The 576,716-nt window shown below is 42.7% G+C and overlaps 3 protein-coding genes and 1 long non-coding RNA gene across 21 annotated transcripts; 2 read left to right on the top strand and 2 right to left on the bottom strand.

Annotated features, from left to right (window-relative positions):
- Positions 1–90,448: 90,448 nt before the first annotated feature.
- Positions 90,449–466,883, bottom strand: GLI3 (GLI family zinc finger 3). Of its 5 annotated transcripts, none has more exons than XM_053264771.1 (16): positions 466,767–466,883; positions 440,953–441,115; positions 349,981–350,223; positions 300,653–300,685; positions 251,747–251,852; positions 204,266–204,471; positions 193,449–193,589; positions 181,396–181,597; positions 157,552–157,768; positions 153,462–153,578; positions 151,663–151,803; positions 107,281–107,430; positions 105,969–106,133; positions 102,550–102,840; positions 97,314–97,641; positions 90,449–93,110 (listed from the first exon to the last, which is right to left on the bottom strand). In XM_053264771.1, exons 2-16 carry the CDS (start codon positions 441,074–441,076, stop codon positions 90,847–90,849), a joined length of 4,728 nt encoding a protein of 1,575 aa, XP_053120746.1. In that variant the 5' UTR covers positions 441,077–441,115; positions 466,767–466,883; the 3' UTR covers positions 90,449–90,846. The 5 variants fall into 5 exon arrangements, with proteins under 5 accessions (XP_053120746.1, XP_053120747.1, XP_053120748.1 ...); XM_053264772.1 differs by lacking the exon at positions 466,767–466,883 and adding an exon at positions 466,088–466,225; XM_053264773.1 differs by lacking the exon at positions 153,462–153,578.
- LOC128331415 (uncharacterized) lies at positions 393,613–403,320 on the top strand. Of its 2 annotated transcripts, none has more exons than XR_008310288.1 (4): positions 393,613–394,103; positions 395,601–396,013; positions 397,829–397,932; positions 403,127–403,320. It is a non-coding gene; the product is annotated as an uncharacterized LOC128331415 (long non-coding RNA). The 2 variants fall into 2 exon arrangements; XR_008310287.1 differs by having other exon boundaries at positions 397,789–397,932.
- Positions 466,884–534,970: 68,087 nt separating the features above from the next.
- On the bottom strand, positions 534,971–543,735 carry LOC128329972 (uncharacterized). Of its 3 annotated transcripts, none has more exons than XM_053262011.1 (2): positions 537,386–543,735; positions 534,971–535,476 (listed from the first exon to the last, which is right to left on the bottom strand). In XM_053262011.1, exon 1 carries the CDS (start codon positions 540,564–540,566, stop codon positions 539,244–539,246), a length of 1,323 nt encoding a protein of 440 aa, XP_053117986.1. In that variant the 5' UTR covers positions 540,567–543,735; the 3' UTR covers positions 534,971–535,476; positions 537,386–539,243. The 3 variants fall into 3 exon arrangements, with proteins under 3 accessions (XP_053117986.1, XP_053117987.1, XP_053117988.1); XM_053262012.1 differs by having other exon boundaries at positions 534,971–537,663; positions 537,778–543,735; XM_053262013.1 differs by having other exon boundaries at positions 537,778–543,735.
- Positions 543,736–556,072: 12,337 nt separating this feature from the next.
- On the top strand, positions 556,073–574,392 carry LOC128329971 (uncharacterized). Of its 11 annotated transcripts, XR_008309890.1 has the most exons (5): positions 558,706–564,720; positions 565,012–565,120; positions 565,286–565,365; positions 566,212–566,312; positions 571,738–574,392. XR_008309890.1 is itself a non-coding variant. In XM_053262009.1 (4 exons), the coding sequence occupies exons 1-4, from the start codon at positions 564,905–564,907 to the stop codon at positions 571,811–571,813; spliced, it is 441 nt and encodes a 146-aa protein (XP_053117984.1). In that variant the 5' UTR covers positions 564,729–564,904; the 3' UTR covers positions 571,814–574,392. The 11 variants fall into 11 exon arrangements, 2 of the variants coding, with proteins under 2 accessions (XP_053117984.1, XP_053117985.1); XR_008309884.1 differs by adding an exon at positions 556,073–556,117 and having other exon boundaries at positions 559,650–564,720; positions 565,012–566,312; XR_008309883.1 differs by adding an exon at positions 556,919–557,806 and having other exon boundaries at positions 559,650–564,720; positions 565,012–566,312.
- Positions 574,393–576,716: the final 2,324 nt, after the last annotated feature.

Here is a 576,716-nt window from a genome sequence, read left to right as displayed (position 1 = left end):
GAAGCTCTAGCATGTTTCTGGGTAGTGGGGCACCTTAAGACTTACTTGTGGGGCAGAAAATTCATTTTACAATGAGACAAAAAACCTCTATCTGCTTTATTTACTACCCGGAGATCAAACTGAGCAACCCCAAGAATAGCCAGATTGATCACCAGACTTATGGACTTTGAATTCCAGGTGGAATATCTGCCAGGTCTTCAGAATACAACTGCAGATTGTTTATTTCGACTTCCACTTCAAGGCCAAGAGGAGATCATAGAAGAAGAGGATGAAAGAGTAGTAATTATGCAAATAGCTTTATCTACTCATGGAGTGATCATGCCTTCTGAGTGGAAAGTGGCCCTCAGTGCTGATCAAGTGCTTACTGAACTTAACCTTACATAACTAATGTATGGTCATGAAACAACAAGGGTGCTGAACATCTTCAACCATACATGCATATAGCAAGTGAGCTGTCCCTTCTCAATGAGCTGGTGCTGAGGACAGATTTTTTGGTGGTGCCAACCTCCTTACGAGCAAAAGTAATCAAAATTGCCCACAAAGGTCACCTGGGCATGAACTTGACTAAAACACAAATCAGAAAGTTTTTGGTGGCCAGGTATGGACAAACAGATTGAAAATGTAGTCTAACTCTGTATGGCTTGTACTGTATGTGACAAATCGCACACTACTTTTACCACCCCCTTGACTCCAGTAGAGTATCCCAGTGGTGACTGAGAAAAACATGCTCTGGATATTATTGGGGCCCTTTGATAGCTAACTCAGAAAACAAAGATTTGTTATAATGGTGGTAGATTACTATTCTAGGTGGCCAGAAGTTTCATTTGCTGACAACAAACAAGGTTTTTCCAGTTCATGGCTGCAGCTTTTGTTAGAGAAGATCTTCCTAAAGAACTAGTGACTGAGAATGGGACACAACTTACCTCCATATTATAATGTGCACAAATCTCTCATCCCCATCATGTGAGGCCTTCAGGATTTGGGCAGAGCTGTCAAGATCCATAGCAGTCATGGGAAAGGATGTGTCAGGAGAAAAAAATTCCTTTGTTAAATAGCAGGCAATGCATCTGCCCCAGATTAAGTTAGGAATCTGAGAAAATTTCTCCTAGTTCCTATCACCAATGAGCAGAGATCCCTGCCTGGAAACCTTCTAGAAGTAGGGCTCCTTTTTCTCTTCTTTTACAATAACTTGATATGAAAGCACATAATAATACCAAGTGAAACTATTTTTCAGGGTCCAAGAGTTTATGAATACATCTCCGAAAAATGTATAGCAATATTTATAATGTTGTGTTTGTTGAAATATGTCCTCAGCACAGCTTAGATTCTATACAGTATATGTACAACAAAGTGGGAAACTGGCTGCATTCAGACATAGCAGGAACTGGCTGAGAACTGCAGTTTGCAGTTAAAATGCTAAACTGGGGATCACATCATAGAAAATCCTCCATCCCCAGTTTGGAAAACTCCAAAGGCAGCTTCCTTTTTCTGGTCTTCTGAGCTTGGTTCTGCCGACTTGTATAGCCATGCTGCCACCACCAGGCTGTGGGCATGGCTTCACAGATCCAGGAAATTGCTCACAATTGGCCAGGAGCTCGAAGCAGGTGTGATTACTGGCTGTGATTACAGACTTCAAGCAGTTGTCCCCTGGTAGTGCTGCTGGCCCTTTAATTCTAAAAGCAGCAAGGCCTGGTGTGCCTATTGGCAGGCAGAGGAAGTAGGAAGTGTGAGGGGAGGGGCATGGCATTAGATCAGGAAACACACCATGTGTGTTACAGCATGCAGCGTAAGCCCTAGAGCATAACTGCTGTTGGTGCTGCTCTGAGCTGGCCTCTCTCTGGTCACAGCCACCACTTAAACCTGTAACTACAGTGCATGTAGTGGGTGCATGCAAACAAAACAATGGCCCTTTCTAACAGAGGTTTAGAGCCGTGAAACTAATCCCAGGTCCACATTCCAGTTTGGGAAGTAAACTAGACCCTGTGGTTTGGTTGTGAAGCCATAGTTGCCTACATTCAGACATCACATGAAACCAGAGTTACAGGTTTACTAGTAAGTCTGAATGCAGCCTACTAGTGACATCATTTCAGGTTTTAGTGGGATGTATGAAAGCTTCAGCAATGTTCAAAGGCTCAACTTGGATATATTCAAAATTAATTGGGGAGAAATTGGTGCATTTAAAGAGCATTTGCTGTGGTTACTTTTTATATTTGATAGTAAGTAGAGATGTGGGTGTTCCTGAGGGATAATTGCATATTATTTGAAGCACACATTTGAAATGAAGTGGAATGTGTGCTGTTCCGTTGCACTCCCTAAATGGTGCCACTGGAAACAGGTTCTTTTTATGCTCAAGAATCCCTGATGGAAGTTTCAAGCAAAAAGGACAATTTAACCCAAATATAGTCCTGGGCACCGAGGGAATGAGATAGTCAAGTACCCCTTTAATGATCAAGGGCAATTAGGATATGTAATCGTGTATTATATTCCCCGCTCAATGGGGGATACTGAAGAACATGACAGAATTTTTGCAACAGAACAATAGGGAGGAAGGCCAGTGTTCACTGAGCTAAATATTATTCTTTTGCTTCTCACATTTCAAAATAACTAGTGGATATGATGAACTAAATGCTGGAGCTTTCATTTGGGCGTCTTATGGATCCTCTCAGTCTAATGCATTGAAATGCACAGTGCAGGATGATGGCCCTTCCATGCAGAGGCACTCTTACTATGGACTTCCGGGCCAAAGTCCAGGACTTCCACACATCCTGGGGGCCCCCCGAATCCTCTTTAGTCTGTTTCAGACGGCGTGGTTGTTGTGCCGTACCGCTAGCCCTGCATGTGACAGTTGCTGTTTGCGCCCTCAAGAACCTACGTGTTAAAAATACTGTGTGTGTCATGGGGTGGGTGGGTGGAGATGTTGCTTAACTTTGGTGGGGTGGGGGTGGGGGGAGCTCCAAAGACCTTTAGGTCCAGGCTCCAAAATTACCAAGGTGCACTTCTGCTTCCATGAAGCCGGGTAAGGCAGCTCTGCAGAAGAGGGCAGGGGGCAACAAGTGCTGCACTCCTGCCTCCATGAATCCCAATCCCCTCTTTGCCCCACTGAGACATGCCTCTCCTTGCTCCAGGGGCCCCTTGCCCCTCCTTGCTTCGGGGGGGGCACCTTTTCTCCCCCCCACACACACACTTGAGCTAGAAATACCTCTGCCACCACCGCCTGAGTTGGTGACATAACTTGAGAGAACTTGCATGAGAGAGCATATATGGTGGGGGTGGGGTGGGGCATCATGTTGTCTTTCACCTCAGGCAGCCAAATGTCTTGGGCTGCCTCGGGCACAGCAAGTCCATCAGAGACAGGAAAACAAATCCTTTCACATTTGGAGGTTTACAAAACGGGAAACACAAACCCATAACAACCCTGAAAGGGACTCTTGGCCTGAGAATAGGAAATAACAGTGACTGGCAAATCATCACAGCTGGCCCTGCCTGAGACTGACTGTTTCTCCCTTCTGGCAGATGTATCAGACTTGTAGGGATGTGCACAAATGGCTTGTGCAGCTGTGGGCGGGGTGGGGTTGGTTCCTTTAAAAAGCAGGTCAGCAGGACCTTACCTGTTTCTCCACTGCCCCCCCCCCCCGCGCCGCTTTTCCGGGCACAGTGCTCGCTGTTTAAAAGGCCGTGTGTGGCTGCAGCGCTGCTGTGTGCAGTGTTCACACACAGGCTGCTGGGATAAGCACTGCAGCCGCACATGGTCTTTTGAACAGCGAGTGCCACACCTGGAAAAGGTAAGGTCCTGCTTAAAGATAAAGTGTGCTGTCGGGTTGGTGTCAACTCCGGATGACCACAAAGCCCCGTGCTTGTCTTTTGGTAGAATACAGGAGGGGTTTACCATTGCCATCTCCCACACAGTATGAGATGATGCCTTTCAGCGTCTTCCCTATATCACTGCAGCCCGATGTAGGTGTTTCTCATAGTCTGGGAAACATAGCAGTGGGGATTCGAACCAGCAGCCTCTGGCTTGCTAGTCAAGTCATTTCCCCACTGCACCATTAGGTGACTTACCTGCTTCTTAAAGGAACCAACCCCCGCAACCCCCACTCCCGCTGAACTAGTTTGAATGCCAGTGTCTGAATGGTTCAGCACTTCTCTAAGGAGATGCTGAACTGGTTCAGGCACATTCTTACAGGCTTGCAGCTTGCCCAGGTCATGAGCCTTTAGAGTGAGCCAAAATGTGAGAGCTAAAGGGCTCTCAGCCTATGGTAAGCAGTGGAGTTTTCCTGACCTCTTGGTTTTTGACCTCATCTTGTGATGAGGGTTAAAGGCACCTACCTCAATGATTGCTTGCAAGAGAAGTGAGAATAAGATGTGAATGAATTGTTTTTTATGCCAGTTGTTGAGCGTGCAATCATGCCTACTGTAGTAGCTAAGTTTTTTATTATAACATTGACTGATAAGCTGTGTTGAAAACCAAATCACCTCCCATTGGTCCACTGGTTGCATAGTTTGTCCATGTCATCTGTTTTATGTTGTATTTTGTTTCTGTTTTAAGGTTTGTTTTGGATTTTGGAATATATCAAGGATTTTTTTTAAAAAACAAACAAACTTTAAATGTGTTTTAAATTGTAAGTGGTTTCATAGTTATGAAAGACAAGACAAGACCTTTCACTCTCATCAGTTTGACCATACAACTCTCATTTAAGCTGCACAAGATACCCCACATAGCCAAGCAAGCAGGAGATGGAATTAGTTTATTTGATTCCAACAGCTGACAGATTATTACACTAGTGGGCATAAACTTTGAGGAAGGGGAGCAGGGCTCAAGCCCCCTTCAGGATTTCCCGGAGGAGACATTGCCACCCAGGCTTCCAGTCATCATTAGCAAGTTCACAGTTGGTAGCTTCTGTCAGATCCTGTCTTGCTTTCATAGGGACACTTAAGTCCCAAGGAGGCACATTGCTGTCCTGATTCTTGCTTTTTTAAAGCTAAGACGAGGAGAAGGGGGCTCTTCTGGTGGCAATTTCTGTCTATAAAGAAACAATGGGGAGGGAGAAGTCTTGGAGGAGGGAAGGTGAAATTGGCAGGACTAGTCAATGCATTGTTAAGAAATCCATCCACCAAGCAAAAACTCAAGTCACATTTACATGTAATGTGAAACCGGAGTTTGACGAACCTGCAGTCAATAATTGAAACTGGGAATCGCATTGCAGACATATGCCCAACTGTGGTTCAGCAATATCCGGTTTCAGGGCAGAGTATCCCTTCTCTTCTTCTCGCCTGCCAAAGCTACATCCCAGCAAGCCACTTGCATCGCCAGAGTGCAGGCAGTACATGAGCATGTCATCAAGGCAGGTGTCATTGGCCACAATCCCCAAAGGGGCATGTCGAGTGTGATGAGGACAGTCCTGCCTTGCTGGCTGGCTTCATCAGGGCTAAGACATTTTAACCACTTCATCACTGTACTCACAGCAATGTCCTTGCTGGAAATCAACAGCCAAACATTGATGCATGAGCTAAATCTTGGATAGGCAGGCCTGCTGAGGGGCACCTCCACATGGAGGAGGGGTGGGGGTAGCCACTCATCACTGTGGATTTTTATTTTTGGAGAGCACTCAGCATGTCATTGGATGTGGGTGGGGGTTGGGGACAGAGGGAAGCCCACTTACCAGTCTCCAGGGTATGATTGCCAAATATTTCACAAAAGGATGGTTGGTGTTGGACAGAAAGGAAGATCCTCCTGACAAGGGTCCTCTTTTGACCTCCCTGGGGAAAGGTGGACTGCCTTCCCAAATCAGGGATGAATGGGCTTTAGCAGGCCTGTAGCCAGCCTCAAAATTTTTTGGGGGGGATTGCAAAGTCAGGGGAGGCAAGTTATAAAATGTTCAGTGAAAACAGTCAGGCTGGGGAGGAAACAGAATTTTTTGGTGTGGCAGGTACACACCATGCCAACAGCTGGCTACGGGCCTGCCGGGAAGAGAGGGGTGTTCCTCTCTCTCCCCACTTCAGGTGTAAAGTTATAGCCTCGATGCACTTTGCTGAAGAAGTAACATCTGCTGGGTACCTTTCTTCTCCCCACCACGTGCAACCCACTCTCCTCTTTCTGTGCCAGGGAGGAGGTTTTGTCTTTACAGTGCTGCCAGTGAGATGGCTTGTTTGTACCCTGGGGCCCCAACTGCAGCTGTCTGAAGACAGGCATCTGCATTCCTCACCACATTTTCTTCCTTCTGCACCTCGGAATGTTTCCGGTGCTTGTGTCATCGTGATCCCACTACTTGACCAGGGCACCCAGCAAAGGAGCAGTGGACCCATTGCCACTGTGGGGGAACATTCCATGTCACCCTTTAGTTGTCAATCTGATGCTCCAGAAATTACCACACATCTTCGTTTCCCCCCAGCAAGTTCTCTGCAACCCCGGGTGCCCACTGTACCATCCCTGCAGCACAGTGCGAGTGGAGGGGGTGGGATAAATATCCTCACCTGCTGCATACAACATTACAACTACTTCTACCATACATCACCCTCCCCACCACGGGCCAGGTCATAAGGGGACAGTTAGCATTGGCATGGGCAGACAGTACACAGGTTACTAATGAACAGCAAAGACTTTATTTTGTCCAGGTATCACCTTTCCAATGTTTGTCCTGGAATGTTGGCAGGGCCCATGTTGTACAGCAAGGGTCATGGGTGTTGAGTGGGCGCCCCCCTGTAAAACTTCATTCAGAGTGCCGCAATCCCAACAAGGGGGGCCCTGGAGGGGTGCTATGCTTAGATACTGTTGAGTGGTGTGCTGTGCATACAATGAGTTCTGTTCACAGAGCCCTTAAACAGCACATCACATCAAGTGGTGCACAGTTATAGCTCCCCAGTTGTCACAGCCCCTGCCTGTCTTTCCTTTATTTATTTCAGTTAAAAAATTCATGTCATTAAAAAGTGTTGTTATATTAATTGATATAAAATAAGTTGTTCTAGTAAGCACTAATCTGCCGTCAAAAGTTTACATGTCCGCCCACTTGAATCAGGGTGGATGACATCATCACAAACTATGCCACTGAGGTGTCACTGTGTGTCACTCACTACAACTGTACCTAATTTGGCTCAAATTGTTTAGACAGTCCTCAGGTTAGTGCACTTGTGCCTCAAAAGTTCACACATCTGCCATCTTAGATTGGGGTGGATGGCATCTTCACAAACTATGGCATTGAGGTTTCCATATGTGCCCCTACAATTGTAGCAAATTTGCTTCAAATCAGTTAAGCAGTTCACAAGTTAGCCCAATTGTGTCTCAAAGATTTAGTATGTGCCGTCTAATTGGGGTGGATGACATCATCACAAACTATGCCATTAAAGTTTTCCTGTGTGTCACTCACTATAACTGTACCCCATTTGGTTCAAATTGGTTAGAAAGTCCACAAGTTAGCCCACTTGCACCTCAAACATTCATGCGTCTGCCATCTTGGATTGAGGTAGATTACACCATCACAAATGATGCCATAGAGGTTTCCCCATGTTCCCCTACCACTGTAGCAAATTTGGTTCAAATCGGTAGGCGGTTCACAAGTTAGCTCACTTGTGCCTCAAAGGTGTATGTGTCCGCAGTCTTAAATTGGAGTGGATGACATCATCACAAACTAGGCTGTTGAGGTGTCCCTATGTGTCCCTATGACTGTACCCAATTTGGTTCATATTGGTCCAGGCATTGCAAAGTTGAAAGTGGGGACACACACACGGACATACAGAATGCTGGGTGATCTCATAAGCCTACTGGAAAGTAGGCTAAAAATGATTGATGGTAATGTGAAAAATGTGAAAAAGTTAAGTGAATAGTTCAGGATTCTCTAGAACTCTAGACTGTGAAATTGAAGCAAACTCATTACCATAAGATACTGAGGCGAGTCTCACAAAGGTGAGTCTCTCACCTTTAGGAGGTTTGCAGGGAGAGCAGCCTTAGCCCACTCTGAAGCTAAAATGTAGAAGATCATACTTAAGGATGCTTATTTAAACACATGTCCTTTGTTTATGTATCTATTGCTGTCTGGCTCATATTAAATTCTCTGGAGGAAAGAGTCTCTTAACATCAGCAGAGTTCATTCCGGATAATCAGAATGTGTACAGATGTGTTGTAGTGGTACGTGATATATGTGTGAATTTCAATCATATAACATTACACAATTCCAATATTTCCTTTTTAAAAGCCCTGTAATAAAGTGCTTCTGATTTTGGCAGCAGGGTGTGGAGGAGATCTTGGGCTTCAATCTGTAGAATATATAGCAAGCATAGGGCTATGGATGCAGAGGCGTAACGGGGGGAAACGGCAACCAGGGCAAGCTCTGCCCCTGAAATTGCGCCCCCCTGCCCCCCCCACATACCTGCGCCCTGGCTGGACTCCGCGGCGGTGGCGGGCGGCAGCGGATCGTGTGCCCCATGGCTTGTGGTGCACCATGGCGGCGTGGGAGTGACCGAGTGAGCGCGGCGGTGGCGGGCACTGGCAGATCGCGTGGCGGGCGGCAGCGGGAGTGAGCGTGGCGGGCGGCGGCGGGAGTGAGTGCAGCAGTGGCGGGCGGCAGATCGCCAAGTGCGCAGAGCGACGCCGAGGCCTGCCGTCTGGCCTGGCGTTGCTTCCCAATTGCGAGGTGCGCCTGCGCAGTTCATTCTATGAACTGTGCAGGAGCGCCTGTGCAGTTGGGAAGCAACGCCAGGCCAGACGGCAGGCCTCGGCGTTGCTCTGCGCAGTCGGCGATCCGCCACCGCTCCGCCCGCCACCGCCGCGCTCACTCCCCCCGCCGCCCGCCACTGCCGCGCAATCCACTGCCGCCCGCCACCACCGCACTCACTCAGTCACTCCCACGCCGCCACTGTGTGCAACAAGCCATGGGGCACACGATCCGCTGCCACCCGCCACCACCGCGTGATCCGCCGCCACCTGCCACCGCCACGCGATCCAGGGGGGACGGGGGCGTGGCACTTTTTGGCGGCCCCCCACGTGACCCGACAAAGTGGCACCCAGGGCATGTGCCCTGCCTGCCCCCCCTATCGTTATGCCCCTGTGTGGATGGGGGTTAGTGTAGTGCAGGCCTGATTAACTTAGGCCCCTCAGCTGTTTTTGAACTATAACTCCCATAACCCCTGTCACAGTGGCCAATAGCTACGGATTATGGGAATTGTAGGCCAGCATCTGCAGGAGGGCCGAAGTTGAGCAGCCCTGGTGTAGGGGAGATATAGATGACCAGGTTTGACCTTGTTCCCCCAGCTCTGGGAATTAGAAATGTCTATGCCCCATTTATCTCTTGCCTCAACTGAGGAGTTATTTTCTGAGGTTGGTCAAATTAAAGCTTTACCTTCTAATGATATGGTAGAAATGTTTAGTTGATTGTTCTGCCTCAAATTCTTCCTTGCTGGTTCTATTGACAGAGCAATGGTTGCTGAGCTGCCCCTACACATCTGTTATCAAACTAATGGTATTATGAAGACTCTAAATCACTTAGTGCTGTTGATTATCTTCAAAAACTTAGTTAATTATGCTCATTTATTAACCCAAACCTCAGGTGGCCTGACTGTTGTAGATGATCATGTCAGATCTGACCTGAGCCTTGTTTTCAATGCCATTAGAATAAATAGTCTTTAAAGTTTTGAATCCTGGAAATAAAATGGGATATACATTTTAAAGATAAAGAAAGAGGACTGCCTTCTGGTTTTACAGACTTATCAAGAAAAAAATGGACTCCCGGGATTATCAAAGATAAACCACAGAATTCTGGCAAGGTGCACTGTGTGTATATATATCCCTATTGTTACCCTTCTGGGTTATCTGAAAATAGTTGTTGAAACTGTAGATATAGAATTTTATTTTATTTATTTATTTATTTATCACATTTATACCCCACCCAAACATACGTCTCTGGGCGGCCAACAACAATTAAAACACATATAAAAGTTAAAACAGTTCAACATATAACAACATATAAAAGTTAAAACAATTCAATAATTTAAAAACCATAAGATTAAACAAACAGTATTTTTTAAAATTAAAAACCTGAGAAAGCTTGGGTTAAAAAAGGGTTTTCAAATGTTTTTAAAAAACAGCCAGAGATGGGGAGGATCGTAACTCAGCAAGGTGCGCATTCCACCATCTCAGGGCAGTAACCGAGAAGGCCCGTCTCTGTGTGACCACCAAATGAGTTGGCGGTAGCTGGAGACGGACCTCCTCAGATGACCTCAATGGGCAGTGGGGTTCATAGCAAAGACAATGCTCTCTTAAATACCCAGGACCTAAGCCGTTTAGGGCTTTATAAGTTATAACTAGCACTTTGTATTTTGCCCGGAAACATATCAGCAGCCAGTGTAATTCCATCAGCAAAGCAGTAATGTGGTCTCTCCGAGATGACCCAGAGACCAACCTGGCTGCCTCATTCTGAACCAACTGAAGTTTCCGGACTACATACAAAGGCAGCCCCACATAGAGTGCATTACAGAAGTCAAGTCTGGAGGTTACCAACAAATGCACCACTGTTTTGAGGTCATTGATCTCAAGAAACAGGTGCAGCAGGCGTATCAGCCAAAGCTGATAGAAAGCACCCCGACCACCTCCTCAACCTGAGAAACCAAGGAGGGCTATGGATCCAGAAGCACTCCCAGACTGCAGACCTGTTCCTTTTGAGGAAGTGTGACCCCATCCAAAACAGGTAGATCAAAATCGTCTCTGGAGTTTTGACCCCGCACAATAAGTACCTCCGTCTCATCTGGATTCAGCTTCAGTTTATTCTCCCTCATCCAGCCCATTACTGCTTCCAGGCAGGCATTTAGGGAGGATATGCCATCTCCTGAAGAAGTTGACACAGAGAAGTAGATCTGGGTGTCATCAGCATACTGATAACACCCAGCTGCAAATCCCCTGATGATCACTCCAAGCAGTGTCATGTAGATGTTAAAAAGCATTGGAGAGAGTATGGAGCCTTGAGGAAATTGATGGAGTCTTCTTTATTGATTGTTGCAATAAATAAACCACGTGTTCCTGTCATATATGATTGGTATTGTGGAGTCTGGGAAGTTGCAGTAATGATAAAACTCAACGCTTACATGTGAATGAAGGAAGGAAGACAAACTGACTACAAAACTGTTGAAAGATTATCTTGATTTGTTTATACATTGGGATGAGCAATAGAATGTTTAATGTATACATTTGTCACTTTACTTATTCTGTATAATACATGGTTAGAAAGGAAAAACCAAGGTTTTCCTAATATTTAACCAAGGACATCATTGCCTTTGACAATGGGAAAGAAGAAGCTTGTTCTTTATCTTCTGAAATTAGGAATCAATTGTGACAGAGGATGAAATAAGGAAGTGCATTGTACCTCTTACTGGATCCAACTTCTGTGAATGAAGGAGAATGGAAGTGTTAAATCTTCTTCAGTTGGCAGAATGAAAAACAGACAAGAAAGTACAATATGAGTCTGAAATAGGGCTTAAGATAGTTAACAAAGCAGATAGATTTGCCATTTCAAGTCTTAACCCATGAAACAGCTGCTGACAAGGTGATTAAAAAAAGACAGTCAAATGTGTGCCACAATAAACATTTGCGGTTAGATGTTTGAAGGAGCCTTGTCTCCTATTTGGATCTCAAAACTAACAGCCAGATTTCAAAAAGAGTTCAGCATGTTGGGTTCTGAGAAGCTGCCCATGAAGATCACACAAGAGGAACTTGCTTGATGAGTTCCCTTAAAAATGTAGCCACATTTGTGGCATTCAGTTCAGAAAAATGGGGCTTTGAACCCATCTAAAGGACTCTATAGCAGTGCAATTCTGTCGATCTCAGTAAAATGGCACCCACACAAGATACAAGGAAGAAGAAAGTACTCACCATCATTTTTAAAGCTGTGAATAATTAAAAATATATATTTGAAATATTACCCTGTCGCACGGATCTGTGTTGCTCCTGACTAGCTGCCAAGACCCAGATTAAGTGCAAGTCATTACCGAATGTTTTCCTCACATGGGAACGACTGGAATTGCTTGGTGTTAGTTTTGCCCTCCAACATTAATTCTAATTACCTCAAAATGCAAACATGCTTGAGTTTCCAGCAGATGACATTATTTTCTCTTTGACATCAGACATCAAAGCCAGAAAAATAAACATGGGACAGTGACTGCGTTAAGCCGCTAGTCATTTTTCAGAAAGGGGTTTCCCCCCCTCATGCTCTATTCCAGACGGGTTCCTCTCTAAGTCTTCTACAGGAGGAGATTAGAGTGGGAGGACTGCAGTGTTTCAGTCTGATGAAAGCTTTTTCCTTTCCAATTCTCTTAAAATAAGTGCAAGGGCAAGAGAGAGAAAGAGAGGGTGGGGGGATGTCTGGTTTAGATCAGGGTTGGAGTCTTGGTTTTTTTTGAGGCACTCACTCTGAGACTTGTTTTGTTTATTTTTAGCTTTTTTCTGCATGCTTGTGGATGATGCATTCATGTTTTCAAACTGAACTAATTCAAAGGGATTGGTAACTTAGCAATTACGGCAAATTTTGTGATGTGCCTAATGAACACAAATTAAGATCAGAAACTGGAAAAAGTTGAGTGCAGGCTGCTGCTGGGGCAAGGCTGTTTAATGAACTGCTATATTTGTCTTGTCTAACATTGTCCTTAGGTATAGATGATGGTACCAGTACTCTGTGGCTAGTTCTGAATGTGTTGTTTCCTAGATCTTCAGGCATGAAGTGCAATCTTGAATCCCAAAATGTACATTCAATGTACCTCTGCATAATGTTAAATAAATGCCTTTTTCTAGAAACATATTAAAATTAAAATTGGTTTTAATTGGATTTCCAGTTAGTCCTCTCTGCCATTTTAAATCAGGATTGCAGCATTCAATCTGCAAAATAACAACCTTTTTGAAATAAGGTTGGAAATAAGGTCAGATACGATGACCAGAACTGCATGCAATACTTTATATGTGGCCTCACCATAGTGATGCCAAGTGAACCTCACTGGGATGGCTGCTCCCAGGTGCGGAGCCAGGCTGGTGGTGGCCCGTGTGCGGCTTCTGCCACGGCCCCCTAGCCCTTCCCCCTGCATCTGACATCAGACGTGCCTGGCTAGCCATGACCTGTGTCTGACGCCAGAAGTGCGGGTGTGGTCTCCCTAACAAAGAGGGCCACACGGCCCCATTCAGGCCAGAACAACTCTCCCTACCCTAAAGGCAGGGAGAGCCATTCTAGATATGCTGCCAATGCAGCACAGGTCGATCTCTCTCCTAAATGTGACCACGCAGCCCCATTTGGGAGGGAGATCAATTGGCCGCACAGCATTGGCAGTGGGACTGTGAGTGGCTCTCTCTGCCTTTAAGGGAGAGTCGCTCCGGCTGTGCTGCCAATGCACGGCGGGCCGATTTCAGCTCCAAACAGGGCCGCGCAGCCCCATTTGGGACCGAAATAACGTCCCTCCGCCTTATGTCAGCTGCAGAGTGTGTTTCTGGGGCCGCGCTTGTGGCCCCTGATTGGGCACAGCCTGGGTTCTTTGAACCTGCTCACCCAATGGTGGCTCTGCCCCTGGCTGCTCCATAAATAGGGTCCACCAAAATTCCACCAAAAAGGCTGTGAAGATCTGAGTAGGGACATATGGGGCAAGGCACTCCCTCAGGTAACCCAGTCCCAAGCCATTTAGGGCTTTTAAAGGTTAAAAACAGCACTTTGAATTGGGCCTGGAAACGGACTGGGGCCATATTATACTCCATATCATATACTCCATATTATACTTTCCAGTCCAGTAATGGACTGGGGGCCATATTATACTCAGTACTGAGAAAACCACAGAATCAGTCCTTTCTTCCTTCCATCCTGGTGTATCCTCTTCAAGTGTGGCACACTATAAGCGCTCTCTCTTCCTCCCAGTCCCTATACATTCTGCAACTCATAGGAACATAGGAAGCTGACATATACTGAGTCAGACCATTGGTCTATCTCGTCCAGTATTGTCCTCACAGACTGGCAATGGCTTCTCCAATGTTGCAGGCAGGAATCCCTCTCAGCCCTATTTTGAAGAAGCCAGGAAGGGAACTTGAAATCTTCTGCTCTTCCCAGAGTTGCTCCCCATCCTCCCCCAGCCAATAGGGGCAGAGTTGCCCATGACAACACTTGATTTGTATGTTAACAAGCCAACCAAGAAGCAAAGAGATAGCAAGCCAATTGGAAGCCAGTGCCAGAAAACCAATCAGCAAAGGAAAAATAGGCCTCCAAAATGGTGCTCGAAATGTCAAAACATTTTGACTCAAAATGGGTTTGTTTTCCTCCAAGATCAAAATAGGCACTCTATTTAGAGGGGGTTATTTAGCGTGTGCTTGAAACACTAGAAACAGCCTATTTTGAGTCAAAATGTTTCAACATTAAAACGTTTTGTACATCCCTACTAAAATGGCTAGATTAGAACAAAGGTTAGATTTAAAACAAACCACCAGTGCTTCCTATTGTCCAGTCTCCCCAAATAGAGCTAGGAATGATGGAGGCACTCGGTGGCATTCAGAGCAATAGACAGAGGATGCAGCAGGAGTTGCATCCTCACTGGAGCTGCCTTTAACACAGCCAGAGGCTTTCCTGGCAGTGGAGTGTGGATGGGCAGGGAGGGAGAGCAATTTTTGCAGATCTTCCTAGCTTTCAGAAGTCCTTTGAGGCTTCCATAAAAATGTCCCTGTGGGTCGCACAGCCCTCAGAGACATATTTCTGGAAGATACACAGTACTTCCAGAAGTTGGAGAGATCAGCAAATTTCATTCCCCTTTCCTCGCATGCACTCTGCTGCTAGGTAAGCTTCTGGCTGCAAGGATGCAGCTCCTGCTGCACCCTCAGTCTGTTGTCAACCACTGACACCCTCACAAATCTAGGTCTGAGTCAGTAATGGTCCTCTGCCAGGCACCATTCATCATTTTCTTAGGCTTGTGACAGGACTAAGGCTTCACTGCCACAGGATCCTCTGCCTCCCTAGAACTTTGTATCCCATTTAGGCGCCCTGTGACCTCAATGTGAGAATTACTGCATTAGACAATGGTGAGTGGCTGCCAAGGAGGGCACTGTATAATATTCAGTAGGATTGTTAACATTATCAATAATTTTTATAACACTTAACTCAGATGGCTCTAGGTGGCTTACCTGAATAAAAACAAAATAAATAATCCATTAAAACAATTTAAAACTGTTTAACATTTTAATGTAAACCGCCCTGAGCCTTTTGGAAGGGCGGTATAAAAGTTTTAATAATAAATAATAATAATACATAAAAATCACTGTGATCCTATGCCTCGCTAGAACTTTGTACCCTACCCCCTTGAGACATAGCATTCCATAGAAGGGTCTTTTGCCTCCTTAGAACATTTCACACTCCTTCACGCATCCCATACCCTCCATCTGAGAAAGCACTGCATTAGGTAATAATGGGTGGCTGCTGAGGGCACTGCATGATATTTCATAGCTTAGTGACAGAGTGCATTATTTGGATGTATAAAGTTCCCAGTTCAGACCTTGGCATCTGCAATTAGGCTCTCAAGGAGCACAGCTGAAAGAAATTCTTTTCCTGGAATCTCTTTTCACGCACGTACTGTGCAGCTCTCAAGAAAGTGTTCCTAAGGGAGGAGAGAGCAGCAAAAATCACTCCCCCTCTACCCACATTTACCTGCTCAGCAATACACTGTGTGGAGTTGCAATGCTGAGTCTTCTGCCAACCCAGCTGCAGATACGCAGTTCTAATACTGTGAAGAATGTTGGCCCATACAGTTCTCAAGTCTAAGGCCAAAGCGACACAACACATGGCACTCTAGGAAATTAAAATTCTGTGCCAATCCAATCTAAATTCTGCACCTATTGTTATTTTTGCAGTAGTTGGTATGGTACATCCTAGCATGGGCATAGCTGCAGTAGTGACTAGGTGTGCACCTGCACTACCAAGCTCAAATGTTTAATTACTGTGCACTACCAATGCTGATAGCTGCACTACATTCCTCTTACCTCTTGTTTGCTTAAACAGTGTTGCCTGCCAAAATCATGTACAGACAGAACCAGACATTTTGGTTATTCTTTCAGCTCTAGTTTGCCAGAGCCAATACGTCTTGACCTCTCTTTTAGCCCTTGTATTTGGGGATGTCAGCAGGACAACCAGAGATCCCAGCGCCTTGTCCATCAATTAAGTTGCCAGATGGGTTAATTCCCTCCCAGCAACTGGTTTCCGAGCTCTATGAATCTGAAGGAGGTGACCTTCGATCGCTTGTAAGGATTAATTCCTTCCCATACCCAATTACAGCCTGGTTTGGTCAAATCACATCTCTCTCCACATTGTTTCCACTCATTCTAGGGGTTTGCTGCACTGGTTAAACAGGCCTAGAAAGACTGTAACCCGGGTTCCTGCAAATTAGGGGCCTGTAGGACTAGAAGCTAATATAAACATTTTTTACATTCTTATGCATGAACGTTTTCTCTACCCTGACCCTTGTTCCTAATCTTGAAATAAAACCATAGTTTATTTACAAGTAATGTGCTTGCATGTTCTGAAGGGAGTTTACCCTCGCAAGTGCCTTTTTGGATCACACAGCTTTCCCTGAAACCCAGAATAAAAATGGGATATTGGGTATGTCTTCCTGTCTTTATAGATGGGAAGACCGGAGGCTGCAGATTCCTAATAAATAGACTCTGAAAGGCCTAGGTCCTTTCTACTGAAGTCTTTAGAATGGGATTAAGAATTTTTTGTGAACCGCCTAGAGCCTTTGGAGTCAGGTGGTATAGTAATTAATTAATTAATTAAAGTGGTGTCAGTGAGGGACCAAAGAAAAGAGTAATCTGAAGAGGCACTGGGTGATAATGCCTGATTGGCCCTCTCCCCACTGAGATCATCATTGCAGCCACTATTAACCATTTGTTGTTTATGTCATTTATTGTTATCCTGGGAAACAACATACATATTCTGGGATAAGAACATTATTATCCTGGGAAACAACATACAAAAGAAGAGCAGGAACTTAAACCTGGTATGGTATATTTAATGTGTTTCAGATCACCTTTCTGAAAACTGGTCTTCAGTACTATAAAACTTATTTTTATGTATTATTTCTTAGGACCTACATAGGTGATGGACAAAGAAAAGAAGCAAAAGGAGCTTCAAAAAGCAAAAGCATGGTTTTGGGGTTTTTTAAACTAATAAGACAAGGAAAATAAATTCAGATAGTAAGAATGATACATTAACAAACCATAAATTTTCTCAAATTGAAGAACAGGAATTGCAGGTACTATGTATGTGGAATGTGTCAAAATTGTTGTTTTTGAGTCATGTGATATAAATTTTTCTGGTGCACCACCAACTTAAGCTTGTTAGCAGAACTGCCCTGAGGTCCTGGCTGGACACCTCAACTCTGTTTTTGGCTTAGCGTGGGGAAATTAGCTTGGCTTGGGGAGAAGTTTGGCTTCAGTATCAATTTGAGCAAGTTCTGGTGTACTGGAAAAAAGAAGAGACAGGAGTACAGTTTAAAAGTTTTATTAAGGGTAAAAATTGGGGTACAGAAGGCAAAGTTTAGTTAGAGAAGGCAATAAACCTTAGCTGATATTCTAGGCAAGGGTATGGCTAGCAATAATCTAAATTAAAGTTCTAATCAAAGATTGATCAGCTTGGCTAAGGTGCTTGGCCAAGCACCTTAAAGCTTGCCATGGAAAGGGCTTGAAAGTGGGGAGGCTGGAAAAAGAGGTGGGGGGGAGGCTTAGGAGAAGCTTAGTTTACCTATCCTTCCTGGTTTAAGTTGGTGAGTGTGTTGCACATTGGTTGGCCTCTTCACCAGGAGGCAAGTGGGGAGAAGTAGGAAAGAAGTGAGGCACAAAGGGCTACCACTTGAATGTGTGCATGGAAGTCCATGGGATAGTGATCCAAGCAGATTCCAAGGCCATGTGCTTTGGTTAGAGGTAGATATACCTTGAAATGTGCCCTGAGGCACAGTTTCCAAGCTATTCTGCTTACCCAGAGGGTAGCAGGTTCCATGCAAGACAAAGAAATCTATTGCCACTTGAACATAATCACTCTGAGGGTAGCTTGCCTGACCAAGGCAACACATGTAAATGTGTTGGACGTGTCAAATAGAGCTGCTGGACTGACTATCTGAACAACAGGATGCCTCCTTCCAGGTGTATAGGTTACACATCTCCAATTCAGATGTGCTCATTTCCCTGAGTTCTTGCCAACTCAATTGTTAATTTAGAATGGGTTAGGAAATGCACTGATCATCTGTGTGCCTCTCGAGGAGTGCTTTACTGTTACCTCCCATGAAAGGGAGGGTTCCTTTCTCGATTAATTCACCTTCTGCTCGCCGGCAGCTACTGCCTGCTCTTGTGAGAGAGGGGTGGTGGCATCCCATTCAGTCTTTGCTATTCTGACGTTGGGGCACATTGCCCCACGTTTTGCTCACACTGAGCGACTAGCTGTGGGTCTTGCCAAACACGGGCAGGTGAACAATTCACCACAGTCTGTATAGCCTTTCAAAGTAATATAAATAGAGGGGTGCTTCCTGGGCTACCCTGAAATCGGGCTGTCTAGCAACAAGCTTTCACTCTGTGCCCCTGTATGCTAGATTGGGACAAATAATGTGCAAATCTAAAGTGAAGAATATTGTAATCAGTCAAATAATACACAGAGTTAAGCATTTTAAAGTCCTCTTAATTTCCTTAGGAAAGGGCCAAGCATGTGTTTAATCTCTCACCAAAGTCAGTGGGACTTACATGTGCTTAAATCTGGCTGGATTGAGTTCTATGTGTATCAGCTTCCTAATGCATCAGTCTCTTCTTTAGCATACCGGAACTGTCTACTTCATTTGCTCAGCTTTAACATTTCTTGGAAAATAGTGATGCAGCTTACAGGGTGAGTTCAGACAACTGCCTGTAAATACTTAACAAGTAGGAACTGGAGAGTACAAGGAGTGAGCACTCTCGTCGGGCATGCTGTGTGAAGCCGCTGATGTGCTCAGTCAGTTACTGACATTGGCTTAGATTTTACTGAATTTGTCAAGCCAAAGTCAACTCCTGGTTTCAAATTGGTCAGAGAATCTAAGGCAGAACTCAGTAACTGGGGACATTTGCAGCTTCATGTGACATGTCTGATGGAAGTGCACATGCCATGCACTTCTTGGTTCCTCTCGTTCTTACTTGTTAAGAGCTTATAGGCAGTTGTCTGAACTCGCCCATGGATAGAATCATATCACCCATTCCGGAATGTGCATATCTACCATTTCATTTGCTATTTCAGTTTGGTTAAGTCAGTTCATTCTAGCATGTTGTCTTATTTCACCATTTTGTTCACTATATATTTATGACACCTTTGCTTGAAGAGCTTATAAAGCCAGAGAGAGCTTGGTATCAAGAACCCAGCCATTTGAAGCACTGTGTTTCAGCAAATATTCACTATATATATATATATATATATATATAAAATATTCTGGCCAAAAGAAGTTTAAACTGTAGTTTAGGAGGGTTGATACCTATAAGAACGAAACCAATTAAGGAGATGATTCTGAACTTGAGTGGCTTCAGAGTTCTAAAAACAGAAGAGACTGTGCAAGAGCCACATGTGATACGACTTTGGAAGCAGAACTTGTAAGAGACAATGTGCCCCTATGCAAGTTCTTTTTAAAAAAATGATACTGGTAAGACTGCCTGATTGTAGCACAGAACGAATTTAGGAGCTTGTATTTTACCTTTGTACTGAATATTTATGTGTTTGATCATGTCACTTCTCTTTTCTGTTCTCTCAGTTTGCTCCTCCATTTGTTTTTCTGCTGGAGTTTTCTGCTGTTTCACCCTAGAATTTTGGATATTCATGTCTCTTAGATACCTACAGAATTTCAAATAAATTCTGTGTATGCATGCATATTCCTATCTCCAGAAAAGGCTGTGTTTTTAAAATCTTACTTTCATAATGATTTGCATATCCAGCCACTGATCCTGGGAAATTCCATGCAAATTGCTCAGTCTAGTCCCCATGACTGTACAGATGAAACTGACACCAAGTTTGGCCATTTCACCTCTGAAAAGAAGGAGCCTTTCTAGACTTGCTGCAGAGATAGAGGTCTGAAGCTTAGTTTCTCGACCGCTCTTTTCAGTCTTTGCATGCAGTCCTCTTAAGCAAACATTGGATTTTATCTAGTCCCCAAGGCAAATACTGCAAAATAGTTTTGAGCCAAAAGTTCCCCTGCCCAAACCTCCACCACTCAGTACACAGGCTTCAAAGCTGGGGCAAGGTATAGTGTGAACTAACTGATGATGGGGTGGTGGTTAAGTGTTCTGTAGGGATGTGCATGAACCGGTCCGGAGGCCATGTTAGAGGCCTCTGAACAGGTTTGAACATGGCCCAGTCTGGCAGTCCGGTGCCGGTGGGGGTCTCCCTTTAAGGGTGGGGGGTTGCATGTACCCCTCCCGCCACTTTTCACCCGCCGGTGCTCCCTTTTTTAAAAACAATTTTGGGGTGGCAGTGTTCCTCTCTGCCGCCACTGCCCCTGTTGTTAGCCAGAAATAGCATGTGTGTGTCCGCCGCCGAGCACGTCCCCACTGCACATGTCACACGTTGCATGTGCATGTTGTGTGCATGACGTGCACATGCAACATGCGATGGGTGCAGCGGGCGGGCGCTCACAATGACGGGTGCACATGTGCTTGTTACTTCCACTATTTCCGGCCAACAACGGGGGCAGGGGTGGCAGAGAGGAACACTGCCACCCCAAAATAATTTTTTTAAGGGAGCACTAGTGGAGGGAAAGTGGAAGGGGTAAGTGCAACCCTCCTGTCCTTAAAGGGAGACTCCCACTGCACTGGACCGCGCCTCCGCGGTTCCATGCACATCCCTAGTGTTTTGTTGTACAGGTGGCCCTTGTTATTCACAGTTTTGGCACTTGGGGTTTCACATATCTTCAGTCGGGCAATATACACCTGACCTCATTATCCATGATCCACTGTTTCACATGTCTGCGGGTTTTGGCAGTGCAATTCTGCCCTTACATGATTGTGCTCTTGCTACACATGCTCATGGGTCATGAGAGGAGTTTGTAGGAGGACAGTGGAGTGCTTTGCAGTGTTCCCTTTAACAGGGATTCTCAGATGTCATTGACTACAACTCCCAGAATCCCCAAGCAAATGCCATTGCAGCTGGGGATTCTGGGAGTTGTAGTCAACATAATCTGTGGATCTTTCTTTGAGGGAACACGTGCTTTGGTCTGAATGTTTAGAGTTTTTTGTGGTTCTAGAAGCCATTTTGGGAAGCTTCTGGTATCCTTTGGGAGCCTTCAGGAGCTTTGGGAGGCTTTTTGGAGCCATTTATATGGAAGCCATTTTCTGGAGACTCTTGCAGCATTGTGCTGCCCTCATAAAATGCTATTTCTCACTTTTATGAAATTTTATTCTCAATTAACATTTTCAAATTAAAATTAATTTTAATTTTGATAATTTCAGTACCGACTTATTTAATTTAAATTGTAATTAAAAATCAGTTAAAATAAAAAATAAAAGTGATTTTAATTATCGGTTGAAAATTGATTCTCCCCTCACTCCTTGATTCCCACCCTTCTCTGTGTGTGTTTACCTGAACTGGATTTAATTTTGTGCTGCCTTTTTGACCAACCTATCAGGCCACAGGGCTTCTGCTGTTAAGTGCTAGGCTTCAGCAGTGGTGTGAAGAAATGTCATGATTATGCATCACTGAAGATGCTGGGCGGGGCATTGCTGGAGGAGGTGGAGAGCGGGAGAGCAGGAGAGCTGAGGAGGCCAAGGTACAGAGCTGTGCTCCATCCTTATTTCTCTTTCTTTTTGGTGATTTCCCCATCATTTTCAAGGGCTCTGGAACTTAACCCCCCAATTCCCATTGACTTAAGGTTTCATTATCCGCAGTTGTAGGCCAGAATGGAATCCCTGCGAATAATGAGGGGGACTTGTAATTGACTATGTGTAAAGTAACTTAGAAATGACTTGACTATTGGTGATGACATACTAACAGAGAAAATTGTATTGTCTAAATTATAGTATACATTATAGTATAATTTAGACAATTATATTGTCTAAATAGAGAAAATTCAATTCGCTGTAGATATGAAATTCGCAAGATGTTATCAATTTCATCTCTACAGAAAAAGAAATTGTCCAAGCTTGCTGTGGAGCTAGGCGGAAAGCCTCATGCTTCACCACTGCTCTTTTCAGCCTTTGTACATAAATCTCCAAGCTTATGCAAGATATTGCAGATCCAAGCATATTTTGCTTTTTTTCCTGAGACCTGTATGTGCAAGAGTCTGCTCCTCTATCTACCAGTAATTTGTTTCCCAGTGTAAATCAATTGGACGCAAGGAGATACAACTATCTAGAGTGGAAGTCAAACCTGGGGTTTTAACACGTCATCCTGAGACCCTTTCTAAGAGAACTTGTGGATCCTCTTCAGATTATCCTCTACTGATGTAACCCTACCTAGTGCGTCCACATGAAGATTATACATGCATTTACCACAATTTGCATGCTCTCTCTGATCTTTTTCAAGCCACTGTGAACTCACATATTGCAGTAGCCCACTTATATCACCCATTCCCCACCCAATGGATATGCTAATTCATGAAGTTGTCACTTCTGTGCAATCCTGGCTAGCAGCTCCACATACATAGCCACAAGTGCCCACACAATGACACTTCTAAAGTGGTCCATAGAAATTTCATCATGTTAGCCCAGTGATTTCATCTTCCCAGCACCCATAAAATGCAACATTTTCCTACCTCATATGTGGAATATAGTGAGCACAAACATTTTGGATGTGCTTACGTGAGCTATGATGATGATGGAGATGAAGCGGGCATATAAAAGTCTGGTTTTTAAAATAAAAATAAAAATATAGATCATGAGAAAATGGTTCCCCACAGCAGAAGCATCTGGGTTACTGCAGGCCATGGCTGAGAAGTATTGCATGGAGAAACATGGGAATCATGGCATTACCCTGAAATTCCTCACCTTCCCAAGTACTAAATTACATCACAGTTTTTAAAAGGCCAAGTTGGTGAGATAATCAAACCTGTCAAGATTGAGAGGTGATAATTGCTCTGCTTTTCATGGGAATACCTTATACCATGCTCTACTGTTTGCTGCTGTTGAAGAAATAACTCGTTTCATTACTCATGGCATGAGGTCCTTGCTTTATACAAGCACATTTAAAACATTTACTGCCTTTAATGAAACCAAAATAACACAGTGTTCCTCAGTTGGGCCCTAAAACAGCACTTTGTTTAACTTCTGAAAACTGTTTTCCACCATTTCATGTGGTCTTTTAGGGGAACGTTGGCTCCGTCATGTATACCCCCTCCTCCCGGTATTTGGTGGATTTCACCAAGGGAGGGTGATACTCATGTCAATGAATCTCTCATGAGGAGTGTTGTTGATTTATCTGAAGAGGGTTGGGCAGTGCTAACAACAGTCCTGTGCTGTGTAGAACAGTTTCCCAGCTGCTCTGATCTGTATCAGGAGGCATTCTGGTTCTACTAGCCCAAATGCTCGAGGCAGGTTACACTTCTTAAGTGCTCATAAGTTAATCAAACTGCTTTTGAGCTGGGAGGAAACACAATACACTTGTGGATTGTGAACATATTTTCCCCAACTCACCTCTTAAATGTTGTGGCAAACAGACTGGATTTGTCTTAACCTCCCAAACAAGAGGAAAACTTAAATATATAAAAGTATGGTGTTAACTCTACCTTTTAAGACAAACTGATTTTGTCTATATCATTGTAACAATCTAAGTTTGTGATCACAGCAAGAATTTCAGAAATACACTTTCTAACAGCTAGCCAAATACAGAAATACACTTTGTAAAAACCAGCCAAACTGAAGCACTTTTAAAACTACATTTATTTCAGCAGGAAAGTTAAATACTTGCTAAAGCTTCTTCCTTGAAATCAATGGGACTTGAAAGTGCCTAACTTTGGCTTGATTATGCATTAAAAAATAGTACTGTATTCAAATAATCTTTAAAATGATTCTGTTTCTGTTGAGTTACTGTTCACTTTCAGTTCAGGTTCCATTCAGTTTGATGGTACGGATGCAAAAGAACAGTATATCTTTCTTCACAGAAAGGCTGTATAGAAACATGAAAAAATTATATTTATATTTAAAAAGACAAGCTGCAATGTTTGTCTGAAGCAGGTCTTAAGTTTGAATCCAGATCAGAATGTTCCCAAAGTTCAGACTTGGAGGCTGCTGATCTTTGTAATTTGGTTTGGATCCATCATTAAATATGATCCATCATTAACTTCCTCCTTCTTGATGTTTTATTTTTAATCAAGCACAAGCATTGTGCAGCTGTTGAGATAAGAATAATTAAGAACAATGTATTTCCTTGTAAAGCTCCTCAAAGAATAACTTAACAAAATGACTGAGCATCTAATTTAGGCCACACACAAAAGATGGGTAATATTTAGTAACATTTTTAAAAGGCAAGATAAGCTAATTTTGCTTTTAAACAGAGGGTGGTCTTCAGGTCTTGCATTTGTCAAAAGAACATGTGCTTTTTATCTGTAGAATATAATCTATGCTACTCAGAGAGGAATAGCAAGCAAATGATCTGTAGGCAGCTTATTTATGCGAGAGTAGAAGAGGGACAAAAATCACAGAAGAGATGATCCAGTCAAAATTAAGCACATTTAAGTTTCACTGATTTCAGTGCTTTAAATCTCTTTTATTCCACTATCCACCAACATCTTCAAGAGCTACAGAAAATAGTCAACATGGGGGTATTCGGGATAATTTCAATCTAGTCAAACTCTGTCCACTCACCCTTGAAAACATGGGGCAACAATATGATTATGAGTATGGTCCCATTTGGGTGGCTAGTTCCTGTCCGGGGTACTACTAACCAATGTTTCCTGTAACAGAGATTCCTAGATGTTGTTGACTACAACTCCCGCCATGCGCAGTCAAAGCCCATTGCAGATGGGGATCATGGTAGTTGTAGTCAACATCTGGGATTCCCTGTTACAGGAAAAACTGTTGCTAACCTGTGTTGGACTACATTATTGCCCTGTGTTATCAGTGCATAGCTGATTGAAGACATAACAGAATAGGCTCCAAATGAGACCCATATTGGCTTTGTTGCATCAAAATAGGGCCAGTTTTATAGCCATCGCAAAACAAACTTAGGTTTTTCATCTACAAGATTCCAAGCTCTGTGTATGCTTTGAATTGTTGCTGACAACACTGTGGACTGTCAATGTTCAGCACCCCAAAATTGAATTCAGCACAGTAACGGCATTAATAGAATTGTAAACCATCATGAGACATTCGTATGTGGTGGTATATAAATACACTAACATTAAAAAATAGAAATATTCTGCTGCACGGTCACATCTCACCAAGCGCATGTGCAGCCTTAGTCAGAATGTCAGCCCGTCATATGGCGCTTTCCTAAAAAAAATGTTTACATTGTGGACACACCAGAGAATAAACAGATAAGATAGAAATTTTGGACTGAAAAGGCCTACAGCTGGATCTGCAACACAACGCTACAACCTCAGCTAAACTTATAGTGCAGATATGGTTTGTGGAAATGATCGTGCACACATCCGCCACTGTCACCACGTAGGAGAGTGCAAACCGGCTTGTGGTCGAGCTGGTTCGCCATTGAACTGAGGTCAAGCCAACCCACCATCCACCTTAGGCCAGCTTGGGGTAGATTCAGTGTTCTAAAAGGGGGAAGGATGTTTAACCTACCACCGGGTCCGATATGCAAATGGCCAGGGCACATGCATGGCGGCCAACAAAATGGCCACCATGACCATGGAGAGAGCTGAAATGGCCCACAGATGACCAGGGGAGGCTGGGGGGGAGGGGGGACCATCAGAGACACCCCCCGGCCACAGCAGTACCCCTCCAGTGGCTGCTAGACCTGGTAGTAAGTTGTTGTTGTTTTTAAAAAAAAATCACTTTTAGAACCCCGAACTGATTCGAATTCGAGCTGAACCAGGGTTCTAGTTGAGGGGCACAAAACCAATCATGACCAGTCTGGTTTGGCCTCGAACCAAACTGGGCAAACCAGTTTTGTGCACACCACTATCACCAGGTGAGCTCTTCCTTGGCTCTAAACTGGAAATAGTTAAGTACTGCTCCTGCATTTAAATTATTTTCTTTTTCTATGTAAATGGCATTGCGAACTTTTTTTGTTTAAAAAGTAGTATGTAAATAGTAGTGTTATTAATTAATTAATTAATTTTTTATATACTGCCCAAAACCTGTGTCTCTGCATGGTGTTAGTAAAAAGTAATTACATCACTTCACACTTCATTGTGTTATGAAGGAGGCCATGTCTGAATAACCTAATCCATCAACAGCCAGCTAACTCTGGGTGAAAAGGGACCAGGAATTTAAAGGTTTCAGGCCTGAGAAATGGACTCTTGCGACATGCCTGACTCACAAGGCAAAGCACAAGTCCATTTCTCAGTGATGAAACCCTTGAAATGCTGGTCCCCTTTCACCTTCACTTGATCCCTCAGACTGCTCACCAGATTTACTCCAAGTGATCTCTTTACCCACCCTGTTCCTCCTTGTCAGTTGTGACCTACAAGGGACCTATTTAAGATCATCCATCCCTACCTTATGTAGGCTCAACACCCAATGCAGGGCAATGTGAACTGGGGTAAATTTCTACTCCGACCAGAAGCAACTGGCTAAGCCTGCACTGTACACTAGAGAGGCTGGGTGAGTGCTGAGCTTTTTCAAACTTCAAATGAAAGGTGGCCTTTCAAGCTTTTGTGTCAGCCTGTGTGAATATAGAGTTAAAGCAACATATGGTTCAAAATATTCAGTTTTCATTTTCATTTTGCACTAGATGTTTCACCTGGATGAAAAGTAATAAGATGCTTGGAATATAAAGCAATTTCGGTTTCTAATTGCAATATGTTCCTTGGACCCCATTCTCTCCTATTTCCGTTTACACATACATCATCTACAAAATAACTTGTTTCTAGAAGCTGGTTCCAGAGGATTTTAAACCTGCAAGCATTTCAGACCAAATTCTCCTCTCATTTTCTTGGACTGTAATTCCCAGAGTTCAAAATATGCAAGTCAAGGAGCTTATCTTGGAAAAGTAAATGATTTTTTTACAGCTGGAGGTCAGAAAACCAGTCCCACTTTGCTATTGTACTTCCTGGCATTAGCTTACAAATAAAAATTCTTAGCACTCCCAATGGCCTCTCAACCAGCCGCATCCCTTTATGTCCCCACCCATCTAATTACCACAAAGACCCCACTTGCCCAAAGGAATCAATTCATTATTGTTGTTACAACACAGGAAACTTTACAAGGTTACAGGAAAAAACCCGAATGTGAATGTATGTGCTCTACTAGCTGGTCAGACAGCTAGTCATTTGAAATCATAATGAAATATTTATTTATTCATAATTGGTTCCATCTGTCCATTATCCTTCCCTCTTATAATAAAAATGATTTTGTTATAAACTTATTAGTGCAATCCAGTACCCAGAATGTTGGGGGCAATATGCTAAAATCATTGTAAACCGCTTAGAGCTCCGGCTATAGAGCGGTATATAAATGTAAGTGGTATTGCTATTGCTATCGCTATCCCTCTTTTGATCAAAATTTGGCAACTCATTAGGGATGTGCACAAAACTTGTTCAAATTGATTTGAATTAGAATTGATTTGGATTTGAAATCATTGGAGATTTGTTTGAATCAATTCAAATTCACCCAAAGTCAAATAGAATTTGCTCGAATTAGACCAAATTCTATTCAACTTTGGGCAAATTCAAATTGATTTGAGCGAATCTCCACTCTCTTTAATGGTTTCAAATTTGAATGAATCGATTTGTATTTGAATCGATCCGAGCAAATGTCATGCCCATCCCTACAACTCATACTTTCACAGTTCTGTTAAAGTCAATGAGATATCACTGTGTAAGTGAGCACCTATAATCTTTTTATAAGCCACATTTTCAATTTTTGTTTGTTTGTTTGTTTGTTTAAATATATTGGTTGTCATCCAAGGAACTACTTTAGGCACATCCCAGTGGGATTTTTGACCTTTTGGCTCTCTATATTAGACACCAATGCCATATCACAAACTGTTTTTAAAAACTATTGCATTTCAAAAGTGATTTGCCATGTGTGCCCTGCTATAAATTAGTCTCTTTGTGTGTGGAAAACAAACATGTCAAAGTGAAGACTAGGCCAAAAGGAGCTGAGGACATGTTTGTTCACTTTCCCTGGCCACACCCATCCGGAAGTCAAGAAATTCCACTGCAAGGGTCTGAAACGTCCCTCAGAGTTGCTGTGTGTTGAAAGTGGGCACCTCTGTTCTTCATTTACCATTCACCATTCAAATTTTATGCTGAGTTGATCGGTTTCTATTCAGTTGTTGCTTCTTACCAACATAATGCAAATATATGTCTGTGCCAGGATCAGTGGACTGGCGCAGTGGTTAGAAGAGAATGTACCCACTCCCACCTCCCAGGGGCTTGGATGGAGGAGGTGGAGTTAGCAAATGCAGCCTTCAGAATTACCCGGTAATTCTGAAAGAATTATCTCAGTAGTCCAAGCTGTTGTGGTGTTGATTCTTCTTTCCCACTAGCTGTAAATCAGGAGCCACCCGAGTGAAATCAGTGGTGCTGAAAACACTGTAAAATTGGTATGAATAGGAGGCTAAGGCCCAGCATGTGGCAGAGAGTGAATAGCTCCGTTTGGGAGATAATTAATATAATGTGACTTACTGCAACTGCGCTACAGGAAATTGAGCCCTTCAGCACAGAGGGTGTCATATTAGGTTAAACTATTAAAGTGGTTGGGGTGTAAGGCAATAATTTATTTGGGGGAAATAAGTACAATCTGGGTACCAAATGTTAACGCCAAAAGGAAAGCCCTTGAAAGTTTAGGGCTTGTGATGACATACACATTGCAGAATACAGATGGTGGAATTCCTTCACGAAGCCCAAAAAGTGTGTTGCCTTGGAAATCTGAATGCACATTTTAATAGAGATTTTTTTCAACAAGTCTTCCCCACCCAACTTGAAAGGGTCAGAGTGCATTACACTGCATTATAAGGGAGGATTCCTACTTATCTTAATTAAATCCTCCAGGTGCTAATGAATGCAGTCTGAAAAGGTCTCTTTTCTTGAGTAGCAACTTGCTTAAATCAATTGCAGAAACTTTAAAATTCATATGCAGTAATGACCAAGATTTTTATGTTTATTATCCAAAAAATGCTTTATCAAACATCCATTTTCTTTTTCTTTTCTTTTAATTGCCATGCTGCTTCTGTGCCATCTTTTAATGATATCTTACATTTCCTATTAATTACTCTTTTGTGGGTTTTTTCTGTATGGTCCCTGGATAGCATAAATACCATGTGTAGTACAGGTGGCAAATTGTTCGGGCCAATACACTTTGATATCTGATAGCTTATAAAAAGAATTCATTCTTTTGGTCTGGGGTTGTGTTGGCTGGGGTTGCCTTGAACAGATTCATGGTTGAGTGGTATTTTTTCCTCCTTTTATCCAGAACTGCCTAGTCCTTTTGGAGACCCGAGCTCAGTTGGATTGAGTTGGGAAAGGCAATAAAAACTTGTACCTGAAATGTTGGTATATTCGGAGGTAAACAGAAAAAGAAACATGAAGAAGTTGGCAGTGTAATTCCCTAGCTCTACATTTGTTAATTAATTTTTATTTATTTATTTCATCTATCTTGTTCTTTTGAGAAGCCAGAACAACTTATTTGAGGCTTCCAAATGGTCTCCTTTCAAGGTAGTGACTAAGCTGAGACCTGCTTGATTCTTTAAAATAGTGGGCCAGTTTAGATGATACTTTCAACGCATGATTGGATTAAGTAATCAAAAAACGTTGAGTTTAAAATAAGAGTTAAGCTGTGTCACATTTTCACTCATGCCTAAAAAGTTAAGGTACCCATCTTAACTTCCGTTCCATATAAACAGTAAAGATTTTGTACAGTGTGGTATATGATGATAGCTTTAGAAATGAGGCTCCACAGTCTTTCATGCCTTGGTCTTTCAGTTGGACATTGGGCTGGAGAGGGATGCATCCAGGCAGAGATTTAACAGGTGCAGTTTCCATAATCACTTCTTAAAGATGCCCCTGATGAATTTCTGCCTGATACATCTCTGATCGAGGCAAAGTGTGGGTGCATGGGGCCTCATTTCATCATATACCAGACTGTACAAAGTCTTTACAGCTTACATGGTGCAGAAATTAAGATGGCTAACTTAACTTGCAATTTCCATTCTTCTTAGGGCACGAGTGAAAATGTAAAGCAGCTTAATTCTCATTTTAAACCAAAGGTTTCTTGATTACTTAATTTCCAGGCATTTTTAAAAGGAAAATCTGATTAGACCCTATGGGGAAGAGCTTAACCAAACTACAAACACCAAAAACTTTGTAAAACCTTCAACTAAGGTAAAGTCACACCTCCTGAAAAAGAAAAAAATGAAGATAAAGTATCCACCTGAAAAAAACACAAGTAAATTAAATTAGTAGATTCAGTAATAGTGACAGTGAGATTCTACCTCATAATTATTCAGCAGTGAATAAGGGCACAAGAAGAAGTGGGTAATTTGTGTTCACTTTAAATCTGTACTTCATTCCCCCCCCCAACTTTTTCTTAACCCCTCCCCCAACAATGTTAATTAAAAAATAACAAATGCTTTAACAACCGTGTCCAAAACTACAGATTATTTCCCCAGAAATTTCCCATAAACTTCACAGTTCTCCTACTTGATTTAATTTCCTTCAGGATGGCGTTATAAGCGAAATAGTGTAAAAGGTGTACACAAGTGATGTAGCCATTCACACAGGCACAGACCCACACGTGGGAACACAGGCACACAGACAGCCAGACACACACACACACGTTCCAGCATGCTCCTCCTCGTCCCTGGCAAGCCAGGGTTCACCCCCAGGGCTCAGATGGCCTCTACACATTTCCAGCATCCGCATATGCATGGAGGCCTTCTGAGCCCTGTGGGAGGAGGCCGGGGCAGCTGGTAGGGAATGCCGACTTGCTGGGTTCAGAGGCCACAGCAAGGTGCAAGCCCAAATGGGTAAGGGGCACACACCAGAATGAACAGCAGTGGTGGGTAGGAGTGGTGGCAGCAGGGGGCAAGAGGGGCAACTGGAGGAGCAGAGCGGTGAGTCAATTACCACATTTTTTTTGTGGGCAGTGCCTATCTGTATGCCTCAAACTTACTACTGTGCAGACCCTCTTAGCACCAAAAATGCATTTTTCTGCCTCCTAAAACCCAACTTTGAGGATCAATTGTAAAATAACTATTGGTGGATATACAAAAGGCACTTTTCTGGCATGCAGTCTAAAGACTCAAACTTTGCAAATGGACTACAAAATAGCACTTCCAAAGTCTGAAACAAGTTATTCTAGTAAGAACTAATCTACCTACTTTCCTTTCACTATCTCTACAACTAGACTAAACTGAGTTCAAATCGAGGTTCACAAGTTAGATCTCTTGTGCCTCAAATGATCACATGTCTGCCATCTTGGATGAGGGTGGATGACATCATTATTAACTAGACCATTGAGGTGTCCCTGTGTGTCACTCACTACAACTGAACCAAATTTGGTTCAAATCAGTTAGACAGTCCACAAATTAGCCCACTGGTGCCTCAAACATTCACGCATCTGCCATCTTGTATTTGTGTAGATGACATTATCACAAACTATGCCATTGGGGTTTCCCCATGTGCCCCTACAGCTGTAGCAAATTTGGTTCAACTCAGATGGTTCACAAGTTAGCCCACTTGTGCCTCAAAGGTTTACGCATCTACCATCTTGAATCGGGGTGGATGACATCATCACAAACTATGCCATTGAGGTGTCCCTATGTGTCCTATGCATGAGCTTCACTCCCTGATATGAAACTCCACGACCAATGCACAAAAGATAAACACATGTATCTAATTTTTGCAGGTAGGTTCCAGACCTCGCCCAGACTACCAAAACAAAATCCCAACCCCCTACAAAAATGCATTAATTTCCCAGAAAATGCAGGGAAACTGCCCAATTGAAAAGCATGGACAATGAAACTTCACAGGAAATGTTGGAGTCACAGAGAAAGATGAGGTTGATATTTCGAACAATGCTTGAAAACTAGAAACCCTTTTACTAATATATATCCTGGGGTGCAACCTGAGATCTCCAGACATGCCCATTTAATTTATGTACTTCAAGGTAGCAGGCAGGTCAGCATGTCTCTGTAGAATACAAAAGAGTCAATGCTCAGTTCTGCCTTGGAAAGCACCTCAACAGCTGATCACTGTCCATGACTCTAGCATTTTATGTACATATATCTATGGGAAGGTGCTGTATTTGAAGCAGGAATTACAACAAAGGAAGCCTAGGAACCATAGAGAGAGGGGAGTGATAGGCCTGCATCTGTTTAAAGGACAATACAATAGGATTCTAAACACATGATTGGAAGAATACACTCTACCAACATTGGTCTGTTCATCTGAATCCGTTTCCCCAGTGAATATAAAAAAATCCACAGATATGCTAATCACACATTTTAAAGTATAATCTAAATTGGCCCAGTGTAAACAGTGGCCTTAGGGCCATTCTTGGGGCCCAGTGGCTGATAACCAGAAGGGGAGATGCACAGATGTAGCACCAGTGCTTCTGAAGAGTTCCAGACTAATGCTACACCAGTGCTTGTGTGGGGGGGCAAATCCTGATAACCTCTTGTTGCCTTGAAAGTATTCTGTGCTACCTAAAAATATATCCCTGAGGGCTCTGAAACCTTCAGCGGCACATTTTTGGGTAGCACAGAACATATCTGGAGGAAGGGAAGATTAGCTGTAATTTCAAAGCAGCCTAAGATGCAGAAATGTTGTAGAACTCCTCTCAGTTTCAAAAGCAATTTGCCGGTCTTGGATGCTGCTGCTGGAGAAAAGCTAGTTGAAGATCCCTGTTGGCTCATAGAACTCTCTTCAAAATTCCTTGGATCCTGGCCAATATGGCATGATAAAACCTGATTTTTATCTGGGTGAAAAGCTGCTACTCTTTGGAGGAACAGAGGAAAGTGGGTTGCCTCTGCAGAGTTGAAGTCAGGACTCTCATGTTGGAGCATATCCATTCTGCAAGGGAGGGAAAGGATGATTTACTTTATTTGGACCAGTTGAAATTGTACCCTTAAAAGAAACAGGGTGCAGGGAGGAAATGTGTGAGAATATGCTGCGTTAAATGTTATTGATATCTGCCAGGGTATATATATCTTGTTTAACTTGTTATATACGTTGTGAGCTGCCCAGAAGACAATTTGTTATGGGCCAGCTAACATATAAAGTTGTTTTTATTGAATCCCTTCCTCATTGCATGAGTATTGGAGCTGAGTTAGTTCAGCTCTACAGAACTGCTTCTGCTGAAATGCCAGCGCTTCATTAGTCTGAATGTCAGCCAGAGTTCAGAAGAATTTTAGGGATCATATATATCTGTGTTTTGGTGTGGAAGCAGTCCTAGGCAGAATCCCCAGTTCTGTTGTGATGTTTTATATCAGCAATGTAGCAATTGATTTAATGGCATTATTACATTATAAAGCTGGAAGAACAAAAGTGAAAGGTTGTAAATATTTTTTTAAGCACAGAATTGCTAAAGATCTGGCTTTATATCTATGATAACCACTAGAGAAGAGACAGATTGAAAGCAAAAAGGTCAGGTCCCGAAGGATGTTCAAATTGTTCCATCTGTAGAGACTGTATGTAAGATTCCACTAACCCACAAAACGTCAGTTATGACATTCTAATCCCTATCCATTTTCAAAACTTGACAGCCAAAACACCTTTCTCATCCAAACTTTGGATCCTCTTTCACCATCAATGAGACTCCAAATCTTTATTTATTCTAATTATTCTTTCTGGGAGATCTGCTACACAAAATTGCTTCACTAACAGCAAGACCTAAAGAACACTAAAAAAAAATTAACTAATCAGATGTGTGAAGCTACAGGGGAGGCCACATGGGGAATTTGGTAATGTGAATGTTCAGAAATGAAGGTTATGGTAACAAAGATTGTATTTTTAAAAATTCCAGGCTAAGGCATCCATAATACATGAAATCTTGTGTATTATAGCAATAGCAATAGCAATAGCACTTACATTTATATACCGCTCTATAGCCGAAGCTCTCTAAGCGGTTTACAATGATTAGCATATTGCCCCCAACATTCTGGGTACTCATTTTACCGACCTCAGAAGGATGGAAGGCTGAGTCAACCTTGAGCCCCTTGGTCAGGATCAATCTTGCAACCTTCTGGTTACAGGGCGGCAGTTTTACCACTGCGCCACCAGGGGCTCAGATTTTAAATAAATTTTAAACTGTTAAATAATTTTTTAAATTTAAATTATATATATATATATATATATATATATATATATATATATATATATATATATGTCAGTCAGTCAGTCAGTCAGATCTAGATGTGTCTGAACACAGATCCCTAGATGTGTTCCCAATGTAATATTGAGGATGGAAACTGGCATGCCTAAGATGGAAGCCCGGATGTGGTTTTCCATTCTCAGCTTCTGGTTGAGATTGTCTTTCTTTTCTACAGGCCTTGCTCACTTAATTTTTACTGATAAATTTAATTCTAGCTGGAAGCAGTCAATATCTCGCCGAATAAGTTTATATGGCTTTAGCCTGGATGGTCTATTAGAAATGGGTTTTTGTCACGCAAGACTGATATTAAAGCAGCGGATCTATGATATGGAAATGCAGACTGATCGATCTTTAATCTCTAAAGAAGTTTTCCTAGGTTTACAAATGTATAATACTAAACCTGCGAATTACCTGGGTAAGATTACTATCACTAAATATCGCAGGATGTTTACACTGGCCAGGTTTAATGTGCTACCTTCAGCGGAATTAGAAGGTAAATTTAGAGGGATCCCAAAAGAACAGAGACTATGTCCTTGTGGCTCTGGAGAACAGGAGTCTATCTTCCATATCTTACTCCGCTGTCTTTTTTATAGGGACTTACGAACTTGTTATATTTCCTCCTTACTGACTGATTTCCCAGGGCATACAGATGCATTTTACGTCAACTATCTGCTCTCAGATCAGAAGGAGGAAGTAACATTTAAAGTTGCTAAGTTCTGTGAGGCAGCTAAGAAGGCTAGACAACAGATGGTAAATCAGATTATGCTAACGGGAAATTGCTGATTAGGATGAGTCCATGTTCCTGATTATATTATGTATATATTATTACTTTATTACGTGTATTATTATGTATGTAAATTTTGGTCTATGACCGTAAATAAACATGACTGACTATATATATATATATATATATATATATATATATATATATATATACACATACACTTTATTTAAAACCCTACAGATTTTAACAAATATCTATAAAGTTCACAGAGGAATCCAATATCTGAATTAACTACTAAAAAGGAAAAACACTTCCCACAGGAAAAGGAGTTATTTTGGTTTTGATAAAATCAGCTTTCACCACCACACTTATTACGTATAAAATTTATAATAAATGTGTGCCTCCTCAAAAGTATTAATATAAGTTGTGTTTATAAACTATGCATTAAAAACTATAATGTATAAAATGGGAACATTAATAGGAACATGCATCTGTGCCCAGTGGGTTCCCTCTAGTCTAGAGGGTAGTGGCAGTAGTTTTCAATTGCTTACATTTATTATTTTATCAATCAAAGAGGGTTGGAAACTTCTGATAGAGGCGGCCAAGGAGAGAAATCAGATTAGGTTTTGGAAATTGGTGACCCCTGCATTAAATAAATCAACTCCTTGTCTCCCACCATGTATTTCTGTTGAAATCTGGGAAGCCCACTTTTGTACGTTATATCAAAAGCCAGCCATTAAAGTCAGTGGTAGCACTGACTTTGAACAGCAACTCCAGACTTTGGATACCCTGGTGTGGGCCCCTGTAACACATGCAGAGGCGGAGAGGCTGATAGTTCATTCCCTTTGGGGAAAGCCCCTGGAAATGACAGTATCACTCTAGAGGCTCTTAAAGCAAATGCGACCTGGTGGGTCCCGCTCCTCTCCTCTCTCTTCACGGCTATAGATGTAACAGCGTTAATACCAAATGAGTGGAAAGTAGCTATAGTGGTCCCAATTTATAAAAAAGGACTTAGGAGCGATCCAAAAAATTATTGTCCAATCAGCTTGCTAAGCATAATTAGCAAAATATATGCTAAACATCTGTACTTAAAGCTAAAAGACTGGCTTGAGGAAAGGGATATCCTGGCTCTAGAGCAGGCGGGCTTTAGAGAGGGGAGATCCACTTTGGATCATGCCCTGGTTCTTCAATTCCTGTCGACTAAATATTCAACGAAGCCACATAGAGGACTTTTTGCAGCCTTTGTTGATTTAAAATCAGCATTCGACCTTATCCCTTGAGAAAGACTCTGGAAAAGACTCTGGGATTTGGGCATTGAAAAAAGACTGCTCTTGTTAATTTTTACTCTATATTCTGGTTCCACTCTAAAGGTATGTTACAACCTCCAAGGGGCTTTGACTGCTTCAATCCCCTCAGATAGAGGGGATTGAAGATAGATAGTATACATCTGCCAAGGATGTATACTGGCCCCCACACTATTTAACCTGTATATCAATTCTATCGTCTCTTTTATTTCCTCCCCTTCCACGCATCCTCCCAAGATCGCGAAAAGGCATATCTCCGTTCTATTATATGCAGATGATATGGCGATTCTTTCGCTAACACCAATTGGCCTAAAGCGTGCTCTCCTTCTGTTAGATAAATACTGTACACAGGAGAACTTGGAGATCAGTTATCAAAAGACAAAAGTCATGGTCTTTGCTAAACGGCCCAGAGGGCATCAGTGGTCAATAAGCTCACATAGGATAGAGCAGGTTAAGTCCTTTAGGTATTTAGGAGTTCTATTTCATTCTTCCTGTTCACGTAAACCTCACCTCGATTCGGCAATTTTAAAGGCCAAACCAGTAGTTAAATCAATACTCTCTTATTATTACACTAAGGGTACATCCTGTGTTCTGGCCGTGGTCAAACTATTCTCGGCAAAGGTTTTGCCTCAACTTTTTTATGGAGCTCAGTTGGGCATAGTTAAAAATCTTGATCCGGTGGAGGCACTGCAGTCAAAAATTTTAAGAGCTGTACTGGCTGTTCCCAGATGTGCCCCCACAGTGGCTCTGAGAAGAGAGGTCAGAATGATTAGGCTACAGACATGCTTTTGGAGAGTCATTATTCTTTACTGGTTAAAAATTTGTTTTTTGCAGGAGGGTTTGGTTGCTTTTATAAAACAGGACTCCTTTAAATTTAGATGGCACACTGAGGCCATTGATAAGCTGGCCCGCTGTGGATACTCCTTAGAGGCCATACAAGAGCTTGGTTACGACAGAGCTCATATCCAAATTATTCAATGCCTAATGGATATTGAGTTGCAATATGAAATTTCCCAGATATCTAAAAGATCGTTCCTGGGTGACCAATTGAGTAGATTTAATTTGGCCCTCTATCTCCAGGTAGTTACGATTCCTGAATATAGACGAGCCATGACGCTAGCCAGGTTGGATGTCCTTCTGTCTGCAGTTCTGTTTAGTAGATATGCAGGAATTCCCCTGGCGAATCGTGTATGTCCTTGTGATAAGGGCTGTGTTGAAACAATAGCGCATGCCTTTTTACATTGTAGCTTCTATGATGAAGCCAGAGGAAAGCTACTTTCTCCCCTTCTGATAAATTTTAATGGAAGAGCAGATGATGTTTTATTGAGGTTTTTCATTTTCTCTATGTGATGAAGATAAAATTAGAACTGTGGCTAAATACTGTTATATTCTTTGTAAAATACATGCTAATGTTTAGCTTATGTTTTTATGTCTGTATTTGTAATACTGCTGGTCAAGGACCGAATAAATATTACGTTCACGTATTATTTTATTTTATTTATTGTATTTAACATATTTCTATACTGTCCCAAACTTGCATCTCTGGGCGGTTTACAATTAAAATCATTTAAACATTAAAATCGTTAACATTAAAATAAAAAAGTATTAAAACTATAAATCTAATTAAAAGTCTGGGTGAACAAACATGTCTTCAGTGCCTTTTTAAAAGTTGCCAGAGATGGGGAGACTCTTATCTCAACAGGGAGCATATTCCAAAGCCCAGGGGCAGCAATGGAGAAGGCCGGTTCCCAAGTAGCCACCAGGCAAGCCAGTGGCAACCATAGATGAACCTCTCCAGAAGATCTCAACCAGCAATGGGGATCATGGTGAAGAAGATGTTCTTCTAAAAATGCAGGACCTAAAGTGTTTAGGGCTTTATAGGTAATAACCAGCACCTTGTATTTTGCAAAATGCAATTTGCCCTTGCGTTTTGACTCTTATTCAGAGTCAAAAGATAAATATCTGATATGATTCTACTTTATTGAATATTAAATATTAAAAGATACCTCATGCATTAACCAGTATATACTTGTGAGTGTATTGGGTTTAGGTTAGGAAGACCTGAATTCAAAGTCCTTTGAGATACAGCAACTGACCCCCACCCCACAGGTTTGATGTGCAGATGTAATAGGGCTCCATTGGGCTGAGGCAGACCCTCCCTTCTGATAACTTCTGGACCCTCCCCTCTGACAACTCCCCCCACCCCCGGCTTTTTAACTGTTTGGGTTTTTTAAAGATTGTGAGCTCTCAGGGGACAGGATTATTAATTTTAAAGAATGCTGTAAGCCACTTTGAGCTTTTTGGGATGAGCGGGATATAGATAAAAGAAAACAAACAAACAAACAAACAAACAAATAAATAAATAATAGTGGGGGGCAACAACATATGGTGCCCTGAGTTTCTTGGAGGAAGAACATTATATGTAGCAAATGCATTATTTCAGTCAAAGCTTATAAATGCAGTCACACACCACATCTTACATCTCCATATGTTCTGTATTCCTGTGACATTACATCTTTTATCACCATGCAATTATAGTTTGCAATACTTCAGAACAAAGCATCGGAAGCATTAAGAAGAATATGCACAGAACAACTGGCCAAGAAATCTTTCATAGTTGTAATTCTCACATTGAGCTATGGAACTCAATTGCAGTAAGCTAGGTAGACTGTCTGTCATAGTGTTTATTGCATTTTATTTATTTATTGCTTCCGATACATCTGTGATTTGCTGTGAAGTCATGTGTTGTGCACATCTTGCTAATAAACAGCAATCAAAGCAGCATCAGTTGGGAAGCTGAGAATGTCGGCCTAAAATTATATTAAGAGGTGAGGAATCCTTTCCCCTTTCTTTTTGTGTCTTCCCACCTTTTCCAAATAAGCTGCTGGGGAAAATGTAGTGCTCTGCCTTCTAAAATGAGTGATTAGGACCAATGTAATCATATGTAGTATAAAATAGGAATGTTGAATCTCAGTGGTTCAGGAAACTAGAGTTGACAATGAAAGCTCCGTGATCAGCAATCCCGTGTTTTATAAAACATCGAAATTCTGTCCACTGCATGGGGAGGGATTTGGACTGGGACAACAATGTTTGAGAAGGAAGGGCTAACTCTTTCCTCGCACCATTTCCTGATAAAAATTGTATCCCACCCACCCCACCCCTGCTGTAATTTGTCCTGTGGGAAAAACAGGTTGGAGAGGTGATTTTCATTAGGAAAACAAAATGAGGGGGAGGATTCACCTCCTTCCCCCAGACATGGTCCTAATCTGAAACTGGTCTGCTCTGGCACCATCAGTACAGTCACGGATATTTAAAGTCACCTCTTTTAGTGCAACCTTGATAAAATATACATTCATAACAAATAAAAATTCCCCAATAATCATTTGATGATTCTGTGCTCTTTCCAGTATGGGAAATATGCAGGTACAACCAATGCACGTGAATCATGCAAATTTCAGCATTGATCTGCACACACAACAATCAGAAGAAATCTTTTCAATGTTTCTGACAATGGAGCTACAAAGAGATTTATCCCGATGGGAGTCAAAGGTTGTCTTGTCACTTTATTGCTCACTTCATTTAAGTGAAGCTCTCACAGCCAGCTTTGGCTATTTTCATAATAATTGTCTCTTTAGAGCTGTCTGACAGAAAATGCTGGTCTAGTATATTGGATTATAAGGAGACGTGTCCTGCACACACACCACTTTTAGAACAGAGCTAGGGTCCAGAAAACATTTAACTGAAATATGTCCAATTGAAATTAGCGGAGTATTCATATAGTGCCCGAAAATTAGCTACATGTGTATGTAGCCTTATTCAGATAATTGGAACATAGGAACATAGGAAGCTGCTATTTACTGAGTCAGACATTTGGTCCATCTAGCTTAGTATTGTCTACACAGACTGACAGCGGCTTCTCCAAGCTTACAGGCAGGAGTCTCTCTCAGCCCTATCTGGAGATGCTGGGGAAGGAACTTGGAACCTAGATGCTCTTCCTAGAGTGGCTTCATCCCTTAAGGGGAATATCTTCCATGCTTACATGTAGTCTCCCATTCATATGCAACCAGGGTGAACCCTGCGTAGCTAAGGGGACAAGTCACGCTTGCTACCACAAGACCAGCTCTCCTCTCCTGATTGGAGCTTTCTGCTCAGCCATTCCTGCCCTAATTGGTGATAACACGGATCAGATATTCAGGAGTGAAGAGCGGGGACTAAATATAGCCCTTTATTACTTCCTCCTCACTTGCTGAAAGGCATGATTTCCTGACTAACTTATATGTGTGTGGCCCTGGCTTCTGGATTGGACTAGGCATTGAGGATGCAGCACCCAACTGCACAACCAGTTCCTTATCCCCCTAGACAGTGCACAGTATATGTCAAATTAGACTGGATTTGATCCTGTGTGTTGTTCTTTTCCAGTGAACAGCAGCTGCAGGGGCCCTGCTCCAAACTGAGATAGTAGTGTGATTGGGGCAGATCTACAATTCAGCAAACATGTGCAATGAACACAGGCTGCCACGAGGGGGAGCCATGCCAGAATTTCCCATTTAAATCATAATTTTCCCAGAGGGATCAATGGGAAACTCAAAAATATTAATAACTCTTGAATGGCTGAATAGAAAGCTCTAGAATGTAACATGATGTTCCTACATTATTATAGCATCAAATATGTGGATGTTCAAGATCAATTCACCCATTGATATTCAATGATTTTAAAATAGTTTTCTTAAAGTTTTTAAAATGTGAACATAAGCACATTCAATGTTACCAGTCCCCATATGAATTTTGAGAACTTTCTGCCCAGCCATTCTAGAATTACAATATGGGGTGCAAAAAATGAGGGTACTAATCCTTTTATATGAAGACAAGGGGCAGTTTCCTCCAAATGAGTCTTGAATGATGGACAGAATGGAGACCTTTTTCATTTCCAGACCTTTCTGTAATGTTTTTTGCCATGAAATAAAGCAGTTATAACGCTTTTAAACAACGTTAGAAACTATATCAGTATCCACGAATGTCCACACACTTAATGCTATCACCATGTGACAGCATTAAGTGCAACTTAATTTGATACCAAGTGAAATTTCAGAGCTGAGGCAAGTTTGGGGGTTTTCTGTGCGCACCTGTTTGATCCCGGGGATGGTGGATGCCGCGTGCAGAAAGGCCCCTGCAGACCAGCCTGCACACCATTCAGGAGGCATTCAGGGGAGCTGGAGGGAGCTCTCACCACCCCCATCCCGCAGCCACTGCGGCTGCCACTGCCCCCATCCTGCCATGCAGTATCTTTAAAAAGTAAAAGGGGAGCTTTCCCCTTGCCCCCCCTCCCCACTCAGCCCTTGCCACACTCCTTGCAGTGGCCGCTGCCCCATCCCACCACGCAGTGGCATATTTTTAAAGACTAAAGGGGGAATTTCCCCCTCGCACCCTCCTGCAGCTGTCACATAGTGGCCGCTGATGCCCCTATCCCGCCATGCAGCGGATTGTTCTTAATGTTTAAAGGGAGAACTTCCCCTCCCCGTCATTGCAGTCCTTTATTTGTAAAGGTGAATCCTTGCCAAATTCCCCTTTGCAAGAATGGCTGTCAATGAGACCCATGTTCAGTTCTTGCACACAGGTCCCTTCGGAGCTTGTTACACCACTGAGCATGATATCTAAGCCTTTTTCCTAACCACATGCCCATATGAATGTGGGGACATGGCTTCTGTCTGCCCTGAGAGCAGGGAGGATGCCACTGGCATTATTTACAATACAAAAAACTCCAAACATGCAGGACCAAACAGCATATTTACAGTCTCGTCTTGTTTGTCCCCAGAATTAAAGGAAACACAGAAGCAGAATTGGATGTCATAGCATTTATTATTAGAATTTCATTTGTACTGTTGCCCTCTCATGGTCTGAAACTGAATTGCCCATATGTTTGCTGTTTACCTTCTAAACCATAGGTGTGCTTACTAAGAGACTCACATTTTTTTCATAAATGTTAACAGAAATCCCTTCAGGCTTCAAGCCATAATATTTCTAAGTGATGTACTGTTACATAAGAAGGGTTTTGCTGGATCAAGCCCAAGGTCCAGCATCCTGTTTCCCACAGTGGCCCACCAGATGTCTCTGGGAAGCCCACAAGCAGGGGAAGAAGACATTCACCCTCTCCTGCTGTTGCTCCTCTGCAACTGGCATTCAAAGGTATCTTGCCTCTGAACCTAGAGGAAGCATATAGCCATCATGTCTCGTAACCATTGATAGATTTGTCCTTCATGTATTTGTCTAACCCCCACTTCTACAGCCATCCAAGTTGGCGGCCATCAACACATCCCATTGCACAGATTAATTATATACTATGTGAAAAAGTAGTTCCTTTTGTCAATCCTGCGTTTCCTGCCAATCCTTTCCATGGGATTACCCCTAGCTGGTTCTGGTGTTGTGTGAGAGGGAGGAAAACGCCTCTCCATACCTTCTTTCTACACCATGCATAATTTTATAAACCTCTATCATTTGTACACTCAAGACACCTTTTTTCTAAACTTAAAAAAAAAAGCACCCAAATTTTTTAGCCCTTCATTGCAAGGAAGTTGGTTCAGTTCCCTGGTCATTTTGTCTGCCCTCTTCTGCACCTTTTCCAGTTCTATAATATACTTTTTGAGATACAGTCTGTGACCAGAACAGTACACATTATTCCAAATGTGGCTGCACCATAAATGTATATTGTAACGATCTGACTCAAACCAGTCTTGGCCAGCTAGCTCATGAGGGGAGGCTTATTGCTGAGTCAGTTCTCTCTCTGAGTTGAGTAGCTGGCTGGTGGTTCAAACCTTTAATTTTCAAAAACCAGAAAGGAAAAGGAAAAGAATTCTGCTAAGACAGAGGTTCTGGTAGTTTACTGCTGCCACGAAGTCACCCTTTAAAAGTTTTTCCTAATGGGGCTTGAGTGACTAAAAATCCCCATTTCCCTTTGCTTCCCCTTGCTAACAAGCGAGAATATAAAAACCCTTCTCTCCCGTGCATTTGCCTGCATGTGTGCTGTCAAGTTGATTTCGACTCCTGGCACTCACAGAGCCCTGTGGTTGTCTTTGGTAGAATACAGGAGGGGTTTGCCATTGTCTCCTCCCACGCAGTCTGAGATGATGCCTTTCAGCATCTTCCTATATCGCTGCTGCCGATATAGCACCAGTGGGGATTCGAATCGGCAACCTTCTGCTTGTTAGTCGAGCGTTTCCCCACTGCACCACTTAAGGCGGCTTTCCTGCATGTGTAGCTAATGATAACTAGCTGGGCTCTTTTGGAGACGCATTTGCACTAGAGACTCCCCTTTCTGCCACCCCCACCCCCCACCTCCGCTTCTCTTGCTGAGTTTTACCAACTCTGGGAGACTTGTAAAAAGAAAAGAACAGAGAGAAACCATTTATTTAATTATTTCAGACTAGTTAGTTTAAGGAAGTCACATTTTAGATATTCTTAAAAATGCTCAGCTTGGATTCCAAGTATGTTTCAAGACGCCCCCAGATCTTGCTTAGGCGGCACATATTGAAATCTTAGTAACTCAGTTACAAAGAACAGATATTTAGGAATGCAAAGCACACAGAAAACCAGAAAAGAAGTATAACTCTTAACGCAAAGTCTGACTAAACATACTTTCCCCTATGCTAGATTCTGAAGCCTCAAAAGCCTGGGCTTCATTCCCCCTTGAAAACTCACTAACAATCCTAGCCCCATCAAGTCTCTGCAAATCTCTGACCCTCAGAGATTCTCCTGCAGATTCACCCATGTGTGGGCAGCCACCATGCTGGTCACTGTCCCTCCGCACTCTCCACTTCCTTCTTCTTGTTCTCAGCATTCCCCCAGCAGCTCTCATGTACCACCCACCTGGTGGATTGATTGGTCAGCCCTGGGGGCAGGGGGGTCCCCAGCCTGTCAGTCAAGAACAGGGGTTCACTTCCCATTAACTCTAGTGGGGTGGGGAGGCTGGTCATTACATGTATAATGGCATGGTCTTGTGAGAGCTGGTCTTGTAGTAGCAAGATCTTTGTAGAGAGCAGGTAGCAAGGTCTTTGTGGTAGCAAGGTCTTTGTGGAGAACTGGTCCTGTGGTAGCAAGCATGAATTGCCCCCTTTGCTAAGCAGGGTCCACCCTGGTTTGTATTTTAATGGGAAGCATGTGTGAGCACTGTAAGATATTCCTCTCAGGGGATGAGGCCACTCTAGGAAGAACATCTTCAGGCTTACATGCAGAAGGTCCCAAGTTCCTTCCCTGGAATCTCCAAGATAGGGCTGAGAGAGACTCCTGCCTGCAACCTTGGAGAAGCTGCTGCCAGTCTGTGTAGACAATATAGAGCTAGATGGACCAATGGTCTGACTCGGTAGAAGGCAGCTTCCTATGTTCCTATGACATTTATAATATTAGTGGTTTTATTTTTAATCCCTCTCCTTATGATCCCTAGCATGGAATTTGCATTTTTCACAGCTGCCACACAAGGAGCTGACATTTACACTGAGCTGTCCACCACAATTGGAAGATCCCTGTCCTGATCAGTCACTGACAGCTCAGTTCCCAGGGATTTTTTTGTCCAATGTACATCATTTTCCACTTAACTCACACTGAACTACATTTACCAATTTGTTGGAAATGTTTGGAACGATCCTTTTGGAGCTCCTTTGGATTTCACCATCCTAAATAGTTTGGCATCTGTAAATTTGGCCACTTCACTGCTTACCCCAATTTCTAGATCATTTACGAATAAATTAAAAGCACTGGCCTCAATACAGATCCCTGAGGGACCCTATCTCTTACTTATTTCCATTGTGGAAATGGCTGCTGGCTGTCTTTCAATCCTGTGGCTAAGCAGAGGATTGCTACATCCATGCAACCACAAATCTGAAATTTGTTCTTTCTCTATGTGTGCAACTCCTAAGCCATCTGGGGCAAGATCTGTGTGCCCCATGCAAAAAGGCAAGACTGCAGCACAGTTGCACAACATTTGGCTGTGGCTAGCTATCATCTAAAGCAGAGCAAAGCAGTGAAATCTACACTGTATTTATCCAGCCAACCTTTTTGTCTAAACAAGAGAAAATGTTTCCCTCAATCAGTCAGCAATTAACTTACTCCTTGTGTGCCTTTATTTGCCAGCTTCCTCTTTTCACTACAACATGCTACATGAGAACCAATGAGGCTGATGCAGAGTCTCTCCTGTGGAAGTGCGAAAAGAAGAAGCACAAGTCTCTCAAACCTTCTCTTGTGCTGCTTCCTGTGATGTGCAAAATAGCCTGGGGCTTATATAACTCCAAGGCTTATTGTTGCCACTTACCATTGTATTACGGAGTCCCTTGTTTAAAAAAAACCGGCACATTGAGAGATACTTTTTGTAAGCAACTGGCCCAGAGTCACCCAGCAAGTATCATGGCTGAATGGGGATTTGAACTCAGGTCTCCCCAGTCCTAGTCCAGCACTCTAACTACTACACCACGCTGGCTCTTCATATCATATCAGCAGGGATTTGAACTGGCAACCTCTGGCTTGCTAGACATTTCCCCACTGTGCCATTAAGTGACATGAGAGAATAAAGAAAGTCCCCATAAAGGCAATTTGTGGAAGAGTTGGAGAGAAACACAACATTTTCAGTGTCAGTCAGAGGCCTTTAATCGTGCAATTGCATTGCTCCAATTTCTGCCTATCAAAGCAAGTCAGGATGTTTTATTTCTGTAGTTCCATAACAAAAGAGACTCCAATAATATTGATGGGGAACTCTGCCAGATTGCTAGAAGGTACTCAAGATAATACTGACATTTTTTCTCCTTGGCCAGTTGAGTACTTAATTAAGAGTTAAACTAATGTGTGGCTCCCATGAGGAACACTACTCATCCTTCCCCATGCAAGTTCCCAATCATCAGCTGTTGATAATCCCGCATACAAAACACCAGTATCAATCAATTTGGCCAAGGGCATTACTTGTGTTTTATACGTGGGATTCCCAACAGCTGATGATTGGGAACTGTTCTCCAGTTTCCCCCGAAGATGCATCTATGGGGTGGGCATTTCCCCATTATTTAATTAGGGAGGCATCAATCCCACAGCTGCTGTCTCAGAGTGGCTCGGCATTTCTGCCCACTCTAACCCTCTGTTCCAGGATGTACCTTGCCATTTTCTTGCCACTTAACACACATTTTCAGAACATGAGTACAAAAACTCAGTATGAGAAGCAGCTAAGAGTTAAACTGGTCATATCCAAAAACTGAAAGGGGAAAAAAGCAATGTGGTGGTGGCGGCAGCAGCAGCGGGGAGGGGATACTTTGCTTGTATTTCAGAAAACTCTGAAATACAAACTCTGAAACTTCAGAAAAAGAGTATCCCTTCTCTTTCTTTCAATCTCCTTTTGCATTGACTTTCAAAGCAAATAGAAGTAATATCAGAAATAGAAGTAATATCCGGATTGGCCACCAACTTGTTCTGTTTCATTCAGTTTCAGCTAATATACTTCATATGCCTTTTCCGTTGAAGCTGGGCCAGGAGTGAACATCTTTATCTTTTGACAGAACAGCAGTTAAATGAGTGTAGGGAATTGCACAGCATTCCCGGATCCATGCAGGAAGTCATTGATCAGTGAGTCTGAGGCATTGTGCGTAAGAAAGAGTGTGTGTGTGTGTGTGTGTGTGTGTGTGTGTGTGTGTGTGTGTGTGTGTCCCATTGGCCTTTAAAACATGGACTAGGATAACTCTGCTGTCTCTATTTTCAGCAAATGGTAGAATGAGGCTTGGTGTAGGAAACAATACAAACTGTAAAGGTAATTATATGAGACATCTCGACAGCCTATAGCATTCTTTTCCAACAGAATCTATAAAGTGATGAATATTGCCTACATTTCTGTGGGTTCTGCTCAGCAGAGTTCCACCAAATATCTGCTGGTTCCAGTTCTTTTGCTGGAACTAGTGGTTTTTGGTGGGGTCAAAACTGCTCCTCAGAAAAATACTTTGTTCAAGATTCATATCTTTTCAACCACAATCAACACAAATTTTCCTATGACTGCTCATTCCTTCTTCGTGCATTAGTCAACGATGACATAGTGTATGGAATGACCATACCATACAATATACATGTACATGACCATACCATACAACCATACAATATTAAGTTACCAGTGACATTTGGTCAAATGATGACTTAGAACAAGTGAGGGAAGTTTAAATGAAGAGTCAAATGGTTTTGCAAGAAGTGATGAAAATCTTCCAAGAAGGGGAGGTGTTTCTCAACACTACTGAACATTGCTCATGTAAAACGATGGGTGTCATTGCCTCAGTTCTTAGATTTAAAAAACTGACCATTATAAAAGTCAAGCAAACATTTGGAGCATTGCCCAAATGCAGGACTTCATATTTGTCTTTGTTAAACTTAATCTATGTTAGCTCAGTATTGGATCCAGTGGGTTCAGATTAGACTGAATCTTGATTCTGTCTTCTAAGGCATTAGCTGTTCCTGCCCCTCCCTCAGCTTCATGTCACCTACAAATTTGATAAGCATCCCCTCTACCCCCTCCTGTTGTGGTCCAGGCCTGATTTATATACTAAATATGCTCATTAGCTAGCATACAAAATTAGGCCTGTCTCATAGTGTCACCAAGTGACCAAGTTCTTTTATATAGTGACCATGTAGGATCTGGGCGCAAGGAAGAAAGGAGATCAAACCAATGGGCTTTATTGAGTATAAAAGAATAACAACATCAATCTAGCTGAGCAGAAAGCAGAACATCCTATCAATATTACTAACAATATTTCAACCCTAGCCAGCACCAATATTTCAACCCTAGCCAGCACCAGTGTTCCTAACTAACATATGTGTGTGTATTAAAACTTCCTAAAGCCTAATATAATTCAGATATAGACAGAAAAGGGGGGGGGAGGTAAGGAAGGCTGAGGGCTGGCATGGTTTGGGGAGATCAGGAATTAGTAGAGGGACGAGGGGAAAGGAGAAGAAGGGGAAAGGATGGAGGGATCCAAGGCTTGTAGAGGCAGCATATTACCAGGATCAGAGGCTTGAGAACGGTGGATCTTTCAACTGAAGGAGTGAGGCTTTTGGCTGGAGACAGGAGCTTTTGGATCAAGCATGCAGTTTGCTCAGAGCACAGCTGAGAGTCAGAGCACCATGGCTGGGGAAGTCTTGACTTCCCACTGCACAGTGGAAGTCATAGACAGCTCCTGTCCATGCACAGAGTTCCTGCTTGTTGCCCCGTGGCTTAGCAGCAAACTCTCGGATTGCTCGTGAGCAGATCTTGCTTGTGGGCACAAGATTGCTGGCTCTCTGTCCAGTAAACCTGTTCTTTATAGTTGTATTTTCCTTTGATCTCTCATAGAGTCTATTCAAATCTCCTCATCTTTTCCTGGGTCCCCAAAAAGGTGACAACTTGCTATTACCTCCTGGATATCATCGTTTAATTATTCAGCCAGTCCAGAGAGATCTTAATCTCATCTTCTGTTAGCTGCTATCTTGAGGAGGGGACATTGCCCAAAGCAAATCTGCATCTCTGAGTTGCAAATGGGCCCCTTCTCTTGTCCCAGATTTGCTAGCCTGGTCCCAAAAGGTGTTAAAAGTCAGGAGTTAGTGAGAGAATTAGTTCTATTTGTGTGAGACAGCAATTACATTATTTCTTGTTTACTCTATCTAGTGTGTAATTATAACAAGAGAATATATAAAGTAACATAAAAAGGGGTACATGTGTGAGACGAGTTAATCAATACATTTGACTGAGGCAGAAGCATCCTGTCAGTGAGGTAAGGGGATTACTGGACAGCAGGTTAATTTCAGCAGTGTGAGTCTGGTAATTAAGCCTGACCCATTGTGTCTCTTGTGAGTTCCACAAACACTGATAACCAATGCTAGATTACCCCTGCCTTTACAAATCATTTACCAGGCAGTCATGAGATCTGGGCATCATGTTCACCTCAAGTTCAGGCATTTAATCGAACTCTTAATATAAAATGAAATCAGACACAGGCCTGAATTCCATATACTTCTGGGCCGGTACCTCTGGATCTAATGCTGGGGTGCCCAACACTCCTCCAAATCATTAAGGAAAATTTTGAACAGTACAGCACTTGCAGCTCTCCACTTGAAAACTGCCTTTAGGATGATGTAGAGTCATTAAGGAGTATGGGTATGGTGTTTCAACCAGCTGTGAATCCACCGTACAGCAGCATCAACTAACCCACATATTACCAACTTGTCAACAAGGAAATCATGGGAGACTTTGTCGAGTCCTTTGCTGAAATCAAGCTACACTGTGTCCACAACATTGCCATAATCTACTAAATAAGTATTGAAAAAGGTGATGAGATTAGTAAATCTCATCACCCGGCATTACTTGTTCTTGGCAAATCCATGCTGGATTTGCTATCCAATCCATCCACTGGATCATTTTCTAAACGCTCATAGACTGACTGCTTAATAATCTGTTTCCAGCTCTTCCTTTCACCTCGTTTTAAAGTTAATTTTATTTTATTTAACATGTTTATATACTACCCAAAATGTATGCTCTGGGTGGATTGCAATAAAACAATAAAACATCAAAATAATTTAACATCTAATACTGTCATCTCTTGGTGTTTTGAAGTTAGGGACAACATTCCTAGTCTTCTGGCACCTCACCCATTCTTCAGAAGTTCTCAAAGATTACAGACAGTGGTTCTGAGATCACATCTGCAAGTTCGTTCAGTACCTGGGGATGCAGTTCATATGGGTCTGGGTCTGGAGGCTTAATCTCAAACTTAAACTTGATGAATATTTGAAGAGAGTAGATCTAATCTCTATTGAGAGAGTACTTTCTGCAATAAATCAGTGAAAGGGACTATGGGCTAGTTAGCTTTAGTGCTGAATACTGTAAAAAAAAAAAAAGACATCCTGACTCCTTATATGGTGGAATTATTTAATGAATGCTTAAGTAAACATACTGTCTCTAACTCTTGAGAAGAGGCAAAGATTATTCTTAAGGATCCCTCAAAAGTTATTTATTTTGCTACATCTCACTTTTGTACAATAACTTAACATTGATTGTGACTCACATACCAACTTACGGTCAGGTGAAGTCAAAGTAGCATTATTTTTAAGCTGCAAAACCAAAATGAAAAATTCTAATTCCTCTGCTTGAAGTTCAGAAAGTGGATTTCTGAAGAAATTTCATATGAATTTCAGTCATCTCTGCAACAAATTTTGTTGTTCAACTAAGACTCACTCGTCGACCCAATGCTGTGGACCCAATTAACAGGAGTTAAAAGAGTGAGGCCTGGGGCGGTCACCCTGCTTGCCATGCCCTAAGGACAGCCCTGCAAGCAGCCTCCCTTCCTCTTCCTCCTCGTCCCCTCTTGTAATGCTGGGTGCCTGCATCTGAGATGGCAACAGCAGCACACAGAAGCAGCCAACAGGGGACAAGCCAGGTGGGGACATCACATATGGGATGTGGTGGCAGAATTACAAGTCCGACAAGAGGACTACCATATTGCGCTGCCCTGCTCCCATCCCCATCCCTCCTTCAGTCAGCAGCATGCAACGGGCCAGGCTCACTGGTCCTGGCCTGATGAGGCAAAGAGGTTTCTGCTGCCTGGCCTGACCATCGGCAGGGAATGTTGGGACTGTGGCAGCTGAACCCAACTTGGTCCGTGGGGCCTGGCTTCTCCCCCCGCCACTCCTTCTCAGCCAGCAGCACAGTAGCACACATGGCCATGGAGGAGGAGGAGATGCTGCCGTGTGCCCTATGTGAGTGGGGCTGTGGGGTGGGGGTGCACTGAGTGGAGTGGAATGAGAGTCTTCAGTCTAAGAGAGCCAGTGTGGTGTCGTGGTTAGAGTGCTGGACTAGGACCAGGGAGACCCGAGTTCAAATCCCCATTCAGCCATGAAACTAGCTGGGTGACTCTGGGCCAGTCACTTCTCTCTCAGCCTAACCTACTTCACAGGGTTGTTGTGAAAGAGAAACTCAAGTATGTAGTGCACCGCTCTGGGCTCCTTGGAGGAAGAGCAGGATATAAATGTAGTAGTAGTAGTAGTAGTAGTAATAAAAATAATATAATAGAAGAGTGAACAATATTTTGGAAGGAATGGCATGGCTGAAGATGTGCCTTAGATCTGAGCTAGTTCGTGCTGCACAGATTGCACTGGTGTTGTTGTTTTTTTAGTTTACTTATTTAAAAGCATTTCAATGCATTGTAGACGTTGTTATGTGAAAAAATAAATTATACCTAAAAGATTATACCTCTTAGTTGTTGCCTGTGCTGAGTACTTACAAATATACATCCACTAAGTTGTTCCTTGGTGCAGACAAGCTGGCCGTAGGGGCTAGCTTAATGAACAGCTTCGAGGTACCCTCCTATTTGCAGCTGGATGAAGGGCTGGTAAACCTAACCAGGAGCTGAATGTGGGCAGGGGCCTAGGGAACGTAGCACCTAGACAGCAGACTGGGCTGATACACAGGCCACTTGGTCACTGGATTCCCCACAGTGGTGAGCTATATATTTATTCTCAAATCATCTTATTTTTAATCGAAATATGTGTATGATTGTAAGCAAAGTGCCCTCTTTTGGGGCAACCAGTGTCCTCTAGCTCCCCCTTTTGGCCGTCTGGACTAAGCCACCCTAATCCAGAGCCTTTCCCAAAAAGATAGTGGGCATGATCCGGCTGGTCCTTTTGTTTTCAGTGGGGAAACCTATAGTGTAGTGAAATAAATGGCACTGAGGAGTGTTGCCTGGATCATTTGGACAATTTGTTCTAGGTCAGGGGTCCTCCAACCGGTGGTTCCCCAGATGTTGCTGAACGACAACTCCCATCACCCCTCAGCCACAATTGTTTCTGGGAATGGTGGGAGTTGTCATTCAGCAATATCTGGAGGGCCACCGGTTGGGAGCCCTTGTTCTAGGCTGCCCAGAAAGCTCATAACCGAGCCCAGCTGTAAAACCAGATCTCCAGAATGGAAGTCCAACGCACAATCCACCTTAATTAGTCTGCTGCTTCTTTTACCTTTTTATTTTATGGTCACACTTTAACTTCAGTATGTGATAGCTAGTAACACCCACTCCCACTGGATCATTTGTGGAAAAGAAAGCCAATATCCAGGTGTACTTGAGTCCGTTGTGTGTTTATAACTAAGCCACTGTTTGAAATTTTGGATCAGGCCCCTATGTATAGTCTGTGAAAGTTAAATAAAAGCTAAGGAAGAACAACAAATTCCTAGCCAATATTTGCCTTGGGTGAGTTATTACTACAGTGAGTTATTACTACTACATCACGTCTTAAGCAGGTGCAAGGAAATTTCTCCTAAAAGTGTATACTCGAGGGGCCCAGGATCAGAGGACGAAGCAGGAAGCAGAGCAGGAGGAAAAGGAAGGCAGAGGTAAGGTGGGATGCAGGGAAGGATATGTTTCTTTGTTCTGGGATGCGGCCAGCTAACTAGCCACCCTTGGAGTTCCATGAACCCCAGAAAAGATACCATATGTTTGTCATGACCAGTTTAAGATTTTCTTTCCCCCCTCGAAGCAGTCTGTTCATAATTTAACAACTTTGTTGTTTAGTTTGCTTCACTTCAGGTTGACCATCGTTTCCACAACATAATGGGTTAATTTGTCTTTAGAGCACACTAACACATGGGCAGTTTTCAGATCTAGGGCTTGCTCTGTCTTACCAGTTGCTCTGTTTGTTTTGGGGGGTTTTCTGGATACAGCCTGTCCAGCTATCACAACTCCTATAGGACTGTTGCTCATTAAATGAAATGATAAGGGATAGATCTTGGCTCCTTGAGAATATTTGAAGGAGGCTGTGAGGACAGAATAGTTTCAACAAAGATCTTTCTCTCTTCAATGTCATTTCTATCTCTCTCATTGTCTGATTCTTGAACCGAGGGGGAAATTCCAGGCAGGCAGCACTCCAAGGCCAGTTCTCCGTAATTCACCTCTAGAACTTTGCAACACTGTCTATGCTGACTGCACAAGATATCTAGTTTGGACAGGTATAGTGATGAAGCATAGAGAGAGCAACAAAAGCATGGGGTGTGTGTGTGTGTGTGTGTGTGTGTGACTGAACAAGCCAAAGCATGCCGCCATGAGATCCTGGCCGCATTCACATATGGACCCCGTGGTTCCATGCCCCCCCTCCCCCTGTTCTCCCATCTGAATTTGGACGTACTGGAAAGCGACAGGGGAACTGGGCTCCTTCTTGATTGAAAGATAGCCCACACAGCCAACTGGAGGGAGAGAGCTTCCTGCCTCAATTCCAGTCAAGTTGAATGTAGCCTCCAATGCTGCATTCAGACGGAACAGATACTCTCTGGACCCTTGGTTTGGAGCATTACAAACTGAGGGTTCAAAGTGGAGTCTCCTGAACCTAACCTTGTGTTGCGCTATGGACGGGATCAGAGTTGCACACATTCTGACATAATGGTGAGGAAACCATGGGTCTCTGCAACTCCAGTCCCAATGCAAACGTGGCCAGTGTGTTTCATAGGAGGTTTTTCACTCCACTTTTAAGCATGACATAATGAAAAAGGAAGATGAACCTAAAAGGTGCCAGGAGCTATGTGTTGAAATCAAAGACTGAGGAAAGAATTACATACTGCTTCAGCAAACACATGTTCTCAAATTCATGTTTGCTGAGCTAATGTAGTGTTGGGGGCATATGCAATAGGCGGAAAGCAGCAGGTAGGTGTGTGTAACCCTTTCCCAGGGTTATCCTGAGGAAATTATCCTGCCTTAGTTCCTACCTTCAAGTCTGACTGGGGGTAAACGTGGGGGCATTTGAAGAGGAGACTAGGTATGGGGAAGGGCTGAGAACCTCCTCCCACCTGCAGATTCTTTTCCATAAATGCCCTTCCCCAACATAAGCATATTTTAGTAATATGGAACAAATACGGAGCTGGAAACCCTGTGTTTGCTGCTTGTAACTTGTAGTTCTGCCCCAAAGGACAAAAAACATGGAAAGCAACCTCACATAATTTATCTGCTGCTACCAGGCTGAACCAGTTTGACTTGAACCCGGACTCCCCACCCCCCACCCCATTTTAGTTTATTTTTTAAGCTCGAACCAGTTGAGCTGACTTAGTTTGAATTGAACCATTTGAATAAAGCCAGTTTTGCACATCTCTTATTTGAGGTGACATGAGAAGATGCTCTAAACTGTCTTGAAAAACTAAAAATTAACAAATTGCAAGGCCCAGCTGGCATCCACCCAAGAGTTCTGAAGGAACTCAAATGTGTAACTGCTGATCTCCTAGCATAAGCATGTAACTTATCGGAGGACTGGAAAGTAGCTAATGTAACTCCAATTTTCAAGGAGGAATCCAGGGCGGTTCCGAGAACTACAGGCCAGTTAGGTTAACTTCTGTGCCTTGTAAATTGATGGGAAAGCATACTTAAGGACAAAATTGTTAAACATATAGAACAGGCCTTGCTGAAGGAGAACCAGCATGGCTTCTGCAAGGGCAAGTCTTGCCTCATTAAACTTTTGGAGTTCTTTGAGAGTGTCAACAGGCATGTGGATAAAGATGATCCAGTTGACATAGTACACTTAGACTTCTAAAAAGCTTTTGACAAAATTCTCCACCAAAGGCTGTTGAGTAAACTTAGCAGCCATGGGACAAGGGGACAGGTTCAATTGTGGATTGGTAACTGATTAAAGGGCAGGAAACAGGGTAGGAATAAATGGACAGTTTTCACAATGGAGGGAAGTAAGAAGTGGGTCCCCACAGGGATCTGTACTGGGATCAGTGCTCTTTAATTTGTTCATAAATGATCTAGAATTTGGGGTAACCAGTGAAGTGACCAAATTTGCAGATGACACTAAACTACTCAGGGTAGTGAAATCTAGAATGGATTGTGAGGAGCTCCAAAAGGATCTCTCCAAACGGGGCGGTTGGGCAACAAAATGGCAAATGCAGTTCAACATAAGCAAGTGTAAAGTGATGCATATTGCGGGAGGGGGGGACCCGCAAAACCCAACACACACATACACACACAAAACCCCAACTTCAAATATACACTGCTGGGGTCCAAGCTTTCAGTGACTAACCAGGAGAGAGGTCGTGGTGGACAGCTCATTGAAAGTGTCAACTCTGTGTGTGGCAGCTGTGAAAAAGACAAATCATTAGGAAAGGGTCTGACAATAAAAATGCTAATGTTATAATGTCCTTATACAAATCTATGGTATGGCCACATTTAGAATACTGCATGCAGTTCTGGTCACTGTATCTTAAGAAGGACATTGTAGAATTGGAAAAGGTGCTGAAGAGGGCAATCAAGACGATCAGGAGCCTGGAGCACCTTACTTGTGAGGCAAAGCTATAGCATCTGGGGCTTTCTAGTTTGGGGGGAAAGTGCCTATGGGGAGACATGATAGAGGTGTATAAGTTTATGCATGGAGTAGAGAAAATGGACAGATTCATTTTTCTCCCTCTCTCACAACACTAGAACCAGGGGTCATCCCATGAAACTGAAGGCTGGAAGATTTAGGACCGACAAAAGGAAGTACTTATTCACACAGCACAATTAATCTATGGAATTCTCTGCCATGAGATGTGGTGATGTTCATTAGCTTGGATGGCTTTAAAAGGGTCTTAGACAAATTGATGGAGGACAGATCTATCAGTGGGTATTAGTCTGGTGGCTACACACTACCTCCAGCCTCAGAAGCATGATGACTCTCAGTACCAGTTGCAGGGGAGCAACAGCAGGAGAGAGGGCATGCCCTCACCTCTTGCCTGTTGGCTTCTCAGAGACATCTGGTGGGCCACTGTGTGAAACTGGATGCTAGGGCAGATTGGCCTTGGGCATGATCCAGCAGAGCTGTTCCTATGTATGTTCTTATGCTAAATGTAATATTTTGAAATAAAGCCGAGTTTTATCTATACAGGAAATTGAAGAGCTGATGACTCGGCTAAACTAAACTTCCCTTCTTTCTGAATCAATGTCCTTGATGACGTTGAAGCAGTTTGTTATCTGGCATGGCAGGGGTAGATGAAATGAAGCAATAATACTTCTTCCGTGCAAAAAGGCAAGTTCTCTGCCAGGGATTTTCAAGAAGGTTATTCAAGACCTTATGTGTACTCTTGTCCTCAATGCATGAGTAAGAATGGAGAACAATGGTGGAAAGTAGACAAACTGAAACATTTCCCTAAAAAGTCAAGTCCCTTTTTGTCTCTCTGCAGTGATTATGTGCATTCTGAGTCATATAGAAAGCATGAAGATGTCTCATCTCAGTGGGTTTTACCTTACTAGTTTGCATGGTTTGTCTCTTGCAATGGGCAGTTTCTAGGGGTGTTTAGTACCATCCTTGAAAGCCTACCCTTGCCCCACACTCCCCACCACCCCTGTTCTGGGCTCCACCATAACTTTTTTGCCTGTTATAAATGTGGAGGTACTGCTAGATTCTGATTGACTTCTGGAGAATCAGGTGGTGATGGACAAGATGGCTTTTACCCGTTCTGTTTTATATGCCAGCTAAACCCCTTTCTAAGGGATTGGGAGCTTGCCACAGTCAGAAAGAACCACCCATGCCTCTTTAAACCTTTACCCAAAATATCACATTGCACTCCACATGGAAATGCCCTTGAAGGTGGTCCAACAACCTCATCTGTTGCAGAATCCAACTACCAACACTTTGACTTGTATGGAAAGGGAGGATATTCAATCAATATGGCAGGAGCTGCACTGACTACCAGTTTGCTTTTGGGCCAAGCTCAGAGTGTTGACTTTTCACAATCTGGAACCAACCAACATATCTTAGAGAATGCTTCTCCCTATATGGGTCCCAGTTTATCTAGTCTCCATGTTCCTTCATTATGGGACAATCTCCCAAAGGGCCTCTCTTCTGGTTTTTAGAAAGTAACAAATGGGGACCCACAGCAACCTGTTGTGATATATCCCCATTTCCTAACAAAAGTGTTCCTGTACTGGGCTCCAGTCAGGCTAAAGCAGAAACCTTGCAGTTCTGTTTGTGTCTACAGAGAGCACTCCCACCCCCCACCGCCTTTCCCATCCTTCTGAAACCTTCTCCTGCTGTCTTACGTAATGCTAAAGGGCTGAGGATGGGCACTTTCTTGCTATATAGATGTGGGGAGAAATACTTCATGAAGAGAAGGGTTTTTTAAACCTCATGCCAGGACACACACACACACACCCCAAACATAATTTTCACCTCCAGGATAATATAAATTGTTAGGGGTTCAATTCCCCCTTACCAAGCACCATTTTCCCTTTTTAGGGGGGTGGGGGGGAATGAGGGGGGGAATATTCATTATTCTATAGCTCAACTGTCATCAATCATAAACTTAGTTGCTAGATTCCCACAATCTGTTCCACTTACAGTTCCTTTAAAAACAAACAAAATCCCCTTTCCCCCATACGTTGGGGTAGAAGTGAAAGCTGTCCATAGAAAACAATGGGGAAATCCAGGATTTTAGCATAGCTGTGAAATCCAGGATTTTAGCATAGCTTTTGTTAGTAGCATACTGCTACTAACAAAAAGTAGCATCAGTGATGGGAGTTCCTGTCTTCAGTGTGAACCCACACTTTGCCTCTTCAGATAATGAGATTAGGTAATCTTGTATTTTCCTGTCTCTGTACCCTCATACCTTTTGTAAGGCCACTGAAAGCTCTCACATCCTGAAAGCTAACAGATCCATTTTGTTATTGTTTTAAAATCTTTTTCTTTTACTATACACACATACTCCTGTGTACCAGTGCAATCCTCTGAGTATGTTAACAATTACTACCTCATTTTTCAGTGGGGCCATTTCACTTTCAAACTGAGCTAGCCATTAGAGGGAATGGTGATGGTGATGTCAAAGCTATAGGATACTGCACAGCCTTTGTTGATTGTGTAGTCTTGTGGGCCTATCCACTTGGATGACAAAGGTTCATTAAGTTCATTAAGATCTGTATAACCCAGTCTTGTTTAGTTATTGTTAACTGTACCAATTATAACTTTTAGGGTTTTAAAGACTTTTGCAGTTTTTAGGAGTCTGTGGATTTTGTGGCTGATATCTAGACTAAAGCTGTGCTGATGTTATGGGGGAAGGGCAATTTGCCAAAATCCCCTTCTTTCTGAAAACCAACATGAAAAAATGTCCCTGAAAGTCATGTGATCCTCATGGACATATTTTTGGGACGCACAATTTCAGGGGAGAAAATCTTCCCTCCCCTGTAGCAGCAGTGCTATGTTTGTCTACAGGTCAGCCTGTGATTCTTATATTTGTATTATAGGATGCCTTGAACACATGGAAAAGTATAATATAAATGTTTTAAATAAATACACACATACATATATGATATTAGGATTACATTCCATTGGTGCAGATTCCATTGTACAAAAGGAGTTACTGAATACCCCTGCTAAAGACTCTGCACCAACAATGGAATCTAGGAATTGATTCCAACAACAGAATCTGCACCAGTGGATCAGTTATATTGGATCAGTTTCAGTTTGTGGCTCCTGAGGACATGAAGAAGCTACTTGGAACTGTGTGACCTATCACCTGTTCTCTTGACCTTTGTCCAACATGGCTTATATTATCAAGCAGGGAGATTGTTAGAGAGGGCCTGGTTGAGATCATAAATGCTTCCCTGAGGGAAGGTAGGATGCCTCCTTGTTTAAAGGAGGCAATTATTAGACTTCTTTTAAAGAAGCCTACCCTGGATCCCTCAGACATAGACAATTATAGACCTGTCTCCAATCTCCCGTGGTTGGCCAAGGTGATTGAGTGGGTGGTGGCCTCTCAAATCCAGTCAGTCTTGAATGAAACAGATTATCTAGACCCAATTCAAACTGGCTTTCAGGCAGGTTATGGGGTGAAGACTGCTTTGGTCGACCAGATGGATGATATCCAAAGGGAAATTGACAGAGGGAGTGTGACTCTGTTGGTCCTTTTGGATCTCTCAGTGGATTTTGATACCATTGACCATGGTATCCTTCTGGATCACCTGCGGGGACTGGGTGTAGGGGCACTGCTTTGCAGTGGTTCCACTCATACCTCTTGGGCAGATTTCAGACGGTGTTACTTGAAGACTGCAGATCTACAAAGCAAGAGCTTTTGTATGGTGTCCCTCGGGGCTCCATTTTGTCTTCAATCCTTTTTAACATCTATATGAAACCGCTGGGAGAGATCATCAGGGGATTTGGTGCAGGATGTACACTGATGACACCCAAATCTACTTCTCCATGTCAACTTCATCAGGCAAAGAAACAACTTCCCTAAATGCCTGCCTTGAGGCAGTAATGGGCTGGATGAAGGGTAAAAAACAGAGACTGACTACAAACAAGACTCACTGTAGGAAGACGCAGTTCAGGAAATGGCATAGATCTGCCTGTTCTGGATGTGTTACACTCCCCCAGATGGAACAGGTTTGCAGTTTGACAGTACTTCTGGGCCCAACTCTCTCCCTGATACTTCAGGTGGAGGCAGTGGCCAGGAGTGCTTTCTATCGGCTTTGGCTGGTTCACCAACAGCACCCTTTCCTTGAAGTGACCTTAAGACAGCGATGCACATGCTGGTAACCTCCAGGCTTGATTACTGCAATGCACTCTGTGTGGGGTTGCCTTTGTATGTAGTCTGGAAGCTTCAAATGGTGCAGAATGCTGCTGCCAGATTGGTCTCTAGGACTCCTGTAGAGACCATATTACTCAGCTTTAAAAGATCTACACTGGCTGCTAATAGGTTTCTGGGAAAAATAAAATATTGTATTTTGCCCAGAAACCAAAATACAAAATACAATACTGGTTATTACCTATAAAGCCCTTAACAGCTTGGCCCCATGGTATTTAAGAGAACACCTTCTTCATTATGAACCTTCTGCCTATTAAGATCTTCAGGAGAGGTTTGTCTGAGGGTGCCACCAGCTCGTCTGGTGTTGACTCAAAGGCCTGCTTTCTCTGTGGTTGACCTGGGATTGTGGAATCCACTCCCTCCTGAGATTAGAGCTTCTCCATCCCTGTTGACTTATAGAAAAAAACTGAAGACACATCTCTTCAGCCAAGTTTTTTAGTTAGTTGGTGTTTTTATGGATAGTTTAATCTGGTTTTATGTTTTAACTGTTAAATTTTTGGTTTATTTTATGCTGTAACCCCCCTAGAGACTTCAGTAGTGGGAGGTATACAAATTTATTAAATAAATAAATAAATAGATAGATAAATTAAATTACCACTGACTTCACACCCAGCTGCGGACATTCTTCCAAGGAGTTTAAGTGCTGTGATTATGTTGTGTGATTACACTCAGCCATTGGCTGTACTGAGGGGCCAGGCTCCCCTAGAAAGGAGAGCTTGTGTAAGACCGTATCAATGGGGATGACTCAGGAGTTGGCCCCTCTCACTGTAACATACCACTACCAGAAACATCATCTCTTTCTCTGCCTGCCACTCTACTCCTGGCTCTGCCTTGCACCCTCCTGGACATCTTGGGGTTTTCTAAGTTGAAGCCCCAGCTCTGATGGCGGGGAGAGAAGAAACACCTTTAAGTATTTTTAAAAGGGGATTGTGGGGTCGGTGGAGGTCTATTTATGCTGTGTGCGCCACACACAGTGCTGTCTATACACAGTGCCACACACATAAGCTAGAAAAATTAAATCCCCCCAAATAAAGAAGCAGACTTTATTGGGGAAGGCTTTTTTGGAGGGCAGCAAGCAACAATGGGATAAGTTGAAGGGAAGAGGAGGGAAAGGGCAGGGGATTACTGTGGTCTCTCTAAGCCACCCCTCCTGTCCTAAAAGTTCCTAATCCCTCCCTTCCCCAAACTAGAGAGAACACACAAGCCTAGAAAAAACAAAAACAAAAAATGAATCCAGGTGCGCAGCAGCAGCAAATGTTCTGCTTAGGGCTGCAAAAGGGGGGGAAAATCAACACAACACTCAGTTATTAAAGCCACTGGGGGCTGCTACAAGCACACAGAAAAAATCCAAACAAGAAAACAAAACAAAAAAAATCAAAAAGCAGCATCTAGTTAAAGCCACTGGGGCTGCTGGTTAGGGGTATACAGAATCAGTTCAAATCAAACCTGGTTTGATTAGAACTGGCCTGGTTTTACCACTTTGAGGTTGAATCGCCCGCCTCCCCAAAAGAGGGGGCTGGCCCTAGTTCGGACAAGCAAAGGAATATTCCCTATCTAAAAAAGAATTCAGGGGGTGGGCGAGAGGGTACCTTACCCACTGTGGCGGTGGCTCCCCAGTGGTCATAATCAGAAGCCAGTGTGAGAAAACCAATAAAATTGCGCTCAAAATTGTGCTCCAATCAGTTGAATCAATTTGAGCTCAAATTGGGGTAGTTTTGATTCTAACTCAAATCAGGTCCTTTATTTCAAGGGCATTTCAATTCAAGTTTGAATCATTCAAAACAGCCCATTTCAAGCTTAAATCAGTTCAAATTGAATCAATTTGCACATCCCTAAGCATAACATGTTCTGCATCCAACTTGCTTAGCTAATCGTTCACCCAATTAATTAGTAATTTTTTTTAATTTTCCTAGCATTTTGCCATATTAGAAGGTCTGCTGTTCCAGAGAAATGTAAATTATGAAAAGCTTGATAAATAGAGAGAGAAATACAACAAAGTAAATGCCATAAAAAGCAATACTGAATGCCATAATCTTCTAGAACCATTAGATGGCACTACTAAACAAAGTTTCATTTTACTGTGTAAAAAACCTGCCTTCAAGCTTCTTATACCAGCACAAATTTCAGAGAAAGTGGTCTGAAAGCCATTTAGTCCTTCCCTTCTCTGTACCCATCTAGACTTGAAAGGTCTTGAAAGTATAACTTGTGTCCTTATGACTCCAATATACTTTCAGCCCTGGTTGGTATCTCATTTTAAGTTGGCCATATTTTAACTGAACAAGATTTATTCAGGAGTGAGAAGCTGAAGTACATAAAGGGAAGTGCATAAATACATAAGAACAGCCCTGCTGGATCAGGCCCAAGGCCCATCTAGTCCAGCATCCTGTGTCACACAGTGGCCCGGATCTGTGATGGAGCCTCCGTTGCTGTTCATCAGAAGGAGGGGGCCCAATAACTATTTGCTTGTGTTGCCAGGAAAAAAGCAGCTGAGGTGGAAAGGGAGCAGACATTGGGACGTGAGGCCATGAAAGGAGCCAGACTGAGACCTCAGGTGGGATAACTAGTTGCCTGTCCCTGACTGACAGAGAGCAAGAATAAGCTAGATTCCCTGCATATGGTCACCCAGTTATTGGTTGCAGGATAAATTCTTTCTTCAACCCAAATATGGTGAACAGTTCTGTTATGAGAGGATGCTGTTGAGCCCCTTTGGGACCTTGAAGTTGCAGACAAAAAATAGGCAGTTTCCCAAGAAATTTACTATTACAGGCTTAACTCCAATTAAAAATGAATACAAAATAGAGGCTTGGACATGATTGAAACATGGCATTGGGGATGTGCACAAAGCGAAGTTCATGCACTGGTTCAGTGCCGCAGTGAGGGTCGCAGCGAGCAAGATCTTTTAAAAAGTGGAGAGCAGGTCCTTACCTGCTCTCCACCACCACATGCAGTTTCCTGCTGTGATGGCGATGCCCCCAAGAACCCATGTGTGGTGCCGACACACACACTGTACATGCACATGCGGAGATGCCATGTACTTGCCAGCGCCATCTACAGGTTGGGGGGGGCAGCGTTGTTGCAGCAGGAAGCTGCATGCAGCAGCAGTGAACAGGTAAGGACCTAAGCTTTTTTTATTGCCAAACCAAGGCAAGAACCTCAGTTCATGCACATCCCTACATGGCATTCCCATGTGACACAGAATATGCAAGTTGAAATACATGTCTTCTTTGATTGGATGAAAGTGGGGGGTGGGATGAAGGTGGGGTGTGTGGAAGGGGAATAGTGAAAGATACAGATCTCACTAATATCAAGCATAGAAGGAGAGGCAGATCAGCAAAACGCTCCATACAGGGAGAGGAGGGTAGCAGAGGAAAGCAGGTGAGAGACCCAGATGAGTTGGGATCAAGGAAGCAAATTGGGGTTGGTGGAAGGATCCGAGGACAGAGATGAAGCTGAGCAAGATCAGTGAAGCAGTGTGATTAGGCTGAGCTGAAGGAATGTAGGAGGAAGCAAAGGAGAGCAGAAGACAAACCTGAACAGGTTTGTGTAGAGAAAGTAGCTTGGGTCAGTCCCGAGGACCGGAGAAGAAACAGAAGACAAAGCATGGCAGATCCAAGGAAGTTTGGGGGAAGCAGCAGGGGTGGAATCAAGGCAGGACTTAAGAAGAGACCAGGGGTAAGGAGCAAGGAAAGCCCAAACTAATTCAGAGAGAGAAGGCAAAGTCAGGGAGAGAAAGTGAATTGAGCCCATCCAGACATCTGGAGGGGGCAGTGAACAAAGCTGGAAAGGCAACCCGAACAGGCTCAATAAAGGGAAAAGATGTTGAGATGCAATACTGAGGAGTGGGGGAAGGGGAGAGAGAGAGAGAGAGAGAGAGAGTGATCCAAGCAAGATTGGGCATGGAGGGAAGGCAAGGTTGGTGACAACGTCTGGAGAGAGAGTGGAGGGCAGAAAAAGACAAACCCAAATGAGTTTGGGGAAGAAAAGTAGATTGGGTTGGTCTGGAGGACCAGAGTGACCTCTCAAAGCAAAAACAGCTTTGACTGCAACATCCTTTGCAGTCAGGCAGCATTTTGACCTTTAAACATGTTTCCAAACTTGCCTTTTGCCAACAACCCAACTATGGAAAAAAGCTTGGGATGGCTGGAAGATTGCTGAAGGCTGTCCAGCCATGCGCCTGTTGCTTTGCAGGGTTCTGGGGAGGGGTGTGCTCCATGAGTCCCATAAGAACACTACTGACAACAGTGTTCAAGTAAAGGAGGAAGCATTGCCTGCTATGGGGATTGGCTGAGCATGAGACGGAGGGAAAGAGAAGGAAAGGTTTCAAGGTTGCAAAGGGGAGGGAGGGAGGGAAAATAGACTAGAAAGGGTAAAGCAAAGTGTGCCGTGGAGTTGGTGTTAGCTCCTGGGACTGGATTCTTTTACTGTGGTGAAAGTCGACTCAGGTGAAAGTCGACTCTGGAGCTGAACTTGTACTGGGAACCAGGGAGTATAAATGAAGAATGACGGTGCTGTTGGAGGCTGCCAAGGAGGAGGGTTGTTTGGGATTTGAAGTGGCTAGGGGCCAGTGACAGAGAACAGAAGAAACCAAAAGACTGTGTGAGCAACTTTAGGAGACACAACCAATGGATGTTCCTGCCTGGTGGATTCAGCTACAGGCTGATTTCCTGGGGTTTCTGTCCTCTGCTCTGGCTCCCCATGGGAGAGCCTTCTAGATCCAATAAGACTTCTTAGCCTCAAGCACGCACACACACACACTCCTTGAGGAATGAAAGGGGGGATTTGGGGAGGGGAAAGGAGAATTCTCAGGAGCAAAGGAAATATAAAAATACTCCCTATAGGCCTGCCCAAAGTGGAGGAGGAGAAAGCCGGGTTCTTTGGAGTGCAGCTGACGTGCAGTGAAGCAGAGTGTGAACAGCCTGGGATGAATCCCAAAGACTGTGCACCTTGGGAGGGGTTTGGGGTCCATTTATAAGGTAGAAAGGGACACTGAAAAAATTTCTGGTGAGTTGCTGATTACCTGGAGGTGTTTCCCATGTAAACCAATAGGAAAAAGAATTGGAAAAAAGCTAGTCAAAGATAGAGGCTTATCTTGATAGCAACATACTGGTTTCAAGAAGTTGTCCTGTTTGCCTTTGGGCTTCGAAGAATCCAGAGGAGATGAGAATAGCATCCCTGCCTGGAGGAGGAATGTGGGGAAGTGTTGAGAAAATGAAGGGCTATGGAGACTCAGTGTATGAGTCTTGGAAATGCCTCAGAGGGGCTTTGCAGGGAAATCTATTTTGGACTGCCAGGGAACCTTCTGCAAACTCCCATAGAGCAAGAGATGAGGCAGTAGCCATTGCTCCTTCCTTACCTACTCCCTATTAGGGATGTGCATGGAATTGGGCCTCTGAACCGGTTCAAAAGACCGACGGTTCAGCCGGTTCAAAGGTGGAGGGAACTTTAAGGACTGGGGAGGGTGCTCTTACCCCCCTTGCTGCATTTTCTCCACTGGCACTGTTCTCAAAAATGGTCCTGCCGGGGTGACAGCATACCTTCTTGCTGCCCCAGTACATTGCTGACCAGAAGTGGCCGCTGCGCGTGCTCACATCACGACATGCGCACGAGTGAGCACGACATATGCGTGCATATTGCAACATGTGCAGGCACAGTGGCCACTTCCAGCCACTTCTGGTCTGCGATGTACAAGGATGGCAAGTAGGTATGCTGCCACCCTGGTGGGACCATTTTTAAGAACAGCACTGGTGGGGGAAATGCGGTGGCAGGGGTGGGGTAGGGAAGAGCACCCTCCCCAGTTCTTAAAGTTGTTCCCCCATCTTTGAACCAGCAGTCACCAGTTCCGTGCACATCCCAGGCTGGGACCAAACTAGTTCTGCTAATGAGCTCAAAATCCCCAATAAGTGATTTCCTTAATCTGGCACAAAGAGGCTACCTTGGTTTGCATCGCTGATCTTCTGGCAATTTATTCCTTTGGCCCGATCAAAGTAGTTTAGAAAAAGGAAGGAATCAGAGCACTAATAACCCATGAAAAATGTCAAAAATATATTCATGAAATGTATGATTATAATAACAACCACGAGAATACTAATATACAAGTCTCATGAAATAATAAATTACTAGCTTAACCTGTGCAGAGCATCTGCACGCTAGTACCTGATTGCTCCTCTCACCTCAGAGATCTCCCCACCCTCACCTGAGCTGCACTCCTGCTCTTCCTCCTCCATCCAATTGCTTCGATCCCCCTCACCCCTCTTGGTCACAGCTACAGCATTGCTGGTGCCTATTGACCAAGCTGCAGCCCCCTATTCCCAGAGACCTCTCACCCAAGCCCCACTTGAGTGCCTCCCCACAGGTGCTGCAGCAGCAGTGGTTGACTGGGCCCGTCCTTGCTGCCGCCACTGACATGGCCGCTCGTTCCCTTCAGGCCGCTGACAGGCCCAAGCCCATCCCTTACCTGCCTGCCTCCCTCCGCCAATGGCCTTGTTAGCCCCAAACAGCACCGGTGGTTGACTGGGCCCTTCCTTGCTGCCAATAGGTGCCGCCATGGCCGTTCATTCCCCTCAGGCCACTGACAGGCTCGGGCCTGTCCCTCACCCTTCCTTCTTTCTCTCTTTCCCTCCCTTCTTTTTCTCTCTTTCTCTCTCTTCCACTTGCTCTTCCCCTCTATCTTTCTTCCCCTCTTTTCTTCCTCCTCTTCCTTCCTATGTTAACAGATCTTGTTTCCTCATCTAATTCACACAACAGCAGCCTCCTTCTCCTGAAGGGGCTCTTTCCTCCCTCATGACCCCTGTCTTCGCAGACCCCTGCCCACTATCATTCATATATATATTAGGGATGTGCCCGAAGACTCTTCGGCACCGGCGGGGGTAGCACTTTAAGGGCTGGGGAGAGTGTACTCACCTCCCGCTCCGCGTTTCCCCCACCAGCGCTCTTCAAAGTCCAAGCCCCTCGGGACAGCAGCGTTCCTCCCTGTTGCCCCGTTTCCCCTGTCGGCCGGAAGTGGCCGAAAGTTGCAAGCGCACGGCAGACGGGTGTGTGGGCGCGCATGATGGGCGCACGCACGCTCGCAACTTTCGGCCACTTCCGTACAACGTGGGAAACGGGGCGGCAGGGAGGAACACTGCCGCCCCGAGGTGCTTGGACTTTGAAGAGTGCCGGCGGGGGAAACGCGGCGGGGGAGGTGAGTACACTCTCCTCCGCCCTTAAAATGCTACCCCCGCTGGTGGCGAAGCACCGAATCCCGCCCCAGCACTGAAACGTTTCGGAGGCCTTTGCAATGGCCTCCGAAACATTTCAGGCACATCCCTAACATATATATATATTCCTCTCCTCTACAATCAAGAACATTTTCCGACCAGTAACTGTTGCATTCCAACTGACCTTAACCATCACAGGCTCCTCCTCCCTATCTGCATATGGGATCCTCACTGCCCAATAACCACAGTACCACAGGCTCCTCCTCCTTATTTGCATATGGAATCCCCACTGCCAAATCACCATGGTGCTTCTGCTTGTGAACTCTTGCGAGAGCTGCCACACATGGGATTAGCCAAGGGTACGCCTTTAGAGGATTATATAGATAGACATATTAAATAACCACAGAATTTTCAGAATAAATAAATTACAAATCTTCAGTTTGTAAGAGGCAGGCGAGTTTATCAAATCAGGGATTGAGAGCTGTGTTTCCTTTTCACAAAATTTTAAGTTTTTTGTTTTGTTTTCTGATCTTTATCTGCAAAGTTTTACTTAGCTATGAATACTATTACAAGATTTTCTTATCTCTACAGTTGCAGGAATTATTAGAGCCACCTTTATGCAAAATCTGTTTCAGTCTCTATGAAGTATATTTATTATTGTAAATGAAGGTAATTGCTCTTCTTAAGGTATGGATTATATATATTTATGGGGATGTTAATTTATATTACATTATGTTCATTATATTATTATTATTATTATTATTATTATTATTAATGTATTTACCTTTATGATATTTTTTGTATTTGGTGATCTGTTGCTTTCTGTTTTGTAGATTTCTCTTGAGACTTATTCATTTTGAATTTTTCTCTACTTGATGTACAATGCCACTCAGTGATGAAGTATTCAACAATGTTGTTTAGTGCTACATGTTTTGAAAGCTCTGTAGTTCTTATTTAATATTATATAATTTATTCTGAAAGTTATTCTATATGCGGCTGCGTCACTCCTCATCCCCTCAGTCACAGAGTCCAGCTTCAGGAGACCCCGCAGGGAGGATGGGAGGGCATGTAAAAGGACAACCTGTAGTTCTTCGACGTGGTCTCTGTCTTATACACCAATGGGTGCATAACAAGCTGGCACCCAAGGAGGAGGGAAGAAACAGAAGCAATATGTAATCTGCCAGAAGTATTTATTTCAGAAACAAGCACATCAACTGAAAATGGACTGCAGGACCCTCCTGCCAAACACAGCATCCTTTTGTGCCCTGGCATCAATAGCATAATGGCGGATAAATGAGTGGGGCAAAGCCCAAGTAGCTGCTAGACAAATAGTGTCCAAGGGAACTGTGCAACCAAAGGCAACAGAGGCCGCCACAGACCTAACCGAGTGTGCCTTAACTGTAGTAGGCAACTGCTTATGAGCCAATTTATAACAGAGCTCAGTTGTTGAGACTATCCATCTGGACATGGACTGAGCAGAAACTTGGAGATCTTTACATGGTCCATCATACAGAACAAACAGGGAGGGAGTTTTTCTCCAGCCAGCAGTTCTCTGGACATAGAAGAATAATGTCCTCCTAACGTCCAAGTGATGTAACCTACGCTCTGCATCGGAGGAAGGGTTCTGGAAAAACACAGGCAGAGTGAGTGGTAGAGAATGATGAAACATAGAGACCACATTAGGGAGGAATTGGACATCTGGCCTGAGTACGACCTTGTCCTTATGGAACTGAAGGTAAGGAGGATCAACCCCTAGGGCCCGCAGTTCACTCACCCTCCTAGTGAAGGTGATGGCCACCAGAAAGGCAACCTTCCAGGTCAGGAGATGGGGTTCGATTGAGGCCAAAGCTCAAAGGGAGGCCGTAGCAAGCCTGCAAAAACCACAGACAGATCCCAGGCTGGGAACATAACAGGGTTGTCTGGGAAAAAGTGGGACAAACTCTTCAGGAAACTCAACTTCCGGGTCATTAAACCATGAAGCCCGGGTCGACGGGGAATGCACCACAATAGCAGCCAAATGTACCCTAAGGGATGGAAGCTTTAGACCAGACTCCTTAAGGGTCTCCTTAAGGGAAAGAAGATACATACATACATTCTGCACAGAGGGGTTAAACACATCAAACCCATGTAAGAAAGCAAAAGAACAGAAGCAAGTCCCCTTATGGCCATAAGATTTTCATGTGGACTGCTTTTGGGCTGCAATCAAAATGTCTTTGAGTCGAGGGGTGGAGCCAACATGGCCGACGGATAGTTTGATTCCTCTCAGCTCCTCCAGTTCTTTGTCTTTTTTCCCTGTAGAGGCCTCTTTTTCTGGATTATTCTTTGCTATTTTATTATTTTATATTTTTTATTCTACTCTTTATCACCTGGGAGATTATTTTTAGCCCTCCAGGATGGGCAGAAGGAATTGCACAGGAGCTGGTCTCCCTGCCTCAGTCCCAGTGTCAAAGAGACGCACCAAGCAGCTGAAGTTGGACTCTTTTTTGCCTTCGGTGAGTGCCTCGACTCCTATTTCACTACAAAACAGATTTGCCCCGTTAGAGGATATTTGTGCCTTCACAGAAGCTGTTGCTGGGGATGATTTTGTCGACCCCCCCCCCCCCTGAATGGCTCTTCACAGGAGACGCAGCGTAGCATTGATCAAAACATTCTTCTATCTCAATTCTGCAATTTAACTGCAGATACGCTGCAATATATTCTACAAACATTAAAGAGACTGGAATCTAAAACAAGTGAGATCATGAAGCTTGTTTTAACCCAAAGCCAGTCTTGCTCCTGTTTCCATCGTGAAGGCAATACTAAAACAAAGATAGCCTCACCGGTTAATGGGCTATCGGTTAATGGTCTATTAAATCGTATATCGTTCCCTGCACCTGACAACAAAGCTAACCTCAGACTTCAACCCAATTGTGTTATGCTCTCTGTTCCACGTCAGTCATGCAACCGTTATAATTGGATGCACAAATCTGCTATTCTTCGCTCATTAACTGCCCATTCTATCTCAAGCTATGACCTTATTAAATATGAACATCTTTGAGTCTCAGTGGGAAGTTGGTGGGATTTTCTGGGCAGTCAGGTGAAGGAGCCGAACATTCAGGTGGAGCACCTGACACACACACACCCCACGACAGCAAGTTTGGCAGAGTGGGGAAGTGCATCCAAGACACTGCCAACCACCTCAGGGCTGGAAAGCAAGGCCTCCTGGGCCACCAAGGGCCATCAGGATGGCCCTGGCCACCTTGAGTTTGCTCAGCACCCTTGGAATGAGGGGGAATGGAGGAAACAGATACAGTAGAGGGCCTGTCCAAGACAGGACAAAGGCATTGCCCAAAGAGCCCTCACCTTCCCCTCCCCTGGAGCAATAGAGGGCACATCGAACATTGTCCCTGGAAGCAAATAGATCCAGAGCCAGAACACCCCACTCTACAAGTCCATTCATGGGAGACCATCAACATATGGCTCAATGTGTCCACCTGGACATTCAGGGAACCCTGGCTGTATACCACATGGGGTGAGACCCCATGTGCCATGCACCAGTGCCAAAGGTCCAGCGACAGGAACAGAAGGATCCTGGAAGACATGCTGCCTTGTCAATTGATGTAGGCTTTCGCCATCATATTGTCCTTCTGGATAGTCACCGAGCAACCTGCAATCACTGGCAGGATCCTTTGAGTGCATTGAATATGGCCAAAAACTCTAAATAATTGATGTTCCGGGTCCTCTCCCTGAGGGACCAATGTCTGCTCAGGTGAAACTCATCTAGGTGCACTCCCCAACTGAGCTCTGACGCATCGGTCGTAATCACCCATCGTGACCGGGGAACCTGGAAAGGGGCGCCAATGTTCAGATAGTGAATCTCAGCCCACCAAGCCACAGTCACCTGCATCTAGAGAGGGGGCGTGAGCTCCAAATGGGCCGGATCCCAAAGGGGATCGAATATGTCTAAAAACCACCTTGGAATAATGCATATCCCAAGGCGCGCTTGAGGAAGCATGTAAGTGGTGGCCGCCATATGCCCCAACAATCGCTGCACCGAGTGCATAGTCTGTGGGCCCCCAGCTAGAAAGACCACGGTCAGCCTCCTGAGTGTACGTATGCGGGCGTCTGGGAGGAAGACCTTCTCCAAGGCTGCATCAAAAACCAGCCCTGTGAACTGTAACCTGCGTGTTTTTTCCAGCTGAAATTTCTCGAAATTGATCTGGAAACTCAGAGTCTGCAAGGTATCCATGACCGTCTCGAGGGCGTCCAGGACTGCTTGCCTGGTGCTCACCAAAATGAGCCAATCGTCTATATATGGCAGGGTCTGCAACCCTCATTCCTGCAGGAAAGCCACCACCAGGGCCAGGCATTTTGTAAAAACCCTGGGTTCCGTTGTGAGACCAAACGGCAGGGCCTTGAATTGATAGGGAATCCCCCCACCATCTGGTAGCGCAGGAAGCGTCGATGCTGAGGGAGTATCGAGACGTGATAATATGCGTCCATCAAGTCTAGAGAGATCATCCACATATTCTTTTCTAGGATGACCAGTATGGTCGGTACCAACAGCATCCGGAAACGCCTGTACACCAGGTGCCTGTTCAGGGCCCTGAGGTCTAGTATAGGACGCTGACCTCCACCCTGTTTTGGCATGATAAAGTTCCAGGAATAGAACCCGGGACTCTCTGGATTGGCAACTCTCTCTATCGCAACTTTTGACAGAGGAGCAGAGAACTCCTGGTCCAATTCTGGAGTATATGGAGTAGTTACGACCCCGGACATGGGTGGTGTCCCACAGAACTCGAGGACATAACCTAAATGTATGACCGTGAGGACCCCCTGGTCCATGGTAACCTTGTCCCAGCTGGCTGAAAGTGGGGCCAGGTGAGTCCGAAAACTCCCCAAGTCATTGTTTCTTGGGAAAGGTGTTCGGACGCTCCTTTTGAAAGGCCGGCTTGCTAGGCTGGAGGCCTGCCTCATATCGGGACTGGTACTTGTTGCCATGAAATGAATGTTTGGATAAAGATTCCTGCTGAGAAGGGGTCTTCTGTTGTTGATAAGGGGACCACCTGGAAGGCTTCTTCTGCTTGGGCACTGGGGAAGGATAGGACATGGACCTCGCCGTGCTCCACAGCCTCTGGACTTTCTGAAATGTGTCATCCATCTGCTCTGCAAAGAGGCTAGAGCCCCCAAAGGGGAAGTCCTCTACCCTAGTGTGGGCCTCATATGTCAGGCCAGAGGAATGCAGCCGGGTGCCTGAGAGCCACAGACATGGCCATCACTTTGGTTATGCACTCCACCGAGTGTTGGGCCAAATACAGTTCCTGTTTCGCCACTTGTATAGCTTCTCGGAGGAACGCCTTAGCTGGATCACACTTGTCCTGCAGCAGGAGAGCCAAAAAGGGGGCCGCTTTTTCCAAAAGAAAGTGGTTATAATGGGCATTGTAGGCCTGATAGTTGGCCACTCTTAAGTGGAGAGCTGAGGCCGAATAAAGCCTCATCCCGAAGGAATCCAATTTTCTGCCCTCTTTGTCACCAGGTGCCAACCGGCTGTGACCCCTGGTCTTTTGTAGAGATGCTTCTACAACAATAGAATTAGGGGTGGGGTGATTCTTTAGAAAAGCTGAATCATCCTGCAACTGCACCCTATAAAAATTCTCCAAGCATCTGTTAGGCCTGAGACAGATTCGCCGGCTTTTCCCCATGACCACCAACAATGCAAAGTTATGGGGTAAAGCGGCCAGTACCTTGGTCTCCGCATTGATAAGGCTAAACAATGGGTTGAATTCCCCTTTCTGTTGGGTACCAAAGCTCACATCCAGGGCTGAAGCCATGCAGGCCACATATGCTGAGTACTGTTTAAGTACTCTCCTCTGATGGAGAAACGGGCTTAGAGTCCGACTGTATGTCGAGATGAGCCCCGGCGCCAAGAACCATAAGAGGGCTCAACCTCAGCCAAGGGAGAAGGATGCTCCAGTGCACAGTACCGATCCCCATACATGGACTCACAACAGTCCCAGTCCTGATCCTGTCTGTAATCAGAGGAGCAGTCTTCAGAATCCCAATGGGACCTTCAATCCGTAGGCGGGGAATGCTCCTGGTGCTGTCAAGGAGGCAAATGACATTGACGCATCTTCTGCAGGCTTGTCTGGTGATAAGCTTCCTCCCCAGATGAAGCATATCCAGGCTCATCTGTCATCATTGACAGCTCCCTACTCAGGCGGGAAAAATCAGGTGCAATGTCAAATGAATTCCCAGCCAGAGGCGAGCTAGGTCGAAAGGGAACCGACGACTTCGGTATCGGAGAGGCCGACATCCCTGTTGGTCGATCCAGAGACGCGTGGGCCAGTCTTGAATCCAACTTAGGCTTCTTGGCCAACGGGCCTTCCAGTGTAGAAACTGGTGCGATCTTCTTCTTCGGAATAGGAGGGAGGTGTTGACCCACCAGTAAATCGTGCAGCAACTTTGACATCTTCTTCTTCCTCTTCCTCTTCTTCTTCGATATTGGAGTCAGAGAAGGATCCAGCACTGTGGGCAGAGGATGCTGAGACAAGTCCTCAGCTTCTTAAACTGAAGGCAGTGAAGACAGGTCTCGACAATGTAGGATTCCCCCAGGCACAAAAGACACTCGGTATTAGTATTGGGGGAAGGGATCTTAGATCCGCAACCAACACATTTCTTGAAGTTCGTCGTGCCCGGCATAAATGTGGTAGGCCGGCCAGCCACCACGCTTCATCCCAGCTGGGATCGGAGCTCCAAAAGAGGGAAACCCATAAAAACAACAACGCCAAGATAAAAACGCAACTACACGAAAGGAAATAAAGGAAAAATAGAAAGAAAGCAGGGAGAAAAAACAACAAGGGGATAGATATTAATCCTACTCATTGCTGAGCTGCAGATTATACGATGTTGACTGAAGTGCGGACACCAAAGGACTGAGTGCTTGAGGAGTGGTGCAGCCGCATATAGTGGCTGGGGGCAGGGTTCCCGCCCAAAGCAGGAGAATTGAGCTTGTTAGGTTCTGACAAGGTCTCTGCACAGGCACATAGCCCACTGGTGTAAAAGACAGAGACCACATTGAAGAATCAATATGGCACAGCTGTATCTGCTGTATCATATGCATAATACACTTATGTATTATTTTCTGCTTCCCAAAGTGATCCCAGGAGCTAATTTAAAAGACCAGACAACACTACCTATTAAACTTTGGTGATTGACTGAATTGTGCACAGGGGAGTTATTTCAGATTTCAGAAGGCAGAAAGAGTTCAGCGAGAGGACAAGATTCTAAACCAGGCTTAAAAGTCTTCTCTTGGATATAACCAAAATGATATTGTTCAAAAAAATGTGTTCATTAAGAGTGTTTGTTGTAGTTACTTTTTTATACACGTGACTGTAATAGTTAACACCCTTCTTGAAGCAAAGAGATTTCTGTCTTTGGCATGCATCTCTAGCATGCAGGAAGATAGGTATGTAGTATCAGTGAACTGGCCTGAACAACAGGTGTTTCTGAGGGATAACCCTGTGGTTTGAATCAGAGAGTGATGCTGCCTCCATTCTCCCAAAATGTCACCCTTAAATTAGATATGCTTTTCTTTCACTTTTTATCCCCATCATGACTTTTCTATTTTTGTTTTGAGGTTTTCTTTTAACTCAAGAGTCTGTCTTTACTAAGAGAGTCTGTGCTGCTCCAAATGCTCATAGTGGTACTCAACACAAAGACCCTAGTGCAAGAACAACCCATCAGTGGCTTCACATGTCATGGTGAGGTCACTGCTTGGGCGAACCTGCCCGCATGAGCTCAACTTCTGGTGTTAGGAAAGTGCCGAACCACACCAGTTTCCAAAGCATGTGCATGCACACGTCTGATTTCTGGCATCAGGATGGTCATGCTGACATTGGGCATGTTCTGCAAATTCACCAATTTCAGCATGCTGCACCCTACTTTGCAGTTTCAAACTTCTTTCTGAACTAGATTTTAAGTAGGTTACAGATGGCAGATTTGGAACTGCAAGTAGAGTGGACATTGATGGGTTCACACAACACCCCCTCCCCCCCAATGTCAGCATGCCCATCTCAATGCACTAGCATGTGCACATGCTTCAGGAACCATCAGATCAGCTGAGCAATGGCTTCTCTGTGAAGTGTGAAGCCACCCATTGTGTTGTATTCAAAGAAAGGTAGTCATCGTGATTAAGTCCCAGTGAAATTAATATGATTTAAGTTGGGCATAATTAACTTGTCTTATGGATTTAACTTGGCTTGGTCATAACTAACTTTCTTTGGATACAACTCATAGTATTTAGTTGGAACATATCCAGAGCCTCAACCAGCATCCTTCTGAAACAAAGGAGGCCAGAGAGGATCCAAAATATGACCTGCCCCACAAAAAAGGAAATGTGCCTTCTTTGTCCAAAGGGAAGCCTCCTGCGCTGACAATGTGTCTTTGTGAGTGTAGGTTCAGTTTTATGTTTCCTGAGATAGCACCTGAAAGAATGCCCCCTTTTGCCAAGGTTGAAATAGTGTAAGAACAGCCCTGCTGGATCAGGCCCAAGGCCCATCTGGTCCAGCATCCTGTTTTGCACAGTGGCCCACCAGATGCTGCTGGAAGCCTACAGGCAGGAGTTGAGGGCATTTCCTCTCTCCTGCTGTTACTCCCCTCCAACTGGTACTCAGAGGCATCCTGCCTTTGAGGCTGGAGGTGGCCTATAGCCCTCCAACTAGTACTGCTGATAGACCTCTCCTTCATGAAGTTATCCAAACCCCTCTTAAAAGCCATCCAGGTTGTTGGCTGTCACATCTTGTGGCAGAGAATTCCATAAGTTAATTATGCGCTGTGAGAAAAAGTACTTCCTTTTGTCAATCCTAAATTTCTCAACCTTCAGTTTTCATGGGGTGATCCCTGGTTCTAGAGTTGTGAGAGAGGGTGGGCTGCAGCTGTGGATTTGCAAGGCTGCATGAGGCACATCTAGAGGTTTCCCAGCATGCAGGCATGTGTCTGTGAAACCACCCACTGTGGTATTACTAGGCAGGACTTTGAACATAGTTGGTAGAATGCACTGGGGATTCCCACGAGCTTCAGGGGAAGCCTGCTGAAGGATTCTTGGGGGCATTTTGGTTCAATGGATGTCTTCACAAAATGAAAGGATAAGTAATATTTATGGATGGTCTCCATGGCAATCGTTGTCTCTAGCAGAGCCCTCCAATTAGGGTTGGTTGTTTCCACCTTTTGTACTTACTGACTTTATATTGATCTCATAGTTTTCCTCAGAGTGCTGCAAAAGTGCTTAAAACTAGGTGGGCCGGGTGCTACCTGCAGCTAGGCAGTTCACTCAATAACCAGGGTTTGTTCCCTATGATGAAATGCTACGTATATAAGCATCTGTGTTCAGTACCAAACCATTTTGATCAGTCGTACTGCACTGCTGTAGACAGGATTGGTGATTTGGCTGGCGATATAAAAATATTGAAGGCTTACTTCTCAGAGTGTCCGAAGTGTCTCCCTCTCATACTATTTTTGAAGAACTCAGGTATTTGAAGAACTCAGTCTCAAATGAAAACTCATAGTCCTCAAAGTCTGACATCTCCTTTCTTGTAGCTTACCTCAGCAGTATTCCTCATGCTTGTAGTGACAAAGTAATTTAGGAAAAGGCTGATGGATTTGCCCATTTGTGGATGTGTTGGCAATGCTTAATTTATCCCTTTAATTTTGGAAATTTTCCTTATCATAGCAGCCACGGAGTATTATTGTAGGAAACACATCATAGCTTGTACCAAATGGAAAGCCAGTTTGGTGTAGTAGTAAAGTATTAGACTAAAACTAGTAGGATCCAGAAACTAGTAGGGCCCAGATTCAAACACTCACTCAGGCATCAAGCTCACAGAGTGACTCTTGTGTCAGTTATTGGTCCTGTTCAGACATAACACGGAATTGTGGTTCCGCACCCTTCCCCCAGCTCTTGCATCTGCATTCGGATGACGGAGAGAGCTGCTCTCTGCAGCCAGCACAACAGTGGAGAGGTGGGAAAGCTGGCTGTGTGGGTTTCCTTCTTGACAGAAGGGCAGCCCACACACCCAATGAGGCTGGACTGAGGGAGGAGCTTCTCCGTCATCTGCAATTCCACGGGGCCGAAACTGCAGTGTCAGGGTTAAGATGTAATGCTGGCAGTGCAAAACCATAGTTCCTTGGTGAGGGAAACCACAAGTCCCTTTTCACCCTTAACTCCGGTTTGCTGAATTTGGATGTGTGGCTTTGGAAACGGGAGCTGAAGGGACCTCCAGTTTCCTATTATGTCTGAATTAGGTACTAAGCTTAACAGGGTTTTTATGTTTGTATGTTGCATTGCCCACATGAATACAGGCCATAGATACTGGTGCACCAGAACTGAAAAATTAACTTTTTAAGGTGGTAAGAGTAAAAAAACATGGCATGGTACAGAGCCACAGTTTCTCCCAAGTATTTCAGATACTCATCTCAATCTAGTAATTTCTGGATCTTAATCCTGAAGTTTTGATGGATTCCCCTCCTTGCAAAGGTTGGTCCATTCATTTCACTTTAATTTTCAGGGGATACTTCCACCATGTGAGAATATGGAACTTTATCTTTTATCCTCCTCTATCACAAGAGTGATGGTCAGCCTGCATATGCAGGAGCTCCCCATGTGTATCAGAATTCATGTGGTAATCTAGATCAGTGTTCCTCAATGATTTTGGAGTCATGGACCAGTAAGTTCTTCGTGCAGTTTCCTGAACCAGCAGTTAGTAAAGGAGTCACACACACACCCCTTGCCGCCACCAGTGATGAAATGCACAAAGGGGGCGGGGCCCAGGGTCCACGGAGCCAAGGTGAGCTCTCCAGAGTTCATTTCTAGGCAGGCCTCAAAATGAACATTATCCAGCAGCAAGGGCTGCTTGGAAATGAGCTTTAGAGAGCTCCTGGTGATAGGCTTGTGCATTTCGATTCGTGTACAAAATGTTTTGTGCCCCAAAACGGCAATTTCGGAGTTTTTGTAACCAAAACAAAATCAAGAATTAAAAAACAGAGATTTTTGTTTCCAAATCGAAATGACTCTGTTTTGGACAGAATGCTTTGTTCTTTGGGAAAGCATTGCAATTGAAATTGACTTCTCTTACTCTCTCCACTCCAGCTGAGGCACTGAGTGATTAGCAGAAGATATGCAAAAGCTGTTGAGCATGAATGGTTTAGTTAAGTATGTGCTGTATTTAGTGTGATTGAAATGCAAACTGACCTTGAAAAGGGATTTGGAAGACAGCATTTTGAGACAGAAATACCCAAATATCTTTGGGAGCTCAATGCAATTCCAAAGCTCTTGCTAAAAGCCATGGTATAAATTGTGTGGAGAAGCTTTTTGAGAAGCTGGTTAGGAAAGTTCTGAAATTACACAGGTGCTTCTTTCCAAAGGTTTAGAAAAATCTCTTGACTTGTTCAAGGATCTTTTGAAGAGCTATTTTGTTATTCTTCTGATTTTTATGAGTTATAGTGGTGTCTAAGTTTTGTTGCCCAAGTTGAGCAGTCTAATGTAATTTAGGCTACAATGTAATTTGGTGGGACATGATGTTTAAGCCAGTGGTTCACAACTTTTGCCATTGCAGGGACAGGTCATCCACATGGGACTACAGGAGACAAAAGGAGGGGGGTGGGGAATACCCCTGTCAATCTATTGACATCCCCAGGAATCTTAGTTGCTTCTCTCTTTCTTGTAACCATGATCCATGGTTTTGCACTTTCTTAAATGGAGTGATGATAAATCTCAACAATTCTGAACAGTAGGCTGATTAGTTTGGGCTACGGCTCACTCCAGTTCAGTTAAATGAACATTTGAAGCTGTTCCATAGTACCAGGGCAGTTCATTGGTCTATCTTGCTATCTCAAATGACTTGTAGTCACTGTTCCATGGGGAGGGAGTGTTTTTATTGAAAGATTGCTTGAATCCACAAATGGGTTGTGCTGCTGTGCTAGTGCCACAGGGACAGGCTCCCACCTGCTGCAAAATTCTCAAATAACTGTGCCAAAAAATTCAGTGTTGTTGTTGTTCATCATTCTCTTCACTCTTTCAACTTGTTTCTGTGGGGCTTCAGGGGCAAAACTGTGGGTTGGGTGGCAGTGCCCCAAGGGTGGTGCACCCAGATTCCATATAGGGCAAAGGGCTGATTTCTTAGGAATTTTTGAGGTTTACGCGTCTTTAAGATTTCCCCCCATAGGGAATAATGGAGGTTTCAGCAGCCCCATAACTCCACCTGGGGGGCACTGGGATGGCCCAAAACGAGTGGTGGTGTAGTGCACACAGGGTGCCAACCACCCCTCTGGATTGCTAACCCATTGGGGTACTGGGCTTTGTTGTTTCTGAGGTGTTGAGTTTAGATTCTCTGGTAGCAAATGAGATTTTAATGAAAAACCATGAATCTACTCTCATATGCTACTAGAGAATCTACTCTCAGAACACCTCTAGAACAACAAAACCCTGTACTTCATGGGTTGGCAACCCATGTGGGTGGTTGGCACCCTATGTGCACTACACCGCCACTTGCTCTGGGCCACCCCTGTACCCCTCAAGTGGAGTTATGGGACTGCAGAAACCTCCATTATACCCTATGTGGACAATCTGAAAGATGTACAACTTCATTAATTCTTTAAAAATCAGCCCTTTGCCAAATTCCTCTGAAAAAATTGTGGTAGCTTCCTTGTACCAACTGGGCACTACCACCAACCACATTCCACTCTGGGCAACCCCTCCCCCACCATGTGAAGCTATATATTTCCTGAAATCTCGATCATACCCTATGGGGAAAATCTGAAAGACGTGCAAACTTCAAAAATTAAGCAAAAATCAGCAGTTTACCCAATTCCTTTGAAATTTTTGTGGTAGCTTCCACTTATTGGGCACTATAACCCCCACCCACTCTTTTGACCATGTGGCCCATTTTTAAATCTGAATTAATTCGGATTCAGATTCGGATTAATTCGGATACAAAACAAAACTGGGGTGATTCGGAAGGCTTAATTTTGGACAAAATACAAAATGGGGTTGATTCGGATTTGGTACAAATTGAAACAGAAAAAATACAAAACGTGCAACCCCACCTGGTGGCAGCCCCCGCCAGCCTGAAATTGGTTGGGGGGGGGATTCTTATTAGTGATGCCTCGTGGACTGGTACCCAATACCTCGCAGACTGGCACTGGTCTGCAGACCGGCGGTTGAGAAACACAGCTCTAGATGACGACAACCTGTCTGCATTCTTCTCTGTGTATTTTCACAACAATGGGCTCTAGACACTTGACTGTGATTAGCTATAACAACTCTTTCCCTCCAGCAAGTTCTTTCTTACAAAGATTAAAGCAGAGAACTTAGTACAAATGATGTGTGTTTTTTATTGACATTGTAAGAAACATTTTATTCCTCGTTACAAAAGGGCTAAGTGGTTCTGAAAGCCTAAGTACAGTTGATATGTACACAGTGCTACAGACCCTTCAGGCTGATCTAAAGCTCAGAGAACATCAGATCATAAATGCAGGTTTATCAAATGAAGACCACTAGGTCTGTTACATCTGAACACTATTCCTACTGTATGTAAATGTATTTACACATTTTTTTTTTTAAAAAAAAGAGGTTACACTTTTTATAAAAGTAAAAAAAAAAAAAAAAGGCTGTGGGGGAAAAAATGAACATGTTTTTATCTTACACATCTGAAGACTGACAACGGTTGCCTTTCCCAAAGAGGACATTCATTTCCTATGGACAACAACACGAGAATGCCCAGGATTCACAAAACAGTATTCAGACAGTCTTATTAACAGTGGTATGTGCTATTATTGTAAGCATAGCCTTATAGCTAAAATTTGGCACTATTTCTTGGTCCATCTCTCTCTCTTTTTTTCTTTTTACCGGATTAATTCATAATAAGGCACATCCATTGCAGAAATAGAAACACTGTTATTGAATGGGACAGGTCAAAGTGTGGAACTTGTATGATAACCAGTCTGTGACTTATCTAATATCCTCTTAGAATTACTGGGGGGGGGGGGGGCGGGGGGGGGGAAATCACATTTGAGACGGAAATTACCAAAGATCAAAAGCTAACATTTAATACATAGTACCATATCAAGACTTCCCTTCGGCAGGAATGTAGATCTAAATTGCACTTTCGATGTACAACTACATAGTGCTGGGTTCCGATCCATTCTGAAATGACCAAGATCCTGGATATGTTTATTCATATGGAAGCCACGCTGATTTTAAGTAAGAGGGCTTACTTCCTAGTAGGTATATTTAGCATTGCAGGGTTAGGTTATTTTTGTACAGTCAGCTGAACCTTTTGTGAACGTGGGGTTCACAAACCTTTTGTGAACGTTGGCAACATAAAGGGAAAGAGCTGTTGTGAGGTGTGGAGGTAAAAAAAAAGAGGTTCTGATAGAGAAAAGTTAAGCTGTCCAGGAACATTTCGTGCTAAGGTCAACAGAACAGCACATGAAGGGCTTCAATTCCATGCACACTTACTTGAGATTAAGCACCACTGAATGCAGTGGGACTTCCAAATAAACATGCACAGAGTTCTGCTGTAAGAATAAACAATGGATATCATTGCCTGTGTTGCTAAGGGTGAAGCTTTAGAAGAGGAAAGCAAGGATTTGTAGCACCCATTTGTTTACCCAAGTAAGGCTGCTGCCAATTCATGAAAGTAGGCTTGCCCTCTATCTCAATAGGCATGTGCTCCATTCTATGGAGCACTTGACCATTGAGATGACATACTTATAGCCAACAAGAAAGATAGTGGTTACTATTAATGCACACAAACCTAGATTATTCACACTGTAGGAGGTATGACATTTGAATGTTTTCCCCACTTCCCACCCTTTCTTTGACTGTGTACCCTAACCCCATTCTGAAAGCTGGGGCATATAAAAGCAAATAGAAAATATTGTATTAACATCAATGCTTCAGACAGCTTAACTTTGGTCCTTGGAAATCAATCCAAACAGGAGGCCTCTTACACTGCTGGTTTTCAGCCTCTATGTATCGCATGTATCTAGGAGGTGCAAGTTCCCATATGTGTGAGGCCTTTAGCTATGACAGCTGTCCTTACATTATCTGGGGCCAGAGGGGAGCGCACTGTAAGTTTCATATGCGCACCACAAATTTTGAAGTCTCCCTTACCCACAGCACTCTCACCACAGACCCCCAACACTACCCAAGCCTAACTTGGGGGATTTCACAAGTGATTTTGACACAGTGTGATTTGCTATGTAAAAATAAAACAACCCAGTATGTGCACAGAAGCTCACCACACTCTCTTTAGAGTCCAGCCTTGCTGCACAGGGGCTTTGATGTGACCTGGTGATGTGTTCACAAGACAACGATATGGTTGGGCAGATACGGAGTCTAAAATTCAGTTCTCAGCATTTGCTACTTCATAGTACCTTTTTTTTTTGACAGTCATGAAAATAATATAAATACATATGTCTGACTTCCAGGATGATCAGGTGATAGTCTGGATATAAATTTTATTATTTATTTATTAATTTGATTTATATACCGCCCTTCCGAAATGGCTCAGGGGCGTCTGTACTGAGGAAAAACAATATTGAGCTAAACTTAGGCCACTGTCCTATTCTCAAGTAGAAGTCTCACTGAATTATAGCAATACTGCATGATTATTATGTCTTGAATAGGCAGATAACAGGGAAATTTAAATTACAGCTAGGATCACTTATCTTTTCAATTTCCTTCACAGCGTGGAAGCTTCTGTGGTGCTCCTCTTGCACTGCTCCACAAGTTTGGAAGATCTAGAAGTTGTGCACACAACCAATTGAGGCGGGTGCAGAGGGCATGGGGGGAAGGTAAGACCAAGCTTATCTTCCCCCCAGATGACCTTGTTGTCCCGGACTCCAGAGATCCCACAATGCACCACATGATGAGCACAGTGCATCAGGGAGGGGCGCCTTGGAGGTGGACTAGCACTGTATGTTAAAGAAGAGATAGAATCTAACAAGCTAGAAAACCTAGGTGGACTGGAGTCCTCCACAGAAATCCTGTGGGTGACAATACAAGGCCTGAAAGAAAATGTGGTACTGGGATTGTGCTATTGCCCTCTGGATCAAAATGCTGACAGTGACTGTGAGTTGCAGAAGGAAATCAGGAAGGTGTCCAAGGAGATGCAGGGCTGTAATAATGGGTGACTTCAATTACCCACACATAGACTGGGTAAATTCACAGTCAGGTAAAGACAGAGAGGTCAAATTTCTAGAAACGCTGAATGACTGTGCCCTACAACAGTTGGTCTTGGAACCAACCAGAGAGAAGGCGACCTTGGACTTAATCCTGAGTGGCACCCAAGACCTGATGCGTGATGTCAGTGTCATTGACCCTTTAGGAAACAGTGACCATAGTGTGATCAAATTCAGCATACATGCGGGGAGAGAATCACCAAGGAAGTCTAACACACACATTTTCAATTTCAGAAGAGGAAACGTCTCCAAAATGAGGAGTATGGTGAAAAGAAAACTGAAAGGACAATCAGGAGAGTCACTTCACTCCAGAATGCATGGAGTTTACTCAAAACCACAATACTAGAAGCCCAGTTTGTATACCCAAAAGAAGGAAAGGTACCACTAAGTCCAGGAGGATGCCAGCATGGCTAACAGGCACCGTCAAGGAAGCCATAAAAGGGAAGAAGATTTCCTTCTGAAATTGGAAGGCCTGTCCAAATGAAGAGAACAGAAAGGAACACAAATTATGGTAAAAGAAATGCAAGGTGACAATAAGGGAGGCAAAAAGAGAGTTTGAGGAATATTTAGCTAAAAGTATCAAGGGGAATAACAAAAACTTCTTTAAATACATCAGAAGCAGGAAACCTGCCAGGGAGGCGGTTGGACCATTAGACAATGAGGGAGTGAAAGGGATTATTAAGGAGGATACGGAGGTTGCAGAGAAGCTAAATGAGTTCTTTGCATCCGTCTTCATGGCAGAGTATATTGAGCATATACCTCTTCCTGAAACAGGCGTTTCAGGGATGGAGGCTAAAGAACTAACTCAGATAAAAGTGACAAGAGATGATGTTCTAAACTGCCTGGAAATACTGAAAACTAACAAATCGCCAAGGCCAGATGGCATCCATCCAAGAGTCCTCAAACAACTCAAATGAGCAATCACCAACCTCCTTGCCAAAATATATAACTTATCCCTGCAATCAGGCTCTGTAATGGAGGACTGGAAAGTAGTAAATGTAACCGATTTTCAAAAAGTGATCCAGGAGCCATCCAGGAAATTACATGCCGGTTAGCTTAACATCCGTTCCAGGCAAATTGATGGAAAGCATCCTCAAGGATAAAATTGTAAAGCACATAGAAGAACAGGCCCTGCTGGGAGAGAACCAGGCATGACTTCTAAAAAGGTCAATCTTGCCTCACAAACCTTTTGGAGTTCTTTGAGATCGTCAACAAATGTGTGGATCAAGGTGATCCAGGTGACATAGTATACCTAGACTTCCAAAAGGTTTTCGACAAAGTTCCTCATCAAAGACTCCTGAGGAAACTTAGCAGTCATGGGATAAGGGGACAAGTATATGTGTGGATTGCTAATTGGTTGAAAGACAGGAAGGGTACATATAAATGGAGAGTTTTCACAATAGAGGGAAGTAAGAAGTGGGGTCCCCCCAGGGATCTGTCCTGGGACCAGTGCTTTTTAATGTATTCATAAATGATCTAGAAGTAGGGGTAAGCAGCGAGGTGGCCAGATTTGCAGATGATAACAAACTCTTTCAGGTAGTGAAATCCCAAATGGATTGTGAGGAGCTCCAAAAGGATCTCTCCAAACTGGGGGAGTGGGCGACAAAATGGCAAATGCGGTTCAGTGTTGGCAAGTGTAAAATGTTGCACATTGTGACAAAAAAAAAACCAACTTCAGGTATACCTTGATGGGATCTGAGCTGTCGGTGACTGACCAGGAGAGGGATCTTGGGGTCATGGTGGACAGTTCGTTGAAAGTGTCGACTCAATGTGTAGCAGCTGTGAAAAAAGGCCAATTCCATGCTAGGGATCATTAGGAAGGGGATTGAAAATAAAGCTGCTAACATTATAATGGCCTTACACAAAACTATGGTGCGGCCACACCTGGAGTACTGTGTACAATTCTGGTCACCACATCAAAAAAGGACATTGTAGAACTGGAAAAGTTGCAGAAGAGGGCAACCAAGATGATCAGGGGCCTAGAGTACCTTTCTTATGAGGCAAGGCTACAACACTTGGGGCTATTTAGTTTAGAAAAGAGACGACTGCAAGGAGATATGATAGAGGTCATGCATAGTGTGGAGAAAGTGGATAGAGAGAAATTCTTCTCCCTCTCCCATAACACTAGAACCAGGGGTCATCCCATGAAATTGATTGCCAGGAAATCTAGGATCAACAAACGGAAGTACTTGTTCACACAATGCATAATCAACTTGTGGAATTCTCTGCCACAAGATGTGGTGACAGCCAACGACCTGGATGGCTTTAAGAGGGGTTTGGATAACTTCATGGAGGAAAGGTCTATCATCAGCCACCTCTAGCCTCAAAGGCAGGATGCCTCTGAATACCAGTTGCAGGGGAGTAACAGCAGCAGAGAGGGCATGCCCTCAACTCCTGCCTGTGGCTCTCAGCAGCATCTGGTGGGCCACTGTGTGAAACAGGATGCTGGACTAGATGGGCCTTGGGCCTGATCCAGCAGGGCTGTTCTTATGTTCATTGGGTAATTCCTTTGGGAGACAGGCACTCTAGATGCCCAACTCTGTGTATGCTCAGGCTGCGGTGTATACGTCAGGTTTCTGAGCTGCCCTAGCCTGGGTTAGCTGATCGTGAGACTAGCCTTCTAGGCTCTCTGGATCACTTGCCCACTAAGGGCAATGGGGGTAATGGGAAAAGCTGCGTTTTAGGCACCTCCCATGTGCATTGGATCTTTCAATTGCTACCTGAGTGGTGCAGGGGGGGCACACACTTCAGTAGTCCCCATGCCCCAAAGGTAACGTTAGAAGGGGCCTTAAGCTAGAAGCATGCAATCTCTTCAAGTGCTTAGTAATCAGCTACCATAGCCATACTTGCCTCAGAGTACCTTCCATAAAGGAATGTTATTTCATATGGCGATGTGCAATGGCTGAAAACAACAATAATTCAGGATTCATTTTAAAATGTTTTTAAAAAACCATTTTGACTAAATGTTTCTCTCTTAAAAATAAGATTTTAAAATGAAATCTGAACTTAATGCAAACATAGAATCTCTTTTGTTCTATGTCACCGTGCAACTTGGAGCCTAAATCTAGTCTAGTGTTGTGCTAGCATAACACTAATCTGGATATAGGCCCCAAGTTGTTTTCAGACAATACAGCCCGCGTGTGGAGTGCCATCATGCGGAAGTGCTTTTAGTGGTCTCTCTGTCTGGGTGAGATGGTGGGGATACACAATTGGACTTGTTAAATTAAAACAGGTTAGGTCCTATTGGAAAATAAATTACTATATATATGAAAATGTCACTCCAACCACCTAATCTGTTCAATCCTCTCTAATAAAATGCTTGGTGTCCGTCCGTGGACGGACACCAAGTGTGTGTCCGTGCCTCCCTGCCCTGTTCTGCGCCTGCGCGAAGCGCAGGCGCAGAACAGGGCAAGGGAGACACGCTCGCCGGTACCCGGCAGCCATCTTGGGCGGCTAGAAGCGGCCGCCCCGAAGAAGCCGGGTAAGCGGCGGCGGGGGACACTGGCCGAGGAGGCGGCGGAGCCATGGCAGAGGCCTGGCCGCCGCCGCTTACCCGGCTTCTTCGGGGCGGCTGCTTCTGGCCGCCCAAGATGGCCGCTGGACGAGGCGGCGGAGAAAACGATGCGGCGGTGGGCCCGGGCAGTGGTGGGCCCGCCCGGAGCCGCGGGCGGCGGTGGGTGGCGGGAGGGGGAATGGCGGCGGTGGTCTGGAGCGCACAGCTCCACTAGCGCCCGTTATCCAACGGGCTAAAAAACGCTAGTACAAAAATAAAAGGACACAATCAGACGGGTTTAAATTATGGTACCATAACATCTCCCAAGTCCTAAATGTAAGAAACCTGACACAACAGTGATAGCATATCCTAATTTTGACATGGTTGAAGTAGTGTAACTGATTCATTTTAGGGAAAGTTTGCCTTTTGAAATAGTGAGTGTTTGGCAAGAATATAAAATAAAGTCCTGATAAAAACTCTTATTTGGGATGCAAAGGAATCCCTTGTATGACCATCCAGAAAAAACTCGCCCCGCCCCATTACTGATTCTTTCCCTATGCTGTGGACCACTTGGGACTAAAGTTGGGTACCACTAATAGTATAAATGTTGGTGCCCCAATCCAACATTAAGTGCACTTGAACCCACTAAATTCAACTGCTTTAACTGTGCTTATTTTTATTTTTTTGGCTGTGCAACAGGACTGGGGAAGGAACCATGATGGTAGTGAAAAATGAGGTGGTCAGGTATAGACAAATTGGTTCCTAGAAACTAAAACTCAATCTAGATGACTACATAAAGCTGATATAAATCCTAAGCAAAGCCTCACAGAGTGAATAGCAACTTCTGTATTTGAGGTAGACCTCTAGCCATGGAAGTCAGTGGGACAACTATCTATATTGGTGTTACTGGGTGGAGTGCTAATACACTTGCTTACATATCGTGCAGAGAAATATTGATGAGCAAGAGAGGAGGTGCCTGTGCCAAGGTGAGGCTCTCCAATGCACATCAGCGCTGCTGCAGAGGTGGGCTGCTCCTTGTCTATTGTCTACTAAGCATTAGACCATCAGAGTTATGACACTACTTCCATTATTCCCTATGGACGGTGAATCACAACTGCAATTAGTAGGCATGTTAGTAGGCACAGAGCAGCTCCCATCTGCAGCAGCACTGACGTCCACTAGAGAGTCTCGCAGCAGCATGGACATCTCTCTTGCCTGTCAGTGTTTCTCTGTGCAGTAGGCGAGTGATCAAATTTAATAGCATATCACCTACTCCAAAAGCAATACCTAGTTCACTATCCCCTCCTTCTCCCTGAATGTTCCATTTGTGGACTGGACTTGGTATCAAAGGCTAGAGCCTCTGGGTGGTGATTTGTTTATTTTTGCTGCTGCTGCCGCCTTCCATTTATCATGTGGCATGGCGAGTATGTTCCTGGGCTTTTCTGCAAATACCTTGGCCTGGTACATTTCTGTCCACTGCTTAAAGCATGCTTGCATTGCGCATGTGTTGGAAAAACAGTAGCAGGCGGATGAGTGAAGACTGGGATATGCAGTTGCCTCCTCATATGTCTCTGAAAATGGACCTTAGAACGGATCTTCAAGCTACTAAACACTGACTATTTATGCCACCACTCTAATAGGACCTTTGTGAGAATATGAGCCAAAGCTTCAGTGCTCACATCTAGCATTTACTGAATCCCATTGGACTCCATTCAATGTGTGCTTAAAATCAGGTAAACACTCTGAATAACAGACCTTGAGCTCTTAAACCACTTAGATCACTGCACATTACACTGAAGTCAATGCCAGCCATTTGAACTAAATGCTTAAAAGTGCAATTTGTATTTAAATTTCAGTTTCAGTCAAGGAGGCTTCCAACAGTACTGGCATAGATATGCAAATAAACGCATACATGCAGATATTCAAGTCTGTCCTGGTTTTTCCACCAAAAAGAAATAAAAAGAAGACAGAAAGAGAAATTTATTACACCAGGGTACACCAATAAATTGTGATTGGGGGAAATGGGAGTTGTAGCTCAACAACAGCTGGAGAGCCAAGGTTGCCAACCTCTGCACTATGATATAGGGATGTGCACGAAGCTGTTTGGAGGCCCTTTTACAGACCTCTGAACCAGTTTGGACACTGGGGGTTTTGAAGGTGTGTGTGTGTGTGGGGGGGGGAGTTCGCTTTAAAAGCGGGGGAGGGTGTACTTATCCCTCCCTCCACGTTGCTCCCACCAGCGCTCAGTATTTTTAACATCCTACGAGGTGCCAGTGTACTTCCCTGTTGCTCCATTTGCTCCTTGGCCAGAAGTAGCTGGCGCACGCATGCCTGTGCGAGCCCTGTGTGTGTGATGTGTATGTGCGCCCATGCACCAGCTACTTCCAGCCAAGCAGCAAACTGGGCAGCAGGGAAGTATGCTGCTGCCCCATAGGACGTTAAAAATACCGAGCACTGGTGGGAGAAAGCAGAGAAAGGGGTATGTGCAATCTCCCCTGTCCTTAAAGTGAGACCCTCCCCCATCGAGCCACCTCCGCCTGGTTCCATGCACATCCCTACTATGGTTTTTTAGAAAGAAATGCCAATTTTTGACAGCTATTTGCAGTTACTCCCTAGAATACTCTCATTTAAACTGGAATATGCTTTGGATTTATTTATTTAGAAAATACATTTCCTTTCCTCAGCCTAAAGCAGTAGTTTACAAACTATATTCTGGAGTTCCTTGGATGCTTATCAGGGTTACTTGATGAGAACATGAGTAATGGCTGACAAGCTTCCCTGAAAGGCAGCTAGACCTCTGCTCTTCCCAGGCAACATGCAGCCACTGTGTTCTCTGATCATGCAGGACAACAATGAAGCCCAACAGGTCAGGCTCACACGCCGACTGTGTTCTAGAATATTCTGCAACACATGGGGGCTCTGTGGGAAAGATTTTGCAACGGACAGGCTGATGTAGAAATGGTTAGAGAGGGCTTGTGCACAGGCTGGCAGGGCGGGGAGAGGGTGAGGAGCTTATGGGAAACCGCTCCCCTGTAAGTAGCTCCATACCTGCTCCTCCCTGCCCCGCCACTTTTCCAGACGTGCTGCCTAGTCCCCAACCAGCCACGTGGGGCTGTTCCCTGCTGACGCCACATGAAGGATGCAGGGAACAGCGCTGCAGCTGTTGGGGCCTGGGTGCTGCACCTGGAAAAGCAGTGGGGTGGGGAAGAGCAGGTAAGGAGCTCCTTACCAGCTCCTTAAGGGAACCACTCCCCACCCCGTCGAGCCGGCTCAAACACCAGCTCATGCACATCTCTAGAAATGGTTGCTTGAGAGCTTGAAAGACAAGAGTCTAGAGCAACAGAAATGAATCCCAAAGCACTACATAACATTTTGTACAAAACAGTTCATTTTGTTTCAGACTACTCACCCATTCCTTTGAACAAGGTTTGCATGGGAGCAATGCTCAGTGGATGGAACCCCAAACTCTAACTCAGATATATGCTTTCTATATTTTGCTTGGTAATTTTGTGCCTACAGTACATATTTGAACTTGGTTGTAAAAGAACTCTGGCAACAACCACACAAAATTGTATTTCCTTTTGAGTAGCAGAAAGTTGTAACATCATTTCATCAGACCTTTTAAAAAAATAAACCAACATGCACATCACACATTTACATTGGCTTACAGTTACAAAAAAAATAAAAATAAAGAAGAGTCGTACAAACATTTAAAAATAAAAAAGGGAAGCGTGGGTATAACAATACTGATTCAAAACTGAAACGGAAGACAGTTTCTCCCTAGAACACTTTAGGGTTGTTGTTTTTTCCTCAGAGTCCTTATTCCATAAAAGGAATATACTTGAAACACATCCCATTTAAGTGAGATGAGACTGCTAAAGTACTTAAAACAACTAAAAAAATTGAGTTACTCTTTAAAATCTTTCATCACCTAAGTTGTTTATGTCTATTGCATAACAGCAAGAAACTTGCTTTCTTCTGCAAGTGAGGTCAACAAAGAATTCATGTCCCCAATAGCCATGTTGGTTGTGCTTATGGGCATAGCTGGGAATGTAAGAGACGCTCGAGGAGTGGTGAGTCGGGAGGAATTGCGGGAGAGATTCTGAATGATGCTGGGACTTAGGGCTCCTGAAATTAAGCTGGCATGGTCGCCATCATCTATGATAGCATCAAAATCAATCTGCACACCTTCAAGGCTGCTGGCATCTATGCTGTCAACTGTGCTGGTCACCTGGTTGGCCCCTGGGGAAAGAAGCTCTGAAGAATTTGCATCATCAGTCCCCTGCAGCAGGCAGTTAGCTTCTGAAATGGGGAAAGCACCTGTTTTCAAAACTTGCTGGCTAAACCCTGTGGTTTGGTCATACAACTGACCAGAGCAATTCTGCATATTAGAGCAGAATTGTTGTGACTGACCTTGGGACTCTACCTTGATACCATTAACTCTGTGTGGCTGGTTGGATTCCCTTACATGTCCTGGCTGCCGCACCAAATTACTCCTTATTGTGTTTTGCCACCTACCACCACAGTAGCTGGCACAGGGCTGGTAACCTTTGGCAGTCACCAAACCTGATGGCTGAATTCCAACATTGTGAGAAGGTGGCAGGCAATTCTGTGGCCCTTGATAAAAGCTGGTTTGTAAGGGAGCCATAACCTGCTCTATCATCATTTTATTGGAATGATTTACTTCTTGGTAGTGACTGACTTCTTCAACTGATTGATTATGAAGGTACTCCTGGTGAGCCATGTTTCTGCTCTGCATCCTATTAATTACATTGGAAGATTGCTCATCTGATACCACAGAGTAGCCAAAATTTTGCTGGCTCACGTTAGCGGGCATGAAATTGTTTCTCAGCTTTTGCCCTTGAATCACCATGTCACAGGTATTGTCCACAGGTTGTCTTCCAATACTTTCACCAAATAGTTGTGCTTTATTTGACTGCAGGTGGTAAGAATGACTAGTGTCATTGTTCATATTCTGCTGTAAACTGCAAGAGCCATTGTTATCTAGAAGATGCTGGTAACCATTTTGTTGGGTCACACAATTTCTCTCCAGCCCATGGTGCTGTGGTTGGACTACCATGTTGTTATAGAGGCCTAAGGTTTGAGTTTGCTGGATCATTGATCGTTGCCCACATTTTAATTTTGCTGGGGACAAGTCAGAACTTCCTGAGCTTACTTCATTCCACTGAATTGGCAGATCATTTTTACTGTTCTCAGAGTTGTTTAGTGGTGGGGACTGGTCAAAACTATTATTGTTCCCCAAGACTGAACTGGGATGCCCCTTGTTGTTGTCTAATCCACCATTTGGCAGTTGGTTGTACACAGCCTGATTTTGAGAATTCAAATACTGGACTACATCATCCGGTAGGAGATCATCATCATTTAGACTGCCATCTGATTCCACGGTAGCAGCTTCCATGGCCACATTCTCAGAGATACTTGGAGGACAAGGGGAGCAGAAGGTGCGAAACAAGCCACCATCAGAGCGGGTGTAGTTCTGAAGGATGAAGTTGCGCTTTTCCATGGATGGAGGCAAAGTGGAAGAGTTAAAGCTATTGAGACTGTTGAAGCGTTGGACTCTGGGAAAAGAAAGGTTATCAGAGACTGGTCTCACAGGATCACTGGCTCTCCTTGTGCCATTCCCCAACACATCATGAGACAGTAAGTGTCTCCTACTGTAACCATTTGTCCTGCCATCACTACATCTTCGGGGAGAATTCACTGGGGGCAGCGGAGACATTCCAGACTCCCTGCAGTCACCCAACAGTGCCATTCTTGTTTTCAAGCTCATCCTCTCCATATTAGGCAGTGGTGTTGGTGGCGGTCCACCTGTCGCTGCTGCATATTTTGCTTTCAGCCTGTATTGCTGGGCAGGGGTAAGACTGAGAAGACCTGGCAAGCCATCACATTGGCTTCCTTCACTGGATCGCCTAGAAGCATCAGTTGAAATGGGATCATAGGAGTCAGCAACACTAACATTCTGGAGCCTTCCTTCACTCTGGGAAGCATCACTGGATCTACGACTGGAGAAACAAGGAGAAATGCCAGAGGACCTACGGCTGCTCATGTAGGCTGAGCTGATTGTGCTTGTATTGCTGTCCCTTCTGTTCAGCATGTTTAGCAGAGTAATGTCCACATTTGTGAGTTCGTTTTTATTGGATAAAATAGTCATGTTTCCTCCTAAACTGCAGCTGCTGCTTGACTGAGTACCTGTGGGGGGCAGAGTTTGAAAAAGCAAATATACCAAATTAATAATCAATCAGGAGAAAAGCAAAAAAACTCTTATGGAATGAAATGTGTTGCAAGCATTTCAAGAAAATAGCCTTATGTTTCTAAGACTCTGTATAATCAGAAAGATAGTAGGGCCAACTGCATTCTTGGATCCAGCCTCACAGAGTCAAGAATGATATCACAAGGTGAAGTGCTCTCTTTCTCCCCCTCTCCCCCCACAGTGCCACATCATATAATCTCAATCTCAATCTCTCTCTCTCTCTCTGACTGGCTACAATGCCACATAGAATGACTCACACTTGACTCTGTGTTGGCCCAGATCTCACTAGAGGTGATAAAGCTAAATGAGAGGTGTTCTATTTCAGGTGGAGGCTCACACAACTGATACCAATCTATATAAAAAATAAAACAGAAACCCCTTCATATCAAAAACTAGGGTACTGAGGAAAAGCTAAACTAGAATCTTTCTTCCTGACATCTATTTTCTCTGAGGAGGAATTTTTTTCATATGAATTCAGACATGTGAGCCATCACCTGCAGTCCTAATTTGTACAATGCAGACACACGTTTACCAACCAAGTGAGAACCAGGCCGATTTTAGCCTAATTAAATTGTGGGATTCCACTAACTGAACCTATGAAAAGTGGCTGTTTCTTTTTAAACATGGGTTTTAAATAAATTATAATATAAATCAAACCAGGCTTTGAGAAATGAAAGCCAAAATTGCAAAGTATGCAATTCTGAAATTTATCCAGGGTAATTTAAAAACAAATCTTAAATATATGTTGTATGCTATTCAAAAAAGCACTATTGCTTTGCCTTCAGAAGATCAACAGCAATAGAAATTATTTTCTTTTATGTAGTTCCCTCTATTGGAATGAACTTAAGATACAAGGAAATACCACAGATGTTTTGTATGGATGGCTGCAGCAAAATATGTCATGCAATAACAATGGGAAGAAAAATATCTGGGCAAAATCAAAATCCTCCTGATACATGATCAGTGTGTTTTGGGGGCGCATTTTGTTTCCTAATTGCATTTGTGTTTATTATCTATAAGTTCTGGATCAAATTCCAAGAACACTATTCATGAGCAAAACAACTGTTACCAAAATAACTATGGCCTGGCTTTCTCCCTGACATACTAGTTTCACAGAATAAAAAGGTTAAAAAAATTCATAGAATAAAAACAATTATACAGTTTAAAATTAATTTCAATTTCAATTAAAAGCCTGAGAAAACAGGTGTGGCTTAAGGGCCTTCCTAAAAGGAAACAGATGCTCTTATTTTGACAGGGAGCATATTCCAAAGCCTGGTCTCAAGTCACCACCTGGTCCCAAGTTGTCAAGAAGGCCTGGTCCTGAGTCGCCACCAAATGAGCTGGTGGCAACCGTAAATGGGCCTCTCCAGATTATCTCAAGAGGCAACAGGGTACATAACAAAGAAGACACTCTCTTAAGTACCCTGGACCCAAGCCACTGAGGCTTGTCATAGATAATAACCAGCACTTTGTATTTAGCTTGGAAACATATAGGCATCCAGTGAAATTTTTTTTAAATGTGTTATAGAGTCCCTTCGTGTTGTCCCAGATATTAATCTGGCCGCTGCATTCTGTACCAATGGTAGTTTCCAGACTATGTACAAGGGCAACCCCAAGTAGAGTGCACTGCAGTGGTCAAGCCTGGAGGTTACCAGCATATGTACCACTGTTTTAAGGTCATTTATCTTCAGAATTGGGTGTAGCTGACATATCAGCTGAAGCCGATAAAAAGTGCTCCTGGCCACTGCCTCAATCTGAGAAATACTGATAACAACCTGCACCAAACCCCATGATGATCTTTCCCAGTGGTTTTATGTAGATGTTAAAGAGCACTGGAGACAGTATGGTGCCTTGTGGAACTCGATACTTTAGTTCTTGCTTTGCAGAGCAGCAGTCTCCAAGTGACACCATCTGTAAAACAGTGCCACCCAATCCCATCTTCCCCATGTGACCCAGAAGGATACCATGGCCGATGATATCGAAAGCCACTGAGAGATTCAAAAGGATCAGCAGAGTCACACTACCTCTGTCGATAGCCAATTGGGGATCATCTATCAGGCCAATAGGCAGTCTCAGCCCCATAGCCCACTTGAAAACTGGTTTGAAATTGATTTAGATCATCTGTATCATCCAAAACTGCCTGGAGCTGAGAGGCTGCCACCTGCTCAGTTATGCCCAAACATGGAAGATTGGAAATGGGTCTGTAATTATTTAACTCCAAGGGATCCAATGCAGGTTTCTTCAAGAGTGAATAATAATTCAATAAGCCTCCTTAAGACAAGGAGACATCTTGAGCTCCCTCAGAAAATCATTTATAATATTTACCAGACCCTCTCTGATAATACAATTACCAGATGAAATAAGCCAAATTGGGCAAGGATCAAGACAACAGGTTGTAGGACGTACAGACAAAGCAGTTTGTCCACATCCTCATGAGTCATCAACTGAAAATGATCCAATCTAATTCTGTAAGAGGAGTTGCTGGACCTCTCCACAGTAGACTCTGCATTAACTGTGGAATCCAGTTCAGCCTGAATACAAGATATCAGTCAATCAATCCTCCTTATTACGGTCCAAGACCAGCATAAAATAGAGCAGTGAAGCATGATTAAAACAAATTATGAAACCATAAACCTATGTTATTTTACATTTCCGCACTAAAGCTATATAAAGCTATAATACTACCCTTAAAAGAGAGGGTGGCTATAAAGTTATTAAAATTCTAAGCATATAAAAAGTGGAATATATAAAATGCAAAAAACCAGTGGCTAAAATAGAATATATAAAATAAAACATCTAACTAAAAACATTAAAAATGTAGTATAAACAGCAATTTAAAACTATGCAGAGCTGATGCAGAGAAATGGCCTGGCAGTCACAACCCGGAGGATCCTACACTCTGCCACGTAGAACTTGGCGGTGTTAAAAATACAAGATATTTTTATCCTCAAAAAAGTCATTAGAAACATCACAGCAAGTGACTGATGGTTCCAATTTCAAATTCAGGGGGGCGGGGCACATTCTAGCCTCCTCCCAATCCTAGACAACTCTGTTGGATGTTAGTTTGTGGAAGCAATGTGGGCAGAAAAGAACCGCTTCTTTGCTGCCCGCAATGCCAGAGCATAGATCTTCAAGTATGCTCTTTGTTGTGATCTGTTGGATTTGTGCTGACTCTTCCTCCACTTGCACTCTAGTCGTTTATCGCACTGCTTCAGCTTCCATAATTCTTCTTAATACAATGGGGCTAACTTTGAAGCAGGTCAGAGAGGACGCTTAGGAGTAATTGTGTCTAGTGCCCTAGTGAATTCATTAGTCTAGAGTAGGGATCTGAATGGATCAGTTTAGAGGCCCTTTAATGGGCTCCCGAACCAATTCAAAGGTGGGGAAGGATGGAGGAGGGTGCACTTACGCTCCCCACCGCACTTCCCCCTCTGGAGCTTTGCGTAAAAATAGTCTGGCGGGTTGGCAGTGCTCTTCCTTGCTGCCCCATTGATCCCCTGACCAGAAGTGCCTGCCCAAAACATGGGCATGCACATTTCCAGTTGGGGGATCAATGGGGCAGTAAGGAGATACACTGCCACCCTCCTGGGTGGCGGGGAAGAAGTGTAAGTGCAGGTGCTGGTTCCATGAATATCCCAATTCCAGAGCATGGATAGAATCACTAGTTGAACCAACTCTAAACCCTTCCAAGGCTTCTTGCAACCCTATTGTATCCAATTACCTTCTCGGGTGGCTTGGGTCCAGGGTGTCATTTTCAAAGGCAATTTCACAAAAATGTATTACATGCACTGAACATAACTAGTACGTGGACAACTTCAACGAGATCCAAGTTATCCAGATGGGGTGCAGCTGATTAACCAGTCAGAACTAGTAAGAGGTTCTCCTTGCAATGTCCATCACCTGGATGCCAGGGACAAATCTGTGTCTAGGAGTACCTACAAGCTTTATATTAGACATTTTAGAGGGAGTACAAGCCTGTCCAGGACTGGTCAAACTGCTCCAACTGGAGCATTTGAATTTCCAGCATACATCTATTTTATCTATTCTATTCTATTGTCTGTTTTTCCTACTCTAAGGATTAAAGGATCAGAAATTATGGTGACAAACACATAAACATATTATATTTAATGAGCATATCTCACCATTTCCTATGAGAGGCGGCAAGGTAGGGGCTTTGGAAGGTGGCATGGGGTTCAGTCTTGGAAGCACTCCATTGATTTGTTTCAACCTTTCTAGCTTGACTTGCTCCATCCATTTGGTCTCTGTCATATTCCTCCTGGCCTGTAAGCCAAGTGCTGTGGTTGCTGTGGAAATGGTAGAGTCCATGATAGGGGTTTCATCTATGACACTGAGGTCTCCTACACTACCTCTACTGGTCAGATTAAGCTCGATCCCATTGTTGGAATAGTTGCTGATGGGGGACTGTTCGCTGCTGCATGTAGACTGACCACCAGGGCTTGGCTGAGATGTCTGTTTGGAGAAGAGAAAAGAGATAGGGAGGGGAAAAAACAATAAGGACCAGAATGTGACATAGATCCATTATGTTGGAGAAAAGCAGGACAGAAATGAATTTAAAAAATATTTTGCAACATGTCTGATTAATTAACACAATTCACTGTTAAGAGAAGCCCTTTGGAGTCAAGTCTAATGGTCCATCTAGTCTAGTATACTACCTCCAAAAGTGGCCAGTAAAGTACATTATAATTGAAGTATAAAACTACACAGGGTATGAGCAAAATACTCCTATCCTGCCATTATGAAATCTTAGGGTTTTTTGGACATCCTCTGCAATAAAATGTATATGTGACTAATTCCACCTTCTCAAGGTTCTGGACTTGGTTTCTGGAGCTACACCCTCCCCAAAATGACATATGAGAAACCCATTCAGAAAATGCATGGAGTTTCAAAAGCTGTTTTTGATATGGAATGATTCTAAAAAAGGAAAAAGGTCAAAGCACTACCAGGAGAGCCCAAGTCTCTGATCATGCTAAAAGTAGCAATTCAGATCCTGGCCAATATTTTATTTTATATTAGATTTATATCCCATTCTTTCTCCTAGTTGCTCAGGGTGGCGTACATGGTTCACCCCCTCCATTTTATCCTCAACAATCCTGTGAAGTAGGCAAGGCTGAGACTTGACTGACTCAAGATCACCTAGTGAGCTTTATGGTTGAGCAGGGATTTGAACCCAGGGTTTTTCTGTTCCTAGTCTAGCACTCTAACCCACTCTAGTCTAACACTCTAACACTCCTAGTCTAACACTCTAACCCATCTTGACTGTGAATGGTGAAAATATTATTATTAAAAATATGTATTTTTCAACAAGAGGTTCTTAATGTGGTTTACCTAGCAAAGGTTATGACAAAATGGTTCCCCATCCCTAAAGGGCTCACCATCTTTAACAGATTTTAAAAACCAAAAACCACACACACAGAAAACACCAGCAATAGTAACTGGAGACACACTATGCTGGGTCAAATTGGGATGTTTGTCTAATCCCAATGAAGAAGCCAGCTGCTACCACTATAAAACTTAATATTCAGAATGTTACTTTCTATGAACGGCACAATTAATAAATCAAGCTCGATGATAGGAGACTGTCCTGTAGTAGACTGGGCAGTTTAGGATAAAACAGCATTACTCTCAAATACAGATTTCTATGCTAAATATTCTCATAATGCCATCAGAAAGATTTCAACCAGCAGGGAAGCTGAAAATAGCATCAATCCCAGCTTGCAGCTAAAATACTTCCCATTACAACTATTACAACCATTTCCTTGAAGACTCCTCTCCACTGTGTCTCACAGTGGAATCTACTTTTCTTGTGAAATTTGATGGTTTTGTACCTGTGGTGTAGACCTGCCACAGTTAAACATATTTCCCCCTGCAAGGAGGAATTCACAGAAATGTTTCATAAGGTTTATTTTATTGCAGTGATATTCTGTTTGCTGTAGGGAAAAGAAAAAAAAACACACACACCACCTCACAGTTTTTTCATGTAATCAGTACAGCTTCATGTAAAAGAAATCTTAGGAGAGATAAGTGGCTGCAAAGGTTTAGGAGATGTTCCTAAACTGAGTACTGCACATATCAGCTAGATTCTACCAGTATACCCATATTAGCCATATACACAATATATCCAGATTAGCACTGTGTATAATCTGCACTGAAAATAATTTACATTATGTAGCCAGGAAATCTAAATCTGGGCAAGAAAAGGGATATTCTGCAAATTATATAAATTGAGCAAATTTGCATAGCCTCTCATTTTGCATTTTTGAGTATGTTACATTTTTAATCATTTTAATGTATATATCCTAGTTTTAGGAGCTAGGCAGGGCAATTGAATTCTGCCTCTGGATACTGGAAATCTTATGCAATTGCCCCTCTGGCTTCTCAGGTTTCAGCAGACATTGTCCATACATTTTCATGCATATCATGCTGTAAGACTTCCTCTCACTATTTCTTTTTAGATTGAAGCTGAGATTCTCAGGAAGCTGAATACTGTTCTTAGTGTCACATTCTGCACAACTTCTGGACTCTTGCAGAATCCCAGCATACGAACAGCCCTGATTAAGACATGCATTGCAAAGTCATTTTGCTCTCAAGAACAGCCTCCTAGATATTCTCATGCAATTTACTTGTTGGGGATCTGAATTGCCTATCAGCCTTTGATCTGTATGAAGACTCTTGTTGTGCGCTCATTACTTAGAGTTTTTAATGAAATCCAGAATGTCTCAGAGAGTATAACAAAATTATGCTGAAAAGACATTGCATCAATGGGGCAACAAGCATGCAAGTGCTTTCAGGATCAGTGGTAACAAAACAAGATATAGATTTTCCACAGTTTTTGTTCGGTATTATGGACATTCTGTCAAAAAGCGCCGTGGCAATATTGTCAGGGCAACTACATCAAAGCAGTTTCGTGCTAGCAGAACAAAGGAAGATGAGGGTCAGAAGCCTGTTCTTGTAGCTGACAAGTTATTCTCAGCGATCAAGTTCATCCACAAAACAGAGAATGATCACAAATGTGTACATGTCTATGTAGAATTAGACTGATATCTACTTGTATCACATGCCATTTGTTATAAAATGCCCATTTCATTACAGTTGTGAATATATTTAATGGAATGTGCACTACTGAAAATGTTCCCAAACAGCAAGCAAATGGTTTTAAAAAGTGGCAATGAAGAAACTGCGGAGAAGTTAAAATCCCCTCACCTTATTACCCACTGTCCTTAGGAAGTTAGAACAAGTCATTAAAGAGCATTAGATAGAAGAAACATTGGATTAGTACAGTAACAAAAATAAAAAGTTATTTCACAAAACAAGAAGAGAAACTCGGTCAAATTACACCTTACTACTTATTTTAGACTGTGTAACATTTAGTGTTATATGTTCATTCCATTTTCTGCATGGTTCCTAAATTCTTTACTCCTGCTTTTTTCAGAGTCACTCAGATCATTAAGTCTAATGAACTCTTAACTCTACGAAGCTATATTTCTAACAGACCTTAAATACACCCCCAGGGAAAAAATAAAATTCAATTACTCTGGTTCAGTTTCTGATCTGGGCCCTTCCCAACACGAGATGGATTTTACATTCATTTCAGTAGAGGGAGATGATCGTTTGCACAAGCAGATCCCCTTTGAAAAGAATGAGAGGCCTCTGTGTGTAGCGTATTATTGTGTATCTCTGAGTACACACAGAGATTTCTGGATTGAAGGAAATCAATGTGGCAACCTTCATGAAAAGTTATATTAGACACACAGCACACAAATTTGAAGTGACTGGGTCTCAAGTCTGAAACAATGGCCTAGTTTTTATATATACACAATTCTGTGCCTGGCCCATACCACTTCAAGATTGTGGGTGGGAGCTCTTATAATTGAATGCAAGTTTCTCCATCCCCCCAAAATTGCTCAAGACAGAAAATTAGATGTCAGAGAGAAGGATTTGAACTTATTCACCTCCCTTTAAAACTATGTATTTGATGTGTACATGTATGTATTTTTTCCAAGGAGGAGAAAAAAAGATCACCACCTCAGTGAGAAGATGGCCCAAATTCAGCGTTTATGAATCTGAAACCAGGTGCCTATAAATCTTATTTAAATCAAACATTTATAAACATTTTTGTAACTCTTATATTAGCAGTCAATTAAGTGATTACAGAGTTCCCTTAATATGGAGGAACTATATTCAGACCAGTTTAGTCCTTCAGGATAAAGTTCTCCTGCACAAGCCCCTTGTGCCAGAGCACAATACAGTACTCTTGTAAAGCTCCTATTCATTTCAGAGGGGCTTGCACTTGGGACTCTGTCCTAAATAAAGAAAAACCTCATATATGTGAATGGCACAATGACAAACATCTGGATGAGCCCAACTGTGGGTGTGCAGATTTACAATAACATGAACATAGGAATCTGCTTTATACTGGATCAAACCATTGCATTTAGCTCAGTGTTGGTTAATACTGACTTGCTGTGGTTAGGTTTTCAGGCAGGAATCTTCTCCAGCCCTACCTGGAGATGCTAAGGATTGAACCTGGGACTGTCTGCATGCAAGCAGATGCTCTACCACTGAACTATGGCCCCATCTGCTAGGGGACAGTGCTTGCATTTAATCACCCATCCAAATGCAAACCAAGGTGAACTCTGCTTAGCAAAGAGGACAATTCACACTCCATTCGGCAAGACCAGCTCTCTATCCCAGGACATGGGATCTTGCAGTGGATACCTTGATAACTAGGCATTTTAATTGCCTTGATTGTATGAGGATCCAACTGCTCTAATTCAAATCTAAATACATTTTAAAATTCTAATTTGTTGAGATTATGAATTAATACGTCTTGGATTCTGTCACTAGCAGCATCCAAAACTAGTTAGTCATGATTAAGAATCACTGAAATAAATGAAACAAGTTAATCACTATTAACTTGAGTCCAGTAATTTCAATGGGACTTAGTCATGACTAACTTAGTCTGGATGCTGACTGATATACAGGTGCAAAAGGACCTCCAAAATGACACAATCCATGGCACTCAGCTGCCCCTCCCTTTGCCACGCCCTCACCAAAGTAGATCAATGTGAAATCTCAGAGGTCTCCCAAAGCAGCTGCAAATGGCAGCGTTTGAGCCAAGATTCAAATCATGTAAGCATTCAGCCCACCCAAACCACAAATGCTTTCCTACTCTGTCTGATTTTAATTTGTTTTAAGTTGTATTGGACCTGCCAGATACCATTTATCATTCATGTTGAGATTATTCTTCGAAAAGACAAAAGGTTAGAGCGACAGCATTTTATAATGAATTCCTAAACCACCCACAACTTTACTGGTGAAACATTAAACACAAACACATACGCACAAAATGTTGCATACCATTGGCTTTTCCGACTTGACAGCTTTAACCTGGAGGCATTCTTCACGCTTTGAGGTAGTGTTGCTGAGATCTTTTTGCTCACCAGTTGCACCCTGAGTCTGATGGCCTGGGGATCTAGACTGAGAATGACTGCCTTGGTCTCTTGAGGGGGGATGCCTCGGATGAATGTCTCCACGTTGCTTCTTGGTAACGTGTGCCTCAGGGCCATGCACAGTCTTCACATGTTTTCGGAGAGAACTGGGATCTGTGTAGCGCTTTGTGCAGCCTGGTATCTTGCAGACATAGGGTTTCTATAAGTGGGGGAAAGTTAGAATTAGTTTCAAATTATTCCAGAAGGCATTTAAACAATAGGATTGCAGCCTTAGTCCCATATGAACAGAGAATAAGTAAATTGGCTTGCAATCAAGCACTCCATCCTTTACTGGTTGGTAGGATGGCTATATATAATTTTTTCTAGTAGTTGATAATTTGGGGCTATGAAGCATCCCATATTTTTCCACGAATACAGATTCCTATTGGTGATTGTTACTGTTGCCACTGATTCCTGGACCAGACATACATTCAAAGTAAATAAATAAAGTTGAGTATAATAAATTGGCTGGAGAAGTCTACTAATTCTGTGATTCTTCAGGCAGAATATTACCAAAAGAAGATAAGGGGTGTGTGTGTGTGTGTGTGTGTGTGTGTGTGTGTGTGTGTGTGTGTGTGTGTGTGTGTGTGTGTGTCCATGTCCTCATCTCTCTCTGGTCAGGCAGATTTCTGGGCTAAATCTAGAAAAGAGAATCTTCCGAAATGATACTCCATAGAAAAGGAAGGGTGCAGTTGTGAGAAGTTTTGTTTTGTTTTTTAGGGGAAAGCTGGAAAAGAGGATCTAGAATAAAAAAATATGAAACACAATATACATGTTTTGAATGTTACTCTTTATTTATTTATTTATAAATAATATCAAGAGTTTTGAGGAAGAAACATCAGTCATTCTTTCACAATAATCTCTCCTACAAATTTCTGATTATCTACTTTGGTCTTTATCACAGACATAAATTCACCAGTTACAACTCAAAGGAGGATGATTCAGAAGGAACTTGTCACTGAGCAGCCAATAGGTGTCACTAGTAAACAGCATTTAAATTCTTCTTAGGGCTTCTTCCCATATTCTCATAATTCTTCTAGTTAGTTATTTTTGTATAGAAATAATACATGCACCATCTTATGGGAAGTTGGCAAAAATGTTTATTTTTCTCTGAATGTATAGGCTGCGAAGTTGATGAGCTAGCTTCACAAAAATAATGCCAACATTCTTTTTTACCCTCCTTCAGGGATCTAATGGGGTGTGCACCGACTGTTCAATGTCGAACTGGTTCACATGGAACTGGGCTTGTTTGGTGGTTCAATTGTGAACCAAAAGGAGGCTGGTTCAGTCTGTTATCGAACTGGACCAAGCCAGGTTCGATGCGAACTGGTTCGACATTGAAGGGGGAGCAGCCAGAGGGGTGGGGGAGTGGTATGAAAAGTAGTTAGAAGTTCTGACCCATTCACTGCCCTCAGTACAGCTGAATCATCAGCTGGGTCACTCTTTAAACCGCCTGCCTGAGTGGCAGTGGCCTGCTGCTGTGTGCGGGAGGCCAATTTTATAGAGCGATCCAGCTGTACTAGAACATAAGAACAGCCCTGCTGGATCAGGCCCAAGGCTCATCTAGTCCAGCATCCTGTTTCGCACAGTGGCCCACCAGATGCCGCTGGAAGCCACAGGCAGGAGTTGAGGGCATGCCCTCTCTCCTGCTATTTCTCCCCCTCAACTGGTACTCAGAGGCATCCTGCCTTTGAAGCTGGAGCTGACCTATAGCCCTCCAACTAGTAGCCGATGATAGACCTCTCCTCCATAAAGTTATCCAAACCCCTCTTAAAGCCATCCAGGTTGTTGGCTGTCACCACATCTTGTGGCATAGAATTCCACAAGTTGATTATGCATTGTGTGAACAAGTACTTCTGTTTGTTGATCCTAGATTTCCCTGCAGTCAATTTCATGGGATGACCCCTGGTTCTAGTGTTATAGGAGAGGGAGGAGAATTTCTCTCTCTCTCCACTTTCTCCATGCCATGCATGATTGTATAGACCTCTATCATGTCTCCCCACAGTCGTCTTTTTTCTAAACTAAAAAGCCCCAGGTGTTGTAGCCTTGCTTCATAAGAAAGGTGCTCTAGGCCCCTGATCATCTTGGTTGCCCTATTCTGCACCTTATCCAGTTCTATAATGTCCTTTTTTAGATGTGGTGACCAGAATTGTATGCAGTACTCCAGGTGTGGCCGCACCATTGTTTTGGGGGCCAGTGAGTACTGGGGGCCAGTGAGCGGCAGCGAGCAGGTAAGAACCTTAAACAATATTTCTCACTGCTCTCCTGCCTCACCAGATTCCCCTTTACAAGTATTGCCGCCCGAACCACTGAACCGGGTCGACTGAAAGGTTTGATTGAACTGGTTCAGAGGAACAGGTTTGGTTTGTATTTGATTCAAATTCGAACTGGACCATGTTTTGGGGTTCATGCACACCCCTATAATCTAAGTGTAGGGAAAATGTATTATGTAAGGTGGTCCTTACGGTAGTAGAGCATCTTCTGCACCTTGAATAATAAAATGATTAGCACTGGGTATCAGCACAGATCTGGCAGTAATTAAACACCAAAGAGCCATGGAAGTAATGTCATGAGCCTAAGGGAAATTTAGACTTGTATTTCTTAAGTGACAGCCCCAAATAAAGTTCACTGAAACTGAGGGAAGTTCCAAAAAGCTCGCAATATGGCATAGGAGTTAGCTGTCAAAAGACAAAACTTGAACAAATCCACTGGAACCTGTTTAAAACCACAGCAGAAGGCTTCTAGTATCCTCCCCTTCATGTGCAGAAGCGAGTCCACAAGCTAGAGGCTTGTTCCCACCATAACAAGCCATGGTTTGTTGTGACATCAGAATGAGGCCAGTTTTGTTCCAATGACCAACCCTACACAGCACTTGTATCACTGGTTTTGTCCTGCCATCCAAACACAGAAGTTGTTTTGGATGTGGTAGGGCACAAGTTGCTGTTTGTGGCACTGCAGCTGAAGCAGATCTAAAAGAACGAACTGGGCTCCTAGACATACTTACTTGAAAACAAGTTGAACAGAAATCAATGGGACTTTCCTTCAAGTAACCTGGATTTTGTTTTGTTAAGTGCGGGGAGCCAGATTCTTGATAAAATAGCCAGGGCCCTTTTTAAAATAAATATGTTGTTAAAATGATTTGTTGCTTTGAATATATATATATATATATTTAAACATAGTGGTTTAATGATTTTTTTTAAAAAAAGTTTATATCTTACAATAAATTATTCCGACTGCACTATGTCTATGCATGGTTGATGGAATTTTACTGCCCATGTGCTTCCTTACCTCATTGGAATGAGTTCTGTTTTGGTGCTTGGCGCGATCAGACGCATTTGAGAACGCTTTGTTGCAGCCCTCATGTTCGCAGACATATGGTTTCTCTCCAGTGTGAGATCTCAAGTGGGTTTTCAAGTTTTCCAGCCTGGAGTAGGCCTTTGTACAGCCTTCAAACTGTAGAGAACATGTAAATTTTGATTATTCTAAACACTTGGAGCTGCAGGAAGCAGGACGGGAGCAATCCAATGAAACAATACCACATTTGGGTGGGGGGAGGCTGCTTTAGATACAATATCCAATGTGTTCAAAATTTCTCCCCTTTCTTTGATTCAGTCCATCATAATCCCCAGATAAAAGTAATAAGATTTTTGATATTGTAATGCAAGTCTGAATCATTAATTTAATTTTGCTTGCTTGGTTTTATCCAGCTGACCTCTGTTGCAAATAGAATGTCTGAATAGATGGACTCTTGATCTTTTAGCTTTATGAACTTCATCTCAACTACAAAATACAATCAAATGAATAGTATTTGAATTTAGATCTGAACCTATAGATAGGCTTTCACAGGGAAGATGCTCTGTCTTGCTCTACGTTCTTTAGTTCAGCAATATATTTTTTTGAGGAGGGATAACTAGTACTGCTCTGAATATTTTAAATGAAAGCACCCTTTGAATTGATTGCTTTATTCTCATTGTAATCTCATCCACTCTGTTTGGAGAGGTCTTTGGGGCACTATTCACAGTCTCTCTCCACCCTAAATAATGTGGTCTCATAGCAAGCTTGGCTATGCCTTGGCCACTCTTAACTAGAGATAATACAAGAGAAGGTTAGATAGCACTAGTACAGCACAGATTGTCCTATTTACTCCCCTCTATTGTGCAAACTACCAGTTTATTCTTACCCTTGAAGTCATAGTGTTTCATTAGGTTTCATAAGGCATTTCATTATGCCATAACTCAGAACTTCACAAACCCCAGGCACCAGGGAGCCATGGTGCCTAGAAATTCAACGGTGGTGCCTGGACTACGATATTCAGAGCTTAAGTTATTTTAAAAAAATCTTTGTCTCATGCAGCTCTATTTCTGTTCTAAGTTATGTTACCTGTAAAATGGATAAAGAGAAACCCATTTACCCTCCTCCCTATGTCTGTCACTAAGTCTGGTAATTTTGGCAAGTGTTCATTGTCTGGCTCCTACATTTTTGGGCTGGCTCCTAGATCAACAACAACAAATTGTCAAGGCCTAGCATACCTGTGTAAATACAAAAAAGAAAGGGGAAAGGAAACGACTCTCATCTGGCTGATTTAGTGCCATTTACTCACAGTGCATTTGTGTGGCTTTTCTCCTGTGTGCCTCCTCATGTGTACCACCAGCATGTACTGGGCTTTGAATGGCTTCTGCTCTCGAGAACAATCCAGCCATCGACATACAAACTCTTTCTTCTCCCCATGTATGTGATCATTGTTGATATGCTGTGTGAATAGAAACATTATTAAAGTTCCATTTCAGTGGTCTTCTTCTTAGAACATTTGTTCTCAGAATATCAGTGGTCAGAGAAAGCCAGATGGGTCTTGCTCATGGCTTTCAGAAGAATACAAAAACACAACGATACCTTTGTTATATATTGAATACTAGCCTTAGGCTATTCTTCTTCTTAACATATATAAATTATACCTGCTTATTCAAGCCCCCAAATGTTTTAAGAACATAAGAGAAGCCCTGCTGGATGTTTTAAATGTTTTAAGAACACAAGACAGCCCAAGGCCTATCTAGTCCAGCATCCTGTTCCACACAGTGGCCCACCAGATGCCTCTGGGGAACCCACAGGCAAGAGGTATGTGCATACCCTCTCTCCTACTGTTGCTCCCCTGCAACTGGTACTGAAAGGCATCGTGCCTCTGAGGCTAGAGGTGGCCCACAGTCAGTTTTCATAAATGCCAACTATTTTTTGCATCGTCAAAACAACACCAGAGAATACATTACTTTGGACAACTTACTGAGTGGAATTAACCTTCTTTTTCCTTTTTGACAATTGTACTCCTTTGGAAAGTTTGAGAAATTTTACTCTTTATGAGTTTAGATATGACCATTAGTGCAACTCTCATCATAGTAGAAGGTTTTGTATATTGCAGAAATGGGGGTGAGACGTGTCTCTGGGCACTCTGCCCCATCAGTACTCATGAGGCCTCATTTGTAGAGCACTAAGAGTGAGCAGGTGCTGCCCACTCCAATTCAAGGAGAGTGTGCAGGGTTTGCTGACACTGAGCCCAGTGCAGCACTGTAGTTTTCCCCTTTGGGATTAATTCATGCCACTATGAAGAGCTGGTACTGGGAAATGCCCCTGCCTCTCCTTTCTGGAGCCAGTTTCCTTACTTATTTCTCTGATCATGTTGTGACATGGCATGTTAGTGATGAAGTGGTAAAACATGGGAAACTAATGATACCTACCTACCTACCTACCTACCTACCTACCTACCTACCTACCTACCGCGGCAGCCTTGTTACTCTTTGGCCTTATATTAATGTTCTAACTCATTTATGAGGGGTGAGTTATACAGGTCCCTCATTGATTTAATGCAATATTGCCTCCTGTGGTATATATTCTCAGGTCTACTTCATAATCCACAAAGCATCACATGACCACAACCATGGCAAACATGCACATACAGCTTTTCAACAAATGTTCTCAAAGCCATTTACATAAAAAAATAATAAAAAGAGAGGATGGTTCCCCGTCTCCAAAGGGCTCACAATCTAAAAAGAAACATAAGGTAGACACCAGCAACAGCCACTGGAGGGATGCTGTGCTGGGGCTGGATAGGGACAGTTGCTCTCCCCCTGCTCAAAAGAAAAGAATCGTCACTTTAGAAGGTTTCTTTTTGCTCAGTAAGCTGAATTCAATGTGAGCTAATTGGCCAGACCAAGCCCACAGAATTTTCTAAGTAACAGAGATGCTGGTTTAAAGAGTTCCACAGAAAATGAAATACAACCAGTCCCCTGAATTTTGAATGAAGCGGACATTCATGCCACAGTGTTTCCCATATACTGGTAGCTATCATCACATGGTTACCAGCTGAAGGAAACAACTGTCAACAATTAGCAGTCACTGGCAGCATCCTTATTCTGCAAATGCTGTATTTGTCAATAGGATGTAAGATAGCCTGGTCATCTGTTAATGTTCATTGCCAGTAAGAGAAACATACGTTTGCAATTAAATTGATAGACCTAATATTCAATGGGAAGTGCAAGCAAAATATAGATTTGCAAAAAGAGAAAGAGAGAGCACTACTGCAATTATGCCACAAGGTGGCCTCCTCCCTCAGGTTTTATGTGCAGCTTGCAACCAGATGAGAGGGAATCTTTCACCAACTACCCTCTTCATAAGTAGCTCAAGGAAAAGTCAGACATTCAGGAAGTCAGTAGTTCATACTGGACCACAAAAAGATAGTCAACCAAATAAACTCACTTATGTTCACAATTATATGGCATCCCTATGGCAAACAGATGCAAGTTTCTTATAAAAGAAAACTTAAAAAAAAAACTTTATTACCATTTTCTTTAAAGTTAGGATGGCACACACAGCATATGAACTGAACAGATGTGCTGGACCACGTACAGCATGTAATCTTTAAGAGTTTATGTTTCAAGTGCATATCTCTGTAGTCCATTCATATTACATGGGCCTGAACTGAGAGTGTACAGATGGCCGGTATTTTGAAAGTGAATCAGGGTAGTATGAAGAGGTTTATGTGCACTCCTATTTCCTGAAAGAAAAAGAAGTGATGGCAGAAAACTCAATCTATTAAATGAACAACTCGGCACATCTTTCTGAATTACTGTAAATTTAATAAGAAGAAAAAGCAGGCCTGATCTCATAAGAATTCTTCTTACAGGAGCAGAATGGATCACTTTCAGTTTGTGATTCCTGAGGATGTGACCCAACTACTTCGGATTGTTCTCTTGACCCTTGCCAACTTGGCAAATTTCATCTGGCAATTGTATTGTCAGGGAGGGTCTGGTAAATATTATAAATGCTTCTCTGAGGGAGCGCAGGATGCCTCCTTGTCTTAAGGAGGCTATTATTAGACCACTCTCGAAGAAACCTGCATTGGATCCCTTGGAGTTAGCTAATCACAGGCCAGTTTTCAACTTCCATGGCTGGGCAAGGTGACTGAGCAGGGGCAGCCGCTCAGGTCTAGGCAATTTTGGATGATACGGATTATCTAGACCCATTTCAAGCTGGCTTTATGGTGGACTATTGGATTGAGACTGCCTTGGTTGGCCTGATGGATGATCTCCAATTGGCTATTGACAGAGGGAGTGTATCTCTGCTGATCCTTTTGGATCTCTCAGTGGCTTTCAATACTATTGACCATGGTATCCTTGCTGGTCGCCTGAGGGAGGCACTGCTTTATAGATGGTGTCGCTTGGAGAGTGCTGCTCTGCAAAGCGAGAACTAAAGTATGGAGTTCCACAAGGCTCCATACTGTTTCCAATGCTCTTTAACATCTACATGAAACTGTTAGGAGCGGTCATCAGGAGGTTTGGTGCAGGGTGTTTTCAATATGCTGATGACACCCAGATCTATTTCACCATATCCACCTCATCAGGAAATGGCATAACTTTCCTAAATGCCTGGCTGCAGGCAGTAATGGGCTGGATGAGGGATAACAAAGTTGAATCCAAAAAAGATGGTGGTACTGACTGTGGGATGTGGAGACTCAAGATATGGTTTAGACCTGCCTGTTTGGGATGGGGTTACACTCCCCGTGAAAGATCAGGTATGTAGCTTAGGAGTGCACCTGGATCCACAACTCTCTCTGGTTTCTCTGACTGAGGCAGTGACCAGGAGTGCTTTTTTTTGGCTGATACCTCAGCTACACCTGTTTCTGGAGATAAATGATCTTAAAATAGTGGTACATATGCTGGTAACTTCCAGGCTTGACTACTGCAATGCACTCTGCGTGGAGCTGTCTTTGTACATAGTCCAGAAACTACAATTGGTTCAGAATGTGGCAGCCAGACTGCTCTCTGGGACAACCTGAAGGGACCATATAACATTGATTTTAAAGGAACTGCACTAGAAATGTATGTTTCTGAGAAAATTAAAAGATGCTGGTTATTACCTATAAAACCCTCAATGGCTTGGATCCAAGGTACCTGCCTTCTCTGTCATGAGCTCTGTCGCGTCTTGCATTCATCTGGAGAGGTCCGGTTATAGTTGCCACCAGCTCACTTGGTGGTGACTTGGGACCGGGCCTTCTCTATGGTTGTCCCAGAGTTTTGGAATAAGCTCCTTGCCAAAATGAGAGCATTTCCATCTCTGATTGCTTTTAGGAAGACCCTCAAGACCTGTTTTCTCAGGCTTTTAAGTGAAACTAATTTTAAACTGTTTGTTTTTATCCATGAAATTGTTTTAATTTTTTAAACTTTTTTTATGCTTGTGTTTTAAAATGTGTATATTGTTTAGAGATACACATATCAGACGGTTTATAAATATGATAAATAGATAGATAGACAGACAGACAGATGAACAAAAAACAAATAAACACATACACATATAAAGTACTTAGTGCATAATTCCATAATTATGCCTATTCTTATATGGCAGTTCTAAGATCATAGCAGTCCCAACGAGGACTACTATTGGGAAAACATTTTGAAGGTTTATGTCTAAAGAACAATCTCAAGCTGCACACATAGATGTAACACCATATTCTCAGAAATGCTGTTTCTCTCCCATTTACATTTTTTAAACAGTCAGCCTGAACAATAGTTCTACAAAGCTTGAAAGTTGACATACAGCTAGGTCTGCCATGTGGAAAAGAGGGCTGCTCTTCTGTCCCTTTAATATAAGAGATGCACTGAATGTTTGTGAGGTTTGATTTTCACTGAAAGAGGTTGCCATTTCTGAAAGATTAACTAACTTTGTTCTCACCACAAAACCAGTCTGCACAGCTTACCCCCTTGTCTGGCAATGTGAGCTTTTTTACCTCCTTTATCGCCTCTCTCTTCTTTGCAAGGACAACAATAACTTTCTTCTAAGTTCAGATCTCCACAAAGTTTCCTTCTTTCCTGCTTATCTGTCCTTGTCTTTTATCAAATCCTAACCCCATATGCTTGTCTGTTGCCATAACTTTCTTCCAACCTGTTCAGTATCATATGGCTTTTTAATTGGGTCCTGGATAACATCCACATATAAAAGTGCTTAAATGTACAAGTATATGTTGTTCTTGCCATAGCCCAGGCGCGTAACAATGATAGGGCAAGGGGAGACAGTTGTCTGGGGGCCCCACTGCCTGGAGGGGCACCCCAGAGGCACCTCACGTGACTCCCCATTGCCCCCTGCCCAGCCCCATAGCCTCTCAGCCACTTACCCTCTTCGCCGTCTCTCCTGCTTGTTCTGCTGGCCGCAATCGAAGCAGCAGGCAAGCTGCCAAGAGCTCCTTTTCTCTCGCCTCTCAGCTGATCGGCGGGTGGGCGGGGCTTCCACGGAGGCCTCCGTGTAGGCCGCAGTGAAGCCTGAACTCGAGTAGGGCCCAAGCCAGCCAGGAAGGAGGAGGCAGCCTGAGTGTTCTCTGCAGCAGAAGACCCCTTGCTGCCCTGCTTAACCCAGACCAGCATTTGCCAGGTAGAGTGTGAACTCCTTTTTGTGGTTACCTTTCCCGCCCCCGCCCCCCCATATATAGGGATCTGCTTGCCATAGGGCTTGGATATGGGGGGGGGGGAGGGACCGAGAAGTCTCTGAATATTTATTTTGAAACAGCTTGGAAAATTTGCTGACTTAAAAAAAACTATCTAAAAAGTCCTATAAGTGGCTTGTTTCATGGCAGAAGATTGCAAAAACTTCTGGAACAGTATTTTATTAATTTTATTTATTCATTCATTCATTTATAAATGCACTTATGTTCAAGTTGTTTTGCAACCCAGAAGGTCTGAGTGAGAACTGTGAAGCATGTGTGGTGCTTTTATTTTATTTTTCTTGTGTGTGAACTGCTCCCCAATAACTTGCAGGGACTTCAGGGTAAATCTGGCCAACATGTGAATGCAGCACCTCCATTCCAGAGGAGATGTGTCTTAAAGGGCTTTAAAAGCCTCCTGTGAAAAACCTCCTGGAATCAAACTTGACTGAATTGGTTCAGAATTCTGAGAAAACAAACATAGGCTCACCCTGCATGGTTGAAAGTCTCCTTTGCTAATCTGCAGTGAGGGGCCCATTTTAATAATTCATCTTTCTAGTGTGTTCTAGGCATTAAAAGTAATACAAATGTATAGTACTCAATGTATATCACTATATATTGTGACATGTGCGTGTGTGTATTCAGTGAAATGTATTTGCAGGCAGCATACTTATTTTGGAATATCAGACTTAAATCCTTGGGGGCCTGGGGTGTGCGGAGGCCCTGGACTTTGAGGCGCTGGGGGCCCATTTTAAAATCTTGTCTCTGGGCCCACTCCAACCTTGCTACGCCCCTGCCATAGCCTGCTTCGTTAGTTTATGCCTTCTTTTCAACTAAAGCAGTTGCTAAACCTTCATGAAGTACACGGTTATACTCTGGTGACAGCAAAGAGAAGTACAGTCATGTTTTTCCCCTACATGATTAAAGTAATTTTACAAAATTGCCATATATAATGCTTTATTTAAATCATCTGTAACTCGACTAGCTCAGGTTCATTTCCAAGCACAAAGTGCTGGTAAGTAAAGTAAAGTGTGCCGTCGAGTCAGTGCTGACTCCTGGCGACCGCAGAACCCAGTGGTTGTCTTTGGTAGAATACAGGAGGGGTTTACCATTGCCATCTCCTGTGCAGTATGAAATGATGCCTTTCAGCATCTTCCTATATCGCTGCTGCCCGATATAGGTGTTTCCCACAGTGCTTACCCTCAAAACCTAACACAGCTTGGAGCCAAGGTATCTGAAGGAATGCCTGCCTCCACATCAGCCTGTCTGTGCACGGCGATCATTAATGGAGGCCCTCCTCTGGGGGGCCCTTTAGAGGAGGCTTTCTTACCTATGGCACCCCATTTATGAAATTATCTCCATAAGGAAGCTTGCCTGGACCTTCTGCGTTATCTTTTTGACATCATGCAAAGGCCCTTTTATTTCCCCAAGTTTTTAACTGTCCATTCTGTGACTTGACTGCTGACAGTTTTCACGGTTGTTTTAACATTACAATAGTTGTTGCTTTACTGCTTTGGTTTTATTGTTGTGCTTTTCTTACTGGGGGTTACCCTAACAATATTTATAATTAAGACTGGCACAGAAATGGAATAAAATAAATAAATTAACAGAAAGAGATGAACTGACTTTGGCTGAACTGTAGATATTAGGAGTTTCAAGTATTAAACTTGTATAATAATAATAATGATAACTTACACAACCAAAGTCTTGATAACCAAAACAGAGATTTTCTTCATGTTAGGTTTGGTATGACATGACAGGCAATGCTACAACATCCACACACACATTCAGTCATAGACTGAGATCTATAGGGCACTGCACTTCAGTCTCCAGTTCAAGAGTGACTCCTCTATTTCTAGCTCCCAGCTTTGGCTCCAGCAACTGGCCAGAGGGACCCTGAGGATTGGAGAACACACACTGAGGATTGGAGTCAGAAACTGTTGTTACAGACATTGCAAGCAGGAGCAAAAGCGAATGGCCAAAAATAAAGAATAGACAGAAAAGAAGAGGCTTAGTATGCTATCAGTGGCTGGGATAATACTTGTCACCCTTGAACCATCCCACAAGATGACCTGCTTAAGATAACGCCTTCTCCCTTATGTCCACCCGCACTACCTATTGAGATCATCTGCGGGAATCCATCAGCAGTTGCCACTAGCTCGTCTCATGGCTACTCAGTGACAGGCCTTCTCCATTGCTGCCTTGAAGCTTTGAAGAGCCTTCCCATCTCTACAAGTTTTTAAAAGAGCTGTAAAGACACATTTATTCACCCAGGCTTTTAATTAGATTTATAGAATCCATCATTGTTTCAAAATTGTTTTAATGTTTCAATTTTGTTTTAATTTGTGTTGTTTTATTGTATACTGCCCAGAGAGTTTTGGGTGGTATATAAATATGGTAAACCAACAAACAAATAAATAGGGATGTGCCAAGAGTGTGCCCATTATCAGATCTTTCTTGGATGACCTAATGATGGTGTTCCTTTATGGGGGTGTGGTTCATCTGAATTGCCACTCTGTACATGACCAAACTTCTAGTTAAATCTAGAATTTGGGTCACGTGTAGGGTGGCAGTTTGGATGAACCTTCCCCACACCCACCACATGACAAGAGAATTAACCTTTGTTGGGTTTGGACAGGGAAGTGGTGTTCAAGAGTCTGCAGTTACAACAACAACAAATATTTATATACTGCTTTTCAACCAAAGCTCTCAAAGCAGTTTACAAAGAAAAATTACATAAACAAGATGGTTCCCTGTCCCCAAAGGGCTCACAATCTAAAAAGAAACATAAGGCAGATACTAGCAACAGCCACTGGAGGGATGCTTTGCTAGGGATGTATACGGCCAGTTGCTCTCCCTCTAGATATCTGAGAATCACCACTAAAAGGTGTCTCTTTGCTCATTTAGCAGGGGTATTGCAGTTATAAATCTTCAGGTACCTCACTTCCTATTCACGGGATTATACTGAAGATTAAATGGGATAATTGTATATATGCCAAGTACACTGTCCTGAGCACTTTGGAGAAGGGGTGGGCTGCAAATATGATACACAGATAAATAATATACATTTATTATTATATTATATCTTGACTTAGGAAAATGATATGACTGACAATGTTGAGAACTTCTCATTTTGAAGCCTTAGCTCTCTGGACTGAAATCCTGAACTAAATTAAGGCAATTTATTTTACTTATTTATTTAATACATTTTTATATAGCCCCATTCTCAAATCTCTAGGCGGTTCACAATCAAAAAACACAACAATTAAAACAGTAACACAAAACAGTTTAAAATACAGATAAAAACTCAAAAACCTAAAACTTTAAAACTACTGTTTATTTGATAAATATTATCAAATAAATATTTGATGTGAATGTACATTAGGTGGAAGTGAATGTTTCACACATTTTCTTACATTGGGCTTGATGGCTACTAGGGATGTGCAATTAGATTCAACCTCAAATAGATTTGGGTTGAATCAGGCACAATTCGGTGATTCAACCTCAAACTGAATCACCCTCAAAATAAAGGGCCCAATTCGAGGTAGTGGAGAATCACCCCTGATTTGACTCAAACAGACCTGGGTGATTTGAGCACCATTCTGAATCCCATTTTGCTGGGAAAGTGGGCCTCAAAATGGTGCTTTTCCCCCCAGGGAGAGCTGGTCTACTAATTGGGGTCAGCAGGTAGACCAGCCCTCCACTCTGGACCTAGTATGTCAGACCGCCTCAGAGGACTGATTTGGGTGATTCAGCCGCCATTCTGAGGCCTGTTTTCCCAGCAAAATGGGCCTCAAAATGGTGCTCAGTCACCTGAAACTATTTGGGTGATCTGAGGGTGATTCATCGAGACAGTGAGCCAAGCTGACTGCTTTTGATGAATCAATTCAGTGATTCTGCAATTCAATCCAAGCTTCAATCAAATTGTAGAATCTGATTCATGCACACCTCTAATGGCTACATCTTAGAATTTTAAATATTGAGGAGTACTGGAAATCATAACTGGGCTGGGTTGGACAATCTTCCCAGCTCCCCAAACCAAGCAAAAAATGAGGTCAGTGAGCTGGCTGGGACAATACTTTCCACCCCTGAACCAATGCATGTGACTAAGGATGTGGACGCACTGAGAGGGAAAGGTGCCTGAAATTTTCACTATGCTAATGCACTGCAACATTTTGTTGCAGGTCCATATATTCCATTATACCAAACTAATGGGATTTCCAGTATACCACACTAGGTCTATATCTGCTATACTATATTAATTCTCAGCCCTGCCAAGTGGATAAATGGGCACTGAATGGAAGCATCTCATTGTTGAAGCTATGCAGGTATGGACTTGATCACTGCCTGTATGAAAGACCACTGGAAGCTCCATGCAAGCTCTTCTGGTCCCTGTGCAGGCCTGAATGTCTGAATTGGGCCTAGATCTATGGTAATAATTTTGCCACACTAAAAAAACTAGCAGATGGTGGGTAGAAAAATCAAGTATTTTCCCTAGCAACTGTCTATAATTCCATTGAACATTCACCACCTACTTCATTGTGGACCTAGAGAGACTCCTTTCTTCCCTGCCCCCCATTCTGCAGCCATGTATTTGTAGTATATCTGCTTCTCTGCTTATAATTAGAATCTCAACACCCTCCCCCGAAAGAGTACATATAAAAGACTGAAGTTGCCACGAATAATATGCAATACTCCAAACAACATAAAACTTGCAATAGAATTCCCTTGAAAATGTTCCAAAGTCTGTGATCTACTTCCAGGTTTTTTTATTCAGATAATTACCTTTGGATAAATTGTCATGGTGTTTTTGACTCCCTTGGTCTCCTCTATGGGAGAGAATGGCTAGATTTTAGTCTGAAAAACAAAGAATCTTCTGAAATAAGAGCATTATGTAAAACAGAAGCTTTAGTACAGAGTATAATAAGGATTTAGGGAGTTTCAATGTATAATGTTTTTAACCTTATTACACCCATGAAATGTCACATTCCAGGGAGTAGATCAGAAGGATTTTTTTTTTCCTTCCAAGCAAAATTGAATTTTGATGCAAGCAATCCTTGTGTATTAGAATCATGGGGGGGAAAAAATCTCAATTTATTTTGTATTAATTATAGACCTAATTATAGTCCTAATCTTGTCTGTTGGTTCCTCTTTGGGGCAAAAAAGCTACTGACTGGTAGTAACTTCAAGAAAATCTAAAGAATGTACTCCTTAACACAATACCTAACATATGGAATGCACTGCCACTAGTTTAAATAGTATTTTAAATGAGTTAGGCAAATTCACAGAGAATATAGCTATATATGGATAGCTATATGGAACTTCCATATAAAGAATTACTGTGCCTCTGAATTCAAGCTGATAGGGAACAAAGCTTAATGCCCAGCTTGGAAGTCACTTTTGTATTAAGAGGAGAAGGTGGGATATAGTGCAAAACCCTAAAACAAATAAATAAGCTTTCTGAAGCATTGGCCAGGCCGTTATTGGAAATAGAATATTGGTCTAGATGGAGATTTGGTCTGGTCTAGCAAGGCCAAAACTCGACAAAGGAGGAAAAATGGTGACAGGAGACTGCAAAGCAGAAAACTGTGATAATTGCTACATCTTTTGCAAGCAAAAGATGCTCAGTTGAATAAATAACTCAGAGAATGTGTGGTTACCAAGTCCGAGGATGACACAGTATGGAGCTCTTTTACTGATGCTTAGGAAAGACAGTCACCCACCTTGTATGAGCACTGCCTGATATGTGCAAAGTGCTAATTGTACATCTTCTGCATCTACTTTAAGGAGGACACAACTAATATCTAAAGTGGCATTTAAAATGAAATTTATAGTAAATTGATTTTATACCTGGTTGGGGGAGGCGAGTGGTTCAGTGTGGGCTCAGCTTTTCCCACCAGGTTATTCTGTCGTGGAGCAGGCCAGGGGAAGTTGGGGGGTGGAGTGGCTGAGGTCCATAAGAATGCTATTTCCCTTACCAGGGCCCCTGTGAGACAGCTGACTTATATTGAGTGCATATTTTTGAGGCTGGGAACTAGGGATAGATTGGGGATTCCAACCGTCCACCCCGCTGCCCAGCTGACTCCCTAACTGAGCTGACGGAGCTGGTCGCGGAGTTGGTGTTGGAGTCTACTAGTCTTTTAGTGCTGGGGGACTTCAATATCCACTTTGGGGCTGGCTTGTCTGGTGTGGCTCAGGAGTTCATAGTGGCCATGACAACTATGGGCCTATCCCAATTAGTGCCAGCTATGCACTCGATTTGGTCTTTTGTTCAAATCAGGGGGGTGTTCCGTGGGTGGGAGATCCAGTGGTTTCCCCACTGTCATGGACGGACCACTACCTGGTTAAGGTTGGTCTCACAGCCACAATCCACTCCTGCAGGGGTGGTGGACCTATTAGGATGGTCCATCCAAAAAGGCTGCTGGACCCAAGGGGATTACAAAAGGCCTTGGAGGATTTTGATGTTGGTGTGGCCGGTGATTCTGTCGATGCCCTGGTGGGAACCTGGAACAGGGAACTCAACAGGGCAGTGGTCATGATTGCTCCTAAGCATCCCTTCCAACCTGCTTCAAAAATGGCCGCTTGGTATACTGAGGAGCTGCGGGGGCTGAAGCGATTGGGTAGGTGTCTAGAGGGCAAGTGGAGGAGAAATCAGCTTGAATCTGACAGGATTCAGCATATGACCCATTTGAGGACTTATGCGGTAGCGGTGCATGCAGCAAAAAAGATATTCTAGACTGAGCACATTGTGGCTGCAGGTTAACGCTCGGCGGAGCTATCCCAGGTTGTGAGGAGTTTGGTTTCTGCTCTTTCTACTTCCAATCAGTCCCCGGAGTTGCTCTGCTGTGATGCCTTTAATGGGTTCTTTGCGAATACGATCTCCTGTATTCGGGCCAACTTGGACTCCACTATTTCTGCAAGGTCCATGGAGAAGATGTCCAGCAAGCTCTATTGCAGTATTAGATTGGATCAGTTTCAATCTGTGACTCCTGAGGATGTGGACAACCTGCTTGGGGTGGTGCGGCCTACCACCTGTTCTCTGGATCCTTGACCAACTTGGCTGCTTCTGTCTAGCAGGGAGATTGTTGGATGTGGCCTAGTTAATATCATAAATGCATCACTGAGCGAGGGTAGGGTGCCTCCTTGTCTGAAGGAGGCAATGGTTAGACCACTCTTAAAGAAGCCTTCCCTGGACTCTTTAGCGATGGATAGTTACAGGCCAATTTCCAATCTCCCTTGGTTGGGCAAGGTGATTGAGAGGGTGGTGGCTGACCAGCTCCAGGCAGTCTTGGAGGAAAGTGATTATCTAGAACCATTTTAAACTGGCTTTAGAGCTGGCTATGGGGTTGAGACAGCCTTGGTTGGCCTTTACCGGGGAATCGACAGAGGGAGTGTGACTCTGCTGGTTCTTCTGGATCTCTCGGCGGCGTTCCATACCATTGACCATGGTATTCTTCTGGATCACCTGGAGGAGTTGGGGATAGGGGGCACTGCCTTGCAGTGGTTCCGCTCCTATCTCTCGAGTAGATTCCAGATGGTGAAGCTTGGTGACAGTTGCTCCTCAAAATGGGAGCTGTTATATGGAGTCCCTCAGGGCTCCATTCTGTCACCAATGCTTTTTAACATCTACATGAAACTGCTGGGTGAGTTCATCAGGAGGTTTAGTGCTGGGTGTTATCAGTATGCTGATGACACCCAAATCTTCTACTCCTTTTCATCTTCAGGAAATGACACTCATTCTCTAAATGCCTGCCTACAGGCAGTAATGGGCTGGAAGAGGGATAACCGATTGAAGCTGAATCCAAGCAAAATGTAGGTGCTCATTGTGGGGGCTCAGAAGCTGAGGGGTGTGTTAGATCTTCCTGTGCTGGATGGGGTTACATTCCCCCAGAAGGAGCAGGTGCACAGCTTGGGAGTACTCCTGGACCCAGGCCTCACCCTGGTATCTCAGGTGGAGGCCATGGCCAGGACCGCTTTCTATCAACTTCGGCCAATTCGACAGCTGCACCCATTTTTTGAATAGGATGACCTCAAAACAGTGGTGCATCAGCTGGTAACGTCCCGGCTTGACTACTGCAATGCGCTCTACATGGGGCTGCCTTTGTACGTAGCCCGGAAACTTCAGTTAGTTCAGAATGTGGCAGCCAGATTGATCTCTGGGGCAACCCGGAGAGATAATATTTTTCCTGTTTTGAAATGATACAATACTTTATTTATGGCCGAAGGCCAAAACACCTGTTTTGAAACAGTTACACTGGCTGCCGATATGTTTCCAGGCAAAATACAAAATGCTGGTTATTACCTTTAAAGCCCTGAACAGCTTGGGTCCGAATTATCTAAGAGTGCCTTCTTCTACATGATCCCCACTGCACTTCAAGGTCATCTGAGGAGGTCCGTCTCCAGTTACCACCGGTTCGTTTGGTGGCGACTCAGAGGCAGGCCTTCTCTGTAGCTGCTCCTGGGCTGTGGAATGCACTCCCAGCAGAAATCCACAATCTTAACTCTTTGTTGACCTTCAAGAGAGCCCTTAAAACCTGTTTGGCCTGGCCTTCCAGGGTTTTTAATTAGTTTTTAATTGTTTTAATGCTTTAACCTGGTTTTCATGGTTTTAATTGTTCTGATTGTTTAATTGTTTTTTAAGATGTTTTAATTGTTAATTGGTGTTTATATTTCTGTTTTAATTGTTATTGGTTTTAATGGTTTCTGTTTTAATTGTAAACTGCCCTGAGCCATTTCGGAAGGGCGGTATAAAAATTGAATAAATAAATAATAAAATAAATAAATAGCTGAATGCTCAAGAATCATGTTATTCCAGGTTAAATGGGGTTGACTGATATCAGTGTGATTGTGAGAACCCATACAAATTAAGAATACTGGCTAAATTCCTGGCAGCGTTAACCAGGATATTTAATCCAATTTGGGGGGGGGGGGGGCTAAGAGAAAGGGTGCTGTTACGTTTAATTTAGAGGCGGTCGTGGCAACACTGTCTGCCTAGGCCTGTGCATGCATGGAGGCTAATTCTGTGACCTTCGTGCATGCACGGAGGCCATTTGCATTACCACATGATTGAGTGGTGATGCAAATGGCCTCTATGCATGAACAGTGGTCATGAAATTGGCCTCCATTCAGGGGCAGAGGCCCAAACCAGGCCGCAGTTGGCCCTGGCTGTCATTTGGGAGGACAACGGGGGGGGGGGTTGAGTGTCTTCAGTGTCTCTGCTCCCGCAGCCACCCCTGCCATCCCCACCGCCTCTAAATTAAAAGTAACAGTACTTTCTCTCCCCTCCCCGCATTAGTATAGGGAATACTATTTACATGTATCCCTCTTGAACCGGTCTGCAAACAAGTTGTTGGAACTGGGGCCAGTTTGGTGTGAACTCAGACCGGCTCTCTCCTTTGGGGGACCGGTCTGGTTCAAACTTGGACTTCCTGAACTGGACCAGTTTGAACTGAGCTGGCTTGCACTTCCCTACAACTGGCCCTATCCAACTCCAGCACAGCATTCCTTCAGTGGCTGTTGTGTTGGTTTCTCCCTTATGTTTCTTTTGGGACAGGGAACCATCTTATTTATTTTTCTGTGTAAACTATTTTGAGAACTTTTGTTGAAAAGTGGTATATAAATATTTGTAGTAGTAATAGTAGTAGCTCAAGCTACTATATATGTAAATTGTATTGTTAGTTCAACAGCAGTACAAAATAGTTCTTGCTTCCACAAATCCCATTGCATCCTAAACCTTCCCCTTCTCTCATACCCCCAAGCACTGACTGTACCGTCAATCTCTATGACTTGTGTAGCTCTAAGTCCAACCTTTCCTCCACTTATTGAAACTTTCCTTTGCTGATTGCTCTGTCTTCATTCTCAGTCTCTTAGAAAATAATCTTTAAAAATCTTGCTATAGTCACAACTCACTAGGGGATGGGAGAAAGCAGCAACTCTTTGCCAATTTGCTGAGAAGCCACATTCAAAACAGTAGCCTCAACGGAAACCACTGCACAAAGTCAAGAAGTAGGTTTCCTGAAGGGTGGAGCTGGCATGTGTGCCATGGGCAGTTGCCATGATCCACAAATAATCAGAAAATACTTTCCTGTTTTGTTTTGTCAGCAATGGCCTGCAGGAAGAAAAATATGGAATGGATTTTATTTTCCCCAGATGGGACTTCTACAGCTAATGGAAATTATTTATTTATAAAATAAGTTATTTATTGTTCGTTCGTTCATTCATTGTTCCATTTCTATACCACTTTTCATTAAAATAATCCCAAAGTGGTTTACAATATAATTAAAACAAACCACAATTAAAATACAAAAGGTACAGATATTATATAAAAATAATATATCTCTATTTAAAAGTTTAAAAACCTATATAAAACAATAACATACAAGACACAAAGCAGTAGTAGTAAAAATTGTACTCTGATATAATAACCTGGGCAAAAAGCCACATTTTAACTTGTTTTCTAAAAACTGTGATGGAGGCTGAGGAGCAGATGCCAGCCAGGAGAGCATTCCAAAGCATGGAGTAATGACTGAGAAGGCCCTGTCCTGCATGTTCGACAGCCAAGCCTCTCTCATTGTCGGCATGAAGAACAGAGCCCTCTCTGATGATCTTGCCAAGTGGACAGAAAACCTTGGAAGCAGGTAGTCCTTCAGGTATCCAGGACCCAAACCGCTAAGGGCTTTAAAAGTCAAGACCAGCACCCTGAATTAGACCTAGAAACAAATTGTTAGCCAGTGCAGCTCTTTCAGAATGGGTGTAATATGATCCCAGCAGGCAGCTCTGGATAAAATCCTAGCTTCCACATTTTGTACTAGCTGCAGTTTCAAAATATTCTTCAAGGGTAGCCCCACTTAGAGCATGTTACAGTAATCCAGCCATGATGTGACTAAGTCATGGATAACGGTGGCCAGATCTGCCTTCTCGAGAAAGGGACACAGCTGGTGCACTAGCCAAAGCTGTGCAAAAGCACCTCTGGCGACCACCTCTAACTGAGCATCCAAAAGCAGAGCCAGGTCCAGCAGTACTCCCAAGCTGAACACTTGCTCTTTCAAGGGGAATACAACCCCATCCAGAACTGGTCAGATCCCCTCATCCCAAATGGCTCTCCTACTGACCAACAGCACCTCCATCTTGTCTAGATTCAATCTCAGTTTACTAGCCCACATCCAGCCCATCACAGCCTCCAGCAGAGGTCATCCACTGCCTCCCTAGGATCAGGTGAGAAGGAGAGAGAGAGCTGAGAATCATCTGCATATTGCTGATAACTCAGTCCAAGTCCCTGGATGACTTCTCCCAGTGGTTTCATGTAGATGTTGAACAGCATGGGGAACAAAACTGAACCATGTGGGATCCCACAAGCCAATGGCCAAGGAGCCAAGCAGTAGTCCTCCAGCACCACCTTCTGAACCCTTCCCCCAAGAAAGGACCGAAGCCACTTCAAAGCAGTGCCTCCAATCCCCATACCCAAGCAGCAGTCCAGAAGGATACCATGGTTGATGGTATCCAATGCCACTGAGAGCTCCAGCAGAACCCACAGGGATGCACTCCCCATCATGCTCCCAGTGTAGGTAATCCACCAGGGCAACCAAGGCAGTTTTAATCCCATATCCAGGACTGAAGCCAAATTGAAAGGGATCTAGATAATCCATATCATCCAAGAGCCTCTGAAGACATGGTGGTGAACACCAATCAACTGGGCCTAGTTCAGCCCCCCACCCCACCCACTTCCTTCGGCAAAAGGCAGTAGTAGAGGCTGCTTTCATAACTCTCTTGTGAAGGAACTATGTTAGGATGTGTTAAATCCGCTTAAGATATGTTGCTTCTCTTTTTCTTCAAAATACATACAAAATTTATTTTGTGTTCCTTGTGACGAACATTTCTCAGATGTTTTTGTTTCTTGGAGATATGAGGTTGACCATGTGCTTGCTTGATCTTTGTCATTTCTGGTTGATTAAAGTGGTCAGGGGAGGCTTAGCCAACCAGGTTGAAATAATTGTGAATATTTCCTTGGTGAAGTGTGTGGCACAGGCCACTTAAAAGGAGGCTGTGGTGAGACCATCCTACTTTACTGGACAACTCCAGCAGGTTCAGTTTGTCATTCTTGGGCAAGAGAAGTAGTGCTACTCTAATGAGTAGTGGGCAACCCAAATGTAAGGGGTTCTTGGATGAAATAACTTGCTCGATCCACTTCAGTTTGGTAGCCAACCTTGTTTTCCAACCTTTGGCACGGAGACTGCTTTGAATGATAGGGACAGTATATCCCTGTTGGTTCTGGATCGTTAAGCAACTTTCAGTATCACCGACTGTGGTCTCTTTCTGGACCATCTAGTAAAAATGGGACTGGGTGTCACAGTGTCGTGTCTGTTGATCTGCAATGTCATTTTCCCGCTGGAACTGCTGGCCTGTCATCCCAGTTCCAGTAGGGAAAGTGCTCTGCCAGAACCTGGAAGGCCCATTGCTACCACTGCCCTCTTGCCTTTTCACAAGTTAAATTTGAAAGGACTTTGGGATGGGGAAAGAGGTAGCTGCCACTGCCTCGCTTTCCTTCTATCCCAAGGCCTCCAGAAAATGGGCAAGGAAGGCAGCAGAGGCAGATGATGGGTGAGCACTTTATGCATGAAGCATGCACAAAGCCTCAAGTACTTTCAGGCTAGGTAGAAAGGATGCTCATGAATCCTTTAGCAGTGGAACTCTTGACCCAAAGACTGCCTCTGTAAAGATATTCACTACTTAGTAATGGGGTGGAGTAACCGGGGTAAATTGCTCACTTGGAGATCAGATTGTTGAAGCAAGTAGCTAGCTCCCAGTGATCTGTTCAAGGTCCTGAAAGCCTTGTGTCCAACAGTATTTGTTCTCCAGACTCTGCATCTAGGTCTGTATGCTACTTCTGTGTATCCTATGTATTCTGATGCCTTTGTCTGGAGGGGGAGCTAAAACATTACTCTGGACTATCTGCCTTATCAGCCCCAGTTCCCATTTCCTGCCCAGACTGCTGACTGGACCTCCTACCTCCCTAGCTTTCTGTGGGTTTTGGTTCCTTCTTCCAGGCTCAGAGGCAGGATGCCTCTGAATACCAGTTGTAGGAAAGCAACAGCAGAAGAGAGGGCATGCCTTCATCTCCTGCCTGTGGCTTTTCCAGAGGGATCTGGTGGGCCACTGTGGGAAACAGGATGCTGGGCTAGATATGACTTGGATCTGATCCAGCAGGGCTCTTCTTATGACAGGAAACGGACAATGTATAAATTTGGTACAGATTTCAACCAATGTCAGTTTTTTTATTGTAGAATATTGAATTCCTTATCTTTAATATGTAAAATAGGACGCATGTAGTATGTAACAACTGTATGTAGATTTGGGGGAAATGGGAGTATTTTTGTAGCTAAATAAAGAAAAAACAATTATTTAATTCAATCATCAATAATTGGATGCTTCCTTCCATGGTGCCACTGAAGAAGTGGTTCTTAATTTATGTCTGAGTATTTCAGTATTCAGTAAGAACATCCTAGTATACAGGTCAGCATTGATAAGTCTTCCTTTTGCCTTAGTGCTCCTGCAGCACATGCATTATTTTTCTTCACATATCTTCATTCACAAAACAAATCTTTATTTAAAACATTATTACTAACACTAAGTAGCATGTAAAGCTTTTCTCTCTCTTTCGATGCCTATCAATCAATCCTATTGGTGTTTTCATCACCCATCAATAGGTTAACCATGTCCACCATGTACGCTTAAATACTAAAGGCAGAAAGGTCCCCAAGGACATATCAGTTGTTGGCCACTGTACAAAGAAAACACTGTGTTCTCTACCCAAGAGCTTTCTGCAGCAATTTAAGTACAGTGAGGCAGACACAATATCCTGGAGAGAGGAAAACCTGCCTTATTACATTCCTGACCCAAGAGAAAGGACCTACCCTGAGGACATACAGTCAATCCACTGGGGGAGTTGCAGAGAGGAAGTCATCTAATCTTAAAAATAAAGACAGCCGTTCATAATGCAGCATGACCTTCCTTTTAATCTCTGATAGATTATATACAGTATTTATACATGCAAAATAAATGTATTTTGCTGGCTGAGTTGAAAGGGGATTCCTGTAACTAGATTTTAAGTCTCTGGTGTTTATGCAGCCTTTAAGGGCTTGGGGCTAGAGTAATGAAATACTGGAAGGATTCCTTTCCAATAAAATCATATCTTGTTGGATATCTGTCTGAGTACCCAAAGTCTGCCACAGAACAAAGGTAGCCCAGAAAAGGCATGACTGACCATGAGATACATGGTCTAAGGCGACCTAACCTAGTAAGCTGCCCAGGACTCTGTGTGTTCAAGTCCCAGGGTACACTTCAGGCACAGATAGGAATGCAGCTGTGCAGTATTGGCTCCTGTGACATTAAGCAGCATGAAGCCCCTGAAGAAATACTAGGAACCTGGCCTTCTGTCTCTGACTGGTCAATACAGTGGAATCTCCTGCCTGCTGTACACCCAGTTCAAGTCCCCAGGTCAGGCTTAAAAAAACTTGAGTGCCTGCCGCAGCCCAACCCTGATAGTCATATCCATAATAATGGCTATGATACATTTAGGCTTTGCTTTTGTACCTAACGCATCAAAGATGCTATGTAAATAAGCAATTAAAATACAATATAAAAAGCAAATTTAAAGTGCTCCTCTTCATTGCCCATCTGAAAGCAAGCAGTGATGGAACAAGGCATATTTATCCTGAGTTACTATTCCACCTCTTAGGAACCACAAGTGAGCAAGCCCTCTCCTGCGTACCCACCTACTGCACTTCCAATGCCAGGGAAACTGGAGATGGGCTTCTGATGAAGCTCTCAAGCATATTAATATAGGGACCTCCCTATATGATTCTTGAAATATTCTTGCCCCAGACTAGCTGAGCTTCTGAACTGTCTTCAAAAGCAGTCCCACATAAGGCACATCTAACCTGAAGATGACAAGGGCATGAATGACTAAAGCCAAATCTTTTTTCTTTCTTTCCAGGAAAGGGTCACTTGTTGTAGAAGACTGAACTGATAAAACAACTCCTGGCTACCTAAATGACTGGATCAAATGGAAGATGGTAGTTTCCATTGTACAAGAAAGCTGAAAGGGTGTTTTGGGCTCAAGGGATGTACTGCAGGGGAAGTTAAGGACACCACACCTAGAGATTTTGAAATGTTTAACAATAATGTTTAACAATACACATTTTGGTGAATCGTAATTCTTGCCTCATATACAAGACAAGCTTTATTTACCACTCCTTAATTCTTTTCCAGATGAAAATTTAATTCCTTTCCCTCACCCATGTGCTCTTGATGGGGTCCAATTAACCAGGATTAGCTAGGAATAAGCAATGCTATTTACTGATTTAGGGGGCAGAAATAGCTCTATTTATTCCAAAGCAATCTAAGAAGAAACATGTATGTGTGTGTTCATCCCTCACACCCATCTCTTTTGAATTCAACTGTGCACTTAAATCTCATTTGACTTCAATTTTTAAGAACATGTTGGCACACTAACTGCCCCAGGGTACACCCAGAGGCCGGGTTCCCCCTTCTCCTGTCCAGGTTTGGAAATTGGGGAGAAGGGTCTCTGCAGTCAGTGAGACTGCAAAGAGGTGGGAAAGCTGGCTCCGCAGGCTTCCTTCTTAACAGAAGGGTAGCCCACACAGCCAATCGGGCCAGAATGAGGGAGGAGCTTCCTCCTTCAACTCCAGTCCCTTTGGGCCCAAACTGCGGTGCCAGTGTTCAAATGTAGCACTGCCACCGCTAAACCGGACTTAAGGGTTGCAAAACTCTACTCTGACTTGAGGTACAGAGTGGCATTTGGAGAGGAAAACTGCAGGTCCCTTTCTGCCATGGAGTCCCTTTAAATCCAGTTTACTGAGTTTGGATGTGCAGCTTCAGAAACCGGAGGTGAAGGGAGGTTATGCCTTCTCCTGCTGATCTTGTCATGTAGAAATAGATTTGGGTGTCAGTCAGTCAGTCTTTATTACGGTCTTTGACCAATAACACAACATCTAAAACAATATAAAGTTTTAAACATAGCCATATTAATAACATAACTGTACACCGGATCGAACCATTAACGAGCAGATTGCGACGAACACGTATTGCAGAACAGAATTTTGCCACTGTGTGTGTGATAGATGAATTCACATCTATTAGCAGATATTTGGTGTATAATTTATCCGATCGACCTGACAGATTATGTAAAAGAGGATCAATTAACCTTCGCCTAAGGTCTGCATAGAAGACACACCGCAGGAGAACACGTGCAACCAATTCAATCTCATTAGAGTTACAGGGACAATATCTCTGTTCAGTTGGGATTCTATTGTATCTGCTAGCCAAGAATTCTGAAGGGAGGACATTCATACGGGCCCACAAAAAGGCCCATCTATGTTTGGGGAAAGTGAGGAGAAATAGATAATCTGCTGGGTGAGTTCTCATCCCACCACTGAGCAGGAGGAATGACCCAGATGTCCTCAACAGGTCTTTCTGAAACTCAATATCCCCGAACCTTCATTTAATAAGTTCTTTGGCCCTGTCCAAACCCATACAGAGAGGACTGCCTCAAGTGAAAGATCATACATTTGGGTGTCATCAGCATACTGATAACACCCTGCATCAAATCTCCTGATGATCTCCCAACAGTTTCATGTAGATGTTAAAAAGCATTGGAGACAGTATGGATCTCTTGGGGACACCATATAAAGGTTCACATTCTGAAGAACAACAATATCCAAGGGACACCATCTGGAATCTGCCTAAGAGGTAGGAGCAGAACCACTGTAAAACAGTGTCTCCCACCCCCAACTCCCTCAGACGCTCCAGAAAGATACTATGGTCAAAAGTACTGAAAGCTGTCGAGAGATCCAAGAGGACCAACAGAGTCACACTCCCTCTGTCAATTCTCAATTGAAGATCATCCATCAGGCTGACCAATGCAGTCTCCACCCCATAGCCTGCCCGAAAGCCAGTTTGAAATGGGTCTAGATAATCAGTTTCATCCAAAACTGTCCAGAGTTGGGAGGCCACCACCCTCTCAATTACCTTGCCCAGCATAGAAGGTTGGAGACAGGCCTATAGTTGATTAACTCTGAGGGATCCAAAGCAGGCTTCTTCAGAAGAGGTATAATGATTGCCTCTTTAAGACAGGTGTAGGCTCCAGTGCTGACTCACTCTTTATTGACAGAGAGGCCAAATTTCTAGACATGTTAAATGACTGTGCCTTAGAACAGTTGGTTGCAGAAGCAGCCAGAGAGAAGGTGACCTTCAACTTAATCCTGAGTGGTGCCCAGGACCTGGTGCAGGATGTCAGAGTTGTAGAACCTTAGGTTAACAGTGACCATGGTGTGATCCAATTATGTTTATATGTCAAGGAAGTCCAACACAGATGCATTGGACTTCAGAAGAGGAAACTTCTCAAAAGTGAGGGGACTGGTAAAAAGGAAGCAGAAAGGGAAAGTCAGATCACTCCAGAAAGCATAGAGCTTATTTAAAACCACAATAATAGAAGCTCAGTTGGAATGTATACCAAGAAGGAGGAAAGGTACCACCAAGTTCAGGAGGATGCCAGCATGGCTAACAAGTAGAGTCAGGGAAGGTATAAAAGGGAAGAATACTTCCTTCAGAAAATGGAAGCCCTGCTCAAATGAAGAAAACAGAAAGGAACATAAACTCTGGCAATGAAACAATAAGGGATGCAAAAAGAGTTTGAGGAGCATATAGCTAGAAATGTCAAGGGAAATAACAAAATATAAATAAGGGAATATCAAGGGGAGTAACAAATTATCCTTTAAATATATCAGAAGCAGAAATGTTGCCAGCGAGGCTCGGAAGAGAACATAAAACGCATTCCGTGCAAGCCTCCAGTCTGAGCTGTCAGTGACTGAACAGGAGAAAGCATCTTGGGATCATGGTGGAGAGTTCGTTGAAAGTGCCAACTCAGTGCATGGCAGCTTTGAAAAAAGGCAAATTCCATGCTAGGGATCATTAGGAAGGGGACTGAAAATCAAAATGCTAATATGATAAGCCCTTATACAAATCAATGGTGTAGTCACATTTAGAGTACTGTGTACAATTCTGGTCATCCTGTCTTAAGAAGGACAGTGTATTTTAAGAGGGACAACTGGAAAAGGTGCAGAAGTGGCCAACCAAGATAATCAGGGGCCTGGAGCAGATGAGGCACATGAAATCAGCAGAATTCATGAGCAAGTATATAGATCCATGTAACTGTTCTACCCTGCTTTTGGTTTGCCCACTCCCCCACCTCCAATTGCATTTGAATTGAATACACTTTCGCCTGCAAAACTGGTCTGTATACTTGGCACTGGTTGTCAAATACTTCCATTTTGCATTGTGCTTCTGTTATTTCAATAACCTTCATTTCTGCTTTCACAAAGCCTAGTCTCTGAATCTATTGCTCCGCTGAGAGTACTTTAATGTTGTATGTAAACTGTGATCCTTTGTTACTGCACACTTGCAAATTGGCTTCAAAGCTGATTCCACAACTCAAGTAAAAGCGTAGTCACAGACTGTGGTAGCTGAAATGTACCTGAGCAAGTGTGGCAACACCACCTTTGATCAATACATGCCCTATATTTTTTCAAGATATCAATGCATTAAAAATGAATCCCCCCCTCTTCATATGGCACAATCCTATGGCCTGTTGCACCCACAATGAAATGAATAGTCCCTTCTCTTGTCCACTGAAAATATTTTCTGAGGGCTGGCTCACAAATACATGTATGGCTTTTGATTTTCTGTACTCAGTTCCTCTATGCTTTGGCATAGATTGGCAGTGCAATATATGAAATGACTTCAGTGAAATTCATTGGGATAAGTTGAGGTCACATGATCTGTGATGATGACTCTGTTCTGGCCAATGTCCATGATGGTGCAGGTCACCAAGTACCTGAGCACGCACTTGTGAACCGGGTGGGCAGGAGTTGTTCCCAGACTGGATGTAAGCAGCACCACATACTATGCAACAAGGGGCCCAATATAATTTTTGAGACCAGTTATTTAGCACAATAATAATCAAGGTACGGCTGAGGCAGAAGGTGGAAGGGAATAGGGAACCTACTTCTTCTCAGTTCACCTACCTATGCTGCACTCCTAAATGGTCTTTTCAGATTGTGCAGCTATTTTAGCAGCAACTCTGCTAAACAAGAGTAGATTAGCAGGGAACTGCGCCAGTTAGCTATGCCACACTACTGAAGGCTACTGAATGCTGCCACAACCATGTGGATCAATGCAATCAAAAGACGTTCATATATGAGATTTCTTCTTTACTGGTAAAATTAGTATTAACTTTCAGTTTTAAATAACTATGGCATGTTCACAGAAAATAAAACATATTTCTGCCGCTTAAATTCAATTCAGTATAAATTCAATTTCTTGGTATGTGGCAGTGTACCGCAGACTCCAGTCATAAAGTAGAATAAGGGCAGGGGAGGGTTGTGGCATGAAAATGAATACACAAAAACCATAACATGTTGCCTAAACTGCTGGGCTTTAAATGCAAAAAATAAAAACTCTTTTAATAGTTTTTGCATTGTAGTTCAGCTCTGAGTTTTGGAAACAGCCCACAAGCAAGGTTTGTACCAACAGGCTCTTTGAGTTAAAATGTAACAATATATCCCAGCAGCCTTATATCATTTTATATTAGAAGAGACAAACTACTTAATCCCATGAGCCAGTGTATAAATCTAAGAAACATTGTAGTTTGATGGAACAAAGCAGGGCAACAGAGCACTGCTTTTTAATATGATTTTGAAATGTTCCAACTCCCACATTTATCCAAATCAGCATCCACATGGCTTAGCAAAATGTGTTTCCTTCATAAAACATTTGTTGTGTTCAGTTCACGATAGCTCAAAATATCAGGTAAAATGGAGCACAAGGCCTCTTAGATATTAACTGTGCAGAGTATGTTAGTGCAAATAAATCAAATATTTCAGAAACAAGTGAAAGTTTGAATTGGTTATGTTTGAAATAAAAGGAATCACGTTTTGAGGGTCTATGTGCTATAAAACACAATCAAGGGAGGACACATATTCATACCTACCCAGCTCCCAGATATAATCCTCAGTATCACCTGTTACATACAGGCAGCAAGCCTGGTAAAGGTCTCTGCTTGAGGCCTTGGAGAACCACAGCCAGCCAGAATAGGCAGCAATGAACAAGATGGGCCACTGGTCATACCCATATAAGGCAGTGTTCCTATACAGTATCTGCTCACATGGATCAGAGATCTGTCCTCTACTACCTAGGGCTCCTGTTGGCTCTCTAAACAATGCCAGTGGGAGGAGACACGCCCCTGGCTCAGCCACTTCATCTTCAGCAGTAGTAAACATGAACAGGACAGCACTCTCATAATCCCAACAAAAGCACAGAATACATCTTTTAAAAATGTAAATGGTGGCTCTACACCAAAAGGGAAACCTGTACTTTTAGGCAGCACCTGCACAGGAGATTCTCCAGACTTTGCAACTGCAACAGGTCCATCCAAGTAGAAAAAGCCACCAACTTGCAATTTCAAGGCAAACTACATACCAATCATTAAAATCAACTTGGGATTTAAGGATCAGCAAGCACTTCAAGGGATGGGGGGAGTAGTTTTTAAAACAATTCCCCATGATCTGTTTTGCAAAGTCTTATTTTCATGCCAGTGTATAAAATAGACCACAAAATATTAGGGGGGTGGGTGGCGGCTAGAGAATGCTTAATTCTAAGTTGTGCAGAGGGTAAATTAGCACAAACAGATTGACTTTTATTAGAAAATGTTTATACTACAGCTGCAAGGTTAAACACAGTTACTAAAGAGTAAGTGCCACAACCCCAACGGAATTACACTTTTGAGCAAACATGCTTAGGATTGTGCTGTAACTCTTAGAAAACAGATGTATTCGGCGGAGGAGGGAGGAGTGCACAGACTTTGCAAAATAAAGAATTCAGCATTATCTTTTTTCACAATGTTAAGAGAGAGCATTTGGCTTTTGAAAGAAGATAGGCGTCAACATACAATGGAGTGAAACGTGGGCGGCTGAGCACCACCTGTGTCGCTAAACCCCACCTGCACTGTTGTGGAACAGCACTTTCCATCTGTGACTTAAAGACCACAACTGCGCTCGTGCAATTTTTACAGTAAGTTGCAGTGGAAAAGGGCTGTTCCACAATGAATGGGGTTTAGACACATGCTGCAGTGCAGGTAGTGCTCAAGCACCCACGTTTCAGAGTGCTGTATGTCAGTGAGACATTTAATTATGTCCCCAGGTTCAAAATAATCTCAGTTCATGTATCACAGAATTCTCTCTCTGTTAAACTTTGTAAAGGAGGATGGACTGACTCAAACTTGCTTTTAAGAAGCAAGCAAGGTCTGTATGGTCTTCTCCTTGTCACAGCCAACATCAGAGGTTATAAGCACTTTAAGCTTCTGGGGTGAGTGAAGATGGAGTCAGCAGCACTTTCCTCCAGGCTCACACCTCTTACAAAGAGCCCACTTAGAGTTCAGATAGACCGCTCTATGCATTGAAATACAGATCAGATGAACAGTTATAGCAGCAGAACTGATAAGCTCCAAGAGAAAAACTGGGAGAGAAACTTGCTGGTGCTCTGCTTCTTGGCAGCCTGGCTTGGAGCTCAGCACCCAGGATAGGTCTCGGAAGAAGATCTCCAATAACTGCCTTATAATTTGGCCCTAACTGCAGAGACTAGGCTGGGCTAGGACCTGATTTGCCACCTTTCTCTCTCTCTTTTTGTTTAATTTACAAAAGTTCCAGGGGGTTTTTTAAGTACCATTTAAAGAATGCAAGTTACCAGTGAAAAAAATGCACACCCAATATGTGGTCTGGAATGATATAGTTTATTCTACTACCACACTCTGCTGCATGCGAAGACTAGTATTCAAGGTCCTGCAGAAAATGGAACATGGCTTGGTTCAAGAACTGCTCCTGGAATTGCTCAGTATATGAAGCTCTATACTGATTTGGAATTATGTGGATGCTTCTTAGTGAGAGCAAATAATCAGAAGCATCAAGAAAACAATGTTTAGATAATGGTAATTACAATTTGTTATATACATATATGAATATGGAGTCAGTTCTAGCAGAAGAAAAACTAGAGAGTCTCGTGGAGGTATTGAAAAATGTGGTGGGGGGGAAGCTAATGAACGGATGGACATAGCTCAACTGTTTAATCTTCTTTCATCTGAAAATTTAGCACTTTCTTACCTGCCACTTCATTTCCTGCTACTGTTCTGTCTTTTAGCGCTCTCTTGACACATGTAGGAGAGGGTAAAAGCTAATGAGCGTGGATGTCAGCACAATATAAATTACTGCGAAGGGAAAACTTGATGCATGGCTCAGGATCTGAAAGTGGAACGTCCGCCATTGTTTGCGATTATGGATCACATCACAATCTAATAGCAATTTTTATTTAATCAATAATTTCCATGCTGAACAGACAGGCCTGTTACAGAGGATCGACAAGCAGGTACTGATAACAACAAGGCTTGTTATTAATCTTTACCCTGCCAGCTTATCAGCCAAACTACTGTAAAAACCACCACCAAGATGGATTTAAAAGCAGTTTATTTTTCCTTTTCTCTCCCCCACCCCAATTTCACAGTGCTGCTGTTTTCCAGGTTCATAATGTTTTATATTTTAGATACAAAATATATTTTGAGGAACCTGGGGCTTGAATTACACAAAAAGGCAATTCATATTAAGCAATTTCACAAATCAGTGGGACCTAGCCCAGTGCTCAGTACCATTATAGGCTAATAAATCATACTTTCTCTTTGAGATGTCAATCGCCAAAACCCTTTGTAAAAATGTTGGCATCTGTAATTCAGCAAAGCCTTTTCATCTTGAAATAAGATGCTCCAGACTGATAACAAGAATAATCCTCTCTTGATCAAAAAAAAAATCTGCATTTTACCAATTAAAGCTGCTGCCAGAAGCCAAACGGGGCAGCATTGAGACTCCACTGAAGTTTATCTCTGCTAAACACAAGGAGGAATACAGTTAAAGCTTTGTTTCATTTTCAGCTTGACTACTTTATCTCGCTCTAAGAACTGCAGCATCTCAGCCCCAGCGATACCACAAGAATGGTATACGCAGACCTCATACCTACACTACAAGACACCGCAACTACCCACTCCTGACAAAGACACCACCCATTCATTTTCGAGATTAGACACCCGACACCATGAAGAAAAGTCACAGTGGTGTGCGAGTTTCCAAAAAGGAAAACTGCTGGATTTATTACACCATGATAAAAAGATCAGATGCGTCCTTCTATTAAAGGCTGTACAAACAAAGGGCACAGCACGCACACACACACACACACACACACACACACACACAACCAACACAAAAAACCAACCGCCCCAAAGTATGATGTGAACTAACTTCAGAACCAAATGAGCTATAGCAAGTGAGTGCTTCCTTGAAATGAACTTGCCCAGAGAGAAATATGAAGAATGTGTGAATATCCCTGTGATGGAGGACCAAAGAGCCATCTAGTCAGCATTCTGTTTGCAGCAATGGCTAGCCAGATGCTTCGCCCTACAAATAGAAAGTAATCCTCCCATTATCTTCCCCCTGCATATGGTATTCAGAGGTATGCCACCTTGGAATGTGGAGATTCCATTTAGCTAGGTTTCATAACTTTTCCTATACTTATTGGCTATGTCTAATCAATTTTAAAGCAATTTTAGCTAGTTGCGTACTCTCTAAGTTTATTATAGACGTAAGTTAAGTACTTTCTTTTGTCTGTCCTAAACCTACTGCCTTATCCACTTCATTGGAAGATCCAGAGTTCTAGTATAATGAGAGTGGGAGAAGAAACTCTTAATCTATTCTCTTCATACAATTCATCATTTTATAAACATCTATCACTGCTATTAAAGCCATAATCTAGTGGGAAGTTAATGTGCACATAATCCATTTGAAAAAATACCACAACACCACTACACTGTGAAATAAATAGTATAGTCTATTAAAAGCCTCTCCAGCCCCACTGAATTAACTGCAAGCTTTTACACAATTCCCATTTATATCAATGGGGCTTGTGCAGAATGCAAGCAAAACTCAAACCTCCATATGGTGAATAAGTGCCAATGCATATGAAATATTGAACTGTTATGTTTCCACACCAATCCAAACTTTTTAACAGCAAAGCTGTGATTTAGTCCTTCAGTGCAAAACATTCTTAGGACTGTTTACATGTGAATTCAAAGGCACAGCAGTTAACATCAATCCCCCAAAGATCAACTCTTCATCACAAAAAGAAGCATTTATATATTTATCCAGACATTTTGCTTACTCCATCCTGAGGTCTCAGGCTGAGTAATAATACTTTTCACTAAAACCAACTGAAATGGAAACGGCAAGCTTTCTCTTCAATATGGAACACTGGAGGAGGGAATCTTTTGCAGAGCTTGTTGGACTGTATTGAAAAGAAAATAAGTTTGGCCAACATAACAATCTTCTTTTTTTTAAAAAAAAAAACTTAATTTAAAAGGACCTATGAACAGCATATTTCTGGAAAAAATATGTTCTTGGCTGAATCGGGTTTCATCTTAAAACCACCTTAGAGTGAGGAAGTCAGCCCGAGATCTGACATGCCTCAACCAAGGTGGGTGCTATATAAGTGTTGTAATCAATAACTTTTGTTTATCTTTTGACATCTAGTTCAGGTGGAAACCTCTTCTCTATGTAGTATATCAGAGGCAATGCCAAGTTTAATATTGGATCCTTATTTCCCAGTGTAATTCTCATTATTCCCAGTGGAAATTCAACACAATTATCCAGGGATTCTGGCCTACTTGATGCAATGACACCTCCACATCACTATTCTTGGAATATAAAGTTACTCTTTTTAATTATGATGGGACAGATACTGTCCTTGTTTTCAAAATGTGAAATATTATGAAGTTAAAATAGCTGTGTTTTGTTTTTGTCTGTTTGTTCTGCTTATTTATGGTAGTGGTCCAATTTCTGTGGTGCAAATGCTGATTCTTTTAAATAATCTAAAGATATTGCAGGAGGACATTTTATCTGTAAATTTGCAAATGCATGGCTAGAAGCTTTGCTTTTAATATACGTTTGTCTACTTATGAGAGGAAGTGAATTCTTAAGCATTTCATCCATTGCAACTTGACAATGCTGTATTTAGAAAGTATTTTCTCCAGGCCATCTTTCTATAGGCTTCCTCTAAACCAGGGAGAGGGTTAAGGCTCAATTTAAAAGTGATGCTGGATGTGTACAAGTAATGTACACATGCAAAGTTCCATTTCACCAAATTTCATTTAAAGCTGGGTCCTGGTTTCTATGTGTGCAGCACTAGTACACCAGCATAGTATGCATCCAAGCCATGAATTCCTGGTATTCTAGTACTGCACAGATTGGAACTGTAACTTGATTTAAATGTTATGTCAACCACATGTAGCCCCATGAAGGTTTAAAACACCTTTAAAACACCTCACATCACTTTTAAAGTGAGCTTATCATTGCACTGAGGAGCAGCAAAAAGCCCAAAAGATCTGAGGTTGGAGTAAAGCACTGGATACTAACATGATCTATTTTGCAGCAACTTCCCAATTTGGGGGAGGGTGCCTGAAAATACTCAAGGAGCTGCCAATTGGAGAGATTTTACAAAGATTGAAAGTTTTGAAAAAACATGTACAGTTTCTTAATACAGTACATCCACAACTTGGGAAAGCCACTTGTTTGTAAATGTCTTCTTAATTGCATACACTTTGCTGATGATATATTCCAAAAAGCATACAATTTGTCAAAACAAAATTAAAAAGAAAAGATACCAGTAACCATTTCTGATAAGGGCCATGGAATGCATAAGAATATTTAGTCAAGTTTCTAAGCTTGTTGCATCTTTCAAATTTCATCAAGTGTCTAAGCCTGTTGGATGTTTCAAACAAAAACCTAAAGTATATAGATATTTAATACAATGAATATGATGGATACCGTATTTTATGGACTATAAGACTCACTTTTTTCCTCGAAAAATATCCGCCAAAATTCAGGTGCGTCTTATATGTTTTAACAGTTTAATATGTTAAAACTCTGAAAAACTGGATTAAAATTAAGGTGCGTCTTATAGTCTGTAGCGTCTTATAGTCCGTAAAATACGGTATTTATATACCGCTTTTCAGAGTCAGTACTAGGAAGTTCCCATTGTTCTTTGCAGTAATGAAGTACCATGCAAATGGCTGTTTCCTTAAAAATGAGGCACTTCAAGCACCTTTAGGAGAAACACACAAAATATCTGAGAGAGGAAGCTTGCATGAAGGGGTTTTATTCAACGTCAGATACAGTACTTCTGCTGACATCAATGATCTTTTTATATCATCCCCTCAGTAAGCAATGTAATTCAGCAGTGGTTATGCTAAATGGTCTCTCAAGGCCATGAAAGGCATATTCAGGACAAACATTCTTGACTTGCCTTGATGAGAAAACATGCAGTCTGAAAGGGGACAAGCAAAGAGCCGGAAGGTTACTGGCATCACAGGCTGCACATGCAAAACATCTACAAAGCAACCATGAGGTGCGTCTGGAATTACTTACCCTTGAGACCAAGAACACTTAACGCAGTTACTTTTGATGAGGGTTAGAGGTCTGGGATGTAATTTTCTTGTATATATTTTAACAAAAATATTCCACATTATAACTCAGTGTATGGACAGGAAGAATGAGACGTAGACAGACAAAAAGGGGGGATGTGGGGGCAAAATTTTGCCCTTTTGCTCTCTTTAAACCATAGCAAAAGCACACAAGTATGCTACAGATGCAGATTTGACATATATCTATCTATCTCACACACATATATATAAACTTATCCCAAGAAATGGTTAAATTTGGTTGTATTTATCAGGCTCTCCCACTTCTCCTTTCTGGAGCTGCATTGAGGGTCTATGTTTCCCTTTCACTAATTTTGTCGCCTGGGGCTACAAGGATGACTGTATATACTGCCCAAAACTTATGTCTCTGGGTGGTTTACAATAAAAACACAATTTAAAAAAATTTAAACATTAAAACAATTAAAACTATTAAAACAGCAAATCTAATGAAAAGCCTGGGTGAACAGATGTGTCTTGGGATTGACTTTTAAAAAGTTGTCAGAAATGTGGAGGTGCTTATTTCAACAGGGAGCGCATTCCAAAGCCTTGAGGCAGCAACGGAGAAGGACCGTCCCTGAGTGGCCACCAGACAAGCCAGTAAATGCAGTAAAGATCAGAGGCGTATCTAGAGAAAATAGTGCCTAGGGCAAGCACTGAAATTGCGCCCCCTGTCCAAGCATCTGACACCCATCTTTCAGATAACTTTATCATAATATCAGCTGAAAAATACAAGTCACGCTTGTTAATCTTTTAATATTTCAAAAACTATTTAGCTGTGGATGTAGCCAGACCAAAAAGTGCTGGAAAACTACAAATTTCAGTATGCTGGAGCTCATGAAATACCCAAATACTATGTGGAGGTATACTTGGAAAACTAAACAGAAGTGCCTGTCTAATTCTCTACTATGCATTGTAGCATCACTATTACATAAGTTTTTAAAATAAATGGAGAATTTGGCTTTTCCCAGATACTCTGAAAATAATTAAAGGATATGCAGAGTAAACTGTGTCACTGCTTGGAATATATTCTAGTATTTCAGAAAGACAGTTAAAATGAGAGAAAGAGAGCAAGAAACTCCCAGTGGGCCTTAATACTAAGGATTTCACACTGATTCAAAGACAAACTCACCATTAATAGCCATATTATTAAGACATCACATTTAACTCACTTGTCAGAAGAAGCAAAGTAAGAGCAAATGAATACAATCCTAGCTCATAAGCTTCAGCTCATTATTCACAAGCCCTGATTCTCTGTACATAGTGCCAAACTGAATATGTGTACAGTGACTTATATTATATTAAATTTTAAAAAAATACCTATAGCCCCTTCAGGGGCTTCCTAAAGGCTATGGGGTGGGTCTGCAAAGGTTCCCCCTCCACTCGCTGGCCTCTAGGGCTTTGCACGGACCATTTGAGCATGTGCGGTGGCCATTTTAAAATATATATATATGCTGAAAACAAAATGGCTGCCATGCAAGCTCAAATGTCCTCTGTGAGGCCTGGCATGGCCTCACAGAAGCCATTTGTGCATGCACAGTGGCCATTTTGTTTTTGGTGTCCTTTTTAAAAACAATTAATTTTTAAAAATGGCGCCCCCTTCAAGTGGTGCCCAGGGTACGTGCCCTGCCTGCCCTACACTAGATACGCCCCTGCTAAAGATAATGCCTGGGAGAATGGGGGCAGCTATTTCTTGGGTGGTGGGCAGATGGTGGTGGGGACTGGGCAGGCCATTATAGAGGAGGGCTCATGGGAAGCCTCCGGGGAATTCTGGGAACACTTCCTCAAGGATTAGGGTTCTCTGCTGAATGCCAGGTCAGTAAATGCAAAAACATCTCTTATCCTTGATTTAATTGTGGATGAGCATGCTGACCTGGTATGTGTGATTGAGACCTGGTTGGGCGAGTTTGGTGGAGTGGGTGTCTCCCAGCTCTGCCCTTCAGGTTTTATGATCCTATAGCAGCCTTGTCTTGAGGGTTGGGGTTGGGGAGGACTCATCTATTGTGAGTCCATTCCCCTCTCCTGATGTACGGCTAGGCAATATCAGAACTTTGAGTGTTTGTCCCTGAGGGCCTACGAAATAGGATAGGGATTCTGTTGGTGTGCCAAACACCGTGCTGCACCTCAGTCTCTCTGCCTGAGCTGGCAGACATGGGGGTCTTGAAGTGGCACTGGGCTCCCTTAGGCTTATTGTCTTGGGGGACTTCAATGTCCACACAGAGGCCCCCCTAGTAAGAGCAGCCCAGAACTTCAGGGCTGCCATGACAACCATGGGCTTATTTCAGCTAATATCAGGTTCTACTCACGTTGCGGGACATACACTGGATTTGGTTTTTGCCAACCAGGAATAGAATGATCTGCAGGTGAGGGAGCTGAATACAACTCCTTTGTCATGGACAGATCATCATCTGGTGGGATTTAATTTGACTGCTTCAACCAACCTCTGCAGGGGTGGTGGACCAATTAGAATGGTCTGCCCCTGAACGCTTATAAATCCGATCAGTTTCCAGACAGCCTTGGGGCATTCCAGTGTCCAGAACTGGGTGATTCTTTCAAGGCCCTGATGGATCTCTGGAATGTGGAGACAGCCTGGGTTATTGACACGGCTGTTCCTAAACGCCGTCTCCGGCTTGGTGGAGCCCATTCTGATCGTTAGTACTCCTTGGAGCTTAAGGCAATTAAACAACTTGGACGATGCTTAGAGCAACATTGGAGGAAGAGCCGTAATGAGTCACTGCTTCACACAGGCCACCGTGTGATGAGGGAAGAACCACCAGCAGCCCGCTGTGACCAGTTTGCTTGTCACATCACAGATAAAGTTGCTTGCATTTGTGCTGATTTGGACTCCAGGTTCTTTCCAGTTAGTGCAGCCAGAGGAAGTGGACAAGATCCTAGGCAGTGTTCAGGCAAGGTCATGCGCTCTGCACCCTTTTCCTTCATAGCTAGTAAAATCTGCCAGGGAAGGAACAGGTAGGTGGCTGGAGCCAATTATTAATGCTTCATTAAGAGATGGTAAGATGCCATTGAACTTCAAGCAGGCGGTGGTAAGACAACTATTTAAAAAGCCCTCCCTTGATTCTAGCCACCATCAACCTTGATAACAATCAGCCTGTTTCAAATCTTCCCTTTGAAAGTAAGGTGATAGAGCGTGTAGTGTCTCTGTGCAGCTGCAAAGGGTCTTGGATGATAGGGATTATCTAGACCCTTTTCAATCTGGCTTTTGCCATGGGTTTGGGACTGAAACTGCTTTGGTCGGTGGATGACCTACACTGGATGACCAGGGCAGTGGATTACCTACACTGGGAACTACACTGGGAACTAGACAGGAGGAGTGCATCCCTGTTGGTTCCTCTGGACCTCTCAGCGGCATTTGATACCGCCAACCATGGCATCCTTCTGGATTGTCTCTCATGTACAGGCACGGGCGTAACTATAAAAGGGCAAGGGGAGACAGTTGTCTGGGGGTCCACTGCCTTGGGCCCCCGCCCAGAGGCAAGTCACATGACTCGTTTCCCCAGCTGCGCACCTGCCCAGGCTTCCTTCAGTTGTATTCATCCTCCGAAATTGATGTGAGTGTTAAGACCTGGAGCTACCAGAACAGCATGTCTTTCTCTAGTACCATTAAATGACTTGTATCGTCCACAATTTACAAAAACTTAAATATATATATATATATATATATATATATATATATATATATATATATTTTCCCCACTATGTTTTTTGTTACCACTATTCAGCCTCATTTAAGATTTCTTTACTTCATGAGCTGAGCTTCAGTGAAAGGGGGTCCATTTTAAAATCTTGTCTCTGGGCCCACTCCAACCTTGCTATGCCCCTGTGTACAGGTATTGGAGGTGTTGCATTGGAGTGGTTCCGGTCCTTTCTTCGGGGAGGTTTGGATTTAAGTGTCATCAATTTGCAGATGACACTCAGCTCTATCTTTCCCTGACATCAGATCCCAGTGAAGCAGTGGATTTACTGAACCGGGGGCTGGAGGTGGTGGTGGGCTGGATGTGGGCTAGCAAACTAAGGTTAAATCCAGACAAGACGGAGGTATCACTGGTCAGTAGAAAAGCCAATGTGGTAGGGTGATTCAACAAGCTCTAGACAGATTTGTACTCCTCTTGAAAGACCAAGTGTGCAGCTTGGGGATGTTGCTGGACCTGGCTCTGCTTTTGGATGTTCAGGTGGAGGTGATCACCAGGGCTGCCTTTGCACAGCTTCAGCTAGTGAGCCAGCTAGGTCCCTTTCTCGATAAAGCAGATCTGGCCACAGTTACCCATGTCTTAGTCACGTCGCGACTGGATTGCTGCAATGTGCTTTACATGGGGCTGCCCTTGAAGAATATTCAGAAACTGCAGTTGGTGTGGAATGCAACTGCCAGGGTTCTCTCTGGAACTGCCTGCTCAGAGCATATTACACCTATTTTGAAAGAGCTGCACTGGCTGCCAATTTGTTTCTGGATCCAATTCAAGATGCTAGTTATTACCTTTAAAGCCCTTAAGGCTCTGGATACCTGGACCGCCTTCTCCCAAGGGTTTCTGCCCGCCCAACAAGGTTGTCATGTGGGCCTTTGCTTTGTGTGCCAACAATGAGAGGCTAAATTGTCATGCAGGCCTTCTCTGTTGACCCCACCCACCCCAGCTCTGGAACGCTCTCCCAGTGAATGTCCGCTCTGTGACATCTATGACTGCTTTTAAAAAACAACAACAGATATTTTCATTTGTTTAATTTACTTGTTAGGGGTTGCCAAGGTCTCTCAGCTTTCCTGCTTTCCTGTTTTTTAATAGTGTTTTTTTAAGAAGTTTTTTTTATAGTTTTTACTGTTTAACTTATTTTAAGGTTTTAAATGTGATTTTTATAGAGTTTTATTGTATCTTAACTTTTGTAAACTGCCTTGAACAATAAATAAAATAATGATATGACTAAAGTCATATCATGTTATGTTCACATGTTATGTTCAATGAACAATCTGTGTATAGTGTACTCACGAACAGATCTGTATGCATTTGTTTGTTATTTCTCTGTGTAAACCGCCCTGAGCCTATTATGTATTCACATGTTACATCTGGTTCCTATCTGTATCCTGCATTTGAGGCAGCCTCTACCCAGATCTACTTTTAAAGTACCCAGAATGTTGGGGGGCAGTATGCTAAAATCATTGTAAACCGCTTAGAGAGCTTCCAGCTATAGAGCGGTATATAAATATAAGTGCTATTGCTATTGCTAAAGTGAATGTATGCACATTTATTCACACAAAAACATGTACATGTGTGTACAGACACTTGTATGCAGGTACAGCATAATGTCTGAACAGGGCTTGTATGTATGTATATATGTATGTGTGTATGATTACATGTGCTGTCTCTAAACATGTCTTTTTTATTATTATTATTATTATTATTATTATTACATTTATATCCCGCTCTTCCTCCAAGGAGCCCAGAGCGGTGTACTACATACTTAAGTTTCTCTTTCACAACAACTCTGTGAAGTAGGTTAGGCTGAGAGAGAAGTGACTGGCCCAGAGTCACCCAGCTAGTTTCATGGCTGAATGGGGATTTGAACTTGGGTCTCCCCGGTCCTAGTCCAGCACTCTAACCACTACACCATGCTGGCTCTCTCTTTTACGCAGAGATTACATACAACTAACTATATAGAATCCTCTAGACTGCACGAACTGCATAATGTCTGACAATACCGGTTTCTGGTTTAGATATAGTATGAGCATGTGAAGGCTTGCTTTTGTTAACTTGGCAAGTATTTGCCAGTATTTCAATCTGCCATTTATGTGTATTGTTCTTTATTGAGTCTCTACCTGTTCTTGGTTATCATTGCAAGAGCTAATCATTAGTCTTTCAAACTTTGTCCCTTGAGCTCTTGAGAAACTCATCAGAAGTTTCTCAGTTGGGGGGGGGGATCAGTAATGGTAGTTTAGAAGGTAATGGCAGCTCACCACCAATCTTCCCCCACAACATGCAGCAGCTGTAGAGCACTAAGTGCATTCCAAGTTGTACTCTCAGTTAAAAACAAAAAACACAAGTTCAACTCAGTTCAAACGGGTCAAAAGCTAAGGCCTGATAAGTGCCCCACATGAATTGAGTGTGCACTCCACAGCACGCCCCAGAATTCTTTGCAATACACTGGGGTTGCCAGGCCAGATGATGTGGCAGGGGTTTTAGAATATGACTCAGTATAGAAAGGAAGCTGAAAGCCTACTGGCTAAACACAAACAGACACTTAAATGTTCTGCACAACTTGTAATTTAGCCAGCTAATAAATGTATCAGCTGGGTACACTGAGAATGCTGTTTTTGAAATAAATAAGCATAAACACAAATTTGAACATTTAGTGAAACTGTATGTGTGTATGTATGTGTATATATATATATATATATATATATATATATATATATATATATATATATTTTTTTTCTCAAATGTATAAGATGCACCTCCCTAAGGAGACAAGAGAAATTGCCAAGAGAGGGAGGAACTCTTTCTTGATCTATTTCCACTCTGCTTTTTGTATTAGTTGTAATGGGTCAGAAGGTGGAATGCCTACCCATATTCCACCTAGTAGTGCAACATAAATAGCTTTACATATCCCCACTACCAGTGCTTATGCTATCTGACAGTACTTGAGAATCTCACTTTTTCATGGGATCTTTGCTTCCTTAGTTCTTCCTTGTTGAACTCTAGAAAATGTTGAGGACTCAGAAGAACCTGTGACAACATTTTCTGAATGCCCACAGAATGAAAATTAAAATTCTTAGGCAGATGTCTAGCAGGCTATCTTAACTACTTTCAGGGAGTCTTGAATGACTCTCTCTTCCCCTAAAGGAGATTCATTAAGATACAACCCGAGAAACCCTTTTTCTTGACTGCCAAGCAACTTGCTTTAGTTTATGTTTGTTGCAGACATATCCAACCAGTCCTGAAGTACTTTCACATGGCTAACCAGCCTAAGATTGGCACAGCACAACCCTGAACTGAGGCCTACTGCCAAGCACATAGTACCCAGGATCTCAAATGGCACCAAGTAGTAGATGGAAAAGATTACTGTATAGTATGTGTGGCATGAAGCCACACTCAGATATGAGACTTGAGTTGATCTGAGCAAGTTTTGGCCTTTTGCAAACAACGAAAGTGCATAAGAATTAAGTTAAAAAACAAACAAACCATGAATAGAGAACAAACGTTTTGAACAGTTGTACTTGCAATTACTCATGTAAAATGAAGCTACAAATTGGGGATACAACCTATAATCAATTAATTAGATTAATCTATTTTAAAATGTCATATACTAAAAGTGTGTCCCTGATTAATCAGGCGGTTATCCTCGTGATTTTTTAAAAATAATATTTTTATAAATACCTGGACTGCAGATGACAAGCTTCTTGTTCAGAACTATTATTTTTAGGCACATGCAAATATAACCAATAATCAGACTGGATTATTAAGGATATTTACAAACTGCTTTTCAACCAAAAAAAGTCCTCAAAGCAGTTTACATAGCAAAAGGTCAGAAAGGTGGTTCCCCTTCCCAAAGGGATTTACCATCTATAGGAGAAGCAGAAGGGAGACACCAGCAACAGCCACTGGAAATAATGCTAGGCTGGGACAGTTAACATGGGATGAATAGGGACAGTTGCTTTCCCTGCTGCTAAATAAGAGACACAATTTTTTAAAAGGAGCATCTTTGCTGCTTGGTTGGCAGGGGTATTCAAGTAACTTACTAAAAATCATACGATTAATTGACTAAGATTTATTTTATTAGGCCCTAAGAAAAATGCATCAGAAAAAAGAAGTTGGCACCAATCTCCCCAGTTGTTGACAACTTTGATCTACTCGTATGTGCAGGCACACAACTGTCCCAATAAAGCAAGGGACATCCTCATACAACACTGATATGAATGCACATTAAAGTGTTCATCCAGTCTCCACTGAACTTCATGGATGTGTCGGATGTAAATAGAAACGTGCATCCCTATCAAGGATCACCAGTTTCAAACAAACAAAGTTTAAAAACAATCCACTTTCAAACAAACAAAGCACAACTACAACTACATTTCTACACACCTCAGAAATGATAAGTCTGAACATCTGTGGTTTGGGTGCATAAGAACTATTGTTCTTCTGATCATTGTTACTATGCAATCAAGCTCTCATCAAAAATGGAATTTTCTGCTACAAAATATGAACACACCAACAAAAATAAATTTAGAGTTTCTCCGAATAAAACCATTTTAAATGTTAATAATAGTTATCGCAAAAGCTTCACAGCAACAGCAAAGAAATCAGGCAGTATTTCAATATATGACTGCCATTGTATTAGTACTTAACAACAATAATTTCAGTCATTTCCTTCTGGGGGTGATTTTCCTAAACAAACATTTATCTTGATGTCTAACTGCCCCCAGTTCACCAGCCATTTTTTTCCTTCCTTGTAATTTAAGAGATAGCTAGAGAAAAAGATGAGGCTCAATGAAAAGCAGACTTCAGGGAAGGGGTGGAATACACAGTATCTTATTAGCTTCTGGGTACTGGGAGTAAATTTATCATGTATTTAAAACAAAATTGTTCACTGCTCAGCCCAATTATAATATCTTGTGGGCAGAGAAATTAATTAAATAGTAGAATGATAAAGAGCCCAGCAGCAAACGGTATCTGAAAAATAAATAAGATCTTTTCTGTTTGGTTTTTTTTTTTAAGGGAAAGGAAAGAGAAAGAGAAAGAGAAAGGGAAAGGGAAAGGGAACGGAAGGGAAGAAAGAAAGAAAGAAAGAAAGAAAGAAAGAAAGAAAGAAAGAAAGAAAGAAAGAAAGAAAGAAAGATTGATTTAGATGTAATATAAGTAGGTAATCTTTTTAGGAGTTCCGTGCATTGTAAATGAGACTGGCAGGAAACTCAGCAGTCCAGGTCATAGTTCTGCTCTCCAACTTTGTGATTTGCTAATGTGAAACACATGCATCCCTTTTGCACAAAGTTCAAATAACCCTGGAATTCCAGCAGTGTAGCTCAGCGACTGAACCAGAACAAGGGCAGAACTTGTCAGGATTTAAGAGCTTTCAGCAAAGCCCTTCAATTGCAGTCAGCACCCCATTCCTTAGAAGGATATCAATTATAGATAGTGACTTGCTTTAGCAAGGGGAGTCAGCGCTGTCAGACACTAGACAGACAACCATGAAGAATCATGAATCTTTCTATTAACTGTAAAGGAGAGGGAGGCTGGTGTGGCGGGGGCGGGGGTGGGGGTGGAGGGAAAGAACGGATAGGTGCTATAAATAAGGCAAACCATCTGAATAGTTTAACACGCTGCCTCCTAGAGCATGCATCATGAAAATTTCAACCAAGCCCAGTTCGAAACGGCATGATGTAGCACTTGAAAATAAGCACCAACTGCTGGAAATTGCTACTGTGTCAAAATCCACCTAGGTGGGTTGATCATTCTCATATGGGTCTGCTTGTTTATTTTATTTATCCACTCACAGGAAGGGACAGTCTGGATATCAATTTAGTATGAACTGATAACTGCTGCTTCCATCCTCCATTTTTGAACACAGTTTAAGAGGCACAAGTCATGGAAAAGCAATGAATAAAAATACCATCTGCTTCCATCTAGGATGATCAATGTTAGTGGTCTGATCTCAGATATCTAAACTATGGAATTACCTGAAATGCAACTACTATAAATGTATTATGGTGTATAAATGCACCACATTCAGACATGTATGGCATGGAAGTCCACTTATTTACTAGTGGAGCAAACTCTAAAGCAGTTATTTTCTACCATTTTAGCTTTGGAGAACTCTTCATCTGCTAGATCACCTATCATGGAACCCCTGTGCACTGGAGAAGAATCTGGATTCATCCTACAGTTCACACTCAATTCACACAGAGCAGTGGATGGGCCCAATAATCCTTTTTTATCCATGCACCATTGACAACATGTCCCAAAAAAGTGTGATAGTAGGTGGCCTGTCTGCCACTTTCATTCTTCTCATCAAAGAACCCATTGTAAACTTCTGCAGAACACTGTTTGAAAATGACTGCTCTAGAGTTAGATAGCGAACTAGTGTGTTACTAAACATTTAATACGCTATACTGTCATTTACTTTAATGGGCCTACACCAGTATAAGTGCAGAATGACTCACCACTTAGATTTCTTTGCTTTACAAAGGAAGCCTGTGTGATTCACATTTGGAGGGCTTATTTTGCCTCAGTCATGGATTTACTAGGTGGACTTGAGCAAGCATTTTATTTGCAAAATGTATATGTAAAAGCATTTCAGCTAAAATGTTTTCAAAAGCAGTTAATAACAGTTAACTATAATATAGCGTGTTCCTTTAATAATTAACATGATAAAGATTGTACAGCACTTTGTAAATTAAGGCTGAACCCCTGTGTGCCTACATATGTGAGTTTATTACTGGAGTCACTGAGAGCCAAAGTAAGTATTACATGCAAATACATGTAGAAATGGACCCCAATAGCCCCCATGCTTTACATGAAAAATTGGGAGGGGTGACTGAAAGTAAAGCAGCACTGGAGAGGGGACGGGGACAACCATTTTCCTGTTCCAGCAGATTCCCACTCCCATGCGTACCAAAAGCTCATTTGCAAGGGTTCATTTGGAACCATACTGGAGGAGGTGCTGGAGAGAGGAATTTGGAGCAGTGGGCAAGAGAGTGGTTAGCACTACCTTCTCTGTCACTTGCCCAGTATAAATTCCCCTTTCCCAAAGCTCCCTCTCTTTTTTAAAATAGTGGCAAGACTCTGTTGCACATGCTTGCATGTAACATGTAGTTGACCCCTCAGCCTAACCTAATAGGATTATTGTGGGAATAAACTGGGGGAAAGCCCCATGTCTGCCAAGAGCCAAAGCACATGTGATTAAACAAAGTCCAGTGAAAACCCCTACTTGGCCATAAATCTAACTGGTTGGCTGCTGGCACTCTCCCTTGTAGGACTGTTGTGAAACCAAGATGCTGCTTTGAGCTCCTTGGAGGAAAGACAGGATGTATAGGTAACAAACCAATATATTCCAGCAGGCTGGTTTTATCTAAATAAACCAGACAAGACAGAACAAACAAACAAAAAACCCTGGCAAAGATCATTCTATTATTTGACTTCTATACTATATGAAATCTCTCAGTCATTCTGGCTCCACTGAAGCTTTTGACAGACAGGTTCATATACTATGGTGAGGAACAAACTAGATGTACATGCCAATGCATGCTATGAGAAAGGTGGCTCCAACTAGAAATGCCTCTTTTGGGGAAAGCCAAAAACAGCTGCTATTGTGGTACTAGAGTGCATTGTGGGGCGGGGGGGTGGTTACTCTTTTCTCAACTACCTTTTCCCTTCCAAAAGTCACCCCCCTTGAAGAAGCTATGTGCTCCTGAAGCAGTGATTTAAGAAAGTATTGTTGTTGCTGAACATCAGGCAATACCTACTTGGAAACTTATACTATAGTGTTAGTTACAGTAAATATCCAAACAAACAAACAAAAGCAAAGCAAAACAAATTGCTCATAATCCCTGGTAAATCCCTGGTTGGGAGGGTCCAGAAAATCAAAGATATGCTGGTGAAAGCTGACAATTGCCTCAGGGAGGTTATCAGCATTCGTTGTGTATGTTGAAGAAGTGAGAACATACTCATCTACTTTTGAACATTCATGGAATTCACACGCAGTTGTCCGTATCCCCATGTGTATGTCAACTTTCACCAGATTTGGTCATCCAGTGTAACATATATATTATGGGGGGTGCTAAGAGGAAACTGGGATCCGTAAGATCAGTTATTAGCTATTTTACTTTAGCATTTTCTCTACAGCCAGTAAGGCGATGTTATTTTACCATCATTCAAGGGAACTGCAGTAACACAATATACTCTTATTCCACGAAGTAATCCACTTCAGCTTACACACACAACAGTAAATTGATACATAAAATGCACTACAAATCCTTTATGGGTGCAGGAAAAAAATTCTCTGTCGTCCTTTTCTATTGTTACAGCACCATTTGAAGAGGTGGGGGGAATCAAACTTGGCAAGAGGTTAATAATAACTCATGTCCAGCTTACTATTATTCAATAACTATCAAAGCCTCTGATTCAAAATAGTATTTCGTGGCTTACAGGATCAGAGCCATTACACTCTCTATTGAAGACTTTATTGAATTTTACACTAAGCTTTAGCTGACTGAACAGGTCAAACACTATAGCTTGGAGTTTTGCTTTATTTGCAGAAACTCATAAACCCCTCTCCAGTCGGCAATGCTGTTTGCAAAGAAACTTGACTCAGCAAAGGGTCAGAGAACCTGACCCTGCAGAAAAGGTCACATAGTTTTCAAACTCGGCTCCTGAATGCCATTAACTTACATGCACTAGCTGCTCCTGTGTGTCAAACTCTCGTGAACAGCCTTCCCAATGGCAGTTTGTCTCGTAGACCACTTCGGGCTCTTGCTTGCTTTCATCTTTGTCCCCTTCCTCTTTTACTAAGGTCATTCCTTCAGCTGGTTCCTGTGGGGAGGTGAGAGGGAAGAGGGGATAGGGAGAAAAAAGAGAAAAGTCACCCAACTTACTATACTGGATCATATGATGCTATTAGGCAGCATCCAAAATATCTATTTACAGTTCATTCTATAAACCAAAACACAAAAACTGGCTAATTTTTGTAGAACTATCTCCACTTGCTTCTTAATTATTTTTTGAGAAAACTTGAAGACTGTGTTATCCAGCTTGAACTTTCAGTTCCTAGGTTCAAATTCTACCTCAACCAGGGATGCAAGCCTGAGTTCCCAGCTTGCACAATGAGGTCCACAAAGCCCACCACATCAAATTGTTTTGTAAATAAACAGTATGTGGAAATGCTGTTATCCAAGCTAAGTCGGATTGATAATGGAAACCTTAAATCTAAGCAACTGAGCTAAGAGACGGTCCTCTCTGCTACAGATAACCATTTACCAGAAGAACTGTGGTAGGCAACCATCAGTAAAATACAAGTGTTGGCTAGGCAGCATGATGTTCAGGAAGATGGTCAGAAAGACTCCATCTCTTGTGTCATGGCTTCTAAACTGCTGAAGTTGCAATCTTTCCTCAGTATATGATTGTGCTCCCACAACTCGGCAGCCTTACTACCTCTGGGGTATCTTTCCCTATAAAAACTTAAGCTCTGCCTGTTCCAGAAGACAAGAAATGTCATTGAAGTGATTTAGGATGTGTGCACTTATACACATGCATGGAATTCCAGACTGCTAAATTATTATGGACTGCTGTGCATGAAGTCCAACATTTCAGGACTCAGCTGTGTATTACAAAGCAACCAACTATCTATGTTAATGTTTATGCATACTCCAATAGGGTCTAGGTAGACATACAGTGCAACGAGTCAGTGAGACTCGCCTTTAGGGGGTTTGCAGGGAGAGTGGGCTTAGCCCATTCATGGTGCCGGCAGGGCTGTGGGGATCGGGGGGCATCCTGGAGAGACCCTCAGGGCCACAAGGCTGGTTTCAGCCTCCCACCGGGGGTCTCCTCCTGTGTTGCTGTGGCGCAGAACTGCACCACAGCAATACACGATCAGAAAGAAAAGGTGAAGAGGTTAATGGAGCGCTCACTCCATTAACCTCGGCTAAGGGGAGGGGGAATTAGGCGGGTTAGCTGCTGGGAGCCATGTGGCTCCCATGGCAGTACAGGACCACCAAAAAGTGGGCTAGGCTCCCTTAGCCCGCTTTTTGTCGATTGTGAGAATTGCCTCGGGATGTATATAAGGCCAGAGCCTCAGAAGGAGAGCTGGTCTTGTTGTGGCAAGCATGAATTGTCCCCTTTGCTAAGAGTCCACCCTGGTTGCATTTGAATGGGAGACTACATGTGAGCACTGTAAGATATTCCCCCTAGAGAATGCAGCCTCTCTGGGAAGAGCATTTGCATGCTTTCATGCAGAAGGTTCTAAGTTCCTTCCCTGGCATCTTCAAGATAGGGCTGAGAGAGATTCCTGCCTGTAACCTTGGAGAAGCCAATGCGAGTCTGTGTAGACAATACTGAGCTAGATGGACCAGTGCTCTGACTTGGTATATGGCAGCTTCCTATGTTCCTAAGACCAGAGAAACAATGCTCCAGTAATTTGTGACTGATGAGAAGCTAAGAGAAAAATAGATGTTTGTGGACCTTCAATATTTTACCTGCATACTTCCTGCACCTGGACTGGGGAGGTCATCATCTGGTTTGATCTTGGAACGCTTGTTATGCATCGGGTCCCCTGTACTGCTCACTGCAGACTCACTCGTGGGTTTATTCTGCTGCATGTATTTACATGCCAAAAGACACAATTAGATTGAGATCCAAATACATTCCTTAAAGCACAGATATATGCAAACTCTTTGGAGCAATTTTATTTGGCCAATAGACCATGTATAATTGATATGTAGAATTGAATTCAGCTTTCTAGAACTGAGGAAGTCTTTCTGATGTTCTTACTTTGTTGTAGCAATTGTTAAATTCAAGATGAACTATGCAGCAACAAAATGAATTTTGTGTTTGCCTGGCTTTAATTGTGAAGGTGAATGAATTGCAGCATCTCCTTAATGCCTTTACTTGAGGAACCAACTCTGTATGGACCTTACACTGGAATTTGCTTCAACCCTGCAAATGATTAAAACTTTTCTATATGGACTGACCCACTAGAGAACACCAGAGGAGTGTGGGAATTTTTGAATAACTACGTGAGCTTGTTTGTAATACCACACAGTTTGCATGCAACAGTTTAATATGTTCGGAATCTCTGTTTATTGTATTATATGAGTTTTAGTTAATTTCTTCTTCACTTCTTATGCATTATAGCTGTACTAGCTGAACCCGCACAGAGCATCTGTGCGGTAGTTCACTTCCTTTTTGGGGTTAGTTGGGAGAATTTGTTTGGCTGGTCCTCCCACAGCCCTCTCACTGGCTCTGTCCCCCGCCCACAACAGCTCTCTTGCTCGCTCTGCCCCCCCGCCTCTCTCGCTCGCGCTGTCTCTCCCCCCCCCCGTGCCTCTCTCGCTCGGGCTGTCTCTCCCCCCGTGCCTCTCTCGCTCACGCTGTCTCTCCCCCCGCGCCTCTCTCGCTCACGCTGTCTCTCCCCCCGCGCCTCTCTCGCTCACGCTGTCTCTCCCCCGCGCCTCTCTCGCTCGCGCTGTCTCTCCCCCGCGCCTCTCTCGCTCATGCTGTCTCTCCCCCCGTGCCTCTCTCGCTCGGGCTGTCTCTCCCCCCGCGCCTCTCTCGCTCACGCTGTCTCTCCCCCCGCGCCTCTCTCGCTCGTGCTGTCTCTCCCCCCGCGCCTCTCTCTTGCTTGCGCTGTCTCTCCCCCCGTGCGCGCCTCTCTCACTCGCTCTGTCTCCCCACCCCCGCGTGCCTCTCTTGCTCGCTAGAGTCTGCGGCCACCACCAGTCCCCAGGTCAGGCCCGCCAGCTCCACGGCCCTCTGCTTGCCTCCGCAGTACACTCTCCCCATCTTCTGCCCCAGTCCCCTCCCCCAGCCTTCTGCCCCAGTCCGCTATCCCCCCCAGCCTTCTGCCCCAGTCCGCTATCCCCCCAAGCCTTCTACCCCAGTCCCCTCCCCCCAAGCCTTCTGCCCCAGCTTGCTCCCTCCTCCGTTTCCCCCTCTTTCTTTCTCTCTTTTTTGCTCTCTCATTCATGCTCCCCCCCCATGCTTTTTAGCCTGCTTGTGTTTTCCCCGCTGGCCGTTGCTGCCTCCTCCTTCCTCCAGTCCCCAGTGTTGGACTCGGGCTGCCAAGCGTTCAGCCGGCTCCTTCCTGCATGGCCCTCCCTCTAGCGAGCATCTTCTGAAGCGGCTCAGTGCTATATATCCCACCTCTGACCTCTAAATCTTCTTGCTCTTTCCACCTGGAACCAAGCTCCAACACACACACACACACACACACACACACACACACACACACACACACCTTCTTTGGGCTGTATTCCACTAGTAGAAATTAGAAAAATCAGAGATGTAGTGTGGATGGTTGATCCACAGGCGCCAGATTGAACTGAAGTTGTTGTTACTGCTTTTGTGATCCTCTTGGCTTTGTTGTGGTGGCTAAAATTCCTGCTTCTGTGAGGTCAGATGCTTCTGGATGTTTTATTTGTTCCAAACATTAGGTCTGACTTGGTGGGAGGGGCTGGTTTCATCTGCCCTAGATTAGTTTTCAAGCACTATCATCTTTCAAGTTCAGTTGAGCTTGCAAGGGAATACAAAACTGAAGTTTCCAAAGACAATCAGGGTGTTTTATCCCATCCAAATGGCTTAACACAGGGCTGTTTTAATGAGATAGAAACCACGCCACCATGGAAAGTCAATTCATTTTTGCTGTAGTTTTTCTCTCAACTGACAATATAGGAATGGGATAGAAAGCCCATTCCTTTTAGGGTGGTCTTCTACCCAGTGTCATGTTTTATTAATAACATACATATCATATGAGGGGCCATGGTTGTGCTGTTGAGTCTGTGTCATCTCCTGGCGACCACAGAGCCATGTGGTTTTCTTGGTAGAATACAGGAGTGGTTTACCATTGCCTTCTCCCGTGCAGTATGCAGTGATACCTTTCAGCACCTTCCTATATCGCTTCTGCCCAATATAGGGGTTTCCCATAGTCTGGGAAACACATCAGCAGGGATTCAAACCAACAGCCTCCTGCTCTATAGGCAGGTTACTTCCTTGCTGCGCCATTAGGTGGCTGAGGGGCCATATTTATGGATATATTGAACCCTTTCTCCTTGCCCCCTGGAAATCTCATAATGCCCCACACTAATGCGTGGGGCATTATGGGGGTCCCCCCGATGCTGGCCAGGAGACCCACAGTCTCCCAGCCCTGGATGCAAGCAGCCGGGGCTGGCAGATGATTAGAAAAATGTGGTTAAGAGAGCACTGGCTTTGCGAGGTTGGCCGCCACGCTGCCGTTGGGACCCATGCGGCTCTTGATGGTTCTTATGATCAGTGAAGACCAGGCTTGGCATTCCTAGCCTGGTTTAGGCTGATCGTAAGAACAGTGTCACTGTGTACCAGAGTGCAGGTAAGAGTTTGACAACAGGAGCATAGCTTAGAGTGCTGTGGTTTGCTTGTTGATGCACATTTACGCAGTTGGGGGTAGGTTAACATGTAACTGAAATAAAAGCATATTCTTTCTCTCTTTACCCCAACATACACTTCCTTTCCCATGTCAAATGTTAGGGTGTAAGTCATTTGGTACAGGGACCAGTGTTTCCTCTAACAGGGATTCCCTGATGTTGTTGACTACAACTCCTATAATCCCCAAGCAAGAGCCATTGCAGCTGGTGATTCTGGGAGTTGTAGTCAACAACATCTGGGAATCCCTGTTAGAGGGAACACTGACAGGGACCTGTCCCTTTTCACCTGAGACCTGTCCTTTGTCAAGTGCCATGTATATTGATGACTATTACTAATATATATTAGTATTGTTAGTCTCTCTTAATTTAGGGGCGGGTGTAATTTAGCACTCTGCTAGTTTTCAGTAAATTCAAAGTTCCTAAACAAAATTTCTGAAATATATTTGCTCAGCACAGTACAATTCTACAATTTTCAATAATGTGTATGCCTCCATAACAGCAGAGTGGCATGTATGCTTAATATTTAGCTGACTTGGGGAACAGAATTTGCTAGCTGTGGCTGAGATCCAGAGGGCTGCATATAGTATTTGTGCAGAGAGTGGGGCTTTTTGCCACTCCCTTTCCTACCTCAGACTCTCATCTCCCCCCACAAAAAACAGTTGATGTATCCTTTGGCATTGCATTTTACATGGCACAAGGGTCTGGAACCAGAATGAAAAATCAGCTGCCTTCTTGTACTTTCATGGAAGCATGGTGCATGGAAGCCCTCTTTGGGTCCTAACCCTATTATTGGGTGCAATAATCCAGGAATACAAAAATCAATGGAAATATTTGCAATGTACTTCAGTGGGATGTGAACTGCACTGCTTTACCTTAGCATATTACCATTTCCCAGGCCCTTTGCTTCGGCATTCTCAAACTGTCAGATCCAAAACACAGAGTTCAGAATGATAACTGAAATATTTATGAAGGATGGAAAACACTCTATCAATCTAAAACCATGATACACTCTGGGTAATTTATAATAAAAGATTGCATATACTGCAGCCCCAAGGTACTTGTTAGCCAATCTGCTCAGTGGCCATGGTGATTAATCGCTAACATGACAATGTGGTCTGCTTTAAAAATAAATTAGCCTTGTGCAAAGCCTTTTCTGACGTTCTCTTACCTGTGTGGACTCTGATGGACCTGAACTGACTTGGACAGGATTCAAGATGCTAGGGATGCCAGGAATAGGCCTCTGGGTAGGAAATGTTGGAGCAGGATGGATAAGTGGAGGACTGTGTCCAAAGGCTGAGCCCAGGCCCTGTTGACGACTAATGATTTGTTGGTGCATCTGCTGGAGGGATACTGGTGTGGGAGGGTAGGTGAAACTCAGAGCAGGGCTGCATCATGAGAAACAGAATTGGAAGAAGTTAAGCAATCACAGAATCAAACAGGGTGAGGATATTTTAGCGTCTTGAAAATGAGGACAGTAAATGCATCTCCACAACTATGGTTCTTTGAGACGAACGATACATATATCTTTATAACTTTTGAGAGATACACATTTCAGGCAGCATATAAATATGATAAAATAAATGAATGAACAAATGGATAAATAAATAAATGCATATCTCAGCATCTTAGACACTATGATACTTCAGACTGATGTTAGATTCTTAATGGAGAACAAGAGCATATAGACTGATAAATAGGAAACAGAATGGAGAAATCAGGAAAATAGTAGCATTAATTGGTTACAGCATTTTTAGCCAACTTTCCTTGAGAGTAATCTTATGAGATCCTCTGGCATTCTGTGTGTGTGTGTGTGTGTGTGTGTGTGTGTGTGTGTATTCCCGCCCCCATCAACTTCGCAATGCCTGGACCAATGTGAAACAAACTGGGTAGTTGTAGGAACACAAAGGGACATCTCAATGGTGTAGTTTGTGATTATGTACTCTATCCCATTTCAAGATGGCGGATACATGAACATTTGAGGTGCAAGTGGGCTAACGTGAACCGCCTAACCAAATGATTTGGTTTGCCAAATTTGGTACACATAGGGATGCCTCAGTGGCACAGCTTGTGATAATGTCACCCACCCCGATTCAAGATGCCAGACACGTGAATGTTTGAGGCGCAAGTGGGCTAACTTGTGGACCCTCTAACCGATTTGAACCAAACTTAGTACAGCTGTAGTGAGCGACATATAGGGATACCTCAATGGCATAGTCTGTGATTATTTCATCCACCCTAATTCAGGATGGCGGATGTGTAAATGACTGAGGAGCAGGTGGGCTAACTTGTGAACCGCCATACTGATTTGAACCAAATTTGCTACAGGTTTAGGAACACATAGGTACAGCTCAAGGGCGTAGTCTGTAATGATGTCATCTATCCTGATTCAAGATAGCGGATGCATGAATTTTTGAGGGGTAACTAAGCCACCTTGTAAACCGCCTAACCAATTTGAATCAAATTTCTACAGGTGTAGGCTACACATAGAGATGGCTGATCGTAGTTTGTGATGATGTCATACACCCCAATTCAAGATGGCAGGCATGTGAACCTTTAAGGCTGAAGTGGGCTAACTTGTGAGAATGGAAATTTCAATTAAGATTATAGTGAAAAGGAAGCAGGCAGATTAGTTCTTACCAGAACAACTAGTTATTATTTAAAGTGCTTTACAATTTTTAATTAAGACAGTATAAGGGCGATGGAATATGCATTTCCACAGTTCAAAGCTTTTTTCAATGACCTTTAATCTGCAATTGAAAGTTAAAAGTTTACAAGTTTAAAAACATTCAAAAGTTTTTTAAAAATTAAAAACGAAACAGACGTAGCAAAATAGCAAATGTTTCAATGTAAGACATCATCCTCAATGCTATACAAAGGTGGCTGAGTCTTGTTCTTAAATACAGCTCCACATCAGCTAAAAAAACTGAAGGCAATCAACCAATCCTGTGCAGCTCCCAATATCGTAATTTTAAAAAAATTATGTTTACCATCAAACTGCTATATGAGGTGGAATACCACTGTTGATACCTTATATATGGGAAGCTGAGGCTGAAAAACAGCAACTTCTTAAATACTGTACAGTGATTTCTTGACTGAGCTAGGAACTGCATCCAGATCCAAGTTATGTATGCGTATCAAAGAACCACTGGAATCCTCGAAGACTGACTATTCTGAGTAACTTGCATGATTTCATGCAAAACAATATCAAGACTTCTATGTAGTTGCATCACTGAAAGAAGATTGGCTGCTACATGACACTGTTCTGAAAACGTTGTCATCGTTTTCACTATGTCACATCAGTATTTCAAGTAATTATTTACTAGGCAGTTGGATTCATTGCCTGCTTTGCTTATCCCTGCCACTCCTCTGCTTCCTGCTGCTGTGATGTTGAACATAACTATGCTTCTCCTTCCTCAACAAAGACTGCAATCCAAAATACACTTATTAGGGCATAAGCCCATTGAGACTTAACTCCCAAAAATATTGGGCGCCTCTGGGGCTAGAAAAGGGAAGCTGCCCTCCGTACTATTTAGCCATTGTTTATGAAAATGCCTTTCATTCAGTTACTAACCTATATAACCCTCATGTAATCTAATAATGAAGTCTGTTTGCCTGGGCAATACTTAATCCACTTCCTTCACAAGGGTTTCAGGGAAGATATGCTGGGGTTCCCCTACCCTTGCGGGTCTGCCCTTGTAATGGTTAGGAAGCTGAGCCCGTGAACCATGTTCTCCTGTTCTGTAACTTCTTTACTGGAGCCTACCAGCAACTGATATACCTCTATATTGACTGTACTTCCATGTAGATCAACCCAATTTTAGGTTAAATACTTTTGACAGATAAACAAACAATGAATATTTATATACCGCTTTTCAACAAAAGCTCCCACAGCAGTTTACAGAGAGAGAAAAATAATAAAGTAATAAGGTGGATGTGTTATTTAGACAGATAAAGCCGTTATGTAGGGTCATCTGTGGTGCTGTCATGATGGACATGTACTCTTGGAGCCCTTTCTCACTGTCGCATGAGAGGGCTTAAGGGTGGGCAGCAGGGAAGGCAGCAGAAGCTTGCCTTCCCTGCAGATGATCCAGCTACTAGGTCTAGGTGGGTCCAGACTAAGTAAACTATGATTAAGTCGCATTGGGCAACGTTCTGACTAACTTGTTTTATTTATTTCAGTCGTGCTTAATCATGGCTAACTTAGTCTCGATGCTTCCCCCTGTATTTTCCTACAATGAAACCAGTAGATTATTCTCTAGTGTTTCAACCCACTCCATTCCCCCCCGCCGAGGTTTCTACAAAAGGGGCATTGGGTGTACATCAGTTAAAGTTGACCGTAGACAAATTAAAGCCTACCCATCCAAAGTATTGGGGTCTCAATGACCCCAACATGGTGAAATTTCTCATTCAACAATGCAATAATTATTTGATGTTAGTGAAGTAATTAAGATAAATGTGTTTTAATTACTTATTTTTAAAAAAATCATACCTCCAGGAAGCTTTGAGTAGAAGCAAAAAGTACATGAATAAGATTCTGAGAGACCGCGTTGTAATTAACACTGGAGGTAATTGTAGACTCCAAAAACCATTCCTGTATAGCTGTACCCCTATACTCTATTCCTTGATATATTCTTTCTTTTTATAACATTAAATTGGAGTTACTGTCTTACCTTTCTTTATAGATCATTAAAAATATGATCTATTTGACCACAGAATGTGGTTAGTAGTAAGGTACTTTTTACCAGTGTAGGAGGGTTAAATTTTAAATTGTAGACATGGATGTGCAAGTCTAGATTATTACATAGTATTTTAATGAACCAAACAGAGTAGTTATACCACTACAATCTTTGGCTCCTGAAAAGGGGAGGGAGGGGGGGAGGGAGAGAGAGAGAGAGAGAAATCATTGTGCTCTGTGATGAATGGCTTGTACACTGAAGAATAAATTGAACAAACTGGCACAGAGCTCAGTGAACATGAAATCAGCTATTAGAAGAAAGCTTGTGAACAAATTCTGAAGCTGATATGCATCTTTTGATTAATGTCCTATCAATCATCCATAGAGGCTACCTTAGCTAAGTCATGCTGTAATCATTCATGGTTGCTTACAGGCAAGGACTAAGGGGCTGCAATAACTGAATATTATTACCAATTTCTCTCTAACTCTTGCTGTGAACAATTACTACTGGGGACATTTCTGCCTCCCTTTATGAAAAGAATACAATGCAGAATGGAAAGGGAGTTCCTCAAAAGCTTGTAAAATTCTCCCTGGGTATTCTTAATATTCTGCCTTAAAAAGGCAAACTATTGCAATGGGAGAATATCTCCAGGAATAACAGTAACTTAATCACATTGGGCCGCCCTTTTTTAATGAACTGTGATCTAGTTGACAAAAATCAATCATTTTTGTCAATTGTCAATTCAAGAACTAGAATTCCTCTTTGAAATGGTGAAAGAATTTGAATTGTTTTCAACTAATGTGCTTAACCATAGTAGTACTTGTGATGGCAGATTTCAAATCTGCATTAAACCCACTATAGATATTACAATACAGTGAATGCTCTTTGATTCTTGCAAATATAATCTTCACAAATTTTTGCAGGCAACTTAAGAATGTACAGTCATCTAGTAGATTGGTTTTAAATTTTGAAGGCAAGTAATTTTAATGTTGAAGGTAAGTAACTGGCAAAACTTTGCAGAAACTTACTGTATTTTTAAGGGATTTTGATCCTAAACAATCCATTTCTACATGATGTTACAGAGAATGGTTTACCCAGTACCATTTTGTTGCAGTGTGGCTGGAGAGTACTCTGGGAAATACAGTACAGTAATGAAGTGATGACAGGTATTAGCATGCATAATGGGCTTTAATAGACATTTATTGTTGTTTAACTGGAAGGGGGAGCAGGCGCTTTCCCACTGGAATATTTCTACATTGAGGCTCATTGATCACTAATTTCAGAGGGGGAAGAGGTTAATCCATCAGTTTCTGCAACCAAACGGCACTGATAGAAATTCTTTAGGTGACATTCTGGATGGTCTGAGCTTTCCATCTTTGCAAACAAATGAGTGATATGACAAGCATGGTGTTCAAAACACATTTAACCAATTGATTTTCTCTCCCCCTTGTAATAAGATCTAGAGACATATGAAAGAGTGGACCACGAGCCAAGATTAAAGAAATTGCTTCACACAGAGGAACGTAACAGAGCAACATTATCAATAAAAGTACTGTAAAAAACACTATGTCACCAATTCTTTTTCTTTATCTAAAGTTTGTTATTGCAATAAGTAGCTGTTATTGAACAGTTTGCCTTTTCTTATTGTCTTTCTGAGTTTTATTTCAGGCAGGTTTCAGTCTATTCTTAGTGAATGGGTAGCAAAGCATTTTTATTTTACTATCCTTTTGTTTTTGCTTGAGTGAATCAATATAATGACAACTAACTGAACCCGCACAGAGCATCTATGCGCTAGGACTTTGTTGCTCTCCTTGCCTCCCACCACAGCCCCGCTTTATTGCTCAGTGTCAGCCACCCACTCCCCCCGTCCCCGTTGCTCTCTCGCTCACTCACTCCCTCATCCCCTTACCACAGCTTGTTCTCTCAATCCCTGCTTGTTCTCTCACTCGCCCCTCCCCACCAGTCACTTGCCACTCACCCACTCCCCACTGCTTGCTCACTAACCCCCTCCCTGCTGCTCGCTCACTCACCCAATCCCTTGCTCACTTACCCCCTCCCTGCTGCTTGCTCACTCACTTGCTCCCTCCCCGCCACTTGCTCTCTCCCTCTCTGTTCGCTCTCCCCCTCCTTACCGCTCGCTCGCCTTCTCCCCACTGGTCACTCACTCGCCCCCTCACTGCCACTTGCTCATTCACTCACTCACTCCCCGCTGCTTGCTCACTCACTCGTCTCCTCCCCACCACTTACTCACTCACTTGCCCCATCCCCACCAATCATTCTCTCACTCCCTGCTTGTTCTCTTACTCGCCCTCTCCCCAACACTCACTCGTTTGCTCACTCACTTGCACCCTTCCCGCTGCTCACTCACTCGCCCCTTCCTCACTGCTCACTCACTCCCTGCCACTCACTTGCTCACTCGCCCGCTCCCCACCACTTGCTCTCTCTCCCTTCCCTGCAGCTCACTCTCTCTCCCCTCCCCACCGCTCTCAATCTCTCACCTCCTCCCCACCACTCTCTCTCACACCCCTCCCCACCTGCTCATTCATTCACCCCTCCCTGCTGCTCGCTCAGTAACTCGCCCCCTACCCACTTCTCTTTCCTATCTGCATATGGAATCCTCACTGCCCAGTCACCACGGTGCTTCTGCTCTGTTACCTCCAATTGGTAAAGCACTGTGTGGGTGGGGCTTGCTATGTCTATATATAGAGAGAGAGACATATGACTCGCAATGGAAAGACATAGGTTTGTGTGTACACAAAAAGTTATCAATGTGCTGCCTAAACCTAACCCCTGTTAATCAGACGTAAATCCCATTAAGACTGATGGGACATTCCTTAATAAGTGAGTTTAGCATTATAGTCTTCAAGTCAAACTAGACATTCAGCAGATTCATATTTAAATACAAACCTACCACAAAAATGGAGAAAAGACGTGGGTTAAGGATCAAACAAGGTTAAGGATCAAACATGAGTGAGGAGTGCAGAACTAAGCTGCTTAAGTTTGGTTCATACAGCTGCTACAACTGCCCCCTTTTATAAGTAATTAATTTGAATTAACTAACACACACACACACAAACTGCCCCATGAATGATGTTCTCTGCCTAGTAACTAAGAGGTGATACTATTCCAGAAGTTAAGACCTCTCCCCACTAGTACAGCAGAAGGTGATAGGCAGGGGCGTAGCAAGGTTGGGGTGGGCCCAGAGACAAGATTTTTAAATGGGCCCCTCCCTCACTGAAGCTCAGCTCATGAAGTAAAGAAATCTTAAATGAGGCTGAATAGTGGTAACAAAAAGCATAGTAAAACTTATATTATATATATATATATATACACATATATACAGATACAGATACAGATATAGATATAGATATAGATATAGATATAGATATAGATATAGATATTAAAAACCTATTTGCCACAATAGAACATCATCCTAAATTATTTTTTAAAAAAGTTTTGTAAATTGTGGACAATGCAAGTCATTTAATGGTACTAGAGAAAGACATGCTGTTCTGGTAGCTCCAGGTCTTAACACTCACATCAGTAGGAGGATGAATACAACTGAAGGAAGCCCAGCTGGGTGCACAGCAGGGGGATTCAGTCATGTGACTTGCCTCTGGCGGGGGGGCAAGGCAGTGGGCCCCCAGATAACTGTCTCCCCTTGCCCTATTATAGTTACGCCCCTGGTGATAGGGACAGTATTAGTGCTTTCTGGTTCAGAAATTCAGACTAGCTTGAAGAACATTTTGCTAATGATCCTTACTCCCTTAACACAACTGCAATTCCCAGACTTCCTTGGATGGGTTTGAAATGGTTTTGAAATATCAACCTCTCCTCATGTACAGCATCTGAATCAAATGTCCATTGTCTTTCCACTTTCCCCTTGCTTTCAACAGGCTGCCTTCTCAATCCCTCCCCAAGCATCTGTCATGTCTATTGCTCAAACATTTATGTGGTGCTTTTTAATATCTATCCATCTACCTACCTACCTACCTACCTAAAGTAAAAAAGTAAAGTGTGCCATCAAGTCGATTTTGACTCCTGACACTCACAGAGCCCTCTGGTTGTCTTTGTTAGAATACAGGAGGTGTTTATCATTGCCTCCTCTCGCGCAGTATGAGATGATGCCTTTCAGCATCTTCCTATATCACTGCTGACCGATATAGCAGCAGTGGGGATTTGAACCGGCAACCTCCTGCTTGTTAGTCAAGCATTTCCCACTGTGCCACTTAAGGTGTTACCTCCAAAGCAATATCCCCATTCTAGGAATGAGTTGTCTAACTTGTATCCCAGCAAACAGCTTGCAGTACAGAAGACAAAGAGAAATTACTAGTCTCCCAGTGCCAGTGGTGTACAAATGAAAGCAGCAACATCATAAGCAACTATGGAAGCAAAAATAGGGAACAGAGCCACAGTCCTTGTATCTGTATTTCCTCATGTATGATCAACATTATTCTGGAAATGCTGGGTTTCTTGAAGATTCTCCTAGAGCTGACAATATAGATCCCACTTCCCTCAGTCTCACTGGAGGTTGAAACAAAGGTTTGGCTCAGAACGAAGAGGCATCAATTAGTTGGAGAGAGTCTGAGCAAAACACTCAAATAAATGGCAACCTACTCAAAGCTGCCAGGATAACATCCTCTAATTATTGTAGGGTCCTGCCTCAGAACAGCTCTCACCAACAGTTTCTGGAGACCATTTGTTGCATTTATGCTTTATGATGTTCCAGTTGAGTAGTTACACACAGAACTAAAAGACACAATGCGGGCACTGATGCTAGGAGATAACCAGTACAGGACTTTGCCCAAAGGAAAGTGGACAAAAGCACTTTTGATATTAACATGTTTATATTGTTGCAGTATCCCGCCCCCCCCCCATAGCTTCAAGGGAAGTGGAGAAAAGCGCACAAGCACACGTGCACGCAAACCCCCCCCCCCCCCAATAGACTTGGTCTGGTATTTATGATAATATTTCTTTTAATGGCTATTTTGTCTCTGCTGAGATTCTATACTGCTTTGGGATTTTTTCCCTACAGTACATATCATTATTATTATTGTATTCTGTTTGGCCTTGTTTGTTTAAATTTGCATTTTAGCAGTCCGTAAGTCACTCTGAGGGCCTTTCTGGAAAAGCTGCCTGTAATTTTTAATTTAAATCAATAAAGAAGTGACTTCAATACATAATGACACAAGCCAAACAAATCAATGGAATGCAATATGGTTCACAAATGTTTTCATCATTCCTGAACATCAGATAAGTTGAGTTACTTTATACTAGAGTTGATAATATTATAAAATGCACTTTGGAGTAACCTGATGATCTCCTGCTCTGTGCTAGAAAGGTGAAAAGCAGGCATGTTCACCTTTTAAAAGTTTGAATCAGGGGAGTGGAAACATAACAAAATTGAAACAGAGAGGGATCTACAAAATTGAGCCACTGCAAAGCAGTAAAAAACACCAACACTTAGTTAACTATACACCACATATTAGACCTAAAAGTTAACGACAGATTTCTGGATAAATAAGGAAGTAAAAAGCTTTGCAGGGGGGTTAAAAAAATCATAGGAAAAATTGGGACTTTTCCAAACCACTTCCAAACAAACCTGCCAAACTAAGGAGGCAATTCTCAAAAGATGTTGAAGGGAAAAAAGTTTCATTCATTCAACTTAACTAACTAGCTAACATATTTGTATACCTCCCACTACTGAAGTCTCTAGGCGGTTTAGAACAATAAATCCAAGAAATTATAACAGTTAAATCATATAAAAGATCAAGTTAAAATACCTATTAAAACTACCGAATGGCTTAAAAAGCTTGGCTGAAGAGATGGGTCTTCAGTTGTTTCCTAAAAGCCAACAGGGATGGAGCAGCTCTAATCTCAGCAGGAAGTGCATTCCACAGCTCTGGGACAACTACAGAGAGGTTGTAAAATATTTTACATTTGTAAAAGCACTCTATTTTAAAGTTGCTATGCCTAATACATTTTCACTGTAACAACTCTTCTTCAAAAGCAACAAAAATGCAAGCTAAAAAACCTCACAATTTAGCCATTATACCTGAAATTCATAACCTTAAGATGACACTGAGAACGTATGTCATTTCAAAACACGTGTGGATTTATTTAATTTATTTATCATTTATATACCACTTTTCAGGTGAACCTCCCAAAGCAGTTCACAAAAAGCTTAAGAAGATCAATATATCAAGCCACATGTTTACATCTTTACATTGGCCTTAGTCTTACTTCGTTGTTCTCTCTTTCCCTCAGAGCAAGATGGTCCCTGGTAGTTCTGTGGTGGCACAGTTGCGGGATGTGTGTGTGTGTGTGTGTGTGTGTGGAGAGGCCACCACTGCTGGAATATGTAGACTGGATAGTGGCAGCTCCCCAGCCTGGGGTGTGTGTGTCAGTAGCGGCCGGTGAGGGCACCAGTGGAAGGGCGGCAAGAGGCACTTTTAAGAGTAAAAGAATTGGTGCTTACCTCTGCTCTTGCCACACCTGAAAGCTGCTTGGAGAACCAGTGTGCCGCCCAGCACCTCCTGTGGCGGGGGATCGCCTGCGCTACTCACCTGGCTGTGGGTCGGGGATCCGCTCCATGGAAGCCAGGTGAGTGGCGGAGGCGATCTCCCGCTTCATTGGGTGCTGGGCACCATGCTGCTTCTCTGAGCAGCGTTCTAGTGCGGCAAGAGCCAAGGTAAGCACCAATTCTTTTACTTTTAAAGGTGCCTCTCACCGCCCCTCCACCAGCTGCTACGGGTGTGTGAGAGAGAGAGAGAGCAGGGTGGGGAGACAGGGAGAGGGAGAGAGAGTGTGCTGATATCATGTGCAGTGATATGGAGCCACTGTGACAGGGCTGCTGCTGACTTGAAAGGCAGCCCTGACACTATAGGGGTTGAGCTGTTGTACGAGCAGTGCTGTTGCAGTTTCTGCCACAGTCGTAAATGGGAGAAACGGAGGCAATATCTCTGCTATGTCCAGCGTGCCCAAAATCTTGGAGCCACCCATAGAAACCACTGCAGGTTGCACATTCTATACAGTTGGCATCCTAATTTCTCGTGGCCTTGGAGAAAGGGTGCCAGGTTTTGTACTCCACACATTTAACTGCTGAACCAAGAATGCAGAAAAATACTATGTGGATTTGCATCATCGCTAAAAAGTATAGTAAGGATGTAGAACACCAAAACAGAAACACATTGAGTGGGTCAAATTTTGTACAGGGTACATGAGCACAAATGCCTTACTGTATATATTTTAAAAAATAAGGTGCAACAATAGCTGCAACACCAAAAGCGGTGGCCCACATGGTATATCTCTGTAACGCTGTGCCCCGGAGCTGCTGTGGACCCCTAAGCAGCCCCAACGCTGCTTTGAATGAGCAATTGTGCAAACAGTACTGCCACAGTTTCCCCCATTTGTGATGACGAAGAAAACTATGGTAGCACTGCTTGCACAACTGTTTGTTCAGATCAGCATTAGGGTTGCTTAGGAGTCTGCAGCAGCCCCGGGGCACAGCACAAGAGTGATGTAAGGCCAAGCATCATGTAAGCCTGTGGCTCCATAGATCATATTAACAATAAACTGTCTATAATAAAGAACAATTTCTCACAAAATACCTCTTCATTTTGAGACACAAGGGCCACAATCCAAAAAAGAGCCTGCTTCCTAGATTATTGGTCTCATTTGTGGACTCCTCCCTCCCTGCTACTGTGCAAATGAGGTAACATATGATCTTAGGAATCCAAACACCTGGTTAATTGTGCAGAGAAACTTTTATGCTCTTTTTCTCCCTCAAAAAGTGGAAGGTGGGGGGAGAGATAAGAAATTGCATTAATGGGCTCTTTGTGTGATTGTGCAATGGCAGGGAGGCCCTGCCGATCTCATCCATTATGGTCATCTGTATGGTTGAGGGGAATTGTGCTGTTCCTTCACAATGTGAACACCCCAGGTAATGTATGAACTGGAGAAGCATTAACAGAACTTAAGCCTATTGCTTTCAGGGCGTTAAGCACACCTAACTCTATGTTGGAGTGTGGCCAAGAGGTCTTCCTAAATAGAGCATTGCCAGGAAGTTAAACACATACTGCCTGATTAATTGTTTTATTTTTGTTTTAGAATCTAATGTACATTTATAAAACTCTGCAAGGGTGGGGACATTACTCATGTCTTTAAAAAAGAGTATGAAAATAATTTACTGTGTAGGGACTCAAGGGCCAGAAAGCTTAAAAACATTAACTTTATATTCAGTTTCACTATTGTAACAGATTTCAGAAGAAACATACCAACACAGTCTATCTTTTATTTTCTGCCATCTTTCATTTCCCCCTTAACTCTTTGTTTCAGACTGCAACCTTCTCTGCCTTTAATCCTCATTCCTTAAAATTTTAAAACTGGAGGCAAAACAGGTCAGCAAATTACATTTCAATTACATGAGGGCATCATATTTTAAGTAACTGACATCAAGAAGAAAAAACAGACCTTATAATCTAAACCAAACATTGTCGCTTCTTTGTGGCTGTCCTCTTAAGCAAGTTGTGTAGTTGGTCACAGTTGTAGAATTTACCTCAGAACAGCTGTTTTCAAACATTTATATATATTCTTTATTATGTGCATTTGTAAAGATACTCCACAGAAAACCCAATTTACAGAACACCAATACAATAAAATAAAATAAAAATCTCTATTCACGCTCAAGGATTTTTATTTTTTTAAAAGAACTGGCTGTTTTCCATGAGCCCAGGTAAGTAACACAGCTTACATGTATAAAGTCACAAGGCCTATCGATAGGTTTTTATTAAAAAAGAATCACTTCTCACTCACTTTCCTTTCTTCCACCTGGTCAGTGATCCCAGTTAAATGTTGGTTAACTGCAGCAATTTTACCAGGATGGCCAGGAAATTCCAGGTTCTTGAGATGCACTCTGCAGGAGTTTGTGGGATTCTCTAACGGCATTAAAGAGTTAACTGTGATCTTTCTCATTGGTCGCATTCGCACATAATGTGAAAGTGGAGGTTGCTAAACCCGCAGTTAATTTTTCTAACTGTGAATCACATCACAGACGTTTGTCCAACTGCAGCCCGGTAACCTCTGTTTTCAGGGCAGGGGAGCCCCTACCTCTTCCTGGTCCACTGAGGCCTCATGCCAGCAAGCTCCATAGCGCTCGCATTGCCAGACTGGGGCAAAGTGTCAGAATGTCTCCACAGTGGAAGCCATTGGCCATGATCTTCAAAGGTGAGTGCTGACCACAATCATGACTTTTCAGAATTGTCTGCCCACCCTCGGCAGGAAATGGACATTTAATTTTTTAAAATTTTATTTTTTATTGTTAAATTTATATACTGCCTTTCATTAAAACAATCCCAAGGCAGTATAATCCCTTTAAATGCCTTGCAAGCCATTCGTCTGACAGCAATTGCATCACCACCTTCGTAAGAACCCCACAACAAAACATTCTCGCACAAACACAAATTTCTGGTGGGGGTGGAGTGCTGAGGGGAACTATTTTTCTGTTACTCAGGAAAGGGCAGTTAACATGATGACTTCCTAGGAGGGGATGTATATGAGAGAGGGCAAAGAATCCTGTGCTTGTGATGGCTCAACCTGGCAAAGCAGTCCATGGAGACCAAACCACACTCCTGTCCCCATGGTGGCTTGCCACCAGGGGACTAGCACTCTTATGAGAGGGCCAGTCTACTGAGGAGGACCTTAAGCTCACCAACCCTCGATCTTATGTCGGACTGCATGCTCATGAGTTGAGCTACCAAATAAAGGGGCCCGCTTTTGTAGGGCCCATCTTTTCTCTGGTTAGCAATATAACTTTTGTGTTGCGATCCCCTCCTCTCCAGGGAAGCCTTTCACGCACCCAAAGGAGATTTTGACACTCCATGTCTGCGGGCAAAGCCAGGTGACGAACTGGGGAAACACCGGAACCGGGGACAGATCTTTGCTATCATTCAAATTTCCCAGGTTTGGACAAGCATTGCAGCATATACAGATCTACTGCCACAGGGAATCATGGGAGAAGGGAGCCCTGGTTGTCTGCGACCCCAGTAGAGTGGGGTTGCTGTTACGGGCAAAAATAAATATGGACATGTTCAAATGGGCGGACGGGCTGGCAGAGGGCCCTCTTTGACTGCTTCTTAGTGGCACTCACCAAGACAGGGAGAAGTGTTGCTGGGGAACCTGTTCCCATGCCACGGCTTGCTTGTATTGAGCAAGCAGGCTGGGTGGCATCTGCTGTCCAGCCTGCATGTGTGTCTCCATGGCCTGACACTCTCATGAGAGAGCGATCCATGGGGAAAGGGATGTCATCACAAATTATTAAGTGATTCTGCCCAACACCCCTATCTCCACAGACAGTTCTTCTCATGAGCTGTGAAGAGGTATCCCAATGGCCTTACACTCTCATGAGTGAGTGGTCCACTCAGGAGCAGCATCCATCCCTTATTTTTTAAAAAAATCTTTATTAAAAAAAATTTACAGCACTAAACTATTAGCGTTGGGTAGGAAAACAACCATAATTTTCCTGATTAGTGTAAAGAATAAAATCTGACCAAATTACAAAAAGAGAATTATTTGAAGTCTGGTTTGCAAAGGAATGAATAATATGGGTTAGCTTTTCTGAGATCACAATATGCCATAGTTTCTTATACCAGAAGGCCATCAAGAAGGTTTGATTTTTCCAGTGTTTGGCTATAGCTAATCTGGCAGCAGTTACCATAAACACAATTAATTTTTTGGATGTCACATCTGTATTGACTCCAGAAATACATTTACTAATGCCAGCATAATCCTATTTTCTGGTTTGTAATCCTGCACATCTCCATAAATACCTCTGTCCAAAAGGATAAGACCCTAGGACAGGTCCACCAGAAATGATAATAGGTTCCCTTCATCCTGCAACCATTCAAGCAAAGTGGAGAGCAGTCTTTTTGGATATATGCTATTTTTACTTGGGTCAGGTACCATCTATGGAAAACTCGGAGAAAGTTTTCCAGGAGCAGTATCCATCCTCCTCACAAGTGAGGAATCTCTCCTTTCATTGGAGGTATTGCTGATCCTGCTGCCCGGCCCTTCTCATGAGTAAGCCTAGGGACCACACAGCTGCCCCCCCCCCTTCGCCAACATACACAAGATAGACCTGAGCCATTCAAGATTTCCTGGCTGGGGCTGCCCTTTAAACCTGTCCACAGGTATCATCACCCTGCCATATGTTGCCATCCCATCACTCTAATGGGGTCACCCTAATTATGTTGCCACTGTGACTGTATGTGCTTGTGAACATACATCTTGATCACTTCTTTTTCAGAGAACTAAGCACACAGAGTCTGGCTTGCCATCCCATCCCCTTTCTCTCCTGACTGCCAAGAGCGGGGAACAAGGGATGGCCAGTGAGAATCCCCACAGGCATAGAATGGGCACAATCCCAGGTAGGGATGTGCATGGACCTGTTCGAAGGCCCTTTTACGGGCCTCTGAACAGGTTCAAACACCAGGCGGTTCGGGGAGTTTGAAAGTGGGGGGATAACTTTAAGGGTGGAGGATTGTAGACTCCCCTCCCCGCCTCATTTCCCCCACTGGCACTCGATGGGAAACCAGTCCGGTGGGGCGGCAGCATACCTCCCTGCCACCCCGTCTGCTCCTCGGATCAGAAGTGACAGGGAGTAGCACGTGCGCACGCTTGCACCAATATGTGCACCTGCTACTTTTGGTCACTTCCAGTTTGAGGAGCAGATGGGGTGGCAGGGAGTTACGCTGCCACCTTGCCGGATTGGATTTCCAGCGAGCACTGACAGGGAGAACGTGGCAGGGGGAATTGCACCCTCCTCTGCTCTTAAAGTTATCCCCCCACTGCCTTTGAACTGCCCCTGCCAGTTCTGTGCACATCCTTAATTCCGGGGGTGTCTGGGTCACCCTCTCTATGATTACGGTTCCAGAAACAGCATGAAACTGCAGTTATGGCAGCATCCGCATTTGGACAGAATGCTGCTGCCAAAAACCTCAGGTTGTGGTGGCAAAATTCACTACAAACCAAAGGTTCAAGTTGGAGTTTGGTGAGGGAAACCACTGGTCGCTTTTGCCATAAAACAATGTTGCACACATTCGGACATTCACAAATGCAAACCTCTGCCTCATTTAACTGCAGTTTCACGTTACATGCGAATGCTGCCATTGTGACAACACAGCCAATTTGAAACAGAGAACCCTGTTAACACTAACTCTGACTTGCAGCGACATGCCCCTCAGTTTCTTAGATAAAACGTATGATGGAAATGAGAAGAAAATTTCCAAATATTCAGTGAGTAGTTTCTTCCTTTTACAAAGATATGCACCAAGAAAGTTATTCTGATGTCTAAACATGAATCAACTAACATATACAGGTTAAACTAATGATAGAATACAGCCCATGAAGTATAGCTTTGTATTTCTGTGGAATGTGAAATCTTCAAGTGAACAAAAATAATGGGTTGTTATGGCATTGTTTAAATCATCAGAGAAAGTGATCTGATGCCAAGAGACATCTGGTTCTTTTTCTGTGCTTTTTAGAATTTTAAAATGACTACAATAATTTAAGCCAGCCCTTCTGCTTTATTTTTTAATTCCATATTTCAGCTCTAAAAGATTACTGTATATGTTGGGCTGATACAGATCTGTTTCAATTTTTATGTTGAATTTTGCATGGTTGAAATATTGGTGAATCTTTTGTTGAAAAGCTAAGTTAAATGACATGGACAAAACATTATACAAATCTCTTGTTTCCAAGGCCCAAGAATGTGGGAGACTACACAGATAGCACAACCTTCCAAAGCCATAAAAGTTAGTCAAAATTTATCTTCATTTTTCATGTTGGGCATGTTATCAAAATGTAAATTTATAAAGCAGAAATGCTGGTTGACATCACTAGCACAGAGCTGTTATGTTAGCTAGTAACACAGGGAGGCGGGTCTCACGATCAGTGAGACCCGCTTTTGCCGGGTTTGTGGGCAGAACGGGCTAAGCCCACTCTCCCTGCACACGAGCAGGGCAGGAGCCCTGGGCAGCCGGATCGGCCGCCCACACAACTGCCGGCTCCGTGATGGAGCCGGCGAGGGCTGGGGAGTTCAGGGACTGCACAGCCCCCAGAAGCTCCAGTATGCCGTGTGCAGGGCATACTGGAGAGACCCCTGGAGCCGGGAGGCGGCTTTCCGTCTCCCCACCAGGGGTCTACTCGTGAGTAGCCATGCCGCAGAACCACGGCTACTCACGATTTTAAAAAACCGGGTTTGCAGAGCGCTCAATCCGCAAACCCGGTTTAAGGGGAGGGGTTGTATGACGGGTTAATGGCTGGGAGGCAACCGGGCTTGCCTGCGAGCCCGGTGGCTCCCATGATCAGCCGAAATCGGGCTAGGTTCCCCTAGCCCGATTTTGGCTGATCGTGGGAATAGCCTCTAAGTCTGGAGCTTGCATTTCAGACTAATTCTGAGCTATTACAAATATATTTGTGCTTGTGTACCAAGTGCACAGCACATACTAGCTGCACAACTGCGGAATGGAAACCCTGCGAATATCGAGGTCCTCCTGAATGTAGTCTGGCTGCTGTGCTGAGGTGAGGCTTTGCAGGACTGGGGCCTGGGGGTGACTTGGCAGTTTCCTGGATTCCATGTGCCTAGAGCTGCCTGCTCAGGGCTATATAGGGTGCTGCCAGTGACTCCAAGTTCCCAGAAGCCTGCAGGAGAGAGAAGAGGAGGGACATCATCTGCCCTAGGCAGACTGCAGTGTGAGGGACTGGTTGGTTGCCTGCCTGTTTGCTTCTCCTTCTGCCCCCCTGTGTGTTATCTGCCCCCCAGGACTGGCTTCTGTGCTGAGGTGAGGCTTTGCAGGACTGGGGCCCGGGGGGTGACTTGGCAGTTTCTTGGGTTCCATGTGCCTAGAGCTGCCTGCTCAGAGTACCATGTGCCTAGAGCTGCCACTGGCGGGGTCACCACCGAAGGGGCAACACCAAAGGGAGTTGCCCCTTTGGGGGACAGCGAGGGCCAGGCTTCCTGGCCCAAGTACTCGCATGTGGGGGGGGGGCATTTAATAGTTTGGCTTCTGTTTTTGGTTGAAACCTGGGTGAGATTCTTTTACAATGTGTCTGGGTTTGGCTGAAGATGGAGAAACAGGGGCCGTATCCACTGATTATGGGGCGGCAATTCCGGTGGTGGTGAGGAACAGAAGAAGTAACATTGGCAGGTCAGCGGGTCATTACAGGGGAAGGGGATCAGAAATCTAATAGCTGTTTCCCCTTCCGGCTGCCCTGTCAGCTCTTTGACCTCGGGGAGCAGTTCCAACCACACTTGGAACCTCACCTTGCTTCCTTGTAATGCCAGGTCAATCCAGAACAAATCAGAAACCATTCATGATTTGATTCTGGATTCAGGAGCCAACCTGGTTTGTATTATGGAGACCTGGTTGGGGGAGGTCAGTGGCCCAGTTTGGTCCCAGCTTCTTCCTCTAGGGTACTCTGTTGAAGAGCAGGTGAGGGACCGTGGGCGGGGAGTTGGAGTGGCTGTGGTCTATAAGAATAACATCTCCCTTACCAGGATCCCTGTTGAGGTGCTGGACCATATCGAATGTGTGTACCTAAGTTTGGGGACCAGGGATAGATTGGGACTTTTGTTGGTGTACCGATCGTGCCGCTGCTCAACGGAGTCCCTAACTGAGCTGACTGACTTGGTCTTGGTGTTGGAGTCCCCCAGGCTTGTGGTGCCAGGGGATTTCAATGTTCATTTCTAGACCAATTTGTCCAGGACGGCTCAGGAGTTCATAGTGGCCATGACGACTATGGGCATATCCCAAGCGGTCTCTGGACCAACGTACTTTGCTGGTCACAGCCTTGATTTGGTCTTTCACTCTGATCAGGGTGGTGTTCCACAGGTGGGGATTCCTGAGATTTCCCCATTGTCATGGACGGACCACCATTTGGTTAAGGTTGGACTCACAATCACTTCCCACCTTAGCAGCGCTGAAGGACCTATTAGGAATGTCCACCCAAAAAGGTTATTGGATCCAATAAGATTCCAAGAAGCCTTGGGGGGGATTTAGTGTTGGCTCTGTCAGCAATCCTGTTGATACTCTGGTGGAGAACTGGAAGTGCAAACTCACCAGAGCAGTAGACATGATTGCTCCTAAGCATCCTCTTCGAGCCACTGCAAAATTGGCCCCTTGGTATATGGAAGAACTACGGGAGCTGAAGTGGCAAGGAAGACGACTGGAACCCAAGTGGAGAAAGACTCTACTTGAATCCAACAGATTGCAACATAGAGTACATTTGAAGATCTATGCTCAGGCAATGTGTGGCAAAGAAGAGATTCTTTTCTGCCCATATTGCATCCACAAATTCATGTCTGGCAGAGTTGTTCAGGGTTGTGAGAGGGCTAGTACGTGCCCCTCCTCCTTTGAATCAGAATCTGGAACCACTGATTACCCGCTGCGGCGTGTTTAATGAATTCTTTGTGGAGAAAATATCTCATATTTGGGCCAACAGACTCAGTTTCTGACTCCTCTTGTGTGGTTAGGTTGGATCAATTAGGTTGTATCAGTTCCAGTTTGTGACACTTGAAGACATGGACTAGCTGCTTAGAGCAGTGCGGCCTAATACCTGTTCTCTTGACCCTTGCCCGACATGGCTTATAATATCTAGCAGGGGGATTGTTGTAGGAGGCCTGGTAGAGATAATAAATGCTTCTCTGAGGGAGGAAAGGATTCCTCCTTGTCTTAAGGAGGCAATTATTAGGCCACTTCTAAAGAAGCCTGCATTGGATTCCTCAAAGTTGGGTAACTACAGGCCTGTCTCCAACGTTCTGTGGTTGGGCAAGGTAATTGAGAGTGTTGTGGCTCCCCAGCTCCAGACAGTCTTGGAGGAAACAGATTATCTAGACCCATTTCAGACTGGATTTTGGGCAGGCTATGGGGTGGAGACTGCCTTGGTCAGCCTAATGAATGATCTCCAATTGGAAATTGACAGAGGAAGAGAGACTCTGTTGGTCCTTTTGGACCCCTCAGCAGCTTTTGATACTATCGAGTATCCTTCTGGAGCGTCTGAGGGAGTTGGGAGTGGGGGGAACTGCTTTGCAGTGGTTCCGCTCCTACCTCCCAGTCTTTTCTGTCCTTGGAGGCAATTCCAATATGTTTCAATGCCTTACTGGAATAAACAAAGGACATAGAGTTCCACTGACATAGAGGGTCTAACGCAAACAATATTCCTCACCTTGCAACACACAAAGTATTAGTAATCCTTTTTCACTCGATCATTTTTCACTTTTAGGAATGAATCCTTACTTCAGTTAGGCATGGTAATATCTTGATCCTAAAACCATTTACTTGGAAGCAATTCTCACTGATGTCATTGGGATTCTGCATAGAATATTGGCCAAAGCTTGTAGAAGGAATCTGCCTTTCTGCATAATGGTGTTCCATTACATCACCACCAAAAGCACCATCCCCTGCTAACTGGGCAAAGAGAAATCTTTTAACGTGGTGATTCTCTTTATTTAGCAGGGGGAGAGTAACTGGCCCTATCCACCCCCAGCACAGTACCTCCAGTGACTGTTGCTGGTACCTATCTTATGTTTGTTTTTAGAATATGAGCCCTTTGGGGACAGGGAGCCATCTTATTTGTTTGTTATTTCTCTGTGTAAACCGCCCTGAGCCATTTTTGGAAGGGTGGTATAGAAATCAAATTAATAATAATAATAATAAAATAAAAGGAAAATATCCAAGGATGATAAATTCATTTCTCCATGTAAAATGAGGCACTCTCAAAATCACAGATCAATTATAGCCAATTTCCCTTTTACAAAACAGCTGCCTTGAGAAGGAAAGCTGACCTAGGGTAATTCAGTGGATTTTGCTTTGCCTGTGTCCAACCCTTTCAGCCTTGACTGTTCCAATTCTTCTCCTGCTGTTTAAACTTGCTTCAACCCCTTGGCCCCCAACTGCTTAATCTCTTCCCAACTTTGTTTAACTTAATCTCAGCCAAACAGAAAGGCAAAAGTAACCAGATATTGCAAAAATCTGTCTGTAATTAACAAGACCTTGTTAATTTCATGTTTCTGCTCAGGTAGCCCAGGCAAATAAGCAACAGAGAGGTTCAGATCCCGGGGAGGTGGGGTGGAACCCTGCTATGCTTTCAAACTTTCAAAGAACCCCCAGAGGACAATATTCTTGGCAGAATATAATATTGCCAACTTCTGCAATGTTTGAGTTTTCTTCAAAGAATGACATTAAGAGAACCTCTGCATTTTCCCTTCCAAAGACAGAGATGACATCAAATGGGATTCAGTGACTGACATCCAGTGCAGACTAACAAGGTGATTTTGATCCACCAGCACCACTGTGGGCATCTAAAACAATGTCCATGGTGTTACAAAATAGGGTTGTTTCACTACTACTTAAAATTGTGCAATCACAGTTGTAGGATGCTATATCCATTATTTCCAATGGATGCAATATCATACAACTACAATTGTGCAATTTTAAGTAGAAGCAGAACTACCCACAGAGGCATGAGCAGTTCAGAACTGTAAATGTTAACCTGTGCCAAATGTCAGTCATTTAAATGTTCATTCATGGCCTTATTTTTATTTTAAAAACAGGTAATTTAAAATAAAGTTGCAAAACTGCATCACAACACGAGCCATTTAGCACTGTTCATAGCCAACTTTGGCTGCAGACATGCAGTACTGGTATTTTCAGAGCTCAGTCACAGACAGAAAAGGTACATTTCAATTAAACTTGGTTAGGATGCTTCCAATACTACAAAATGGTTACGCTTGTCTTTTCCTTGAGAGAGCAATAGCTCCAATAAATCAATCTTTATTATGGTCATAGACCAGCATAAATTATAGGGGGTATTACATGTTACAAGTGAGAGTAGATAAAAGGTGATTACATATAAAATGGTACATATCAATACTAAAAGGACTAAAAATACTAAAAATAGTAGATAATAAACCAAAAGCATGAGGGCCTAAAAGTCTGAGAAACAGTAAAAGTCATAAAAACGAAAGGCATTAAAAACAACAACAACCCCACAAGGGGGGGAGGGGGCACATAAAAATGGATGTAATGAAGTTAAAAGACATGAGAAGACAGAAATGTATAAAAGCCTGAGTAATAAAACTGGAAAACAGCAATTGCAAGGCCTGCCCAGAGTCACTGAGGCTAATAGGACTCACTGCCTGTCATCAGCTGTTGAATGCTGATCGCAGCTGCACAGTACCTGGCAACGCAAGCAATAGCTTCAGATGCTGCACAGAGTAGGGATGTGCATGAATCGTGATTCGATCAATGATTCACAGCACAGCCTGGGCACGTTTAAAAGGGAGCAGGCATACTTGCTCCTCCGCCGCTCCTCCGCCACAGCTTCCTGTTTCAATGGCACCCCCCACCCAGCTGCCATCGCACACTGGCAGTGTTCCCCCCAGCTGCTGTTGCATGAGGATAGCTGGGGGGAGTGCCACCAGCATGCAATGGCAGCTGGAAGGAGCACTGCCAACATAGGGAACTGCCACGAGCGGAGGAGGAGCAGGTATGGACCTGCTCTCCTCCCTTTTAAAGGTGCCTGGGCTGTGGTGCGAATCGCTGATCAAATCACAATTTGCGTACATCCCTACAAAAAAGCCAACAGGCCATTTATGATCAGTGCAAAACCTCTTTTAAAATTTCCTGTCTAATATGTGAAGGAGAAATTCTTCCTTGCACTGAGATATGCATGTTTCAAAAGGATATAGAAATTCCCACTTCACCTGTCACACAGGAAGTGCAAAAAGATGATGCAGAAAAAGTTCACGTGTTCTCTTCTGAGTACATCGAAATCTGATATATGTCTTGATATTTTAAAGATAAGTTTGAAAATAACATTTCGAACAAAATGGTAAACATTAACTTAAAACTTTGTTTCAAGGAGCCAATCACTGATCAGTAGGACTCCAAACTATCATCAGGTTAAGTAATGAGGATAAAAGGATAAAAGTTAGTGAGCCTGCAAGTTAGGGACACCCTTGCTGTTACTATAGTAGTGGGGGGAGCAAAATATTAAAATGCCCCTTTCCTATAACAAGAAGTTCTAAATTCTCAAAAAGACGTTTACAGGTGTACCTTGTTATCTGCGGATTCAATATCCACGAATTCGTGTATCTGCGGTTGGGAAAAAGACACCGAACCTCGGCACATGCAAAAAAAGAGAGGAAAAAACATGCCAACCTCACGCATCCGTGGGTCGGAGCTGGCCAGAAATGACTGCGGAGGTCATTTTCTTCGGTGGAGCCACAAATTGTCTCCCAACTTTGTAAAAAAATTGAAAGGGAAAAAATGCTGATTTGGGGATGATTTGGGGGTTCAACATGACTCAGGGGGAGCAGCAGAGCATAGTAAGAAGCTCCCCCTGTGGAAATTGGCCAATGTTCAGCTGATGGGGAACCTAACCCCCGCAATCCCATAGCCCCCAATGACTCAATATTCACGGTTTCCATATCTGCGGCTGCAGCCCAGAATGGAAGCCCTGTGAATATCGAGGTTCTCTTGTCTATTGAGGTTCTGGTGACGTGTAAAAATATTTAAATTTATATTTAATTAATTTTAAAACTTGGTGATAAAGCAACTACAAATTCTTTAATTGACTTACACTCCTAGTAATCAGGCAAAAAGAACATTTTAAAAAGCAAGTATATAGGTTATTTATTTATTTATTTCGTAAGTATGAACATCTATATCCCGCTCTTCCTCCGAGGAGCTCAGAGCAATGTACATGCTTATTTTTACCCTCACAACAACCCTGTGAAGTAGGTTAGGCTGAGAGATACAGGATTGGCCTCGAATCACCCAGTGAGTTTCATGGTTGAGTGGGGATTTGAACTCGGGTCTCCTTGGTCCTAGTCCAACACTCACCACTAGTGGGCTTTTTAGATCAAGCCCAGGAAAAGTCTTCCAAATCTAGCAGCCTCCAGGTATGTTTGTATTTCCAAAGCCCAATTAGTAGGGAGTAAGTCCCAATGAATTCACTTCCAAGTGAACATGCCTAGAATTGCACCTCAGACCTAGAGTGGAATCCTGAAGTTGTGCCTCCTGCATTTTATGCAAATGTCTGTACTTGAGGTCCTTCATTGAGGTCGAAAAGTTGTGCTACACTAGATGCATTTCAGAAATGAACATTTTAACACTGCAACCTACTTCTGGAAGAAATAAAATTTCATCTCCTGATTACAGAAACAGTCATTTGGATTGAAAGTTATCAGGACTGGGTAATAGACATATTGCGTGATATAACTGTTGCAAAATTTATATTGCATATGCCAAAAGTCCCAGTGATTTGCAAGTCCTTACCTTATTGCACTCGCAGATAAATGGCCATAGGAGCCACTTGCTGAAGAACTGCTACGGGAGTTGTTGAGAATTGTGACCAAGGAGTTTGGAGATGTCCGGATCATGGTCTGAAGGTCAAAGCTATGGTCAGATAGAGGCGATAGGGATAGCGTTCGCTTTCGGCTTGGTCTAGCTGTCAGTCTGGGACTTGGAAACCTGGCGCCTGTTATGTAAACAAAAACAATTATCTACCCAAGCAACCTACTCTCTTCATCTATTACTAATGGCAATGGATATAAAGAGTCGCCACAACAGGACGACGTGTTCTTGACAAGCCCACTCTTTCCACTTATGATCTACTGGCTACGATTGAGGAAAATTAGGAAGAAAAATTTATCTTTCCATTGCTTACCTCAGGGGAGCTCTGTTTATTAATGTGCAAGCAAAATGATAAATTGCTAAACAAAAGGAAAAGACTTTTATGTGTTATCCCTCTCATTTCTGGTGATTTATGAATCTGATGGCTGCTTAGACATTCACATCATTAATTCACTAGAAGCAAGGAGACGGAGTGGTTCAAATCTGAGCTACCGGCAAACCCAAAGCCCTACTACATTAATGAAAAAAGAGCCAACAAGGCTTCTACACAAAATGGAAATCAAGATTCTATCTATTTCTCCTACATTTATAGTTTCTTTTTGGACAATGTTGCAGCCAAGAAAGAAAGGTATGAATAAAATAATACTCTGGAAAATACTTAATGGCATTTGTATCTCACCCTTTCTCACAGGAACAAATTGGTTTTACAGCTTCCCAAGAATCCTGCGAGGTAGGTTAGGCAGAAGAACAGTGATTTTCCCAAGGTCACCCAGTGAGCATCATGGCTGACTAGGAATTTGAAACTAGGTCTCTCATCAATGGCCAAACCTACACTTATTTCACAGGATGTGAACTCTCTGCTTATAACAGATATAGGATTTTCTTACAAATTCTGCAAGTGCTTATGGATCATTAGGTTTTTTATGTATCCTTTTAGAATAGAAGGTCGGGAATTTTAAAAGTAGCAACTCCAAAATTATCTTTCAGCTAACAAATGCTATAAAAGAAGGGCACAATCCAGCTGCTTTTAAGTCATATTGACTTAAATGGGCAAGGTTTAAGCACAACCTTAAACTTCCCATTGTAATCAATAAGATTTAAACTTTAGTTGGATTGTGCCCAAAGGAGGAAGGGTGCCAATTCTTATCTTTTCCAACAATTATCCTTAAAAACCAAGTGATGCAAGTTGCTACTTCTTTCCTTAACATTCAATGTCTGCTTCCTTCACCCTTCATTACTAGTCTCCTACTCACACCAAGAAAATAAGAACAGCTCTATTGGATGAAACCAATAATCCATCCAGCCCAGGATGCTGCTTCTGAGAATTTCTGGACCTTAATGCTTCAGAAAATGCATTATACACAACAATGTGTTATGTGTATACGTAATAATGTGAAATCCACAATAAAGTACGGAGTCTCCTAGTCTCTTTTTGTTGTGCAGCTGAAGTCTTAAATTAGGTATTTGAATCCTCACTTTATTACGTCTTTCCCTGCATGAGCTGATCTCTAGTTACTCTCCCATCTGTGCTTCATTTTGGAATTCTCTTTGACCATAACCCTATAGATAAGATTGCCAAGCAGAGTGTCAGTTATCTTTGGCATCTGGCTTGTGGTTCTCTTCTGCCTTCTTCTGCATCTGTGTAACCAGCATGCACCCATGTTGTTCCAATCTCACTCCGGATACCGTGTTGACGAGTCAGCATTTAAAAGTGAATGTGAAGATTTTTTATTTCTCAAGCTCCTTATAATTTAACCTTTTTCATCTCTCTTTTATGGCCTGCCATTTACTGTGTGGCTGTCTGCTACTTCATTCAATACAATGCTTTGATACTTGAGAATGGTGATATCTTTTGTTTGCTTTTCAGTAAAAACACTTATCAAAGCTTACAAGAAATGGCTATTTAATTAAGGACACAAAGTATAATCCATGCAGAAGTGACAAAACCAGATGCTACTTAAATAGTTTATTTTTAATTAGACAACAAAGGAAGGAGAATGCCAGCTTCAGCTCTGCATCATCACACAGTGCCAACAAGCACCAGTTCCCCTTCTCTCTCACATTAGGGAAGGGAATGCCTCCAAGATGGTGCTTGCCACCCAGAAGTGCTGTACAATGATGCATGATCACATCCGAGTCGCCTCCACTTGGCAATGGAAGATCAAGACTGTCCACATTTTCAGAAGTGACACTAGGATTCTTAAATAATCTTACATGTATCATTTCTGACTGTTATTAAAGCAGAAATGAAAAGAAAGGCATTTTAACATTAAGTGTATAATTCATTTTGTCATACCTATGCAAGTTCATTCTGACCTTTGTCTCTGTCCTATACTATGTAGGATATGATAGGCACACAGTGTAGGCTCCTCAGAAAGGTAAGCGGTTCACATTTTGCACAAGGCAATGTGGGCAGTTCTGAACCACCTGCACTGCCGTCAGTGAAGTAACACCTGCAGTGTTGTGGTGCATCCACTACTACTTAAAATTCTACATTCATACTTTTGCGGCACTATAGCCACTGGAAATAATGGCCATAGCACCACAAAAGTGCAATTGCATGATTTTAAGTCACTGTGGGTGGGCACTGTTGCACAACACTGCAGGTGCTGCTCTAGTCCAGATGCCTGCAGCAGCACGGGCAGTTCAGAACTGCCCACATCGTCTTGCGCAACATGTGAGCCACTCCCTGTTAGAATATCCTCGTAATAAAAAGTTGAAGAGAAAAATTTGCTCCACCCAGTACAGAAAGGCCAGTATTACTATTAGTATTGTTATTACTAGTGAAATGCTCACTACTAATTTTGAGAATATGTATGGAAATGTGGCTATACAAAGGAGCTGTTGCTGTGAGTGGATCAGCGCTATGTAACTTTGACACCTGGTTCTTCCCCCACATTTCTTCTTCTTGGTCCCTTCTTCCTCCCTTACTCTACCCTTCAACCCTGACCTGGACCTCCTTACACTCTGCCCTTTTCTTGTTCCACTGCGCTTATTTCAGTAGCCATGTTAGCAAGATACCAACCAAAAGGTGAAAACATGTACAGGTGTGTGGTCATGAGTGGCTGTTGCTGGTGGGTGGGTTAGCGCTAACCACATTTCTATTCCATGTTCTCTCTGGGACTGTCTTCTTCTTTCAAATCTCCTGTGCACTTTTAAACTTCCTGTTAGTGAAAACTATAACTGTTTCTGTTTCTTCTTGGAAGGTAGAGCTCAGAATTTTTCAGCATACAAAGAGGTGAGGAAGCAAAGAAAGAGATAAGCCTACTAACTGGGGATATCACACATCAATCACTCTGCATTAAAAGCTTTTACTTGTCTTCCTAGTGGGAGGGGTATTGGGGAGGGGGGTTCTCTGAGGCAAAAACTCACAGATTTCCCAAACTCAAAGATCACTTCTTGTCCCTCTCATGTTATGTACAGAAGCTTTCCTGCCCAACCAGTGAGGCAGCTCAGGAGGAGTAAGACATACAGACATCTGGAATATTATTATAGAAGATTTTATTATTAATTCATACAGCACCCTCATATAGTACATGGTGCTTTAAAGTGTAACAGAAGCAAAAGAGACAAGTCCCTGCCACGAGGAACTTGCAACCCTATGAATCATTTATGAAATTAAAAGGGGTTATTTGAGCAAAGGGTTGTCCAAGGTTGACTCGAGTAATCTGAAAATGGCTAACGAGAATAACTATCACATTTCATTTTTCTAGACAAGATCAGGAAGAAGGTAGTTGACTTTTAGCACAATACAACACTGATTATAGCACTTAGCTATTAAATGCAAGCACTGGCGTTCTTATTGTTGTTGTTGTTAGCATCTTAATATTGGCTTCCTGCTAATTGTTTTGTTTTTCCATTTCTCATCTAAAATTCTGACAAAGAAGAAAGGGGTTTCTTCATCATGATGAATGGTAGGACATCCAGATTCTTACTTAATGACAATTAATTTACTGTACACCCATGCAAGTGAAGATAGTTTTAATTAGTTTTTACAAAGTAAAAGGCTAGCTTCATCCTCTATTTAGATAAAAGCAGCTATTGCCTGACTAAACAAATTCTCATCAAATAGAGAAGGTGAGGCTATATGACCTCCCTACAATTCACTCTTGGTTTAATTCTCTATTTACTGTTCAAAAACAAGCAATCTGCATAATACAGCTGCACATTTGTGCCTGTTTTAAAAACAGGAAATATTCCTTAATTGAATATCTGTTGCTGTAATGCATCTCAAATGTGTGATCTCAGCTTAAGAAAAATCCTAAATATCGGCTAAGCAGAAGGAAAGGGGGAGAGAGTATGATGCCTTTCACTGACATTATGAGCCCAACTGCCATCTGGTTCCTCCCCTCTCAAAATGAAGAAAGGGTTAACCATTTTACATTGGTCTGCCCAGCTCTTGAGGTTCACCTTGACAACAACCCAAGGGAGATTGATTCGGCAGAAGAGGAGCTTGTCCTAAATCCCTGCACCAGAGCCAACCACTCCTCCTGAAAAGTCGTGGAAAACTGAGATGCCCCCCTGGTGACTAGAAAAGGGGGAGAACTCCACTCTGGCTGCTCTAGTTCTGACTGTTCTGAGGGGGCTATTGTTCTGAGTAGGGACCCAGGCTAGGGCAAACTCTTTCTCTCTCCTCTAAACTGGTCTACTCTGAGTCAGTGTACAAGTGCACCCCAACACCAGCCCAACTGCCATTAGCCTACCCCTCATCAATGACCAGCCACTTTCCTGGGAGGGGAAGTTGGGGCCCCTTCCACAGACAATCAAGGCACGCACATCAGCATGCTTTAACCCATTTGTATTTTATATTTCTTTTGTTAGTCACCACAGTTTTTTCTATCAAAAAGAAAAGGAAGATTATATAAGTGCGCATGTACAGGTAGGGGTGTGTGTGTGTGTGTGTGTGTGTGTGTGTGTGTAGATAAGTTATAGGAAATGTTATTTGACCTTGTGAATTCAGAGGTGCCCTTGCAATTGTGAAAAGTCTCTTGTACTCATGGAAGCGCTGTTTCTGGTTTAGTGGAAGAGTGTTACAGGGAGAAAAGTATATTGTTATCCTGAAGGCTGCCTGTTTGCATAAATCTGCACAAGGTTTTTTCAAACCTTTTTATGGCCTACTACATTATGGATAAGGGGAAAGGTTCATGTGTGTATTGGTAACTGGTTGAAGGACGAAACAGAAGGTAGGTATAATGGACAGTTCTCTAGATGGAGGGAAGTAAGAAGTGGTCCCCCAGGAATCTGTACTGGGACCAGTGCTTTTTCAATGTTAGCAAGTGTAAAGTGATGCATACTGGGGCAAAAAAAACCCCAGTTTCACATATACGCTGATGGGGTCTGAGCTGACGGTGACTGACCATGAGATGGATCTTGGGGTCATGGTGGACAGCTCGTTGAAAGTGTCGACTCAATGTGTGGCTAATAAAATCTGCCAAGGAGGGTACAGGCAGGTTTGAGTACAGGTCTGGAGGATATAATCAATGCCTCGTTAAGGGAGGGCAAGCTACCACCATACCTCAAGGATGCGATGGTAAGACCATTATTTTAAAAAGCCCTCCCTTGATTTCTCCAACCTAGACAGTTATAGACTGGTTTCTAAGCTTCCCTTCTTGGGAAAGGTGATGGAGCATGTGGTGGGGTTCCAGCTGCATAGGGTTTTGGATGATACAGTTTATCTAGACCCTTTTCAATCTGCCTTGGTCGCTCTAGTGGATGACCTATCCTGGGAGCTTGACAGGGGGAGTGCGTCCCTGTTGGTTCTGCTGGACCTCTCAGTGGCATTCAATACCATCGACCATGGTATCCTTCTGGGCCACCTCTAGAGTATAGGGATCGGAGGAACTACTTTGGAGTGGCTTCTGTCCTTTCTTGGGGGAAGGATCCAGAAGGAGGTGCTGGGGGACTACTGCTTGGATTCGTGGTCATTGGCTTGTGGGGTCCCACAGGGTTCAGTTTTGTCCCTCATGCTGTTTAACATCTACATGAAACCGCTGGGATCGGTCTTCTGGGGACTTGAACTGATATGCAATATGCAGATGACTCTGGATATCACTGCTGGATGCAGTGATGAGTTCGATGTGGGCTAACAAACTGATATTGAATCCGGGCAAGATGGCAGCGCTGTTGGTCAGTAGGAGAGCCGATCAGGATGAGGAGATTCCAACGGTTCTGGATGGGGTTGAACTCCCCTTGAAAAAGCAAGTGCGCAGCTTGGGGGTACTGCTGGACCTGGATCTGCTTTTGGAAGCTAAGGTGGAGTCGGTGGCCGGAGTACCTTAGCATAGCTTCGGCTAGTGCACCAGCTGAATCCCTTTCTCGAGTAAGCAGATCTGGTCACAGTTACCCACACCTTAGTCGGTCATGGCTGGATTACTGTAACATGCTTTACATGAGTCTACCCTTGAAGAATATTCAGAAATTCTCCCTTACTCACAGACTTCCTGAACACATCTGGTGCCCCAGAGAATGAGAATATTTGTACTGCTGTAACAGATATTACTTGAGGTTTGTATATTAGCATTTTTCAAAGTATTTTTTCTCGTTCTAGATCTAAGAACATATTCTTAGATGCCCACTTACTAGAGCAGAAGATGACTGATAATTCACGATAGTGATGTGCCCGGACTGGTCTGGAGGCCATTCTAAAGGCCTCCGGACCGGTCCGGCCTGGGTGGTTCGGGTGATTTGGGTGGGAGGTTGCTTTAAGAGCGGGGGGAAGGTTTACTTACCCCTCCTGCCGCTTTCCCCCTCCAGCGCCAGTAGTTCCTGTAGTAATTGGGGTGGCAGGATACCTCCCTGCCGCCCCTTCCCATTTCACTTCTCAAGGCTCCCAGAAGTCTTCTGCGTTCGCGCACATTGCATGCACGCTTCACGTCTTTAAAGATATCCTAAGGCGGGGGGTGGCAAGGAGGTATTGCAGCGGCGGCGGGAGTAATTGGCGGTGGCAGTAATTGGGGCGGCAGGATACCTCCCTGCCACCCCTTCCCCCGTTTCACTTCTCAAGGCTCCCAGAAGTCTTCTGCATGCGCGCACATCGTGTGCGCGCTTCACGTCTCCGTGACGTGCGTGCAGAAGACTTTTGAGAGCCTTGAGAAGTGAAACTGGGGAAGGGGTGGCAGGGAGGTATCCTGCCGCCCCAATTACTACAGGAACTATGAGCGCCGGAGGGGGAAAGTGGCAGGAGGGGTAAGTAAACTCTCCCCCCGCTCTTAAAGCAACCCCCCACCCCAGTGCTGGACCACAGTTCAGCGGTTCCATGCACACCCCTAATTCACGATATGATTCACTATAAATGAATAACACAAATAAAGAAGAAGCTATGAATGAGACCTCAAATGCGTCTACATGGATGGAATTCCTAATGACAACTATGAAACAAAGAGTTCTGTGAGCACACAAGACTCTCTGTTTATTACTAAAAGTTGGAGGGTGCTGCTTATGTGTACAATTCCACCTGAGGGCAAAACCTCTAGTATTTGGCAGAGGATTTGGGGGAGTCTTTCTGCGTCCAGAATGATCCTTATTGTACCATGCCACACTGCCCTGAACCACTTAGGTCCTGGTATATGACGATGACATCACTGGCACATGTAGGGGCTTTTAGGCACTATGCACCAGGATGCCTCTGAGTACCAGTTGCAGGGGAGTAACAGCAGGAGAGAGGGCATGCCCTCAACTCCTGCCTGTAGGCTCCCAGTGGCATCTGGTGGGCCACTGCGTGAAACAGGATGCTGGACCAGATGGGCCATGGGCCTGATGTTCTTATTCCATACTCTGGACTTCTCTCTTGCCTTCTCCTCAGGGCACACATGTTTTAAGTAGCTCTTGGAAAGGCAAGGGAGAGTCTGGAATTCAGATTCATCTGAATTCTCTCATATTAATTTGTTCAGAATAATCTAAAATGCATATGCACAGTAATTGTGTGCATTCCCCTATCCTCTCCCATAACCTGCAAAGTGGTGTTCCACGAAGATCATCAATAGTTACATGTTATAGCTGGTTTATCTTTGTTTGAACTTGTCTAGTGCCAGTTCCTTCAAAATGGGATTAAGACCCTTTAAAAGAGATTATCAGGTGTTGTTGACTACAACTCCCCAGCTGCAATGACTACAATCATTCCCAGCTGCAATGGCCTTTGGCTGGGGATGGTGGGAGTTATAAGTCAATAACATCTGAGAATCCCTGTCACCTGAGGTCTTTTTAACTGAAGGTGCTGAAGACTGAACCTGGGGCCTTGTGCATGGAAAGCATACAATATACCAAGTGCTGCTTCCTTAATTGCCGCCTGTTTGATACTGTATGTTCATGATCCCCATGGACAAGCATCACATCTTCCAGTTTGCACTAACAGAATCAGCAGTCGACATAAGGCAAGCACACCACCAACAGGTTGGAAATGCTGACGTTGCAGTGCATGTCATGTCAGCCAGCAGCAATAGCACATCTCCAATCATGATATGTACTCCAAAGAACCACAACCTGGCAAAGGAGGGGCTGGGATCATGGGCCAAATCACTGAACTGTTATTATGGTAATGATTCCGTCCTGCTTAAAAGACAGACATCAAGGGTTGAGTCTTAAGTCTAGTCTTTAATTTCCCAAGTTAGAAAAGAGGTGAAAGTGTTTCACAGGATAACTTGCTTAGAGGGTGCTCTGTGTAATTTTCACAGCAATGCCATTTTGGCTCATTATGGCAACAGTAACTAGCTTCAAAGTAAGCCCTATCGAATTAAATGGTTAATAGAAGCGTGGAGGGGGGGAGGAGTCAAAATTTCTACAGACTATAAAATTTTCTTAGAATAACAATTACTTAGATCATCCACCAAAAGCAGTAGCAGAAATTAGAACAGAATCGAACATTCAAGGAAAATGACTTATTTTAGTTTGGCATTTGTGAGATTCCACATTAATTCAAATTTGACTTTTGTAAAATCCATCAATCTGGACAACTGGCCAATTTGATATTCCCTAGTTTGCAATTTGATACTTGATTACATGATACATGGCTGGTCACGACTTCCACTTTATCACAAGGATCAGCCAAGCAATGACTAGGGGCCAATATACATATTACACTTTAGACTTATGCCTAAGACGTTTTACTTGTCTATCAAAACACATAAAGTGTGGATGTAACAAATTGAACTCAGGGGGAATTCTGGGTTGGTCTCCTTTTAATGAATAAAATGGCTAGGTAACTTTTAAAAGAATGCTGAGCAACAAAGGAAACAAAATAGTGACACTAATGAATCATACATCTTTAATGCTATGAATTTGCTTTTTGTGAAGATTCACTTTAAACTAGAAAAAAATTAATATGGAAAGTTTAATAAATTTGAAGGTTCTTCTACACTTCCCCCATTTGAGCAGTAAATAAAATTGATTAATGCAGAAATTCATTTTCCCCCAGTTTCCTTCCCTGATACCTCTTCAAGCCTCACTCTCAAAACTGTTCTGTGAATTCTTAACTCAGGGCAGAGCCACACATTAGTTTTGAAGCAATAAAATTAGGAACATAGGAACATAGGAAACTGCCATATACTGAGTCAGACCATTGGTCTATTTAGCTCAGTATTGTCTTCACAGACTGGCAGTGGCTTCTCCAAGGTTGCAGGCAGGAATCTCTCTCAGCCCTATCTTGGAGAAACCAGGGAGGGAACTTGAAAACTTCTGCTCTTCCCAGAGCTGCTTCATCCCCTGAGGGGAATATCTTGCAGTGCTCACACATCAAGTCTCCCATTCATATGCAACCAGGGCAGACCCTGCTTAGCTAAGGGGACAAGTCATGCTTGCTACTACAAGACCAGCTCTCCTCTCCACATGCAATGACCATTTTCACACAAGAAAGTGAGAAAATCATTTTTCTTTGACAGGGTAACACTGGAGATTTTTTAAAGGGGTATGTCTCTGTGTTATAAACAACTCACATAAAAATGCAGACATTCATCTCTTGCTACCTTTGTTTCACCTTCTCCTCTCCCCTTCCCATGTGGTCTTCGCTGCTGTTAACATTTAGGGCCGCTTCAGACAGCACGCAGAACCACAGTTTAGTTAACAAGCCTGCACTGGCACGACAGATGAAAACCCAATCTTGGTTTGTTTCACCATGTCATTGTTTGTTTGAGTCCCACCCCTTCTCTTTACCTTTCATGATCTAAGTTTACCTCTTTCTATGTGAGAGCCCGGCATAGGCAGAGCTACTGAAAAAGGAACCAAATTTAAACCACAATTGAGGGTGTAGACATCATGCAAGACCATCATAAGGACAAATTAACTAACTTCAAACCTTGAGTTCAGATCGTAGTTTGCCTGCCCTAAATGAACTATAGTTTGTTGACTGGCATGGGTTCAGGCACAGACAAACTAACCACAGACAAGTTAGACAAATTAAACCAATAAACCATGATTCCATGTAATCCGAACATGCCCTTTGAATGCAAGCACTTTGAGCAGGGAGACATCATTTTTGCTTATGATATTTTGTAAAGTATCATATATTATATTAATTCTCGTAGACGTGCCTCTGTGGGGATGCGTCCCGGCAACACAGCGGATTGGCTGGGCAGCGGAGGCGCCGGATTGGCTGGGCAGCATTTGGCCTTGTAGGGAAGTGGCCGCTTAGGGAGGAAAGGAAAAGAAGGAAAGCGGGAAAGCGGAGAGGAGAACTGAACGGACTGGGGCAGAAGGGAGGAGGTAAGCTGCAGGGAGAGAAAGCGGGGGAGCCTGGCTGGGCAGAGACAAATGGCTGGCTGCTTCGGAAGATGCTCGCTAGAGGGAGGGCCATGCAGGAAGGAGCCGGCTGAACGCTTGGCAGCCCGAGTCCAACACTGGGGACTGGAGGAAGGAGGAGGCAGCAATGGCCAGCGGGGAAAACACAAGCAGGCTAAAAAGCATGGGGGGGGGGAGCATGAATGAGAGAGCAAAAAAGAGAGAAAGAAAGAGGGGGAAACGGAGGAGGGAGCAAGCTGGGGCAGAAGGCTTGGGGGGAGGGGACTGGGTAGAAGGCTTGGGGGGGAGAGCAGACTGGGGCAGAAGGCTGGGGGAGGGGACTGGGGCAGAAGATGGGGGAGTGTACTGTGGAGGCAAGCAGCGGGCCGTGGAGCTGGCGGGCCTGGCCTGGGGACTGGTGGTGGCCGCAGACTCTAGCGAGTGAGAGAGGCACACGGGGGGGGGGGAGAGACAGCGTGAGCAAGAGAGGCGCGGGGGGAGGGAGATAGCCCAAGAGAGAGAGCTGCGGAGGGGAGGGAGACAGCATGAGCGAGAGAGGCGCGGGGGGGGAGAGAGACAGCGCGAGCGAGAGAGGCACGGGGGAGACAGCGCAAGCAAGAGAGAGGTGCGGGGGAGACAGCGCGAGCGAGAGAGGCGCGGGGGGAGAGACAGCGCGAGCGAGAGAGGCGCGGGGGGAGGGAGAGACAGCGCGAGCGAGAGAGGCGCGTGGGAGGGAGACAGGGAGGGAGACAGCATGAGCGAGAGAGGCGCGGGGGGGAGAGAGCGCGAGCGAGAGAGGTGCGGGGGGAGGGAGACAGCGCAAGCATGAGAGAGGCGTGGGGGGAGAGACAGCGCGAGCGAGAGAGGTGGTGGTGGGGGCAGAGCGAGCAAGAAAGCTGTTGTGGGGGGAACAGAGCGAGTGAGAGGGCCGTGGGAGGACCAGCCAAACAAATTCTCCCAACTAACCTAAAAAAGGAAGTGAACTACTGCACAGATGCTCTGTGCAGGGTCAGTTAGTGTATACTAATGCAGTAATACTACTGCTAATGCAATATAATCATCGCCACCACCACAAGGGGATACCATCTCAAATTAAATATATTAATTGTCCTTCACTTAAAATGATGTTAAGTCTCTGGATAACACTAATGGTCTCTTGCATTTCCAAGACACTCAGTCCCATTTTGTCCTTGCACTTCTTTTGCCAATAACATTTTTTACAGCAGGTTCAGGATCATCACTTAACCATTAGTTACATTATCACTTACTGTCCATGGCATGGAGATATTCCATATGAAGGGCACCACCCGTGGCAGCTGAAGGGATGATATCCGCATATGGACTGCGCTGACCAGCCAGTAGAGCCATCTGATGGTAGTATTCAGCTGGACTAACTCCAGCATGTGGAGCTAAAAAAAGGACCAAAAAAAGCATCATTGAATGATATATGGTAAATAGGAAGTAACATTTTCTTGCTTTTCTTCCTCCTTTTGCCTGTACTGGCAACTTGTGTTTTGTATTGTTTTTAATAATACTGTATAGCTGTAGTGATATGATGTTTGCTTCCAGTGCATCCCATGAAGTAACAATGCATTTCACTGGCCAACATCCAGGACTTATCTAGGTGGTGCACAGTGGATTTCAGAAGGAAGGGGAGATTGTTGAAAATTGCCCCTTCCACAGCTCGAACAATGGTGCAACATTAGTTGTTTGCACTAGCTGGATGTCGGCCACTATATGTAAGTATTTGTACAGTGCTTTGAATGTTCAAAGCAGTTCACATGAATTATTTTATTGTGATCCTTACAACAAATTTGTAAGGTAATATCTCATATTGCAGGTACAGAGTTGAGGCTGAAATGGAGTTGTGAGGGGGCTAGTATGTTCCCCTCCCCCTTGAATCTGAACTTAGAAACTTCAGTCACTCACTATGATGTCTTCATTGACTTTTTGTGTGGATAAAATCTCATGTATTCAGGCCAAACTGGATTCTACAGTTATCACAGAGTCTACTGTAGAGGTGTCCAGCAACTCCTCTTACAGAATTATATTAGATCAGTTTGTGACTCCTGAGGCTGAGGACAAGCTGCTTCAGGCTGTACAATGTACAACCTGTTCTTGACTCTTGCCCAACCTGGCTTATTTCATCTGGTAATCATATTATCAGAGAGGGTCTGGTAAATGTTATAAATGCTTCTCCAAAGGAGGGCAGGATGCCTCCTTGTCTTAAGGAGGCTATTATTAGACCACTCTTGAAGAAACCTACATTAGATTCCTTGGAGTCAGCCAATTACAGACCCATTTCGAATCTTTCATGGTTGGGCAAGGTGATTGAGTGGGTAGTGGCCTCTCAGTTCCAGGCAGTTTTGGTTGATACAGATTATCTAGACCCATTTCAAACTGGTTTTAGGGCAGGCTATGGGGTTGAGACTATCTTAGTCGGCCTGATGGATGATCTCCAATTGGCTCTCAACAGAGGGAGTGCACTGATCCTTTGGGATCTCTCAGTGGCTTTCAATAGCATTGGCCATAGTATCCTTCTGGGTCACCTGAGGGAGGTGGGATTGAGTGGCACTGTTTTACAATGGTTCTATTCCTACCTCTCTGGTAGATTCCAGATGGTGCAGCTTTGAGACTGCTGTTCTGCAAAGCAAGAACTGAAGTGTGGGGTTCCATAAAGCTCCATACTGTCTCCAATGTTCTTTAACATCTACATGAAAATGCTGGGAGCGATCATCAGGAGGTTTGGTGCTGGGTGTTATCCATATGTTGATAATACCTAGATCTATTTCTCCATATCAGCCTCATCAGGAAATGGCATAACTTCTCTAAACGCCTGCTTGGAGGGATAACTGAAGTTGAATCCAAATAAGATGGAGGTACTGACTGTGGGGAGTCAAGACACGAGAGATGGATTCCATTTGCCTGTTCTCAATGGGTTTATACTACCCCTGAAAGATAATGTACGTAGCTTTCCTTGGGAGTACTTTGGCTGTTATATCAGCTATGCCTGTTTCTGGAGGGAAATGACCTTAAGACAGTGGTGCATATGCTGGTAACCTCCAGGCTTGACTACTGTAATGCAATCTATGTGGGGCTGCCTTTGTATGTAGTCCAGAAACTACAACTGGTACAGAATGCAGCAGCCTGACTAATATCTGGGACAACCCGAAAGGACCATATAACACAGATTTTAAAGGAACTGCACTGGCTGCTGCTATGTTTCTGAGTGAAACACAAAGCAGAGGCGTAGCTGTAACTAAACGAAAGGGTTCAAAGAACACGGGCCCCCAGCTCCTGAGGGCCCTCCAGATCCCTCCCTCCCTATTTTCTTCATTGTCTCCCTCACTCTGGGGGGCCGCCCGAGAGAGAGATGAACAAGGGCCCCCTCTCCCGTAGCTACGCCCCTGACACAAAGTGCTGGTTATTACCTATAAAGCCCTCAATGGCTTGGGTCCGAGGTACTTAAGAGATCACCTTCTTTGTCATGAACCCTGTTGCCTACTGAGACCATCTGGAGGTCCGGTTAAGATTGCCATTGGCTCATTTGGTGACTCGGGACTAAGCCTTCTCTGTGGCTGCCCCAGGGCTTTGGAATATGCTTCATGTCAAAATAAGAGCATCTCCAGCTCTGCTTTTAGGAAGACCCTCAAGACACATCTGTTCTCTCAGGCTTTTAACTGAAATTAATTTTAAACCGTTTAATTGTTTTTATTCTATGAAATTGTTTTAATTCTTTTTACTCTGTTTTATATTTGATTTAAATTGTGTACACTGCCTAGAGATGCACATATCAGGCTGTATATAAATATAATAAAAATATAATTGGTAAGATTGTGCTTTATATATATGAACAGCTCACTTGTTAATAATCCAGTTTTCAAAACTGGCAAGGAAACAAAAGCACCTTAAATTTCTTAATTTAATTTTAAATTGCAACTTTATTATAAGCATAAAACTTGCCTCATACCACTTCACCATCCATAAAGTGTTAAAGAAAAACATTGGGGCAAAAGTCCTTACGGGAAATCATTGATTTTAAAGTTTTACAGTATTAAACTGCGGTATCTTTCCAGACACACTTAAAATACTTCCTGAGTTTTCTGACATAAGTGTCTGGGTTAACTAACAATAACATTAGCAGAAAACTTTAAAAGGCGAGCCTGCAGAACCTGCAAGAGCATGAAGTGCATATAAAGATAAATTACAGTGGTAGTGCTCTTTTCCCTGAGAGCTAGCTTGCTTGCTTATTTATTTATTTAATCATATTTGTACACCACCCCAAATTTCCATCTCTGGGCAGTTTACAGAAACACAGAACAAACGAAAACAGTAATTAAACCTTAAAACTATTTGAAACCACTAGTTTACTTTAAAAGTTTAGATTAATAAATGTAGAATTTTTTTTTTTTTAAATCAGAAATGGGGAGGCTGTTATTTTGGCAGGGGGCACCTTTCAGGGTCTTGGGGCGGCAACAGAAAAAGCCCGTCCCTGTGTAGTTACCAGATGAGCTGATGGCAACTGCAGACGAACCTCTCCAGATTATCTTAATGGGCAATGGGACTCATAGTGAAGAAGATGTTCTCTTAAACATCCTGGCCCTAAGCTGTTTAGTGCTTTATAGGTTATAACCAGCACTTTGTGTATTGCCTAGAAACATAGTGGTAGCCAGTGTCATTCTTTTAATATAGGAATAATATTGTCTCTTCGAGATGATCCAGAGACCAACCTGGCTGTCACATTTTGTACTAACTGCAGTTTCTGGACTACATACAAGGGCAACCCCACACAAAGTGCATTGCAATAGTCAAGTCAGGAGGTTACCAGAAGATGTACAACTGTTCTGAGGTCATTTATCTCAGGAAATGGATGCAGCTGGCATATCAGTCAAAGCCAGTAGAAAGCACCTCTGACCACCATCTCAACCTGGGACACCAGGGAGAGGTTTGGATCCAGAAGCACACCCAGACTGCATACCTGTTCCTTCTGGAGAAGTGTGAACTCATCCAGAACCAACAGATCAAATCAATCTCCTGAGTTCCAACCCCAAACAATAAGAACCCCTGTCTTATTTGGGTTCAATCTCATTTTGTTATCCCTCATCCAGATCATCACTGCTTCTAGGCAAGCAATTAGGGAGATTATGCCTTCTCCTGATGACATTGGCATGGAGAAATAGATTTAGGTGTCATCAGTATGCTGATAACAGCCTGCACCAAATCTCCTGATGATTTCTCCCAGTAGATTCATGTAGATGTTAAAGACCATTGGAGACAGTATGGAGCCCTGGGGGATGCCATAATATAAAAGTTCATGTTTTGAAGAATAGTAACAACTCATTCAGGTGTTTAAACCTTATGGCCTGCAAATGAATTGGGCTGTTATGTGTTTCATTGGGAAATCAGCTGTACACTTAAGAATCTCGGGCAGTTTTAACTTTTTCTAAAGTAACTTTAATCCACCAAAACCGTAAGGAAAATCTTGGTGATACAGGCTATAGTAAGAATCCTAGGAACAAATTTATTTATATTTATTTAATTCCATTTTTCTTCCAAAGAGCTCAGTTTTTTGTATGTGGTTATTTTTATCTTCATAGCTAGAGATGTAAAATGTCCACAAATTTTGAGGGGGGGAAACCTATGTTGGATCCCTCAGAGTTAGGAAATTACAGGCATGTCTCCAAACTCCTATGGTTGTGCAAGTTGATTGAGAGAGTGGTGGCCCCTCAGCTCCAGGCAATCTTGGAGGAGACAGATTATCTGGACCAATTTCAAACCAGTTTCTTAACAGGCTATGGCGTAGAGACTTCCTTGGTCAGCCTGATGGATGATCTCCAACTGGGAATCATCACAGGGAATGTGACTCTGTTGCTCCTTTGGGTCTCTCAGCAGCTTTCAATATCATCACCCATGGTATCCTTCTGCATTACCTGAGTAAGCTGACATTGGGAGGCACTGTTTAATAGTGGTTCTGCTCCTACCTCTCAGGCAGATTTCAGATGGCATCACTTGGAGACTGTTATTCTTCAAAGCATGAACTTTTGCATGGAGTCCCACAGGGATCAGTATTGTCTCCAGTGCTTTTTAACATCTACATTAAACCGCTGGGAGAGATAATCAGGAGATTTGGTGTAGGGTGATATCAGTACAGTGGTCCCTCGACTTACGAACTACTTGACATAAGTATTTTTCGAGTTACAAACGGCAGTTTTAGATCCGGTTTTAGATGGGGTTTCCTCGACTTACGAATTTTACATGCGGTTTCCTTGACTTGCCTGCCTGTTTACTGCCTGTTTATTCTTGAAAAGAAATGTTCCTGTGCAGTTTGCAAGCCTTACTGGGGGTCTGGGTCTTTTTTCTAGGCTCCGGAACGCATTAATCCATTCCCAGTGCATTCCTATGGGAAACCGCTTTTCGACTTACGAACTTTTCGACTTACAAATGTGCATTCGGAACGGATTAATTTCGTAAGTAGAAGGACCACTGTACACTGATGACACTCAAATCTATTTCTCCATGTCAACTTCATTGGGGATGGCATAATCTCCCTAAGTGCCTGTCATGATATCCTTCTGCACCGCCTCTCAGGTATAGAGATCGGGGATGGTGCATTGGAGTTGTTTCAGTCCTTTCTTGGGGGGAGGTTCCAGAAAGTTGTGCTGGGGGACTTCTGCTCAACTCCTTAGTCTGTGGGATCCCACAAGGGTCAGTATTGTCCTACATGCTGTTTAACATCTACATGAAACCAGTCATTTGGGGTTTGGACTGAAGTGTCATCAATATGAAGATGGCACTCAGCTCTACCTTTCCCTAACATCAGATCCTAGGTAAGCAGTGGATGTACTGAACCAGGGGCTGGAGGTGGTGATGGGCTGGATGTGAGCTAGCAAACTGAGGTTATATCCAGACAAGATGTAGGTACTGCTGGTCAGCAGAAAAGCTAATCAGGAAAGGGTGATTCAACCAACTCTGGATGGGGTTGTACTCCGCTTGAAAGATCAAATTTTCAGCTTGTGGGTGTTGCTGGACTGGGCTCTGCTTTTGGATGCTCTGGTGGAAGCAGTGGTCAAGGGTGCCTTTCAGCTAGTATGCCTGCTGTGTCCCTTTCTTCAGAAAGCAGATCTGGCCACATTTATCCCTGCAGTATCACATCACGGCTGGATTACTACAATGCACTTTACATTGGGCTGCCCTTGAAGAATAATAATAAACTTCAGTTGCTGAGGAATGCAGCTGCCAGGGTTCTCTCTGGAACTGCTCACTTGGAGCATATTACACTTATTTTCTAAGAGCTGCACTGGCTGCTAATCTGTTTCCAGTTTCCAGATCCAATTCAAGGTGCTGGTTGTTACCCTTAAAGCCCTTAATGGTTTGGGCCCTGGATACCTGAAGGGCTGCCTGCTCCCAAGGGTTTCTGCCCGTCAAACAAGGTCGTCAGGGTGGCCTTTGCTCCATGTGCCGACATTGAGAGTGGCTAAATTGTCATGCATGTGGGACATGGAGTTCTCTGTTGTTGTCTCCAGACTGTGGAGTGCTCTCCCAGTCAATGTCTGCTCTTTGACATCTGTGGCTGCTTTAAAAAAACAACTAAAGACCTTTTTATTTTTATTATTTTCACTCCTTAGGGGTTGCCAGGCCTCTCAGGTGTTGTTGGTTTTTTTGGGGTGGGTGGGGTGGGTTGGTGGTTGTTTTATGGCTTTTAATGTTTAACTGATTTCAAGGTTTTAAATTGTTTTCATGGAATTTTACTGCATTATAACTTCTGTAAACCGCCTTGGGATAAACTATGACCCCATCCCCGGGAAGGGGTAGGATGGAAACAGAAGGAAGCAGATCTCAAGCTATCCAGTTTAGATGCTCAGGCTTTGCTACCCCCAACTAACTTCTTGCAGCATCCCCCTTTGACTTTTTAAACTTTCTCCACACAAGCAGACAGGGAAATAGGCTGCTTGTTTCCCTGCAGGAGGGTGAAACACTTTGTCCAAGTTCTCTGAGTTGGTTCATCATCTCGCATATAAACAGGGGCCAAATCAGAAGGGTACATAGGAACATAGGAAGCTGCCATATACTGAGTCAGACCATTGGTCTATCTAGCTCAGTATTGTCTTCACAGACTGGCAGCGGCTTCTCCAAGGTTGCAGGCAGGAATCTCTCTCAGCCCTATCTTGGAGAAGCCAGAGAGGGAACTTGAAACTTTCTGCTCTTCCCAGAGCAGCTTCATCCCCTGAGGGGAATATCTTGCAGTGCTCACACATCAAGTCTCCCATTCATATGCAACCGGGGCAGACCCTGCTTAGCTAAGGGGACAAGTCATGCTTGCTACCACAAGACCAGCCCTCCTCTCGGTACTATATCCACTACTCCGCAGATCCAAGAGGAGGGCAGGCCAGAGGAATGCAGGCAACAAACAAACAAGGGCCTTAAAAAGGGCGTAGGTCTCTGTTTTCGTCTAGTAAAGCTGACCCTGTGAGGGGCAAAGGGAGAAATGCATTTGGGATTTGAGAGTTCTTTGTTGATCTTAATTGTATAGGACTAGAATTGTAATTATCTAAAACTTTTCATTGTCTTACATAAGATATCTTTTTATTTCATAGTTGTTAGCATTCTGAAAGAGCAATGGGTAGGAAGAGATAGCAGTATATTAACATCATCCCTTGTAAATATTTCATGCATTATTTTGATTGAGAAAATATTTCATAAGAGGTTCCTAAATCTCCCATTTTTGCACTTCTGACCTTGGGGGGAAATGTTTTCCCCCATGAATTTTTCAGGGTTTTTTTAATTCCAGGCCTTCACATCTCTATTCATAACAACTCTGTGAGGTTGCATGGGCTGAGAGATTAGTAACTGGCCCTAATGATCAAGGGTCCATGAAAAAAGATACCAATGTATATATATTTTTAAACTTTGTTATTTTAATGCAAAACATATGATTTGGAACATTTAGTTCTGTAATACTAGAGTTCTTTCACTGCACTTTGCCTCTTTTACTCAGAAGAGATATGATATTACACTTGCCTAACTGTACTGTGACATGTGTTTATAGGAATTATATAATTATAAATATAAAGCAAAGAGCTCCTGGAGTACCTGAAAAAGTACCACCATGCAACATCTATATTTAATATAACTCATTTCAGTAACATATTTTGAACAATAATCTTGATAGGCATGAAATTATTTTGGTAGTTCTAAACATAGCTTCTGTGGTATTAATGAATGCTTTGGCAATTCCAAAACTTTCTTTATCACTCTATCACATGTGATAAAGAAAGTTTTGTGTAATATAAGCTCTGATTGACAGCAGGTCATTAACATTTATTCTCATAAGAGCAAGCACCCATAAGTAATGGACTATCTGTAAAGGTATATATTCTTATATGTAAGGATTAATTAGCTACGGTATTATCCATTTGGGCAGTGAGCACAGCTCATTTTTCAAATTCAGCTAAAGGCAGATTGTCTCTGTTTTGTAAATCTGCCATTTTTATTGTGGGGAGAATTTCTCTCTTAATTAGAACAGCATTTTAATAGTCTTTCATATGTATTAGTTATCTAATATGACCCATTACAGCTCAGTTTAGCCACAATTACCATTTTGCACATTACATTTTTGAATCAGCAGTTTTATTACTGTACAGTTAACAGGACCCAGTTTTTCATTGCTCATTCACACATAATTTTTCCTGAATGTAGATTTTCTTTTTCTCTATGGGAATTATAGATGTTCACTTACTAATGCTATATTAACTTAGGGTAGACACACACAGTCTTCTTTAGAAGTGTCAATCTATATTAACTTTTTCTGTCATTTTTTCAGAATTCATACTGACGTTATCCCGGTTTTGTGAATACATGTCATAGGAACTAGGAAGCTGCCATATACTGAGTCAGACCATTGGTCCATCTAGCTCAGCATTGTCTACACAGACTGGCAGTGGCTTCTCCAAGGTTACAGGCAGGAATCTCTCTCAGCCCTATCTTGGAGAAGCCAGGGAGGGAACTTGGAACCTAGATGCTCTTCGCAGAGTGGCTCCATCCCCTGAGGGGAATATCTTACAGTGCTAGTCTTCCATTCATATGCAACCAGGGCAGACCCTGCTTAGCTAATGGGACAAGTCATGCTTGCTACCACAAGATCAGCTCTCCTCCTGTCCAAATTATGAGACACTATGGTGAGTGTTTCTGACCATGCTAATCCACAGTCCATATATACACAAAAGTGCAACCAGTAGGAGAGCCAAAACTCAAAGCAGAATGATAAAAAAAGGCAAACAAAATGATGTGTAGTGAAAGGGCATATTTTCTATTTTAATTGTTATATAAGTGCATTTAGTACATTTCTGGAATTTGTAATTGTTTTGTAATATTTAGTTTCCCCAAAGAAGGGCATATATGTTTGAAACACAATGTGAAATTTGAAAAATATGTGGCAAGAAGGCAACCCACCAGCATTGCCTTTTTCATCATTCTGCATATATATGGAAGGAAGCATTCATGTGGGTTCAAATGCTTTGTTCCATGAAAGAATTGTGGAGGGTGGGGTGGATCTTTTTTTTTTTTTTGCCATTTAAAAATTTTATTGATGTTTACAATATCTTAACAATCTAGTTACACTTAATTAAGTAAATATTGACTTCCCGCTTACCAGTCTGCATGGTTCTTGTAAACTATACATATAAGCCATTGCTGTAATATTACAAAACATATATACTCCACCTTACAATTCGATTTTACCCTACCCCAACCTGCTGTGATACTAAATTTCAAACCCTGCTGAAAGGTCCATGGTAGAAAAATAGTTTTTTAAGTAAAGTAAGAAAGGTTCCCAATCTTCTTTAAAACATTCCAAGTTTTCATCCCCTATAAGTGTTGTAAGTTTTGCCATCTCCACATATTCCAAAATTTTTATCAGTCTTCTTTTGAAGGCATTTTGTTATCTTTCCATTTCTGAGCATATACTATTCTAGCCACTGTGGCTGCATAAATAAAAAAAAGTTAAATTTCTTCTAGAGGACTCTCCTTAAGTTATTCCCAACAAGAAGGATTCTGGCCTCTTAGGAAATGTCATTTTAAAATTTTTCTTCAGCTCATTATATATCATATCCCAAAAGGCCTTTGCCTTCCCGCATGACCACCACGTATGAAAGAAAGTTCCTTCACATTGTCCACATTTCCAACATTTGTTTGAAACATTTTTATACATTAATGCTAATTTTTTCGGTGTCAGCTACCACCTGTACATCATCTTTTAACAATTTTCTTTCAAAGTATAACATGCAGTGAACTTTAAATCAGTTTTCCATAATTTTTCCCAAGCTGCCATCTCTATATTATGACCCACATCTTGAGCCAGGGTGGGGTGAATCTTGAAATAATGGCCATTAAATTCAGATAAATAAGATGGCACCAATAATGTTGCCGCACACACTGCTGAAATCAGTTGTTACAAGATCCGATTAACTTGTTCCATTGGTTTATATGGAACTTAATCACAACTAAATGTAGCTGGATCATGGCTATTAATGTTTGCAAACATAAAAAGATAAAACAAGCTTCTAAGATTTGAATTCAAGAGAACCCTGCTTAAATAACCTTCTAAGATATATGTCAAGCATTCTGTCTTTTCAAATGAAGGAAAATAAGAGCCATTTCTGAAGTTAGCAAGACAAAAATGAGAGTGGTTGCTGGCATGCAGTCACAGTCTTTGTCTTTTTAATTGAGGCAGAAGTGTTATTGTCTTCCTTCAATATATTGCTAATGTAGGACCATATTTCTACTTTACTATGGTATAAGCAAAATGAAAGGTACACTCATTTTCTAATCCATATAAGAAGGCGGGATATTAGAAGCAATAAATATCCTTTGATTTTTAAATTTTGAATAAGATGCTATCTTTGGTTGATGTTTCAGTGAAATGTACAAATGATCAGTTATAGGCTGATGAAGTATTGAAACATTTATGACATAATAAATGTGGGCAAATCTGCTGCAACGGATGGGAAGAAGTTGAAGAGATACTTGGACAAGATTAATATAACTGTTGCCAAACTGACAGCAAACAGGAAGTCAGTCTGAAACTCACCATCAGTAGGGCTGAGTCCACGGGCTGCTGATATCATTGATAGGGAAGGACTGCTATGCAGTGATCTTATGTAATCCATATAAGGGTTAATGTAGGGATGAGGTGGGCTAAAAGGAGATTCTGATGCTGCAGCAGGGTTCCTGTGTGGGGAAATTCTGATGAACGGCAAATCTGAATAAGTTGGGCTGCTTGACAGAGCAGAAGGCCTAAAATATAAACATAGAAACATATTTAAATAATTGCAACGATGTTCAAAGTAAATGGTTAGCTACAATAACAAACCATTAGAAAGAATACAATTATAACAATATATATTCTAACTTTCCAAATGAATAAAAACAGCCATTTCTAAAGTTAGCCACACAAAAATGGTATAAGTGGTTTGTGGCATGCAGTCCAAGTTTTCTCCTCCTCCTTTTAAAAATTGAAACAGAAGTTTTATTGTCATATATATGTAGCATTGAGAGAAGACAATTTTATTTATTTATTTATTTATTTAATTCATTCATTCACCTCCCCACCCCACAAAGTGTGGCAAGAAAATTATAATCCAATTATAATCCATTATTTTCAGTTCATGGCCAGAACACTAAAAATAGGGGAGCTGTTGTTATCCCTAAAAAGTGTTTGCAAACATCACAAATACTTTTAAATATAAAATTTGGGATTTCATTCTTCACTCCCCCTCCCCTGGAGACTAAAAAGACAACCAATTCAGCAATGACAATGAAATATCAATTCTATACACCGCATAAGAATGAGAGCTATTAATAGAGAATTTACACAAACTCAGACTACCATATTTATATAGCATTTTTGGAGCATTCCAAGTGATGGACATACATTATCTCAGTAACTGTTACAACGGCCCTATCCACCCCCAGCACAGTACCGTTCCAGTGACTGTTGCTGGTGTCTATCATGTTGCTTTTTAGAATGTGAGCCCTTTTGGGAACAGGGTTCCATCTTATTTGTTTGTTATTCCTCTAGGTAAACCACCCTGAGCCATTTTTGGAAGGGCGGTATAGAAATTGAATTAATAATAAAATAATTATAATAATAAGGCAGCCCAGCACTATTGTTCCCATACTGCAGATAAAGAGCTCTGGTTGAAAGAATAGCAACCTGTCCACGACTCATTGCTACAGACTTACAGGGACTCCCCAACTCTTAATCTAACCACCATGCTTCACCACCTCTCAACATCTAAAATTAGAGCTGAACAAAACCATGTTAAAAAAAAAAAATACGTCATTATTCTGCAGGAAAGTAATGAGAATATTTTGAAATTGTCTTCAAGCAGCTACTGTACCTCCTAATCTGGTTTGCCAGCTCAAATGGGGAAAAACCCCGATGAAAGGAAACAGAGGCCCAATTCAGACATAACACAAAACTGGAGGTTGGAGAACCCACGGTTTCGATTTGAAACTTTGAACTGTACCACAGAAGTTCAACTTCTGGTTCCAGGAGAGAACAACCGCTCCCTGCTGCTTGGCTGCTGAGGCCGATTCCAGCACGCTCTACAGCCAGACTGTGGGCAAAGCCTCAGCACATTTGCAGAGTGGCTGGGAGTGGCCATGATCTTGAAGGGGGTGTGCTGAGAGTAATCATGCATTTTTTGAGCCATCGGCCTGCCCTCAACATAGAAAGGACATTTAAATCCCTTTAAATGCCATGCCACACCAGTGCTTCAGACAGTGATGGCACTGCTGCCCTCCAAAGAGCCCTGCACCTAAATAGTTCAGCACAAGCATGATTTTGGGGTGAGTGGGTGGGATTTTGAAAGGCACTATTTACTCCCTGTTACTCAAGAAAGGGAAGGGAATATGAAGACTATCCTAGGAGGGGGGAGAGAGAGAGAGAGAATGAATGAGAATCCTGGGGTCTGACCCACTGTGACCCAGGATGCTGTTGTGAGGGATCACCCCATCAAAGCAGTCCATGCAGACCAAATTACACTTCTACTTCACTGACAGCTTACCAGTCTACTGAGAAAGAGCCAGTCTACTAGGGAGGACCATGCAGTTGTAACCGCTAGGTCTCCCAAAGGACTGCATGCTCACGGGTTGAACTAACCCAACATTGGAGGCCCGCTTGTGTGAGGCCCCCAACTCTCCATGGGAAAAGATAGAACAGAAGCACTGCAACCCACCCACCCTTCCCTGTGAAGACTTTCATGTACCCAAAGGAGATTTGGATGCTCCATGTGTTAGACTTTGGCCCTGTGTGTGGATGTGGGGGGATACTGCAGTCTCATGTGTGGGGACGGATCTTCACTCTCACTCGCATTAAAAATTCCTGGGTTTGGTCTCGTGTTGCAACGTATGCAGATCTGCCGGCATGGGGAGAGGGGAGACTAAGGAGCAAGGGACAGCATGGGAAGAAGGAATCCCCATATGACTGTGCTGTTCAACAGGCTGACAAGCTTGGGATGGGACGTAGTGGCATCCCTGTTGCCTTGCAACTCCATAGCTGGATAGGTGACAGGAAGTGCGGTGCTGGTGCTTGAAGAGGTGGCCAGCGAGAAGTACGGCAGCCATGGAGCGGCCACGTTCCTGGGCAGGTCTGCACTGCTGCCTCTATGGTTGTAGTTTGAAAATCGGCACAAAACCACAGTTATGGTGGCATCTAGGCTTGGACATAATGCTTCGGCGGCCAAACAGGAGGTCTTCGTGGTAAACCTTTATGGTTTTAACCAAACTCCTTCAAACTGGAGTTTGGAGAGGCAAACCGCAGGTCACTTTTGGCTTGAAACTGCAGATTCATGAACTTGGACATAATAGAGTTCCAACCTCTGCCCTGTTTATCTCTGGTTTCCTGTTACATCTGAATTCAGCCAGAGGTTGTTTCACTCAGCTCCTCAGCTACCAGTGCCACTATCCTACAAGTAGCATACTTCACTCTCAGCATTTGGGACATATTTCTTCAACTCTCCAGTTGTCTCCTCTTAATTTGTTCCTTTTTGTTTTCTTTCCCTCATCCTTTGGTGATCATGAATTCCTAATAAGCTGTGGAGAAGTTGGGGATTAATAAGAACTATAAAATATATAATCTATATAACTTCTGATGGGCTGACTTGAGATCTCTCATTTGTCCTTAAACTATACACACAAACCTCCCCACTAAAACTATCTACGTATATTAAACCAGCTGAAGTTACTGAAGCACATGGAATGGAGCCATTGACATCTTTATGAGAGTCTAGACCACGGAACTATTCTTTCCAGTTCAGGGTCCATAAGTTTAGAATCTGGAGCATTTACAATTAGCAGAAGGTACTGTTCTCTTGATGTGGAAAAGGCAGGAAATCCCCTCTCCTATTATACTAGGCCTGCCCAAGTCAGTGGATTCATAAGCCTTATTCAGACATTAGGTTGTATATGTGTACAGGTGTCTCTGCTTATATATTTTAGTTGAATGACTAAACACGTCTTCACTTAACAAGTGAATCTAAGTGCAAGCCCCTAAAATTTAGGGCGCAGAGAGAAAGTGTACACAGAGTCTACATGCATTGAATATAATGTATGGATAGGACTACATGGTTTGCCAAACACAGGATCAGTGTTGCACACCACTGTTTCTTTTGTGCATCAAGACAACTCTGAGGTCCACACGCACTTGACAACCTCGATAGCTCATCAGGCTAGGTCCCAGCTTCAGATTCTGAGGTTCCTGATCTAAACTCTGGAGTTCCTAACTGGTACATAAATCTGGCAACTAAAGAAGGACCATTTATTAAGACTGCAGTCAAATGGAATAGAATGATAAATTTAAAAAAGAGTGTTCATTATGTCAGCTCTTCCCTTGCCTTGGTAAATCATCCTTATTGAACTGTTTTGATTCAATTAGAAACAAATTATATCCAATGGATCCTGAGTTTGAGAACTACAACACGGCAGCTCTTCTTCTTCAGGTGCTATCTCCTACCAGAGGTTAGCAATCATTAACGCTATTCTGATTTTGGACGAAAGCATTGGAGGATAATTATTTGACAGGACAATGTCACAACAAGCTGGTACTAAATCAAAGGTTCTCCATATGTTTGTTTTTCAGTGTGGCAAAGCAAATCATTGTGGAGTCAGATGAAAAATCCAGTAATTGATTCTGAGAATCAAACTGTGAAACTGCAAGAAAATAAAGAGAGGGCCTAAATTCAGTTATTAGCCAAATCTTTTGAGGAAAATTCCAAAAGGAAATAACTTGCCTGGCAATGGCTTTTCATCACATTTTAATGATGTGATCCTTTGGAATAGCAACAGTATTTACAACATCAGAATTGCAAAGCTGTGCAGAGAGTCCATTCTCATCAGGAAAGTTAGGCTGCCTGCCTCAGCTAACCAGTTCACTCTCTGGCAAGGCAGGGATTAAGCCAGTTACCAACATGCTGCAGCCCAGTTGGCTGACCTCAACCAAATGAGTTTTGGCCCCCCCTTTCTCCAACAACGAAAACACAGGAAAGCCACAGGCAGCAGCTGGGAGAACCATGAAGGACAACAAATTCATTTGACATTGGTGCCTTCAAACATTATATTTACTTTTAAAAAAAAAGAAAATAAAGATCTTCCCCATTTTGTCACTGATCATAAGAACAAAAGAACAGCCCTGCTGGATCAGGCCCAAGGCCCATCTAGTCCAGCATCCTGTTTCGCACAGTGTTAATTAAAGATGGATTCTATTCTGTTCCAGTTTAGACAAAGGATTATTATTCAGTTTTATAGCATGCACAAAACTAAGTGTGCACAAATAAAAGATTATAAGTCCCAACTGAAGGTTTACCATCTAAGCAAGACAAAAATAAAATAATATTCATTCGTAATCCATGCTTGTAAACTGTCAATCTCCTGGTCACATGTAAGTAAGAATCGCCTCCAGGAAGATAAACTTGTGTAAAACTGGACAATCAAGCTAGAAATGTTATGGCTTTGCTTTCTTTCTTTCCTGAGTCATCAGATGTTCAGAGCAGGCTTTGCATAACCTGTTTTCTTGAGAGACAAAAGCACCAGTGTCTCTCTTTTATGTTTGTGAAAAATATATGTTTTCAAATTAAAAGGCTGAGAGAGAACAGTTGAGAAGCAGACTTAGTGGCACTTATAAGTAGACTCTTTTTCATTTGCACTCATTGTATCTATGATGATTATACAGCCAGAGCCTTGTTTATTCTTGGTGTTATATAAACCTTTTATTGTAAATACAATGAAGTGACACATCAGTCTTCTGGGCCAAAATATTACCCTAAAACTAAATGAGCTCTGACGTTTGTTGCAGCAATAGGATATGACTGGAAGTTAAGCATCCATTGGATATGTCTATATGTGCACCAGCCTAAGGGTGGTTCACCATTTATGTACATCACTTGATAACTTTATATCTCTACATTGTATTACTGTGATAGTTGATGACTGACAGCTGACCTGTGTTGTCTGATTCCATTAAAAAAAACATTGTCTTTGGTGATGCAAGAAGATACAAGATTCTACCCATGGTGTTATTTTTGTGATGGCTCATTCCTGTATGCAAGGCATCATTTGTTGCAGTCATTAAGTGATGAACATTAACATTAAGTGGTGAACATAAATCAAGCCACAGTTCATAAGTGTTCACAATATCTAACTCTTCTGATCCAGCAGCACATTCTGGTTACCAATGATTAGTAACCTCCTGGCAGCATGAAAAAATAGTTGCCACAAATATGTGAAAGAGGAAAAATATGCTAATCGGTGTACCAACATTTTCAAGGATGAAAATATGCCAGTTCAAGTTATTAATTATTACAAGATTTGACACCCCAAGTAGCTTTCAGAATCTCAGCCAGGACAGCTGGTAAGGGCAGCATCTAATGAAAGGCCAAAAAGGAGAATTAGGTGGACAGAACTGCCACTTTTCTGCAACAGATTTCAGTGTCCTGTTTCTTTCCCAAACAATAATCTATCAAAATATATCCCTCTCACAAATACTACTCCCTTCTTGGCCTCTGCCTGCTACTTCAACCCTTGTGAAAAAAAATCACCAAGTCTCTGACAGTCTAAATTGTTGGAAGCAAAATTACGTTTACAGAACAGCAAACACAAGCTAATCAATTTAATCTGAATAAATCTTTCCTGGTTGCAGTACTTCAGGTTGCTTACCTGTAACTGGGGTTCTTCTAGTGGTCATCTGTCCAGTCACACAGATGGGCTTCACGCTAGTGTGAAGAAGCATCCAGAACCTCACAAGCTCTTTTACCTCTCTCTCTCTCTCTCTCTCTCTCCAGATGAATGGTTAGGCCCCTCCCCTCTGTACCTAGGTCACGTGCTCCAACCCTCCTCCTCAGTTCTGGAGTCTGCCACTACACAGTTCTGCAGCAGGGCAAGTTGAGAGGGTGTGTGAATGGACAGAACCCCATTTACAGGTAAGCAACCTAAAGTTCTTCTAAGTGGTCTCTGTCCATCACACAGATGGGTGTATCTCAAGCTCCTGTTAACATCTGAGGAGGGAAGCAGAGTTCCGAGACCAGGAAGATAAAATTTGTGACAATGTTGTATAAGACTAAATTTGAACAGATAGGACTGTAACAAAAGACGTCAATTAACTTTTTTATTAGAAGTAACAGTGGCAACAATGAACTTTAAATGGAACTCTTAATGAAACAGATTTCCCAAAGGTTGAGTCATTGTGAGCCTGAACATCCAGAACATAATGTTTAAAAAAGGTTGTAGGCAAAGACCAGGTCGCTGCTTAATATATGGTGTCTAATGGGAGTCTCTGATAAAAGGCTGTGGAGGCAGCAACAGTCCTGGTTGAATAAGCCTTCAGCTTAGCAGGAGGATCCAGTCCAGCTACTTGATGCACCAGTTTAATTGCATGAACTATCCAGGCTGAGATAGATTGTGAAAATACCCTCTGGCCCTTATGTGGCCCACCGTACATCATGAACAAAGCCGTGGAAGACCTGAAGGGTGCTGTACACTGAATATAAAAAAGCCAATGCCTTTCTAATGTCCAAGGTATGCCATCCGCGCTTTTCCTATGAAGATGGATTTGTCCAAGGTATGCCATCTGCGCTCTTCCTCTGAAGATGGATTCGGGGAAAATACTGGCAAAGAAATGACCTGTGATCTGTGAAAAGTTGAAACTTCTACTCTCAAAACAGCTTTCTCTTTCTGGAAAATCAGGCAAGGTGGATCTGAACACAGGGTTCTCAGTTCTACCACTCTATGTGCAGAAGTCATTGCACCTAGGAAAACTGTCTTTAAAGTCAGTAAACAGAGATCACATGTCTCCATGGGCTTGAAAGGCTTCCCCATGCAGACTGATAGAACACGTGGCATATCCCATGGCAGAGCCACTGAAGGAGTGTCTGGGTGAAGGCAAGTCAACCCTTTTAAGAACTGCTTAACTTCTTGAAGTGCGAACAAGGAAGGAGATGAAGGTGGAGTAATCCAATATGCGGATATGGCAGCCAAGTGGACCCTAACTGAAGACAAAGAATGTCCGGATTTCTTGAGCTACGATAGATGAGACAGGATGATTGGAACCTGAACCATGGTAGGATCATCATCACCGAGGCCCTTCACGTATTCCATAAAGCACTTCCATTTAGCTCTATAGGAAGTCATAGTGGAGGGCTTTTTACTTGCCACAATTATTTCCCTCAATTTTGTGGGCCAGTCAGCCGGATCTGCCATGCCGTTAAATGAAGCCTCTGCACGTCCGGATGGAATAGCTTCCCCTTCTGCTGTAACAGTAGTGATGGGAACAGGGGACAACGGAAGAAATGTCTCCTGGACAGGTGTAGCGGATACGGAAACCAAGGGTAGTGCAGCCACCATGGCGCTATGAGTATGCAAGAGGGTGTATGACCCCATCCTGCCTTGTCGGTTTATATAGGACTTCACTGTGCTATTGTTCCAAATAATTGATATGATGACCTTCTTCTGTCTTAGAGCAATGTCCATTCAGATGAAGCCCTTTGAGGTGAGCCCCCCCAACTGTTTTTGGAGGCATCTATAGTGACATGCACCTGAGGATTTGTCCCATTGAATAGCATGGACTAATGGAGGTTCTGATGTGAGGTCCACCAAGTCAGGGCAATTTGAACCTGGTTTGGAAGATATAACAGCCTGAAGTTCAGGTGTCTGGTCGGATGAAAAACGTCCAGGAATCAGCATTGGAATGGCCTCATATGGAGTCTGGTCATTGGTAAAACTGCAGTAGTGGAGGCCATGAGTCCTAACATTCACTGAACTTGGCGTGCAGTGTGAGTTGATGTTCATATGGTAGGCCAAGTCCCTGATATGTTCAACACGCTCTTCTGGTAAAGTCACTGAAGCTGTGATGGAGTTGAACATAATTCCTAAGAACTTTATCTTGCGAATAGGCATTAGTTGGGACTTCTTGTAATTTACTTTTAAACCCAACTGTTCCAGAAGAGTTATGGTGTCTTGAAGGTCTCTTTGAAGACAGGTTGGGGACTTCACAGCCAGCCACCAATCATTTAAAGAGGGGCAAAATTGAACCCCCTTCTCCTGTAGATGTCCTACCACTACTGCCTTACACTTTGTGAATACCCTCGGGGCTAAGGATAGACTGAAGGGCATGGTTTTGAATAGGAATGTGTTTGTGCCAACCTGAAAACCTAAGTCGATGTGTCACCCTGAAGAGGCACAGCTGGCACATGAGTATTGACCACAGGAATTAATTTTTGGAGGCTTTCACTGTGGCCCCTGGAAACTTCCTTTGCTCTGTGATGGTACCTTCTGTGGACAGATGAGGGGGATCTCCTACCAGGCTGATAAGAATGGGCAGGATAAGTGTATCCTGGAGACCTGGATCTTGATCTATATGGAGCTCCACTATTACATGCCCAGTAATAGTCAGCATGGTGATAGAAAACTCTTCTATGCCCAGAGGAAATATGATGGGGACCTTCTCTGTCATAACTATCATACTCCCTTTCATTTTCATATCTAGCATCAAATAAAAAATCACCTCCCTCCACATTTATGTCCACGTAGGGGTGGTACCTAATGGAGTGGTAGGGTGAATGTGAGGACCCACTGACTCATGTTCTGTCCCTTGGAGAATAGACCATAGCCCTGGAGTCATCAACCCACGACTCCTCATCTGACTCCTCCTCTATCCCCACTGGGTACCGGTAATCTGACCTGCTTGCTGACGGTGGGTGAACAGGGGCTTTGAGCTGTTTTTGGAATCTCGCCCTGAAAATAGACTTGGGGTAGTTTGCACTCCAAAAGAGCGCCACATTGGGGATCAATGCGGTGGCATAATCCAAATGCTTGAAATCTCCCCCATATAACAAAAACATAACCCCAAGCTCCCTGCATGTATAAAAACTGGTGGGACAAAGAGAAAGGGTACCTCAGTGGTAGAGCATCTGGTGCTCAGATCAATCCCTGGCATCTCCAGATAGGGCTGGGAAAAACTGCTGCCTGAAACTTTGGAGTGCCACTACCAGTAATGTAGACAATACAGAACTATATGGACTAATGATCTGACTCATTATAAGCCAGTTTCCTATGTTCCTATACGGTTCAGCCCAGACTTTTCCCATACATGCCATCTTCCCTCCTAGGGAAGCATTCAAACATCAGTTCCTCCCACCCCAACTCAAACCTGCAGCCTAAAGTGGTACAGTCCAGGAAAAGCTTTATTACTCTGTTTATATAAACAGGTTCAAAGTCACTTGCTCCTTATCTTACATGAAGTCACAGGTCTCCAGAGTAGAGTGCTAGTTGATGAATGTATGGCTCTTACACACAGACATAAGATAAACATATTTTTAATCAACATTAAACATTCGCGAGCACACTTACAACTGGCATTTCCAGGCCTAAAAATGTGAGCTACTATGGCAAGAACACATAATATACAGCACTTTCACATGGCTGAGGTGACTCTTGATAAAATCATGCAAATATCAGGTTTCCTTTAAAAACATTTTTCTAGCCTTCATATTTGCAAAGAAAGTCTTGTAAACATGACTTCAGCATGTGGTCAAAAAAGGTGAAAAAAGGCAGGAAGCAAATAAAATGAATTCCAACTTATATTATTTAAAAAATTATGGATTTGGGGAGTCATTCTCATTATTTTTATGAGCCTGACTCAAATCTCTAGATGTAGCAATAGAAGGGATTATGACTCACTAAGCTGACAAGGAGGCACTGGGTTCTGACTAGCCTAGTGACCTTTGACTGTTGTTTAGCTACATATGATCCCTGCAATTCTTCATTTAGGTTAGATGACATTTATTTAGACAACATTAAAGCATTCCTTTTCTGTTAAGGGGCCGAAGAGAATGCATAACTAGCAGTCACAGTGCCAGAATTTAGCAGTCTCAGGCAACAAGCTATTTATTGGCCACATTTCTCTTGGTTAAACCTCATTGTTTTCTTGCTGACTATAATGGACCAAAGCCTTTGTCTCAGAGCAAGCTCATGTGAGGAGAAGAAAAATGCTGAATCATCCCTGCTGAGCTTTCTGGCAGGGCTTCTCCTAAAACATTTCTGTAATTTTTGGTAGATTCAAAAGGCTGCCACCGCCACTCGATTATTGACAGAGTTTAACACACACACCCTGGGCTTGGGTTGGAATCCCAGTGAAACTCTTTTTCTTTTGCTATTGGAAAAAGTACAAAAACCTTCCACATGCAAGCCTACACGGAGTGAGAAAACCGATAGCTGTTGATCACCTGAGGCGTGTTTGCACCAGAGTAAAACCCATGTCAGTCCCCCTCTTTCTCCTGAGTTAAAAACCCCACTCGGAGAGGCTCGTAAAAGAAAAGAAATAAAAACAGTTTTATTCAAATGCTACAGACTGCTTCCATCTGAGGCTTTCTCAGCTTTTAATTACAGGTAAAAATACTCAGTCAGTTACAATAACACTTCAAAAAGCACCCCGATTTAAAAATCATGCTTACCCAAGTTGCAAAGAACAGAGATGTAGGAAAATACAAAAGCATACTTAAAGGCTTCCAGAGTATTTTGCAATGCCCTGGCAGGATGGGCGCAGGCTAGTGTTTCTTAGGTTAATTACTTTAAAGGTAAGCAATCATAGAACAGTATCAGGGATATACAAAACACACACACATAAAGAAATAAAAAGTCTCACACAAAATCTGACTAAACAGTTTTTTCCCTAGACTAACCTTCCCGAAACCAAAGCCCTGGCTTCGTTTTCTTGAACTCATCAAACCCTGGTTGAGAATCAAAACCCTGCAGTTCCAATCTTCCAAGATCTGCAGTCATCCTCCTTCGGCCATCCTCCCTGCCCACATATGTTTTTCTCACCTCCAGCTAGCTTCTTCTCACAAATAACTCCTTCTTCCTCCCAATGACACTTTCAGTCCCACCCACCTGGTGTGCTGATTGGCTGAGCCCTGGAATTCACCAACTTGTCAGTCAGTAGTAGTAGTAAATAAGGATATAAATATAACGCTCTTCAACCAAAGAAGCGGTTTCTCAAAGCAGTTTACATAGAAAAATAAATACATAAATAAGATGGTTTCCTGTCCCCAAAGGGCTCACAATCTAAAAAGAAACATAAGGCAGATACCAGAAACAGCCATTGGAGGGATGCTGTGCTGGGGCTGGGGAAACATGTTCTGTAAACATGCTGTCATAAAGAATCATGTTGGGTAAGTCTTTACATGGATCTGCATAAGATCAACCACTGAGACAGGGCAATCAATCAGTCAATCAATCAGTCAATCAATCAGGACAGGTTTCACTTTGGTTAACTGTTTAGGGGTGGGGTGGCTGATCACTACACTGACTCTCACCTGTCTTTTTGCTTCTAAACCCAGGATATTAAATTCTTCCTTGTCAAAAGTTATCCTACCTCCCTACCCCTCTGTCCCATTCCTCCAGATCAATGAACCTAAATGCTACCCCTCCAAGCCACCTCGGAGCCCACTGGCTACCACTTACCACAGTGTGGCTTGTAGCCACTGGCTTCCTTCCTCATATTCAGCACCATCCTATTTGCTTCATGCTTCTATGGCTCTTTCAACATTCCTAGTCCATCAGCCTCACCTATACCCCACAACCCATACATTAAAAGTGAGCATCAATAGTGTCCAGGTGTCTTAGTTAACTCAGGAGGATGAATTGTAGCTGATCCACATGTATCACTGTCATTAAGGAAACCAGTGTTGAGAAGAGAACAGTTCTTCCCCGCTCATCTTGAAAAACATAGACCTTCCTACCCAGTCAAATGTACCACATAGTTCTCTAGCTAAAAGTCATATTGGTAAGCAAAATGTGTTAATATCCTATGAAACTGCACTTCCCTTTTAAATGAATCACAGAATAAGTCTTCTGTTCAAATACCCTAGTTGTCAATCAAGTAAATGAGCTAGGTTGAACTAAAGGTAATCCAAATTACAGAGTAGGGCTGCACAATTTTGGCCCTCCTGCAGATCTTGGACTTCAACTCCCATCATCCCTGACTGTTGGCTACTATGGCTGGGGATGATGGGAGTTCTAGTCCAAAGCCAAGTGGAGGGCTGAAGCTGTGCAGTTCTGATCTACAGGAAGAAGAAGGAAAATCCTATGGTCACAAGTCAATATGATCTGGAGAGAAAAATTCCCACTGAAGACCAAATAGCAAAATCAGTCAAACACGAAGTATGATCCAAACCCATTTGCCAAGATAAACCATTTTAGATGCAACTGGATACCACCCCTCCTTCTGTGTCAAAAATCCCATTTACACATATATACTGTTGATGCCACATGCCAATGGGTGATTGCCCCCAAATGTATTCAAATACATATGAAGACTGATGGTGTTTACATAACATGCAAGTGATGTCCCTCTCAAGGGGTCAAGAATTGCTCAAATGTGATGTAAACATGCTGTCATAAAGAATCATGTGGGGTAAGTCTTTACATGGATCTGCATAAGAGCAATCACTGAGGCAGGGCAATCAATCAATACAGATACATGTAAAGGCAGGCATCCACAAATCCATTTGTCAGCTCACTAGTGGTGTGCCCCCAGCCCCCTGGCATGTAGGACAGCCAGAACCAGAGATTTCATTTCTCTAGAGGTCTCATTTCCACTGCCATTTTGACAAGGTAATAACAGGAATCCTTTCCAAGCAGTAGGAGCTACCACTCCTACTCCGAACTCCTACTATTTCTTACTATCTTCATATCCCAGTACAAATGAGAGATGATCCAATTCTCTCTAAGCCCTCTGCCTGTGTGCCAGAAAGGATTCGGGAGAAGAGAGGGGATTGGTGGCAACCACAGATAATGGTTGGCTAGTGAGTTAAGCCTAAATTTGTGGACCCATGTGTAAAGGAGGTATAAATATGTACCATCCTGGAGAAAGGGTTTAAATAAAAATCAAATTATACTTGAACCATAATAGAAATAGCATTTTTATTGTGAAATGGTGGTTCAAATGTTCTTCGACCACAATAGCAGTAAACAGAAAACCGCAAGGGGAATAATCTTCTTCTTCTTCTTCAGACTCCCACTGAGTTCCAGGGTTTAATCATGTACTTTACTCCCACTTTGAAATCACTCTTACATTAAAGTGCTTAGCTTTGGCTAGGTTGAGCTAAGATTGTCTTCAAAGATATAGCAATCACCATTTTGAGCCTACCAAAAGCTCTTTTCTCCCCAAATTTGTTTCAGAAGGTTTGTCCCAAATGTTATACCTCTGATCTTTTTGATTTCCAAACTATGGTGTGAAGACGTGTGATACAGAACTACTGCTGTAGCTAAGCATGGCTGGCCATATGAGCTACCTGCATGGGGACTGCCTGGAAACCCTATGGAAACCATCTGAGCAATGTGGAATAAATGGAATAAGACATTGGTATAGTTGATAATGGCCAGTTTGTACCTATTAGTCCTTTTCTACAACTTGGCCTAAAGGTAAAGTAAAGTTGTGCCCTTGAGTCAGTGTTGGCTCCTGGCAACAACAGAGCCCTGTGGATTTCTTTGGTAGAATACAGGAGGAGTTTACCATTGCCTCCTCCCGCGCAGTGTGAGATGATACCTTTCAGCACCTTCCTATATTGCTGCTGACCAATATAGGTGTTTCTGGGAAACATACCAGTGGGGATTCAAACCAGCAACCTCTTGCTCGCTAGGAAAGTCATTTCTCTGCTGCACCATTAGGAGACGTCAAAAGCTCAATTGTTTTGTACACTCGTTCAGAAGAGTTGGTGTAACTCACATTCCCCTCCTCCAGTGGGTTAGAACTTCACAATATTTATGCAGTTTGCCATGACTCAACCACAATAACAGCAGGGCTGAAACACTTCTTTGTTAACTAGACTTTAAGAACTGCATATTATATAAGGCAGGATATATGTTGAAATTAGCTTGTGTGTACAATGACTTTTTTGAAATATGCTAGTGAGCTGGTTTATCCCCTTGAAGCCTCTTGATGTGTTTAAACTGCCTGTCAAGAATACATTAGTGTGCAGACATATAATACCAGCACTCACCCCCTCAAAAAGAGAGGGTCAAAGAAAAGTCACCAACTTTCTCTCACTTAATGCTTCTAAGCTAAGCTAATTTAATAGGTATTTGTTTAACATGTCTTCCTATTTCACTAAGAGAAAAAATTCAGCCCAACCATTTTTGGGAGATTCACTGGCTGTTATCTAAGCAACTGATGTGCTGTATGTGGTCATTAGAGTCTTCAGCTCTGAAATTATAGCCAGGATGAACAAGAGTCTGCTTGAATGTTGATTGGAAGTGGGTGGGGATTGATTAGAAGAAAGCAGAACTATGTAGTAATAAAAATATTTTTAAAAACATCTGTGCACCGAGCCACATATTTAAACGCTAAAGAACCTTTCACTATTGACTTCACAACCATTAGATGTTTTCAAATTAACAGCACTTCTCACATCCAGGTCTCTGCATTTTATCTTCTTTATTCTTTCAAATCCTGAAATTGCTTGGATAAGAGTGGGGGCGCTTAAAAAAAAAATACATACATTTCTAAGAGCAGCCTGAACTTTTAGGGGAAATTGAAGAGGCTTTCTGTCAAGTACAGCTAAATCCTGCCTTTCTATATCAAAACCCCTTGCTAGAAAATTACTGTGCAGATGATAAGGCTGAAAGATATAATAAAAAGTGACTCTACTCAATTTACACTGCAATATTGGTATGACTGAATATTTTTCATTCAGGTGACTGATAAAATCGCTAAACTGTATTGGAGATAAATAAAGGAGGCTTCTGTCAAGAATAAACACCATTAATCATGAAGTCTCACCCTCAAGAGTGACTGTGCTATGCATCTGCACAAATACACAGTTGCAAGTGGCATGCAGCCACTTGCTCCTTTCCCCTTGTTTGTTTAAAGAATGTGGAAACTTCTCCTTTTATTTCTTTTTATATTTCCACCTTCCCACATGCTAGCACTGCATGTTTGAGATACTAATCTTCAAAAGCTGGATACAACTCTTTCTATGAAGCTGTTGTGTATATCACTCATATAACACAGTATGTGTATTATTATCCACATTTGACTCAACTTTGCATCATGTTCTCTATTAAAAAGCAGACATCTCTCAAAGCACCATGAGGCAGATCTGAATTATTATTGCACACCACATGTATATTAATTGCAGTTAGCTTAATTGCACATCAGCTTGCATATCCATTTGCCTTTTTTATTTCTGTGCAGAACTGACAACAATAATCTTACTGCGACCTAGTTGGGACACTTGTCTGCAACAGCAAATATCATATTGTGGATATTTATGGGATCCCTACTGACCCTTCTGTTTTCCAAAGTATTTTGAGTTGTATTTTGAGACCAACTAATTTTCCCCATTGAAGACATTTATTACAACTTAAAATATTCAATTCTCTTAAAACATCTTAATTCTCTTAAAATATCAATTCTCTTGATGAGCTTAAGAGTAAATTGCCATTCAATTTCATTTACACCATGCTAGCACCGGGGAAATGACTTGACTAGCAAGCCAGAGGTTGCCGGTTCAAAACCCCGCTGGTATGGAAACACCTAAAATGGCCAGCAGTGATATAGGAAGATGCTGAAAGGCATCATCTCATACTGTGCGGGAGATGGCAATGGTAAACCCCTCCTGTATTCTACCAAAGACAACCACAGGGCTCTGTGGTCACCAGGAGTTGACACCAACTCAACGGCACACTTTAGCTTTACCTAGATGCCACTAAAATAACTTTAAAAAGAAATACTATGATATTCCATCAAAATGACATAATGATCCAACAGGCAGATTTTACTCCTCTCTACTTTCTACAGCGTAGTTCAACTGATTTCAGTGGAGCTAACCCAGAATAAACAACCTGAGGACTTCAGTTTACACTTAGTTCTTAAAAATATGCTGCAAAATGAGTGGTCACTATTCTTCAAGTGCTTGGATTCTTTGGAGTATAATAACTTTTCCTCGGAGAATCCTTATGAGGATTCATTACACACCTTCATTGTTTCTATTCATTTTGACTGTCTTTGGACAGTGCCAACTGTCAACTGCCATCTACACCCCACTCCCACCGCAAGGCAATGGGGTACTACTCAGTTAATATTCTAGGAATTTTTTCAAGTGCTTAGACTCTTTGATGTCTGATAAACTTTCCTCGTAATGAATCTCTATGAGGATTCTTTATTTCATTTATTCATTCATTCATTAAATTTTTATACTGCCCTTCCAGAAAGGCTCAGGGCGGCTTACATTAAAACAAAACCATTAAAATTAGTTAACGATTAAAACGAATTATATAACCGCGAAAAACAACAATAATTAACAATTAAAACATAAAACAGCAATTAAACAATCAGAACAATTTAAAAACCCTGAAAACCAGGTTACAACATTAAAACCCATTAAAACAATATTTATTAAAACAAATTAAAACAGTATTAATTAAAAGCCTGGGTAACAGGAGCATCTTTAAAGACTTTTTAAAAGCTGTCAGAGATGGGGAGGCTCATATTTCATTAGGGAGTGCATTCCAAAGCCTCAGGGCAGCAGTGGAGAAGGACCGTCCCTGAGTAGGCACTAGACCTACTCAGGTCCATTTTGGAAAAGTGGTATACAAATCTAATAAATAAATAATAAATAATAGACGAGTTGGTGGCAACTGCAGTCGGGCCTCTTCTAATTATCTCAATGGGTGGTGGGGTTCGTAACGAAAAAGACGTTCTCTTAAGTACCCAGGGCCCAAGCTGTTTAGGGCTTTATAGGTTATAACCAGCACTTTGTATTCTGCCCAGAAATATATCGGCAGCCTGTGTAACTCCTTCAGTACAGGAGTAATATGGTCCCTCCAAGATGACCCAGAGAACAACGTGGCTGCCCCATTCTGGACCAAGTGTAGTTTCCAGACTACATACAAGGGCAGCCCCACATAGAGTGCATTACAGTAATCCAGTCTGGAGGTTACCAGCAGATGTACCACTGTTTTGAGGTCGTTCATCTCAAGAAACGGACGCAGCTGGCATATCAGCTGAAGCTAGAGTGCATTACGTAGAGTGCATTACAGTAATCCAGTCTGTTGGTTACCAGCAGATGTAGCACTGTTTTGAGCTCGTTCATCTCAAGAAACAGACGCAGCTGGCATATCAGCTGAAGCTGATAGAAGGCACTTCTGGCCACTGCCTCAACCTGGTACACAAGGGAGAGGCTCGAATCTAGAAGCACCCCTAGACTGCATATCTGTTCCTTTTGGGGAAGTGTGACCCCATCCAGAACAGGCAGTTCAAAATTATCTCTAGAGTTTCGACCTCTCACAATGAGTACCTTCGTCTTATCTGGATTCAGTCTCAGTTTGTTATCCCTCATTCAGCCCATCACCAACTCCAGGCAGACATTTAGGGAGGTTATGCCCTCTCCTGATGATGCTGACATGGAGAAATAGATTTGGGTGTCATCAGCATACTGGTAGCACCCTGCACCAAATCTCCAAATGATCTCTCCCATCAGTTTCATACAGATGTTAAACAACATCAGAGACAGTATGGAGCCCTGAGGGACACCATACAAAAGTTCAAATTTTGAAGAACAGCAGTCTCCAAGGGATACCACCTGGAACCTGCCCGAGAGGTAGGAGTGGAACCACTGCAAAGCAGTGCCCCCACTCCCAACCCCCTCAGACGCTCCAGAAGGATACTATGGTAGATAGTATTGAAAGCCACCAAGAGATCCAAAAGGACCAACAGAGTCACACTTCCTCTGTCAATTTCCAATTGGAGATCATCCATCAGGCCAACCAAGGCGGTCTCCACCCTATAGCCAGCTCGAAAGCCAGTTTGAAATGGGTCAAGATAATCAGTTTCCTCCAAGACTGTCTGGAGCTCAGAGGCCACTGTCTCAATTACCTTGCATAGCCATGGAAGATCAGAGACAAGCCTGTAGTTACTCAGCAATGAGGGATCCAAGGTAGGCTTCTTCAGAAGTGGTCTAATAATTGCCTCCTTAAGACAAGGAGGCATCCTACCCTCCCTCATTACACACCAAAAGTCTAAACACCTCAAAAAATCCTAAAATATAAACTGAGTACCCAGTGGCTTGCAGGTTGGTGGGTAGTTGGCACTTGGGATGCCACTCATTCCCCACCTCCAAAGCAGTGGGGTCAAAATGAACAGAAGAAATGAAGGTGTGTAATGAAGGCACTAAAGAATCCAAATACTTCAAAAATCCTCCCAAAATAAACTGAGTACCCCAGTGTGTCTGGGGTGTGTAGGCTGTGGTGTAGTTGACACATGGCAGTTGACAGTTGGCACTGTTGAATGACAGTCAAAATGAACAGAAGAAATGAAGGTGTATAATGAATCCTCATAGGGATTCATTATGAGGAAACGTTATTAGACAGCCAAAGAATCTAAACACTTCAATATTCCTAAAAACTAAGCTGAGTACCCCACTGCCAGTGCCTTGCAGGTGTGTGTGTGTGGGGGGGGGTAGTTGACCCATGGCAGTTGGCACTGTCGAATGACAGTCAAAATGAACAGAAGAAATGAAGGTGTATAATCCCTCATAGGGATTCATTATCCCTCATAGGTATTCATTATGAGGAAAAGTTATTAGACACCAAAGAATCCAAACACTTGAAAAATAGTGATTGCACATTTTGCTCCATAACTCCACTTCTACAAGGGATAGCGCTTAGTTTTAAAATAAATAAATAAATCTGGGGATCCATGTTAGAGTTAGGATAGGGCAACTTTGAATCCCCATTATTTCCTATGGTGGAAATATACAAAATCGGTAAAAACTAAAAAAGAAAATCATTAAAAATCAATCAACTGCCCCACTGCCTTGGAATTTGGATGGTAGGTGGCACCCATGGGGACATACCCACCATCCCTGGTGCCCCTAGGACCATTATAAATGGTCTGAATCAATGCAAATCCAAATCAAATTGATTCAAATCCATATCAAATTTGGGGTGATTCGGGGGGACATATTCAGACACAAAACAAACCAGGGGTGATTATATTTGGGCACAAAATATAAACATACCTTGAAGGGGTATTTATTGAATAAAACCAAATCGAATAAAAAATTGATTCATGTACATCCCTAATGCAGAACTGGTTCAATCAGGAACCAAACCACAGCAAACCGGGCCGGTTTAAGTGATATGATCGCAAACTGCTCTGAACCAGTTCGAACTGGTTTGTTGAACTGACCGGCCCAGCCAACTGGTTTGATTGAATTGGTTCACATACCTGTGGTTCAGTCTGAACTTGAACAGAATTTAGACCAAGATGTGCCAAGCCGTCTGTGCACAACCCTACTTAGGAACTCAGTATTTCATTCATTCATTCTTTGCATTTCTATCCCGCTCTTCCTCCAAGGGTTAGGGTTAAGGTACACCCAGAGAGGTGTACATGTTTATGTTTATCCTTAGAACAATCCTGTGAGGTGGGTTAGGCTGAGAGAGAAGTGACTTCCCAGAGTCACCCAGTGAGTTTCATGGCTGAAAGGGGATTTGAATTCAGGTCTCTCCAGTCCTCGTCCAACACTTCAACTGCTACGCCAAATGGCTCTTTCTCTCTCTCTCAAAAATGTTTAACCTGTGATGTAGAATTTTCTGAAACTTCAAAAAATATTTTCAATGTGTTACTGTAATTCTCAATACTAAATTTGCCTCAATGACTGTGGCACGTGCGCGTACACACACACACACACACACACACACACACACACACACACTCTCTCCATTGTAAAGATAGGCAGTTGATTAAGGCATGAAACTATATAGAAATGTGAAAGTCAGGACAAAATGATGACACAGTGCAAAATGATGACATGACGTCTTCTATCATAAAGTGACCTTTTGCAGATTTTATGGCCCAGGTCTATATGGAACGCAATCTTGTCGGCGGGCCCACACCATTTGACCTGCAGAGCAGCGTGTCAGGAGCAAGCCATACCTGAAACAATCTGGAGATAAAGGAGAGCCAGACTCTAACATGGCATCTGACATAGATAGGAGCCCCATGGAGGTAACAACCTCTCAACACCAACCAGAGTTCACCTTTCCCAAGGACATCTCATTTCTAGAAAATGAGAAAAATGAGATATGGGAAGATCCCCACTTCCATCTAGACCCCTGCCCCAGCTCTAGACTTCTCACTGTCGCCTCCAGGACCCTAAGAGTAGTAGTGATGATGAGTGGGGATCGAAGCCCAGAACTAGGAAGCTTCCCTTCCCCTCACCATACCCACAGGGAGGTGTAACCCCCCATAAGCTAGATGATACTTGATTTAGGCCTGTGAGTAAGGCACAGGAGGAATGGGCTCTGCCCATGCTTAAAAAGATTACAGAAAGAGAGGAAACAGTTTTGATGGAGGATCACCTTATATTGTTTCTGGAGAAGAAAGATATATACATACACACATGCCTTTAACCTCTTGATTAAGATGAGAGTGAATTGCATATTTAAAGTTGTCCTTGAACTACTGTTCATATGGTTACAAAGAAGGAAGAATTGGTGGCCAAGGGCAGTTACAAGCCTAATGAATCCCTTTACAATAAGGGATTCATGGAGATCTCTTTCCCAAGGTAATCAGCCCCAGATCTCTTTATAGAGGGGGGTGGGAGATTGCATAAATCTGTCCTCAACCAATTCCTAAAGCAAATGATGGCTCAAGTAATAGACATGCTATTAAAATGGAATAAAGTAGAGCCCCTGTGCGCTAATGAGGTTAAAAAATGTACTTAGGTCTTCATGTTTAAGACACTTAACAAGCAGTTTGCTTCCTTGGCACAGACCAATAGTGAGTTGGAGCTGTGGCCTAATCATGCAAGCTGGAACCAAATCGACTGGAAGAATTAGGAGACTTGCGGCCCCCGAGGAATGTAATTCATGTGGAAAAGCAGTTGCCGGAGTGAGCTTAGGGAACCGCGTGGGAAGAAAACAAAATAAACAGCCCGACAAAGAAAACAAAGCCTATGGAATAAGGGCTTTTCCAGCACTTGAGTACACTGAAACTTCAGTGAGTACCCATGACAAAAACCTCATCAAAGGCAGACCTCTGTGTGAGCAAATACACCAGCAAAATGGTGTACTAGGTCAAAAATACTAAAACTAAAACTAAAAACCACCCCTTCAAGGTATGTTTTTAAAAGCTTAGTTAAGGGGGGGGGAACTGGATTCATCAGACAGATGAAACACTGATAACCCAACAATGAGCCACTGTTTTACTACAAAGAAAGCTGAAGGCTTGATAATTACTTAGGATTTCTCTTTTTTCTATGATCTTTCTATGAAAATGACAACAGGTGGCATATGTAGGAATCATCTAAACCAAACTACATGTTTAAAGCAAAAGTGGGGCGGGGGGTGTTATAGCAATAGTAGTTTGTAGGATTCAATCCTAATTCCCTCACACAAAATTATAATGGCATTTAATATAATTATACAACTCACGAAAGTAAGAATATCAGAATTTGCTCCTCCTGTTTTGTTCTAACATTGGAGGAGATGGTGTGGTGAACCTATAAAACACTAAAGGCAGCTTAATAACAACTAGCTGGACCAAGCACAGAGCATCTGCGCCTCTGACAGCCCGCCCAACCACTCCCCCCGCCACTTGGTTGGGGTTTCTGGCCGGCTTTCAAGTCGACCCGGCCCCTCCTGCCACCACCGCCTCATTCTGGCGGCCAGCCCGGCCCGCCTCCTCCTCTTGGTTGGGCTGGGCCCAACGCCACCTCCTCCTGGTGGTCTGGCCACCACCTCATCCTGGCGCCCGGGCCAGGCCCGCCATCTCCTCATCCTGGCCACCGCCTCCTCATCCCAGCAGCCGTTTTCTCCGCGTCCCATCGCTAGTCCGGTAACTTCTCGCAAGAGCTGCCATGCATGGGATTAGTGATGGGTACGCCTAGGAGAAATAAATATATAGAAGATCCTCCAGGAGATATAGTGCAATGTCTGGCAACTGAATTCAGGGAAAGCTAACCTATGATTGTCAATGCAGATATTTCTGGATTAAACTTAAAGTTGTGCCATCGAGTTGGTTTCGACTCCTGATGGAGCCATGTGGTTTTCTTTGGTAGAATACAGGAGGGGTTTACCATTGCCATCTCCCGTGCAGTGTGAGATGCCTTTCAGCATCCTCCTATATCGCTGCTGCCCGTTACAGGTGTTTCTCATAGTCTGGGGAACATACCAGCTTTATGCCCATAGATTTCTGTATATCTGCTCTAAGCCAAGTAATTTATGAATTTCTTCCATTGGCCTTCTTTGATCCATTTGTATTTTATACCTTTTTGTGTAATCACATTTATTTTTTTTCTATTTGATATTTTTCATTGAAAAGAAAATGGGATATAAATATGAAAAACTAATATGAATGAATAAATAAAATAAACACACACACACACACCCTTTGCATGAAATCTAATTCTATTAAAATGAATTGGAGCTTTACCACTGACTTCAATGGGAAGGGAATTGCATCCTATTCTTTTAAAATAAGGCAAACCTTTCTTCTAAGTTCATGAATAAATTATTGAGACATCTTCAGGGAATGTGGGACTGGGTGTTTTTGTTTTCTTTTTTGCAAGATTAACCATGATTAATAAAAGTAACCTCCTACCCATTCTCAGTATCACTGATCATTATAAAAAAGGTAAACCTCAATAATGCCAAACTTATTATTTCAACAAGTTTGAGCCTCTCTGCTTGCCTTATGTATTTCTAATAGCAGAAAAGGCATTCTTTATCCTGGCTAGCTGCCTACGGATGCTCTCAAGTTACCCTGCACGCACATAGCTCTCAATATCTGCTTTGTGATTCTAACATATTTTAAATCTTTTTTTAAACCACAATTCCATTCCAAACACCTAAAATAAGTTATGTTCACAACAGCCCTCTGGGACTTCTGTTTTAATTACAGTTTTACATGCTGTAACGTGAGTTTGTGAATTAAAAGAAAATAAATTGAAGAGTGTGCCTGTAAACTTTTAAGTCAAATCAATTTCTTGAAATATCAAATGTGTCACAGAGTAAGTCTACAATATTCTGTGAATGTAAAGAAGGCAATAGTTTAAAATATTATTAGAAGTTTAATAATGGTTATTAAAGATAGCTAATAACATTCATTATCCACTATGTTTGTGATTTCTGTACTAGCAATCTAAAATGAACACTACTATGCTACAGGATTAGCAACTGTGTCGATTATCAGCAGGTTCCCTATTAAAAGTCGTTATGTAGACACAAAACATACGTAAGATGTGATCTAAGGTCACTGGTGACACAACCCACAACCTTTCAATTCAGCCTCAGTACGTACTTTCATGTATCATACCATCAGCCCATATTAGTGTCATGAATCTGTTCACCTGAGGGAGTCTAACCTCCTTTCTTTATAGAAGGCCTTGAAAGTCTTGACTAAAACCTTCATTAAGATTTACTACAAAGTTTCTGGGCTGCCACCAGCACCCTAATTAGCAATTTCTTACTCCAAGTTAGGGATTACGTTTAGAGAGACCAAAAGATACCATAGGTCCAAGTCCAAGAGCTACCATAGGTACCCTATGGTATCATAGGCCGAAACACAGACTCACTTGTGGGGCCGTGATGAACAGCAGTTTCCCAAAATGGATTATTTCAATCCCACATACCCAAATCCAGTCTCTCTCTTAGGAGGCAGAATTTGGCTTTGGGACTCTTTAGAAAGTCACATGCCCGCATGTCAGTCACCTCCCTCATCTCACTGCTCATGCAAATAGCCGGGTTTTTAAGAAGAGGGAAAAGTCTTAACCATGGTGGCAGGTGCTTCTATGATCAGCAGCCTGAGGTGATCCAGGCTGCCAGTCATGGAAGTGCCTGCCATTACAGTTAGCGTGTTCCTCTCTTCACACAAACACTGCGGGTTCCGTGGGCAGTGAGATGAGGGAAGTGAGTGGCATGTGGGGGTGGGATTTCTAACTCCCTCTAGGCAGCCATAAGCATGTTCAGGCCTTTGGAGATCAGGGTGACAGGGCCCTTGAGGATTTGGGACCAACCATTAGGGAAGTTACTATATTGAAGCTGGTTCTTCCAACTGTTTTATTAATTACAACATAGTAAATTAGTCAGCAGGAAATTAGGTGAGAGATGCCTCTTAAGACTGTCACTTAACTGGGCAGTTATCAGTCTATATTGTCATCAAGTAGGTGGGATGAACCGAATCTGTATGGGTGTGAGACAGCTTTCCAAGCGCACATTTGCTGTTTACTGGAATGTAATTAAACCAGTATGTTTTGGCAAACTTGGGGCCAGTTTGTAATTCTATATAGCTGGGTATTAAAATATATCCCAAGAGAGGCTTCTCCACTACACTCTTGCTAAAAACAGCACCACTTTAAACTGTTATGAAGCATTTTCTCATCAGTGATTACAATGAAGTTACTCAAGTCACTTTGCTACATTTCTACTAGAACGCCACTCAAAGCCCACAGAGAAGGTCTTCTGTGCTTGATTGAGAAGTAAGTGCTTTTGTATTTGCTGTATACATAAGTGTTATGTATCTGTTAAACTTAAGAGGTAAAGTGTGCTGTCAAGTCAATTTTGACTCCTGGTGACCACAGAGCCCTGTGGTTTTCTTTTGGTAGAATACAGGAGGGGTTTACCATTGCCTCCTCCCGTGCAGTGTGAGATGATGCCTTTCAGCATCTTCCTATATCGCTGCTGCCCGATATAGTACTAGCGGGGATTTGAACCAGCAACCTTTTCCTTGTTAGTCAAGCATTTCCATTTAAAAATAACCATTACTAAATCAATTTAGGAGGGGGAAAAATAAAAATCCACAAATGCAACAAACCCAAAAAGATGTGTTTTGCATTTGTGACTTTCTTTTGCACTTCATTGGCCTAATCCTACAAAACGCAACTCCTTCTTTCAACTTAACTCAGAACAAGCTATTTTAACAAGGGATAAATGTATAAAATGGACTTTAAAACTTGAACTAGATGTGGCACTTCTTACTTAAAGGCAGACAAGAAATGCCAAATTGGATTTACAATAAATTACTTTGGAGTTATGTTGCAGCAATATCATTCAAAACTTCCTCATTGCCAGAATAAAAAGCTTACATGAACAAATAATACTTGTACAAACCAGAGTGTACATAGGCCCTCAGCTTGATTTATATAATATATACAGGTTTGTATGTTGTGGCATATTCAAATGCATGTGTGTGTGTGTGTGTGTGTGTGTGTGTGTGTACGTGCAGGCAGGCAGACACATACATCCATTCATGTGCACATGCAATAAGCTTTGTTTCTTTTTATTTTGAGAAAAGTTTTAATTTTAGAGAAAACTAAGTTGGAAGCATGACATACATTAATAAAATGGGTAATAATTGTTTTAAAGAATGATGAAGGGAGATGAAGAAGGTATATTGAGCTACTTTGTCATGGAATATTCCTGCACAAAAATCTCACGTGCAGTTTTTAAAAAATATTTAAAAGTGAAGGCTTTCCATTTTAGTTTTCTTCAAAGCAAGACTTAACATGAGTGAAAGCATTGTACTTTTTTAAAAAAAGGTCTATCACACTCCACTACCTCACAGGCCACTGCAACAGGTTTAACAGCAGCCTCTATAGAGCTTGGCTTGCTTCCGGTTCACTGAATTTGAATACTGCAGTCAATATCTGTTCACTCGCTTAATACTGCTGACTGCAGCACAACGAACATAGGAATTTTGTCAAAGATGCCACAGCTCAAAGCCTCTAAAAATGCAGTATATTTGCACGTTTTTTGCAGCAGAGTACAGGAAGATACAACAGTTTTTAAACAACAAAAAGATCAAAACAGAATTAGGAGGATATAATTAATGTTTTAATGTGCGAAATGAAGGTGTTGGTTTTAAAAAAATTCAAACAGTGCATTTATCTTTCCTCCACACTTCAAACTTTTCACAGTCAGTGGAATCAGACTCAGTAGTCTTCACGCAAATGTAATGAAATTCAATTAAATCTCAAATTTTATAATTTGTCTAGCACTCCACATACACAAACCTTTGGACTGAAAGGAACCTTTGTTCTGTTACCATGCAGCAATCTGACATGCTCTGCAACTGAAGTCCATTTATATCTTCCAAGGCTTCATTATCAGTGTTGATCCAGACATCAAGAGAAGTGGAGTGGCGGGTTAAAACAATAATCTTCTAAATCACAGCTTAAATCAGTGGTTCCCGACTGGGGATGAGCCCGAAGGGTTTTGGCGCCTCTTTGGAGAGGCACTGAAATGCTTCAGCTCCTTGGCGCCAAAATGCTTCAGTGCAGGGTTCCTTTAAGAGGAGGCGGGCAGGTCCTACCTGCCCATCCTCCAAGGCCCTGCAGCCCCACACCGCAGTGCTGTTCAAATGGAAATACCACAATGCAAGTGGCAGCTTATGCCGCTTTACCATTTAAAATGCTGCCATGCTGTTGCTGGCCCCGCAAATGCCGTTGACACATGAACCAATGCAATTTATGTGCCGACGCCGTGCAAGGGATGCCTGGGAAGCATCCCATCACCGCAGTGTGGTGTTTTGAAGGGGAAAGCGGCACAAGCTGCTGCTTGCACTGAGGCATTTCTGGTTGAACAGTGCTGTGGCAGGGCAGGGTGGCAGGGGCTTGGAGGATAGACAGGTAGGACCTGCTTGCCTCCTCTTAAGGGAACCCCTTGCCGCTCTTCGGATGGCACCGAAGTGTTTTGGTGCAAGGTTTCCCTACCAGGGGTAAAAAATCCCTGGGGTACTTTTAAGGCTTGTAAGCAGAGTCATCCTGCTTCCCCTGCTCACTTATTAGTGATTAAGATGCAGCTCCATTACTCCTAATCAGAGGACTTGGCTATTAATGTCACTAGTTTCTATCCAGATTATGTTACTCATGAGTAGTGCTATTGAAATTATTGGGACAAATACAGAGATGAGCAGTATCGAAAATACAAGTATTTTCAATACTTCTGTATTTTGTATCGAAAATACTTTCCAGAAAAGTATTTTGGATTTTGTACTGAAAATACATCTGCTCAGGTATTTCGGATTTTTAAAATACATTGCTGAAACTAAAATACATCTCAGCCAATCATTGCTTTGCTTTCTTGCTTCAGGAGCTGCCTTTTTATTGCAAGCAGGCAGCCCACTGACTACCTAACATCCTCATGTGTGTGTTCTGTTCCTCCCTCTCTGCCCCCTTAAGTCTAAATAGTTTTACTCTGCCACTGACTGGTCAGCCAGCCAAGTTTGAAAATCAAAGCGGGCGGGAGAGGGTCTGCCTCTGTGAGTAAAATGGGAAATCAGGGGTGAGGGTGATGGGAATGGAGAAACATAGCAAAAACAAACAGGCCTTATGTTGTTTTGGAATTATTGATCTGATTGAGTGTTAAAAAAAACTGTTGAGAACAAAAACAAAATATGATTATTCAGAATGTCTGCCTTAAACTCCCCCCTACATTATTTAAACATGTTCCCAAGCATCTTCCAGTATAAAATAATGAGCTTATATAATTCATTTATTTATATTTGATTCCTGAGAATCTATGAATCTATCTATGAATCTATCTATCTATTTATCATATTTTATACCTCCTGATATGTGCATCTCTAGGCAGTGTACACAACAAATATAAAATAGAGTAAAAGCAGTTAAAATTTCATAGAATAAAAAGTAAAAACAATCTCATAAGATAAAAACAAATTAAACAGTTTAAAATTAATTTCAGTTAAAAGCCTGAGAAAACAGGTGCATCTTGAGGGTCTTCCTAAAATCAAACAAAGGAGATGCTCTTCTTATTTCAACAGGGACCATATTCCAAAGCACCTGGGCAGGCACAGAGAAGGCCCAGTCCCAAGTTTCCAACAAACAAGTCGGCGGCAACCATAACCGGACCTCTCCAGATGATCTTAATAGGTGACAGGGTTCATGACAAAGAAGGTGCTCTAAGTTCCCTGGATTGAGGGCTTTATAGGTAATAACCCGCACTTTGCAGTTCACTCAGAAACACAGCAGCAGCCAGTACAGTTCTTCTAAAATCAGTGTTATATGGTCTCTTTGGGTTGTCCCAGAGACCAATCTGGCTGCCGCATTCTGTACCAATTGTGTTTCCGGGCTATGTACAAAGGCAGCTCAACAGAGTGCATCACAGTAGTCAAGCCTGGAGGTTACTAGCATATGCACCACTGTTTTAAGGCCATTTACCTCCAGAAATGGATGTAGCTGACATACCAGCCAAGGTAGATAAAAAGCGCTCCTGGCCACTGCCTCAACCTGAGAAACCAGAGAGTCTTTGGATCCAGGAGCACTCCCAAGCTACATAACTGATCTTTCAAGGTGAAGTGTAACCCCATCCAGAAGATGCAGATCTAAACCATCTCTTGGGTCCCAGTCCCTCACAGTCAGTACTTCCGTCTTTTTTGGATTCAACTTCTGTTTGTTATCCCTCATCCAGCCCATTGCTGGTTTAATTTTTGAAAAACTTGTATTGCTTAATGGAAATGGAAAAAAGTTTGGATAAGTAATGAACATCTCAAAATTGTTTCCTTTTTTCAGGCAATGTATTTTGTATTTTAAAATACTATTTTGTATTGTTAATGGTTGTTTACCAAGTATTTTGTATTTTATATCTAAAATATATCTGCTCAGGCATTTTGTATCTAAAATACTTTTTAGAAGTGTTTTGCCCATCTCTGGACAAATGCCTTTTAATTTCAATGAGAACACTCATGAGTAACTCAGTCTGGAAGCCAGTTGTTGTAATAGTCTCTCTCATTAACTGTGACATTTTAATTTGTGTGCATACACACACAGCCAAGGTAAATAAAAAGAAAATCCGTATCTGAGATGAAGGTTTTAGACAGAAGAGATACACATATGTTTTTAAAGGCTGAAACCACCTAGCTTAAATGATTACAAGCAAACCCAATAGAACCACAGATTCTCCCTTTCCTTTCTCCCTCCTTCATGTGCTCCATCAAGAGATTGAAAACTTTCACTTTTTATTTCAAAGTAACCACAGCTCTGCATGTCATTTTAATTCAGAGAACTGTGGTTCATTCTCAGGGGAACAGAACCTGAAACACAGTTGGATACTGATTTCTTCGAACAAACCACAGTTAAAACTAACCACAGTTTCCTGAGTTTGGAAGACATGCAGAGCTGTAGTTAGTTTTACATGAAAAGTGGAGCCAAACAGCACTCCCAGCCATATTTGCAATAATCTATACATTGTTTTAGGCCTAGCGTTGGACCTGAAGTGAAAAGTCCTGAATTCAAATCTCCATTCAGTAATGAAGATCAATGGGTGATCTTGCACATGTCACTGGGGTTGTGCTTGAAACAGATTTTGGATTTCGTTTTGAGCTCGAAATGAAACACAAATATTTGGAATGTTTTGTCAGAACAACCGGTCAAGCTGGTTGTCCCAAAAGGAACGAGCTCAGAATGTTTTGAGTGTTACAAGCATTCTGAGCACCATTTGAGAGGGCTGTTTTCCAAAGAGATCGTCTACCAGTTGGGGTTGGCAGGGAGACCAGGCCTCCACTCTGGACTTAAGTGTGTCGGCCCACCTTGAAGGGCTGGTCTACCCACTGCATGAGGCGGATAGACCAGGCCTGAACCCTGGACTTAGTATGTCAGCCTGCTTCACACGGTGGTTAGACCAGCCCTCCAAGGTGGGCTGATGTGCAGAAGTCTGGTTGGTAGACCAATTCCTGGAAAAACAGCCCTCCAAAATGATGCTCGGAACACTCGAAATGTTTCAAACAGAATGGTTGTTCCATTCTGAGCTCGAAAGAGGCCTTTCATTTGAAGGCCCAGCCCCCCCCCCCCCCCGCTCGGAACACTTGAAACGCCCCATTTTGAGTCGGAACATTCCAAGCTCAAAATGTTTCACACATCCCTACAAGTCACTGTCTCTCAGCCTTACCTTCACAAAATGGAATAAATCCATGTCTACAGTCCTCAGCTTCTTGGAAGAAGGCTGAGATATAACTGATAACTAACTAACTAACTAATAAATAAATACATAAATACATCTCTTAATCAGTTCCAGTGAATAATTCTTCAGCCCTCAAAAGGATCCCTTGCCTTTTATACAGACTTTTCTTGTGTCTTTGCATGTGTCTTGTCCCTTTGCATGTGTCTTGTCCCTACCCAGGGAACTGTAATCTACAGAAATCCCCTCTTAAAGAAAGGCATGCACTATGCCATACTATGCCACTTACAGGGTTTTCACAGAAACCTTGTTACATGATATAAACACAATCTAATTTTTAACTGATTTTGCAGGTGTACTTCCAAATGAGGATTTATGAACTCCAGCTATTAAGATCCACATATACTGCTGAAAAGGTTGCTAAAGCTATACAAAACTCCCATTGAGTTTTCTAAATGATGCAATGCTCCATACCTAAGGAGACCACAGTTTCAGTCTAGACTCTAGGCTTCCTCTTTCTTGGTTCATAAGAGACCACTTACTGGAAAAGCTATTTGCAACTGATTTTCCAATCCAGGAGTATGGAGCAGGCCTTTATATCCTGCTCAACTAACTTAGTAATACTGAGTGTTAACTGGCTTCATTCCTGGTCAGCATACTGATATTTATCTAATTCAGCAACAGTATCTTAGACTCAGCACGCAACACCCAATGTTCAATGCTACTTCCCCCCACCCCAAATAGCTCTTTTCACTCCCTGCCCAAGGCTCCCATTTACTCTTAGCATCATACCCTAATGGATGGTATTAGGGCTGGCCTAGTCAGGGCCTGCCCAAGGAGTGCCATCAGGATGCAAAAACACCATGAGTCTTTCTCAACATCGCTGAACCCAGCTCCTCATCTGTAAGTGGGAACATCTCCTAGGCACGGAGTTGGATGGGAGAATGCAGCAGAGGCACAAGCTATTTGTGGCACTACTGCTTAGGCCCAGAGTATTTAAGAGAGTATCTTCTTCACTATGAGTCTCATCGCCCATTGAGATGATCTGGAGAGGTTCATTTGCTGTTGCCACCAGCTTGTCTGGTGGCTACACAGAGAAAGCCTTCTCTGTTGTTGCCCTGAGACTCTGGAATGCGCTCCCTGCCGAAATAAGAGCCTCCCCATCTCTGACATTTTTTTAAAAAAGTTTGTAAAGACACATTTATTAACCCAAGCTTTTTAACCAGAGTTGTGTTTTAAGGTTTTAATTTCTGTTTTAATTTGTTTATGTTGCTGCAAACCACCCAGAGATGGACTTTGGGGGAAGTGTACAAATATAATAAATATTGTATCCTTCCACTTTCACTCTCAGCAAAGGGATGTCATCTCCTGATCCACTGTGATAATGCAGGTAGAAGGGAAGGGAGAAGGAGCAGCTGCCAAGGGTCTTGGTGGGGGCTTCTCTCCCTCCTGCTCAGTGAATGGGAGAGAGCATGGCGACAGAAGCATTCCTTCTGTCACCACATCCTACTGCCCCATTTGCCAAAGAGGAGAGAGGGAAAGAGCCATCCACCCACATGCCACTCCCTCCATCCTCAGTTCCCTGTCCTTCCCTATTCAGATAGGTTTGGGGAAATGTGGTGGAAGAAGACACCACATTGACAGGGACACATGGTATGGGCAGACAAAAGAGACACATGCCCTGTGTATGGATTTTGCCCCATAGTCCCTGCACTACCTGGCATTACCCTTACATATCCCTACCCATAGGTTCTGCACAAATGAAATTACTCATGTTCCAAGCATGTTCCCAGGTAAGAGAGAGAGCTGTGTGAAAAGGTGGAAGTTATGCTGAAATGCCCCGTTGCCTGTCTGCATGTGTGGTCATGCACCATACTAAGGCTTCAATCCTGTGCATACTTACCTGGGAGGCAGTCACCTTGAATACAGTGGGACCTGTTTTTGAGTAAATACATATAGGACTGCTCCGCATAGGAGAAAATTAAAAGTCAATGATCCATTGAGCTGAATGAAAAACTTCCATATGGGGCACTGCAGACATGGTGACACTGGATCATTGCTAATGGAAGGTCTACTTATTTTTCAGGGCATTTACATTGCAGGGGCTGTGCCTGCTATGGAATTACTACTACCTTATTGCTGAATAATAGGTCTATATACGTGTGTGTGTGTGTGTGTGTGTGTGTGTGTGGTTTTTTTATAGTTGTCATTTCTAGGGCTGTTACATAATTTGTGATTTAATATTCAAAGCTGTTTTGAGTGCACAGAGAGGCAGGATATAAATGTTTTAAATAAACAAACAAGACATTAGAAAACAGGCTATTTCAACAGTACTCTTTGAAAACCAGAAATGCATCTTGTGTTTAGAAAGCGAGACACGTGCATATTCTAATGCTCCTTAAATGCTGCTATTGAAAAACAGTTTAAGTTTTATGCTCCTTCATGCTAAGCTGTAAATTGAAGATGTACAATAGGAATACTAAGAAATCTAAACAAGTCCAAACAAACAGGTTTCATTAACTGAAAGTGACACATTTCAGTACATATTCATGAGGCCTGGGGAGGGGGGGCGGTTATTATCCGCCTGTAATTGCAGTTGTTCTAACACCTAATAAGCTATGGTTGGAAAAACAAAGACAGGTTAATTTGTGATTTCCTCTACTCATTTGGAGGCAAATTAAGTGTCAAACAGCTAATACAGAACATATTTCATTTTATGAGATTCTAATTTAATTCTGCACCATATCGTTGATGCCTTAATATGAGGTGGTTTATCTAAGAAGAAGAGTAATTTATAAACCTTTTTTCAATGGAATCTTTAATGATAGGATATGATAGCATAATTATAGCAGTAGCTGCTTGTCCTAGTGTACACTATAAAATCTGACAGCAATTCCATCATCAAACTAAACCCTCATTTTGAAGGGTTTCTGACTCATATTTATGTAATTTTGCTCAAGAGTAGAATGGGATAAACAATTCCTGTCCTCAAGTAATTAAAATAACTTACTAAGATATCATTTATCTCTCTCAATGAGAAGATTTATTATGAATACCCCTTACAGTATTTAGCTTTTGTTTTCCTCATATGATGTTTTGAATTCCCAGATGTGCTCAGGCAGTTAAGAGATCTATAAAGCATTCTTTAATTTTTCACTCAGTTTTCAGTACTAATAATACTTTAACTCTCTCTCACTGAAATAAATGAGGTTTTCAGTTTTTGACTTTTGCTGATTTGTGCCCAAAATTCACATCAGATTTTAGAGAGGAAAAGAAAAGAAAAAAGAGAAAAGAAGAGAAAGTTAGCTAAGTACAATTAACTCTGGTACAAATGGGTATGCGGCTCATGCGAAAACTTTGCCTCATCTGCTCTTCTGTGTCAACAAGCTCAAGACAGATTACAAGTCAAGTCCCAAAAAACTCCAGCTCATTTATCTACATTATCCACTGGTGCTTGCCATTTTCCTTTCTTCCTTTCTCAGCATAAGAAATGTTCTATCTTCAGTTATGCAACTCTCATAGATATTGCTAGGTGCAATCCTCCTCAATACTCTTGATTCTGTCCTAGGGACAGACACATGCATATACATCACTTGGTTACTCAACACATGATGACTTGCTGCTGAAAGATCTAGACTACTTCCATGGCAAAGTCTTACATCTAATATGGAAGTTCTGTGTAACCTGATATGCAACGGCTCATTCAAAATGCAAGATCACTTAATCTAGCAGTTATCAAGAGACAAATATGCACATCACACAATCTGGGAATACGGCTGAATGCAGGCACAGCTGAAAAGTATATTCAGTAATCCAAAAGCCCTAAGCAGGCAAAATCACTGATCTGCACCTTTTGTTGATTTTATCCTGTTATTAGGAAATATCGGAAGGTTTCTCTCCCAACACACTGGATTATGTTGCTACATGTACCTGAATTTTTAAAAACAGTTAAAGGAACATTTTAAAAATAAAGATGCAATAAAGATGGCAAAAAAGGTAGTCAACAGTTGTTTTCGAGAGTGTAAGGGTTCAATTTTTAAACTGATGCATCTCAACCATTTTATATCAGATCTGCACTGTATTTGGAGAGAGGTATAACTTGTCTGTTTCACTTGTTTTATATCTGCAAAAGTTCAGGCAGATTGGAAAGATGGTTTCAATTTTATGACCAACAAAAACTGTTCAGGGCTTATAATGGGAGAATTGTAGAACAACTCCTCATCTTAACTATACCAACACTGCTTTGCCAGTATAAAGACACTGTCCTGTCTACCCTGTACTTTGCTGTCTTCAAGAAATCAAAATAGCTTTCAGTGGGTGACTAACCTAAGATTTTATCATTAAATTCATCCAGGACAAAGATAACAGCCCTAAGAAAGTTAGTTGTGTCTCACTAACACGAATGCCTAAAACTTTACAGTTTCTTAACACCCACTGTGAGAACTGGCTCCTCCTCCTCTCCCACAACTATAAGATAATTATGTACTCGCACTTAATTACAGAGCCCAAGATGGCTCCTGAGTTGCTAGCACAGCCTATTATTTCAATAAGAATAAAAATGAAACAAAAGGCAGAATTTGGCTGCATATAAACCAGCTTCAGCAGAGAAATTCTTAGTTCAGCAATGAAACTTGGAACTACATTCTGCGTCTCTAAGAATAATTTCTATTTACATGTTCAGATATCACCTTGAAGCACTGTTTCTTTTAACTAAAGTTGAAGAAATCTGGATTGGCATAACAATAATCACTAAATCTTGGTTTGTTTCACCATATTGTGGTTTGTTCAATTCCTGCACATTGTTGTAATCAAATCTGGAGGTTACCAGCATATGTACCACTGTTCTGAGGTCGAACCCAAGAAACAGACACAGCTTGCATATCAGCCAATATTGATAGAAAGCACCTCTGGCCACTGCCACAACCTGAGACACCACTGAGAGGTTTGGATCCAGAAGCATTCCAAGACTGCATACCTGTTCCTTCTGGAGAAGTGTGACCCCACCCAGAACCGGAAGATCAAAATTGTCTCCTGAGTTATGACCCTGCACATTAAGTACCTCCGTCTTATCTGGATTCAGTCTCAGTTTGTTATCCCTCATCCAGCCCATCACCCTCTCCAGGCAGGCATTTAGGGAGGTTATGCCTTCTCCTGATGATGCTGACGTGGAGAAATAGATTTAGGTGTCATCAGCATAGTGATAACAGCCTGCACCAAATCTCCTGATGATCTTTTCCAGCTAGTTCATTAAAGAACATTGGAGACAGTATGGAGTCCTGGAGGGATGCCTTATACAAGTTCACATTTTTAAGAACAACAGTCTTCAAGTGACACCATCTGGAGTCTGTCCAGGAGCAGAACCACAGCAAAGCAATGCCTCCCACTCCCAACCCCCTCAGACGCTCCAGAAGGATACTATGGTTGATAATACTGAAAGCCACCGAGAGATCCAAAAGCACTAACAGAGTCACACTCCCTCTGTCAATTCCTAATTGGAGATCATCCATCAGGCTGACCAAGGCCGTCTCAACCCCATAGCCCACCCAAAAGCCAGTTTGAAATAGGTCTAGATAATCAGTTTCCTCCAAGATTGCCTGGAGCTCAGAAGCCACCGCCCTCTCAATTACCTTGCCCAGCCATGGAAGGCAGGCCTATAGTTGCTTAATTCTGAGAGATCCAATGCAGGCTTCTTCAGAAGAGGTCTAATAATTGCCTCCTTAAGACAGAAAGGAATCCTGACCTCCCTTAGAAAAACATTTATATTATCTACCAGGTCTTCTACAACAACCCCCCTCCCTGATAGTATAAGCTATGTCGAACAAAGATCAAGAGAACAGGTGGTAGGCTGCACTGTTCCAAGCAGCTTGTCCACATCCTCAGGAATCACAAACTGAAACTGATCCAGCCTAACCACATAAGAGGAGTTGCTGGACAATTCCGCATTAGACACTGCAGTAATTGTGGGGTATGAGTTTAAGTCGGCTCGAATTTGAGAGATTTTAACCACAAAGAACTCACTAAAAAGTCACAACAGGTAAATGATGGTTCCAAATTCTGATTCAAGGGAGGAGGGACACACACTAGCCCCCTAACAACCCTGAACAACTCCACTGGGTGTGAGCTTGCAGATTCAATATAGACAAAAAAGAACTGCTTCCCCGCATGTATCTTCAAATGTGCTCTATGTTGTAATCGGCTGGATTCCTGCACTTCCTCTCCAGTCATCTACCTCACCGCTTCAGCTCCCATATAGCAAGAGGCTAGTTTTGAAGCGGGTAGGAGAGGACGCTTAGGAGCGATCATGTCTACTCCCCTGGTGAGTTTGCTGTTCCAATTCTTCACCAGGGCATCAACAAGATCACCGGCAGAGCCAACACTAAATCCTTCCAAGGCGTCTTGGAATTCTATTGGATTCAATAACCTTCTCAGGCAGACCATCTGAATAGGCCCCTCATCCCTGCGGCGGTGGGACATGATTGTGAGTTCAACCTTAACCAGAGGATGGTCCGTCCATGACAATGGGAAAATCACAGGAGTCCATACCCATGAAGCACCACCCTGATCAGAGTAAAAGACCAGATCAAGCATGTGCGTTGGTCCTGAGACCGCTTGGGACAGGCCCATAATTGTCATGGCTACTATGAACTCCTGCGGCACCCTGGGCAAATTAGTCCCAAAATGAACAAGTCCCTCACCACAAGCCTGGGTGACTCCAGTGCCAAGCCCAAGGCCAAGTCCATGTACATCAGCTCAGTTAGGGACTCTGTTGGACAGTGAGCTGATCCCAGTCTATCCCTGGCCCCTAAACTTAAGTACACACATTTGTTATGGTCAAACAGTTCTACAGGGATACTATTAAGGGAGATTATGTTCTTCTAGACTACAGCCACTCCACCTCACCACTCACGTCCCCTCACCTGCTCTTCAACAGAGTACCCTGGAGGGAGAAGCTGGAACCAGACTGGGCCACCAGCCTCCCCCAACCAAGTCTCTGCGATACATACCAGGTCAGCTCCTTCATCCAGAATCAGAACATGAATTATTTCTGATTTATTTTGGACCAGCCTGAAATTACAAAGGAGCAAGCGTGGGTGGCTGGCACTGCTTCCCAAGGTCAAAGAGTTGGCAGGACAGCTGGAAGGGAAAATAGCTAGTAGTTTTCTGATTTCCCTTCCCCTGTAATGGCCTGCTGACTTGCCAACATTACTTCTTCTAATTCCCACAACCAGCAGACTAGACACCTCATAATCTGTGGATATGCCCCCTGTCTCCCCATCTCCAGACAAATTCAGGCACATTAGAAACTAATATCACCCAAGACTTAAAACAGCAGAAGCTAAAACAAAATTTTAAAACCCACCTGCCACTACCACACACACTTAAGTTTCTGGGCCAGGAAGCCTGGCCCTCACCCTCGTTGTCCTCCAAAGCTGCTCCGCCAAAAGTGCAACCTCTTTGGTGTCGCCCCTTCGGTGGTGACCCCGCTGCCACAAGAAGCGTTTCTATATAGACCCAGAAATGGCTAGTCTGGGCAGGTGGTACTCAGCAACTGTTGACTCACCCAGGTCCCCAGTCCTGCACAGACTCCCCACAGAGCATCAGCAGCCACAATCCCACAGGTCACACAGGATGCTAAATACCTTGCTACTAGACCCACATATTTATCATCCTGAATCCATTGACATGGTTCCTTTTAAGTTCTGAGGAATGTGATTTTGACATCTAAAGAAAACTGTTGAAAAATACTATTATTTTAAATAAATATTTCAATAATTTATATATTACATGTTAAACTAAGTAAGCTTTTTTTGGACTGTACCAATTCAGACTGCAGGTGGGATCATAGGCTGTTCCCTTCACCAATCACAACTAAAACTTTCCAGGACATAGCAAAATAGAATGTGAGGAAGAAGGCTAGGCTGAATCCTTCTGCTTAAGGTGCTAATTTGATTTGCGCAAAGTGTTTCTTTAGATTGTGAAGTATTCCAACATTTATCTATATATTTAATTCTCCTGGGTGTGCCCAGGAAAAATGCGTCCCAGCAGCCCAGCTGATTGGCTGGGCTGCGGGGGCGCCTGATTGGTCCTGGCGGCACACCCAGGAGAACGGCGGCGGCGGCCATGGCCGCTGGTGGGCCCAGCCTGGCAGCGACGGGGACAGGCCGAGGAGCCGAGGCGCCGGGCCTGGCCGGGCGAGGCGAGAAGGCGGCAGGGGAAGCTGGCCGAGGCGGCGGCAGGCCCGGGCAGGCGGCAGGCCCGGCCGGAGCCCCGGGCAGCGGCGGCGGGCCTGGCCAGAGGAGGCGGCGGGCCCGGCTGGGAGGAGGCAGTGGGGGAAGCCGGAGGAGGCGGCGGGCCCGGGGGAAGCCGGAGGAGGCGGCGGGCCCAGCTGGAGGAGGCGGCGGGGTAAGCCGGGCGAGGCGGCGGCGGGCCCAGCCGGAGCCGTGGGTGGCGGCGGTGGGCCCGGGCAGACCCCAACTAGAGGCACAGATGCTCTGTGCCCGGGCCCACTAGTACTTTCTATTTTACAATTCAGTTGTACAAGTTGTACAATCCAGCAAAAGCTCTGCCACTGATTCTTAGGACTGTGCATCACATTGGGTCGATAATCAGACCCGATTTGCTTTATTAGGCAATTTTTCATCCGATCACATCTGATGAGAATTTTACCAAATAAAATAATATAATTCAATAAAATAATATAATTCAATACAATATTGTATTGCAGGGGTTCTCAAATGTGAGTCACCAACATTGTGGGACTCCCATCACCCCTGTCACAATTGAAGGCCATTGTGGCTGGCTGGGGATACAAGTTGTAATACAACAGCACTGAGGGACCTACGTTTGACAACCCCTGTGATACTGTATTTTATTGAAATGCATTGGGGAAGGGAAGAGTCTTACTTGCTAGGTGAGCAGTGGGCTCCCCCCGCCCGCTCTTTCTTCTTCAGTATCCGCGGCCGCAGTAAGGAGTAAGCAGCAGTGTTTCAAAATGCTGCTTTTCTTCCTGGTAACTGGCCCACAATGCCCCAGGAAAAGAGGATACTTCATGACATTGCATCCTTCAACTATAGGAGTAGCTATTTGTTTCCACAGTAAAGCATTAGGGAAAGGACGCAACGTGAAGTTGCTTCCTTTCATTGGGCACTGTGGACCAGCTGTCAACAAGAAAAGTGGCATTTTGAAATACCACTGCTTGCTACAGCTGATAAGATTGAAGATTTCTTTGAAGAATGAAAGGGAGCCCACTGTTCACCTATCAAGTAAGATCCCCACCTTACGCCAATGATACATTGAACAGATACAGCTTATTTGTTAATTCAATGCATTCAACCTCCTATGTGTCAAACTGAGGATCAGGTCGATCAGATTCTGGTTTTGTTTTTGTTGGGGGTGGCGGTAGGGTGTGGATTGTTAATGCAGAGACTTACTGATTTTGACAAATGTATAAATTCATCAAGCATCTCTTGATCACTTCTCAGAAATGGGTGAATTCAGCAAGCTTGAGGATGCCAGCAAATATAAGATGAAAGCCAAATCACATACAGCATGGCTTACATACGGAACATCACATACGAAAGTGCTCTGGGTTGGTAAAACTGATTGTCCATGTAGTGAGGTAAATCTGGTCTTGGGCAGGGTCACACTCCATCTGAAATACAAAGTCTGCAGCTTGGGGGTGCTTCTGGACCCAATGCTGTCCTTGGAGGCACAGGTGGCAGTGGTGTGCAGAAGTGCCTTTTACCAGCTACAGCTGGTGTGCCAGCTGTGACCCTACTTGGAGAAGTCAGACCTGACCTCAGTCATTCATGCTTTGGTAATGTCCAGATTGGACTATTGCAATGCGCTCTATGTGGGGCTGCCCTTGCAGACTGTTCGGAAGCTTCAGCTGGTTCAGAATGCTGCCGTAAGGATGCTCATAGGTGGAAATCGCTTCACGAGTATTATACACATTCTTGTCAGCTTCATTGGCTACCAGTCTGCTTCCGGGCTATATTCAAAGTGCTGGTATTGACCTTTAAAGCCCTACAAGGCTTGGGGCCAGGGTACCTGTCAGGCCGCATTCACCCATATGAACCTGCTAGGGCCCTCTGCTCATCATCCCAGGCTCTGCTCATGGCCCCGCCACTAACAGAGATCCGATTGGCAGGGACTAGAGACAGGGCCTTTTCAGTTGTGGCCCCTCGGCTTGGGAACATCCTCCCTGAAGAGCTTCACCATGCTCCCTCTCTCACTGTTTAGAACTCATCTTTTTAAGAGGATTTTTAATGTTTCACCTGTTGTGTATATCTGGTAGGTTCTTTAGTTTTTATAATTCTTAGTTTTTGGCTTTAAGATTTTAATTTGGAATTTTAAAAGCTAATTTTGATTGTAGTTTTAGCTGGGATTTTTGTTTAATTTGGTTAATTTTATTAGTGTGATTTTATATTGTAACTGTTTTATAAATGTTGTGAGCTGCCCCAAGCAGTAATGTACTGGAGGGGCAGGGTATAAATGTTTTAAATAAAAAAAATTTAAAAAATGGCTTGCAATATAAGGCTGCAATCATAAACATGCTTTCTTGGGAATAAGCCCCATTTAACTCCATGAGACTTATTCTGGAGTAAAATCAAGCTACAAGGTGGAAAAAAAAATGGCAGCTCATAGACCTTCTTCCCAAGCTAGCTGTGCATACCACTATTCTCATGATGCATTTACAAATAATCAACAGTGGGTGCACTAGGTATCTTTAAAATTACAAGTAAACTTTGGAGATAACTTAATTTAGACTGTTCAAAAGCATGTTATTTCACAACTGAATACAATCCAAATAATAAGACGCAAATAACTTCAACAGGGGAAAAAACCCTCACAGGTTCCTGGAAGCTGCTTCTTCTTTTCTCCCCCATTGCTCCCCCCCACCCCGCCACCACCACAACCACACCGGCCCCACTATAAATACCCAGTTTTCCTTGAATGCCCAGTGAAGACTGCAACACAGATTTATTGCTAACCTTCAGGCAAATTTCTTCTGAAATTACAATTTGGCTAATAAGAGACTGATCCAAAATAACTGGTGGTAAAATATTGTGTGTGTACTTGGGCATGTAGTTAGGATTGTTAATATCAATTAATTCTGCTCACAGAGGAGGACTTGTTTTAAAACAACTTCATTTTTTTCTCCAGCATATATGTAATTACACAGCTGTAACTAATAGCCATGGAGAACCAATCTGCCATCTAAACAACTAGCATTATTCTTCAAAGTATTACTTGTGCTTTTCTTCTTTTATTTCCACATTGTGAGTGGGGGATTATTACAGATGATTAAATGTATATATCAAGCCTTTTAGCAAAGATGGAACGTGCCTTTGTGGCTTAGGGTTTTTATAGATTATATAGCAGTTCTGAGTTTTGCAGTCCAAGACACTGGATAATGTTTTCTTCCTATGATTTCTGGCATTCCTTTTTCCATCCATAACAAAGTAATCTTTATTTCTGCATAAAGCTTTTCTTCCTTTTTCTAATACATGCTATCACTAGTATTTTTCTTTATCTTAGTGTAAACTGTGTGCTCTGTCACATTTGCCATTTTGTTTGGGTGACAATCCCATCAATCAAGTGATTGGGCGTGCATGTATACAACAGTGGGAACTATGAAAATCTACCAAAAATTTTATTACGTTTCAGAACAGTCACTAGGGAAAAGCCTATGACATTATGGGATATTTTTAGCAATGAAGAATTCCAAATCTAATCCAAGCAATGAAAAAGAAAACAGCAAGGGCTGAGGTGGGTAGACACACACTCTAGCCCTAGTTTGTCTAGTGGTATTTTTCAGGGTTGGATATTTTTAATTTAGTGCTTATAGAATGACAACTACAGAATAAATGTCAACAAAATATATAGGTAACAGTTGCCAGCTACCTATTATAAGGCGCAATGCTAAGGCACCACCATCGTTTTGCTTCAATGAATCCACAGACAGATAAACTCCAGGGCTCCCAAGAGTAAATCTTGCTCTTTGGTTATACCAGAAAACCTTTCCAAAGGTACAGTAAAATGTCTAAGCACCTCAGTTTGGATATTAGTAGGAAGCTTTGGAAAGGTATGCTTTCTCCCTATCTTTCATCCCATCGGGAACAAATTTCTCCCTTCCTCTTCTCATCTGCATTAACCATGGTTCAGCATTGCATCTGCACCAATACTAACTAGACTCCCTTCTCTTAACCAAGGTTTGAAATAAGGGTTTAAAGTACATTTGCAAACCCAGGTTAAGAAGGAATCTGTTTAGTACTAGTCATGTTCATCACTGGTGCAGATGTAAAGCTAAGCCATAGTTAAGGCAGAAAAGAAAAGGGAATTCATTGGCTGACATCCTAAGGTTCACATGTGCTATATGAGATGTGCCCATGCAGTGGAAGGTAGCTAACAGAGCTACAGCAATCATGCTGGCGGCAATTTTCACCAATCTTCCCTTCCCCTGGAAGTGCCTTGCACTAACTGAAAATATGTCCCTTAGTCCTCCGCAAAATGTTTCAGGTGGTACAGGGCACTTCTGAGTAAGGAGAGGACGGCTAAAATTCCACACTCACACAATGGGAGGAGAGCTGAAGGGAGGAGAGCTGGTCTTGTGGTAGCAAGTAGGGATGTGCAAATCGATTCGGGTACAGAACTATTTGTATCCGATTCTAGCTGATTTGGGTGATTTGTACATAGAACAAATTGCCCAGATTTGGGTACAAAACAAATCACCCCGATTCAGAAAAATCACCCCAATTCAATGTTTGAGTAGATTCTTTGATGGGAAATGAGACTGGATTCTAAGTCCATCCACCATTTTGCATCAAAGAAGATTATGAGTGAACAAATATGAACAGTGGTAGTGGATTCTAAGTTCATTCATCAGCCATGAAAATTAGCTGGGTGACTCTGGGCCAGTCATGTCTCTCTCAGCCTAACCTACTTCACAGGGTTGTTGTGAAAGAGAAACTCAAGTATGTAGTACACCGCTCTGGGCTCCTTGGAGGAAGAGTGGTACATACATGTAATAATAATAATAATAATAATAATAATAATAATAATAATAATAATAATAATAAAAAACAGGCACTAAGAACAAATGCAATAAGAGCAAAAGTCGAAAAATCCACAACAAACAGCAAGTGCTGCCTTTGTAAAGAAGCAGATGAAACAGTGGACCACCTGATCAGCTGTTGTAAGAAGATCGCACAGACTGACTACAAACAAAGGCATGACAAGGTAGCAGGGATGATACACTGGAACATCTGCAAAAAATACAAGCTACCTGTAGCCAAGAATTGGTGGCAGGGTGGATTTGATTTAAATCAAACTGATTTAAATCACGATTTAAATCACTAGCAGGGTGGATAAAAATAAAAAAAATCCGATTTAAATAAAAAAAAAATCCGATTTAAATCAAAAAAATCCGATTTAAATTTAAAAAATGGATTTTTTTGATTTAAATCGGATTTTTTTTATTTTTATGCACCCTGCTAGTGATTTAAATCGTGGTTTAAATCGTGATTTAAATCAGTTTGATTTAAATCAAATCCACCCTGATTGGTGGGACCATAACATTGAAAAAGTTGAAGAAAATGAAGATGTAAAAATATTATGGGACTTCTGACTACAAACAGACAAACATCTGCCACACAATACACCAGATATAACTGTAGTCAAGAAGAAAGAAAAACAAGTGAAAATAATCGACATAGCAATACCAGGGGATAGCAGAATAGAAGAAAAAGAAATAGAAAAAATCACCAAATACAAAGATCTACAAATTGAAATTGAAAGGCTGTGGCAGAAAAAGACCAAAATAATCCCAGTGGTAATTAGCACCCTGGGTGCAGTTCCAAAAGACCTTGAAGAGCACCTCAACACCATAGGGGCCACAGAAATCACCATCAGTCAATTACAAAAAGCAGCTTTACTGGGAACAGCCTATATTTTGCGACGATATCTATAATAACCAACAGTATTGATGATAAAATTCTGACATCCCAGGTCCTTGGGAAGGATTCGATGTCTGGATTAAAAAAACCAGTCAATAACACCTGTCTGACTGTGTAAACAAGAAATAATAATAATAATAATAATAATAATAATAATAATAATAATAATAATAATAATAATAATAATAATAATTTTGCATTAAAGATGATAATGGAACATCTTTGTTTTCATAACAATCCACTCTCATTTCCCACCAAAGAATCTACTCTCAGAACACCTCTAACACTGAAAACAACAAAACCCAATACCCCATGGGCTTGTGGTTTGGAGAATGGTTGGCACCTTATGTGCACTACACCACAACCCACTCTGGATCACCCTGGTGCCACCCGCAAGTGGAGTTACTTTGAAATCTAGGTGGCAGCAGGCCACTACCATCCAACACACTCTTCTGCCCCTGGAATCCCTTATCTGCCCCCATTCTGCCACGAAGACATGGCAACTTAAAAAAATTGTTTAAAAAATCACCACTTTGCCCAATTTCTTTGAAATCTGGTAGGTAGCTTCCTTCTACCCATTGGGCACTACCACCCACCACAACCAGCTCTGGGCCACCCTGGTGCCCCCACATGGAGTTACAAAGCTGCTAAAATCCCCATTATTCCCTATGGGGAAAAGCTTAAAGACCCATGAACTTCAAAAAATTGTTAAAAATCACGCCTTTTCCCAAATCCTTTGAAATTTAGGTGGTAGCTTCCACCCATTGGGCACTACCACCCACCCCACTCTTTTGCCCCCAGAACCCCTTTTTCCCCAGAAGCGATTTGTATTTGGAAAATATGGGTACAAATCGAATCTGGGGTGATTCCAGGGGGGGCAGATTCAGACCCAAAACAAATCGGAGATTATTCGGTTCTGGTACAAATTGAATTTAAAAAATTGATTGGCGCACATCCCTAATAAAAAGGTAAAGTTGTGCCCCTTTGCTCAGCTGGGTGCACCCTGGTTTGCTAAAAATTGTATTAAAGGAAGTAGTAAAAGGCAGCAAGAAGGCCTGTCAGTAGATCATATTTGTACTTTCTGCCTTACTGTGTTCTGTACAACTAAAAATACCGGTTTTAATTTCCTCCCCCCGCCCCCTTCTCCTATATTTTCCTGCTCTTGTTCATCTCATTTTCTGATCGTGCCCAAAATTAGATTCCAAGTCTCTGCTCTAGCTATACTGCTTACATCCCAGAGACTCCTGACAGTGTGCACATGTGCATAGACAGGGAAGAGACGACTATTCTAAAATACAGAACAAAAACGTGCTGTATATGTGCCAATTCACCCTACATATGATTGCAACCTCAGGGCCAAACTACACATGGTAACAGAGATGCATGAATGCACGTCTCTCTAAAATATTTTCAAACAGCAGCCATGAGATATACAGTACAGATTGCAACTGCAGCACAGAGGGAAGGGATTTAAACTTTCCCTCATACCATTTTCTTAACCAAAAAATGCTCCCATTGAAACTGCTATTTGTGCTGACAGGAAAAGTATATATGCAGCCATGTTTTTCCTACCAGTGCAGTCAGGGGTACAGTTTTCACCAGTAAAATGCTTTAGGGGGAAAGGGTTGATCCCACCCCATCACCTCCACAATCTGATCTGGATTATTCCCTCCCCGCTCCCATGCAGCTGCAATTTGAATAAAATTTAAAGAGACAGAGCTACACTCACAGATCTCTATCATCCCACCTAATTTGGCCATCAGTCTCTCCAGATGAAGACTAGCACTGTCTCCTTGTGACAACTGCAGTGACAACTGTGTAGGAAGTAGACATTCAGCAGATATAGTTTTTCACATCAGTATGTACCTGGCCAGCAAAAGATATGGAAGCACTTTCATAACATCAACCACAGAAAAATGACTGAAATAATTGCTCTATTGGAAATCCTTGGGAGAGAACTCCAAAAAATTGAAGGTACAATTTCACTCTTGATTTGAAGTGCAAGAACAACAATATTTATGAGTATGAGTATCTGTCTTGCTATGTTTTGAGCAAAGAAAAGGACTGTTCTAGATAAATGACAGCCCCCCTTTTCCTTCAGGGTTACTTAAAATGAAGCTTAGGCAGTGGCCTTTTCTCAGGGAGCCAGCATGGTGTAGTGGTTAGCGTGCTGGACTAGGGGAGACCCGAGTTCATATCCCCATTCAGCCATGATACTAGCTGGGTGACTCTGGGCCAGTCACTTCTCTCTCAGCCTAACCTACTTCACAGGGTTGTTGTGAGGAGAGACTTAAGTATGTAGTACACCGCTCTGGGTGCCTTGGAGGAAGAGAGGGATATAAAATGTAAATAATAATAATAAAAAAATAAAGAGGTTTTTTGGGGGCCCAGGGGGTGTGGAGGCCCTGGATTTTGGCCCAGAAGTCCAGGGGTAAGAGCGCTTCTGATTGCAAATACCTGAAATGTCATGACTATCCAATGTGTCAGAGTTCAGTCTCAAATTGTTTTCAGTGCAAAGTTCCAGAACATGTGAGAGAGGGTATGAATGCACTGGTATGCATTACATCTCTGTAGTAGTTATTTGTGGCTAAGCAGTTAGGTAAGGTAGTGATGTTCTGGCACAGTGATATATAGGCTATATTGAACTGGGGTAGTGTTTGAGGCAACCATGTTCAAGTTTCCATTCAGTCAACAACTGTGGTACTAATGTAGGCTGTGCCAGAGGACTAGCCACTGTCAGTTGTGTGCAAGGCAAAACCTGTTTGGCTTTCGCAGGGATGCTTTCCATGCTTCCAACTGTGTGAGTATACTGAACCAAGGTCACAATTATCATGGAGATAAGCCATTAATTGTCCATGACCTGCAACTATTTTCCATGACAATATCATCTGGTAGGAGAAGAACACCTCTGCACATAGTGGTCTCTGCTTATCACAATCAGTCCAAACATATTTGAAGAAAGGAGAGAATGACTTTTAGATAGCTTGAGCTCCAACAGCTTCAGGGAAGTCTCTTTAATAAGTCTACTGGCAGCCAATGTATGCTGTTGCCATAGGCTGCATCAAGCAGTACATAAAATGCACAGTGGTCTTGACTCTTCTTCTTATAGTCTTTGATATGTTAAGTGTTGCAATGGTAGTACTTACACATGTAGTGAAGGAAGATGAGATGGTTCATAATGGTAACGCCCTTCATGATGTCTTGCATCAATTGGTACAGGAGGATGGAATGCTGGGAAAAGGTGAGGCGGATCTGGAAAAAAGAACACATGGTTTCCAAATTTCATTGTTATTCGGATTCTTAGTAATCTGATTAAAAAGAAGATCAAACAAGCAGGGCTGTATGGGTACGCTGTGCTAAAAATATATATTAAAATTCTGTATGAAGGTTGTTCAAAAGTTTTACAATTTTTATTTTTACCATTTTGCACAATTTTATGACAACTCTAGTCATGGGTGCAAGGAGCCATGCAGGGCAGTGGAATGCTAGCCCCTGGTCACTGGAAATCCTATTTGCCACTCCTCTATCTTCTGAGATTTTAGCAAGCATTACCCAACCAGTTTCATGCATATCTTTGCAGCCATGAGGTTTTGGTTTTGTTGTTTAACTGAATGCTGGGATTCTCAGTCACATCTTGAACCTGTTCTACCCCCCACAGAATCACATGCCAATAGGATGGAGACATATATAACAAGGTTAGCACTCCACTGAGTCCAATATACTGTTCACTGACACCGGTCCAAGCCAAATGTGTAGTGCCTGGCTCATCCAATTTGCCTTGGCAAGCATGAATATTCATGTATTAATTTTAATATTCTCTTTTCATCACTTTAATGGAAAATTACATAAAGAAGTCTTTAATAAATAATTACAGTGCGCATATGTGAAGTGCCAGATCAAAGCGATCAGCTAGCCTTTCATAAGCACACCATGATATTTATTTATTTTTATTAAAACATTTTTAAGCAAAAGCAGAAAGAAATATTAATAAAACAAGTAAACATATACTGAAACAAAGCGCATCATAGAGGTGACAATTCGAAAGAGCTAAATTGCAGAGAAATACTTGAGCTGCTACAGTGATATGAAAAAGAGAACCCTGGAGGCATAAAATGTATTCCGTTACTAAGGATGTATATACTGTACAGGTCTGTGTATATTCTGTACTAAAACAAAAAACAAACAAAAAACCCATGTGTACCATGAAAAGCAGTTACATAACCTGAATAAATTATACAAATTAGCCAAATATGCAAGGGACAAAAAGTACTGAGCAGAGTAGTAAATGCTCCCCCCGTGCCATCTTTAATTACTCAGCCTTCTTGGATTTCAACAACTATCCTTACATTGATCTCAGCAACTAAAGCAGTTAGAGACTTGGAATTGGTTACATTTAATGTAATGAAAACTGTGATTCACAAGATTTTGAGACCATCATACAGCCCAGGATATATACTTCAATAGGGCCCAGTGGCTGACATCTAGAATAATGAACCACATGTGCAGCAAAGGAAGTGTGCATGCAGTATGATGTCTTCTAGACTAAACAGAGTAAGTAATCACAAGTGGGGTGATTTTTGTCAATCTCCCCTTCTCTCTTAAGCACTTTGTGCCACCTGAACAATATGTCCTTAAGAGTTATGCAGCCCTCAGGGACACACTGCTAGGTTGCACTTCAGAGGGAAGGGGAGATCAGCAAAAATTGTCTGTCCAAGCAGCTTTATCCTGCAGCGTGACATGCTTCACGAGTGCTTTGTTAATCTGGATGTCTGCCACTGTCTCCTAGAACATCCTAGTAATAAGCCCTATTCATACATGATATTTAAAAAGCTGTACTTGTGTACAGCTGTCAAAAGCGGCGGGGGAGAGGTTGGAAGTACTACCCCTCCAATGTGTCAATTTGTCTCCCTCACTTCCCTTCCTGTCGCGCTCATAGTTACTACAGTTATATGAAGACAGCTGCCACAAGTGTGATGGCGGGTGCTTTTGTGTTCAGCAACCTGGATCACCCAGTCAGCTATCACAGAAACTGTGATATTACTGGCTGCAAAAGTTGCATAGTTACAGTTACTGTAGAACATTCTATGAGTTACTTATGCTTTCCCTACATAAGTCATATGGAGAAACAATAGCTTCTTGTAAGCTATGTAGAGAGTCATAAAGGCTGGAATACTTTTTATGTTGGCTAAAATTGCCAGCTGCAGAAGACCATAAAAGAAACCATGAATTGAGAGAATTGCCACTATATTCTGTGGGAATGTTCTTCCATGAAGTTTCAAAAAATCTGAAATCTTCTATCAAGCCACACTTGGAAGAACATCACCAGTATTTAATGCACAACTATTCTCATCCTGTGGGCCACTGGTGGGTGACAGTGTGCTTCTAGTGGCCCTGAAGATGATGAGAAAAACAACAGAGGAATTTTGAAAGACTTTGCCAGAGTAAACGATGATGATTGCTTAATTAAAGCTGAGGGCTTAACTATATGCTACGGGAGGTGCATGGCTGCTGCCAACTTATATGTCTCCCACATCTCCCTGGTAGTGTTTAGTAAAACAAACACAAAGTGTGACATCATTGGATTGAATGCTCCTGTGTCCCATGCAAGTAGCAGTTAATTCACTGAAGTGAGGGGTGTGCATGGGCAGAGAAATGCTGGATTCAATGATGCTATGTTACATGTTTCTTTTACTAGGCATGTGTGAGGAGATGCGTGGAGAATATGCAAGAGAGCCACATATCCCCTGTAACATCTAGTTAGTTAAGCTCTCAGTTCCCAACAATTTCTTATTTCTCAGTGACACAGAGCATATGAAAACCTAAAAATATTTTTATAGCTGTGTAGACCACAAGCTATTTTGATTTATTTCTACTGTCTGCCTCATTTACATAAATTATGGAAACACAGATATTATGGTATTGTTTTCCGGGGTGGGTGTGTGCCACTTTAAGGTGTTTTTTTAAAGCTTCTTTTTGGAAGTGCAAAAATCCTCAATAAATAAATAAATAATAAATTGCCTCTATCCTTTCTCCCCAACAAGTTCAGGACAGCTTTACCAGAGTATAGAAGGGACTGTATTCTCATTCGGAAGCCCTTAAAACACAGGAGCCATAAGATGAAATTATATGATGCCCAGCAAAGAACACATAAACCAGCAGAGTCCATGATACAAGTCTTACAGTTCAAAGTTGTAGTGATTATCAACACTTCAACTGTACAGCCTTAAAAAGACGGCTGTTTATATTAAGAAAAACATGGAGCCTATACATGTATTAAGAATTAGTCCTGATTAGAAATGTGAAAGCCCAGAAAAATTTGGGGAATAGGATTTCTTTCTGTGTTTCCCCCCTAATGCCAGGGACAGAAAAAATTGGAGAGAAAACTGATAGAAAAATGGGAAAAATCCTTAGGAAAATATTTTCTCTCTTAGATACATGAAATGCATTATAAGGCATGGTTTTAAAATACTGCTTTCACTTCCTGCACATTGGTCTTTCAAAATGCTAACAACCATGAAATATGAAGATGTTTTATGTAAGACAATGAAAAGTAATAACTACAGTTCTAGTCCTACATAATATAGAATTATATAAAACTCTCAAATCCCAGATACATTTTGGCCTTTGCCGCTCACAGGAGGAATACACAGACCTAGGCCCTGTCTACGGCCCTTCTTTGCTTCTGAACTGTTGCTTGCTTTCCTCTGGACTGCCTTCCTCTTGGAACTGGAGAGTGGTGGATATATCAGCCTCCTGATTTGGCTAATGCTCATCTTGCAGATAGGGATGTGCATGGACCTGTTTGGAGGCCCTTTTGCGGGCCTCCAAACAGGTTCTAACACCCGGCAGTAACTTTAAGGTTCGAACACCCAGAAGTAACAATAACTTTAAGAGCGGGGGAGGGTGCACCCCACCCTGCATTTCCCCTGCCGGCACTCTCTTAAAAACTGGTCTGGCTGCCCCGTCCTCTCCTCAGACCAGAAGTGACCTGAAGTAACCCATGTACGTGAGCACGTTGGGCATGTGCACGTCGCACATGCTCGCTCACACCAATATGCACATGTGCACGGATTACTGAGGAGTGGACAGGGTGGCTGGGAGGTACGCTGCTGCCACACCAGACCAGTTTTTAAGAGAGCGCCGGCGGGGGAAAGACAGCAGGTGGGGTAAGGGCACCCTCCCCCACCCTTAAAGTTATTTCCCCTACCTTCGAACTGATCCCCGCCAGTTCCGTGCACATACCTACTTACAGATAGTTTCTTACCCCGGAGAAGTGGGACACAGCATTTTACCCTCTTACAAGGAAACAAGCAGCCTACTGCCCTCTCTGCTTGTGTATTTATGTATTTATGTATTTTATTAAAATACAAGTGAATTTTAGCCCGTTGAAAAACGGGCGCTAGTAATGCTTTCGGCCCCTGCCGCCGAACCGCCCTCCCAGCTGCCCGATCCCACCATTTGTACAGGAAAGAGGAGCTCGCCAGCAGAGCTCCTTTTTCTGCAAAGGCTCTTCTCAAACTGGCGCTTTGAGCGGAAAGGACGCCCTTTCCGCTCAAAGTGCCAGTTTGAGAAGAGCCTTTGCAGAAAGAGGAGCTCTGCTAGCGAGCTCCTCTTTCCTGTACAAATGGTGGGATTGGACAGCTGGGAGGGTGGTTCGGCGGCGGCATTTTTCAGGGCCAATTTGGCCCTTAGTAATTTGGCGGGGGGACGGGAATGGTGGGATCGGGCCCCAAGGTTTCCCCCCCCGCCCGGCTTTACTGGCGGCGCCAGGCCTCAGCGGCGGCTTCGCCACCACCTCGGCCAGCTTCCCCGCCGCCTCTTCCCCCGGCGCCTCTCTCCTTTATTTGCAGCGGCCGCTTCTGGCCCCGCCGCCGCCTCACCCGCACTCCCGCCGCCAGTTGCCCCGTCGCGGCCACCGCCACCTCTGGCCGTGGCCACGGCTGCGCCGCCGCCTCTCCCGCACTCTGCTCCTGGCGTAGGCGGCGGCCACTTCTCCTTCTCCCGGCCCCAACATGGCCGCCGGGTCCTGCCGTTCGTGCCTCCCTTGCCCTGTTCTGGGCATGCCCAGAACAGGCCAGGCACGAACGCACGCTTGGTGTCCGTCCACGGACGGACACCAAGCGTTTTATTAGAGAGGATATATACCCCGCCCCTCCAATAAACTACTGCTCAGGGTGGCTCACAGCAATAAAATACATACTATGTAAAATAAAAATAATAAAGTGAACCAAATAAAGTAAACAAGTTAAAAGTGAAGCTAAAAACTACAATCAGTATTAAATATAAAATTAAAAGTTATTTTAAAAGCTAAAAATTGAGAGTTATAAAAACTAAACACTAAAGAACCTACCAGATATAGCCAAAGATGGAGCATTTGAAAGCCTCTTTAAAAAGATGTTTTTATTTATTTAAAAAAAACACTGAGGGAGGGAGCATGGCGAAGCTCTTCAGGGAGGGCATTCCAAAGCCAAGAGGCCACAACCCAGACAGCCCTGTCTCTTGTCGCCGCCAACTGGATCTCTGTTAGTGGTGGAGCCATGAGCAGGATCTGAGACGATGAGTGGAGGGCCCTGGCAGGTTCATATAGGTGAATGTGGCCCAACAGGTACCCCAGCCCCAAGCCATGTAGAGCTTTAAAGGTCAAGACATCTCGAATCTAGCCAGTAAGTAGACCGGTAACCAATGAAGCTGCTGCAGGATAAGTGTGATACTCATGAAACAACTTGCACCCACAAGCATCCTTGCAGCATTCTAGACCAACTGAAGCTTCCGAACAAGGGCAGACCCACATAGAGCGCATTGCAGTAGTATAATCTGCAGTAGTGTAGACAAAGCCACCAAATGCCACATCAAAGAAATGACCTTTCTAGAAAGCCAGAGGTTGCCAGTTCAAATCCTCGCTGGTATTACTGATTGACTGATTGATTTGATTTATATACTGCCTTTCCAAAAATGGCTCAGGGCAGTTTACAACAAGATAAAAACAATTAAAACCAGTTAACAATTAAAATCAAAAATATAAAAACAGAATAAAACCAATTAAACATTCAAATAGCTGATGAGCAGTTGGCAGTGGCAGGCCGAGCTGGCCACTGGGATGAGGAGGCGGCGGCAGTGGGCCAGGCCGGCCACCGGGAGCAGGCAGTGGCGGGCAGGAGAAGGGGATGGGCCGGCTTGAAAGCTGGCTAGAAACCGCAGCCAGGCAGTGGGGAGAAGCGGGCCAGGTGGGCCGGCAAGAGGCGCAGATGCTCTGCACCTGGCCCAGCTAGTTTGTAATAATTGTTTAGTGTACTTTAAAAAACAACTATGGTATTCACATTTTTAAAGGAAAATATTGTATACTAAGCTGTGCACTTTTTTAAAAACTTTAAAACAGTAAAACAAGGATAAATATGATACAAAAATAAGTACTGTATATGTCCCCCCCCAATTTCTGGGGGGGGTTTCCAGAAGAAAAAAGAAAAGAAAAATAAGGTTTTCTCCCATGGCTTCAACATTTCCAGAAATTTTACTTTTCTAGTCCTGATATGAACCAATTTAATTGATATAAGATTCACAGGTGGAACACTATTCACATGAATAGAACACTCACATACACAGATATTCACACATATCAGATCAGATCCCTAACATAGAAAGCCATTCAAAGCTGCAAGAATAAGGCATTTTAAAAATATTCTGCCTCATATTACTTTATTGCTAGCAAGCCTGAGTTGATGCTACATCTTGAAGAACTACAGCAGATAGCTAATATGAACAACCAAGTACCACTTACAAAAATAATAACTAGAACCGCCCCATTAACATAATCAACAAGGCCTTGGTTCCCCCAATGTGATCCACATGGGAAAGCTCTCTGCATGAACACAAACCCCCACCAACTATCACAAGACTTAGAATGAATTATAGAGACCTTCAGGAGCATATAGCTGACAGACAGTTCAGTACATTTGGAGTATTTCACATCAGTCATTAGTCCAGAGGTCATAGGGCAGTCTGGAATCAAAAAGGAATGTATAGACAGTTGTTTTTTTAAAGGCATAGAGATTTCAATCCACAAAACAATTTAATGTGGAGGTATTTCAATGTTAAACCAATGTCTGTATTCCCACCTAATGTGAAATCGCAGTTAAATGGAGCATAGGTTGGAACTCTGTTACGTCTAGATGTGTGCAACCACAGTTTTGTGACAAAAGCGACCTGCAGTTTGGCTTGTCAAACTCCAGTTTGAACCTTTGGGTTGCAATAAGTTTTGTTACCCTAAACTGAGGTTTGGCGCTGGCGGCAGCATTACGTCTAAACACGAACGGCACGAAAACCATGGTTCCGTTTGCTTTCTGGAGCCGTACTCATAGAGACAGTGGTGTAGACATGCCCAGGATTGTGCCCGCTTCATTTCTCACTGGCCACCTCTCTAAGCACTTGCCCCGCCCTACCCCCATCTCCAATCAAACAAAGCAGTTGCCTGGCAACAGGGAAACTGCCGAATTCCAGTCCAAGCTTGTCAGCCTGTCAAATGGCAAAGTCACACAGGGGCATGCCCTCTTCCTATTCTGTCCCTTGCTCCCCACTCCTGGGAAGCAGGAGAAAAAGTGGGTGGAATAACAAGACAGGCACTAATTGCTTTTCTCCCCCCAAATGAAGCAACAATGGTATGTTCACAAACACAGAGATGTGGGTGCTCTGGAGCCCACCTAGCGGGGCTGGGTTTTATTTGCGGTGAGAAAAGAGGGACGCAGTTCTGACAGTTGGCCCTTGAGTAACTTGGATGGCTTTAAAAGGGCCTTAGACAGGCCCTCGAAATACCCTCCAAGATGCCATCTTGAAATGCCCTTCGAGATGGCAACACAGGCAGGGCAACCCCTTTAGAGCACTGGGACAGCAACATATGGCAAGGTAGCGATACCCGGGGTCAGGTTTAAAAGGCAGTTCCAACCAGGAATTCTTGAATGGTTCTGCTCTATTTTTTTGTACAATGATGATGGGAAAGGGGGGCCCAGCATCTTCCCCTTGGGGCTACCTGTGCTGTCCCTAGGTTTACTTATGAAAAGGGCCAGGCAGTAGGAACAGCATTGCCCCAGAGAAAGGAGGAATTTGTCATATGTGATAATGACGGATGCTGATCCTGAGCAGACCACTCACACATGAGAGTGTAAGGCCATGGGAATACTGCTTCACAGCTCATGAGAAGAACCATCTGTGGGGACAGGGATGTCGGGCAGAATCACTAATAAAGTGTGATAACAATCCCCCTTCTTCCATGGACCACTCTCTCACAAGCATGTCAGACAATGGGGGCCGGATAGTAGCTGCCGCCCAGCCAGGTTGCTCTATATAAGCAAGCTGCAGGGATGAGTACCCCAGCAACAGCTCTCTCTGTCCTGGACTGCTGCGAAGATGCTGTCATGGCATGGGCCAGCCCAGCCACCCATTTGAACATGTCCACCTTCTCCAAACCTGGAAATTTGCCCCAATCTCTGAACCTGGAAATTTTGAATGAGAACCATTCCCAAATCCAAAGAAGATTATGAATGAACAAAGATGAGCAGTGATAGGAGATTCTAAGTTCTGAACTTTGAATCCACTATCATTGCTCATCTTTTCATTCATAATCTTCTTTGGTGCAAAATGATGGATGAAATTAGAAAGGATCCACTCTCATTTCCAACCAGAGAATCTACGCTCAGAGCACCTCAGACACTGGAAACAACAAAACCCAGTACCCCACGGGCTTGTGGGGTGGTTGGCATTTTATGTGCACTACACCACAACCCGCTCTGGGCCACCCTGCTGCTCCCCAAGTGGAGTTATGGGGCTGCTAAAATCCCCATTATTCCCTATGGAGGGAAAGCTTAAAGACGTGCCAACTTCAAAAAAAAAAATTTAAAAATCACCAGTTGCCCAATTTCTTTTAAAATTTGTGTGGTAGCTTCCACCCATTGGCCACTACCACTCAACCCACTGTGGCCACAAAATGGAGGTCCAGATCTCAAACTTTCTCGGTTTCAAATCTGGGTGATTTATTTTGTACCCAAATCTGGGCAATTAAGCACAGGGGTGATTTGTTCTTTCTATAGATCGCCCAAATTAGCCAGATTTGGGTACAAATTGTTTTGTACCTGAATCGATTCGCACATCCCTAAAGTAAAGTTTTGTATTTCAGCTGCTAAGAAGAATCCTTGTACTACTTTGATGAGAGATGAGTAGATACTTACTCACTCTTTCTTAAGAACTTGCATTTGGATTATCCAGCTAAAAGTATTAACCATAAATACTGTGATACCTCATAAAAGATTGTTTGTATTAAACTCCTCCAAGACAAACATCCCTTCACATTGCCTGTGACTCAGACTGCCAGGGTCATATTTCTAAAAGAGGCACACAAAATGGCTTTCAGTGCTGGTCTCTATTATATGGAGCAAGGACATTCTGAAAGAGAGAGCAATATCTTAACAGTTATCCTAACCTTATTTTGCCAATGCTACCCACACTTGGTGGTGGTTTGGTTTTGTTTAAAGGGCAGCTCTAAGTATATCAAGACAAAAGATGGGGGCACAAAGGCCACAAACTTCTGCAATCGTCAACATCCTGATTAATGTCACAAAATGGTGGAGGGGAAATTTTTACCAGCACCCCTCCCTTTAAAGCCTTTTGTTGCTCATAAAAATCTATCTCATAGAGTTGTGAGGCCCTCAAGGACATATCTTTGGGAGGAATGGGAAGCTACAAAGGGAGTGAGAATCAGCATATTACAGCTCTCCCCCATTGCACATGCAAAACATTATTCTGCATTAGTTTACATATGGACCTATGGCCTCATTTGCACATAATGCAGAATCAAGGCTTCTGCTCCCCACCCCCACGCAACGCGCTTACCTGTCCGCATTCGGGGGAAACCGGACAGGAGGCAAGACGCAGCCAGGAAGACTGCAGAGAGGAGGAGAACTGTATGTGTGGGCTTCCTTTTTGCATGAAGGACAGCCCAGACAGCCAATCACAGCGGGAGAGGAACTTCCTCCCTCAACTCCAGTTTCAGTCAGCCCAGCCTGCAGTTCCGCATTCGTACGTACAGCAAGTGGCTGGAAACCTTGGGTACAAGCGATGAAATGCACTATACCCCAAGGTTTGGAGTTTGGCAAAAAAAAAATATCTGGTCGCTTTTTGTACGGGACTGGAGTTTCAAGCATTTGGACAACCTCAAGCATTTGGCAATCTCTGGGTCCTTCAACTACAGTTTCCCATTATGTGAATGCAGCCATTGACTCCAACAAAGGCAAGCCTATTCTGATTACATACTACCCATTCTGCATCTGTTGACCTAACAAATTGATTCCCTTAAGGCTATCTTATATAACTAGCTGGGCCGGGCGTAGAGCATCTGCGCCTCTAGCTGCCTGCCCCACTGCCGCCTCCCCCACCACTACCCACCACCACTTAAGGAGAGCCCTTAAAACCTATCTATTTGGCCTGGCCTTCCAGGGTTTTAAATGATTATCTGTTTTAAATTGTTTTAATTGTTGCCCTGATTTTCAGGGCTTTTAGCTATTTTATTGGTTTTATTATGTTTTAATAATAATAATAATAATAATAATAATAATAATAATAATAATTCGATTTCTATACCGCCATTCCAAAAATGGCTCAGGGCGGTTTACAAAGAGAAATAACAAACAAATAAGATGGCTTTTAATAGTTTGGATTTTAATTGTTAATTTGTTTTAATTGTTTTTATCATGCAGTGAACTGCCCTGAGCCATTTTGGAAGGGCGGCATATAAATCAAATAAATAAATAAATAAATAAATAAATAAATCACCACCCACCCATCCGGCTTCTTCCTTCCCCTGCCCACTGGCCGGCTGCCATCACCACCTTCTTCCCCAGCTGCTGTCACTGCCATTTTGTCCGCCTGTGCCGCTCACCGCTGTTTTGTCCTGCCGCCGGCCAGCTGCCTGCCTCAGTTTTCTACGGCCGCTGCTGCCACCACCATTTTTCCCTCTCCCACCCGTCCCGTGGCTAGCCTATCTGGCAGCTCTCCAACTCTTGCAAGAGCTACCACACACAGGATTAGCCACAGGGATACCTTAGAGAATTAAATATATAGATTGTGAAAGAATGTAATGGGGCAACTGTCTTCTTGCCCCAAAATAACCCTTGGCCAGAAAATCTAAAGAGCACCTTTGGGGAGCCCTGAGTTCTTCACTAGATCTTGGTTGTACCTTGTTTGCCATTTCCACTATGGGGGGAGAGCAGAAAGGCAAAGTATTCCATCATCGTAACAGAGCTGTCTAAGTCTACTCTGCATGACAAAGAGAAACCCGCATAAGTGGCATTCACCATAATTTTTCAGCTCAGAGTTTATTATTTACACATGAGCAATACAGCTGTTGAACATCATAACTCAAGCAGTATGTGTAATAAGTTGCTACACTCGAGCCATCTCCTGTTGCAACCCTTGACAAAATAGCACATGATGATTTTTCCAAAGTCAAGTTAAAACTGCTGAAGCAGAATAAAGTGCCACTAAACCTGGCTACCCCCTATTTATCATACAATTTCCTGACTGATGGTTTCACAAACCAGCTGCTAACTGCTGTATACTCTACTGCCAGGAAAGTAACATGCTAAATGGGAGACAGGGAGAATAATGTACTAAACCACTGGAATCAATTTTACTGAGGGAATTAAAACTCCTCAGCACACAGGTAAGTGGTAAATTCTATATGTCTGTAGGTGCAAAGAGGACTTTGAAAAGTTTTGAATATTCATATTGAAGTCTTCTTCAAACAATTATTTGAAAAAGCGCCTATTGAGAGGGCTCAGCTTGGAACAGACTGGACAGCCTATAAATATGCAACTGGGGTGTGAATGTATATAGGGTGTGTGTGTGTGTGTGTGTGTGTGTATTCCAGCTTAGTTTCTTCTTGGATCATTTCCCCTTATGTATACTATTCTCTTATTACAGTCTTATTAGCCCTATCTCACTATTTAGTTTCACTCTTATTTTCCAAGTGATGAACTGCATATGGACTGTCTTATCCTTGAAGTGGTTGTGAGGGCATTGAATTTATTAGTACCTACAGCAGTGGAATGTTTTCCCACCACCACCACCACACACACACACATACCGAGTGGAGTGTTTTGAAAATGGCAGTTAAAGTATGGAAGACTCTGGAACGATTCTCAGTGGGATAGAATCTTTCCCTTTATGGGTTATTATTACAATAGAGCTAACTGGTGAGCTAGAAAACACTAACAGCTAATTAGCATTTCATTTTTTAAAAAATCAAGCCTAATATATTGTGAAGCTACTGACATATCAGCCCACTGATAATTAGGACTTCTACTGAACCCCATTGAATGGCAACAATTACAGGTGAAACTCGGAAAATTAGAATATCGTGCAAAAGTCCATTAATTTCAGTAATGCAAATTAAAAGGTGAAACTGATATATGAGACAGACGCATTACATGCAAAGCGAGATGTCAAGCCTTAATTTGTTATAATTGTGATGATCATGGCGTACAGCTCATGAAAAACCCCAATCCACAATCTCAGAAAATTAGAATATTACATGGAACCAAGAAGACAAGGATTGAAGAATAGAACAATATCGGACCTCTGAAAAGTATACAGTATACTGTGCTTGATTGGCCAGCAAACTCACCTGACCTGACCCCATAGAGAATCTATGGGGCATTGCCAAGAGAAGGATGAGAGACATGAGACCAAACAATGCAGAATTGCTGAAGGCCGCTAATGAAGCATCCTGGTCTTCCATAATACTTCATCAGTGCCACAGGCTGATAGCATCCATGCCACGCCGCATTGAGGCAGTAATTGCTGCAAAAGGGGCCCAAACCAAGTACTGAATACATATGCATGCTTATACTTTTCAGAGGTCCGATATTGTTCTATTCTTCAATCTTTGTCTTCTTGGTTCCATGTAATATTCTAATTTTCTGAGATTGTGGATTTGGGATTTTCATGAGCTGTACGCCATGATCATCACAATTATAACAAATTAAGGCTTGACTTATCTCGCTTTGCATGTAATGCGTCTGTCTCATATATCAGTTTCACCTTTCAATTTGCATTACTGAAATTAATGGACTTTTGCACGATATTCTAATTTTCCGAGTTTCACCTGTATTTGCATTCCACGAATGAGCAATTTGTGGTCACACTTGGACCTTCAGGAAAAGGTGTACACACCTGACAGTCCATTTATACAGGCTACCAACCAGAAGACAGAATTACAGGTGGCTTCGACCATGGATATTCTGGGATTCTACCAGCTACAACACCTGGCTGTTGGAAAGACATGAAGATGAGGAACATTAGCACCCTACCACTAGCCACTCTGCAATCCTATTGTGGAAAAGGCAGTCTTCCACTGCTACAGGTGAGCGAACGATAAAGTAAAGTGACCCAGTTACTGAAGCTAGAGAAGCAGTGGCAATGAAGTGAGCCCATCATTCCATGCTAGAAGCTCCCTCCTTGCTGTCCTGCAATCTAAAACACGAGTGCGTCCAGAAGATAAAATAGCCAGGTGATGGGGGAAGGGGTGCAAGGGAGGCATGGTCATAATCTACCTCAAGGGAGGGGCCAGGACACAATGGGGCAAACACAAAGGGAAGGCGGTGAGTCAGTGAGGAGCCGGGGCAGCAGCAGCAGAAGACAGGTTTTGTAGCATGTGGCGGGACCACACTCACTGCCCCATGGCACAGGCACTGTCTGAGGCTATCGCTCCACTTTGCCTCATGATGGAGGCACTTCTTTTCCATTTCCCTACAATGACAGTGAATAACGTTCTTCATGGTCCTTCTAAAAACCAGCTTTAATATTATACCAGAAGGCTCATAGAGTTACAACAGACGCTTCTCAAAACTCTTCCTGATGAGTTACCAAACATAATCACAACAGGTTATTCATGATTTTTTTTTTTGAAGTTAGGTCCTAGTAGTACAACAATTAGAAAAAGTTCTAATTGAAGAAACAGCCTAATGCGTTTGGCCTGCATCACTTTGGACTGCAGATGGGGTGGGGTGGGGTCAGAAGATTAAAGGCTCCATAAAAGAAAAACATTTCTACATTAGAAACTAGCATTTCAAGGAATGGATATTCTTCTTGATATGCTAGTTTCCATGAGCATGGAATGATTTTGTATGGAGGAACATTCAATCATGTAACCACCCAGAGAACTAGGACTAAGTGTCTGGAAATAGAAACAGTTACTAGGCACACTTTCCAGGGCCCCCTGTATCAAGAATGAACATGAATTTACTGCTACTGCAGATGAGAAAACCACATTTAGCTCTGCCATGAAGCCCTCAAAACTACCCTTTTGGCTCTAAAGCCTGTGCCTAGATTGGAATCATCTTCTTTCAACTCTCACCTTTCTTCTCAGTCTTGATTTTATTTCCGACAGTGCTGAAAGGCAGAACATTTTTAAAGTGAAAGGCATCTGTTCTCTTCCTCAAACAAGATACTTCCCCTGGGTTTGAAAACAAGACTTGTCCTTCGCCCTTTATAATGAATAAAACAGAAATTTTCTAAGAAACTTTAATGATAATAACATTTTCTATAAAAATGTCAAACCAAATGCCGTCTTCTTGGGAGGCTTGCTGAACTGAAGACTTGGGTAACTCAAACCAGCAGAGTCTTTTGACAGGCAGGGATCTTTTTTCACTGTCTTTCTGATACAGCATTTGTCCAGCTGGACTGGTGCAGTCAACACTTTGCATCAATGCAGAGACTCAAACAGACAGTGATATACCTTTTCCTGAACTATTTTTGGTTCTTTGAAATGACTAAAGGCGTAGTATGCACACAATGAAGTTGCACACTGTAACTGCAAATACAACTGATTTGCTTCATGTTCATAGAACAGCAAGTCATACAAGACTCTGTTCTACTCAGAAAATAGGCAATCCAACATTCTACACAGTTAACTAATGTCTTCTAAATTCATATCATACTTCAAAGGAAGTATCTAGTGCTCTGGAACAGTGGGCTATCTTCAGACTCCTCTAAGTTCATTCTAGCATAAAGAAAAAGAGAAGGAAATTATGGGAAAGAATGCCCTCTCCTATGCTCCTTTCTTGCTCTAGAAAGGTCAATTATCTCCCAGGCCCCCCCCCCCACCATGTTCCATGGAGTCCATGGAGTCGCAGAGAGCATGGGCTGCTTAGTGGTGAGGTGGAGTATGGGCAGGTTTTGACAACTCTACTACCATGTTCTGAAGGGCAGTATTTTTTTTTTAATTTTGTTTGTTTGTTTGTTTGTTTGTTTGAACTGTTTCCCACAGCAGCCACTTTCTTATATGGAAAAAAAAGTAGAAGTACATGGAGAACCATCAGGGTGAGGAAGCTAAACCTGCCCCCTTCCCGTAAGTCATGGGTTCTGGGCACCTAAACTCTGCCCCCAACTGCAGTCCATTTGCATTTTCCCATAGAACATAATGGCTCCTTACTGACATCTGTGGAAGAAAGCAAAAGGGGTGTAGCTGAACACCCTAATGTTTGGGGCAAGGGAGGGAGTAGGATTTGCTCCCTCTGAACCATGCTTCAGACTGAAGCCTTTGAGGGGCAGAATAAATTGGCAATAATTGAGATACTGGTACAATGGTGCAAAACCACACCCCAAGAATTGATAGGATGATGCCAGTGCTAGGGATAGGCTATTTTTTTCCACCCCAATACTGTCTTTGAGCCATTTTAGCCAACTTTCCAGTCGGCTTATGAGATCATCAGGCATTCTGTATGTGTGTCCGTCCATCCGTGTGTGTGCGCCCCCCCCCATCAGCTTTGTAACACCTGGACCAATATGAACCAAATTGGATACAGTTGTAGGGACATCTCAACAGCAAAATTTGTGATAATGTCATCCACCCCGATCCAAGAAGGCAGAAGTGTAAACTTTGGAGGCGTAGGTGGGCTAACTTGTGAACCACTTAACCGATTTGAACCTAATTTGCTACAGCTGTAGGGACACATAGGGATGCCCTAATGGCATGGTGCGTGATGATGTCATCCACTCCAGTTCAAGATGGCAGTCGAATGAACATCTGAGGCTTAAGCAAGCTAGTTTGTGGACTGTCTAACCAATTTAAGCCAAATTAGGTACAGTTGAAGTGAGTGACACACAGGGACACATCAATGGTGTAATCTGTGATGATGTCATCCACACTGATTCAAGATGGCGGATGCATAAATTTGTGAGGTGCAAGTGGGCTAACTTGTAAACCGCTTAACTGATTTAAACCAAAATTGCTGCAGCTACAGGGACACCTCAATGGCATAGTTTGTGATGATGTTATCCACCCCAATTCAAAATGACGGACACGTAAACTTTTTAGGTGCAAGTGGGCTAACTTGTAAACCACTTAACCGATTTGAACCAAATTTGGTACAGCGGTAGGGAAACATAAGGACACCTCAATGGCATAGTTCATAATGATGTCATCCACCCCAATTCAAGATGGCGGACATGCAAACTTTATAGGGGCAAGTGGGCTAACTTGTAAACCACTTAATCGATTTGAACCAAATTTGGTACAGCTGTAGGGACACATGGGGACACCTCAACAGCATAGTTTGTGATGATGTCATCTACCCCAATCCAAGATGGTGATCGCATGAACGTCTGAGGCGCAAACTGGATAATTTGTGGACTGTCTAACTTATTTGAACCAAAGTGAGTGACACACAGGGATACTTCAATGGCATAGTTTGTGATGATGTCATCTACACCGATCCAAGATGGCAGACATGTAAACTTTGGAGGCACAAGTGGCTTAACTTGTGAACTGCTTAACTGATTCGGATCAAATTTGCTACAGCTGTAGGGGCACACAGCAACACCTCAACAGCATAGATTGTGACAATGTCATCCAACCCAATTCAAGATGGCAGACATGTAAACTTTTGAGGCGCATTTGCACTAAATTGTGGACAGGCTAACCAATTTGAACTAAATTTGCTACAGCTGTATGGACACATAGGGATGCCCCAATGGTGTAGTCTGTGATGTCATCCACCCCGATCCAAGATGGTGGACGTGCAGATGTTTGACAAGTGCACTAACTTGAGAATCGTCTAACCAATTTGAACCTAATATGGTACAGTTGTCGTGAGTGACACACAGGAACACCTCAATGGTGTAGTTTGTAATGATGTCATCCACCCCGATCCAGGATGGTGGATGCATGAACATTTGAGTTGCAAGCGATATAACTTGTGGACCTCGATTTGAACCAAATTTAGTCCAGTTGTTGAGACAGTGAAAGGAATGTTGGCTGATTAGTTCTTACTAGAACAACTTTAGTCTCCTTTCCTTAAGGAAAGTACGCTTATGAGATCATCCGGCATTCTGTGTCAACTTCGCAATTCCTGGATCAATATGAACCAAATTGTACAGCTGTAGGGAGACATAGGGACACCTCAACAGCATAGTTTGTGATGATGTCATCTACCCCAATTCAAGATGGCAGATGCATAAACATCTGAGTAGCAAATGGGCTAACCTGTGAACTGCCTAACTGATTTGAACCAAATTTGCTATGGCTGTAGGGACACATAGGGACACCTCAATGGTGTAGTTTGTGATTTCATCATCCACCTCTATTCAAGATGGCAGATGCATGAACATTTGAGGTGTAACTGGGCTAACTAATGAACTGCCTAACCGACTTGAATCAAATTTGCTACAGCTGTAGGAACACATAGGGATGGTTCAAAGGGGTAGTTTGTAATGTCATCCACCTTCAATTCAAGATGGCAGACACATTAACATTTGAGGCCCAAGTGGTTTGAGTTGTGGACTGCCTAACCAATTTGAACCAAATTTAGTGCAGCTGTAGTGAGTGACACAAAAGCACATCTCAACGGTGTAGTCTGTGATGATGTCATTCACCCCGATTCAGGGTGGTGGACACGTGAATGCTTGTGGCATAAGAGGGTTGAGCTGTGAACGGCCTAACCAATTTGAACCAAATTTGCCACAACTTTAGGAACACATAGGGACACCTCAACTGAGTCGTTTGTAATGATGTCATCCACTTTAATTCAAGATGGAGGGTGTGTGAATGTTTAAGGCTGAAGTGGGCTAACTTGTGAGAATGGTAAATATCAATTAAGATAATAACAAAAGGAATGTAGAACAACTTGTTTCTCCCCCCCCCCCATAAATTAATTTGTTCCCTTCACTTCTATGACAGGATACTATGGGCTGGATCAGGGAGACTGCTTTGCTGAGGACCCCCATGCCTCCTACCTATGTTCTGCTATTCCCTCTGCCACCACTGTATACAGGAGAAGTCCTTCCATCCCCTCCAGGAATGGCACACTCCATAGCAGTAGCTCTCATGGCATGCTGCTGCTGCTTTTACAGTTGCAGAGAGGAGGAAAGAAGGCAAAGCGGGGAAAGTCCAAGACCAGCTGGCAACAAACCACTCCCTTCCCTTAGCCACAGCAATAGTCTTCAAATACAGCTGTCTCTTCTGCTTTTGTTCCTAACTAGGCAACAAAGAAGGCTCTGATTGCCTCATTACAGCTCAAGATATTGACATTTGGGACCCTAAGCTAGAGAGACTTTCCAGGTTTCTACGCTTGGGTACAGCCATCAGTGCTCCCTGTGACAAAGGCATCAGGGAGATATATCCAGTGGTGGACCCCTTTCAAAAAGGAAATAGAAAAGGAAAAGGAAATTGGGGCAGGGTTTGAAGGAGTCTCTTCATGCTGAAGAACTTCATATTTTGTCTTCCTCATTATACTTCTGCACTTGGCTCTTGCGTTAGGTTTCCAGAACTCATTTTCTTACAATGTATAAAAAGCCAACACAGGCGATCCAGAACAAACATAAGAAAGCAGAACATTGCTCCAGCTGGAATTCCCACCTTGGCAAGGCAAAGCAGCAGGACCAAGTATTACACATACTTGGTGTCTAATTTACCACCTTTGTGTTTATGTAAACCAAAATACCTTGTGGGAACATGCTTTATTTGTTTTCAGTGGCTCTCCAACAATCTGGGTGCCAAATGCTCAGCAAAGTAGCTATCTGAACTGGAAGAAAAACAGGGCTGGAAATGATTCCATAAACTGGCAGGCACTGAAACTCCTTAGCATGCCAGATTTGCTGCAGGTATTGGCTAAAGAGCTACTAGCTGGCTGACTTTCAACTGGAGGACTTTACTGGTTTCCACAGTCATTGCAGCTCCATTGCGTTCAGATTTAAAGCAGCTATATTGCTTTAAGTTTGAAAAAGCCCTTATTTTGTTTGAGAGGGAGGGAGGAAGAGAGATGTTAATCATCCAGTTAATCATTCAACATTTACTAAGTGCTATACAACGAATTTAGGCTGAGGCAGCTCTTCTGACATGAGGTAATGTGAAGTAGAAGTCTCAGGTGGTGGACTATGAGTGCCAGTAAGGTGGATTGGGATGTCATCCTGAGCAAGTCCCACTAAAATGAATAGAAATTGAACAAGAGCATGGTAGTGTGCTGGCATATCACTGGTTCACGGCAATAAGGTTTCCACAGGAGAACTTCCTGGTGGATTGTACCCTATATTACCTAATACATGGTGTATTAAACTACTAGTATTAAAAGGGGTGAGGGCTATTTAGATTGTCTGCCTCAGTCAAAATGTTTTGGGTTGACCCTGAACTTTAAGGTAAGACAATGGGGGGGGGTGTCTCTTAAATCACAAACAGTATTTTTTAGCAGTATTACTCCATTAGGCAGCTCATCATTAGGAAATGTCAGTTCAGTTCAAGGTTTATTACAGTCTTTGACCAGCATAACAAGGAAATAGAATAGAACATACAACACAGTTTAAAATAAAAGCATAATACCACTTATAATACCCTAGGGTATATTACTGAAACCACCAAAAGCCTCCCAGTCTTAAGGAGGGATTTAATTACTACAACTCAAAAATTTATAAATAAGACAAAGTGAATATACAATTGAAATAAAAACATAAATAACAATTAAAAAGATAACAGGTCAACAGTGTCAAAACCCACCAACTATACTATAACTAAAAAGCTATAGGGCAGCACTGGATTTGTTAATTAGAAGCCCACGCAATCTTTGAGCTGCCGCACAGAAGCCCGCCACTTTCCGAGTAATGGCAGGAATACTATCCTCAAACAGGAAGGCCACTTGTTGGCTAGGCAAATTTCCTGGGGAATAATGGAAATATTAATTCTAGAGGCAAGTCCCTATAAAAGGAGCAATGAAGCAGAACATGTTTGATTGATTCAACTTCTCCATCACCACAAGGGCATAGATGCTCCGCATAAGGAGTCCCACTGAAGTGACCTTCAAGAACAGCAGAGAGAAGGCATCTACATCTAGCCTGTGTGAAAGCCAAACTATGTTTGGGGATGTCTAATTGTTGCAAGTAAGTTAAAGGAGCAACAAGGTACCTTGTGGTGTCATTACAATAAAAACCTAGGGACTTAGATAAATTGCCGCTCCGTGTCTAATATTTTCTGTTTCACCAAGGCACAGGCTTGTTGTACTTCCATTTTAAGCAGGGTAAGCAGAAGCAACCCCAATGTTGCCAATTTAGTAAGTATTTTACGTTCCCAGGAGGCATGAAATTAATCTTGTAATGATTAGGAAATGTCATTTTTTGGTCCTACATGAAGTAGTAGTTTCAAAAATTTGTGTTAAGATCCACAGTTCCCTGGAAGAGCAAGAATGCTATCCCATGGGTTGAGGAGATTATGACATCAGCACTGCTCAACCTCCTTGATCTCTCCAGCAGTTTGTAGATAGCACTGAATTCCAGGATTGTTTGTGATTTGTTTTGAGCTCATTCCATAAAATGATTGAAAAGGGATTTGTCAAAGTAAATGTAGGAAATCTACCATTCGTAGATTCCTGCATGACAGCATGTTTCTTTATTGTAAAAAAAAAATTACAAAGCAGTGGAGATGAGAGGAGTGAAGACTACAAGTTTAGCATCGACCCTCATCTCAAAACTGCCCTCATATAATGTGACAGTATGAGAGTGGAGTGGGGTGGGAGGGGGGATTTGATTGTTCTCCTCGTTTTAAACAAAAGACATTAAGACATTCAATAGGTGAAACTTTAACTACCATATGAGGGTAGAATCAGCTCCTCTTAATATTCTGCCTGTACTTCAACTGCATGACAGCCAGAACTTCAATGTGGATAGTTCCAATCTCCAAATGCTAGTGTAAACTCCATCTACTGAATTTCTGCCTGTCATTCAGCTGTTACAGACCTTCATGCCCAATTTATACCGGCCGCAATTAAACTATTTTTAGCTAAATCTTCCATGCAGTTGTTGTTGTTGTTGTTGTTATTATTTTTACATTTATATCCCGCTCTTCCTCCAAGGAGCCCAGAGCGGTGTACTACATACTTGAGTTCTTCTTCACAACAACTCTGTGAAGTAGGTTAGGCTGAGAGAGAAGAAGTTACACTATGGAGCTCAGATCGGGATGCCAATTTTTTGTTGTTGTTAAATTAGAAGCCCTTTAATCAACATTTTTGAGGAGTATCTTTCAGGCACCACGATGCGTGCCCAATGCAGCACTTCATTTGGAGGCAGGGATTTCCAAAATTGAGACAAGGCAATGGCTAAATAGCTTTGATTTATGGTTAAAATTGAATTTCTATCCTTCAGGTCTGGTAGCACTGGTACTCACAGATGGATTTCAATCTTTTTGGAATCAAGAGGGGGAGAAGACGTTGTTGTACCATGGGTTATCCCCAGGTTATTTAAAATCTATGGAGTTTACAAAAGCCAAGTTAAGCAATGTGTATTAGATATGGAGAAGCAGATAGAGCTTAGTTACATGTCCAGAGGCGTTATTTTGGGAAATCAAGGTGTCAACAATAAACCAGCTAGATATCTTGGTACAATAACTATTCCCAAGTATCGCAAAGCTCTAATACTAGCTCATTTCAATGCGCTTCAAATGGCAGTCCTAAAAAGGAGGTATAGTAGAAGACCTTATGCTGAGAGATTCTGCCCCTGTAACAGTGGGAGTACAGAAACAACAGCTCATGTACGGTTATATTGTAATTTTTATAGGGACATTCAAGATTATTATTAGTTACCTCTCATAAAATAATCTCCAGGGCATTCAGATAATTTTTATCTTAATTTGCTTTTAGCAGATACATCTGATGAAATTTCTTTTAAAATTGCCAAGTTTAGTTCAATAGGTGGGAAAATTCACCGAAAGCTGGTAGCTTCATCAGTTTAAGGTACAGTTTGAGTGGTAGTGTTATTATTAGTTAAACTGAATTATGGATTTAAAGTGATATTTTGTTTTTCTTTATCGGGATTCTGAATAATTTTGTTTTATTTTTGATTTACTGTATTCTGATCAACAATCGAAATAAACAATTCATTCATTCACAGAGCTTCAGACATGGCAAAAGTAAGATTTCAGGGGGGAAGCAAAATAAAAAGAATACCAGACAACTTGTAATCACTTTCCAGTGAGAACAACACTTTTAGGATCCTTCCCCATTCTCTAGCTATAGCTTAAGGAAAGGAAATTTGGAGAAAGAAAAAACAATAATATGTAAATATTCAGGCACAGTTATGCTTCAGTGCTGGTTGCTAAGGAAGGTCATCACTGGGACATAACCACATGATCCTAATTACAAAGCCAGATTTTCAAAGACTACAGCAGAGGCTTTCAGGAGAAAAGTAATTCCAGGATAACAATTTGGAATATGGAGCCATATGGCAATACTAAAAATATGAGGATACCACAAACATTCCTATTTAATTGTATTATTATTGAGGTTGGCCTCCCTAAAATTACTTTAGACATCCAACTACTGGAAGACCAAATATTAGAGGCCTTTCAGGTCCCTCTTGTGGTAGTGGAAGAAGAAGAAGACTCCAACCAGTTCTGAAATGGAAGGGCGAAATGAGTCAAAATGAAATGCTCTGGAGTCCATAAGTTTATTTTTGCACATCATACAAAAGAGTGTTACTCTTGATACAGTAAATCCCTGCATTATTAAACCAATCCTGGAAATCAAGCATCCATAATATAGGTTCAGACTATTTTCTCTATTACACTGTTGCATGTATACACTTTACTTAAACTCAATTTTTTGTTACATAGCTCTTGGGGCAGTGTGCCTTCCCATCCTCTAAAGAGCAAACCAAGCATATCCATTAGATGGAAGAGATGGAAATGCATTATTGCTGCCATTCAAAGCAGAGTCGTGGCACATATTCCCTTCATGTCTTGACTTGTCTCCACTGGAAAGTTGGCCACAAAAAGATAGCTTAAAGTTGAACTACTCCCCAGAATAGTTCAGCCGTTATCTTCCTTATGAAGATATAGAAAAGGAGGGTTCATATTCCTCCCCTTCCCACATTCATGCAACAATAGAGTACAGCACAGCTTCATCTGACACACAACCACACAAAAGAAGAATTCATGGCCAAAGACCAAAATATGATCCATCAAAATAGTTTGTTAGAATCGGATGATAGGAAAATATGCAAGTAGAATCCTGCCATTCCTGAATATCATTGACTGGTTCTGTACACAATAAAACACTGGTTCCTTTCCCCATATCTGACCTATTGCTAAGTCGTTACAATTGGGGGCGGGGCAAGAAAACATGGTAAAAGAGGATATCTTTTTCTTCAGAGAATAATGTGCTGTGATAGATAATAAAGTGTGGTGCCTCTAGGATGGAGTTTTTCCATACTGCAGCTATGGCTGTAGCCTCAAAAAAAAACAACCCTCAATTTCCCAGAAGCATCTGTCCCACTTAATGATTCAAAGGAAATAATCTTTTTTTCCTTTCCATGAGTGGCATGGCTTCTCCTTTTTCTGAAGCTACCAATCATGGCTGCAGACTAAAGAAAAAAATCTCATTTCCCAGAAGCACCCTTGCCACTTAAGGACCTAACTTAGGACATTTTGCTAAACAATTTGTTATGGGGCAGCTAACAAATAAAGTTTGTTTGTTATTATTATTGTTGTTACAACTGAAGGATGTTTATATGCTCCCTCTGGAGTGAAGATAAAGCAACATGCAACGTTGTCCCCTGCCCCCACCCAATAAATGTGAGGACGTTGATAACAACAACAAACAACAAGAAGAAGAGATCAACAAAGAGGGAGGTCCAACAGCATGTGCTGTTGGGAGGGACACAGTCCCCTCCAAAAGCATCACTGTTGTGTGTCATATCTTGTCGGTATCTGACATTTTTGGCCGTGCACAGTCCTAATTCATGGCATACTTTAAAAAAAATTATTTAATTGAAACCCCCCACAAAAGTCTATTGTGGTTTTTCAATGAAACATAGCTTTAGCCATTCAAATAATAATAATTAATATTTGTAAGTATTCTCTATTAATAAGAAATTAAAGAAGGGTGGAATATAATACATAACTTATTTCTATAGAGAAGGCAAAGAAGTTATTAGGGATGAGATGTGGTTTTTTCTTAAACTCCTCCCTTACAAAAAAGACGCTATTAAAATTATATGTGGTTTTATATCACAAGTCCATGTGTTTAAGAAAACAAAACACAAATACATGAAATATTCTGGCCAAGTCACAATGTTATTTGGAAGTGGAGTCTTTCCCTGGAATGCCTGGAGATCTTGTTTTGCCACAGGCTCCTTTCTTCATAACTTCTGGGTTATTGTGGTGCTCTTTAACAAACTTAATAATGTGCTCTCTGCAAGAAAATGACAAATTGGACCCTGCCTGAAAACTGGAAACCCCTCTCTCTGTTACTTTGAATGCTCCCTCTGCAGTGAAAAACCAATTTATCTTCCCCCCCACCCCGCCGGCCCAACTAAACATGCATTCTAGACTGCATTTGATGCTCCTCTAACTTCTTTGTACTCTCATGTGTTCACCATGGCTAAATCTCACACCCAAGCAAACAAGCAAGCAAATCCAAGAGCATAACAATTGTCTCATGTCTAACTTCCAACCAGCCAATGCTGTGCTTTAATCCAGCTGCTCTGGAAGTCTGCCTGACTGGACACATGCTGATGATATCTTCCTACAGACACATCTTTTTCCTTCTGTGGTGGTAGCAATAAAATACATAATACCTGGAGAGTATATACTACTGAATATAAATCAAGCCTAATGTGCAGACATTTGAAGCTCTACAAACGCATCAATAACTTTTCAGAATAATGAGAAAATGGAATTCTTAAAAACTGGAGTTCCTGATTCGGATGATGGCTTATTAAAGCTGAAATCATAGAGCATGACCTCAACCACATTCCGTAACACAGTATTCAAATACTTTTGCTTTCACAGCTGGGGCTAATGCATCTCTTGCAGCCCATGCAGACAAGAAAATGTTGCACATTTGCTTATTATAGCATATTTCACTTTTACATAGATCGGCCAAAGTAACTAACAAACAGCATGTATAAACATACCATTTTCAAACAAACATGGCTACTATGCATGTGAAGATAGATTTAAAAATGGACATGTCCCAAGCCAAACATTAGTTAACATTCTCTGAGAAATGTTCATACAATAGGAACATAATGAGGTAACTCACACACGCGAAAACTGTGTTCTACCCAGGTTTGGGAACTGTGTGTGCTCCAAATTTTCAGTTTTGTGGGTGCAAACAACTAGATAAGAGGAGGGAGAAGTGAATGTGTGGAAGCAAGGTAGTTTTTGCTTGTTTGAATGACCTCATTCCATAATTAAATTCCATAATTAACTTCAGAAATTTGCTGCTACAAGACACAGTGATGAAATTTGCTATTACAAGACATAGTGATGGCCATTAAATTAGAGAGCTTTAAGAAATATTAAACCAATTCATGGGGGATACCAGCCATTATAGTTAAAAGGAACCACCATGCTCAGAGGCAGTGTACCTCTGAAAACAATTGCTGAGGGACAGTGCAGAACAAATTAGGGGAAGGGTTCAGACCTTTATGCCCTACTTGTGGGCTTCCTAGATGAATCTGGCCAGTCACTGCTGAAGACTATATGTTGACCTAGGTGATCTGAGCCAGCAGGACTTGTCTTACGTTTAGGAAAAATATCTTCAACTATCCTCCATTGCGGCCACAAGACTTGCTAGGTGCTTAAATGCAGTAGGGCAGGTCTGCATAACTTGTGGCCCATCAAATCTGATGCAGTTCATCAACCGTGTACAGAAGTTCAACAGAATTTTTTTTAAAAAAACATCCTGTTTCTACTGCCATCTTTTGACTCAAAAAACAGGACAGTTGCTGGAGACCTGGCAGGCTGCATTATGTGTCTGGTGGTCTGTATTCAATTTAGAGAGCCACAAGATCTCAGCCTAATAGGAAGTAGCTTTAGATGTTCAAGCAACATGATTTTACCATGGAAGTCCCTTGTTATAAACTACATAGCCTGGTTGGGAATAGGGAGTAGAGCAGAAGGTTCCAAGTTCCCTCCCTGGCATCTCCAAGATAGGGCTGAGAGAGATTCCTGCCTGCAACCTTGGAGAAGCTGCTGCCAGTCTGTGTAAACAATACTGAGCTAGATAGACCAATGTTCTGACTCAGTATATGGTAGCGTCCTATGTTACATGCAGTTCACTTGGAAATTAAATCCAAGGTGAACAACAAATCACTTTTCCAAAACCAAATTTCATTATACTATACTATATTATATTAATTATATTATATATTAAAATTATTTTATTTCCTTTTTAAAATTGTGCTTGTTTTCTCTGAGCATGAGCCTATAATTATTTTCCTTTCCTACCAAATCTGACTTTTCTTTCCATAAAATGTCTTCGGCACTGTACCAAATGCTGAGCTAGTGCCAGATATTTTACTTCATTCGTTTTACTCACTGATTTTGTCATTCTTTCCAAAGAGTGATTTAGTTGTTTAATAGTGGCTTGTTCTTTTCAGACTTGCTCCTTGTAGTTTGTAAGGGTATTTTTACAGATAATGTCTCTTAATAACCTTATATTACTTTGCTAGGGATTGAGTAATTCATATTATATCCAGACTGTATTTGCCAGGGTCTCTGGTTGGTTTTCCCAGAAGTCATTTTTTCCTTCTTCAATAATTTCAAATAATTTTCAAAAATAGATATCACACATTCAGTACTTTTGAAATATGTAATACGTCATTTCTCATTTACATTTCTATGTTGAATGGCTTTCTTACTGAGAGAATAAAACCAAAATATGAGAGAAGGGGTTTCATCCTAAATGCATATACTGGGAAATAATACCCACGGAGTTAAATGACACCATTTCCAAGTGTAATTAGGGTCAAAGGGGTGGGAAACAGATGCTCCTTCCAAAAAAAAAAAAAAAGTTGTGAAGTAAATGGACATATGAAAATTGATTCAGACATTACATCATTGGTGGGATAAAAAAAATGTTAAATCACTTAGTCATGCCTCATCTTACTTGCTGATAATACAACATATGAATCCCTGACAAACAGATCTAACATGTGGATCTAATCGAGGATGAGGTCTGTGCATAACTAACCCATACACTAAATGATTTGTTTGTATGTTGACACTTCATTCTCACATTTGCTATTCCTGTTTACATTATAATACCCAAACCAGTTCTTAGAATTATCATATTCTCTCACTTGTTTAAATGAAAGATTAAGAATTTATCTCCAACCATGTGGACTAGAAACCATAATGACAGAATGCTTGAAATATTCTGAAAGGAGCTTAACAGAACATTCCAAATAAATTCAATATGCTTTTCAAAGTTTACAGAGTCTGAGCTCAGTTTACAAAGTTTACAGAGTCTGAGCTCAGCTTACAACTGTGAAAGATTCTTAGCTCATCTTAGGACAGTCTCAGGATTTTGAGCTTCAGGAAATATTATTTTAAATGTATTATTTATTTAAAATATTTATACCCCACCCCTACTGCTCAGGGCAGCTCACAACAATAAGATAGACACAAGATACAACAAAAGTAATAAAATTAACCAAATTAAACAAAAAGGTTGTCAGATGAAAAACCACAATCATTATTAGGTTCAAATTAAAGGTCATTTTAAAAGCTAAAAACGGAAAATTATAAAAAGCTAAAGAACGTACCGGATATCACCAAAAAATGAGCATTAAAAAGCCTCCTTAAAAAGCCAAGGGCCACAACCGAAAAGGCCCTATCTCTCGTCCCTGCCAACCAGATCTCTGTTAGTGGCGGAGTCATGAGTAGGGCCTGAGATGATGAGCGGAAGGCCCTGGCAAATCCATATGGGCGAATGCAGTCCGACAGGTACTCCAGCCCAAGCCGTATAGGGCTTTAAAGGTCAATACCAGCACCTTTAATCTAGCCTGGAAGCAGACCGGTAGACAATGAAGCTGACGCAGGATGGTTGTAATACTCGTGAAGCGACTTGCATGCACCCACGACCAAACAGGGATGCTACATATTCTGGTTGCTCCAAACTAGCGGAAAAAGGCAACTGGGGAAAGGCAGTGACCACATGTCCATCAGCAGTTTCTCACAAGAACAAAAAACAAGCATGAGAATTATGGAAATGCAAACTCCCACAGATTGCAACTTGACAAAAACCAAGCACATGCAAATGATGCGTAAATAAAGGAAGGGAAATTAATGGTTCAATTATATGCATCCAGAGTAGTCCACAACACTTACTTGTTCCACAACAAACACACAAGCTATACTGTGAGGATCTTCTCACAAGCAGCCTAGCCTGGGCTAGGCTGTTCATGTGGAGTGTGGGATCTGCGCAGATCTTGGCGCTCCCGCCCAGCCTAACCCTGCTCCTAAGCCCGGCTCTTAGCCGAGGTTAATGGAGCAAACACTCCCTTAACTTAGCTGCTTGGCTCCTGTGTCTCCTTGGCTCCATGGAGCCGAGGAGACACAGAGACAGGCACCTAGAATGCCTATCTGACAGGGGAATCCCCCAAGGCACAGTGTTCATCACATGACGCCTATTGGGATATGCGAAGGCTGGAAAAATGGGGCCCAGCCTCTGTTGCTCTGTGCTGTTCCTAGCCTCGCTTTTTTGGATAACAAATCTTTGTATCAGAGATAGAACTGGCTGCGATTTCTTCAACTCCCTACTCCCATTCAGACTGCATAGTTGATAGTAACGGTCATTCACAGTAAAATCATGTAAAAAACTTCCAAAGGAACTGACTTCCCAATTTTAGGCTAGATAATGTTTTTAGGGCAAAAGTGATCAGGTACTCTATAGCTTATAACAAGTGGTGTTCACAGTGAAATCATGTTGCCTAAAACCTTGATGTTTGGAGGCAACAGCTTTTCCTGCCATTTCAGTGCTTCATTACCCCGCTGAGTAGGGAAGGAAACAACGAGGAGAGAGAGACGGGGTGGGTGTTGAGTGGTATGTTAACATCCATATGGAAAACCACTTTGACACAAAGGTTGAAGGTTAAAAGTTGAAATGCTCATGACAAAGATGAGAGCAGTCTCTTTTTGGTCAGCAACTTCAAAGGGAACGTCTTTCCTTAATGCCGCTATTGTAGCTCTTTGGGAACCCACTGAAATTCTAGCATATTTATTACACACTGAGAACAGTTTCTAAAAGGCTTTCTTTTTGCATTTGTATATATTTTTACTGACATATTTATTGTATAGTAGCACTTATAATCATACTAAAATGCTATATGCCCCCCCAATCTAATTTTAATAGTAATTAAATGTAATTAGGTTATGCAAAACATGAGGGCTGTTTTGGGTTTTTTTAGTCAAGCCAGTCTAGAACAAGCCTCATAATGTGAGGCTTGCAAGCAAATTGCAACCTCCTGACTATTTGCAGCCCCTGGGGAAATTCCAATACACATGATTTGTAGTCTTTTCATAGACATTTGCAGGAACATCTAAGACTGTCCCAAGCCCCTCAAAGAAAGCGGTGGATAATGCTTATGTCACTAAGCCTGCATTGCTGTCTGCTCCCTGGATACAGAGAGAAATGCGTGGAGCAGATGCCCAAATGTAGACGATCTGCCCCAAAAAACATAGGGAAAAGGAGGTAGAGGTATGATTTGGACTGGGCATGTCAGGAACGCCGAACTCTTCCCCTGCTCATGGCTTTTCCCCACACAGTCTGGTCCACCTGACTCCCATGTGCTTTTCTTCTTAGTCAAGCTCCAGTACTATAAATGGTCTTGGCTGGGTGAAAAGCATTTAGGCTGCAGGGGGAGGGGGGGTAAGTGGCAAGCACTAGGAGAGTCCTCATACCTGCGTGCCATACCTGCGTGCTCCTTTTATTATTGAAACTGGACCCCCTCTCCTTCTTTTAACATGACTGAAATAAAGGGGGTAGCAGAAGGGGGCGGGATACCTGAGAGCTGAAGCTGGAAAAAAGACCTGTGAGGCACAGAAACAAAGAGAAAAACAAGGGTACATGAGAGGTTTGATGTCTGTTGCACAGAACAATTCTTTTTTTTTAAAAAAAAAGAATAAATGAAAACTTTGAGGAGGATCATAATCCAACAATACTCCCTAGTCATAAGCATAGTTTATATGTATGATTACATGTGACTGGAGGTTAAAAATGTGACAAAAATGCTTTTCTGAGGGTAATGTAGTGGTGTAGCCCTCTTGTTAATAAACACAAATTCATAAAGGACAGGTCTATCACTGGGTAGTAGTCACGATGGCTACATGGAAGCTCCATGTTCAGAAGCAGTATATCTCTGATTACCAGTTACTGGGTGCAGCTATAATAGGGAAGGGCTATTTTCTTTTTGCACAACCTGTGGCATCTGGCTGGCCACTGTTAAAACCACAATGCTAGGCCTGGTTGACATTTGGACTTTATGGATTATCTTCTTATGTTTTTAAATATAAAAATGGCTTTCAAAGTTATTTGAGTTGTGCAGCTGAATGAAGCCTTAAATGCAGGTGGCCAAACCATCAGGAGAGGAGAAATGACAGCATACCAAGTACTAGATGAAGCCCATCTCTACTAGGTCCTTCTCTCCTCTAAGCTGTTATTTTGAATATTTTGGCATTTGGCAAAACCCTTTTTAATCTCCTTGTGCTCTGCAAACTATATATATGTCCTTTCCATTCTAGGAACGATCACGTGGAGAAAACTTTCCAGGAAAACACCAGTGGGGATTGTACCCATAATACAAGATCTGCATGTTTGGAACCATGGTGTACACCAGATTTAGTCTGATAGTCACCTAGCTTCACCTGTTACTTACTATCTTCCTCATGCTCTACAACATGAAATAGCCGTTTATGTTATATTCTTGGTTTCCATCTGGCTTTAGGTGGAAACAGATGTCCAGTCCACATATTTTGGCAATCTTATTTTTAGTTGTAGACAATAGCAGGTCTCCTGTAAGGCAAACAACATATGTGTGCTCCCAAAAGGTTGTAGTATATTAGGGATGGTTGTTTTAGGTATTGCTCATGTTTCCACAGCTATTGGAGGGTGGGGGGGGGGAGCCAATTTTAAATCACGAAAATGACCTAAAATTCTAGTGGCGGTTCTGCCTTTCCTGGCAGAGCCCTAAAGAATCCCTGTACAAGCAACAGTTGTCACAAAAGGCCTATAAGGGACTGCAGCAATATCCGTTTTAGCCCTGCTTATTATTTAAACAGCTCTCTTAACTGCTCTTCCCTGAGGTAAGCTGTGGCTAAATTGTTTTCCTTCCATTCACAAAGCAGATATGCAGGGGGCATATTTGGACAGCACTACAGTTTACTTTAGGCCCTATTTAAATACCTTCTACCACATATTTCAAACAAACAGCTCACTTCATTAGAAAGGCAAACAGTTTAGCCTCAGAATACTAGCACTTCAGAAGAACCACACTGGGCAGACAAAACCCTCTGCCCCTGTGTAAACAGTTCCTTGTCTTCAACTTAAGCTGCAACCATGTGGAACTTCACTTCAAAAAGCCTTTTTACAAATACTTCACACATCCATTTGTTAAGCAAGTGATAACCCTGAAGAGATTATCTGCAGGGGCTGAAATCCTCTGCTGATTATCAGTGCTGTTATGTGAACTAAGAAAGAGAAATCTGAAAGTTCATTCCCAAATATTAGCCTGATATGGAACAATAAAAATTAGTGACATTACAGCAGCACAGCTAGATGGAATGGATTACACTGGAAATGAATTGCATAGATTTTGTATAAAGGCAAAGCTAGAAGTATGGATATCAGATTCTGATCTTTAATGCCAAACACACTTGTGCCCTGGTCAAAACATAATTCTCCTGGCAGGTCAGGACTGACTGAATTTGTCTGCAGGGAAGTACTCTAACCCTAGCCATCTCTTTCTCTACACCCTATTTTTTATTTTTTTATTTTTTTGGCCTCTAATATTGCAAATGGATAGGGGAACTGGGAAGAGATTTGCACCAGGGCTCTCCAACTATACTAATGAACTTTCTGTATACAGTAAGTACCTTGCTGTATCTTACTGTATACATCAGACACAGCAAACAAATGGCCAGTGGGTGCAGGGGCGTAGCAAACTTGGAGTGGGCCCTAGGACAAAAAGTGAGAGTGGGCCCCACTCACCAAACCTCCCTACTTCTTTGGAGTGGTGGGGCGGGGGGAGAGAAGAATAAGCTGTCACTCAGCTGGTGGACCTTGTCTCCCTATAGGAGCCCAGGGACATTTATTCCTCCTTGTTCAGTTATAGCCATGCCTCTAAGTGGTGTGGGGGTGGGATGCAATCGCCAATGTAGTTTTGTATGACTGGTACACTCTGACCTAGGGGTCAACAACTAAAATCACCTGGTGTTTTGTTTTGTTTTGTTTTGTTACATCAATTTCAGCTTCAATTTAGTGACTCCATGCAGCTATAGTGATAACTATACCCTAACCCTAACCCTCTACTGCAGCTCCAACGTGGGGAAAACCAGCACAAACTGGATACATACTAGAGGTGCGAATGAATCAAATTTTGAAATTCGATTCGAGCTCGAATTAACTAGCAAAGACTCGACTTGATTTGTCAAAAGCAGCCAGCTTGGCCAGCTCAACAAATCAACCTCAAATCTCTTGAAACAATTTGAGGTATTTGAGTGCCATTTTGAGACCCGCTTTTCTGGGGAGAGCTGGGGAAATTGGCCTAAAATGGCACAGTTTTTTCAGGGTGACCTGGTCTACCAGTTGGAATCGACTAGCAGACCAGCCCTTTGCTCCTGAGTTAGTGCCTCAGCCCGCCTGAGAAGGCTAGTCTACTGAGTAGACCAGTCCTCCAAGGCGGGTTGAGGCACTTCATCTGGAGTGGTGGGCTGGTTTACCTGCCAACCCCAATTTGTAGACTAGCTCTCCCCGGAAAAATACGCCTCAAAATGGCATCATTTTTCCTAGGAGAGCAGGTCGTCAAATTGGGGTCAGCATGTAGACCAGTCCTCCACTCTGGATTTGGTTTGTTTGCCCTCCTTGGTGGGCTGGTCTACCTGCCAACCCCAATGGTAGACCAACTCTTCCCCAAAAAGGGGACCTCAAAATGGTGCTTGAATCACCTGAATCAATTCTGGTTGAAGAGGGGTATTATCTTCAACCCCAAATCAGGCACTTTATTTTGAGAACAATTTGATTCGAGGTCAAATTCCCAAATCACCCCCAATTTGATGTCAAATTAAATGGCAAATTCCTAATACAGGAGAACCCTGTTATCAGATGGGGGTTCCATTCCATGAGGGGGTAGGTGGGTCACAGATAGTGAAACCACGGATAGCAGGGCATTAGGAGAATGGGAATTTGGGGGTTAGGTTCCTGAGGAAGCAGAACAACAGGGTGACAATGGGTTGGGAAATGGACTGAAAGTGGGGGAAATTGGTGTGGGGAGGTGCCTTACTGTGCTGTGTGTGTCCCCAGCTATCCAGCAAAGCCCCCAAAAGTTTTTAAAATAAATCATGTATTTTTTGTGAAAAAATCTTTTTTCTTTTTTTAAACAAAAATTCCACCCAAAATGTTGGGTAGAAATTACCTTAGCGGTCATGTCCACCCATCCCCAACCCATGGATATGCAAGTCTTTACCCTTTAATTGCCTAAATTTATAATGTGTATACCGAGATCGGGTGGCAATTACCCAACCACAAATACACAAAACCGCAAATGCCGGGTCCACAATAAACAAGGTTCTCCTGTACATACAGGGATTGCTCCATCCTTCAACTGAATCTCTTAATGGATCACACACAGTAATTCAACACATATCTGTTATATATTTTGAAGGATTTGTTGCTTTGTGTGAAATAAATTTATATTTCCCAATGACCTACAGATACCAAATTTTGCATAGACAAACCTGTCACTGAAATTAGCTGAGTGCACTACTTTTTACACCAGAATGTGCTAGAATATTAATTTTTTTAATTTTTTTAAAAAATTTAATTTTATTTTTAGAAGAAATTCTGAATATAATTATATTTTTTAAACTGTAATTGTTCTCAACAGATTTGCAACACACAATAATCAAATTAATAATTATGAAACGGCATCATGCCCAAGAGAACTAAAAGATCATTCTCAGATTCAAATTTATTATGTTTCAGATTATATATATATAGGCTATGGAATGCGCTCCCTATAGATATTAGTGTTTTAGCAGCTTTTAAAAGAATCCTAAATACATATTTTTTATCCTGGCCTTTAGCGATTACTGAAATAATTTTAAACTGGTTTTAATTTTACTTCTTTTTGATGGGTTGTTTATTTTGTTTTTGTCTGTTTTTATATTTGTGAACCATCTGGGGCTATCTGGGCGAGACGGTATAAAAATTAATAATAAATAAAATATAAATATAAAAATAACCACTAAAAAGAATATTTGAAATTGAAATCCTACAAATTTCAAATTGTTCTTTTACTTTCCTTTTGCAAGCACATTAATAAAAAATGCTATGACATATACAGGTGGCCCTCAAATCGCAGTTTAGTCCATTCCTCCCTATATACCAATTTAGTTATTGAGAGGGGTAGTTTCGGTTATTCACTGTTTTCTACCCACCTAACTAAATTGGCATAGATCAAATAGCCACCCTCCCTACTTTTCAGCTGCCATGTGGGGAGATTTAAAGAAGCAGTGCGAGAGGCGCAGGCTGCTCCATCGACCCTTGCCTCTTGCACCACATCTTTAAATCTCCCTGCGAGTCAGCTGAGAAGCAGAGGGGGAGTGGCTATTTAAACTTTACACCTCCCCACAATTCTCAGCTGATGCCAGGGAAGGACTGAAGATTAAATAGGCACTCTCCCGAAACAGGCTGCTCCAGCCACACACTGTGAGAGTGGATTGTTTACCTAAGGAACCTCACCCCATTTGGGGAACTAGGTCAAGCACACCAGTATCATGGTTTCTGCAAATGTTATGTCCACAATATTAGAGTGCCTGCTGAATTTCATTATTTGAACTTCCCTGTTTGTGTAATCTATGCAAAATTTTATTATTTATCTATCTGTCACATTTATATGCTGCCTGATATGTGTATCCCTAAGTGAGGGACATAATTTGAAATACAACAAATGTAAAAACAGAATAAAAAACAATTTTGCAGAATAAAAACAACAGATTAAAATTCATTTTAACTAAAAACTTGAGAAAACAGGTGCATCTTGAGGGTATTTTAAAAGCAATCATTAGACAGAGAAGCTCTTATTTTGACAGGGAGCCTATTCCAGAGCCCTGAGGCAGCCACAGAGAAGGCCTGGTCCTGGGTAGCTAAGAGACTTATCCCCGTTACTGCCTCCAGACAGGCATTTAGGGAAGTTATGCCATTTCCTGAGGAGGTTGATTATGGAGAAATAGATCTGGGTGACATCAACATATTGATAATATTCTGAACTAAATTTCCTGACGATCGCTCTCAAATGATTTTGTCCAGTCAAGAACAGGCCTCACCCATTAGTATCCATATATATTACACCTGGGACAAATCTAGTCCTCTCAAGCAGCGGCAGGAAGACTTACAGCTCTCAAGATCTACCTTTTACTGTTGTAGTTTTGCCAGACCCTTCAGAGCTACCAAAGCAAAATGGAGGCTTGAGGAGGTGTAACAAGTCATAAAATTGTGGCTAGTTAAAAAAAAAAAAAGTACAGCCTCAGAATAAGGGATTTTAATACTTTGATCATGACAAAAACATGATCAAAGGCAACCAATGAACACTGAAGCTGAGTGATAAGCCACTGAGTTCAAGTCAGAGAATTCATTTTCTATTTGCAATTTTAAAGGGGCACAAGTTAATCATGGTCCCATTTTAGAGACAGGGAAAATGTCTCCATTTGTAGACTGACAAAATACTCAGAATGTTCAGTTCCTCCACTACAAAGAAAAATCTATTCATGGTTTTCTGTCCAAGCCCCTCCATTTCTGTCTAGCCTTCTAACCAGTTTGGCATGAAAGCCGAACACGACCTATTTGACTGGGAAATATTGGGGATGCATGTTTGAATGTGCAAGGGAAGGAGGGGAGACTATTGAATTCTAGGAGTATTTTGTTGCAGAAGGGAGTGAGAGTGAGTGCTTTTGTGAGGGAAGAAAATGGAGTGAAATGAATAGGAGAAAGGTAAAAGCAACCTGAAAGGTGGGGGGAGGGGCCCTCCAGACATTATTAAAAAAGCAGAGACACTCACGTACAAGAAGTCCCTCCTCATGCTGCCATGCTCATTTACAGTGTTTGTCTCTGCATACCTGTTTCAGCAGTCTGGGCTGTAAAACCCTCAGATTTCACAGAGCGCTTCTGGGGGAAGGAGAAGTAGGAAAAAATTGCCTCCCATCGCACATATACCACCTGTGTTGTTGAAGCAGGAATGTAGCTGCTGAAGGTGTGCATCTTTTAGCCTCATATGCAAAGCAAAGGCCAAAGGCCCAGAAATGAAGCGATTAATGCTACTTCTGATTTTCAAGTCTCATGATTTCTAGTCCATTTAATGATTTCTTGTGGGGTAATTCAAGACTTTTCAAAATTGCAGTTAACAATTTTGCAGGCCATACAAAACAAGGAAAGTGCAACAAGCGTTTTGCTGCTTCACCTCTACCGCAAGTACACGAAACACAAAGTTGCATTAACTGCACATAAAAAACAAATGCAAATCAGCCCGATAACTCAGCAATGAAATTCAAATCAGCCCAATAACCAGCAATGAATTTCACTGAAATCTGCAATGCCCCGGAGGTGCAGCACATGCACAGTTCAATAAATAAATAAATCTTGGCTTTCAATTATATAATCACAAATTTTCTTTTTAGAAACATGAAACACATTGCGGGGGGGGGGGGATATCAAATGTATTTACTAGGATGAAAATATCCCAAATTATATTTAGACTATTTAAGACACTGTTTTGTAAAGTATACTCATAGTACTTTAGTGGGAGTAGCCTTAGTGTCAAGGAGATGGAAAGAACCAAACCACTGAATAACTGGCATTGGGGGACCTCACATTGTCAAACATGGCCAGGTGTTTTGCACTATATCAGCTGCACACGCAAGCTGGGGATCACTGGATGGAGGCAGGGGTTAGCTAAATGGCTATGGCGATCCATTTTGTGCACAAAGAGCCACACACAGGAGAGAAAAAATTGTGCTTTCAGACCATAGCCTAAACTGGTTCTAAACTCAAATGCCCAATTTAGTCAGTACAAGTATGGACCTGCAACAAAATGTTACAGTATATCCCTGGTGCACATGTGCTACCTGTGGCTGAGCACTGAGGGTGGGGGAGTTAGCAATTGAGACAGGAATTCTTGTTCTAACTTGGATCTTACTCATATGTAATTGTTTTTCCTTTGAGGTTTTTGGGCAGTGGGCACTGGTACTCCTTTTCATTAGCCCTAAAGCTTCAAGAGTTAATGTTAAGTAGGGTTCTTAAGTTGTGTGCAACTGCTATGGAGTGGGCTGTGGCACGTTTCCTCCGTTAAGTCTTATTATGGTTATCTGAACCTCTTCCAGAGTGTTTCCATAAAGCTGAGGAGTCATGAAGAAATCCCCTCAAAACATGTCCACCAGGACCTGGGAGAGGAGTACTTCAAAAGGCCAGGAGATTAACTGTGGCAAACTTCTTCCCCTTCAGAAACCCAACTGAGTTACCTGACTGCTGAAGGAGTCACATTTTCTTCTGTGGAAACCATGAAACGCCTTTCTCCCTCAAAAGCAGAAGGGGTTGTGACTGTCTTGAGGGAGTGTTCTTCAAGCTGAGAAATTTCCAGCTCTTTTTTGTTCAATCTTTCCTTCCCCCTCTCTCCACAGAGTTCTATTAGCTATGCCCACCTGCTTGCCGGTAACTGCACTCTAAGCCCCAACATCCCATCCAATTGACTAACATGGGGCAGTTGGGAGAGGGTTTCACCCCCTTAGTTTTTCCCCTTCAGATTTTTAAAACACTGACTTACCTGAAGGTCACCTCAAATCTGCCAATACTTGTCTGCATGTGCTCCATCCATAAGAGACCGAAATTTTGGAAACAGTAAATAGATTTTCAATGCAAATATAATCTGTGTATAGTGTGCACACATACAGTTATTCACACAATGTTCAGTGCACGTATAGTAGTACACTTCCTATATATACCTTACATTTAAGGGGCCTGTACCCAGATTCACTTTTAAAATGAATGCATGTACAGTCATTTACACAAAAACATGCACATGTGTACAGACATCTGTATGCACCTACAACATAATTACTGAATAAGGTTATAGATATACTACAAAATGCTCAAGTGGGCTTAAACTAAAAACATGACAAAGAAAAGGGAAATAAACAGTCTTGTAATATTTCTTTCAAGAGGGGGTAAAATTAGACTTAAATTAAGATGGAGAAAATATACAGATTAAAAAAAACACAAAAAAAGGAACCCAAACTGTTAATATTTCAGTTCTAAAATTCTCTTAAATTAAACTAAGACAGAAAGAAAGTCCATTTTAACCTAAATAGACATGCAGGCCCTCCTATTGACACTTGTGGGAGTTCCACTTGCCTAGCAAGAAGAGAATTCACCCTTAAGAGAGTATAACATTTCAAAAAGAGTGAATTTTGCTGTCACTCCCTGCTGCTTCTACTACTTTCTGTCAGAAATGGAGAAAAGTTTTGATCAAAATATCAGTCCTTGTGCATTTTTAAGTGAAATGCTACAAGACAGTTTGGTAGACATATCTGGAGATTTTCATAGTGTCAGAAGCTACTGTTCTAAAATACTTGGAGAGAGGCCAACAGAATAAACTAGTGGACTTTGATATTCCAAAGCTTAAAAGAACTCCCGTTCTAAGCCAGAATAGCTATAGGCAGTTCACTTTGCACTGCAGGTACATACAACCAACAAAATATCTGAAAATTAAGTATGCAGCAATAAATTGCAGCTCCAACTATGGAAATATATATATATTTGACTTGCAGCCTAAGATTCAGCTTGCTGATTCTAAACAAATGAATGAACAAATAAATAAATAAATCTCACAAATAAATTGACTTCCTGCCCCAATGGTTCTTTAAACCTGCACAAAAGTTCTCTGTACACTCCCTTTGTTCCAACAACATACACACTCTAGTGTCTAGGACCAGCAGGGGCATAACAATGGGGGGGGGCATGCAGGGCACATGCCCTGGGCGCCACTCTGGTGGGTCACGTGGTGGGCACCAAAAAGTGGCATCCCCCCGATTGCGCGGCGGTGGCGGCGGATCGCCCAGTGTGGCGGTGGCAGGTGGCAGTGGATCGGCCAGTGTGGCAGTAGCGGGTGGCGGCGGATCACCCAGTGCGGCGGTGGCGGGTGGCAGCAGCGGATCGAATGCAGCAGAGCGACACCGAGGCCTGCAGTCTGGCCCAGCGTCGCTTCCCAACTGCACAGGCGCGCCTGCGCAGTTCATAGAATGAGCTGCGGAGGCACGCCTCACAGTTGGGAAGTGACACTGGGCCAGAAGGCAGGCCTCGGCGTCGCTCTGCTGCACTCGATCCGCTGCTGCCGCCAAGGGGCAGAGCTTGCCCTGGGCGCCGTTTCCCCCCGGTACCCCTCAGAGGACCAGGGATCTATAAATTCCTTCAAAACACTAATCATGATGCATGTCCATCCCACTGTATCACAGGAGGGTGTTCACTCTGGCTGCTGTCATGCCCTCCCTTCAGCAGCGCTTGAAGGCCGTTATAGAAGGACACCATTTGAAGAGCAACTATAGTATGGCCCTGTTGCTCAGGGCAGATCGAAACTACCGAGCATGTCCTCCCTCCCGCCATGCAAACTGATCTTTTGGGAGCAGCACTATTTATCAGATCATTTATCAACTACCCCCTTAGCAGTTAGAAATTAGAATGTAATGTTATAGAATGTTCAAGAACGGTAGTTCAGCTAATGGGCATTAGGATTTACAGAAAGGCAAATGAGAATGGAGAACATGTCTATCCATGGATTTGCAATTTATCAATGATTTTTAGGCATATGAGAATAGAGAACATGTCTATCAAGAGCTATTAATCATAGTACTCAAATGGAAACTCCAAGAAGCAGTATATCTGGAACTTCAAGTTGTAGAAGATAAACAACAGAGGATGGACAGTACCATCATACCCAAGTTATAGACGTCTCACTGTTGGGGCCAGGAAGGACAACAGGACAAAACTTTTGTCAAATCCAGAAAGGCCATAATTATGTTCTTACCTCAAGGTCATGGATAAAGCTCACTGTAATAAAGAATATACTGCTCTAATCGTTCAACATTCTTTTGCCTCCTGACACTCTACTCATATCGTATGATGCAGAAAATGGGGGGGGGGGGTTGGGGAAGTGTAAATATTATTGCCCACTTGCCTTTACTACTAATATAAAATAACACTCTCACATATTTTCATTTTGAAAACATGGCATGACAGTTGTTTTCTAAGAAAAATTTCTCACTTGCTGCCCAAAGCCACAATCACTGACGATTGTTACGAAGTCACACAAGTCTGCCTATCTATTTCTTGAAAGCAAAGTGTGAACAAGAAAAGTGAACAATAGCATGTGCTCTGTGCCTTCCCTTATGTACAGTTCTCTTTCTGATTAGTCAAAATTAAATAGCAGAAGCAAACTGAACTCCAGAATAAACATGGCCTAGCTATACTTGAATGTTGACTGAGCAAACAAGTTCACTTTCAGTTTTTCTACACCACCTAAGCGTGCTTCCATGAAAAGCTATTTCAGTTTAACAAACTTTTAATGCTCTAACTCATCTTCTCACTAAGAAAAAGTAAACCAGTACAACTTGTTAAAAAAAAAATACTAATGCAGAGGCCCAAACCTACACTTCCTCATCATCCAGTTGTTCCCAGATGTTTGGAACCAGGCTGTGGGAGGTTTACAACAGAAAACAATTTTTAAAACACATACACAAAACATTAAAACAATTTAAAACCACAGTACAGTTAAAAAAGCTTGGATGAAAAAAATAAGTCTTTAGGGACTTTTAAAAAGTTGTCAGAGATGGGAAGGCTCTTATTTCAGCAGGGAGCACATTCCAGAGTCTCGGGGCACCAACAGAGAATGGCCCTGAGTAGCCACCAGACTAGCTCGGTGGCAAATGCAAATGAACCTTTCCGAATGATCTCAATGGGCGATGAGGCTCATGGCAAAGAAGACATTCTCTTAAATACCCAGGGCCTAAGCTGTTTAGGGCTTTATAGGATACTAGCTGATCCCGCACAGAGCATCTGTACACTAGTGCACTCAGTCCCCGCTCGCCTGTTCCTCCTCGCCAACTGCTTGCCACTAACCCATTCCTCCCTTCTGGCCATTACCACCACCACCCCCCGCTTGCCCAGTAGCTGCGGGTCTGGGGTCACACTGGGCCCAATCAACCTGCCATTTGGCCGGCAGGTTGGCCCAGAGAAGGAGGCTGCACCGCCCTCTCCACTGCCTGCTCGGCCGTCTCCTCAGCTCTCTGAGCAGGCACAGAGAGACCTCATTCGGCTCCAGTGCGGACTGACCTGTCACAAGGAGGGCTGCCTGCCAGCCGTTTTCTCTCCCCACCCAGGCAGCCACTGCCCCTGCTTCCTCTCCCTGTCCACCCGTTCAGTTTTGTTTTGTTTTTTTGTGGCCGCCCACTGCTTTCTCTCTGCCCGCCGCGGTTTTCTCCCACCATTGCTTTCCTCTCCCCCTCCTGGCAGCTCGCTCACAAACTCTCATGAGAGCTGCCACACATGAAATTAGCTACAGGTACATCTTACGAGAATTATAGAGAGAGAGAGAGAGAGAGAGAGAGAGAGATTACTAGCACTTTGTATTTTGCCCAGAAATTTACTAGCAGCCTGTGTAGCATTTTCAATACAGGAGTAATATAGTCTCTCTGAGATGACCCAGAGACCAACCTGGCTCCGACCCATATTATGAACCAACTTCAGTTTCCAGATTATGTACAGAGGCAGCCCCACATAGAATGCATTGCAGTAGTCAAGTTTGGAAGTTCCAGCATATGTACCACTATTCTAAGGTGGTTTATCCCAAGAAACGGGCACAGCTGGCATATCAGCCAAAGCTGATAGAAAGTACCTCTGGCCACCACCTCTAACCTGGGGCACCAGGGAGAGGCTTGGATCCAGAAGCACTCCCAGACTGCTTACCTGTTCCTTCTGAGGAAGTGTGACCCCATCCAGAACCGGCAGATCAAAACCGTCTCCTGAGCTCAGACCCTGCACACTAAGTACCTCAATCTTATTATTAAGTACTTCAATCTCAATAAGATACTCAATCTCCTTCCGACATGGAGAAAAAGATTTGGGTGTCATCAGAATACTGATATCAACCTGCACCAAATCTCCTGATGATCTCTCCCAGAGGTTTCATGTAGATGTTAAAAAGCACGGGAGACAGTATGGAGCCCTGGAAGTATACCACATAAATATTCACATTTTGAAGATCTACAGTCTCCAAGGGATACCATCTGGAATCTGCCCGAACAAGAGGAGCAGAACCACTGCAAAGCAGTGCCTCCCATCCCCAACCCCCTCAGACATTCCAAAAGGATACTATAGTCGATAGTTTCGAAAGCCGCCGAGAGATCCAAAGGTCACACTCCCTCTGTCAGTTCCTAATTGGAAATCATCCAACAAGCTGACCAAGGCAGTCTCCACCCCATAGTCTGCCCGAAAGCCAGTTTGAAATTGGTCTAGATAGTCAGTTTCCTCCAAGACTGTCTGAAGCTGGAAGGCTACCACTCTCTCAATAACTTTGCCCAACCATGGAAAGTTGGACACAGGCCTATAGTTGCTTAACTCTGAGGGATCTAATCAGAAGACGTCTAATGATTGCCTCCTTCAGAGAAGCATTTATAATATCTACCAGGCCTTCAACAACCACCACCACCCTCCCTGATAGTATAAACCATGTCAGACAAGGGTCATGAGAACAGGTGGTAGGCCACACTGTTCCAAGCAGCTTGTCCACATTCTCAAGAGTCACAAACTTTAACTGATCCAGTCTAACCACATAAGGCAAGTTGCTGGACACCTTGCATCAGTCACTGCAGTAATTGTGGGGTATGAGTAAGTCGGCCTGAATACGAGAGATTTTATCCCAAAAGAACTCATTTAAAAGTCACAGCAGGTAATTGATGGTTCCAAATTCTGATTCAAGGGAAGAGGGGTATGCACTAGCCCTCTCACAACCCTGATCTACTCCACTGGGCATGAAATCATGGATGCACTACGGGCAGAAAAGAATTGCTTTGCTGCCACACTGCTGCAATTTGTGATGGGGCAGGGATGTATGCCCGGCCCCATGGGCAGGCATGCAGGCCGCCATCTTGCCTCCTCTTGCATGTGACTTGGGCAGGCCAATCAAGTTATCTGACCTCCACCTGCATGGGACGCAGGCCAGCCAGATGCAGGATGTGCCTGCATAAGCAGCAGGATGTGCCAGCATAAGCAGCAGGCTTCTTGGAATTCCTGTCAGTCGCTATGGGGTGAGGCACCCACCTGTCCTGTACTCAGAGGGATATGTGGTCGCTATTTGGAGCCAAGTAGGAATTTTGGGGGTTGCACCAGATTGGCATTAGGTGCCGCCTTTTTTGCCTACTTCTCACTGAGTTGTATGATAGGAGTTCCACTGGACATAGGATCTGCAGTCACTTGACAGGACAGTGTGAGTTGGGGTAGGTCATTTTGGTAACATGTTGGGCTGGAGGACCATTTAAGGTGGGAGGGGGTCAAGGAACATCCCCTCAGGGTTTTGCAGCCCATTGGACTGGGATGGGCCCCCACCTGGAGGGTGGCTTGGCTCACCACCCAGCCCCAATGGCTTGAGGTGGAGTGGATCAGGCCGCCTTCCCCTCAGTGGGGAAAGACCCTATGGTGAGACCATGTCAGGACTTGGTGCCTGGCTGAATCAGCACACAGCCCTTCGCCCTGTTGTGGAGCAGTCCTCCTTATGAGGCTGACCGACATGGGTGGAGTACCCGCACTCTGATTAGTTTATGTTCCGTGTTGCAGGCTGTATGCATGTAATACCAATAAAGTGGCCCTAGTTTCATTCAATTAAGTGCACCCTGTCTTTACTGGGGGGACCTGGAGGTGCAACTTTGCTGCACGTATCACCTGAGCAAGGATCTTCAAATGTGCTCTATGCTGTAATCTGTCAGATTCGAGTCAAGTCTTCCTCCACTTCCACTCCAGTTGTCTACCTCGCAGCTTCAGCCCCCGTATAACAAGAAGCCAGTTTTGAAGTGCGTCAGAGAGGAAGACTAAATCCCCAATGTTGTTCTGGAGTTGAACCCTGCTTCAAATTACATCCTAAATTACAGTCAGAAGATTGCAGGATTTCCAACTTCACTCTAAGGAAACAAATGCTACCCTGTTCCTGAACAGGAGGGGGCACTTGGCACTGTTCATGCAAATATTGCCAAAAAGGGGTTCACTCCATTCTTTCCAGGGTACTAAGCAAACACGCATGTGTCTTTCCAGGGATCCCACACACTGAACAAGTTGCTTTCAATGGCACAAGTTAACTATTGATAAGCTGCCAAAAGTGCTGAGAAGAGCACACATACATATATATTACTACATTTATGTACACGTCAAGAGTGCAGAAAACCTTGATTGAATTACACCTGAAGAAAAATATCACGGCAAGTTTGCAGTTGAAATGGTTAACTTAGGGTTTAAAAGGTACAGGAGAAGAGTCCTATGAACTCTCCCTAGGGTACAAAATGTCTCATTCAGCAAGGCAATCAAAGATGAAATACATTATCAAAATCTCAGTGTACATTATAGACTTAGTGTATTATATATTAAAGTGTTAGTGAAGCTATTCACACAATCAGTAGAAAGTGGGCTAAGGGTGCTTAGCCCGCTTCCCACGATCATGAGACTCACCGGGCTCACAGCCGAGCCCGGTTTAGTCAAAGCGGGTAACCTGCTTAATTGCCCCTGCCTTAAGTCCAGGTTAGCGGAGTGAGTGCTCAGCGCCACAGAAACTCACAAGTAGACCCCCAACCGGGAGGCTGAAAAGCGGTCTCTCCAGCATGCCTTGCGCACTCGCGCAGGGCATGCTGGAGCTTCTGGTGGCCACGCAGCCCCCGATCCCCCCAGCCCCCACTGGCTCTGCAACGGAGAGGCAGTCATGTGAGCAGCCAGTTTGGCCGCCGGAGCAGACTGACTGCTTGTCTGCGGGGAGGGAGGGTTTAGCCCACTCTCCCCGCAAACCCCATCCAGGCTCTTCTCACTGATCGTGAGAAGAGCCTCAGTATTTCTTTGCTTTGACTGTCCTAAAAGATGGGTGGGATACAAGTGAATAAGCAGTGTCTCTCCTATTGGGAGAGACAGGATACCATACAAATGCTTGGATGGTGAGCCTTTCCAGACAGAAGACACATTTCTTAGTCTCCCAATACCAAGATAATAATGCTTCCTATTATTATTGCCTACTATTGCCTACTATTGGGGCAGTTATAACGATTACTGATGCAATGTTTGTGAAGCCCTTGGAACACTCAGAAAGTATTTAGTCCTTCAGGGATAGTCTACATGGCAAAACGGTTGTACAGGTTCAGTGTGACAATTGCCCCACAAAACAGTTGTAATTGTGTAGGTTAGCCCTTATTGTCAGGTTAGAAAATGGTTTTTAGGATGGAAAACTCAATGCTGCATTCAGTGCATTATATCGTTTAAATATTCACACAGGTTTGATTTTAAAACTGGCTTTTCAATTGCTTTCTTATAGAATTCTGAGTGTTTTTAGTGTGTGCTCAGATTAATGCATTAATATAGTGAGAACATTTCAAACAACAGCCCTCACCACAATTTGATGCACATTATACCTACTTAATATGGTTCTTCATTTTATACCAAAATTGTCCTAGAGTGCAAAAATCCAGGCAAATCTCATCAAGTATAAACAACGAAATTTCCCATCAAAACAGGAATGGGAAACCAATCTTTTCCTAGTCATCAGTTATATGTAACCTCAAAGAGGAAGTGGCAATTTGTACATGTGGGTGCCTTTTATAACTCCTGTAACACTCACGTTTTATACATGAGAATCTTTACTCACATACAAAAGGTGATATACAAACTGTCCTCAGAAGTTAGGGCAAATAGGTGAACGCAAGCTACCAACTCTCTCTCTCTCTCTCTGAAGTGAAATACAGCAATCATGCAGAAACAGCAGTGGAGTCAATGGGGGGAAAGTGATAGAGTAAAAGAACAGTCCTTATGATCCCTACTTGTTGCTGAACTGGTTATAGATCTGACAGGCAGCAAATGCACAGAACGGAGTGACAAGGGAGGAAAGTAAAGAGAGAAAAGGAATTGGCACTTGAATCATAGATAAAGAGAGCAGAGTAGTTGGCTGCCTGCCAGGATACTTTTTGTGAATGGGAGGGTGTGGAATAGCCACTTCTTCAGATTTCCAGGGCAGGGGGAGCCACAGCTTGAACATGAGGAAAACCATTTGACAGATGCATTACTTGGTCATATATTACTTTTTGGATCATATTCTTATTATTTTCTCAGTCTTCGAGAACAAAAGACGACATATTGTATTATGGTGCTTTCTACAGTCAGAAATATTTACACCAGCATCACTCTCTGCAACATTAGACGTGGTTAATCCTTTTAATGATTTATATCCTGTTTTTACCAATTAAAAACAGGCACAACATAGCTCACAATATGAAACAATAAAACGTAATATACCAAGCAGCTGTCTAAAAACAAAGGCATCAATAAGTAATTAAATAAAGTTATATCACGGCATTAATAGAGCAGGCAACATCATGGTTTTGAGGAATTTAAATAGTGAATCTATTGACATATTCCTATTCCAAATATTTAAGTTCTGGTGGAAGAAAGCTTGGGTTCTGGGTTATATAATGTCCATACACTTAAAAGAAAAGGCAAACCCTTTTTGGTGGGACTATGCCTTTAATCGTTTTCAAAAGTGATTTTTTCCCCATTTCCTAAATCTGTAAATCAAATAAAAAAGTTACTATGGATTATCCGAGCACGAGGAATTGCCAAAAGAATTGTTATACAATACTGGAAGGATAATTTTACTCCTGATATACAGCTGTGGATTATGGATGTGTGTTCCTTAGCACTGTTTGAACAAGTTATTTTTCCTGGCAAAATGGAAAAGAAGAGGATTTATTTATTTATTGCTATTTGGTCTAATTTTAATGAATTATATGGATTCTGAAGATTTATATTTTTTAAAAAAGAGTTTTTTTCTTTCTCCGCCCCCCCCTTTACCTCCCCTTCCTTCTCTCTCTCTTTCTTTTTGTATTGACATACATATGTTATGTTAAATATGAAGAATAGGAGGGGTGATTATGTGTGTGTCTTGGTGGGTTCTTTTTCCTTTTTAAAGTGATTATATTATGAATTTTAGTTGTATTACTTATTATTTGAAAAAAAGTTGAAGATTTTTTTTTAAAGTGGAGTTTTTGCAAATGTTATTTTAGTTGTATACCCTGAAAAGGGGATGGGGCTGTAAAAAAAAAAGTGGTAAAGCACTGCTTTTTATGCCGAAGGTCCCAGTTTTGATCCCTGGCATCTCCAGGTATGGCTGGGAAAGACTGCTACCTGAAACCTTGGAGAGCCACTGACAGTCAGTGTAGACAATACTGAGCTAGATAGACCCATGCTCTGACTTCATATATGGCAGCTTCCTACATTCCTATGTAATTAACAATATTCTCAAGTTTCATTCCACATTAAACGGTGTGCTATTCTCAATTAAGAAAACACCCTTAGGCTATACCTTCATACTCAAAATCCATTTTCTACCTAAGGCATAATTATGCAACAAATTCAGTCACCAAGATATATGTGGACAAATCTGGTTACTACTCCAGGGAAAATCTAGTAACTAGTGATTTCTGATTGGGAAATATTGATGCAAGGACTGGAAGTAATACAGTCTGGATTGCCCAAGGTGTGAACTGAGCAGGTCCAGAAATCAACCACAACAGGCATTTATTTTCTCACTTTCATGTGAATTATTATTAGTGGGTTTTTTATGCATAAGGAGAGAATCATATGATTTCATGCAAGAGGATTCAGGTTTAGTCCCTCACACAGTCAGTTTAAGCAATCATAGCACAAGTAATAGAGCTGAAAAGACTATGCCTGAAACCTTCAAAAGCTGCTGCCAGAGCAGAAATATTAGAGATTCCCGCCTAGAGATTTCTATATTAGGTGGTATAAAAATTAATTGATTAATTAATTAATTAATTAAGGGCAGCAAAGGTAAAATATTGAGGCTTTTGTTTCAATGATCCATAAAGGCTGTAAAACCACCATGTTATTGTTCTTTGTAGCTTTACAGCCCATGCCTCAAAGTTCCTCCATCAGATACTTCATCTAGTCAAAATTAGATTTGCACCAAAAATTCACCAAACATGAATTTTAAAATAAATCTACAGGGTTTTCTTCTCACAGATCATCTGAAGAATTTTTAGGGAAGCCCCAAGAATTTAGATGAAATTAGAATAATTTCTCAAGGGGTGTTTCACACATTACTGTTTCTAATGGCTCATACTCAGAAAATACAGCACATTGAATGAAAACAAACATGTAACACAGGAACAGGTAATTGCAATTGAAAGTTAACAATAATAAAGCAAGGCAACAAAGAAGATTACTTACAGTACTTTATAGAATTCAAAGCAGGGGCTGAATCTGAAACAAAGCAGATAAAACACTATGAATTTCAAAAAATTACCTCTACAAATCAAGCTCCTAGATCATAGTTAACCAAGAAATATCATGGTGTTTTTTTTAATGTGTCTGATTTCAGCCACTTGTTGCAGACATTAGCAATACCTGTAATGGTTCCTATTTTTCTAAATTGCAACTCTTGGTCAAATCAAGTATAATTAATCTGAAAAACATGTATAGTATTTGATGCACTGCAATGTTAATAAGAACTGAATAATTACTCTTAAAAGTAAATTGTATGACTTCTTCACATGATTTGTGGAGTGGAAGGAAAGAGTGCACATTGCTTTTCATCACCGACACTAAAACTGGTAGAGGAAGTAGGAAAGTACTGTCTCCTCCTCCCTCACTGTGATGCAAGTAAGATATGCTCCAGATTCACCCCATTAATGTCTTACAGCCCTGTCTGAAATTTCTTACTGACAAGGAAGCCCCATTGAGTTCAATGGAACCTCTTTCTGGATAAGTGTGCTTAGGGCTGCCATGCTAACTTACACTCTTATGCGTATTTGTTCAGAGATAATTCAAGATGTTTTGGTACCTGATACAAAAAATACAATAAAATGACACACCAACTCATGGTGGTAAAAATCAAATACTGCTGGATACTTGATTATTTGCTGCGCTTTAATTGTGCTACCCCAAAACTGCTGCTTTATTCTACTTAGCAACAACTTGCTTCCATTTAACCATGCATCAGGCTGTTTGGTCCAATTAATACTTTATCAGAGAATCATGGGAACCTCCTTCCCTTAGCCATGGAGAACTACGTAAAATTGAATTGTGTGGTTTCGTCCTTCCTGTTCTACTACCACCAGTTCTCAGTGAATAATGATTTTGCATTTCTGAATCTTTACATTTTCAGTATACTTAAATATGTATCATTACACTGAACAATAAAAAAATATAATTTTCTATAATAACTTTTTTAAAGCAGGCATTTGACATAAGCTATGGTTTTAACAAAGCACACAAACCTCTGAAGGCAAGAACAATGCCTGCTCTGTCCACCCCACCCCAACACCATACACTGATGATAATACTGATGCTCTAGCTATGATTTTTTATTATTTAAAAAATAATATGCTCCACTAACTTCAAGATCCATAAAATTGAAATGAATATACAGTCCCATAAAATGTGGTTAAAATGTAGGAAGTTCCAACATCTGAACATTTAAAATTCACTGAACATAACAAAATTAACAAAATCTAGCAAGTAATAAAAACCAATACCTGTTATGTTCCGAATACATTGCTTATAAATCTTAACAACTGAAAATAAAACTTTGTAACTGACTCTGTTACCTAACATTGTGAATCCATCACCAAGAAAGCTATATACTATTCTAACAAAGGAGCAATCAAAGGTGTAATGTCTACGTCTTTCATCTCTGCAGAAGCTGTGTACCAATGAACACATGGGATATAGTTAATATTCCTTCATTTCTATTTACTTCCAGCATGACAGAATAAGCATAAATGGTGATTTCAGTTAAATGTCTTGAGGACCTAAGTGCACTTAGACACCCTTTCTATCATTTGCAACCTTGCTTGTTCAAGGTTCAGGATAGCAGGACCCATTCGGATAGGTTCCATAGAGATAATCAAACTGAACATGCATAGATTGCGGGGAAGTCCTGTCACCATAATCTCTTTCCCTTCTCTGCATGCATAGATTCTGCATATGTCATGAAAACATCTTACTACATGTTTTACAGACATTGTCAAACACTTGCCCAGAAGCATATGCAAGACTGTTAAATAAAAATCTAGAAAAAATTACCTTCTCCTAGTGATGGAGAACTCCAGAGAACAACTTGGGTGGAAATTGTGGTGGTAGCAGCAGGCACTACCAGATAGTAAATATTGAGGACTTATGATAGAGAGTCCCAGAGAAATATAGGCAAATATATAGTAAAAACTATACTGTTGCTAGCTATGTTGGCTAGCCCTGTGAGTGTAACCCAGTAAGGATGTGCAAACCGGTTCAATGTCAAACCGGTTTAGTTTGAAGGTTTGGGGTTGATCCAAACCATCCCTGGTTCAGCTTGACCCCAGAACTAACACAAGGCTTTTAACATTCACCCTCTCCAGGGGGCTTATCCAAGGCCGCGGCGGGGGGGGGGGTCCACAGAGGTACCCACTCCCCCTGCCGGCCTCTGTTTTGGCAAAAACATTTCGGGTGTTCTTTGGCCTATTTCAGGTCTTTCCCCCTTCGTGGCTGCCATTTTGGTGGCCGCCACGCATGTGCAATGGGCCCCTGCGTGGCAGCGTTATGAATAAGAGACCTAGCTGATCAAGATTTAGGCCATGTTGGTTGGTTTTAACAGAGGCATTACTAGATTGTGGATTTAGGAGATGCTAAGTGTGACATAAAACTAAAATCACCATTAATGGGTTTAGCAGATCACACCTGAAATCAAGACTTAGGACTACTACTACTACTTATATACCGCTTTTCAACAAAAAGTTTCTAAAGTAGTTTACATGAAAAATAATACCGTAAATAAGATGATTCCATGTCCCCAAAGGACTCACAGTCTAAAAAAAATTGCAAAGTAAACACCAAAAGCAACCACTAGAGCAGGGATGTCGAACTGTGGCCCTCCAGCAGTTTTTGGACTACAACTCCCATAATCCCCAGCCACAGTGGCCAATATCCAGGGATGATGGGATTTCTAGGCCAACATCTGCAGAAGGGCCACAGTTTGACATCCTTGCACTAGAGGAATGCTATTCTGGGATTTGCCATATTTTCCCGTGCTAAATAGAAGGGAATCACCACTTCAAACGGTATCCCTTAGCTCAGTTGGCAGGTGTTATGTGACTCCTTCACACATGACTTTTCCTATATGAATGAAATCTCTGTGTAATAAACAGTGTGCACAAAATGTATGTACACGTTACTGTTTTCCCACAAGCACATTAATTTGGTATTGATTTTATTATACAGACCAAGTATTTTGAAAATAAAAGTATTTCCTAAATACATTTATTATTAATAATAATAATAACAATAATAATCAGTATTAGTATTCCATAATACAAAAAATAATGCTTTGAGGAGCAATGCTGCACAGCATGCATACTTAAAGCAAATTAAACACTTCTAAAATCTTCATACATTATAGTAGATAAGTTTCATTCCTGAGATTATTTCTGCTTAGGACAAATTTCAGATGTGACCCAACCCAGCTATTTAGATCAAAACTTAACAAGAGGATGCCTCTGAATAACAGTTGCAGGGGAGTAACAGCAGGAGAGAGGGCATGCCCTCAACTCCTGCCTGTAGGCTCCCAGTGGTATCTGGTGGGCCACTGTGTGAAACAGGATGCTGGACTAGATGGGCCATGGGCCTGATCCAGCAGGGCTGTTCCTATGTTCTTATAACAAATGATTTCAATAGGCTTAAGTTATTCTAATTCTGAATTGGATAGTAGTAATAAAGTGTCCACCACTTGCAAATCTCTACCTTTCCTGGAATGCTACAGTGCGGAGAAGCACGTTGTGGTGAGCTGTAAGAAAAACAATGGATGGGGAAGAGTTGGGAGCAATGTAAAGGTAAAATGTGCCGAATATACCCTGTGGCAAATCACCCTCTCACAAAACAGTATTGCCTGCAAGAAGCAGCCATCAGGGTTTTATTTCACAGTTTTGTGTGTAATAAATAGTTTAGCCCTTCATCACGTCTAGGCAAATTCAGAATTGCCAGCTGCCTAGCACTGATGCTGAGCTAGAAGGAAAAACCAGTTCCGGATAGAAGGAAAAAATGCCTTCAGAATAAGTTAACAAGAAGTTCTAGTAAGAACTAATCAGTGTTCCCTCTAAGGCGAGCATGCATGTGTGTGCACACAAGTTGTTTGATATCTGCTCATTTAATTCTAGATCCCACTTAAATTGAATCACGGCATGCACACATACTGCCTTGATACTGCCACCCAGAACAAAAGGCATTCCGCACACAGATGAAAAAATTAGAGAGGACACTGGAACTAATCTGCCTACTTTCCTTTCACTAGAATCTTAATTGATAATTACCATTTTGTGCATCCAATGTTCACGCATGCACCATCTTGAATTGGAGTGTATGACATTATCACAAAATAGACCACTGAGGTGTCCCTCTCACTAGAACTGTACTAAATTTGATCAAAATCAGTTCCAGTTGCACCTCAAATATTCACACATCTGCCATCTTGAATTGGTCTGGATGACATCATCACAAACTATACCACTGAGGTCTCAAGCTATGTGTCCCTACAGCTGTTCCAAATTTAGTTCAAATTGGTTAGGTAATTCATAAGTTAGCCCACTTGTGCCTCAAATGTCCACATGTCCACCGTTAGGGTAGATGACATCACAGATATGCCATTGAGGTGTCCCTATGTGTCCCTACAACTACCAATTTTGGTCAAAATCGGTGCAGGCAGTTGCAAAGTTGATAGGGACACACAAACATGGACACACACACACAAAACTCGGTGATCTCATAAGCTGACTTTCGTTAAGGAAAGTAGGTTTAAAATGCATCACTGGTGCTTTTTTTGTTTTGTGTTTTTAAAATCAGCCGAAAACACCAAGACCATCTGATTATATAACAGTTAATATAAATTTTGGCCAAATTCAAACATAAATTGTCTGAATTAATATGCTGATGACATCCAAATCTATTTCTCCTTAACATTATCAGAAAATGGCATTAGCCCCTTATATGCCTACCTACAGGCAGTAATGGGCTGGATGAGGGATAATAAACTGAAGCTGAATCCAAGGAGGTACTCATTGTTGGAAGTTGTAATCTGCAAGATGGGATAGAACTTCCTGTTCTGGGCAAGGTTACACTCCCTCCAAAAGAACATGTACGTAGCTTGGGAGTGCTCTTAGACACGGGTCTCAACCTTGGGCCTCAAGATGAGAAACTCTGCCCGTTTCTCAAGGAGAATGACCTAAAAATAGTGGTGCAACAGCCGGTAACCTCTAGGTTGGACTACTGCAATACTGCAAAATCTAAGAAGGGCTGCCTTTGCACACAGTTTGAAAACTTCAGTTAGTCTAAAATGCGGTAACCAGATTGGTCTTTGGGGTATCCCAGAGAGACTACGTTATGCATGTTCTTAAACAGTTGCACTGGCTGCCAATATGTTTCCAGGACAAAGCCCCGAATGGCTTACGTCAGTGTTATCTGAAAGAGCACCTTTCTCTACAAGATCCATGTCGCTCATTAAGATCATCAGGAGGGGTCCGTCTTTGGGTTCCACCAATTCATCTGGTGATGACCTGGGATAAGGCCTTCTCTATCTTTTTAAACCTAGGTTGTAGAACACACTTGGAGGCCTTCAGGAGAGCCTTAAAGACCCATCTTTTTAGCTGGCTTTCAATATCTAATTTTAATTTTAAAGATTTTTAATCTAGGGTTTTTTTAAAAGTTTTAATTGTTTTATTATGTGTTTTTTATTTTAATGTAAACTGCCACGAGCCACTTTAGGAAGGCTGGTATATGCATTGAATGAATGAATGAATGAATGAATGAATGAATGAATGAAATAACACCAGCCACCATTAAGCATACCCAAGGTTGGTGTTCTTTATTGTCCAAATGTAGGATTTCTTCCCAACCATGGTTCCTTTAAACCTTGATTTAACACCTCAGTTTAAAGTTGGTGAGGTTGCTGCAACCATGGGTCCACTGGCCCCATCATGTCATTCAAATTTGGTGCAAGCTTTAACCTGGGGTTCATGCTGAAGCTGCTCCATTCTCTCATGGCTTCTTATCATCCAGTGGCCATCTTTGACAGGGCAAAGAGAAACTAACCCTTTCATTTCCTCCCAAATATTACACTTCTCTGACCAAAGGCTGAAACTTTTACCCCCGTGTATGAAGCTGGAAACCTTGTATGGTTTTCTGGTGACGTGGTTTTATTTTATTTTATTTTATTTTATTTTATTTTATTTGTCTTGTATACCACATCCTCCTGGCAATGGCACAAATGGCTGGCAATGGCACAAATGTGGAAAGGACACCGCTGTCAATAGAAACGCTGTCTCTCTATTCCACCAGTGACACAGCTATGCTTGCAAACCAGGGACACACAGCTGCCACGCACCTAGCACCACTTTCAAATGGGAAGCAGATACCAACAGGAAAACCATACAGAGGATAACCACCACCACCCTGAGGCACATTTCCATGTCCCCCTTCCAGCATAAATATCACTCTCCCAGAGATCATGTGAAGAGAGGGAGGCTCAGAGCTGCTCAGAAATGCATCCGCTCTAGGCAGCCCACATCTCTCACTGGCTGTTTCTTGAAGGGAATGCTCTGCCCTCTGCTGCCTAGCAGCTTGTTACCCTACCCCCCTTTTGCCCCCCGCTTTGCCACACCATGTTTGCCACACCACATTCCTAGATCTTCCTCACAGAAAGGCAGAAAACCAGACAGAGACATAAAGGCATGGCGGGGGGGGGCCTTAAGAACCACCCTTCCTCTTGCTTGCTTGCTTGCTTGCTTGGCAGCTTATCCAAACACACCCTTGTAGGATCACCTTGCACATAGAGATGGGAAGAGCAGGAGAATTTTTCTCATCCAACCATTTCAGTCTTTATACAGTACATTGTATTCTGCTGCTCAACGCCTAGAGTCTTTGGAGGAGGTGGTATATAAGAAGAATGAATGAATAAAATCACATCACCAGAAAAACATACACAGTTTCCAGCTTCATACACGGGTGAAACAGTTTCAGCCTTTGGGCACACCAGTATAATGTTTGGGAGGAAATGAACAGGTTAGTTTCCCTTTGCCCTTTCAAAGACGACCACTGGATGATAAGAAGCCATGAGAGAATCCGAGCATAATATGCATGCACCCGCTCAGATCGTAGTCAATGTTTGCTGGATGAGTGCTGGGCTGACACCATGCCCACAGTGTGGCAATGCAAGTAGAACCGTGATTGCTGGGATTAAGCCTGGAAAGACTAGGAAGAGGGACAATTCTAGGCAGCAGATGGAGGTAACGAAACCCCACTTTCTGGATCTTATGTGGCGTAATTCTCACCTTCAGCCCTTAATTTCAGGTATGCCTACCTGCGGTTTGGCATTATGTCTGAATAAGGCCTTTGTAATTATGGAAATTATCACACAGAGAGCATACATGGACAAAGGTCATCTGCAAACAACATTATCTAAGGAATGCATACAGGCATTCAGACATCGAGTCCTTCCCAAGGACCTGGGATGGCTGAATTTTATTGTCAATTGTTATAGATATCATTGCAGAATATAGGCTGTTCCCAGTAAAGCTGCTTTTTCTAATTGGCTGATGGTGATTTCTGTGACCCCTATGGTGTTGAGGTGCTCTTCAAGGTCTTTTGGAACTGCACCCAGGGCACCAATTACCACTGGGATTATTTTGGTCTTTTTCTGCCACAGCCTTTCAATTTCAATTTGTAGATCTTTGTATTTTGTTATTTTTTCTATTTCTTTTTCTTCTATTCTGCTATCCCCTGGTATTGCTATGCCAATTATTTTAACTTGTTTTTCTTTCTTCTCGACTACAGTTATATCTGGTGTATTGTGTGGCAGATGTTTGTCTGTTTGTAGTCGCAAGTCCCATAATATTTTTACATCTTCATTTTCTTCAACTTTTTCAATTTTATGGTCCCACCAATTCTTGGCTACAGGTAGCTTGTATTTTTTGCAGATGTTCCAGTGTATCATCCCTGCTACCTTGTCATGCCTTTGTTTGTAGTCAGTCTGTGCGATCTTTTTACAACAGCTGATTAGGTGGTCCACTGTTTCATCTGCTTTTTTACAAAGGCGGCACTTGCTGTTTGTTGTGGATTTTTCTACTTTTGCTCTTATTGCATTTGTTCTTAGTGCCTGTTCTTGCGCAGCAAGTATTAAATCCTCTGTTTCTTTCTTCAAGTAGTTATTATTACTAATTACTAATAATTATTATTACTAATTATTATTAGTAATTATTATTCAAATTATTATTATTATTATCATTATTATTATACCCCCAGTGATGCACTACCTTGGCGTGGTGGCGTGGTTGTGGGATTGTGTAAACAATAACAAGAAGAAGAAGAAGAAGAAGAAGAAGAAGAAGTAGTAGTAGTTGTTTAATTAGTTACTTTGGGGGGAAAGTTATTGACAATAATAAGAGGGAACTGAAATGCTATTCAGGCTAAAGTTGGTAGGAAATTTACAACTAAATTTATGGATTTCCCAAGTGAGAATTAAAGTTTCACACTGAACCAATAAGAAGATTTTCATCTCTCCCCCCCACCCCGCTCTTTTTGTGTGTGTGTGCCACTGACACCACTGTCTCTCTTAATCACCCTTTCCCTAGGTTCATGAACATACCAGCTACAGGCAGTTTTGGAGGAAACTGATTATCTAGACCCATTTCAAACAGGCTTTAGAGCAGGCTATGGGGTTGAGACAGCCTTACCAGGGAATCAACAGAGGGAGAGTGACTTGAGAGTTCTTTTGGATCTCTCGGCGGCCTTCAAAACGATCAACCATGGTATCCATTTTGATTGCCTGGGAAAGTTGGGGATAGGAGGCACTGCTTTGCAGTGGTTGGGGATAGGAGGCACTGTTGGGGATAGGAGGCACTGCTTTGCAGTGGTTCCACTCCTATCTCTTGAGTAGATTCCCTGATGGTGAAGATGATTCCAGATGGTGAAGATGATTCCAGATGGTGAAGATGGTGAAGATGATTCCAGATGGTGAAGCTTGGTGATGGTTGCTCTTCAAAACGGGAGCTATTATATATAAAGTCCCTCAAGGCTCCTTTCTGTCACCAATGCTTTTTAATATCCACATGAAACCGCTGGATGAGGTCATCAGGAGATTTGGTGCACGGTGTTATCAGTATGCTGATGACACCCAAATCTATTTCTTCTTCTCATCAATAGCAGGAAATGGCACTCATTCCCTAAATGTCTGCTCACAAGCAGTAGTGGGCCGAATGAGAGGCAACAAATTGAAGCTGAATCCAAGTAAGACAGAGGAGCTCATTGTGGGGGATTGGAATGTGAGGGATGAGTTAGATCTTCCTGTGCTGGACGGAATAAACACTGTCCCAAAAGGAACAGGTACGCAGCTTGAGAGTGCTCTTAGATCTGGGCCTCATCCTGGTATCTCAGGTGGAGGCTATGGCCAGGAATGCTTTCCATCAGCTTCAGCTGATTCTTGAAGAGAATGATCTCAAAACAGTGGTGCATCAGCTGGTAACCTCCAGGCTTGACTATTGCAATGCACTCATGTGGGACTGCCTTTGTATGTAGTTTGGAAACTTCAATTAGTTCAAAATTAGTTCTAGCCTTCAAGAGAGCCCTAGAAACCTATTTGTTTGTTCTGGCCTTTCAAGGTTTTTAAATTGTTCTTAAATGTTTTTAACTGGTTTTAAATGGTTTTAACCATTTTAAAATTTGTTTTTATATTGTTTTAAGCTGTTTTAAAAGGTTTTTGTTTTGTTTTAGCCTACTTTCCAGTAGTCTTATGAGATCACCAGGCATTCTGTGTGTGTGTCCCTGTGTCCCCCACTATCAACTTTGCAACACCGGGACCAATATGAACCAAATTAGGTACAGTTGTAGGAACACACAGGGACACCTCAACGGTGTAGTTTGTCATCCACCCTAATCCAAGATGGCAGGTGAATACACATTTGAGGTGCAAGTGGGCTAACTTGTGAACCGCTTAACCGATTAGAACCAAATTTGCTACAGCTGAGGGACTCATAGGGATGCCCAAATGGTGTGGTGTGTGATGATGTCATCCACTCCAATTCAATATGGCAGCCTTGTGAACATTTGAGGCACAAGCAGGCTAATTTGTGGACTGCCTTACCCATTTGAACCAAATTGGGTTCAGTTGCAGTGAGTGATACACAGGAACAAATCAATGGCATAATTTTGGATGATGTCATCCACACCAGTTCAAGATGGCAGACATGTAAACTATTGAGGCGCAAGTGGGCTAACTTATGAACTGCTTAACCGATTTGAACCAAATTTGCTGAAGCTGTAGGGCCACTTTAATGGCATAGTTTGTGATTATGTCATCTACCCCAATCCAAGATGATGGATGCGTGAATGTTTGAGGCGCAAGTGGGCTAACTTGTGGACTAACTGATTTGAAACAAATTACATGCAGTTGTAGTGAGTAACACACAGGGACACCTCAGTAGTGTAGTTTGTGATAATGTCATCCACCCTGATTCAAGATGGAGGAAGCATAAACCTTTGAGGCACAAGTGAGCTAACTTGTGGACCACTTAACTGATTTGAACCAAATTTGCTACATATCTAGTTTGCTACAGCTCTAGGGACAGATAGGGATACCTCAACAGCAAAGATTGTGACTATCTCATCCACTCCAATTCAAGATGGTGGGCACATAAACTTTTGAGGTGCTAGTGCACTAACTTGTGGACAGTCTAACCAATTTGAACCAAATTTGGAACAGCTGAATGGACACACAGGGATACCCCAATGGTGTAGTTTGTGCTGATGTCACCCACCCCAATCCAAGATGGTGTATGCATAAACTTTTGAGGTGCAAGTGCACTAACCTGAGGACTGTCTAACCGATTTGAACCAAATTTGGAACAGCGGTAGTGAGTGACACACAGGGACACCTCAATGGTGCAGTCTGTAATGACGACATCCACCCCGATCCAAGATGGCAGACACATGAACATTTGATGCACAACTTGTGGACCTTGATTTGCACCAAATTTAGTCCAGATGTAGAGACAGTGAAAGGTATGTAGGCGGGTTAGTTCTTACTAGAACAACTTCTTGTTTTTTGTTGTTGTACACCACCCAGAGCCTTTGGATAGGGCAGTGTAAAAATGTAATAAACTAACAAACAAACAAAAACAAACTTTTCACCAATATAACAGGTAAAATGTAACTTGAAAAATCTATAACATAATGTTTGGATATGTATCCTCAGTGGTTCATAACGTAGTTATCCTAATACTTAGCACAAGATGGAAGCAGGCTTTCTTGCCTGCAGTCTGTTCCCCATCTAATCTTTTCAAAATATATTTTGTAAAATCGTTTCCCATCACCATGATTGATTCCCAGAACTTCCTGTTAACTTGGAAGCAGTATAGGATGCTTTTGCAGTTGCTTAGCATATTTCTAGCATAACATTCAGTTAGGATGTTTTGTACTTTCGTTGTCAACATAGTACTTTGCTCTAAACAAAATTAAAATTTTGCATACAGAAATCTAAATACTCCATCAAGAAAAGCTAGAGTCTAGAATAGTCTAAATCAGGTATGCAAATTAGGCAAATGTATTCTTATAAGTCTTGTTTTGCATATTTTACTTTGCAGTTTTCCCATAATTTATTCTAATTCTCCTAATGACTGTAGAAGGCAAGGAGCTATACAGGACAGATAGCAAGGATCCATTTTCAGGGCTTCAGTTATGCCTGAATCCCTGAGAAAAGCTGGCAGTCTTGATCTTCCCAAGAGCTGCTACTTCTCACCAGTCCCTACCATAGCCCTTGCCTCTTCAACTCACCTCTATGACTATCATTTTTAACATCATCAAGTACAAAAAATACTCCTTCCCCAAACGATTTTCCTATACTGAACCTTTCTTCCAAGTATACAAAGAGAAATATTCAATTACATCAATAATAAAGGGCATACATATATAAAATTAGGTACATGTTCTCCTTAAAATCCTTAGAAACAGCAGCTTGGAAAAGTTGAAGATTTTAAATGTGAACTTCAAAATGAGTAAGTACTATGGGTGCTGCTGCACCTTGCTGTTACAGCAGCAAGTAAGCATCTACCAACTACCTGTTTCTGGAGAGGTGCAAGCCACAACCTCCGCTCCCAGCATGTCATCTGAATCTGCCCAATGTCGGGTTCCCCAGCTGCATTTCCCTCCGGGAACCTATAACCGAATCTAAGTTACAGATGTCAGCTTCGCAGAAGCAAATGCAGCTGTGGCACCCAACACTGGGCAGGTTTAGATGAGCTGCCAGGAGCAGAACTTATGGCTCGTGCCAGGAGCAAATGCTTGCTAGGCAGAAGCAGCTGGCAAAAATTTACTTGTCACTGTATCATGTAAAGCCACCCTAAGAAACAACTTAAATGCTGACACAAAATGGGAAAGTCCTAAGAAATTAAATTAAATGCTGGCATATAAAATGAGCTTCAAACGAGAAATACAGCTGTGATTCTTTTCTTTTATTACTTACAGTTATGTACCAGGTTCAATCGCAAGGTTTAACAGAAGACAACCTTGCATACTTCAACGGCATGCCACAATACAGGGCTTTCATGTCAGCCCAGAGAAGACACACAGAATTGTATGACAGAATCTCTCCGTCAACAGGAGATTTTACATGTTAGCATCAAGCATCTAATGTAACTGCCTAGAGAAGAAAGGTTCCTCACTGACATAACTCATATGCTAATTGACATACACTCACACCCCATGTAAACCATAAACAAACACCCTGGGATCTGATATTGCATGAGCTTTCCTTTGATAAGCATTCTTACACAGTTTTGGTTCAGATATTTTCAAGGCTTCAGAAACTTAACAAAAAAAATTCACGGAGTTGGAAATGATCAATTCAACATACTAGTCTGATGGCCAGTTTCTAAATTTTCAAGGAACATGGGGACAACGTTGTGCCAAGTATCTCCTGCACTGCTCATACTGGGAGGTCTTGTACTGGTCTTGTGGTAACAAGCATGGATTGTCCCCTTTGCTAAGCAGGGTCTGCCCTGTTTTGAATGGGAGACCACATATGTGTGCATTTGAGATATTCCCCTTAGGGAATGGGGTCACTCTGGGAAGAGCATCTGCATGCTTACACGCAGAAGGTTCCACATTCCCTCCCTGGCATCTCCGATAGGGCTGAGAGAGACTCCTGACTGCAACCCTGGAGAAGCCACTGCCAGTCTGTGTAGACAATACTGAGCTAGATATATCAATGGTCTGACTTGGTAGAAGGCAGATTCCTATGTTCCTAACAGGTCGAGCCCTGACAGGGATCCCACAGTTGGGTGTAGGGTGTAATGAGTCTCTATGGCAGAAACCTTGCAACAGACAGGTCCTTCACACATCCCACCTGCCAAGATTCATCTGCTACCACACGAGTCTGCTCATCACATCAATGAAGGTCCTCCCTTTGAGTACCCCCTCAACTGATAAGGAGGATGGTGATTGGAGAGATGGTCCTTTTGGTCATGCTGGCCCATATCTGAATTGTCCTTCCCAGAAAAATTCACTTGGAGATAATCCTGACTTTTTTGCACCAGACTTCACCAGATTTTCCAGCTAATCAAGTAGCTGGTTTTTTTATGTTCGAGTTATGTTAGGGTGCTGCTGAATTGTTTTGTTTGGTGACAATTGCTGCTTTGGTGATTATATAATGATCGACTCTGGTTGTTTTTGTTGTATTGCTTTTATTACTTGACTGTATGCCACCCTGGGAACTTATGCTTTAGTGCTAACAAATTTACCAAACAAAATGTAGAATTTATACAGCTCTTTAATATTCAAAGAGCGTAACATGTAATAGAAATTCTTTGTAGCAACCCTGTAAATGTTCGGTATTAATATTCACATATTTAGTTGGCTTTAAAATGTGTGTTTTTAAAAAGTTTGTAAGTGCACTGAAGCTTATTGGAATATGGTATGTACATTTTTCAAAATAAATAATTCAATAAATATTGCAGATGGGCCCTAAGGATGAGGGACAGAGTTTTGACCATGAGAACCACCCAGTAAGTTAATAGATAAGTTATTGTACTTCTTACTACACAAGATTCTTTTGAATATCTAATATTTGGTATTTTCTGCTTGTCACTGCAATTGTATCACTCTTTTGTATTTTTTTCTTCAAAAGCTTTCCCTCTCTTCCCATTTTCACTTTAAGCTTATTGTACTTACTTTCAAATGTCTCCAGAGTTTTGCTTCGCTATATCTATCTAATCTTCTTTCTCTGTGCTCCTCCTCAGACCCTTCGCTCTACAGGTACCAATCTTCAAATTCAGCCTAAGATTATGCTCTCTATCCACTGCCTGCATCCCTTTTCACTACAGCCTCCTATCGCTGGAATGTCCTAACGCTTGACATCCAGCTCACTCCCTCTGTTTTTACTGTCAAGCAGCTATATGAAACACATCTGTTCACTCTAGGTTATCCAGATTGACCTCATCTTCTTTTATTTTATTTTCCCTTTCTCATAGGAACATAGGAAGCTGTCATATGCTGAGTCAGACCATTGGTCTATCTAGCTCAGTATTGTCTTCACAGACTGGCAGCAGCTTCTCCAAGGTTGCAGGCAGGAATCTCTCTCAGCCCCTATCTTGGAGATGTCAGGGAGGGAACTTGGAACCTTCTGCTCTTCCCAGAGCGGATCCATCCCCTAAGGGGAATATCTTGCAGTGCTCACACATCAAGTCTCCCATTCATATGCAACCAGGGTAGACCCTACTTAGCTAAGGGGACAAGTCATGATTGCTACCACAAGACCAGCTCTCCTCTCCTCTCCTCTCCCTAAAGTCTTTTATCTATAGACTATAAGCATGTGAGCAGGGCCAGTGTTATTTTGAATTCTGGCACAAAACATTCTTAAAACTCAATTTTCACCACCACCACTACTACCACTACCACTGTCAATCGATCCTGCCTCTCGTTTCAACAATAAGTTAAACATCCCCAGGCCCTTTACTCTGACCTCACGGAATATGCATTCTAGGCAATCTAGAAATTGTAGCTGTCCTCATATAGGAAGCAGATTACAGGAAACATGTGGCTGCTGTTGAAAGCAGACCAACAACTTCACCTCCTTTCTCCCCAGGTGATAACTAGCAATGCAAAATGCATGGTGACATCACACCACTCTGTGAGTTTTCTTGCCCCTGCAATCAGCAGCTAATTAAAGGATGTACAGAGAAACTCACAGAGCAATGACATCATGTCACAGAGTTTGCATTACTAGGAGGAATCACCAGAGGAGAGAGGAGGAGGGGGAGCTGTTGCTCAGTGGTAGAGCACATGCTTTGCACAAGGCAGCTGCATATCTTCATATATAGATATCGAGACATGGAGCTGATGTTTTTGGCAGTGACCCATAACAGTTAGTTTGAACCTCAGTTTCAACTGTAAGAAGAAATAAGCGCAGAATGTTTGGTCTGTGCTCAGATATGTCTGTTTCAGAACCAAGGTTCCAGACATTATTGTAGTTAGCAGAGCTAAGGTTGCCTAAGAAGCTTGTCCTTTATGCGGACAGGATCCCAGAGAAGCATTTGTTGCAGAGGACCCAGAAAACCTAAGAATCTTTTGTTCCTATGTAATTTCTCTAACTTTAGAAGAATATTAGAATTGAAGACTCTTTCTGGTGGAGATTGAAGACCTGTTTAGGGCCCGCAGTTTCATTTCATTTCATTTCCAAGGAAGTTGTAGTCTAAAATTCCCCGCCAATATGGACCAAAAAAGTAATATGTCCCCATGTGGTTAAGCTACTTTTGAACTGAGCACTATCTAATTAACTAAAGAGGTAATCAGTTCCAGGCTAGCAAACACAAGTTGCACATATTCTTTAATGCAAAAGGGAGACTGTACATCATTATAAAGCTAAAGTTTCAGGTGAGCAGTTACAGTTGGAAAGGATATTTAAGAGTTGTTTCCTTTATGCAATATAAGCTTTCAAGTTGAAAAAAAAATGAATAAAAATTAAATATGAACTGTTCTTTATGAAGTCCCTAGACTTGGTCTCCTAACACAGCTATTCATCAAAATACAAAAAGGTGGGTTTTTTCTGATGCAAGTGTCTTGTTCCATCAAAGAAAAGCTGCTGACAATATTTTAAATATCCTATTCTAAAACAATACCTACAGCAAGAGGCCTGATTTTGATTTATTGAATAATTTGACCAGAAAACACCTGGAGTCACAACATTACATACAATCACTCCCATTCCTTTGTTGTAACACAGTCAAAAAACATTACCAAAATAAAAATTGACAGCACAAAGTTGTACTAGTCCATTCCAGCTATTCTGACTTAACAATGTATATTAAAATAGGGATTTTTCTGAAAGCATGGGTTAGATATCACACTTCATTGATTTTCATAAACTGCAAAACTTCCCAACATTGCCTACAAACTGAATGTAAAACTGCATCTTTTTCCCCCTTTTTTCTTTTTAAAAAGCTAATTAGGGTGAAATGTGTGGGGGGGGAGGAGATAAGACATTTTGCCTCTAACAAGCCCACTGTTCTGTTTAAATTTATATATACTTTCCCTTTGCAAGAATTTCTAAAGTGGACTCTTCACAAATTGTTACAGAGCAATTTGCACACAGTTAGTTCTGTCTTTAATCGAGAAATCTGCCTGATTGTGAGCTTATTTCCCAAAGGCTGGGAGTGAAGGTTATTCCATTAGGCCTTAGGGGAATAGCAATCTATCTAATACGTTTCTGAATTATTTCAGACTGAGCTGAGCTGAACATGAGAACAAAGCCCGGATTCCACTGCAAGGAAAGACTAGCCTAACTCCCAGCTGGGAAGATTTAGGGAGAGATTTATACCTACATAAATGCTGGAGAAATTTTCCAAGTAATTGCATGTATTTGCCTGCTATTGTCAGTGGCTGTAAACTAATGTTTATTAAAACATATCAGCAAGGTGCTGCCTATTATCCATCTCCCAAGTTCTTCAGGCAGGGCACTATAAAGAAATCTCATTTGCTGTATCCTTTATTTCTTAATAGTGAAAGGGCAAGAAGGAAGAAAGGGAATTTGTTTGGTTACTCTGTGCCTAGTACTTGTGCTTATGGCAACAGGCACAAAGTCCACCTACAACGCAGTGTGTTTGGTTTGATCAGAAACATACAATGTGGGCTCTCTCCCCAATATCCGATTCCCATCAATTCTCCCCTGTTTCATGATAAATAGGGCAGAGGAGGAATAGGGATATGCATCAATCCTTCAGGCTGACTATCTCTTTTTGGCTTGTAATGGAACCCCTAGAGCAGAGGGCTCCCTGGACTTGTTTTGTAATAGGACGTAGGGTGAATCCACTTCTTGGCCCACAGAAACACCACTCCTGAGCTGCCAACTATACTTCCTGGGGCAAAAGGCTTGGTTTACATTAGGAGAATACCTTACTGACAGACCCTCCAGTGTCAAGTTTATTGAGATGTACAAACTAGCTGCAAATGAAAAGGCAGGCGTCTAACACTTTATCAGGTATCATTTAAAAAGCCAAGGGGGCTTAAAACTTATTTTTGTTGTTCCTATTTTTAACAGTATTGTTCCCACTTCCAGCTTTTAGAACCAAGGGGAATTAAACAACCGTACATGATATGTACTGTTCTACAGTGGTTGCCGATAAGTTTCCAGGCAAAATACAAGGTCTTGGTTATAACCTATAAACCCCTAAACAGCTTAGGCCCTGGGTGTCTAAGAGAACATCTTCTTCTATATGAACCACACCGCCCATTGAGATCATCTGGAGAGGTTTGTCTGCAGTTGTCATCGGCTCGTCTGGTGGCTGCTCAGGGACGGGCCTTCTCCATTGCTGCCCCAAGGCTTTGGAACACGCTTCCTGCTGAAATAAGAGCCTCACCATCTCTTACAACTTTTTAAAAAGCAGTCAAGACACATTTGTTTACCCAAGCTTTTAATTAGATACTATTTTAATTATTTTATTTTTAATGGTTTTAACCTTTTAAATTTTAAATTGTTGTAATGTTTTAACGTTCTTACTTGTTGTTTTTATTGTTTTGTTGTAAACCACCCAGAGACTTGTGCTTTGGGCAGTATACAAATATAAATATGGCATGTGGATCAGCTACTTAAAGAAAAAGCAAGCCCAACCTTTACTGGGCTAGCACAAATCGCTTTTTGCATCCTGAGCAGTTCTTTGGGCCCTGGCCACAGTAGGCAAATGAAATATTATAATGGCCTCAAATTCAAGCAACAACAAAAACTCAGATCCTGAGGGGGACGAGCTGGGCAAATCCCAAGTATCAACACCAGCTGCTGAGGTGCAGGGCCAAGAATCCCAGGAGCAGTGGGCATTGAGGAGTTCCAGAAACGTGAACCCAGATCCCCAGAGATGGTCTCCTGAGCCTGAGTCACCAGAGGGGTCAAACCCAGACATATCAGAACCCTTGAAAGGTGGCAAAGGGACAGCAGAGCGTTCAGCTCCAAACTTGGGTAATGTCCCTTTAAGGATCCACACTTGGCAACAGAGGGTAGAGCCTGAGGGGAGATAGGCAGGGCCAAGAGACATGAAAGAATTCAACTGGAACTGGAATTATGTCAATTTGAACCCTTGGTGCTCTCTGAGGTTCTGCATTCTGACCAGGCTGGCCCCCATTGGAGACCAGGACAAATATATGTATAAAAGTAGACTTTAGCATTGAATAAAATTGCACATAACTAATATTGTTTTTTTATTCTATTTGGTAATAGAAATAAAAATATGCAAAGAAACCATTAAGGAGGGAATTGTCCATATATCCTTTGTAGACAACATGTAATCCATGTTGTGCACCACTCAGAGCCTTTGGATAGGGTGGTATAAAAATGTAATAAATAAATGCTCTTTTGAGGGTGGTGGTTGTTTTTAAAATCTTGCTTTGTTGTTTTGACAATCTTTCATTATTTCAAGTTGCAATTACATCTGCTGCATTGTAGCAATGTATAGGTTTATTTGCGCCTGATTGATGAGTGAGGACATCATGAGAGCTGTCAAAGGCATACAATGTTCTTAACAAGCAATTTCCTTGTTTTTAAGTTCTTGACTATAATGAGTGATGTGATGGTTAACCAGATATTTGCCTCTTCATATCTGGTCCTAAACTCAGAACGGATTGTACAAAGGTAACTGCATTAGCATTCTGTATAACGGAAACAACTGCATTGTCTTTATTACCAGTTACCTCTCTTGATTTTCTGACCTGCCACATAGCCTATAGGCTACAAGGTAGATTATAGCAGGCTGATTCAATATAGTCAATTCTACAAAGGCCAACATTCTTTTAGGATTGTGTGCAAGTGAGCCATGCCTAGCCCTACTCACCATTACACCGACTTACCCAGCGTTTCTGTTTTATGTACATTAGTGTTCCATCTTGTAAAGGTAGAAGTTGCCAAAGCAACAACAGCAGCAATGCTCCTTTAGATTACAATCCGCCAGGTACAACAGGCATTAATGTCCATCCCAACAAGTTTTCTAGTGTAGCAATCCATAGGATTGGGCCTTAAATCACTATTCAAATCAAGATCTTCCAGCAGATTTAATTTGTAAACTTCATTAGCAGTAAAGGAGAAGGAAATATAATTTCTGACTGCAACAGTAGAAGAACACTTAAAAAACAGTCAGCTTTGAACAAATGCTGCAACTCCACCAAGACACTGAGGCCAAAATATATTCTTACACATTCAAACAAGATGGAGGAACTCATGGTAGGGGGTCATACTTACTTCAAGGGACGTAGTAGGTCTTTCTGTTCTGGATGGGATTGCACTCCCACTCCCCCGCAAAAAAAACCAAACCAACACAAGTACATAGCTTGGGAGTGCTTCTGGACCCAGGCCTCACTCTGGTCTCTCAGGTTGAGGCTATGGCCAGAAGATGTTCTATCAACTTCGGTTGATATGACAGCTGTGTCCATTCCTTGAAGACAATGATCTCAGAACTGTGGTGCACTCTCTGGTAACTTCTAGGCTTTACGTCTGCAATGCATTCTAGGTGGAGCTGCCTTTGTATGTAGTTCGGAAACTTCAGATGGTCCAAAATGCAGCAGCTAGATTGGTCTCTGGGGTTTCTCAGAGACACCATATTATGCCTGTCTTAAAACAACTGCATTGGCTGCCAATAGAGTTTCCAGGCAAAATACAAATTGCTGGTAATTACCTTTAAAGCCCTAAGTGACTTAGGACAGGGTTATCTGGGAGAGCCCCTTCTTCTGTATGAGCCCCACTGCACATTAAGGTAATCAAGAGAGGTCTGTCTCCAGATGCCGCCAGCTCATCTGGTGGCGACTCAGGAGCGGGCCTTCTCTGTAGTCCCTCCTGGGCTGTGGAATGCACTCCCTATAGAAATTTGTACATTGACATCTTTACCAGCCTTTAGAAGAGCCCTTAAGATGCATCTTTTTAGCCTGGCTTTTAGTTATTGTTGAATGTTTTAAATTGTTGTTTTAATAGCTGGTTTGCTGTTTTTATTGTATTTATTTGTGTGAACTGCCTAGAGCCTTTGAAATCAGGCAGTATTTGAATAGATAGATAGATAGATAGATAGATAGATAGATAGATAGATAGATAGATAGATGGATGAAATAACGTATTCATAACCACTCTGACAAAGCAAAGGAGATCCATGCAACAAGGTAGGCTTCCACATACAGATCCCCTTTGCAGAACAGGAAATGCATCTGCAATGCGATGTGCAGCTGAATGCAAAACTTCCAACATAATTCCCATCTGCACTGGAAGGTATGTGGGGGGAGGGACAATCCACCTCCATCCTGCATGGTGGATGCAAATGCACATCTCCACCCACTGTCAAACTTCTGACTGAATACAATACAACAGTTTCATGTAACTATCTCTGACTTGATCACTGTCTGCTCTTATTCCTATTCTAATATCAAATCCAATCATGAATATGCTCAAACAGATGGCATTTCTAGTTCTGAAGTCAAACAATATTATACCTTTGCTTTCTTAAATTACCCGGGGGTGATATGGAGGGACAGAGCGGATAAGAAGGGGGATGGGAACAAAATAGCAGGTTTAGCAAGGACAGCTACCGGAAGCTGGGAATTTATTTCTAAAGGTTTGGTGTCACAAAACTGTGATCAACAAAACACTCAGTAAAAGCCAAGAGAAAGGCAGAAAGGTCCAATGATTAGGTTTTAGCTTTTGGTCAAATACTAATTATATGGAGAAGGAGAGGGGAGAAAACAGAATGAAAGAATATAATAATGCTTTCTACAGGTGGTACCAAGGTCCCCTGGCTGGTCCTTCAAACAAAACCATCCCCATGTAAAGCTTAAAGAGGATTAATCCTCAAGGACCACTGTAACAAGACCTTTAAAGGCTCAAGAACAGCAGCCTATCACTGAGGGTAGCAGTAGCCTGCTCCCAGAAGTCTTCTCTAGCAGAGTTACATCAAAGCAAAGCGGGACCAGATAGCAGGAATCCCAGAGAATCCCTTATCTCAGCGTTAGCGGATGCTTCTCCTCTGATTGTCTTGAACTGCCACCTGTCCCAGGCATCTTTGAAGGCAATGCTAAGTCTGTGATGGATCTGACCTCCTTGAGCTGAGATTCTTTTATGTCTTTCTTCATTTTCTGCTCTGTTACATTCTTTCCCTGAAATGCACACTACATGAAACAAAGGGAGTTCTCACTCCTTGACTCACTGTCCCCAGCTATTTGAAAGCAGAAGGGGGAAAATACAATGTTAAGGATTATACTCCATCTGCAATGTGGAGTTGTCCTCCAGAGACAAGCCTCTTATTTTTGAGAGTTATAACTAGATGGCTTTTACATGAGGATGACTTGAAAATAGGGGGTTCAGTATTGCTAGAAGCCAAGATGAGAAGGCTGCATGGCAGAGATAACTTAAAAACAAAAAGACTCGTACTATAGAGATATACTAAGAATCACATTAAAGGAAAAATTACCAGGAAGCAACAAGCCACATGGCCATCATTACATAATTAAAGGAATCATATACAGTCCTCCTATATTACATGCAAATGTTCTATATCAATCTATTATTTAAAATTTACAGGAAAGGAGATTTACTTTATATTTAAAATTGGGTAGGAAGGCCAAAGCATTAGCAGAAATGTCCTGGGCTTGCTACTACTGATATTCCTAAATTAAAACAAAATCTTATCCATGACCACTTATGGTAACAGAGTGTCCCAGAGGGAAACTATGTTAAAATAAATAAATACTATCTGGTATCTATTAATTTCACTGGGTGATCTCTGGTTCTAACATTATATGAAAGACAATCTGTCCCCGCAGTTCACTTTTTCCAACCTCCTCATTTTATATACTTTAATAATCGGTACTATATTTTAGTTCCAAATCATGTGCCCCCTGCATTCATTTAGGACCTCTTTCCTTGAAATAGCATAGCAGTGCTGCCTAAGAAGCCTTCCCCACTGTCTTTTTGTATGGCACCCAAAAGAAAATTTAGCCACCTGGAGGCCAGGTCAAGCATACCTAGCAAAGGAGTCAAAAGGGTAATGCAAGTCTCAAGCTCACCTACACTGTACCTTCTCCCTGCATGCACAACCAGGATTGTGTCATGTTTCACTCTTCATGGGATCTTCCTGATCACTTACCCTTTGGTCTGGAGACAGGATAATTAAACTAATTAATAGTATCGCTGAAGCACTTTTTCATACAAATTTCAAAATGTGGTTTACAAAACTAAAAACAAATATTAGAAAAATATAAACTCTTTTTAAAATTATTATTAAAAATGAACCAGCAGCACAGCAACAGCAACAAAAAGTACAAGTCGGGGCAAATCAGCCTATTTTACTTAAGTCTATTCTCAAAGACCAAGATTACACAGAGAGATCCCACATTCAGATAAATGTGGTACAGCTTGGATCAAACGTGCTATTATACACACAGTAGAGAGGGTACACACATAGCCAACATCCTTGGCTATCTCGCTGGTTTTCTTGCTGAAAAGGAAATATCTTAACTAGACCTAGAAGTCAGGACTACCATTGTGGACCTACAATTGTTTATTTGTGGGGGAGGGGAAGGGATTTGTTTGGTTTTGGTGTTTTTGCAAAGATGTGTATGTAACGTGGAGCAAAGCTTTTTTGTCCACTTTTTTGTCCACTTTTGTCTTTGACAAGGATAGGAATGGTGAGTAATGCTAGAATATCTAAAACTTGGGGGGGGGGGGAGAGACAGGTAGATTGAGAAAAACAGAATTATTATTTTTGTTCACTCATTACAAGCTGAACCCATGCTTCATCCCCAAATTTCATCTCAGCTTGTAATGGCTCAGCACTATCTTTCCTGTCTACAAGTTTCTCTTCTACACTCCACTTTTGTGCATGTTCATAAACTTATCAAATTGTGGGGCAGGGAGAGACCAAAAAAAGTAGTGATGGTTAAAGCTAAGGGTTGTTTCTATAATGTTCCTGAATTGCATGATGTCCCTAAGAACATGACCTCTGGGAAGTGCAGTTTTTATATTTTCCCCATGTAACAGGAGAAATGAAGACTACACTTCCCAGAATTAAGCTAAGTCAACAGCTCTTTCTAAGCCATACAAACTACTGCTCCAGCCATTCCAATCATGGAAACAAGCTTCATCATGCTTACGGCGTTTGCCTCTTTAGGTAAATGACGTAAGCATGAAGAGCATGATAGCCCAAGCACTGAGCATTGATCTCAGCACATCTATGCCGGAGCAGGATTTCCAGGTGCACATTCAGGACATTGTACATGGTTACAGTGTCCATTTTTGGGGAATGCCTGAATAGGGCTTATGAAATTGATCATTTCTAAATATGTGACGGTCTCCACTGAAATCAATATGAGACTATTTCCCCACACATTTACATACAAACTGAGTGTTGCAAGTCCACCACCTATTTACAATCTCTTGGGCTGTAGACCATGCCAGCAAATCACAATCTGCACTACTCATTGCAGAAGGCAATAATTCACCATTTTCGGTGGCACAGACCAAACAAGAAGCTTTAAATCTTCTCCACTCATATGTGAATGGAATGTGTGAGCCAGAGTCTGTGCTCATAAAAAGCCTCTCCCTTGAGAACTGAAATACTACAATGTTTTTTGGTTCATTTGATACATTCACAACTTAATTCTCTGTATGACAAAATTGACGGCAGCTATCAAGCTAGGTTTGCATGTGAAAGGTAGAACTCTGCCCCCAACCAGCATGACCCTCACATACATTTTCAGGAGGGAAAGACAGATGAAGCATCACAAAACGATTACCACATCTTGGAATAATCTTACAAAAGGTGGCATATACATCTAAAAATAAATAAACAAATGAAGTTTTCTGGTGAACGGATAATACATGGTTTTTCTTCTAGTTGCTAAAATACATTCAACTAAAAATATAGCATGTAATAAGATGTAATAAATAAAATATATCACCTACATCACTTTTTAAGTATGATTTTGCTCCTGCTGCTACAGTGATGTTAAGACAGTTGCTACAATTTGGCTCCACGCTCACAAAAGGAAGACACACAGAAAAACAGGGTTGGAAGAAACCTGGAGTTCAGGTAGTCCAGCATCTTCACTAGCAATTCTTCATAATAATGTTTTCATAAACCAATTAACCTACCATATTCACCCAAATAAAAGATTATTCTGAATTTAAGACAACCCCCTTAAACACAAAGGTTAAATTTAGATTATACCTGTATTTACCAAAAGGAAGAGAAATCTAAATTAAAGATGACCTCACACACACCCGCACCGCCAATTTCTAACATCAAAACTTGAAAAAAACCTAGTCTCAGATTCAGGTAAATACAGTACATTATCCATATTATAGTGTGCCATAAACAGAGTGGCAGAGTAATTTAGGCTATGTCACAGGTGCTCCTAGGAAAATAAATAAACTTACTGGACATCAATATGTGTGAGCACTGAACTCCTGTGTTACATAGCACAACTTGAAGTATTATTATCCTACTCAACCTGTGTGGAAATCCTTTCATGAAATATGACAGCCACTGAAGTCCAGTTCACAAAATACTTTTGTTGACTCCAAAAGCAGTAGTAGGGAGAAACATAATGAGGCTATTCACACGTGCAGTGGAAATCAGGCTAAGGGAACCCAGCCCGGATCCCACCATGCGTGTGAACTGGTGAGAGCCGCACAGCTCCCACCTGCAAGCCCACTTAATTCACCCCACCCTTAAACAAGGTTAGCAGAGCAAGCTCTCCGCTAACCCCGTGGTTTTGATCATGTGCTGTGGCAACTCATGAAGAGACCCCTGACCTGGAGGCTGAAACAAGCCTCCCGGCATCAGGGGGATCCCCAGAATGTCCCAATCAGTAGTGCAGAGCATTCTTCCGGGGGCCGGGTGGCTCCGATCCCTGCCACCCCAACCAGCTCCATGATGGAGCTGGTAATTGTGTGGGTGGCCAATCCGGCCACCCAGGGCGAGCTGCTTGCTCGTCTGCAGGGAGAGCAGGTCAAGCCCGCTTTCCCTGCAGAACCCTCTTAGGCTCCCCACACTGCTCATGTGGAGAGCCTTAAGGTGTGACCCAGGCACTCACACATCGGCCAGTAGCAAATTCTGTGGTGGCTAGAACCCTTTTTTTAGAGCTACCAGCACAAAAATTACAGTCAGTTATAGCTATGATCATCTTGCCTCATATTACATTTGTCCACCTGAACAGGTAGTAAAGGAAGGCCGGTGTTACTTAGGCAGGAAGGAAAAGAGAAAGAGAAAGAGAGAATGAGAATCAGCCCTAAGTATGAAAGTGAAATCTTTCCAAGATGTAGTTCTGTGGTAGAAGTTCCACACATTTTGTCTGCCTAATATCTAATTACAACTATCCAATGCCTGAAAATAAGGTTTAAAGGTAAAGTCTGTCATCAAGTCAATTTCGACTCCTGGCACCCACAGAGCCCTGTGGTTGTCTTTGGTAGAATACAGGAGGGGTTTACCATTGCCTCCTCCTGCGCAGTATCAGATGATGCCTTTCAGCATCTTCCTATACTGCTGACGCCCAATATAGGTGTTTGCCATAGTCTGGGAAACGTACCAGCAGGGATTCGAACCGGCAACCTTCTGCTTGTTAGATAAGCATTTCCATGCTGCGCCACTTAAGGTAGAGAAAATATTGTTTATTCATAAGCAAAAAACCCAATAACCCTTAATATGAGAAATTCAGTTATTTCAATCCACAATTCAATCTGGATCATTAAAAATGGTTTGTGCTGCACAAAGTCTTGAAAACACAGATTGCAGTTGTTCAAAAAGTGCATGAAGATGAGGCTAAATGCTACACTGAAGCTTAGGGACACTATGGTTGCATGACAGGCCAGAAGCCAACAGTTTAATATGACATAAAGGAGACAAAGGATAGAGAATGGTCAAAAGATTCCTGAACCCAATGCTAACCTCAGCCCTCAAAACTGAAAGCTTTCATTATGAACAATCTTGAAAATGATTCCCTTGCAGAAACACTTCAACAACCAAAATTATCCCAGTTTTCATAGAGAGCCTCATATTCATCCAACATAGCTATTTCAAAAGGCTCCAATATAACTCTAAAAGCTCAGCTATGAAATCCCAAAGCTATCTTTGTGTATGCTTTAGCAGCAAAATGGCAAAACAAACCCAAGTAAAATATTCTAATTGGTTACTGCTTTCAAGCACTACAGTCATGCAATGTCACATCCCATTCTCAAGAAAACAAATCAAGTTAAATGGAAACATACTAATCAACATAGAGGCGGCCTCCTGGGAGCAAATACAAGCCTGAAGATTAATTAAGATGTTTGAAAATGTAAATATAATATGGGACCTAAAACATCCCTACTTGTTTTGTTTCTAAGAATGCTCACAGATGGCGGATGTTTTAGATATCAGCATATCCAACATCCACATGTGCTGATTCCCACAGTGATCCCCACTATTGCGAATGGCAATCTGGGGAGTCATAGTCACCATGAACAGCAGCCTAAAAATATGATTGCTCTAGAATTGCTACATACACACATACAAATTTGTATTCCCCCCCCCCAAGGCGTCTTAATCACTGCTTTGTATAGAATCAGCAAAGTACACCTCTGGACTACACCTAGAGATTACCTTTGGACTACCCAATATCCATTTTCCCTTAGCTTGATAGAATGGTTTATGGCAGGGTTTCTTAATCTTGGGCCCCCAGATGTTGTTGGACTACAGCTCCCATCATCTCCAGATATGGCCTTTGTGGCTGAGGATGATGGGAGTTGTAGACCAAAAACATCTGGGGGCCCAAGGTTAAGAAACCCTGGTTTATGGTACTGTAAACACCAAGATTAATAAAGGTTTTTCTTTAATTATTATTACAAGCTTTTTTCATGATGAATTATGGATAACAGGAAAATATTGAAAAAACGCTATCTATAGAAAAAACATAGAACAAATTCAAACATTACCTTAGGCAACAGTCTCCACTCATACAAATTATCTGGTTGTGTGAATGATGCAAGAAGTGAAAGGAACCGTCTCAGATCATAGAACATGACAGCCTCTGCACTCTCAGTAGTAAAGTATTAAAATGTACTTTCAAAATCACATCAGCTGCTGAGATTTGTGAGCTTACAAATTATTCCCATGATCATAACAAGTAGCCAAAAATAAGGATGGAGCTACATTTTATGCATGACTTTGATGCCATTCAAAGTGAAAGCCCAAAGTTGAATTCTCCCCTTCTGTGTTTGTAATGTTCAAACACACATACCCATATTGTGACATAATGTTTTGTTTCCCCAGCCCTAGTCACAATATGGGTATGTGTGTTCAAACATTACAAACACAGAAGGGGAGAATTCAACTTTGGGCTTCAATGGAACAAGTTCACACATGGGAACAGAAATAGAAGTGATGTAATATACATACATGTAATGGAAGTAAAGAGCTGCACACATGTGTGCGAACCAGAACACAGGGACAGCTGCACATTAGTGAGGAGATTTAGGAACAATCCATTGTCTCCCTCACTAAACTGCAACACACACACAAACACACACCCCTCAATAGTACATTGGGGCACCTACACAATAACAGCATATAAGACAAACATGTTTGATAATATTTGACTGCTTTGAACTTTAAAAATTTACTTTATAAGTGTTTTTTTTATAAAATTGGAGATTGTACACAGCAAAACTGAAGAAGTTTGAGATGTTAGGGCTATGACACTGTATTTATCCTAAAGTCTTTTAACTACAACTTTCAACTGACAAAGTTTTATTTCTCTGATGCGTAACACATGCATGTCATACAACAGACCAAACAATGGTCTGTGAACCCAACCAGCACACTGAAACATTTCTGCAGACTCCTAGAGCTGTAAGGAAACCAATAGCAAGAATCTAAAGGTCTGTACAATTCATTCTGTGCATGCTAAGGTTCAAAGAAAAAAGGCTACCAAACTATCTCACCGAGTGCATGCAAACCTTTGGGCTAACCTAAAGCAACACTTTCGATTAGGGATGTGCCAACAGGTTCAACGCTGAACGCGTTCAACGTTGAACTTGTTCGGTTCGACTGTTTGGGGTCAAACCGAAACGCCACCACCACCCCCGGTTCGGTCTGACCCTGGACTGGGAAACCACCACCCAACCGGCTGTTTCGGGTGTTTGTGATTTTTAAAAAAAAATTAAATTTTTTTTTAATTTACCCCTTCCAGACGAGGTGCTCGAGGTGGTGGTGGGGTGTATGTGGAGGTTCCCCCTCTCCCCGCAAGCATCCCTCACTGCCCAAACAGGCCTGTTTAGTTGGCTCTTCAACCCATTCGGGGCAGTCCCCCTCCAGCACAGTAGCCATTTTGGAGGGTGCCGTGGCTGCACAATAGGTCTCTGCATGGCCCAGGCCACACGGGCCAATTGCGCAGGCGCAGTGCCCTCCCAAATGGCTGTTGTGCCGGAGAGGGAAGGCCCAAGCCAAATGGCCAGTTTGGGAAGAAGGGAGGGCAGCGGAGGAGAGGGAACCTCGTGGACCACCCCCCGCTGCCTCAAGCAATTCCCTGAAGGGAGTAAGTTAGTGTTCAAGGAGGTGCCGGACCAAACTGGCCTGGCCTGGTTCGGGTCCAGTTCGGACTCAAACCGAACCATACCAGCTGGTTCCATGCACACCTCTACTTTCAATCCCTGACAAAAGAACTAGCTCAAACCCTGCTCTCAAACCCCGAGATAGTTATAGATTCCTTTACAGATGGTTTTTCAACTACATTTGATAAGGTCCCAACAGAGGGGAACCCAGAATTCTTCTTAATGTTTAATTTAATTTAATTTAATTTAATTTAATTTAATCTCCTCCCTTCAGGGACCCCACTCATTTTGGCTATCCTTGCTTCCCTCAACTCTGACATTGGTAAGGATTTGCATAAAATTTGCTCAAATCAATTCAAATCTGAATCAGATTTGGAACCAATGAAAGAGGAAATTCATTCAAAGTTGCCCAAATTCAATCAAATTCGAGTGAATTCATCCAAATTTGAATCAAATTCAGGCTAATTCAAAAAGATTCAAATGAATCTCCACTCTTTTCAGTGCCTAAAATTAAAATCAATTCAAATTCAATTCAGATTTAAATCAATTCATGCAAATTTCATGCACATGCCTAGACACTGGTCTCAGTTCCTCCAGGCTTAAAATTTCTGGTGTTCATCCCAAAAAGTTTGGAAAGTTGTTCTCCCATGAGGGAGAACAAACTAAAGTTGAATCCAAACAAGACGGAGGTACCTGTTGTGGGAGGCTGGAACTTAGGAAGTGCTTTAGACCTGCCTGTTCTGGATGGGTTACACTCCCCTCAAAGATCAGGTATGTAGCTTGGGAGTACTTCGGGACCAAACCTCTCCATGACATCTCAGGATGAGGCAGTGGCCACGAGTGCTTTTTATGAGCTTCAGCTGATATGCCAGCAACATCCATTTCTTGAGACTAACAGCCTTAAAACAGTGGTGCACATGCTGCTAACATCCAGGCTAGTGGTGTGCCCGAACCGGTCCGGCGGCCATTCCAAAGAATGGCCGAACTGCCGGACCGGTTCGGACTGGGCTGGTTCGGGTCCGGGTGGGGGGTATATCTTTAAGGGCGGGGAGGGCTTGCTTAGCCCTCCCGCCTCCTTGCCCCCGCCAGCGCCCGTATTTAACATTATAGGGGCGCTGGAAACCAGCCGCCCCCCCCCCCGCCACCGCCACCGCCGCCGCCGCGAAATCACTCTTAAAAACATCCAGCCCTCCCTCCCTCCCAGCTAGCTGCCCGCCCGCCCCCCCACCCACCCACCCAGTCGCTCACCCGGTCGGTAGATACTAAGCGAGAGGAGCTCCGGCACAGAGCTCCTCTCGCTAGGAAGGCCTCCGGGAGAATGGTGGCTTGCGCGCGCGCGCATGCGCGCGCCGCAAACCACGCCGTTCTCCGGAGGCCCGGTCTACCCGCCGGAGGCCCGGTCTACCCAGCGATCGGAGGCCCGGTCTACCCGGCCCTTTCCCGGCGGGTAGACCGGGCCTCCGGAGAACGGCGTGGTTTGCGGCGCGCGCATGCGCGCGCGCGCAAGCCACCATTCTCCCGGAGGCCTTCCTAGCGAGAGGAGCTCTGTGCCGGAGCTCCTCTCGCTTAGTATCTACCGACCGGGTGAGCGACTGGGTGGGTGGGTGGGGGGGCGGGCGGGCAGCTAGCTGGGAGGGAGGGAGGGCTGGATGTTTTTAAGAGTGATTTCGCGGCGGTGGCGGCGGCGGGGGGGGGGCGGCTGGTTTCCAGCGCCCCTATAATGTTAAATACGGGCGCTGGCGGGGGCAAGGAGGCGGGAGGGCTAAGCAAGCCCTCCCCGCCCTAAAAACAAGGCCCCCCTTCGGTGCCGGTCCGGACTTCTCCGGACCGTGCACATCCCTAATCCAGGCTTGACTATTGCAATGAGCCCTTCATTGGGCTCCCTTTGTATATAGTTTGGAAGCTGCAACTGGTGCAGAATGCAGCAGCCAGGTTGGTCACCCATAGAGACCACGTTATACCTATTTTAAAAGAACTACACTGGCTGCCAATTAGTTTCCAGGCAAAAGAACAAGTGCTGGTTATTACCTATAAAGCCCGGAACAGCTTGGGCCCAGGGTATTTAAGAGAGTGCCTTTTTCTTCATGAACTCCACCACCTATTGAGATCATCGGAGGAGGTCTGGTTGCAGCTGCCACGAGCTCGCTTGATGGTGACCTTCTCTAAGGTTGCCCCAATTCTCTGGAACACCCTCCCAAATGAAATCAGAATCTTTCCATCTCTGGTTGTTTTTAAATGACTTTTGAAAACACACCTAATCATCAAGCTTTTAGTTTATGATGTTTGAAAGTCATACAGTTGTATTTATGTACTAATCTGTTTTATATCATTTTTAGGTTTTAGTTGCTGTTTGCTTAAATTATAAACTGCCCTGAGATTTTATATAGGGTGTTATATAAATGAATGAATGAATGAATGAATGAATGTTAGATGAATAAATAATTATGTTAGCTCAATAAAATAAATGAATGAATAACAGAATAAAAGTTTCTGAGTTTTTCCAAGAATTCTCCCCACTTTTTTAAAAAAACTGAATGTATTACAAAATAAATCAGATATAATTAACTGGGGGAGGAAGAATACACTTGGCCTCCTTATAAAAAGAAACATAGGCCTGTAGAAAATATTCTAATGGGGAAGCTTGACAAGGCAAAGAGGGGACTGCAGGCAGCCATAACCTAAATCCATATCTCAAATGGGGGGTTTCCACCCCAGGGTTTCTGTCATCCTTTGCTGGAGGTGGGTTTGGACATGAACCTGACATACATAGGAAAAAGATACAAAGACAGAAGACCATGTGGTCTTTGGTATAAAAATAGACTATATTTATACCAACTCTGATAAATCACAATCAATATTAGGAAAAACTTAAGAGGACAGCAATCGTGTAGGTGGGATGAGCCAACTGACCTTCCTAAAGCTTTGTTTCTTAAATAAATTTTTTAAAAACCCATAATGACATGGTACACATTAGTATGCAATATATAGTTAGCCCCTCAGGCCCAATGCCAGTCAGAAACTATACTGGGTTACTTGGACCCAGGGGCGTAACTATAATAGGGCAAGGGGAGACAGTTGTCTGGGGGCCCACTGCCTTGGGGGGGGCCAGAGGCAAGTCACATGACTGACTCCCCCAGCCGTGCACCCGCCCGGGCTTCCTTCATCCTCCGATGTATTCATCCTCCGAAACTGATGTGAGTGTTAAGACCTGGAGCTACCAGAACAGCATGTCTTTCTCTAGTGCCATTAAATGACTTGCATCGTCCACAATTTACAAAACTTTTGAGCTGAGCTTCAGTGGGGTGGGGAGCCCATTTTAAAATCTTGTCTCTGGGCCCACTCCAACCTTGCTACGCCCCTGCTTGGACCAGTCTGATCTCATATAAGGCAGCTATGTACATTTGCCTATGAGTTCTAGTATTGGTGTTGGGATGTCCAGCACCACACTGCCATATTTTATAAGGAACTTAACAGTTTCTTCAGAATGAAATGTGCAGAAATAACTTTATAGAAATTGGAGCCTGTGCTGAAGGATTTAATACATCAGGCTGACACAGAAATCAGAGGTTTTGCTGAACAAGCCAAAAGAAACTTTAGTGAGAGCACTACAAACATTTCTCTGAGAATGTGATTCATGGCAGAAGGGAGTGGAACCAAAGAAACAGTAGTACTAGAATGGAAACATTTGCCTAATGTTCACTACCTTTAAAATGACAGTGAACACCAGAGAGCAACAGAAAGGTCTAAAAGGACTATCACAATACAAAATGCTATGAAGTTTTGGCTTTTTCAGGTACAGCACCATGGAGGGAAGGAGGTGGGCTGAACCTCCCCATTGTCATTAAGCCTTGAGAGGAAGAAGGGCAAACAGCAAAAGCATTGCCTAAAATTTGGGGGTAGGGAGGCAGGCACTGGGGATCCTGCCTACAGGTATATGGAATTAATATTCTCTAATCTGCAATCCTCCCCAACCCCCAGCCTCTACTAGCTGTGGATTTTCGGAGTCTACTGATTTACTCTGAGTCAGTGGTGCAAGAAATGCACTCTGCGCTTGCTCAGGGTGGCCTTTCGCTTTTGAAATGAAGCCCAAACAAATAAAACTGAACTGAATTCTTGTTCTTTCCCATTTCACATTTGCCTCTAATACTCCTCCCCTCCCTTTATTGGCTCCCACCTGTGTAGAATGTTAGATTGTAAATTCCTTGAGGCAACACAAGGAAATTATGGTGGTGCACATTAATGGTCTTAACCAGCAGCAGCCTCTTTTCTGTGTTCCAGGTTTGAACCACCTTGGCATCAAGAACAAATACTGGAGATAAGCTCTGGGCCAAATTAATCCCTAAAATCATGCAAGACAGCTTGAGGTTGTGGGGTGTGTTTTTTGTTTGTTTGTGGAGGGGGACAAAGCCCTGACCTAGGAACAGCCCATGTCAACTATATCTTGAATCATGGCTTGGAAGGAAAGAAGGTTCTACAATAAAGGAGAGGTGGTATGTTATTATAAAATAAAATGTGACTGCAGGAGAGATTTAGAAATAATCTTTTATTAGAGACAAGAGTACAATAACATCCTAAAGATTAACAATGTAATCCTAAATAAGTGTACATCTAATGTCACCCAGTCAGCTTCATGGCTGGGCAGTGAAGGATTTGAACCCAAGCCCTCCAAATAATGGTACAGAGAAGGAACTTGCTGGCTCGAATCTCTACTGGTATGTTTCCCAGACTATGGGAAACCTCTCCAGTTTGGGAAACCTCTCCAGACTATGGGAAACACCTATATCTGGCAGCAGTGATATAGGAAGATGCTGAAAGGCATCATCTCATACTGTGCAGGAGATGGCAATGGTAAACCCCTCCTGTATTCTACCAAAGAAAACCACATGGCTCTGTGGTCGCCAAGAGTCAACACTGACTCGATGGCATACCTCTAACTTAACTTTCCCAATAATAGCCCAACACACTAATCTCTATATTACAATGGCTTGCACTTGTTCTACATTGTGAACAATACTGATATTGTGATAGGAATAGAATGGAATGGAATCTTTATTTCGCTCATTGACCAAACAAAAATACAACACAATAGATAAGTAGTAACCTCCAGCAATCATGATTCTGCCAGTACTTTCTTAAAAAACACCATTTACATTATAACAATATATAGTACAGTCGACACTCATGATTTTACCAATTGTTTCTTTACACAGCTTGCAATGTGGCAAAATTTTGCCACCTTGGTGGAAACATTAATATCACTGTCTGACAAAAGGAGAGACACATAAAAGGCCAATGGCCTACCTGGGAATCTAGACAAAATAGGTGACAAAAGTGCTAGCCGAATGAAGCAACATATGATCAATTGCCTCAACCACTCCTGACACAGGCACAACCTTTGAGCAAAAGGAATACCGAGATAGCAACCCTCTAAGAGAGCAGAGGGGTGCATTCAAGTGTGCAAAGGCAAATGCCCTTCTTGATTTGGCAAGAACAAGCTCATGTAAATATTTAGCTGGTCTGTGAAGGTGAGTTGCATTACTTAAGAAAGGTAAATTTCTGACTCTGGCCCTGTCTTTCTGAATCACTATGTTCCACATCTGCTGCCTAATTATCTCCTTGGCTTTTAAGATCCCTAAGGAGACCAACATGGGTATACTTAAACCATAACTTTCTAATTTCCTCTCAACTCCCTCTTTCCAAACATGCAAAGTTATCCTTCAGTACCAGAGGTGCAACATCTGCTTGACCAAGATTTAATTTCAAATAATAAGAGATCTTTGCAACCCAGACATGTGCTTCAATTGCTACTAACCCCAGCTCCAGCCTTAACGCTGGGTTGAGTGACCCTCTTGGCACTCCAAGGATTGTTCTAATAAATTTGGTTTGTACCAACTCTAGGGGACGGAAATCCTTATAATTGCTCAGCTGGGCTCCATATAGTAGTTGGGCTAAAATTTTCCCTTTGAAGACTTGAATTGCAGTGGGGATGTAACCACCTCCATTCCCGAAAAAGAATCTAATGAGAACCATTGCACTGTTTTGTGCCTCTTGTGTAACATGGAGTAGGTCTGCTCTCCAATAACCATTAAATTGGAAAACCACGCCTAAATACTTGACTTGTTCTATATCTTGGCCATCAATTTGCCACATACGCTGCACAAATTTCTTCTGGAACACCATAATTTTGGTCTTCAGATAGTTAATTTCTAGTTCTTTCTCTCAGCAATATGTAGCAAATTTTTGAAGGGCTCTGAGCAAGCCTATCTCTGTAAAGGAGAGAATTGTTGTGTCATCTGCATACAGCAGCACTGGAAATGGTTGCTGGCCTAATTTCGGAGAATGGAAACCTGACTCTAATAGATTGTGTGTCAATGAGTTTATATAAAAAATGAAGAGGGGGCCAAAATGCAACCCTGTCTCACTCCCTGCTGAACAGGTATCTTCTGTATTAAATGGCCCCAGGTACTGTACCTTACCATAAACCAGTTGTTATCATGTAGCATATGTATAAGGGCCAAGAGGTGACGGTCTATGGAAGAAACCTCCAATTTCCTCCATAGTCTGTCCCTAGCTATCGAATCAAATGCCACTTTAAAATCCACGGATGCTACAAACAGGGCACTCTTTGGCCGGACACAGTATTTGTCGATAGAATGTTGCAGAATCAAGCACTGATCTACCATAGAGTGTCCTTCTCTGAACACTGCATGTTCTTCAGTAATTATCCCCTTATTGTCCTTCCACTCTCTACGTTTACCACATAAATGTCTGGTGGAGTGTTTTCCAACCACACTTAGCAGACTTATTGGACAGTAATTTGCAGGATTTGATTTCACCCCTTTTTCAAAGAGAGGAACAATAAGTGCCAAGTTCCATTCCTCTGGGACTTTCCCGGTATAGTCAATGGTTGTAAAAAGTACTGCTAGAACTGGAGCCCACCAATCATAATTGTTTTTCATTAGTTCCACAGATATATGGTTATAACCAGGAGCTTTCCCACTTTTCAACTGGGCTATCATCTCCCTTCATTGTGACAGGGTACTGACTGCAGGAGAAAAAAGAGACTCATTTTAGCTTTAGCATTGCTGGAGAACTGTGATCTCTGCCCAATTGAGTTTAATCTCGATCATTTACGTGTTTTGATAACTGGGGCAGCAATCCTATATTAATTTGCCATGGAGTGTCCCAATGACCATGATGCAGTTTACTTCAAAATAGACATATAGGATGCACTGCATTATTAAAAAAGACAGAGATGTGTAAAAAAAAGCCTAATTATACTGCTGCTGCTAGAAGGTATATGAATTTACTACAAATATGTATATATCACTTTTCAAAAATGTTCTCAAAATGGTTTACATAGCTAGCTAGCTAAATAAAATTAAAAATAAATAAATAAAATGGTTCCTTATCCCAAGAGGACTCAAAACCTAAAAAGAAACATATGGTAGACACCAGCAACAATCACTGGATCAATCAACAATCAATTATCAAAGAAGGAGCTGTGGGCCTGAGTCCAGTCCCAGATTTTTTAAGTACCTACCAACATCCCTCCTATAATATCCACTGAAACCCAGCAGAACTGACCTTGCCAAGAATAGCTGCAGATGTACACAATAAAAGTACTGACCCTTTAGCCACCATTATGCAGTGATGAGCAATTGAATTTCACCCCTCCACAGAAAGAAATCCATACACAACATGGTAAAGCTTCCACTCTCAATAACACAAACAAAACCTAATTTACTTTACTTGGGTTTAAAAAGGTAAGAACATTATGATTAAAGTTGTTTAGAAACAGAACCACAATTCACTAAAAACTTTTAAAACCTAAAGCTAACTTGAACTGGTATTTCATTTCTTGAAAGTTGGTTCTTTAGGCCTAGCTAATTAAAAACCAATAATCCTCTAAAAGAAGTGCAAACACCATAGAAACATACCAGCTTTATGTTTAAAATCATAAATGTATATATTCGGAATGATTCATTTCTTCCATGAGACTAAAGCAACTTTAGCACATCTTTAAAACTGGATGGAAAATTAGAATATGGACAGAGTCTAATGCAAAGAAATGCCTCAATTTCCCCCTCCTCCACAATATAATTAAAAAGCTTTCACAGGCAAAAACAGAGCTTGAAGCAGACTCTATCCACAACCACTACCACGACCCCACTATCACAATCAAATTAATTCTTTGGATATTGCTGATGAAGAATCGTCCTGTGCAGAAACTTAGGTAATTTTATATATAAACTGCTGAAGAGTTCTTTAGTACTGAGGATTATGGGTTCCATTAAGAAATATAATATATCAAGAATTATTATTATTTCTTGTTTACAGTCAGACAGGTGTTATCGACTGGTTTGTTTTATCCAGACATCGAGTCCTTCCTAAGGACCTGGGATGGCTGAATTTTATTGACAGTTGTTATAGATATCGTCGCAGAATATAGGCTGTTCCCAGTAAAGCTGCTTTTTGTAACTGGCTGATGGTGATTTCTGTAGCCCCTATGGTGTTGAGGTGCTCTTCAAGGTCTTTTGGAACTGCACCCAGGGCGCCAATTACCACTGGGATTATTTGGGTCTTTTTCTGCCACAGCCTTTCAATTTCAATTTGTAGATCTTTGTATTTGGTGATTTTTTCTATTACTTTTTCTTCTATTCTGCTATCCCCTGGTATTGCTATGTCGATTATTTTGACTTGTTTTTCTTTCTTCTCTACTACAGTTATATCTGGTGTATTGTGTGGCAGATGTTTGTCTGTTTGTAGTCGGAAGCCCCATAATATTTTTACATCTTCATTTTCTTCAACTTTTTCAATTTTATGGTCCCACCAATTCTTGGCTACAGGTAGCTTGTATTTTTTGCAGATGTTCCAGTATATCATCCCTGCTACACTGTCATGCCTTTGTTTGTAGTCAGTCTGTGCGATCTTTTTACGACAGCTGATTAGATGGTCCACTGTTTCATCTGCTTCTTTACAAAGGCGGCACTTGCTGTTCGTTGTGGATTTTTCGACTTTGGCTCTTATTGCATTTGTTCTTGTGCAGCCAGTATTAAACCCTCTGTTTCTTTCTTCAAGTTGCCATTCTTAAGCCATTGCCAGGTCTTGGTGATGTCTGATTTTCCACTTATATTGTGCAAATATTGACCATGCAGGGGCTTCTTTTTCCATGTTTCTGCTCGGTTCTTGACTTGTTTTTTCTTGTAGGCCTGCTTTGTTTCATTGGTGTTGAATAGTTTCTCGTTCTTGACCATTTGAAGTGCATCTTCTTCACTGTCCCTTATATATTCTTCAAGGCCTCTTTTCTCCTCCTCTACTGTTTGATGGACTTGCAGCATTCCTCTTCCACCTGAGCTGCGAGGGAGGTATAGCCTATCTACATCACTGCAGGGGTGCAGAGCATGATTGATTGTCATGATTTTCCTGGTCTTACAATCTAGCGTCTCTAGTTCTGCCTGGGTCCAGTCTATTATTCCTGCAGTATATCTGATAACAGGTATAGCCCAGGTGTTTATGGCTTGTATGGTGTTCCCGCCATTGAGTTTGGACTTGAGGATTTTTCTAAGTCTCCTGATGTATTCACTTCCAATTTTTCTTTTAACTTCAGTGTGTGCGATGTTATCAGCCTGGAGAATGCCCAAGTATTTGTAATGTTCTTTCTCTTCCAGGTTCTTGATGTTGCTTCCATTGGGCAGTTCTATTCCTTCTGTTTTTGTTATTTTTCCTCTGTTCATTATTAATGCAGCACACTTGTCTAGTACAAACTCCATTGCTATATTGCTACTGAACATACGGACAGTGTTTAGCAGTGATTCAATTTCTGACTGGGACTTTCCATATAACTTCAGATCGTCCATGTACAGCAGATGGTTGATTTTACTTGATGTTTTAGATGTTTGGTATCCGAGGCCTGTTCTGTTTAGTATTTGTGAAAGTGGGGTCATGACAATTACAAACAACAGAGGGGATAGTAAGTCCCCTTGGAAAATGCCTCTTCTAATGCTAACCTGTCCAAGTGTCTCGCCATTGATTGTTAACTGTGTACTCCACATGCTCATTGCTTTTTTAAATGAATATCTGAATGTTTTTGCTGACACCAGTTGTTTCTAAACATTTTAGTATCCATGTGTGAGGCAATGAATCAAAGGCTTTCTTGTAGTCAATCCATGCAACACTTAGATTAGTTTTTCTTCTCTTGCAATTTTCTAAAATCATCTTGTCAATCAGCAGATGATCTTTTGTGCCTCTGGTGTTTGGGCAATTTCCTTTCTGTTCAACTGGAAGCTGTTTGTTAGTTAATAAGTGTTGCATCACTTCATCTGCTATTATTCCAGTTAATAATTTGAACATGGTTGGCAGGCAGGTTATCGGTCTATAATTACTTGGAACTGTACCTTTTGCTGGGTCTTTCATGATAAGATTAGTTTTCCTAGTTGTTAGCCATTGTTCAATATCACCTCCTTGCAAATGTGATTTAACTGTTTTGATAGTTGTTTATGAAGGCTTGTTAGGTGTTTAAGCCAAAAGCCATGCAGTTCATCGTCTCCTGGCGCAGTCCAATTTTTAATTTTCTTTGCTCTTTCACTTATTAATTCTGGTGTTATTATTAGATCTTGCATTTGTTGGTTACATTTTTCAACCTCTTTCATCCAGCCTGCTTTTTTATTATATTCTATTGGATTGTCCCATAATTTCCCCCAGAATTGCACTGTTTCTTCTTTATTTGGTGTTTCTAAGTTTCTTGCAGTTTCTCCTTCTATGCTTTGGTAGAAACGTCTCTGATTCGACTGGAATTGGAGATTCTGCCTGTGTTGTGTGATTCTGGCTTCGTATCTGCTAATCTTCTTTGACACTGCTGTTATTTGCTGCTTTATTATTTCCAGAACTTTTCTAATTTTCCTTGAATCTAGGTGGTATTTTTGGATCAGATACTGTTTGGTGTTTTCATTCTTCAGCTTCTTGTCTTTCATATCTTTCAATTTACTAGCATCTGATCTGAGCCTGTAGATTTTATTTTCTAATCTAATCTTCCATTTAGGTAATGTACTGCTTTCTTTTTTGACAGGTCCACTGATCTTATATCCGAGCTCTTGTGTTGTTATTGTTGCTGCACTGTACATTAGTTGGTTTGTTTCTTGCAAATTATCGGTTGTTATTTCTGCAAGTGCAGCATTGACATCTTTTAATGCCTGAGCAAGTTGTTTTTTGGCAACTGTTGGCATCCTCGATTTCCAACACCTCCTCCACCTGCGCCTGAGCAACTGCTTCAGTTGGTGGTAATTCTTCTTCCATATCTTGAGCCTGGGTTGCTCTTTGCAGTTCTTCCAGCTCTACTCCTGTGAATACTCTATTTCTTATTATGAATCTTCTCTGGTCTGCTAGCCTTTGTTCTGTTATTTCTGTATCTGGATGCTTCTCTTTCCAAATTTGGTACATTCTTTTTAAATAACCTCTTCTAGTTGGACTAGACTTGTAATAGCAGATCATTATTTCCTTGTTGGCATTTTTCATATATTTTTTTCAGTTAAGCGACGTTTCTTCCAGCAACCTTGCAGTCTCCAGCCCTGGTTGCTCAACTGAAGATCCTGAGTCCTGTTGCCCACTTGCCACCAGATGTCCAGGGACTCCAGCAATTGGCATGGTCCTTGTTGACCCAGGCGACGACCGATCCAGTATAGATTTATTAAAGTTACATCTCACCATATTGTTGATGGGAGAGGCACTCTTTGTTGTTGTTGTTGTTGTTGTTCTGGTTTTGTTTATTTGTAAACCACCACAAGACATTTGTTTGAGGTTGTATATAAATGTAATTAAAAAAATAAAACCTAGATGCTAGATCAGAGCAAGGGAGACATTGAGCGCATTAGAGGAATTATTCTGTCCTTGGTCCTCCAAAACAGCAGCACAACTGTGAGGTGGAAAAATCAGCTTATAAGCGCAAATCTTTTTAGTTGCCAGTGGCTACTGGGCACCTCAATTTTTGAAAGTCTAGCTATGGGAATCTCTTAAATTTGTCTTGCATCATATTTGGAAGGTTCAGACTAAAAGGCAGAATAAATATTTTTTATTATTAGAATTTTCAGAAGTTTAAAAATGAAAGAAACTCACTATTTGAAAAATAAAGCCTGGAATCATATGAGGGTGGTACATACTAAAAGCTCTGAACTAATAGAGGGTCTTGTCTCAAGGGAGCAGAGCTTCAAAGGGACTTCAAGTTTTATTTTATTTTTATTGTTAGATTTATATACCGCCCTTTATTAAAAACAATCACAAGGCGGTTTACAACAGTTAAAACACATAATAAAAATGAATTAAAAGTATTTAGCTAAAAATATAAAAACAATCTGATATTAAAATATACAATATACAAATACAAAAACTATACATGGATAAAAACACGCAGAAGCAGCAATAAAACAATCATGTAAAGGCCTGGATAAAAAGCCAAGATTTAACCAGCTTCCTAAAAACTGTGATGGAGTCTGAGGAGTGAATGGTCACTGGGAGAGCATTCTAAAGCCTGGGGGCAGCAACAGAGAAGGCCCTGTCCCGAGTGCACAACAACCTAGCCTCCCTCGTTGTCGGCACCCGGAGCAGAGCCCCCTCAGATGATCTCATCAAGTGGGCAGAAACCCTTGGGAGCAGGCGGTCCCTCAGGTATCCCGGGCCCAAACTGTTAAGGGCTTTAAAGGTCAAAACCAGCACCTTGAATTGGACCCGGAAACACACTGGTAACCAGTGCAGCTCATTCAAAATAGGTGTGATGTGATCACACCGGGCAGCTCCAGATAGAACCCTAGCTGCTGCATTTTGTACAAGCTGCAGTTTCCGGATATTCTTCAAGGGCAGCCCCAAGTAGAGTGCATTGCAGTAATCCAGCCGTGACGTGACTAAGGCATGGGTAACTGTGACCAGATCTGCCTTCTCGAGAAAGGGACGCAGCTGGTGCACTAGTTGAAGCCGTTCAAAGGCACCCCTGGCCACCACCTCCACCTGAGCTTCCAAAAGCAGAGCCTGGTCCAGTAGTACCCCCAAGCTGCTGAGCATTTTGAGTTAATAATCACACAGACACCCAAAAGAAGTAATCACAGGCAAAGACCCACATGCATACATAAAAAACATGCAGCTTTTCCCAACAACCTAATTCCCAGGACAAACGTGGAGTCATAAATGACTTAAAAGTTCGGGGTGGGGAGATAAATATATACAGATGTCCGCCTTTTTAAAAAAAAACTGTTTTCTTTTGTGTTACGGGAAGATAGCCCACACTTTTAAGTACAAAGTGAGTATATATAGAAGCACAAACTAGACATCCAGAAAGGCATATTTTCCAACCACAAAGAATGAAGGAATTACACAGCCAGCTACAGGCTGTTGTAATGCAGCCTTTTCTCTCCACCAAAACCGGCAAAAAATTAAGCAGGAGAAAGGCAAACTCTCTGGTTCATCCTCTACCTACAGCTATAGTAGGGCCAAAATGTTATAGACATAAAACACAATTCATTATTCTTCACATGAAAAAGTATCTATCTCATTCACATCCATGATTTGATAAAGTACATCTTAGGCCCACTGTTCATGTACCTTTCCTGCTACAATTGCCACTTCTGCAGCAACTCAATGTCTGGGACATGTAGAGATTTATGCCCACATAGTTTGTCTTCTTGGCATGTTTGTGACCCTCACAAGCAATTAACTTCCCAAGGGGCTGAGCATCACTTTCAAGATTTGCACACATACCAGAAAGATGAACCATGTGGATGGAACTCTTTACTCATAACTTGTGATCAGCAAAAAAGCCACAACAGAGGCATGGGCTCAGTTCAGATGTAAATAAATTAGTATCATACACGAAAGCTGTTGTGAGCCTGGCTCACACAAACCACCCCCTTCTCTGCACATGTAAAGAGATAATTAAAAGCTTCTGCTAAAGATTTAAAACAAATCAGTTTCAAGTTTTTGTCCAAATGGGCAACTGTGGTTTGTTCAAATCACAGCTAGCTAACAAACAAGAATGGGCAGGTGCAGACATTGTGCAGAACCTCAGTGAGCTCCATGCTATGTTCCTCAACCTCAGAAGCCTACCATCCCACCAAAAGCATCTACTATCTGAAACACACCTCAACCCTTAAGTTCAGATTTGAGATTCTTTGAAGCAAGTAGATTAGAATAAGCTAGAACTTGTGGGTTTGGACAACGTGACCAATTTCCACTTATCCTAACCTGAAAAGGAAGTAAACACTCATGCAGGGATGGGAAGGAGGAGCACACACTACTGAGGCTTAGGGACATCGCACAGAGTCATTTTCAACCAAGGTTCCATGAAATGTCTGAGCCTGCCCAGGATCAAACCATGGTTTGATAGCCTAGATTATTAAATTTTGAACAAACCACAGTTTCCAACTTCATGTCACGCCCTTGAGCTCCGACAGCGAGGAGGAAGGGGAAGCTGTCAACTTTCCAGCCGATTCAGGAGTGTCTGAGGGGCAGAGCCCGGCTCTCAGCATTCATGAAACGGCTGTGGTAGATCCAACTAATGATTTAGAGCAGGCACGGCAACCTGAGTCAGCAGAAGGCATGGGGAACCAATGCGAAGAAGATGAAACACCAATGACTCCACAACAGCGCAGGATCACGAGACGTAAAACGCAATTAGAGGCTGTTAGGAGGAGCAAACGCCTCTTGCTGAGGGCTGACAAGCCGTGAATTCCTACCAGCTGGGAGCTCTCGGCTTGCTCCATAAATCACAGCTCCAGCCTCCTACTCGTTGCTGAGAATCAACGTTTGTCAACATTCCTTGCCGACAGCATTCAGCCAAGCCATATCCGATTTCAGCAGCTCCGCTTGCTTCGTGAACTTCCCTAGCAGCTGGCCAGACCTTGACACTTCAGACATAACAGGCAAGTGCAATCAGAAACTTTAAATGTTCTGTCACTTGTGAAGGAGGGAAGAAAGGTAGTGGGAGTGAGTCTGAGACTCACCATGACTCCTGCACATAATGCAAAACCAGGCCTGCACTATCATGCTGGGAAAAATATGTGGAAACAAGATGTAAGAACTTACATATATATAAATTATACAACTAAAAACTAAAATTAAGTTTGCTCTCCTTTTCTGTTAATTTCATCAGACATTCCTTCATTCAGTTGTTGTTCTGTCTGAAAACCTGTTATAGGAAAACAGAAATGTGACAGATTTTGATATAACTGCTAATTAATTGGTAAGTAATAATTGAGGGGTTTAACGAAATGAAAAGGAAGAAAGCTCTATGACTGCCTTGAAAAATAATCTTGCAGAAGTTATTTTTATGCTTAAAATCTAGGACACTTTTTCAAGGTCTGGAGGGCTTGTCTGGGGATTGGAAGAGCTGCCAGCTCATCATCAATGAAGCTCATCAATGAAGGAGCATTCCAGGCGGGGGGGCAGCGGGGTAGAAGGACCAAATGCATCATCAACTGAGTTGCCCCAGGATGGTGTAGGCAGGCAGCTGCCTTGGTGAGCTTTCCAGCCTTGGGCTGTCTGACAAGGGGAGGAGCCTATATGGGGTAAGGCTCCATATGGGGTCCGTAAGATTTATGACAGGTATGGAGGACTATTTAAAACCAAGGTCAGTGAGGAGTGAGTAACACAGAGGGCACTGATGTCCACTGAAGTGGCACAGAGCAAAGCATTTGTGCGGGCTAGATTGGGACCGAAGGGGAGGGATTACCTCATTTATCCTTTTTTCCCACATGAGGCCCTAGGAAGATCAGCAGACACCAAGTGGCTCTACAGGATTCTTCTAAACCAGTTCATCTATCTATCTATCTATTCATTCATTCATTCATTCAGTTTTTATAGTGCCCTTCCAAAGCTGGCTCAGGGTGGTTTACAAATAAAACAAAGGCAGTTTAAAAACAATCAACACTTAAAAATATAAAACAACATTAAACAATTAAACAATAAAACAGTGTAAAACCCTGAAAAACAGGTACATTAAAAACGCTTTATAACCATTTTAGTTATATTCGTTTAGTTTCCAGAATTCACAACAGTAGGGGCAAGGGGGCAAAGAATCCAGAAGGGGACATATTAGCTACAGGAAATTGTTATGAGATGTAATATGCATAGCCAGTGTCCCATTTCGATGTGCTTAATCCATGTAACAGCCCCTTTGTGTGCAGGTTCATACAGCAGTGATCTATGGCCAAGTGAGAAGCTGTCCTGATGTAAACACTGTATATTATTAGGCCAGCACATGGTTTAAAAAGCATATTCAACATGATGCTGGGTCACATGGCATGCTGCACCAAGATGTGCTTTTTGCACATTGAAGCCCTATTGACACATTATAGTCAAATGCACATACAATCTGTGCACACTATACACACATGCAGTTATTCACACATTTTGTTCAACAAAGGTGTATACACCCTATCTGTACCAGGGATGTGTTTCAGAATGAACACATGTACAATTAGTGTCAGCTCATTGCCGTTCACGGCTTCAGGGAAGTGTCAACAAGCCGCCCTGTACCCCTGGGCGGAAGCCAGTGCTGATGCTATCCCACCCTCTCACTATCTCCACCCCATCTCACGTGTGCAGGTACCACTCACTGCCATCTCATCACCAACAGCAGCTGGGGTGCCCCACTTCTACTGGCTGTTTGCATGGCTTGCCCACGGGAGGCAGCGTGGAGCATGCCTTTAGCAGCAGCAGCTTCTTGTCCTCCCCATTGCCACCAGCAGCAGCTTTCTCCTTATCTCTTTCTCCCACTGTCTCTCCTTTCCTCCAGCACAAAGCTTGTTTAGAGACAAAGAGGACACATTTTGGTGCTGAAGGAGAAGAGAAACAGCAGTAGTAGTAGTAGTAGTGCTGCTGTTGCTGACTTGTCTTAGCAAAGCAATGGCAGAGATGATAGGCAGCTGCTACTGCCAAAGGCATGCGTCATACTGCCTCCTGCAGGAGTGGTGTACAATCAGCCAGCAGCAACGATGCACCATAGCCACTGAGGCTGGCAGCAAGGAGGAAGAGGGCAGCACCTGAGCACGTAAGGTGGCTGGTGGGGCCAATGGGAGGGGCGTGCTGGATACACGTATAGGAGGATGGAAGAGCTACATTCTGCCACCTCAAAAAAAATCCCCAAATGCATCACCTCAGGTGATTGCCTCATTTCACCTCATAGAGGAGCCTCCTCTGTGCACAGGCATTCACACAAAAACATGCACATGCACAGAGAGATTTGCACATTGCAGATTAAATGGTGTTTGTTAACACATGTGACACACTTTGGAGGAGATCAAGCATCAGATCAAGGTGTCCTAGTAGTATTTGCCATGTCTTAAACTTAAAACACGTTTATGTTCCATTTCTACTTATGCAACCACTATATTGTTGTGAAAGAATCACTATCTAATTTTCCACTACTACAATTTTGGTATTTCAAAACATTGAATACAGTCCTTCAGCCAGATATCCTGCAATAGTTTCACTGAAAACTAATCCAAAGCAAGATGTTTATTATTGCCAGTTAACTTAGTCCACTGCCTTTCCCAGACAGACATGACCACGGGATTAAGTGGGGCAAAGTAGAGTGAGTTATGAGGTCATATTTTAGCCAGGGCAGTTCGCATAGGGCTGATTTAATAGGGTTCTTCTCAGTTTCTTCCAAATTCGTTCCATGCCCTGTTCACACCGATTGCTCCCAAGTCTTCCTCTGATCACTTCTGGATTTCTCTCTTTCTTCTTTTTCTTTCTTTCTTTTTTTTTAACTTCAGCTTTGGGGAAGGACGACTTCCCGACTGGCCAAGTCCATGCAGGGTACATTGGCTTTTCTCAAATTTTTTTAAACATTTGCTTGGTGATCTTGTGGAACATCGATCTATGCACCTGCACAGATTGATGCTCTGCAAGATCACCATGCAATTTAAAAAAAAAAATTTAGGAAGGTGAGGTTTTAAGAAAAGACACTCTATCAGCATGGCCCCTCCATACATCACAGAAGAAACAGCAGTGTATATTGGATATATGGAAGTATCCCAAAAAGACATGGTAAAAACTGGAACTTTTTAGCATGGAGATCATGGGGACTAAGCTCTAATGTGCAGGGGGAAATCTGAATCATGTATGGAGTGTTCCCTGATATTTCGCATGGACTTTGATGTAAATCCGCCCAAAGTGTGAATGCATACCTGCCCTGCCCATGATGAAGCAAAGTAAAATTGCCATCTGAGAATGGCCTATGAAAGTTACAATAAATGTAAATAAATAGGTAGTACTCAGAGACTAACTAAAAGGATTATAAGATGGTTTAATATTGCATAACCTTTCATGGGTGAAAACTGACCATCAGCTGCTGACGAAGACAGTTGTCACTCATGAAAACTTATACAATATTAAACCATCCTATATAATCCCTTCTGTTAGTCTCTGAGTGCTGCCTATTTCTTTACAAGTACTTCATAACATTTGACTAACACAGCTAATAAAATATAAGAATAACACATACAATAAATGTATTTGTCTTTAAGGTGCCACAAGACCATGTGTTGGCTTTGCTGAGACAGATTAACATGGCTACATCTCCAGAAGCTGCTCTCCAAAGCAGGTAATCTTGGCTCAACAGTCTAAGATCTAGAGAGGTGTCACAGAAATTCTACACACTCATTGTTTGAAATGCACTTCCATTAGCACCATAGCTTGTTATTTATTGACTCTGTCATCTCTAAGCATGCTTCCTTGAAAATATGTTACATTAAATTCAAAGACATTTATTTCTGAATGAAAGTGTTTCAGTCTTGGTGCTACGGGGTTAGATGCAGTCTTGTGTATATCCTCTGGCAGCACCACATTTAGGTATACACATGCAACTCCAAGTTAAATAAATGGGATTTGCATTCAGATGACCAGGCGCAGGACTGCCACTTATGGCCATGGACCCGGCAAAGTTATACATTTATGTATATGTAAAAGCACATGTGTTCTGAGGTTTTCTGACTTTTGCTCTTCAGCAGGTTTTCATGGTGAACTCCCTTGAATGGCTTTTAAAAGTAAAGGGAACTGTAGACACATTTGGAGAGGTTCCATGCAGGGAAGAGTGTGCAAAAGAGCATGCTGAAAATGTATTTAGTGCTTTCACGAATCTATGTGAACTCACTGCAGATTATGGCTGGAGAAAGTAACATAAAACCTCTGTGGCACCTGAACTTTTCTCCTGAATGCCAATGTATAGTAATTTTCCTTTCCTTACTTCTCCTTCATCTTTATCATCAGCCACAATCAGATTCTGTTTTATAGAAAGGCTGTTCGGGTAAGATTTAACGTTTGTACATAAGACACACTTTGATCTACACCCTGATGAGTGAACATTCTCCTTTGCTGCTAACCCAACTAATGATGGGATAAAATTAGCTTTTATCCCTGGCACTTTCTTTACAAAAAAAAACATGTACTAATCAGCTGTCCTCACTAATCACTCATCTGGCTAATGACCTTTTGCCTCAAAACATTAACATTTCTGAATGAAATGGAAAAAATGGGAGGGGGGAAAGAGCGAGACACAAGACCTAGACTAGCCTCTCTTCATGGGTCTTAGTTTATCATCTGGTATGAGAGACTGAAAGGTTAAATGGCATGCATATACCCTAACTAGAGAATAAATCTATAATCAAAAGGCACAGACTTTGACACCTCAAGATGTGCTTCATTACTGCACAACTAAATGATTTTCCTCCCCCACCCTTTCTAACTAGAAACATATGGGGGGAAATTGGCTTTTAATTCCCTCAGATTCTTTGCCTGTGGAGAAATCTGTTTGCACATCTGTGTCCAAGTGTCACTTAATTTCTTACTCTTTATTAATGTCTGATCAGGCATTCCAAAGTTGAAACCCATTTATGTTCTCCCTCTCTATATATTGTAGCTGGGAGCAAAGTTGATGGCTGTGCCCGCATGCTTGCTTTTCAGCTTTTTGTGATGATATTGTTAAAATAACACTGCAAATTAATACTTTTCTAAAAGAATTAATCACCCTGTTCCTTTTCATAACAGTTCTTTTCCCCTCTCAAACATGCTACTAAAACTCTAACAAACAGAACTAGCAACAGTTAGAATATCTTTTCCTTGCAGAGACATGGGAACACCTCTTGTGCAAGCCACATGGAGTGGGAGTTACACAACAGCACAATGAAGGAGAACTCCCATTCATTCCAATAGGCCTTGTTCAGGGGAAGTTTCTGGGAACAGTATCCCTTGTTAATTTTAATGACACAATGTAACAGTTTGCTCCTTTCCTCCCCACCACCTGTTTCTAGATAAACCAAAGAAGTTAAAATCAGATTATAAACTTGACCCTTCTAAAAGCAATGCTAAGTGTCAATGTAAAAAATGCAGCACAAGGTTACAGCTTGCAAAGCATCCTAATTTTGTCTTCTATAATCAACTTGCATTAAATACTCACGGTAAGGAGGATCCATGTAACCATTCCTCGGGTCCATGGCAAAGACTGTCCCACGATAAGGTACGGAAGGTTCAGGAACGTGCGATATAGATCCATGGATCTCTTTCTTGATTAATGAGGCCCTTTCCTCGCTAGATGTCGAAGGCTCTTCACTGATTTTACTGAGGCCTTGCCCGCCCTGTGGCTGCATTGTGATTGCGTTCCTTCTCTCTCTGTGATAGGTCTGTCCAGGACTTTCATCCTCTAGGGAGGAGTGGGGGTGGGGGGAGAGACAGAAAGATTTGGGAGGGGGGAAGAGGGAGAAGAGAAACTTTTAGCTCAGCTGCAGCAAATTATCAAAGTTTTTTAAAAGTTTGTTTTGCCTTTTTGGTGCTCTGCACTGCAAAGTAAGTTTGGAGAAGCAAGCACATGTGTGGTTATGTGAAACATGTCCCTGGATACAAGTTGACATGGGGCGGGGGAAGAGAAACCTAACCCATTCAATGTGAGTGGCAGTTGTGCCGTAAATCATCATCACCCCATTCAGTGATGCATTTCCCAGTGGGGCCATTAATCGTACAGGAATGGACACAGGCTTGCTATTTTCTTTCCTCTGGGACAAGAAGGCTTGGAAGTTTTGGCTGCTTGACTCAGAGGAAAAAAACAATGTGTCACAAATCGCGGAAGATGAACCTTGCTAGCAGAAACTAAATCAAGCCTAACCACCCACTGGTGCTTTGTACTGGCCAGCATGCCTCTTTATGCCTATATGGATGCACTGTTGAAAAAAGGAAAAGCTCCTTGCCATTAAAGGGAGAAAGTGGTTATTAAAATAAAGGAACAGAGAACCTCTAATATACTTGGAGCCTGATGTATTTACTCTAAGCATATGTAAGGCCCCCTGTTTTACTATGGGTGCAGAAGAACAAAATAGTCAGAGCTATCTGTGTATGTGCATGCACATACCATGAATAACATAGTTTGTTTCAATATAGAAGTCCACAGACCTACATAACATTTTAAACTCTTAGTTCTAACTACTGCATATCTTCACATCCAGATCCAACTTCTTGTTAGATATTTTCTATTCTGAATCTTTTCTCAAGGACTAGGACTGGCTATATATGTGAAGGCAGGAAGGGAGCAAAATGCCTAGACTTTAAAAAGTTCATTTTTTTCACTGGAACTATAGACATTTGTGTGGTTTGTGTGTTTCTTTTAAGTGCACTTGGATAAGTGAGTGAGAGAGTGAGCGTGCGAGAGAGAGTACTAAATGTTTATGCTAAACATGTTTTCTCTGTGAGAAGAGTTCTTACATCTCCCTTTTTAATATGTGTGTGTGTGTGTGTGATTGTTCACTACAACACATTAACCATTTAACAATTAGGGGGGAAATGTTCAAGAAAATTGAATGATCCCTAGAGAAAAAGCCAAATACATTTACAAAGGGTAAATGTAAGGGGTAAAAGAGGGTTGTGCTGGCCATCTATATTACAAAATAAAAGTTTAAATAGCAAGTCCATTTCTGGGGCAAAGACACAATGTCCACAACCATATATCCAGGGAATCTTTTCGTTCAACAAGTTAAATGCAACTCTTAAAGGCTACAGTCTCCCAGCGATAGTCCCCAAACTATCCCTACATGTGTGTCTACTGAAACCCATCCAACCCCAAATATAAAGAGTGTATTCTCCAAGACCAAAGCAACAACCCATTATGGTACCTCAGCAGCTATGGACCCAACTAAAAGGATGTCATCAGCCCTGCCCATAAAATTCAAAGCCAAATGGTATGGAATTGGTATGCCTGGGGAGAGGGGGACGGTGCTCCAGCTCAACTGCAGGTAGGAAACTGAATATCTGAAACATGCACTTTTGAAACTGAGAAATTTGTGAACATAAGCATTGCTTCCTCCTTCCACCATCACCTGAGACAACCAACCTGCCCCTACCAGTGTAATTCTACTCTCCTGCTTTCCACTGCACATCTCACAGAAGCCTTTAAGGAGACATGATTAATATAGGTGGTCAATCATTAGTTCACATTTCAGTATAAAACTGTCTACACAAGCACCTGTTGCAAAAACAATCTTTAACGTCTAACATGAACGTCTAAGCAACGATCTTGAATGTTATCTAATATGCTTTCAGGAGGTATAATATGATAAATAAATAATTTCAAGATTTCTTTGAAGTTCTATCTCATCACAAAAGACTATTTTACTTATCATGCTGCTGAATCTTCCACCCAAGATGTTTTAAGGAGACACTTGAATTGTAAACTATGATTGCAACAAACATGTTTGTACACTTAACTGGTTGCTGCGATGGGCTGCAGATCCCTGATGAGTGTGTATTCTGTGGCAAAGCAAGTTTGCATCTATGTATTGTATGAAACAGTCCAAACTCCCATTATGTATTTTGAAGTAAGTCATCCTACAAGGCTGTAATAGCCAAACTTTGTAAATATAAGAGCCAGGTTCTGATGTAACACAGATTATATCCCAGCTTCAGAGTCCAGTTTATTTTGCAATAAGTAATAGCTAGAGAGATCCTGGATTGTTCTAAATCAGGATTGGAATTAGTGCCTTTTCTGCTCTCACATGCAAAGTAGGGGGGAGCACATTTACCCAAAACTAGGATATGTCACAAAAAGTGAGGACTCATTCCCAGCTCCATGTTATATCTGAACCAGGCCAACATCTTGTTTTCAGAAGATTTAATAACATATATTAACAAGAAACATGGTCAGAAATACTGATGAAGCAAAAATAAAGGATATTTCAGGATCAAATATATGGGACATAATAGCAAGTTATTTTTTGAAATAATGTTTTTGATAATTTAAAAATGACTGTGGGGGTAACATTTTATCACTTGAGCACTTTAATAACTACCCCACTGTCATAATAAATTAAAAATGATAATAACAGCAAAACTTCAACTTTAACTTGCTCTTCCATGACTACAACAGGAGAGCAGGGAATGAATTTTACATGAACCTAACCCTGCTGTCCCTCAAATTATATAATATAACCCCATTAGATCTATTGGAGATTTCCCAGAATAACAAAGAACAATGAAGACAATTTGGAATCTGTCCCTTCAATATTTCAGTGTAACTTGAAATGTTTGCAACTGTAGTATTAAGTAAAATTAGTGAAATTTTTTCTTTAAAAGTCCAACAATCTAGTAGACAACTGAAATATAGCTTTAAAATGTGCAGGCTCTAGTCCACATTTTTTAACCTTTCAGCTTTTTATAATTAAACTAGTTGTGAAAGACGCAATTGCAGTGGAGTATCTACAGACTTAGAAACAAAAGAGATAGAAACACACTTGGAAACAAAACAGGTAGTACTATCTTCTTTGCCCTTTCTTCCAGGCAGAAAGATTTCATCCTACCTATAATCCAAACACTTACTTAGAAGTAAATTCCACCAGTGACACATACTTCCAAATTACTCTGCTTAGCGGTGGAATGTTGGTTTACTATATATCCTATGTGCCACCAAAGTCAAGATGGCAACAGGTAAGTGGCAAGTTTGGTGATGACTGAAAGTCTATGAAAACTGAAAGAAAAATTTTATAGATGTGCCTTACACATAGAACCTGAGGTCTGAATTATGTTAAAACAGTATACTTTGCTTTTATTTTTTAACAAAGTTACACCTTTAACACAAAGTGTACAAAAAACAAAAACCCTCTGGCAAATAATATAATTTTCCTTAATGAAAGTAACACCACTTATTGGTGCAGTACAGACAGCTATCAGACAAAAACACCTCTCTTCCCCATCCCTTTTGTGTGCTATGGCATTTTTGTAATAAGGAGAAATTCTAATGGACAAACCATTTGTTAAGAATTTACTTCATGCCTTGCAATGCAATGTTCTTTTTCAAAGGGGGCAGATGAAAAACTTGACAGTACACACACTCCAGAATACAAATAGCCAAGTGGTTTGAAATCGCTCTCTATGCGCTGAAAAGAAAAACTTTTCTTGTAATAATTCCACCAGCTCTTATAAGCGCAGTAAAACCACTTCAGCAAGCCAAAAGGTGAAAGCTGTCTAATCTTGTTCTGTTTCAGCTGAATTGTTCAATAAAATTTAAGAGTCAGTGCAGACAAGCTGCACCAGGCCAAATTATTGACAGAAACAGACAGTCCGCCATGGCAACAAGTGGAGGTCTATAGCAAAAATGTAAGCAAACAAGCCACTTCTCCGGCAGCATCTGCCAATCGAGTTCTGAAGCCAAAAACACGAGACGCTGGTCGTCTGCATTTAAGATGCCGCCGTGTGTGTGTGTGTGTGTGTGTGTGTGTGTGTGTGTGTGTGTGTGTTGGGGGGCTATTTTGCTATTTTAGAAATCCAAAAAGTTGCAGCAGGCAAAATACCACCTAAAAGTCAAATGGCCAAATCATTTTATAATTATTCATAATCAAATAATGTTCCATATTAGCTAACCATGTGGTACTCTTATTATTTCACATATTTATTCAGCTTTCTTCAAGAGAAAGATGGATGCTAGAATGATACACTGATACTGTCATTCCACACACACTCGCTTCTGGTTTACAGGGATTAAGCTGAGACAGGGCTCAAGCATGAAACTGATTTCTAATGTCAGGAATGTTATCTCCCACATCAAATATGTAATGGTTCAGGGATTTTTCTACACTTGCAGGCTAGATGGAAGCACAAATGCCTTTAAGCATGTACAGAGTGTTTTTCCCAAAGCCATTCTCCAAAAATGGAGCAGAGCTTGCCCATCAGAAAGTACAGCTTCCAGGTAGGTGTGAACTCGAATTCCTCTCATGTTATACAATTAACTACTGCCTATGAGCTACCCATTAGAAACCAAATATGGAAGCAAGTACCAAGTCTATAGCCTACATTATCTCAAATAATATACGAAATGAATTATTCATGTAAATTATACACGACCATACATACAAACCCGATCAGATGCTCATCATGAGAATTCTTTGCCTGCCCAAACATATTTATTGCCATTTCATTTATCTCTGTTAAAGGACGAAGAAAGTCACATGCACATCACCACCATGTCCATGTGCTAAACTTTGTTTCTTCAGCAAACTTTTCTTCCCCTTTGCAAAGCCCTGAAGAACTCAATTTAAGAGACCTTCTAATTTTCAAAAGTTGCTGATAAAGAAGTTCAAAAAGGTCTTTCAAGCTGTTGGAGGAGGGTAGGAGGGATGCCCCAAATATCACTGTTAAATTCAAGTCCTATGAAAAGCCATTTAACCAAGAAAGTGCATAATAATATCCCATTTATTGTCTTAGAGACAGTTAAAGAGGATATGTTACCTGTGTTTATTTGGTGGTTGTATTTTTAAAAGGGGAAAAAGGAAAAAGACAGGGTACTTACAACTGAATCCAAAAGACCTTGGCTTGCTTTCTGGAACCTCTCCTCTTGACTGAAATTCTCTAGCTACTGGTATGTGGACATTCCTCTCTTAGATTCTCACTTTCTCTCTCTTGTTCTCCCCCCTTTCCCCTCTTCCTCCCTCCCTCCCTCTCAGAGGCAGTGCTTCTCCCATTAGAGGAATTAAAATTGGTCGGTGCCATGCTAAATTTAACAAGCTCATTAGTATTCTTCCTGTGCGCTTGGTAGTGAACTCTCCCTATTCAAGTCGCTCTCTCAAGCTGAGGGGTCAGGCGGCTAATCATTAAATCAAACTAATGTCACCCTATCACAATCGGCCCTAAGAGAAGGAGGGTTTATTATTTCAGTTTATGCTAAATAAACGGTTTTACAAACGGTCTTCGAACAAGGTCAACAGCATCTTCAATTACAAGGCAAACTTAACAAGAGTTGCTATAAACCAAAGTGCTCCGTATTGACTTAAGCACGAGCTCTGCTCCACAGATTGCCACCGGCAGGCTTGTACAGGAATGCATATTGTAAATTTCTTCTTCGTCTTTTTTTAAGGAAAGGGTAATCTTTTCTTCTGCCAGAATTGGTGACTTGCGTAGAGACTGCTCATTCACCTCTCCCCAACCAGCTAGCTGCTCAGCTCAATTCACCCCACACAAAGGCTGAAGACCAGACCTCAATGGACCGAGTGAAACATGTTCAAAACTAGGCACTCTATTGTGACTGAATTTCTTAACATCTTTTCAAAAAGCGGAGAATGCCTTGAGGCTAAAGGAAGAAACAGGCTAATGGTGAATTGGGAATACTGAGCAAATTTCAGAGCCCTTTCCTCCTAGCTTTTGAGGTTGAAAGCAAGCTCTATCCTTTCAAGTTTCAAAGTCCTTTTTCCTCCCGCAGTGTCACAGAAGGATTTGAAAAGAAGGTAATTGTGCTCACAGTCTCCCTGATCAGAGCTTACGTCCTATTTCTGGTATTTCGGAATACTTCTCGCAATAATGGTGCATATAGCTCAATCCCTTAACCGGTCTGCACTCGGCAATTGCTCATTAAATGAACAATTGCTAGTATAAAATGTCTTTTATGTTCAAGGTCTGGATATAAGATAAGCATTCTAGTACTCCAAATTTGGTTTACTAAGGAAACTCACCATCATTAAATTACCAAACTGGAGGCAGAATAGCAGTCTCTCCTAGCAAAGTACCACTTATGGTTGATCTCCCCCCACCCACCCACCCACCACCACACCTCAAGAATTTAATGCTAATATACTTAATAGAATAAGGAAGCATTTCCCTACATGTAACAAAAGGTCTACATTTTGGAGATCAGATACTTCACATTTGAATGATGTAACAGAGCCATGGCCACATCCATTGTGTATCTAGCTTCTTGTGTACCTAGATTACTATATTTGTTTTTGGTCATACAAAGGGTTCACTTAAACCCACTGCAATGTTTCCCTCATGAGCAACAAAATGTACCTGTAGATTTTCTCAGCAAACTTCACAGTTACTGCCTTTATCGTATGAACACTTACTCGGAAGTAAGTTCACTTGGAAGTTGAAGTCAATGAGGCTTACTTTCCAGTAAGCCTGCACAGGATCTGGCTGCAAAGTTTAGCTCAATGTAAGGAAGAAAGTTTCTAGTGAGTTTCTTTGTTCTAGCCTTATGAATGTTTACATTTTAAGAAGCAAACAGTTCCAGTATACAGACACAGGAAGGCATTCACAAACCAAATTCCCAGCCCAACATGAGCATATAAATCAAAATTATCACAGTGCGTTAGATAGAAAACATTGAACTTTCTTTATATGTGGTGCTTGAGCATTGTACAAACATTTTGCGCTTTAATGCTAGCCTATACTATTTGACCTAACAATATTAAAATGTATAGACATTCTTCTTTGTAATGGATTTTCAACTTATCAGTGATTTTTCATGTATTTTTTTCTTTTTTTTTTACACTCTTTGGAGTTCAGATGCACAATGCCTTCACTATCTATTATTTTCACACCTTGATAATGGGGGGTGGGGGGGAAGCTTATTTCGCTTTTCTTTCCCAGCACCTTTTTAAATGGCTGTGGTCATGGAAAAAAAAGAAAGCGGGGCAGGATTGTACACTAAGAATAGGAGACACTCAGGCAATAGACCTGATCCTCATACGGACTGTTACACACAGAATTTCATGTGATGGATATTCCCCCTGAATGTCAAGGAGTATGTCGAAACTGCAATGGTTCACAATCATGAAGTGAATGGGAAGATGGCCACTGAGAGATGTCAGAATGGAACTTAACAGAAGGAAAGCCACCATTTTTGGATAATAGTGGTTAGAGTGCTGGGCTAGGACCCAGGAGACCTGAGTTCAAATCCCCATTCAGCCATGATACTTGCTGGGTGACTCTGGGCCAGTCACTTCTCTCTCAGCATAACCTACTTCACAGGGTTGTTGTGAGGAGATATGTAGTACACCGCTCTGGGCTCCTTGGAGGAAGAGCAGGATATAAAATGAATAATAATAATAATAATAATAATAATAATAATAATAAATACTGTCCGTATATTCAGTAGCGATATAGAAATGGAGTTTGGACTAGACAAGTGTGCTGCATTAATAATGAACAGAGGAAAAATAACAAAAATAGAAGGAATAGAACTGCCCAATGGAAGCAACATCAAGAACCTGGAAGAGAAAGAACATTACAAATACTTGGGCATTCTCCAGGCTGATAACATCAAACACGCTGAAGTTAAAAGAAAAACTGGAAGTGAATACATCAGGAGAGTTAGAAAAATCCTCAAGTCCAAACTCAATGGCCATAAACACCTGGGCTATATCTATTATCAGATACACTGCAGGAATAATAGAATGGACCCAGGCAGAGCTAGAGACGCTAGATCGTAAGACCAGGAAAATCATGACCATCAATCATGCTCTGCACCCCCGCAGTGATGTCGATAGGCTATACCTCCCTCGCAGCTCAGGCGGAAGAGGAATGCTGCAAGTCATCAAACAGTAGAGGAGGAGAAAAGAGGCCTTGAAGAATATATCAAGGACAGTGAAGAAGATGCACTTCAAATGGTCAAGAACGAGAAACTATTCAACACCAATGAAAGAAAGCAGACCTACAAGAAAGAACAAGTCAAAAACCGAGCAGAAACATGGAAAAAGAAGCCCCTGCATGGTCAATATTTGCACAATATAAGTGGAAAATCAGACATCACCAAGACCTGGCAATGGCTTAAGAATGGCAACTTGAAGAAAGAAACAGAGGGTTTAATACTGGCTGCACAAGAACAGGCACTAAGAACAAATGCAATAAGAGCCAAAGTCGAAAAATCCACAACTAACAGCAAGTGCCGCCTTTGTAAAGAAGCAGATGAAACAGTGGACCACCTAATCAGCTGTTGTAAAAAGATCGCACAGACTGACTACAAACAACGGCATGACAAGGTAGCAGGGATGATACACTGGAACATCTGCAAAAAATACAAGCTACCTGTAGCCAAGAATTGGTGGGACCATAACATTGAAAAAGTTGAAGAAAATGAAGATGTAAAAATATTATGGGGCTTCCGACTACAAACAGACAAACATCTGCCACACAATACACCAGCTATAACTGTAGTCGAGAAGAAAGAAAAACAAGTTAAAATAATTGGTATAGCAATACCAGGGGATAGCAGAATAGAAGAAAAAGAAATAGAAAAAATAACAAAATACAAAGATCTACAAACTGAAATTGAAAGGTTGTGGCAGAAAAAGACCCAAATAATCCCAGTGGTAATTGGTGCCCTAGGTGCAATTCCAAAAGACCTTGAAGAGCACCTCAACACCATAGGAAATCACCTCAACGCCACAGAAATCACCATCAGCCAATTACAAAAAGCAACTTTACTGGGAACAGCCTATATTCTGCGACGATATCTATAATAACAGCAACAACATTGATAATAAAATCCAGCCATCCCAGGTCCTTGGGAAGGACTCAATGTCTGTATAAAACAAACCAGTCAATAACACCTGTCTGACTGTGTAAACAACAATAATAATACTTTACAGGATAATATATGCTTAATAGTCATCTGTGCTGAACTTATTACATTTCTAGTTTGTTCTCATTCTTTTATTTCACAAGTGCACAAAAAGGCAGAAAGACTTTCTTACAATTGGCACTCCTTCCAGATCACATCTGCAACGCCTCCTCAATTTCTATCTTCAAATCTTTTTTTTAAGCCTATCTTTTTCCGTTTAGCTTTTCTGTAAGCTCCTTTTCTCCCAAGATTATCCAGCCCTTTAGGAGTTTTATTGCAATTATAAATGTGTTTTTAACTTCTTTCTTTCCTTCTGTAGCCCGCTTACTCTGTTTAAACCTTGATTACCAGTCACTTTTTGACATGATTTATTTCAAATGGATAATTTGCAGAGTGAGATATTAGAAATAAATCGTAATTATTCTTAGTAGTATATTGCTTAGGGGAAACTTAGACAGGATACTCTAACTACATGAAGGGTGTAGGTATGCATATCTCCTAAGGATCACCCATTGTGAGAAACAGCACATGTTCAACTTATTCACACATGGGGCAAGTTGTAGATCACACCACTCACTCATGGCCTCCATTAGGCTAAATGGCACATACATGCTTAGTTCCAAATTGCATACCAGGCAGACATTATGGCAACTCATGAAGAAGAAAGGGGTGGTGGTGATTCCACTGCTCCATCACATGTTCAGTGTCCATAGTTTGCCATGTATGAGAACAGATTTTTGATTTCCTGCCATCCCTGCTTGGCTTGAAGTTCTGCCTTCTCATATTCCACAGTTTTCTTAACATAGAGGAGAAAAATGAGCAGTCTTCCAAGCAGTGTCTCAAAATGAATGTTTTCTATTATTTGTGCTATTCAGCTTTTTAAAAATATTCACAGACACATTCAGAAGACCAACTGCTTCCAGATTTGGGGACATATTTCAGCAAAATCAAAGCCAAAAACTTCAGGTTCTGTGCATAACCATGGAAGGACACCCTGATAAGGATGTAATCAGAGGCAAGCCTACCACAAGGAAAACTAACACAGCATTCTCAGGCATATTTGGGGTGCAATTAAGGGCAGTCAAGCGGCAGGCAGACGTCCTGCACATGTGCCACAGAAATAGGGAGGAGCTGAACAATGGCATGTGCTGCATGTCCATTAGTGGGAGGAAGAGCCATTTGGATTGTCAGCTGCACACCTCAAAACTCATTGGGCAGGCCACTTGGTGCATGGATGTCTAAGAACTTACCTTAAATCAGTGCCCTTCAAAGCTGCAAAGTTAAACATGCTTATTTTGTAGTAAATCAGTTAGACCTATTTTTCCTTATTACATGAAGGATTGGGATGTAGGTTAAAGACATTCTCAATGAGTTCCTCTCTCTGTAACGTTAGTAAGTGTGTGTGTGGGGGGGGTGGTATTTCAAGGATAAAGTTATGCAATGCAGTCACTAAAATGTCCCGTCTGCTATACAAAACGGTAACATCTATTCTTCATTTATCTGCAGTTGCACAAAGCTTTAACCTCAGTTCAGCATGCAGCTGCAACAACCTCCTTGTCCATCCCTTCTTATTCTGTCACACACAAAAGGATAAAAAGGGTGGGCAGTGATAGGGACATATTGTTCGGCTCTTATATGGCCCAGGGCAACTGTGGAACAGAAAAGGATGTCTCCTCCTACACCTTGAGGTTACCCACCTTGTCATTCTACAATGGATACTTAACTACATATCTATCCATGAACAGACTAGCAGAGGCAGAATCATCAACTTTGGTACTCTGTTATCAAACTGCAACTGAGGAAGGTGGGAGGAAACCAAATTCCAAAAAGGATGACTCAGGTTTGCCTGAAAAAATTACAAAGATTCTGAACATGTTTCAGTCTGAGGATCTTCTGCAGAAAAAAATATTAATATAAATAGCCACCGTTAAATGCAAGGCACTCAGAATTATTTAACACATACCAGAAAGATTAATCCAGATTTGCCACTCAGCATATATTCTACAGGCAGTTGCAACCAATGGAGGGTGTCGGAAGAGGGTCTTATACTGAGGCCTTCAGCAGCTAGTCTCCAAGCATCTTAACCTCTACATCACCAGCACTCTGGTCCCTCAGCAAGCTAGGCAGATTTGCCCTAGGTGACAAAGGGTAACCTAGCTTACAGTACCGGCCTGAATACTGTCAAACTGAACCCACAGCCCAAATACACATCCAACCTGGATAGACCAAGGACAGGTCTATCAATGGCTACTAGTCTGGTGGTTTTGGGCCACCTCCAGTGTCAGAGGCATGATGCCTCTCAATACCAGTTGCAGGGGAGCAACAGCAGGAGAGAGGGCATACACATACCTCTTGCTTTTGTGGTCTCCCCAGAGGCATCTGGTGGGCCACTGTGTGAAACAGGATGCTGGACTAGGTGGGCCTTGGGCCTGATCCAGCCAGGCTGTTCTTATGTTCTTAACCCACAAACCAATTATGACACTCCAGATCTTACAAGCCAGGTCCTCCGCTGGAGCTTGGTCCTTCCAAGCAACAACACAGGCTGCTTTGTCTGTTCGATTTGATACCTGACTATTAGCACATCCTCAACAAGGTTTGCTGCCTCTGGCTCCTGTGATTCTCATCTGCCTGAGCTAGTATTTGATTCCGGTCTTGACCATGACCACTGCCACTGGCCTCTTTGTTCCTCATTTGCCTTCATCAGAATCAGATCCCCAGCTATAGTCTGTCTCACAGTTTGGCCAAGGCTTGACAGCCAATCATGACTTTATGACGAGTCTCCCTGCAAAACATTTATGACATTCACATTTGTTATTAATTTGTTTGGGTAAATTATCATCTAAAAAGTAAGATGATAAAGGATCTCAAGAATTCTCTGAAAATCAGAAAATTCTTGAGCACAGCTACAGTATATCCAAGATTTTCTGTTTTCAAGGCAGTTCAGAGAACTTCTGAAAGTTCAGAATAAGGGTCAGCATTGCAAAGGAAAAGAAAGGAAGAGGGATGGATGAAGAAAAGGCCACTGAAACTGGATAATAGGATTAGGGAATAAATAACATGTGTGAGGTGGATCTGTGCAGCCACTCAAGGCCTTGGCCAAAAGATCCAACACCAGATACTGAATAAGGACATGCTAATTGAGCAAAGAGGCACCTTTTACAAGTTGCAATTCTCTTTAGTTAGCAGCATGAGAGCAACTCACCCTATCCATCCCCAGCACAGCATCCCTCCAATAGCTGGTGCTGGTGTCTATCTTATGTTTCTTTTTTAGACTGTGAGCCCTTTGGGGACAGGGAGCCATTTTATTTATTTATTTACAAATCTATGTAAACAGCTATGTAAAATGCTTTGGAAAACTTTGTTGAAAAGCAGCATATAAATATTTCTCATATTCATATGATGTGCCTTGTATCTCCAAAGAGAGGAATGGTCTAGCTTGAGACTGTCAGGGCCCAGCAAGGTCAGAGGCAGATTATGAGATGGAGTGGGGCTTGGATTCCAGAGCAGGCAGAGAGGGATCAAAAAGACTACACATTGTCAATAATGGGGTGATGGTTAGAAGTCGAGACAAGCAGATGAGGAGCAAAAGGAAGAAGATGTGGTTAAAGCCAGGCTATAAGTCAGATGCTGGATCAGGCAGAGGCAAGAAATAGCAGGAAGTGGCAAGACATGGCATGAGAGTCTGTGTAATTGCTCAGTCCAATGAGTTATTCAGATCAGGAGCCAAGTCTACATGAAATCTTATATGTAGGGTCAGAAGGATATCTACTGGCTCCCCAAGTGATTATTCTGAATTTTTGCTTTCTGCCACTGTGGAACAATAAGGCTCAGATCCAGCGGTCCCTCCCCCTGTAAGCTGTCCTGGTGGCACAGGGAGTAAGGAATCTAGGTTCTGATGCCCGATTCCCTGGTTCAAGCCCACTGGTACCTTACAGGGACATACAATATGTTATGGGGGAAAGCCCTTGAAAAGGCTCTTCAGGAAGGATATCCTAAAATATTTTGGCAATGGAGACTATCAGAAAGTTATAGAAAAATAAAACTTTTTACAGAGTAGAAATGTACTCAAGATGGTTGACACCATCGTGCACTTCCTGCCCTTTTTCTAGCTATGGGGTTTCTAAGGTTAAAAAGCTGGTACTGCAAATAATGTTCAAAGGATCGCATCCAGGTTTCTGGGACAGAGAGCAATGTAGGAAATTCTTCTAATTTTGACAGAATAATAAGTTATCCCCACATCCTCATCCCCCCCCACCCAAAGAAGTACAGAATTTGGAACAGCTGAGACTTATGCTCATTGGAGGGAAGGAAATGGAAACATAATTTCTGAAAAACAAAGCAATAAAAAAAGCTAAAATTCTGATTAAGAATCTAAACGTGCTATGAAGTTCCTTCTATTAGCCAGTTGGACTGTTAGTCACTGCTTATTTTGAGAAGGCTAATTAAGTCACATCAAAGGAGCTACAATAAATTCCCAGGAGAGTTAGAAACAATATTTCTCATCCATCTAAATACTGTGTTTGTGCCTATCTGTGGGAAACAGGCTCATTTTGCATTTAGAAAATGCATGGCAAATTTCTCTGGTGTGGTCCTGTTGCACTGAGACATCCACAAAATACAGCATTTATATCAGCTTTCAAAGTACCAAAGAAGATCACCTAGTACTGTAAACATCAGTATATAAAAATATTGCATACACAATTGTGCATCGCCAAAAAGGGGTAATTCCTACACGAGTGCTCTTTGCCACATTTCTGCACATTTCTATTTGCCCTTGCATGTTTTAGTCCAAGACTTGTTCACTTTCTCCTCTCAGGACCAAAAGTTCAGGTAGCATTGTTGTTTAATATTACTTATGAACAAAGATGTGAGTATATTCATACATACCAGTAACTTTGATGAAGTATGCAAAGGAACCAGATGGCAGGAATTCAAAATATCTCCAAGGAACTACAAATTATCCAGAGTTAAGCATGGTCATGAGCAAGTAATAATCTCTTCAGTCAACCCTTCATCAAAGGGTTGCTCTCAGGATAAAATGGCACTCTGAGGGCATAACAACAAACATTCCCAAACCCACAATTGTCAAGGTAACATGATTGTGCAGGAGGAGTGAACTGGCAGGTGGAAATGAGGGATGCTTAACCCTTCCTGCCAATGCCCTCCTCTTCCCCAGTTTAATTACCATTTCAGAGCTGAAATGGGGGAAATTGTTTAAAATGCCCAGGGAGGACACTCAACTGAAGGGTTAATTGGCAGAGAGGGAAAAGTTAAACATCACTTCCCACCCATCAGTTCTCCCCTGCAAATATCCTCCCAGCCCCTGCATTAGTGTTACAATGGGTTGGTTTCCTTTGTAATATGTAGGTCTACCCTGAGCTCTTTGGAAGAAAAGTGAGCCACAAATGTAAGACATAAAAGCAAGCATACCCCAAAATGTAGATCTATATGTAATGTCATAACCATGAAGGAGCATACCTATGACAAACTAGGGGTCAGTGGTGGATTTAAGGAGAGGCAAAGTAGGCACTTGCCTACGGCGGAAAAATTTGCAGAGCAGTAAATTTTGCCGCCCCTCTTTGGGGGCAAGGGGAAAGTCCCCTCCCCCTTTTCTTCTACAAACCACCACTACACAGCAGGATGGGGGCAGCAAAGCCCACACAGCTGTGGCGGTGGGGGCAGCAAATCCTTGGCTGCCTATGGCTTAATCCGTAGGAGGGCTTAACCCACCCCTGCCAGGGGTTACCAAGCTGCCTTCTCCACACCATCAGTCAAGGAATAATTCATACCTTGTTTTACGCACTGTAAATCCATCACACAATAACACCACTGTGTCACATGATGAAATATTTTAATAAATGAGCCCCTATATGGAGGAAAAGAATGAAGTTCTTGCCACAATGGGGAGCAGGATATAGTATGTGCAATATAGTTGCAATTTATGCACGATAGTTGCAATATATCATGTAGCATATGCAGTCTGTGTAAACAAGTGAACAAAGCAAATGCTTTTGAACTGGCTGAGGGAAAAAAGGGCTCAATGTTTCTGATATTTTTTCCAAATTCAGATACACAAATGTTAAATGTTAAGCACCTCCCCTGGTGCTTGTATTTCTGCCAGTTAAGCCTACAACTGTGTGGGCAGGGCGAATTTTATTTATTTATTTTATAAATAATTCGCTGGTGGAAACACAAAATTGACCACACCCAAGACTCTGCAGGCTTTTAAAATGTTACAGAAGCAATGTGGAATGAATCCACTGACTAACACCTCCCACGGCTTTCGTGTAATATTTAAAGGGTACCAAATCGGAGCTAAGGGAGAGGTAAGGGGAGGGGCTTATATGTGGAGTGACCCATGCACAGAAACTGTTGGCTGATATAGTTGCGGATTAGAGGTGAGCCCCTGAGATTTATCAATGAAACAAGATTCCTATGGAGGTTGTGGAATCGGAATGTTTCTGACAACAGCAACCATCATCTGTGAATTGGTGCCAAGACAGAGAACAGCACAATCCAGTTACTTAATTTTATTTGTAAAGCGTATCTCTCTTTAGAAATAGTTACCCTTAAAATGTGTCAGGGATAAAGGGTGTGGCCTTTCTATATAGCTGTCATCTTAGTTTTTCTAGATGTGTGTAAACCATTTCAAAGATTGGTTTGTTATCAGTTTAATTTCTGCAGCTCTCATACCAAACCTGTAAACTGGTAAAACTTGGAAAAGTTTGAAAAACAATTTTGGGATTCAATGGAGCAGATGCTGAAATGGAAATGAGTGTGGAAAACTCTTGTATAGACAGGTACCAGTGTTCTCTCAATTCTCTCAGTTTTTTTCATCCGTGTGAAGAATAAGTTTTGTTCTGGGCGGCACTACCAAGGCAATGTGTGCACACATACATTCAGAGCGGGGCCTTCATGATTCAACCTGATCAGGATCTAAAATTAACTGAGCTGACATCAAAAAACATGTGAGCATTTGCACATGCCTTAGAGAGAACACTGACAGGTACTCCATGCACATCCCTATGTATGAACATTATATAGAAGACATAAAAATTAGTTGATGCAGCTCTGTCTGAGAGACATTCAATATGCAGAACTTCTTGACCAAAAGACAGAACCATCCCCCCGCCCCGCTTTTTGCAGCCTTGAAATTGGGACTCGATTGCTGTAGGTTCTTGTTAAGAGTACTTGGCTCTAATCTGACCCATTATACTAACTCCAGACTTTTGCAGAACAATCAGCCGCAACTATCCACCACCCTTTATCACTGTATTGCTGCCTGCTTTCAAAATATACATGATATAAAAGGGTCCTACACTGGTCCTGTGTGAAAAAGAACCCCTAAGATTTTCAGTCAACAAGAGACTAAATAATGGACCTTCTGCCTTATTTTTAATCACTTTCATTTTTTATTAATTAAAGGTAATTTTGGTTGTTCTATCAATCTTACAGAGTATTATGAGTCACAAAAAAATTATACGCAGTGCACATCTGGGGATGAATGGGCTGACACATAGCTAGTAATTAGGGATAAAACATGTAATCTCCTAGGGAAAAGTTTTTTGAAGAAGTTGAATTATAGCTTTAACTTTCAGTCTGAATGTATTTCCTGTGGGGACATCAAGTCAGAATATTAATGTTAGGCTGGATCTATGCAGCATTTGTATGATTCAATAATAGGGCTTTCTGAATTTGTGGGAGCTAGGATTGGTGCTTTTGTATGCAAATAATGTTTCCATTTACTGAAATTAACAAAAAGGGCTTATAATAAAAAGAAAGTTAAACATCCTACTAAAAAGTCTCTGGGTTCTATGTTTGATTGTTCATTTGTACAGTCTCTGAGTTTTATGCATAAGTGCATTTTGTCCAACTGTTCACGTGTATAGTTTCTCATTTCATTGTATGGAGTATTTTTCATGTTATAAATCTTACACTAGTACATTTACTCATGCATATTTTTTCAGTACTTTACTTCAGGCAGTTCTAATTATACTGGTGTGAACATCATACTAAGAAAAGGCAGAGAAAGCATTTGAAAGCAACTTATCTTGGACTATTGCTAAGTGAGAATAGGGTATAAAAGGGGAGAAGAGGGGCTATAGAATCCTAGAGAGTTCTCTCTATGCATGAACATGTCACCTTCATGCTCATAATGTTCAGTGCCACTATACCTTGACAAGATATTATATTTACAGAATCTTGACAACATGTAATATTTGAATTACATATCAATAGTATTGGGAAATCCAACAATATGCCTAAGTAAGCCCACTTTTAGTTTCCCTCCCCAAATCAAAAACATTTAGGTTTCATTTCTAATTAAAACTAGGGTTACAGTCAATGAAAACCTCCATATGATTAGTGATTAGAGCAAACAAAGATAGTGTTATCAAGCAGCTAACCACATGACAGTCTATTATTTATTTTAAAATTGCCTAAAATGTTCCACGCACAAAATTAACACACACACACAAATCCACTGTTTCTAATCTAATAGACATGATACAAAAGAGAAGAGATCAGAGAGGGAAGAGGAAAACAAGCAAGTTCCGGTACAAGTTCTTCAAAAGGTATCATTAATATTACTATGGCCACTGAGGGAGACAGTTCTGGGAAAGGAAGAGCCAAATGACTGCTGATCACCACCAAACCAATCAAGTGGGTCCTGCTCTCCCACCTGTCTCCCCTACAACCAGGTGGAATGACTGCTAATTGAGACATTTCTGGGGAAAGACGAACCAAATGGCAGTTGGTCCCCACCAAACAGTGCCAAGAATATTCACAGAAATGGGGTGGCTACCTCCATGAATAAGCCTCCTAATGGCGCAATGGAGAAGCAACTTGCCTAGGGAGCAAGAGGCTGTCAGTTCGAGTCCCCACTGGTATGTTTCCCAGACGATGGGAAACTCCTACATTGGGCAGCAGCGATATAGGAAGATGCTGAAAGGCATCATCTCATACTGCACGGGAGAAGGCAATGATAAACTCCTCCTGTATTCCACCAAGAAAACTACAAGGCTCTGTGGTCGCCAGGAGTCAACACCGACTCAGCGGCACAATCTTTCCTTTCCCTTACCTCCATGAATAGTGCACATTGTGGGTGGAGGCCGTGGAGATTCCAATTCATTGAACTAGCAAGTTCAGCTTCTGTGAGAATGATCAGACTTTATATAAGCCCGTGTGCATATATAGTAGTAGTAGTAGTAGTAGAAAGAATATTTATATACCACTCTTCAACCAAAATTCTCAAAGCTGTTTACATAGAAAAATAAATCCATAAATGTCCTGTCCCCAAAGGGCTCACAATCTAAAAAGAAACATAAGGCAGATACCAGCAACAGCCACTGGAGGGATGCTGTGCTGGGACTGGACTGAGCACATGGCAGTTATAGACTGAACACATGGCAATTATTTGTGGTGGCTGTCCAGCTGACAGAATACACCAGCTCTTAGTAGTCACCCGAATTCACATTCAGTTGAGCATAAGCTTACTTAAAGTCACATGTCCAACAAAAGGGGTTGGGACCTGAAGCCTCACTTATGAACTTAAGTGAAGCAGATCTGCCAAGTGGAAACTTTGAGATTCTAAGCAAATTTACACAACTGATGTGAAGTTACACAGAGGGCCTAAAGATTTTTTTTTCCTCTATAGCAACAGTACTCTTAATTTGCTACATTGAATTTGAAGGGGATAGGGGCAAAGTTTGACTCATACTCACAGAATTATCCCCCATACACACACAAGAAAACAAGGGGCAAGAAGAATAAGAAATTTTGCATAATATAGGAATGATTTATTCTTTCTGTAATGACTGATAATTGATTGAAACTAAACTTCCAGCTAAAACTTGGCAATATGTTGTGACTGATTTTCCTCTTTTAACAGCTTGGAGGGGGAGAGGTGCTTAAACCATTCCTGGTCTTTTGATTTAGTGCCAATTTGAGGCCTCCTTTATCTTTTCTTTAGCCAGGATTATCATCATTTGTACAACCCTTGTATTCCATAAGACCCATGGAAATAATTATGGAAATGAGCAAGATCCATTTGTCTCCTCTAATGCTTTGTGTTGACTTCACCATGTTACAAAGGTTGTTATCCTATGCATACTTACCTTAGTGCACTGAAATCAACAGGGCTTGTTTTCAAGAAAACATGCATGGGATTGCACTGTAAATCTCTCACAATCTGCCATGGACCAATTGGCTGCTATGATACTAGCAAGGCTGTATTTTAGAACAGGCAGGCAGGGAGAAAATGGACCATGATCTACTGTTCAGATTTCTGGGTGATCCACTGTAGATTGGCAAGAGATTCTGATTTCCAGTAGAGCATTCCAAACTGCTTGTCTTTTGCTTCTTCCTCTACTAAAAATACCACCACTAATGCTTCTCTACATTTTTCTCACCTTTTTTCCAGCTCCCACAGTACTTCCTCGTGCAGGATCTAGTGCAGGATCTAGACACCGTGCATGGCCTTCTGCAGAATTCCCTTGCAAATTTTGCCACTGGGGCCAGACACATGGTGCCTCCTTAGCATTATTTTTACATGCAGCCTGTTGGTCTGCTTACTTTCTGTCCCTTTTCATGACTACTTTAAAGAAGTCCTGAAAAGAGCTGGGAAAGTAAACACTGGACAGTAGGCAGCGCTGTTTTAAAAAAAAAAGGTATTCTTCAGAAGCCCATGCACTATGGCTGGATCCTGTACAAGAGCCCAGCAGGAAGTACTGCGGGTGCAGGGGGGAAAGGTAGAATAAATGACCACCTAGAAAATTCCCTAACGCCACCTAATGGTGCAGCAGGGAAATGCTTGACTAACAAGCAGAAGGTTGCCGGTTCAAATTCCCGCTGGTACTATAGCAGGCAGCAGCAATATAGGAAGATGCTGAAAGGCATCATCTCATACTGAGTGGGAGGAGGCAATGGTAAACCCCTCCGGTATTCTACCAAAAGAAAACTACAGGGCTCTGTGGTCACCAGGAGTTGAAATCAACTTGACAGCACACTTTACTTAGAAAAGTCCCTACAAGTGGATAATCAGGGTTTTTTCTCTCTTTAAAAGAACTTATTTCCCTTTTCTTCAAAACTAATAAATAATGTGCACATCTGTAGAGATTCACTACTGTTATTTTTCTGCTATACATCCTATATCTTTGACTAAAATATAAGATAGGTGGACGAGGTATTCCCCAGATTTGACCTGATGTGGAGAATAGAAGCTTTCCAATTTCTTGAAATGTAATGAAATAATGCTGAATTAAAATTCTTTTTACCTGGCAACAAAAATATTCTGGGCAGTGTAAAAATGTTTACTCCTTTTGGACAAATCTCACAGTTTGTTAGATCACATTATGATGATCAGACCTAAGAAAGTAGGCAAATCCTATGTTTGCTGGGGTGGAAAGCTACAGGCAAAGGCTTGAGAGTTTGTCTGCAGAGTAAAAAAATTCTGGATAGAGGGCTGAGTAGACCTTCTTGGCAATGGCTAAGCACATCAGCCTCTTCCAGGGCATCTAGGCACTCAGCCTCTCTCTGTTCTGATTTGGTTAAAAGCTAAAGCTGCTTTGTGGTGTAATAACAACTAGCACTTCATACTATGCAACACTCATATATGTTCTGAGCCACATCACTATACAATTTCCTAGACCACCAACTGGATACAAACCATATGAATGTTAGATAGCAGGGTGGATCTGATATAAATCAAATTGATTTAAATCACAATTTAAATCACTAGTCAGTAAGACTAGATTTAAATCATGGTTTTTTACATGAAGGCTCATTCTTGCTGGTATAATCTTAATATTTACAACCAGATGAAGGTTTCATTTTTGGTCCTCTTCTAGATAGAAAAATTGCCCAAAATAATCTTACAGAAACCTCTGGAAAAGCATGACATTGTGAATGGATTAATGGAATTCATTTACCAAAAAATTTAAACATTGCATATACAGCCTCATGCTACATAATTAAAAATGAATCCTTATTTCATGATGAATACCTTTGGACTATAATGTATCTTAAATAGAAAACTATCTTTAGATAGATTTTTTCCCCTCAAAAAGCATTTTATTTTTAAAAATTCAATTTAAATGAAAAAATCTGATTGAAATTCAAATATCCGATTTAAATTTTTTAAAAATTATATATATATAAAAATTGATTTTTATCCACCCTGCTAGATAGTGACTTGTGAAGATTCTTAATGAAATTAACACTATCAAGTCTTAGCTATAGAACCCTATTAATCAGGACTGCAGAAAACCACTAGTCTACTAGTCTGTGACAAATGAAAAATGACACCTGACAAGTGAAAAATGTCCTCATGAGCAATGTACCAACATAGCTTGATGAGTAAATTATTTTTTTCTGGCTGATAAACTGAGACAACATATCTCCACCCCTTCTAATAGTAGCCATCCAAATGAACCTCATCCTTTGGCAAGACTTGGAAGAGACACTGCTTAGCCAAGGAATAAAATACCTATACAGTCTTTCCTTTAAACCCACAATGCACTTGTGACAGTGTATTCAGAGCAATTTTAACTTATAGTTTTGAGCTTACCCACACAACTGTGAAGACTCTCACATGCATGGGTGGCCCCTTTTATGTTTAGAGAGTACAAAAATGAAGAGAAAGACACACAGGGAAAACAAAATGTGCCTATCCTCAATTTCCTAGCCAAGTGTCATACTGATTAGCAGGATAATAAACGCTACTGCATCCCGAAACATCCTTACAACACTGATATCTCCATTTAATTTAAGCATACTTAACTTTAACCTTCAAAACATACTCTAAACAAACACAAACAACTCATCTCCCTTCTTCTGTTATAATGTGAGGTTCTGGGAATCACAATGCAAAGATCTCTGAGATGCATATAGGAGAACATAGATTTTATCGCAAGGGGAGATCTATTCAAGTTTCACATCCCACTTTATGCAAAAAGAAAAAGAAACAAACATGGGACATTTGGGCTTCTTCTTTCACTCTTTGTTGAACTCACAGTAAGTTCTCAAAACTCTTGAGTTCATGTACACAATCAAAGATCACCTGTTCACACTGTGCATTTTTAAGAGAGAGTCAATACATCGTGAAGCTTTAATCATATACAGCAGGGGTTCTCAAACTGTGGGTTGGAATCCCTGGGTCATCACAAGCAACTTCAGAGGAGGTCAGGAGGGGACTGATGGGAGGCAGGGGCCTTTCCCAATGACTTTGAGGCACAGGGATGGTCAGAAGCAACAAGCTCATCTCCTGAGAGAGATGTCTCTTTCAGCCTGGTAACCAAGGAAGTGCTGCTGCTGTGCTTGCCTTGGCTTTGTGAGGGGGTAGAAGACCTTGTTAATTGTCAGCTCCTATTTTCATGTCTGCCTTTCATTGCTCCTGACCATCCCCACACCAAGTCAAAGGTTGTGGGCAACAGCTAGTGAAATCAGTGATGCTACAATGGACTTCAGTAGGATTTCTAGATCGAGGACAGCATCAGCGGCCTGCGTAGCTCCTTGCACAGGCCTAACAAAAGCAATATGCTAATATATGCCAATATACTTAATGTGCATAATTCATACAAATCTGATTTTTTGATGCAGAGTTTGAACTTCCTTAATGCAGGTTTTTTTTTTTTAGAAGTGCAGCCAATCCCATTCGTTACAAATTCTTGCAATTGTACCCAAAATCTGAAAATGTGCCTTAAAAATAAAGGACAATTCAAAAGAACACAAACTTTTCTAAATAACATTCAGTTCAGTTTGATCTTCAGATTATTTGGAACTAGATTTTTATAAGATAACTGGTTTTTCTTACATAGTCTGCCTGCCTATGTCCGATTATAGACTCTCTCCCTCCCTCCCTCCCCCTCCCTCTCTCTCTGAGGCTAGACAGAGACATTAGCATCTCAATTTAATTTCTTTTTTTTTAACACTGGATTGTTGCAAGGTGCAACTATGATGTACATTTTTTGAAAAAGAGGTGCACGGATGACTCTGGCAATTCCTGGCAAAGGTTCCAGTGTTTGTAGCTGAAGAATGCTTATGCATTTTTAAATTTATGTTATCAGAATCCTCCATCTTAAATGTTGTGAAGACTCTATTTGCCATGGACTGATAAGTGAGGATGGGAGAATTTCAAAACTCATGTCAACTAAAGATTCTGGAGGTGGGGGCGGGGAGAAAAAAAGCTGAGAAGCTGAGGGAACAAGATTAATAAAATTCTTCTGGGAAATCACAGAGCAGGTCACTACTTAAGATTATAAAAGCTTTCTGCTTAGAACATGGTATACATGATCTTTTTTTTTTTCCTTAAGCAATGTTTTCTTCTGGATGCTTCTTTATATATGCTAATATCACAAACAGGTTGTTATTAGTCTTCAGACACATAATAAATGTATTTATTATTCAAGTTTATATCACCTTTCTACCTTGACCAGTACAAGAGCTAAAATAAATACAAAACATTAAAATAAAATTTTAATAACAACATTCAAAGGACCAGAAACAGCAATAATAATGAACAGCAATCAAACAACAACATAATAGTAGACAAATGCTTGTCTGAATAAGAAGGTTTTGACTGCCCAGCAGAACATATTCAGAGAAGGGGGCTGTTAAACTGCTAAGGAAAGGAAACTCCAAAGTCCAAGAGACACTACCAACTATCTCATATCACTGCCAACCACCCCTCCAAAGGATCCCAGACCCAGAGTAGAGATCTCCCTACCAATCTCAGTGTTCAGGTAGGTTCATGTGTGAGAAGGCAGTCCTAATAACCAACATAATCATCATTTTCCAAATGCCAAAGGTAAGTTCTCCTTACAAAGAGGGGTCCGCACACATATATCCTAATCATAAGCAAGTTGCCATCAAAGTCTATTGCTTGGATGAAAGCTCCATTACAATCAATAGGTCTTGATGCTAATGGAGCTTACATCCAAATAAAACTATGCAGAGATTCCCCAGATACTTCAGTGCTTTGAGAAGCTGTGGCTCACAAAAGAAACCATAGGCTGGACTTGAACAACCTTAAGTGGAAAAAGAATAGCTGCCAGCACTGCAGATACTTGAGCAAGACTTCATACCATGCTATAATAGGTAGATTCTGCAGCAGTTCTCACGCTTCTTCAAAAGCTCTTGTTCAAGCAGAACATTAACTTTAGATTTAGTTTCACTTTACGTCTTTGGAACCAACTTTCTGTGTGTGCACTGGAGCCCCACTTTGATATGAATCCAAAATTGAGCATTCTTTCTTGCTTTTATTCTAGATAAAACATAAGCTGGTACATGTAAAGTGTTCATTTCTTCAGGAGTCAACCCAGAGAAAGTTAGTTGCACCCAAGCCCTATTGGAATAAATTGGCCATGTTAGTTGCCACTAATGTCCAAATCCTACAGATTTCAACAGGACTTTGAGCCCTTTCTAATGATAGCTCAGCAGTGTGGGAGACAGCTGCACAGTGGCTCCTTCCCATTCAACTGGCGTATCTTGAGAAGCCCAAATTCATATATGGGTAAGTGGTGCTGCTAATATGGCTACAGCCCATGCCATGGAACTGGGGCGATGCGGGTGAGAAAAATGAGCCACGCTGACAGCTTCTTCCATAGGACTTCAAGCTTTTGATGTTACCTCAGCAGTGTGAGAAGGAGCCAGGATACAAGAGCTACCATGAGAAAGGGAACCTAAAACACAACTAACATCCTCTGGATTGAGGCTTAAGTGTGTTTCTTTTGATGTATGTTTTATGGTCTTACAAATTCTATTCACACCCTTGCTTATCATAGTTTTCCTCTGTTTATGTGTTTTAAATACAGCTTTGCTAGTGACTATGTTTCCTTCTCGAAGCAACAGTTGTCAAACAAATGAAATTTTATTTCAAACAAAGGACATTTTCATATATACCTATATTGTATTTACCACCAGTTTGCATTTAAAAAAACAAACGAACAAGGATAGTGGCTTTCTTCCAGGATATGGTTTCATTCCAGATTTCTTATGTCTGACTGAGCTAACACAGATCAACATTGGTTGCTCCCACTAGCTTTTGCATAACTCAGCTGCTCTTCCTTGTGGTGCAACAGGTTACCTGTCAAGATAGAGGTCTCCTGTCCTGTGAGCAAAACACTTCTGCAGCTGCTGCACAAACAAGGCCTGCACCATCTCAAAAGGCAGCCGCTATCTCACTCGGCTGCTTTTCTCTCTTCTTGCATGGATTGTCTTGGTCTAGGAGCAGGGAGACCTAGATTCTGCTAACTTCTGCACCCCTGCTAACTTGGCAAAGAGGCACCTTTTAATGTGGCGATTCTCTTTATTTAGCAGGGGGAGAGTAACTGGCCCTATCCACCCCAGCACAGAACTTCCAGTGACTGTTGCTGGTGTCTGTCTTATGTTTCTTTTTAGATTGTGAGCCCTTTGGGGACAGGGATCCATCTTATTTATATATTATTTCTCTGTGTAAACCGCCATGAGCCATTTTTGGAAGGTGGTATAGAAATCGAATTAATAATAATAATGATAATGATAATGATAATGATAATAATAATAATAATAATAATAATAATAATAATTGGGAAGGACTCGATGTCTGGATAAAACAAACCAGTCAATAACACCTGTCTGACTGTGTAAACAAGAAATAATAATAATAATTCTTACACCACTAAGCCAATTCATTGGGTGAACTTACACCAGTCACTGTCTCTCTACTTCCCAGGTAGCTGAGAGGGAAAACGGGGTGAAGACAAGGCTCAGGAAATCAACTAGTCGACTTGTCTGTGACAAGTGAAAAATGATGTCTGATGAGTAATGTATCAACATAGCTCAACGAGTCAAAAATGTTTGTCTGGCTGGTGAACAGAGGCAACCTTTCTTGACCTCTGGGTGAAGAAATATGTAAGTAACTCTGAACTCTTGGGAAAGGAAAGGCAAAACAAAAATGCAGCAAAACACAATTTTATATGTGTTCATAAGCAGTTACCACCTTTCAAAGAATCATTTCAGGTTGCAATAAACAATGAAAATCAGCTGGGGTAGTGTTGTACCTCAATTACTTACACCAACTTGGGTACAATTATACCTCATATATTATTTGTGGTACATTCTACCCCAAGGTGTATTTTTTATTCACAGAAAATAAATGGCACCTGGTTCCCAATATGATATACCTGGCTATGTGTTGGACTAGGACTGGGGAGTCCAGAATACAAATCGCCATTGAGCCATGAAACTCATTGGTTTACTCTGGGCCAGTCACTTATCTCTCAGCCTAACCTACCTCACAGGGTTGTTGTGAGAATAAGTGTAACCGTGTACACTGCTCTGGGCTCCTCGGAGAAAGAGCAGAATAGAAATATACTAAATAAATAAAATGAAATATTGTTTAAAAAAGTGCTGGTGACAAAATATTAAAACTCAAAGTTGTGGAGCCACTAACTTGCAAATTTTTGCAAAAGATATTCCTCCAGCTTGTCTACCTGCCAAGTTGATTCATTTTAAATGCGTCCTAATTTTGACCAGATCATGCCTATTATAAGTAACAAAGTAAGCCCTTTCATACAAATGGGCAGGCGGGGGTGGGGAAGCCAGGGTTCAGCCTACCTTCCGCCAGATGATTGCTCTTGCTCATTTTGGCATGCAAGATGCGTGCCCACACAACCTGCGCTGCCAGGAGCACTCTCCCAGCAGCGGGGAGCAACAGAGGCCAGGACCCGTTTTTCCAGCCTCTGCATATCCCACAAGGCACTGTGCAATGAACATGCTGCCTTGGGTGATTCCTCCATCATACAGGAGCGCTAGGCACTCATGTCTGTGTCTTCTCAGCTCCGTGGAACCACGGAGACACACGAACCCAGCAGCCATGTTAAGGGAGCACTGTGCTTCCTGAACCTTGGCTAAGAACCAGGCCTAGGAGCCGGTTTAGGCTGGGTGGGAGTGCCAGGATCCACAGATCCTGGCACTCCACACAAGCAGTCTAGTCGAAGCTAGGCTGCCCTGGCATGGGCTAGGGTGCTCATGACAACAGCCTCTGTGTTAACAAGAGTGAACATAAGACCCAAACTCTTTGATAAGGTCCAAACCCTTTGGATTCCTTAACTTCACTGAGCTTGATGCAGTAGATCAACAGGATGACACATCATCAACTATTTATGCCCATCTATTTTTCAATTTACCACATCTGTTAAAGCAAATCAACAACGTTACTCTATCACAGCCCAAATGTTTTATTAATATATTTTGCTACAACTTGTTTGGAGTGTTAAACATCTGGTGCATGTTGATTATTCAGCATTCAGGTGCCTCTTCTGCAGGAACCCAAATAGGTTCATGGTAGCTATTAATATACAGAAAAGTAAGCATCATTCAGAAAAAGCTCAATTAGGAATTTTAGAAATAAATCTGCTACAACCCATTGGTTCATTTTCTGCTTCTTATTTAACATCTATGCTGGTATTCCATAACTTCAGAAACTTCCCAAATCAATCAATCAATCAGTCAACCAATCAATCTTTCTCTCTCACTCACTCTCACACTCTCTCTCTCTCACACACACATTTTATATTACACAGTCACAGTCGTTCTATAGCCTATAGTAGACTATATTCTACCACTATAGGCCCTGAATATTCAAGAAGCCATAAAATCTAAGCCATGCCAGATATCATTACTATCGAAGCACCGGAGCTTCATGGGATGCACCAGAGCTGCAGATGTAATCAACTCACTCAGAAGGGGGTGGGATTGTGATGAACTACACATCTCCCAGAAGCATTCTGTGTCACCTGCAAATATGCCCTTGAGGGTCATGCAGCCCTCAGGAACAAGATTTTGGGATGACACAGAGAATTCCAGAGCAAGGGAATGTCAAAATCCTCCCCCCACCCCACCGTGGTGATCACTTGTGCTGCATTAGACAGCACTTGTGCTGTCCACAGCACCAGAACATCTGATAAAGCACTGGTGCTTCATTAGTCAGAATTTCTGCCAATATGTCTAACTGACCTGATATTTGGCATGGAGCTACTGTATGACAAACACCACTATCTGTCCAAACTTGGGGACGATCTGTTGAGAAATTATGAGACATGCAGTTCAAAAATGGTCCCCTTAGAAGCTTTTTTTCACACCGAGACAACATATAGTTGGCCAATAACCACCAACCATTTTTCATGTTCATGGTCCTTTGAAATGTATCAAATGTAGTGCTTGCACAGTTAAGGTGGGGGGGGGGACGGACACAGCATTCTACCATTTTATACCCTGAATTCTATTTCTGATATCTAAACCATCATGTATACCAACACGGGTAACATACATTTCTTTTTTTCTTTTTCCCTTGCCCTTTTAAATGTATCGGGGGAAATTCAGATCCATGGAGGAATACACATGTTTGGAAGTGGGGGACACATTGGGCAGGTTTGCATGATCACCGGGCAGCCCTGTTCCTGGGAAGTGCATTTCCCCAGTGGGTGTGTTGTACAAACTCACCGAAGTCCAGTTCCCAAACCTTTCACCCATCAACCCCAACATTACCAGCCTAACTTCAAATGCAGGTTACAGATGGGTGAAGAATATCAGGCAAATGACTTGGGAACCGCTGAGTTTGCATGACATGCCTGGCAAGAACACACACTCCCCAGAAACCAGATTTCCCAGTTATCATGAGAACCCGCCCATTGAGTATTTTTCACATTAGTAGCCTTTGGAGTACTCACTATAACAAGGTAATCAACTGAGGGTGCACAACACAGCATATAGCAAATTGTTTGCTAGAGTCATCCAAGCAGCAATTTTTTCCTTCGATAAAGATGGTTGCTGCCAGCCATTATCAAAAGTTGCAATTTAGCCCCCATAGCAAACAGATCTGCATGTCGTATTATTTCATGATGCTAGTGCAGCTGGATACAGTATGAAAGACAGCACACCAGTACTATCACATGCTCTCCCCATGCTTTCCTACAGTACAGTGTTTCTCTAAGTAGACAAATGCTGTATTCAAGGGAAATATTCTTCCCATGGATTACAAATGAATATGCATTCAAAAGGTGTAGCTTACCCAATTACTTGTAAGATATGCATGTGATGAATTTCTGCCCAATGCCTCCCCACCTTTTGGACAATGCATCCAAAAATGACACTTGCTACACAAAACGCCAACCCAGAAATTCAACAAGTGCAGCACCTTCCCCAGTGAGCCTTTGTAACTTTTCCATTTAGACTGATAACAGTGCAAGAGCTTGGCTCTCAGTCTGACTGCAGGAAGAATCAACAGACTGCAACTCTTCCTGGCTTCATGCCTTGTGTTACATTGCATTTCCTTAGCTACCAAAGCAGGACAGAAAAATGGGGAATGTCACCTTCTTGACTCAACACATTTCCTCCCCCAAAAAATTTCAGGGTACAGAATATGGGGTGGGCTTGAAAATCTTTGTGAACCATGCCCCCACCCCACCCACCCACACAGAGCATTTAGCATAGCTGTAATTGAGCTATCTGGCTGCTGATGCCCTTGTCACTCAATGCACCTCCACTTTTAGTCAGTTATGCCACCTCAATTTGGTTTGTTATTGAGAGTAATCCTAATATATGTCACTACTGTATCTAGTGTCACTGAGTTCCACAGATCAATTAGTAAAACAAATGGCTGTGGTCCTATTTGGCCTGATCACTTGCCTGGTCCGGATAGATGACCTTAAGTATTGTACAGCAAGTGGTGCTGTGCGGGAAGAGGGGAGGTCTTCATTTAAAAAACATTTTTTGCCATACCAGCAGCAGTTTCCAGCAGTCTCTGGAAGTGCTGTGAAGAACAATTTTTTGCCACTTTTAAAAATCTAGAATGAGGCAGGAAATGACCCATTTATTACCCAAGGTCATTTCCTGCCTCATTCTAAACTTTTTTTTTTAAGTGAGTGGCAGCACCCAGCTGCCAGGATCATTCTCAGCAATTCTAGATACTTTAAAACCACTGTGAACCACTGCTCCACTGAAAAGGTATTTAAAAATAAAAAGACCTTCCCAGCACCACATAGCAAGCAAGCACGCACATTTGTAGGGAGGATGAATTACTTTAAGGAGCTTACTAACAAGGCTGGTTATGGCTATGGAGTCTCTTTCATTTGCAGACAAGCTATTCAGATATATTTTTTCAGGGTAGAAAGAAGTTCCTCTTAAATGCTTAGGAGGAATCAAAGGCTTGACACAACTCTCTGCAATTCCTTTAACTGCTGATACCACTTATGGCTGAAGTGAGCAATTAAGGGACAACTTTCCAGGAATAAAAGTGTTTCTAGAATCCAGCGCAGGTTATTTGAGGGCCACAGCTGGATGCTGTGAGAATGCAGTTCTACTGCATGGGATCAGGGGCATTAGCAAGGTCAACAGGGGCCTTTGTTCAATAAATGAACATTCCCCCTCCCCACTTTAAGTTCTGGCACTGTGAACATTTTTACTTTATTTTATTTTTTTAACCTACGCCACCGCTCCTCCTCCTGCCCCCTTTGTTCCTCACCCCTGCGGCTCGCCTCCTGCTCCATACCCCTGCTGGTTCATGGAGAGGTGGAGGAAGGGGACCATGGCTTCTCTCCTAGCTCAAATGAGGAAAGAAGCCATAGAACCCCCTTGCCGCTGCACAACAGGCTACAAAATCGAAGGCACACATGTGCTTGGATTGGGCATCAAAGCACAAGCATGCCTTCGATTCCTTACCTGGCTTACACAGCACTGAGGGGTTCAATGGTTTCTCTTCTGGTTTGAGCAAGGAAAGAAACCACGGAACACTCCTCTACCACTGCGCAAACTGGCTACCGAACGGCAGGGCGAAGAGCAGCAGGGCAGAATACAAATGGTGGGGGCAAGGGGCAGCAGGGAAGCCACAACGGTGCTGACAAGTGGTGGAGGTGGGAAAGGGAGAAGGGGAAGATGGCAAGGCCCAGGGGTGGGGGGCTGGCCTGTATTCACTGGATACTTTTGAACACCACTAGCTGTGACCCTGTATGGTACTGATGGCATATTCTCACATCAGTCATTTGCAGGATGAAGTGGATATCACAGTGAATCAGGCAGAAATTCATCAAGCGGATCTGTTGCAAGGGACTGTGGATCGGCTGAATTTCTGCCGGGACATTTACTATTGCAGGTGGCATTGTGATGGCACTGTGCCTTGTAGAGAGATGCATACTCCAAAAATGCATCAGATACACTTCTAGCACGTGATAAAAGAGCTGTTGAATGTCAGCCTGCATACATCCCTCCCTAGCCTAACACTGAGCTGAAAAACTAAGCAAGGCAACGTGTGGGTACACAGAGCCTAATTTGCAAAGCCAGGATAACATACATGTCTTGAATACTCAGATAGTGTGGAAGTTAGAGTGACTACCTTCATTGGCAATGTGCACACTTTTTAGACTAGAAATGAAAATTGTATGCACTTTAATGTATATCCTAAACCAACGTTTTATTGTTAATTCAATATAGTACATATACAATGATACATACAGTAAATGATTTATTCTCATTTACAGCACAACCTTACACATGTTTACTCAGAAGTGGTCTCACAATGTTCAATGGGGCTTGCTCCAGGGAAGATGTGCACAGGATTGTATCTTTACTCATGCATTACCAAGATTATTAGAGTACTCATCTACCAAATGAAAAATCCTGCTCAGCATGTTAAGTAACAGTTGTACATGGGGCATGGAACATTGTTGTACATGGGGCACACACATGGAAAATGGGGAATTTTTAAACTACTCCTTCCTTCTGCAGCCACTTCTGTCTCCAAAAAATATTCCCTGAGGATTACAGGACCAACAACTATTTGGGCCATAAATTTGGGCCATAACAACAACTATAGGGCCATATTTTCAGGAGATACAGCGAGGTGCAGAGAGGGAAAAGGAATGGCTTAAAATCACCCCTCTATTCCATGCATGCACAGAAGCATTTCTCACATGCAACTCTCACTGTCAGATCCTGATTCCAAGGAAAATATGAAATGAGACTTGTGTCAAAACACAACATTTGCTTCATACACAAAACAAGCCACACATAAATGGTTCTGTTCCAGATTCAATGAGGGAGAGGGAGATTTGTAATAGCAGAGTCTCTAGTGCAGTGTTTCCCAATTTTTTTCACCCCAATGCACAACTATATTAAAAAAACCAAAACTAGGCACATTGCCCCCTTAACACAGAAACTGCCCGGTGATTAAACAGCAAAAGAACCTATGAATGTTCAATTCAGTATTAGCAAAGAACAATCCAAGGGGAATCCAAAGTGAATATATCAATACAATTAGATTTTGGGATTGTATAGATAGTAAATAATATTACATACAATTCAAAAACACATATAGACATATCTTCCACATCTAAGAATAGCAATTTATAATAATAATCTCTCTCTCTTCATGTGCCTTCTCCGATTGGGGGGTTGGAGGCCAGCAACAACCACAGATCGTGATCACTAGAATTGTGGATGATCTCTTCTGTGTCCAATTCTAGCCGTTCTTTCAGGTCATCCATCCATCCCTTCTTCCTCCTTCCTCTTGATCTTTTTCCTGCTAGCCTTCCTTCTAGAATTAGTTGTGGTATTTGATAATTTACTCCTCTGAGGATATTCCACAATACACCAGTTTACGTCTTTTGGTTGTCTGTACTATTTGTTTATATGTATAGCTACTACTACTGCAACCAGTAGTGGTGCCAATAGTTGTTGGTGCCCTTGGTGCAGTACCAAAAGAACTTGAACACCATCTCAACACCTTGGGCATCAATAAAAATACAACACATCAACTACAGAAGGCCAAACTACTCGGGACAGCATGGAACAGCTACGACAATATCTTTAATTTTTCTTTAGTTATCGTAGACCCTTGGAAGGGCCAGATAATTAAAGTACCAAATCCAGTCAACAACATCTGGTAGACTGTGTGTAAATAGCATAATAACCCTAACCCCTTCTAACTTGGCAAAGCGGCACCTTTTATCGTGGTGATTCTCTTTATTTAGCAGGGGGAGAGTAACTGGCCCTATCCACCTCCAGTGACTATTGCTGGTGTCTATCTTATGTTTCTTTTTACACTGTGAGCCCTTAGGGGACAGGGATCCATCGTATTCATTTATTATTTCTCTGTGTAAACCGCCCTGAGCCATTTTTGGAAGGGCAGTATAGAAATTGAATAAATAAATCATCATCATCGTTAGCCACCCCATACCAAATTGGGGCAGCTAATTCATGAAGGTAAATGACTATCCGAGGCTCCTAGTCAGAAGGACTCCTCTTTCAGAAGTTAGTAACTTTTACAGTGTTTCCAATCCTCTAGTTTTGACAACAGTTATCATTTACCTTCATGATTTTTTCTATCGTCTCAGTATGAAAAATGGGACAAGCCACATATAGAAGGCTTTACTTTTCCTGTGTTCTGGCAATCCTTGGAAAGACATTTTCCATGGCAGGCAGCAATGAACCTATGCTTGCACATTACATATTGTGTGTATGTGTACAAATGCACAGAGACAAAATTTGGAAAATACTAAGTATATAATCTTGCACAAAGACTACCTGTAAGTGTTTGGTTCATTTACTTGGAGCTTCACAGCTAGTGTGTGATTAAACCACTCTGTTCCAAACAGGACATATGTTCATATTTTTCAAATTAAAAAGGATGTTTGGACTGATAATCAGACTTAGGAAAACAAAAGACTCAAAATTGCTCTTAACCATTTAAAGAAATCCATTATCACAAAGTGAATCTTCCATGGTTTAAAAACAAAGTTTGCCATGAACAGAAAACAGACACACTAACTTCTGCCCGCAAGTCATGGATTTATTTATTTTTAAGCAATAAAATATACAATTACAAATCCTGGTTACAGGGTTAAATCACAAAGACAGGTGGTTTGTTTTTTTTCACTAAAAGAACATCAAACTGTACAAATAATGCCTGTAGCTTACAAACATTACCATATACTATCTGCTAAGGCATGTAATGCCTATTGCTGCAAGCAGTGAATCTTTCTGATTAACAGGTTTAGATTGGTGTCTTGTGTATATTGGCATGTTTTGAGGAGCTGAGCCAACAGGTGTGTTGTTCATTAAGCAGGAAGACATTTTTATAATTCCATTATTTACTTTCAGTGAAGCAGCCTGAGGCATCCATTCATTAACTTATCTTGTCCCAACGAATACTGAATAAGCCTCACTGAGGGTGGAAAGGGGGGGCGCTGAATAATTAAGAAGATCCAAAATTGAGTCCTCTACATTTTCCTCATCTCAGCAACTCATAGTACCTGCCAATGCAGAACTGTTCCCAAACTTTGTGTGTCTAAATCCCAACCATCCACATGTTGTCTCCATCTTTCATGGGGTGGAAGAGGGAAAACCAGGCACAGCTCAGTGAATAAGATGTGAAAACTTGTGGCTACTACTAGTGAAACTGACTGAACTCCCAGAATCATTGGCTCCAAGCTTCCAATATTTCCTACATTCTATACCAATATTTATTGTCAGCACTTCCAGGTAGATTTTCTCAATTCTATACTAAACATCTATTATCCAAAGGTGATGTTAAAGGAAAAAGACAGAATGTGCCATCGCGTCAGTGTCAGCTCTTGGTGACCACAGAGCCATGTTGTTTTCATGGTAGTATACAGGAGTGGTTCACTATCGCCTTTCTCCCACGCAGTATGAGATGATGCCCTTGCCTTTGTCACTGAAGTGAGCATCCACCTTCAGCACCTTCCTATATCGCTGCTGCCCGACATAGGTGACTACAAATATATATTTACTAGGCACAGTCTGGGAAGCACACTAGCAAGGATCCGAACTAACAGCCTCTTGCTCCCTAGGCAAACTGCTATAAGAACAATTTGTGAACTAATGCAGATGGTAGGACTCTTTTGTGGGGTGGGGGTTATTTTGTGTCACTTATTCTGTATTTATGAATCTCACTGTTGGAATTTTAATTTCTACAGTTTGTGTTGGACACATGATTGTTGCTTATTTCTATTTCTGGTCCACTGACCACAATAAATTAAACTGATACCAATATTTATGCAGAAGAATTTTGGCAGGTACAGTTTGTCATGTAGGGTGAAAAAAGCTGCACCAGCTGAAAGTTCCATATCTATACAACGATTAAAAATTCAGGTCGGAGCAGCCTAATCTCTCCCCACACCAGTTCACTTTTCCATTCATACTCTTGGATCATGTCAGCTCAATGCTAAAGCAGCAGCACATAGTACTATAAATGGTGTGGCAAAAGCAGATATATAGAGATAATTTCTAATACTGGAAATATGAATCAAACCATACATGACACAGGCCAGACAAACCATGGCCAAAACTCCCAACGTCTTCCTTGGATTAAAATAAGACACTAGAAGTCCTGATTTGGATGTAACCCTTTTCATGAACTTCAGCCTCAACTCTAATTGCACCACAGAAGTAGTTTTTAATTACCCAGGGGTGGGGAGTCAGGCATCTGCACTGTACCAGTCTGTCCATTAACCTTCTGCAGTTAATAGAAGCTTCACCCCACCTTCCCTCTCCCCAGAAAATAGGCATCATTTATAAAGCTTGTAGAAAACAAAGAAGAAATTAGAACAGAGTGATTTATACTAGTATCACAAAAGCAAAATAATGTGAAGTTGAAATTATAGGGAACATGGATTGTTACTTTGATTAGAGAAATAAGCTAGGAAGAATGGTTGTGTTTAATGTTTCTATGGTTAATATTTATGTAAGGGCTTCCATTTTCACTTCATATGCAAGGTAAGTGTCCTTTATTTAAACTCTTGTAAACTAATTTGGTCATGCAATCTTATACTTGCATCTGCTAACAAAAAAAACACAAAAATTGAGCTGACAATAATTAACGTACTGGCCAAATTCAGACATAACATGAAACCAGAGGTTGGCAAACCCACAGATTCAATTTTAAAGTGTAAATCGCACTGCAGACATTATTCCAACGGGGCTCCTACAAACTCTGGTTCCAGGAGACAGGAGCCCCTCCCTGCTGCTCGAGGCCGATCCCAGCAAGCTCCACGGCTAGAAAGTGGGCAAAGTGTCAGTACATTAGCAGAAGGGCCACGATCTTTAAGGGGGCATGCTGAGTGCGATCATTCATTTCCGGAGTCATCCACCTGCCCTCGGCATGGAAAAGGCATTTAAATCTCTTTAAATGCCATGCCAGCATTTATTCAGATAGGGTTGGCACAGCCGCACTCCAAAGAGCCCTGCACCTAAACAGTCCCACACAAGTACAATTTTGGGGAGGAGAGATCAATATTTCCCTGTTACTCAGGAAAGGGAAGGAAACATGAAGACTTCCTAAGAGAGAATAAGTATATGAGAGAGGGCAAAGGATGCTGGGGGGGGGGCGTGGTCTGTCCCACCATGACCTAGGATGCTGTTGCGAGGGATCACCCTCTCAAAGCAGTCCATGTAGACCAAATCACACTCCTGCTCTGCTGGCAGCTTGCTGCTGGTGGGCTATCCCTCTCATGAGAGGGCCAGTTTACTGGGGAGCACCATGGGGCTATAAGCCCTAGGTCTCCCGACAGACTGCATGCTCACGAGTTGAGCTAACTCACGGGGGCCTCGCTTGTGTGGGGCCCCCAACTCTTCATGGTACAAGATAGAGCACGTGTGCTGCAACACACACACCCCTTCCTTGTGAAACTCTGCACACACCCAAAGGAGATTTTGATGCTCCATGTGTCAGAGCCTGGCTGCATGCACAGACGGGGTGAAAATCACGTGTGTGGGAGAATCTTTAAACTCATTCAAAATTCCCAGGTTTGGTCAGGCATTGCACTGTATGCAGATCTGCTGACATGGGGAATCATGGGACAGGGGAGCCCCAAACTCCAGGGACCCCAGGAGAGTGGAGTCACCATTTCAGGGCACAAGCAAGGGTATGCATGCCCACATGGGCAGATGGGCTGACAGGAGGCATGCTTTGATAGCTACTTGGCAGCAGTCACCAAGACAAGGAGAGCAATTGCTGGGGTACTCATCCCCGCAACTTTCTTCCATACAGCAACCTGGCTCAATATAGAGTCCCAATAGTCTGACATGTGTGAGAGAGGGGACTGTTTTGTCATCACACATTAATTATTAATTATTATTATTATTATTATTATTATTAATTCGATTTCTATAGCGCCCTTCCAAAAATGGCTCAGGGCGGTTTACAAAGAGAGATAACAAACAAATAAGATGGCTCCCTGTCCCCAAAGGGCTCACATTCTAAAAAGAACATAAGACAAACACCAGCAACAGTCACTGGAAGTTCTGTGCTGGGGTGGATAGGGCCAGTTACTCTCCCCCTGCTAAATAAAGAGAATCACCACGGTAAAAGGTGACTCTTTGCCCAGTTAGCAGGGGTAACATTATTAGAGATTTTACTCAGCAATTCTGTCCCCTCCCCTCTTGACGGTTCTTCCCCATGGCCTGGCACTCTTTTAAAAGAGCACGGTCTGCCTTGGGTCAGCATCCATCATCATAACATATGTCAAATAGCTCTTTTGACTGGAGCAGTGCTGACCCTGGTGACCGGCCCTGCTCATGAGGAAGCCTAGGGACCACAAACCCCTGAAGGGGAAAGGGCTGGGCCCCACTCCCCCCTTTTTTCTGTGAAAAAAAATAGAGCTTGGCTTCTCAAGAATCTCTGGATGGGACTGCCCTTTAAACCTGACCCCGGGTACCACCACCACCCCGCCATTTGTTCCCCTCCCAGTGCTGTGATGGGGGTCCATGCTTAAGTTGCCACCTGGAGTGTTTGTGCTTGTGAACATACATGATTGTCACTTCATTCTCTGGGAGCAAAGCACTTAGTCATCTCATCCCCTTCTGCTTGCCAAGTAGGGGAAGCAAAAGAACGAGTGAGAAGAGGGCATGCCCCTGTGTGACTGTCCTGCTTGACAGGCTGACAAGCTTGGGTTGGGACATGGTGGCATCCCTGTTGCCAGGCAACTCCATAGCTGGATAAGTGACAGGAGGGACGGGGCTGCTGCTCAGAGAAATGGCCAGTGAGAAAGGCTGCAGCCATAGAGCGGCCTCGTTCTCCAGCGGGTACGTGCTGCCATCTCTATGATTGCAGTTTGAACACTGGCATGAAACCACAGTTATGGCAGCATCCAGGATCACACATAATGCTTTGGGAGCCAAACTGGAGGTCTCAGCACCAAACCTTTGTGCAAACGGAAGGTTTAAACTGGAGTTGGGTGAGGCAAACCGCAGGTCACTTTCTGTTTGAAATCGTGGTTTCATAAATTTGGACGTAATGGAGTTCCAGCCTTTACCCCATTTAACTCCAGTTTCGTGTTATGTCTGAATTTAGCCACTAGCTTCATTGCCACAAGCTATGGTTACGTCACCAACAGGTCTATGAACAGCTGTTAGCCAAGACAGCTAAATGGAATCCCATGCTCAAAGGCAGTATACCACAAAACAGCAGATGTTGGGGACAAAGAGAGGGCAGTTATCACCAGCATGCCACTGCTTATCTTCTCAGAAGCATTTAGCCATTTGTGTCAGAGATGAAATACTACGGTAGATGGATTCTTGGTCGAATCCAGAAAGCCAACTGTCTCAGCTTGAGCATGACAATACAGGGCACAAAGGCGGCCATGAAGAAGCAGCCCTTGATCCTACACATGGACCAGTGTTCCACCTAACAGGGATTCCCAGATGTTGTTTACTACAACTCCCAGCATCCCCAGCAACAATAGCCTTTGCTTGAGGATTATGGAAGTTGTAGTCAACAACTTCTGGGAATGCCTGTTAGAAGGAATACTAACGTGCACCCCCAAAGAAACAGTGGCAGCTAGTGGAACTGGGGAGAATCCACCATGATTCTTGATTGTCTCCCTCCCCCACTTTGCAAATTGCTTTATATTCCTTTCTGTTTCACTCTCCCAGAATGCTGTAACCCAGAAAAGTGGCCACCCACTCCCTCCATATACCCTCCCTTCCCAGCAGAGAAACTCTGCTGCAGAGACTAGAGGTTGTTTGTCGGCTTCAACCACAAGATTCTCCGTCAGAAGCAAGAATGTGATTGCACAGCCAGCCACTTTGAGGTCAGACAAGGTGAATTATTGATGCAGTCTTCACAAAACTTCCTTTTATGCTAACCACAAACTTCTTAAGCATCACCAGGAGAAATATGTAGCAGGTATTAGAGGAGGTTGGAAAAGTGGCCTGGATTTCCTCCTTGTGCCACAAGAACATGCTTCCTATGCTACCCTGATCAATGTTCCATGTCAGACAAAGTAGGACAGAGCACACCAGTCAAGGGAAAACTCTTCTGGACAAGCAGCATCTTGAAACACATTCATACACTGTAAAGGGACAAATGACAAAAATCATGTGAGCCTGAATACTGGTATGGAAAGCAAATGGTATTGAGAAAAAGGGAGCACATAGGAAGTCAGGAGACCACCGCTCAGTAATGGAGCACACACTTGGCATGTCAACGGAAATAAACAGGGAAGCTGCCTTATATCAAGCTTGACTGTTGATCCATTTAGCCCAGTATTGTGAATTTTGATTGTACTCAGGACTCAAGCAACCTGCTACCTGAGAGCTTGCTACATGAGATGTTCCGAGGACTGAATTATGAACCTTTAGCATGCATGTGCTCTGCCACTAATCTGTATTCCCTTCTCCAGATCAAAATATAGAGCCTCCTGCTTTCCTGTTGCAACAGGGCAACTTTCTGAATTGCAAGCAATATCACCAACTGACCAAGCAACCAGCCAGCCAGCACCAGATATGCCTGTCTAATCTAGAGAGCTGTAAGGGGTCAAAGGCTTTTTAGAATAGTCGAGTATAAAGAGCAGAAGCTGAGCAGCTGAAGCTTTCCTTGGCATAGAGATAAAGTGATGCTAAAAGCTTTACCTTCTCAATTTCTTGTAAAGACACAGCAGCAAGGCCAGTTGAAATTTTAATAGTGATTCATCAACAGTATATTAGAACATTTTTATTATTTATTTTATTTATTTATTTGATTTGCATACCGCCCTTCCAAAATGGCTCAGGGCGGTTTACAATTAAAACAAACCACTAAAACAGTAAAGAGCTAAAACAAATTAAAAAACAACAACTAACAATTTGAAAACATTTTAAAACAACAATTAAACAATTACAGTAATTAAAAACCCCGAAATCGGGTTTTGAATTTTAAAATAAACCAGAAATTAAAACCCCCACAATTTAGGAAGCTGAGAAAGCTTGGGTGAAAAGATGGGTTTTCAGGTGTTTTTTGAAAATTGCCAGAGATGGGGAGGATCGTATCTCAGCAGGGAGCGCATTCCACAATCTCGGGGCAGTGACCGAGAAGGCCTGTCTCTGTGTAGCCACCAAACAAGTTGGCGGTAACTGGAGATGGACCTCCTCAGATGACCTCAATGGGCGGTGGGGCTCATAACGAAGAAGACGCTCTCTTAGGTACCCAGGGCCTAAGGCGTTTAGGGCTTTGTAAGTTATAATTAGCACTTTGTATTTTGTCCGGAAACCTATTGGCAGCCAGTGTAACTCCATCAGTAAGGGAGTAACATGGTCTCTCCGAGATGACCCAGAGACCAACCTGGCTGCCGCGTTCTGAACCAAATGAAGTTTACAGACTATGTACAAAGGCAGCCCCACGTAGAGCACATTACAAAAGTCAAGTCTGGAGGTTACCAGCAGATGTACCACTGTTCTGAAGTCATTGATCTCGAGAAACGGGCGCAGCTGGCGTATCAGCCGAAGCTGATATAAAGCACCCCTGGCCACTGTCTCAACCTGAGAAACCAGGGAGAGGTGTAAATCCAGAAGTACTCCCAGACTGCGAACTTGTTCCTTTTGGGGAAGTGTGACCCCATCTAGAACAGGCAGATCAAAATTGTCTCTGAGTTCTGACCCCGCACAATAAGTACCTCCGTCTTATCTGGATTCAGCTTCAGTTTATTCTCCCTCATCCAGCCCATTACTGTTTCCAGGCAGGCATTAGGGGTGTGCGCGGAACCGCCAAACTGCGGTCCGGCACTGAGATGGGGGGTTGCTTTAAGAGCGGGGGGAGGGTTTACTTACCCCTCCTGCCGCTTTCCCACTTTGGCGCCCATAATTTTAGTCGAAATTGGGGCAGCAGGATACCTCCCTGCCGCCCCTTCCCCCTTTCGCTATGAAAAGCTCCCAGGAGTCCTTCTAAAGCCCTCCGGACCGGTCCTGGCACATCCCTAGCAGGCATTTAGGAAGGATATGCCAGCTCCTGAAGAAGTTGACGTGGAGAAGTAGATCTGGGTGTCATCAGCATACTGGTAACACCCAGCTCCAAATCCCCTGATGATCTCTCCCAGCGGTTTCATGTAGATGTTAAAAAGCACTGGAGAAAGTACAGAGCCTTGAGGAACACCATATTTAAGCTCAGATTTTGAAGAGCAACAATCTCCAATCAACACCATCTGGAATCTATCCAAGAGGTAGGAGCGGAGCCATTGTAAAACAGTGCCTCCCACCCCCAACACCCTCAGACGTTCCAGAAGGATACTATGGTCAATAGTATCGAAAGCTGCTGAGAGATCCAAAGGGGCCAACAGAGTCACACTTCCTCTGTCAATTCCCAATTGGAGATCATCCATCAAGCCGACCAAGGCAGTCTCCACCCCATAGCCCGCCCAAAAACTAGTTTGAAATGGGTCTAGATAATCAGTTTCCTCCAAGATTGCCTGGAGCTGAGGCCACCACCCTCTCAATTCGCTTGCCCAGCCATGGGAGGTTGGAAACAGGCCTATAATTGCTCAACTCTGAGGAATCTAATGCAGGCTTCTTTAAAAGAGGTCTAATAACAGCCTCCTTAAGACAAGGAGGCATCCTGCCCTCCCTCAGAGAAGCGTTTATGATATCCACCAGGCTGTTTACAACAACCTCCCTGCTAGATCGAACAAGCCATGTTGCACAAGGGTCAAGAGAACAAGTGGTAGGCCTCACCGATCCAAGCAGCTTGTCCACATCCTCAGCAGTCACAAGCTGAAACCGATTCAGTCGAATCATATAAGAGGAGTCGTTGGGCACCTCCAGCTCAGACATCAAATTAATTGTGGAGTCTCCATCTAGGTCAGCCCGAATCCGAGAGATTTTATCTGTGAAAAACTTTTTAAACACATCACAGCAGGTAACTGATGCCTCCAAATTCTGGTTCAAGGGGGGGGGCAGATACTAATCCTCTCACAACCCTGAACAACTCCGCTGGATGTGAATTCCCAGAGGCAATACAGGCAGAAAAGAATTAAATTTCTGACTACCCTTCCCCTGGAACAGCCTGCTGACCTGCCAACATTACTTCTTCTATTCCCCACCACCCCCAGGATGGCTGCCCCATAGTCAACGAAGGCACCCCCGTCCCCTCATCTTCAGATGAACCCAAACACATTACAGCAATTTCAACCCAAGTCTAAAACAGTTTAAAACTAATTAAACAGAAGCCCTCTAGCCCTCGCCCTCCCCTGAAGTAGCTCCCCCAAAGGGGCGGCCCCCTTTGGTGTCGCCCCTTTGGTGGCGGGCCCACCGCCACAAGGAGCCTTCCTATAAAGCCCAAAACTGAGCAGGTGACCCGAGGAACAACTGAGTCACTCAGGGGCTGGTCCCAGTCCTGCCCAAAATTCCCACAGATGTCAACCTGAGGCTGCAGCCCCACAGGGGAAGCAAAAGCAGGCAGGCAACAGCAGAAGGAACCCCAGCATCCACCTGGTCTCTCACTCCAGGCAGCACTGGGTGGGATATGGATGGACTCTCCCTTTCCCCCTCTGCTGGGCTTCAACATGAGCTGAAATCTTAAGCACACTTGTCAGCAGTAGCAGCCGGTGCCGCCAGGCCTGAGGAAAGGCGGGGGCAGGACAGGCAGCAGCAGAACAGGGCACAAATGCCTCTCTCTGCCCAACCCTGGATGTCTGCGCAGGCTGGTTATTCACATTTGCCGGGTTGAGTCGTGCAGGCTGGTCATTCACCAGGGATGCAAGCCTGTCGAATGAGCAGCCCACGTTCAAATTAAAGCTAGGCAAGAAGAGAAATGTAACTGCAGCTCATCCTGCACTCACCTCCCCAACCCCCCAGCGGCACTGATCGCCACTGCTTGTCAGGAGGTAAGTCCAGGGGCGGAGCTACCACTGGGCGAATGAGTTCAAAGAACTTGGGCTGTGCCCAATCAGGGGCCGTGCCTCGCGGCCCCAACACGACCCCAACACGACCCCCGTGTCTGACGTCAGAAGCAGGGGTACTGGTTTAGCTCCCAAGCAGGGACCACGCAGCCTCAACTTGGGAGTTAAATGGCTGTTGCATTCGCGGCACAGCCAGGAGCAGATCTTCCCTGCCGCACGGCCCCTTCAGGGGTTAAATGGCCAGCGCTGCGTTTGCGGCATGGTCAGGGGCAGCTTTTCCCTGCCTTAAATGCAGCGCCGGCCTAACTCTAGCTCCCGAAGGGGCCACGCAGCCTTCGGGAGTTAAAAGGTTGGTGCTGCCTTCACTAAGGCAGGGAAGAGCCGCCCCTGGCTGCGCTGTGAACGCAGCACCAGCCTTAGTTTAGCTCCCAAAGGTGCCGCGTGGCCCCTTCAGGAGTTGGGCTCCGTTCGGGAGCCAGACCACACACCCCGCGATTGACATCAGACACGGGGAGAGGGATGAGCGGGGCTGCCGCCGCCACACACGGGGCGCTGGCGGTCAGGCTTCACACCTGGGTAAGACCCAATAAATTCAGTGGAGCTAACTTCTGAGGATCAGGAGAACGCTCTCATTAACTGGCCAATTAGTGGAAACAGATTTGTGCCAAATGCCACCTTCAGGTTTTACCACTAGATATGATGTCAGGAGATCCATGATCAAATTGCCTGCAGATTTTTTAAAAAGCCGATCAGTCACAAGGGAAGTAGAGAGCGCACTAGGCCCAAGTTGTGGAACAGCCTCCCTAATGAGGTCTGCCTGACCTCAGCACACCTTTAGACAGGCAGTAAAGATATTCCACTTCAACACAGAAACAAACCTGTTGTCTCTATGATTACTGTCTTACTCTGTTATTATTTTAAGTAAGATTTTTTAATACTGATTTTAGTTTTTATTTGAACTCTTTTTGTAAACTTTTGATGGTATTTTTAAATAGGGGGAAAGAGGATAAACATTTTATAAATAAACAAACTAATAAGTAGATAAGGGTGCAAACCGGGGGGGGGGGAGTTGCTTTCCTTCACAGAGGTTTTCTTGGTATAAATAGCCCACCCTGTCACAAAGCTCCTATTTGCTCTGTGGGAAATATATACAGGTACCCTAGAAACAGATTCTGGGGAAGAAAGGAACTGCTCCAGAACCATGGCCTGACACAGCTCTGGTCTTTTTTTTTTTTTTTTTTTTTTTAAGTGATCCTATCATGGCTGCCGGCTGTCTCATATACTTTGGCCTTAAATCTGTCTTAACATCATAAGACTAATTGGAATTAATACCAAGAACAGGTTTTCATCTAAGGATAACGCAAATCCCTTTCAATTTTAAAAGAAAGAAAGAAATTGTTACTGGTGGTGGTGGTGGCTGGCAGTACACTTTCTGGGGTAGGGCTACTTCCAGTTGAGCTTGCCACAAGCCCCTAAGGACAGCGGCAACAATGACAGAATGATCAGAGAGCTCAGAAGAGACCACAGGTCGAGTACCCCTTATCCAGACTGCTTGGGACCAGCGGTGTTCTGGATTTCAGATTTTTCCAGATTCTGGAGTCTTCTATTTACAATACAGACGGAACTCTTGCTTGAGCGCACAAGAGTTCCAGAAGCGAGCAATAATGGCAGCGGCAGCGAGGAGGTGGACAGCTGAAGAGGCGAGCGGAGGAGGCGAGCCGCACCGGTGGCAGCAGTGGGGGTGGGCAGGCGGCAGCTGGACGGCCTGGGCCTGGCCCTGAGGGAGGCGGTGGCGGGACGGTCCTGGCCCTGGGGAAGGTGGCTTGACTGAATTATTTAAGTGAGCTGAGGCTTGTTGTTGTTACGGCGTGGTGTCCAGATTTTGGAGCATTCCGGATTTTGGGTGTCCGGATAAGGGATACTCGACCTGCATGACATTATGTTCTCCCAATGTCTCCAAGTTGCCTCACCACCATAGATTTCAGCTGAATTGTATAATGTTTTTGTTAGAATATGGTCTCAGGATAAAAACCTATTAATCAAACAGGAAAAGTTTAAATGCTTTATTTTCAGGAGTATGAATTGAGCATGTGGACATCTAATGAGGCCCCATTATATATCTTGCCAATCTGAAGATATGGACGAGATCCTTGGAGCAATAAGGCCCTATCATTAGCTCATGTGACCTTTGCCTGTCCTAGCTGATAAGGAAAACCAATTGGCTGAGTTGGGAAGGTATTAAATGCCTTCTTGAGGGAGGGAGCAATCCCTTTGGCCTTGAAGAACAGAGCCATGATGGGGCTGCTCCTAAAGGAACCATCACTTGACTCAGGAGACTTCAGTTTCCCACAACTAAGCAAGCTGTTGGTATGTGTGGTGGCCTCACAGCTTCAGGAGCTCTTGGAAAATACTATCTTGAGCCCTTTCAATCTTGCTTCTGGTGGGTGGAAATCACCTCAGTCCATCCTAGGAGATCATCATATTTGGTAAGTATTGTATTGGTGGTGCTTGTTCTATTAGTAACTTTTGTAAGCTGCTCTGGGATTATTTGTGAGAGCACAGGAGATAATAAATAAATAGGAAAGGGGGAATGCATCCCGGTTAGTGCTCCTTGATCCCTCAGCGGCTTTTGACACTATTGCCCTAGGGAGGCAGCAAAGGTTCTAAGTCATTGATGAACTTGGCAAACAAATTCAATTCAGAATAGAATGGATGTGCTATTCAGGGTGGATTTGATTTAAACCAAATTGATTTAAATCACTAGTCAGTAAGACTAGATTTAAATCATGGGTTTTTACATAGAGAATCATTCTTGCTGGTATAATCTTAATATTTACAACCAGATGAAGGTTTCTTCTAGACAGAAAAATTGCCCAAAATAACCTTACAGAAACCTCTGGAAGAGCATGACATTGTGAATAGATTAATGGAATTCATTTACCAAAAAATTTAAACATTGCATATATATATAGCCTCATGCCACATAATTAAAAACGAATCCTTATTTCATGATGAATACCTTTGGACTATAATGTATCTTAAATAGAAAACTATCTTTAGATAGATTTTTTTCCCCTCAAAAAGCATTTTATTTTAAAAATCAGATTTTTTTTATTTTAAAAAAAATTGTTGATTTTTATCCACCCTGGTTCTATTCATTATGGGTATTACTGATCTGAGAACAGGGAAGCATCCTGTGCTGGACAGGATCACACTTCTCCTTAAGACTCAGGTATGCAACTTAGGGGTACTTTTAGAATTCTTGAAACTTAGTGAGCAGCTTCTTGATACTAAGGGAACAGGCACAGCCAAACATTTCACCAACTTAGGACATAGGAAACTGCCATATACTGAGTCAGGCCATTGGTCTATCTAGCTCAGTATTGTCTACACAGACTGGCAGCGGCTTCTCCAAGGTTGCAGGCAGGAATCTCTCTCAGCCCTATCTTGGAGAAACCAGGGAGGGAACTTGAAACCTTCTGCTCTTCCCAGAGTGGCTTCATCCCCTGAGGGGAATATCTTGCAGCGCTCACACATCAAGTCTCCCATTCAGATGCAACCAGGGCAGACCAGGGCAGACCCTGCTTAGCTATGGGGACAGTCATGCTTGCTACCACAAGACCAGCTCTCCTCTCCTTAAACTTAAACTAGATCATCAGATGATTCAGTTCCTGGGATAGAACAAGGTAGCCAAAAAAATCCAGGCCTAAATCATAGCTAAACTAGATTACAGAAACACACTGAGTTGGGCTACCTTTAAAAAGTGCTCCAAAACTACAACTTGTACAGAATGTAGCTGCCAGATTAACAACTGGTGGCCCCTTGAGAAATATTAGACCAACTTTACAACTACTTTGGCTCCCAATTGTTTATACCTTCCCAATAAAGAGTACCGATACTGACCTTTAAAGCCCTAAATTGTCTGGGTCCAAGACATTTAACAATTGACTTCTCTCATACTAACCTACCAGAACATTATTATCTTCCTTGGAGGCTCTGCTCCATGTGCCCTCTCCCTCTGAAGTACAGTGGGTAGTTATGCAGGTTAGGACCTTCTCAGCAGTGCTCTCTCTCTAGGAATATGTACCTTGCTTCTTCTCTGCTGCCTTTTTAAGGTATTGGCTAAGGTAGTTTTGTTCCATAGGGCGTTTTGAGCTCTGCGGCTGGTCTGATTTTATTCTGTATTTCCTGTTATATGTATGTATGGGTCTACATACACACACATGTTTACTGAGCTGTGTGCTTTTTTAACACATTATAGTTACAAGAAGGCAAGTAAACTATTCAACTTTTTAAAATAGAAACAATGAGAGGAGAGGGAAGTTACAGCAAAAGAGTTGGCAGTCTCCTATTAAAGCATAAATACCTGATTTCCTGCTGCTGTTGAAAGTTCTGATGTTTTGAGGTACTACCAATTTTAATTATGTTGTGGGGTGGGGATTATTGTTTCCGTATTATTATTTGATTTTAGTTATTATATTAATCACCTTGTGGGGATTTTTGAATGAAATTGCGAGGCATAAATGGCAAAACAATAATAAATAAATAATAGGAATCATAATATTGCTACTAATTATTACTAATATTGCTACTAATTATTACTAATACTAATATTAGTAAGATCAATAACAACAACAACAAAATTTTAATCTATATTCCACAAATTATGTCACTACTGAACCAGAATTATTAATGCTAGCATGACCATCTTACAAATAAAAAAATCTCAAAGACCTGCTTGGATGAGTATAAGATGTTCTTCACTTCTCCATGCATTTACATGTAGGTAATTTAGATTGCAGATAGGTAATCTAAAAGAAGTTAGTTTATCTGTGCTGGCAAATACAAATCAATCTTTGAGACACTAGCTCACACCTCCTCCAGAAATAAACAAACAGAGCTCACGGCAGGAGCTCAATACACAACAGTGTAAATATTTATGGAACCGCCGTGTTACACAAAAGCTCTGTATTAGCATGATAAAAATGTTCCACCTTAGTAAGGGCTTTAAAAAGCTAAATTTACAAGAAATACACAACAAAGCATTGTTAAGGCTTTTTAAACCTTTTTCACATTCAGGACAGATCTTTAATAACTGCAACCTGTTTTACTATACAAGTCTCTCTCTCTCTCTCTCTCTCTCTCTCTCTCTCTCTCTCTCACACACACACACACACACACACACACACTTGCTAAACAGAAAGGAGAATGACAATGGTGAGGTGGAACACAGATTAGATGATGATTCAAACTGGGGCCCAATCCTCCAGGTGAAGACTGCTCTTGAATACCTTGGAGGAATTGTGAGACACTGGGGGGGGGGGGGAGACTAGTTGGTTCAAGACATGGTTTAACAGAAACCATAAAAAGAGTTGCCATTGTCAGATTACATGCTTTACCGCAGTGGTCTTCACTACTTTTTAAGTGGGGGCCACTTTGGCAAAAAAAACCCTTCAATGTGAGAGCCAATTCCCATTGTGCTGACCTCCACACAGTACTGCACTTTTCTTAGTGCTGGGAGGACCCTTTAGGAGAAACTGAATCCTCTCTTAAGAGCTCTAGGAGGAAAGCATGGGGAAGGGCTCAAGAGGGATCCATTTCCCATTTCCTGGCTAGGGTGCCAGGAGACTGTGCAGAGTATTCAGCTTTGGCTGAAGCTTCACACAGGACCAACAAACAATTAGTCAGGATTGTTTGATGGAGGCCGCCACTGCCCTCTCTCTCCTCACAGCTTACAGTGAAGAACACTGCTTTACCATTTCAAATGTACAGGTTTTATGACAAAAATATCTATTTTTGTGTAACTTTCCCTGCTTTTCCTCATTCCTTCTGCTATGTAAATCCATATGTAAATCCTATAGTAGTAGTAACATATACCTGAGAGGAAAACCAGAGCGATGAGTAATTTTATTGGTGTAAGTTATAGCAGACTGTTCAACATTCTTTTCTACCCAACTCTGAAGAAAAACATAAAGCATATTTCGCATCCCAAACCTAATCATTTATGCTGGAGAACTTTATTATGATAAACTGATGGGATGCAAGGAGGACAAACCTCGTGTTCTTTTGATATTAAGTATTTATACAGTTTTTCAACAAAAAGTTGGCAAAATGGTTCACACAGAAAAAGCATGAGAGGACAGCTCCCCATCTCAAAAGGGTTTACAATCTTTAAACACACACACACGAACGAGATTCCAGCAAGAGCCACTGGGAGGGACACTATGCTGGGATGAATAAGCAGAGATGCTCTCCCCCTGCTAAAATACAAGACAGATATCACTTTCAAAGGTGTTTCTTTACAAGGTGCCAATAATTGTGAAAGAGGCAGTTGGCGAAGCTTTTCTTGCCTTGTATGATAATCTGCTCCTGTAAAACTTCTACAGAACTTTTATTTTGTACATTTATATGTGGTGTAGAAATTTGACAGGAGCAGCTTGTCATATGAGGCAAAAAAAGTTTCACCCTCCTACAATGCTGCCTCCTACACAAGTATTAAAAGAACAAGAACTGTGGTGTTCTTTGCATTTCATCTGCTTAATGATTCAAGGACCCTACCTTCCTTTGCACATGGTCACCCTACCTAGGACACTAGGGGTGTGCAAAACATTTCAAGCTCCAAACATTTCAAGCTTGAAATGGGCTGTTTCAAGTGTTTCAAGCTCAAAACAAAATACCCTTCAAATAAAGGGCTTGCTTCACACTTGAAACGTTTTGAGTGCCACTTGGCTATTTTTCTAGGGAAAGCTGGTCTACCAGCAAGGGGTCAGCGAGTAGATCAGGTGTCTGCTCTGGACTTTGCACATCAGCCTGTTGAGAGGGCTGGTTTACTTGCCACATGAGGTGGGTAGACCAGGGCTCCGGATCTAGCACATCAGCCCGCCTCAGAGGACTGGTCTACCCAGTCCAAGACGGACACATACGCTAGGTCCAGAGCGGAGGCCTGATCTACTGCAGACCCCAATCGGTAAACCAGACCTCTGAAATGGTGCTTGAAATACTTGGAAAGTTTCAAGTTTGTTTCATTGAAAAAGCCAGCTTGGCCACGGTTTTGACAAAACATTCCTAGCATTTCGTGTTTTGTTTCAAGCTCAAAACACAACACAAAATCCATTTCTTGCACACCACTACAGAACACCAACATAATGTCACTGCTACATGAAAACAGAGCTAAACTAGAACTATTGCTAAATGTGCAGATATGGTCTACTACATTTTATGGAGGAAGCAGGGAGCTAAAAATTCAGTGGTTTTCAACAACAGTAACAGATTTCACATAATGTCTAGTTTGGCCCATGGTTAAACATAATGATACCAACATCTCATTCCAAGGACCTATATGCTAGTACATGAAGTCTTTGAATTCAATCTGTGCGTGCATATTCATTTTTGCCCAGTGTCAAACTGTGAAAGAGAATCTGTACTCAAATATTGTTACACAAAATGCCACAATTAAAGCCCCATTATGATTATAGAGAAAAACTGATGTGGGGAGGGGAATATCTTCTGGGAGGGGTATCATTGGCCTCTCAGTATGTTTATAAAGTGTTTGAATAAGCCATGTTGTTTGAATTATCTAATCACTCCATTATGCATCACCAGAGGCTACTAATTCTCACCCCATGCATAATCATGGGGAGATAAAGGCAAGCCCTTGAGATAACAATCAACACTTTCCAATCACTACACACAAAGGGATCTTAGATAGTATTTAGTTCTCCTGGACTGCAAAAGTATTGAAACTGGAAGCGTCTGCCCCCCACCCCCGCCCTAATCCAAAGCATTTGCACAAAGAATTGTAACATACACACTACCAAAATTATAGTCAATATGTTAGAGTTGCACTTAATTTTTACTTTAAGTTTTCTAGCTGCTCTTAAGGAACTTTTCTTCTTCTCCAAATCCATGAAAGACATAAAACAAATCTGAAGAAGTAAATGGCTACATGTCTCAGTCTGTAACTGTCGCTAAAATGCTATTTCCTTAAATCCCTTTTTAAGCACCTTTTTCATGAAGCCTTTGGCTCTATTCCCTAGTCCAGACACCCTATTATTACTAAGACTAGTTATAGTCTGTGTCTATAACTAACCATATTCTTCCTCAGTTTATCTTGCCTCCCCTTCCCTACTCTTCCTCTATCACTTCCGTCATGTCAGTTTCAGAAAGTAAGCCCCTTAGGACAATAAACTGTCCTATAATTCTTTATAGAGTGCAGACAATGCTATATAAATAGCAATATAGTCTATGTAGCCTTCCATGCTTGATGGTAAATTGCCTTTGGTTTCCTGAACACAAGAGCAGGCTTTGGTGAAGTACACTGGAAACATGAGGCCATGTTCCAGAAGGGTAGCCATGTTAGTTTGTTGCGGTGAAAACCAGGAGTCTTATGGCATTTGAAAGACTAAAACATTTCTATGACATAAACTTTCATGGATTACAACTCACTTTGTTAGTTGTTCACAAAATTTGTTCTAGAAGCTTTGCAAATTTAGAAGTTCACAAAATAAACCTGTCTTCAAGATTCCAGAAAACTCTACAAAGTCATATGAAACTCAAATATTCATAACAGTTGCCACCTCTTGTTTACAAAAGTTATGATGGCTTGGGCTGTGCACATCTGTACATGTGCAGCCACACACACACACCACATGGTGTTTATATTTTTTAAGGCCCAATGGGCAAGGTGCCCCAAGAAATGCTTCCTCTTCTGTTTGGGAATACCCCAGTGTGCTATGCAATATGGTTTCTGATCCTTGTCCCATTCCCAACTGCAAGTGGCAGTAGATCCCACAACACTGTGCTGCCAAAGAGATGGAAAACTAGTATTTTAGGAAGAAGAGCTTTGGACTGGCATTTCTCATGATTTACTAGTTCTCTAGGTGCAAGGAGATTTGTTTGTTTTAACATGAGGGACATGCAAATAATGCAGTATACTTTGAGTACTGCTAGACTGAGTCCAAATATTAAACAAGGAACCTGACAGACTGAATGGAAATGAATATTTAAAATATTTCTAAACATTCTGGAAACATCTCTAAACATTCTAAAGCTTCATGATGAATAGTAATAGTTAACCCATGTTTCACCATAACATACATCTCTTGTGCAGGGGCGTAACTATAATAGGGCAAGGGGAGACAGTTGTCTGGGGGCCCACTGCCTTGGCCCCCCCGAGGCAAGTCACATGACTGACTCCCCCAGCCATGCACCTGCCTGGGCTTCCTTCAGTTGTATTCATCCTCCGAAACTGATGTGAGTGTTAAGACCTAGAGCTACCAGAACAGCATGTCTTTCTCTAGTACCATTAAATGACTTGCATCGTCCAAAATTTACAAAACCTTTTAAAAAATAATTTAGCATGATGTTCTATTGTGGCACATAGTAGGTAGATAGATAGATAAAGTTTTACTATGCTTTTTACCACTATTCAGCCTCATTTAAGATTTCTTTACTTCATGAGCTGAGCTTCAGTGAGGGGGGGGCCATTTTAAAATCTTGTCTCTGGGCCCACTAAAACCTTGCTACGCCCCTGCTCTTGTGCATGTTGATTCAATATTCAATGTGACCTTACAACTGTTTTTTTTTCTTTTTCTGAATAGATGGCAGCTTTCCACTGAGCAAGTGCAATTAATTTGTAACAAAACAAAAAAAACACTGAAAAGGATCTAATTTGAAACAGGTTCCCCTACCTCATGCAAGCTAATGAAAAATGCAATAACTATTGACCAAAAAGAGAGGAGTATCCACCACACTGTAAAGTGTTAGAAATGTTGTTTAAATGCATAACCAAAACCCATTTTGAAACTGTTATAAAACTGACTATAACTGTTTTATGTGGTTCCAGCTTCTTTAAACAGACTGATTCATAACAGTACTTTTTATTAAAAACGTTTTTACATTTTATAATTTTCACAGTATGAGTAAACAAAATTTCATAAAACAAGACAAAAGTCTGCACTCATCTCCATCTGTTCCTACTCCATCATCACCATTTCCCTCACACTCAGCCAAAATTGATTCTATTTCCTATGTCTCAACTCTAAATAAGCATATAATCTCCTGCAAATATGAAGATTTGCATATAATACATGAGCAGCTTCCAAACATTCAGTTAATGAGCATCATTCCACTATAGTTATCTCTTTTTGTCTGCTGTATCTGATATGAACTTATTGTCATAAGTTGTCAAAAAGTAATATATCCTATCCTCAATCCAAGGTAGGTTTAAAGATTGTAAATAATTTGCTACGGCCATTCTCTTACCTATGAGTACATTCCACCCAGCTTCCATTAATAAGTCCAAGTGGTATTGTAACAAGGTGTGGAGTATATTTGTATCCAGTAATAGGGGTGTGCACAGACTGGTTCATGGTCAAACCGGTCTGCCGTGAGCCAGGCGGTTCAAGCGGTTTGACTGTGAACCGCTCCAAACCAGTTTGAATTGCTTCATCAGTTCAACTAGCCCAGCCAGTCAGTCTGAAGAAGCAGTTCGCAGAGCAGTGGTTTGGTCCGAGTTCGCATCAAGCTGCCACATGTGGTTCGTGCACACCCCTATCTAGAACAGAACAGAACATACTTTATTTTGGCCATAGACCAGCAGTTCACAATATCATCATATTGAGTGATAAAAACTTTATGGGACTTACAAACAATATAACAGAACTTGGCCACACTGAAAGAAACCGTTTCTTTAAAATTAGACAGAAGAAAATCTAAATAAAATTGATAAGTGTGACCAGGAAAATTCCTTAGCAAAGGAAAAATAAACTTTGAATGGCTATCCCTGTAAAACACGCAATAGAGAATTACGTGGGCAGTGGACATTATGTCCCCCGAGCCACATGGGCAGAAGCGAGCTGCATATGGTGACTTCTTATACTTTCCTTCTAAAAGCACAGTGGGCAGTGCATTAAGACGGGCGAGAGTCAATGCTCTCCTGAACCTGGATATAAATAAATAATATTTAAGTATTCAACAGGTCTACTCTTTAAGTGCTGACTACCTATATATAGCCCTCTTCGCAACTTTGCAGTTTCTTCCTGCAATTCTATGTCTAAAGCAGCTATTTGATGGACCGAACGGCTTGATCAAACCCCAGCCTAATGAGTTCTTCCTGAGAAAGGCCATATAATTGTGACTTAGACTTTAAAGCCATGTTCCATTTTGATATGTAACTATCTACTAATATTAATGGGGCCAAACCAACAGGAAAGAAAATCAGCTTCAGCCAGAACATGACAATGCTCAACCAGTGTCTCATTTCTAACCTGGTGACCCCAGCCTCGCTTCTAATGGCAGTGATTGAAACACAACAAGGGACTTGAAAGATAGCTCTGAAATTTTGTTTGTACCACTTCTAACGGAGTAAAATTGTCATAGGGGCCTAGTTGTGTGCCGTACAAAAGCTGGGGATATACTTTGGCTGTGAAAAGTTTAATGGCCGCGGGAAGCAGCCCTAGAAAAATGGAAGGACTTAATAGCATTAGCCAATTGTTGAGCGTTTTGGGATACAAAATTGAAGTGAGCTTTACAGCCTCTATTGGAGTGAAAAACAACACCGAGGTATTTGAAGATTCTCACTTGGTCAATTTTTTGTCCGTTCATCCGCCATACATAGGTCCCAGGACGTATAGCAAACACCATCACCTTCGTTTTTGAGTAATTAACTTCTAAAGCCTCCCCTAGACAGAAGGTGCTTAGTGAGGCTAACACACGCTTCAACCCTACTGGGGTCTGAGACAATAGGACTATGTCATCGGCATAGAGCAAAATCGTAAGATGTCTATTCGCCAATTTCAGGGGATGTAAGTCCAGATCATTTAAATGGGATACCAGGGAATTGATGTAAAAATTAAAGAGGAATGGGGCTAAAATACAGCCTTGTATAATGCCCCTTTGGGTTGGTATTTCAGCTGATAAGTGACCTTTGGCACTGCAACGAACCCTGAGGCAGGTATTAACGTGGAGATTGTGGATTAATAGTAATAAGCGCTTGTCAATAGATAAGTCACTTAATTTTGATCAGAGCCACCATCTACAGGTGAAACTCGGAAAATTAGAATATCGTGCAAAAGTCCATTAATTTCAGTAATGCAAATTAAAAGGTGAAACTGATATATGAGACAGACGCATTACATGCAAAGCGAGATAAGTCAAGCCTTAATTTGTTATAATTGTGATGATCATGGTGTACAGCTCATGAAAACCCCAAATCCACAATCTCAGAAAATCAGAATATTACATGGAACCAAGAAGACAAGGATTGAAGAATAGAACAATATCGGACCTCTGAAAAGTATACAGTGTACTGTGCTTGATTGGCCAGCAAACTCACCTGACCTGACCCCATAGAGAATCTATGGGGCATTGCCAAGAGAAGGATGAGAGACATAAGACCAAACAATGCAGAATTGCTGAAGGCCGCTAATGAAGCATCCTGGTCTTCCATAATACCTCATCAGTGCCACAGGCTGATAGCATCCATGCCACGCCGCATTGAGGCAGTAATTGCTGCAAAAGGGGCCCAAACCAAGTACTGAATACATATGCATGCTTATACTTTTCAGAGGTCCGATATTGTTCTATTCTTCAATCCTTGTCTTATTGGTTCCATGTAATATTCTGATTTTCTGAGATTGTGGATTTGGGGTTTTCATGAGCTGTACACCATGATCATCACAATTATAACAAATTAAGGCTTGACTTATCTCGCTTTGCATGTAATGCGTCTGTCTCATATATCAGTTTCACCTTTTAATTTGCATTACTGAAATTAATGGACTTTTGCACGATATTCTAATTTTCCGAGTTTCACCTGTAGTTATTGTTTATTGTGTCCAGTATCAGACACCAAAATGGGCAAGACAAGCAGCAATGTTCCTGACCCTTTAACAACAAAAAGCATCCCCAAGGTTTTAGACAGTATATACAGAACTATCTATTGAGTAATATACTTCAACCTGTTGGATATGAGATACCAAAAAGTCAGAGTTTTGTAAAATAATTGTTCTTCAACATCATACATAAGGAGAACTAGATGGTACAGAATTTGCTCTCATTTATTCACAGAACACCTCTGAAGACCTTTCAAACATTTAAGAATATAGCTATTCAAAAACATTATGTTTTGCTGCATATGACCTTGAAAAATATCCAGAACAATTTCAACTGATCCAAGTTCCTTGTAGCTTGGAGTGATTTGTATTCAGCAATGTAATCCCAAATTTGAAAATATGCAAACCAATACACCGCCCAGAGATGTATATATCAGGCAGTATATAAATATGATAAACAGAGACAATTTAATATCTGGAGTTTGCTTGTGTGAGGTCACCAAAGAAAGCATCCTATCATTCTCATATAAGCGCCACGATTAATAATGCTTTATGCAGAGGCTTGCTGAAGAACAAGTTAGGAAATTCTGAGATTAGAATGAATCTGTTGGTTGCATGTTTCTGACATTCATTCCTTGCACAATATAACCCCACTACTATTTGGTTAACCTGGAGTTCCTGGGTTTTGGTCAGTTAAATTATTCATCCCACTCAAAGATGTTTGTGAGGACAGTAATACCAATGAGTGCACACAATTTCACCTTTCTAAAGGGTTACTACCTTAGGTAGCCCTTTACAAAGTTCTAACAATTATCACACATTTCAGAAGAACAATTTCAAAACTTGTCCAGCAAGATTACAGTATGTCCTTCACAGAAGGATTTAAAGCAGGGTTTCTCAACGTGTGGGTCCCCAGATGTTATTGGACTTCAACTCCCATAATCCCCAGCTCCAGTAGCCTTTGGTTGGGAATTATGGGAGTTGAAGTTCAGTTACATCTGGGGACCCACACGTTGAGAATCCCTGGTTTAAAGGATGAAACAGACAAGTGGATTGCACCACATGATGTGTCTGTTGTAGGGGTGTGCACGAGCCGTGAGGTGCCGAACTGGCTCAGATACCAGTGTTTAAACCGGCTCGGGGGGCAGGGAGCATTTCCCTTAAAAAGTAGGTAAGCTGTTTTAGACTTGCCTTTCCCCTGATACACTAGTTTTATACCTATAAGGAGGCACTTTGAACAGAGAGCATTCAAACCTTAGGGGGAAAATTCCAAAAGAAACACAATGGTAATATCTTTATTGTAATCCTTTACAACTACGATAATGAGGTCAGGCAGAAGAATAGGATTCTCCACAGGTCACATTCAGCAACTAAAAGAGAACTTATGCAATCAGTAAAATCTAACAGTAAAGTTTTTTCTGAACTTCAGACTGGATATTATGGTTGCATGTTTGAATGTTCTCCAAGAGACAAAAATCTCTTCATATAAAAAAATCATAGCATGTCGTGCTAGATTTTTTTTTGACAGAGTGCTTTTAAAACTTGCAAGCTTTCTACCTGTACCCTGAAGTAATGGCCTTCACTTAAGGATATAGGAAAAGAAGAAAGTTGGGTCTTGACAAAAACAAATTTGGATCTAGGAGCCAAACATTAAGGAGCCAGATTCATTTTTACCCTTCAGGGTCCCAGATGTTTAGTCTGAAGAGAAATAGCCTTCTCTCCCTTTCTCCCTCTTCCATAGTTTTGTGTGTGTCCATTAGTTTATGTATGTCTATGATATCTCCATTACTTTTGTGCACGCACTGGCATAGGAGTCAACCAGCAATGCCCTCCGATTCATGGAGGACGGCCAGATACCACTCACCCAGCAATGCTCTCTGCTCCATGGGGGAGGGAGGCTCACTCCCCTTGTTTGCTCCCACCCCTGCCTTGCTTGCTCTCTCTTCCGCCTCATATCCATCCATCACCTACCTGAACCAGGTGTTGGAAAGCAGTCAGCAGAAGAAGGTGGGAGCAACCCATCCCTGCCTTATTTGCCACCTCCTGCTTGCATCCTTTTATCAAGTGACCAAGATGCCACACTTAAATTTCCAGGCTCTACGAACCCTGGGATCTGCCAAGCTCTCCAGGAGGAGGAGGAGGAGACCCTCTGGGATCATCACAGAATCCACAACTGGAATACCCAAATTTTGCTAAACATTTCCCTACTAAGAATTAAGTAGCAGCAGTACTAATGTACTAATGTATATATCACAGCCAAAAAGAGCCGTGCTTGGCCCAGTGTTCCTAACAGGGATTCCCAGATGTGTTGGACTACAACTCCCATAATCCCCAAGCAAAAGCCATTGCAGCTGGGGATTCTGGGAGTTGCAGTCCACCACATCTGGGAATCCCTGTTAGAGGGAACACTGGTCTGGCCCCACATGGTTCCAGATCCAGGATGGGTTTTTCCCCCAACCCTGGATCCCTGCTGTCTATTGCTAGAATTGGCATGAGTAGCTAAGGCGCAACAAGCAGAAGGTACAGCTCTGTTTACCCAGCAGTGGCAGAAGAATAGACTCTTCATATTCATTTATTGCAAATATTTATACCCTGCCTTTCCAGTATGGAAATAAATGCTCAAGTCAGCACACAAAGACACAAACATAATAAAATATTAATACAAAAAAGACCAGGTGTTAATATTAGTAATTGAAAGAAAGGGATAAGAAGTCAACTCCTTTCAGGTTAAATGCCGATCAGAAGAAAAACTTTCACATAGCAGTAGAAAATAAGCAAGAAGGGGACAAGATAAGCTTCTCCAGACAGAGAGAGCCAAATCTGGGTGCAACTGCAGAAGGGGCCCTCTCCTAAATCCCAAACAGATGAGCCTCAATATCGATGCAAGATGGGGAAGGGCCTTCCCAGGAGATCTTAACATACAGGCAGGTTCATAGGGGAGAAGTCAGTCCTTTATTTTATCCTAGTCCCAAACCACTTAGCACTTTAAAAAGGTTAAAATAGCACTAGTTTTAGCCTACTTTCCAGTAGGCTTATGAGATCAGCCAGCATTGTGTGTGTGTCCGTGTGTGTGTGTGCCCCAACAACTTTGCAAAGCCTGGACCATTATGAGCCAAATCGGGTACAGTTGTAGCAGCATCTCAATGCCGTAGTTTGTGATGATGTCATCCAACAACACAAGATGGGGACTCAAACTTTTGAGGTGCAAGTGCACTAACTTGTGAACCGCCTAACCGATTTGAACCAAATTTGCTACAGCTGAAGGGACACGTAGGGATGCCCTAATGGTGTGGTGTGTGATGTGTGATGATGTCATCCACTTCGGTTCAAAATGGCGGCCACACAAACATCGGAGGCACAAGCAGGCTAATTTGTGGACTGTCTAATCCATCTGAACCAAATTAGGTAGTTGCAGTGAGTGACACACAGGAACACCTCAATGGCATAGTATGTGATGATGTCACCCAACCCAATCCAAAATGGCGGAGACAAACTTTTGAAGCACAAGTGCACTAACTTGAGGACTATCTAACCAATTTGAACCAAATTTGGAACAGCTATAGTGAGTGACACACAGAGACACCTCAGTGGTGCAGTTTGTAATGATGACATCCACCCCGATCCAAGATTCATTCATTCATTCATTCATCCGATTTCTATACCGCCCTTCCAAAACTGGCTCAGGGCGGTTTACATGGAGAAATAACAAACAAATAAGATGGAACCCTGTCCCCGAGGGCTCACAATCTTAAAAAACAAATAAGATAGACATCAGCAACAGTCACTGGAGGTACTTTGCTGGGGGTGGACAGGGCCAGTTACTTTCCACCCCCGCCCCCGAATAAAGAGAATCACCAAGCTAAAAGGTGCCTCTTTGCCAAGTTAGCAGGGGTAGGCAGACACATGAACATGGCAGACACATGAACATTTGAGATGCAGGATTTAACTTGTGGACCTCGATTTGCACCAGATTTAGTCCAGATGTAGAGGCTGTTGATTTTTGGTGTTTGTGTTTCTATGGTCTTAATTATTCCAATATTTTAATGTGATTTTATGGAATTTTATTGTATTAACTTTTGAAAAATGCCTTGGGATAAGTTTTATGAAATGTGGTATACAAACTAAACAAAAAATAAAACAAACATTAGTGCTTTGATTTCAGTCTCATGTTACACAGTTCTCTGTGCTGCCATCCTTTCCCTCGACCTCCATTTCTCTTCTTTCTAGAGCACTGGATTATATTCTTCAAACAAGGGATGGGGATGTGCAGGGGTGTAGCAAGGTTGGAGGGGGCCCAGAGACAAGATTTTAAAATGGGCCCCTCACTGATATACACACACAAACACACTTCACAATAGATCGTGCACTCACACTCACATCCCCATTATGAATACGGTGAATATCTAGTTCACATTGAATCTAGTGTTTTTACTCTCTGCTCCTGCCAATCTCCAAGAGACTCAACATAATTTATAGGGGGTACAACATGGGCAGGTGGGGAGTCATGTGATGTGCCTCTGGGGGGCCCTTGAGGCAGTGGAGCCCCAAGATGACTGAATCCCCTTGCCTAATGGTAGTTACGCCCCTGGGGATGTGTGAGGCGGCGCAATTTGAACTGCAGTTCAAATTGAACTGGCCTGGTTCGGCCAGTCCAAGTTCAAACCAGACCAGCCCCAGTTCTAAAAGAACCAGTTCAGGGATATACTCCCCTTTACAAGTAAAGGGGCATTTCCCTGCTAACTTGGCAAAGAGGCACCTTTTAACGTGGTGATTCTCTTTATTTAGCAGGGGGAGAGTAACTGGCCCTATCCACCCACAGCACAGTACCTCCAGTGACTGTTGCTGGTGTCTAATGTTTCTTTTTAGATTGTGAGCCCTTTGGGGACAGGGATCCATCTTATTTATTTATTATTTATCTGTGTCAACCGCCCTGAGCCATTTTTGGAAAGGCAGTATAGAAATTGAATTATTAATAATAATAATAATTCCCTATCCTAAGGCGACAGAGGGTGTGAGAGAAAGGGTCTTTGTACCTTAGCCGAGGCAGAGGAAGAAGCAGCAGAGACATCGGCAATGGCAGGAGGCAGCGGCAGGGTTTCCTCCAAGCCACCCACTGGCCTCCTTCAGGAGGCTGGCAGGGAGCTTAGAAGAGCCGTTGCCAATGTCTCCACCAACTCATATAAGATACAAAGTACCTTTCCTTCCCCCAGCAGCCTTAGGATAGGGAATGTCACTTTACTTGTAAAGGGGAATCCTCACCAGATTCCCCTTTACAAGTATATCCCAAACTTGTCCGTGAATAGGTTCAGCCTGGTTTGATGACTGGATCCAGTTCAGCCTGACCTAAACCAGGCTGGGTCGGTTCAAATCTGGTCCAAATACAAACTTAACCAGCCAAACTGGTTCCATGCACACCCCGAACAAGGGAGAGGTGCAATCAAGTTTTCTGCAGGAAAATCTAAATATCAAGGTATAAATCAGAGGAAGAAGTCTTTTTCTGCTTTTCAGCTGAATCCTGCTTTGTTTCCTGGGGAATGGGAAACCATATTTTTGGATCCTTGTTTATTATCATTCCAAAAGGGGATCACAAATTCCAAACGTAAGACATATTGTTTCAATAGAGATCATATGCTGCTTATAAACAAGATGCAACAGCAAAGCAATTCATTTACACAGTAAATAAAGTGTCCCATCAAGTCGATTTTGACTCCTGGAGCCCACAGAGCCCTGTGGTTTTCTTTGGAAGAATACAGGAGGGGTTCACCATTGCCGCCTCCCGCGCAGTATGAGATGGTGCCTTTCAGCATCTTCCTATATCGCTGCTGCCCGACATAGTAGCAGCAGGGATCTGAACTGCCAACTTTCTGCTTGTTGGTCAAGCATTTCCGTACTGCGCCACTTAAGGTGACTCCTGACATTAGTAAGATGCCACAAACTGGCAAATATTCATATCTGAACTTTAATTTGGTCATTTTTATTTCCCTTTTTATGTTAATGAAAAGCTAATGATAATTGAAAAATGTCTAAACTCATCTCCCTTGCTTAGACGCAATCTGAGAACGTTGGGCTCAAATTCCTAAAATGAAGAAGCACAACCACCACATGATATTGTTTCCCTTTCTTGGAATTCCTACTCTATTGCCTACTAGTTATGCTTCAAGATCTGTTCTAGAACAAGATTTAATTTCAGTCTGAAGAGCTCAAACTTCCCATTTGCAGGTGGGCACATGGAGCAGCCACTTTTTGATCATCCCCTGCTGTTTTACATAAATTGATTTTAAATTTATCATCACAAAAAAGCATTCTGATCCAGTGGGAGCAATCTGTGAAAATAAACATACATCTGTTTGCAGGCCAGCCCTATTGCCTAAGCAAAAGGGTTATGTGGAGAGAGTAGCATATTCAGCATCTGGGATGTATACACAGTATTTACCTACAAACACAGCCTCACTCACTCTATATGTCCAGAATCATATACCTAGGTCAAACAGAGACTTGGGCCTCAAGACCTCAGGAATATTCCAGATCTTTCCCTGAATTTTCAGGTATGAAATTTAAAGCCTCTATCCCTTTAACTTAGAGATATAAGCAAAAACATGCAGGCAATAATTCCCCCACTTGCACAGTAAAAAGCAAGCTTGTTCTCAACTTCCAGTATTCTCAAAGTGAAAAGGAACTAGGATGACTGGCAAACAGTGCTTTTTAAAAGAAATTGCATTAATGTCATATGATGTTAACATTTAAAGTCAAACATATTAAGCTAGTTGGACTTAGGTTCATGTTGATTTAACAGTTACCCACATGCATAGAGCACAGTGCCCTTCACTACAAAACATCTGGCTACAGGTCTGCACAAGTTTCCCTCCCCAATCATCTAAACATGTGGTGAATATTGCCAGGATAGACAGCATTGACCACAAGTCACAGGACAGCATCAAGAGTACCTCTGGATCACAGTCTACACTGAACGTTTCAAAGGGAAGGGCCACTTAACACAATAGGCCCATTCACAGGTTATGTCAGCACTCATACGACAAGTGTACAGATCTGTACATAGGTACAGTCATTCACATGTTATGTTGAATGCAAGTACAGAAGTACAATTCCTATATGTACCAGGCCTGAGTCCAGGTTCACTTTTAAAATAAACACAGGTACAGTCATTCACAAAAACATGTGTATGAGTGTACAGATATCTGTACACTGGTACAGCATAATGTCTGAATCGGGTTATTATGAAGAGGTAAACTTGAGTTTGCTATGGAGTACACACTCAATAGGAAGCTGCAGTCAATTATGGTTACCTATTGAACACACTTTTCCAATATAAGAATTTGCAAGTATATATATGTTTCATTCACCCTTCATATTTTAGGTGCACATCCAATGTGTGAATCAGCCCTAAGTTAGAATTTAAAGGAAAAAATTCTAAAGCATTTTGTAAACTGCTAAGAGACATTGGTATGAGGTGGTATAGCAATGTAATAAATAAAATTTTGGTTTTTAGCATTTAATCACTGTATTATCAATATAGAATTAAATTAGTTCAGTGATGTACTTTGATTAACATGCTTTTTACTGAACTACATTTTAACATTTCCTCCAGAAGAAGTTGAAATAAATTTGGACTGTGTTAATAAGCAATAGGAAAGCTAATTAAATACGCTGTACCATCATTTTTATTCTTTTATGGAGTTCAATGTGTCTTTTCTAAAAACACTACTAAAAACATATGAGGGGAATCTAAAATATACTAAAAAGCTCTCTAAAATCCATCAGCCAAGTTGTATTCATAATTGCTTCTGTGGTTTATCAAAAGAGGGTCATTTGCATTATCTGTTATCTTTAGATATTCATTCCCATCTATAAACAGAGTTATCAATCCCATTCAGAGGCCAGTCCACAAATTGAAGTTTTCTATAGAGAGAATTAGCTATAAACAAGCCCAAGGCAATTTTCTTTGACAGCCAATGGTAAACCATAGGAAGCAACTTTAATAGTGATTTATAGTTCTTCTCTGGTTTCCATCCAACTTTTCCTTCCATTTAAAAAAAGAATTTTTCAGATGTTATAATTTCCCATTCAAGATGCAATCAATTCCAACTGTAGGTGCGTCTAATCCAATTGTTATGGTATGTTCATGGGCCAGCATTAAAAGGGAGAGGAAGGAAAAAATCTCTCTTTATTTTTTCAATTGCCTCTACTGCAATCACAAGACTTGTCACCACCTGGTGTGAACTGCACAACAGTAAAAAGAGAAAGAGGGAAATGGCCTAGCACATATTGTCGGGGACAGAACTACCCTGAGACTAGAGGGCACATACACAATTGCACTGGGAAGTCCAATCAAGTAATATTAACATTCCTAACATAACCCTATACACACTGACTTAGGAGTAAACCCTATTTAACAGGACTTCTAAATAAATTTGCTTAAGCTCATGCAGCATGTAACATTAAATGATGAAAGTCTTGGAGTTAAAGTTATTAGGTAAACCTGTTACTGTCCAGATCTTAAGACCTGTAGTGCACTAAGTGGAATTCCACCATTACACTGCCGGGATTGCTGTTACACCATCAAAAACCATCTTATTGATTGCCAAGCCAATTAATAAGAAACCTATTTTTATTTCTGTGTCAACTGTAAACAACACTTTTGCATTGTCCTCCCTTATGAGTACAATTCAGTAGACACTAACAAAGTATTTATGTAGGGCTGCAATGTTTAATTGATTAATTGGACAGATCAGCTGATTAAAGTAATTTGTGATCAACTAAAAAACTGCCCTGATTAATTGAGCAGCAAAATTGTTTTTTGTTTTTTAAATACTTTATTACAGTACTTTAAAAGCCCAGATTGCAAGAACCAACTCAGAAGAGGCATTTCCCCTTCTAACTCATACATAACTTTCTACCTTACACAGGAGGGAATGCCTCTAAGATGATGCTTATAACAATACATGCATGCATAATTTAAACACAAAGAAGGTATGCTTTCAGTTTCACAACTATTGTTTCATACATTTGCAAATTTAATTAATTAATGCACTGATTGATTAAGCTCATGCCAGCCTATTTTTATAATAGGATTACTACCAATACTACAAGCTACACAATCAAACAGTGACTAACCATGGTCCAGTTCAGACATCATGCTAACCATGATTATGAGTTTCCATGCTCATGAGTTTCAGTAACCATGCTAATGAGTTTCAGGTTCACGCACAAAGCACAATTGTGATTAGGCCATACTAGTTCTACCTACACAGTGGCTGACATTCTTACAAAGTGAGGCTGCAGTGGGGGGCAACAATTTCCGCTGATCTTCCTTGTGTTCAGAAGTGCTCTGTGCCTTCTGAAAATATGTCCCTGAGGGATCTGCAACTCTCAGGGCCACATTTTAATAAGGCACAGGATGCTTCAAGAGGCAGGGAAGAACTAGCCGCACTGCAGCAGTGGGGAAGCTTCCCACTATATCCTCATTTTGTTAGTCAAGATGTCAGCCATTGGCTTGAAAGCGCAACTCACATCTTGTTTAACAGACATTTTGGGTATTAGTCTGTATTACTTGAAAAGAAAAGTAGTAAAGTGAGAACAAATCCACTGTCAATTTCGTTGTAAAACAAGCTTAAGGCCATGGCTACAGAGATGCTGTACAGGCTTGAGCGCATTCAAGCTCTCTCTCATTCTCTCTCTCTCTCTCCCCACCTCCCCCACCCCGCCGCCAACACCAGGAAATATTTTTGACATTGAACTGTCTACCACCAAATCCTTGTCTGTTGGGAAATCGCTTTTGCAGTTTTCTGAATTTGTGATTAGAGTCAAAGCACTCATCAGCTCCACAGGAAACTCCTGTGGACTTGCCCAAACTCAGCCCCAGGATTATGGTACTGCACCTCTACTTGAGTTTATATGGCCATCTGGACAATAGTATATCAATAATGAGAGAACTCCACTACCTGTCATTTTGCTTCTGGGCTAAATTTAGGGTGCTGGTGCTGACCTTTAATGCCATCTCTGTTTGGGGCATTAAACTCAGGGATAACACTTATCCTAACTAGAGAGTGCTTCCTCCCTTATGAACTTCCTCAGGCATCTGGATCATCTGGTAAAGACCTGCTCCAGCTGAGGCCAGGCTAACATCCACCAGCCTTTGATCACATCTCCTCTTTCAACCTCAGGATGAAGGATGAACTGACCCATGTTTGCAGGGAGGAGGAGGAAAACACCTAGCAGTCAATCCACAGTGAAACAGGAGATGTCACTAACCAGGTCTCCAAGTAGTATTACTGGTTCTTAACAGAATATAGACCACATCCCAGAGAATCACCATGCAAAGCAACCGCCTATTGTCAACTAATCAGTCTATAATTCTTGTAATTAAAAAAAAGTTGAGCTTGAAATTTATTCACAGGGGTTTGGTACTTATATTTTTGTGTCCATTCCTCTCCACTCAATCCTTTTTTCTGCTTGAATCCTGTATAGTAATATGGATTGAAAGGACCATGGATTAGGCTCCATCTATGCAACAGACTTTCTAAGGAACCTCCTCCCTCCAATGGCAGCACCTGGACCAACCAACAGGCTGCCCCTGAAACTCAGAATATTCCCTAACACAGGGGCTCCCAACCTGCGGTACCCCAGAGGTTGATGAACTACAATTCCCATCATGCTCAGCTACCATTTATTGTTGCTGGAGGTGATGACAGTTGCGAACCACTGCCCTAACACAATGCAAGGAGCAGTTCAGTCAAGAGTAAGAAACCTGGTGCACACAAACACAAATATCTGTGTGACTAAAGGTGCTCTTTGGTTCATGGTCCATATTTCTGTTTTTATAACATTATCCTTCAGTATCTAAAGCCTAGCTTAGACACCGAGACAGTAAACTTGTATCTGGCCAATCTCATTTCATACTGCAGAAGATGGGGACGAGGTTTCCTCCATATAAAAAATCCCCTCCACAACTAGAACTATGTCAGGGGATTGACTAGTTTTCTATGGGTGAGATATTTGTTTAAATGGAGGAGCAATTCAGTCATGCAACCCCCCATTTACAATCTCATACAGTACAGCTCAAATGCAAGTTTAACACTTCAATGAAAACTAGGCCTAACACTAACATTTCTAAAGGAATCTTATTCACCAGTTTGGATTCACACACACACAAAAATTGTTATATTTCAACACATTTATAATTCCATTGTAGTTATGGGAGATATTATTCCTGGGATTTCTCCTAGGTTTTCCCATCACTTATCTCCTGATATAGCAATATTTACCACAGCAAAAAAACCAAACAACTTTTCCTCAGCTTTATGCTTTGAAAATGTAATCCATGTGGTCTGTATAGTTTGCAATATAAGTGTCAGAGATTATCCTCACAGAAAACAATTTAAGTAGATTTCCAATGTTTTAAGCTTTATCCTCTGGCTTTCTCTTCACACACACACACCAATATTTTTAATGAATCTAATTGAGTTTCTTGAATGGCAGCAAACTGCCGTTTATGATCTCCCTCATCAGGTGATCAATGATTTCATTAATAAGACAGATAACAAGACTGTCATATCATCGACACTGTTATGAAAGATGATACCAGCTTCCTGCTCCATTTTCCAAGGTCTGGGATTCTCTGTGGCAGCTCTGAATCCATTCAATATTTTCCACAGACAGAGAAAAGTGAAAATCCATTTTGAAACCAATTTCAATTAGGATCCAAAAGCTGTTATCACAGGTGTCGCAGAATGGGCCCGTAAGTGGAAATGTCGCCTATCCATTCTGAAATGAAACCTTATCAGAGGCTACAAAGATGGCTGAGGACAGCCTATCTGTAAATTACTTTTCACCCTGTGTTAACTCAACCCTAGTTCTGTCATATGGAAGCCTTTTCCATCCACTTGTTATAATCTAACTAGACCTTGCACCAAAACTACTTTTATTCTGTCCTAGTTTCAAATGCAAACACAGTGACAAATGCAAATAAATCCAAAGGATACTGGACAAACCAACGTACTGTATTTAGTAAGGGTATCAAACACTCCTACTTTATTTGGAAGTGGGGAGGGGGAGTAAAGGACTTGCATTCTGAAGTCTGTCTCCACCCATTGCATTCCTGGTGATTTTTCAATTGCAAACTCCAAGGCCCATTTCATTAATTCAGCACCCAAGTAGCGAGGCTTTTCTCTCACATCTTTCAGCCTCCTTTTAGAAAATTATCCCATGACGGAGGATTTATTCAGTCAAAGACCTCGGACTTTGAGAGGCAACAAAAGAATCAAGAGACTTTCTGGTCCACCTGCCTGGCGAATGATGAGGCAAGGAAAAGCCTCCCCTAGAGAAACCAATCAAACCATTGTGTGGCGCAGTCAGACCTTTTCAACTGTCAAGCCAGGAGAGCAGGAAAAGAGATGAAAGAACTCAGGATGAAGCTACCATTTACAGAACCATGTGGGAATGGTCTCCAAAGATTTAATAATTGGGATGGAACTCAACTTTCTGCAAGTAAAAGAAAGAAAAAGGGGAAGAGAGGAAAGAAAGGAAAAGAAAAGGAAAAGGTAAAGAGGAAAACAGCATGGCTCACGAGCTGAGAGAAAAACTTTTGTACACTCTTTCCTGCAAGGAGGAAAAAAGAGAGAGAAATTTTAGAATAGCTATTGTGGTTTTACAAATTTTAAATTATTGATCATCTTGGAAGGAGAATGTCAACACTGCTGAGTTGATCAATTAAATTTGCAACAACATTTTCATTCCAAGCAACTCTTTAAAACACACCCATAAACCCAGATCTACATATATGCATGCATAACATGATAGGATTAAAATTTCTTAAGCACAGAGATTATCATCAGAGAGATAATATTTGGGACTTGTGCTTAGAGACTATTACCCAAACACAAACGGAGTAAAGTTCTCAATACATAACAAACACAAAAGTACAACCTTGATAGTCTACAATGTTTCAAACAGAAGTAAGCGAATATCAACATAAGAATTGCATTATATAATAACATGCAATATAATATGTAATAATTGCAGTTTATAATTCCCTAATGTTGATGCAGTGTGACAGCAATCCTAATTATAGTTACTAAAAAGTAAGTGGTTGACATACCACACAAGGGCATGTCAAGTCAGTAATGTTGCATGCACGCTAATTGCGCTGATGCAAAATTTGTACAAATGATGTTATACATGAGTAAACCAATTATTTCATTGGCTTACTCTTATGTTTGCACAGCCTATGCACACGTTACTGGGCTGACGTACCCTTGCACGATACGTCAGCAAGCGTCACTGAACTCAACAAAACTATTTAATTCCAAGTAAACATTTCTAGGAGTTGGCTAACAATGGTTTCCTGATATTATATCGGTGCACACAGATGTGTGTAATTTGACTGGAGAGCCTGCAGAAAAGTACTCACGACAATAATTTAGATGTACAATCTTCTCCTGCGCGCTAAGTTCAGGGGAAACTGCTTAAGTGCATTTACAGCAGAAGCCTGCTGTGAACAGTGGCGATAAGCTGAAAACCTCCCTGCTTCTCCTCAAAGCACTTTTTAAGTGGCTGAGATTCAGACCAGTAGTGCTCCATGAAGACTGTGTGAAAGAGAGCTTTTCAGGCTGCACTGGGGCTGTGAACCCAAGCAGCAGCCGGGGGGGGGGGATTTGGATTATTTGCTCTAGCACCAAAAGTGCCCCTTATCACCCAAAAATATGTCCGGGGGGGGTCAAACAGCCCTCAGGGTTGGGTTATACAGGGCACTTGCGGAACCAGAGCAATTTTGAGGTTACACGGGGCATTTCCAGAGCCAGTGCAGATTGTCGTTTGCTCCCTCTTGCTGCATGCACAACCCCAGCCCACTAGGAAAGCTCTCCATCTCATGAGTGCATCTTGCTGGCATGCTACCAGTAGGCTGCTCAGGATCTCAGTCAGTGGTTTTAAAATAGATGCGGCTTTTATTTTTATTTATTAATTTATTTATGGGGGGGGTTACATTTAATTGAATAAATGTATGTGTGGCACTTTAGAAAGGCACAGACATTTCACCCACGCGTGGAGACATGAAGTGAATAAGCATTCAGTTTGCTGGCCCGTCCATCCGTCCGTCAAATGTGTCACAAAGATGGGGAAAGCCAGGATCAAGCTGAAGGGGAGTGAGGGGGTGGAATCAACAACAAACCCTAATTTGCATGTTATACACAACACTCACTTATAATGCTGGCTTAAAGGACGCAAAAGCATTAAAGAGAGTCATGTTCTGTAGACCCACAGCTTGCCTCTTTAGACTATGTGCCACACTCCTGTCCTATTCTGCTAACCCCTTACCCACAGAGAGCACAAACATCCCAACCCTCATGCTAGGTAGCGTAGTAGTTTCCTCACATTTCCTAACAGAAAATATGGCCACTGGCTCTGTCGACAAGGAAGGGGCCCCAACTCTGCTTAACATAACAGCCAGGCATTGTGCTTGCCACTTAGCATAATAATGGAACTGGCCCCATACCCTTCTTATTACCTTCTCTGTTCTGAACACACACCTAACTATGGACAAAGTTCAAATCTCTGTAAAGTTCTATATAGTGACACCACAAAGGAGAGGGGGGTACATGATAACATTACAAAGAAAGGCTTATTGAAAGAAGAAAAGTATTCACATGTCTGAGAAGGTGTCTTTTAAAACTTAGATCTGGTTCACACACTTACCAGCCAGGGATCCTGTATTAACTGAATCACTGGCCATTAAGGTCCACTTAGTTTACAGTATTGCTTTTTGCATTACTCTAAATTTGACTTCTGATTCTGATTTTTATAGTCTTTTATAGTGCTATAATTCCATAACTAGACCTATTTTATTTTATTTTATTTACCATATGCTAGCATTGTGTCACGCACCTCTAGGCTTGTAGTATGTCACTTTCCATGTTTTATGTTCTTATTGCTCTTATGCTGGTCTGAGACCAAAATAAAGGTGACTGATTGAATGAAGTGAATAATCAGGTATATGGATAAATATTTTAAGAGAGAGCAAATCACTCTTTTCCAGATTCAGAATTTCCCATTTGTAAAGCAGGCATCTCTCAGCCTAACCTATTTCAAGGGTTGTTTGAGGGAGGATCATGCACTTAGTTCCTTGGAAGAAGCGGGGTGATAAAATATAATTTCCACAATTCAGCAGAGAGATAAGAACTGTTAAGTCCAGTGAAATCATTGAGTTAAGGGCACTATAATGCTGTATTTACTAGATTGTGGGCAACAGTTTGCAATGCTCAATTTACATCTTTTGGTTTTAGAGGAAATTATGGAACAATTCTGTACATAGCACTGGATAGAAGATACAGAATACCTCTAATGCCTCTTTTACTAGAATGCAGATAATAAAAGTTGCATGCCAATTTGAGCATTAAGAAATTTAACAGGTATTTACCAATTAAATTGAGCAAGCCAGAACAATTAGAGCCATCCACTGTCAGAATTTTGCCCACAAAGGTTTGAAGACTTATGCTCCTGTGAGCAGTTTGCTACAAACCATCTTTATAGAAGAGGGAACACTTAATGCTAAAATATCATTGGCAATGTTGCTTCTAATTGACAACTCATTCCACTGACAATTATAGCATTGCCGTAATACTTGCTGTAACAGAGCTGTGTTATCTTGATGGTGCAGTGATAAGAGATCATTAAGAAATCCTCTTTTGGGATGGCTTCACCTGGAATCAGCATTGAATGGAAAGCAATCTCTTCTGTGCAGCATTACAAAGTCATTGGAATTTCAGCTGGTGACAGTAACCTTGCAAGAGAAAATCCAGATCTCACACTTCAAATGCAGTTCTGGAGTTTTGAAGCTTGATTTATGATTTTCAAGAAGAGTAAAATTATAAAGAACTGCCACAGCTTTTCCAGGGCCCTCTAACGTTCCCTTCAAAAGCAGCACAGCAATATTCTCCATAAGCCTGCTCTAGTCAATGTTCCTGAGGTCACACTACAGTTAGCACAGGCTGCCTGGGACGGGAGATTGTTTAAGCTACTCCTGTTCCAGTCCTGGACATATTCCCATATTTTAAAGTGATAATGCCTCTTAGTACTTCTTGTTCAAGGCCAGGGAGGAGGAGTCCAACCACTTTGGATACTTGCCAAATGAATGAGGAGTCATCTCCTTTTACACATGCTTTGGGCAATGTGGTTTCCACTGCCTCCATGGTTGTTCATTGTCCTCCTGGGACGGACATGGGAAAAACTGTGGAAGTGGCCAAAACCACAGCATCCCAGGCACAAGTAAAAGGGGCTTCAGCCTCCAAGTTCCATTCATAGTTGTAGCCATGCTTGGAGTATTGATTTTATTTTATGTTCTGATGCACAGAGCCTGAATTTTGCAGAGCAAATCATGCCCACTAGATTTGAAACACTGAGCACTCAAAGCCTGCTTGATGTTTCCCATAACCTCTAGCACTTCACTGAGTAAACCAGGGGGCTGTGTTTTACATTCAGTAAACAAAAACAGGTGCAGTATACTATGGTAGTTAACACCTGTCCCAGCAGGTAGAAGGGAGGGAGAAAGGAATGAAGGGAGTTCATCTGCCCTGAACCATCCTGCCCAGGAAGATCATGTGCGAGTGAGTGTGTGTGCCAGCTATTGCCTCTCTCTTTTTCCTGTGGCTGCCTCTATCTGGGAACAAGCCTGCTCCAGGACTTTGCTGGCTCAAGAGCAACAAGTCCCTAGAAGAGGCCAGACTGCTGACTCAGCAATTTCTGTCAGCTCTGCTGGATTTTGCATTATTCCCTGGGCTATAAAAATGACATGTTGCCCTGGGTGGTGGGCTCGCCGCTGGCAGGGTTGCCCCTTTGGAAGCCAATGCAGGAGATGTGAGGGCCAAGCTGCTTGTCTGCTAGGTCTGGTAGGGTTGCCAACATTTCATTGCCAGAAAGAGGGACACAAATTTGGCTGGGGGGGGGGTGGCTGACTGGGGGCCCAGCAGGAAACAGAGCTGTAACACAGAGCAACAGAGAGCAGTGGTAATCAAGAGCCTGAGTATCATTGACATATATGTAATTGAATCATATGTAATTGAATAGTGCCAGCATTGTGATTATTTAGAACATATTCAAGTTATACCACTTTTCAACCAAAAACTTCTCAAAGTAGGAAGCTGTCACCCCGCCACCAAAATGAGGGGCAAATGCTGTCCCTATAGGGGCCAACATTTCATCCCTGAATTGAGGGACGTCCCACGTAATGAAGGACAGTTGGCAACCTCTGTTTTAGTTGTTTGAATTATATGCCTGGGTGATGATGTAAATGTAGGGAGGGTCAGACATCACATGCCCCAAACAGAGTGATTACGGGTAGGGCAAGATATAACACTGGTGCTTGTTTGTTCCAGGAGAGTAAAAGAGTAAAAGAGTAATTCGACATCTTATTCTATAGCCTCTTCCAACTGTTTGCTTAATGGAAGGGTTCCTGGTTGTCTTACCAGCATGTCGTTTGACCTGCTGATAATGCTGTTTAATGTGAGACTGGTCCAAGATAAAATACCCAAGTGCTGCCATCTCTCCCAGCTCCCCTACCCAGGTTTCTACAATACAGGTGAAACTCGGAAAATTAGAATATTGTGCAAAAGTTCATTAATTTCAGTAATGCAAATTAAAAGGTGAAACTGATATATGAGACAGACGCATTACATGCAAAGCGAGATAAGTCAAGCCTTAATTTGTTATAATTGTGATGATCATGGCGTACAGCTCATGAAAACCCCAAATCCACAATCTCAGAAAATTAGAATATTTCATGGAACCAATAAGACAAGGATTGAAGAATAGAGCAATATCGGACCTCTGAAAAGTGTACAGTGTACTGTGCTTGATTGGCCAGCAAATTCGCCTGACCTGACCCCATAGAGAATCTATGGGGCATTGCCAAGAGAAGGATGAGAGACATGAGACCAAACAATGCAGAATTGCTGAAGGCCGCTAATGAAGCATCCTGGTCTTCCATAATATTTCATCAGTGCCACAGGCTGATAGCATCCATGCCACGCCGCATTGAGGCAGTAATTGCTGCAAAAGAGGCCCAAACGAAGTACTGAATACATACGGTATGCATGCTTATACTTTTCAGAGGTATGATCATCACAATTATAACAAATTAAGGCTTGACTTATCTCACTTTGCATGTAATGCGTCTGTCTCATATATCAGTTTCACCTTTTAATTTGCATTACTGAAATTAATGGACTTTTTCACGATATTCTAATTTTCCGTGTTTCACCTGTACAAACCAGGTACGCCCTTTCATCCACAATTAAATAGTAGGTGACAACAATTTAGTGCAGCATCAGCATAGGCTGAAGGGCTGGGGAGGGGGAAATTACTGAAAATTAAGACTCTGCCCCCTCTTTCTGACTCTCGCCCAACTGGGTACCAGTTTGTACTGGTATTGGGCACTAGGAACAGAGTGGGGCTTCTACTAGTGTACCACCCACCCTGTTGCCCAGCAGTCTCCTTGCATGAGCCCATGGACGTGGTCTCAGACTTGGACTTGAAGGCACCCAGGCTGATTTGGCTTGAGGTGTCACCAGGCGTGTAGCCACCACTGAGTACGGAGAGGTGGGGGTGGGGACACAAGCATCCCCCAGTCACTGCAGCTCCCCTGTCTTTGGAGCTGCTTGTGAGGGGAGTGGCTTCTGGGGCTTGCAAGCTTAAAAGCAAGGAGGCTTGCCTAGAAGCAAGTGGGAAGGTAACATGGGAAGCAGGGCCATTCCATCTGCCTTCCTGGGACTCAACATGCCTCAACATCCCCTCTGCCTCCTGTGGACATTCCAGCACAGACGGAGTGCATCCTGCTTGTCGGCTGCCAAGTTCCAGCTGGCTGGTTGCCAGCCTCCCAGACTGCTGAAGATTGCTGAAGTTCTACCACCTGCTGCCTGTCCTGGGAGCTGCTTGTGGGGGGAGTGGCTTCTGGGGCTTGCAATCTTAAAAGCAAAGAGGCTCGCAAAAGGCATAACCGTTGGCGTGGCCGTCAGGCTGCCTGTAGGTGGCTGCCGAAGCCGGCCACTAAAGGGGGCTGGCCTTTGGGGCCGGGCCTTTGGGGGTGGGACTGAGGGCTGGGGGACTGGGTTGGGCCAGGCCTGTTGCAGACATGTATTTTGACTCTCTTGAGTGGGATGGTGCTGAGGGTGTGCCTGGCAGTTCCAGGGCAGCTATTACTGTAGTGGTGGGGAATAGAAGAATTGGTGCTGGAAGAGCAGCTGGCCATTACAGAGGAAGGGAAATCAGTAATTTAGTAACTGTCTCCACTTCCAACTGCTCTGTCAACTCTTCGGCCTCGGGGAGCAGCTCCAACAACCCACAGAATCTGGCCTTGCTCCTCTGCAATGCCAGGTCAGTTAAGAATAAGACCGAAATTTTCCACAATTTGATCGGATGAGGGAGCTGACCTGGCATGTATAACCGAGACCTGATTGCGGGAGGCGAGTGGTCCAGTGTGGGCTCAGCTTCTCCCACCAGGTTATTCTGTCGTGGAGCAGGCCAGGGGAAGTGGGTGCGGGGGTGGAGTGGCTGTGGTCTATAAGAATATCATTTCCCTTACCAGGGCCCCTGTGAGACAGCTGACTTATAATGAGTGCATATTTTTGAGGCTGGGAACTAGGGATAGATTGGGGATTCTGTTGGTGTACCATCCACCCAGCTGACTCCCTAACTGAGCTGATGGAGCTGGTCGCGGAGTTGGTGTTGGAGTCTACTAGTCTTTTGGTGCTGGGGGACTTCAATATCCACTTTGGGGCTGGCTTGTCTGGTGTGGCTCAGGAGTTCATAGCAGCCATGACAACTATGGGCCTATCCCAATTAGTTTCTGAACTGACTCATGTTGCCGGCCATGCACTCGATTTGGTCTTTTGTTCAAATCAGGGGGGTGTCCCGTGGGTGGGAGATCCAGTGGTTTCCCCACTGTCATGGACAGACCACTACCTGGTTAAGGTTGGTCTCACAGCCACAATCCACTCCTGCAGGGGTGGTGGACCTATTAGGACGGTCCATCCAAAAAGGCTGCTGGACCCAGTAGGATTACAAAAGGCCTTGGAGGATTTTGACGTTGGTGTGGCCGGAGATTCTGTCAATGCCCTGGTGGGAACCTGGAACAGGGAACTCATCAGAGCAGTAGACATGATTTCTCCTAAGCGTTCCTTCCAACCTGCTTCAAAAATGGCCGCTTGGTATACTGAGGAGCTGCGGGGGCTGAAACGATTGGGTAGGCGTCTAGAGCGCAAGTGGAGGAGAACTCAGTTTTAATCTGACAGGATTCAGCATGTGACCCATTTGAAGACTTATGCGGTGGCAGTGCACGCAGCGAAAAAGAGATTCTGGGCTGCGTGCATTGCAGCTGCAGGTTCACGCTCAGCTGAGCTATCTCAGATTGTGAGGAATTTGGTTTCTGTTCCTTCTACTTCCAATCGGTCCCCGGAGTTGTTCTGCTGTGATGCCTTTAATGGGTTCTTTGCAAATAAGTTCTCCTGTATTCGGGCCAACTTGGACTCTCACTATTTCTGCAAGGTCTATGGAGAAGGTGTCCAGCAATCCCTCTTGCAGTATTAGATTGGATCAGTTTCAATCTGTGACTCCCGAGGATGTGGACAAGCTGCTTGGAGCAGTGCGGCCTACCACCTATTCTCTGGATCCTTGCCCGACTTGGCTGCTTCTATCTAGCAGGGAGATTGTTGGAGGTGGCCTAGTTAATATCATAAATGCATCGCTGAGGGAGGGTAGGGTGCCCCCTGTCTGAAGGAGGCAATGGTTAGACTACTCTTAAAGAAGCCATCCTTGGACCCCTTAGCGATGCCAATCAGGCCAATCTCCAATCTCCCTTGGTTGGGCAAGGTGATTGAGAGGGTGGTGGCTGACCAACTCCAGGCAGTTTTGGAGAAAACTGATTATCTAGACCCATTTCAAACTGGCTTTAGAGCTGGCTATGGCTTGAGACAGCCTTGGTCGGCCTGATGGATGACCTTTACCGGGGAATCGACAGAGGGAGTGTGACTCTGCTGGTTCTTCTGGATCTCTTGGAGGCGTTCAATACCATCGACCATGGTATCCTTCTGGATCACCTGGGGGAGTTAGGGATAGGGGGCACTGCCTTGCAGTGGTTCCATTCCTATCTCTTGGGTAGATTCCAGATGGTGGAGCTTGGTGACAGTTGCTCCTCAAAACGGGAGCTGTTATATGGAGTCTCTCAGGGCTCTATTCTGTCACCAATGCTTTTTAACATCTACATGAAACCGCTGGGTGAGGTCATCAGGAGGTTTAGTGCTGGGTGTTATCAGTATGCTGATTACACCCAAATCTACTTCTCCTTTTCATCTTCAGGAAATGACACTCATTCTCTAAATGCCTGCCTACAGGCAGTAATGGGCTGGATGAGAACAAATTGAAGCTGAATCCAAGCAAAATGTAGGTGCTCATTGTGGGGGCTCAGAATCTGAGGGGTGAGTTAGATCTTCCTGTGCTGGATGGGGTTACACTCCCCCACAAGGAGCAGGTACACAGCTTGAGAGTACTCCTGGACCCAGGCCTCACCCTGGTATCTCAGGTGGAGGCCATGGCCAGGAGTGCTTTCTATCAGTTTCGGCTGATTCAACAGCTGCACCCACTTTTTGAAGAGGATGACCTCAAAACAGTGGTGCATCAGCTGGTAACCTCCCGGCTTGACTATTGCAATGCGCTGTACGTGGGGCTGCCTTTGTACGTAGTTCAGAAACTTCAGTTAGTTCAGAATGCGGCAGCCAGATTGGTCTCTGGGGCAACCCAGAGAGACCTTATGATGCCTGTTTTGAAACAGTTACACTGGCTACCAATACGTTTCTGGGCAAAATACAAAGTGCTGGTTATTACCTTTAAAGCCCTGAACGGCTTGGGTCCGAGATATCTTAGAGAGTGCCTTCTTTTACATGATCCCCACCGCACGTTAAGGTCATCTGAGGAGGTCCGTCTCCAGTTACCACCAGTTCATTTGGTGGCGACTCAGAGGTGGGCCTTCTCTGTAGCTGCTCCTGGGCTGTGGAATGCACTCCCAGCAGAAATTCGTAGTCTTAATTCCTTACTGACCTTCAAGAGAGCCCTTAAAACCCGTCTGTTTGGCCTGGCCTTTCAGGGTTTTTAATTAGTTTTCATTGTTTTAAAGCTAACCTGGTTTTCAGGGTTTTAATTGTTCTGATAGTTTAATTGTTTTTTAAGATGTTTTTAAATTGATGTTCATATTTGTATTTCTGTTTTAATTGTTATTGGTTTTAATGATTTCTGTTTTTAATTGTAAAGCGCCCTGAGCCATTTCGGAAGGGTAGTATAAAAAAATCAAATAAATAAATAAATAAATAAAATTGCAACCCCCAGCAGCTCACTTCTACTTTGCCCCACACTTACAGGGGGCTGACAAAGATGCTTGTCCACCCCCACTTTCCCCATGCCAGGTGAACTGCCATTTTGGCTATTGCACCACACGTCATTGGAATTCTAGGCAGAGAAAGAACACAGCTGCCCTGAGCCCAATGGCATTATCCTAAAACGGGGAGGGCATGGATCAAGCTCATCCCATGGCTGCTGGTGAGCTCCCTACACCCTGCAGACAACACTAGTGTTCCCTCTAAGGCGTGTGCACACACTCACATATTTTTTTATGTCCGCTCAGTTAATTTTAGATCCCGCTCAGTTTGAATCAGGAAGGCCCCAATCTGAATGCATGTGTGCACAGACTGCTTTGATACTACCAGCCAGAACAAAACTCATTCCGCACACAGACAGAAAAAAAATAGAGAGAACAGTGGATGACATCCAACTGTATCTCTCTTTTTGATCAATTGCAGGTGAAGCAGTGACTGTCCCAAATCAGTGCTTGGGTGCCATAATGCACTGGATGAGGTTGAACAAAGTCTCAGTCCAGACAAGATGGATGTACTGCTTTCATCTTGTCCAGCTGAGAGATGTTCAGCCTGTTTTAGATGGAGTTATACTTCCTTTAAAGGGTCAGGTTTACAGTCTGGGGGTGCTCATTGAGACCACATTGTCACTAGAGGCTCAAGTGGCCTCTGTGACTCTGAGCACCTTTATAAGCTTTGGCTTATATGTCGGCTGCAATCTTAGCTGGATGGAGACAACTTGGCCCCAGTTACCCGGGCTCTGGTAACCTCCTGTTTAGATTACTGCAATACACTGTACATTGCATACTAAGGCCAGACCTAAACGTTATGATATATAGGCTCTTGCTTCTGAAGACAGCAGCCCCACAGTCTAATTCTCCACTAAACTTCTATAAAGCCTAGTACAGCTTAACTGTGTCCTGACATTACAGTGCTTTTCCCTCTACATTAATGGCTAGTGCTGGCAGGAAAACACTGAGGCCAGGGATCAGAAAGGTTGGATCGACATGGCTTAGGGAAAGGGGGCTAGACAGATAGCTGCTACTTTCAGCAGCCCCATGCACACAGTAATGGCTAGTTCTTTCAAAATTCAATGCACATCAGCAAGGTTGATAAAGAGCCTTGTAGTATCTTGAAGATTAATATTCTATAGCATGAGCTTTTCTAAGCAAGAGCTCATCTCATAAGGTGTTACAAATGCAGCACACGCTAGGTAATCTGATATTTAAGGGTAAAACAGGCCTTGTAACTATTAAAGTTGAAAAGTAAGCTTCTCCACACAAACTCAACAACATAAAAACAGATTCTGCATTTCCCATTTAAAAAAACCCCATTGGCCTTCAGGGAATTATCAAAGGACCAGACAGTATTTCTGGGGCACTCCTACCACTCAGTAGCTCTTGTTTCACATTATGGATGCTCACAGGAATCACTCCCTAGTAGGAGAAATTGGTAAAGCAAAACCAGGCCCTCACATCTGCTTTCAACTTACAATATGAGGTATCCCGCACAAACACCCCCATGTATACTGGTAACCAGCCCAATGGAAAAACAATGATAAGCAATATGTAAGACAAAGGAATCACAACTTCCTGAGCAGAGTTCTCTCCAAATGTTTTTCAATCTGTGTGCGGAATGAGTTTTGTTCTGGCAGTATCAAGGCAGTGTGTACGGACGTACATTCAGAGTGGGACCTTCCTGATTCAACCTGAGTGGGATCTAAACCTGACTGAGTGGACATAAAAAAGTGTCTGAGTACACAAATGCACACCTGCTCCTGAGCATTTATATCCTCTCAGAAATATACCCTTTATCCAAAAAGTATTTATTCACACTTGCCAACATGAATAATTGTTACAGACAGAGACTGAAAGACGTATCCAAATCCCTGGTTATTCAGAGCTACTTAGTCATTATGGTATTTCTGGCTTTTATCTGTTAAAGTATGCATTTCTTTCCAAGTCCTAAGTGGCAAAAGCACCCAATTTCCTTAATTTTGCTAGCTCAGATATTTGCCTGCCCAGTAATAGCCTAATTCCTGCATTTTGAAGGATGGGCAAGATTTTATACACCCCAATTACACATTGAAATACCTATACAAATGTATGCACATTTCCTCTCCCAAGAGAAACAGAAACAGAAATAAAGTGGAAATTAGGAGAAAGGGTCCACTGCACAATATTCCTATGTATGGATGCCCAAGTTGCATGTGACTTTCTGCACACAGTGGTGGGCATGTGTAACTCCGAGGCCTGCCCTATCACATGTGGGATGTTACAAGCAAGACAAATGTCTAAGCTGGCCCTAATAACTACAGAATGTTGTACTTGAAACCATTAAGCACCATATGCAATATCTAATAGTTAGCAACTTCCTTTGAACTCTGACTTTTCATCAGTAAATCCAATATCTTTTTTCCAACAAAGAGGTAACAAGAGTGAGACCTATCTTATGGTGCACCTAAAGGTAAGAAATGCAGAAGCCTTATGCAAAGAACAGGAAAAGTGATTTCTTTGAATTTTTTTTCTTTGCAGTCTTCAATCAGTCTTTTTTCTCTTCTAAAAAAAGGCCAAAAAGGACAAACGAACTTCCTCTTCTTTATTCATCTATCAGGTTTGGTTTCAAGTTACTTCATCATTAAGATAGCAATTTCTGCTTTCTATCACATTAAAGTGTGTTCTCAATAACTATCTGATTCTGATAAAAGTTAGTCAAAGGCCGTAACCTGCATATGTTTATAATTAGGTGTTTTTTTAAAATCCCTCCGCCTTCCTTTAAGGCAGAATAATAGGTTAATAAGGAATATCAGATTACACTAGAAAGAGTTCATAGGTCAAAAACTAGACAAAACATACTCAACTGAAAAGAAGTACTTGTCTGTCAAACTCCTGAAGAAGTCCTCTCATAATACAGAATTTGCAACAGTTGGGAGGGTGTATCTGGAGGGGGTATTCCCCAGCAGAACTGTGGGACACAGGTGCAAACTGTGCTAATCCAGCATTTATTAAGCTTTTTTAACACACAAGAACAAAGATTAGTAGTGAGAAAGTGAAGAGAGATTAAATGAAACTAAACTAAACAAAGAGGCATTTGTCTGGAATCACCAGGTTGATTCAGACAAAATTGCATGGAACCAAGTGTAAAGCCTGGTTCCACACATCCCCAACCTCAGAAGGGCTTGCTGCCCTTTCCATTGCCCACACGAGCCTCTCGATTCAAGTTAAAAGGAAACCAAGATCAGTCGTAACATCCAGACCAACATCTTGGTTTATTTCAACCAACTTGCTTGAATAAACCTAGGTATGAACCTAAGGTCTGAAGTGGTTACATGTCTACATTTACTGCAAGAGAACTGGCTAGAATAGCCCAAGTTCAGTAAGTTCAAGCATCAACTTATCTCGGTTTCTTTCTAATCTAAATCACAAATAGAACCACTGGGAGTCTTATATAGGCAGAGAAAGGAGGAAAAGCACCCTGAAAGGTCAGGGATGTTGCGCAGAACCAGGCTTTAAACCATGGTTTCACCTGACATCTAAACCAGCACAGTGTACCACATAGAGACGTGTCATCAGAAGTTTTAAGACTTCTTAAGCCCAGGATACAACAAGGAGAGCATCATAAATCAACATAAAATAGCAAAAACCTAAACAAGTAGTCTGATATACCTGGATTAAATTTAACTGGTGTAAAAATAATAAAATTGTACTAATTACCCCACAATGTGCAACACCACATGTACACTTTGCAAGGAGTTGCCACTATCCCCATCTCTAGCTTCCAAAGGTATGCGAACGTTGTAAAATGAGGATCATCTCTAAGAAACCATTGAGCCTTTTGCCTCAATACGCACAAAAACATGAACAAAAACATACAATGATAATAATTAGCAGGGGCAGGCAAAGGGCTGGTGGAGGAATCTATAACACCTGGGGAAGCTTATTCCTGTCCTTCCTTTTCCTCTTTAAAAGCTCTGCAGCTGAGTTAGGCCATGAGTTGATGGGTGAGAGCCAAAGGGTTCCTACCCTCTGGCTCTTACCCTGTGGCTTAAAATCCTGGCTTGTAGGAAGCTGCAAGAAACAGTGACTCTTAAGAAGTAGCAGCAGGCCTTATCAGCCAGAGTCATCAATCCCCTGTTCCATTTTTGGGGTGCACTCTCTACCACACTGTCTCCCTGTGCAAACTGTCTGAGGTAGTCTCGGAAGTGAGGACCCCAAGGTTCTGGTTCTTGGGGGACTTTAATGTCCACACTAAAATTGTCTTGTCTGATTCAGTTCAATTTTATGACAACCATGGACTTGTATCAGTTTATCTTTGGTCGCACACATACTGCGGAGAATATGTTCAATTTGCTCTTTTTGGTCATAACTGAATGGTGGACTGAGAGTTGACCTCATACACTTCTTCAGGGTGATGGTCCAGTTAGGATGGTCCACACCTGGAGGTGTATAGATCTTAATGGATTCCTGATGGCCCTGGGGGTTTTTCCTGCTGAGAGAGCAAACAATCCTGTCAACGCCCAAGTCTCTCATTGGAATGAGGCACTGGACCAGACAATGGGAACAGCTGCGTCCAAAACACTCTCTCTCAACCCTCCAGGCATACATGAGAACTACAGACAATGAAACAGGCTGGTAGATAGCTTGAGCATCACTGTCATAAAATCCTAAGCAAACATAGGCTATGGCCCATATTAGAGGAGGCTACTCTATGGAGGTGTAGCAAACAAATAAGATTTCTTTTGGTGTCACCACTGCATTTGCTAAATATAATTCAGTGGAACTGTTTCAAGCAGTTTGGGGGCTCCTAAATTAGGGAACCAGGGTCCATCAGACTAAGCCTTCTCCAACCCACTATGACCATCTTGCAGATAAAACCACTCACATTTATGTCGACTTGAAAACTAAGCTTTTCACAGAGCCAGGACTGAATGCTCCCAATGTGCCATCTAGTACTATTGTAATTGACAGGATACAGACTGTGTTGACCGAAGAGGTAGATGCTTGAAAGTCTGACACCTACTACATACCCTTACTATGCATTCCATGGGAATCTCCAACAAGATCTCTCTTTAGATCCTCCTGGACATTATTCTAGCTTGAAATGTTTCAGTTAAAAATAACAAAACACAAGCCAATATACAGATGTGAGCAAGAACCACCACCTGAAAATGTTTATTCAAATTTCAGTGAGGAAGCGTTAATGTCTTGCTGTTATCCAGTGGGGCAATTAAACATGTGTGTGTCTGAGAGAGAGAGAGAGAGAGAGAGAGAGAGAGAGAGAGAGAGAGAGAGAGAGAATTCAGTCGAACTTCTAACCAATGCCAGTATTGACCTTTTTATACAAGTTTCCAGCCTGGAGCAGATTTTAATGGCTAAGCAGATGAAATTAAGATTTTATAATGGAAATACTGGCTGCTTCTGAACACTCATAGTGCTATTTTAACCCTAGAGCTTAGTTTGTGGTTAGCGAAGTGCGATGCCAATAGTCTATGAGGGGATAGCATTTAGCATAAATGGATTTGGGGGAAACAAGAACTCAAGGGTATTAATAGATTTATGGGTATAAAAAAAATGGGTGCACTCAACATCCTCACTAAATCCTATGCATACTGACTGAAATCTAAAAGTTGCATAGTCTCCCAAAGTTTTGGAGAGTTTTGCTTTCATCAATTAACCCCAAATACTGTATTTTTGAACATTTAAAAAGCAGTTTGGGAAACTGTTGCAGGTGCTGTTGGTATTAGGATTCAAGCTCATCGTAGACCCCGAACCAATGAGTAGAAGGGTGTCAGATGGGAATTCAGTTCCGAGTTTCAAGCTCTTAACAACAGTAGGCCAGAATAGATCGGATACTACACCCTGTCATCCAGAAGCGCTTCCAGGTCAGGTCAGAATGGACCAGTGGTTTGAGCAAGAAAGGAAAATCTCCTGCTACTTTCCCCTGGACTGCCAGATGCTAAGTTCAACTCTTGGAAAGAAACAATCATCAGGGCACAAATGCACACTTGTCAAAAGTATTAAGAACATAAAATTGCATCAATTCAATATTCTTTCTCCAACAGTAGATAGCCAGGTGCTTCAAGAAGCTCACAAGGATGCCATGATAGAGATTGCTCTCCTCTGTTCAGCACCAGTATCTTGCAGTCAGGTATAGTGCCTCTGAACATGGAGATTCCATTCAGCTTTAATGTGATATGTAATAACCATTATACACCTATCATTCATGAATTTGCTTAATCCATTTTTAAGGCTAAGCTAGTGGCCCACTTCCCTTCAAATGGCACTTTTTTAAAAAGAGAGAGAGAGAAAGAGAGTTCTTTTTTTCAGCATGCTTAGTAGCCCTGTGTAAAATCCACAGGAAATGTTAACCTAGTTCACTATCAAGAAAAAAATGTCTACTGTGAAAATGTCCATATACATTCCTTGGACAGTTGTCACTCAAGTAACGGGCTACCTTGCAAACTTTTCTAATGAATGTGCTGTTCAGGGGGGGGGGGAAAGAAGACTACTGTTTGGGGTTTTTAAAGACAGGTTTATGAGGTGATGCAGGTATGAGTGGAAGATGCATGTAGGGAATTATTTGGCAAACACACCAAGTAGTTTAGCACCTTCAGAACAATCTTACCTTGTTTCTTTGTTTACTTAAAACCTATCAAACAGAAATCATAAACATTTTGTGTGACCTGGCCTTTCAGCAAATACTTGCAATATGTTTCTGGGTTTGTTTAAAAAGTAAGACCTTTTAAGTCTGTATGCTGTATATTCTGCAGCTGGCATAGATCATTTAATACTATGTCAATAACTATGCAGATAAAAAGAATGCAATTTAAATTGTGCACACATTTCATTTTGTATTTATAAAAACTCAGCCACATTGCACCAATATTATCTGAAGAAAAATGTGAAAACTTGAATGAAAATATCAATCTTTAGAAACACCCAAAATTATTGGGATCATTCTATTTTTCAGTACAGTTCATTAGATTGGCATCCAGATGCAGCAATCCTCTTCCCTGTGTGATAGGTAACAGCTGCTTCATGCACATAATACCAAAGCAATTACACTATATCCTGCTCTGGCTTCGAAGCACAAAAGTCCTCATATCATACCAGTGCTAGTGGCAAAGGAATCCAGTGCAGACAGATAGAGCAAATCCACATATGAAACTGTGAGATGTTTCACGGGCACAATAGCAACACATTGAAGACACACGGCGACATACTTTTTTAATACCAGTATGAATTTGCATCTGCATCAGGGTGCCACACACACACACACACACTCCTCTAGATGAAATAAATAGTACATTACTGTTTTAAAACCATACCTTTAAATTACTTTAATTAGGATTTTTTGTTGATGAACCAATTACATTTATATAAATTTGCATAAAATACAAACCACAATATTAGTGCCTTTTTTGCAATGTGGAAGGAAGTGTAAGACAATTTTCAAATAAAAGCTTGCTTGCTTTTAGAGGGAAGGCTTATATTTAATATTTTCTTTTGCACTCTATATTATTACAGTATTACAGCAGAAATAAAACTGCCTAAAAAATAAACAAACTGATGAGTCCATAATGTGCAGTCACACTGATTAAAGTTGTCTCTCTGATCAACTAAAGCTTTAGTTGGTTAATCTACAGATTAAGTTATTAAAACTTCTAGCCCTATTTATTATCTATGAAAAACAAACGGACATATCTCAGTCAAAGCCGAAACACTTTCAGGTTCTGTTGATTTCAATGGAGGAAGATTAAGTACATGCTTTGCCATATGTTTATTTTGGGGCCAAGTGCTGCCATTATAAAGTCCATATAAATGGGATTACATGAAATTAAGACTAAAATGCCATCATTACACTTTCCCCCCTCCCACAGAACTGGGAAATTCCCAGATGTCTGTTCATCCAGTCTGACGACAGCAGATGGGAATTGTCTCACCATATAAAAGCATGTACATCTCATGGCTACTGGCTAGTAGTTTGGAGGAGAAGGAAAACTGAGTTGTTTTGCCTGCCTCAAAATGTGATCCGACTTCTAGGAATTTGAAATTTTTTTCCAGCCATATTTGTTTACAAATATTATAAGGAAAAGGTAACATTAAAGTTAATCAGGTCGAAACTGGGCTGAGTTCCAAAACTTGCACAATATTTCTACTTTGCTGCAGGGAAAATAATATTTTGTGTGCTAATTCAAAGAATATTTCCAACACTTTTATATTAATAATGATTTACTCGTATAAATCATCTTTCCTCCAAGTATCTGGGGCTACTATACAGTACATGCATTAATTAATTCAAATTCACATCTCCCCAAAGGTAATGAATATCCCTGTTAACCACATTCATGATTATTGCACAGGTGTCTGACATAACTGGGGTTCAGCGCGCCACCAGGACTTTTACATATGCCTTTAGGTATGCTGCTATATAAGTGTTTTGGCCAATATATGCAAGTTAGTATTCCTGAGGGAAAATCATACACAGCAATCCCAAATGCTTAATTTGTGTAAATCAAACTAGATATATTGCCCAAGACCCAAAGAGCTGCTTAAACTCATGCAAGAGGCTTGGACAAGTCTTTCTTCTATTAGCAGCCGACATACAACCACATCAACCATGCCATATTGCAACCTGCTTTTGAAACAGAGTGGAGTTTTAAGACAGCTTGCCGTGTAGCACAGGTTCATGCAACTAATTTACATTTCTTAGGATCATAACTAGACTTTAATCAACTGATAAGTTGAGCTAATTTTGTTTATTGTAGTCAAAGCGAATGAAAAGACTCCATCTAGAAAGAATCCATTCTGACATGTATGTTCCTTTCTCATATTATTAAGAGCTGCTTCACGTGTCACAGAGGCACCTAGTCCCTGCACTGCCACAGCATATCTGACCACATCTTCTCTTTGGCATTTGAAAGGCCCCTGCATGCAAACACATGGGAGCCACATGCCTGAAACTGGGCAGGCTGATCTAGGGAGAGGCTTGACAGCTAACAGCATCTCCAATGTGATAAACACCAGCTGTCTCTGTATGTGGGCGCATTCCTAAAACATATTCATTACATGAAATGGAAAAGATAAAAGCATCCTGTAATGACTTACCTTAACAAAAAACACCATGTGAATTCACTCTTGCTTAACTAAATGTCTATCAAATCGTTTTGTTTCCGTCTGCATAAAAAATGGCAGTTACCCTTGTTAATCAACTCCACATAAACGATACTGTAGCCTACTACAGATTCATCTGTGTGGAGCTGATTAACAAGGGTATTAACTGGACTCTTAGCCAATACACAACGTTCATGTTAACTCATTGTATGCTACTACAACACTGAGTTAACATGAATATGGTGTAATGGCTAAGAGTCCAGGGTTCAAATTTAACTTCAACAATCAACTCAATAGATGGCAGACAAGCCATTATTCTCTTGATTCTGCCCTTCCTCCCATCTGTGATATGCGGATAATAATACTGACCTACAGGGCTCTGTGGTTGCCAGGAGTTGACACTGACTCGAAGGCACACTTTACGTTACAGCTCAGGACTCAGAACAATTAAACAGCGCTAATCATATTGAGAATTAATAGGCCATGTACAGCCTTCTAGTGGCCACTGTCATGAAAATCTGAAAAGGCAAGTCTTTAATAGATCTGCCCAACTTTAAGATTAGAAGTTAACACCCAGACATAGAAAATGTGAGGAGCACAACGGACTGCTCACATATGGGAAGCAAATCAAGTTAATAAGGTCAACTAAAAACATGGGTTTGGTATCCAGTTAGGTATCCTTTTGGTATCCAAAAGGCTCCCACACTGTTGACTATGGAAGGAGGAAGAGTCTGTAAGTTTGTGGAGTTCCTCCTGTAAATGGCCACCCACTGCCTAGATAGGGCACTGGATTGCAATGAATTAGAAAGTGGATCTAATTCATTCAAATGAAATTCAATTAAGTATTCTAAGACTATTTACTTACCAATGTTTCCTTCCATTAGAAACATCCGTAAGTAATCCATTCCTTCAATGATTTCTCAAGTGAGCTCTGACCCACAAAAGTTGGTATCTAGGGCCAGTCCAAACAATAGGCAGATCTAGGCAATTGCCTAGGGCACCAGACCTTGGGGGCTGCAAATGTGGGAGCGTGAGCTGGGGCATGAGGTGGTGATAAGGAAGCAGATTATATCTTTATAGATGCATAAAAAGTCCCACTACTTCTATGCTATCTGCATCCCCATGGAGTTCACCCCCGTCACACACTCTACCTACCCCCACTGCTCAGCTGGCCAGGGTGCATGCACGGTGACCATTTGAGAGGCCAGTCCAGTAAAAATCTTTGCCAGATTGATCCCTCAAATGGCCACAGCACATGCGCACTAGCTAACTGAGCAGCAGTGGCGGACTCTGCGCAGAGCTTGGCATCAGCTCAGGGCAAGAGTGGTAAGACATCTTCTGGATGTATAAAGGTAGAAGCTGCTTTCTTACTGCCCCTGTCGCCAAGTAGGACTGGCACATGCACACACACCACTTCTGGTTAAAATTATATTAATTATATTCTGTATAGTACAGAATATAATTTTAACAGAATGTGGGGGGGAGGGAAGAGCACCAAAGTCGTACGTCATGTAGGGTGCCAAAAACCCTAGGGCCGGCCCTACTTATACCACATTAGATGATTATCTTTTATTTTATAATAAAATATAATAGATGCATAGTCTTTGCCACACAAATCATAAGACTCTTTTTTACACATGGTAAAGCAAAATTGCTAGGTAAAGATTATATGAAAGGAATTGGATTTTAGCCACATTTTGGACTACCAAACAATTCTCAATGCATCCCCAGGACTTTAATTCAGCAGACTCAGCTCCATATACACAAGCACAGCGCTTCAACCTGTGATGGTCATTGCTGGACACAAAGCTGTCAGGAACAGTATGAGCCCTTCAATACACACCAATACTTTCTGCTCATTTGCAAGGGAAGGAACTTGCCTTTTATGGAGACACACCAACTAGCAATATGAAAAGCTGCCATGTGGCAGCTTCCCAGTTTTCCTTCAGTGCTGCTGCAATATTTTCCCATAAACTGTATCAGCTACATATTTTTCTGTTTCCCCCACTCTTTTTAAAATCTTATACAAACCTCAGAGTCTCTTTGTACTTGCAATTAAGGTTAAGCAAAGTGGTGTGTGAATCAGCAAAAAAGTTGTACTAATGCATGCCATATTCCAAATGACAGGAGAGACTCAGTTTAGCCTGTCTGAATTTAAACAAACACAGGCAGGAACCCTCAGGAAAGGCCTAGGAAGGGAAGAAAGGAGAAGACATCCCCCCCCCCACACACACACACAATTTTTGGAGGAGGTGGGGGGAATCAATACATTTCATTTCTACAACTATACTTTGCAATACATCAGGCAAAACTAATAGATTCAGATTCTTTGGCCATTTTGTAGAGCAAAGGTAGCTCAATGACTACAAAAGAAATTTTAAACAGTGACCTTTGACTTTCTAAATAAAACCAGAAAGCGGAGGAAAGAGGTGAAAGCTTCAACAATGTGCATATCTAATTACCAAACAAGCAAAGGAATACTGGATGGAGTGCATTTCTGAAACTACTTATTCACATTTCTAATATGAGCATAGTGTGTGTGTGTGTGTTTTGGTAAGTTAACTGTTTTGTCTTGAGTGATTAAAGAAATCCAAGATGAGTAGATTTGGAAGAAGAGATGTTGAGAGAGAGAGAGAGAGAGAGAGAGAACACGAACCCTGCCATTAATTTTTGACAAGGACATTTTTGTACTAACCAATTATCTAACTAGGGTAAGCAATTTTCATGGCAAAATAATGCAAAATAGTTTGAGTACTTTCCAGGCTAATCATGATGATTTTCCAAAATGCTACACCAGGAATTTCCCATAATAAACATCATCACTATTTACAACTCAAATTAGATAATTTGGAAGAAAAAGACAAGCTTTGATGCCAAAACAGGGCTCACTGTTCCACACCACACGCACACACACTCCTTCCCACTTCCCTCTTCTCCCCTCACCACGTTGCTTGCTTGAGCCTTTATTCAGAACAAATGCCAAATCCAGGTGCAAAAGCTCAATTCACATGGAATGCGGCACACATTAAATTACTGCAGGTTTGGCTGCTAGTAAATCGCTGCTGTTACTTACCATTGGATGTTGTGCTGGAGGCAACAGCTTTCTCACTGACATCTGTTCGAGTAGAACATTTCACTATAGGATTCTCAACTTTTTTCTTCTCACCCGGGGCAGAGCTATGGGACTGGGCTTCCATGATGACTTCTCATTACTTCCGTTCTCTTCGTACCGATACCTGAGCAAAATAGGAGCACCATCAGACACTGTCAGACTTCAAAATGTAGAAAGACACACCCAAACACACTGCCGCACTTCTCACACAAACAAGAGTGTGCTGCTTATCACCATTAGCAAGCGACAGGCCATCATCCAAAGCTGATCGAATGAACTTTATATCCCCACCCTGCCTCCAACAGCTCGGGTCAGCATATCTCAAAGTTATCCTTTTATCCTCCCAACAATTATGTGAGGTAGATTAAGCTGAAATTGGGTGTGACTGCCACATCATCAAGCAACCTTAGTTTATTTTACTGATTCAGTTACTCAGTTTATGCATTACTTTGTGTTTTGGACCCAACACACAAGAGTGGCTGGAAAGGGACTAAAGCCCAGGTCCCAAAGCCAACACTATCTACTACGCCATAGTGGCTCACTCTCTTTTTGTTTTAAGTTCCAACACAGATTTAATGTGTTACACAGAATCAAGTTTTACTTGAATATTCTTCCAAGTGGTATGAAAAGAACACAACCTTTTTCAGGAAGCCTGCCCCGCTGCCCCAAAGCAAACTGTGGATAATCTCTAAGGGATTTGGCAAAAAGCCAACTCTTCCTCCCTCTCATTCCAGTTTGGAACTATATAGTAGAAACTGAACTGATCATTCATTTGACTGTAAATCCAAATATTTAAACTTCGACATTTACATCAGTCCAGCTACACCACAGTGAATTATATCTTCAAGATCGATCATGTAAACAGTTCATTTTGTTTGTTTTAGAAATATAACTCTAAAAAGGGGTTTTGGAGTACCACACCCATGAAAAACCAGAGAAAAAGAGAAAGAAAGTGTGGGCTAGTCACAGTAGGATTGCTTTCTCGAAAACAACCACCCTAAAATGGAAATTCCTGCAGGAAGCATGTATTGTTATCCTGCTTTCACCATCTACTTTGGGGTCATTTGCTGCTACTCACAATTCATTTATTTTATCTCTCTTAGATTGCTTCACCTTTCTGGAGCTCTGGCATCCACACAATATAAAAACCTACAGGTTTCTAAGAAGGGTAGAATTTTCTGAGCAACAATATATTGACTGCAAGATAGTAGCCAACGACAATTCAGGAAATAACTCACATATTTCTGTTGTATAATACAATACATGATAGTCTATTCAAGTAAATTTTTGTATTCCTATCTATTAGGCTTAGAACTACTAATATACAGGAACTAATATCAGAATCGGTTGCAGACATTTTTGGAATCTTAAGGGAAAAGGGCGGGGATTTGACAACCTGTCCCATCCCTGACGCTACCATAACAGGAGGCAGTGTTTCCAAAAACTGGCAAATAGCAATGCTGTTGGTTTTACTCTAAAGATTTTCTCTCATACACAATCAAGGCTGGCTCACCTTGGTTGACTCACTGGCCCTTCTGTGCCTTACACATATTTCCATCACTTTTTACTTTGAGAAATATGGAAGGCTCTAGTTATTAAACTGTTTTTGTGCCCTTGTCTCCTTTAAAATGCACTGTAAGTGGCAGGTTGGAGCACTTCCTAGCCAGCTAACCTGCCCTGACAAAAAAAAAAATGTTGCCTGTTAGTAGAACCTTTCATCATTTGCACTGGGGCCTTCCTGCTAGTAGGATCTACTTGCAGGAATGCACACCAGCAAGCCTCCCAGAGCAAAAAGGCCTACCACCTGAAAGGTGATCTTTATTGGGAATACAACCACTAGCTTAACAGGGCTCCAGGAACTGGGTTTGATGAAGCAATGCATCACATACAATATCAGGATGAAGCGAAGCACTAAAGAAGTTAATTGGAATGTGGTAAGAAAATTAACCAACTTTTCCTGGGACATCCCAAGGACAAAAACCTGATATTAATGAACACATATTAATGAACTAGGCAGCAAGGGAGATTACCCACCCCCAGGGCTGCACTGGTTTCATAGATTGAAAGGAACCTTCCCTGCTTGCTGACTCAGATAATGAGCCAGGTCTCACAATCGGGGAGACCCGGTTTCTGCAGCAGAGCAGGGAGAGCGGGCTAAGCCTCCTCTCCCCACCCATGATCAGGGCGGGAGCCCTGGGCAGCCGGATCGGCCGCCCACATGATTGTGACGGAGCCGGCAGGGGCTGGGGAGCTCCAGGATGCCCTGTGCGAGCACACAGGGCATACTGGGGAGACCCCCAGAGCCGGGAGGCGGATTTTCACATCCCCTCCGGGGGTCTACTCATGAGTAGCTGCGCCGCAGCTACTCATGATCGGGATGCCTGGGTTTGGGGAGCACTTGCTCCCCAAACCCGGGCTTAGGGGAGGGCTACAAAAGCGGGCTAGCCGCTTGTAAGCCACTGGGCTCGCCTGAGAGCCCGGTGGTTTACACGAGCAGCAAAAACTGGGGAGGGTTCTCCTAGCCCGATTTTTGCTGCTCATGAGAATAGCCCCAATGTCTGTTTGCTGCAGGCATACCCTCTTCTGCTTTCTGAATGACGTCTTCATTTATACCAGAGATTAACCTGGGAAGCAACAGAACACAAGACTACTATTCTTCTTTCTATAACGCAAAATACTAACTTTTACACAATCCAATGAAGGCATCCTATGTCGTCCACTTGGTAAAGGCTACATATGCAATTAGAGTCCTGAGGTGGTAAGCTAAACTCTGTGACACAGACTAAAGATGGGGTGCCACTTTTGAATGCTGCGCCTTGTAAGTAAAAGCTCTGGTGTAATAGAAAGAAAATCTTCATTGGGCACACACATGCAGGCTCTTTTACTTGAATAAGAGGAGGTGAGCTGACACACGGCTTCCTGGTCAAGCAGGAAACACATAAATGAAACAAAGACCTCCCTCAGCTATGTTCTACATCTCTCCAAAGAAACCAGCTGCACACTGAACATATAAGGCCATACTTAGTTTAATAACCACAAACTAACACTCACTTTCTCTCTCATATTCATACACGCACACACGAGCTATGCTTTAAATGATCTAGCAAGCTCAGTTCATGGGGCAATTTACATTTATCAGCAAGATATTAAAAACACACTATGCAAATGAAAACTGAAACCAAAACATAAGCAGCATGAGGTTTTCAATGTGGGAGGGATTGTGGGAGGGAAGATGCCTTCCACCCTATCAGGAAATCTGAAGCATTAAATTTAGGGAAAGTGCTGTAGAAGCAGCTAAGGGGATTTTCTCTTGCAGGTAAAGGTAGGAATGGGATGGCTCACCAATGAGGTGAGGCGACAGCCTCAGGCATGCCTGCATCCCATACCAGCTCCCAAAAATGGAGTCAAGTGCACAAGCCTCTGTGGAAAGTGTGGGGCAATGAAGGGAGAAAACAGGAGAGCGAGCCAGCTAACAAGGTGATGACTGCTTTGTGCTAGAAGCTCCTTGCCACCACTGGACTTGTCCTACTTCAAAATGCAGGTTGCTTTACCTTCCAGCAGCCTTGAGACAGAGTTGTGGGGTTGAGGGAGGCAGGGGGTGGCTCTGTCCCCCATGCTAGCAGCAACATCAGAAGGCATGGCCAGAGGCAAAGGGCCAGCAGGTTGGAACCATTTTGCAGGTCTCGGGGTGGGGGGTGGAATCTGTTGGTAGGGTCACCTATTGAACAGTCCGGGAACTGCTGGCCTAAGAAAACCATTCCCTTTTCCTCTTTTCTCCACCCATTCACATTGTGATAACAGTCCTGGATAGCAATAGATCCCCATTTTAAAAAATACTTGTGAACTGTTTTCCTCTGGCCTGCCTCCCTCTTTGATCCGGAGAGTGCTGGACATACTGCTAACTTGGCAAAGAGGCACCTTTTACCATGGTGATTCTCTTTATTGAGCAGGGGGAGAGTAACTGGCCCTATCCACCCCCAGCACAGTACTTCCAGAGACTGTTGCTGGTGTCTATCATGTTTCTTTTTAGAATGTGAGCCCTTTGGGGACAGGGAGCCATCTTATTTATTTATTGTTTCTCTTTGTAAACCGCCCTGAGCCATTTTTGGAAGGGCAGTATAGAAATTGAATTAATAATAATTAATAATAATACTATCTTCCTGATTTAGCCCCTGTTCATCTTGAAGATACTCTCACGTCAAAGAACTGCAACACAGCGTTTCACTTTCCTACAGAGAAACAAGCAGCCTACTGCCCTCCCTGAGGAGAGGTTTTTTTAATTTTTTAAAAAAAAAGTCAAAAGGAGACAGATGCAGCAAGAGGCCTGTTGTCAGCAAAGTCCCAGAGAAACCTAGTCTCAAGTTGTAACACCTGGATACAGTTGTAATTATTCATACCTATGCAAAGTATAAATAACTAATTTTATTTGTGCTAATCACATAGTTCATTTTGCGCCCTGTTTTAAAGTTTAAAAATGATACAGGTATTGTATATATTGCATCCCCCACCCCCAATATTTCAATTTTCTTCCCCCAAAAGTTAAAAAAATTGTTAGTTTCCCCCAAGGCCTCAAAATTTCCAGAAATTTTACATCTGTATTCCGAACCATGCAAGAAAAATTAGCTTGGGCAGTCATGCTCAAGCTGCAGCATTAATTCTGAAGCTACCATTTTCCATGAGAGCAGATACATCAATGTAGTTACAGAATGTTGTAACTCATGAACAAGTACAAGAAAGAAAGCTCATTCTGGTGGCAAAAATACATGTTTTGAATCAAGATGGACAGAAGAAGTGATGATATTCACAATTACCATCAGTGTGGTCTAGTGAATACTTTGCTAGACCTGGAGCAAGATTATCTGGGTTCAAATGTACACTCAGTCATGAAACTTACTGGATGGCCCTGCACAAGTCACTATCTCTTAACCTAACATATTGAATATGTTAGCCGACAGACTGCTTTCCTGCCTTTTGTCCATGCTAGGAACCTACAGTTTGCCATTCTGAAAGGACTGTCTATCTTCCTGTTAAATAGAGTGAGAACTAATTTTGGAATCTATCACCTACTGTTTGGAGGTGTGTGTGTTTTATCCCCAGTTGCCAAGAAGTAGTTCATCTCTGAGAACCAGAATAGTCATACAGTGCAGCTTTTGTTGGTCTACACCAGGCCTGCTCAACTTTGGCCCTCCTAGTTGTTGGCCTAAAACTCCCATAACCCCTGGCTAATGGCCACTGTGGCTGGGGATTATGGGAGTTTTAGTCCAAAAACAGCTGGGGGGGGCTAAGCTGAGCAGGCCTGGTCTACACTATTTCAGACTGCAAGTGAATTTGATTTTTTAACAAGCTGTTCTAGTAAGAACTAAGCAGCCAACTTTCTCTGTCTCTACATCTGGACTTAGCTTGGTTCAAATTGAGGTCCACAAGCTAGATCTTATTTATTTCTCTATGTAAACCACTTTGGAAACTTTTTTGTTGAAAAGCGGTATATAAATATTTGTTGTTTCACCTCAAATGTTCACACGTCCACCATCTTGGATTGGGGTGGATGACATAATTACAAACTACACCACTGAGGTGTCCCTGTTTGTCACTCACTACATCAGTTAGACAGTCCTCAAGTTAGTGCACTTGCACCTCAAAAATTCCCATGTCCTCCATCTTGGATCGGGGTGGTTGATATCATCCCAAACTATGGCACTGTGTTTTCCCCATGTGCCCCTACAGCTGTAGCAAATTTGGTTCAAATCGGTTAAGTGGTTCATAAGTTAGCCCACTTGCACCTCAAAAGTTTATACATCTGCCATCTTGAATCAGTGTGGATGACATCATCACAGGCTATGCTATTGAGGTGTCCCTGTGTATCACTTACTGCCAGTGTACCTAATTTGGTTCAAATTGGTTAGACAGTCCACAAATTAGGCCGCTTAAGCCTCAGACATTCATGCGACTGCCATCTTGAATTGGTGTGGATGACATCATCACAAACTACACCATTGAGGTCTCCCTATGTGTCCTTACAGCTGTACCAAATTTGGTTCAAATCAGTTAAGTGGTTCACAAGTTAGCCCACTAATGCCTCAAATGTTTATGCATCCACCATCTTGGATCAGGGTGGATGGCATCATCACCAACTATGCTGTTGAGGTGTCCCTATGTATCCCTACAACTGTACCCAATTTGGTTCATATTGGTCCACGCGCTGAAGTTGATTGGGGGGGAGGGGAGACACAAGACACACACACACAGAATACTGAGTGATTTCATAAGCCTACTAAAAAGTAGACTAAAAATAATTTCCCAAATAAAAAAATCTGTACACACAAAGCTAGCTTCCCATCAAGAAAAGCTTTGGACTACCTTGCCCAGATTTGCTAATTTTGTGACTATAGGACAATATTTTACTTTTGCAATATGGGAAAGCATTATAATGAATGCAATTTCCTCTACTTGCAATTAGAAATGGTACAATCCTGTAAAAATTGTATCTCAGTTCTGATCATGTACTCCTGCTTTGAACTATTTACCACTCCTCTTCTCTCTTATTAACCAAGTATTTCCATGAGATATAATCTTTATCAACTTCCATACATTTGCTCAAGTCTACATACTCCTTTAATGACGCAAAAGAAAGCGGAACGCAACAAACAGCTAAAATGCTGTGTCGGAATTTAAGAGGCTACATGTTCTCAGGCTGTAGTCCCAGTGGGGGAGGTGACACATACTCTTCAGAGATATTCCAGGCTCCTTCCCTGAATTTTTAGAGTTTATTTTTTGAAGGGGGGAGCCTCTAGTTCTATACTTAGGAAGACAGAAGGAAATAAAACACAAATAACAATCAATCAATAACTGAAACTCTGCCTCTGGATTCCAGTATTCTAGGCAACAAGGTCAAGTCATTAGAATGATGGACAAACACATGGGGAACATAGGAAACTGCCATATACTGAGTCAGACCATTGGTCTAGCTAGCTAGCTCAGTATTGTCTTCACAGACTGGCAGTGGCTTCTCCAAGGTTGCAGGCAGGAATCTCTCCCAGCCCTATCTTGGAGAAGCCAGGGAGGGTATTTGAAACCTTCTGCTCTTCTCAGAGCAGCTTCATCCCCTGAGGGGAATATCTTGCAGTGCTTACACATCAAGTCTCCCATTCATATGCAACCAGGGCAGACCCTGCTTAGCTATGGGGACAAGTCATGCTTGCTACCACAAGACCAGCTCTCATCTCCCTATGGAGAGAGGAGTATATTTATTTATTAATTTATCAATTTATCAATTTATTAAAACATTTTATTAAAATTTGATAAATTGCAAAACTTGAAATGATATTCAACTACCTGCACTTGGGTTTGTGATGTTATCTTGATTTATGATGTCCTGCACAGTGTACTTGGCCTCCATCACCAACATGACATTTCTAGCTAGAAACCAGCCTGCCCTATCTCAGTTTCACTGGAATAGCTGTGGCTTGGAGGACCTACTAGAAACTTAAGCACAAGACACATATCAAGTGTTTTGGCTGGTCATAATTACCTATCACTACCTTACCAAGGCATATTACTTATCCTTTTTTGAAGAGAAAACAAGGGAGAAGAACATGCTGTTCCTTACCATTTTCTTGGCTTTGTTTTACATACTGTAGTACCTCAATGATATTAGTGGTAGAGATAACCAACAAGCTGAGGAAATACTGCCTCTAAGTCCCCCTTCTTCTTTCAGAGCATTACTGCTGCCTTATTAACTCAAGTAAATGACAGGGAGGTGTTCTTCAACCAGTCAAAAGCACCACAGGGGTTGGTGGGAGACACAGCAAAGCACAGCTTGGCATCCTTATGCTCAAACAATACTCCAAGAAGGAAACCCAAATTCTATGCTCAGAATTCTTTATGCAAAGGCATAATAAAGTTTCTTGGTTTGCCAAATACATTCCAATTATCACTCCTAGATTTGAAAGAATTGAAGATATTTGTATAAATATAAGTGTATAAAGGCCAAGGTGGAAAAGGACAAATATCATCCACAGGAAATCAAGCAAGGTAGCAATACAAGATAAAACATCCTATCCCACTCTCCAGTCACTGGAAGATAACTTTTTATAGGCCTATTTGCTGGGGCCTCAATAGACATCAACCTGCACACTTTCAAAGCCTTACCAGAGCAGAGCTGCAAGGATGGACTCTACTTTAAAGAAAGAAGCGGACGTTTTTCAGACTTGTTTTAGTCCACTTACTCCATCAGCCCAATCCTATGCATGTTTACTCAGAAGTAAGTTCCACTGAATTTCCAAGTCACTGGACAACAGTACTTAAATCTAGCTGTCATTTAGGCATACACAACATACAAACGCAACCCTCTTTTTGCTTAACCCATTAAAATATGAACACTCCTAAGGAAATGCTTCCCAAAGAGTATTCTTCTCTAGAATGCCATACTAATTCCCAAAACTAAAGCACAACTGAGTGGCACAGATCCTAAAATGACTACAGCCACAGCAGCTCGTACGTTGAATACAAAGTCAATAGTAAGGGACAGGACAAATATCCTGCATTTTATAGCTGAAAGTAGGTAACACTTTTGTGTACTTATAACACCCCTCTTCTCACACCAGTGTTCACTGCCTGTGCACTGCCCACCTGCAGTTTCACAACTCTGCCTGCTGTATGTGGTGTTTATTTATTGTGCTTGTCCTACACTGATTTGAGAGCAAATAGGGTGTTTGTTCTTCCTGTAAGGGTATTTTAGAAAAACATATACCCTACAATTTGTTATTCAGATGGACTTCAACAGCTCCAGTATGCAAAATAGCATGCCTAACTTGTCCTTTTAATTTCAATGGGGACTTTCTGGAGTAAATTTAGTCACTTTGTCAACCAGTGTTCATATGCTTATATACACGCACATGTATGGGCAACAAAGACAAGGAGTTTATACCCTCCACCTCTGCCCAGAAATTCAACACACAGGAAGCTGAAACCTGAAGAATGGCAAACTTTAGCAATTCCAACTAGAAAATATCTCAAGGCACCTCCAGATCTTTCCAAAAAGACAAACACAAGGTCAAAACAGGAACTTTACCAAGGCTGTCCCTGGAAAGCACTGATGACTAGAAATCAGGAGCACTTACTGTATATTTGAATTAATACTGTATATTATCTTATTACTGTAGATTCTCTTCAATCTCAAAAGTAGCAGGTATATATATATATATATATATATATATATATATATATATATATATATTTGGACTAATATACAAGTAATAATTATTTTAAATTACAGTTAAGAACCAGTGAATTTTTATCTCCACCAACACATAATCTAACAGGTTTTACAGAATTGCGGGGGGGAGGGGTGTTGCATTGCATAAGTGTTCCGTTTTAATTTGCAATTTCACTGCAGAGCTTCCTTGTCACATCGTCCTCAACACAACATGCACATTTTTCCAAGAGGAAAAACTTACTTTCAGACACTGGAAAGTTAATTTCTTATGTTACCATTCTTTGCCTGTATGTGCCTAAGAATGATGACTGCAGCCAAGAGAAAATACAATCCTCTATTTTACCTATGAAAGTTCAGGGATAAACATTCCTCCGTGAAAGCAAACAGTCATGGTCTTTTTCCATTCAACCGTGCCTGAACCTTTTGCAATTTTCCCGCAGGCTTGAGCCCATTCAAGAAATTAATCTGAGCCCCACTTTCAAACTAATCCCTCCCAGACCAGCAACCTGCTTGCAGGTGCGCTTCTGCTTTTCAAACTATTAAAAATACAAGCTTGCGCCAATGTATGGTTAAATTGGAATGATGATACAAACAAGTTCCTGGAGCATGCTCACTGAAGAAGTGAACATATAACAATTCATTTGAATGTACACCACAGAAAGAGATAACATGAAAAATACTTTTTGTTACATCTGTATAGTAATAACTTCAACTTAGAATGCATCTACATATTGTACATGCAACCTGTTCTAATAGATGCCAGTCCAACTTCATAATCTTCAGACTAGCCAACTTGAATACATGCCACATGGGACTAGCCTCAGTAACGATTCGGAAGCTTTCCACTCAGGGCAATGCAGCAGACAACTTCCCAACTGGGGTAAGGGCACCCAGAGCACACTGTGCCACCTGAAGTGTCTTCCTCTTGTCTCAAAGGCACAATTCCAGTTGGTGTTAGTTATAAAAAGGGCTGTACGTATTTCATATAGTCACCTTAAGTGGCGCAGTGGGGAAATGCTTGATTAACAAGCAGAAGGTTACTGGTTCGAATCCCTGCTGGTATGTCTCCCAGACTATGGGTAACACCTCTATCAGACAGCAGCGATATAGGGAGATGCTGAAAGGCATCATCTCATACTGCACAGGAGGCGGCAATGGTAAACCCCTCCTGTATTCTACCAAAAGAAAAAAGTACCCCAGCTAACTTGGCAAAGAGGCACCTTTTAACCTGGTGATTCTCTTTATTTAGCAGGGGGAGAGTCACTGGCCCTATCCACCCCCAGCACAGTACTTCCAGTGACTGTTGTTGGTGTCTCTCTTATGTTTCATTTTAGAATGTGAGCCCTTTGGGGACAGGGAGCCATCTTATTTATTTATTGTTTCTCTTTGTAAACCGCCCTGAGCTATTTTTTGGAAGGGCGGTATAGAAATCGAAATAATAAATAATAAATAATAAATAATAAAGAAGAAGAAGAAGAAGAAGAAGAAGAAGAAGACCACCACCACCACCACCACCACAGGGATCTGCGGGCACCAGGAGTCAAAATCGACTTGACAGCACACTTTAGCTCTACATATTCAATGACCACACGGGTACTGGGCACAGCACCACAAGAGTCTCATTTTTCATTTTTAAAAAACACACACACGTGTATTGACCTTAAGGTAGGCTTTAAAGTGTGTGCAATGCTAGATGGAATAGTTTACTCATACAAGTATATTGCTTTATTATATTTATATCTGCCTTTCTTCCATTATGGAACTCACACTGGCATACTAGGGAGTTCTCAGGCACTCACCCGTCTAGGCACGGAGAAGACCAAGCTCAGCTGCATCATGCATCTTCAAATCATGTCCTGGGATTCAACTGACTGGCTAGGCTATGGCTTATTTGAACAGTGGCTTCCAACGCACCTGCTACATTGCAGCATTGCACAAATGTCAGTGCAGGGAGTATCCCAGGGAATGGCAGGTGTCTTTTTCGTCTGACACCCTACAGTGCAGAGGGAAGAGGCAGTCCTGGGCTGCACAATCTACATTGGTTGCCATCAAGCATATGGACCAATGAAGATGAGCTTGGCCTGAAGCAATCTGGAACTTGGATAACTTGAGTGCAGAAAACGGTGAGCTCATTAGATGACCTCTGAAGTTACACTGAACTCAGCCCCTTTTGAGCTTTCTAAAGGAGCCAATGACATGTAGTGGTTAGAAGACTAGAACCTGGAAGATTTCTACTATACTATTCTTCTGAAACACAAAACGTTTTTCTGCTTCTGTAGGTTTGTTATCTTTGCCTTTTTAACCGATTGCCTTCTTGTAAATTCCTATCCTAGTTTTCTATTCGATGCTGCTGGAATTGTATTCCATTCATTAACAAGTGGTTTGCATCCACTGAGATGAGCTGTCTGAAGTAACAGTGCCACAGCATTCATCATCATTACATCAGCAGTAGGGAAAGTTTATACTGATTGCTATCAGCATCCAGAGTGCCCTGATCAGTGGGCAAGCAAATACAGGATGTTTAATTTTTTCTGAAATGACTCTGGGTATTTGGGGTGTTCATATGCACCGCTTTGATCTGCACTACTGGAGGCAATCTTTGGGGATCTGTCTCAACAAAGCAAAACCATGTGAAAGTGAAAACACACAAAAAGGTAGCATGTAGAACAATCAGAAATTACAGTTTCTTTCATGCATAAAGGGCCCTTTATCAGTTGTATCAAAACTGGTTATTCCATTCCTTGGGAATATTTAAAAGATAAAGAAAGCTCCGTTTTGGTCAGATCAAAATGTACACAATATGAGAGCTATTTTGTTTAGATTCAAATACACTGGTGTCAGATATGCTTAAAACCCAAACTTAACACACTGATTCAGGCTAATCTGGAGCGACAAGATTTCCAAGAACCAGGGGATGACCCATACAGTAGGATAGATTTTTTAAAACTGCCGATTCCCTGTTGCCCACTGTCCACACGTTACCACTCTGGTGTGAACACCCCTTTTTCCTGCAAAGAAAATGTGAACATATATTATTATATACTTATACACATACACTTTAATACCTGTCAAGCACAACAACTCCCATTATTACATGGAAGATATGTTTTAACTTAAATACACTTACACTGAAAATAAGTAACAAGACCTTTCAAACTTCCCCTTAGCAATATGTCACTTTTAAACATTCATTTTTATTTTTATTTAACATATTTTTATACTACCCAAAACTTATTTTTCTGGGCGGTTTACAACAAAGCAAAATAAATGACAACAGAAAAGGTTAAAACATTAGTTAAAACAAAGAAGTTAAAAACATAATTTAAAATTTTAAAACAATGTTAAAATCATTAAAACAATATTTAATTAAAAGCCTGGGTGAACAGATTTTGCATCACTCTCACATGCGGACACATGTTATTTATACAGAGATAGTAAACTGTTGGTGGGGGGCGGGGGGAGAGGGAATGGGAGTCCCAAGAACAGAAGGAAACAATGAAGCCCAGGTACAAAACAAAACAAAAAGGATAGCAGAGAGGGAAGATGAAATAGGAGGCAAAGATTAAGCCAAACTGGAGATCATGTGAAAAGAAGATGCATCAAGGCAAGGTACCTACAGACACAGTAAGTAACCCATTGAGCTTAAGAAGCAAACATGTGTGGCTGCTTTATAAAGAGTTAGACTACTGGTCCATGTCCTCCAATATTGTTCATTATAACTGGCAGTAAGTCTCCAAGGTTTAAGCCAGAAACCCTTTCCAACCCTGAAATCTGTGACCCTTCCAAGTGGAGATGCTGAGAACCAAACCTGGAATCTTTCAAAGAGAGCCAGTGCGGTGTGGCATTTAGAACATTAGAACCAAAGAGAACAAGGTACAAATATCTATTCAGCCATGATCTCCACTGCATTACCTCACACTTTGTGAAGATAAGATGGGAAGAAAGCAAACCTTGAACTGATTAGAGGAATGGCAGAATAAAAATGTAGTATAAAAGATTAAGTTAATTAATGCAAAGCATGTTTGCTACCACTGAGCTACAGGTCCTCTTCAACCAATCTTATTTAATTATTATTTCTTTGTGTAAACCTCCCTGAGCCATTTTTGGAAGGGTGGTATAGAAATTGAATGAATGAATAAACAAACAAACAAACAAAGCACACACAAGAATATCACATTTCATCCCAAAATCTGACCCTGTGTTTCCACAAAATGTCACAATTCTGGTGGCCCCTTTCAGCTCCTTGTTGCACAGTATATTATCTGAACAATCCCTAGGAACCTCTTGTTCCTAGCTCTGAATGATAATGCCAACCTAACATGTTTTTAATTCATAGAAATAACTCAATTTCTGCCGATTCCAGTCAGTGAACTTTCCTTGAAACTCCAAATCCTCATAAGCATTATTATGTGGGAAGCACTCCAAAGCACACCCATGTAAAGAAAAATCTCACATCAGAGCAGACACATATGGGTGTTTCATATGAATGTTTAAGCTTGTACTTAAAGGCATTAAAAATGAGTTCTACAAATACAGGTATCATAAAAGGTACACTAGTTAGGGAGCCATATTGGCTACTAGGGATGTGCATGAATTGATTTTTTCAATTTGATTTGTGCCTGAATCAAATCACCCGATTTGATGTATGTCCAAATCTGTCCCCCCGAATCACTCCAGATTACATTTAGATTTCATTCAATTCAATTCAATTCTGATTCAGATTGATTCAGACCACTTATAAAGGTCCTAGGGGCACCAAATTTGGGTGGTGGGTAGGTCCCAATGGGTACCACTTACCACCCAAATTTCAAGGCAATGGGCCACTTGGTTGATTTTTAATGGGTTCTGTTTTTCATTTTTACTAATTTTGTATATTTCTGCCATAGGAAATAATGGAGATTCAAAGTTGCCCTATCCTAACCCTAACATGAACCCCCAGCTTTAATTTAAAAACAACAACAACAACAACAACAACAACAACAACAACTAAGCTCCAGCCCTTGTAGAAGTGGAGTTATGGAGCAAAATATGTGGTCACGATTTTTGAAGTGTTTGGATTCTTTGGTGTATAATAACTTTCCCCATAATTAATCTCTATGAGGGTTCATTGCACATCTTCATTTCTTCTGATCATTTTGACTGTCACTGAACAGTGCCAACTGTCAACTGCCATGTGTCAACTACACACACCAGGGTACACATATTTTTTTAGGAATTGTTGAGGTGTTTGGACTCTTTGGTGTGTAATGAATCCTCATAGGGATTCATTATGAGGAAAAGTTATTAGACACCAAAGAGTATAAACACTTGATAAATAGCGACCACACATTTTGCTCCGTAACTCCACTTCTACAAGGGCTAGATCTTAGCTTTTTTTAAAAAAAAAAATTGAAAGCTGGGAATCTGGGGAAGATATTAGAAGGAATCAGAATCTCAAAGCAATTCAATTTGGACCCAAATCTAGCCAATGGACCACAGGGGTGATTTGTTCTGTCTCTTAATCGCCCAAATCAGCCAGATTTGGATACAAATCAATTTATATCCGAATTGATTCACACGTTGGCTACAGCTCTCTAAAGCAGGCCTTGACAAATTTTGTTTCAAGTCTAGGAGCCAGTCCAAAAATATATGAACCAGACTACCATTTGCTCCATGTGGGGTGGGGACAGATTCATTGCTTGCCACTAGCAATGCTTTGACGGAATATATCAAAGTAACTTTAAATACAAATCATATTGATACTTTTCTAGTAACATGGTCACCATTTTTGAATTTTATTAACAGAAGTATGATTAACTATAAGAGACCTGAAAGATTGCAGGCTATTTATATTTTGTAACATAGTTTAAAATCTGGTTTTGTCTATGGATCAAATGAGCTCCTGGGTTTAAGAAAAATTACATAAAGGCGTGTGTTGTCTAGAATTAGCATATTGTTTTTGTAATGTGTAAATTTGTGAACTTATAATAGGCCTTTTATTTTTTGAGTTATTTTAATTGTGTATCTGTTTCTGAAAAATAAATGATTGATTGTTGTTTTTTAAAAAGCAATTCCCTCTGCTCCATTAGCAGGGGAAGACTCATCACTTCCCTCCATCAACACCCTCTGCTCCATGGAGGGGCAGACTCCCTGTGTTGCTTGCTTACTCCTCCTCTTGGTCACATCCATCTGGCTCAGGCATTTTCAATGTTCTGAATAATTTATCAAGTACAAAGCGGCATGCTTCCCCCAGATGTACATTTACTTACATCTACCTTAACATCTGCAAACTGAATTAGAATGACTTAATGTTCAAATGCTACCTTGCAAATAAGCCTGAAAGAGTTAATAGTCCACCTACCCAGACATACCTCTGCCAGTCATTTGTGGCCTAAAATAAAACAAGAACCAGTTTTTGAAGAGTTTACTTCTTGATCACCTGGAAGCAATTCTCATTTGCCACAGGCAACTTGGCAAGTGGTTGTTTACACCTCGTATCCTCCTTACAGCTTCAAGTAAGACCATAGCATCATCTACCTTTGGGGGAGCCTCCTGGTCTGGTTTTATAGACTACACTGCACTTCTGAAGCATCATAGATTGGATAGTCCTAGAATCTGTTTCAAGAAAACAAGCAAATCCTAATAAAATAATTTTCTAGATATTGAATAGGAATTTTACCCCATTATTTGAAGAGCTGAAAAAGAATAATAAAAATTGAATTTCAGATTATTATTGGAAACCCTAGTTCTGCTTTTCATGCCCAGTTGTTAGTCAGAATGAAGGAGTATTGTACCTCAGTAAGAATTGCATGATATTTTCCAAAAATCTAATGCTGTTAGTAAAAATTGATACCCCAATTCCAGGGTATTAAACAAATCCCAGATTGTAGTTCATCTCAAAAATCTGATGTGGGCATCAAAGAATCTGAAATATTCTGTTAAGACCAGAGCCTCAGAATTTGATTATAAAATTCTAATTAAAAATCTGGCACCTAAGTATTTTTCCACAGCACTAATCAGTCTTCTTGTTAAGAGATAGTCCACTGAGGAGGAATTATTATTATTATTACTACTACGTTTATATCCTGCTCTTCCTCCAAGGAGCCCAGAGCAGTGTACTACATACTGGAGTTTCTCTTTCACAACAACCCTGTGAAGTAGGTTAGGCTGAGAGAGAAGTGACTGGCCCAGAGTCACCCAGCTAGTTTCATGGCTGAATGGGGATTTGAACTCGGGTCTCCCCAGTCCTAGTCCAGCACTCTAACCACTACACCACGCTGGCTCTTCATGGTGCTGTTGATGGAGTTGACTCTTGATGGTGCATGCTCATTTAAGCAAAGAGAGCAAGATTATGACTTCTATCACTGCAGGCTATAAAAGACAGTAAATATCTATAACCCAAATTCAAAAGCTGTTTGTTAACAGTTTCTCCCCTATCTAAATTCTCTGGTGTCACCTGAAGAATCCCTAGAAAGCTATCCTGCTTTGCAATATTTATAATGGCATAATTTGGCATTATTTTTATTTCTCCATACCAACTTCATCAGGAAATGGCATGACCGCCCCCCCACCAAGTGCCTGCCTGGAGGCGATATTGGGCTGGATGAGAGATAACAAACTGAAGTTGAATCCTAACAAGACGGAGGTACTGTCTGTAGGGGGTCAGGATCCGAGAGATGGTTTAGATCTGCCTGTTTTGGATCAGGTTAAACTCACACTAAAAGATCAGGTTCATCGTCGTGGAGTGCTCATGGATCCCAAACTCTCCCTGGTTTCTCAGGTTGAGGCTGTGGCCAGGAGTGGCCAAGAGGGGCTTGGATAACTTCATGGGGAAGAGGTCTGTCAATGGCTACTAGTCGGAGGGCCACCTCCAGCCTCAAAGGTAAGATGCCTCTGAGTGCCAGTTGCAGGGGAGTAACAGCAGGAGAGAAGGCACGCCCTCAACTCCTGCTGTAGGCTTCGAGTGGCATCTGATGGGCCACGGTGTGAAACAGGATGCTGGACTGGATGGGCCTTGGGCCCAGTCCAGCATGGCTGTTCTTATGAGTGTTTTTATCAGCTTTGGATGACCAGGTACGTCCATTTCTGGAAACAAATGACCTTGTAACGGTGGTACATATGCTGGTAACCTCTAGGCTTGACTACTCTAATACACTATGTGGGGCTGCCTTTGTACATCGTTCGGAAACTACAATTGATACAGAATGCGGCAGCCAGATTTGTCTCTGGGTTTACCTGAAGGCACCATATAACACCGATTCTAAAAGAACTGCACTGGCTGCCGATATGTTACTGAATGAAATACAAAGTGCTGGTTACTATCTATAAGGCCCTTAATGGCTTAGGTCCAAGGTACTTAAAAGAGCTCCTTCTGTCATGAATCTTGTCACCTATTAAGATCATCTGGGGAGGTCCAGTTATGGTTGCCACCAACTCGTTTGGTGACAACTTGAGACCGGGCCTTCTCTGTGGCTGCCCCAGGACTTTGGAACTTGCTCCCTGCTGAAATAAGAGCATATCATTCTCTGTTTGCTTTTAGGAGGACCTTGAAGATGTGCCTGTTTTCCCAGGCTTTTAATTGAAATTTTAAATTTTAATGCATTTTATCTATTGTGATTTTTATCTGTTTTGATGAATTTTAAATGTTTTGTGTTAGATTATGTTTTAATCTGTACACTGCCTAGAGATTCCTATACTAGGTGATATAGAAATGCAATTAAATAAACAAACAAACAAACAAATAATTTGGGGGCGGAGGGAGGAGAACAGAATTTGCCATAAGCATTGGTGTGAAGAAGGAAAACATCCATCCTGTTGGGGGCAAAAAGATAGATGAAATGCATTCTTAGTGATTATCCTGTGTCACTGTTCACATTCTCCTTATGCATTACAAGTTTCTTTTTAAAAAGGCAGAAACATATTCCTATTAGAAACCAACTCTTTGATAACCTTGGTCACTCAAAGGATGAGAAAATGCCCAGGAAGACGACGACAATCAGCATCTCCAGCTGATATCAAACCTTAGGATTTCTCCTGCTGATACTATTGTTAGTACTATAAATGTTCGTGGCAAAGTTATTGATGGAAAGGATATTGGTGAGAGAAGTCCTTCCCTGAACTCTCTCCACAACAGGGTAGTAAATACTCTACAGACACCTGTAGTAGTTTTTGGTTTGTTTCCCATTTCATTGGTTCAACCAAGAAAAAAGCCACTAAAGCTATAACATGCCACAGACATCTCCTGCCCCTTGTACTACTAACTGCTGAATCCCACTGGTACAAGGAGTTTCTTATGGCTTATTTTCCATTCTCATTGATGTATTGCTTGATGGCATCGGCCTCAATTACACTGAAATTCAAATCTCTCAGTGTCAAGCAACAGAGCTCAGTGAAGAATATAGTTAGCATACAATAGACTGAAACACAACTGTGACATTACTACAGCTTACACAAGACCTGCTCATTTCCATTTAGCATATGTAAATCACAGCACCTTTCACCAATCAAAATGTTAAACATAAGACTTCTTGGAAGGCTGGTGTTTAGAGTCATCGGGTTCAACTTCTGGAATTCCATCTGTCTGCTCAACATACTTTGTTTAAAAATGGAACACAGTTTTACATGCTAAGCAAACCCAGATGTTTTGCACCTTTCCAGGAAAGAGCATGGCACACTTTACACACCAAAAAGAACTTAAACTGTAAAAGTATATACTTCATAAAGTCCTTTCCTTCCAGCTTTTAAACTTCATTTCAGGCTTTACACTTGTCTTGTTGTAAAACAGATATCAGAACATTTACAGAGTTGATGTTTTGTCTTTTTTTTCCTTCCCCCACCCCCCCGCCTTTTTTTTGCAGTACTGAAGTAGGAGGAGGAAACACAGGAGAACTCTGCTTTGCTGAAATAGAAATTATCCTCCAATCCAATTATCTTCTCCTTCTAAAAGGGGGACATTCTCACTGAGCTATAAAGTTAGAAAATGTCAACACTAACCCACATGGCCAGGTTAGTTACTAGCCAAAATAGTGTGCATAGGACAGCAGCATAAATCAAAGACATCTACTTGGAATTAAGTCAATGAGACTTATTCCCAAGCAAGGGCACATCAGATTATAGCCTAATGGTTCCAGTTTTAAGTATACTTATTATCAGAAGGTCCCATTCAATTCAATGTAACTGTAACTTTCAAGTACAGTATATATGTAGAGGTCTCCATGTATTTGGAAACCGTATAGACAAAAAAAACCCAGAATTTTAACTCTAAAGCTAATTGCTAAAACAAATGGACTATACTGAAATAAAGTATTATAAGCAACAACAAAACTAAAAAGAGCATAGTATGCCTTATCTTGGCAATCTACTTGCACTTTAAGGTTAGTGCAACAATTATGTATAGTTCATGCCACAAGAAACCCACAGGATGAAGCCAACAAAGCCCTTAAGAAAAACCCTAACCCTTCCGGCCTCTCTCCTCCAAATCTCTGCAGAAGGCAGTCTTCGAAAGAAAGCAGGGGCTTAGTGACTGAACTAGAAGGCAAGGAGGGGACTTACCTCAGAACCTAGCCAACTGGAAATCACAGCAGTAATTCTACAAGTCGGCAGAGTATACTTTTAGAGCTATAGTGGTGTGAAGAAGTGCTGGGCAGCATTGCCTGAAGGCATCACTAATACACTGATGACTAATGACTGGGCCTGGAAGACAATGAATTTGGGGATTGAAAACTAAGAGAAACCATGCAGTACCTTGACAAATGGGCTTTCACAATTTCATTCACTGAATAACCTTTAAGCACAAAATTGGCTCAAGTTCCCTTGGGAATAACTTGACACATGTTGTTGAACAATGATATAGGTATTTTCCTTCTTTTAATGAACCACTCTTACACTAAATACATAAACATGATTGCAGGGAATGAAACCTGGGAGTTAACTATTTATTAGTTATGGGAAAACTAAAATTCAAAATCAGGATAGAATATACAGCCTTTTCCTGATTCAAGAAGCTGAGTGGGTGAGTATGTAAAATATGCTCAGTTTAAAACTGTGTGAATTAATTATTACAGTTTGCTTTCTCTGGTTGTGGTAGTGAAGCAGCCTTTTTGGCAAGGTGGGGGGGAAATAGGTCTTTTGGGACCTATAAGATAATGTATGCAGTAATCAGGAGCTAGATTCTGCTTAACTATTGGAATGTCAACAGAAAATGTCTCAGTTGGGGTTTTTTTTTAAAGACTAATCATTATTTTAAAAAATCAAGTTCCTTGTAAAACTTTGAAATGCTGTGACACCCCCATCCCCATTATCAATGTCAGAGGGCAACAGCATCTCTCTTTTAAAAAAAAAATTGAGGGGGGGCATTGGAGGTTCTTTTTTGCTGTAGTTTTTGTTTCAATGCAAATAGCCTTCCAATTTAAAAATAACAATTTGGGCTATTTTTACAGATAGAAGAAAATATTTGAAGTGTCTCTAAATTAACAAGAGCCACTTAGACCAGACAGCATTGCCTTTAGCAGCTCCTAAAAACTTCAGGAAAAAAGGAGATCTTAAAACAGGAAGCTTAGTAAGCTCATAAAACTGTTGTTGGAGCCAGGAACACATAGCATATTTAATCTGCAAACTGTGAGAGAGTCTACAATGATTTCAGCAAGATCTGAGGCATGCCCTCAAGGTTTGCTGGGATCTGGGATTAGGGAGTTGATAAGAACCTCAACTGCCCATGGACATGTTTTTCTTCTGCAGTTAAACACAAATGCAGAGAGACGTTTGACTGCTGCTTGGCGTTACTGCTCAAGTTATATAAAAGCTTTGCAGCTCCTTTTGCTGTCAATATATCAAAGTTGAAAAAAAATCATCAAAGTGTGAAATTTCATTTAAAGTCTTTGCCAGTCTACAGCTCTATTTCACAGACCTATCAAATAAAAGTAAAGATGAGGGAAATACGCAGAGAGAACTTGAAACAAAGTTTTGCAGCATCCCCCCTTTTGTTTATTCCATCTCCCTTTATTTGGTTTTTAAACTAGAACAAATCAATTACAACGTAGAAAACAGAGGGGAAAGAAAGAAGGGTGTAGGGGCATGCTTTAGAAACATTTTGATTAAAAGGCCACTTGAAATAATTATTGGAGCTGAATCTTTTGTTCTTATTTTACAAAAGGCTCTCTAGGTGACTTTAGCATCTTAATTCCTTACTGCAAACGGGTCAGATAAAATATGCCTTAACTTCTTCATAACTATTCAAATAAACTGCAGAATATGAGAGCCAGCCATAGGAAAGCCTTCTTCAAAGTATCTCTTTAGCTGAGAGGATTTGCCACAATTGCAAATAGAAGAAAACTCCCGACTTTTGAGATAATCTACTATAGTCTAAAAGCATTAACATTCCATTACTAAGGTCTTCCTGAGGATTTCATGACTCATTGATTCACTCTTGCTTCGAGTCTGCTTCTTCTTAGTACATTACTGTCTCCTCACGCCGGAGTGCACGCAACAATGGCCATTAAACCGTTTCCTTTCATAACTCTCAGGCCTCCCCCTTAACAGAACAGATCCCCATGTTTAATAAACATCAGATGCTTTACTCGGAGGGAAATTGTGGAAAAGTTTTCTAAAATGCCTTCTAACATCAAATAAACACCTTTGCAGGGTATAGAGTGAAACTGTGATGTGTGCAAGTTGTTACAAATGATTACAAGTAAGAGAGAGAAATAAGATAAGAATGGTAGAACTTATTACTAAAAGTGCTATAAAAAGATAAATCATAATCAAAGCCAAGAAGGGCATCCATACTTCACTGGAATCAATATTAGCCACTGGCTTTAGCAGAAAGTTGGCCCCTCCCCAGACGTATTTTAAACTTTTCAGCCTTCGAAGCAAGTACTTTGATTATTTTGTTTCAAATAAAAGCTGAGCTTGATTAGCATTTTGCACAGAGAGAACTCTGTCTCTGTACTAATACATCTAATCCAAAATAAAATTCCTCAGAACAATATAAGATGTCTGTGTTAATTACAAACCATTTTCATTTCAGACTTTGACTTTTCCACAGACTTCCCACTTTGTGCTGGCTAACATGACAAAATTTCATGCAAAAATTTGTCAAAATAATACTCGTCATATCTTCTGTGGTTTAGTGTTTGTTACACAGACAAAGCTATACTGATTAGCGTATGCAGTGATGCGACTCAGATTGTGTGCGCGCACACAACCTTAGAATATTTACTCTCTACTTGGGCTTTTTTTCCTTTTAAGAATTACATCCACTCTTTTGTGTTACTTATTAGATGTTCATGACCCTAACACCAAACATATTTACTTCAAAATAAAATCTATCCCACTGATTTCACTGGAATTTGTTTCTTAGTAAGTGTGTGGTTAGGAACATAGTGTAATAATCATATAAGCTGCAAGCTTCTACAAACACTTGCTCTGTCAGAAGTAAGTCCCATTGATCTCAGTGGGACCTACTTCTGAGCAAACCTGCAGAAGATGGAAGCCATATTATTTAACAAAAAAAGTAGCTTCCTCTTACAATCAGTACAATGTTACTTAATTTTTGTACATTTAAACTGAAAAATAGCCTTTAAAAAGTCATTATGAACCAGTGTGTTGCCAGCAATATTTCATCTCATTAATACATTCTTGAAATACTTTATACAACTGCACAGTTGAAGTCATTCTCCGTTAGATTTTACAGACAACCTGAAGTAAGCTATGGTATGGTGTTAAGGAAGTATTTCACACATCTTCAGATTTCTTTACATTTTAAACACTGCATTCTTCTTCCCTCAAAATAATCCTTGAGATATGCAATTAATAAACTGTCAGATTCAAATTAATTTTTAATAAAGAGCCTAAAGGAAACAATTATAGGTATCAATCACCAAGGCACCTTTCCAAATTAACAATGGAATTGCATAAATATTCCAAACAGTTATAGCTACTTATGGTGCATTCCACCCAATAATCTTAAGAACAAAAAAAAATTATCTCCTTCCTATCTCACCCACCCTCCTCAAAAAAAAGACTTGGAAGCTCTTTAGTGTTCACTGGATCCAAACAAATTATTGTGTTGGTGCAAAGAGACACTGAATTCCTTTCTTTTCAAAAGAGTTGGTAATGTAATGAACCACATATTTCAAAAGATTTGGGAAACAGCTGAGTTTTTCTGTGACCCATGCAAATGAAATTAAAATTGCAAGCTCAAACTTCAAAACTGACAAGGCCTAGTGGGGAAAAGAACTACAAGTGTAATGCCCACATAAGAGGTGAGTTATCAAGATATGCTCAGCTATCCAATGCTGGCTTGTTTATTGGGACTCTTAACATGTTAGTTAGCCAAAATGGATAGCCATCCATACCTTGGGCAAAAAAAAGGCTGCATTAAGCTGGGACATGAACGGTCCATCATTTCAAACTGAAGTGGCAGCTGGAAAATGTGGAACAGCTGGCAAAGAGCAGCAAGAAAATGTTTTACATAAATATCTCTACATATAAACTGGCAGAAGGCCACAAACACCAGACCCAAAGGATGGGATCAACACAATACACCAGAGGATTCAAATAATCAGGGGTAGGGGGTTAGTTTTCCCCCTTCTTCCCACGTGGTGCTTACAACAGACAATACCCAATTGGAAGCCTCTCAGAAAAGTTACAACTGTGAACAACTCAACTTTGAAGGGCTACACTAACATAACAAAACAAATAGGTTTCTTGAGCCTTTTAAGATTCTTTTGATGCGCTTACTTGCCCAAGAGTCTAATCTGAATTGCTTTGTTGCAACTATTTACTCTGCCTCTTTTTCCAAGCTCCCTTCAGCTCTCTTTCCAAGTTTGAGAAAGTTAACTGCTGGGTGAGATTCATGTAGCTGTCCAGCCATACAGTTCTCGCCATCCAGTAAATGAAGTTTAGAAGAGGGAGCCAAAAACCAAGATAAAGAAAAATCTGGACAACAGAAAAATACTAAAGTCCAGAGTTTTTAGTTTATATCTTGCCAGAAAATTGCAAAGACTGAAGTATCTGATGAAGTAGGCTAGAAAGGTTCAAGCCAAAATCAACTAGCCAGCCTTGAAGTTACCATGGGATCTTTTCCTCACTGTACAACAGAAATCATTACAAAAGCAAGGTGTGTTTGGGGTTTTTTTTGCTTCTTTCCTTTGTAAACTTGGAGTTTTGATCCCATCTTTCTTCACACCCTCTTCTTTTCCCAAGAACCTTCAATCAAAGGAATCAAACCAAAAGAGAGGCAGAGAAGAGACAGAAAGGGCATCCTTCCTACCACTACAAATAACAGCAAAAGGTACCACATCCGATCACTTGCTTCCACCCTTCCAGATGTGGAAAACTTCCAGCCACCACAGAAACTGCTGGCAAGAAAATAAGTGCTATTTTTTCCTCTCTCTCTCTTTTTTTTTTTTTTTTTTTTTTTGGAAGCGGCCAAGGAGCTGCAGCAGCAAGCCTGCAAAATGTGCAGTTCAACTGAACTGTGGGACGCTAAGCCTCCAAATCCTCTCGGAGTGTAGCTGGGCAGACATTTCAAGTAAAAAGAGAGAGAGTTGGAAGAAGAGGGGGGTTAAATATCCCGCACTTTTTGTCCTTGGGCAACCCAATCCGTCTCACATTTAGCAAGTCCCATCGAGTTCAATGGAGCTGGCTCCCAAGTAAATGGGCACACAAGGCTGTAACGTTAGATTTCACTTCCAAAAGAGCGGCCAGTTCTTAACTCCCTCTTCTCCTGGTCTCCCCATCTTTTAGAGTCAATTAAATGAGAGATCATGCGTAGAAAAGAGAGACTCTTCTCTCTCCTGCCCACCCCCAAACATCCACTCTGGCTTATTTTTCATATGCTAGCGCGCTCCAAGTTGAACAAAGAACTTTTTTTCTCCTCCGCAAAACCTCGGGACTACGTACCTGCTGCCGCCGCTGCTATTTCTGCTGAGGTCAGGAGAAGCCCCAAACTTCCCATAGAAAAAGATCAGGGCGCTCACCCGCGTGCCACTGCTGCACACAATGCGATCGTTTGCTCCTCTGCGACCAACTCTCAACAACACCGATCCCCGAGGATGAATGAGGGCATTTTGCTTCTGTTTTGGAGTGGGAAGTGGGAGAGGGAGGAGGAGAGAGGAAGGAATTGGGCTGGGGAGGAGGAGCAGGAAGGCTCTCTCTGTGTGTGTTTTGTGTTGTTTTATATTTCTGCCTTTCTTAGAGAGAGTGAGCGTGCTAGCTCTCCCGCTCTCGTTTTTGTGTATGTGGATTTCTCTCTTTTCTCCACCAACATCTTACATCAGTTCTAGGGACCCTGTAATCCGATCCTTTCTGACTCACTCGTCCTGAGTGACATTTCTCTGATTCGGTTCAACAACAACAACCAAAAAGGGGAAGGAAGGAAGGAAAAGCAGGGTGTGGGGGGGAGAAATCTACCACGTTAATTCTCAAATCAAAACTTGCACACAAGAAAAGGATCAACCGCTCCACCGCCACCACTTCCTCCCCCTCTGTCCTCAGAACAGCCCTCCCCCCGCAATGTGTTTCCTTTTTTTTTTTAATCCACAGGAGGAGGGAAATAAAAACATTCAGCGCTCATACTCACGTGTTCGAAAAGTTGTCTTTTCTACTGCTTCCTTTGCCGCCGCCGCCGCCTCCTCTCGTCCAAGTTTTACAGATGTTGCAGGGCTGTCGTCGTCCTCTTCTCCACCACCCCTTCCTCCCTCTTCTGCCGCCGCCTCCCCTTTCGGTATTAGGGGAGGGGAGAAGATCTAGCAGGAGAAAGCAATTTTTACTGCTTGCAAGCCCACTAGAGCAGTTGCTTCCCCAACTTTTTGAGCGCGTCTCCACGTGGGGCGGGGGGGGGGAGAGAAGGGATTCCCTCCCTCCTCTTATTGCTTGAACACTTGCCCGCTTAGCTAGCACGGGGAGTTCCTTTCTGCTTGCAGGGAAACCAAAGGCTTAGTCGCTTTGAACGCTTTCATTTAAAAAGGGAAAGGGCGGGAGGAGGAAGAGAGGAATGGCGAAACTCAGAAGGCGTAACTAGGGGATCAGGGCAGGCCCAAGGGGTCCTCACTTTGGAGACAAGACGAGACCGAATGGAGGTTTCTGCTGCGGGCCAGCAGCAACTCTGCCAAGCCCCCCCGCCATGCCCCCTCCTCCAGCCTCTACAGAGAAAACCACACCCACAGCTGGGCGGGGCCGCGAGGGGAGTGAGATGCCCTGTTGTCAGACGTTTCCCTCTTCCAACTCTCAGGCCCGGCATCTCTCGCCTACCCGATGACTTCCAGACGTTGTCCCATACTTGTCTCTCCCAAGTTTCCCCTCGTTCAGGTTTAGTGCTTCCCGCCACTTTTCCCCCACCCATAGTTGCCTTCATCCTCCTCAGCCCCAGCTGTTTAAGAATCTTGAAACAAGCTAATCACGATATGAGAAGATTCGATATGTAACACAGTGTGTGCGTGTGTGTTCTCATCCACAACTTACCTTTGCACATACTTTCGGACCTTTCTTATTATCTATGTAATTTTAATTTCCCGCTTTCTGTCATTTGAATTGTTTGAGATATTCCGTCTTCTCCTAGCAGCCTGTGGCTCTCCTCAAGCAATCATTCATGTCTGAAGAAGCATGGAACTCTGGCAGCTGACTCACCTTTGGTCTTTTTTTCCCTTCACAGAGAAGTGCCCCTGAAAGGACATACAGAATATCAGGGTCTAGTGTTGTACCTAACAGCTTTTGCAGCCTGGGCAGCACAGCAGTCAAGAAATCAATTTAATGAAGTGGGGAGGTGTTGGGCAGCATGCATCTAAAACAAATGTACCCAAATTAACTGCTTTAGACTGCAGGTGCAGGAGCCATGCATGATTGAATTTTTCATCCAAATAAATGCCCCACGCACAGAAAAGTAGCATCTAGGCTCTATATGTCAAGAGGAGTTCTAGTCTCATCTTCTCCCTGACATTCTACTTTTCTTTCTTTCTTAACCATTAAAGCATGCCAAAAAGAAAAGAGAAATGTTTAGGGAGCTATTTTGTACAGATGAGCATATCATATGGTCATGTAAGCCTGGACTGCAATCAAATGTCATGCAGCCTAGAAACAAGTTTATTTTCTCATCTTTTGTTTGTGAGAATGCACCCGTAGCTCAGTTCACTTTAAATATTCACAGTACACATAATGAGTTAACTCTTAGAACAAATTTTACTAATTAAGCACCTGCATCATAAATAGCGAAGGGTGGGGAGATCCTTAGTATCACTTGCACTGGACAAAGAAAAATTCTCTTGTCTGCAAAAAGCCCTGTGAAACCCATTCAAGGTTTCAGCATTGTACAATATACCAGGTGCACAGGAATCTAAAAAAGTTTTTAGATTTTAAATCAAAGCAGATCTGATGTTAATTATTATGTTTAATGCATGATTTTGGAACATATGAAATATTATATAATGTTACTTGATACTTGATAATATTTGAATACTTCATAATACTTGAACTGATACAATTTATCAGTTCAAATATTTAAATCAACTTGATTTCAGTAGGTCACACATCCCACTGACCAAGATCTAGTTTATATTCAAAGTATAGCCTTGAAGTGATACAAAAATAAAGAAGCATGTATAATCTATTAATGTTTAAATGCTTCATACTGCATAATTAGGAATTATTAGACATCTATATGTTCTGAAATATTTCTCATTAAGTACATTCACACAATGTAGTTAGCCATCTACCCCTTATTTTATACCTTCATAAAATTGCATTGTGCAGTATAACATTGTGCAGTATAAAGCCTTTGTTTTCCATTTAACATAGAAAACAAAAGGGAAGATTAATAATGTATTGAGATCCTAAATCAACCATATTCCCAGGCCTAACCAACAACATATCCTGATCAGGACTTCACTCTGTCCCCCACACTATGGTTTTCAATAGGGACAGTGGCCAACATCCAGACTTATACTGCATTTGCACAAATATGTTGCTCTACTGCAAGAATGTAGCACTAGTCAGATGTGCGGGTCAGGAGCTTCCATTCCAGACTAGTGTCACACTAGTGCAAACATGTTTGTGCTTGTGCAACAAGATGGCATACCTCCAGCTGTGAAACCTCTTACTAATGTTTTACAGATAACCTTTAAGCAATATTTAGAGTGTACAACTTCAAACATCCTCACAACTTCACACAGCTATGCAAATTACCTACATTAGCACAACTTTATTCATTTTGCAAGCATAGCATTAGTCTGGATGTTGGCTAGTAGTACATATATTCAGATGACAGTCATCAAAGGTCAATTTATTATACATGTGTGTTCTTATGGTTGAAGCATCAAGTTGCATATGTGAATAAGCAAATAAAGATCATATGCAACTGAATATAAAAGAGAATGACTAAAGTTGAGGTGACTCTTGACCCTATAACAGTGTTAGAATATATTAACTCATTAGCAGTACAGTGTAAATATTTAATATCAAATTTGTTAGCAGCTGCCAAAATGAGCATTGCAACTAATTGAAGGACTTCAAGATTTCCTACTATAAAAGAATAGATTGGTAAAGTGTGGCAAATAGCACAATTAACTAAATTGACAGAGTGTGTTCATTTACATGATGGGAGACAGAATAAACCTAAGTTTTATACTGAATGGCAGCCTTTTATTGATTACTGGAAGTCTCAATATAATATAGATATTAATACTTATAAATGATTTTTTTAGTTGTAGGATTGGTATGTGTGTTATGTTTATCACCATGGAAGACTGAGTACATATATTTTGATGATGCATTCGCAGTTTACTAAAAAAAGATTTTAATCAGAAAATTTGTATATAATAAAAATAAATATGAAAAGATCATATGCCATTGATGGAATTTTCATACTACTTCACCTCTAAGTCAGTGTTCACACATTCAGAGCTGGTCTCTGTGTTACTTTCACTAGAGGGATGAGCAAGTTTCACACTGTTATATCATAAAGCAGATATCATTGTATAAGTAGGGACCCATCACATCGTGAGCTTCTCCTGCCCCCTACACAATCAATGTCAATGGTGGCCTCCAGCAAAAGTAGGTAAACTCATGACAATATGGCTTTGATTCACAATACAAGTTCTGCTGCTGCTACTGCTACTACAACTACAACAAATATTTATATACCATCCCAGGTGTTTTCTGGACAGCTCAATTATATGGTTTGTGTATGTGAGCAGCGGTGGCATACGGTTTTGGGGACCGTGGGCAAGAAAGTCATTTGGGGCCCATTAACTATCTGAAAGGAAGTCAGCAATTAAAACAACAACTCCTCAATACATGAAGCTGCACATGAAAGTATGGAAGACTAGACTGCCTGAAGTTATACTGTATAGGACATTTTTAAAATATCACTCTTCACTTGCCGGGGGAGGAGGGGCAGGGTGGTAGGACTATGGAACTCAAAAGGACATGCTTAAAATGTATGTTAAAAGAGGCACTTTTAGCGTATATATACATATATATATATATATATATATATATATATATATATATATATATACAGGTGAAACTCGGAAAATTAGAATATTGTGCAAAAGTTCATTAATTTCAGTAATGCAAATTAAAAGGTGAAACTGATATATGAGACAGACACATTACATGCAAAGCGAAATAAGTCAAGTCTTAATTTGTTATAATTGTGATGATCATGGCGTACAGCTCATGAAAACCCCCAATCCACAATCTCAGAAAATTAGAATATTACCAAGAAGACAAGGATTGAAGAATAGAACAATATCGGACCTCTGAAAAGTATACAGTGTACTGTGCTTGACTGGCCAGCAAACTCGCCTGACCTGACCCCATAGAGAATCTATGGGGCATTGCCAAGAGAAGGATGAGAGACATGAGACCAAACAATGCAGAATTGCTGAAGGCCACTAATGAAGCATCCTGGTCTTCCATAATACCTCATCAGTGCCACAGGCTGATAGCATCCATGCCACGCCGCATTGAGGCAGTAATTGCTGCAAAAGGGGCCCAAACCAAGTACTGAATACATATGCATGCTTATACTTTTCAGAGGTCCAATATTGTTCTATTCTTCAATCCTTGTCTTCTTGGTTCCATGAAATATTCTAATTTTCTGAGATTGTGGATTTGGAGTTTTCATGAGCTGTACGCCATGATCATCACAATTATAACAAATTAAGGCTTGACTTATCTCGCTTTGCATGTAATGCGTCTGTCTCATATATCAGTTTCACCTTTTAATTTGCATTACTGAAATTAATGGACTTTTGCACAATATTCTAATTTTCCGAGTTTCACCTGTATATATATATATTTCATTAAAGAAATACCAGGATGCATATATTCTAATAGGAAATTATTGTTGTTAAATAAACTTAGCACTAATCTAAAAGTTTCCAGAATGCTGAAAGAATTGTTATTCCACAGGCATAAATCTCTTACAAAGTTGTCAGTTAAAGATCTCGTTTACTTACATATCTTCTGGGGCCTGTACATTTAGCATCAGCAATGGCTCCCACACTAAGATCAATGTTCCTGCTTGCTTGTTCCTTCTCCTGCAGCCAAATGGCTGCCCTGTTGACTTCTTTAAGTGCACAGAAAATGCCAGTGTGAACTAAGATACTCTGGGACTTGTAGTTCTTAAGAGGTGCTACACAGGAAGGCACACTACTCCCTGTCTCTGCCTGCAACCTTGGAGAAGCTGCTGCCAGTTTGTAGACAATACTGAACTAGATGGACCAATGGTCTGATTTGGTATATGGCAGTTTCCTATGTTCCTAATAAGTCCAAGGTGTTTTCCTGATGGTGACTATTCCTGCTTCACTACGATTAGGATTGTGGGCGAGTTCAGATGAAGGAGAAATTTATAGCACCTTAAATACGGTAACAGCACCATATATTTCATACAGCTAATGGCATTATTTGGTTTTTTTCATGATGGCTGGCCTTTAATGCGTAATAAAAGTGCCTTTTAAAAATTGTACATTGAAAAAGTGTTGAAAATGGTAGTGTGGGAAACAGCAGCATTTGTGTGGAAAGACCTCTGAGATGGAGGTGTCAGGTGTGGCTACCTGTCTGGGAGTGATTTTGGGGATTATTGGCTCCGCCTATTACCCCTCTCAATTTCACTCCTGGACAGACTTCCTTCATGTACCCTGCAGTCTACTTCCAGTCCATAGTTCCATCTAATACTGATTTTTTAAAAAATCCTGGTGTCCTAGCACTCTAAAGCAGTCCACTACAACGGGAAAGTCCAGCTTCTACAAAATCCATAGCAGATTTCATGCTCTGTAGTGGGAGGATGTGGTGGAGAGGGGAGATGAAATGCTGAGTACACAGAAAAAAGAGGAGGGGTTGTGGGAAGCCCATGTTCCCTTCCAGTTTGCATGCTTGGGGAGGTAGAATTTATGGTCTTCCTTTTACATGCATGTGTGCACTCCCCACAGTGTCCTTGTGCAAGAACACCAGTACATCAGAATAACCGAGCAACATTTCCTTTTATTAATTCACCAGTTCCATGGTGTCTTGGGGGAGAGGGGAGGGGAACTGCACGGTGCTCTACTATGCTATGAGATATCATTTTCAGTGAGGTAGCAATGTGGCAGATCTTCCCATTGCTCTGGTGTTCTTGCACAACCCCACTGTTGGAAATTTGTTTAAACAATTCTCCAGGTGACAGAAAGACTGGAAAGCACTTCTATTCTATTGGGAAGCTCCCCAACCCCATCGCAGCTGCTGCCCCCAGTGAGACCGCAAAACGTGGTTTGGAGTTAGTGCTCCATTAGAGTAGCTGCAGCTTCCCAGTGGTCTATCATGCAGTTCTTACACAAGAACACCAGGAAAATAACGGGTTTTTTTAAGACAGAAAATTACAGTTGGCAGCGATATCCACAGAATACACATATACACGTGCTCATTTTATCTGGGCAGAAATAAATGTGCCAATCAGAAGCAGAAGACAGAGCCCACCTCCGCTACAACCAAATTGGCCAAAAATTGGTGAGATGGATGAGAGGAAGCCTATTGCGAATGAACCAAAGGAACTAAAACTGGAATGAACCGTAATAAAAGGTACCAGTGTGTATGACCTGTAAAGAAAAAGTAAAGTTGTGCCATCGAATCGGTGTTGACTCCTGGCAACCATAGAGCCATTTGGCTTTCTTTGGTAGAATAGAGGAGGGTTTACCATTGCCTCCTCCTGCGCAGTATGAGATGAGGCCTTTCAGCATCTTCCTCTATCGCTGCTGCCCAATATAGGTGTTTCCCATAGTCTGGGAAACATACCAGCAGGGATTCAAACCAGCAACCTTTGCTCCCTAGGCAAGTTACTTCCACACTGCACCATTAGGTGGCTCATATGACCTGTGCTGACAGAGATTTATGCTTATGCACACTTTATATACTTCATACTAACTTACATCACTTCTGCAGTAAAGCCCCCAATCTAGAAAACAGCCAATGGTCAGGAAAACCTCTGGGAAAGCCAGATTTTTCTTTCTTTTTAAACTTCTTTTAAAAAATTGAAGTTAACGTTTTAAAAAAATTAGTTAATTTTCTAGCTGTCACCATTTATATTTATTTATCTGTCATATTTATATACCACCCCATATAGAATCTCAGGGTGATTTAGAGTTTAACCATACAGCAACGAAAACCTAAAAATAATATTTAAAAAATACAATAAATAAAACTTTAACACATCATCAACTGAATCCTTGTGATTGTGAGTAGGGATGTGCATAAAACCAGTTGGCCCGGTTTGGTTCGAATTCGAACCAGGTTCGAACCAGGAGGGGGTGGTTCGGTTTTGGTTTTGCTCGAACCCCCCTCTGGTTCAGTTCAAATTTGAACTGTTTCGAACCAGTTCAAACTGGTTTGAACTGGTTTGAACCTCCAAAAGTGGGTAGGGTGGTAGCTGGCACCCATGGGTACCTGCCACCCAAACCCCAAAGCAATCAGACATCCGTGCGATTTTTAATGAATTTTTGAAATCTATTTTTCCCCTCATAGGATATAATGGGACTCGAACCAGCCCATTATTCCCTATTGTGGAGCACCCATGGGTGCCAACAACCACCCAAACCCCAAAGCAATTGGACACTGCTACGATTTTTTATGAATATTGAAATATTTTTAATCATTTTTCTCATAGGGTATAATGGGATCCAAACCAGCCCATATCCCCTATTGTGGAGCACCTAGGGGCACAAAATTGAGGTGGGTGGTAGGCACCCAGGAGTTCCTACCACCCACAAAACCCCAAGGCAATTGGACACTCCTCTGATTATTGGTGAATTTTAAAAGTATTTTTGAATTCCTCATAGGGAATAATGAGGATTGCAGCAAATGTATAGCTTCACGTCGGGGGGAAAGGGGTGTCCTAGAGTGGAGTGTGGTGGGTGGTAGTTCCAAATGGGGCAAGGAAGCTATCAGAATTATTTGAAAGGAATTGGGCAAAGCGCTGATTTTTAAGTGATTTTTGAAGTTTACGCGTCTTTAAGGTTTTTCTCCATAAAGAAGCATGGAGGTGTCAGCAAATGTATAGCTTCACATCGGGGGCAAAGGGGTGTCCTAGAGTGGAATGTGGTGGGTGGTAGTTCCCAAGGGGGGCAAGAAAGCTATCAGAATTATTTGAAAGGAATTGGGCAAAGCACTGGTTTTTAAGTGATTTTTGAAGTTTATGTGTCTTTACAGTTAGCAATGAGAGTGGATTCATGGTTTGTCATTGAAAATCTCATATGCTACCAGAGAATGTACACTCAGAACACCTCAGAAACAACAAAACCCAGTACCCCATGGGTTAGCAATCTCTGTGCACTACACCACCACTCACTCTGGGCCACCCCAGCACCCCACAAGTGGCTTTAAGGTTTTTCTCCATAGGGAAGAGTGGAGGTTTCAGCAGCCCCATAACTGCACTTGGGGGGTGCTGGGGTGGCCCAGAGCAAGGGTGCCAACCACCCATGGGTTAGCAACCCATGGAGTAGTGGATTTTGCAGAAATCAGAAACTGATTTCTGCAACAGAATGGATCCTTGTTATCTTTGGCCCCTTCCATGGGGGGGGGGGAGGTTAGCACAGCTGAAGCATTGCTCTCCTTTAATTAGCTGAAAGCATGTTTATTGCTGTGGTTCCATGTGCCAGAATCAAAGCATGACTATTCAGTGTGTCTTTTAAAAACAATTGTGTTCAAAGTAAAAAGTGGGTTGCATTGATTTTTTAAAGGAGACATTCTAAAATATAACTTCTTTAGAAGGCAAGGAAACTTGAGCAAATCTACTTGGGATGCACAGGCAATAAAAACCCGAGTACAACTCAGCTAAATTGAAGGGAATAATTTGCAGCACGTTAACCAGTTATTTCAAAAGACAAGACATTTATCAGTATGGTAAGACTGCACAACACAGGGATGGCAATACATTGCAAATGCAACATTTCTGGGTGTGAATTCTTACAGCAGGTTTTGGGGGTTTTTTTAAGCACCACACAAGTTAAGGGCAGGCACTTTCCAAGTTTGAAATCCCACAAACCTTATAATCAGATAGCTTGACAAATATGCAGATAAAGATAGAGCTCTGTATAGAGACTTAAACAGCATGCGAGTGAATATTTCCATTTTATTCCTTGCCTCCCCCCGCTGCTCCGCACCCTTCAGTTTTGCCAGCTTACAAGGTATTAAACCAACATTGTCTTTTTAAGGGATGTTTTGTTCACTTACTTTTATGCCATTTATATCTGTTTTTTAAATGCTCGAATCCATTGCCAAGTTCAAGTTTGCATTCTTCCAACTCCCTAGATCAGGGGGAAAACTAGACTAGGGCCTTGCAGAGGCCATTTGAGTATGTGCAGCACCAGCCATTTGAGTATGTGCAGCAGCAGCAGAGTATGTGCAGATGCTCAAATGGTCCCTGTGAGGTTCTAGACCTTGCCAGGCCTTGCAGAGGCCTTCTGAGCATGTGCAGTGTCCTCCAAAATGACCACCGCACTGATCTTTGTAGGCCTGAAGAGGCCTGAAAATCAGACCGGTACGGGCCATGGTGGTGATATAAGAGGCCGGCGGGGTGAGGGGGAACCCTTGCAGATGCCCCCCCCACCATGGCCTTTAGGAAGCCCCCTGAAGGGGCTAAAGGTTAATTTTTTAAAGAAAAATAAAAATAAAAATTTGTGAATTCGGGAGGGGGTGGGGAGCAGCATGGCACTGCCCCCCCCCCCGGCTGCCTCACCCTAGTTTCGCCTATGGATCAAGGACACCACCAGCTCCTCTCCAGCTCACCGCTGCCGGCCCCCCACTGCCCCAGCCACACACCCTGCATCTCATATCAGACGCACTGGGGTGTGGCCATGTTAGCAAATAGGGCCCATTTGCAAGTAAATTTTGCATGGCTCCATTTTTGAAAGGCTTCGGCCAGCACTGGGTTCCCAGCCTGGCCAGGAATGTGTCTCCATGCTTTTGTAAGCAGGGAGAGGTGCTTCCGACCATGCTGTGGATGCGGTGCTGGCCAAAATTTACTTGCCAATGGGGCATGCTAATGTGCCACGCCCCTGCATCTGATGTCAGGTGCAGAAAGTGTGGCTGGGGATCCAGGCGTGGCCCCTGAGCACAGCAGCCCGGGCTCTTTGGAAACCCCACCCCCACGCACAATGGTGGCTATGCCCCTGCTGTATACAGGGTACACTTGTTATATAAGTGTTGAACATAACATGTAAATAGGGCTTCTGTGTCAATTTATAAAGAATAGAACTTCCATGCTTTATAATGTTAGAATATGAAAAAGTGGCCACACTGAAACTATACAGCTACTCCCACAGCTAAATAATCAAACATTATGCATCCATGTTTGAACCATGGCTCATCCTGCAGGAAGTCGCTATACAAGTGCACTGTATGTAAACTGTAAACCACTGTCCAGAGTTCTCAAATGTGGAGCCCCATTCACACTGCATGTTTCTCCCATCATGAGACAATTTCCTTCAAAGTCTTTGTACAAAGTACATTTTCTATCCCACCTTATTCCTGGGAGCTCACAGCAGGGTATATGGAGTTCCTTCTCAGGCAGTCTCCCATCCAGGAACAGATCAGTCCCAGATATTTTTAAGCACATGCCTTCCACCACAGTTTAATGACTATGTTCTTTTGAATTAAAATTTAAACCAATCTGTGTGTTTTGACTTTTAGTGATGGGGGGGGGGGGGAGACCGACCTTGAGCAGATCAGGATTACAGGTATAAAAATCTTAAGAGGAGAAACAAATTTTTCTAGTGGTTTATGCCTGAATAGGTCAGGCTATTAAGCCAAACAAAATGAGGGAGGGAGGGGAGGCAAAGACTGTTGCCAACTAAAACACAGTGTAAATGTTTCATCACCTCGACAATGAAATACTTTGCAGGAACTTAGAACGTCCTAGGCCCTTCAGCAAAACAGACTGAAAACTGGCAAGACTCCGTTGATGGAAGAACCTTCCTCAATCTTTCATGTCTGTTCCAGAAAGTTCATGTCATTATTTCCATTGCTTGAATTTTAAAATAATGCAGTTTATTACCAAAAATATCATGCCTAGAGCAGGTTTGTCATTCCCTCCTAACTTTGCTCTCATCTCTCTTACCCATCTAGAAACAGTGTGAAGAAGCAAAGTGAAGCCTTTGCTTTAACTGGCCTGTGTGGAGCATTCCATGTTTGTAACACTCTTGAAAACTCTCCAGAACATTGAGACTGTAGAATGAAAATGTGAGAAATATGTTCGGGACATGGTTCTATGTTTCAGGTTTGATCATCAGCTTGATCGCTACACCCACTTTCAAAGTGGGGAGATAAATGTTTAAAATATATTGTAATATTTGTGGTTTGGTAACCTGGCTGGAGAAAAAAATAATGTTAACTGGTGGAAGGGGTACAGGGATTAGTAGGGGAGAATTGGCAGATGGGCTAAGAGCTAAGCATCTTAATCCCGTCCAGCAATTCTCCCTTGGAGATGCCTCCCACTCTCTAATTACTATTCCAAGGGAAATGCAGAGCTGGTAGTTCCACCCTGTGAAATATTAAGGATGCAAACAATTTTCATATTAGATTAATATAAAAGAAAAGCCCTATGAACAGAAACACCATAACAAAATAGATTTTTAAATCATAGATGAAATGAGTTACAGTACATAAAATCTCTACAATCTCAAACAACATATTAGATGATGCAGACACATTAATCCAGTTCAGACATTATGCTGTACAAGTGTGCAGATGTCTGCACACTCATACACATGTTTGCGCGAATGACTGTACCTGTGTTCATTTAAAAATGAGACAAGCCCTTCAAATGCATGGTACAGATTGGAAGTGTACTTCTGTAACTGCATTCAGCATAACATGTGAATGACTGTAGCTGTGTACAGGTCTGTACCTAGCCTGATTCATATATTATGCTGTATGATGGTACAGATGTCTGTACACTCGTACATGTGTTTGTGTGAATGACTGTACCTATTGTATTCTATCTAGTATCTTACATTTTTTGGTTACATTTTTAGTATCTTACATTTTTAAAAGTTTGTCCCAATGGGGATCTTGCAGCGAGTGTGGGGGTGGAGTCAGAAAGGAAAGGGGAGGGGAAGGAGAAAGTGGAGTTGTTTCTGAATAGACCTTTAGTTAAATCTACATAAGATTTCTTTGCATCTGTGAGGGAAGCAGCTATAACAGACCTGTGTTTATTTTAAAAGTGAGCTTGGATACAGACCGTTCAGATGCATGATTGCAGTGATCAGCCTTCCCTCCCTCTAAATAGTTAACAGGAAGTGGACTGTGATGACTCCCATGGGGGTGGAGGATGATTCCTCAGATGAAAACCCAGAGCAAGGGGAGCAGGCTGAAACTCTGGTCGACTCAGCCGAGCCAGAGCTGAAAGGCCTGTAGGACCCTCTGCCTCCTTCCCTCCCTCCTCCTGATGAAGCCTCCGAGGCTGCTGAAGTTGAAGTGCCTGCCCCAGATCCTCAACAGTGATGTTTAGACAGAGTACAGGCTCAAAGGGAGGAACGCCGTAGGGTGGAGAGGCTGGCCGGAAGGAAAAGGTGTTCCAGCTCAGACCCAGATGCATCTCCCTGACAAGGCTCAGCTGCAGTTGGGCAGGATTCTCAGCACACTGCCTATTTAGAGCAGCCTGAAAGCTGTGTCTGAGCTGGAAACAATGTCCATGGTGACCAGCCCTTACTGTGAGCAACCTGGACATCTGGACCTGTTTGCTGTGACTGACCACGATTAGTGTTCACCCCTGTTCCTGATTATGGTGGAATCTCTGGTACGGATTTCTTGCAATGTTTGTGACTACACTTGCCTCTGTTCCTGCTTGTCAGCTCTCCCTTCCCCTCTGAAAAGAGTGTTTTTGCAGTTGCTGAGCAGTCAGCCAACACAGGTCATTACAGCAACCCTGTCTTGACTGACAGTCTGGTGAACTCCAGGGCTCAGCCCTGGCCCTGCACACCAGGTCAATCTTGCCTCACAAACCTTTTGGAGTTCTTTGAGAGTGTCAACAAGTGTGTGGATCAAGGTGCTTCAGTTGACATAGTATATCTAGACTTCTAAAAAGCTTTTGACAAAGTTCCTCATCAAAAACTCCTGAGGAAACTTAGTGGTCATGTGATAAGGGGACAAGTACATGTGTGGATTGCTAACTGGTTGGAAGACAGGAAACAGAGGGTAGGTATAAATGGAGAGTTTTCACAATGGAGGGAAGTAAGAAGTGGGGTCCCCCAGGGATCTGTCCTGGGACTGGTGCCTCTTAATATATTCATAAATGATCTAGAAGTTGGGGTAAGCAGCAAGGTGGCCAAATTTGCAGATGATACCAAACTCTTTCAGGTAGTGAAATCCAAAACAGATTGTGAGGAGCTCCAAAAGGATCTCTCCAAACTGGGGGAGTGGGCGACAAAGTGGCAAATGCAGTTCAATGTTGGCAAGTGTAAAGTGATGCACATTGGGGCGAAGAACTCCAACTTCAAGTATACACTGATGGGATCTGAGCTGTTGGTGACTGACCAGGAGAGGGATCTTGGGGTCGTGGTGGACAGCTTGTTGAAAGTGTTGACTCAATGTGCGGCAGCTGTGAAAAAGGCCAATTCCATGCTAGGGAGGAAGGGGATTGAAAATAAAACGGCTAATATTATAATGCCCTTATACAAAACTATGGTGCGGCCACACATAGAGTACTGCAGACAATTCTGATCACCACATGCAAAAAGGACATTGTCGAACTGGAAAAGGTGCAGAAGAGGGCAGCCAAGATGATCAGGGGCCTAGAGCCTTATGAGGCAAGGCTACAACACCTGGGGCTTTTTAGTTTAGAAAAAAGATGACTGCAGGGAGACATGATAGAGGTCTATAAAATCATGCATGGTGTGGACAACGTGGATAGAGAGAAATTCTTCTCCCTCTCACATAACACTAGAACCAGAGGTCATCCCATGAAATTGATTGCAGGGAAATCTAGGACCAACAAACAGAAGTACTTTTTCACACAACGCACAATCAGCTTGTGGAATTCTATGCCACGAGATGTGATGACAGCTAACAACCTGGATGACTTTAAGAGGGGTTTGGATAACTTTATGGAGGAGAGGTCTATCAGCAGCTACTAGTTGGAGGGCTAAAGGCCACCTCCAGCCTCAAAGGCAGGATGCCTCTGAGTACCAGTTTCTGGGCAGTAACAGCAGGTGAGAGGACATGCCCTCAACTCCTGCCTGTGGCTTCCAGCAGCATCTGGTGGGCCACTGTGTGAAACAGGATGCTGGACTAGATGGGCCTTGGGCCTGATCCAGCATGTCCTAGAGAGCTGTTGCCAGGAAGAAGGGAGTTCTTTCTTAGAAGAAGTTCTAGACTGGAGGTGCACAGGAGGGCATGTGGCCACGGAGGCTGGCTTCAGGAGAATAACTCTGAAGGTCCTTGAAAGACAGAAGAGCAAGAAGCTTGAATTCTCAACAGGAGTTTGGTGAATTCAAGGCAAGGAGCCAGGTCTTTGGCTTCAGGAAGATTGATTTAGGGGAAATTTTGTTTAGTCAGACTTTGTGTTAGAAACCTATACTTCTTTGTCTGTGTCCTCTGCATATTCTGGATACTGTTCTAGTATAGTTTACCGGCAACATAATTGAAATAAGAAATACTAGCCTATGCTCAATACACCTAGGACATTGCAAAAGCTTCTGTAAACATTTAAGCATACATTAAGACAACCTATTTTTGTAATCCAACTAAGTATTCTTAACTGTATATAAAAGCTGAGAGAGCATCAGACAGAAGTAGTCTGTAGTAATTGAATAAAACTGTTTTTTTTAGTTCTTTTCTTTTTACAAGCCTCTGATTTCTAACTCCGGAAAGGTGGGGCACAAAGGGAGACTTCTCTGATGCAAACACATCCTCAAACATACAGTTTTCTCACCATGTGAGAAATGGTGAGAAATGGCTTGTATGTGGAAGATTTTTGTACTTGTCCAAGAGCCAAATTAATAGAGTTTTCTTCTGGGTTATCCCACCCCAAGTCCAAAGAGTTTCTATAGACAAACGGGGTGGTGGTGGCCACATTTTGAACCTGTGGAAATTACAAAATAGTTGTAGGAGAAGCCTAGCCAGGCAGTTCAGCAGGGATGATTCAGCATTTATTTCCTTCATGTGAACTTGCTTTGAGACAAAGGCTTTTGTTCGCTACAATTGTACATATAAGGTGTATACTTCTGTACCTGCATTCAGCTTAACATGTGAATGATTTTACCTGTGTTGTGAATGACTATACCTGTGAACAGATCCGTACTGGAGCACACTGTACACTCATTGTATGAGTTTTGAACATAACGTGTGAATGGATCTATTGACTAACAATGCCATCTTATTAGTGGATTTATGCCAGAATAATAATACCATCGCAATAGCACTATATTATGCCAGTATTACACTGCCAGTGCAAACAGCAACAATGGACAGCACTGGCAGTGTAACTCTTAGGTTTTATAAGAACCTATGTTCATGTAAGTTCTTGCCCCTACTGTTGACATAAAGAATGAAGCTTTGGCTGAACCCTATAGGCCACTTTTCATTGTCCAGTGAATGTAGTTATGCCCCCAAATGTGATGAGATGGAAGGAGGATACATGTGTGTTCCTGATTCCCCAGTGTCTGCATGGTGAAAACAACTGTGATCTTGTGTAAGGATTTGATTGTGGTTGCTTGACATGGCAACTGATATTGGCCACCCTACATCAGATCTAAGCTTACTTATCAATCGCTCCACTGGAGCCCCAGATGACTGCCTTCCTAGCCTCTCTCCCCAGCTACACTGGAGGACAGGATTCCAATTAACTCAGGATTGAGTCACACATACACTACCAGGAATATACATGTCCCAGCAAGAGAACACAGCTCAACTATCAGGATGCATGCTGCATGGAACTATAAAAAATGTTTTCCCAAAAGACAGATTGCAAACAAAGAAATCACCTCATAGAGTCCAATGCCAGCAACCTCTATGAGGGGTGGAAATGACAAAAATCTATTAGACTGCCGGAGTCACTTAACAAACCTTAAACAGCCATTTCTTATCCTTTCTTCTCTAAAATCACCACAGATCACCCCCAAGCCCATATTTCAAATCACTGTTGAGCTGTTCTCTAGCTGTAAGCCATAGCCCATCCCCAATTTCTGGTTATAGTAGCATCTGTCTCGCCCTTAACATAAAGCTACTGCTGCAGCTGGAGCAGCACCACCACTACAGATGGCTGGAAGAGGGATCATATAACTTATATGAGTTATATGGCCCGATGTAACTGCTGGTTCCAGCCTGGATCCTCATTCTGAGCATTGTTCAGTGCAAAGAACAATGTTCATAGCCTGCCTCAACTACTGCTAAACCACTGACTTGCCTACCTCTAGGCCACAATCAAAAGAGTTACGTTCAGGGCCTTTGCAGAATCCATTCACATTTCTCTCTAGAATAATGCACCCTTGGTTCAATATGTGTTTCCCAAAAAGAGTAGTTCTGTGAGGAATGATTAGGGATCTCTAACAAAGAATTCTCAGAACGACCATTAAACTACAATTATCTTAATTATTTGAGGGAAGCCATAATATGCCAATTGATGGCATTTGGTGCACCCCATCACCCATTGAGATCATCCTGCGAGGTCCATCTGCAGTTGCCACCAGCTCATCTGGTGGCTACACAGGGAAGGGCCTTCTCTGTTGCCATCCTGAGACTTTGGAATGCACTCCTTGCTGAAATAAGAGCCTCCTCATCTCTGATAGCTTCAAATATATATATTAAAATGCATTTATTCACCCAAGCTTTTTAACGAGAATTGTAGTTTTCAATTGTTTTAATGTTTGTTTTAATTGGTTTTGTGTTGTAAATGCCCAGACACGCAAGTTTGAGGTGATGCACAAATATAATAAATAAATGGGTATACAACTTCTATACCCATTTAAACCTCAAATCCTAAGCTTGGCAAGTATAGCCAATGGTTAAGGGGTCACTGAAGCCTCACAAAAAACCCCCAAGAATTTGCCCTCTGCTATGTTATATTTGTTATATGTAGGGCAGCCACATGAAAAGAGTACAGGTATTTTGTACCTTTAAGATTTGCACAGAAGAGAACATTTTAGCAGGTGCAGCTTGTCATGCAGTGGGAAGAAAAGCTTCATCTGCGGAAATTTTGTGCATCTCTTAAAGATATAAGAGACCTGTCCTGTTTTCCAAATGGCAGCATTACCACTGTTAAACTTTAGATGGTAAATTCATCAGGGCAGGGATGTGTCTTTTTTGCTAATGTTATTTTGTAAAGTGCCCTGTACAGTGAAGACATTATTATTTAACATAACAAGATACCAATTAATCCTAGCTACATGTCTCTCCAAATTTTATTGCTTCCTGAATTCAAAAGCAACACAACTGAACCAACAAGAGTTTTTAAAATATACAGGAAAAATGCATACAGGAAAAATGCCTCACCAACCTTTTGGACTTCTTTGAGAGTGTCAACGAGTACGTGGATCAAGGTGATCCAGTTGACATAGTCTACCTGGACTTCCAAAAAGCTTTTGACAAAGTTCCTCATCAAAGACTCCTGAGGAAACTTAGTGGTCATGGGATAAGGGGACAAGTAAATGTGTGGATTGCTAACTGGTTGAAAGAAAGGAAACAGAGGGTAGGTATAAATGGAGAGTTTTCACAATGGAGGGAAGTAAGAAGTGGGGTCTCCCAGGGATCTGTACTGGGACCGCTGCTTTTTAATTTATTCATAAATGATCTAGAAGCAGTGGTAAGCAGCGATGTGGCCAAATTTGCAAATGATACCAAACTCTTCCGGGTAGTGAAATCCAAAACGGATTGTGAGCAGCTCCAAAAGGATCTCTCCAAACTGGGGGAGTGGGTGACAAAATGGCAAATGCAGTTCAATGTTAGCAAGTGTAAAGTGATGCACATTGGGACAAAAAACCCCAACTTCAAGTATATTCTGATGGGATCCAAGCTGTCGGTGACTGACCAGGAGAGGGATCTTGTGGTTGTGGTTGACAGCTCGTTGAAAGTGTCAACTCAATGTGCGGCAGCTGTGAAAAAGGCAAATTCCATGCTAGGGATCATTAGGAAGGGGATTGAAAATAAAACGGCTAACATTATAATGCCCTTATACAAAACTATGGTGCGACCACACTTGGAGTACTGTGTACAATTCTGGTCACCACATCTCAAAAAGGACATTGTTGAACTGGAGAAGGTACAGAAGAGGGCAACCAAGATGATCAGGGGCCTAGAGCACCTTTCTTATGAGGCAAGGCTACAACACCTGGGGCTTTTTAGTTTAGAAAAAAGACGACTGCGGGGAGACATGATAGAGGTCTATAAAATCATGCATGGTGTGGAGAAAATGGAGAGAGAGAAATTCTTTGCCCTCTCACACAACACTAGAACCAGGGGTCATCACATGAAATTGATTGCCAGGAGGTCTAGGACCAACAAACGGAAGTACTTTTTCACACAACGCGTGATCCACTTGTGGAACTCTCTGCCACAGGATGTGGTGACAGCCAACAACCTGGATGGCTTTAAGAGGGGTTTGGATGACTTAATGGAGGAGAGGTCTATCAATGGCTACTAGTCAGAGGGCTGTGGGCCACCTCCAGCCTCAAAGGCAGGTTGCCTCTGAGAACCAGTTGCAGGGGAGTAATGGCAGGAGAGAGGGCATGCCCTCAATTCCTGTCTGTGGCTTCCAGCGGCATCTGTTGGTCTACTGTGCAAAACAGGATGCTGGACTAGATGGGCCTTGGGCCTGATCCAGCAGGGCTGTTCTTATGTTCTTATATCTTAAATACTCCCTCCTAAAATACCCATTAGTTCATATTAAATTTATGTTTGAGTGTTTTAAGATGTATTCTGTGAATGAAAAAAATTCAATCTCCCAATTTAAGAAAAGTGTGATTTTTAAAAATGTGGAATTTTAGAAATATAGTCTTGAAATGCTTATTGTGAAAGATGTACATGTAATATAATGTACATTATTTTAATATGCTTGTGAAATTAAGAGGTAGGTTGTTTGAAGTGTAGTACTATTGGTATGTTAGAAAAATATTTTATTATTTTGAGGCTATAGATATATAGAAATGTTGATATGCACAGGTCTATTGATTTTATACAGGAGTGGGGGTTTTGAGTGGATTTAGCATTTTTTTCTTGAATATGTTTCGAGTTAAAACACAAAGAATTAAGGAATATTGAATTCACTTACAAGTCCTCCTGCATAATGGAGGTAGAGCTAGAAGAGCTCCTTATTGGTAGTAGGCGGAAGCTGCTGAGCTATGGTAGATTTGGCAGGAAAAAGGAACACCGTGGTGTGCAATCAAGTTGTGTACAGCAGTAAAGCTGGTTATAGAGGTCCCAAGCACAAGCAGGACACAGTCAAAGAGGGAGTATTAAAGGATGACAAGGTTCACAAGATTTTCAGTTTTTGGAAACCTGCTACTATATTGAAGAAATCCCCTGGATATCTTTGACAGGTTTTGACAGTAGCAGGTTCACAAAAAAATGAACACAGAAGATCTTATGAACCTTGTCATCATCACTTCTCTTGTATGTGGGCGAGAACTTAATGACTCTAATGGAGCTTACACCAGATCTGTAATAGTTCCTTAGTGATGAAAAGCAAGCCCTATTTATGTAATAGCAATGCTCTTTATTCATGGGCTCAACCCATCAAAAGAACAGAGCATTGTGAATTTAAAAAAAAGAACAGATCTTTTTTAAAAGAACAAAATATTTTTTATTTTATACCTTTCTATACTGCCCTTCATTAAACTATTCTGGAGGTTTTACATCTGAGGAATAGAGTTAGACATTCATTTCATTTGTTAAAAGGCAGAAAATTAATCAGTGGAATATTATTCTGGCTGGCCACTGTTGGAAGATGCAAAGTCAGCTCAGATCAGGGCTGCACAACCTCAGCCATCCACAGATGTTGGACTATAATTTCCATAATCCCTGACTATTAGTTACTGTGGCTGGGAATGAAGGGAGTTGTAGTAAAAAAAAAAAACAGCTGGAGGATTGAAGTTGTGCAGCCCAGACCAAGCTGAATCATTGATTGGAGCCAGCACAACAACTCTCAGGTTCTTAGACAGCAGTTGCCTCTTCAGCAAGTGGCTTGCTGCATTCTGTGATGTCTTTAATCTCCAAATATATTAATGAGATGTAGCCCAAACAATACACAAATTATTGGGTCAATGCAAAGTGAACACTGAAGTACAATACTATACACTTCTAGACTATCATAAATGCACAAATACATTCAAGCAAACATTGAAATCTGACCACCCACCAGTATGTTATTTACATATTATAAGAGGCACACACCTTCATTTAGTGGGTTGGGAGGAATTACTGCATCTTGGAAATGCATTATCTTCCATCAACTTGGTACTATCAGAAATAAGCCTCTGCAAGCAGATTCACATCCACATCCTATCTCAGGCAGACACTGGATGAGGCACTCAGTTACTATCAGAGTAACCTGACATCATATAAAGTTGGGTCGGCATCATCCATATACTGATGAAACAACAAACCGTGCATCCTCCTAAACTTGCTGACTGGGCATGAAACAGGTTGAATAACTTGGCTTCCTGATGTTGATGTCACGGTACCCCAAGGCAATGGAGTCTTTGCCATCAGAAATCTTGTTGACACTAGGATCTGTCTTAAACTCAGAGGCAATCCATTAACTGCCATGCTCATTCATGAGTTTGATTTTTCTCCCAGTAACATCCTTGTGCCATCTATATGGATTTTGGAGGCTTGTTCTTTTCAACAGCCTAGCAAGTTCTTCCTTCCTGCCTACCTTGTTTTCTCCAACGCTGCCAAACATGCTAAAGCTTGCAAGGGATACATGTGCCTAAAATTACAAGACGACTCCTGTTTGTCTAGCTGTCAGCCATCCAACACATTTTGCAAAAATGACTTTAAATAAATTTAGGAGGGCTTCTTCCTTTTTTCTTTTTTGTCTGGAGATGCTTCAACCCAACAATTCATTTGGTAGCAACTATAATGTGCTTTGCATAAGCTGCAGAATGACTTCATAACACTTTATTTGCACCCTCTGTGGAGCAAAGAAAGATAGCTATGGGTTCAGTGCTTTATCAGTGTTAGATTAATGCCTGGAGTCAAGGTTTTTTTGTGGGGGGTTTTGTAACCCTGTATTACAAATCTAGAAGTTCAAACTCTCCATACAAGGACTTTTTATTACTTCAAAATGTTCACTCTAACAGCAATTTGCTTCCTATATTTGGGGCAGGCATAGAGGAAGTATAATCAGGCCAAGCCTTTAAGAATCTCAGTTTTAATGGTACAAGCTGGAAGTTACTGAGGGAGTGGTGAGACAGCAAGGCTTTCTGTATTGACCAGGTTGGGACCAAGGTGCCACTTGTAGGCTCAGACCATCATCACTGACCATATTATTATTATTATTATTATTATTATTATTATTATTTTACACAGTCAGACAGGTGTTATTGACTGGTTTGTTTTTATTGTGTAAAATAATAATAATAATAATAATAATAATAATAATAATAATAATAATAATACGGTCAGTGATGATGGTCTGAGCCTACAAGTGGCAGTTGGTCTCAACCTGGTCAATACAGAAAGCCTTGCTGTTATTATTATTATGTTGTTATTATTTTACACAGTCAGACAGGTGTTATTGACTGGTTTGTTTTATCCAGACATCGAGTCCTTCCCAAGGACCTGGGATGCCAGAATTTTATTGTCAATGATGTTGATGTTGTTATAGATATCGTCGCAGAATATAGGCTGTTCCCAGTAAAGTTGCTTTTTGTAATTGGCTGATGGTGATTTCTGTGTTGAGGTGCTCTTCAAGGTCTTTTGGAATTGCACCTAGGGCGCCAATTACCACTGGGATTATTTTGGTCTTCTTCTGCCACAGCCTTTCAATTTCAATTTGTAGATCTTTGTATTTTGTGATTTTTTCTATTTATTTTTCTTCTATTCTGCTATCCCCTGGTATTGCTATGTCAATTGTTTTGACTTGTTTTTCTTTCTTCTCGACTACAGTTATATCTGGTGTATTGTGTGGCAGATGTTTGTCTGTTTGTAGTCGGAAGTCCCATAATATTTTTATATCTTCATTTTCTTCAACTTTTTCAATTTTATGGTCCCACCAATCTTTGGCTACAGGTAGCTTGTATTTTTTGCAGATGTTCCAGTGTATCATCCCTGCTACTTTGTCATGCCTTTGTTTGTAGTCAGTCTGTGCGATCTTTTTACAACAGCTGATTAGGTAGTCCACCGTTTCATCTGCTTCTTTACAAAGGCGGAACTTGCTGTTTGTGGTGAATTTTTTTACTTTTGCTCTTATTGCATTTGTCCTTAGTGCCTGTTCTTGTGCAGCCAGTATTAAACCCTCTGTTTCTTTCTTCAAGTTGCCATTCTTAAGCCATTGCCAGGTCTTGGTGATGTCTGATTTTCCACTTATATTGTGCAAATATTGACCATGCAGGGGCTTATTTCTCCATTTTTCTGCTCGGTTCTTGACTTGTTCTTTCTTGTAGGCCTGCTTTGTTTCATTGGTGTTGAATAGTTTCGCGTTATTGACCATTTGAAGTGCATCTTCTTCACTGTCCTAGATATATTCTTCAAGGCCTCTTTTCTCCTCCTCTGTTGTTCGATGGAGCATTCCTCTTCCACCTGAGCTGCGAGGGAGGTATAGCCTATCTACATCACTGCGGGGGTGCAGAGCATGATTGATGGTCATGATTTTCCTGGCCTTACAATCTAGCGTCTCTAGCTCTGCCTGGGTCCAGTCTATTATTCCTGCAGTGTATCTGATAACAGGTATAGCCCAGGTGTTTATGGCTTGTATGGTGTTCCCGCCATTGAGTTTGGACTTAAGGATTTTTCTAACTCTCCGGATGTATTCACTTCCAATTTTTCTTTTAACTTCAGTGTGTGCGATGTTATCAGCCTGGAGAATGCCCAAGTATTTGTAATGGTCTTTCTCTTCCAGGTTCTTGATTTTGCTTCCATTGGGCAGTTCTGTTCCTCCTGTTTTTCTTATTTTTCCTCTGTTCATTATTAATGCAGCACACTTGTCTAGTCCAAACTCCACTGCTATATTGCTACTGAATATACGGACAGTGTTTAGCAGTGATTCGATTTCTGACTGGGACTTTCCATACAACTTCAGATCGTCCATGTACAGCAGATGGCAGATTTTACTTGATGTTTTAGATGTTTGGTATCCGAGGCCTGTTTTGTTTAGTATTTGTGAAAGCGGGGTCATGGCGATTACAAACAACAGAGGGGATAGTGAGTCCCCTTGGAAAATGCCTCTTCTAATGCTAACCTGTCCAAGTGTCTCGCCATTGATTGTTAACTGTGTATTCCACATGCTCATTGCTTTTTAAAATAAATATCTGAATGTTTTTGCTGACACCTATTATTATTATTATTATTATTATTATTATTATTGATTTCTATACTGCCCTTCCAAAAATGGCTCAGGGCAGTTTACATGGAAAAATATTTAATGAATAAGATGAAAAATAACAAATGAAATGAATAAGATGAAATGAAATGAATAAGATGAAAAATAACAAATGAAAAAACCCATCAATAGTCTGGTTCAGACAATACATTTGTTAGCCCATTGGATAGGCAAAGTATGTGTGCATATGGCTCCCCCTCACCCAGCACACTATTGCTCAGCTGCATAATAATCTGAACTGCTCCTCACCACACGATTTAAATACTACTTTTAAACAAAATTTAAATCACACAATGAGGGGCAGTTTGGATGAACTTCCACGTGCTGTGATTCCGTAGCAGAACGATGGCATGCTGGGTTGGTGGGGACACGAGAGTGCACATTTTCTTTCCCCATGTGATTCCAAGGAGCTGGTGAACCATTCATTATGTAACTTTAATGTGCCCAAATATGCTTTTATTTTCTTCTTACCTTCCCTACTTTTTTCTTCCTTTTGTGTTTAGCCTATTAGTTTGTAAGACGGTCCAACAAGGACTTACCTGTTTTAGTTGTTGTACAACACTTAGTTTCTCTAAGTGTTTAGGGTTCTCACATTCAGGCGTGTCCCAGGTAAATTCTAGATTAGGATGGTGTGTGCAGATCTGATTTCCAGGCATGGAAACCCAAAATCTTTTGGCAGTGTACAGATTGGCACCTTGCCAACCCGACATTTATCCAACATAACTAACCTAGGATTTGACCTATGGCTGTAGATATCAACTAAATGCTGGGTCGGCATCAGCAAAGACTTCTAGGTACTCATAACTGGAAACTGGTAGCATGTGCACCATGCTAATCTTAGGGGAAGGTAGTTGGTCTTGTGGCAGCAAGCATGAATTGTCCCCTTTGCTAAGCTGGGTCTACATTGGTTTGCATTTGGATGGGTGACTACATGCAAGTGCTCTAAGATATTCCCCTTAGGGGAAGGAGATATAGCTCAGTGGAAGAGCATCTGCATGGTTGCATGTAAAAGGTTCCAGGTTCACTTCTAGTGGGGCTAGAAAGACTCCTGCCTGAAACCTTGGAGAGCCAGTGCCTGGCATTACAGACAATACTGAGTTAGATGGACCAATGATCTATTGGACCAACAGATGGATTTGTACTTGGTATAAGGCAGCTTCCTATGCTCCTACTATAGGATTTAACATGTATTGGGGATGCTTCATGAGAATCCCCCTTAGAATTTTAACGGCCCAATAAATATAAAAGCATGAAGAAGAAAAGGTTTGTGTGGACATACTTCCTCAAACTGGCAACATTAACCATATAAAATAATATTTCTTCAGCTTCTCAAGAAAAGCTGCCTCCCTAATTCTTTAAGCAAAGTTAAGCACATTTACTTAACTCATCTTTACTTAACTCTCTTCTGCTGAAATAAATGAGACTTTGAGCCAATTTACACAAGCAGCAGAATCACGTAATAAGCTTTTCTTGGACTGTAACTGCAGGTGAGAAGGTGCATTTTTAATGCTCCTCCACAAAAAAACTTCCTGCACTTTGGATGCAGCCTAGCCTGCTCCCTAAAATGCTAAGTTTTCTATGTATAGAGCATTTTTTTCCATGAGGGACATAGTCAAACATGCTGCTTAACAGCTTGAAGTGTTTCAGTCCAAGAAGAGCTTTACCACAAACACCAGGAATAAAAAAAAAACCGTTCATGAACACCTTCAAATAGTTTGGTAGGAATCAGAGGCACAGCAAAGTTGGAGTGGGCCTTGGGGGGAGACAGTGAAGATGCCCCCCCAACCTTCCCGTATTTTTCTTTGGAGAAGGGGGAGAGGGAGAGCAAAGAGGAAGCTATATTTGTCCCCCACCCTTGTTCAATTATAGCTACAGCCTTGGGAATTGTACTATGTTAACAATAAGAAACACCATTTGGTTAGGCTCAGTGGTTGTGCCCCCACCCTTATTAGTTATGTTTATTTCTAATTGGTTTATGTTTGTCTTCCCTGTTAAGTAAAGCTAAATAAAAATATACACTGGGGGAAAGAAACAGAATTGCGTCTGCTTATATCAACAATAATTATGCCTCTGTCTGTATCTTCACTACTGGAGGTCTGTTCATTTAGGCCAAAGGTCTGTACTTAATCCACATAAACAAATATGTTCTCAACAAGTACTTAAGTATCTACACTGAAGGAGCAAGGGTTGGGTTGTTCCTTTGAAAGTCAGATATTTTTATTATTTGGATGTAGTTAAAATTCCCCCTTGAGACTCTGAAATAAGAGATAAAAAGAGTCAAATCTTATTTTTCCCTTTCCTTTTTAATGCTGTTTATCTAAACAGGAATCTTTGGGTCAAAGAAATAGCTACATATGTTATTTGACCATCAAAGATGTTTTAGAGGCACATATGCACATTTCAGGTAGAGTTGCCAACTTATTTCTGGCCCTGCATAAAATATGCCTACAATTCGGAGGAGGATAGACACCCTTAAGCATACCTCAGTGGATACTGAGGAGTATATGAGAGCTGGTCTTGTGGTGGCAAGCATGACTTGTCCCCTTAGCTATGAAGGGTCCACCCTGGTTGCATATGAATGAGAGACTAGATGTGTGAGCACTGTAAGATATTCCCTTAGGAGATTGAGCCGCTCTGGGACGAGTACCTGAGGTTCCAAGTTCCCTCCCTGGCATCTCCAAGATAGGGCTGAGAGAGATTCCTTCCTGCAACCTTGGAGAAGCCACTGCCAGTCTGTGAAGACATTACTGAGCAAGATGGACCTATGGTCTGACTCAGCTTCCTATGTTACTACTAAGATTGTCATCTCTTACCCCATGCACTGGTGGCTTTAAATCTCCTGCAACCAGAAAAAAGTCAGCAATAGCTCTTCCTACCTGTTTCTTCCTCTCACACATGGTTTCTACTGCCCCCCCCCTTCTCTCTCACCTGCTCTGGCCAGCAGGTCTCCAGGTGTGCAACACAGCAAATCCACAGATCTGGGCCAGAACTGATTATTTATTTATCCATTCATTCATTCAATTTCTATACTGCCCTTCCAAAAATGGTTCAGAGCGGTTTACACAGAGAAATAACAAATAAATAAGATGGACCCCTGTCCCCAAAGGGCTTACAATCTAAAATGAAACATAAGATAGACACCAGCAACAATCACTGGAGGTACTGTGCTGGGGGTGGATAGGGCCAGTTACTCTCCCCCTGCTAAATAAAGAGAATCACCAGGTTAATAGGGGCCTCTTTGCCAAGTTAGCAGGGATAACTTGCATTTGCCACCAAAAAACAAACAAACAAACAAACCTACGCAAGCCCCAATGGATTCACACAGCTTCTGGACCATTTATAAACCAACTGGGACACAACACGTGTCCCGTGCTCCACAATTCAAACACAACCAACATGGACATATAGCGCATTCAGTAAGGTGGGGGTGGAATTAAATCCACAACACATGCTCCTTGCTTCACAGTCTCATACAGACCAACTGGGACATTTGTTTTTTAAATTGTTATTTATTCAGATGTACCAGTTTCACTTTCAGTGGGTGTGAAGTACTCTGTGAATAGAGATAACTATTTTTGGCAGCTTTACTGCAGCACTAAACAGCACTAAACATTGGGAATTCTGTTACCAGACAGCTTGATTTCAGGGTGACCCAGAGAGCACCACTCTATACATATCACTTTGGAAGGCTATCCAACCCCAGACTACAGGATCATAATGAACATCAACTGCCTGTGTTTTGTAAGGCTCACAGCTCATAGTTCAGCATGAGTAAAGTGTGGGACAATGCACCTCAAGATCAGAATAACAAAGACTGGATGGGACGCCTCCCACCCCACTCTTTCAGAGAAAAGGCGATAGCAGACTCTATTTCAGAAGGTGACTCAGTCAAGAAAGGAATCCTCCCTTTCCCAGGAGATAATGGTAGAGCACTCCTTGGCATTCCATTTAGATAACTGGTGCATTTCCCAACCACTTCTAAATCAACAAATTAGCTGGTATGGACTCAGGGAAATTAGTGTATCAAAATTAGAGGTATGTAATCTAGACACCTTAAGGGAGGCATCCTGTCCTTGAGATAGTCAGCCCAGCAGTTCTATTCAACACGACCAATACATTTACATAACTTTACACGTGCCTCTGTTGGGCAAGTTACCACCAGAGTGATTAATTTCGAGTGGCAATAGATCTTTTTGTCTTGCATGGAGTCTGCATGGAATCTGTTACCCTCTGCAAAAGCAGAATGGCTTGGAAACTGCCTTGGGTCATGTTTTAAGGTATATATACCTCTAGCCAAAGCACATGGCCTTGGAATCCACTTAGATTTACTATCCATGGACTCTCAAAGTGAGTGGTAGCTTTCACTCTTTGCCCTTTCCTTCCCACCTCTCTGCCCATTTTCTGCAAGGAGACCTGCAAGTGCAATGAACGCACCATTGGTAAACTAACTCCTTCCCTCTCTCTCCTCCTTTTCCCTTTATCCCCACCTTCAAGTACTTTCTACAGCAAACCTTAAGCCAGGCATTGGTCAAGCACCGGAGCCAAGCCAATCGATCTCCAACGGAACCCTTAAGCTATATTAATGCTTGCTGAGAAATTCTGCTAAGTTGTATTTTCTTGCCTAACTAAACCTTTGCATTCTGTACCCCCATATACCCTTAATAAAACTTGTTAAACTGTATTTCTGTCTCCTTATCTTTTCCAGAATGTCAAAATTTGCTCTAATTGAGTCTGAAGTCAAACTGCTCCCCCAGCCAAGCTAATTTCTCCACTTTAAGGCATCTAGCCAGTGCTCTTTGGTAGTTCTGGTAACAATTAGTTAAAAATCACAGCATTGACCAATTTCCTTGAAATAAAAATTCACAGAGTCCTCCCATCTTGGCCTAAATGTGTGCCTGTTTACAGAATGCTTGAGCCGCCTTCACACATACCAAAAAACCACGGGTTGATGAACCTGAGGTTAATCCTTGAACCCTGAAATCATCCTGCAGACAATCTTACAACCCGGGTCAGGCAACCTCCAGTTCCAAGGGCAGAGGAGGACCTCCCTCTTCCTGGTCCACTGAGGCCGCATCCCATCAAGCTTCATTGTGTTCATGTTGCCAAACTGTGGGCAAGGCATCAGCCCATCAGCAGGGTGGCAGCCATTGGACATGAGCTTAAAGGGGGAGTGCCAGGCATGACCATGACTTTTCAGCATGGACCGCCTGCCCTTGGCAGGGAAATGGCATTTAAATCATTTTAAATGACATTAAAACTCTTTTTCTCAAACCACTTGCACCGCTGCCCTCGTAAGAGCTTCGCAACAAAAACAACCAGTCTCACACAAGGACAACTACTTACAACGGGGAGATGGAGATGAGCACTATTTTTCTGTTACTCTGGGAAGGGATCATGATTACTTCCTAGGAGGCAATATGCATAGGAGGGCAGGCAAAGGATTCTGGGGTCTGGTCCACTGTGACAGTGGATGCTTTTGTGATGGCAGACCCAGTCAAAGCAGTCCAGGAATACCCACCACACTCTTGCCCCCATGTCAGCTTACCGGCCAAAGATTAGCCTTCTCATTAGAGGGCCGGAGTTCTATGAGCTTTGGGTCTCCATAGGACTAGGCCCTCATGAGCTAGGACACTGATGTGGCCCCCCCCCCCACTATCTTTGTTTAAAAATATAACTCCTATTCCTCGCCTCCCCTCTACACTCAACCCCTAAACACTCCCAAGGATTCCAGGTCGCTCCATACATCTAGCCGTTTCCTTGTGGGCTCAGTCTAACAAAATCGGGGATGGCTCATAGTGCACACTCAAAATTCCTGGGCTGGGCCCAGCATTTTGGTGTATGTAGATTGGCCATTGTGGGGAATTGCAGGTGAGGGAAGCCCCCTTTTCCCAGTGAAACTTAAATGGCAAGCAGGGTGGCCATTCTAGGCAAAAACAAAACAAAAATATATGCCAAAGAATGATCAGACTGAATGATCAGACACTTTCATTCCTGCTGTCCACCAGTCGCTGTGACATGGAAAGGTGTTGGTGTGATACCCTTCCCCAGGGCTTTTGTGGATCTAGCAATGGGGCTCGGTGCCAAAGCCCTCTGGCCTACATGTGTCTCTCTTTGGCCTGACACTCTCATGAGTGGTCCTTGGGAGAAGGGACATCATCATACATTAGCGATCCAGGCCAGCATTCCCTAAGTTCTTCTCATGAGTAATGCCACAAGGTAATGCCTTGCACCCAAGGGGTAGGGGCTGGAGCCCTCTTTCCCTATTAATCTGTACAAAAAGAAGAGGAGAGCCACTAAAGAATTCCAGGGGCTGACTTTCAACCCAGACCCCAGGTATCAATCCCCTGGAATGTGTTTTTGCTGGGAAACAACCGAATTGCCCATGCCCAGTTTATGGTGCCACCAGGACTCCTTGTGCTTGTGCAAATACTTCTTTATCACTTGATTTGTGGAGACTTTTCCACAAAGTGCCCGTCTTGTCATCCCATACCTTTCCCCTACATATTACCAAAGGGGTGGGGGACATGAAACAAAGTGGACATCCACCAATGTGGCTTTTCCCTTTGACATGTTGTGGAGCTTGGGATGCAGCAGTGTCCCTGTTGCTGGGCAATGGCTGCAGGAGTGCAGTCACAGCAGGGGTGGGGCAATTGTTCCAAGGAGGTGTCCAGTGAGAAGTGTGGCAGGCATAGAGCTGGTGCATTTCTGACTTGTCTGAGCCACCATCTCTATGGTTTTGGCGGCAGCCAAAGCACAAAAACCAAGCTGCGGCGGCAGAATGTGGATGACAATGCCACCTTCAAATCTCTTGTTGGTGCAGCAGAAGGTTCAGATTCCATTTTCAGCTCAAAAACCTTGGGTGGCTTTTGTGAGGAAATTACAGTTCCTCGCATTTGGATGACCACAAAATGGAACCTTTGCCCCCTTTGCATTATGTGATAAGATAGCCTAAGCCTGGAAATGTAAAGGTTTGGGCAAAAGTGAGGCACTTTGCACTTTTTTTAATGAAGGAAAAGGGCAGAATCCTTCACATGGGGGTGGAATGATGGCCCAAGGGTGGGGAGCCTTATTTCCAGAAGTTTTTGTAATTTTCTCTCATGAAACAAGCCACTTCTAGGACTTTTTGGATTTTTTTAAAATTCAAAAAAATCATTAAAAATCAATGGATTGACTGAGCCACTTCAAAATCATTAGACACAGTCCTGCTAACCTGTCCTACATCTGTGCTCAATTTCAGAACTCTAGGCCAAGCCATTCTGGAAATATAAAAAGACTTACACATATAGCTCCTCCTCGACTACTTTATCATGGTCTGGTTGGGGTTTACATTTTGCAATTCATTTTCATCCCATGCTCTGATAAACAATTCCCTCTTCTTTTTAAGGATACTTTAAATACCAAGAATTCTTCTGAACAATGTGGTAGGGCTGGGGCAGAGATTATGGTATGCATAGGAGCCGAGGTGGGGGGGGTGTTGCTTAGTGGGCAGATTGCTTCAGCCCTATCAAAGAGGGTGGAACAGATGGAGACCAAGAGAAATTGAGATCTCTGAGGACACCAATGAGAGGAGGGATCCTTTTGGTTCATTCTGCTCTCTTCTCCCCACCTCCTGCCAGAGTTTCACTGGTAGCCCACCTCCTCCTCACCTTGAGAGCTTAGTAAAGAAAATACAGTGGTGCAGAGAATTGAAGCTAAGAGAGGAATGAGACTAAATGCATATTAGAATACAGGAGCAAGGTCTTACAAATAGCAAGATTTGGAGAGAAGAAGAAACCTGCCAGTCACCATACTGGGACTTAATGTCTTAGTGCTAATGGCTAGCAATAATGATTTTAATTGTAAACCACCCAGACACAAGTTTTGGGCAGTATAGAAATATTTTAAATAAATAAATTATATAAGGTTGTTGCATACTACCAGAGAGTTGATGGATATTGTTCCCTTCTGTATTACCAGATGGATAGGAATGTGCATCCTAAGCGCACTCTATGTACTGCAGTGGATGCCTCAGGTCTATCTACATTGCTATGCAACTGTGCAGGGGTGCAGCTATAATTGAGCGAATGGGTTCAAAGAACCCAGGCCGACCAGCTCCTGAGGGGCCCCCATCTCTACCCTTCTCGATTTGCTTCATGTTCTCCCTCACTCCAAGGGCCTGGCAAAGAGAGGGGCGAACACAGGCCCCCTCTCCCCTAGCTAAGCCCCTGCAACTGTGCATTCACACTTCGTCTAAGGACATGGGTTCTGACCCAACATGGAAATTATCCTATTCTACACATGCACCTCTTTACAAGAACTGTGCCATTTACATTAATGTCCATTTACATTAAGTCTTCCATCTTGCCATTTGCTCCCAACTTGTAGTCCCACAAATGCTTTTCTTGAACCTTTTTATTTTAGCCAACCACTTAATGCATCTTAAAAGGCTGTGTTCCTACTAGGAACAAATGCAAGAAAACCTATACGATCCAGCAGTTCTGGGAAGCTTTGGGACTGATTGTGAGCAATCAGCGACTATCAGCAGATTTAAGAGCTTTGAGTATTTACATATAAACACAGGGTACAGTTTTTTTGAAGGAGGGTACTGATAGAAAAATAAAATAAAATAAAATATAACAAGCACATGGTAAATAAATTAGACAATATATTTGTTTATTAACTACCTTAATCTTCTCACAAAATGTTATACCTGCATTCAGATTTAGCTCTTAGAAACTCAGGAGAAAAATGCAGCAAAGGGAAAGGTGGTCTATCATAGTGAACACAGCAGAATCACAACAGACTCTCAAGTCTTACCTGGTAAGTTTTACAAGGGTGAGAAAAAACCACACTTCAGGCCTATAATTGTTAAGAGCCTTAATTTCTTGTTGCTTTCTTAGGCGAGAATTGGGTTGTGGTCGGGGCATGCTTCAAGGCTGTACCCCTGCTTGTCATCTCCCAGGTGGGCTCACACATTTTGACACCTACAAAACATATCAGCCCAGCACGGAATAGTGTTTACTGGAAGTTTTGAAGGGTCCCTGACCTAATACATTTCCCATCATGCATGCAGAGAGAAAAACACACAAGAAGCAGGCAGGGTATCTTTATTTATAAGAGAAAATCTATCTGTAAGTAAATAAAATTTATAAAAGTGGTATATAAATATGAGTAATAGGAGTAGTTTATGTGGGCATATGAAGAAAAGAAGCCATGACGATAATTTCCTTTGATTACTCACATTCAGGTTGATAATGTTTGACCAATCCCAATGTCCATACATTATGCCAGTGGTAGCTAACCTTTGTCATGAACTTAAGTTAAATTAATTACCGATCTCTCCCTTGTATTCTTGAGAAAGTCTGTTTGAACAGTTAAATAGCTGACCATTACAGCTGAGACCTATCCTTCTAATAAACTATCTCTAAATACAATCAATCAATCAATCAATCAATCAATCAATCAATCAATCAATCCTTTATTACGGTCAGAGACCAGCATAAAATTGATACAGGTTAAAATTTACATGTTATGTGATGTTGTTATGATGATATGATGGTACATGACTTGACAAATCTAAAATTAACGATGATTGCAATTTAAAAGGCAAGTTAAAATACATATTAGTACATAACATCAAAAGGCTAAAACTAAGAATGCTTGCAGATTTAAAAGTAAGATAGATAGAATATACTTGTTAAAACTAAATAAGCTAAAAACCTAAAATTACTAAAGCTAAAAGAGATAAAATAATGATAATATAATGATTCAGTTTCTATTATAGAAATGCCCAGAAAAAATAAAAAAGGGAGTATAAAATTGTAAAAGTCCAAATTTAAAATTATTTTAAAAAACAATAAAAAGTGGGGGGGAGGAAAACAAAACATAATCTCTAAATACTGTAAACAGCCAAAAAAAACCAGCATGAAGAAGGAAGTGAGCAGGGGAGGGGGCACTTCCCAGTATACTGCACAGAGTGCCACATGTATGACTATCTGCTCCATGGGCAGAAGTCATGGGTGTGTGCTCGGTGCAAGGAGCTCCTGGCTCTCAGGGAACAAGTTCATTCCCTTGAGACCAAGGTGGCGGATCTGGAGAAGCTCAGAGAGACAGAGAGGCATGCGGACCAGACCTTCAGGGACGTGGTAGAGGCATCCCACTCCAGGGCTGATAGCTCCTCTACTGTCAGGGAGAATGAAGGTCTCAGGGAAGGAGGACATCAGTCTGAGGAAGAGGAAAATTCTCCTTTAGAAGGGACCCCTTACATGGAAGATGAGCCCATATCCTCTCACACAGGGGATACTCCCCCGGGGGGGTGGGGGCCTCCTTGTAGTGGGTGATTCAATCATTAGAGGTATAGAGAGATGGGTTTGTGACCCGCTTGTTGACCACATGGTGACTTGCCTGCCTGGTGCAAAGGTTGCAGACATCACACAGCTTCTAAACCAGGGGCATAACTATAATAGGGCAAGGGGAGACAGTTGTCTGGGGGCCCACTGCCTTGGGGGCCCCCCCAGAGGCAACTCACATGACTGACTCCCCCAGCCACGCACCCGCCCGAGCTTCCTTCAGTTGTGTTCATCCTCCAGAATTGATTTGCGTGTTAAGACCTGGAGCTACCAGAACAGCATGTCTTTCTCTAGTACCATTAAATGACTTGCATCGTCCACAACTTACAAAACCTTTTAAAAAATAATTTAGGATTATGTTCTATTGTGGCACATTGGTTTTACACACACACACACACACACACACACACACACACACACACACACACACACACACTTTTTACTATGCTTTTTGTTACCACTATTCAGCCTCATTTAAGATTTCTTTACTTCATGAGCTGAGCTTCAGTGAGGGGGCCCATTTTAAAATCTTGTCTCTGGGCCCACTCCAACCTTGCTACACCCCTGGTCTAAACAGACTGTTAGGCAGTGCTGGGGAGGAGACAGCTGTCTTTAAATACATCAGATGCAGGAAACCTGTCAGGAAGGCGGTTGGACCATTAGACAATGAGGGAGTGAAAGGGATTATTAAGGAGGATATGGAGGTTGAAGAGAAGCTGAATGAGTTCTTTGCATCTGTCTTCACGGCAGAGGATACTGAGCATATACCTGCTCCTGAACCAGGCTCTTTAGGGATGGAGGCTAGAGAGCTGAGTCAGATAGAAGTAACAAGGGATGATGTTCTAAACTGTCTGGAAAAACTGAAAGCTAACAAATCACCAGGGCCGGATGGCATCCATCCAAGAGTCCTCAAAGAATTCAAATGTGAAATTGCCGACCTCCTTGCTAAAATATTTAACTTATACCTGCAATCAGGCTCTGTACTGGAGAACTGGAAAGTAGCAAATGTAACCGATTTTCAAAAAGGGATCCAGGGGCGATCCAGAAAATTACAAGCCGGTTAGCTTAACATCTGTTCTAGGCAAATTGATGGAAAGCATTCTCAAGGATAAAATTGTAAAGCACATAGAAGAACAGGCCCTGCTGGGAGAAAACCAGCATGGCTTCTGCAAAGGTCAGTCTTGCCTCACAAAACTTTTGGAGTTCTTTGAGAGTGTCAACAAGTTTGTGGATCAAGTTGACATAGTATACCTGGACTTCCAAAAAGCTTTTGACAAAGTTCCTCATCAAAGACTCCTGAGGAAACTTAGCAGTTATGGGATAAGGGGACAAGTACATGTGTGGATTGCTAACTGGTTGAAAGACAGGAAACAGAGGGTAGGTATAAATGGAGAGTTTTCACAATGGAGGGATGTAAGAACTAAAGGTTACTCACCTGTAACTTTGGTTCTTCTAGTAGTCATGTGCACTTCTACACATATGGGCTATGCGCCCGCGCAGAAACCTCATTGGACTCTAACAAGCTCAATTTCTCCTGCTTTGAACAGGAACCCTGCCCCCAGCCGCTACATGAGGCTGTGCCACTCCTCATCTCCTCAGTCCAGCTTCAGCGAACCCTGTGGGGAGGACAGGAGGGTGTGTAGAAGTACAGATGACCACTAGAAGAACCAACGTTACAGGTTAGTAACCTGTAGTTCTTCGACATGGTCACTGTCTTCTATACATATGGGCTCATAACAAACAAGCACCCAAGGAGGAGGGAAGAAACAGAGGCAACATATAAACAGCCAAAAGGTTTATTTCAGGACAAGCAGATTCAGCTGAAAATAGATTGCAGGACACTCCTGCCAAATACAGTATCGTTACGAGCTCTAACATCAATAGCATAATGCTGAATGAATAAATGGGGTGAAGCCCAAGTAGCTGCCTGACATATAGTGTCCAACGGGACTGTATATTCAAAGGCCACAGAGGCCGCCAAGGACCTAACAGAGTGTTCTTTCACAGTAGCAAGCAACTGCTTATGGGCCAACTGATAAAAAAGTTCGATAGTGGAGACTATCCACCCGGACATGGATTGGGCCGAGACATGGAGTCATTTACGTGGCCCATCGTATAGAACAAACAATGAGGGAGACTTCCTCCACTCAGCAGATCTCTGCACATAGAAGGACAAGGCCCTTCGAACATCTAAACGGTGTAACCTTTTCTCTGCATCCGAAGAAGGATTTGGAAAGAACGGGCAAAGTGAGTGGGGATGAGTGGTGAACATGGACACCACCTTTGGTAGGAATTTGACATCCGACCTGAGTATGACCTTGTTTTTATGAAACTGCAGGTATGGTTGGTCGGCCCGCAGGGCCCTCAACTCACTTACCCTCCTGGCAGAGTTAACGGCCACCAAAAAGGCGACCTTCTGGGTCAAGAGACAAGAGTCAATAGAAACCAAAGGCTCAAAAGGTAGCTGTAGAAGACCAGCCAGAACCATGGACAGATCCCAGGCCCGTGACATGACCAGATCGGAAACAAGTGTGTCAGACCTTTCAGGAAACTTTTAACCACCGGATTTTTAAACGAAGAAGGCCAGTCAGAAGGAGAATGTGCCACAATGGCTGCCAAATATACCTTAAGGGATGCAAGTTTCAACCCAGACTCCTTAAGGGACAATAGATAATTACAAATGTCCAGTACAGATGGATTACATGCATCAAACCCATTCAGGGAAGCAAATGTGAAACGAGTCCACTTGTGGTTATACGACATCCTTGTGGATGGCTTCCTAGCAGCCACCAACACCTCTTTCAGTCTGAAGGGGAAGTCGGCAGGACCCGCCATGCAGTCAAGTGAAGGCACTGAACATTCGGATATAGCACCAGTCCCTGTTCTTGAGACAACAGGTTTGGCAGGACAGGTAAACGTCCAGCACCAGGTGCATCAGGGTCGGAAACCAAGGCCTCCTGGTCCACCACAGGGCGATCAGGATTGCCCTGGCTTGATCCACCTGCAGTTTGCACAGGACCTTGGGAATGAGAGGAAACGGCAGGAACACATATAGAAGAGGGCCTGTCCAGGACTGGACAAAGGCATCTCCCAGAGAACCCTTGCCCTTTCCTCTCCTGGAGCAATAGAGGGCACATTGTGCAGTTTCTTGGGAAGCAAACAGGTCTAGAGATGGAACCCCCCAATTCACAAAGATGTCCCTCAAAACACCCTGATGCAGTTCCCACTCGTGGTAAACCACAGTCATCCTGCTCAGAGTGTCTGCCTGAACACTGAGTGCACATTGGATATGGACCGCCTGAGGCGATACCCCGTGCGCAGTTCCAGAGCCAGAAACAGGAGGCTCCTCGAGGACGTACCACCCTGGCAATTGAGATAGGCTTTCGCCATCGTATAGTCTGTCTGTATCAGCACCAAACAACCCCCCAGCAGGGGCAGAAAACCTTTGAGAGCGTTGAAAATTGCCAACAGTTCCAAATAATTGATGTGTCAAGTCCGATTCGCGTGGGACTAGTGTCCACTCAGACTAAGGCCGTCCAGGTGAGCTCCTCAGCTGAGCTCCGACGCGTCCATTGTGACTACTCAGTTAGTTGGAGGTGTTTGGAAAGGAGCACCAATGCTTAGGTGCTGAAACTCCATCCACCACTGCGCCGTCACCCGTACCCAAGGAGGGGGCAAGTGTTTGAAATGACCTGGATCCCAAAGAGGATCAAACACATCCAAAAACCACCTTTGAATGATGCACATCCGAAGACGCACTTGAAGTAGAACATATGTACTCGAAGCCATGTGGCCCAACAGGCATTGTACGGAATGCATGGTTTGTGGGCCCCCAGCCAGGAAAGCGGCAGCTAGTCTCTGGAGAGTCACGATATGGCCCATCGGGAGGAAGACCTTCTCCAAGGTCATGTCAAATATAGCCCAATGAACTGAATTCGCCGGGTAGGTTCCAGTTAAGACTTTTTGAAGTTTATCTGGAAGCCCAACTCTTGGAGGGTACCGATCACAATCTCGAAGGCGTCCAGAACCGCCCGTTTGGTGCTCGCCACCACAGCCAATCATCTAGGTATGGCAGCACCTGCAGACCTTGCTCCTGTAGAAATGCCATCACTGGGGCCAGATATTTCATGAAGACATGAGGTGTTGTTGTGAGGCCAAATGGTAATGCCTTGAATTGAAAGGGGATCCCCCCCTATTCTGAACCGCAAGAAGCGCCGATATTGAGGGCACATTGACACATGATAATATGTGTCCTTTAGGTCCAGTGAGACCTTCCACATGTTTCTGTCCAGGATGGTCATGATGCTAGGTATCGAAAGCATTTGGAACTTCTTGCAGACCAGACGTCTGTTCAAAGCCCTGAGGTCTAATATAGGGCACTGACCGCCGTCCGGCTTTGGTACAAGGAAATACCAGAAGTAGAACCCGGGGCTGTCTGGGTTTGAGACTACCTCTATTGCATCCTATTCTAGAAGAGCGGTAACCTCCTGATCCAATTCTGGAGCAAAAGGTGTCACCACAATCCCGGACACCGGATGCGGCCCGCAGAACTCCAGGGCATAGCCCAAATATACCAAGGTAAGGACCCACTGGTCCATAGTAACTTTGTCTCAGCTCGCCATGAACGGGCGCAGGTGAGTCCCAAAACGCCCTGAGTCATTGCTTCTTTTGGGGAACACTCGGGCACTGATTCTCGAAAGCCAGCTTACCGGGCTGGCCGCCCGACTTGTATCTGAGGGGGAACTTGTTGCCCAGAAAGGACTGCTCAGACGGTGACTGATATTGGGCCAGGGCCCTCAGTGCCCAATGTGGTGACCAGGGCCCCCATTGCCAATGAGGCAATGAGGAGGATTTTTGTGGCTTCGAAGTCGGAGAGGTATATGACATTGAACGTGCAGTGCTCCACAGCTTTTGGACTTTTTGAAGCATGTCATCAGTTTGTTCAGAGAAGAGGCTAGAGCCTTCAAAGGGCAAGCCCTCCACCCTGGGGCAAGTCTCATAGTGGAGACCAGATGATTGGAGCCAAGCATGATGATGGAGCACCACAGAGGTGGCCATCACCTTAGCCGCACACTCCACTGAATGCCGGGATGAATAAAGTTCTTGTTTGGCCACTTGAACAGCTTCCTTGAAGAAAACCTTAGTGGGATCCTTCTTTTCTTGCGGAAGGAGATCTAGAAAGGGCCCCACTTTTCCCCACGAAAAGTGGCTATATCGAACGTTATAGGCATGATAATTAGCCACACACATGTGTAAGGCTGCAGGCGAATAAAGCCGTCTCCTGAAGGAGCTCAATTTCTTGCTCTCCTTATCGCTTGGTGTCGACTGACTACGGCCTCTAGACCTCTGTAGGAACACCTCCACGATGATTGAATTCAGGGTAGGGTGATTCTTTAAGAAGGTTGTGTCATCTTGAAACTGTACTCTACTGAAGTCTTCCAGTCGCCTGTTTGGCTGGAAAATCATAGAGCGTATTAGGTTTTTACCAGTGGGCTTTCACCAGCTTTAGCAAGGCTGAATTTAAGGGCAAGGCAGCTGGTACCTTAGACTCTGAATCAATCAAGCTGAATAAAGGGTCAAGCTCGCCTTTCTGCTGGCTACCCAAGTTTACCCCCAAGGCCGAGGCCATATGGGCCACATAGGCTGTATACAGTTTGAGGTCCTCAGATGGGGAGACAGGCTTAGAGTCCAAATGGATAACAAGTGGGGATGACCCTATGGATACAACCTCAGAGTCAGGAAGGCTATAATCGCTCTCATAAGCAGGGTCTGTAGAGACTGGTGGGTCTTGCATTGCGGGTATCGAACCTGAAGGAGAGCCCGGCGCACTACCGGGGTTGTCTGGTCCTGAAGCTGGGAGGTCTGCTGGCAACCCTTGAGTCGGTATGGGATCTGGACAGGATGCAGGTACCGATGGAACCGGATCACCTCGGTTCACTCTATCCCGCAGAGAACGATGTGGTGAGCGGGAATACAGACGCCACTCAGAATGCGGGGGGGGGGGGGTTGCGCCAAGCCCTCTTTGTTGCAGGCTGTCCATACCTGTTGGAAATTCTCTGTGGTGAGAGAATCCCTTTTTCATTATAGCAGAGTGCACAGAGGCACAACACAGCGGTAGTTTAGTTAGGCATGCATGTATGCTGAGAGTAAAGTAACTTGGAGCCAATTCATAGTTTCAAATCAATATAAAAGGCATTTATTAAGGAACTCCATTCTAGATAGGAAAGTGAGGAGTTAGGATCTCTAATCTATCTATCTAGCTGGATGCAGATGGATTCTGCATCTTCTCTGCACACATGGTGCAGGGAGAGAGGCTTGCCATGTTGCAAGGTAGAAGGACAGGTAGGGAAGAGAGAGAGAGGAAGGAAGTTAATCCCTAAGAGTACCAATCTACATTTCAAAGGGATAGTATCAGAGCAGTGGAGAAGTGATGACCAATGTCTTGACCCTCTATCCCTCTGACTTACTAGTCTGTCCTCCACTGTCTGAGACAAAGAGACAGCGCAAAGTCCTTTAACTTCCAACCCCCCCTCTCGATGTCTCGTGACTCAGCTCACAAGATTCATTTTCTCTCTCAGCTTTTCAAAGCCGGTTCTTGGTAGTGGCTTAGTGAGTATGTCTGCAAGCATTTCATTTGTTGGGCAGTAGATCAGCTGGATTAGTCCATCTTTCTGCAGACTTCTCACTACATGGTACTTTACATCAATATGTTTGGTATGCCCCTTTACATCTTCTTGTTTGGAGAGTTGAATGCAGCTTTGGTTGTCTTCATACACTGGTATGGGCTGTGGTACATCTGTACCTAGGTCCTTCAGTAGTTGATACAGCCATTGTATCTTGTGACAGCCCGGTGCAGCTGATACATATTCCTCTTCAGTGGTTGATGATGCTACTATGTCTTGCTTTGTGCTTGACCAACTTATGGCTCCATCTCCATAGAAAATTATGTAACCGCTGGTGGATTTCCTTTCTGTTAGGTCTCCACCCCAGTCTGCATCTACGTATGCTTCTAGTTTTGGTTGACTATTAGCCGGTAGCTTGAGCTTAAAGTATGCAGTACCCTTTAGGTACCTAACAAGTCTCTTAATTGCATTCCAGTCCTTGACTGTTGGTGATGTAGTCTTTCTGCAAAGTAAGCCAACTGCTGTACTAATATCTGGCCTAGTGAGTGTACTAATGTATAAAAGCTTACCCAATGCTTCGCGATATCTATGGTTGTCAGATAGTGGCTCAGTTTGATCTTCTTGCTTTGTGTAGTTCACTTCCATTTGAGTTGGTGTAGGATTCGCATTTTCCAGTCTGAGCAGGTTTATCAAGTCTTTAATTTTCTGTTCTTGGTTGATGAGGAAACTTCCATCTTTCTCTCTTTGTACTTGAATGCCCAAGTAGTGTGCAATGTTGCCAAGTCGCTTGACTTCCACATCTCTGTTCAGATGATGCATTATTTCCTTGCTGTCATATGGATTTTCATAGGCAAGAATCAAATCATCAACATACGCCAAAATGTAGGTCCACTTGCCATCTATGCACCTCGTGTATAGACAGGGATCTGCGTTGCTTCTTTTGAAGTTTGCTTGAAGCAGCATATCATTCAGTTTTATGTTCCATGCTCTGGCAGCCTGTTTTAAACCGTAAATGCTCTTTTGCAGTTTGCATACATAGTCCTCTTTGCCTTTCTCTAAGAAACCTGGTTGTTGTTGCATGTAAATGTCCTCTTCCAGTTCGCCATGCAAGAATGCAGTTTTCACGTCTAGGTGTTCAACATGCATTCCTTTGCTAGCAGCAATACTTAACAGAGTCCTTACTGTGGTATGTTTAACCACTGGTGCAAAGGTTTCATCATAATCTTCTCCATATTTCTGTGAATATCCTTTTGCTACTAATCTGGCTTTGTAGCGCTGAATCTCACCATCAGCATCATGTTTGAGTTTGAAAACCCATTTGCAGCCTATAACTTTCCTTCCTTGAGGTAACTTAGTAAGAGTCCAGGTTTTGTTTTTCTGTAGAGCCTCAAGCTCTTCAATTGCACAGTCGACACAGGGCTTCTGGTTGTGGTAGCTGGGATATTTCCTCCCATGATGAAGGTTCTGGTTGTTCCGCCGTTCTTGCGAGGTAGGACAGTCTCAGAGCTGGAACACCTCTGTTTGAGCGCGTTGATCGCCTCACCTCACCCTCTGTTGTCTCTCCCATTACCTCGGGTGCGTCTGGTGGATTGCTGGGGGTCTCTGTGTCGACTGTGGTTGGATCTGGATCTGCTGTCTCCTCCTCTTCAATTCCTCTGAGATCAGGAAGCATAATCCAGTCATCAGGATGTTGGTCTGGTTGCTTGCTTCGGTGTAGGCCCCCTCTGAAGGTGTAGCTCTTTCATTCTCATCAAAATACACCGCTCTGCTTATGGTTATCCTGTTGGTGTCAGGATCCAGAATTCTGTAGCCTCTGGACTGTGCTGAGTAGCCTACAAAAATCCCTTTTGTGGCCCTAGCCCCTAACTTAGTCCTTTTTTCCTTTGGGATGTATGAGTAAGCCGTGCTTCCAAAGACACGTAGATGCGTCATGGACGGCTTATGACCATGCCAAAGTTCATATGGTGTTGCTCCTATGGGTTTGTGTGCATTCTGTTTTGCATGTATGTAGCAGTCATGATGCCTTCTCCCCAGAATTTCTGTGAGAGGTGTGCGTCAGCAAGCATGCATCTTACCATGTCCAGTAGATTTCTGTTCTTTCTTTCTGAGATTCCATTTTGGGACGGGCAGTAAGCTACTGTGGTTTGATGCACGATTCCATGTTCTCTCAGGAACTGCTGTGTGGTGCTGGACATATATTCTCCTCCATTGTCTGTGCGTAGGATCTTTGGCTTCCAGCCAAATTTGTTGCTTGCCATCGCCACATGTTCTTTTAATTTCTCCAGCGTCTGTGATTTCTCCTTTAGTAGAAATACACATGTGTATCGTGAGAAATCATCTGTTATTGTTAGAAAATATTTTTGATTACCTCTGGTTGCTGGTAGTGGTCTAGATATATCGCTGTGGATCAGCTCCAGGGGTCTTCCGGTCTTCCTTTCACTCTGCTTAGGAAATGGCTTGTTAACTGCTTTGGACTCAAGACAACAAACACAGTTAGTTACAATGTCACATGGTACAAAATCAATGCCATTAGCTAATCCCTTTTCCTTCATGTTCTGGATTGACTCATAGCTCCTGTGTCCTAGGCGTCTATGCCACAGTTGCAAGCAGTTTTCACGCAGGCATGACTTAGCAAGGTTCACTTCATTAGGCTGGTATGCCTCAGGTTTGGACTGGGCTGGTCTTTCTCTGTCTGTCTTTGATTGCTCCTCCACACGATAAAGACCTTTGGATTTAGAGCCTACAAGGCAAACTTCTCCATTCTGGGTAACAACACATTGTCCATTTTTAATATACAGTTCACAGCCTTGTTTCTCTAGCTTGGATATTGAAATCAAGGAGCTTGAGAAGTCAGGGATATACAAAACATCTTTAAGAAAAAATGGTTTAACAGATCCATCCAGCAATTTGCAATACAAAATTCCTCCGCCTTTCTTCTTGGCTTTAATTGTAGTATTATTGCCCAAATAAACAGTCTCTTCAGGAATATCAAACAGTTCCGTATAGAAACCCAGATTATTTGAAATATGGACAGACGAACCAGAATCAAAAACAAACTTTTCATCGCTTTGCATCAAATTAACATTAACGTTCCTGTTTGAATATCTTTCTGTGTGCTTAAGATTTTGATTCACATTTCTTTCAGTAAAATCGGTCCTTCTTGTCTGATTCTTGGGACAGTTCGCCACCTTGTGGCCAAATCGGTTACATTAAAAACATCTAAAGGCATTAGTCCCAGTTGGCCTCATTTCAGGAGCAGTCTCTCTGCTGGCGGTCATGTGACCTCTCTCTCTGGACTGAGTTTCCTTGGCGGCAATGAAGCCAGATCTCTTTGTATGTAAATGTGGGGGCCCCATGCGGTTTCCTCTTGCAGCATTCCCTCCCCACCTCGGGTTTCCTCTGGAATGACCAATTGTTGCTTTAAGTGCAAATTTACTTGCCAATTCACTTTCATAGTGAGAATTCAAAACTTTTCTTCTATTTGCCTCAGAAGATAATGTTTGTACTGCTTTCTCAAAGCTTAGATTGGTGTGGGTTTCCAATTGGCCGATTATACTGCTATAGCTGGGGGGCATGCTTAGGAACAGAGCTTCCAGCTTCTGACTCTCTGTAAATTGTTCCCCTGCCTCTTTAAATTGAAAAAAGAAATCTTCCAAAAATCCCACAAATGTAGAAAAACAGTCCCCATCTTTATACTGAAGATCCTGCATTTTCTTTCTCAAGTTAAAGGTGTATGCCCACCCCTTCTTCATATGCAAGGAATCAAGCTTGCTTAGCATCTCCTTTGAGGTTTCAAGATCACATATCGCATAAAGGAGATTTTTACTCACAGAAACTGCGGTCAACGCTCCAGCTTTCGCATCTTGACGCAACCATTTTTCTTTGGAAGTTTTCTCAGCAGTTGTGGTTCCATCTGCGCGGGGGTCCTCCTCAGTAACTTTTTGGAGTCCTTCTGCTTTCAGTGCAATCCTCAATCGAGTCTTCCATTCCAAATAATTGTCTGCATTCAGGATAGTCAGCCTGAGTTTTCCTTCTAGGTAAGTAGCCATCCTCGCTGGCTCCAAAAGCAGTTGCTGTAGATTAGCAATTCAAAGTGTCCACGCTAGATCTCACTGGATCTCCTGGAACAAACCTAACTCTCTGGTTGCAGTACACGCAGCTCAAAATACTGGGCCCCCATAACCTGTTGGAAATTCTCTGTGGTGAGAGAATCCCTTTCTCATTATAGCAGAGTGCACAGAGGCACAACACAGCGGTAGTTTAGTTAGGCATGCGTGTATGCTGAGAGTAAAGTAACTTGGAGCCAATTCATAGTTTCAAATCAATATATAAGGCATTTATTAAGGAACTCCATTCTAGATAGGAAAGTGAGGAGTTAGGATCTCTAATCTATCTATCTAGCTGGATGTAGATGGATTCTGCATCTTCTCTGCACACATGGTGCAGGGAGAGAGGCTTGCCATGTTGCAAGGTAGAAGGACAGGTAGGGAAGAGAGAGAGGAAGGAAGTTAATCCCTAAGAGTACCAATCTACATTTCAAAGGGATAGTATCAGAGCAGTGGAGAAGTGATGACCAATGTCTTGACTCTCTAGCCCTCTGACTTACTAGTCTGTCCTCCACTGTCTGAGACAAAGAGACAGCGCAAAGTCCTTTAACTTCCAACAATACCCAGGGCCTTCTGGGTAGCGGGACCCATAACGAGGTCAGGCATAGTCCGAGTAGTCCGATTTATAGTCTGGCTGGTACCGATCATAAGAACCAGCATCACGGCGCCAAGCACCATAAGACTCAGCTTCCAACAGGGGGGAGCAATACTCAAGTGCCTGATATTAATCTCAATTGTCCCAGTGTAGATCCTGTCGGTAAGATGAGGAGTGAACTTCTCGATGCCGTCAAGGGGGTGATCTCCACCTAGGCAACCACAAAGCAACTTCCTCATGTTTAGGTGGAGTGAAGGCTTCTTCTCCGGACGAGGCATACACAGGCTCATACGTCACAACCAAATATCTGCTGGACCGCATCCGCTCATTGGACACATCGAACAACTCAGTCACAACAGGGAAATCTGGGCACGTTGATACCAATGACTTTTATTCTGGACAATCTGAGGCCATCCTGGGTTTCTTAGACACTGGACCGTCCAATATCAGGACGTTTTCTGCCTTCTTCTTCTTGTGGGTCGGGGGATGATGTTGACCCACTGGCAGTTTTTTCTGCAATTTTAGCTTCTTCTTAATTTTTGAAGCGGATCCTGATGAATTGGGGGAGGCCTTCAGTGCCGCTGGAGATTGATACAAAGGGATCTCCTCCGAGAGTGCTTTTCCACCTGAATCCACCAAAGATCGAGCATTCGATGGTGTTGATACCGGTATCAGCGTTTGATTTTCGGTTTCCACAGCAGCCGATGCCGCTCTATCCGACAGTATTGATACAGCCATTTTCAATTACTGTTTTAAAGACAAGGTTTCTGACAAACGGCGGGCCAAATCCCACTGTGTGCAGGCTGCGTGCAGACGAGAAGCCCTATTTCTGCAAGCCTGTTTTGTGAACTTTTGACAGTGCGTACAGGTCTCAACAATGTGGGATTCCCCCAAGCATAAGAGGCATTCATCATGCATATCGGGGAAAGGGATCTTCGATCCACAGCGGACACACTTCTTAAAGTTCTTTGTGCCTGGCATAAACGTCGAAGGCTGGCAGGCCAGCACGCTCCGACCCAGCCGAGACCGGAGCTTTGGAAAAGGGAAAACCGATCAATAAAAATGCCAAAGAAAAAATGCAACTGCACGAAAAACCAAAGAGAGAAACAAGAAGGCAGGAAGGGAAATCAAGGAGAAAAACAACAAGGGATATATCTGATCCTACTAGTTGCTGAGCTGAAGATACCACGATGTACGCTGAAGCGCGGATGAAAAAAGACTGAGGGAATGAGGAGTGGTGCAGCCGCATACAGTGACTGGGGGAGGGGTTCCCGCCCAAAGCAGGAGAAATCGAGCTTGTTAGATTCTGACAAGGTCTCTGCGCAGGCGCACAGCCCATATGTGTGGAAGAAAGAGACCATGTCAAAGAAGTGGGGTCCCCCAGGGATCTGTACTGGGACTGGTCCTTTTTAATTTATTAATAAATGATCGAGAAGTAGGAGTAAGCAGCGAGGTGGCCAAATTTGCAGATGATACCAAACTCTTTCAGGTAGTGAAATCCAAAACGGATTGTAAGGAGGTGCAAAAGGATCTCTCCAAAATGTTGGCAAGTGTAAAGCGATGCACACTGGGATGAAAAAGCCCAACTTCAAGTACATGCTAATGGGATCTGAACTGTCGGTGACTAACCTGGAGAGAGATCTTGGGGTCATGTTGGACAGCTCGTTGAAAGTGCCGACTCAATGTGCGGCAGCTGTGAAAAAGGCAAATTCCATGCTAGGGATCATTAGGAAGGAGATTGAAAATAAAACTGCTACTATTATAATGCCCTTATACAAAACTATGGTGTGGCCACACCTGGAGTACTGTGTACAATTCTGGTCACCACATCTAAAAAAGGACATTGTAGAACTGGAAAAGGTGCAGAAGAAGGCAACCAAGATGATCAGGGGCCTAGAGCACCTTTCTTATGAGGCAAGGCTACAACACCTGGGGCTATTTAGTTTAGAAAAAAGATGACTGTGGAGACACATGACAGAGGTCTATAAAATCATGCATGGTATGGAGAAACTTGATAGAGAGTAAATCTTCTCCCTCTCACATAACACTAGAACCAGGGGTCATTGCATGAAATTGATTGCCAGGAAATTTAGGATCAACAAACGGAAGTACTTTTTCACACAACACATGATCAACTTGTGGAATTCTCTGCCACAAGATGTGGTGACAGCCAACAACCTGGATGGATTTAAGAGAGGTTTGGATAACTTCATGAAGGAGAGGTCTATCAACGGCTACTAGTTGGAGGGCTATAAGCCACTCTAGCCTCAAAGGCAGGATGCCTCCGAGTACCAGTTGCACGGGAGTAACAACAGGAGGGAGGGCATGCCTCCAACTCCTGCCTGTAGGCTTCCAGTGGCATCTAGTGGGCCACTGTGTAAAACAGGATGCTGGACTCTGGGGCGTATCTAGGGAAAATAGTGCCTAGGGTAAGCACTGAAATTGCGCCCCCTGTCCAAACATCTGACACCCATCTTTCAGATAACTTTACCATAATATCAGCTGAAAAATACAAGTCAAGCTCGTTAATCTTTTAATATTTCAAAAACTATTTAGCTGTGGACATAGCCAGACCAAAAAATGCTGGAAAATGACAAATTTCAGTATGCTGGAGCTCATGAAATACCCAAATACTATGTGGAGGTATACTTGGAAAACTAAACAGAAGTGCCTGTCTAATTCACTACTATGCATTGTAGCATCACTATTACATAAGTTTTTAAAATAAATGGAGAATTTGACTTTTCAGATACTCTGAAAATAATTAAAGGATATGCAGAGCAAACTGTGTCACTGCTTGGAATATATTCTAGTATTTCAGAAAGACGGTTAAAATGAGGAAAAGAGAGCAAGAAACTCCCAGTGGGCCTTAATACTAAGGATTTCACACTGATTCAAAGGCAAACTCACCATTAATAGCCATATTGTTAAGATATCACATTTAACTCACTTATCACAAGAAGCAAAGTAAGAGCAAATGAATACAATCCTAGCTCAAAAGCTTCAGCTCAGTATTCACAAGCCCTGATTCTCTGTACATAGTGCCAAACTGAATATGTGTACAGTGACTTATATTATATTAATTAGGGGGAAAAATTAACCTGTAGCCCCTTCGGGGGGCTTCCTCAAGGCCATGGGGGGTGGTCTACAAAGGTTCCCCCTCCCCCCGCTGGCCTCTAGGGCCTCGCAGGGACCATTTGAGCATGTGCGGTGTCTATTTTTAAAAATAGGGTGTTTTTTTAAATGGTCGCTGAAGACAAAATGGCCACCACGCATGCTCAAATGGCCTCTGTGAGGCCTGGAATGGCCTAGGGCCTCACAGAGGCCATTTGAGCATATGTAGTGGCCAATTTGTTTTGGGCAGCCTTTAAAAAAAAATTTAGATTTAAAAAAAATGGTGCCCCTGCTTCAAGTGGCGCCCGGGACATGTGCTCTGCCTGTCCCACCCTAGATACGCCACTGGCTGGACTAGATGGGCCTTGGGCCTGATCCAGCAGGGCTGTTCTTATGTTCTTACGGTACCTATGCAGCACACCATCTTGGAGTGATTTTGCCTCTAAGCTACTGAGCTGCAGAGTGAAGGAGGCAGGAAAGGCAAGGACTGCAAGACTAACTAACCCATAGCTAAAACTCCCACTGCCTGGATGACCACTTGTGCACCAATGCCATAGGTTGGCTATCCATCTTTATCAAATTTATTACCCAACATCAGTGCTGAACCATACTGTTTTACAGTGAAGGTTTTTTTTTAATTTCCAGTTCTGAAAGCATAGCTGTCTTCTCAGACATTCTTTCCTCCTGGCAACCACTTAATTTTTTAAACTGCTTATTCCTGCTTATTCTGACAGGGCTCTACAGGTTTGTTGGCTAGAAAGTTTTTCTAGACTTTGAATATTATAAATGCAACTCTTTCTAATGATTTCTTGAAGGCATAATGCTAAGCCAGTTTTATCCTTATCACATTCCCATGTTCCTATCACACCGCCATTACTGTTGGACTTGGGTTCATATGCTAATTTATCCATTGTTACTTACAAAATGTGGATAAATGACTAACTTCATATTTATTTATTCATACACCTATATCCCGCTCTTCTAGTATACTACTTCTTGGGACAGCTGACTAATTTTTCAACTACTCCTGTAGTAGGTTTAGAAGCAGCTTGATCTGCAGACATTAGCAGGTGATAATGTGTTTCTCCATGCTGTAAAAAGCTTTATTTTACCTGTTGATTTCTGCAAATCAGGTAATGCTGCACCCCAGCTGCAGAGCTGGAACACAGCCATAACACTGTTAAAAAGAGGCAGAAGTGCTATCAGCGCTCCCACAGTTTTTCCCATTTATTTTTTTAATTTATTACATTTTTCTACTACCCCATTTGTCAGCTCTGAGCAGTTCACAGCAAATACTCAATTTAAAACAAAACAATCAAAAACTAAGATAGTTTAACACCATTTTAAACAATTAAAAAAACCTGAAAGTTCAAACCAAAAAAGTGAATCTAAGGGATCTCTTGAAGGTAATATGGGTAAGCCTCTAATTTCTGTGGCTATCACAGGCCTGCTCAATGTTAGACCCCCAGCTGTTTTGGGACTACAACTCCCATAATCCCCAGTCACAGTGGCCAATAGACATGGATTATGAATGTTGTAGGCCAACATCTGCAGGAGGGCTTAAGATGTGCAGGCCTAGGCTATCAGGTCCACAAAACAAAATATCACCAAGATGTGGCACAGACTCACTCACAGGTACAAAGTTGGGTCTCTAGGTCAGGCTACGTAGGCTGATCACCAATAACCAAATGTAGCCATGGACAGGAGCCAGGAAGTCAAAGTCTCAGAGAAGAAAACAGGAATCTAGATCACACAGGCCAAGGTCAGGACCCAAGGAATCCAACAAGGGGCAGCTGGACAGGCAGAAAAGGAAGTCAAACAGGCCAAGTGGAGGAACCAGAGAATCAGATGTGGCTTCCACAACAATGTTGCTTTAGCAACTGCTTCTTCTAAACTGATGCCTTATGTAGGCCTGCCTTCAGTAATCCAGTCTCAGCTCCTCCCTCCAGTTCCAGCAGCAGTAGACCACTTCTAGACGTGAATGACCTTAAAACTGTGGTACATATGCTGATAACCTCCAGACTTGACTACTGTAATGTCCTCTATGTGGGGCTCTATGTGGGGCTGCCTTTTAATTCAGAAATTGGTACAGAATGCAGCAGCCAGATTGGTCTCTGGGACAACACGTAGGGACCATATAACACCAGTTCTGAAAGAACTGTACTTGCTGCCGATATGTTTCTAGGTGAAATACCAAGTGCTGGTTATTACCTATAAAGCCCTTAACAGCTTGGTTCCAGGCTATTTAAGAGAGCGCTTCCTTTGTCATGAACCCTGCCACCTTTTACGATCTGCTGGCAGGAGGAGAGGAAAGCAGCGGTGCAAGTGGACAGGCGGGAAACAAAACGGCGGGGCGGGCGGGCAGGCAGGGGAAGAAAACAGAGGTGGTGGGCGGGGAAGAAAACGGCAGTGGGTGGGGAAACTAGAGGCTCAGATGCTCTGCACCCGGCACAGCTAGCTAAAATTAATTTTAATAATTTAAATAATTTATTTTACATTGTTTTTATTGTGTTGTATATTTTAATCTATGATTTTTAATATTAAAATTTGAACACTGCCTAGAGATGTATATATTAGGTGGTATAAAATATGATAAATAAAAATAAATTAACTCCTGATGACTTCACCCAACTGTTTCATGTATACTAAAAAGCACTGGTGACAGAATGGAGCCCTGAGGGACTCCATATAATGGTTCCTGTTGTGAAGAGCAACTGTCACCAAGTGCCACCATCTGGAATCTACTCAAGAGATAGAAGAACAATCACTGCAAAGCAATGCCTCCTATCCCCAGATTCCTCAGGCTATCCAGAAACATACCATGGTTGATGGTATCAAAAGCCACAGAGAGATCCAAAAGAACCAACAAAGTCACACTCCCTCTGTTGATTCCCTGATGGAGGCAGTCTCAACCCTGTAGCTAGCTCTAAAGCCAGTCTGAAATGGGTCTAGATAATCTGTTTCCTCCAAAACCTCTTGGAGCTGACTAGCCACACCCTCTCAGTCACTTTGCCTAGCCACAGGAGATTGGAGACTGGCCTATAATTATCCAATCCATCCCAAGGAATCCAGGGCAGGCTTCTTAAGAAAAGGTCTAACCATTACCTCCTTCAAACAAGGAGGCATCCTGACCTTCTTCAGCGGATTTGATTACAGGGATTACAACTGATAATGGATCTACTTTTCAGGGTTGCCATAAACATTACTGAGGAACATTTTTAGCTTTTCAGAAATAAGGCTCCAGTAGAGCAATACAACCTACAGAGTGAATGAGCCTAGATCACTGGAGCTCAGGAAACTGCAGGAGGGATGCAAAAGAGGAAGAAGGACATCTTAATATTTCATTCAGAGTGCCAAAATACCTGAAGCATACAATGATGTTGGCTTTCTGGAAGGATGTGGAGTCCAGCCAGGATTAAATGTTTCTACCTGTGACTCATCATGATGAGAACAACTCTCGGTGCTTCTCTGCCAAATGGCATCCCTCATGGCCTGGGAGTGGATAATTAATGCTTCTGTTTTGGTGCTCTTGGATTCTGGAGAGCAGTAAATTTTCCCATTCTGCACCAGCCTTTTCATGGTTTTGCTGTGAGACTTATTCCTGGGATTCTACGCCAGCAAAGCCTTCACATGGCTGAGGCAGACAGGTAAGCAATCTTTCAGTCAGTCACCTACATAACAAGAACAACAACAAAAATGGTTTACACCAAGTGAAGCATTCTTCCATAATCTGCCTTTTGAGCTTTGAAGAGAAATGGAGGTTGCAGCACCCAGATGCCAAGGCAGCTTCAAAGAGGCTTGCTTGTTTGGACACTTAAGAATGCAACATTTGTTTGCGTAACCTCCTGGGATCTAGTTATAGCTTTTCAGGACAGGAAAAAACATATTGTGTTTAACCTCATTTTTGTAAACTCTAAATGAGGAAAAACCCTTTTCGATCCCCATCCCCCTTAGCAACTCTTTGTTTGTTATTTATTCTCATCCTCTATCTTTGGATGCTGTCCAAAGAAATTAATTAAACAAGGATATATTTGTTTCTTGTTTCAGCCTCTTTCTCGGATTCCTGCTGTTGGGCGTTGCCCCTAATTAATCACATTTTCTTTTGAAATCATATTCTTAATGATCTCTATGCTTTTGCTCTTCACTTAGTTTTGCTTAATGCTTTAAAAACACTGATTTAAATGCAAGTGTTTATCCCAAAATAGTATCTTGATTGGACAAAGAAAACACAAACTAACGTTTCTACTACTCCACAGTCTGAGCTAATCGCTCAGTAGTTCCTATGTTTTCCTTTTGTGTGTGTGTATGTGTGTGTTACTTCCAGCTGTGCAACACACATCAAAACCAATCTGCATTTCTCCAGCTTGGTAAACTATGCTACTTCTATTTTCATTTCAAAAAACAATTAGTCTTTGTTTTCTTTTAGCAAACTAAAGGAAATTACTATAATATTCTTTTCAGTGGTATCGAGATCCAGTATAATTGATTTCTTCTTCCCACTTCTAAAAGAATGTTGTTTTGTTAAAGAAAAAAAGAAAACTAAAACTAAATTCTTTTAATGGAATTATACACTGTTTGTTATTATTAAAGTGTAAAAATGCATTTTAAAGAGATCAGTGGCAAATTCATAGACCTACTGAAACTTCTACAAGCTAATGTAGTAGCTAAGAGTGTAAACTATGAACTGGAAGGTCCAAATTTTACCTCAGCACTGATGGCTTCAGGCAAGCTACTATCTTTCAGTGGCAGCCTCACATCTGCAATATAGGGATGATAATAGGTCCAATCACATGGTATGTTCAACACTCATACAATAGTGGGAGGAAGAAGATTTTTTCTTCTAAGGAGGGAAGTTCCTGCCACTCAAGACGGGCTCTCTCCTTTGTCCCTTCTCCTTCTCCTTCCAGTCTTAGTGATCGAATTGTAGCCACCCATGGTGTCAGGATGCTGCTGTTCAATGCCATTTCTGTCTGTAATAAATCTTCCATTTTTGATCTTATTCTAGATGAACAGGCAGATTTGGCTTGCATCACTGAGACCTGGTTAGAGCCGGATGGGGGTGTTTTCCTCACTGAGATGTGTCCACCTGGCTTCTCTGTGTTTCATCATCCCTGAGGACATGGTCGGGGAGGGGGCGTGTTGTGGTGGTGATTTTTAAAGAAAATCTTATGTTGATCAGGGGTCCCACCCAACAGGTGACGGGATGTGAATATCTTTCTGTAAGTCTGGGTCAACGTGACAAATTTGGGCTTCTCCTGGTTTATCGACCTCCTTGTTGTCCATCTGTTGCCCTTTCCAAGCTCCCTGATTTGGTATCAGGACTGGTGATTATGACCCCTACACTTATGGTTCTGGCAGATTTCAATCTCCTGGCTCCTGATGGGGGTTCAATGGTCCGGGAATTCATGAGCTCTATGGTTACCATGAGCTTATCCCAGATCATTTAAGGCCCGACTCATGTGGGTGGACAAACCTTGGACTTGGTTTATCTATCGGAGCAGTGGCAGGCAGATCTGGTCATGGGAGACATCTCCCCTGCCATGATCCTATCGTTTTCTGGTTAATATGCAGATTGTAGCAGCCCCCTGTCTACACTGGGACAGCATTACAACACAGATGGTACGCCCCAGGCGCCTTATGGATCCTGTCAGATTCCAGGAGGCTCTTGGGGACATTCCTTACAATCTGGTGGGCGTTTATTTTACCCAGCTCGTAGAATCTTGGAACATCGAGGCCATGAAAGCGTTAGATGAAATCGCTCCCAATCACCCTCTTAAGGTGCGTGGACCCCGGCTCCCTTGGTTTTCTCTGGAGCTTAGAAGCAAACCAAAAGATGCTTGGAACGTCATTGGAAGAAAACTGGTGCCAAAGTTGACCGAATGCGATTACTTGCTTTTATTTGGGAATATTCTAGGACGATAAGAGTGGCAAAATCTCACTATTTCTTTGCTCTTATCTCATCAGCTGATTCTCGTCCAGCGGCCTTATTCCAGATTACCTATTCCCTTCTTATCAATAAAAATTTAAAGGAAAGTGGATCCGGTAGATGTTCAATCTGGCCTCTGTGATCAATTTGCTCGATTCTTTGCTGATAAAGTCACCCGCCTTCAGCTAGAGTTGGACTCTATTTCTATAGGATCAGATCAGATAGAGGAGATTCCTCCCTGTGACGTTACATGGGACACCTTTGAGTTGGTCGAGGACATAGACACAATTCTTTTGGGTATGGGTGCGGCAACATGTTGCCCCTCCTGGCTGATTAGAACAGCTGGTGGGAATGTTAATTCTTGGCTACAGGAGTTGGTTAACTCCTTGTTACGTGAGGGTTTCATGCCAGCAGCCCTTAAAGAAGCAATAGATCGCCCTCACTTGAAGAAACCCTCCCTGGACCCTGAGGTCCTTGACAACTATAGGCCGATCTCCAACCTCCCTTTTTTAGCAAAGGTGTTAGAGAGGGTTGTATGTGCCCAGCTCGAGAGGGTCTTAGAAGAAACTAGTTATCTTAATTCTTATCAGTCGGGCTTCAGGCCTCAGCATAGCACAGAGACAGCACTGGTCGCTCTGGTAGATGATCTTCTTCGGGACCTTGATGAGGGTAGTGTCCCTCTCTTGGTCCTTTTAGATCTCTCAGCGGCTTTTGACACTATCGATCATGCTATCCTTCTCGACTGCCTGTGTGGGTTGGGTATCGGGGGCACTGTCCTATAGTGGTTCCGTTCTTACCTTAGTGGGTGTGTCCAGTCAGTATGCATTGAGGACAGGTGCTCTGACCCATGGCCACTCCTTTATGGAGTTCCCCAGGGTTCAGTTCTTGCCCCTGTCCTTTTAAACATCTATATGAATCTGCTGAGTCAGGTATTCTCCCAGTTTGGGGTGAGATTTCATCAATACACTGATGATACTCAGCTATATATTGCCATCCCAGACCATTTTGGGGACGCTGTTTCTGTGCTTACTCAATGCCTGGAAGCTATTAAGGTCTAGATGAATCAAAACAAGCTCAGCTGAATCCCACTAAGCCTGAATTACTTTTATTCAGCCCTCATAATGGCCAACAGCTGGACGTGAACCTTGTTTTAGATGGGGTGGTGCTGCCCTCAAAAGAGCTTGTTCATGATTTGGGGGTCCTTTTGGACTCGCGCCTCCTGCTTGAGCAGCAGGTGGAAGCTGAAGCCAGAAGTGCTTTTGCCCAGCTTCATCTGGTTCACCAATTATGCCATTACCTTGATCGACAGGCATTAATGACAGTGACCCATGCCCTTGTTATCTCCCATTTAGATTATTGTAACGCTCTCTATCTAGGGTTACCTTTGAGCATGATTGGGAAGCTGCAGCGGGTCCAGAATGCACTGGCTCGCCTACTCGTGGGTGCCAAAAAATATGAAAAGGTAACACCTCTCCTACAGTCATTGCACTGGTTGCCTATTCGCTTCCAAGCTCAATTTAAAGTCCTGGTTCTGACCTTCAGAGCCTTGCGGGGTCTGGCGCCTGTCTACCTACAGACCTGCCTCTCCCATCCAGTTACATCCCGTCTGGTTAGATCATCTCAGATGGCCCTTCTGTCGGTCCCTGATTTCCGAGATGTTCGGGGCTCTAGGACCCAGGAAAGGGCGTTTTCAATTGTAGCCCGCTCCTTTGGAACTCTCTCCCCCTACAGATCCGGCTAACCCCTTCCTTACCTATCTTCAAATTACTATTGAAGACCTTTCTTTTTTGCCAGGCTTTTGCCCTGTAGTTTATTTTTTTGTTATTTGGTAGTTACTTTAGTTTTTAATTTAGAATGTAATTTTTAATGTTGACTGTCTGCTTGTTATTGTGCACCGCCCAGAGTCTTCAGAGTGGGTGGTATATTAAATGTCTCTAATAAATAAATTAAAAATAATAAATAAATGTGTACAGTGTACACAGGTACAGTCATTCACATGTTATGCTGAACAAAGGTACAGAAGTGCACTTCCTATTTGTACCATGCATTTGAAGGTCCTGTATCCAGGTTCACTTTTAAAATCAACACTAATATAGTACATAGTACATAGTAATATAGTACATAGTACATTCACACAAATATAGGTACGAGGGTACAGTCATTAGTGCACTCATACAGCATAATGTCTGAATCAGGCTAACCTACAAGGGGTGTTCAAAAAGTTCATATTCTGACATATATGAACAACTCAGATATATGTGTTTTGGTTTTGATTTTTAAATGTAACTCCCCTTGACTGCAATACATTTGTTCCACCTGGGCTCCACTGCCTCTGTCCCTCTGGGGGAAAAATTCCTTTTGTCCCAGATGTCCAGCCACCCATCAACAGCAGTCATGACCTCAGAAGCACATGAAAATTTCATCCCACAAAGGTGAATCTTCATTCAGGGAAACAAATAAAAGTAACAGGGGAAAAGTCTGGGGAATGGGGTGAGTGGGTTTCAAGTAGTCTGAATCCTATATTTCAAATGGTAGGCATTGCAACATGGGAGGCGAGACTTGCACTGTCTTGATGAAAGAGCACCGCCTGTCACAAATTCCCATGCCTCTTCTGCTTGATTGCCACATGAAGCTGACTGATTAGGCTGGCATAGTAAATGCTGCTAATTGTGGTGCCTAGCATCCACCCTTAGTATCCCCCAAAATGGAAGCCATCACTTTGCCTGCTGACTCCATAGCCTGGAACTTGTTGAGTGACGGTGATGAGGTATGCTTCCACACAATGTTTTGCTTTTTGGTTTCAGAATCAAAGTGATAGGCCTACATTTCATCCATCGTCATGATCTGGGCCCAAAAGTCTGTTGGATCTTGATGTAACATGTCCAAATTGGCTGATGACATCTGCAAACGACATGCCTTTTGTTGCTCTGTCAACATTTGTGGCACCCATCTGACACTCACCATCTTCAACTTCAAATTGTCTGTCAAGATGGAATAGACACTACCAATTGAGATGCCCACAGAGTCAGCAATTATCCTGACTGTCATTCTCCAATTCTGCATCATGAGATTGTGCACACTGTTGATGTTTTCCTGTGTGATGGAGACAGAACTCTTCAGATGACCTTAATGTGCAGTGGGGATCATGCAGAAGTAGGTAGGGATGAGCCCAGACCGGTCCGGAGGCCATTCTAAAGGCCTCCGGACCGGTCCGAACCTGGGCGGTTTGGTTCGGGTGGGGGGGTGTCACAGAGACATGAAGCGCACGCACAACAGCAGAAGACTCCTGGGAGCTTTTCATAGCGAAAGCGGGGAAGGGGCGGCAGGGAGGTATCCTGCTGCCCCAATTACTACTAAAATTACAGGCGCCAGAGCGGGAAAGCGGCGGGAGGGGTAAGTAAACCCTCCCCCGCTCTTAAAGCAACCCCCCACCCCAGTGCCGGACCACAGTTTGGCGGTTCCGTGTACACCCTAGTCCATGGTATCCTCAAAAGTCTTCTCCAGCACCAAATTTCAAAAGCCTCAATACTTTTTCTGTTTTGCTTCTTCAAAGTCCAGCTTTCAAATCCATAGAGTGTCACAGGGAAAACCATTGTCTGAACAATTCTAATCTTTGTGGGTATAGACACATCACGGTTACACACACAGTATTTTTAACATGTGGGTTCTTGAGGGCACAAACAGCAACTGAACTCACAAGAATGTAAGGGGATAAAACAGGTATATCTATGCAAATATGCATTAGCATAAACATTTCAACACATAATTTAACGTAATCGCATTGTACATATTTATTTTCCTACTCCCCCCGTCTCTAAAGCACCCAGCACAGGTCACAATCACATTCGGTGCAGGCCAGTGGCGTCCACACCACCCAGGAGAAACTAAAGAGGATTTGGGTGCCCCTAGGGAGTGTGGTGGCCCTGGACTTCGTCCTGAAGTCCAGGGGTAAGAACGCCACTGCTTCCTGGGAGAGAGATAGGTTTTCTTTTCCTGTTAACGACCCTACCTTTGGGTCCTTGACAGCTCATTAACGCTGTGATAGGAGACTGGGGGTGTGCGATGCTTATCTGGGTAGTTATAGAAGCGATTAGAAAAGCTAATCCCATTGTGAAGGGAGTGAGCTATTTCTCTTATAAAGGTCTCTTTGACCCAAGTCTGCTCACTAGCTTCCTCCCTTTTTGCAAGAGAGGCTATAGAGGCCTCCCTACAGTGGCTTGTTATTCTGACCTTGGGCAGTGTTGGCCCATGTTTGCTTGTGTCAAGCAATCAAATTGCACAGTTTGCCAAATATGGGTATGTGCAGAGTTCACGATCCCATGAGCTCAGGTACCCTAGATGAAGGTTGCAAGCTTGCAACTCCAAATCATAGAGTTTGAAGCCCCCAAACAAGCTGTTTCGGTAATATCTCCACAGACACCCTCCGCCTTACCGCCTTACTCCTCCCACAGACGCCCTCCGCCTCACCCCTCCAGGATCCATTGGCATTCCTGATCCAGCCATTGCCAGGGTGCTACACATGACTGCTAGCAACCCTTCTTCTTCACATTGTGCCCTTGCAGAGCCTTGCAATACTTGCCTGGGGAGCTTCCCATCTAATTTTACAGGGAGTGCTGCCAACAACCCTCTTTCCTTGCACAGTGCCCTTGTGCCTTTACATGGAGAGCTTCCCATCCAATCCTTAAAACCCCAATTCAACCGGGGTGAGGGAGGGAGCTGCTAAGAATGTTCCCTCTTTGCAGGGAGCTCTTGAAGAGTCTCTCAAAGGTCAAACCAGGAGTCCCCCCCCCCCGCCATCCCTCCAACCTTTTCAAGGCTTTGCAACAATACATCACACTGTGTCCATAGATATATAAATATGTATGAATAGAAATTCTGGTACCTATCTGCCTGTAACTTGGAGGCAAAGTCCTCTCAGAAAGGACTACCATGTTTCCATACTAGAGATGTGAAGACCTGGAAGGGGAGGGGGATACTTTCCCTCCTTCCCTCCCCCTCAAAAAAACTGGTGTGTGTTTTTGGGGTGGGGGACACATGTTTTTTCCTGATTTCCCCTCACCCCCAGGCCTTCACATCTCTACTCCAAGCAAAGCATACCCTGGCACCTATCCACCTGCAGCATGGAGATCATTTCCCCTCAGAAAGGGCTCCTATACCATGCCTCCAAACATCCAGGTTTTTTGCATCCAAGAAAAGAAGCTATAAGGGGCATTGCATTCTAACTTTAAAAATTACCTTCTCAGAAACCCCTAGACTCATCTGTCTGAAATTGGGCTGGCATCAAACCCTAACAAGGGTCTACCATCCCTGGAAGTTGGATTGTATTATGATTTAGGATCTTGTATGTAGACACACAATAGGAATTTCCATGATTTCTCATTATTTCCTATGGGTGATGCATCAGATCCGATCTGGCTTTTTGTATTGGCTAATTTCAATGTTGATTACCCATTTGTATCAGTAAATTTATACAACTGTATCTGAATCAGATCAGAACTAGGGATGGGCAAATTGATTCGGCTACAAATCAATTCAGGTCAATTCGGGGGTGATTCACCCCTGAATCGAATAACCAAAAAGGGAGCCAGATTCGGGGTAGAATAGAATCACCCCCAGTTTGACCCAAATCAATTCAGGTGATTGAGGTGCCATTTTGAGGCACATTTTGCTGGGTAAATGGGCCTCAAAATAGCAAGGATAGCTGGTTTACCAATTGGGATCAGCGGGTAGACCAGCTCTCCACGGCATGCTGATGCACAAAGACCAGAGCGGAAGGTACCTATCTGCTTGATCCCAATTGGCAGACCAGCTCTCCCCAGTATTTTGATTCATGATCCTGCAGATATTGATTCATGCACACCCCTAATTAGAACTTAAATCTGATCTGATCAGGACAGAACTGTAATAGAGTAGATAGGTTCAAAGAACTCATCAAGTCTTGTGCTGGGGAGCTGCAGAGCATCCAGAGAAGCCGCTGAGTTCTCCTGGCTGGAGCTCCCGCTGCTGCCTCCCTCAGCGGCTGGCCCAGCTCTGTGCCTCCTCCTTCCATCAACCGGGCTCCCAGTGATGGGAGGAGGATGCACACACAGCCCATCACTGCTACCAGCTGCCTCCTCCTTTTATGAGCCTGGAGCCCTGCTAATTCGAAAGAGGATAGGTGGGGCCGTGTGAGTGGGATGTGTATGTGCATGACAGCACGTGCCACCACTGGGGTGGGGTGCCGCAGAGAGAGGGGATGCCACCCATGTAGTGAACACCGGCCCACTCTTCCCTTGCTATGCCCCGGATCTGATTATATGTTTGATGCAAAGACCTACCAGTCAAGCATCATGTAGAGAACTGTGAAAAATTAGGACCTAGATTTTCAGGTGAAAACCTAGGACACTTAGGTAATATGAAAGTTCTATCTGTGCTGTTATATCTTTGGAAGCCTCATCTTCACACATGGAAGTCATCACATGATGTTGGAGTCACCAGGTGAAAAACATGCATAATCTACTTTCTGTAGTTGATATCTGATATTGGTAAAACAGGACAAAGTGCATTGGAATGGTGGAACCCATGTTTTCCTGGGACTCAGGGATACAACATCATAAAGAGCTGCATTTAAAATATTCCTGTTCTGGTTTCATTAAGCCTGAATTGTTACTTAGTAATTTCCCCAGCTATTTTTCTCCACAACAGGTTTCCATAATTTCTCTGCCTACTTTTACTGCATTTGGAGTTTTTAGCTTGATTCAGAATTGTTATTGTGTCTAATTCAACCCAGTGTATGATGACAGAGGCACTTAGAAACACATGTGGCACGCACACACACACACGCACACGCACACACACACACACACGTCATAGACCTTGGAAATTATTATGAAAATGAAACATTTTGTGGCTTTGGATTAGAAAGAGGAAATGTGTTAAACCTTTCAAAATACAGATTAATCAATTATGTATGCCAATGAGGGCCCTAGAATTAGCAGTGAAAAGCAGAAGCGAATTTCCTAAGTACAATATATACCTCTGGGATATTTCTAACTCAAATCCGTCAGAAGGATGTAGTCTGCCTCCTTGTATGTCCATAAATCCCATGAATGTCAAAAGGACACTTTAAATTACAGAGGATCCAAAACTTGAGCTTAGGTGGGGGCGGAGGGGAGAAGGTTTGGAAAATCCTAAATGTAACAGCACTTCCTTTTATCATTTTGCGATTTTAAATTTCAATGAACATTCAGAGGGTCCTCTGTGTGGCTGAAAGCCCAACAGTATTGTGCTGCTTGATAAAAGCATGACCAAAAAAATCATATTAATGTCTGTGACATTAGCCTAGATCAGCCCAGATCCACAAAGGTGCACATTGTGATCTTCCAGCAATTACAGCAAAAACTACCAACTCATTTGGTACAGCACTTTTTTGTTGGACTTGATTTCTTATGCCCAGTCCTGGTTTGGCCCACAGGCACAGAGAAAAACAATCATAGCAAATAAAGGAAGCAGGCAGTGTCCACATTAAATGTAAATGCACACTGTGAAATGGATTTCTTTAGAGGTTATTCTGGAGGGAGAGTGTGTGTCTTATTTCTGCACTATTAACACATATTTCCAGAATAGAACACACAAACTCTGTTTTGTTTTGTTTTCTTGCCCAAGATCATGTTCAATTAAGTCCTGTGAGCTTATTCCACCGTTCTTAACTACTGCTTCCACAGTGCAAATATGACAGGCAGCTATACTATCTTAGGTAGACAGAGGCAGCCTGGGAAGGAGAAGAGTGGAGCCTGTTTTTGTAATGTTAACATAGCTAAATAGTGCTGGATCAATCTGTATTCCTCATTTTACCTCCCTTTTGAAATACAGTGCACAAATGCCAATTGGAAGCTTTATATTGTTGCACATAGTGATTGCCACTACATTTGTGCCCTTCCATTTGTATGGGGGTGGGGGAGCCACAGAGGGCAGAAACCAACAGGTGCAGGAAACACTTTATTGCCAAGCTGATTTCCAACATGTTTCAAAAGTGAAGGTGACAGTTCTTCCTCTGGAGAAAAAACCCTGAAAACATGAAAGCAATCTTTTTGACTGATTTTTTTCCTCTCCTCAGAATTCCATCAACATGGATGGATCTGTCACCATGTTGCAGGAGTAAAAACAGTCTGCTTTGGATGCTTGTTCACGGAAAAGGAACTGTGGCCTTGAAGTTAGAAAGCATTCGTGTGTTTATTAAATGGAAGCAACTATTCATGTGCACATGGGCTCTGGTTCCATGCCCCTGACACCAGAGCCCTCTTCAGACATGAGGGCATCCAGGGAAGGCAGACATGTGAGGGATCAAACAAGAGCACACCAGCTAGTCATACACCCCATATTAACACGTCCCTGGATGCGCCCATATTCAGTACTTGTCTGCAGAGGGCAAATGCTGAATACAGGGAAAATTCTCCATGGTTTAGAATCCAGTTTGTACAGCTTATTTTGCTAATACTGAGATAATAAATGTTGGTGTACAATCAATTCCTGGAAGAAAGGGCACAGCCTAGACTGTTTTATTTTGAGAAACTGTTATAACTGTTATGAGTCATGAAACAGAAATCTCTTTTCACAGTAGAATATATTTTTCTTTTCCAGAATGACAAACTGCCACCACACCATAGGCTTAATACTCAGACTCTACACAAACACACTGAGGTCGTTCACATGACTGCTGTGTATAGGGCTGAGGAGGGCAGGGGGGCTGCAGGATCGCACCTACCTTCTCACACATGACCTCTTTTTCCTCTCCGCTGCACCACTTGGATGCCCAGACGATCACTGCTGTGGCAAGCAACACAACAATCTGGAGGTCAGAAAAATGAAGCCCGGCCTCCAGGAATGCCACAATGCTAGAGGCTGGTCACTCCTATCCCCAGCGGGTCACTCCTTCCTCCTATCTTTTAAATGGCTGCCCACACAATTGGGTGGTGAGGGAGGAGGGCACACATGGCATGCATACTCCTACATCATTTTCAGCCCAGGTTAAAAAAACACCAGACTACCTGGCTGAGGAGCGCTGGTATCAGAACTGATCCTGGCGGTTCTCATGAGCAGCTCAACTTGGAGAGGGCTGTGCTAGCCCAGGTAGAGCTGGTCGTGAGAATGAGCTCACTGAGTGGTATTCTCAGCATTCTGTTATCACAAGGGAGAGAGGCAATTTTCTCCCCTTTCACTTATCTTATGTTCCTCCTGGATCACATGCCATATTGCTCCAGCCAGCCATCCCCAAACTTCAGGAGCACATTTGGCAAGACACAGGAGACTGCTGAGCGAAGGGGAGATAAGTGGAAATCTCTCTTCTCCTTGCTGTAGTCGAACTTCTTTTGGTTGCACAATGAGCACACAGGCTGTTCTCATGAGCAGTCTAACCCAGGCTAAGGCAGCCCAGCCTGGGTCAAGCTGCTCGTGTGCAGCGCCCGCCTAACCATGCGGATCCTGGCGCTGCCCAGCAGCTTAACTTTTTAAATTGTAATTGTTGAAATATGTTAATCTTTTTATTAGTTGTTTTAATTGTCTTGTAAACTGCCCAGAGCCCTTGCGTTTTGGGCGGTATTAAAATATGCTAAATAAATAAATAACCCTACTTTGTACTCTGGCCAAGTTTAAGGGCATGAGCATGCCCTTAACCCCGGCACTGGGGTCATGTGTGTGCTCAGGCTGCTTGCCTAGAGCGCCCGACTCCTGGGAATTCCCCCAATGCACTGTGCTCATCATGTGTTGCAATGAGGGAGATCTGGAGGCCGGGAAAACGAGTCCCAGCCTCGAACATTCTGCTCTGCATGGAGCCATGAGGATCATCGGGGTACGCGGCGGCATGCCAAAGACCTGCCAAAGGATCGTATTGGGGGAAGGGAGGTGACATCCTGCCTTCCCCCCACCTGCCTGCACGATCATGTGCATAGTCTTAGTCTGTTGTATCGGAAGGCTTTTTCACTTTTCACTTTACTGTTTACTTTTTTTAGTACAAATTTACTGTGGAACTTTAAAAAAAATTCTAAATATGCCCTCATGTAATTTAAAGTTGAGAAAAATATGAAATTTAACCCAGGTGGATAATTTTTTTTAGTACAAATATATAGTGGGGAGTATCAGTTGTGGGCAATTGGGAATTTGGTAATGTTCCCCACTGCAGTGTGTTTGAATTTTGAGGCAGCTCAAGGGTTTTGTTGTTGTTCAGTTTCACTTGCCTCCTAATAGCTGGTCATTTTACATTCTTACACAGGCATACTGTTGCCAGACATATAAGAATTGTACATGTATGAAAACCAAAAGCTTCCATATGAGCTACAAAACCTTTTGCATTCTTGTTCCCAGACTTTGATGGGTAGTATTCCCCTTCTGAGACCTCATAAAATTGCGAGTACTCACAACTAAAACAAAGCAAAAAAAGTCTTTGTGTTAGTGCAAGTTCTTGTTTTACTTACATTTTGAGGAAGATGTATTGACTACCCTTCAGAGGATGAAATTTTCCATCTCAGTGTGGAAATTATGCCTAATTAGTAACAGTGACAAATCAACTTGCAGGGAAAGAATAGTACTGTTTTTGTTTTGTAACCAAAACAAAAGTTGATGTTTCACTTTAACAGTTAATAGTCAAAAGGAACAGATAGAGGTTGGCCGAAAGGGAACTACAAGGTACCCCCCGCAAAAGCCCTCCTGTACACAAACCACAGTTTGGGAATCACAGTTTTATGCAAATATATGAGAATTCAGGGCTGTTCAGTGTAGCACTACCTTTGGAAGTACGGTAGCAGTGAAGCTCAAGAAAGAGGATGAAAAGGAGAATGTGCTGAATGGACAGAGAAAAAGTGGTTTCCTCTGTGTTCCCACTGCTGTTGCCACAATCAGGTAGTTTGATCTCAGAGGTGCCTCTAGGACAACTAAGGTGTGGGAACAAAGGGATGGCAAAGAACATAATGTAGAGGCTAGGTAACTAATGTTGTTAGTTTATTTGCCTTATTAATGAAGCTTGACTGACATGATCAAACTTATTCAGAAAATGGGCCAGATTTCTCTTGGAAAACATTGAGGCTATTCCCACAATCACTGGAAAGCAGGCAAAGGGAGCTTAGCCCGCTTCTCAGGGATCGTGGGAACCACTGGGCTCGCAAGCGAGTCCAGTGCTCTCAAGGTGGCTAGCCTGCCTAATTTCCCCTCCCTTTAAATGAGGTTAACGGAGCGTGCGCTCCATTAACCTTATTTGGTTGCTTGTGTGTCACTGCAGCGCATGACAACACACGAGTAGACCCCCAACTGGGAGGCTGCAAGCAGCCTCCCGGGCTCGGGGGTCTCTCCAGGATGCCCTGTGCAGGGGATCCTGGAACTTCTGGGGGCCGCATGGCCCCTGATCCCCACAGCCCCCGCCGGCTCAGTGACAGAACCGGCAGTCGTGTGGGCAGCCAATCCGGCCACCCAGGGCTGCCTTTTGATCATCTGCAGGGAGAGCGGGCTCTCTGCGCTCTGCAAACAGACCTGGAAGAAGCTCTTCTCACCAATCGTAAGAGCTTCACTGTCTTTTGGATTGGGCCAGCACTTCCAGTGTGCTTTCCAGACTACTTTTATCTTCCTGTTCAAAACCATGTGGCACAAAAGACTGGATGGGAGAGAGGTCAGTATCAGCCAGCTGAACTCTACAGGGGAGATGACCATGCAAACCCGTATTGCACACATGGCCCAGTTCCTGGCCAGGAAGGAAGCTAAGGGATTACGTTTGCTCCTGGGAGGCTGGAGATATCTTCGACCAACCTGGCTGCACTGGCTTCTACTGCTTGTTCTGGGGTAGAGGAGTGAGGCATCTTTAAACAACCGTGACTTTGAAAATAATTAGTTCAAGCCAAGGGCATAGCTATGAATGAACAAGGGGGGACAAAATGCCCTGGGCCCCTGCTGGATGGATGACTGTTTGCTCTTTGCTCTTCCTCTTGTGCATCTCTGAAAAGGAAGGTGCGTGGAGGCATGATAACCCTTTGTCCTAGGGACCATTCCAAACTTGCTATGCCTTTGGTTCAAACGACAGGACTATTATATACTATGACTGTATTATCTGATACATTCAGAGGTGCACCTAGGTAATTTTGGAGCTTAGACTGAAAGGCCTTTGTAGGCCTCCTGCTCCCCACCCCCACCCCCGCTGCAAGTTAAGCATCACCCCCTACACACAAACACACCATGATACACATAGTATTTTTAACACATGGGTTCTTTAGGGCACAAACAGCAACTGAACTAATGAGAATGTAAGAATACAAAACAGGTATATTTATGCAAAGATGCATTAACAGAAACATTTCCACACACACCCTAACATATTCCCATCCCACATATTTCTTTCCCCACTCTGTCTCTAAAGCACTCAGCTCAGACCACAATCGCACTTGGCTGCCCAGCAAAGTGCGGGCCAGCAGCACGGCAACCACACCACCTAGTACAGACTAAAGAGGATTTGTGGGGCCCCAGCGGGTGTGGAGGCCTTGAACTTCAGCCCTGAAGTCCAGGGGTAAGAGTGCCTCTGGAAACATTTCTGTAAAATTCCAGTCTGGTGGATGGGAGAACAGGAAACATTTTTGCAGAGAGCTTCTGCTACCCCCTGGAGTCATTGCTGTTTGCTCTGCAAAGCAGCATTCTGGTCAAGTATTCCCTTCCGCCAAATAGCAGCACTATGACAAAATAATGTAAGGGAGGGGACTTCACCTCTCTCCATTCCTTCCCTGTTTGTTCAGACTGTAGCCATTTAAACTGGTTTAGCTGTGAGAGGGGAATGATTATCCTGGGGGTCATTCCTGTCTGAAGTGGGAAGGGGCTGTCACTGAAGAGCACAACAGTCATGCTGCTCCCAGGCACTTTCTTGAGATAAAATGGCAGAAAAAGGCTAAGGTTGGCTAACTGCCTAAGCCCAATTATGTGAAACGGGTTAATGTTTTATACCATTCTTGACAGACAATTAATTGGCATCATTAAGCACTTCTAGAAACAACCAGGGCTTATCCCAACTAGTTTTAAATGCCCGTACTGGGGTCTGGTAGTCTCGAGAGCAATAATGGGATAACTGTCTTTGCTAGAGGGTGGTGGGTTTTAGCAGGAGCATCTTAGTCATAGGGCCAAAGGCTGAAAAAAGCCTGTTGTGCCAGGAGGGCCTTTGGAGAATTAAAGGGGGAAAGATTCTTTCAAGAAACAAGCATTCAGGCTTCCCGGAAGGTCCCTTGGCAACACTTACTACTCCCTTCGTACCATTCTTTGTGAAACCAGGGAAAGCTGAGTAGTTACCTGTGGGCCAGCTTTGGCCCAAGGGCCTTCTGTACCTGAATCCTGTGTAGGGGTTTGTCCTGAACACTACTATAGCAGACTCAAGGATTGTTGTTCTTGACATTGTAGCAAAAGGACAACAAAAGTTCAACACAGCCCTTCCATAGCTGTGATAGCGAAATGTAACACTCATGCACTTCCACCATGACAACGTATGGCATGGCACCAAGCATGTTTGATATACACAAACCTGCTTCTTCAAACAAGAGTGAGATCACACAAATAGTCCACCCATTAGCTGAACCATACATTACATGGCAGGAATTTTAGGAGCATGAAACCATCCATGCTTTTCTGGAGAGCCAACACTCCTAGAGGGGCCATGCATAAAATTGGCTATGGTGGTCTCAGTCAGTAAGGTTGAAAGCCAAAAGCATCTCTTAATGCTCCACTACAACTGTGCACCAATACCTAGGATAAGGCTCAAATAGAATAAGCATGCATACAATATCAACCAATGGCAGTTGGGCATCTTTCATAAATAATCAGAACCCTATAGCACCTGGTGTTGTGTTCATAAACAAACAATGATGAACAAATTAGATTACATAATTATCTATACAAATTACCTGTAACTCTCTGCATTAAGTTATATTTCCTATGTTGTAGTGTCAAAAATTGAACCATCTCCAACTCAGAGGATGGAGATGGATAATATACTATAAACTATAGTATACTTGATGGAGGCCTGCAGGAAAAATTGCTGAGACTCATTTGTATGATCAGCCCCCTAAGAACCAAATACTAGTGTTTTATACAAAGGAGCCAAGCATCAATAGAAAATTTATTTTCACATCATCACTGGAAGTTGGAGCTCTTAAAAGATTACACATGATAAAAAATGACTTTTCTATTCACAGTGGTATTGCTTTAAGATGACAAAATATGCATTAAATTAAGATTTTGTAGGGTAGTCATGCATATCATGAACTGTATAATAATTATTGAAAACACATTTGAGCTTGAACAATGTAATAGATATGTACATATGACACAGTTGTTAAATTTCATAGGATCAGCCCCAATCATCCAACAATTAGAAACATCTTCCAATTCACATGGAAATATATATCCTCATTTTAAAGAATAAATCTTTTCCAGGCATCACACACAATCAAAATTAACAAAACTGCAACCAGCATTATGACTAAGAAAAGGACAAAGATGATCTATAGAACTAACGCATGGCAGATGGGAGGAAGGATTAGTATTTTGGATGCTTCCTCATCCCACTCGATAGTTTTCTTCACATTGTGGGAGAGAACCGTGACCTTAAAAATGAAAGAGAGAGAAAAACCTTTTTTAAAAGTTGAATGAATTTGATTTTCAGAAGCTGGAGAAGTGGACTCAATGAACTTGCTCCTCCCATAACTAGCAAAACCAGAGCAAACGTTGCAGAATAAAGTTATGCTCAGTTCACTTAGTTGGGACTGCAAAATTTTAGATATGCTCTCTCTTTCTCACAAACACATATATATTACATACATACACACTTCTCTGCCCCATCAGAACCACCATGACAATCTACATCTTTAGAGTGGACCCTACTCTAGATGTTTTCTTTTAAGGAACTTTAATTTCTGGTAGTACAGAGCACAGCATTCCACAGCTATGAAATGTCCCCTCTAAAGAGGGCCTCCCAATTACTTAAAGAATTTTAGAAAATTATTTAAATATGTCTGTTCCATCACATATTTGGTGATTGATATTTGGTGTTTTCATTTTAGTTTCATGTTACCATTTTCATATTAGTTTGCTGTATACATATTTGAATGTTATTTATTTTATTACTATTTTATTATGTTGTGCATACATATGTAATAAAATAGTAATTTTAGAAGCTATGGGTGCTTCTTTATTAGTTTGCATGATTCTCTTAGAGGGCTTGTGCAACAGACAGTGAAAGATTAAGAGGGAGGAGGAGGAGGAGTATAGTCTACCAATACACAGAAGATAGCATACAAACAGTAGAATATGCTTGGTGGTATACTTGAATGTAGGGAAACTGGAACGTGAGCAGCAGCTGTCAGCCTCAACAATTTAGTTATACTCATGTTTTAAACCATGTTCATTCCTAAAAAGGTTTTCTAAGGAATATTATTTGATCACCAGCAATACTATATGGTACAGTTAATTGTAAAGACTGTGAAAATGACTACAACCCCCCTCCTCCAATTATTTTTTGGGAATATCAGTGAGTGGATTTTCCCTGTAAAGTACATTGAAAGGCCATGTGAGCTTTAAATAACAAGATGCATACTCAGTAGGGAATTGCATTGCTACATTGTGATTATTTAGCCCATTTGTAGATTTCAGTGTAAAATCCAGGAGATTTGTGGCAAGGCTCTGTGTCTGTAAACCACTGCTTGGATTACAGCTGCCCATAGAGCTGCACTTATTTCCCCCTGTGGTTTATAATGTGGATTATCTTCTGACAGTAATAAGCAAAGTAATCCTAGTGTAATACAATGCACGCTACTAATATAGGTCCAATATATGCTTTATTTTATAGAACTGTTTCCAGCAAGGAATCTTGCAAGAACAGATTGGACTGGAATAGGAAACTGGTGAGAAAATGAGGGCTGTCGCCCAGCTAAAAAAGTATCTGCCAATTAATCATATAGCTTTTAGTAAATTAATTAAATTTGCATAAAATTGCACATGAATAAAAACCAGTAATTCTGAAGGAAAACCTTGGTTTTTACGTAATGCAATCATATATCACAGCAGACATTATTGTAGAAGAGACATTCCCTTTTGTGTCACAGGAACAAACCAGATGTGATGTGATGCGTATATGTTTGTTTTCTGATCCAGATCAGAAGTGTGGCAAGGGGGAGGGGAAACTCATTCAAAGTTGAGTAGTTTTCCCCAAGTAACACAGATATTCAAAATGCATTGGGAAATTAGATAACAAATTTGTTAGTACATTTTCTTGCACCTCTAGGTTTTGCCTTTTCTCTCTTCTTACAAATAAGAATATCTGAAACACCATATTTCAAATATAATTTGTGGATATATTTAATGTTTAATAGCTGGCCCATGTTCACTGGGCAAATGAGGCCATTTCAAAAGTGATTTCCTAAATGAACATCTACATGAAACTGCATGTATACTGTTGCTATCCAGTAAGGATGTGCATGTACGGGTTCGTGCACTGCTGGGAGGTGGGGGGGTTACCTTTAAGGAGCAGGGAGGCCACGTTTCTCCCGCCAGCGCTGTCTCCAAAAACGCTGGCACAGGGCTGCTGCATACATCATACCGGAAGTGGCCGGTGCGTGTGCGTGATATGCAAGAGCATATTGGAAGCAAATCCAGATTCCTACATCAGAATCAGAGCTTGCTTCCCTCCAAAGACAAATTACAGCCATGGAGGTTCCTTATCCAGATTGGGATTACACGGGTTAAATTTCCTTGCATGCCATGGCTCCGATCTGGATCAGAAGCCTTGGGAACTGCTGTTTGGCAAAAAGAAAACACATCATGTATAGTTTGGACTTGTGTTCCAATTCAAAGTGCAGATTTGACTTAAAACTATGTATCTCTTATTCTTCTACCTTTGAAACTCTCACCTTCAGAAATCCATGTGCCATCAGGAAAAATACCCCCTAGTCAAAGGAACATTATGGTTCTTTTGTTAAATTCACTCGTCAGTCATTCTCATTGTGTTTAAGATGGCCAAACTAACAATACTTAGATTTCCAGTGCAAATTCCTGCAAATAATTTCAAAGGCCTTCTCCACAGAGGATTCACAATCCCCATTTAAGCCAGCTGTTTCATCTCCAGTCATCTTGCCAAGGAGCCTCTCTGATAAAATATAGGGGGGGAAAGGAACACAGAAAGGTTGTAGATGCAGCTAAAAAATCACACGTTTACATTTTTAATACATGCTTGTGGAAAACTCTCTGCTGTGTTCACAGAGAAGGCTAGCCTGCCTGCCTTTTCCAATTTGGGCAGCAAGCTAGAGATGCATGGCAGACAAATAATAAATAAGCAAAAAGCTTTACATATTCATAGGTATAAGTCAGACAGCAATTGTATTTTCCAGAAACACAGCTTTGGAAATCCTACTTGCAGCAAGGTTGATTCAATTCAGCTTAAATCTTTACGGCTCAAGGGAGAGAGAAAGAGTGGGGTGTTTTCATTCAAAGAAAGAAAAGCATAATTGAGAGACCAATATCTTTTTAAGGTACTAAGTTTCTATCTGCTTTCTGCTGTTGGGAAGCATTTTGACTGTACACAAAGTGGGTTAACTATGGCCTAGTCTTCACTGAGGTGGTAAACCTGTGTTTAGCCTGTATCATTTCAGACTGCTGGTGGAGGTGGGAACTTGCTGTGCAAGACTGAATTATTCCATATGCAAAGAAGTTCCCTCTCCATAGAAAACTAGTATGTCAGGGAAGGGGGTTCTAGTGCAACCTTCTCCTTAACACCTAACTGTCTATGTAGAGAAGTTGTGTGCTTTTTTTAGCCTACTTTCCAGTACGCTTATGAGATCACCCAGCATTCTGTGTGTGTGTCCGTGTGTCCCCCACTATCAACTTCGCAACGCCTAGACCAATATGAACCAAATCAGGTACAGTTGTAGGGACACATAGGAACACCTCAACGGCGTAGTTTGTGATTATGTCATCCACCTCAATCCAAGATGGCGGACGCATACACTTTTGAGGTACAAGTGGGCTAACTTGTGAACTGCCTAACTGATTTGAACCAAATTTGCTACAGCTGTAGGGACACATAGGGATGCCCAAAGGGTGTGGTGTGTGATGATGCCATCCACTCCAATTCAAGATGGTGGCCGCATGAACATCTGAGGTGCAAGCAAGCTCATTTGTGGGCTGCCTAACTAATTTAAACCAAATTAGGTACAATTGCAGTGGGTGACACACAGGGACACCTCGATTATTATTATTTTAGTTATTATTATTTTACACAGTCAGACAGGTGTTATTGACTGGTTTGTTTTATCCAGACATCGAGTCCTTCCCAAGGACCTGGGATGCCAGAATTTTATTGTCAATGTTGTTGTTGTTGTTATAGATATCGTCGCAGAATATAGGCTGTTCCCAGTAAAGCTGCTTTTTGTAATTGGCTGATGGTGATTTCTGTGGCCCCTATGTTGTTGAGGTGCTCTTCAAGGTCTTTTGGAACTGCACCCAGGGCACCAATTACCACTGGGATTATTTGGGTCTTTTTCTGCCACAGTTTTTCAATTTCAATTTGTAGATCTTTGTATTTGGTGATTTTTTCTATTTCTTTTTCTTCTATTCTGCTATCCCCTGGTATTGCTATGTTGATTATTTTGACTTGTTTTTCTTTCTTCTCGACTACAGTTATATCTGGTGTATTGTGTGGCAGATGTTTGTCTGTTTGTAGTCGGAAGTCCCATAATATTTTTACATCTTCATTTTCTTGAACTTTTTCAATGTTATGGTCCCACCAATCTTTGGCTACAGGTAGCTTGTATTTTTTGCAGATGTTCCAGTGTATCATCCCTGCTACTTTGTCATGCCTTTGTTTGTAGTCAGTCTGTGCGATCTTTTTACAACAGCTGATTAGGTGGTCCACGGTTTCATCTGCTTCTTTACAAAGGCGGCACTTGCAGTTTGTGGTTGATTTTTCGACTTTTGCTCTTATTGCATTTGTTCTTAGTGCCTGTTCTTGCGCCGCCAGTATTAAACCCTCTGTTTCTTTCTTCAAGTTGCCATTCTTAAGCCATTGCCAGGTCTTGGTGATGTCTGATTTTCCACTTATATTGTGCAAATATTGACCATGCAGTGGCTTATTTTTCCATTTTTCTGCTCGGTTCTTGACTTGTTCTTTCTTGTAGGCCTGTTTCGTTTCATTGGTGTTGAATAGTTTTGCATTATTGACCATTTGAAGTGCATCTTCTTCACTGTCCTTGATATATTCTTCAAGGCCTCTTTTCTCCTCCTCTACTGTTTGATGGACTTGCAGCATTCCTCTTCCACCTGAGCTGCGAGGGAGGTATAGCCCATCGACATCACTGTGGGGGTGCACAGCATGATTGATGGTCATGATTTTCCTGGTCTTACGATCTAGCGTCTCTAGCTCTGCCTGGGTCCAGTCTATTATTCCTGCAGTGTATCTGATAATAGGTATAGCCCAGGTGTTTATGGCTTGTATGGTGTTCCCACCATTGAGTTTGGACTTGAGGATTTTTCTAACTCTCCTGATGTATTCACTTCCAGTTTTTCTTTTAACTTCAGTGTGTGCGATGTTATCAGCCTGGAGAATGCCCAAGTATTTGTAATGTTCTTTCTCTTCCAGGTTCTTGATCTTGCTTTCATTGGGCAGTTCTATTCCTTCTGTTTTTCTTATTTTCCCTCTGTTCATTATTAATGCAGCACACTTGTTAGTCCAAACTCCATTGCTATATCGCTACTGAATATACGGACAGTGTTTAGCAGTGATTCGATTTCTGACTGGGACTTTCCATACAACTTCAGATCGTCCATGTACAGCAGATGGTTGATTTGACTTGATGTTTTAGATGTTTGGTATCCGAGGCCTGTTTTGTTGAGTATTTGTGAAAGTGGGGTCATGGCGATTACAAACAACAGAGGGGATAGTGAGTCCCCTTGGAAAATACCTCTTCTAATGCTAACCTGTCCAAGTGTCTCACCATTGATTGTTAACTGTGTACTCCACATGCTCATGGCTTTTTTAAAAAAATAAATATCTGAATGTTTTTGCTGACACCAGTTGTTTCTAAACATTTTAGTATCCATGTGTGAGGCAATGAATCAAAGGCTTTCTTGTAGTCAATCCATGCAACACTTAGATTGGTTTTTCTTCTCTTGCAATTTTCTAAAATCATTTTTTCAATCAGCAGCTGGTCTTTTGTGCCTCTGGTGTTTGGGCAATTTCCTTTCTGTTCAACTGGAAGCTGTTTGTTAGTTAATAAGTGTTGCATCATTTCATCTGCTATTATTCCAGTTAATAATTTGAACATGGTTGGCAGACAGGTTATCGGTCTATAATTACTTGGAACTGCACCTTTTGCTGGGTCTTTCATGATGAGATGAGTTTTCCCAGTTGTTAGCCATTGTTCAACATCACCGCCTTGCAAAATGTGATTGAACTGTTTTGATAGTTGTTTATGAAGGCTTGTTAGGTGTTTAAGCCAAAAGCCACGCAGTTCATCATCGCCTGGAGCAGTCCAATTTTTAATTTTCTTCGCTCTTTCACTTATTAATTCTGGTTTTATTATTCGATCTTGCATTGTTGGTTACATTTTTCGACCTCTTTCACCCAGCCTGCTTTTTTATTATAATCTATTGGATTGTCCCATAATTTCCCCCAGAATTGTACTGTTTCTTCTTTATTTGGTGTTTCTATGTTTCTTGCAGTTTCTCCTTCTATGCTTTGGTAGAAACGTCTCTGATTTGACTGGAATTGGAGATTTTGCCTGTGTTGTGTAGTTCTGGCTTCATATCTGCTAATCTTCTTTGACACTGCTGTTATTTGCTGCTTTATTATTTCCAGGACTTCTCTAATTTTCCTTGAATCTAGGTGGTATTTTTGGATCAGATACTGTTTGGTGTTTTCATTCTTCAGCTTCTTGTCTTTCATATCTTTCAATTTACTAGCATCTGATCTAAGCCTGGAGATTTTATTTTCTAATTTAATCTTCCATTTAGGTGATGTACTACTTTCTTTTTATCATCATTATTATTATTATTATTATTATTATTAAATTTGTACACTGCCCCAAACTTTCATCTCTGGGCAGTTAACAATAGCATAAAACAAGTTAAAAATATATTAGTAGTTTGTGATGATGTCATCCACCCCAATCCAAGATGGCAGAAGTGTAAACTTTTGAGGCACAAGTAGGCTAATTTGTGAACCACCTAACCAATTTGAACCATATTTGCTGCAGCTTTAGGGACACATAGGGTTTAGTTGGATAGCCCAACTCGAGGTTATCCGTTGTGTGGACAGTGATCACTTTCCTATTTGTATATTTTTTAGATCATTTGGCAACCTTTCACGTCCAATCGAATAGTATCATCACAACATACGACAATCAGCACAAGGCTGCTGTGTTAAATGGTCCCAAGCTCAGGGGGACACGTTGAAAGGGACACATAGGGATGCCCATATGGCATGGTGTGTGATGATGTCATTCACTCCAATTCAAGATGGCGGCTGCATGAACGTCTGAAGTGCAAGTGCATCCTCCTCCTCTGTGAGCTAGAGAATGTGAAAGCTTTTACTTTAAATGGGAACTAAACTGCAGTTCCACATGCCATGTGAACTCAGGGATTGTGGTTTCATTCAAACCAGGATCAAATGGTGGTTTTAGATCCTGGTTTGAATCCTGGATCTGGATCCTGGTTTGAAGGGAACTCCCCGTTCCCTGTGTTTGTACATAATGCAGAACTGAGGTTTAGTTCAAACCCAAAGCAATAGAACTCTCCTCATCTTGCACACAAAAGAGGAGGTAGAGAAGCCTTCCAAGGCACACTGTTGGGGAATTATTGAGGCAGCAACCTTGCTGAAGCAAAACAAATTTAGGTGTGATCCAATGCCTGGATGGGAGAGCACCTGGGGACCTGCTTTGAGTTCTAGCATGGAAGAAAGGCATGATATAAATATAATAAATAAAATTAATCAACTTCTTCCTATTAACATTCTCACTGCTCCTTTAAAGTTAGAACTAGTAGAGATTTGGTCATTTATTTCTCGGTGGGTGAACTTGCAAGTGCCTTGCCATATAGATCTGCAACAGGCAGAAATCCTTCAGGTGCATCCCTAGCAAGTGATTGGGGAAGTTGCATGTGTGGAATGTCAGCCTAGACCCATCCCATCTCACCCCAGGCCACTCCAATGTGTTGAAACACCAAGGCAATGTGTAGGTACATTTTGTAAAGCCCACATAATACATGAAACTGCACAAAGTTTTTACTGCTTACATGGTGCACAAATAAAGGTGACCCCATTAACTTGCAAATTCCACACATTTTAGATCACAATGAAAAATGTAAGTACCTAACTCTCAAATCAAAGGTTTTTGATATTTTAATTTATATTATTGTATTTGGTGAAGATAATAACTGAAGTAAATGCTTCTATTTGAATATGAGGAGGTTGCTCACCAATTATTTTGGGCTAGCTTCTTAATGTTGTGGTTTAACATTCATAGTTTAACATCTTTACCAGGCTTCAAAAGAGCTCTTAAGATGCATTTTTTAAGCCAGGCTTTTAGTCCTCTCTGAATGTTTTAAATTTTTAATTGCTGTTTAGATTTTTTAAATTAGTGTAATATTTGAATGTAATAAATGTTTTAGTTCCTGTTTTAATAGCTGCTCTTGTTTGTCTTTGTTTTTGTGAACTGCCTGGAGCCTTTGGAGTCAGGCAGTATTTATTTTTATTTTTTGGTTTTTAAAATTTATTTGATTTATATACTGCGCTTCCAAAAATGGCTCAGGGCCGTTTACATCAAAAATAATTTTAAAAAAAATCAAAACTAAAACAATTAAAATAATTTAATGGCCCACTTCTTCCCCCCATCCCGCCTCTCCCTGCCACACACCCCCGCCCGGCCCGCTTCTCCCTCCCTTCAGCCTGTGGTTTCTGGTTGGAAGGCCATCCGGAAAGCCAGCCCACCACCTCCTCCCATTCACCCGCCAAGTCCCAGCGGCCAGGCTGGCCCACCGCCACCTGCTCCTGGCAGCTGGCCACCCGCTGGTGGGAACAACCTGCTTCTCCCCCCCACCCCGCCCACCTGGCTGTCAGGCTGGCTGGAAAGATGGCCCACCACATCCTCCCTCCTGCCAATTCCTGGTGGCCGGGCTGGCCCGCCGCTGCCTGCTCCTGCCAGCCAGCTGCCTGCTGTTGGGAGCAACCCCTTTCTTCTCCCACCTGGTGCTGGCGGAAAGCTAGCCCGCCACCTCCGCCTGCCAATTCCTGGCGGGCAGCCCGACCCGGCCCGCTGCCACCTGCTCCTACTGGCCAGCCGCCTGTTCCTAACAGCCAGCCGCCCACTGGCAGCCGGCAGCCCTATTTTCTCACCGTCCCCATCGCTAATCGGCAGCTGCTATAGAACTCTCACAAGAGCTGTCACACATGGGATTAGCGACAGGTACGCCTAGGAGAAATAAATATATAGATATGCTAATAAAATTGTTTAGCCTTGCTGAAAGTCACTGAAATTATTATTTAAGTGTTGTCAGAATTAATCCACTATCCCACAGCTTTTATTGTTGTATACATATAGATTCCCTCATTCTGTTGCCTTTAAATATTAATGCCCCAGAGGGTCTTTCTGTTGCAGGAACTTCCACTACCCCTCCCTCTCCCCCGCATCCTATTTCAAGGCCTTAATGAAATGGCCAGGATCCACAGCTAAAGCTGCCTCTGTTATGCACAACCAGATTCCATTTCCTAATGAGTCCCTCTAAATCTGCCATCAGATGATTTTATTGACTCTAAGATCATAATTAAGCAGCAATTCATTTTCTGGTTCGAAGTCTCTGTATTTCTGAACTAATGGATTTCAGATGATGTTTAATAATCAGTAATTGAGCAGTGCCTGCCTGGGCTTTTAATGTCTCCAAGAAATCACCCTAATATGTTAAGAGCCTAGACAACAAGCCCTTGAAACTTTCCAGAGTCCCTTGACACTTCACTAACAAACAGGAAATCAACACACTCAGTGGTTAATTGACACATCAGAAGATTTAATTGCTTCCCAATTAAGGAAGGTGTGGTACAGGTGGCCCTCATTATTTGCGGGGGTTCTGTTCTCACCTATAGGTGTGAATACAGAAACCGTGGATAACAAAACCTTGAGTCAATGGGAATTGGGGGTTAGGTTTAATTGGGGACTTAGGTTTTTTAAAAGGGTTAAAAAAGCAAGGGAGGGAGAAATAAAAGAAGAAAAGGATAGTACCTTATTCTCTAGACCTCCAGTTCTCCAGCAATATCCCCCTCAAACCCCTCAAATGTCGAATATTTGCCAAATATATATATTTAAAAGAACGCTCTGCTGGAAAATGGCAGCCAGAAATGACATAGGAAGTCATTTCCAAGTCATTTCTGAGCACTCAAAACCACGGATGGGTGAATTTCACCAATTTTTCTACCTGCAGAAAATGAAATTGGGTCTCTAAGACCCAATCACAGATTTGCAAAATTGCGGATACAGAGTCAGTGGATAACGAGGGCCACCTGTACTGCTCTGTTACTGCTGGAACAAGTAACATATGTGCTAGCATCAAAATGTGGCTGTTTTAATTTTAATTTAATCTGTTTAAATTTTTCGATTTGTTCCCACCCTACCTCACAGTTGCACAATTAAGGGCTAAACTACACATTATGCAGATTTGTGATCAGAACTCCCAACATTTTGATATTTACTTAATAGCAACTGAATTTGATTGGTCCAGTGGCACTGGGGTAGCAGGCGTTGAACCATTTTTCACGGTGCCATTTGTGCAGTCTCTTTGCACCCCTGAAGCTGCTATTGGCCTTGCTGGGTGGGCGGGGGGAAATCCTAACCACAGCTTAAATCAGGACAATGGTGTACGCAGGAAGGGTTAAGCATTGGCTCCCCCAACTCTAATGCTCCAGTAAATTTGGAGCCACCCATGGCTGCTTTTAAGAAAAAATAAAAAAGTCAGGAAACCTAATCTCCCAAATAACATCTCCCAAATAACATAGTTTAATCTAACTTTTTGCCAACCCTTCCTTCCTTCCTTTCTTTAACTTATTTAACATATTTTTATACCGCCCAAAACTTACATCTCTGGGCGGTTTACAACAGGCAGTTTACAACAGTTTTAACAGGCATAATGACTACTTCATTATCATCTATAACATGCAACTGATATAATATTTGAAGTTAATAAACTATGCTATCTAGGTTTTAAAAAATGTTCTAATGAGGAATACTGGCTGACATCCTGACTAAATTTACTCAAAGAAGTTCCACTGAAATTAAAAGGACAAGCTAGGCATGCCTTTCAATGGGACTTCCTCAAGTAAATTTAGTAAGGATGCCAGCCATTATCTTGTTGCAAATTAACAACATACCATCAACCAACCCAAATTTGCATACCTTGGGAAATGCTACAATAGCTGAAAATGTATAGCTTGAGGACTGAACATGATTCTAAGCATCTGTACCAAGTGAAAGACTTGGATGATGTGTATTCCATTCAACAGGTGCCCAGTTCCACTTTTAGAACCAATCTGTGTCCAAGTGTTGGATGTAACATTTTTTTTAATATGGCAGAATTTCTATATGGATAAGGCTATAAGTATGTGGAACCTCAGCCTGTGAAGTGTGGGATCCTGTCTGTCATCCTTTCACCCCAGGAGAGGTTTCTCAGTAAAGGCAGGTGGGGGCTTTGTCCCACATCCTTCCAAACATACCATTGCCCTCAACGCTGCGAACACTGCAGGATTCTCCCCTGCCTCACACGCACACACTTGCTTGTGTCCATTCTTCAACTCTTTTAAATGCACATTTGCAAGTTTGGTTTTTGAGCCACCTGGGCTCACCCACTTCATTCTCTGACAAGCCAGACACAGTGGGGAGGGATTCTTGCCACTTTGGAGTTGCCAAGGATGGCCACTATGGCAACAAGGGCAAAGCCATCATGCCATGCTGCTGACATGTATGAGGTGTGTTGGGAAGGCCAAGCTGGGGCCAGAATTAAGAGCTGAGCCTGGAATGGCTGGCAAACAATTTCAGCATCTATATATATAAAAGCCTTAAGATGTCGTGGTACATGGCACATCTCGTGAGAGTTGTGAGAGAGAGTTGTCCAGGGGAGAGAGAAGGCACAGAGTAGGGCTGAGCAGCGGACAGAGAGGCAGCTGCTGAGGAGGAAGAGGAGGATGGAGGGCCGGGGAGGAGGCGGCGCTGCGGCAACAAGGAAGGAAGAAGAAGAGATATTGAGCAGTGGCATCCATCACCCTGCCGAGTGTCCTCACAAGGAGGACGGCCAGGGCGGAAGAGTGCACCAAGGGCAGTCAGTGCAGGCCAGAAGGAAAGCCCTGGCTTGGCCATTCTTCTTGCAATGAGACTTGGCAGGATGACGGAGGCTGGCCCTTAGTGCGCTCTCCTGCCCAAATCAGCCAGCCTCCTCGCAAGGAGACTCATCAGGGCGACACAATGGAGGCCAGCAGTAGGAGCAAACCTAGGCCACTGTGATGTTGCTGTCCCTAGGAAGGAAGGGGAAGTAGGAGGCTGAATGAGCAAGTGGTTGGGGGAATGCGTTGTGGGGGGGAGTAAGAGAGTGACTTGTGTGGGGAGAGCGAGAGAGTGACTTGTGGGGATAGAGAGTCAGAGACTGAATTGTGGTGGGAGAGTGTGGGGAGAGTTCAGCACCTCAGCTGCCATCTGGGATGGCAGGGGGAAGCTTAAGGATAAGCGGGGGGGAAGACAGGACAGGGAATCAGATTGTCCATGGAGGGGTGAGAGACGGAGAACTAAGGCACAGATTTTCTGCACAGGGCCAGCTAGTTTATTTTATTACATTTAAAAACTGCCCTTCATTAATAAACCCCAAGGAGGTAAATCGCAACTCAGACATATGCAAGAGCTGAATAAAAAGGACTAGAATTAAAAGCAGGGCAAGACTATCCTTTCTGGCCAAAAACTCAACCAAGCAGGAGTCTTTAATAGTTTGTTAAAACAACAACAGCATCAGGCTGTGGATCTCTTCTGAGAGGGAGTTCCACAGTCTGTAGGCAATCATAGAGAAGGCCCTGTCCTATGTGCACAGTGATCAAACTTCAGCACTGTGATCGAGCTTCAGCATGTTGGCATGTGGAGTACGGCCCTCTTAAAAGAGTGTACCAGGTGAGCAGATTAACTCATAAGAATGTATTCCTTCAAGTAACTGCAGTCCAAACCATTTAGGACTTAAGATGATAACCAGTACTTTGAATTGAACCCAGAAACAGATTGGCAGCCAGCGCAGGTCCTTTAGAACAGGTGTAATATGTGTATAGCAAACAGTCCCCAGTGGCGGATTTAAGGAGAGGCAAAGTAGGCACGTTCAGAAAGGCCTCTAACGCACTACAGATGGGGGTGTGCTCCTATTTGGGAGGAAGGAGGGAATCTGGAAGGAGCTCTCCCTTGACGCCCCACCCCTCAGTGGTGCTACTTTAAGGTAAAAGGAGGAACTTTCCCTTTGCCTCACCACCACCCTGCGATGCAGCTCCATTCCACAATGTAGCTGAGTTTTAAAGTAAAAGGGGAGACTTTCCCATCTTTTCCTGTCTCCACAGCTGCTGCTGTGCAGCCTTTGCTGCCCCCATCCTGCCGCTATGGTGGCTTTTAGAAGAAAAAAACTTTCCCTTGACCCCGCTACCCTCATTGTGGTGGTGGTGGTGGGGGGGCGGCAGCAAATCTTTGGCTGCCTATAGGTGGCAAAAGGCTTAATCTGCCCCCGACAGTCCCCCTCATTTATTTGGCTGCCACTGTGCACCATCTGTAATTTCCAAATACTTTTCAGGGGTGCCCCACGTAGACTTAATACCACAACTGGGATGGGGCCAAGGCGAGGATAACTGTGGCCAGATCTGCTGTCTCAAGGAAGAGCCACAGCTGGCACACTAGCCCAAGCTCTGCAAATAAACTCCTAGCCACAGACATCACCTGATCTGAAGCAAGGCTGGGTCCAGTAAAAACTCCAAACTGTGCACTTGCTCTTGCAGAATGCATGGCAACCCCAACAAGAACAGATTGCAATCCTAGTCCCTGATCAGTTCTTCTACTGAACACCAGGGCCTCCATCTTGTCTGAATGTTTATTAGTCAGTTTATTAGTCCACATCCAGCTCATCACAGCCTTCAACCCACAATCCAGGATATCCATTTCCTCTTTAGGATTTGATAATATATATATAGAGAGAGAGAGAGCGGAGTGTTACTGGCATACTGATGCCCTCACAGCCCAAATCTCCAGATGACCTTTTTTACTACTACTACTACAGATATCTAACCAAAATTCTCAACAAAATTTTCAAAATCGTTTACATAGAAAAATAAATAATACATAGATAAGACAGTCCCCTGTACCGAAAGGGCTCACGATCTAAAAAGCAACAAGGCAGATACCAACAACAGCCACTGGGGAGATGCTGTGCTGGGGTTGGATAGGGCCAGTTGCTCTCCCCTGCTAAATATAAAGGACTTCACAAACCTTCCCACTACAATTCAGGCGGCAGTCATCGGGCCAATGGCTAAATTCACCACCCACAAAGAGATGATGACGAGGTCACAAGGAAAGCAGGAGAGCAGCGTGATGTATGAGACCCAGTCTCTGACCTCCCCCACTTCATCATTAGAACCCACATACTCCCCCCTGCTGGAAGAAGAAGAGCAGCAGGAACACGAAAAAGGCGAGGAAATGATATGTGAGGAGGAGGATGAGAGGGAAGAAGCCCCTAGCTTCCCAAGCAGCCCATTAAACCTCTCAGGCGACATCGCCTACAATGCAGCCAAAGAGGAGGAAAAAGGAGAGGAGGAAGGTGAAGCCATCGAAATTGAAGTGAAGGAGATTCAAAGGTGACAGAGAACACTAGAGAGTGGGAGGTAGATGAGAGAGAAGATAAATCCCAAGCCCAGAAATTGAGGAGAGAGATTGAAAGTAAAAAGGAAAGAGAGCCAAAGCAGCGACAAACCTGCGACGTAGGCAAAGAGCGGCTGGAACAAACATACCTGCACAACAGCCAGTGCTGCCCTCCACCTCTACCCCGTCGGAGAAGAGAATGTATGCGCAGGCAGCCATGGGCAGAAGAACAAAAACCAGACAGGCCCCACCAACAACAGCACATGAGACAGAAACATCGGGCAAGTACCACATGATGGCCCTCAAGGAGTGACTCAGCCAGAAGTTTGGAAGGGGCATGGTCATGGTGGCCACCCAGGCAGCAGAAAGGAGAGGAACAGACGGATGACCACCCCCACCCCCAAGAGGCAAACTGCCGAAGAGCTGGACAGGAATCTGGCTGGTGGGAGGCAGCAGCAGAGGGACCATCAAAGTGTTCAGCAGGCGGGAAAAGGAGGAAGTGGGCATCTACCACAGAGGAGATGCCCTGGCCACCTAAGAAAAGGTGAAGTGCCTGATGGATGCGCAGTACTGGTTGGAAAACATCAAGAGTCTGCCCGAGCAGTTTGAGAGGAACGAAGATGAAGGGCTGAGGGAAGAAGAGGAGTACCCCCAGAACTGCTTCGTCATCCACTTCCACTACATGGAGCGCAACCCTTACCAGATCTGGTACCTGCACCAGTACCTGATCAAAGAACTGTTCAGGGGAGCACTCAACTTCAAGATGAGCCAAGTGCTGGCCACCATCCAGCTGAAGGCCTCCACAGAAGTGGATATCTGTGTTCCCACAAACCCTACTAGAAATTCTGGGTGGGCACTAATGTGGTCAGTGCTCACAACCTGGAGTTGCTCTGCAACTTCCAGGTCATCCCACTCTTCCAGGGAGACACATGCGCCATCACGGTGGCGCTCCAGATGACCACCATCCCCCCACCAAGAACAGTACCACCTCTCACTTGCAGTCAGAGTCCTCCTGCGCCCCAGCAAGGTGAAGGATGGGCAAGTACCGGACCATCATGCTGCTGCGGAAGGACCCAGTCATCAACTAACACCAACACCTGCCCAAGTACTTCTTTCTGGGCATGGACCACACCAGCACCAGGTTGTGTTACCAGTGTGGCGCCTACTCACACATCCGCCACTGCTGCCCCAAATCCCTCTGCTCAAGGTACAACCATCACAGACACCTGGTCTATCAATGTAAGAGCGGCATCTGATGCAAACCCTGCGCTGAGGTGGGACACACTTACCTCTGCTGCAAGGCGGCCCACCTCAACTGACAGCACAGAAAATGCAAAGAAGAGGAGAGACAGCAGAGTGTTGCAGCGCAGAGGCAGCCGTCGGTGGCCAGGGGGCAACGGAGAGTAGAGGGCGACGACAAATGTTCCCACCACAAGGGAACATGAAAGGAAAGAGATTGTGGCACTCAGCTGCCAGAAAATACAAGGAAGAAGAGTGGAAAGAAACCCAGGCAGCCATCGAGAGGTGGGAGCAGCAGGAGCAGGATGTGGTCCAAGAACAGAAAAGACTGAATCATCTCTCAATATCACCTGTGGCAAGAAGAGGCCTGGCAGCATGAGCGAGAGTATACCACTCAGTTGCAAAGGCACAAGGACAAAGAAAGGGAGAGAGAGGGAAGGAAGAGGAGAGGAAGGAGAACAAGAGGCAGAGGAGGAGAGAAAAGAGGCAGCACCAAAGGCAGGAGAACTGAGAAAGGACTCAGAAGCAGCAGCAGGAGGAGAGAGAGGAGCAGGAAAGGGAGCAAGTCAAAGCTACAGTTGAGCAGGAGGAGAACAGGTGGGCGAAGCGAGTTGAAGTTGCAGAACATCAATGGTGAGTGGAAAGCGAAGGGGAGATGGCAAAGGAGAGCCAGCCCCAAGCAGAGAAGGACAGCCCCAGCAAGACTGAGATGTGGGGAAGGGGCGGGAGAGAGCAGAGGGCGTGAGAAAGAAGAGGTGTCAAACTCTGTGGTGCCTAACCTCCTCCCTCCCACGCCTCCACCGCCATCATTAGCAACCTCTGCTCCCCCGCTTTTCCCCACCACCACCAAAAGAGCTGCACTTCACCTGCTGGAGCTGAGAGAGGCAGAAGTCTCTGGGGCTCTCAAAAACGCCCACACAGCGACAGCAACAGAAGTTGAGCAAGTACCCAGAGCTCCAACAATTCTGCAGAGAGCATCGAAAACAGCAGCCGATGAAGCAGTATGTGAGTCCTAAAAGGCTAAGAGAAAGACCAGAATAGAAAACAGAACACAGAGCAAAACACAAAAGACACAAAAGCAACCATGGAAGCAACCTAGACAGCAGACAGCCCAAAGAAAGTCCCTCTCAAACTCTTCAATTGGAACACAGGGGTGGGGGGTGGTGAGGATGCTGGGAAGGGGGCAGGAGATCTTCCAGTTCCTAAGCACACTCCCTTATCACATCCTGGCACTGTAGAAGACACACTTCAACAGCAGAGTGCAAGTACAACAAGCTATCCGGGCTTGGCGGGCACAGAGCCACAGAGCAGGCAGAGAAAGCTCCGGGTGATCAACGTGTACTACCCCCACCAATACCGAGGAAGGCAGAATCTCTTCATCACCATCAAAGACTACACACTACAATTGAGAAGGGAAGTCGTCGTCCTCGGCAACTTCAAGCTCAGGGCCCAGCTTGGGGACAGGACACAACCCCTAGCCAGCAATCTAGCGCAGAACAGAGTGCCAAATGCAGATGGGACCCACCACCCCTTCCCCAGAAGCTGCTCACTGCCAAGGAGAAAGCACAAGTAGACTACCTGCACAAACAACAGGGACTCTGAGATGTTGCTGGTCAGGTTTTGCCCAGTCGAGTGCCTGCCACATTACAGGGCCTACTTTGGGGCTCCAAGTAGTGGACAGATGGGACCCTGTACACTCACTATGGAGGGCAAGGGGCAGTGAGGATTGACCACATCTGGGCCAAACCTCAGGTTGTACACATGTTGGTTGATCTTAAACCCCTGGTTGGATCACGCCATCCTGGCCCTCGGCGCAACTGTGGAGGTCAGCAAAAAGACTCATGCCAAAGTCAAAACAGACAAGCCACAACTACAAACCAGCTGGCTTGAGGAGGAGTCCTGCAGAGAACAGTTGGAGCACGCCCTTGAGCAGAGAGCATGCCTCCTCGCCATCACCAAAAGGTGAGAAAATGAAGGCGAAGAAGCCAACTGACAGCGCTGCCACACTGGCCAACCAGTGGTGGGAAGAGATGAAGAAGGCCCTGAAGCACAGGGTGTGAAAAAGCACCTTTTGGATTCACAACTGAGAGCTCCATGAGATCGCAGGGCCATCGCCACCACCGCTGACTTAACAGAACAGCTCCAAAAGCGGGGCGAGCAAAGAGGCCCTAAGCCACCAGGCGCAGAGAAACACCAGCAAAGCAAACCACAACAACTCCAGAGCGAACTGAGCACCCACAGACAAGTCATCAGGCTCTTTCAAGAACAAAAGCAATGGCAGAGGTGGGAGAATGGGTGCTGCCAGAGCCAAAGGCTGCTCATAGCCCCCCAAAAGTGGGTGCATGCCAAGTGGGAGGGGGGCTTGGGAGCCTCCAACATGGGCAGCAGCCAAGGAGGCCTGCCCCCCTCGCTCTTCACCTGAGGCCTGAGAGAGACAGCAGACCAGCCCGAGAGGCAGGGCACTCAGAACATCCTCAGGGTGCTCAAGAGCTTTTCTGGAAAGGTGTTTTCCGCCAGGCGAGATTTGAGCAACTCCCTGCAGCAAGTCCAAGCCTAGCTGGACAAGCACTGCCCACTGCCCAGACACTGGGAAGCAGACACAGAAACCAAAAGACAGCTGATGACACCGATCCAAAAAGAAGTGACTCAGGCCATAGCTGATGGCGGGACACTATCACTCCTGGTGCTGGATGGCATCCCCTGGGTGTTCTACAAGGTACTCTGGGCCCCATAACCCCCCTGATGACCAGACTGTACAACGCAGTGCTCCAGGTGGACCACCTGGGCTCCTCTTTCGCCCAGAGCACCCTGGTCTTTTTCCCAGAAAGAAGGGACCAGACACTGGCGACCAACTGACTCTTCAGGCAATTTGGAGAGATGTCCAGGATGCAGGTCAATCTACCAAAGAGTCAGCAGGTCCTCCTCCATTCACAGAGGGGCAGGATCGAAAGAAGGCCCGTTGACCAAGAGGAGGAGGAGGAACAACTAGAAGAAGGAGAGGGAGAAGAGATGGCAGAAAGTCAAAGAGCAACCGGCCCAATCCAGGTGAAGAAGGAAGGCTGGGAAGGCATAGCCATGCCAGAGAGACCACAGAGCCGGCAAACCCCACAATGGGCCCCTAGACAGACACCATCAACATCTTGGTTGTCAACTTTGAGCCCCATCCAGAGGCCGGGAAAACCAATTGGCTGTGCTGGGTGGAGAGGATGTGACAACTGCTGGAAAGGTGGCAGCCCTGGTACCTCACGTTGTGCCAGAGAGCTCTGTTCATAAAAGTATACATCAAGCTGGTGGCGAACAGCCTGGCCACCATCCACACACACACCCCCACCCCTGCCCAAAGGTACTGTAAGACGTTGAAGGAAAAATCTTCACCTTCCTTTGGGGGACCAGGCACTTCCTGCTGCCAAGGGCAGTAGCTTACCAACCAATGACCTGGGGCGGCCTGGGACTCCTGGTGCTGCACTCGGACTACCTGGCGAACTTCCTGGCAAGTACTTGGGGAGCCTGGGTGTGGCAGAGATGACAGCAGCAGCGGCAGGCTCAGGAAGACATGCCCACAGCCGCCAGCCATGCAGCAGCTTTCTTCCAGAGCTAATGGGAGGAGACACCCTGGGTGAGTGACGGCTGCTGGCAAGAGGGAAAAGGCAAAGAAAAGATCAGAATCACAGCCCAGCTCAAGGGGCAGGTGAGTCCCTACTTACAAGAGGCCTTCAGGGCCATCCAGCAGTGGCGAGTGGAGAAACCCAGAGAACTGTTCACACTCAACAGAGGGGCCTGAAGTCCACAGGAACATGGAAGAACAGCTGCAAAGAAACCAACAGCTCAAAAGATGGCAAAAAGAAATCAATTTTGATACCTTAGAAGATAACTTCTGGGCCCCAGCTAGCTGGTGGAGCCAGCACAAATACCAAAACAGGCAGCCAGTCTCTGCTTCTCTACAGGGCCAACTCGGACAAACAGGCCAACAGCAGCAGCAGCAGCAACAGTCAGGAAGAGGTCAAAAGGGACGGTCCCAGAGAGTGCTTCCAGACAGCCAAGGCACTTCCAAGTGCTTCCAAGACAGCCAAGGATGAGAAGCATCCTGCACCATTTCTGAGAGACATGCTGGAGCCTCTATCATCAGGTGCCACTGATCAATGGGAAGAAGCCCTGGCTGCAGAGCAGAGAAGCCAGGGCCTGTCCCAGGAGCCCCTGTCAAGCCTTGCTGGCAGAGCGCAGGCCAGAAGAGACCATCGGGCACTTCCTACAGAACTGCCAGGAGAACCAAGAGAGAACTGGCCAAGCTCTTGCACTGGTCAGAGCTCTGCAACCAAGCCTGGGAGCACATGGTCACCAGCCCAGAGGAGTGTGAAGAGCCGGGCTACTGGCCAGAGCAGAGAAAGCAGAGACAGAGACAGCAGAGAACCATTGAGAGACCTGCCCAGGCCAAAGAAGAGAGGTCCCAACAGAAAGACAATCTTTTACTCACCCACGGGAGCATTGCCAAAGGATCCATCCTCATCCTCCTCAGTGGCCCCTCACCTGCATTGGTCCTTGAGTGCAAGGGCCCAGCAACTGGTTACAGTGCAGACTATACAGGCGCAGTGCAACTGCGAGAGGGCTAGAGACAGCATAGATGGTGGCGGCGACAATGACGAGAGAGGAACCGCCAGAGTAGGGAGCGAGCTGCGCTACCTGGCATGTTGCAAGCAGAAGCAGAAAAAAGACAAGTGCTGGCTGCAGTGGGTGCATGACTGGAACTGGCTGCAAGATGTCACAGGTGCCATTACCTGAAAATATCAGACCAGATCAAGGTAAACGCCACAACAGCTGATATTGGGGTTTGTGATTATTTAGCAAAGCACCATGGAAGCTACCACTCCAGTTATAGAGTGAAGAGTTTAGTGGTTGCAGCTATTTAAGTAAGATTGCTGTAGAGTCTAAACTAAACTGATTTATTGGTAAAGTTCATTTGATATTGGAAAGACCTATCCTATCTATCAGCTACATAATGAATAGGTAGGGAGAGAGATATATGTTTTCATTTGTTCCCAAGGAAGAGGGCTGATTCACTACAGGAAGTAACTGAGGAGCAAAGCAGGGGTCATAGAGCAGAGGAAAGCAGGAAAAGGTAAGGAGACCCTCACTCGCTACCTCTGTTTCCAATGCTCCTAGGATAGTTAGTGCAAAAGGTTGATGCACTAGAATTCCATCTCTAACACTTGAGACATTGGAACCGTCTGCTCTGCTCTTCCTCCATCTCCCCAAAGGAGGGGGGAAGTGACAGAAGCAGACACACCGGACTAGACACTATAGACAGAAATTTAACAAACTGGGAGTGCAAAAGAGCACTCAGTTCCACACCTAAGAAGGACAAAATTTGACAAGGTGGGCAAGGATCGGTCTCATCTAGTATAGTCTGGTCATTTGTTTTGTTTTAACAAGTGACCAGTGAATTGCAAGTTCAAGACTAACAAACGGGGTGAGTGAGTCACTCCAAACAGGTCTGACTCAGTGAGAAAGACTACTCTGTAACTTAAACTTACTGCAAAGTGGAAAAGAGAGTTTGGGTCAACTCTCTGAAGCTATTTACATGGTCCACCGAAATCGGGCTAGGGGAGCTTAGCCCGATTTCGGTGGACCGTGAGAACCTCTAGGCGGTTAACCCACCAAACTACCCCTCCCCTTAAACCAGGTTTGCGAAGCGAGCAGTCCGCAAACCCGGGTTTTTTAAAATCATGAGCTGCCATGGCCCGGCTCCGCGCCGCAGCAACTCACAAGGAGACCCCCGACCGGGAGACTGAAAAGCAGCCTCCCAGCTCGGGGGTCTCTCCAGCATGCCCTGCATACTCGCGCAGGGCATGCTGGAGCTTCCGGGGGCCAGACGGCCCCTGAACTCCCCAGCCCCCACTAGCTCCGTGACGGAGCCGGCAGTCGTGTGGGTGGCCACTGCGGCCGCTCAGAGCAGACTGACTGCTCGTCTGTGGGGAGAGCGGGCTTAGCCCTCTCTCCTTGCAACCCCCCTCATGGCTCTCCTCACTGATCGTGAGAACAAGCCTAACAGTCTATTGGAGTCTTGTCAGACTCAATCGTATTGACAGGCCTCACAGGCTTCCAAGGCCTCACATATGCAACTAGGCTTCACAGGCCTGGCAGCACAGCAGCCTCACAAACAGAGAACTCAACTAGGCCTGAAAGGCCTGGCATAACGTGAGGAATACCATGGGGCAGAGGAAATGGGCCTGACAAGCCCCAGACAGAGGGAGTGAGTGAGTTTAAGCTTTTCAAAAGGCCTCACAGGCTTGGAAGGCTTCAGTCACTTGACTAGGCCGCGCAAGCCTAATCCAAACTGAAAAGTTCCACTTAGTAGCGTGAACAGGCCTCACAGGCCTGGTACTCACAGAGGAAAATCCACAGGCCTTACGAATCAGATGAAGTACTTTAAATTGAATGGACAAACCTGGTCAAGCCCTCCAAATAGAGTTCAACCTGACAGGAACCGAGAGAGGCCTAGAGAAGAAACGAAACTGAGACTCAAGCAGACAGTGAAGAGCAGGTCTGAGAGGCCTGGAAGATAGGGCAGGTGGCCTCATGCAGAGTTAACTTCACAGTTGAAACTGCAATGTCAGGTCAAAGCAGGAAGTCAACAGAGAAAGAAACAACGCAAGACTTTGCAGAGGCTGGCTTCTGTAAACAGCCACAAGCTGCAGCAGCAGGGCGCTTTCCAGATTAGAACCTACAACAGGGTCACGTCATATCTCGGAAATGTGCTTCCACACTTCCTGCATTGTGACACCACAGTCTCTACGCGGACAGCAAGGTGCCATTCACATTTCCAATGCCTTGTTTTGAATTCAATTGCTGCGATATAGAGCTAGGACGTTGTATATTCGGTGTTAAAAAATTGCTGGTTTTCAGGTTATTAGTTTCCGTGAGACTGCTCCCCCTGCTGTTTACGCTTCAAAAGCGACTTGCCTGAACGGAGGCATTTTGCTGCTGTTAAGCAGCTAGGCTGGAAAGCACCCAGGAGGAGCTCTGCAGGTAAACAAACACTACAAGGCAGAGCAGGAGAGAGAGAAGGAATGGCTAGACCACTCCCTCCACTGAAGGAGGGCACTGGAAACAAGGCAGTGATTACAGCAACAAACCAAATGGCCAACATGGGTTATGTGACCTATGTTTCCATTCCACCTTTAAGTTGGTGAGATCAATGCTGAGGAGTTTAAAGACAGATGAGGATCAGTTCAAGTGTTCAATGTGTGACACATGTCCTTTTATATGCTTGTTTTATGTGCTTGTTTGACATACAGACTCACTCATAGCTGGGAACTCAAGCCGGCCTGTGCTGGCTTGTGGGAGCAAGCTGAGCCTCCCAAGTGTAGTCACTCCAGACATGGAGGCCAGATGAGAGAGACATACCTGGGTGGTCCCTGGCCCTCCTTAAGACAATGAGTGTGGTCAGGCTGTTCTTCTCAGCCGGTGCAGGCTTGGAGGTCTTGGCATACTGTATATGGTCGCTCAAATTGCTCGAACCTGAAAAAGAGGAGGGAAGGGTACATTGGAGCCTGAAGGTGGTGAGTGGAGACGAGGAGGCTTGAGTACAGGCCTGCTGAGTTCCTTAGGGTTTTTCCTTGGTATGGGGATGGCATCCTAACGTGATGGGTTATCAAGCTCTGCATGCTCCGAGACAGGACCAATCAAATTTCAGGCCAGCTATGTGTATCCAGGCAGCTGTCACTCATCCCCAGTTCCAGTCCTGTCTCGCTCCGCAGACAGAGCTTGATTCCTGCTGTGAGGAATTGTCACAGCCTTTTTACTTCAATTCTACTATAACTAATCAGGCCAGTTTCTTCTCCCTTCCTTTCTTCTGTGTGCCAGGGTGGGAAGGGAGTTGCCTTTTTAGTATTTTAGCGAATTTTATTTTATTTTATTTTAAAATTGAATTAGCCCTCATTGAAAGGGCCTGTGGATATGGAGCCTGCGCATATGGGGGACATGTTGAAGGGTTCCCTTTTGGAGGGCCCCTTCACAGAAGCCGCAATCGTTCCCTCAGCCGCGAGCTACGAGGGAACTGCGGGCTTAAGCCTTTCGGCTAACGTTAGGGAGAGAGAGACCTCGGAGCCTCTGGAGACTACTGATCTGCCGGCTCCGCCGCCCAAAAAAGCCGCAAAAAAGACCAAGCATTTGAAAGACAAAGTCTTGGCAAAAAAGAAAAAGGCAAAACTCTCTCCCGGCAGCGCTCCGCTGAGCGAAAGGCTGCAATTACAGGCAGTTCGGGCTCAGCAACCATCTTCCTTTTTGCCGCCCGATCTTACTGCTGAGGGAGCAGCGGCCATTTTAGCGCTCCTTTCTAAGTCCTGTTCCGTTGCTACTATCAGGATCGACGGGGACCCTGGGCGCACAGTACCGCTTTCTGAACCCTTTACGGGTTCCTTATTACTAGCAATAGCACTTAGCAATAGCACTTACATTTATATACCGCTCTATAGCCGGAGCTCTCTAAGCGGTTTACAGTGATTTTAGCATATTGCCCCCAACATTCTGGGTACTCATTTTACCGACCTCGGAAGGATGGAAGGCTGAGTCAACCTTTGAAACTACATGGACCTTCGTCGGCCTAGAGTTCCGCTCAACCTCCGCTCTCCGTTTTCGACCCTCCTCAGGGTCCGATCTTCGCGTCAACAGCGCTTGCGGCTATTGCCCCACCTCAGGGTCCGCCAGTCGCGCGGACAGCGCCCACGACTATCGACCCCCCTCAGGCTCCACTGACCGCGCCGAGTGCCTCCGACCCCTCTCAGGGTCCATTGTTGGCCACTGCTACAGCAACCTTTGCCACTGTAGCCGAGCAGCTGAATGGGAAAGCGCTTCCCGATATGCCCCCTCTCCCAGGAGATCACCAGCCTTCAGAGGGTGAGTTGTTATGGCTGGGGGAATTTGTCAGAATTTGTCACTGCTTAAATGTGGTTTCTCCTCTGATGGACTCAGTCGGGAGTGCCTTAATTCCTTCCCAACCGGTTTACACCTCTGGGGTGTTAGGTTCCTGTGGGCAATCTACCAACATGCAGCCACCCTCTCTACAAGTGGCGCCCCCCCCCGTAGGTCTAGGAGACCTTCCTATTCTTCTTTGCCGGACTCAAGCCTGGCTAGACGGGCAATTCCTATGGCAGAGCGCTCCTTTTTGCTTGACTCCACCAGGAGGAGACATAGAAAGTGGAAACACATTCACCATCCCTCTTCCTCCTCTGAGGAGGTGCCCCAGGCTCCAAAACGTGTTCCCACTGATGTTCCTTTAAATATTCAAGCCACTGTACCCCCTATTATGCCACAGGGGATCCCAATAGTTCAGAACACCCCAGGAATCCCGGTGCGTTCTCAGGCTGTGGTTCAACGCCCAGTGCTTCCCTCTGAGGATTCACAGACTTCCGAGTCTGAGAAAGAGGAAGGGGAACTGTCTGACGAACAGGCTCCCATGGAAAAGCCTAATTCTACTCGACTTTTCTGTGCCTCTGAATTTGAAATTTTACTAGCCAAGGGCAAAACGGCTATTAAAGAAGTTTCACCAGAGATTGCCTCCCCTACAGTCTCTGGCTTGGATCAAGAGGTTTTTCCTTCCACGTCTGTTTCTGCAGCCACTGTACCCTTTCCTTCTTTATTTAAAGTTGTCATGTTTGCTGAGTGGGGGGGTACCTGGGTCTGCTAAACCTCCCATTTCCTCCCCAAGGAAATTGTATGCATTACCCTCTGATATTATGGCGCTTTTGGCAGTTCCTGTTGTCGATGGGCCCGTGGCCCAGTTGGTCACTGGCGCTCTGGTTAATAAGGAGGGAGATGACTTTCTCATAACGCCAAAGGAAAAGAAAACTGATCACCTGTTACGTAAGATGCACGAGGCGTCTGCAACTGTCATAAGGGCAACTGCCACTAATTCTATTTTTGCCCGTGCCTCCATTCTGTGGACTAAGGAACTTGTTAAACTGGTTTCACCAGAAAATCTGAAGCTTCGCCAAGGCTTGAATAAGCTAGCCAGAGCTTCTGCCCTTATGGCAGATTCTGGTTTGGATTGCATACAACACGCTTCGCGTGCTATGGCAGCGGGGGTGGCCCTTCGCAGAAGCTTATGGCTAAAGAATTGGTGGGCAGATACCAAGTCCAAGTCCACCTTGGCAGCTTCTCCCTTTATGGGGGAGAAATTATTTGGGGAATCCTTAGATCCAATTTTGGTAGACACTAAAGATAAAAAGAAGGCCATGCCGGTTGGGCGTGGGGATCCCAGAAGGAATTTCAGGGGAAATAATGCCTTTCAGAATTCCTTTCGTCCCTTCAGAGGCTTTAATAGACCTGCCAGTTCAGGATCCAGAGACGGCTTCAGAGGACGAGATGATCGCGGATCTTCCTTCAGAGCTACCTGGCGTCAACCTTGGAACAACAGGGGCAGAGGATCAGCCAGGGCGCATTCAGGAGGCTATGCCAATAATCAGAACCGTAAGCAATGACGCGATACCGGTGGGGGCCAGACTTTTGGAGTTTGCAGAAGTCTGGGGGAACAGCACCACAGATCAATGGGTGTTGAATATGGTGAGTCAGGGGTACGTTGTAGACCTTGTAGATATTACTCCTGATTTTCTCTTTATTACACCTGTTTCCAGGGTGAGATCCAAAAGAATCCTGATGGAGCACAGCATTCAACAGTTACTGGACATACAAGCCATAGAACCAATTCTGTCGACGGAATTATGTGTGGGCGTTTTTTCGCTTCTCTTTTTGGTACCAAAAAAGGACGATTCCTGGCGAGCAATCCTGGATCTAAAGAGATTGAATCACTTCGTACGCAAACGCAAGTTCCGAATGGAATCATTATGGACAATAAAAGCAGCGATTCTTCCGGGAAATTACTTGTCATCAATCGACCTTTCGGAAGCGTACTTACATGTACCAATTCACCCGGCGTCCCGCAAGTATCTCCGGTTTGCCTACAACCAGAGGCAATTTCAATACAGGGCTCTCCCCTTCGGGTTGTCCTCAGCCCCTTGAGTTTTCACAAAGCTGATGGCCAGGGACATAGCTCAGGTGGTTCAGATATTGGAGGATCACGGCTTTGTCATAAACTGTGCCAAGAGTCACCTATCTTCTTCGAAGGTGCTTCAACATCTAGGCGTTGTCTTCAACACCAGTGCAGGCACAGTTTCCCTACCACCGGATCGGCGGCAAAGGATTGTGGACCACATCAGGCCATGGATGTTCAGGCGCCGGGGCTCCCTCATTTCTCTGGCCCAACTCATGGGTCTGATGATTGCATGCCTGGAATGTACACCTTGTGCCAGGTGGCATTCAAGACCGCTTCAGTGGTTCCTTCTTTCCCATCAAGTAGCCATTATGGAAAGAACACCATTGATGCTTCACCTGCCACGGAAGGTCAGGGACTCCCTTCTCTGGTGGCTTTCTCCAGCCCTGGAGAAAGGCGTGCTGCTGGAAACTCCCCGGAGGGTGGTGGTCACGATGGACGCCAGCCTCTCTGGTTGGGGGGCCCACTGTCTTACACGCCATGCACAGGGGACCAGAGGGATCTAAGGAACACCATCAACTGGTTAGAGTTGAAGGCTATTCGGTTAGCCCTTCTTCACTTCCACGATCTTTTGGAGGGGAGACATGTCCTCATAAGGACGGACAATGTGACTGCAAAAGCTCATGTGAATCACAAGGGCGGCACAAGATCGAGGGCCCTCATGTGGGAGTCGAACCTGCTATTCGGTTGGGTGGAAATCCACTTGTGCTCTGTGACAGCGGAGCACCTGAGTGGCACGGAGAACTTACAGGCAAATTGGCTAAGTCGCCAACGGGTAGACCCAGCGGAGTGGGGTCTCCACCCAGCAGTTTTCGAGGAAATTGCAGCCTGGTGGGGTCGTCCACAGCTGGATCTATTCGCTTCTCAGGTTAATGCGAAGTTGCCGAGGTTTTACGCAAGATATTTTTCTCCTCACGCGGAGGAGGTGGACGCCCTCTCCTCTCCTTGGCCGCAGGGCTTGCTCTATGCGTTTCCTCCAACTCCGATTCTAGGCTCTTTCCTGAGGAAGCTCCTGTTGGAGGAAGCGGAGGTCATTTTGATAGCTCCTTATTGGCCTTTGAGGCCTTGGTTCTCTGACCTACTGAGGCTGTCAGTTCGTCCACCGTGGTCTCTTCCTCAAAGAAGGGATCTGCTGTCGCAAGGCCCTCTCTACTACCCGGACATCACCTGGTTACGCCTTCACGCTTGGAGGTTGAGCGCAAGATCCTAGAAGCCAAGGGATATTCTACCCAGGTGCAAGACACTATTTGGCGTCAAGACGATCATCCACCTCACGAATCCACCAAGTCACCTGGGCGGCTTTTTGTGCCTGGGGGCATAAACTGAGTGTCATTTCATCCGTGGCGGGGGTTCCAGAAGTTCTAGGTTTTCTTCAAGTGGGTCTTGAAAAAGGGCTCCATCCTAGCACTCTAAGAAGACAAACTTCTGCATTGTCATCAGTACTGAATCTATTGGAACCTGGCTCTTCTTCCTTGCATCCTCACATCAGGCATTTTCTGAGGGGAGCTACCAACTTGGCTCCTCCTCCGATACATAGGTTTCCCTCTTGGGATTTAAATCTAGTTTTAAAGGCGCTTACTAAAGCTCCGTTTGAGCCCCTGCGCTTAGCTCCCTTGCAAATCTTGTCCTTTAACGTTCTGTTCCTTGTTGCCATCACAACTGCACGAAGGGTTTCTGAGCTAGCTGCCCTTTCAGTGCGTAAGGAGCTGTGTATCTTTCAGAAGGACTGTGTTGTCTTGAAATTGGACCCTACCTTTTTTGCCTAAGATTAATTCCATTTTTCATCGGAGTCAGGATTTGGTGTTACCCTCCTTTTGCCCTAGTCCGGTTCACCCGAAAGAGTGGTCTTGGCATACCCTTGATGTATGCCGAGCTCTTAAATTATACATTAAGCGGACCAAGACCTTTAGAAGGACGGACTCACTGTTTGTGTCCTTCCAGCCTGCGTCCTTAGGGGCTATGGTCTCAAAGATTTCATTAAGTAGATGGATCAGAGCTGCCATAACTTTGGCATATGAGTCTCTTCATCTGCCTATTCCTCGGGCCATTACCGCCCATTCTACAAGAAGTGCTGCCACTTCTGCAGCCTTTTCTGTTCGTGCCCCCTTGGAAGAAATTTGCAAGGCGGCAACATGGGCATCAGTATCTCCTTTTATCAAACATTATAAGATTCCATCCTTTCATGCTGCTCAAGCGGCAATGGGAAGGACGGTTTTGCAGCAGGTGGTTTAATCATCCGCTCCCGCCCTTGGGATTGCTTTTGTACATCCCATCACGTTAGGATGCCCTCCCCATACCAAGGAAAAAGAAACATTGGTAGACTTACCGTGAAGGGTTCTTTTTCTGGGTATGGGGAGGGCATCCGGCCCTCCCGCGAATGATAGAGAGAAAATTTTTCAGGGAGGGGGGGCGACTCCCAGGGCTGTTTAGTTATTGCTGTCACTTTTCTACTACTATTACTTTTCCCTTAAAACCTTGTGGCCTATATCTTCTCCTTCTTTGGCTCTATGTTTGTTCTATGCTCTACAGTCCTGGAACTGGGGATGAGTGACAGCTGCCTGGATACACATAGCTGGCCTGAAATTTGATTGGTCCTGTCTCGGAGCATGCAGAGCTTGATAACCCATCACGTTAGGATGCCCTCCCCATACCCAGAAAAAGAACCCTTCACGGTAAGTCTACCAATGCTTCTTTCTCAGCATCTCTGGGAATAACTTAAAAATGCATTTGGTATTAGATTGACTCATATTGCATGAGTGTCAGCTTTGTCTTTGGTGCACTCATATGGCATGGGTGTCAACTAGAGCTTTGTTGTGATCCTATGGGTGTCAACTATGTATTGGGGGATTCATTTGTATGGGTGTCAACTATGTATCAGAGGGATTCACTTTTATGGGTGTAAACTGTGTATTGGAGGGACTCGTATTGAATGACTGCCAACGATGGGTTATTTTGTGTGACAGATCGCATGGTGAACTTTTTCTGTTGATCTCCTGGAACTCGCAGCTCAACGGATGCCCAGATGGATATTTGCACCTGACACCTCAACTAGCCATTGTATATGGGCACACTGTAAGTGAGTGAAAGCTGTGTAAATAGTTTGTAAATACTGTGTTGTTATGCATTTGTAACATTTTACAAATAAAGGCGTATTGAACACACACAAAAAGGTCCTTTGCTTGGCAAGTCCATCTCTGTTGCATCCATTCAGTGCCATGTGTAATTTTTTGGCCCTAGGGGTCCTTCCTCCAAATCAGGCTGCAGCAGAGGACAAGGCAAAGCAGTAAGGCCCCTCCCATCAGCCTGAGAAGAACCAGGTACCTTCTGGACCCTCTCCTCTGGCAACTCCCCCACCCTTTTATTTCTCTCTCTCTCTTTTGCTTGTATTTTGGAAAAGATGGTGAGTACCTTCAGGACAGGTTTATTACTATTTTTTAAATGCTGCAACCCATTCTGAGCCTGTCAGAAAGAGTGAGATGTATATAAGTGAGCGAATAAAGAAAAATAATTGGCTTCCCTCCCCTCCACTTTACATGGCTGGTTCCTCTTTGTTGCAGGCTAATACCCCCAAATAAATGTTTAGCTATGATATTTGCTAATTAGGTCATTATTTAACAGACCTGTTGACATCAGTGGGGATAGAATTTTACCTAGACATCTCAAATACTTTAATTAATTAACTGTTTGAACAAGCGTCAATAAATGGCATTTATTTTATTTTAATTTAGAACCAATGCAACTGCAGTTTTTTTGTTTTCTTCCTCTTTAACATGTACAGAATTGTGATATTGCAGGAAGAGAGCAAGAGCATGAGTGCGCAAGTGCACGCGCGCGCACACACACACACACACACACACACACACACCCATAAAGCTTGCGCAATCCTTGGGGCGTTAGGCTAGTACTGTTCCCAATAATATCCTCCCATAAACATTGTCTCATAAATAGCACCTTTTTGAAGAACATCTGGAATGAGTATTGACACTACTACACTGCCCCCACTTGAGTCCTTTCCTTTGTTCCATACCACTGACAGAAAGGAAGAGAATTTGAATTTATATAATATGTTCCACTCTACAAAGCAACAAATTAGATACCAGTAACACTATGGCTAGATTTACTACCATATTCATTTTAATGGCATCTATTGTTGTGTCCTGTAGACATCACAGGATGCCATGTGAAGAACATTTAATTAAATACAGCTGGAACAAAATAATTGGAAGAGGAACTGATCTAACTATTCCACTTGGTGAAAAAGAAGGTAAGAGAGAAGTACATTAAGGAATGGGAAACAAGAGTACAGTCATCCCTTTCCAACTGCAAGGGTTCTGTTCCAGGAAAACCTCACGGTTGGTAAATTCATGGTTGGAGAGCAATTGAAATCAATGGCAAACAGGGGTTTAGGGGAATTGGGGTGGGAAAAGGACCGCAAAATACAGTGAAAATTAGGGGGGAATCCCTCCAAATCCCCCCAAATCACCAGGAATCAGTAGGAGGAATGAAGGGGACCCCCAAAAATGACCCCAACCCCCCAAGAATGACCCTGAGACCAAAAATGACCCCCTTACCCCAAAAAATCATGAACACCCCCCATTACAAAAGAATCTTGCCAAACTACGAATACTCAGGTTGTGGCTAGTAAGACCTGCCACAATTTCCCAGTCACGGATACTCAAAACTGCTATTGGGAAACCTGCAGTTGGCAAGGGATGACTGTGTCTGAAGGAGAACTTCAGCAATTTCTAGTGGTACCAGTGAAAGCTCCCCTTCCGGGGCTTATAGCAAATTGGAAGGGAATATGTTTGTCAGGACCACAGTGCAAGGGGAAAAGGTGAAATGTTTGTTCCCAATGTGAATGGTCCCAATCCTGATCAGGCCCCTTGTGGTTTATATTTTAAAGAAAAATGACATAGGAACCTAGGAAGCTGCCCTCTACTGAGTTGGACCACTGGTCCATCTAGCTCAGTATTGTCTGCCCAGATTGGCAGCAGCTTTTCCAAGGATTCAGGCAGGAGTCCCTCTCAGCCCTATCTTGGAGATGCCAGGGAGGGAACATGAAACCTAGATGCTCTTCCCAGAGCAGCTCCATCCTCTAAGGGGAATATCTTACAGTGCTCACATGTAGTCTTCCATTCAAATGCAACCAGGGTGGACCCTGCTTAGCTAAGGGAACAAGTCATGCTTGCTACCACAAAACCAGCTCTCCGCTCCCTGTAAGCACCAATGATGCATTCAGCAATCTGTTGGGTTTGACCCTTAGGTCTGAGAATGGGAACAGATTGCAGATAGTTATACAATGAACTCAGCTGACCAACTTGTAAGTTACCAGAGTGGATATAGTATCACATGGGGAAATAATATAATATGGAGAATTTTGCCACACGTCTGCAAGATTGGCCAGTATTCTGGGGAAACAGAGGAGTAACATTTTCTCACTCCCCTGCTTCCCCAAATTTGTGATCAGGTACATTGGGTAGTAAAATTCTTATCCACCTGAACTTCCCATGTAGAGGCTGCATGCTATTAAAAAAACAGATCTCCATCTTAATACAAGAATACCTGATACTTCAATTCCACCCTAATTGCTCTGAATGGAGAACATTCCTCTCTTTCGTTACTGAACAAGGAAGGGATCTAAACCGCTTTTCACAATAGGTAACTGGCTCAAACCAGACCTGCCTTTACACATGTGAGTCCAGACCCATTAAGGAGGCAGAACCTACTGTTTGGAGAGAAAACCTCAATCTTAGATTGGCCAAAAACCAGTGTGACATCAGAGATGCACTGGCTCTTTTCATTGGATCCCAGAGCTGTCTATCTTTGGAAGTGTAGAAAAGCCTTCTCCTTCTTTACTCACTATAAAACAAGGGCCAGGTCCCACATATATCTGGTCATCAGTTCAGTCATGAGTTGCCTGTAACAGACACGATGTCACCAGCTGCTACAAGGGAGAGGCTGTAGAGATTAATGCTCTTTCAGTCTATTGATAGATTTAGGTAAAACTCAGTACTAGTTAATTAGTTAATGTTTTTTGTATTTTCTTTTGAATGCCTGTGTGCCTTTCTTTACTCCCAATTTTCCTCATTTCCACCAATTCCTTATTCTATGTGCAACCTTTATTTCTTAATAAATTTCATATACTTAGAAGTGGCTTCAATCTGGCTTAAAAGGTTCTGGAGGTCCCTCTTTAACCAGTGGCAGCTTACCTCAAAGGAATGGTGTGCTCCTAAATCGGGATCAGAGCAATCTATCTACTGAGGATAGATCCCAGGAAAGCATAGAGTAACCCCCATCCTGTCACACATGCCCACTATGCTAAGTTGCTACACGGTAAGGCCTCTCACACGAGCAGGTTAACCCAGGCTAGGGCAGCCCAGCCTAGGTTAGGCTGCTTGTGTGCAGCACTGGGATCCACTTGGATCTCCCGCTGCCCACCTGCCTAATCCTACTTTTAACCCCAGCCTCTGGCCAGAGTTAAGGGCGTGAGCATACCCTTAATCCTGGTGCCAGGGTCTTGTGGGTGTTCAGGCTGCATGCAGCCCCAGCACACATAGAGGCGATTCTCACAATCGCCAAAAAGTGGGCTAAGGGAGCCTAGCCCGCTTTCTGGCGACCATGAGAACCATCAGGCTCGCAGGCGAGCCCGGTTGCTCTCAAGCAGGTTACCCACTTACAGAGCCTTCCCTTAAGCCCAGGTTAGTGGAGCGAGCGCTCCGCCAACCTGGGCTCTAAGAGCGTGTGTTGCTGCGGCGCGACTCTGAACCACAGCAACTCACAAGGAGACCCCTGACTGGGAGGCTATAAAGCAGCCTCCCGGCTCGGAGCTCTCTCCAGCATGCTCTGTGCACTCGTGCAGAGCATGCTGGAACTTCTGGGGGGCCATGTGGCCCCCGATCCCCACAACCCCCGCCAGCTCCGTGAAGGAGCCGGCAGTCATGTGGGCATCCAATCTGGCCACCCAAGGCTGCAGCCTGCTCGTGTGCAGGGAGAGCAAGCTAAGGCAGCTCTCCTAGATTCAGGTGCCTAGAGTGCTTGACTCTTGGGGGATTCCCTCAATACACCATGCTTATTCTGCAGTGTGTTGTGTGATAGCTGGAGACCAGGACGCATTGTCCCAGCCTCTGGAGATCTGTGCTGCCAGAAGCACAGATCATGTGGGCATGCAGCAGCACACCCATAAACACACAAAGGATCATCTGGGCAGAACGTAGGTGGAACCCTGTCTTCACTACCACCACCACCTTCCTTACCATGGTTGGAATTATGTGCACAGGCTTGGCAAGCGATAACTGAAATACTTCTATGGAGTGTAGTGAGAAGTGCAAGGCATCCATGGAAGAATACCACCTGCCTTAAAGAGAAGTCAGTATCCCTGTCCCTGAAATCAAGATAGGGCTTATTGCTCATTCCCCCTGCACCTAAAAAGGATGTTTTGGCAAAAAAACTTTATGTGAAAAGATGGAACAAGCGGTCACTTTCCAACTTTTGACTTCAACAGAGTTCCTGTATTTCTAAGGGCCAAACTAGACATAACAAGGTAGCCACATACACTGTGAGGCTATTCACACAATTGTAGAAAATCGGGCTAGCCTCTGCTAGCCCTATTTCCTACAATCGTGAGAACCACCGGGCTCGGCTGCAAACCCGGTGTGGTTCTTGAGCGGGTAACCTGCTCAAGTAGCCCGCCCATTAAACCAGGTTTGCAGAGCAAGTGCTCTGCAAACCTGGGTTTTTTTTTTTATCATGAGTAGCCGCAACATGGCTCCATGACGCGGTTACTCATGAGTAGACCCCCGGCGGGAGGCTGAAAAGCAGCCTCCCGGCTCAGGGGTCTCCCCAGTATGCCCTGCACAGTTGCGCAGGGCATACTGGAGCTTCCGGGGGCCATGCAGCCCCCGAACTCCCCAGCCCCTGCCCACTCTGTCATGGAGCCAGCAGTCGTGTGGGCAGTAGTAGTGTGCACGGACCGGTTCGGAGGCCATTCTACTGGCCTCCGAACCGGTCCGGACAAGGGGTGGTTTGGGTTCGGGAGGGTTAGGGTGGGGGGTTCCATTAAGGGCGGGGGGGCTTTACTCACCCCTCCCGCGCTTTGCAGCTTTGGCGCCATAATTCTTTTTAAAAATGCGGCTGCAGAATCGCTCTCCGCCCGCTCCTATGGCTCCGGGGCTCCTTCTTGATACTTCCCTGCCGCCCCTGAAGCCCCCTCAAGCCATTTCGCTTCTTTAAATCTTGCCCAGACCGAGTCCGACCACGCTCGGGCGGGCGGCAGCGAGATGTCCTTCCGCCCGCCCGCCCCCTTCCCTGCCGTCTGTGAAGTGCTGCACTTTGCAGACGGCAGGGAAGGGGGCGGGCGGGCGGAAGGACATCTCGCTGCCGCCCGCCCGAGCGTGGTTGGACTCGGTCTGGGCGAGATTTAAAGAAGCGAAATGGCTTGAGGGGGCTTCGGGAAGTATCCTGCCACCCGATTTTTAAAACAAGAAGGAGCCCCGGAGCCATAGGAGCGGGCGGAGAGTGATTCTGCAGCCACATTTTTTAAAAGAATTATGGCGCCAAAGCTGCAAAGCGCGGGAGGGGTGAGTAAAGCCCCCCCCTTAATGGAACCCCCCACCCCAGTGCCGGACTGCAGCTCCGCGGTCCGGTGCACACCCCTAGTGGGCGGCCGATCTGGCCTCCCAGGGCTCCCGCCCTGCTCGTGTGCAGGGAGAGCAGGCTTAGCCCACTCTCCCCACTTCCCTTCCCAAACCGGGTCTCACTGATCGTGAGACCCAGCTCTCTACCTATCTGTCAGCCCTATTTACATATAAAGTGAGAGGTGAGGTGAGGAATTGTTTTTACGTGAAATGGCGTGCACAAGTTAAGAGAGCCAAACTCTATCACCATCCTACTTATCTTGCTACCCTCCATTCTCCCCAGCCCAACTCACTTCTGACATCAGAGCTGGGCTTGCTTGAAGCAGCAGAGCACAGTAAAATAAAGCAGGGGAGGATAGAAGGCTTGTTCCCTTGGTCTGATAGACAATCCATCCCCTGACTGATATGTGAATGGGGTAGACAACTGAATAGTATACATGTGGCTGCCCTGTAACACTTGGCTTGGCCCCAGTTCTTCCCAGAGGGTCCATTTGGCAGGTCCATCCTTCTTTTCTTCCTGCACCCACTACTGAGTGTGTGGTTGTGGGGTGTGCCGTGCTTCCTACTCAGGATAAGACTATTTTCTGAACAACATCATATCCCCATCCCTATCCTTAATATTGGTAAGTGAACTTTCTCAGGCTTATCGGTATCCTTTAATCCCTTTGTCTTTCCCTCTGGTTTCTTGTGCAATATCAGCTTTCAATTGCAAACTTCTTGGAGGCAGGGACCTATCTTTTTTGTTAACAAAACTTTACAAAGTGCCATGTCCAGTGATGAGGGGAAGAAGAGGAGTATCAATGGGATGTGAGACTTCAGTAACACAAGACAGGGCAATTAAATGTGTTTTGGGGGTGAAATCTAGATAAAACCTTAATCACTGCCCCAAGGATTCACAATTTAAATCTTAATACTAGTGATAGGAAGATGTCAGAAGGAAGGAGAAGCAAGGATAACAAGGAATGAATGCAGGCAAATACTGTTACATGTAGCTTAAAAATGCTTACCAATGGCAGGATTACTTCCAGGTTTTTTCTTTCTTTTTTAATTGTACAGGTTATTGTGCATGACATTAATTCCTGTTTCAGCATATCTTCCCAGCCAAAAGACAGCCCAGAACCTCATAACATGAAGATTGGAAGGCGCTTTGGGAGTGTCAACCACACTTATCTGGAACTTAGAACAGATGCTTCTGCTTAATTTTTTTCAGGATTGTCGATGGCAGTCTCCTTTTAAATTACAAGGTTTTGTTCAGCAAATTCTTTTGTCTAGCATGCAGCCACATGTGCTTTGGGGATGAAGAGTTTGTAGTTCTCCAGGCCTGTGGATACAAAAAGACCTAACACTCAGGAGGAAAAACACAGTTGTCTTCAGTGCTTAAAGAAATGCCTCTTTAGGGATGCAAATTATCAAGCTGTAGTAACAGAAGGAAACGACTGTTCACAAAATTGTATGTATCTTGCAGTTCCAGAAAACCTCAAGGCCTAGAATTTAGCATCCTGAGAATTTTGACTTTTACCTTTAAAAAAACACCAAAAAACCCACACCCCAATTTCTCTGCCTTATTTTATATAATTAAGTTTATATACTGCTTTTCCACATACTGCACTCAGAGTGATAAAACAACCTATATCTCATACAGATATCTGTATCTTGTGGCATAGTGTGAAGGCAATGCCTGATGAAACTTCAGAAACACGAGGCTTTGGAACACACTTCCTGCTGAAATAAGAGCCTCCCCATCTCTTGCAACTTTTAAAAAGGCAGTCAAGATGCATTTGTTCACCCAGGGGTGTGTGGGTGTGTGTTTATTTATTTATTTGTGTTTTTAATAGTTTCAATTTTTTAAATTTTAAACTGTTATAATGTTTTAACCTTTTTATTGTTGTTTTTGTTGTTGTTGTAAACCGCCCAGAGACTTGTGTTTTGGGCAGTATACAGAGGCGTATCTAGGGAAAATAGCGCCTAGGGCAAACACTGAAATTGCACCCCCTGTCCAAACACCTCACACCCATCTTTCAGATATCTTCACCATAATATCAGCTGAAAAATACAAGTCAAGCTCGTTAATCTTTTAATATTTCAAAAACTATTTAGCAGTGGATGTAGCCAGACCAAAAAATGCTGGAAAACTACAAATTTCAGTATGCTGGGGCTCATGAAATGCCCAAATACTATGTGGAGGTGTACTTGAAAAACTAAACAGAAGTGCCTGTCTAATTCTCTACTATGCATTGTAGCATCACCATTACATAAGTTTTAAAAATCAATGGAGAATTTGACTTTTCCTAGATACTCTGAAAATAATTAAAGGATATTCAGAGCAAACTGTGTCACTGCTTGGAATATATTCTAGTCTTTCAGAAAGACAGTTAAAATGAGAGAAAGAGAGCAAGAAACTCCCAGTGGGCCTTAATACTAAGGATTTCACACTGATTCAAAGACAAACTCACCATTAATAGCCATAATATTAAGACATCACATTTAACTCACTTATCACAAGAAGCAAAGTAAGAGCAAATGAATGCAATCCTAGCTCATAAGCCTCAGCTCAGTATCCACAAGCCCTGATTATCTGTACATAGTGCCAATCTGAATATGTGTACAGTGTCTTATATTATATATATATATTAATTTTTGTTTACCTGTAGCCCCTTCGGGGGGCTTGTAAATGCCATGGGGGGTGTCTGCAAAGGTTCCCCCTCACCCCGCTGGCCTCTAGGGCCTCGCAGGGACCATTTGAGCATGTGCGGTGGCCATTTTTTAAAATAATCTTTTTTTTAAAAATGGCAGCTGAAAACAAAATGGCCACCGTGCATGCTCAAATGGCCTCTGCAAGGCCTGGCATGGCCTAGGGCCTCACAGAGGCTATTTGAGCATGTGCGGTGTCCATTTTGTTTTCAGCAACAATTTAATTTTTTTAAAAAATTTTACAATATGGTGCCCCCCTTCAAGTGGTGCCCGGGGCACATGCCCTGCCTGCCGCACACTAGATACGCCCCTGGCAGTATACAAATGAAATAAATAAAATAAAATAAATACCAACAGCAATAAACCATACTTAGTATTTGTATAGCACTTTAGAGGGCCAGTGAGCATCATCTAAACTAATTTATTTAATAGTCCTACTCATAAGTTACTGTATAGAACTACTTAATTTCAGTCAGACTATTCAGGTGTAATTCAATCTGGCTGCTATGTGTGTGTATATAAAACAATGCCCCAATACCTTTTTTTTTTCTTAGAAAGCAAAGCCACTTTGAGAGAGGTAAATGTAGGGTGAAGAAGAAGCAGAGAAGGAACGACACTTAACCCTTTCCCTTCTTGCCATTTCCTCCTTCCAAATTACTCCCCTAAACAACTTTTCCAAAACTGGATTCAAATACATGTTTGCCCCATAGCTACACCGTTGCTATGTAACACCGTACAGTAGCAATGTTGGAGCTTCACTATGAACATAATTGTAAAGCAGCTATTAGTGTTTTGAATTCAAGCATATGCCTGGGTTACACAGAGATTGCTGAGATTACAGCCAAGCAGGTCATTTGGATTTTTGTTTTTGTTTTTTTAAAAAAAATAGTTGTGTGAATGAGAAAATTACTTGTATAATAGTTTTCTCTTGGATGAAAAGGAAAATAATCAAATAAGGGGTTATCAAACCAAATAAAAAACAGCAGACCTATTCCACTGCTCATGCAGTTCTTGTCTGAACAGTTGGTGGTGATCATAGTGATGATTATCATTATAATTTGTTGAAAAGAAACTAAACTAGAGAACTGTTAAATATTACAGAATAGACACAGAAAGTATTCAGATAAACGCAGAGGCATCGTTAGCCTGGACCTTAGGGTGCAGGTCTGTGGCCCTGGCAGCCTCTCTTTCCTGAAGGGCCCCAGCATGCATGGCTCCTTGCCCTGCAGCCGCTGCAGGCTCTGCAATGCCTCAACCACACCAGTGTTCTTGTAGTATGGAGCCAGCCATCATTGGGAGGCTCACCTGGCCATTGGAGAGCTCCTGCGCTCAGGCAGGCTGCCTGCTACAGCTCCCCGACCCAACTATCAGCTGTTTGGTAGGTGAGGAGGCTTCCAGAGGCTTCTCTGCTGGCCTCCCTGAAGCTCTCCAGCGAGTCTTGTACACTGCCTGCAGGCAGCAGAGAAGAAAGAAGGCAGAGCAGACTGCCCACCAGAGCACTGTGCACACCCTCTGCCAATCCTTTTCCTTCCCTGCCACTGCCCACTGGTGTGCTAAGCCTGTGCCTGCCTCATCCTCAGAGGCAGCAATGGAAGGTATTCCATCATGTGATTTCCCCCCGCTTTGTATATTTATGGAATGGCTTGCCAAAGGGCTTTGATATTGGGCATAGTTGTAAGGCAGGGTAGGAGTGCTCTGTATATTTAATCTGAAGCAGATTGGTCAATTATGTGATCTTTAATAAATGTTTGAATTTTAAAATTAAAAAAAAATCCTTTGCATGGCAGAAAATTACAAAAAACTTCTGCAATTGAAGCACTCCCTTGGACCATCATGTCATCCCCATATGGAGGAATCTGCTCTTTGCCTTAAAAAAGAGAGGGTAAAATACCCCACTTCTCCCACCACCCTTTAGATCTCCTGGAATGGCTTGGCATAGATATTGAGCACAGATGTAGGGCAGGATGGGGGGGGGCTCTGAGTATTTAATTTGAAGCAGATCTGTCAATCCATTGATTTTTAATTGATTTTCCCTTCTTCAGTAAAGCTGCCAGAAAGAGTTATCTCTATCCATAGAGTACTTCGCACCTAGTGAAAGTGGAGCTAACAGTTAACATCAGAATAAACATATATATATATATATATATATATATATATATATATATATATATTATAAATACACTATGCTCAAGTTGGTTTGCAGTCCAGAAAGTCTGAGTGAAAACTGTGATGCAAGGACCATATGTTATCATTTTAACTTTCCCCCCTTACAAATGCTAGGGGTGTGCATGGAACTGGCAGTGATGGTTCGTTTTGAATTCAAACCAAATTCAAACAGAACCAACTCATCCCCTAACTGGATTGTTAGAATCAGCAGTGATTCAGTTCATGCTATCGAATGGTTTGACCCACTTAGGTGACCTCTCACCCCCCACCCCTTTTTAGGGTTGGCGCAGATGAGAGGGAACTTACCTGCCATGTCTGTGGCAGTGGGGGCAGCGGCTACCCAGCATCTGTGGCTCCACTGTGGTGGTCACAGTGGCCCCTCTTGGCCCTGTTGGTGTTCCCACCCTAGACTGCAAGACAGTAGGCAGCCCGGTTCATGCACGAAGGTCATCTGCATGAATTACGCACATGCACGGAGGCCGGAACTGGGCTGCCTGGCCCACAGTGCGGAAGGGAGCACCAGCGGAGCAAAGAGTGGGGAGCCACTCCCCTTTGCCAGGGAGCCACCGCAGCCACAGTAAGTAAGGTGACCTCTCACCCACCCCTTTTTAGTAGAGAATCCCACCCCCCTTTGCTTGTAAAGGGGAATCTTTATTGGATTCCCCTTTACAAATTAAGCACTCGAACTGGGCTGAACCGTCTTGATACGATTTGGTTTGAATTTGGACCATTTTTATTCGAATTTGGACCATTCCCCCTCTTTTGGGGGGCTGGTCTGATTCAAGGTTAAACTGGGCTGTTTCAAATCGAACCAGGTTAGACTCAAACTGGTTCCACACATCCCTAACAAATGCACTCTATGTCCAAGCTGGTTTGTGATCCAAGTGTGGAGCAAGGGACACATGTTGTGTCCCAGTTGATTTGTGAATGGTCAAGAATCAATTGGAGATTGTTTTGTCTTTTGTAACAAATACACTCTGGCTCACACCTGTGAATTTGTGGTGAATGATCAAGAAGGTGTGTGGATTCTTGGAGGGGTTGCAAGGTCTCCCCCCCCTGCAAATGCACTCTAGCCCACATCTGTGGGTTTGTGATGAATGACCAAGAAGGTGTGTGTATCCTTCAACTATTCGGCAGGTTGGAGGAGCTGGCTGAGGCAGAGCGCTCTGTAAACTGCT

Source organism: Hemicordylus capensis, chromosome 6 (genome assembly GCF_027244095.1).
Source record: "Hemicordylus capensis ecotype Gifberg chromosome 6, rHemCap1.1.pri, whole genome shotgun sequence".
In the NCBI taxonomy this organism is placed as follows: domain Eukaryota; kingdom Metazoa; phylum Chordata; class Lepidosauria; order Squamata; family Cordylidae; genus Hemicordylus; species Hemicordylus capensis.
This window is presented reverse-complemented; position numbering and strand designations above follow the sequence as displayed.

Excerpts from the sequence above, each read along its gene's own strand:
- GLI3 (XM_053264771.1), bottom strand. The coding sequence starts at position 441,076 with ATGGAAGCCCAGTCCCATAGCTCTGCCCCGGGTGAGAAGAAAAAAGTT. Across the intron at positions 300,686-349,980 it reads TTACATGGATCCTCCTTACC|ATTCAGCCCCTGCTTTGAAT; the intron begins GTGAGTATTTAA and ends GCTTTGTTTCAG. Across the intron at positions 157,769-181,395 it reads TTATCTGCGAGTGCAATAAG|CCCTGCTCTGAGTTTCACCT; the intron begins GTAAGGACTTGC and ends CTCATGATGCAG.
- LOC128329972 (XM_053262011.1), bottom strand. The coding sequence starts at position 540,566 with ATGAACAGAGGGAAAATAAGAAAAACAGAAGGAATAGAACTGCCCAAT.
- LOC128329971 (XM_053262009.1), top strand. The coding sequence starts at position 564,905 with ATGGGTGTCAACTATGTATCAGAGGGATTCACTTTTATGGGTGTAAAC. Across the intron at positions 565,366-566,211 it reads ATCAGCCTGAGAAGAACCAG|ACATCACAGGATGCCATGTG; the intron begins GTACCTTCTGGA and ends TGTGTCCTGTAG. Across the intron at positions 566,313-571,769 it reads TCCACTTGGTGAAAAAGAAG|CATATCTTCCCAGCCAAAAG; the intron begins GTAAGAGAGAAG and ends TTCCTGTTTCAG.